General features: G+C 43.8%; 2 protein-coding genes and 1 long non-coding RNA gene across 3 annotated transcripts; 2 read left to right on the forward strand and 1 right to left on the reverse strand.

The window, feature by feature from the left end:
- Positions 1 to 101339: 101339 nt before the first annotated feature.
- Positions 101340 to 355514, forward strand: SLC6A19 (solute carrier family 6 member 19). Its single transcript, XM_030209679.1, is given in 13 exon segments — positions 101340 to 101624; positions 209367 to 209507; positions 242387 to 242524; positions 279414 to 279595; positions 290601 to 290711; positions 294867 to 294979; positions 299065 to 299193; positions 310366 to 310522; positions 331544 to 331705; positions 331708 to 331750; positions 331874 to 332033; positions 339082 to 339244; positions 355258 to 355514. Coding segments are annotated over 13 exon segments (1911 nt in total). The 5' UTR covers positions 101340 to 101422; the 3' UTR covers positions 355468 to 355514.
- Positions 281963 to 286232, reverse strand: LOC115474285. The gene is made up of 3 exons (XR_003942834.1): positions 286221 to 286232; positions 283490 to 283491; positions 281963 to 282047 (listed from the first exon to the last, which is right to left on the reverse strand). It is a non-coding gene; the product is annotated as an uncharacterized LOC115474285 (long non-coding RNA).
- Positions 355515 to 393255: 37741 nt separating the features above from the next.
- On the forward strand, positions 393256 to 550806 carry LOC115474290 (sodium-dependent neutral amino acid transporter B(0)AT3-like). Its single transcript, XM_030209699.1, has 12 exons — positions 393256 to 393631; positions 421697 to 421837; positions 434528 to 434665; positions 444627 to 444808; positions 464010 to 464120; positions 490598 to 490710; positions 498608 to 498736; positions 509686 to 509842; positions 518753 to 518957; positions 519062 to 519221; positions 534323 to 534485; positions 550231 to 550806. The coding sequence occupies exons 1-12, from the start codon at positions 393457 to 393459 to the stop codon at positions 550429 to 550431; spliced, it is 1875 nt and encodes a 624-aa protein (XP_030065559.1). The 5' UTR covers positions 393256 to 393456; the 3' UTR covers positions 550432 to 550806.
- Positions 550807 to 558778: the final 7972 nt, after the last annotated feature.

The following is a 558778-nucleotide window of genomic DNA, read 5'->3' on the forward strand; positions in this document are numbered from 1 at the left end:
CTCAAAGTTTCTAGAGGCTAAACTGATTTGTGTTGCAAAGCTGTAATTGAAATACATATGTTAAATTTGCAAGTTGGTAAAATTTCATTAGCGTTTAAATATAATTCAAATAATAAAAAAATATTTTCTTTTTATTGTTAAACTCCCTGGTTGGTGTTGAGTCATTTTGGGGAAACACTGTGACATATTTGGTACCATCATTGTAATACCTTGCTCTGCCACCAGGGGGTTTACATTAACAAAGAGGAGTGTAGCTGTTTGGCTTCCGTAAGCTGAGAAAATACTGTACTGCTGTACACCATGGCACCCCTGTTTCTCCTTTCCTCCAAGGTATGCGTGTTCAGGTCAGCAAGTCTCCTCGTACGGTTTGCAACACAAATCCCATACCATTTTTGTAGCTTTTCTTTGCACTGCTTCCAGTCTTTTTACATCTTTAGCAAGATACAGCCTCCAAAACTGAACACAATACTCCAAGTGGGGCCTCACCAACAACTTGTAGAGAGGCATCAACATCTCCTTTCTTAGCAGTATTACCATGCACAAATAGTGTTTTGGTATTGGAGACAGTAACCAGTAGCACTTACTCTGTAGAACGATATGGCCTAAATCCAAATTGCAGGGGCTGTAAACAATCAAATTTTATTTTTTTTAAAAATCTGACATTTCAGCAACATAGACCTGCTAACTTAGCCACCAGTGGAATACTGTCTACTGGTCTATACCGCTCTGGAAGCCATTTATCTAATGAAATGTCTATATGCAAATGCTAGGAGTCTAAGAAATAAGATGGGAGAGTTGGAATATATTGCACTAAATGAAAAATTGGATATAATAGGCATTACTGAGACCTGGTGGAAGGAGGATAACCAGTGGGACACTGTCATACCGGGGTACAAAGTATATTGTAGTGATAGGGTGGACCAGACTGGTGGAGGGGTAGCATTGTATATTAACGAGAGCCTTGACTCAGATTACAAATTCAGCAGGACAGAAATCACACCTTTGAATCATTATGAGTTAAAATTCCATGTATAAAAGGTAAAAGGACGGTGATAGGAATGTACTACTGTCCGCCTCACCAGGATGAGCAGGTAGACACAGAAATGATAAAAGAAATCAGAGACGCAAACAAAATGGGCAATGTGATAATAATGGGTCTTCAATTATCCAAATATTGACTGGCTAAATGTAACATCGGGACACGCTAGAGAGATACAATTCCTTGATGAAATCAAGGACAGCTTTATGGAGCAGCTGGTGCAGGAGCCGACAAGAGAAGGAAAAATTCTAGACTCGCTCCTTAGTGGAGCGCATGATCTGGTGAGGGACGTTATGGTAGTGGGGCGCTTGATAACAGTGATCATAATATGATCAGTTTTGATATCAGCCTTGAAGTAACTATACACAGGAAGTCAAATACGTTAGCGTTTAACTTTATAAAAGGAGACTATGATAAAATTAGAAGAACGGTGAAAAACAAACTTAGGGGGGCAACTGAGAGGGTAAAAACTGTACAACAGGCATGGACACTGTTCAAAATACCATCCTGGAGGCCCAGGCCAAACATATTCCGCGAATTAGAAAAGAAAGACGGAAGTCCAAAAGTGAGGTGAAGGAAGCTATTAGGGCTAAAAGAAAAGCCTTCAGAAAATAGAAGAAGGAACCGTCTAAAAATAACAAGAAGCAGCATAAGGAGTGTCAAAGCAAATGCAAGGCGCAGATAAAGAAGGCCAAGAGGGATTACGAAAAAAAGATAGCATTAGAGGCAAAAAAAACATAGCAAAAAAATTTGTCGGTATATTAAAAGCAGGAAGCCAGCAAAATAATCTGTTGGGCCGCTGGATGACAGAGGGGTAAAAGGGGCGATCAAGGAAGATAAAGACGTAGCGGAGAGATTGAATGAATTCTTTGCTTCGGTCTTCACCGAGGAAGATTTGGGTGGGATACCAGTGTTGGAAATGGTATTTCAAGCGGACGAGTCGGAGAAACTTACTGACTTCACAGTAAACCTGGAGGATAGAACTGAAAAATGAGCTTGCGGAGCTACTGTTAGTGATATGTAATTTATCCTTAAAATCGAGCGTGGTACTGGAAGATTGGAGGGTGGCCAATGTAACGCCGATTTTTAAAAAAGGTACCAGGGGAGATCCGGGAAATTATAGACCGGTGAGTCTGACGTCAGTGCCGGGGAAAATGGTAGAGGCTATTATCAAAAACAAAATTACAGAGCACATCCGAGGACATGGATTACTGGGACCAAGTCAGCACGGCTTTTGTGTGGGGAAATCTTGCCTGACCAGTTTACTTCAATTCTTTGAAGGAGTAAACAAATGTGGACAAAGGGCAGCCGGTTGATATTGTGTATCTGGATTTTCAAAAGGTTTTGACAAGGTTCCTCATGAAAGGCTACAGAGGAAATTGGAGGGTCATGGGATAGGAGGAAATGTCCTATTGTGGATTAAAAACTGGTTGAAGGATAGGAAACGGAGAGTGGGGTTAAATGGGCAGTATTCACAATGGAGAAGGGTAGTTAGTGGGGTTCCTCAGGGGTCTGTGCTAGGACCGCTGCTTTTTAATATATTTATAAACTAGTAAAAAAGGCCCGTTTCCGAAACCAATGAAATGGGCGCTAGCATGTGGCTTTTTTTGTGTGTGTGTGTATGTGTCACAGAGTTATTGTGTGTGAGGGTGCGGTGTGTGTGCAGGTTGTTGATGTGTGTCTTTTTTTTGTTTTGTTTTTTGCTTGGGGGTTGGGGGATGTGCTGTGCTGTCCTTGGTCGCTGTTTGCTTCTGGCTGGGTCGTGGGTAATCCTTCCAGCTGGGCCGCAGCTTGTCCTGTTCGCCCACGTCCCAGATGGTGACGGGCACGTTGTTTTCCAGCTCCTCTGACTCCATGTCAAGCGATCCCAAATATAGTCTGTGCTAAAGGCCCTCTGGCATTAGGCATTTAAAAATTTCTCCCGGTCTATTTTTGCACATACCCACAGCAAGAATATTCTTCTCTCGTTCCAGCGGTGGTTCTGTGCTCTCCGTGCTGCTCAGATAATGAGCCATTCTGCTGGGGAATGCTCCTCCCTTATTGTCACGTAGTTTCCTCTGATTGGTCCGTCTTACGTTGCCTAGTGTTGCCTGGGAACGGTGTTGTGATGGTCCTTTGTGTTTCAGAATGTTGAGGGTGTTTTTTCTGATTGGTCCGTCATGCGAGGGCGGGGCAGAGAGACATGGTCAGTGTTGTGGCTTCACCACCATGAATCCATGAATCCTTCAGGGAGTGACTGAGTGACTTCAGAATGTTGTCTTCAGAACGTTGAGGGTGAGTTTTATTATAGTAGATGATTTAGAGATGGGAGTAACTAGCGAGGTAATATGATTTGCTGATGACACAAAGTTATTCAAAGTCGTTAACTCGCGACAGGATTGTGAAAAATTACAGAAGGGCCTTACGAGACTGGGAGACTGGGCAGCTAAATGGCAGATGACGTTTAATGTGAGCAAATGCAAGGTGATGCATGTGGGGAAAAAAGAACCCGAATTATAGCTACGTCATGCAAGGTTCCACGTTAGGAGTTACAGACCAAGAAAGGGATCTGGGTGTCGTCGTCGTCAATAATACACTGAAACCTTCTGCTCAGTGTGCTGCTGTGGCTAGGAAAGCAAATAGAATGTTGGGTATTATTAGGAAAGGTATGGAAAACAGGTGTGAGGATGTTATAATGCCATTATATCGCTCCATGGTGCGACCGCACCTTGAGTATTGTGTTCAATTCTGGTCACCGCATCTCAAGAAAGATATAGTAGAATTGGAAAAGGTGCAGCGAAGGGCGACTAAAATGATAGCGGGGATGGGACGACTTCCCTATGAAGAAAGACTAAGGAGGCTAGGGCTTTTCTGCTTGGAGAAGACAGCTGAGGGGAGACATGATAGAGATATAAATTAATGAGTGGAGTGGAACAGGTGGATGTGAAGCGTCTGTTTATGCTTTCCAAAAATACTAGGACTAGCGGGCATGCGATGAAACTACAGTGTAGTAAATTTAAAACAAATCGGAGAAAATGTTTCTTCACCCAACGCATAATTAAACTCCGGAATTTGTTGCCGTAGAACGTGGTGAAGGTGGTTAGTTTAGCAGAGTTTAAAAGGGGGTTAGACGGTTTCCTAAAGGACAAGTCCATAAACCACTACTAAATGGACTTGGGAAAAATCCACAATTCCAGGAATAACATGTATAGAATGTTTGTACATTTGGGAGGCTCGCCAGGTGCCGTCATGGACAGGATGCTGGGCTCGATGGACCCATGGTCTTTTCCCAGTGTGGCATTACTTATGTACTAAGGCATTTTTAAGAAGTGGGGTTAAAATTATTCCTCCTAACATTGATGGAAAATTCTCTTGGGGAAAAAAAACTTTTTTGGATCATCATTAGCCAATTTAAAATGTGAGGTAGAGGATCTGCCGTTAAGTATGCAGGACAACTATCTAAGAAACAAGAAGATTTAGACAATTTTTTTTCAATAATGACCCTCTCTTACAGGAAGTGATAAGTGGAAATGAGGACCAATATTTATCTGCTGGACAGGTTTGAGTTATAACAATCAGAAAAATGAACTACCTCCTCCAGATTAGGAGAAATAGCTAACCTTATCTGAAAAATGAGCTAAATCTTCAGCTGAAGGACAGGAAAGCTGAGTGCTACTTTGTTCTAATGGAACTGTTGTTTGTGACTAAGGGGGTCTTTTACTAAAGGTTAGCTCGAGTTATCTAATGCAGGTCTCATTTTATTCCTATGGGCCCTGCTGCTGATAATCTGAGCTAATCTTTAGTAAAAGAGCTTAAACAGTGTCTTTTGATCCAAGCAGTCAGCTTCTATTTGTGAAGAATAAAAACTTCCATTTAGCTTACTGAATAGCCATTTTATATTGTCTAAAATCAGACTTAATTGCAATTTGCCTCAAAGTCATGAGATTTTCTCTAAATGTGTTCCAACTTGTGACGATTTTTTTCAATTCTGCTAATTCCCTATTATACCCAGGTACCTGCTTGGCCTCACTTTAGAATTCAGAGTATTATTCCTAAAGGATGGCACTCTGCCCAGGATGTACTGGGCAGGGGTTGCCATTTTGGAGGGGGTGGGAGGGGTCACGGCTCCTGCAGGAGGTGGGGAGTCAGCAGGGGTTTGAGAGGAGGCACTAGACCACCACGGGTCTCTGTCGGGAGGAGGGGGGGGGGGGTTGGATGGGCTGGAGGTCCAGCAGTCTAGAGGCCCTGAACTCCCCATACCTTTAAATGATGGAAGAGGGAGTAGCACTCCTTCCAGTGCCGCCTCCAAAATGGAGGGACAGTAGCACTCCTTCCAGCACTGCCTCCAAAATGGCAACACCCTGCCCAGTGTTTGACAGTCCGAGCTTTGTTTTTGACAACCTGGACCTGTCACACAATTTCTACTGGAGGATTTTGCCTTGGACGCATGCCCAGGCACAGTCCTTCTGCAGAAGTACCCTATGAACAGAGCTAATAGCATGCCTAAATTTGCATGCTGTTAACTCTGAACATAGGGACATTATTGCCCCTTGCTGTTTTGGCGCTAGTTTTAGAGCACTGTTTGGAACAGCGCAGGCCTTCTGATCATTGGGCTGTCAATGATTTAAACCATCATTAAAATGTACAGTGCAAGAACTGTTTCCTAAAATACAGCAGAATCAATTCTTTGTCGTTATGATGAAAGGGTAAATTAAACTTTAAAAGTGATCTGACCAAGGAACTTACTTCCATACCAAATTTCTAACTCCTCACTATGATGAAAAACCTGTACAAGTCAATAAACAAATCCAATTAATTTCTTTAGGAATGTGTTGCTGAGAGAAAATCTATAACGTTTTACATACATAGTAGATGACGGCAGAAAAAGACCTGCACGGTCCATCCAGTCTGCCCAACAAGATAATTTCACGTGTGCTACTTTTTGTGTATACCTTACCTTGATTTGTATCTGCCATTGTCCGGGCACAGACCGTATAAGTCTGCCCAGCACTAGCCCCGCCTCCCACCACCGGCTCTGCCTCCCAATCTCGGCTAAGCTTCTGGGGATCACGGTCCATCTAGTCTGCCCAACAAGATAATTTCACGTGTACTACTATTTGTGTATACCTTACCTTGATTTGTATCTACCATTGTCAGGGCCCAGACCGTATGTCTGCCCAGCACTAGCCCTGCCTCCTAACCACCAGCCACGCCTCCCACCACCGGCTCTGCCTCCCAATCTTGGCTAAGCTTCTGGGGATCCCTTTCTTCCGAGCAGGATTCCTTTATGTTTATCCCACGCATGTTTGAATTCCGTTACCGTTTTCATAACCACCACCTCCCGCGGGAGGGCATTCCAAGCATCCCCCACTCCGTGAAAAAATACTTCCTGACATTTTTCTTAAGTCTGCCCCCCTTCAATCTCATTTCATGCCCTCTAGTTCTACCGCCTTCCCATCTCCGGAAAAGGTTCGTTTGCGGATTAATACCTTTCAAATATTTGAATTTCTGTATCATATCACCCTTGTTTCTCCTTTCCTCCAGGGTATACATGTTCAGGTCAACAAGTCTCTCCTCCTACGTTTTGTAATGCAAATCCCATACCATTTTCGTAGCTTATCTTTGCACTGCTTCCATTTTTTTAACATCCTTCGCAAGATACAGCCTCCAAAACTGAACACAATACTCCAGGTGGGGCCTCACCAACATCTTATACAGGGGTATTAAAATCTCTTTTCTCCTGCTGGTCACACCTCTCTCTATACAGCCTAGCAACCTTCTAGCTACGGCCACTGCCTTGTCACACTGTTTCGTCGCCTTTAGGTCTTCAGATACTATCACCACAAGATCCCTCTCCCCGTCCGTACCTATCAGACTCTCCCCACCTAACACATACGTCTCCCTTGGATTTCTACTCCCTAAGTGCATCACTTTGCATTTCTTCGCATTGAATTTTAATTGCCAAATGTTAGACCATTCTTCTAGCTTCCGCAGATCTTTTTTTCATGTTTTCCACTCCCTCTGGTGTGTCCACTCTGTTGCAAATCTTGGTGTCATCCGCAAAAAGGCAACCTTTACCTTGTAACCCTTCGGCAATGTCACAAATATATTGAATAGAATCGGCCCCAGCTCTGATCCCTGAGACATTCCACTACTCACCTTTCCCTCCTCCGAGCGAACTCCATTTACCACCACCCTCTGGCGTCTTCGCCACTTCGGGTCCTATCTTCAGCCTGTCTAGGTTATTCAAGAGCCTCCTGTGGGGAACCGGGTCAAAAGCTTTGCTAAAATCTAAGTAGATTACGTCCATAGCATGTCCTTGATTTAATTCTCTGGTCACCCAGTCAAAGCATTCAATGAGATTCGTTTGGCACGATTTCCTTTTGTTGAAACCATGTTGTGTCGGATCTTGCAACTTATTTGCTTCTAGGAAATTCACTATCCTTTCCTTCAGCATCGCTTCCATTACTTTTCCAATAATCGAAAAGTTACTATGTTTGAAATGGAGATTCGTATCCCACCTAATTCTAGCCCTTACCTTTTTCCTGTATATTTCAATTAGTTAGCTTAAATAACTAAGGGGCAGGGCTGCTGCTGCAACACAGGATTGAAATATCTTGGATGGCGGGGATCCCAAGGCCCCGCCAGCAGAAGACATCTTCCTCCAGCGCTGACTGCCTACCCCTGCAGTGATGCTCGGTTTCAAAACTGAGCATGCGTGCCTGAGAGGAAAAGCAGCCGTTCAGCAATGGGCAGAAGAGCAGAGCTGGAGGAAGCTCCGGGTCCTCCCTGGCCTCCGGGGGGGGGGGGGGGGGGGGGGGGGCTGGCGCTGGAGTTCTCTCCTGCTCCTGTTGGGATGTGGCCAGAGTGCTAATTTAATTTTGTACATGTGTTCTAGTAGGCGCACCAGAAATTTTCCAGTGCATGGTGCTAACTGGGTGGTAATCAGCATTGTATGTGTGCTGATGATTATCGCCCAGTTAACACACGAGACCTGTCCATTAAGTGAATGGGTGAAGTAAGGTCTCAGGCCCAAAATAGACACACGCCAATTTTTTATTTTGCCGCATATCCGTTTTCGGCCAAAAAAAAAAGGCGCTGAGAGGTGCGCTGAAAAATGAACCTGCACGTGTCCAATACACATTTTTACACCAGCGTAGGCCACGTTTTGGCGCACCTTAGTAAAAGGACCCCTAAGCATTTAATTATATCTGTTCCTAACTCACTTTTTACTGGTCTAACATTATATGATGTATTTTATTTTCTATTAATATATTATGAACATGTTCATGCTTTTCTAATTATGTAAGGCACATTGATCCCAAGTTCTACTCGGGCTAATGTGGAATATAAATGTCATAAAAATACATTTTTAAAAAAATCAAGAAATGACTGATTTAGTTCTTTCCAGGGGCCTGGTGGTCTGTAAACTAAACTAGAAAGGGTGAGTCAGATAGCTTATAGCCAAACATCTCTAGCTCATCAGTACAAAATGAGTCAATGAAAGAAACATTAAAAAAAAGTTTTTAAAATCTAAGACAACACCTCCGCCTTTCTCCAGGGGGCACTTATAATCCTTTAACCTGGAGGACAGAGCTCATTTAAAAAGATGTCAGAATCAGTAATCCATGTTTCAAAACGATACATGCAAATCATACCTGTAATTTATTTATTTTTATTTATTATTTGTTAGATTTGTATCCCACATTTTCCCACCTATTTGTAGGCTCAATGTGGCTTACATAGTACCGGAGAGGCGTTTGCAGACTCCGGTGTGAACAAATACAAAGTGATTTGTGTCCTGTTTGTCCTAATTACATTGTAAGCTCTGTTGAGCAGGGACTGTCTCTTCATATCCAGTGTACAGCCCTGTGTACATCTAGCAGAAGTACTAGTGAAGTAAAAAGGCATCTAGGGCAATACGGTTGGGAGAATACAGAAGGGAACAAAAGCAGGGAAGATTGTTGTTTTGAGGAAAAGCGAAGGGGTCTATCACTGGGGTCCCCCACTGTTAGAACTCTTCAATTAAGTCCCATATAATAATACTTTTATTACATACTGACTTGACAATAAAATATATGCAAGGAATTGGGAGGGAGGAGGATTCTTTCTGCATAGTGTTTTAAAATTGTCAAACGTTTTTTTGGTTGTTGACTCGTACCTAAAATGGCAGAAGTAGTACCTGCTCACTGGCATAACACTTTCTCCAACAGTGATAAAATGGCTCGTCTGAATTCTAAAGTGAGGCCAATCAGGTACCGGGGTATAATCGGGAGTTAGCAGAATTGAAAAAAAAATCTTGTCACAAGTTGGAACATATTTGGAGAAAATCTCATGATTTTGAGGCAAAATTGCAATGGAAGTTTGCTTTTAGATTATATAAAATGGTTAATCAGTTAAATGGGAAGTTTTTATTCACAAATAGAAGCTGATTGCTTGGATCAAAAAACACTGTTTAATCTCTTTTATTCACTAACAATGGTTCCATTAGAATGAAGTAGCATTCAGGTTTCCTGTCCTTCAACTGATTTAGCTCATTTTTCAGGTAAGATTATGAAGATAAGGTTAGCTGGGAGAGCGGTGACTTCACGCTGAGCAATGGCAGTGTGAGAGACCAGCTCCACATGCCAGTGTCGCAGATCGATCATATATAACTGCTCCGAGCATTGTTGGAAAGTGCAGACCCGACGTACGAGTGAAGGAGGACTTGTGGGGTGCAGTTATGGCTGGAAAAGAGGTTGCGGGATCCCGTAAATCCCTAAAAGACTTCACTTATCGGCAACACCAGATGGCGGACAAGATGGCGCTTACGGAGGAGCGCGGTAAAACTACAAATGCGGGGCGCAGTGTATCACCCGATGAGAGTGCAGCGGAGAGTGAACTCATGGCGAAAGATTTTTGGGCTTTGCTTGACGTGATCCGAGCAGATATCAAGGGGGTCCGCGACAATTTCGCGACCCTTGCAGCAGACTTAAGTGGCGAAATAACAGAAATGGGCCGCCGGGTGGAGGAGTTAGATGACCACGTGGAGATCCAGCAAGAAGCTTTGAGCAATGTGGAAACAGCATTGAAGGAACAACAGGCCCTATACAGGTTGCTAAGTGATAAAATCGAAGATTTGGAAAACAGGGGAAGGAGATCCAATATCCGCATAAGGGGCATACCGGAGCAGGCAGAATACTTGAACTGTGAGCGGGTTACCCAGCAAATTGCGAGCATGTTGCTGTCGGCGGAAGGACAAGAAATGGCCCCTGAAACAATTAAAGTGGACAGAGCGCATAGAACACTGGCGCGGATGAAAGCTAATGTGCCTCGAGATATAATTGCTTGCTTTTCGGAATATAAAGTTAAAGAAGCGATCCTCCATGAGGCCAGGAAAACGGAAGTGCTGCAGTGGGACTCCTTCCCTATCGAACTTTACCAGGACCTAGCCCCTGCCACATTAAAATGGCGAGCGGAGATGAAGAACTTTCTCCGAGGACAAGCAGGCTGCTTGTTCTCACTGATGGGTGACGTCCACGGCAGCCCCTCCAATCGGAAACTTCACTAGCAAAAGCCTTTGCTAGTCCTCGCGCGTCCATGCGCACCGCGCCAATGCGCGGCCGTCTTCCCGCCCGAACCAGCTCGTGTTCGTCAGTCTTCTTTTGTCCGCGCTCGGTATGGTCGTGCTTTCGCCGTGTCGGGCCCCGCAAAGTCGACCTCGCGCGTTCGTCGTGTTATTTTTTTAAAAAAAAATCCATTCTGTGTGGAAAAAGACTCTGTGGTCTTTTTTCCCTCCGCTATTTTCAGCTTTTTCGCCCCGGTAAGTTTTCTTTCGTCGTCGGGGTAGGCCGCTTTTAGGCCTCCGGTCGAAGTTTTCTTCCCCTTGTTTTTTCGGTGCCTTTTCCGCCATTTTGACTTTTGATCTCGCCGGCGTGATTTTTCCGCCCATGACATCGAAGTCTCCCAGCGGCTTCAAGAAGTGCACCCAGTGCGCCCGGGTCACCTCGCTCACTGACAGGCACATGTCGTGTCTTCAGTGCTTGGGGGCTGGGCACCGCCTGCAGGCCTGTAGTCTGTGTTCCCTTTTGCAACAGCGGACTCAGGTAGCGAGATTGGCCCAGTGGAACATTTTGTTCTCGGGCTCTTCGTCGGCATCGGCACCGGGGGTATCGAGTGCATCGGCGTCTTCAGCGTCCAGAGCTTCATCCTCGGCCGCCAGTGCATCGAGGCATCGGCCCTCTGCATCGACGCTGAGACATCGGACAGCTGCATCGACGTCGGTGGTACCGGAACCTCGTTGGCTGATGTCGTCGGACGGTGGTGCTTCGTCTGGAGTGCAGGTGAGGGCTGTCCATTCCCCTGCTGGTGGCGGTGAGCCTTCGGGTGGGTCTCCTCCTACCCTGAGGGCTCCTGCGGTACAGCCCCCCCGAGACCGACCTCCTTCGGCCTCGGCCCCGAGGAAGCGACGGCTGGATTCTACGTCCTCCTCGTCAGTGCCGGGAAGCTCCGGTGACATGCTTCGTTCCAAGAAGTCGAAGAAGCATCGTCATCGGTCCCCTTCCCGTGTCAGCACCGAGAGCTCTGGGTCGCCGAGGGAGTCGGCACCCAGCAGGCATCGGCACCGAGAGGACCGCTCACCCTCTGTTCAGGAGGTGTCGATGCGCTCCACTCTGGACAGCCCGGAACAGCCTCCACGCCCGGAACAGGTTCTGACGTCGACGCCTGCATCGACCTCCATGCCTTTCTCTGCAGCCGCTCTGAACGAGAGCCTCCGGGCCGTTCTCCCAGAGATTCTGGGAGAGCTGTTGCGCCCTAACCCTCCGGTACCGGCGGTGCTTGCGCCACCGGTACCGTCGAACATGGCGCCGGCTGGCCCATCGCCCGAGGTGAGGTCTCCAGCTTCGGTACCGTGTGCGGTATTGGCTGCCGCCGCCTCCCAGGAAGGCTCCCCGACTACGTCGGCGGAGGGAGCTTCGCCGATGCGGGCGAGGGAGTCTACCCTTCGACGCCCCCATCGTGGACGTGGCTCCACAGAGTCGAGTCGGGCGAGGTTGCAGACACAGGTCCGTGAACTTGTGTCTGACACCGAGGGTGAGGCCTCGTGGGAAGAGGAAGAAGACCCCAGATATTTCTCTGACGAGGAGTCTGAAGGTCTTCCTTCCGATCCCACTCCCTCTCCTGAGAGACAGCTTTCTCCTCCCGAGAGTCTGTCTTTTGCTTCCTTTGTCCGGGAGATGTCTACGGCCATCCCCTTCCCGGTGGTTGTGAAGGACGAGCCCAGGGCTGAAATGTTTGAGATCCTGGACTATCCTTCTCCACCTAAGGAAGCGTCCACTGTACCCATGCACCATGTCCTAAAAAAGACATTGCTGGCGAACTGGACCAAGCCTCTAACTAATCCCCACATTCCCAAGAAGATCGAGTCCCAGTACCGGATCCATGGGGACCCAAAGCTGATGCGCACTCAGTTGCCTCATGTCTCTGGAGTTGTGGATCTGGCCCTAAAGAAGGCTAAGAGTTCTAGAGAGCATGCTTCGGCGCCCCCGGGCAAAGACTCTAGAACCTTAGACTCCTACCATTCCTCTATGCTTGTGGCCAAAATTCAGTCTTACCAGCTCTACACGAGCATACACATGCGGAACAATGTGCGGCAGTTGGCGGGCTTGGTTGATGCGCTCCCCCCTGAGCAAGCCAAGCCTTTTCAGGAGGTGGTCAGGCAGCTGAAGGCGTGCAGAAAATTCCTGGCCAGAGGGGTGTATGACACCTTTGATGTTGCGTCCAGGGCCGCTGCTCAAGGTGTGGTGATGCGCAGGCTCTCATGGCTGCGTGCCTCCGACCTGGAGAATAGAATCCAGCAGCGGATTGCGGACTCGCCTTGCCGTGCGGATAATATTTTTGGAGAGAAAGTCGAACAGGTGGTAGAGCAGCTCCACCAGCGGGACACCGCATTCGACAAGTTCTCCCGCCGGCAGCCTTCAGCCTCTACCTCTACAGGTAGAAGATTTTTCGTGAGAAGGAAGACTGTTCCCTACTCTTCTGGCAAGCGTAGGTACAATCCTCCTTCTCGACAGCCTGCGGCCCAGGCTAAGCCCCAGCGCGCTCGCTCTCGTCAGCAGCGTGCGCCTCAGCAAGGCCCCTCGGCTCCCCAGCAAAAGCAAGGGACGAGCTTTTGACTGGCTCCAGCAGAGCATAGCCGACATCCAAGTGTCAGTGCCGGGCGACCTGCCAGTTGGAGGGAGGTTGAAAGCTTTTCACCAAAGGTGGCCTCTCATAACCTCCAATCAGTGGGTTCTCCAAATAGTCCGGCAAGGATATACCCTCAATTTGGCCTCCAAACCTCCAAATTGTCCACCGGGAGCTCAGTCTTACAGCTTCCAGCACAAGCAGGTACTTGCAGAGGAACTCTCCGCCCTTCTCAGCGCCAATGCGGTCGAGCCCGTGCCATCCGGGCAAGAAGGGCTGGGATTCTATTCCAGGTACTTCCTTGTGGAAAAGAAAACAGGGGGGATGCGTCCCATCCTAGACCTAAGGGCCCTGAACAAATATCTCGTCAAAGAAAAGTTCAGGATGCTTTCCCTGGGCACCCTTCTTCCCATGATTCAGGAAAACGATTGGCTATGCTCTCTGGACTTGAAGGACGCCTACACGCACATCCCGATACTGCCAGCTCACAGACAGTATCTGCGATTTCAGCTGGGCACACGTCACTTCCAGTACTGTGTGCTACCCTTTGGGCTCGCCTCTGCGCCCAGAGTGTTCACGAAGTGCTTGGCTGTAGTAGCAGCGGCACTTCGCAGACTGGGGGTACACGTGTTCCCATATCTCGACGATTGGCTGGTGAAGAACACATCCGAGGCAGGAGCCCTGCAGTCCATGCAGATGACTATTCGCCTCTTGGAGCTACTGGGGTTTGTGATAAATTATCCAAAGTCCCATCTTCTCCCAGTGCAGAAACTCGAATTCATAGGAGCTCTGCTGGATTCTCGGACGGCTCGCGCCTATCTCCCAGAGACGAGAGCCAACAACTTGTTGTCCCTCGTCTCGCGGGTGCGAGCGTCCCAGCAGATCACAGCTCGGCAGATGTTGAGATTGCTGGGCCACATGGCCTCCACAGTTCATGTGACTCCCATGGCCCGTCTTCACATGAGATCTGCTCAATGGACCCTAGCTTCCCAGTGGTTTCAGGCTGCTGGGGATCTAGAAGACGTGATCCACCTGTCCACGAGTTTTCTCAAATCCCTGTATTGGTGGATGATTTGGTCCAATTTGACTCTGGGACGTCCTTTCCAAATTCCTCAGCCACAAAAAGTGCTGACCACGGATGCGTCTCTCCTGGGATGGGGAGCTCATGTCGATGGGCTTCACACCCAAGGAAGCTGGTCCTTCCAGGAACGCGATCTGCAGATCAATCTTCTGGAGTTACGAGTGATCTGGAACGCTCTGAAGGCTTTCAGAGATCGGCTGTCCCAACAAATTATCCAAATTCAGACAGACAACCAGGTTGCCATGTACTACGTCAACAAGCAGGGGGGCACCGGATCTCGCCCCCTGTGTCAGGAAGCCGTCAGCATGTGGCTCTGGGCTCGCCGTCACGGCATGGTGCTCCAAGCCACATATCTGGCAGGCGTAAACAACAGTCTGGCCGACAGGTTGAGCAGGATTATGCAACCTCACGAGTGGTCACTCAATTCCCGTGTAGTGCGACAGATCTTCCAGGTGTGGGGCACCCCCTTGGTAGATCTCTTCACATCTCGAGCCACCCACAAAGTCCCTCAGTTCTGTTCCAGGCTTCAGGCCCATGGCAGACTGGCATCGGATACCTTCCTCCTGGACTGGGGGGAGGGTCTGCTGTATGCTTATCCTCCCATACCTCTGGTGGGGAAGACTTTGTTGAAACTCAAGCAAGACCGAGGTACCATGATTCTGATTGCTCCTTTTTGGCCGCGTCAGATCTGGTTCCCTCTTCTTCTGGAGTTGTCCTCCGAAGAACCGTGGAGATTGGAGTGTTTTCCGACCCTCATCACGCAGGATGAAGGGGCGCTTCTGCATCCCAATCTCCGGTCCCTGGCTCTCACGGCCTGGATGTTGAGAGCGTAGACTTTGCCTCTTTGGGTCTGTCAGAGGGTGTCTCCCGCATCTTGCTTGTGTCCAGGAAAGATTCCACTAAGAGGAGTTACTTCTTTCTGTGGAGGAGGTTTGCCATCTGGTGTGACAGCAAGGCCCTAGATCCTCGCTCTTGTCCTACACAGACCCTGCTTGAATACCTTCTGCACTTGTCTGAGTCTGGTCTCAAGACCAACTCTGTAAGGGTTCACCTTAGTGCAATCAGTGCATACCATTACTGTGTGGAAGGTAAGCCGATCTCAGGATAGCCTTTAGTTGTTCGCTTCATGAGAGGTTTGCTTTTGTCAAAGCCCCCTGTCAAGCCTCCTACAGTGTCATGGGATCTCAATGTCGTTCTCACCCAGCTGATGAAACCTCCTTTTGAGCCACTGAATTCCTGCCATCTGAAGTACTTGACCTGGAAGGTCATTTTCTTGGTGGCAGTTACTTCAGCTCGTAGAGTCAGTGAGCTTCAGGCCCTGGTAGCCCAGGCCCCTTACACCAAATTTCATCATAACAGAGTAGTCCTCCGCACTCACCCTAAGTTCTTGCCAAAGGTTGTGTCGGAGTTCCATCTGAACCAGTCAATTGTCTTGCCAACATTCTTTCCCCGTCCTCATTCCTGCCCTGCTGAACGTCAGCTGCACACATTGGACTGCAAGAGAGCATTGGCCTTCTACCTGGAGCAGACACAGCCCAACAGACAGTCCGCCCAATTGTTTGTTTCTTTTGATCCCAATAGGAGGGGAGTGGCTGTGGGGAAACGCACCATATCCAATTGGCTAGCAGATTGCATTTCCTTCACTTACGCCCAGGCTGGGCTGGCTCTTGAGGGTCATGTCACGGCTCATAATGTTAGAGCCATGGCAGCGTCGGTAGCCCACTTGAAGTCAGCCACCATTGAAAGAAATTTGCAAAGCTGCGACGTGGTCATCTGTCCACACATTCACATCTCATTACTGCCTGCAGCAAGATACCCGACGCGACAGTCGGTTCGGGCAGTCAGTTCTTCAGAACCTGTTTGGGCTTTAGGATCCAACTCCACCCCCCGAGGGCCCTGTTTGTTCTGTTCCAGGCTGCACTCTGTTAGTTGGTAAATTTTTTAGGTCAATCTCAGTTATGTCCTCGCCGTTGCGAGGCCCAATTGACCATGGTTGTTGTTTTGAGTGAGCCTGGGGGCTAGGGATACCCCATCAGTGAGAACAAGCAGCCTGCTTGTCCTCGGAGAAAGCGAATGCTACATACCTGTAGAAGGTATTCTCCGAGGACAGCAGGCTGATTGTTCTCTCAAACCCGCCCGCCTCCCCTTTGGAGTTGTGTCTTCCCTTGTCTTTGTCTTGCTACATACGGGACTGACGAACACGAGCCGGTTCGGGCGGGAAGACGGCCGCGCATGCGCATGGACGCGCGAGGACTAGCAAAGGCTTTTGCTAGTGAAGTTTCCGATTGGAGGGGCTGCCGTGGACGTCACCCATCAGTGAGAACAATCAGCCTGCTGTCCTCGGAGAATACCTTCTACAGGTATGTAGCATTCGCTTTACTAGATATTTGCATGATAAAGGGATTACTTACAGATGGCAGCACCCATTTGCTTTAGCTTATAATCAAGTCGGAAAGTGGAGCCGTGTCTGTAGCGTGGAGGAAGCACGTACAACATGGCCAGAGGTAGAGGCATCTATGGGGGACCCGGAGGAGCATGGTAGATCGGATGCGACCTCGCAGCCGGCGAGACAGCGGTGGACACGAGTGGCGAGAGGCAAGGGACGCCTCACCAGACAGCACTCCAAAAAGAAGCTGCCATCATCACAAAATAATATCACCTGATTTTTGAGACTTGAGCTCTGATACTCCATAAGATGTTGGTGTGGTCTGTATGATTATGGGCTTGTATGTTGGGGGAAGATACGGGCGATAATGTGGTTATATATGAATGTATGGGGAAGTTTGGGGCATTGTGGTTAGTCACCGTTTTCAAAACTTTGAGGTGGGACCAAGTTGACCCATCGGTTAGATATGGATTGGGGGTGGGTTATCTCAGGACAACGTTAGTAATGTACATTGGCGCTATAGACAGAGAGGGTCCCTTGAGATGGATTTTTGGGTGAGTTATAATAAGCCACCATGACAGAGTTCACTTGTTTCTTTCAATGCACGTGGTCTAAATTCCCCTCTAAAACGCAAAAGGATGTTTCAGGAGGCAATGCGAGTAGATGCGGATATACTATTTGTCCAAGAGACGCATCTGCTGCTCCGTCATGAGCACTTAGTACAACACTCTAAATACCCGCACCAGTACTTGGCCACTAATAGGCAACCAGTAAAAACTGCGGGAGTGGGGATATTATTTAAACAAGAACGTAACTGGGAGATACAGGTAGTGAAAAAGGTTTGTGCTGGTGGTATTGACCCTTGGGGAGCATACCTATACACTCATTAATATATACGCCCCCCAATCACTCACAGGGAGAATTTTATGAATCTCTTAGTACTCAGCTTTCACGATATGTGCAGGGGGAAATATTGCTTGGAGGAGATTTTAATTTGAAGATGGATCCGGGATTGGACAATTCGAAAGGGATAGCTGGCTATGCACAATCAGACCTGGACAGGCTTATCCAGTTCCTGAATCATTGGGGATGGTAGATATTTGGAGGGTGCTACATGGAAGTGAGAGGGATTATACATGCTACTCTGCCCCACATGATACCTACTCGAGAATAGATACAGGTATGTGGATGGGAAGCGCGGGAGTGGCCCTACAGGCAGAACCCTCACAGATCCATACACGGTCCTGGTTGGATCATGCTCCCCTTTCTTATAACACTCCGGGGATTCCCAGTGAATGACAGGCATAAAAGATGGCAGTTTCCTGATGGGGTGTTGGATGACCCTAATAATGTTCAGCGCATTACAGGAGAACTTAGGGAATTCCTGCAGTTTAATGATATCCCGGGAACATCATCAGAGATTTTATGGGAAAGTTTGAAGGTAGTGATTAGGGGGTCCATGATCTCATTGCAATCCCATCTACAGAAAGACCATCGGGAAAAAGAAAAAACTTTGAGACACTCAGTACAACATTTAGAGCTGCTGGTTAAGCAAAATCAGGCTACGCCCAGTCAGCATGAGGAATTAATTAAATCTAGAGTACAGCTTTTAGATGTGGAACTTAAGATTATTAAGGAGCAGATGCAGCGGACGCAACAAGAATACTATGAATTTAGTAATAAAGCAAGTAAAATATTAGCATATAAATTAAAACAGCTTAAGAGTCGAAATGTGATTGGTAGAGTGAGAACGGAAGATGGGCAGGTCTGGGATCAAATAGCAGATATTAGGAGAATCTTTGCTGATTATTCCCAAAAACTTTATTAGCCAGAAGAGAGGGTGGAAGAGGACGTTATCCAGACCTATTTGAATAACATAGAAGTGCCGTGTTTGAGGGGGACAGAACAGGAGATGTTATCGGCACCCATAGAATTAGAGGAAGTGACTGCGGCTATCAAGGGTCTGCCTAGTGGAAAGGCTCCAGGAGCAGACGGGTATAGCAACCGGTTCTATAAATGTTTTAACTCCATTTTAGCCCCCATTTTATTACGTGTATTTAATGATATTTGGGCCGCTTCGGGGATCCCACGATCCTGACGACTAGCAGAGGTGGTCTTGATACTTAAACCACATAAGGACCCGCAGTGCTGTGACTCTTATCGGCCCATATCTCTGCTGGGGACTGATTATAAGATCCTAACCACAATATTGGCCACCCGGTTGCAAAAGGTGTTGCCGCGTCTGATCCATGAAGACCAGTCCGGATTTATAGCAGCTAGGTGGACCTTTGATAATACCAGACGGGCACAGTATATATTGGATAGAATCAAACGGGTGGGCCATCCGGCAGTCTTTGTGTCACTGGATGCCGAGAAGGTGTTTGATAGAGTGCTGTGGCCCTTTTTGTTTGCATTGCTGCAGAGAGTGGGAATTAGCGGGCAGTATCTCTGCTGGGTCACGGCGCTCTACCAACAGCCTCTATGTCAGCTACGGATCAATGGCACGATCACTGAACCTTTTGCATTGCTTAGGGGTACTAGGCAAAGAAATCCCTCCTTGTGGTGCCAAATTCCCTGTCTAGATCCTCCATTGTTTTCAAAGTTCCCTCTTCAGAGTATAACTGGTGAATGTACTGTATTCCATGGGCCATAAAATCCGCAAAAAGGATTGATGTATTACCTGGGGTAAAATGTTCATTGCCTCTTATGGGCAACAATGGGGTACATATCGCTGAAAGGTTATATTTGCGACATAACCAGCGCCAAGTCTGTCATAGGGGAGATATCAAGGGTGCAAAAGCCTGGGGTGTACGGACCCCTCCTGGTCTCGCATGCAACCAAGAACTAAAATGACGCGGATAAAAAACTTTTGTTTCAATTTCCGTACATGAAAAATAATTCGTATTGCGGAACCAGTCTGAAAGGTGACGCATGTTACTAGCCACCGACAAGTACTTTAGATTCAATAATCCTAGCCCCCCTTGTGTTCGAGGAAGATAGAGCTTAGCTGCTGCCAGTCTAGGTTTTTTCCCACTCCAAAAATATCTAGTAACCACTCTAGTTAGCAGGCATTCATCTCTATGTTTAAGAAATACCGGTAGGACCTGTAACACATAAACCCATTTAGGGATTAAAATCATGTTGTAAAGTGCTATCTTTCCCATTAATGAAAGAGGCAGTGTGGTCCAAACTTTTAGTGTTTGCCTGGTGTTCACCCTAAGAGGTTCCATGTTTAATAACTCTTTTCCTTTTTAAAAAAAAAAATATCCCTTAATATCAAACAAAAAGAAAAAAAAAAACAAAAACACATGCTAGCGCCCGTTTCATTTGTTTTGGAAACAGGCCTTTTTTTACTAGTAGTAATACATTCCAATCAAAACCACACAAATATTTAAAAACGGAGGTTTTTCTGGTCTGTGATGAGTTTAGCCCAGAGTGTGCCATGAAAGGAATGGATCCTCAGAAGCTTTGCTGAGAATTGGAGGCGGGACTGGTGTTTGGGAGGCGGGGCTAGTGCTGGGCAAGACTTCTAATGTCTGTGCCCTGAAAATGGCAGATACAAATCAAGGTAAGGTATACACAAGAAGTAGCACATATGAGTTTATCTTGTTGGGCAGACTAGATGGACTGTGTAGGTCTTTTTCTGCCGTCATCTACTATGTTACTATGTTACTAACGGCTTTCAGAGGTCAGCTGGTGAACTAAAATCTGGTTCAGACAGACAATTGGATTGTGATGTACTATTTCAACAAGCAGGGATTTACAGGGTCATACCTTCTGTGTCACAAAATGGTCAAGATCTGAAAATGAGCACTACCCATGGGATGGTGTTTGGGGCCATTTACCTAGTAGGAAAAGACAACTCTGATATCCAAGCTGAGTGGTCTTAAGGTATGAGCATAGCCAAAAATATCTTTCAAGAATGGGGCACCCCTCTCGCTAAAATGTATCTATTTTTTTTTTTGCCACTCTGTTTTGCTTGAGACTAGGATGTCACAGCAGACTAGCCATGAATGCCTTTCTCTTAAATTGGGGGAAAGGCTGCCTGTATGCATATCCTTTTACCCCTCTCTTAGTGAAAAATCGCCTGAAACTCCAGCAAGATCTGGGAACCATGATTTGATCGTGCCTTACTGGCCGAGGCAGATCTGGTTCCCACTTCTGGCGCTTGCTTCTGAAGATCCATGGAGACTAAAGTGCTTCCCAACTCTCCTCACTCAGAACAAGGGATCCTGTACTGCATCCTGACCTTCAGCCTCTAGTCCTCATGGCTTGGGTGTTGAAAGGGTGGTAGTGAATGCCCTGAACTACTTGGAGTGTGTCTCAGGTTCTGTTGGCTTCCAGGAGAGTCTTCACTAGGAGGTTTTATGGTTTCAAGTGGAAGAGGATTGTCTTGGTGTGAGGGCACAGCTTTAGATGATCCTTTTTTTCTTGTCCTACACAAAAACTTCTTGAATACAGTCCACCCAGTCTGCCCAACAAGATAAACTCATAGCACATAGTATAATTCAATATCATGTATGCATATTTGGTGTTGATGTGTCCTTACCATTTTCAGGGTACAGACTTTAGAAGTCTGCCTGACACTGGCTTTATTCTGCAATTACTGGAGTTGCCATCTAAGCAGCTGTAAGTGTTACAAGATGCATGAGGAGAGACTTGCGGACCTGAACATGTATACCCTGAAGGAAAGGAGAAACAGGGGTGATATGATACAGACGTTCAAATATTTGAAAGGTATTAATCAGCAAACGAACCTTTTCCGGAGATGGGAGGGCGGTAGAACGAGAGGACATGATATGAGAGTGAAGGGGGGCAGACTCAAGAAAAATGTCAGGAAGTATTTTTTCACGGAGAGAGTGGTGGATGCTTGGAATGCCCTCCCACGGGAGGTGGTGGAGATGAAAACGGTAACGGAATTCAAGCATGCGTGGGATAAACACAAAGGAATCCTGTGCAGAAGGAATGGATCCTCAGAAGCTTAGCCGAGATTGGGAGGCGGGGCTGGTGTTTGGGTGGTGGGGCTTGTTCTGGGCAAGACTTCTACGTTCTGTGTCCTGAAAATGGGGCTAGTTCTGGGCAAGACTTCTACGGTCTGTGCCCTGAAAATGGCAGATACAAATCAAGGTAAGGTATACACAAGAAGTAGCACATATGAGTTTATCTTGTTGGGCAGACTAGATGGACCGTGTAGGTCTTTTTCTGCCGTCATCTACTATGTTACTATGTAAATACATTATTGACGAAGTTCGTCTTGGCACTGGGGTAACTTTGAGACCTTTTCCTCCAAGGAAAAAAAGTTAAAATAAACAGAAACGGCAAAGAAATTTTGGGTCTTTCAACATCTCAAAAATATGACTTGCAGTCAATTGTTGATTTTATTTTTCTAATCATCTTTGCCCTGATGGTCAATTCCCCACACTCTTCCAAAGCAGTGCCATACAAATAATGCCAGACCAGCAAGGGGAATTAACTCCCCAATGATCAATGCTAATAACATGCAAATTTAAGCTGGGAAATTGTGGGAGGATTGGGTCTGAGCATGTGCTCAAGTACAATCCTCCTACACTTGCTTGACAGGTCCAGGCTGTCAAAAGTAGGGATACCATTTTTGTCCTCATAAAAAGAGGACACTTACCCCGCCCCATTTCACGCCCTCGCCCTGCCCCTTTCACGCTATCGCCCTGCCCCCGGTCGCCCCCTCTTCCCCCCATCACCTTCCCTCCCCCCTGTCACTTCCCCTCCCCTTACGCTACTATCCCTGGTGGTCTAGAGGTACCTCTTCGCTCAGGGCAGGAAAGAAAGAGCCCCCTCTTTCCTGCCCGGAGTGCTGCTGCTAGCTGCCCTGCTGCATCCTGTGAGTCCGGCTCTCGGTGTTTCAAAATGGCCGCCGAGAGTTGAAGCAGCTTCGTGAGACTTTAAGTTTAAAACGTCTGATCATAAGACTCCCAACGCCCAAAAATAAAACAAAAAAAGCTTCATTAGAAGTCTTTCAACATACAACTGCGGCTAAGTTCTTCACAGTCATACTTGACGGTCTCATTTCGTGCTTCCACAGCAGGACCCGCAGTCCAGACTTAAAATGGCACCCTTGTTTAAATAGGACGCTCTAAACAAATAGTAATACATTCCATTCAAAACCACACAAAAGTATTAGCTGGGAGGGCTCCCTGATCACAAAAAGCAGACAGACCAGCTAAAACAATACCTTCTTCAGATCAGAAGAGCAAATAATGAAATATATAAAAAAAACTAGTAAAAAAGGCCCGTTTCCGTTGTTTTGTTTTCTTTTTCTGTTTGATATTAAGGGATATATATTTTTTTTTTTTTAAAGGAAAAGAGTGGTTTTTTTTTTTAAAGTTGTAAAGTTTGTATGAGTGTTTGTGGTTTTGAGGGGGGGGTTGTGGGGGTCTGTGGGTATGTGTGCCATTTTGTGGGGGGCTGTGTGTGGGGTAGGGTTCTTCTGTATGAGTGTTTGTGGTTTTTTTTGGGGGAGGGGGGTATTGTGGGAGTCTGTGGGTGTCTGTAAGAGAGAGATGTTTGTTTTTACTGTTTCAGTTTCTGTATTAAGGGGGTTGGGGGAGGGAGTGTGTGTGTATGATTGTGAAAGCAAGATGCTGTCTGTCCATGGCAGTGTGTGGCATTTTGGGTGGTGGAGAGTTTGGTTGTATGTATGTGTGTTAGTTAGTGATGCTGATTGTCCATATTAGATGTGGGGGGGTTTTTTTGGTGGCTGGTAGGGGGTGATTCTTTGCGTGTGAATGTGATACAGTAATCTTAATTCAGCAGGGCAGTCTGATGTGGTATTTGTAGGCACTTGTATTTTTGTTGAAACCAGAGGAATCCGTTGCAGGCAGGCAGTAGGAGGAGTAGATTTGGGGGTTTTTTTTGAGTGTGGAATGTGGGTGGTGTTCTGCAGGGGGGAGGGGGCTGAGGGCACATGTGTCTGGAGGTCTCCTTGTAGGCACTGAATTCAGCTGGGCACTCAGGTGGGCTGTGATCCGTTTTTTTCAGGGGGGGGGGTTGGGCGCTGGAGGTTTCCGTTTGGGTTGTTTTGGGGGGGGGGGGTTGGTTTGGTTTTAGTGTGGAATGTGGGTGGCGTTCTGTATGGGGGGCGGGGCTGAGGGCGCATGTGTTTGGAAGTCTCTGTTGTAGGCACTGAACGCCGGCTTGGAGACTCACCGCATGAACAGCTTGTAGAGTAAGGTCTGCGATGTAGTGGTTGTTTAGTGGCGTTCTTTGTCTGCGCTTTTCTCGCAGTTGGTCCCCGTGCTGGTAGCAACCCCCTCCTCAGTAAGGGGCGGGACTCGTGTGTGTTTTGTTTTTCCTGAACGCCGCTGCATTTTCTTTGCTGTCCCACTCCTGCTCCTCTGCGGCACCGATTCAAAGGCTTGGTGGTTTATAAGTCCGTGTGAGTGTTTGGGAAGTGGAACCGTACTTTGTGTGCATTACCTGAGGCACAGCCAATCAGCAGCGCGACATGGTTGGTGTGTATCATTGCTCCGCCCTCGACGTCATCACGTTTGACGCATGGGCGGGGCAAACACTGATGGTTGAAAAGTGGTCTCTGCCGCCTCACTTTAGAATGTTGGGAAAGTGAGGCTTCATTAGAACGTTGGAGGTGCGTTTTATATAGAGAGATTTCCAAAATTTATATAACAAAATTATAAACCAATCACTTAGCTTTTTCGCTTCAGATGCGAGTCTGGATGTCAAACGTCTGATCATAAGACTCCCACTTCCCGAAAATAAAACAAAAAAGCTTCATTAGAAGTCTTTCAACATACAACTGCGGCTAAGTTCTTTACAGTCATACTTGACGGTCTCATTTCATGCTTCCACAGCAGGACCCACAGCCCAGACTTAAAATGGCACCCTTGTTTAAATAGGATGCTCTAAACAAATAATAATACATTACATTCAAAACCACACAAAAGTATTAGCTGGGAGGGCTCCCTGATCACAAGCTTTCCTGTTCTTATTATCTATCTAGGATTCTTCTATTGCTTTTACATTTATTTATTTATTTATTTATTGCACTTGTATCCCCCATTTTCCCACCTATTTGCAGGCTCAATGTGGCTTACAAAGACCTGTTATGGCATCTGTTGAGGAACAGAAATGGCCATCCAGCCTCTCTCCCCCCTTACCATAGAGCCCCACAGCACAGAGTGGTGTAAATAATGGATTTGTTGTCTAGCACTAGTGATCTGCCAAGTAGAAATTTGCAGATAACCCTAGGTAGTGCATAGATGATGTTTGCTTTCTGATCACCAGACACCCTTACCCACAACCTCACCACATTGGTGGGGGCCATGAAGGAGCTACAAACAGCTGGATCATCTTTTCACATTCAATGCATCAGCAATGGTATATAGTGCTGAGGAGAAAAGGGAAAATAATGGTAAAAGCATTAGATGGATGATTACTTCAGCACAATTGCAATATAATACAACAGGTATAGAAGGGCACAAGCTAGGGGACATAAATAAATATGTTTTAATTATTTTGCTTGCACTTTTTTCAGTAGTAGCTCAAGGTGAGTTACATTCAGATATTCTGGATATTTTGTGGTCCCAGGAGGGCTCTGAGTTTGTACCTGAGGCAATGGAGTGTTAAGTGACTTGCCCAAGATCACAAGAAGCAGCAGAGGGATTTGAACTAGCAACCTTTGGATTGCAAGACTGGTGCTCTAACCACTAGGCCGCTGCAGCCACCTGCAGGTAATTTGTGTTTGGACCTGTAACCACAAACCCTCTCCCTCACCATGACTTAAGGGCTCAGTAGGCAGTACCTGTGGCCACCTTGAAACTAGTTTGCAGGCTAGATGTTAGAAATGTTGTTGTTCCATAACTATGGAGGATTGTAGGACTGTGTTCAATAATGTGGTAAAGACATTCATTGCATATATTATTCCCCCCTCCCAGCAACCTTGAGAATGGGTGGCCACTTCATAAATGGGGACTGGGGTTCACCACATAAAGAAGGATGGAACCTTCCGGGAAGTGGTACAGCAGCTCCAACGGCTGGAGCATAGGCGCCCCATATAAGAGGCTTGGGGAGGCTAAGCCTCCCCAGCCCAACCGTAACCTTCCCCTTGCTGCTACCCCCGCCCCCCAACGCGGGGCTGCCTGGCACTGCAGCCAAGCAGCTCGTGGAAGTTTCCTCCGATCCTTCCCGCCCTCAGCTGAGATTCCCGATGACAGCCCTCCTCTCCCCCCCCCCCCCCCCCCCCCCCCCCCCCCGCGTGTTTAACTGTTTTACTTACTGGCAGTGAGTGGCGATGGCAGTGATCAAGAAGAAAGCACAGCAGGCTCCTCCAGCTTCTCCCCTTCCCTCACACGTGTCCCACCTTCTGCAATGATGTATTTCCTGTTTCCACGAGAGCAGGACACTGTGTGAGGGAGAACGGAGAAGCTGGAGGAGCCCGCAGTGCTTTCTTCTGGACATCATTTGTAAGTGCAAAGAAAAATTGTGTTTTAATCTAAATTTTATTGTAGTTTGGTTCTCCTCTAGCCTTAATCTTTCTGCAGACCAGCTGCTACTCTTAGTCTCAGCCTCTGTTCCTTCACTTCCTACCGTGGGTGGCTGCTGCTGCCGCTCTGCTTTATGCTTTGATCAGCTGTTGGTACTCCTGGATGCTGCCGCTCCATCTTGCAGCTGTGGTGATTGGTGTTGTGCTACTTTTTATCCTGGGTGTCCCTGCCGCTCCACTTTATGCTTTCGAACAGATATCGGCAGTCCACCTTACAGCGTGCTGTGTCACTTTTCATCCTGGGTGGCAGCTCTAGCTCCACTTTCTGGCCAGACAGCTGCTGTTTTTGCCTCCCTCCTCGCACCATACAGGAGTCTTGGAGACCTGGCACTTTTTTCCCCAAAATTCTTTTCTAATCTAATTTAGTTTCTCTGTCCATCGTAGTTTCTCGGAACCGTTTTCTTCTTCCTTGTACTTGCCTTACCTGATGGCAGCCATCTTTGTTCTCTTGTTAGCTTATGTGAGTCTAAGAAGCAGTAGTTATACACTTGCTTTCGTGGATATGACTAATTAGGTGATTTTTGTTTGTCAGTTTTCAATATGCAATTTGGCAATTGCTCTGCCCCATGCCCCTTCTAGTAATCTCCTAACATTAGCTGCAGATGTACCAATATACTCCTCTTCCCATTCACATAATTCATGTTCTGTCTCTCTCCAGATAATCACACATTTCGAGAGAAGAGAAATTGGAGTGTATATCAGATGGTCAGACCACTAGATATGTAAGCATAGTTCACCAGCAACTTAAAATCTGTTATTCATTGTATCCTACCTGTTCCCTGTTAGATCTTCGTTAAAGGACCAGGAGGCCTATTTTCAATATACTTAGTCTTACAAGGTTACATGGAACTTTTGAAGTCTAAATGCTTTGAAAATGAACTCCCAGATGTGTTAAATGTTTTTTTTTAGACAAAATATGAAAAACCCTTTTAGCACATCAATCCCAAAGACTCTAAAACATATGAAACTTTTTCCCTTTCTTTGGATTACTGTATAAGTAATTGTGGTCTTGGTTTAATGCTGCTATATGCTGTAAATTCAAGTTTTTCTATCCTTCTGACTGAATCCCTTTTAATTTTATTTATTACAAGTGCTTTTTATACTGCTGTAGAAGCTCAGAGTCCATATCACAGTGGTCTACATGCTAAAAATGACCAAGAAAGAAGCAAAAATAAAAACATAAAACATGTAGTATTTGCAGCCCTTTTTGTTTTTTTTCACTAGGTTGTGTACTTGTGTTTTAGAGCCTGGTGTAATTACAGTGCTGCCTTTCCATGCATAAAGTTGTAGCTTGTCCTATTCTTGGAATTAGTGTTGTTACGGTTTGATAAGGTTATGAGTGTGTTTTTGCACAAGTTTGTGTATAGTATTTTGCAGTGGAAAGATTGTGTGTTGGCCTTACTGAGGTGGCACCAAAACATCAGAAAGGGTGTAGAGCCTAAATCATGACACACTACCTCTTGAAGGATCTACATATGGTCGCTAATAAAAGGAGCTCATTGTGAACACTATCCACCCTAAAAGGGTGTTTTGTGGCTCTACATGAGAATTGTGATATTGACCCCTTGTTTCATATTGTTGACGGTCTGCATTTTCCGTATGGGTGGTATATTGGTGTATTAGGGTCTGCCCAGTGTAATATTTATGTTACAGTAAGGTTCTGAGTGTGTTTTTGCACAAATTTGTGCATAGTAACATAACATACATAGTAGGTGATGGCAGAAAAAGACCTGTACGGTTCATCCAGTCTACCCAATAAAAAAAACTCAAATGCGCTACTTTATATGTATACCTGACCTTGATGTTTTGCAGTTGAGCGATTGTGGTTAGTATATGCTTTGAGCAACCACTTTATTCTTTGACATATGATACATATCTAATACCTAAATTTAATAAAGGGTATTAATTGTAACTATTTTATTTTTACTTATTTTTTTCTGTTGTCAGACAATTATGGATGTAAGCTCCGCCCCTGGTCCCACCTCTAACCCCACCCCCTTTAGCCTCCCCAAACAGTTGGGCCACCGACCGCCTATGGGCTGGAGCACAGCATTGAGGACCTACGGCAAAACCACACAGTACAGCCCTGATGGTCTCCAAACATCACTGCTCCAACCACTGCACAGCAACCAGCAACCTGGTGAAAATAGAGGTAAGAGTTGAATGCAGAGTACATACAGTGGATGGAGAGTCCTTGATCATGAGCAGAAAGAGAAGAGGTGGCTGAGAAGTATGAGCTTACCTTGAACTTCTGTTTCAAGATTGTGTACATGACTGGTGTGTCTTCTATCTCCTGGACCAGTAGCTTAATTTCCGGATCAGTGAAATGACCCTTACCGGTGGGTGCTTGCTTTGGTGCCATTGTACCAATCTCTTCGCTCCCATAGACTGGCTGCTATAACCAGGCAGAGAGAATGGGAGACAGTAAGGGAGCGGCTCAAGGGATGTGGAAGACTGCAAACGGAAGTGGTGCCAGCTGAGGGCAACCAAAAATAACTACCCCAAAAATAAACAGGTGCACAAAAGCATACAGTGGCAAAAACAACGGTTACTATAAGTGAAGCTAAAACGCTTTGAAATACCACCGCATAATGTAAAGAAAAACCGCAAAGGTGCAAGCACAGAGAATGCTGTTTTAAAGGGCCATCAATAAAGGGAATGCAGCTGGGGATGCCCATAGTTCTTCACCCTTAATCGAAATCACGCCGGCCAAATCGCTAGACCAGCTGGGGATGTTTAGGGATTTTGTGCATAATTGAAATTAGTCTGCCCATCTCAGGTCCGCCCATCCCGTTCCTACATGGGCGTCCCTGGTGAGTATTTAGGCGCCCCTCTCTGTATTTTCGAATCGCATTGGTCCAATGGCACCAAGGCAGCCCCTGACCCGCAAGGGTAATTTCAGTGATCTGGAAATCGAGCTACTAGTGCAGGAGATTGAGAGAGGACACAGCAATCTCTTTGCTCCCATAGGCCAGAGGCTGGCTGCTACTACAAAGCAACGAGAATGGGAGGCAGTAAGGGACCAGGTGAATGCAGTCTTCCATTGTGGCAGAGACGTGGAAGACTGCAAACGCAAGTGGCGCAAGCTGAGGCGTGATGTGAGGAGGAAGGCTGGTGCCAACCCCCCAGCAGATGACACCGCTAACCTCACCCCCTTGGAGCGCATGATTCACGGCCTCTTACCCCAGGAGGGGATCCATGGGATCGGGTCCCTTGACACCTCAACACAGCCTGAGGGCTCAGGTAGGTTGACCATTATGAAGCTGGGGTATCTGTTGTGCTGCACTACACTCTGTGTTACACAAGTGGGGGACAGAAGGAGGGAGGTGGGGGGAGGAGTTTCAGCAATGTGTGTCTCTGACTGTCTTCAAATCTAGACTAAAAGCCCACCTTTATGATACTGCCTTTAACTTCTAACCACTACTCACTTGCTCAGTACCCTTACTCACTATCCCCACCTTAGTAATTCCCTTACCTCTTACTTGTCCTGTCTGTCTTAATTAGATTGTAAGCTTTATTTGATTAGTAGTAGTAGTAGTGTGTGTAGGTTACCACTGTTAGCATTTATATGAGATACATTTCATTTTTACAGATCAGTTCCCCTGAAGACGCCACTATTTTGGTGAAACATGGCCCATGTTGGGAACCAGGAACTGTTCATACGGATTGATATTTAAAAAGTGTAGCAGTGACGGAGTAGCTGTAAGAAGAAGATCGGACTTGCACAAACTTAACCCAAGCTAAGTGGTTGATACATAATAACTCTTATAAATAGAGTATTAGAAGCTTGCATAAGATTTACAGCACTATGGTTAGGATGGAGGTTGTGCAATGATGTATATGAGGTGTTCATACAAGATTTGAGCTGCCAGTTCACTGCTATGCACCAAAAAAAACTGAGCACAAACAAATATTTTTACATAAATAAGCACTATTCTTTATTTTTTATTTATCTAATGTGGTTTCTGTAATAGTTCATCAATTTTGACAATAGGAACCGACCTCTACAATTAACCCAGTGTTTTGATTAGTATATTATTAAATTTTCACTTCCAGACCCTCGACCATTCTTCTAACATTTGGAGATCCCTTCTCATGGTTTCTACTCCCTTCAGGGTATCCACTCTATTGGCTATCTTTGTGTCATCTGCAAAAAGTCAAACTCTTCATTTTATCCCTTCAGCAATGTCTCACAAATATATTAAACAGAATCAGCCCCAGCACCAACCCCTGAGGCACTCCACTAAATTTACCTGCTGACCACCCGAGAATCTGTACCCTTTAAATTTACCTGCTGACCACCTAAGAATCCATATGACTGTCCAAGAATCCAGACCCTTTAAATTTATCTGCTGACCACCTGAAAATCTGGATGACTGCCCGAGAATCCAGACTCCCCACCCCCATCCCCGTACAACTTCTCTTCCTCTGTTCCCAGCCCTGTGCACTTGCTTCTCCCACTCTCCCAGGCACCCCAGGCCTACACTTCCCCTTCCCTCCCTCCCCCGCTCACACTGTCCAGCATCGTTCCCTCCACTCCCTGGCAGCACCAGTAGCAGTCTTATTCACTGACTGACTCCAGCATGCAGCGAGTCTTTCCCCTCTGACCTGTCCTGCTCTCCGACAACAAGAAGCTGCATCAGAAGGGGTGGGACAGGTCAGATGGGAAAGGCCCGCTATATGCTGGAGGCAACCAGTGAGTAAGGCTCCACAGCACCAAAGACTTCAGGAAAGATAACAAAGAGCAAGTGGGCAGAGCAGGGAGTGGAAGGAATAACCCTGGACTGTGCGAGGGGGGTAGGCATAGCCACGGGGAGGGCATTGTGGGCCAGGAAGAGTGGAAGAGGCATTGGCTGCTGGGAATCCAGAAAGTCCAAAACTCTGGACTTAACCGATCCCAAAGCAGCCTAGATTTTTGGACTTCTGTATTCTGTACATATGCACACAATGTTTATAACATTAGAAAAAATTATATTATTAGCGCCCCATTCAGAGTTCTACATTATGGCCCCTTTTGTGATACAGGACCAAATAAAAAGGTGTATGAAAGAGAAAGAATCTGGGAGTAAGATCCTTGTAGTGGAATATAAAAATCCTGAGCTTACAGAGAGATCTTTGGGTTGTTAGCTGTTAAATGTTCTGTGTGGACAGGTTGGGGACTATATGGGCAGGGCTGACTGCAGTTTTATGCTGGCACTCTCTGCCTAACTTTATCTGTCAGAACTTGTTCTATCTTTTTTTTTTTTCTTTTTCTTTAAGTGTCTGCTTCTTCCTCTGGTTAAAATTCAGAGTTGTAGTTATATGTTTAGAAAATTGCAGCAAATGGCCATTGAATTTTGACTAGGTGGAATGACATGTCAGAGCCAGAAAGAGAGAAAATTTCCAATGGAAATAATATAGAAACAGTTTGTCAGTAAGGATCTGTCTGGGTCAGTTAAGAAATCATAAAAATTCCTTAGCAGAGATGAGAGCTCGTGCATCTTCTTGACTATTTTTCTGAATTATCCCTGGGTACTTCTTTTCCATATATAATTTACCTGGAGGTGCAATACCTTTGTTCATTGCTTTGCAGATAAATCTAGCTATGCAAACTGAGAAAAAAGGTTATAAAGACACAATTGAATGGATGTGAAGCTGTCTGGTTTGTGAGAGCTGGTTCTTTTTTTTTTTTTTTTAACTGAGAGATAACTTTAGCTGTGGAAGAGAACAAAAAGATAAACCATTAACTAAGGTTGTAAGATTGAATCAACAGAGATCTTAGCTTAGTGGACTTTGCCCTGAAGACAGCAAATGAAAATAAGATATCTCTGTCCTTTACTAAGGAAACAATAGTGAGAATGTTTTGGAGCTTGTTACTTGTTAAAGCTAATGCTAAAGAGGTGGAAAACACAATATGTATTTTTTATTTGTGTTTTTGTAGTAAAAATAAAATTAAAATGAATATATATATTTCTAATAAAGGCATTTTAACTCCAAGAGAGACAGACTGCTTGCCCTGGGAATTGTAGTATGGAGTGTTACCACGATTTGGGTTTCTACCAGGTACTTGTGACCTGGCTTGGCCACTGTTTGGAAAACAGAATACTGGGCTAGATGGACCATTGGTTTGTTAATAGCAATGATATATTTGTTTTATATTATACAACACTGACTGCCAATAGAGGTGCTTTGAAAAGGAAAAAAGGAGAGAAAAAAATTAATTGAATGATTTAAACACTATTTTGCTTTGTGTTTTGGGAACTTAAAGATTAGGGTTTAAAGGAGGAATTGTATGTTAGTGATAGGCAGAATAAAAATATAAAACAGCAAACTTTATCAACTATTCTCCATACTCTTTTCCCCCTAGTTTTAAAACTTGAAGTTTGTACCACAGCATTAACAGCCTCTAGCAGGCACTGCAAGACCTAGTTTAGTCTTCATCCCCCCTCCCCAACACCTGCCCACCCCTAGCACAACTCTTCATTTATAGTCAGTTATTGTAATTAGGATAACAAGCAAGGAGTGCTCTTACAGAGTTTTAAAAAAACATTTCATTACCATCTAAGAAGTAAACACTAAATAAATCACACAATATATCATATAAACTAAAAGACATTTTCATATTAGACTAATATCCTTAATACTTTAGCAAGTTTTAAATTATTGAAAAACTAAAAAATACTAAGATGGAGTCAGCAGTCCAGCAGCGAGAGGGGTGCTACCCAGTCTTTTGCACTGAGTGTCACATGTATGATTATCTCCCGGTTGGTGAGCGGTTATATGTGTGTGCCCGATGCAAAGAGCTCCTAGCTCTCAGACAACAAGTCCGTTGACTTGAGGCTAGAGTAGCAGACTTGGTGGAGCTGAGGGAGACAGAGAGGTACATAGAAGATACCTACAGGGACATTGTAGAGAAGCCCCACCTCCAGTCTGGTAGCCCCTGTGCTACCTTGGAGGAGGGAGGTCTCCTAGAAGGACAGCATCACCCTGGTGAAGTAGGAAGTACTCCTTTAGCCAGGACCTGCCCACCAGGGGATGTACTATCCTCTCAAATTGAGGATATGTCTCCAAGTTCTGCCAAGGAAGGAAGGGTTAGGATTGCTGTTGTAGTTGGTGATTCGATCATTAGGCATATAGATAGCTGGGTGGATGGTGGACGTGAGGATCGCCTGGTGACTTGTCTGCCTGGTGCGAAGGTGGCAGACCTCACACGCTACCTAGACAGGTTTTTAGATAGTGCTGGGGAGGAGCCAGCTGTCTTGGTACATGTGGGTACCAATGACATAGGAAAATGGGGGAGAGAGGTTCTGGAAGCCAAATTTAGGCTCTTAGGTAGAAAGCTCAAATCCATTTTCTGAAGTGCTTCCTGTTTCACGCGCAGGGCTCAAGAGACAGGCAGAGCTCCAGAGTCTCAATGCATGGATGAGACAATGGTGCAGGGAGGAAAGTTTTAGATTTGTTAGGAACTGGGCAACATTCTGGGGAAGGGGGAGCCTATTCCGAAATGATGGGCTCCACATTAACCAGGGTGGGACCAGGCTGCTTGCATCGGCATATAAAAAGGAGATAGAGCAGCTTTTAAACTAGAAACTGGGGGAAGGCCGACAGTCACTCAAAACTGCATGGTTTGGAATAAGGTATCTTTCAAAGATATTACCAAAACAGGGAAGACAGGGTATCCCGATAGTGAGGTTGCAAAAGAGACCATATTAAATCAGGTGTCCTTAATTAAAAATAAAAATCAAACAGAAGATTGCAAATGAATACTGTCAAGTACTGAGCATGATGTAAATAGGAACAACAAACATAGTTTGAAATGTCTATATGCAAATGCCAGAAGCCTAAGAAATAAGATGCATTTGACTTGACATTCCTTCTGCTGTTTCTTATTATTTTCAATCGGTTCCTTCTTCCATTTTCTGAAGGATTTTCTTTTAGTTCTAATAGCTTCCTTCACCTCACTTTTTAACCAACGCCGGCTGTCGTTTGGTCTTCCATCCTCCTTTTTTAATACGTGGAATATATTTGGCCTGGGCTTCCAGGGTGGTGTTTTTGAACAGCATCCACACCTCGCAAACAGAGTCTTTCCATTAGCAATTGTTTTTTGCGGCTCTGTTCCTGGTCTTTCATCCATGAACACAGAACAGAAATAGTTGTTAAGCAGTTCAACTTTGTCCTTATCAGCTTCTGCATATTCCTCCCCTTCACCCTTGAGCCTCACGATGCCATTTTGGCACTTCCTCCTATTGCTTACATATCTAAAAAATGACTTATTGAAGTCACCTATCAGTAGTACTTCCCCTTTACTAGCTATCTTGTGAACGTCTTTGATTAAGACTCTGTCAATTTGTTCTGATTGTGTGGGAGGCCTGTATATCACACCAATGTAAATACTTTTTCCATTCCCTCATTCCAGATTGACCGTCAGTGCTTCTGCCTTACCCCATATGTCCTGCAATTCTGTCACTTTAATATTATTCCTAACAAATAATGCCACTCCGCCGCCCTTTTTACCTACCCTGTCTTTCTTGAATAGATTATAGCTAGGTATAACTATATCCCCAGTCATGGCTGTCCGTGAACCATGTCTACATGACCACTGCTAAATCCAAGTTAGCTTCTATCATTACTGCCTTCAGATCCATAAATTTGATTTCCATACTATGTGCATTGGTATACAAGGCTCTCCAGATATTGCTCTTTTTTCCCATTTCTAAAATAGTTTTAGATATTTTACATTCCTGAGCGTTGTTAATGACTTCGGAGCTTTTCTCACCTATCCCCAGTGAATCTAGTTAAAAGCCCTCTTTAGCACATTAGCCAGTCTGTTATGGAAGACATTTCGTCCCTTCTTTGATATATGGACGCAATCACTGCTCAGTAGGTATTGGAAAAGCATCCCATGGTCAAGGAAACCAAAGTGCTCACGCTGGCACCATCCACGCAGCCATATATTCAGCTTCACAATGCGAGCTTCCCTTATTCTGCCTTTACCCTCAACAGGAAGGATGGATGAAATCACTGGCTGTGCACCTGTTTCACCCTCTGCCCCAGAATCATGAAGTCACATTTGACATGCTCAGCCGAATACCTAGCAGTATCATTTGTGCCGACATGGATTAGCAGCATAGGGTGATGGTCAGTAGGTTTGATGAGTCTTGGTAAACTTTCTGTAACATCCAGAATCTTTATACCAGGCAGACAGCACACCTCTCTGGACATAATGTCTGGGCGGCAGATGGGTGCCTCTGTACCCCTTAGAAGGGAGTCGCAAACTACGACTGGCAGCTTTGGGATGGTTGAGCTTTGTTCCCTCTTGTTCTTGAGGTATTTTCATCTCTTCTACCTCCAGAGCTTTAAACTGTTTCTTCAGTTCAACAGAAGATGGAGTTGGAGGTTGATTTTGCAGGATCTGGTGATGTGTCCAGTTTTTTCTATACAAGACCTTCAATCTCTTTGTTGGAAGTACCCAAGGTCTTGAGTTGCATTTCTGGGTTTGATTTCTGGTCATCACATATGCTTCTTAGTCTTGCCACCTCCTTCTGCTGTATATCCCTGTGCGGGCATGCTACTGTCACCAACCTGATTGTTACCTCTGAGATACTTCCCCTGGCTGGTACCATTGCCAGTTTTAATTTTTCCATTGTCTGTCATTGACACTTACAGCTCTGATGTGTATCCTGTTATGCCTTTGAACTCTCCCATGCTTTATTGCGCTCTAGGACCTCTTTTTCACTGTGCTTGGCCTGATGATTCCATCAGTCTCGCCTACTTAGGGGGGGATTGTAATGGATGGCAGATATAGCAATAATAAGAAATAAAGAATATCTATGAAAAACCAGAGCCTTAAAAAGGATGCAAGAGGCACTGCAATGATTATTTGGCCTGAGAGCTGTAGATGATTGTCACAAGCATTTATGACAACTGGTCTGGGGACCTTTGCTGTTTGTGCAGCTGGTTTCAGTTTCAGCTCACCTTTTGCTTGGCTTTTTGCTTGACCATTTCTTGTAAACCACCTGATCTTTGCTAAAGAGCAGTATCTCAGAAGGATGGGTCCAAAGAACCTTCCAGCAGGGAGCATGCAGTCATTTACACACAGGGTATATATATCATACAGTTGCCAGTATTAGCTGGGAGGGCAGACATGGTGAGCTGGGGAATCATCTCATTCCTTCTCCCTCATCATAACCTTTCCTTTATTATCTATTTAGGATTCTTCTATTGCTTTTACATTGTTTTGCTTGCTGTGTTTCTTGTGCATGTCAAAAGAGTGAGCACAGTTTGGTGCCTACGGAGTGCAATTTGTGGTATGGTATAAGTATTGGTAAGCCCCTCACAAGGATGAGTGTGGGGGAAGATAACCCTCCAACAGAGTGAGTGTGGGTGAGAGTAGGGACAACTCCTGCTGGCCCAGGGACCCCAAAATCATCTACAGAAAATTGATCCCAGATGGTGTACCAATGCAAAGGAGTAACAAACTCAATCATAAGAGGAAAAAATGTCATAACTCAACTAATAAAGAAATTGTTCCAAGGATGCGAGGTGAGTTAATCACATGAGGCCCCAATATTCAGACCATGAGAGATAGCCAGGCTGTCTCTCAGTCTGCGCTGAACCTGGATAGTCAATGCTGGTCCCTTTCCGGTGATCGGCATTGAATATCTGTGTTTTTTTGGCCGGTTTGAAGATAACCAGCTATGTTGATATTCAGAAATAGCCACTTATCTTTAAACTGGCAAAGATATACTAGGGTTTGATGCGTCCAAATTTGACAGCCAAACCTGGGTTAAAAATCGGCAGATAGCTGGTTATATGATGTGATATAAATGGTTATCCGTCAGCCGCTAACCGTGGATATTCAATGGATAGCCAGTTATCCCCTGTTCAATATTGGCAGATAGCCGGTTAAGTGCTATTTAACAAGTCAGCATCTGTTCTGGCTGGTTAAATAGTACTAAATATCGGGCAGATGAGAGTCTAGCACAAAAGGGCTAGTTTTGAGCAAAATATACAACAATCCAAGCAAATCTTAATGTGAGTCTATGAAAGTAAACATAGATGACCATTGTGCATACTGTATATTCATAGCACTTAAACTTACAAAATATGTGTCCACAAATTCCCGATAACTCTCTGATTTTTCATAGGCAAGGGACTCATATCAATATAGAAGACATACTGAAGCCCACCACATATGAATACTGAGCTTATTCAATGACTTCCAATTTCTTAAGATATCTTGGATAGCAACTGCAATCAAAATACAAAATAAACATTGCTTTCCATACTCCAAAGAGACAGAGAGTGAAGGGGACCAAAGAAAGATATTCTCATATATTAAGGTTTCTCTGATGCAAGGATGCCCTCTATTCCCCTATCTTTTTAAAATAGTGTTAAAACCCCCGATACTAGCTATTAATACCAACACTGAAATAACTGGATTATATCATAATTCCAAATCTTACAAAATCATGGCATACGCAGATGACATTTTGCTTTGTATTTCTAATCCGTCATCGTCCCTCTCACACCCTAAGCTTTTCTCCTTAATAAATGTATTTTCCTCTATCTCGGGCTATAAAATTAACCAATCAAAAACAGAGGTTTTCCCATTAAATGCTCATGCCACTTCAGACTTGATTCAACCATATGATTTAGTGTGGACTCCCACCAAATTCAAATACCTAGGTATAGATGTCTTTACCACATTGGCTAAAACTATTCAACATAATGGGGACAAAATCCTCTAATCCCTTAAACATCTTCCGATGTTAAAAGTTCACCCTTGTTTCCAACATCTTAGAATCTTGTTTGCTTTTCAAAGGAATAACAACCTAAATGATATACTGTGTCCGGCAGAGACTTGGAATCGTACAAACACATTCATCGCTAATGATGGATATCATAAAGCCTTTGGAAAATGCTCTGTGTGTGATATTATGATAGAGTCAAACAATTTTACAGATATACGTACTACTAGCAAAGTATATCCCTTATTTGCTAAAACTACCTGCACATCGGAGAATGTCATCTATGTTTTAAGTTGCCCATGCAACTTATATTATGTAGGGCAAACATCACGATCTTTGAAAACTCATTTAATTGAACACAGGCATTGCATACAATCATAAAAAATGTATGAACCCATAGTTTCACATTGTTTGACGAAGCGACACAAGTTCTCTGAATTACAATGCATCATTTTGGAACAGATTAAAGTGATGGAACGTAGAGGTGACATTAGATGGATATTGAGACAAAAAGAACAAAGATGGATTTATACATTACAATCAGTGATTCCGAATGGACTGAATGTCTCCATAGAATGGAAAGCCTTTCTTTGAGAATTTGCATAAATGACAGGATGAAGCGTCATTGGACGTCACATGCCAAGTATAAAATCGAGGCAACATTCTAAAGAAGTGGATTGCCATTTTGTAAAAGTGCCGGTCAGAGACATGGTAACGAAAATATCTTGGATGTATTTATAAATGAAACTTCCCCTGAAGCAGCCTGTTGTTGGCGAAACAGGGTTCCCCTGTTGGGAGATTGGATTACTACTGTAAGAAGATACCAGACAACTGTCATCCAGGATAAGTAACGTTGGATCGTTTACTTTTCGCTTATATATTGAGTCTCACCCCATAGGTATTGGTCAAGGTGGTCAGGCATTTTGTTTCATGAATACAAAAGCATAAGAATAGATGTGGAGTTTTTTTTGAAGAGTAATGATTGATAAGGAGTCCTCTATATTCAAAAAGGTGTATCCTTTAAAATGAGGTGTCTCCGTGTTTACTGAGGTCTTTTTTTCTCCACACATTTTTCATTGAAACTTGCTTAACACCCCTTTGAATACCTTCACTATTATTGTAGAACTAGTAAAAAAGGCCCGTTTCTGTAGGCAAGGAAACGGGCCTTAGGCAGGCAACCCCCCCCCCCCCCCGTGCTACGGCCCCCTCGAACCCACCCCCTCCCGCGAACCTGTCGATCCCCCCCACCCCGGAACGCCGAAAACTGCCGCCACCGCCGCCGTTGTTGTGCTACCTTCCCTTCCCGTAGGTTGTTCAATCATCTTAGAAAGTTTAACTCCGTGCGTCTGACGTCAGACGCACGGAGTTAAACTTTCTAAGAAGATGATTGAACAACCTACGGGAAGGGAAGGGAAGGTAGCACAACAACGGCGGCGGCAGTTTTCGGCGTTCCGGCGCGGGGGGGGATCGACAGGTTCGCGGGAGGGGGTGGGTTTCGAGGGGGCCATAGCGCGGGGGGGGGGGGTGACAGCTGATTCTGAGGCAGTAGGAGGAGTAGGGAAACACGCTGCGCATGTTTCCCTACTCCTCCCTTGCCTTGCAATCAGCTGTGTTGACGTCAGTGACGTCCTGCGTGTCTGCCTCGCAGACCACTTGCAGCCAGGGACCCATGGTCCCAAGCATGGAACGTTGGAGGTGAGAATTATTATATAGGATTATTGGTACTAGTTTTGATACTGAATTCTACAAATTCCATCAGAGTACAGTACAACTGGAATGTCCCATTCTCAACCCAATTCCAACACACTTTTTAACATCTGCAACAATAACACCTTCACAAAAAGGCAATCCAATTCTATCTAATACTCAATCAGGTCTGCTAGACATAGATAAATTGCTTGATCACCCTACCTGCAATACAACTCATGTATCATTATGGTATAATATCAAGATTAAACAAAAAGCCATGTTTTTGGAAACTGTGGTCAGAAAGAAGTATATGGACATTTCACAACTTATGTATCAAAAATAGCACTAAACTTCTTTCTATTCGTTAGTTACAAGATAAATATTTCGTATTTTCATCACAATATTTTAAATGGTTACAAATACCATGTTACCCATAATATTAAGTCTTTACACACCTCTGTTTCTGTGAAACCTTCTATAAATAAGACTGCTCAATTATTACTAACCAATGGACATGCAGCATCATCTATTTACAAACTACTATTGACAAGACACTACAAATTGACTTCTGCTGTAAGATCTTCTTGGGAAACTGATGTCTCTTATACAGTGTCTCGATCTGAACATGACAAGATATGGCTCATTCTTTTACGTCCTCTTTCTGCAGCAAATTTCTTATAATCCATGCTATTCTTATATCATAAAGCGTTATGGACGCCGAGAAAACTTCACATTGCTGGACTATCCCCTCCAACTTGTTGGCATTGCAATTCCCAAATTAGAACATTACTACATATACTCTACAAATATCCACATGTTCATCTATTCTGGACTGAAGTATGGTCTACCCTATCCAAGGTCCTCAACCTTACTGTTCCTCTCTCTCCTCAAATTATCATATTCTAATCCAGTGAACTGCCACAAAACCTCCCGTACCACCATAGGGCACTTTTGGACATCCTTTTAACAATAGGTCAGCAATCACTACTGAATAACTGGAAAGCTTCAACTAAATTTAACATTCATTTCTGGTGGTATTTGGTCATATTATATCAAAACTAGAACTGGTATCCACAGTCTCAGTTGGCTCCTTTATCAAAAAGGATAAAATATGGCATCCTATAGAGACGTATTTACAAGCACAGTAACTTCTAATTATTTGATTACCAACATACATGTGCTAGAAGGGAACAGATACAAATATAAATGTAAGATCATTTTTACTTTCCACAATAACCATAGTTGGCTCTGGGCATCTTTGTTAATGTGTATATTTTTCTATGCAGTTTCATTACTGTTTTATGCTTCATTTCATTCTTTCTTTCATATGTAACAACATGCTGAAATGTTATTCATAAATAAAAGCAATAAAATTTCATGGAAAAAAAATCACGCCTCTAAGGGAAGCTTTCATAGCATCCCATTTTACATGTTGAGGGACAGGTGCTGCTCCATTAAAATGAAAATACTCCTGGAGGCGAGGGTCACATGATGCCGTGCTGAGAAAGCAGGGGCAAGTGGGAAGAGCTCCCGAAACCAAAGTCCTAAAACTCGCTCTCTAAGCTTATTTTACTAAAACCAACAACAGGATTCTGAGGGCAAAAGTATCTGGACATTCTGCTTTTGTGCGAGGATAATCAATTTTTATGGGAACTTATGTCTTCTAAGACACAACGCCGAGAGGAGAAACTGCAGCAGTGCGAGTCCAAGATGGCGGCTGGGGGGACCCCGGACCTTCTTCTTTCAGCTCCGCATGGGTAGCGGAGATTAGGTTTCAGGAGGTAAAGCAAGTTATCGACGACTCGGATAAAAGACTGCAAGCGGTCACAGATAAGTTGTATGTTATGGATGGGAAACTGGAAGCATTGAGAGGAGAATTTTCAGCACACTGTCAGCGTGTGTCGGACTTGGAAGATAGGGTGCAGCAACTCTCCACAATGAATACAGACCTGCAGGCTAAGCTGCATTTTCTGGAGGACAAGGTACATGATATCGAGAACCACTCACGGAGGGGGAATCTCCGTTTGGTCGGCCTTCCTGAGACTATCACCGATTCAGAACTGAGGAAATTTCTGGAAACCTGGCTGGTCTCCATGCTACGTTTGCAGTTGGCAGTGGGCCCTCTTCGCATTGAGCGGGCCCACAGGCTGGGACCTAGGAAACTGACAGAGGCTTGACCACGCGTGATTATCTTCAAAATTCTGAATTACGCTCATAAGGTAGAAATTTTGAGGGCCATTAGAAACAAAGGACCACTTACATATGAGATCAAATCGATCCTGTGCTTCCAGGACTTTTCGGCCAGAGTCTCGAATATGAGAAGAGCGTATGCCCCCATGTGCGTAGAACTACATAAGCGCCATATACAATTTGCTCTGTTGTATCCAGCTCAACTCAAAGTGTTTACACATGGCAAATCCCAGTTTTTTGACTCACCTGAGTTGGCACAGAAGTTTTTGAAGGGAGTGACTCCTTCCAGCAGCACAGTTTGAAGAGCACTGGAGACCGTGAGTCGGATGGAGTGATCGCTTTGATAAGTCAGAGGTTATGCAGCTGGATTTGGATATTGTGCTGGGATCGGCATTTTAGACTGTGTTCCCGTGGTGGAAAGATCTCGGCGGAAAGGAATAAAATGACTGCTGAGTGACTTTTTGACCTTAATTCATGGACACTTGTTAAATATGTGAGGTTGCATAATAGCCTATCAGTGAATTTTATCCTTGCTTCTGTACATTTTACAGGAAGAATCCCTTTTTTTGTGTGTGAGTGAATGTGTGCGTTTTGGGTGGATGGTTGTATGCCATGTGATTGCTTTGGAGTGAGGTGGTTGAAGGTTGAGAGTAGTGGATACCCCACCGATAGCTTTATATTCTTTTCTGTGGGGACACAGATGTGTAAGTGATCTTTGGGTTTGATTGTAGTGTTCAGTGGGTAGACTGTATTCTATATCTTGGTCTGATTTGCCAGTAAATTCTCTTTACGAGGTAGTGACATATTAAGGGAGGGATATTTTTTCTTTTTGTGTGTGTGTGTGTGTATGATGGGAGGGGGATGGTATGTTTTGTGACGGGGCCTGGAGTCTATAGAGTTTATTATGACATTCCTTTGGAATGATTACACTTATCTATTATAGGAGCTGTTAAGTCTTTTAGAACTCATGAGAAACCCCGGCCTCATTTTGCTCCCCTCGCTTCTCTCACTCTCGGTCACTGAGGGCCAGCAATGTGATATATTGGCGAGAGTGAGGTTTTGCTAGGAAAGGTGGCTGGGGGTTGGGTGGAGGCAGGGGGATGCATTATAAAGTTGTTGTTTTTTTTTTTAAGAATCAAGAAGTTGACAGCAAGTCTTTTCCTAGGAATGGTTAACATAGAGGGGCATTTTCGAAAGAAACGTCTAAGTTGGAATTTGGACGTCTTTGTAAAACGTCCAAATTCAGAGGCGGGGAAAAGGTCATTTTCGAAAAAAAGATGGATGCCCATCTTTCGTTTCGAAAATACCAAGGACGTCCTTGGATTTGGACGTCCTTAGATTTGGACATCCTTATATTTGGGCGTCCTTATATTTGGACGTCTTTGATTTTCGGCGATTTTCGAAAACCAAAGTCGTCCAAGTCTAAAACGTCCAAATGCAAGCCATTTGGATGTGGGAGGAGCCAGCATTTGTAGAACACTGGTACCCCTGACATGCCAGGACAGCAATCGGGCACCCTAGGGGGCACTGCAATGGACTTCATAAAATGCTCCCAGTTACAAAGCTCCCTTTCCTTGTGTGCTGAGCCCCCTAAAACCCACTGCCCCCAACTGTACACCACTACCATAGCCCTTACGAGTGAAGGGGGGCACCTATGTGTGGGTACAGAGGGTTTCTGGTGGGTTTTGGAGGGCTCGCCGTTTCCTCCACAAATATAACAGGTAGTAGGGGGTTATGGGCCTGGGTCCCACCTATCTGAAGTGCACTGCACCCACTAAAACTGCTGTCATGGACCTGAGTATGACATCTGAGGCTGGTGTTGCATAGAGGCCAATCAATATTTTTAATGATGTTTTTTGAGGATGGGAGGGGGTTAGTGACCACTGGGGGAGTAAGGTGGTCATCTGGTCATTTTGGGCATCTTTTTGTGCAGTGGACTTTGATTCTGGGGAACTGAGTTCGATTCCCACTGCAGCTCCTTGTGACTCTGGGCAAGTCACTTAACCCTCCATTGCCCCTGGTACAAAATAAGTACCTGAATATATGTAAACCGCTTTGATCGTAGTTGCAAAAACCTCAGAAAGGTGGTATATCAAGTCCCATTTCCCTTTCCCTTATTCGCAATAAAAACAGGTCCGGGTGAAAACGTCCAAGTTTTAGTCTTGGACGCTTCTGCTTTTTTCCATTATGGCTCAAAGACGTCCAAGTCTTAGGAACACCCAAGTCCCGCCATCACTATGGCTCCGATATGCCCCCCTCAGATTTGGATGTCCTTGCAATGGACTTTTGCTAGAAACGTCCAAAATCTGGTTTCAATTATACCAATTTGGACATCTCTGAGAGACGGACGTCCAAGTGCTGATTTATGTTGGAAGATGGATGTCCATCTCTTTCGAAAATGAACCTGATAGTAACATACATAGTAACATAGTAAGTGATGGCAGATAAAGACCTGTATGATCCATCCAGTCTGCTCAACAAGATAAACTCATTTTACTTGATATGCGATAGTTTATATGTATACCCAAGTTTGATTTGTCCTTGCCATTCTCAGGGCACAGACCGTACAAGTCCACCCAGCACTCCTCTTGTACTGAAGCTAATATTGAAGCTCCTTAATATGTACACTCAAGTCCATCCCTATCTATTCAGTCACGATCAGGGCATAGACCGTAAAAATCTGCCCAGCACCGGTTTTGCTTCCCAATTACCGGCGTCACCACCCAATCTTCTCTAAGATTCCATGTATCCATTCCTTCTAAACAGGATTCCTTTGTGTTTACCCCAAGCATGTTTGAATTCCATTACTGTTTTCATCTCCACTACCTTCCGCAGGAGGGCATTCCACGTATCCACCACCCTTTCAGTGAAAAAAATACTTCCTAACATTACTCCTGAGTCTGCCCCCCTTCAACTTTAATTCATGTCCTCTGGTTCTACCACATTCCCGTCTCCAGAAAAGGTTTGTTTGCAGATTAATACCTTTCAAATATCTGAACGTCTGTATCATGTCACCCCTGTTTCTCCTTTCCTCCAAAGTATACATGTTCAGGTCGGCAAGTCTCTCCTCATACAGTTTGCAACATAAATCCCATACTATTTTTGTAGCTTTTCTTTGCACTGCTTCAAGTCTTTTTACATCCTTAGCTAGATATGGTCTCCAAAACTGAACACAATACTCCAAGTGGGGCCTCACCAACGACTTGTAGAGGAGCAACAACACCTCCTTTCTTCTGCTGGTTATAACCCTCTCTATGCAGCCTATCATCCTCTGACCACGGCAGTCGTCTTGTCACATTGTTTCTTCACCTTCAGATCCTCAGACACCAACACCCCAAGGTCTCTCTCCTGAGTCGAGCTTACTAATCTCTCCCCTCCTATCTGGTATCTCTCTTTCGAGTTTCTGCACCTCAAGTGCATCACTCTACACTTCTTGGCATTAAATTTTAACTGGGGGGAGTGATGGGGAATTGGGAGGAGGGAGGATTCCCACGCAGACCTCAGTCCCTTTGTTCCTGGATAGAGTGAGAGGATGGGATCTCAAAGGGATTTGGTATAAAGGGGTACGGAGATTTACTTATTTGGTGGGAAGGAGTGGGGGGCTTTGGTAGGAGTCTTGTACTTTGGGTGGTTTTTGGGATCTGGGGGCTGGTTTATTTGTTTGGGTGGGTTTTCTTTTGATAGTGAGGTGCGTGCAGTGGAGGTCAAAGAGAAAGTTTTGCCTGTCCTTGGTTGGGGGGCTGCTGGCTGGGACAGTCTCCTGATTTGTCTACATTATTGGTCTGTGTTTTTTTCCTTTTTTTCTATAAACCAAGTGATGCTGGTTAAATTGGTTTCCTGGAACGTCAATGGGGTGTCTTTGCCCATTAAAAGGCAGAAAATCTTACGAGCCCTGAGGGCGGACATTGTCTTTTTGCAAGAGACCCACCTGTCGACAGTGGAACTTGAGAAATTTCGGCGTTGGTGGGTGGGTCAATTGATTGAAACTCCAGCAGTCCACTGTAAGGCTGGTCTCCTGGTCCTTTTTCGGAGGGGTTTGAATACAGTGATCCAACAGACCTGGAAGGATCCACGGGGTAGATTTTTACTGGTTAAGGTCTCTATTAACATAAGACCCCTGCTACGTGTATGGTCCCAATGTGTATGATCACAGTTGGCTAAGGGCCATTATTCACAGTCTAGCTGGGCTGGCTGATCTACCTATTATTATGGGGGGTGACTTTAACATGGTTCACGAGCCCGCTTTAGATAGATCCCATGGTACTGAGGGAAATAGAGAGAATCCCTCCAGGGACATCCCATTGCTTTGCTCCAGTTTAGATCTCTTGGATGTTTGGAGAACATTGCACCCCCTGGATCGGGATTATATGCACATGTCTCGGGCACATGGGTCACAATCTAGAATTGATTATTGGCTTATTCCCGCAGCGCTTTTCTCCTTTGTGGTGGAAGCTGGGATTGGTTCGTATAGTGCATCGGATCATGCCCCAGTGTGGTGTTCCATGGATTTTGGGGGTTCAGGAGACAAAAAATATCAGTGGCGCTTTCCACCACAGTTATATTGGGACCCAGCTTTTCAAGACCACTTACTGCATAAATGGGCAGATTATCAAATGTATAATGCGGGTCATATCCATCAGCCAGTACTCTATTAGGAAGCGGCTAAAGCTGTGCTCAGAGGGGAGATTTTGGCATATTCTTACTTTAAACGGAAGTCTAGGGATAGAGAAATTTAGAAAAACAATTGGTTAAAACTCGAATTCAATATGGAGTACATCCGACATCCCAGTTAAAAAAACTCCCTTCTCGTACTTCAAACTTCTCTTAATGAGCTTCTACATGAAAGGGCGGTGAAATCTGTAAAATTCTACAAGTATCAATTGTATCTTCATGGGAATAAATAGGGGAAGCTCCTGTCTAATCTAATTAGACAGGAGGGTTATATCTCAGGTAGAAAGGGAAGATGGAGTTCGGGTGCGGAGGGACCAGGAGATAGCAGTGGTTTTTCAGCAGTATTGTCAGCATTTATATGCCCGCCCCTCAGAGACGACCTTGGAAGGGGACGTATACTTAGATAGTTTAGATCTGCCTCGCCTTGGGGAGGGAGATTTACATAAACTTAATGCTCCAATAGAGGAGGAGGAGGTGGACCTGGCTATTCGGCAGAGTGCCCTCCATAAGGCGCCAGGGCCAGATGGATTTAGGGCAGAATTCTATAAACTTTTGTGTCCTTCTGTTATTCCAGTTCTACAGTCCTGCTTCACTCATTTTGTAACAACGGTGGACCTCCCACAATCTCTTCAGTTGGCTCATGTGGCATTACTCTTGAAGCTGGAGAAGGACCCCGTGTAAACCTTCTTCCTATAGGCCTATTTCCCTTTTAAATGTAGAGACAAAAATTTTTGCAAAGATCTTGGCCAACCGTCTGGCCCAGGTGATACATACTCTGATAGCGGAGCCCCAGGTGGGGTTTGTTCGTGGGCGTACTATAACTCACAATCTACACAAACTTCTTATTTCAATGGAACAGGTGGAAAGAATAGCTAGACCTTCTCTGGTTGTCAGTTTTGACGCAGAAAAGGCGTTTGATCGTGTTAATTGGGGGATCCTTTTTGCCACTGTACCTCGTTATGACATCACAGGATTTTTTCTGGATGCTTTTTGTGCTCTTTATAATTCTCTCAAAGCACAGATAAGTGAATGCTGTTACTTCTTCAGTATTTGGGATATTTCGTGGCACTTACCAGGGTTGTCCTCTGTCTCCACTGCTTTTTGTCTTATCTCTAGACCCTTTGATCAGGGAGGTTATGTGTAACCAGGATATTCAGGGAGTTAGAATTGGTCATCATTAATTTAAACTTTCAGCCTTAGTGGACGATTTGTTGGTGCATACTGTAGAACCTAAAACATAATTGTTGGTGCTGATGGAGAGCTTTGTGGACTATAGAGATTTCTTGGGCTTTAGGCTGAATTTGGATAAATCTTTGGCATTACCTACAATGCCCTCAGTCTGGAAGACCTGGGACGGCCCATTTCCCTTGCAATGGGAGACCACTTCTTTTCAGTATCTAGGTATTCAGTTGCCTTTTAGAACCTCCATGATTTATAAAGCTAACCTACCAGTCTTACTTGAATATACTTGAACCAGTTTGGATAAGTGGGCACATTTCCCTTTGTTGCTCCATGGTAGAATACAGCTTTTTAATATGGTTTTGTTTCCTACTTGGCTGTATACTCTTCAATTGCTACCTCTTAAATTATTGAAATGTGACTTAATTGCGCTGCAGAAGCTTTTGTCTCATCTTTGTTGGGCAGGCTGGAAGCCGAAAATGTCCTTTAAATATCTAATTGGGTCCTTGAAATACGGAGGTATGGGTCTCCCAGATTTACATCATAATTATGCTTGCCTGCTTCACCATCTTGGTGATTGGGTGCTGGAGGAGCAGAGTTACATGCTGCAGGAGTATGAGATGGCGTATTATTCTCCATGGCTTGTTAATTCTCTTCTGCATTGCTCATCAGCTTTATTGCCACCTTGTTTTCATCAAAGTGCACTCAATCGGTCAATGAGGCAGGTATGGTGCCATCTGGTCCTTCTTTTGGTGGGGGCAACCAGAGATTTCAGATCAGCTTCCAATTCGAGGCAATTTACAGTTTTCCCCTGGATGGGATAGTGTTAGTTTTAAACGTTGGGCGGAGAGGGGGATTTTTTTAGTACAACATGTTCTAGATGACAAGGGCCGGATGCTTTCTTGGGAACTTTTGCAGATGTGCGGGGTTGCTGAGCCTAGAGATTTTTTGGTGTACCGACAGTTGCAGCACTATACTTGTTCTTTGGATCTGGCAGCATTATCCCCTTCGTTGGGTAAAAGCCTGCAGACCTTTTTTGATAAATTTAGTGAGGGGAGTCTGTCAGTCTCAGCCCTTCATAAAGCGTTGCATTTGGTTTCCCCAGTTTGGACCTTTGAGAACTTGATTTCTAGATGGTGTCGGGATTTGGGGTTACCTACTACTTCCCTTGACCTTCACAAACTTGTTAAGTGCATTCCAGAGGTCTCGGTGAGTGCTGAGATACGGGAGTGTCAGTTCCGTACACTACACAGGGTATATTTTACACAAGAACAAATGTTTAAAGTGGGAGGCGTGGAGGGGGATAATCGAATGGGGGCGCCCATCTATAAGGATGGCCCCGTTAAGGGGCGGGGCAACCCGTATTATCGAAACAAGATGGACGTCCATCTTTTGTTTCGATAATACGGTTGGGGACGCCCAAATCATGAAATTTAGGTCGACCTTAGAGATGGTTGTCCCCGGTTTTTGGCGATAATGGAAAGCGAGGACACCATCTCAGAAATGACCAAATCCAAGCCATTTGGTCGTGGGAGGAGCCAGCATTCGTAGTGCACTGGTCCCAATAACTGAATGGAAAAAGCCCTTCCCTTACCAATCCGGAAATGGGCATGCATGAAGGAAACTGAATGCAAATGAGCTGCTTGCTGTTAGCTCATTTGCACATGATTTCCTTCCTAAGGAGGGGAAGCGACAGCAGTTGAGGACTTCCAAAATGTGGATGTTTCTGTGAGAAAGACATCCATGCCTTTGCTATGCCTCTGACATCCTTATTTATTTATTTGAATTTCGGATCACAAGTAGTAGCAGCAGTGGGATTTGAACCAGCCACCTATAGATTGCAAGACCAGTGCTCTAACCACTAGGCCACTCCTCCACTCCCTTGAAATTTGGCCATCCCTGTGGGGGGGGGGGGGGCAGTTGAGGACGTCCAAAATGTTTGAAAGAAGGACGTCCACGCCTTCATTATGCGTCCACTGACACACACATACCTCCCCCCGACCTGCATACTGCCCCCCCACAGGGATGGCCAAATTTCAAGGGAGTGGAGTGGTGTGGCGGAGTGGCCTAGTGGATAGAGCACTGGTCTTGCTATCCAGAGGCAGCCAGTTCAAATCCCACTGCTGCCACTTAGGATCCAAAATCCAAATAAATAAATAAATAAATAAAGAGGGCATCAGAGGCATAGCAAAGGTATGGATGTCCTTCTCACAGAAACATCCACATTTTGGACGCCTTCAAGGAGGCATAGCGAAGGACATACTCTTAAAAAAAAAACAAAAAGACAAAAGTTTTTGAAGTTGTTTTTTTCAGGGTGGGAGGTGGTTAGTGACCACTGAGGAAGTCAGGGGAGGTCATCCCCAATTCCCTCCAGTGGTCATCTGGTCAGTTTGGGCACCTTTTTGATGCTTGGTCATGAAAAAAAATGGCCCAAGTAAAGTCGGCCAAATGCTCGTCAGGGACGCCCTTCTTTTTTCCATTATCGGCTGAGGATGCCCATCTGTTAACCACACCCCCGTCCCGCCTTCGGTACACTGCCCCCTTGAACTTTGGTCATCCCCGTGACGGAAAGCAGTTGAGGACGCCCAAAATCGGCTTTCAATTATGCCGATTTGGGCGACCTTAGGAGAAGGACGCCCATCTCCCGATTTGTGTCAGAAGATGGGTGCCCTTCTCCTTCGAAAATAAGCAGGATAGGGACCCCAGTGTGCCAAAAGTGCCAGCAAGGTTATAACTCTTTTTTTCATGCCTTTTGGAGTTGTCCGAAAATATTGTTTTTTTTGAGAGCTGTTTTAAACTATCTTGGAAGATTATTAGACCATGAGTTGCCTTTTACACCAGCCGCGCTGCTGCTTTACAAATATGAAGTATATCATATCCCCAATCGTTCTCAGGTTTTATTTCTCTGTAAAGCCGGAGCCATGGGTAAGCAGGTTATTTTGGGTGCATGGGTTGGGGAGGTGGCCCCTTCTTTTTAGGCCTGGAGAAATCGTATGCATGAATTGATGCATTTGGAACACAGGCATGCTAAGCATTCGCCCAAACGTTTGAAATTATTTTTTGCTGTGTGGGATGTATACATTCAGTTCCTTCCGCATAGGGCCAGGAGCTTAATTTGAAATTCTTCTTGAAAGCTTGCCTATCTGGCAATAACCGGGACACCCCTGACTTGTTTTGTCTTATTTGGAGTCCTCGTGCTGCATGCACCTCAGATTATTTTTTTTTGTAGGGGGAGGCTTGGAGTGGAGGTACTGATGTGACTTTATGATAAGTTGGATGACGGTTTTCTACCACAGGTATTCTGTTCTTTTTGTATGCATTGGCCATAATGTTTGTACACGTATTTGCCAGTGTGGTTTCCTGTGAGATGTCATCCATAACATTGTTGAATTTTAAAACATAGGGGTGGCATGGGAGGATGGGGGATTTACGGTAGGGGTGGGATTGCTTGTTGTATTGGATGGGAGGGTTATAAGAGTCAAGACCCCCTGGCATCTGATGTTTTTGATAATTTTGGTAATAGGTGCATGGTCTTTGAGAACCCTGTTTAATTTAATGAGGAGAAGGGGTGGGTGGGTAGACAAGACGTTGTATACATTGAACGCATTGCTTGTTTCTTGATTGTTATTTTGTCTTTTTGGACTGTTCAATAAAAAATTGTTTAACCTAAAAATAAAAATACTCCTTAATAGAGGCACAGATTTAGGATTTTGAAGGAGTTCATTATTGAACCTCCATATTGGGGGATTACTATTAGGAAGTAAATCTCAGAAAATCTGTGAAATTTCAGCATGATCTGAAGCAACTATATTACCAATTTGTGCTGCTTCAACATCCACAACTAAAGATTTGGAAACTAAACGGACTTGGCTTGATTGGACTGGAACCAGATACTGGAACAGACTTGGCTTGACTGGACTGGAACTGGATTCAGGAACAAGCTTGGCTAGACTTGAACAGGATTCAGGATACTCAGGCAAGGCAGACATAAGCAGGAAGGGAACTGGAGCTAAAGACTACCAGGGTAAAGACAGACAAGCAGGGACAGAACCAAAGCTAAAGACTTGCAAGGCAGAGGCAAACAGGAAAGGAGCTGGAGCCAGCAGTGTAGCCAGACCTCATTTTTTGGGTGGGCCTGGGGGTGGACTGGGTGGGCATGACCCACATATTTCCTCTCTGTCCATCCCCCTCCCGTAAAGATAAATACCTGGGCTGGTGGGGATCTCTGGACCCTGCCAGCTGAAGAATCTTCTGGAGGCCCCCAAGGCTTGAGAAGTCTCATCCCTGCACCAGTCACCAGCGTGGCAGGAAGCAGCATTCAGCAGCATTGCCTGCGTGCCTGCCTTTTAAAATAATTCGTCTCCCCAGGCTCTGCTGCATTTACTTCGCCCGTCACAAAGCACTGCCGTTCACACAGGCAGCTCCGCTCCCCTTTGTTGCGTCCATCCAGCCCTCTCTGATCCACTTCCTGTAGTGGATACGTAGGGCCAGATGGATGCGGCAAAGGGGAGCGGAGCTGCCTGTGCGAACAGCAGCGCTTTGCGACGGGCGAAGAAGTACATGCAGCGGAGCCTGGGGAGACGAATTATTTTAAAAGGCAGGCAGGCAACGCTGCTGAATGCTACTTCTCGGACCCAGCAGAGCTGCGGGAGAAAAGGCAGCGACAGCAGCAGGATGTTGGATGGGCGGGCCTGGAGGGAATGTGGCTGGGCCTGGGCCCGTCCAGGCCCGCCCTTGACTACGCCCCTGATGGAGCTAAACACAACCAGGGTAAAGACAGACAAGCTGAAGGCTTGCAAGGCAGAGGCAAGCAGGAAAGGGACTGGAGCTAAACACTACCAGGGTAAAGACAGACAAGCAGGAACAGAACCAAAGCTAACCCACACAGACAAACAACAGAACTAAGGCTGAAGCTAAGGTAGAAGGGACTAGAACAAGCAAGGCAGACTAGGCTGGACACAAAGCAAACAAACAACAGAACTAAGGCTAAACGCAGAAGTGCACACAGGCACCACAATAAAGAAGACAAGACACAGAAGTGCCCACAGACTAGAACAAGGATCTAGGCAGAAGTGCTCACAAGCACACAGACTAACCTAGGGACCTTTGGCGTTGCAAAGGCCCTGAATGAAAGTCAACCATTTCCTTATAAACAGGAGAGACAGGAAATACACAGAACCAAAGTGAGCTTAAAACACAGAGGAAGTGGACACCCTACAGGACAGAGACAGGAAATACACATTGTGAGGGGTTTGAGAGATGCCCGCCTCAGGGAGGGCCAAGGCAGAGGCAGGAGAAAAGTGTCCTCTTGAAGAAAAACAAATTTTCCCCACAGATTCCTTATAGACAGAGAATTTGACCCCTAGTGGCCAAAAGGCCGGTCAGAGTACTAGCTAAGGGTAGGAACTACCATCCCCAGAACCCACCAATTCCAATACAGTGTGAGAATCAGAGAAGCCACAGAGCCCAGAATGCAGGGGGGAAGAGAGAAAAGCCAGAGTGGAAAAACTACAGATCCCAGAATGCATTGCGGGAGGGGCGGAGGCAGGAGCGTAGAGAACACAGATTTCAGACTGCCTGGAAGAATAGGAGAGAGGAGGACAAACGAGTACCTGAGCCACATGAGAGGCAAGGAGAGGGGGCTGATTGGGAGATGGACTCAGCTGAGGAGAGGGTGGAACACCTGAGGGAGGGGGTGGAGAATGGGGGGATGGAATGGGAGGAGTTGGAGCAGATAGGAGGAGAAGGTGTGGAAGAGGAAATGGAGGTGGGAGAGGAAGTGGCTGGAGAAGAAGAGTGACTTCTGGAGGAGCCCAAAAGTATCAGGAAAGAGTAATAGTCAGGAGAGATCCGGCGGGTGGTTGTCAAGAGGTAAAGTGTTGACAAGTGATGGGGGATGATCTTTAAAAGCCTGGCTAAGCTGTGCTGGGGAAAAAAGCCTAGCTAAGCTGACTGGTTTTGAGGCCTTGCTGAAGAGGGCGTTGTTGCGAAGCCTGGCTAGCAGAACTGTGTTTAAAGCCTGACTAGCTGAACCTTGTGGGAAGTCTGGCTAGCCGAGCTGTGTTTGAAGCCTGGCTAGCAGAACTGTGTTTAAAGCCTGACTAGCTGAATTTTGTGGGAAGGATGGGCTAGCCGAGCTGTGTTTGAAGCCTGGCTAGCAGAACTGGGTTTAAAGCCTGACTAGCTGAACTTGGTGGGAAGGCTGGGCTAGCCGAACTGTGTTTGAAGCCTGGCTAGCAGAACTGTGTTTAAAGTCTAACAAGCGGAACTGTGTTGCACCGTCTTGCTAGCGGAACTGTGTGGCAGTGAGAGCGAACTGCACGGACGAGTGTGGAGTCAGAAGCGGACAGCACGGATAAGTGAGAGAGACAACTACGCGGCCGGGAGGAGCGGCTGACAACAGGACTCTCAGGAAATGGAGGAGGAGGAGGGGGATGATTGGGAAATGATTTCTGATCTAGGGGATGAGGAGCAGCTGAAGGAATTGGGTGGGGAGGAGGCTATGGAATGGGATAAAAGGGAGGCAGATGAAGAGGTAGAGGAGGAGAGCATGGAGGCATCTGCGTTAGCTCAGACTCCAACTAACAAGGTAAAAGGTTTCATTGCAGCTGTGTTCCCTAAACTGTTTAAGACTGGGGAAGAGAAGTTGGTGCAATTTGGGAGGAACCTGTGGAGGAAGCTGGCCAGCTAACTACCTGAAGATGGAAGGTAGTGCCAATAAAGGTTGCGCTGTGATTAAGTCTCCTTGTGGGGGCAGAGCATGAGAGAGGAGTGATTATTGTGAATCCCAGGGAAGGAGACTTGAACTATGTGGGGAAATGAATGCAGACATCTGAAGCTGTAACCTATGTTGTGGTGATGGAGTTGGAGCAAGCATAAGACTGTGTACATTAGACTCTGTGAATACAAGCCTTTTACCTATAAAAGTATTGGAGCCGCTGTGCTTTTGTTCGACTACTATCGTCAAGGCAGCTTGAGAAGGCTGACCGGAAGGAGGTGGAGAAACAGGACGAGTTAATTGAGGATAAGACGGTTAGTCTGAATACCGGGACCCACATTGAACTAAGACAAGCTAAGTGGGGTTGACCCTGGTCTACTGGAGGAAGGGGGACCAAATGACAACACTGAACACCGAAGTGAGGCTTGGAACACACAGGAAGTAGAAACCCTACACTCAACACCAAAATGAGGCTAGGAACACACAGGACAAACACAACCATACAGAAAAGAAGCCAGCTCATGAGCTGACCGGCAAAAAGGTCCCTGCAAGGGGAAATTTGGAATCCTTCTCCTTTTTGGCCGTCGCGCTGCGCTGACATTCACACAGGCAGCTTTGTTCCTCCCTGCCACGTCCATCTGGCCCTCTCTGATGCACTTCCTGTTTAGGGCCGGATGAACGCGGTGGGGGAGAGCGAAGCTGCCTGTTTATATGGCAGCGCAGCGCGACAGCCGAAAAGGAGTAGGATTACACTTGCAAGGACTGATACAGCGGAGCCTGTGGAGAAGACAGGGCAGGAAGGAAACGCTGAACACTGCCTCCGCGGGACAAAAGGGCAGCGACAACGCGTGAAGGATGTGGATGGGCGGGCCTGGAGGGAAAGTGGCTGAGCTGCTGGAACATGGGAGGGAGAGGAGGAAGGGACTTGAGGGAAGGGAGAGAGCCACTGGACATGGGAGGGAGAGGAAGAAGGGACTGGAGGGAAGGGAGAGAGCTACTGGGACATGGGAGGGAGAGGAAGAAGGGACTGGAGGGAAGGGAGAGAGCTGCTGGGACATGGGAGGGAAAGGAGGAAGGGACTTGAGGGAAGGGAGAGAGCTACTGGACATGGAAGGGAGAGAGCTACTGGGACATGGGAGGGAGTGGAAGAAGGGACTGGAGGGAAGGGAGAGAGCTGCTGGGACATGGGAGGGAGAGGAAGAAGGAACTGGAGGGAAGGGAGAGAGCTTCTGAGACATGGGAGAGAGAGGAAGAAGGACTTGGAGAGCTGCTGGACAAGGGAGCAAGAGGAAGAAGGGAAGGAAGAGAGCTGCTGGACATGGGAGGGAGAGGAGGAAGGGGCTGGAGAGCTGCTGGACAAGGGAGAAAGAGGAAGAAGGGACTGGAGGGAAGGGAGAGAGCTGCTGGGACATGGGAGGGAGAGGAAGAAGGGACTGGAGGGAAGGGAGAGAGCTGCTGGACATGGGAGGGAGAGGAGGAAGGGACTTGAGGGAAGGGAGAGAGCTACTGGGACATGGGAGGGAGAGAGCTGCTGGGACATGGGAGGGAGAGGAGGAAGGGACGAGGGAAGGGAGAGAGCTACTGGGACATGGGAGGGAGAGGAAGAAGGGACTGGAGGGAAGGAAGAGAGCTGCTGGACATGGGATGGAGAGGAGGAGGGGATTGGATGGAAGGGAGAGAGCTGCTGGACATGGGAGGGAGAGGAGGAAGGGGCTGGAGAGCTGCTGGACAAGGGAGAAAGAGGAAGAAGGGACTGGAGGGAAGGGAGAGAGCTGCTGGGACATGGGAGGGAGAGGAAGAAGGGACGAGGGAAGGGAGAGAGCTACTGGAACATGGGAGGGAGAGGAAGAAGGGACTGGAGGGAAGGGAGAGAGCTGCTGGGACATGGGAGGGAAAGGAGGAAGGGACTTGAGGGAAGGGAGAGAGCTACTGGACATGGGAGGGAGAGGAAGAAGGGACTGGAGGGAAGGGAGAGAGCTACTGGGACATGGGAGGGAGTGGAAGAAGGGACTGGAGGGAAGGGAGAGAGCTGCTGGGACATGGGAGGGAGAGGAAGAAGGGACTGGAGGGAAGGGAGAGAGCTGCTGGGACATGGGAGGGAGAGGAAGAAGGGACTGGAGGGAAGGGAGAGAGCTTCTGGGACATGGGAGGGAGAGGAAGAAGGAACGAGAGCTGCTGGACAAGGGAGGAAGAGGAAGAAGGGACTAGAGGGAAGGAAGAGAGCTGCTGGACATGGGATGGAGAGGAGGAGGGGATTTGATGGAAGGGATAGAGCTGCTGGACATGGGAGGGAGAGGAGGAAGGGGCTGGAGAGCTGCTGGACAAGGGAGAAAGAGGAAGAAGGGACTGGAGGGAAGGGAGAGAGCTGCTGGGACATGGGAGGGAGAGGAAGAAGGGACTGGAGGAAAGGGAGAGAGCTGCTGGACATGGGAAGGAGAGGAGGAAGGGACTTGAGGGAAGGGAGAGAGCTACTGGACATGGGAGGGAGAGGAAAAAGGGACTGGAGGGAAGGGAGAGAGCTACTGGGACATGGGAGAGAGAGGAAGAAGGGACTGGAGGGAAGGGAGAGAGCTGCTGGGACATGGCAGGGAGAGAGCTGCTGGGACATGGGAGGGAGAGGAGGAAGGGACGAGGGAAGGGAGAGAGCTACTGGGACATGGGAGGGAGAGGAAGAAGGGACTGGAGGGAAGGGAGAGAGCTGCTGGGACATGGGAGGGAGAGGAAGAAGGAACTGGCAGGAAGGGAGAGAGCTACTGGACATGGGAGGGAGAGGAAAAAGGGACTGGAGGGAAGGGAGAGAGCTACTGGGACATGGGAGAGAGAGGAAGAAGGGACTGGAGGGAAGGGAGAGAGCTGCTGGGACATGGGAGGGAGAGAGCTGCTGGGACATGGGAGGGAGAGGAGGAAGGGATGAGGGAAGGGAGAGAGCGAGCTACTGGGACATGGGAGGAAGAGGAAGAAGGGACTAGAGGGAAGGAAGAGAGCTGCTGGACATGGGATGGAGAGGAGGAGGGGATTTGATGGAAGGGATAGAGCTGCTTGACATGGGAGGGAGAGGAGGAAGGGGCTGGAGAGCTGCTGGGCAAGGGAGAAAGAGGAAGAAGGGACTGGAGGGAAGGGAGAGAGCTGCTGGGACATGGGAGGGAGAGGAAGAAGGGACTGGAGGGAAGGGAGAGAGCTGCTGGACATGGGAGGGAGAGGAGGAAGGGACTTGAGGGAAGGGAGAGAGCTACTGGGACATGGGAGGGAGAGGAAGAAGGGACTGGAGGGAAGGGAGAGAGCTACTGGGACATGGGAGGGAGAGGAAGAAGGGACTGGAGGGAAGGGAGAGAGCTGCTGGGACATGGGAGGGAGAGGAAGAAGGGATGGAGGGAAGGGAGAGAGCTGCTGGGACATGGGAGGGAGAGGAAGAAGGGACTGGAGGGAAGGGAGACTGCTGGTACATGGGAGGGAGAGGAAGAAGGGACTGGAACTGGCGGGAAGGGAGAGAGCTGCTGGGACATGGGAGGGAGAGGAGGAAGGGACTGGCGGGAAGGGAGAGAGCTACTGGACAAGGGAGGGAGAGGAGGAAGGGGCTGGAGAACTGCTGGACAAGGGAGGAAGAGGAAGAAGGGACTAGAGGGAAGGGAGAGAGCTGCTGGACATGGGATGGAGAGGAGAAGGGGATTGGATGGAAGGGAGAGAGCTGCTGGACATGGGAGGGAGAGGAGGAAGGGACTGGAGTGCTGCTGGACAAGGGAGGAAGAGGAAGAAGGGACTAGAGGGAAGGAAGAGAGCTGCTGGACATGGGATGGAGAGGAGGAGGGGACTGGATGGTAGGGAGAGAGCTGCTGGACATGGGAGGGAGGAGGAAGGGGCTGAAGAGCTGCTGGACAAGGGAGAAAGAGGAAGAAGGGACTGGAGGGAAGGGAGAGAGCTTCTGGGACATGGGAGGGAGAGGAAGAAGGAACTGGCGGGAAGGGAGAGAGCTGCTGGGACATGGGAGGGAGAGGAGGAAGGGACTGGCGGGAAGGGAGAGAGCTACTGGACAAGGGAGGGAGAGGAGGAAGGGGCTGGAGAGCTGCTGGACAAGGGAGAAAGAGGAAGAAGGGACTGGAGGGGAGAGACCTGCTGGACATGGGAGGATAGGGAGAGAAAGAGGGGAGATGGATGAAAGGATGCAGAGAGAAAGGGGAGAGACTGGAAGGATGTGGAGAGAGAGGGGCGACTGAACAGAAAAGGGTAGAGAGATAGAGAGACACTGGATAGAAGGAGAGGGGAGATAGAGACACTAGATGGAAGGATCAGGAGAGAGGGTAGATGGGTGGAAGGATGAGGAGAGAAAGAGGGAAGTCACTGGATGGAAGGGTAGGGAGAAAAAGGAGACGCTGGATGCAAAAGAAAGAGGGGAGACACCATAGGCGGTCGGTGGCCCAACTGTTTGGGGAGGCTAAATGGGGTGGGGCCAGGGGTGGAGCTCAAATCCATAATTGTCTGATAACACACAGAAAAAAATAAATAAATAAAAATAAAAGTCACAATTAATACCTTTTATTAAATTTAGATATTAGATATGTATCATATGTCAAAGAATAAAGTGGTTGCTCAAAGCATATTCTAAGCACAATCGCTCAACTGCAAAACACTATGCACAACTTTGTGCAAAAACACACTCAGAACCTTACTGTACCATAAATATTACACTGGGCAGAACCTAATACACCAATATACCACCCATACGGAAAATGCAGACCGTCAACAATATGAAACAAGGGATCATATCATGACAATTCTCATGTAGAGCCACAAAACACCCTAATTCATGTTTAATGTGGGATAAAATGCCATAAATAAGTAAATAAATATAAACTTTTAATGTTGAGCACCTGATTCTCAAAGTGGACATATTCCAAACACTATAATGAAAATAAAATGATCTTTTCTACCTTTGTTGTCTGGTTGTCCGATTCTGCTGCTATCTGTTCTCAGTGCAGGTCAGGAAGTCATCCTCCTTAAATATCTCCCTGGCAACCCAGCCAACCCCCTCCTCCCCCTGCTCTCCCAGCAGTAAGGTAAACAAACCACAAACCAATTTCTACAATTGGTTATACAAGGCTAGAGGGCTTTCACTGCAGCTCCTGCTGTGAGGATGGAGGTAAATCAACAATTTAAACCTCTCAGAGCACAGCAGGGGAGGCTTAGCCTGTCCAAGCCTCTTATACCGGGCGCCTATGGGAGACACTGGAAGGATGGGGAGAGAAAGAGGAGAGCTGCTGGATGGAAAGAGGGAGAGGACAGAGTAGGGAGAGGACAGAGTAGGGAAAGACTGGAGAATAAGATGAAGGGGCATGTGGAGAACAAGGGTGAGGAAAAGATGAAAAGCCATAGGTGATACTGACCTGAGGCAGGAGGTTTTGGCCTCTGAAAGCTCATTGAAAAGGGTGTTAGGCTATTAAATAAATTATTTTCTGAAACCTGATGCACTGAAAAGCAGCACTTTACCCCTGTGTGACAAATGCATCCGATTAGTGTGACTAAATTTTGCTGGGGAAGGGGGGTAGAGAGAAATTTTTGTGCCCACCCACTTTAGGTTCAGGCCCATCCAAAATTGGCAGTCTGGCTACGCCCCTGCATGTGCCCCTTTCCAATGAGAAAGCCTGAGACAGTGCCCCATTGATTAGTATCTGGGCTGTAGGATTCCACCCAAAAATTCTCCCATTATGCCAAATTGAGGCAAAACCTAGAACAGATAATCCCATAAAATCTTATCAAAAGCTTTCTCAGCATCCAAGCTTGTAATTATTGCGTCTCCGGGGGCCTTCCACTTTCTTTGCATAACTGTCAATGCTCTCATGATCTTAGAAGAGGCATACCTCCCTGGCACAAACCCTGCTTGATCTGTATGTATTAACTCAGGCAGGACCCTTCCCAGTCTATTCGCCATAATATTCGTGAAAATTTTAATATCCTGATTTAGGAGCGAGATCTGCCTATAAGAGCCCAACTTTTCCTCATCCCTGCCGGGTTTAGGTAGCACTACTATATGGGCGTGTGTGAGCCCTCCTCCCGCCCTTCCGGTGTTACATAAATGATGGCAAAGCTCTTGAAAAGGGGGGCAGATTTTATTTCCCAAAATCTTATAAAATTCAGGCCCTAGCCCGTCTGGCCCCGGCACTTTGGCTAGCTTTAAGCGCTTGATTGCCTGACTAACCTCTTCGCCCACTACCGGTTCATTCAGTTTATCTCTCTGCTCATTAGATAGTTGTGGTAGAGAAATATCTTGGAAAAATTCCTCCCTCTGCACCTTGTCCACCTCTCCTTTATTGTACAGTGCTTTATAAAACCTCACAAACTCCTCCTGTATGCCCTCATTCGTTGACACTACCTCCTCTACGGGTGACTTTATCTTTGTTATGATCTTCCTTGCCCCTCTACTTTTCACCAATGACGACATCAACTTCCCTGCTTTATTCCCCCATCGAAACAGATTATATTTATACATGCTTATATCTTGGGCCGCTCTTTCATTCAGAATGTCATTAATGCATCTTCGGGTCGCCCAATACTCTGTTTTCATCTCCTCATCCCTCTGATGAGCACATCTCTCCCTAAGCTGTTGCAGCTGATTGGACAGGGTGACCAATCGCTCATTCCTCTCCCTATTCTTTTTTGCTGTGTACGCCAAAATATGTCCCCTGAGTACTGCCTTCCCCGCTTCCCAGTACATGATAGGGTCCACTGTCTCCAGATCATTTTCCTTTATGTAATTATCCCACACTTGCAATAAAAAAGTGCGAAATTCCAAATCCAAATACAAGGTAGGGTTCATTCGCCACATCCACGTCTCGCTACCCTGACTCCATTGTATATCCACCCATACCAAACAATGGTCGGACATTGCCCCATCCACTATATCCACCGCACGTGCCTGCGAGAGGAGGGAGGATCTACCAGTAAGTAATCTAGCCTCGCATACACCCCATGCACCTGGAAGAAAAAAGTGTAGTCGTAAGACTCTGGGTGTAGCACTCGCCATATATCCAACAACCCCAGCTCCTTCATCAGAAAATTTACCCACTTATCCCTCCACACCGGGGGATGTGGTTTTTCTGGCTTGCAGTCTATCAGGGGGTCTGCAGTGATATTAAAATCTCCCCCAACTACCAATTTGTACCCACTGATCGACACCAACTGCGCCAGTACCCCTGAAAAGAAAGAGTGGGAATTTATATTAGGTGCATATATAGAACAAAGGGCTACTCTCTGACCTGCTACCTCCCCCAACCAGATAACATACTGACCTTCCTGATCCTGAACTGTCTTATGTGTAGTAACATGGTGCTTTTTGTGAAACAGAATGACAACCCCTCGTTGTCTGTTATTGAAGGACGAAGATACTAATTCTCCAACCCAACCTTGCTGTAATTTTTTGTGCTCCTGTTGCGTGAGATGTGTCTCCTGCATAAAAAGCACATCAATTTTCATCCTGGCACAATAATTCCATCCACATTCAGGGACCCAAATCTCAAACTACCCATGTGGCTTCATGGATCTATTGAGCCTGCTGACTACCCGAAATCCAGAGGCGGTGTCCCAGCTCACCACCTCCCACTCAAAAAATGGCTTTACCCCTTTTCCACTCTTTCCTTCACACCTGGCCGTAGTCCCCCATTCTCCAGGAGCACCCCTCCCTCCCCCCCATCTTACTTCCCAGCTCCCCCCTTCCCTCCTCCCCTCCCCCTCCCCCACATACACATTCCTTATGCCATTCGCACCCCCATCCGTACCCCAAACTCTCCCCCACTCACACTCCCCCTCTCACACTCCTTCTCTTGTACTCCCTCCCCTCCTCTTCCCTGCCCTTCCCTCTAGAACACCCAGTGTTACAACCCCTTCCTAAGGAAGCTGCTCCCCTCTCGTTCCCCCTCCCCCCGATCACCCCTCTTCTGCGCCCTTTATGTTTTCCATTAACCACTACTTTCTTACTACTCCTCCACCCCCTGAACAGATGTAACTTTAGCAATCCCAACACAAATTATATCCTACATAAAATATGCACTGTATTGCTGCTTCCACTTTAAACTACTACAGCATTACATGCGAAACCATTGGAACACAAAGAGTCATATACACGCAAACCTGTGCACAAAGAGAACCCCCCCCCCCCCCCCCAAAAAAAAAAAACCAACCCAATGCAATCATGGTCTATGTTGATGAGCTGTGGGGAACATCCTCAAGCCTGTAGCATCGTTCACTTGCATACTCCAGAATCTCCAGAATATCGGCTGCAGCCCCGCAGTTATTAAATGTATTTCTTCTTTCTGCAGTTCCGTCAAGCCTCACATGTCTCCTCCTGAGCACCCACTGTCTCGTAGCTGTGCTTTATCACTGCCCCCAGGGGAGGTTGTCCACTATATGTAGTGAGTGGCCACATAGCCGCAGGACAAGCAGGGCACTTCTCATAGTGTAGAACCACATTCTCACCTCCTGATCCACGTTTCTTACAACATATCAAACATTCTAGCACACAGTCTTATCCAATGTCGGCCTGGTTTCCCTGGCAGGGCCCTGGATCACTTCAGCCTTTCCACAAACAATTGGAGCTCCTCCGGTTTCTCCATGAACAGGACATGCCCCTCATGCAACACTCTCACTTTTTCTGGATATTGAAGTGAGAACTTAATCCCTTTGTGGAAGAGCTGGGAGCAAAATGTAGACAGGCGCTTTTGGAGTTCCGATACTTTTGGTGAGAAGTCTGGGAATAACAGCACTGTGGCCCCCTGGTACTCCGGCTTTCTTTTCTGGCGATATTTGTCCATCAGCCTCGCCTTATCAGCGTAATTAAAGATTCAGGCAATCACAGGGCGCTGCTTGCTGTTCTGGTCTTTCAGGGCACCCACTCGATGCACCCGCTCCGCCTTCAGTCGCTGTCCCTCCAATTCTAGGCCCAACTCCTTTGGTAGCCATGTTTCCACTAATTCCCAGATCTCCTTCTCTTTCACAGTCTCTGGCACTCCAACCAACCAAATGTTGTTGCGCCTGCTCCTATTTTCCTGGTCCTCTACTCGATCCTCTAGCACTTTACATCTTTTTTTCCATTACAGCCAGCTGAGCTTCCATTCCACTCACCTTCTTGATGAGAGATCCGCTCCTCTGCAAGCTGTATGCAATTACTCTGTGCCGCCATATTTTCTTTTAACTCGTCCATAAAAGCATGTATCGTGGACAGCTTGTCATCCAGCACTGCAGCCATGTGCTTCATTATTTCCTGGATTGCCGCCCTTTGCAAAGCAACCACCGGCGGGGCTGGACTCGACGTTTCTTCTCCCTTCTCCTTCCCAGATGCCATTTTGCCCGTGCTTTGCGTTCCGTGCCCTTTCTGTGTTTGTGGAGTCTTTGCCGGCATTACTTGTTTACCACACCCCGCCGCTGGATCGTCGGCACGAATGCTTCCTTGTTCAATCCGCTGACTTTCTCCTGTTGATTTAGGGCTTTAATTGGGGCATAAAGTGTGATAAAATGCTGTTTTATTAGCGTGGCAGAGGAGAGCAGCTGTGGGACGTCCGCCTAGGTTCGTGCCATCACGTGACCCCCCCGACATTGCCAGTATCTCTTATTGTATCAACGATTCTCTCCAATGATATATAAACAGTTCTCATCCAATCTGCTGTATCCCAGAATCGCTGCTGTTGGATAACCGACACCTAGGGACTGACGCCATCTTTAAAGGGGGAACAACTCCTCCCTTTCCTTCATCTGTCATCAATTACGTCACTTCCTTCAGCTGAAACCAATTGCTCTCTTTTCTTGGTTATTTTATATCTTGTTTATTATATTCTATATTTTTCAATCCATTAACACCATCAGATTTTAATGTGCATCAGTCCAAAATTTCAATGCAAATAGAAGAAAGCTGACCATTCAATGCGTACATTCAATCCTTCAGGCTCAACTGAATTGAAAAAGAAGATCCATTTTTGCTCTTTCTGTCGTAATATTCTACTTAAATCACCTCTTCTTTGCGATGAATTAACCTGTTCTAGAACCATATAGGATACCTCAGCAAAACCATGGTGATGTAGTTCACTGTGTGCTACCAGCGGCGCTTCCCATTTCATCAATTTCAAACATGACTTATGTTCCATCAGCCTGATCTTCAGACTCTGTGTTGTTTGTCCGATATATATTAATCCACAGGGACATTGGATCACATAAACCACTCCTGTGGATTCGCAAGTGGTGTTTGATTTCAACACACATTTGCGCCCTGTTCTTGGCTGAATAAATTCTTTTCCTTCCATCATTATATGGCAAACAGAACAATGGCCACATTTTCTGTGACTACCTCTATCTGTAGGCAGCTTGACAGGTGTCCAAACATCATTAGAACTAAGCAGGTCGCCCAAATTACATCCTTTCTGATATGAAAATAAAATATTAGACTTGGCAAATGTAGGGTGTGTTTTGAGTAGCTCAAAGTGTTTCCTTATTTTTTGGCTCAATAGGGCAGTGTGAGTATTAAATTTTAAAACAAATGGTAATATATCTTCTTCCTGACGAGTTGGCATATACTCAAGCAAAGCTTCTCTTGGGTTATATTTAGCTCGTTTTGCTGCTTTTCTGATGAAATGTCTAGGGTATGCCCGCTGGGTAAATTTACCACTTAATTGATCTACACTTTGTTTGAAATCTTGTTCTAGGGAACAAATCCTTCTATGGCGTAGGAACTGAGCATATGGGATATTCTTTTTCATATGCGGTGGATGCATACTTGAAAAGTGTAACAATGAATTTCAATCTGTTGGTTTAGAGAACACTGTAGTTTTCAAAGATTCACCTTCTTTTTGTATCCATATGTCAAGAAATGCTATCCTTACTACTTTCTGCTTCAAACTTAATTCGTGAATGACATTGATTGAGATAGATCACGAACTGATTCAACGCCTCTGGGGTCCCCGACCAGATACAGAAGACATCTTCTATAAAATGCTTCCAGCATTGAACATGCTGGAAGTAGCTTTATGTATAAATCCATTTCTCTTCAAACGCTGCCATAAAGAGATTTGCAACTGCTGGGGCAAATGTTGCCCCCATTGCTATCCCCGATCGTTGCTGAAACACCTTATTATCAAAATTGAAAAAATTCTTCTTCAAAGCGATTTCACTTAATTTCACCAGAAAGTCAGAAGGGATCAAGTGTGGTCTTACTCGTTCCTCTAATGCTAATAGTAGTACTGCCAATGCCTCTTCTTGTGGTATGCTTGTGTACAGTGAGCATACGTCTAGTGTGACTAGAATCCAATCATTGCTATCTTTCTTATCCATAGATTGCAAGATTTTTTAAAAATGAGTCGTATCTTGGATGTATGATTTGATAGAGTTCAGACAGGGTTGAAGATGAACATCTATAAATTTGCATGAACGTTCAAGTAAAGAATCTTTAGCTGAGACGATCGGGCGACCAGGGGGTTGTTCCAACCTTTTGTGGATCTTCGGTAACAGGTAGAAAACCGGAATCTTATGTTTATTATAATTTAGGGATTTAAATTCCTTATTAGTAACAAACCCTTGTTCCAAGCCTACTTTCGTAACATCAGCTATCATTTGCATAATGGATGAGGAAGGATCATTTAATAGCATCTCATAATTATCTATGTTATTTAGCTGTCCATATGCCTCTTTCATATAGTCATCTCTATCCTGCATCACCACCGCTCCTCCCTTATCCGCTCTTCGAATGACCACTCTTTGATCATTCTTCAATGAAAAAATTGTCTGTCGTTCCTCTTTAGGTGTTAAAATTAGTGTACCGTGCAGTTCGTTTCATCTTCTCTACTTCCTTTAAAACCATAGTTTTAAACATGGTAATTGTAGGCTCCACCGGACCTGGCGGGGTCCAAGCTGACCTTTCCCAAACTACAGATCTATCTTGTGTTGTATTTTCTTGACCATCATAAAACAACCGTAGCTGCAACCTCCGGACAAATGTTTCTACTTCTAAATGAAATTGAAAAGGATCGTGTGTGTTAGCTGGGATAAATGACAACCCTTTAGATAGCACTGATGATTCTGCTGTTGTTAATTCACGTTGTGATATATTTACCACAATTGATCTTGTTGTGCTTTCATTTGTGCCCGAGTATTGGTCTGGGGCCTCGCCCTCTCCTTCCTCTTCCTCTATTCCGGTATTTTCTGCCTTCCCAGTCCCGCTCGTCTTCAGTTGATTTACCTCCATTACTGCTGCTGGAACTACTTAGATGTCCCATGAGGACTAGTTTTTCTAGTCTTCTCACCCATGGGTTCTTTACGCATCCACGCATCATTGATACAATAAGAGATACAATTTAAACCCCTGACGCAGCAATTGCGAAACCGGGGGCTCCCTGTCGGGTTGAGGAGTGGAGAACACCAGAATGATTAGAACACTACAGCATGTGGATGAGCTAAATGATTTCTAATGGTGTCCATTGATTGATCTCATTTAACAGAACTGAATTTTGTATCAAGATTGTCTGAATAATTTAGAAAGAGTGGAGACACACAGATTGGATAGCTGATAAGTACAGTGAAAGTAGACCCCTATATGGGGATTAGTTGAAAATATATGAATGGAGTTTTTTTAAGCTATATGATGGCATGCCGAGCCTACGCCTTATAGCCGACTATGTCGGGCTGGCTGGGTGGCGACACCGAAGCTTTTTTCTCCATTAAATTAGATTAATTTGACTACATAAGGGTGTGAGTGTCCCACACTAGAATTACACAGTTGGTGTGAAGTTGTGTTGTGATTTTCAAATACGATCTTAAGCTTGAGTGGATTATTAGTCATTGGACGATTGCAATATTAGAGCTGTACCAAATAGCATAATTTATTATTCGGCCGAATACATATAATGAAAAATATTATTCGTCCGAATACGAACAATGGGAATTGAGCTTTCATGTAACAAATAATAAAAGAAGCAATGTGAAATCAGAGATCAAGTATTTATTTCAGTAAGATTTATTTTATTTATTTATTTTTGTTACATTTGTACCCCGCGCTTTCCCACTCATAGCAGGCTCAATGCGGCTTACATGGGGCAATGGAGGGTTAAGTGACTTGCCCAGAGTCACAAGGAGCTGCCTGTGCCTGAAGTGGGAATCGAACTCAGTTCCTCAGGACCAAAGTCCACCACCCTAACCACTAGGCCACTCCTCCACTCATAGTACAGTAGAGCTCCAGATTATTCATATTTGAACTTAAATCACCATTCGGCCGAATACTATTAATGTATTCGGGGCACTATTTGAGGTTGAATTGAAATGAATACAAATATCTAGTACAGCCCTAGTTATTATGTTACTTTTGTTAATTGGTTTATTTGATATAATCTGTTGGTATATGACTAATCCTTTTTCTTTCTACCCAGACAGGAATTCTGTTCCTTACTACTGCAAGAGGGAATTCTGTTCCTTACTACTGGAACCTGAAACAAAAGGAAAAAATATATTGCACTAAATGAAAAATTAGATATAATAGGCATCTCTGAGACCTGGTGGAAGAATGATAACCAGTGGGACACTGTCATACCGAGGTACAGTGGATTGAATTGTATGTTAAAGAGGACCTTGAATCAAATAGATTGAAAATTCTGCAGGAAACAAAACACATCTTGGAATCCCTATGGATTGAAATTCCATGTGTAAAGGGGAAAAGGATAGTGATAGGAGTGTATTACCATCCGCCTGGCCATAATGGATGTAGAAATATTAAAGGAAATTAGAGACGCTAACAAACCGGGCAACACACTACTACTACTACTATTTAGCATTTCTATAGCGCTACAAGGCGTACGCAGCGCTGCACAAACATAGAAGATGGGTGATTTCAATTACCCCGATATTGACTGGGTAAATGTATCATCGGGGCATGCTAGGGAGGTAACATTCCTTGACGAAATTAAGGACTACTTTTTAGAGCAGCTGGTACAGGAGCCGATGACAGAAGGAAAAATTCTAGACCTAGTCCTTAGTGGAGCGCATGATCTGCAGGAGGTAATGGTGCTGGGGCCGCTTGATATCAGTGATCATAATATGATCAGATTTGATATTAGCTTTGGAGTAAGTATAAACAGGAAATACAATACATTAGCGTTTAACTTTCAAAAAGGAGACTATGACAAAATGAGAAGAATGATGAAAAAATAAAAACTTAGAGGAGCAGCTGTGAGGGTCAAAAATTTACATCAGGCGTGGATGCTGTTTAAAAATACCATCCTGGAAGCCCCGGCCAAATATATTCTGTGTATTAAAAAAAGAGGGAGGAAGACCAAACAACAGCCGGCATGGTTAAAAAGTGAGGTGAAGGATGCTATTACAGTTACTAGAAAATCCTTCAGAAAATGGAAGAAGGAACCGACTGAAAATAAGAAACAGCATAAGGAATGTCAAGTCAAATGCAAAGCGCTGATAAGGAAGGCAAAGAGGATCTCTGAAAAAAACGATTGCATTGGAGGCAAAAACACATAGAAATTTTTTTTTTAGGTATATTAAAAGCAAGAAGCCGGCAAAAGAATCGGTTGGACAGCTAGATGACCGGGGGCGATCAGGGAAGACAAAGCCATAGCGGAGAGATTAAATAAATTCTTTGCTTCGGTATTCACCAAGGAAGATTTGGGAGAGATATCAGTGCCAGAAATAGTATTTTTTTTTGTTACATTTGTACCCCGCGCTTTCCCACTCATGGCAGGCTCAATGCGGCTTACATGGGGCAATGGAGGTTTAAGTGACTTGCCCAGAGTCACAAGGAGCTTGCCTGTACCTGAAGCGGGAATGGAACTCGGTTCCTCAGTTCCCCAGGACCAAAGTCCACCACCCTAACCACTAGGCCACTCCTTCAGCACCAGTCTCCGGCGCACCGCGTTCGCTGCCCTGCTCTTTCTTCTTGCTGACGTCCTGTGCATGCTCAGTTTCACGTAAAGGAACGTGCAGGATTTCAGGAGGAAGAAAGAGCACAGGGCAGGGAACGCGGCGCGCCGGAGACCGGTGCTGAAGAAGGCTTCAGCTGGCGGGGGTTGGGGACCCCCACCTGCAAAACGAGGGGCCCAGATGAAATTTTGGGGGGGGGGCCCAGGCCCCACTTAGCTATGCCACTGAAATAGACTAAGAAGGATTGCTACCTAATGTGTTTTCTGTTACTGAAAATCTCTGGACTATTGTGAATACATTGGGGAAAAGCACAAGAAGAGTTTCATGTTTATTTTTTTCAAACAAAAACTGTTGAATGACTATTTAAAAACCTGCAAGGAATCAGGTGTGGAAAGTTAGAATGACCTTGGTGGGGAGGAGGAAAGTGAATACGGGAACCTGAACTAACTTGCATATGTTTTTCCCCAATCTTTAATGACAGACTTGGTTGTTTTCCTTCCTTCTCATGGGAAGGAAAGGGGATGAACTAGAAAAGTAAGAATCCTTTTATCAGTGACCAGAAAAGAGGAACAAAAGACTGTTTAGGGAACCACTCACCCTAAAGGAAAAATGGGCACTGTAGCTTGATTGTGGGAGGGAAACAAAACCTGGTGGTCAGTGGATTATTTCTCTGGAGATTTCTTTTTCTGGGACAAACGTTCCTAACACTCTAGCACTTCCTGTTGAAAGGAGAAGGAGTCAGACAACTATCTGCTGGAGACCCAGGCTAGAGGGAAGAGTTCCCTGGAGGAACCCTGACATTATTTCCAGATCAGTGGGGAGTAACCTGTTTTCTTTACCCACCTCATTTATTCTGTTCGCTCAGATTCCTGAAGCTTAATGGTTTGATTGTAGCTGGTAATTGCTTTAGGGGAAGGAGAATAAGAACTCAGAAGCGTAACTAGGTGGGGCGCAGGGGGAGTGGTCGCTCCCCTAAACAGCTGTTTACAAAAAATGGCGCCTATGCGCCTCAACCTATTAAATATTTTTTTTCTGCTCCTTCCCGAATCTTTAATCCTATCTCTTTTGCCCGCGCTCTCCCATTCGCGAGGTCACTCTTACTTCCCGAAGCGTTCTCCCTCCGGCACTGGCAATTGACACAGTCAGCTGTTTGCCAGCGTCAGGGCCTCTCCTCAGGCGCGTCCCACCTCTGCAGAAAACAGGAAGTGAGTAGGCGGGACGCGCCTGAGGAGAGGCCCCGACGCTGGCAGAAGGCTGACTGAATCGATTCACCGGTGCAGGAGGGAGAAGGCTTAACCCGAAGGTAAGGTGATGGTAACAGGTCCTGCAGGTTGCAGCAGCGAATTCTTCATTCATGTGCTGCACTATCATATGTCTCCCTCCACAGAGCTTAGTGCAGTTAGGCCTAGCCCTTTTAAAGTTATACAGGACCCATACATGTTCATTTACCGTCTGATAAGACTGTTTAAATAGAACTAAAACTAAAAATAAGTATATAGCTTTTGAACATTACACAGAAGGCGTCACGTAAATTTTTTTTCACTTCCCACATTCAGCCTGATTAAGCCACCGACAGGCTCCTCCATTGCTCCAGGGCAGCTGGTCACAGACAGCTCATAAAATATTTTAAAAAATCACCTCCCATGCGCATTCCAGGCATACTTTTGAAACAAAAAGAGGAGGGTCAGCAGTTCCACATGAGATTCAAAAATCCATCGTCCTGGAAAATGGAACAGGCCACCGAAGAACTCAAGCAGGAGAGGTGCTTTAAGATGCACCTTGAAAACAGGCCAGCAAAGTTGCCCTGAAACACAAACCTCGTGCACAGTCATGCACGCTCTTTCACTACAGCAAAACCCAAAGGATCTGGGTTACTAGTTAGAACACAGGATACAGTGGTGGGCAAATGTGTGGAATCAACACTATCGCCCAAAAGATTAATAAGAAAATAGAAATTGGGCAACCGATATTCTTATCCTTAGAAGTGATCAAATTGAAAGAAGAAATGACCTGCAATTAAGTTTTACCAAAGCATTACTAGTCTGAGAGCTGCCATCTGACCTCTAATCTTACATTATTTTCTTATTGGTTGCTCTACAAGTTTTCAGTTGAAAACAAGAGAGTCAAATTGGGCAAAGAACATTTGCAAGGACAGAAAAGTTTGTTTGTGAGATTAACAGTACTGCTAGATGTGGCAGTCACTACCCCAGCTACCTTTGGTGAATGAGATTTGTCGGGTCTGCTTGCGGTTGAAGGAGCCTCTTATACCGGGTGCCAATGGCTGAATTGGATAACATCTTAGGCGGGAGCAGTTTAAATTGGTTGTCATTAGTACTGAGTAAATTGGCTTATTGTCTGGCAGCGCATCGTGAGTCTGTGTAGGAAGTATCTAAAATAATTGTCAAAAAAAGATCTCCTGAAGAAGCGATGTGTTCCCATTGGGATTTTTCACAAAACTAAGGTGAAATTAAATACTCCCTTCGTCTGCTGCATGCTTGTTTTAAAGACAGTGTTATGCATGCTGCAGTGTTGGTGGCAACTTCAGAAACATAAAAGTGGTGCAGAGGAAAGAAGGATGGTGCACTTGGAGACAGAAGAAATGTCAGATGGGCAGGAAACCCTGTAAAGGCAGAAGAAACAGAGAAAAAACAGACAGTGGAACCAAAGCAATTGAAAAAATAAATTGTTCTAACAGTATAAAAAGGTATTTTATATTGAATTTGATATTAGGAATATGACAGTATTTGAAAATGCACATCTCTGATATATTCAGATTAGCAACCCTGCAGGGGTCCGAGTGCATTTTCTTAAGTCATTTTGGATGTATTGCAGTACAGATTTTGATGGGTAGAATCAGGGACTGCAAATTCCACATGAATGTGGGATAAGAGTTCACACTTGGACTGGTTGAAAAATCTCCCTTCTGGAACTGGATCACTTGGGAGCTCTATACATAGCTATTTGATAGTGAGGACATAAAACGAAAGATCAGTGCCAAATAGATGTAGAGAAGGAAAGGAAGAAGACAAGAGGAGAGAGAGAAGAAATGGAAAGGCCAGCCTGGAAAAGAATTGTAAGGGTGACTCATGGAACATGGAAAAAAGACTGGGACCAGCCAAATTCCCAGACAACAAAGGTAGCCAAAAATTATTTTTATTTAATACTTTGTAAGTACTGAGATGTACCTGCTTTGTAAAATGTATATTTTTTCTATGTTTATTTTGCAAAGTACAGGAGAAAATGCTTTTCTTTTTACCAGTATTGCACTGTTGAGTCTGGTTTTCTTGGGCAGAGAGGAGGGGGTCTCTATTTCAACTTTTGTTGTTGTTGGTTTTTTTTTTTTTGTGGCTCCCTATTCTGTATTAGATTGGTAGGATGGAATGTTGTCACAGTTTGGGTTTCTGCCAGGTGCTTGTGACCTGGGTTGACCACTGTTGGAAACAGGATACTGGACTAGATGGATCTTTGGTCTGACCCAGTATGGCTACTATATAGATGAGGGTCTGTCCATGTTCTGCATGTGCGACTGAGGTGAAGAATTCTGCTAGCATGTAGTGTCTGCGTAGGAATGTGTAACAGTGCAGCTTGTTCCAGTTTCCCAATAGTACTACTACTACTACTTAACATTTCTAAAGCGCTACAGGGGTTACGCAGCGCTGTACAATTTAAACATAGAGGGACGGTCCCTGCTCAAAGAGCTTACAATCTAAGAGACAAGTGAACGGTCAGTCCGATAGGGGCGGTCAAATTGCGGCAGTCTGGATTTACTGAACGGTAAGAGTTAGGTGCCGAATGCAGCATTGAAGAGGTGGGTTTTTAAGCAAAGACTTGAAGATGGGCAGGGAGGGGGCTTGGCGTAAGGGTTCAGGAAGGTTGTTCCAAGCATAGGGTGAGGCGAGGCAGAATGAGCAGAGCCTGGAGTTGGCGGTGGTGGAGAAGGGTACAGAGAGGAGGGATTTGTCCTGTGAACGGAGGTTATGGGCGGGAACGTAAGGGGAGATGCGGGTAGAAAGGTAGTGAGGGGCAGCAGACTGAGTGCATTTGTAGGTAAGAAGGAGAAGCTTGAATTGAATGCGGTATCTGATTGGAAGCCAGTGAAGTGACCTGAGGAGAGGGGTGATATGAGTATATCGGTTCTGGCGGAATATGAGACGTGCCGCAGAGTTCTGAACAGATTGAAGGGGGGATAGATGGCTAAGTGGGAGGCCGGTGAGGAGTAAGTTGCAGTAGTCAAGGCGAGAGGTAATGAGAGCGTGGACGAGAGTTCGGGTGGTGTGTTCAGAGAGGAAAGGGCGAATTTTGCTGATGTTAAAGAGGAAGAAGCGGCAGGTCTTGGCTATCTGCTGGATATGCGCAGAGAAGGAGAGGGAGGAGTCAAAGATGACTCCGAGGTTGCGGGCAGATGAGACGGGGAGGATGAGGGTGTTATCAACTGAGATAGAAAGTGGAGGAAGAGGAGACGTGGGTTTTGGTGGAAAGACGATGAGCTCGGTCTTGGACATGTACAGTTTCAGGTGGCGGTTGGACATCCAGGCAGCAATGTTGGATAAGCAGGCTGATACCTTTGCCTGGGTCTCTGCGGTGATGTCTGGTGTGGAGAGATATAGCTGTGTGTCATTAGCATAGAGATGATACTGGAAACCATGAGATGAGATCAGGGAGCCCAGGGAAGAGCTGTAGATTGAGAAGAGAAGGGGTCCAAAGACAGATCCCTGGGGAACACCAACAGATAGGGGGATAGGGGTGGAGGAAGATTCATGAGAGTGAACTCTGAAGGTGCGGTGGGAGAGATAGGAGGAGAACCAGGAAGGGACAGAGCCCTGGAACCCAAATGAGGACAGTGTGGCAAGAAGTAAGTCATGATTGACAGTGTCAAAAGCGGCGGATAGATCAAGGAGGATGAGGATGGAGTAGTGGCCTATGGATTTGGCAAGGAACAGGTCATTACAGACTTTAGAGAGTGCTGTTTCTGTTCAGTGAAGAGGGTGAAAGCCAGATTGGAGTGGATCGAGGATGGCATGAGAGGAGAGAAAATCAAGGCAGCGGCTGTGAACGGCACGCTCAATTATTTTGGAGAGGAAGGATAGGAGGGAGATGGGGCGGTAGTTGGAGGGACAGGTAGGGTCAAGTGATGTTTTTTTGAGGAGAGGTGTGACTACGGCGTGCTTGAAGGTGTCAGGGACAGTTGCAGTGGAGAGAGAGAGGTTGAGGATATGACAGGTGGAGGGGGTGACAGTATGAGAGATGATGTTAAGTAAGTTGGTGGGGATGGGATCAGAAGAGCAGGTGGTGCATTTCGTAGGTATATTGGTGCTCGAGAACCCAGTGTAATATATAAAGCACTGTCTTTTGATATGTGGGTTAGGGCTGTTATGGGGTAGTAAGTTTTGTGTTCTAGGACAGTGTTTCCCAAGTTGGTCCTGGAGTACCCCCTTGCCAGTCAAGTTTTCAGGATATCCACATTAAATATGCATGAAATTGATTTGCATATACTGCCTCCATTACATGTGAATCTTTTTTTTTTATTTTTTTTATTTTTTTATTTATTGGTATAAATCATTATTTCACAACAAAATCATGATTATGCAATAGGCATTTAACAACAAAGAAAAATAAAACAAGAAATTACATTTAAAGCCTTTCGTCCACAAATAAAGAAACATTTGGTTCCAAGAATCAAGAAATATAAAAAAAGTAAGTAAAGAAAATCCCTACCAGTTGCTACCCCGGGATTACTGATCCCAGCCTGCATTTTATGGGGGGCACACCACATTTATATCTACTCTAGCATCTAGAAATTCTTTTAACTGTTTAGGATCAACAAATTGAAACTGTTTGCCCTCAAGCATAAAGTTACATATACAAGGAAATCGTAATACAAAGTTTATTCCCAATGCCAACGCTCTAGGACGCTGCTCCAAAAAGGCCTTGCGCCTAGCTTGAGTGGGCCTTGAGAGGTCAGGAAAAACACGAACCTTTGAACCCATAAACAAGTTATCTAAATGTCTTAAGGAAAGTCTTAATATGCATGTGAATCTTTTTCATGGAAATTCATTGTGGATAGCATGAAAACCTGAATGGCAAAGTGTCTAGCCCTATTTGAAAGTAGGCTCAGCCATTCTGGGGCAAGGGCCGCCTTTGGTGGCCCTTGTCAACCAAAATAAAAATTCTGAAGACTAGTGGTCTCCGCATCCTGTAGAGTCACCACACAAACAAAAGCCCATCTGATTTAAACAAGGTGTGTAGCAGTGGCAGGAATGTATGTGCTATTCCTGAGGGTGATGGTCACGATTTGAATATTTTTACTTTGTAGTTAAGAAGACAGGCTGCCTGCTCTGGCCAGTCCAGGGACCTCTTCTGCGTCCTGCCTCCTGATGTAACTTACTGTTTCCTTGTAGGCAGGACACAACAGAGACAGCCTGTATTAATCAGTGCCCGCCACAGTCCTTGAGCAACAACACAGACACTGCTGTCTAGTTGACACCAACCAGCGCCTATTTTATAAAAGTCTGCTCCCCCTGAGATCAAAACCTGGCTACGCCTCTGTAAGAACTATGCTTTGTTTTGCAATGGATTGTTTTAAATTAGTTGTGTATATATGTTAAACTAATTTACAATGTGTTGCAAAGTTTCAATAAAAATTGTACAGTTAATAAAAAGTCTCACTATCCCAACTGCTGCAAAGCACCCCTGTAATATAATGCCATCACCTTGCTTTACTGTAGAGATATTAGCAGGATGATGTGTTGTGTGCTTTAAATGCCATACTTATCACAAAATCAAAATAGATGAATCAATTCTTCCTCCACTGCCTCTGGCAGTTTCACCTGGTCAAGTTGAACTTTCATTTCATGAGAGTCCTAAACCCGAAGTAGGATGCCAGAGGGCTGATCCATTTCAGGCATGTGGAAACGGGCACACATTAATTCAGCAAGTCCTCCTCTTGCCACAGCCACTGCAGCACTCTTTCAGCAAAATATTTTATTTGTTTATTTATTCTTGTATATCACTATTATCCAAAAACAAATTTTGGTTCAAAGTGGCTTACAATTTACATTTTGGTGGAGTTACAATAGTATTGTGCATTGTGGAGAGGGCATCTGTATTTCGTGTGGTTATTCATAGAGTTTTTGAAGAGATAAATTTGAAGAGTTGTAGAGTTTTGGTGATGTTTATGTACTTATGTAAGAACTTCGGGGATTTGTGCTCACCCTGGTGAGAAGCCTCACTCTGCGCACCACCACCACTTTAAGAGCCGCCAAATTTGGACATGGGTCATAAACATGGACTGCCTCCTGGCTCTAAGATGGATGGAAATGCCAGAGGAGGAATATCCTTTCTTTCTCAGGCGCCACCTCACAAGGGCCAAACCATAAGCCAAAAGGGTTAGGATTTTCCTTTGTCATTGGGCCTTGCCTCAGCAACCCCCAACCCTCTCAAAGGGCAGCAGGGAGATCCCTTAAGGAGATGTACCAGGTTGCCATACCAAGGCTGGCATGGCAAGTCTGGTGCAATCAGAATGCAGAATGGATCACTGGAAGCCCTGTGCAAAACTCTGCCTATCAGCGGCAAAGGAGAGAAAATGTAGAGAAGCTACTGAAAAGGCCAGGGCTATGCCAAGGTTGATCCCTACTCATTAACTTTCTTTTCTGCAGCTGAAAAACTGTGCACACTTGGTTGGAGAATGGAGGGCCCCAGTGGTCCACTAGGAGCTGGAACGCTGAGAAACTTTGACTATATAATTTTCATCCCAGTTATGTCAGCTCCTGGCCATTTAAATCGCCTGTCCGGGGCTAACCGGGCACTTTCAGCGGCACCTAACCAGATAGTGCCACTAAAAATACCTGGTTAGCACCTGAGCCAAAACCAGCTATTTTGTCTTGTGCACTATGTATATTGTATGCTGCATAGACAGGGTTAGATTGCATAACCAATAGCTTTATATATGTGCATTAGAGACAGGGTGAGACAGAAAAATCAAAAGACCTTGTGAACCTCTTAAAAGTTTGGTTATAGACTGGATGACACTATTTAGTGAAAAGCTACAGTGATACCTTTGCATTGTGGGTTTAGACAAGGAGAGACTTCCATAGTCAAAAGACTCTATAATAATCTGTGATTTTTATTTTTTCCTACACCTACACATTATATGGGGTGGTTTGCAAATAGATCTCATGCATATGCATTAGGGAAATCCTGACAACCCGACTGGGTTGTGGCCCTTGAGGACTGAGATTGCCCATCCCTGATCTAATTCTTCTGCTGCACTGTTTCTTAAGAGCTTCTCGATTGACTGAATTGATGTTTAAGTTTTTTAAAAAGTGGAGTACTTAAGGGTTTTGCTTGACTCCTCACTATCCTTGGGTCTGGGGGGTAGGGGGAACCAATCACCCCCACTGACCCTCCCAGACATCAACAACAAATCAAAACTTATACACACTGATTGTTGGGGAAATATTTATAAGCAGCAGCTTGTTTATTATCATTAAACAATAATTGTAACAAACAAAACTTCACCCGAGCTACAGTAACAAATTACAAACATAAATAACTTATCTTACACCACATTGCCTTAGGACAATGTTACTGGCATGGTCCTCCATGCCCCAACATTTTCTGGGTCACTTGACCCTCTATGACTCATAGAGCCCCAATGCACTGCTCATCACCTGATGAGCCGTGGCCCATAACTCAGGTGTCCTCCACCAGGAGTGACGGTGGGGGGCAGCAAAGGCCAAGCTTCCATGCCCACCCCCATTCCCCCCAGAAAGACCAAGCTGTGACCTATCATCCCACCATATACATAGTTACCGATGAGCTCCTGGAGATCACTGAGAAACAGATTCAGGTCTATGTCCAACAGATGGACCCTGTCCCTTCCAAACAGCCCTTCACAAGAAACATCTGTAGCTCACCCCAAGCCTGCAACCACAGCCCAACCTGCCATTGGATCTTGACCAGTCCCCACTTCCTGTTGGGAACTGTAGAAATATGCTAGCCCTTGCTCTCAGTAAAATACAGGCCAATGGCCCAGGCTAAGAGCTAGGCCTCTTGAAATCCAAAAATCATCTCTGATACAAAATATATTTTACTGCAGCTCAAGCTGAAATGAGTTCCCAGAGAGCTAGGCCTGTAAAAATCAGAGATCACCTCTGACACAGTTATATTTCACTCTAGCAAGTGCTGAGCTGGCATGGGAGGGGGCATTTGCTCTTGTCCACAATCCTGAGACTGGCACCTGCAAGAAGTCATGAGCCAAGATGTTTTGATTAAAATGAAAGCTAGTAGAGGGTTAGATGCAAGTAGAAGGGAGGGGAGAGCTGAAGAGAGTGAGATGACCTGTGAAGTCATCTCACAAGATGCGCTCTAAGCATATCTTGTTTATAGTTAGAGCTTGAGAACTTGTGAAGTCATTTCTTATCAACTGATAAGGGCCAAGAGCCCTGGTGAGAAAGCTAGGGGCCATTGGAATCAGGGCCAGTCTTATCAAGTGCAGGGCCCTGTGCAGACCAATTTGGTGGGGCCCCATCCTAGCCCTGCCCCAACTCTACCCCATTGATAAGATTATTCAATTTTTAGAAAATTGTTTATTTATGAAATTTCAAATAAAGACAAATGAAGCTAAACTTGTACAGAAAAACTGATTGAAATAATAAGCACAATGCTATCATGAAACCCCCCCTCCCCAGAAATTATTCAGTTCAAGTCCACTACAATTAGTAGTTCCAATTCTCATAACCCCGGGGGGGTCAGAGGTGCGGACACACAATCTCCTTCTCGGCACATATTCAGCAGACTAATAAAATCTGTTGTTTTTCTCTATAATATCAACAAAATTCATACTTTCCTTTCTGAGCACACTACCAGAACCCTTATCCACACTCTTATCACCTCTCATGTAGACTATTGCAACTTGCTTCTCACAAGTCTTCCACTAAGCCATCTCTCTCCGCTTCAATCTGTTCAAAATTCTGCTGCACGACTTATATTCCTCTAGTGTTGGTTGCTATGCTCATATTAGCCCTCTTCTCAAGTCATTTCATTGGCTCCCTATCCATTTCTGCATACAGTTAAAACTCTTCTTATTGACTTACAAGTGCATTCAATCTGCAGCTCCTCAGTACCTTTCCACTCCTATCTCTCCCTACACTCCTACCTGGAATTCTGTTCCCTGGGTAAATCTCTCTTATCCGCGCCCTTCTACTCCACTGCTAACTCCAGACTCCGTTCCTTTTATTTTGCTGTGCCATATGCTTGGAATAGACTTCCTAAGCCGGTACGTCAAGCTCCATCTCTGGCCGTCTTCAAATCTAGGCTAAAAGCCCACGTTTTTGATGCTGCTGCTTTTAACTCCTAACCCTTACTCACTTGTTCAGTACCCATGTTTTATCATTCCCACCTTATTAATTCCCTTATCCCTTATTTGTCTGTTCTAATTACATTGTAAGCTTTGTCAAGCAGGGACTATGTCTTCATGTCCAGTGTATAGCGCTGCGTACATATAATAGTGCTATAGAAATGGTAAGTAGTAGTAGTAGATGCTTTTTCTGGGCGGTGACTCCTAGTGTGGAACCTTGCATCACATAACTATGGTTTGGGTTCCTCTTTCCCACATGCATCACTTTGCACTTGCTCACATTAAATGTCATCTGCCATTTGGATGCCCAGTCTCCCAATCTCATAAGGGCACCTAGGAGCAAAAGGTGCAAACATAACTATACCTTCTCAAGCCTATGCACCTTCCTGAAAAAAAAAATGCCCAGTAACAGGGCAGTTTGTCACACTGTAGGTAAAAAAAAAAAAAAAAGCCAAATTTAAGCATCTCATTTATTCTAGATTTCTAAAAGTGTATATTCCACCAGTCTGAAAGTCTAATTTTTTTTTAACTTTCAAGAGTCCACCAATGAAAAAAAGGAAAAAGAAAGCAACACCAAAAAATTGCACATCAAAACATTTGAATAAACAGAAAAGTCAATAGGCTAACAGCAAATTATAACTATGGTATGACTGGTGGGCATAGGATCAGTGGTAATTACACAGCACTAGCCAGTTTTGTTTTAGTGAACCAAGTGCAGCTAAAAAGAACAGTGTGAAGGACTTCTGCTAAGTGCTCATAATTTCAAGTGCATGTCCAGTGTAGCTCTGTGCACTGCACTGACCACACTGGGGGGTCATCAGGGCTTCCCCTTTCTCTATTATCTGTAGTTCATTGTTAGGAGGTTCTATTAAATTAGTCTTTCAGAAAGGCTGCCTGGAGTTAAAGATCAAACAGTTTAGGCAGGCCATCCTGCCTGCTTTGTGCATGCAAAGTCAGTGAAAATCAGGTAGTCGTGGATCAAAAACCTCTGCCGCTAAGAATCTCTTTTCTTTAATGAACTCCTGTCAGTTTTCCGACACTTTCAGTCGCGCCTTTTACTTTAATTGCTTGCAGTCACAAATCCACCTGACCGAGAAGAAGTATTAACATATTCCCTAACAGCAATGATGCCTTAACTGTAAAGGTGAATAAATAAATAAATGTATAGTTATGTCGATGTAAATATGGTGGTGGTGGTGGTGGGGGGGGGGGGGGGGGTCGTTTTGTTTTTAATTCTTCATAGGCATTTTTCAGTGGATGATGTTCTTCTGCAACATGGTGTGCCTAACAGCAGATCTCTTATAGTGACGCTTTTCAAAGTTTGGTTTTGCCTTCAAAACGAGAAAGGGAAAAGATAATTTCTCAGTATGAACAAACAAACAAAAAAAACGTTTCTTATACTGTTGAATCATACTGAAAAAAAGACTGGACGGGCACAACCTTTTTTTCCTCCCACTGCATCACCGCTAAGTGCCCAATATTTCTGGTGTCGGAATTATATTACTTAAAGGCTTTAGCTGTTTTGTCTAGAAACTTAAAGTGATTCTCTGATGCCTGCAACATCTGGACAAATTGATCTATTTTAAAGGAGTCGTCTTAGGCAAGAGCGAGATACCCGACCACTTAATGTGATCGTGATCTACAGTTTAATTGCCCTGGAGGGTGGGGGGGGGGGGGGGGGGGGGAGGGGGAAGAGACTGCTGTGCTCCAGAGCTGGAAAAAAAGATGGGGGAAGAAAAGCTAATAATCATAATACCTGGCTGGCTTGCCTTTGAATGGCAGTGCAGGAGGCGCACAAACTTGCTCCAGCTGACCAGCTCCGCTCCACTTCACTTTATTTGAAGTCGACTCACTCGCACCAGGCACCACAATGGTGATGGCTCACCTCCGACCAGGCTCCAGCTTTTCCCTTCCTGCTCAGTAACTCCCGCCCGCCCTCGCGGAAACAGGAAATACCTCATCAAGGAAGGTGGGACAATGAGCGGGAAGTGAAAAGCTGGGTGGGTGAGCCGTCGCTGCCTGCAACTCTGACTGTCGGGGTCCGGGGCCATCGCTGCAAGCCCGCAACTGTCTGTCGAGGTCTGGGGAGAGGCGGGAGCTGACAGCGGGCTCAGCGGTGGGTGGGCACTGGACCAGCGGTGGTAGAAGTGGAGCAGCCGAGCGGGAGCGGGATCAAATCATGATGCTGCGGTGCGGTCCAAGCGGGGGTCGGTCGGAGAGGCAGAGTTGAGGTGCGCTGCGTGGGGCCCCCTTAAGCGCGGGGCTCTATGCGGCCGCCTCGGTCGCCTCTGCCTAAGACTGGCCCTGATTGGAATCAATGGGACCAAAATGGTATAAGAGGAGCAGTCTGAGGGGTATTAGATCAGAAAGAGAGAGGAGGCAGAAGAGAGAAGGCAGGAAACAGACGTGGCGTGAGATGCTGTTCTACCATATGACTGCTTGAACCTGCTTGTACTACGTTTGGGTGAGATATCAATGCTAATAAACTATATTTCTTTACCTACTAAATACTGGGTTCCTTTCTAATTACATAGGTTTATACTGCCTTGACTGTGTAACACTATCATGTGCAGATACAAGGTTGGGGTAATTAAGTATTTAGAGGGGATAGGCAATTCTGTCCAGGGTAGTAAAAGGGCCATGGATCCGCTGCGCAACAGAGATGGCAGACCTAATAAATAAACATTTTTTGGTAGCAGAGGATGGTTTGATTAACAGCTGTATTTTCTTCTGCTACAGGAGAAATTAAAGGTTTCTTTCCCTTCCGTTTGCTCTCCTGTGTGGGTGTGTGTAAATCTTTCTAAAACGTTTTTGTGCAGCGTTTATTGAACAGTGATCCTTCACAGACACTGTCTTTATTTTTGCCACTGCAGATTCATACCCATAAATGATAGATCCTAACTGTTTTCTGTTTCACAGCCCGCTGATTCACATGACACAGGAACGTTTGAAATCATAATGGAATAATCAAGATTGTAACTTTTTTTCTTCCAGCTGACTTTTCCATCCACCTCCCCTTTTCAGCCCCCTCACCCCTCCTTTCTCTAGCCTATCCGCCCCCTGTTCTATCCCCCTTCCTCTCCCCCCTCCACCCCTCCTTTCTCTCCCCCTCTGACCCCCCTTTCTCAACCCCCCGCTCTCCCTTCAACCCCTCCTCCTCCCTTCCCCTTCCCACAACCCCTCCCTCCTGACACACCCACCCTCCTGCTGACCCATCCTACCTTACCCCTCCTTCACCAGATTTTGCACCTACTTTGCAGTCTTCAGTTATACAAGCAGCACTTATGCAATGGAAACGAACAGGCTGCTTTCTCAATCCTGATGGTGTCTGGACACACCCTCATGATCAGTTACTCAGTAAATACTCTCTTTACTCCTACACTCACTCTACTACCCGCTTCACCTGAATGCAGCATCATTATATTAGGTTGCTGGATTCAAAGCTTGTCATTCAACTTTATTTTTTTTTTCATTTTTTCTTACTTTGAAAACTGTCTTTCTCCTTCTTTTTAGCCACTAGAGGGGGCTACCATGATACTTATATCCAGTATAGTTTTGATTAAGTTGCAGAGGAAAGCTAATGTATGTGACAATCCTATTCATTTTGGGGTAATTATGAAAGGTTTTGCGGAAATGGTATTTCATTATGACAGGTTTCAGAGATGTTTGCAGAGTAAAATGGTTTAGCTGTTTATGTGCCATTTGGATGTATAAGTGCATATTGTTAGAAACTCACATAACAGAAACTTGAGAGAGAATATCACAAGTCGAGATGGTGAGAGAATGTGCTGAAGGTCCAGAGGAATGTTGTCAAAGTTTGAATGGGGTAATGTATCTGGTATCCTCTGTGCTCTATTTATTCTCCCCTTACGTTCCCGCCCGTAACCTCCGTTCACAGGATAAATCCCTCCTCTCAGTACCCTTCTCCACCACCGCCAACTCCAGGCTCCGCTCATTCTGCCTCGCCTCACCCTATGCTTGGAACAACCTTCCTGAACCCTTACGCCAAGCCCCCTCCCTGCCCGTCTTCAAGTCTTTGCTTAAAGCCCACCTCTTCAATGCTGCGTTCGGCACCTAACCCTTACCGTTCAGTGAATCCAGACTGCCCCAATTTGACTGCCCCTATCGGACCGACCGTTCACTTGTCTATTAGATTGTAAGCTCTTTGAGCAGGGACTGTCTCTCTTTGTTAAATTGTACAGCGCTGCGTAACCCTAGTAGCGCTCTAGAAATGTTAAGTAGTAGTAGTAGTAGTAGTATGTTGGCCTCCTATTGAAGCATGATGTGAGGCCTTCTATAAATAATATGCCACCTACATTCTTTTTGAATTACAATGCTTTCTATCTGTTTGAAAGCACTGTTTTGTTCTTTCATACCTATATTTTCTTTTTTGTGTTTCTATTTCTCTTTATATGCTCTCAAACAGATTGCATTTCTTTGCATACACAATAGTTGGAGTCTCTACATATCAGTCTTTTGCATATAAATCACTACCCTTCCTGGATTAGTTATTTCACAAGATGGGGTATCCCTTACAATTTACCCAATACTGTATTTCCCTAATTCTATAAATTTTTGGATTCATAATGTAGGGAGACCAGGATTGACTTCCTTTGCTTTTCTGTTTCTCAGGCAGTATATAAAAATTACTAGCAACATATTTGATTACCACAAAAGACAGCTTCTCTGTCTGATGTCATTCCAGATCAGTATATCATCTGCTGCATACCTACTTTTCACTTGCCCATTGTGCAAGGGCCAGGTCTATACTGATTTTCCAGATATGCAGATAGTTGTCAAAGGTAAAAGGTACCTGCTTGTCTGCATGGATGCTTTCTAATAAAATTTAAAAATATGAATAGAAGCTTTTCCTTGCATTAGAGAGATTGTTCCCATATTTGTTATCAATAGAAATCAAACAAAATAAAACATGGAAAAGAAAATAAGATGATACCTTTTTTTATTGGACATAACTTAATACATTTCTTGATTAGCTTTCGAAGGTTGCCCTTCTTCCTCAGATCGGAAATAAGCAAATGAGGTAGCAAATAGTATATATGAGAGAAACATCAAAGCATTACTTTGACTGTCTGACAGAGTGGGAGGATGGGGGTATGCATGGGGACATTAAAGCATTTCATTGATATTCTAACAGAATGGGTGTTGGTAGGTGAGAGGAGGGTAATAAACAGAGAAATACAGCTTTATGTTTTATAATGAGTTAGAAAATCCAGATCCTTATTAAGTCCTGTTTGTTGGGTGTCAAAATATTCAATCATTCTTATTTCAAAGGTCTTACGTTCTTGTATTGTTTTAAAATTACCTTTCAGTATTCTTACTGTGAAATCACTGGTGCAGTGTTCTGGTCTTGTGAAGTGTTGGCCCACAGGGGTGGGGGCCTGACTGGCACCGGCTATTTTCATGTGATGTCTGTGTAGATTGAATCTTGTCTTAAGCATCTGGCCTGTTTCTCCAATATAGCATCCTTTGTTACATTTCTTACATTGAATGATATATACCACATTGGAAGATGAGCATGTAAAATAGTCCTTTATGTTGAATATTTTTCCTTTGTGAATGACTGTGGGGTCTTGTGAAATGTTTTGGCATAGTTTGCAGCTGGCTGTGTTACACGGGAACGTGCCCTTTTCTTTTTCCCTCTGTGTTGGAAGTTTGCTTCTGATCAGCTTGTGTTTTAAATTTGGTGGCTGTCGGAAGGCCAGCACTGCTGGGGATGGGAATCTCTTTTTCAGTAATTCATCTTCCTGAAGTAGTGGCTGTAGGTCTCTTATGATTTTCCTCAGTTTCTCCAGCTGAGAAAAAGGTATCATCTTATTTTCTTTTCCATGTTTTATTTTGTTTGATTTCTATTGATAACCTTTAAGAGTGGACCTACATGGCTACCACAACTTTCTTCCCATATTTGGTATTCCCTGCAGACTTACTACAGCCCATAGTTTTAATTTTTAATGGGTTCCTCAATTCTTTTATTCCTGCACTGAGTATTTCACACCACCTACTAGCAATGGCCTAGTTGAGCACTACAATGAACTTAAAAAAAAAACTTAAAAAAACCTAAACTGATACGACTTATGGTAAATTGAATTAAAAATTGGCTCAATGCTCTGCCACTTGCCTTATTAGCTCTTTAAGCCACCCCATCTGCCTCTTTTTTTTTAAACTGTTTTCTTTTCAGCTCTGTACAGGCCTTAATATGCGCTTTCTTACAGCCCATCCTGATAACCACTTGCCTGACCAATATTCTGTATATTAGGATGTGTTACCAAATATCATTACTTTCTGTCTTCGATTTCACAGGCAATCTCAGTCAGAAGAGGGGAGGGTAATGATAGCCCTGCCCCTGTCACCGGTCATCCAAAAGCTCTCAAAGTTGGAGATTTGGCTCACTGGAAGTACTACACCCCTATTTACATAGGACCCTTCCAAATTAGTCAAGTTGCTAGACCACACTTCCTGGGTTCACCTAAGAGATATCCGCATCTATAACACTCCTGATTCAGACTCTTTCAAGCTACTGGATGATTCCAGATCCATCACCACAAATAAATCAGCCACCCCCACCAGCTTAGCAGTTACCACTGGTTCTGCAGCCTCCACCACCACTTCAAGTTGATGGACTAAAAGAACATTATCCAAAATTTCTCACTCCCATGACCGAGCATCTGACAACTACAGATACTACCTTATAGGAACAAATCACCTTACCTGAACGGAACATTGCCCATCAAAGTGAGCCCACTGCTGCACTTGCCATCTTTCCAGTGGAACCGTGTGACGCAAGTCCAACGTTTTGCTCTGAAACTCAGAGCAACCCACAAGAGGACACTGTACTCTGTACTCCAAAAACTGTGTTGGGACTTGTTATATTATTCCTAATTTTGGTTCAAGGACTAATCTATTATACATTTGAAAAGATTCACAGGTTTCTTCAGTATACTCATTAATGTTACATACTAATAATCACAAGAATCCACCCTAGGTACCCCAACAGTACACTTACTCTATTTTAATTGAAATCCTGTATCTAATCATTACTTGCCCTTTTTAATTCTATTATTCCTGACAATACGAATCATCATTTGTTTTTTTTTTTTTTCTTTTGACTTGACATTTCATATTTCTTGCATTACACCTGCCTGGCTATTAAATGGCTGGTACTCACTCTGATGAGCCTCTGAACGGTGCCTGTCCCACCCACCCCCTAGATTGGGATGCTGGAATGGATGATGATCCTAACTGAGACCCTTTAACTAGATTTGATATCTTGTGTTACCCTTTATTTGATACATGGACTACTGGATCTAATAGGTCCGCATATGATAACTTTGAAATTTTCCAGGGATGTGGACAAATTAAAATTGAACAGATTACATCCAATAATCAGACTCTCTACCAGAGAACCAGTATATTTTTGGTATGCCACTTATAACATTGTTCAAAGCGGGTGGCATCTTTGGTTTTTCATCCGGAAAATTGGAAATAGATATGTTGAAATTTATAAACTTTACTCCGCATATGGATTGACAGGTGCCATACCTCTATTGTCACTATAGATGCTATAGGAATGTCAAGAGGGGTACTTGATCAATTTAAAGCCAGAAATCATTGTTGTACTTACATTCCCAATAATACTGACACTGATGGTTCGGTTATAAAGGCATTACAAGACCTTTCTGCCTTAGCCAACAAAATGAGCTACTAAATCAGGGGTTGATACTGTTGTCTGGTGCATTATTCCCTATGGTCAGAGGTTTGTCTTAAGCCTCCTTGTTACTACTCTCAGAACAAGACAAACCATTTCCACCATAAATTTTGTGTAGGACCACTGCTATTTATTTTACCTAATAAATACCTAATAAATACTTGCATGTAATGCAAGTAAACCTCTTTTATTAAGGAAGATATTTATTCTGCTTATGCTGTTTAATTGAACTATCATACGTTTCTTTTCAGTTTGCTATATTTTGCCAATTTGTATAGACAGGTTTAGATTGTTTTCTTTCCATTTTTTAAACTGTTGTACCTTTCATCACTGGACCTCAAATGGAAACTAAGCAGACTGTTTTCTACTATTGATTATTTCTCAATCATCAAGAGAGAAATGAATTGATTTGCTTCATTTTCTGTACAAAGGAAGAAGAAGATTATGTTCCTATGTATTTTCAAAAAAACACTATAACTCAACAGTGCCTTCATATATGATCTAGATCTATTACACCCAGCAGTAAGATAATAGCAAAACTATTATCTTGCCCATAATTATAAAACTACTGCAGGTTAAACAGTACAACACTCATAATTATAATGCTCTTGAGTTTGCAGTAGTTATTCATTATTTGGCCAATATTAACCCTTTTTAAATGCTAAAATGAAATATTTGTTCCCTATTAACACCAATTTAAGCTACATTTTGTTACATCTGTGGCCGTGACCACCCTCAGACTTACCCTGTTTCTGGGAGTCAGTGGCTGTGCTGGCTTCTGCTTGTCTCTGTGTCTGTCTCTGTCTTAGTTTCTCTCTGGCTCTGTGTGCTGATTGCCCTACTGAACCTCACCTGTGTGGGCTATGCCTTTTCCAAGATGGCTGCCGCCGCCGACTCCTCTATGCCAGTATCCAAGATGGCTCCCGCTGGGCTGACTTCTCGGTGTGTCAAGCCTCTGTTTGGATGCAAGGTGATTGCTGCAGCTGTGCCTCTGGTGTAGAAGGGCTTTATTAATCACTTAGAGACTACAGCCCTGGCCTTTGCATTTCATCTAGGGCCCTGGTGTATAGAGTGCTCTGTACACTGTTTCAGTGTTTGCTCTGTGTGAGTTTCTATGTTTGACTAGATAGCTTAGGCACCGTGTGGCTTGTTAGCCTGTGTATAGCTTTGCTAGTGCTCTGTGTTTGTTTAGACTAGCCAGCTTAGGCACCGTGTGGCTTGTTAGCCTGTGTATAGCTTTGCTAGTGCTCTGTGTTTGTTTCCAGTGCATGACTTGTTAGCTTGGGCACAGCTTTGTTGTTAGCTGGTGTATAGCTTTCAAGTCTCCTGAGTGTGCTCTGTGTATGTTTCTTGTGTATGACTGGTTTGCCTGGGTATAGCGTTTCTATTAGCCTAGGTACAGTTTACTAGTCATTGTGTTTAAACCTGCCGACTGCCAGAACCCGGACAGTCCCTGCCTGTCGGCCTTGCCTGCGCCTTGGTGCCAGGGGGCACTCCTGGATCTTCATTCCTGCTGTTCCTGCTTGCAAGTTCCAGTTCCGGGTTTTCCTGTAAGTCCTACCGGCTGCCAGAACCTGAGGGCTCAACCCTCGGGGAAAGGTGGTCAAGCGTAGGTGAAGCCTAGGTCCAGTATGTTCCAGTCCTGTGGGGCCCTCCAGTGTGTTCCAGTCCAGCGGGCTCCACTACAGTGCGCACCCGTCCGGTGCGTTCCAGTTCCGTGTATTCCGGTGTAGAACTCCAGTCTGGGGTTCCGGTCCAGTTTTGTCTCATCTCTACCTTGGAGGTGATCTTGCCTGCCACTGCCGCTCTACGGTAGTGGCCCATGGGCTCACGAACCCAGTGCTCCCGGGGAAGAAGCCTGACAGTATGCCAAGGTCCTCGAGCACGCGACACATTTACTTAAAGTTTGACTAATGATCAGCTTTGTAATCATGATATATTAGTTAATTGCAATCATATACACTCAACCTTATTGATTCCACTGTATGGTACCTAGATTTAATTGACTTCTCATGTTTCCAGGTCTCGCTGCGCTCTAGAGGGGTAGTTGTAGGATAGATAGGCCCCTTGGGTTGGTTATGATAAAAGGGGAATCCCAACGCTGCATTTCATCCAGCATATAATTATGTATCCACATGCTGACTTGTGCTGTGGCATTGTCCCTCACTATGACAGAGCACCCCTGTCACCTCAACCCTATACATCCCCCCCCCCCCCCCACAGGACTCTAAGAGCCCTCTGGAAAGGACGGCCACACCCACTAGTAGTCATGTGTGCCGGCCCTTTGGAGGTCCGGCAAGAGGGGAATGTAGAAATATGCTAGTCCTTGCTCTCAGTAAAATACAGGCCAATGGCCCAGGCTAAGAGCTAGGTCTCTTGAAATCCAAAAATCATCTCTGATACAAAATATATTTTACTGCAGCTCAAGCTGAAATGAGTTCCCAGAGAGCTAGACCTGTAAAAATCAGAGATCACCTTTGACACAGTTATATTTCACTGTAGCAAGTGCTGAGGTGGCAAGGGAGGGGGCATTTGCTCTTGTCCACAATCCTGAGACTGGCACCTGCAAGAAGTCATGAGCCAAGATGTTTTGATTAAAATGAAAGCTAGTAGAGGGTTAGATGCAAGTAGAAGGGAGGGGAGAGCTGAAGAGAGCGAGATGACCTGTGAAGTCATCTCACAAGATGCGCTCTAAACATATCTTGTTTATAGTTAGAGCTTGAGAACTTGTGAAGTCATTTCATATCAACTGATAAGGACCAAGAGCCCTGGTGAGAAAGCTAGGGGCCATTGGAATCAATGGGACCAAAATGGTATAAGAGGAGCAGTCTGAGGGGTATTAGATCAGAAAGAGAGAGAAGGCAGAAGAGAGAAGGCTGGAGACAGACGTGGCGTGAGATGCTGTTCTACCATATGACTGCTTGAACCTGCTTGTACTACGTTTGGGTGAGATATCAATGCTAATAAACTATACTTCTTTACCTACTAAATACTGGGGTCCTTTCTAATTACATAGGTTTATACTGCCTTGACTGTGTAACACTATCATGTGCAGATACAAGGTTGGGGTAATTAGGTATCTAGAGGGGATAGGCAATTCTGTCCAGGGTAGTAAAAGGGCCATGGCTCCGCTGCGCAACAGAGATGGCAGACCTAATAAATAAATCTCGGTCTGAGTATGGTTTCAATCTCAGCGAATACAGGAGAGGTAAGAGCTGACACCACTGCATGCCATGGTCCTCCATCATTCTGAGACACACCATCCTAAGATGGTAAGCCACCAGGTCCCCGTGCTAAGTGGTAGCCCATTCAGTAGATGAAAGAATGCCCAATGATCCAGACTGGGCATCTAGGAGAGAGGAACAAAGCACAAGACCCATGCCAGCATTCGATGCAAACAAGGAGGCCCACAGAACCATCCACAGAGGAAGTTAAAGAAGCAGAAGACAGACAGATAGCAACCCCTAAGAGAGAACCTGCCCAATCGCCCTCAGGGCAGCACAGAAAACTCTGCAACTCCAAACCCTCGAGAAACCCCTGCCAACCCAATAGGCCTCCAGGAATGCAAACCGCCAGGCCGCATGGCCACTCAGGAATCCAAAGGGCACACATAACCTTGAAAGGCCTTAGAAGACCATCTTCCTAAACGTTTGATAGCCTTGTCCTCCGGCCGGCTGCTGCAGCACTTATCGCAGCGCCAATTCAGAAGGAGTGAGTCCCATAACAAGAAGGGTCCTCCCCTATCACCACTAGCGTCTTACAGAGAACTGCCATAAACTAGTAGCAAGTCAAAACCTTGCTGTCCACATGAACCAGCAACGAGGAACTGGCTGGTGGTTGTATCCCCAAAAATGCCTGGAGATGATGAATCAGAATTCCATGCCTGGTATGCTTTGCAGGATGAGCACCTGCCCGTGGCTGCCCTGATCCATCTTGGAACAGGCCACTCAGAGGTGCAGTGCATCGCCCGCCAAGGAGATATGCTCTAACAGAACCTTCTGGCTCTTCCCCACCCCAGCCTTCCACCAACAGTTCGCCTATTCGCAAGGCCCTGAAAAAGGCAATGGAGAAGGTGGCCCTGAAAAGCAGCATCTTGAACTCAAAATAAGTCACCAAGGGGATGGTGGAGCCTCTCATGTGTGATGGGCCTCCGTTGGTCTGGGCAGGAGGTTGCCCGCCTCCCCCAACCAGCTAGCATCCGCCATGCCAGGAAGCCCTGTGAAGGGCTTACTGAGCCAAAGGAAGGTACTAAAAAAGGCAAACCCCGCCAAATGCCGCATGCTTACCCTCCTGGAGTAGAGGAGTGTGGTAGCCGTGTTAGGTCCACTCTTAAGGTTATCAATAGAAATCAAACAAAATAAAACATGGAAAAGAAAATAAGATGATACCTTTTTTATTGGACATAACTTAATACATTTCTTGATTAGCTTTCGAAGGTTGCCCTTCTTCGTCAGATCGGAAATAAGCAAATGTGCTAGCTGACAGTGTATATAAGTGAAAAACATTCAAGCATTGCTATGACAGTCTGACAGGGTGGGAGGATGGGGGTGGGCAGGAAGTATGCATGGGGACATCAAAGTATATCTTTGGTATTCTAACAGGGTGGGTGTGGACAGGTGAGGGGAGGGTGACCAACAGAGACATACAGCTTTATGGTTTATAATGGGCTAGGAACCCCAGGTCCTTGTTAAGTCCTTTCTGTTGGGTGTTAAAATATTCAATCATTCTGACTTCAAAGGTCTTACGTTCTTGTATGGTTTTAAAGTTACCTTTGAGGATTCTCACTATGAAGTCACTGGTGCAGTGTCCTGGTCTTGTAAAATGTTGCCCAACAGGCGTGGGAACCCTGCTGGCACCAGCATTGTTTATATGATGTCTATGTAAATTGAATCTTGTCTTAAGCATCTGGCCTGTTTCTCCAATATAGCATCCTTCATTACATTTTTTACACTGAATGATATATACCACATTGGAAGATGAGCAAGTGAAAGATCCCTTTATGTTGAATGTCTTTCCTTTGTGGATGACTTTGGGGTCCTGTGAAATATTTTGGCATAGTTTGCAACTGGATAAATTACAGGGAAGTGTGCCCTTCTGTTCCTTTTCAGTCTGTGAAGGAAGTTTACTTCTGATTAGCTTGTGTTTTAAATTGGGTGGCTGTCGGAAGGCCAGTACTGGTGGGGATGGGAATATCTCTTTCAGTAATTCATCCTCCTGGAGTATAGGTTGTAGATCTCTTATGATTTTCCTCAGTTTTTCCAGCTCTGGATTGTATGTCACTACAAGCGGGATTCTGTCTGTGGATTTTTTCTTTTTGTACTGTAGCAGATTCTCCCTGGGTGTTTTGAGGGAGGAGGCAATATTCTTGGAGATTATTTTGGGGTTGTAGCCCTTCTGTTTGAAGGATTCAGTCAGGGTTTTAAGGTGTCTGTCTCTGTCCCCTGGGTCAGAGCAGATACGGTGGTATCTTGTGGCTTGGCTGTAAATGATGGATCTTTTTGTATGTGAAGGATGGAAGCTGGAGTTGTGGAGATAGCTACATCTGTCTGTGGGTTTCTTGTATACAGATGTTTGTATACAGCCATCACTGATTGAGACTGTGGTGTCCAAAAAATTGACTTTTTCTGGGGAGTAGTCAATTTTGAATCTGATTGTAGGATGGTATGTATTGAATGCAGAATAAAATTGTTTCAGAGTTTCTTCACCCTCCGTCCAAATCATAAAAATGTCATCGATGTACCGGTAGTATTTTAGAGGTTTGGTCTGGTGTGTATTCAGAAATGTCTCTTCCAGCTCAGCCATAAAAAGGTTGGCATATTGGGGTGCTGTCCTGGTGCCCATCGCAGTGCCCATTATGTGCAGATAGATATCATTGTTAAAGTGGAAGTAGTTGTGAGTTAAAATGAATTTGATTAATTTTGTAATAGTTTCTGGAGAGTATTGATGGTCCAGTGTGGATTTTTTTAGGAGTCTTCCACATGCAGCTATGCCATCCACATGTGGAATGTTGCTGTATAGTGATTCTACATCCATCGTGATTTTGTTTGATTTCTATTGATTACCCTCCTGGAGAAACCCATATTCTTCGCATGCACAATGTATTCGCCGATCCACGTCAGGCGCAAACCTGAAAACTGTCCTTTTTCCAACAAGAAGTCAGACAGCTTGGAAAAACCCTAGACGTAGCGCATCCAAGTGGTCGGCACCAACGAATTCCTCAGAAGAAACCACACTTCCTTCCGCCCAGGTTCCATAAGTGGGCAGGCATAGGTACTCTAACACATCCAATCAATGCTATCTCTCAGAACCCACCTGCCCACCAAGCCCGAGCTGTAGCCCGAAATCAGTCAGCACACCTAATGTTTGCTGCCCAGCCAAACCCTGCATCGCGCAAAGCCCCTATAGCAGTGCCCCGCACTATTGCTGCCAGGGGCAGACTGACAGTGTTCTGGGCCCTCAGGCAATAAGGGCCCCTAATCACCTATCAAAAGCAATTAAATTAGATGGAAGCTAAGGGAGAGTGGGCCTCCTACTGCTCTGGGTACTTGGGCACTGCCCTATTGTTCCAATGGTCAGTCTGCCCCTAATTGCTGTCCAACCCACAACTGCCTTGCACCACTACCCAGACCGGTAGTCCAGGGACTCGGTCACTGCCAGCCATCCCCCGATGATCTTGACACTCCACTCTGCTGCTCCTGAGAGGAGAAGTCCCATGGCAGTACTCCACCCATCCCAGCACCAGAGGATGGCCCAGACGGAGGGGCCGATCCTGACTCACAAAGCACCAACAATGGAGAACCAGGGGCCGCAAAAATGGTCACCGGCAGGGCAGTGCACACTGTATCGCTGGATCCACCACCCACTTCTGCCACAGGATCAGCCCCCCCGACCCAGGCGAGGTTTGCCAACTGCGCGCACCATCCCAGGAAGTCATTCAGGCTTTCCCCTTCCCCTCATGCGAACCCACCTGACTTTTTCCCATGAAAAAGTCCTCGGGGGCCTCCAGGGCTACAGTGGGCAACACTGTGGCTTTAGACTGCCAGAGGGGGAGGGGGGAAGTGCCCACACCAACTGTCTGAATCATCATCTAAAGAGTCTCCAGCTAGCAGAGAGATCTCCTCCGCAACATCATTTGCAGAAGCACCATACGGTGAGTCACTGGAGGCCATGCTCACTGCACTGCCTACACTAAGCCACCCCCAAGGAGCAAAGACCCTGTGACCCGGATGCAGCCCCTTTTTAAACCTAGCTAACCCCCTTCGTTTCCATTCCTGGCATCCTATCTCCAACGGAAGCTTCAGTGGAAAGCAGCTTTAAATATCAACTGCTCACTCCTCTGAAGCCCCCGTCTCCTTCTGTCCTCTTCCTACCCCTAAGCTTTCAAGAACCTTCACTCTATCTCAGCCTGGGCTGCATGGTGGCAACTTCCAACCCAAAGTTAAACTCACCTTGTGATGCAGGGCTCTTGGGCTTAAGCTTATAGCTGAAAGCTATCATAAAGACAATTTTTTGAGATTGGAAAGGCAGTTGTTTTACCCTGTGAGAATTTTAGACCTGTAATCCAGAGCACTGTGATGTTGTACTTTGACTATTGTAATGCCCACTATGTATGTTTAGCATCATATGTATTGCGGGCTTTGCAGGTAGCTCAATATATGGCAGCTCATTTGTTGTCTGGGCCTTCACTGACTTCTCAGAGTTTGGTGAATCTAATTGAAAATTTTGATTTTCATCCATAAAGCGTTAAGCACTGATGCCCCTCTTGCTATTGCTGTTACACTAAGAATTTATTGTTTCTCTAGCGCACTACATTCTGCAAGTAAGAGCTTACTAATCAGTGGTATAGCCAGAAGGCAATTTTTGGGTGGGCCAACAGGTTAGATGGGTGGGCACTAGAGTTGCCAACTTTTTGAAATAGAAAGAAAACCAACCACCTGATGCACCCATGCGCTATCCCTACCCCACCCCATGCTCCACCTCTACCTCACTCCCAATAACTTCAAAGAGGGTAGCAATGCAGGCTTCAGTGGCCAATTGAGAGCTAAGGGAAGTAAAAGAGACTGCACTCTTCAGCCCCCATTGAGCCAAGGCCCTCCAAGACACATATGGTATTGAAGCCCAATACATTCTGCATCCAGAGAACCTCCTGGCCCTCCACCAACAATGGATGCAGAGCAGAGCAAGGACATATCCCCATAAAACTCACCATACAAAGTAATTTTGGTTTCTAGTGTAATCTCAATAATGGACATATTGTAAAGTAATTTAAAAAAGTCTATAACCAAAAAGTCACTCAGAATCGACAGCAAATCTACCATATTAGCACTAACTTCCAAAACAAGGATCCTACCTATGAAAAGGTAGTGTCCTAAATATTACAGTGGAGCCTTAAAATATTGATACATCTGTTGAGATAATCGAACAAGCCAAATTACTACAGAGTGCTACATAGAAACTTCATGGTGACATAATACTACTACTGCTTATCATTTCTATAGTGCTACTAGACGTACGCAGCGCTGTACTTTGGTCACACGCACAGAACACAAATGCCAAATAGAGAATAAGTGACCACAAACTCTATAAATATAAATTAAACTGAACCCCCAAGAAGCAAGACCTTGCATGTAGCACAACACTAGAGAAACAAGAAAGAAAGGCATTTCCTCCTGTGCAAAATATGAAGATAGCACATGCCATGGATAGTGTTAGAGGGGTACAACTAGGGCAACTGTGCTTGGATCTCTGGCCAGAAAGAGCCCCAAGCCTGCCAGAAGCTGAAGAAGACCTGGTAACTGACTTTGGGGTCCTCTTCTAGATTTCTGCCCTGGGCCCCAGCCATGTCTAACATCAGCTCTGGCAAGATGTACATGCCAAATTTGGCATATTCTAATCACAAAATAGAAAATAAAAATAATTTTTTTGTACCTTTTTGTCTGGTCATTTTATTTTTCAAATCATATTGGTCCCAATCTCTGGTTTCTGCTTCCTTCTGTCTTTTTCCTGTCCATTTGACATTTCTTCTCTCTCCATGTCCACCATCCATCTCCCACCTCTGTGTCTCTATTGGGCTCATTTTCGAACGAGAAAGACGTCCATCTTTCGACATAAATTAGAAGATGGACGTCCTTCTCCCAGGGATGTCCAAATCGTTATAATCAAAACCCGATTTAGGCCGTCTCCAACTGCACTCCATTGCAAGGACGGCCAAAGTTCAAGGGGGCGTGTCGGAGGCGTAGCGAAGGCGGGATTTAGGCGTGCCTAACACTTGGACATCTTTTACCCATAATCAAAAAAAACAAGGACGTCCCTGATGAACACTTGGACGTTTTCACCCGGACCTGTTTTTCTTATGACTAAGGCACAAAAAGGTGCCACAAATGACCAGATGACCACCGGAGAGAATCGGGGATGACCTCCCATTACTCCCCCAGTGGTCACTAACCCCCTCCCACCCTCAAAAAGCATCTTTCAAAACATGTTGTGCCAGTCTCAGATGTCATACTCAGGTCCATGACAGTGCATGCAGGTCTCTGGAGCAGTTTTAATGGGGAGTGCAGTGCACTTCAGACAGGCGGACCCAGGCCCATAACCCCCCCTACCTGTTACATTTGTGGAGGAAACAGCGAGCTCTCCAAAACACACCACAAACCATCTATACCCATATATGGGTGCCCCCCTTCACCCGTAAGGGCTATGGTAGTGGTGTACAGTTGTGGTAGTGGGTTTTGGGGGGGGGGGGGTTGGGGGCTCAGCACACAAGGTGAGGGAGCTATGTTCCTGGGAGCAATTTATGAAGTTCACTGCAGTGCCCCCTAGGGTGCCCGGTTGCTGTCCTGTGTGAGACGCACAGAAACCACAGATCCCAGAATGCATGGCGAGAGAGGGAAAAGCCAGAGCTGAAAAACTACAGATCCCAGAATGCATTGCAGGGGAGGGAAAGACAAGTCTAGAACAGCTACAGAACCCAGAATGCACAGCGGGAGGGGAGGAGGCAGGAGCATAGAGAGCACAGATTTCAGACTGCCTGGAAGAATAAGGGTGATCATGACAAACAAGAACCAGAGTGGCAGGTGAAGGAAAGAGAGGTGGCTGATTGGGAAATGGAATCAGCTGAGGAGAGGGTGGAACATCTGAGTGAGGGGGTGGAGAATGAGAGGATGGAATGGGAGGAGTTGGAGGAGGTAGGGGGAGGAGGGGTGGAAGAAGAGATGGAGGTGGGTGAGGAAGTGGCTGGAGGAGAAGAGAGATTGCTGGAGGAGCCCAATGTAACAAGGAAAGTATAATAGTCAGGGGAGATCCGGTGGGTGGATGTCAAGAGATAAGTGGTTGACAGTTGTGGGTGGTGGATCATTTTAGCCTGACTTGTGGATCGGTGTTTAAAGCTGGGCTGGCTAAAAGGGAGTTTTGGAAGGCCTTGCTGATTTCTGAGGCCTTACTAACTGAACTGTGTAGAAAAGCCTGGATGGCTGAACTGTGAATAAAAGCCTGGCTGGTTAGGCTGAGTAGAAAAGCCTAGTGAGCTGAGCTGGGTTTAAAAGCCTGGCTAGCTGAACTGTGGAGAAAAGCCTGGCTGGCTGAACTGTGGATAAAAGCCTAGCTGGGTGAACTGTGTTTAAAAGCCCAGCTAGCTGAACTGTCTTTAAAAAGCCTGGCTAGCTGAACTGTATTTAAAAGTCTGGTTAGCCGGACTGTGGAGAAAAGCCTGGCTGGCTGAACTGTGGATAAAAGCCTGGCGGGTTAGGCTGAGTAGAAAAGCCTAGCTAGCTGAACTGTGTTTAAAAGCCCAGCTAGCTGAACTGTATTTTAAATGCCGGGCTGGCTGAACTGTGGAGAAAGGTCTGGCTAGCTGAACAGTGAAGGGAAGAGCAAACTGCACTGACGAGTGGGGAGTCAGTGGCGGACAGCACGGACGAGTGAAAGAGAGAGAGAAAGAGACGATTACTCGGCTGAGCGGAGAGGCTGACACCTGGCATGTGAGGGAGACCAGTGCACTACAAATGCTGGCTCCTCCCACGACCAAATGACTTACATTTGTCCGTTTTTGACATGATGTCTTTGGTTTTGAAAATCGCCGAAAGTCAGAAACGTCCATATTTAGGGATGACCAAATCTAGGGACGTCCAAATTTAAGGATTTGGATGTCTCTGACGGTATTTTCGAAACAAAGGATGGACGTCCATCTTATTTCGAAAATATGGGTTTCCCCACCTCTGGATTTCACCGTTTTGCAAGGACGTCCAAATTGCAACTTGGACGTCCCTTTCGAAAATGCCCCTCCACATTTTCTTGTCCAGCATCTCCCCTGTGTTCATATCCCCACATCCATCATCATTGCACCCATGTACCCCATGCCCAGCATCTCCCTTCTGTGTTGCTATTCTCCCCCTTGTCTGGTTTCTCCCCTCTGTGTCCACTGTACCTCTGTTCCCATATCTCCCTCCCCCCCTGTGAAAATGGTCCACTGCTTCCCAGCAAAGTGGAGCCGTCCACCCACCGAACCTCCAGATCTCACCACACTTGCAGACAGTGGCTAGGTGAAATGATTTTTTATTATCAGAAAAAACAGCTGTCTCAAACTTCAGTACATACGTTATCCCCAAACAAACAGGTTCCACCCAAAATAGGTTTCCAATCCCGCAGGATTTTCAAAGTCAGGCTTTCTATGAGCAGGTAAATAAAGCAGGCTTCCAAATAGATCAGGCTTCCAATAAAGCAGGTAAGTAAAACAGGCTTTCAAATAAATCAGGATTCCAGTAAAGCAGGTAAATAAAGCAGGCTTTCAAATAAAGCAGGCTTCCAGTAAAGCAGGTACTCTCACCTCTTAACATAATTTTCAAACCCTCGGGAGCTGGCCATCCCTGCCTTCAAACTCTCCCACTTCATAGAGGCTTCTCCTTCCTCCTGGACTTCCTTCCCCATCTGATCTACCCCCCCCCCCTTCCATATAATCCATCCAATCATCTTCCCTCTCCCTGGGCCCCTCTCTACCCCAGCTGGGCCGCATGGTATATTGATTGTATATCCAGGGGAACTGAGCTTCTTCCCTCTGTTTCCCCCTAGTGGGTGATGAAATTATAGGCTCAGCCTGATTATTCCCCTGGCTCCCTCTGCTGGAGCTGGGAATCCATTCCCTTGTCTCCAGACTACTCTCTGCCTCCCTCCTCGCAATGGCTTCTGGTACTTGGATTACAGGGTCTAACTGCTTCATCCTAGCTGCCCTGGTAGTAGCCTTGTCACACCCTGTATCAGCATTGCCCCTCTGTGCCCATATGCCATCCCAATATAGCATCTTACCTGTGTCCCTGTCCCCATGTTCCCACCCAATGCCCATCATCTCCCTTCTGTTTCTCTGTACCTCCCTATGTCCCCTTTCTCCCTCCCCCACACCAATGAGTCCCTTCCCTCCCACCCTTCTGCATATCCATCACCTCTCGTTCCCTCCCCCCCATGTATCCAGCACCACTCTTTATTATCTCCCACCATCCCCTGCATATCTAGCACCTCTCCCTTCCCTCCCATCCCATACATATCCAGCACCTCTCTCCCTTCCCTCCCAGGATCACATCTCAAGTCCTTCCATCTAGCACCTCCTTACATGCCCAGCTCCTCTCTCTCCCTTCCCTCCAACCTTCCTTCCCCCCCATGTCCAGTGCCTTTTCCCTTCCCTGCAATCCCCGCATATCCAGGGCCTCTCTACTCTCCCACAGTTCTGGCACCTCTGTGTCTTCTTTACCCTCCCCCCATTCATGCCATGGCGCTTGCACTTCATGCTATCATCACTGCCCAGCAGGAACTCCACATAGGCCTCCATCGGGGCCTTCTCTCTCTGCCGCATCCCAACCTGCCTTTGTAAACAGAAAGTTGCATCAGTGGGAGAGACACAGGTAGAGGGAAGACCCCAACAGAGGCCTGTATGGAGTTCCTGCCAGGTGGAATGAGCATAAAATGTAAGCACTGGGGGAGGGTAAGAAAGACATGGAGGTGTGGGAACTGCAGGGGGGGGGGGGGGTGGCTTGAGGAATGTTGAATTTTGCATGGCTGGGGTATAGCACTTCTGGGTGGGATGGAACCAAAACTGGGTGAGCCTGGGATTACCCAGGCCCACCAATAGCTAAGCCCCTGTTACTAATATGCCCTCATTTTGGTTGATTACCTTTCCACCATTTTTTAAATGGAAGGTCCAGTAATCTGGAATTCTTTACCAAATGAATTGTGAGACACTGAGAAATTCGACCTTTTCAGAAAGCACTTAAAAGGCCCACTAGTTTAAACAAGCTTGTCCATTAATAGCAACGCTGATCCTCAGGTACTAGTGATATTGATTTCTTGGATATGTTGACGGCCAGGTACTGGGAGAACTATATAGCTCTTTATTTCTAGATGGTAAGAATTGATTTGTTGGCTTGCCCACATGTTATATTCTATATTATTTGAAGTATTTTAACTGTGTGTTTTACCTGCTGAGAAATTGTACTGTAGATTGTGTGGGCTACACATTTTTAAAGACATAAATAATAGTTTGCATGACAATTTAAGCCATGATCCAATGTTTTTATATTCTTTTACTTGTACATAAAGTACAATGTTTAATTTGATAAAAAAAGAGGTCAGAACAAATTGCCCTTAGCCTTGTTTTCTGCATGTTCATTTACTGAAGAGTTGAAGTAATATTAACTTTATAACCTGGTTGAAACATGCTGTAGTAGGAGTTTTGCTATAATATCTGATATGACTAAATGTATTTTACAATTCAGAGGCAGAGCAACATATTTTATAATCCTCTGCAAGCAATATACTTAAAGTAAATAACTCTGTGAATTACCCCAACCTAAAACTGATTTGTGATAGTCATTAGATTAGTTCAGTGGAGCTCTAACTGATAAGGCATTAATAATTATAAGAACTGACTTGGTTAGTGAAATGTTTTGCTGATGCTTCTTTCTGCATCAGGTGGTACATTTTCTAATTAAGTACCAAAGGTTCACTATAAATAACTTAAACCAACTTTAGAAGATTCCACTTGTACAGACTTACTATCGGCTCTCTATTCTGTTTCCTAGGGAAGTACACCTGGCATCATAGATATACAATGGTCAAACTGAAGCTGCCAAACCCAGGCTTGGAAAATAGGATACCTTCCCATCAAGAGCTTGAACAGATTGAAGAGAAGGAAGCAAACGAGAGACCACAATGGGACAACAAAGCTCAGTACATGTTAACTTGTGTAGGATTTTGTGTGGGACTAGGAAATGTATGGCGATTTCCCTATCTCTGCCAAAGCCACGGAGGAGGTATGTTTGCTCATTTTATCCTATTCTAGAAAAGAAATAAAACACTCATTCTACAGTTACTAAGACTGTGTAATAAAACATATACATTAACAATCTACAAAAGGCTACAAAAAGCATCACTACATTAGTGTGCACTAAAACAGATTAGTACACATTAGTACACATTATTTACCACAGGTTCCACTTTATGCACCTAAATAGGTGACAGTAAGGGCTCCCAGCGGTAATTGTTATGCACTAATGGAGAAATTAGCATGTGGCTATTAAAAAAAAATAACAAAAAAGACCATTATACTGTTGTGCTAAACGTGGCCAGAGCACACAGGAAACCCACGTGCTAATCACAGCGCCAGCCACTTTTTTAGCGTGGCTTAGTAAAAGGACCCCATTAATATGTCAAAATTTGTAGAAGCTAAATTCCCATCTCATCAAAAGTCAGCATAGAAAAGGAATACAGATTTTCTCGTTCTGGATTTATTCATTATCAGTATTCAAGCAATCATTTATGTACCTTCTTGTTTATATACATATATATATATATTTTTTTTTTCTATTTGTCCATTCATCTTGTGTGTTGCAACTTTTACATTTCTGGTTAAAATGTAGTAAAAATGACTCTTGCAAATTTAAGAGCTTAGGAAGAAGTAACTGCTACTGATGGTGTTATCCCTGGAAATTCAATGCCTGACCACATCTGAGTTCCGGTATTGAATTTCTGGGTATACAAAGCCAGTGAAAACATAGCCGGTTAAGGGGTCCTTTTACTAAGCTGCGGTATAAGGCTGTCTTTTTTTTCTGGAAAAGAAATGGCCATGTGGTGAATGAACCACTTACCATGTGGCCATTTGGGGGGGAGAGAGGGGGGCGGAGGAGCGCTTACCACCACCCATTAAGTTAGCAGTAAGGGCTCCCGCGTTAACCTGGCAGTAACCGGGCAGTGCAAGGTGCTGTCTGATTACCACCAGGTAAGCACTGGTGCTACAAAAATAGAAAATATTTTTGTAGCACCGGAAAAGGCATACGCTGGGGGTGGGAACTACCACTTGGCTCCTGCAGTAGTTCTGGATTGGTGCATGGCAAGCCTGTTGCTGCGCGCCAACCCTTAGTAAAAGGACCAGTCTCTGGGAATAACTCCACAAGACAAGGGATATCAATCAGCAAATAAATGTTTTATTTATTTACATTTGGACCGGTTGCTTCACAGGCAAAGTCTCTTATTCTCTCTCAGTATTCTGATTAATAGCCAAAACTCAACACACAGCTCAAAATCCTCAATAACAATTGGCTTACCTCAGCCAGGTCACAGCAACTAGAAGCATTCAAACAACATATATGCTGGGCCACAGTACCTTCCCTGGGTCTCTGTATTGGGGTCCTCTCTCTTTGTTCACTCTCTCTGTGAAGCCTCTGTATCTGGGTCTCGCTTTGCTCTTGAGACCTCCGTGTGCGAGAGTTTCTGGGAATGCCTAGCCCTATGGTTCTCACTCTCTCACAGGGCACAAAATTAGTTCTTCAACGTGTAGCCAGAGTGGTTTGTAATCATGATTCTCTGAGGACAAGCAGGCTGCTTGTTCTCACATGTGCTGCTTGTTCCAAATGTGGGTCGACGTCCGCGTTGGCCCAGGAAACGGCAAATTTTTCCCAGCAAAAATAAAAAATTTGCCAGAGTCTTCTGGCATGCGAGCAGCACGCACCGCGGATGACTTTCTGCCCGTTGCATGAGCATGTCCCCTCAGTTTACTTTTTTCCGCGTTGAGATGCGGTAGTTTTTTTCTGCGCTCCTCTCAGGCCCAGGAAAGAGTCTTTGAGGTTTTTTTTTTCAAATTTTGTCTTTATTTTATTGACGTTGGGAGGAGAGGTAATGACTGCTGAGAGACCAACCCACGCTGAGAGCAGCGAGGCGTCGAGTGGGTCTCCACCTGCACCGAGGCCTCCTGTTATGCAGGCCCCCTTACTACTACTACTACTATTTAGCATTTTTATAGCGCTACAAGGCGTACGCAGCGCTGCACAAACATAGAAGAAAGACAGTCCCTGCTCAAAGAGCTTACAATCTAATAGACAAAAATAAAGTCGGACCCAGCCCTGAGGAGACGTGAGGATTCCACATCCTCCTCATTGGTACAGAGGAGTCTCAATGATGGGCGTTGAGTGAAGGCGAAGAAGCACCGTCATCGTTCTCCTTCAACATATGGTGCTGGGAGCTCTGGGGTGTCGAGAGAGTCGGCACCCGAGAAGTGTCGGCGCCGAGAGGATCGCTCCCCCTTGATATAAGAGGTGCCGATGCGTCGGTTTCCTAGCAGCCCGTTACCTGCTCCTGAGCCTCCACAGATTATGACACCGCCTGTTCACCGACCCCACAGCCTTCTGGAGGGACTGCTACATCAGTCAGCTTCGGTGTCGGGGGTGCTTGTGCTTTCTGTACCATCTGCTGCAGCAGTGTCTGGCCCTTCACCTGCAGTGAGGTCCCTGACCGCGATGCCGGCTTCGGCATCGGCATCAGCTGCCACCCAGGTCGAGCAGGTGTCGGCCTCTTGACATCGCCATCGAGGACATTGTTCCTCGGCATCGAGGCAGGTCCAGTGTCGAAGTACCTTAGCAGAGGTCTTATCCGATACTGAGCAGGAGCGTTCGTGGGAGTCAGAGGAAGATCCCAGGTACTTTTCTTCTGATGAGTCCTTTGGGATTCCCTCTGAACCTTCCCCTCCACCAGAGAGGAGATTATCTCAACCGGAGAGTCTATCCTTTTCCTCTTTTGTCCGGGAAATGGCTACGGCTATTCCCTTCCCTGTGGAGATTCTGCATAAGGTACTGAAGGAAGTCCTTATGCGAAACTGGTCGGCCCCTCTGTCTGGCCCTGTGGTCCTGAAGAAAGCTGAATCCCAGTATTGGATCCACAGTGAACCTGGATTGATGAGGTCTCAGTTACCCCATAATTCTGTGGTGGTGGATTCCGCCCTCAAGAGAGCCATGAGTACTAGAGACTATGCTTCGGCGCCCCCAGGCAGAGAAGCTAGGACTCTTGATTCTTTTGGGAGGAAGACGTATCAGGCCGCTATGCTTGCTGCCAAGATCCAATCATACCAGCTCTTCACAAGCGTTCACTTGCGGGACTCGATAAGGCAACTGTCTAGCTTGGTTGATGCACTCCCTCCGGAGCAAGCCGAGCCTTTTTGGCAGGTGGTCAGACAGTAGAAGGCGTGTCGAAAATTCCTGGCCAGGGGTATGTTCAACACTTTTGATGTAGCATCCAGGATCGCTGCTCAAGATATAGTGATGCATAGACTCTCATGGCTGTGTGTCTCTGACCTGGATCATTTGGTCCAGCAGCGAATGGCGGATGTTCCTTGCCGGGGGGACAACCTTTTTGGTGAAAAAGTAGAGGATCTTGTTGATCAGATCAAGAAGCATAATGATGCTATGGATTCTCTCTCCCACTGGGCGTCTTCTGCTACTACCTCCTCATCTAGGATGTATTTTGGGGGGAAGAGGAGTGCTCCCTATTCCTATCCTAGGCGTAGGTACAGTCCTGCTTCTAGACAGCCTTCCCAGGCTCAGCCCCAGCATTCTCGTTCTCGTCAACAGCGTGCATCTAAGGCCCATGCTGCTCCCCAGCAAAAGAAGGGAATGGGCTTTTGACTGGCTCCAGTTAAGCATAGCCTCTGTAAAAGTGTCCTTACCGGACAACTTGCCTGTTGGGGGGAGGTTGATATTTTTTCACCAAAGGTGGCCTCTCATAACCTCTGACTGGTGGGTCCTTCAAATAGTCTGGTTAATCGAAACCTCCAAATTGCCCACCAGGAGCTCATTCTTACAGCCAGCACAAGCAAGTACTTGCAGAGGAACTCTCCGCCCTTCTGAAGGCCCAAGTGGTCGAACCCGTTCCACCAGGGGAAGAAGGGCTGGGATTCTATTCCAGCTACTTCCTTGTGCAGAAAAAGACAGGGGGGATGCGTCCCATCCTAGACCTGAGGGCCCTGAACAAATGTCTTCTCCGAGAAAAGTTCAGGATGGTTTCCCTGGGCACCCTTCTTCCCATGGTTCAAGAAAACGATTGGCTATGCTCTCTGGATTTAAAGGATGCTTACACACACATTTCGATACTCCCAGCTCACAGGAAGTATCTTCGATTTCGGCTGTGAACTCAGTACTTTCAGTACTGTGTACTGCTGTTTGGTCTGGCATCTGCGCCCAGAGTGTTCACAAAGTGCCTAGTGGCAGTCGCAGCGTCACTACGCAGACTGGGATTGGCTGGTGAAGAGCACCTTGAAGGCAGGCGCTCTACTTTCCATGCGAATGACTATTCAGGTGCTAGAACTACTGGGGTTCGTGATCAATTACTCCAAGTCCCATCTCACCCCAGTTCAAATGTTGGAATTCATTGGAGCTCTGTTGAACACAAAGGCAGCTCGGGCTTATCTTCCTGAGGCAAGGGCAGACAACCTCCTGTCCCTGGTGTCCTTAGTTCGAACGTCTCAATAGATCACGGCTCGGCAGACGTTGAGACTCCTGGGGCACATGGCCTGCACAGTTCATGTGACTCCCATGGCACGCCTACAAATGAGATCAGCTCAATGGACCCTAGCTTCCCAGTGGTATCAAGCTACGGGGAGTCTAGAGGATGTCATCCAACTGTCCACCGACTTCCGGAATTCTCTGCAGTGGTGGACGATTTGATCCAATTTGAGCTTGGGACGTCCATTCCAGATTCCTCAGCCACAAAAAGTGCTGACGATGGATGCATCCCTCCTGGGGTGGGGAGCTCGTGTAGATGGGCTTCACACTCAAGGAGCCTGGTCCTTTCAGGAAAAAGGTCTTCAGATCAATGTCCTGGAATTGCGAGCGATCTGGAACGCTCTAAAGGCTTTCAGAGATCGGCTGTCCAACCAAATCATATTGATTCAGACAGACAATAAGGTTGCCATGTATTACACCAACAAGCAGGGGGGCACCGGATCTCGCCCTCTGTGTCAGGAAGCCGTCCAGATATGGCTTTGGGCGTGCCGTCACGGCATGTTTCTGCAAGCCACTTATCTGGCAGGTGTAAACAACAGTCTGGTCAACAGGCTGAGCAGGATAATGCAACCTCACGAGTGGTTACTGGACATGGGTGTCGCCCGCAAGATCTTCCGAGCGTGGGGCACCCCCTTGGTGGATCTTTTTGCCACTCAGATCAATCACAAGGTCTCTCAGTTCTGTTCCAGGCTTCAGGCCCACGACAGACTAGCATCAGATGCCTTTCTCCTGCATTGGGGAACAGGCATCCAGTATACGTATCCTCCCATACCTCTAGTAGGGAAGACTTTGCTGAAACTCAAGCAAGACTGTGGAACCATGATTCTGATTGCTCCCTTCTGGCCGCATCAGATTTGGTTCCCTCTTCTTCTGGAGTTGTCCTCCGAGGAACCATGGAGATTGGAGTGTTTTCCAACTCATCACCCAGAATGAGGGGTCGCGTCTGCATCCCAACCTCCAGTCTCTGGCTCTCACGGCCTGGATGTTGAGAGCTTAGAATTTGCCTCCTTGGGTCATTCAGAGGGTGTCTCCTGAGTCTTGCTTGCTTCCAGGAAGGATTCCACAAAGAGGTGTTACTCTTTCAAATGGAGGAGGTTTGCTGTCTGGTGTGAAAGCAAGGCCCTAGATCCTCTTTTTTGTCCTACACAGGCCCTGCTTGAATACCTTCTACACTTAACAGAGTCTGGTCTCAAGACCAACTCCGTAAGGGTTCACCTCAGTGCAATTAGTGCTTATCATCGGTGTGTAGAGGGTAAACCTATCTCTGGATAATCTTTAGCTGTTCACTTCATGAGAGGTTTGCTTTTGTCAAAGCCCCCAGTCAAACCTCCTCCAGTGTCATGGGATCTCTACGTCGTTCTCATCCAGCTGACAAAAGCTCCTTTTGAGCCACTGAATTCCTGCCATCTGAAGTACTTGACCTGGAAGGTCGTTTTCTTGGTGGCTGTTACTTCAGCTTGTAGGGTCAGTGAGCTTCAGGCCTTGGTAGTGCATGCACCTTATATCAAGTTCCATCACAACAGAGTAGTCTAGTCCTCCGCACGCACCCTAAGTTCCTGCCGAAGGTGGTGTCGGAGTTCCATCTGAATCAGTCAATTGTCTTGCCAACATTCTTTTCCCGTCCTCATACCCGCCCTGGCGAAAGCAGTTTGCATACCTTGGACTGCAAGAGAGCATTGGCCTTTTACGTGGAGCGGACGAAGCCCTTCAGACAGTCCGCCGAGTTGTTTGTTTCTTTCGATCCCAACAGGAGGGGAGTCGCCATCGGAAAACGCACAATCTCTAATTGGCTTGCAGATTGCATTTCCTTCACTTATGCCCAAGCTGGGCTGACTCTAGAGGGCCATGTCACGGCTCATAATGTTAGAGCCATGCTGCATCAGTGGCTCACTTAAAGTCAGCTTCCATTGAAGAGATTTGCAAGGCTGCAACGTGGTCATCAGTTCACACATTCACATCTCACTACTGCCTTCAGCAGGCTACCCGACGCGACAGTCGGTTTGGGCAGTCAGTGCTGCAGAATCTGTTCGGGGTTTAGAATTCAACTCCACCCCCCTAGACCCATTTTTGTTCTGTTCCAGGCTGCACTCTCAGTTAGTTGTTTATGGTTTCAGTTCAATCTATGTTATGTCCTCGCCGTTGCGAGGCCCAATTGACCTTTCTTTGTTGTTTTGAGTGAGCCTTGTTGCTAGGGATACCCCACATGTGAGAACAAGTAGCCTGCTTGTCCTCGGAGAAAGCGAAGATACTTACCTGTAGCAGGATTCTCCGAGGACAGCAGGCTGATTGTTCACAAACCTGCCCATCTCCCCTTTGGAGTTGTTGTTAGTTTATTTGTTTGCTTTTTGATTCAACTGAGGGGACACGCTCGCGCGCCAGAAGACTCTGGCAAAACTTTTATTTTTGCTGGGAAGAATTTGCCGTTTCCTGGGCCAACGCAGACGTCGACCCGCATGTGAGAACAAGCAGCACATGTGAGAACAATCAGCCTGCTGTCCTTGGAGAATACCTGCTACAGGTAAGTATCTTCCAGGGGCGTAGCCACAGGTCGGCCTGGGTGGACCGGGGCCCATCCATTTTCATCCCAAGCCTGCCCAGCAGAAAACCAGCCACTATCCCTCCTCTGTTGTTGCAGCTTCAGCAGCGAAGTTATCCTGGGGAGGTGTCATTCATGCTTTAGACTGCAGCGCGGGACCAGCCACACGCCTGCTAACAGCTCTGCGCAGCGTTCCGACTCCCACCTCTTAAGACACAAACGTCCTGTTTCCGACACAGAGAAACAGGAAGGGGGAGGTGGGCACCGCACCGCTCCACACTCTTCTTAGGATGGTTTCCTTCTCGTCTCTGCTGCTCTGCCTCCATTCCCTATGGCTGCCTACTGCAGCTCCTTTAGCCTTTACACACTAACGTGGTCTGCCCTGCAGTGCACGTATCGATCTGGCACGGTGCGATCTGGCACGGTGAGGTTTCATTTCGTCGTCTCCAGTGAGCCCCCAGGACTCTTGGATTGAGAGTGGGAGACGGCACGGATTCATAGGTTGGTCTATGTTTTCCCTCTCCCACACAGCCAGAGCTATAATCTCAGGGCAGGGCAGACGGACCTGTGGGCTGCTGCATCCACGTTGTTGTTCTTTATTGTTGGTGGCATTTTTGTTTGATCTCGCTTGTGTTTTTAGGCAAACCGGCTTGTTCGGTATGGGGATGGGATAACATTTCATTGCGATTTATTCATTGTGAGTCGTGATCAGTGTGTCATTTGGAGTGGCTGGTTGTGGGGATACCCTAGCACGTGTTGTATTTGTGTGGAGATTTTTTTCTCCTGGTGAAGGGCGATTAAAACGGACATTCTAAGAATCATGTGCTCGACATTCAGAGTTTCCATTCAGAGTTTCTATCAATCTATTTACTTATTTTACAACATTTTTATGTATGTAACAACCAAGGCATGCACTAAGGGATATGAATTGGGTTGATACATGAGAGCATTTGGGTCAAGGGAGGGGTATGGTTTGTGGGAAGTAATTATTTTTACAGGATACTGTGATGTGTGTTTAGATGTTTGCCATTATAGTAGACTTATGTCTTGTGAAGTTTAGGTGTTGCTTGTCTAGTAATTAATATGCAAAATTTTATGTATGTTCTCTACACTATTAATCAGAAGGTAGAAGAGACCAATTTAAATCTCATGAGAAGAGACCTCTCCTAGGGGTGCCAGCTTGAGCACACACTATTTAACCAATAGCACATTTAAAGCTGCCAATTACACAGGTATGCGTACACTTACCTGTTGCTTTTCTGTCCATTTACAGACTCAAAGTGGCACATACTGTGATGCTTTGGGTGTGCAATTGGTTGGGTGGTGTGTGTTTTGGCTGGCACTTTTGGGAGAGGTTTCTTCTTGTGAAATTTTAAGTATATAACATTTGTAACCTGCCTAGAATTGTGGGATAGTGCAGGATTGACATTTTTAAATTTATTTAAAAAATGTCTGTGTTCCATAAAGTATGTATGTGGTTTATGTTGATGCAGGACATCTGTTGGGCAGATCTGCCCAAGTGCATGCTAAGGCATTATTTAGACTATAATCCTACTAATTAGAGGACAATGCTCAACTCCCAGAGTCAGATTTAAAACCTATCACATAAAGACTCCAGTATAATTTAAATATCAAAAAAGACTTTTATTATTTGTACTTTAGTGCCACTCTAACACAACTGACACTATTAACTACCTAAAAACTCTCATTCATGTCATCCATTCACCGTCCTCCACCTGTACCTGATAGTATGAACTGCACAAAATTACATTGGAAACATACAATATCTAACAGTTATTTAGACTATCCCATGAAACACGACTCATACCTATATACATAGTGCCCACCCATATTAGCTCTGGTTCCATCCAAAATGTGAGGTCTAGCTACGCCACTGGTATCTTCGCTTTCTCATAGAACCAGTAACAGCCCTGTTGAAGAATAAATGCTTTCTTATAAGTAATAAAATCAGGAAAAGATGCACCTCCCATGGAATGCATACTTTTTAATGTTTTAAGTGCAATTTTTGGTTGTTTAGGTTTCCATAAAAAAGAGACAAGAAGTTGTCCATTTGTGAGTAGAAGTTAGCAAGAAAGAGAATTGGAATCTTACTCAAAATGAACTTTATTTTTGGTGTTGCCTTCATTTTAATAGTTTCAAGTCTACTCCACCAGGATAAATGTAAGGGGTGCCAATTAAGAAGGAGTGATTTAAGGAATTCAAGTATAGAGTCAGTGTTATTTTTGATTTTGTCATCTAGATTCATACAGAGATTTATAACTAAGTATCTAATATTAGAGTTAGCCCAAATTAAGTCAAAAGATCATGAAATTTCAGAATGGGAATGATGGTTGAGAGGAAGAATTTCAGTTTTTTGTTGGTTCATTTTATAACCTGAGAAAATTGAGAAATCGTTTATTAACTGGAAGAGGTCTTAGAATTGGATAAATATAAAAGTATATCATTAGCATAAGCTGAACATTTTTATTTCCATATCCTTAACCATAATACCTGTTATTTATGAGTATTTTTATATGGCTATGAGAAGGGGTTCCATTGCTATATTAAACAGGTAAAGAGAAACAGGGTGCCTTTTTGGGACAGATAGGGTCAGAGAGAACATTGTTAGTTACAACCCTTGCTATGGGATTGGCATATAACACTTTGAGGTTTTGAATAAAGGATAAAGGTGCTCCAAACCATTTTAGTGTGGTAAAAAGATAACCTAGCTCCACTCTGTCAAAGGTCTGTTCCACAGCTAGGGCTAAGGCCACTGCAGGGTAGCTATCAGATGTCACAATATGAGCGAGATGAAGAAAAAAAAGACAAGAGCTATCTGTTATAAGATGACCTGGCATAACGCCAACTTGGTTGGGATGAATAACTTTCCCTATAATCTGTTTAAGTCTAATGGACAGAATCTTGCCATATATTTTATAATCTACATTTAGCAGAGATATATGGTGACAGTTCTGCGTGGGTCTTTTTTCGGTTTGGGGATGACATTTATTATTGCATCTGAGAAATGACTATGAAGAATGTTTTCTGGCTTTAAAAAATTGAATAGGCTTAACAGTTTTGTGGACAGTATCCTTTAAAAAAATGTTTTAAAAATTTTACAGGATACCGCAGCACGGTATGCGCATGTGTGGGCGTCCTTTGAGACGTTACCACCAGCACATCGGTTGCTGTTGAGTGCCGGACTGCCTGGTAGAGCTGGTAAGGATTTTGTATAGTTAGTTTTTAAGATGTAAGATGGGTTTATTATAATTTGGAAGTGTAATTATGTTGTCTATTGTACATAGATGACCCCTGAAGACGCTTTATGAAGCGAAACACGATCGTGTAGGGTCAGAGTACTACAGCCTCAATGGACAAGAGTAAGCCGATTTAATGGCGTGGAAGTAGTCCAATAATATCAGCACTTTATGGAGTTTTGACTACCAATTGAGTGTGGATACCTAAAGGGATTGCACCTCGAAGTTAAAAGACTGAAATTGGTTTCATTTTTGAAAGAAGGATGGAATACATAAATACGAAACAATAAACAAGAAAAGAGGGAAGATACATGTGTTTATGAACTGTTTTGAACGGTTAAGAACATTCTGGTTATAGAACGTTCACACAGGATAAGAATAGATAACTGTGTAGGAAGTATTATAAAACAGTATTCATAAATACCTTTGGGGCACTAGGATCATTTGAAGTTATTTATGTTGTTGTAATAGGTTTTATGGTATGTGTATATATGGTTGAATGGATTGAATGAATGGGTGTGTATTGGGGGTGTTTTAGATGACATATGTTCAGTTATTTATATGTAAAAGATTGGTTAAATAAAGATTTGTTATGTTTGTAACAGTTGTTGAAGATTGAGTTAAAAATTTTATGGGGATGCAATCAGGACCTGGAGTTTTCCCTGATTGCATGTCGTTGGTGGCTGTGAGAATCTCTTTTTAAGTAATATCTTGTTGAAGTATATTAGCATCATCAAGAGACCAAGGGGCTCTTTATTGAAAGAGAAAAACATCCAAAAAGTGTCATAAAACAGCATTTAGACAAATTTCTTCTAAAATGTCCAAATCGGTATTTTGAAAACCTATTTTTCAGACGTTTATCTATGCAATTCATCTGCAGTGTGTCCAAATCACAAGGGACTGTTTCAAAGGCAAGATTACGGTGTGCCTAACACTTGGATGTTTTACAGCCATAATGGAACAAATCCAAAATGTCTAGGATAAAAACTTCGATGTAACAAAAGAGAGGGAACAAAGTACAAACTAAAGTCCAAACAAAAAAAACAGCACCATGGGCCTTTTCATCCATTTTGATACAGAAAGTGAAAGTGCCTTGGTGCTTTGTAGCTTTTACTACATGAGACGTGGGGTAAGGAATAATATATTGTAGAGGAATATATTCGAGTTATTCCCCAAGTTTTCCACGTCATCACTGTGACCCCTGACGCAGGTGCTAGTCACCGAAAAACGGCCCGTGTCGGGTCTTTTTGTCAAGGCTCATTCATTAAAGAACTGTGTTCCATTTTTAAAGGCCCATGGTGCTGTTTTTTTTGTTAGGATAAAAACTTCAACATTTTTTTTAGAGAAGTGGATATTGCTTTAATTGGTTGTTGTATAGCCGGGATTCGCACTTTGGTTCTTTTTCTCCTTAGATAATTAGCTAACATTTTACTACTTTTAATTTTTTCAGCATAATATTTAGAGTTATTATCAAAATTCTCTTGGCCTGCTTTGAGGTTCATTAACTTCTTAATATACTTTAGCTGATAGAATGAATTTAATAAAGCAGGGTCATTGGTACTTATATAGTCATTCCATTCTCCCTCTTTTATTTGTTGACTTAACAATTCAATTTGAGTATTGTTTTCCTTATTTTTGTAAGTATTTATGGAAATCAGTTCTCCTCAGCGCTACTTTAAAAGCCTCCCAGATGGTCAGGAGCATTATTAAGTAGAAAGAATTATTGTATAAAATGTTCTAATCTGGATACCATTTGTTATTCACTTAACAGACTGGGATGTAGCTTCCATAATGGGGATTTAGGTGGAGCTGGTGTTGTCTAGTTAGGAGCATGGTCAGAGATCACTATGGGAGAGATAACAGATGTGGAGAGATTCTCCATTAGTGAATGGGATATTATTTTCAAGTCTGGAGAAACTATTATGATGGGAAGGAAAAATATATATTCTCTTGCAGTGGGGTGTTGTATTCTTCAAGGATCTAATAAATTGAACTGAGACATTAATGAATTGAGAATGATAGTGAATTTGGTGGAAAATATTTTTGTTCGGGAATGCATATCAAGCCATTAATAGGGAAATTAAAATCTCCTGATATTATTATCGGGATAGGGTCAAAGGCTTGCAACTTTTCAAAAAGAGCCAACCTCCCCCCCCCCCCAAAAAAAAAAACCTCTGGTGAATCAGAATTTGGATCATATACATTTACTAGTAATATAGGTGTAGAATATATAGAAAATTTTAGAATTACCCATCTACCCATCTGGTCAATATTTTGCTCTAAAACTTGAGGTTCTTATGAAAAATAGAGACACCTTTTTTTTTCTACCATCCAATGGAGCATCATTTGAAGATGTTATCCAATTATAGTTTTTAATAAAAGCAGATGTATTAGGAACATGTGTCTCTTGTAAGAAGACAATTTGTGTTTTTTTGAGATAAAGGAGGACTTTTTTTCCTTTTAATAGGGTGATGTAAGCCATTCACATTCCAAGAAACTATACTCAATGGTGAGTTAGTACCAGTCATTTGTATTTTATATAAGAAAGCAGAAAAAAGGGTCTATAACATGACTGATGTGAGTTGAGTATATAAAACATAATAGAGAAAGAAAAGAAAAACAGTATTGCGGAGGAGTCCTACGTTTTGTGCTAGATGAGTCCTATCTTTTGAGCAAGAACTATTGGAGATCTCCTGCTTTTGATATCTGTGCAGGAGTGGAGGTGCTACCTTTGGTGAGGTTCCGGTGCTGAAGGTGTTTGGTGGGTACTGAGGCAGCCTACTTCCCCTGATGTCATCGGGGGTCCTTTCCCACAATAAAAGGAAAATGCACTGCGGTGTGTGGCCGCAGGGTGTAGCCAAAGGGGCACTCCCTGCCCAGTCTTGAGGAGCTAAGTTTACTTTTTTTTCTTTAATATGGGGAAGCATAAAGTGTCTGTTCAGCCTAAGGTATTCACGTCAGTAGCATTCAGCCTCCACCACCCTTTCTGTGAAATAATACTTCCTTAGGTTATTGCTAAGCCTATTCCCTCTTAACTTTGTTCATATGCCCCCTCATTCCATAGCTCTCCTTCATTTGAAAAAAGGCTCTCTTCCTGTACATAAATGCCCTTGAGATATTTAAACATTTCTATCATGTCTCCTCTCTCCCTCCTCTCTTCCAGCTTATACATGTTGAGGTTCATAAGCCTGTCCCTATAATTTTTGTATTCAAGGCCGCTTACTAATTTTGTAGCTGCCCTCTGGATCGACTCCATCCTGTTTATATCTTTCCGTAGGTGCGGTATCCAGAACTGCACGCAGTACTCCAAATGAGGCCTCACCAGAGACTTATACAACGGCACTATCACCTCCTTTTTCCTGCTGGTCATGCCTCTCTTTATGCACCCAAGCATCCTTCTGGCTTTGGCTGTCACTTTTTCTACCTGTTTGAAAGCTTTAAGGTCGTCAGACACAATCACCCCCAAGTCCCGCTCTTCCTTCGCACACTGAAGCACTACACCCTCTATACTGTACCGTTCCCTCGAGATAGGGTCTCCTAAGAGGTTCCCCGCCTATCTGGGCAGCCTGTTGAGGAACCTACTGGAGATTTGGCTTTGTCTTTTACTGATATTCCTGAAAAGATCAAAGTGGATGTTCATCAAATGCAGGCATTTCCAGAAGACAAGGAAGTGACTCTTAAAGATTTGTGGACTTTAAATTCTCAAATGGAAGGGATGTTGAAATCTATTACAACTCAGACTGCTCTTTTTTCAGATCAAGTGGCACAGAAATTTGAAAATGTGTACTCAAATTTAGGAGTCTGAGGTAAACAGGTTTCTAGTGTACAGCATCAGGTCTCTTTGATGTAGGCTACTTCAGCTTCTTTTTAAAAAGATTTTCATAGAGTCACGTGATGCCGTGCTAGCGAGCGGGTGTTGTTGGGAAGAGCTCCTGGGTCCCAATCTCTAATTTTGCTTAATTTGAGGCATATTTCTGGACTACATCATTGGAATTTACAATATTATATCAAGTTCTGTAAGCCACACGTGCAGATTGGTTTGATTAAGCTGATGGCTGCAAAAGCACAGCGAAGAGATAAAGAGAAATCGTTCTACAGTGATCTTAAGATGGCTAATGGCAGTGGGGCCGACTACGGTAAGCTCAGCATGGGTTACCGAGATCATGACAGAGGTCAAACAGGCCATAGATGCTTCGCTGGATAACTGTTTGCAGCAAGTAACGGATAAATTAGATATTGTTGATGGCCAGTTGGAATCTTTGCAGGGAGAATTTTCAGCATACTTGCAGCATGTCTCTGATCTTGAAGACCACGTGCAGCAACTCTCCATGTCCAATGAGAATCTTCAAACTAGGCTTTGAGGATTAGAGGAAAAACTGGATGATATTGAAAATCAATCTAGAAGAGGAAATCTAAGATTGGCGGACTTATACTACTACTACTACTTGACATTTCTAAAGCGCTACTAGGGTTACGCAGCGCTGTACAGTTTAACATAGAAGGACAGTCCCTGCTCAAGGAGCTTACAATCTAAAGGATCTAGAGGATGAGGGGTGGAGGAGTGGCCTAGTGGTTAGGGTGGTGGACTTTGGTCCTGGGGAACTGAGGAACTGAGTTCGATTCCCACCTCAGGCACAGGCAGCTCCTTGTGACTCTGGGCAAGTCACTTAACCCTCCATTGCCCCATGTAAGCCGCATTGAGCCTGCATTGAGCCTGCCATAAGTGGGAAAGTGCGGGGTACAAATGTAACAAAAAAAATAAATAAATAAAGGACAAATGTACAGTCAGTCAAATAGGGGCAATCAAATTGGGGCAGTCTAGATTTCCTGAATAGGTTAGATGCCGAAGGCGACATTGAAGAGGTGGGCTTTGAGCAAGGATTTGAAGATGGGCAGGGAGGGGGCTTGGTGTAAGGGCTCAGGAAGTTTATTCCAAGCATAGGGTGAGGCGAGGCAGAAAGGGCGGAGCCTGGAGTTGGCGGTGGTGGAGAAGGGTACTGAGAGGAGGGATTTGTCCTGTGAGCAGAGGTTACAGGTGGGAACTTAAGGGGAGATGAGGATAGAGAGGTAATGAGGGGCTGCAGACTGAGTGCATTTGTAGGTTAGAAGGAGAAGCTTGAACTGTATGCGGTACCTGATTGGAAGCCAGTTAAGTGTCTTGAGGAGAGGGGTGATATGAGCGTATCGGTCTAGGCGGAATATAAGACGTGCCGCAGAGTTCTGAACGGATTGAAGGGAGGATAGATGGTTAAGTGGGAGGCCAGTGAGGAGTAGGTTGCAGTAGTCAAGGCGAGAGGTAATGAGAGAGTGGACGAGAGTTCGGGTGGTGTGCTCAGAGAGGAAAGGGCGAATTTTGCTGATGTTAAAGAGAAAGAAGCGACAGGTCTTCGCTATCTGCTGGATATGCGCAGAGAAGGAGAGGGAGGAGTCGAAGATGACTCCGAGGTTGCGGGCAGATGAGACGGGGAGGATGAGGGTGTTATCGACTGAGATAGAGAGTGGAGGAAGAGGAGAAGTGGGTTTTGGTGGGAAGACGATAAGCTCGGTCTTGGCCATGTTCAGTTTCAGGTGGCGGTTGGACATCCAGGCAGCAATGTCGGATAAGCAGGCTGATACTTTGGCCTGGGTTTCCGCAGTGATGTCTGGTGTGGAGAGATAGAGCTGGGTGTTGTCAGCATAAAGATGATATTGGAAACCATGAGATGAAATCAGCGAGCCCAGGGAAGAGGTGTAGATTGAAAAAAGAAGGGGTCCAAGGACAGATCCCTGCGGAACTCCAACAGAGAGCGGGATGGGGGTGGAGGAAGATCCATGAGAATGTACTCTGAAGGTATGGTGGGAGAGATAAGAGGAGAACCAGGAGAGGACAGAGCCCTGGAACCCAAATGAGGACAGTGTGGCAAGAAGTGAATCATGATTGACAGTGTCAAAAGCGGCAGATAGGTCGAGGAGGATGAGGATGGAGTAGTGACCTTTGGATTTGGCAAGGAACGGGTCATTACAGACTTTAGCGAGTGCCGTTTCTGTCGAGTGTAGAGGGCGAAAATAGGATTGAAGCGGATCGAGGATGGCATGAGAGGAGAGAAAATCAAGGCAGCGGCTGTGAACGGTGCGTTCAAGTAACTTGGAGAGGAAGGGTAAGAGGGAGATGGGGCGGTAGTTGGAGGGACAGGTAGGGTCAAGTGATGGTTTTTTGAGGAGTGGTGTGACTACGGCGTGCTTGAAGGTGTCAGGGACAGTTGCAGTGGAGAGAGAGAGGTTGAGGATATGACAGATGGGGGGGGGGGGGTGAGAGTAGGAGAGATAGTGTTAAGTAAGTTGGTGGGGATGGGATCAGAGGAACAAGTGGTGCATTTCAAGGAGGAAAGAAGATGGGCGGTTTCCTCCGGTGATATCAGGAAAAGAGGAGAAGGAGGCCTGGGTTTGTTGGTTGAGGGGGTGGGTTGAAGGGTGAAGAGGAGGAGGAGGCTTGGTAGTGAACTCAAGGTTGATCTTCTGCACCTTGTCACGGAAGTAGTCAGCCAGTGATTGAGGAGAGAGTGAGAGGGGTGAGGGTGGGAGCGGAGGGTACTTTGAGGAGGGAGTTAAGGGTGGCGAAGAGACGACGAGGGTTGGAGCTGAGAGAATTAGTCAATTGGGTGGGTGTAATAGTCCTGTTTGGCAAGGAATAGGGAGGACTGGAAGTAGGATAGCATGAATTTGTAATGAAGGAAATCGGTATGGGTGTGAGATTTCCTCCAGAGGCATTCAGCAGATCGTGCACAGGAGTGAAGGTATTGGACGCAAGGGGTCAGCCAGGGCTGGGGATTAGTACGCCTTGTGGGACGGGGGATGGATGGTGCGAGGGTGTCTAAAGCAGAGGAGAGAGTGGCATTGTAAGTGGAGACAGCCTTGTCGACAGACTCGGAGGACATGATGGAGGGGAGGAGATTAGAAATACTAGAGGATAGGGTGGGAGGGTCGATAGCCTGGAGATTCCTGGTAGTAGTGGTTAATGTTGGGCAGGGCTGAGGGGGAGGTGATGAAGTGTGAAGGTGATCAGGTGATGATCAGAGAGAGGGAGAGCTGAGGCGTAGAAATTGGAGGGTGAGCAGGGAGAGGATGAGGTCAAGACAATGGCCAGTTTGGTGAGTAGGGGTGGTGGAGCAGAGCTGGAGGTTGAAGGAGGATGTCAGAGTGAGGAACTGAGAGGCGTGAGAGCGGATGGGTCATCAGCGTGTATGTTAAAGTCCCCAAGAATGAGGACTTTAACAGAGACAATTGCGGAGCCAGAGCTCAGAAAGTTCCTGGAGTCTTGGTTAGAGTCTACTTTGCAATTGCAGTCAGATGCGGGCCCTTTATGAATTGAAAGAGCTCATCGGCTGCGCCCTCATCGGCCCACGGATGCACATCCTTGAGTGGTCATCTTTAAATTACTTAATTATGTACACAAAGCAGAACTTTTACAGGCTATACGCGGTAAGGGGCCACTTACCTATGAAAATTATAACTACCACTCAACTTCTAAATTTAAACCATTGGGAACCATTGTGCGCCATGAAAAATTAACCTTTGTTCTTGCACCCTCAGCACTTCACTGACATCACTCCCATGCTCCAGAGACACACGAATGAGAAAGTGAATGATAAGTGTGTAGCATGATATGGTGTGGTTGGGTTATGATGAATGAGAATTTTAAAGGCATTTATTGTATTTATACAGTAATCAAATAAAGTTGAATATTTGTTATTTACAAACTTAAACCTCTGGAGTACGGGTGATATTGATCAACAGATTTAAAATGACAGATTTTATAACATAACCACAGGGTGTCCCAACAAGTATTGCGCTGCTTCTCCATTACTAGTTGGGAAGCCACATAGGGGGCAATTAGGTGCCTGGAGGGGCACACTGTAGGAGCCTATTCTATAAAGAAAAGTAGGTATCTACTTTCTTTTATAGAATACTAATGTAGCCTGGTATTAACCTGCCTACATTTAGGTACTCACGTGTATTGCAGGCTGCTTTAGGGGCAGCAACTGTCAATTAGACATAATCCATAAATTAAATATGTCATAAATTAAAATAATAATTATAAAACATAAATAAGTGAACACAATTAAAATCATAGAAACTTGCAAGGGGGAGGGGAGAAGAGAGGAAGAACCATACTGGACAAGACATCTCAGAATGACACTGGGACAAAGTATGTCCCCATCCCCGCCCTGTCCCCATGGGTTCCATGACTTCCATCTCTGTCCCTACCCCATCCCCGCAAGTTCTGTCTCTTTCCCCATCCAGTCCCCGCAGTTCCTGTCTCTGTCCTCACCCCATCCCCACAGGTTCTGTTCCTGTCCCTGCCCCATCCCCATGGGTTCTGTCCTCAACTGCAGAAGCCTCAAACACTTATGATTTTATATTTAAATCTTTTTATTAAAGTATACAAGGAACAATATGCTATGCAACTGTTGTTTATAAATCACAAATAGAAAACAATGATAACGAGCAACTATAATAACCCCCTCTCACCCTGTACCCTTCTAACCCCAACAATAGCTGACTTCTACTACCCCAAGGAATCCTAATCCACCCTGTTAAAATGTCCAGGGGTATAAATTACAACCCGTTCTGTATGCCCTAGTGGGGAAGAAATATGCCTTATGAAGCACTCTTATGATTTTTTAAATCTGTGGATGAATAAGTCATCAACAATCTCTGGATTCAGTCTAGCTCTCCTGTCTTCCACAGTCCTTCTGTAATCCTAAGGGTTAATATATATATATATATATATATATATATATATATATATATATATATATATATATATATATATATATATATTTTTTTTTTTTTAAATAAAAAAAAGGAAAAAAATGTACCTGGACCCCCAGGTTTCTGTGTGGCTACGTCGGGCCATTTTGGGTGGTCTTAGGTGGCTGGGGTGCTTCAATGCCCAGCGCTGTTGTTCTGCTGGCCCGATGGATGTTTTGGCCATTTTGGGCTGTCCCGTTGTTGCCCGGACATTCCGGGCATCTTTGGGCCCAATTTGGGCCACCTGCAGCGGGTACTAGTGGTTAGGGAGGCTCCGGAGGTCTCCAGAGCTGGGAGTATCATCAAAATGCGTCCAGCCGCGAAGGTGCGCTGGACGCGAATGACGGAGCTCCGGCTGGTACCCGTCAGGAAAATGGCCGGCTTTCGGCATAGCCTGCCGTGATGGGGGGGGACTGAGTGAGTGCACATTCTCAGTCCATTCCTGGAGCTCCAGTTAGGCCTCGCTGAAGCCTGGAGCTCGGTTTTAGAGCTACCCAGCCAGGGTTACAGGGATATTGATACTTTTCAGGGACTTTTTGTTTTTGGACCCGATTTTTGTTGGGAACCTTCGGGACCAGAACCAATTGGTGAAAATAACTCCAAGAATATTGTAGATATAAATAATATCTTGGACCTGGCAATCATAATTGGAATGGATAACACAGGACTTTCATTATGAGAAAATATTAGGCCCTTAGACTTTTCAGGATTTAATTTCAATCTATGAGTGTACAATGAGCAATAATACTGAGTTTGCAGTTAAAATCTGTTAGCTCCTGTGGATTATCACTGTCCAAAACACCTAGGATCTGAAAGTCATCCACATATGGAAGGGATGATAGATTGAAGTAAGCACAGTAGGAGTGCTAGAAAAATATTAAACAAGGTATACACACTAGAGCCCTTCCATAGTAGTTTACAAGTACGGTTAGAAAAATAGGAATGAAACCATTGAAATACGGTTCCTGCTAAACCAATTTCTAATAGCCTATAAAGCAAAAGATTGTGATCAATAAGATCAAAAGCAACTGATAAATCCAATGATATTAAAATATCTGATTTCCCTTGGTTAAAATGTTGCCGGATAAATGTAGTACGACCTATAGGAGCAGTTTCTGTACTATGATTGTCAACATGCGCCAATAAAGGTAGCTAAACTTTTAAGAAACCTGTATCCTACGTCACTTCTGGGACAGAGCCAATGCTCCCGTGTTCACAGAACCTTGGGAGATGAGCGAAAGAGGCAGCAGTCACATGTCACATCACACAAGAGATGTCATAAAACAAAGCATAATTTTCTAAAATGTAATACCAAACAAGAAACCTAGGAGCTGAAGGTTTGGAATTGTGAGGGGAGGATGTGGGGAAAGGTGGTAGAAAGGCAACCTAGGGACAGCTGGGCCACAGCTAAGGGGAGTTAGAGGAGGAGTGCTGGAAAATGCTAGCACACTCTAGAGCAAATATTAGGTTCACTGTACTACCAACATTTGCCCTAGAGCAAGGGGTTCTCAACCCAGTGTTTCGGACACACCCATCTAAGTCAGGTTTTCAGGATACCTACAATGAATATATATGACATAAAGTGTATGCAAATTTATCTCATGCATATTCATTGTAGATAGCCTGAAAACCTGTCTGGTTAGGTATGTCCCAAGGACTGGGTTCAGAACACCTGCCCTAGAGTAAATTCTATCCTCTCAGTCCTGTCCTCTATGACCCTTACCTTTCAGTCTATGTCCCCTTGCATCAGGCCTACTTTTTCCACCAAAGCTCTGAAGGAGATAAACCATCTTTAGGTGTATCTACATCCCATGATGGAGCTTCAGCTACAGCTGCAGGTGCCAATGGAGATAGTGGATGTGCTGCATTAGTTGAAGGAGATGGGGACTGCTGCAAGAGAACATTTTTCTCATCTCAATTCTTGAGCTCTCCCCAGGGGTGGCACCTCTGGAGGGGTGGGTGAGGCATAGGTGGGTGGGATGGTGGGAGATTACTAGATGTGGAGGGAAGTGTTTGGTCAGGGAGAGGTATGGTTGAGGGTGGTGGAGAGGCTGCAGGTTCCTCTTCTTCAATCCTTGCTGCCTCCTCAGGCTCCTCCCCCCCTCCTCCTCCTATTCTTCCTTCTTGCATTGCATTTTCAATATGGTAATACTAGGGCCCAGCTAAGGAACAGGTTATTTTGAGTTAGTCTTCACTGGACCAAAGTTGCTTTCCTTGTGCCATCACCATCCAGCTGAATAGGCAGAGTCTGAAAAAGGTGGAGGATAAAGGATTTTTTTTTTTACATTTACATCACACATTATCCCAAGCACACTTGGGTTCAATGTGGCTTACATTTGAAAATACAGAGAGACATTCAGTTATATCATGGGATCAAGTAGACGGATATGTCTGAAACATTTAACAAAGTTGAGATTAGCATATATACCCATCTAGGCATTTAAAAGTATGTCCTTTAATGATACCGCATGCTCAGAAGTCATAGCCATAAATATAGACAGTTATTCAAACATTATCACATGTACATACTAGAACAGGCATCCATACACCACATTGCAAAAGTAAACAATGACTTCTACAGAGTACATTCAAAACTTAATTTTTATTTCCTCATTTCCATCTTCCAAAATTCTACACAGCAGATGTACAGATCAATAGGACCCAAAACAGTCCAAAACAAGTAAATTCAGAAGCAACACAGTTTGTACTTAATTGTTCAACCGCCCTTTATATCATTGTTCAACCACCCTTAGGATTTAAAAAGCAAAACCATGTGCATTTAAGGACTGGATAAATGAATTAAAACAAAGTTTTAAAGCAAATGCCCTTAATATGTAATACTTGGTAGCAATAATGAACCAGTGATGGAATATTAACATAGCAAGCAGCCTGAGCCAACAGATTTATTTTCCACTGAACATAATTAACTTTGTATGACCTTGGCAGCTAATAGTGTGCTGAACTGGACATTTAGACTGACTCGACAGAACTTCCTCATGATGAAAGTCCTTTCCTCATCATTCAATACCTCTCTGTGAAATAATAGCAATAAAAAAGGCAAATGCATTTTTATAATAAACCACTGCAATCCACAAAACAAGTTCCCGGGCTATCTTTTTCTTTTGATGTAGGCACAGGAAAAAAAAAGATGTTAAATGCTCCCAGGTTTCAACCAAATTAATGTTTTTTTTTAATTGTACTTATAAGTAGTAAGTCTGATTGTTAAGCACCTGATTCTCATAAAATGATGTCTGTGTTGCTGGCCCTTAACTAGGTGAAAACATCTCTGCACAAATACAGGGAGTCCTTATAACCAACCCCTCCAAATGAGACATTGATTTAAAATTTAGAACTAATTACTACTCTAACCGATGAAACCAATACTTCCTCTGTGTACATCCATATGCTGCACAAACCAGCATGTTTAAAAATATAAGTGAGATCAAATAAAAATGCTACCAACAATAAAGAACGACAACGTGGACAGAGCAGCTCATAGATTTGCTTACTTTGTTTTGAGTGAATGGGGATGACGACTGTATGTAGGAGAAAGGAAGGGAGATAAACCTAATCACTTGGGAGATATGCTAAGTCGCAATGCAAACTAGATGCCTGCCGCATCACCCTTATAAAATCTGCTCCTCAGCAATTTAAAACAGACCTCACAGAACACCTAAACTACATGCTACAAAATGGCCTCTTCCCTAAGGATAAAGGAAACATTCTACTCACTCTTTCGGTATATTAAAAGCAGGAAACCAGCAAAAGAATCGGTTGGGCCGCTGGATGACCAAGGGGTAAAAGGTGCGATCAAGGAAGACAAAGACGTAGCGGAGAAATTGAATGAATTCTTTGCTTTGGTCTTCACCGAGGAAGATTTGGGTGGGATACCGGTGTCGGAAATTATATTTCAAGCGGACGAGTCGGAGAAAGTTACTGACTTCACGGTAAACCTGGAGGACATAATGGGGCAGTTCAGCAAACTGAAGAGTAGCAAATCTCCTGGACCGGATGGTATTCATCCTAGAGTACTGATAGAACTGAAAAATGAGCTTGCAGAGCTACTGCTAGTGATATGCAATTTATCCTTAAAATCGAGCATGGTACCTGAAGATTGGAGGGTGGCCAATGTAATGTCGATTTTTAAAAAAGGTTCCAGGGGAGATCCGGGAAATTATAGACCGGTGAGTCTGACATCGGTGCCGGGGAAAATGATAGAGGCTATTATTAAAAACAAAATTACAGAGCACATCCGAGGACATGGATTAATGAGACCAAGTCAGCACAGCTTTTGTGTGGGGAAATCTTGCCTGACCAATTTACTTCAATTCTTTGAAGGAGTAAACAAACATGTGGACAAAGGGGAGCCGGTTGACATTGTGTATCTGGAATCAAAAAGAGGATCTGGGGGGAACTTCCGGTGGCAAGATGGCGATCTAACGCAAACACGAGACGCTCAAGCTGCCTTGAAATAATATTTCCTAAAAAAAAGTTTGGTTACTTACAATGCCTCATACTAAAAGAAAGGCGATTACCAGGGGTCAACTGCCGGTGGCTAGGACATCGTCTCCGCGGCAGCAAACATTGGAGCGCTTCGTAGTAACCCAATCTCGCGAAGCTGGAGAGGCGAGACCCGCGATGGACGCCATCGTAGGAGCGCCAACGCCCCAGGGTTTGGACATCTCTCTCTCGCCCCCAGAGATTATTCCACCTCCATGCCCGGCAACACAAAGGAAAGAGCAAGGTCTGTTCGAAGCAACGGAAGGCGTTGAAGCTAACAATCAGTCCGGCAGTGCCTTTCTTGAGTTTGCGACGGAAGAAAGCATGGAAGAAGTAAACCCGGTAGAAATAACGTTAACTTCAATTTGGAAAGCGATTCAGGATCTAAAACAAATTGTTTCTAAATCCGTTCGAGAAACCACTTCAATTGGGACAAAAATGACTCAGCTAACGGAATCCTTGGATAAGGTACGTTCAGAGACAATGGCTAAAATATCCCAGAACTATGAGGAAATAAAAAGTATCAAGGCTACGGCTGATTCACTGGTAAAAGATAAACTTTTGCTTCATAGAAAAATGGAACAGTTAGAAAATTTCAATAGAAGATTGACTCTTAGAGCTATAAATTTCCCCATAATATCTGGGTTATCTCCAAATGATTTATTTAAAAAATATCTAACTGAGAATCTGAATTTACCATCTCAAGCTATCCCTCCATGTAATAAAATCTATTATTTAAAAACATTGACAAAGAAGAATGAACCTGGACAAGAGGGTAATGAAATAGTAGATCTCCAGAATTTAACTGCTATATTGGAAGAATCCATAACTGAAGTGACAACTCGTGGAACTTTAATTATTTCCTTAATATTTGAGCAAGACTTAAGCTCATTAATGAGACTATACTTTAAAAATTCTCAGAAACCATTTTATGGTCAAAGAATATGGATCTATCCTGACGTTACTAGAGTAACTCAAGAAAGACGTAGAAAATTCTTGTTACAAAGGGATAGAGTGAGAGAAATGGGAGCCTCATTTCTACTCGCCTACCCCTGTAAATGTATTGTCAAATATTTGAATAACAAGTACATTTTTTATGATCCTGAACAATTACAGGGTTTTGTAGATAGGAAAAACTTGAATTGAGAATAATTACCAGAAATAGCGAGAAACATCAGAAGTAAAGCCACTGACATATAGATAATGTTTTCTTTTATTAATCTCTCCTATATGATTTTCACCACCTTTCCCCTTTTTGAAGATTGAGGTCTGAGAAAGAGATAGGATTATTGTTATAATACTCTTTGTTTGAGACCAGTTGGTCCAGATGTTTATTTTTTTTCTTTATATGGTCTCTGTGTTTCCACAAGTATGTTGTTACTACAACTTGTATATTGTTTAAATAATAATAAAAAAAAAAAAAAAAAAAAAAAAAAAAGCGAATAGAATGTTGGGTATTATTAGGAAAGGTATGGAAAACAGGTGTGAGGATGTTATAATGCCGTTATATTGCTCCATGGTGCGACCGCACCTTGAGTATTGTGTCCAATTCTGGTCGCCGCATCTCAAGAAAGATATAGTGGAATTGGAAAAGGTGCAGCGAAGGGCAACTAAAATGATAGCGGGGATGGGACGACTACCCTGTGAAGAAAGACTAAGGAGGCTATGGCTTTTCAGCTTGGAGAAGAGACGGCTGAGGGGAGACATGATAGACGTATATAAAATAATGAGTAGAATGGAACAGGTGGATGTGAAGCATCTGTTCACGCTTTCCAAAAATACTAGGACCAGGGGGCATGCGATGAAACTACAGTGTAGTAAATTTAAAACAAATAGGAGAAAATATTTCTTCACCCAATGCATAATTAAACTCTGGAATTCGTTGCCGGAGAACGTGGTGAAGGCAGTTAGCTTGGCAGAGTTTAAAAAGGGGTTAGACAGTTTCCTAAAGGACAAGTCCACAAACCACTACTAAATGGACTTGGGAAAAATCCACAATTCCGGGAATAACATGTATAGAATGTTTGTACATTTGGGAAGCTTGCCAGGTGCCCTTGGCCTGGATTGGCCGTTGTCATGGACAGGATGCTGGGCTCAATGGACCCTTGGTCTTTTCCCAGTGTAGCATTACTTATGTACTTATAAAGATACAAAGAAAAGCACAAATGACCTAACCAACTATCGCCCAGTGGCGTCTATCCCACTAATAACCAAACTCATGGAAGGCGTAGTGACGAAACAACTCACGGACTACCTAAATAAATACTCAATTCTACACAAATCACAATCAGGATTCCACTCAAACCACAGCACTGAAACTGTACTAGTGACTTTAATGAATTCATTCAAATAAACAATTGCAACTGGCAATATCATACTCCTACTACATTTCGACATGTCCAGCGCCTTCGATATGGTCAACCATGGAATATTACTAAATATTCTTGAATACTTTGGAATTGGAGGTAACGTTCTCAACTGGTTCAGAGGATTCTTAACCACAAGATCGTACCAAGTAATAGCAAACGAGGACATCTCAACCCCATGGACACCGGAATGTGGAGTCCCCCAAGGATCCCCCCTCTCACCAACCCTCTTCAACCTAATGATGATACCCCTGGCCAAGTTACTGGCCAATCATAACCTCAACCCCTACATATATGCAGACGATGTCACGATCTACATGCCGTTCAAACATGATTTAAGGGAAATCACCAACGAGATTAATCAAAGCCTCTAAATCATGCACTCCTGGGCTGATGCATTCCAGCTACAACTTAACGCAGAAAAAACACAATGCCTTATACTCACCTCACAACATAAACACAAGCAACTTCACCACCATATCCACACCAAACCTATCTCTTCCAATCTCAAACAATCTGAAAATTCTGGGAGTGACCATAGACCGAAATCTCACACTCGACACCCACGTGAAGAACACAATGAAAAAGATGTTACACTCCATGTGGAAACTCAAAAGAGTTAAACCTTTCTTTCCTAGATCCATCTTCTGTACCCTAGTACAGTCAATGGTGCTAAGTCACCTGGATTATCGCAACGCACTATACGCTGGCTGCAAAGAACAGACTATCAAGAAACTTCAAACAGCCCAGAATACTGCAGCCAGACTCATATTTGGCAAAACAAAATATGAAAGTGCAAAACCTCTGTGAGAAAAACTCCACTGGCACCCACTCAAAGAGCGTATCGCATTCAAGATCTGCATGATTGTTCATAAAATCATCCACGGAGATGCCCCGAGCTACATGCTAGACCTCATGGACTTACCTCCCAGAAATGCTAAAAGATCAGCCCACAAATTCCTTAATCTGCACTTCCCCAACTGCAAAAGACTAAAATACAAGCTATCACATGCGACCAGCTTCTCCTACATGAGTACGTAGCTATGGAATGCACTACCAACTGACTTGAAAATGATCAATGACATAACTAACTTTCGTAAATCTTTGAAAACCTATTTCTTCAACAAGGCCTACAATGGGAATCCATAGCTAATTACAACACTTCACCATTTCACCCTATTCCGATATTTATCTTTCTGTAACTCTGCTTAGGCTTTTTTCTTCATCCAGAATCATTTTGTAACACCAATTGTATCTATCTCCTGGAATGGCGATGCCATAACAGGTGCTTGTAAGCCACATTGAGCCTACAAATAGGTGGGAAAATGTGGGGTACAAATGCAATAAAAAAATAAATAAATAATTGGCTTCAACTTTTTGACATCATCCCATCTCCTTGGTTAGATCTATCTCTTAAGAATTAATCAGATGTGTAGAGTACCAGAACACTCCACACTGAGGCAGCTCCCAGCAGCTTCGTGTCCATTTCAAACATAGTGACTTTTCACCTGTTGTGCCGCTGTTACTGTGGACTGCTGCTGATCCTGCTTCTATAACTGCTGTCTACTGGGCTGGTCTGTTAGTACCTCATTATCAGTGATTGACAAATCTTCTCTCTGGGAGAGGATTAAGTTACAGGCTCAAATTCATTCTATATGGACAAAGTCCTAATCCAGATTAATTCTATTTACAAATGTTCCATTTGTTTATTCATTGGCCATCTATTAAATGTGAATTTGAATGAAGGATTTGGAGTCTCCCTTATTTGGTAGAAAACAGTTTTAGTACAGCCACAAGTTTACCCATCAGGATATAATTGGTAAGAAGATCTTGTAGAGGCCCGAATAAAAGACCTTCGTTATATTTTCAATCTACTGTATAAAACCAATTGCAAATTGCTCACGATATTAAATCAACCAACTTCTTTTTTTGAACATCTAAGGAAACTAATTTAGTCACTCTGTCAAATAGTTCTCTGGATTGAGAAGGAGAAGATTCAATAATATTATTAAAGCATTCTTTTTTTGCCAATAAAATGGCTGAATTATATTGTTGTACAACCAAATTATAATTCTTCAAAGACATTCTAGAGGAATATTCCTTCCATTTTTATTCACACTCATTCATACCTCATCAATAAACTAAACAGAATGACTCCATCTAATGACGTTTTTCAGAGGCGCCATCTCATTTAAAGATTCTAGCAATATAGGATTCCGTTGAATCACTGCTTCATCAACATTCATATTCTCTACTCCACAGTTGATACACCACACTGTGGAGCCTATACACACAGGCCTGCAGTACAGTGCTGCTTGATCCTGCCCACACCCTCCAGGGCAGTTGGCCTATTGGCAGGAAGCAAGACATTGCAGTGGCTGAGCACATACCTATATTTATAGGGCTAAGCAGGCAACATCCCTGCTTCTGTCATATCTGTGCAATGAGAAGTTGTAAGGGTAGCACTGGGGAGCAATGCACAACAATGAGCAGAGAAGAAAATAGTAGATCAAGTACATGCTTGAGCTATGTCCTAGCTCCTACTTTCTGCTGTTTTTGGCAGATGCCCGGGCCACCTAGAGTGCAGAGCTACTGACCTCTCTCTTTCTCATGCTGGCCTCTGACCCCTTCCAGATATTTGGGCCACAGCTGTCTCTGGTATCCAGCTGCTTCTTCAACTCTGTGCATGAAAGGAAAGGGAGGAGAGGTGTTGAATGGAGATCATTATTTGGTTCTTTCTGGATACACAGGGAACACCAGACACCATAACTAGTTTCTTTTTAGAGGATTCTAGTGCTGTGTACTGGTGGTTATAGCCAAATGTGGTACATGCATGGGTGTGATGGGAATGTGTATGGCCCATTGATATGCCAAGGCAACATGCTACATTCCAGCAGATATATTCTCTAAGATCTACTCCTAAGATTTCCTGTGTCCCGAAGTGACCTCTATGTGGCTGCTGCAGATGGTGGCAGAGAGTGTTGTGATAGGGGTAGGTGTTTGGCAGAAAGACATATATAGGACATGTTCTGAGATAGAGCAAGGGTGGTAGACACCCCAGTTGAAATGCTAACCCACACCCATGTACCATTCAAGTCAGTACCTAACAGATCCTCCTGTGTTCTACATGCAACAGTCATGATTCTCAAAAACATGCTGGGGAACTAGTGGTGACAAAACTGATGATGCTTCAAGGAGATGATGTGGATGGTGGGGCTTATAGTTGTGCAAAGGCTGCAAACACTGCTTGATGCCCCAAAATTTTCCATCCTTTGCCAGCCGGTTGGTCACAGCTAATAGTAGGAGTGGCCCTTGAAAAGTGTGCTGCATAATAGAACTTGCAAGAGCTTTAGCAGAGCACATATGTGTTCCTGCTTCACCTACCATGTCCTGCATGTGGTGGGTAATGACAACTCCTCCCCACCTTCTGGACAGATCTTGGTAATCCTTGCATGTCTTTCATTCCTGTTGGTGCCTAGTTGGTGGTTAGTTTGGTGAGATGGCTGAACATAGTGCAAACTGTTGGAAGGGACAGATGGCAGGCATATGGTCAGTGCTTCCTGCGTCCTTGAAATCACTTAGTGTTAACATAGATGGAATATTTGCACTTGTGTACATGTGTCTAGAATGGTGAGGTAGGCTGTGCCCTTGTATGCTGCTGCAGTCACACATGTATCCTGTGCACACATTCAGGCTTATTTTCGAAAGAGAAGGGCGCCCATCTTTCGACACAAATCAGGAGATGGGCATCCTTCTCTCAGGGTTGCCCAAATCAGCGTAATCGAAAGCCGATTTTGGGCGTCCCCAACTGCTTCCCATTACGGGGATGATCAAAGTTCCCGGGGGCGTATCGGAGGTGTAGCGAAGGCGGGACTGGGGCGTGCCTAATAGATGGGTGTCCTTGAGCGATAATGGAAAAAAGAAGGGCGTCCCTGACGAGCACTTGGCTGACTTTACTTGGTCCATTTTTTTCTTACAACCAAGCCTCAAAAAGGTGCCTGAACTGACCAGATGACCACCGGAGGGAATCGGGGATGACCTCCCCTGACTCCCCCAGTGGTTACTAACCCCTTCCCACACTGAAAAAAATAACTTTAAAAACTTTTTTTGCCAGCCTCAAATATCATACTCAGGTCCATTGCAGCAGTATGCAGGTCCCTGGGGGTGTGTGTGTGTCAGTGGAGGCATAGCGAAGGCATGGACGTCCTTCTTTCAAACATTTTGGACGTCCTGAACTGCCCACCCCCCTACAGGGATGGCCAAATTTCAAGGCACTGGAGTGGAGTGGAGGAGTGGCCTAGTGGTTAGAGCACTGGTCTTGCAATCCAGCAGTGGCCAGTTCAAATCCCACTGCTGCTACTTGTGATCCAAAATCCAAATAAAGGGGGTGTTAGAGGCTTCGCAAAGGTATGGGCATCCTTCTCACAGAAACATCCACATTTTGGATGTCCTCAACTGCCCCATCACAGGGACGGAGGCATAGCGAAGGCGCCTAACACTTGGATGTCTTTCACCCATACTAAAAAAAAAAAAAGACATCCCTGAAGAGCACTTGGACGTTTTCACCTGGACTTGTATTTATTTTATTTTATTTTATTTATGATTATTCTAACATTACATTTATGCAATAAACATAAATCACACAAATCACATAATGATATTACAGGAAAATTTGCAATTAAAGGTAAAAAAAAGAACATTTTAGGCCACAATTGGTGATCCAAGAACAGGAAAATAACATTAACCTCAAATAATATCAAAGTAAACTACTTCTTCCTCAAGTAGACAGAACCCAGAATATCGCTAGCCGGTATAACGTTGTACAATCCTAAATTGGTGCAGTATTATTCTTTTGTTACAATAAATGCTTTTAACTTCTCTGGGTCAAAATAAACATAATTTACTAAATTCAAGGAAATATAACATTTACATGGGAACCTTAACATAAAGGTCCAACCTATGTGCAAAACTCTCTCTTTTAATAACAAAAATTGTTTTCTCTTCCTTTGAGTTTCTCGAGCAAAATCTGGGAATACTTGAATTTTTGAGCCAAAGAATGGTGAATTAATGTGGCAGAAAAAGAGTTTGAAAATATTGTTGCGGTCTAATTGCAGAGCAAAAGTAACGAATAACGTAGTTCTTTCTGTTATAGTCTCTATTGAGGATTCTAAAAGTTCTGTTATATTCAGATCATCTTGGGGGTTAACAGAGATCCAAGATGGCTGCCTGAGTAGACGTGCGGGAAAGAGTTCCTGAAACCCCCTGAAAGCTTCTTCAACTGAGTGCTCTCAGACCCGTTATGGGAAAGAGGAAGGGTAAACCCGGAGTGCCTACCTCCACAGGCAGGGTTGAACCCCCTCTCTTGAGGCAGCTAACGTTGGAGGAATCGGGACTCCAACCACCGGGAACCGGAATGCTCGCTTCAGGTGGTCCGGGTGAACGATCAGATCTAAGCGCTGAGGGAGTATCTCTAAGCCCTCCCTTATTGACGGCACCTCCAAGACCAGGACGAGAGGCGACGGGCTCCAGTGAACAGTGCGCTGAATCCGGAAGTCGGTCCCCAGTGGCTGGGTGTGAAGACCCCGCGGCCGCGTCGACGCCAGTGCATTTACCAGCTCCGACAATAGTTTTGTCTGGAAGAAATCCTGGCGAATCACCCTTGAATCTTGGAGTTATGAAACCAGCTACCGTCACGATGGAATCTTTGTGGGAAGCAATCCAAAGATTGAATATCAGCTTGCAGCAAATTTCAGGCACTTTGGTGCAGGAAAACTTGGGCGCCCCGTTCAATTATGCCCCTCATTGTGACCCATCTCATTCTCCCTTTCCATGCCATGTGAAATGCAGCAGTTGATCTGTAGCCGGCCCATATGTAACTGCAACTCCTGAATGGCATAGTGCTGCATTCTTGTATACAGTTTAACTTAACTAGGTTCCCCTTGCGTATTCCATCAGCATACATTGTCTCACCTCTGCCACTTGGATTGCATTTACCTCTTTGATTGCACTTACCTCTTTGTAGATAGATGTTTGTGCATCAATGCGACGCTGGAGTTTCTGCCACACTCATGAACAGAGTATGAAGTCCTTCCTGTGGCCAGGCTCAGGAAACAGCTTCTTGGTCCCAGGAATGAAGAGCCTGGCCCACAGGAGGGTGTCTTTGGTGCCAAGTGTGGCATTCTCTAGGCAGATGCCATTTTTTCAATGTCCCCACATCATCATGTAAGTCACATAAATTTTGTCACACATATACAACAGTGCAATACTACCTGGGTGCTTCATCACAGTTTGATGCTTAATTTTGGGCTACTATATGCACCAGTTTTGTAAGGGGCACACACAGCTGCATGCTTTTTACAGCATACATGTGCACATGCGTGCATGCCTTTTTTGGAGCACCAAATATACATTGGGCACTATGTATAGAATTTCTTTTCACTTATTTAGATCACAAGAAAAGAGAGAAGTCTGCAGCTACATTAAGTCTGAACGCTTAAATATAGCAGTCTGTTTTTCATGTTGCCTAGTTTGAAGGACACATAGATACAAGTACATAATAAAATCAATTCAGCGATTAAGGGTAACACTGTACAAGCACTAATGTCATAAAAAGTTATCTAATGGCAATGAATGCCATTTTAATGAGCATAGTAAAATACTTATTCCAACATTAGCCATTCCCTGGCATCCTCCTAAAGTCAAACTTCAATTTTATATTGACTTACTTGAAAAAACAAAGCCATTTCATCCAACATGCTTACAATGCTCTAATGCACTGACACAAATGTAAATATTTCCAGCTACTTTTAGTATCAATGTAACCAGTATGGTCATGAGTCTGAAAGATATTCATAAAACATGCTTCTATTCATAGATAATTAAAGTATGTTATATTTCAATTGGCTTGTACCATATTACAAATACTGTTTTTGGACATGTGATTGTCTTTAGTAAGCTTAAATATTACTCTGAACCATGAATTTGATTCAGGGTGAAAATAAGTTTTTCTATGTTTGTGGACAGTTGAAATACATGCAGATCAGGATCCATACTAACAGGTACTAGTGGATATTGGAGACTTATATGCTTTGTTCCCGAATAATACACTGGAAAACCCATATATATAAGCCATGTGGCAGTTTTTTTTCAAAGACTATATCCGTGTATGGGACAGTCATGAAAGCACACAAGTCAATTACCCACAATTTGGGAGAGAAACATTTCTACAGAAAAATATTCATATCCTACCACTGAAAACACTACACTCAGATTTCATGTAGAAATACTCATTATCATATACAGTTTCAAGAAGGGCATAACATCATTATGGATCACAAAATGTGTAATTGGTTTTATTACAATATCAGCTTAGCTCAATATTTCTTTTTATTCTTTCCAACTGAAACAATGATGGAACAAAAGCATACTTAACTGAATTTATTCAAAAGGGCAGTAAATCTCCAATAATTAAAAAATGGGACCAAGTATGACATGGAGGGAAAACAATTAAAAGACATATTGTTCTGCCCTTTCACTGGGTGTGATTGGCAAGCAGCTTAAATCAGAGTATAAAACATCACTATGAGAAGACTCAGAACTCTTGAACCAAAATCTTCTTTAATGCAGTAATCAAGCAAGGAAAAATAACTAACAGTTCAGATGTGCTGGACATTTTCTTTGTTGCTATATATATTGACATCTAGTACCTGGAAAATAGGCAGCAGAACTGAATGGGCCACTGGGGCCTTGTACGGATCAATATTTTGCCCAGCACAGTATCGGCCACTACAGAGCTTGGGGGCAGAGTTGGAGCAGTGGTGTAGCTACAGGTGGACTTGGGTGGGCACAGGCCCACCCAGTCTGGTGGCCAATCAGCCCTTTGCAACAGCCACCTCTCTTCCTCCCTGCCTCCCCCCACCTCCTGGTCCAACATATCTGCATCTCTTTTCCCTCCCTCCCTTTGTCCTGCAGCTACTTTTTTCTTTTCTGTCCCCATATCTGGCATCTGCTCCTGCCCACTAAAACTTCAATGTTAAGAACATAAGCATTGCCATACTAGAACAGACTGAAGATCCATCAAGCCCAGTATCCTGTTTCTAACAGTGGCCAATTCAGGTCATAAGTACCTGGCAAAATCCTAAAGAGTAAAACAGATTTTATGCTACTTATCCCAGGAATAAGCAGTGGATTTTGGACTTTTATTTTGGGAACTTGTCCAAACTTTTTAAAACCCAGCTACGTTAACTGCTTTTATGGTTTATTTTTCATTTCAATATACCGTACTTTCTACTTAGCATAGCAAGGCAGTTTACAATCAATTTAAAAATAAAATAGAAAAGAACACTATTAAATAATAGGAAAGACATCAGAGTGAAAGACATATTCTTGGTGTGGCATCGCCTCTGATTGACTGTCCATTGAAGGCTATGGAAATGGGTAGGGTAATTCTGATTAGATTGGGGTGGGTAAAGCATTCCAGAGGGAGGGTGCTATACAAAAGGAGGCACAATGTCTAGTAGATTCAAGTGTTACAGAGTGGACTAGGGGTATGCTTGGTCATTCAAAGACCTGAGAAGTCTGGGCGGGGCATATGGAGTAATGAGAGCAGAGAAACAGGAAACCTTGTGCATCAGAATTAGTGTTTTGAATTTGATATGGTAACTGTTTGGGTAGCCAATGATATTGGCTTTGAAAACATACACATAAAAATTACTTGTAAAATAATGGAGATAGAGCACATATAAAAACATAAATATCCATGTATATCTTGATATTTATATATAAATTAAAATCATCATGAATAATTATTAATATCATCATAAATAACATAAAAATCCATGTGCATATGGTGTATGCATGTAAAAAGTTCATCATAAGGAATAGATGAATAACAACATAAAATGTTGTATATGTTTTTATGTGACTTATCTGTATATGTTTTTATGTGTTTTGTTGTTAGACCCCTGAGGCAGGTGTCATTTGACGCCGAAACACGGCCCCTGTCGGGTCACCTGTAAATAAAGTACTCCTGTTGTCCTAGTCATGAAGGTCCAGTGTTGCTTTTATTGTTTGTATACTTTGTTTGTATGCTGTATTACCCTCTCTATTTGTTATGTAGATATGATCGAAATGTTTTGCCTGTGCAAAAACTCAAATGGCGGTATTCTGGATTGATTGGAGATGGCGAAGAAGAGAATGTGGAAGTCCTGAATAAATGAAATTACAATAACTGAGACATAAAATAATGATGGCATATAAGATGGTCATTTGCATTGCTGCATCTAGATAGGAGCAGATTGTCTGGAATTGCCATAAAAAGAAGAAAGAGATCTTTGCTAGATGGACAATCTGAGGCTGAAAAAAGTTCTCTGTCAAGTAGAAAACCCAGGTACTTGAATTGATGAACTAGACATATCTGAATACCTTAAAGTGCCGGAGCAGTCAAAGGAGAAAATGAGAAACAAGTGACCCACATTTCCACAGAATTAAGACCAGTATGTTGTGAGAAAGCCAGGAAGAGATCCCCTCCAAGGCATGATTAAGGTTAGTGAGATCAGGACATAAGGGACTGATGTGATGTATCACTAAAATATCATCAAAGTAAAAAAATGTTTCAATGCCATAGTCTTGGATTAAATATGCCAAGGGACTCAGGAAGATATTCAATAATAATGGAGAGAGGACAGAACCCTGAGGGACCCCACATTGAATAGGGAGACTAGGGGAATATGGACACAGGGGAGAAATGTTTATGTTTATTACAGTTTGATAAATCATTTTTTTAACAAATAAATTAAAGCGATGTATAGAAAAATATAAAACAAAGGCTAAAATTATGAAAAGAACATCAATAATGACAAGAAAAGGCCATTCATACCAGAAAACAATCAACCATTACTACTCCAGTACTATGGCGCAACTGTTGTACATAACAGGGGCATGTTTAGGGAAATTTTTAAAAAATTAGTTTGTAGGGCAACCTTAAAAGTTTTCAATAGAGGCTCTGACCTAATGCTTAGATGGAGATCATTCCAGAGAAAAGAGGCCATGAAATAAAAAGCACTTTTGCGTGTTACTTCATAATAGGCCTGCCTAAGGTTACAAAGAGCAAGCCTATGTTTGTTAAGGGAGTGCAAACAGCAGACCAGTGTGTAAGGAATATTTAATGATGCCAGGTAATCAGGAAGGCCTGTATGCTGGACATAAGGGGTAATAGTGATACAGAAGAGAGATGCTGGATATGGGGGGGGGGGGGGGTAGGGACACAGAGAAGTGATGCTGAACATTTGGAGGGATATGAGTAGAAGGGTAGAAGGGACAAGGGAAGCTAGAGAAACAGAGAAGGGAGATGCTGAACAAGGGGAAGAATAGGGACGCAGAAAAGAGAGATAGCTATGGAGAAAGAAGAAATGTCAAGTGGATAAAAGTCCCTGGCAAGACAGAAAACAGAGGAAAATCAGAAACCAGAGAATGGGACCATAAAATAAAAAAAATGACAAGATAGCAAATGTAGAAAAATATGTTTATTTCCCATTTAGTAATTAGAATATGCTAATTTTTAGAATGTACATCTGTCAGAGCTGGTGTTAGACATAGCTGAAGCTCAAAGCAGAAATTTGGGATGGGACCCCAAGGCTCACTACCAGGCTGTGCTGCCTTCTGATTCAGGCAGGCTTAGGACCCTCTCTGGCCAGGGGGTCAGGGGTAGTTGCCCTGGTTGCACCCCCCCCCCAACTCCATACCTGACATCTGCTGTCTTTATATTTTGCACAAAACAGGAGGGAAATCATCTCTGGTGTACTACATGCAAGGTCTGGCTTCTTGGAGCTTCAGTTTAATTTCATCTTACCTATATTCTTATTTACTACTACTACTACTATTTAGCATTTCTATAGCGCTACAAAGTATACGCAGCGCTGCACAAACATAGAAGAAAGACAGTCCCTGCTCAAAGAGCTTACAATCTAATAGACAAAAATAAAGTCGGACCCAGCCCTGAGGAGACGTGAGGATTCCACATCCTCCTCATCGGTACAGAGGAGTCTCAATGATGGGTGTTGAGCGAAGGCGAAGAAGCACCGTCATCATTCTCCTTCAACACATGGTGCCGGGAGCTCTGGGGTGTCGAGAGAGTCGGCACCCGAGAAGCCGAGAGGATCGCTCCCCCTTGATATAGGAGGTGCCGATGCGTTATTTGTGGCCGCTTATTCTGAATTTAGTAACAGGATTCTCTGTGTGCGACCAAGACCAGATATTCTATTAGCATAAATTTTCTATATAGTGATCTGAAGTAGTTTGGCTTGCTCAGTTTTCATAATAGTTGTATTGATATTCTGTGGCTCACTAATATTTAGGGTACTGCCTTTTTGTAGGTAGGGTTCTAGTTTTGGAAGTTAGTGCTGGCATAGTACATTTGCTCTAGGTTCTGATAACCTTTGTTTTTTTTAAATAGAGTTGTAATATATATGTAAGTATTGTACCCTTGTACTGAGAGGGTTTATGTTGCTGCTGTTGGTGAGTTTTATGGTGAAATGTCCTAGCTCTGCTTTGCACCCATTGTTATAGGAGGGCTAGGAGCTTCTAAGAATGCACTTCACAGCTATGTAGAAACAGGAAATTGCATCAGATAGAAGGCTCTGATGTCGGCATAAGCAATTCATTGTGAATTACTGCCCACTGCTGGCAACCTCTAAAAGAAAAGACAACTTTGAAAAGGTATAGGGGGAGAGGGAGAGATGCCATCATGGATTAGAGAAGGGATAGGATTGAGAGATGTTGGACCATTGGGGGGGGGGGGGGGGAGAAGGAGAAATGCTGGACTGATAGTATGGAGGGAGGAGGAGAAAATCTGGACTAATGATGAGAGGTGGAGGGAGAGAGAAGGAGATAAGATGAACCCATGGAGTAATGAGAGGATGGGTGGGAGAAAGAGAAATATTGGATCAATGGTGGTGGGGGGGGGAGGAGAAATGCTGAATAGGAAGGAAAGGGCATAATGGGGACATGGGGAGGGAAGAGAAAGCAGGATTCTAGATATGAAGTGGGACAAATAGGGGAGATGCTGACTTTGAGGGGAAGGAGAAAAAAAGGATAGATAAGAGGATGCTGACTATGGGGGTAAGGAGAGAGCTGCACTGTTGGGGTAGGGAATGAAGAGGGAACAGGGAGATAGGTTCAGAATGTTGGGGGGGAGAGAGGGAAGATATTGGACTGCAACAGTTTGAGGATAGAGAGATGAGATGAGATGCTGAGCTACAAAGGTGGAGGGAGGAGAAATGCTGAACCTGATGGAACCATGTGGGAGAGCAGATGCAAAACAAAACCACAGGAAGTGGAAAGAACATGGATGTCCCACAAAGAATCACAGGAAAAGGCAGGGGAGTGGGAATAGAGTCAGGCTTTCCAAAATAGACCAGAGACGTTCAATGTGAATCTAAAGCTTTATTGGAGGATGACTCAACAGGGTACCATGTTTCGCACACACGGTGCCTTCCTCAGGAGTCTTGTCTGTGTATAATGGTGTGGATCCTTGGTGTATAGATTCTTGAAGAGTGTGGTCTTTAAAAAAAGACCTTTGTGATGCAGGGGTTATGTTACTTCTAGACGTCACTGGAGCGCATGAGGGGTGGTCAAGGAGATGACTGAGAGGAGGATGGTGAATATAGGGGTTAAAATGTGGTAATGGTGGATGATAGAAGAGAATAGGAGACTGGGGAAAGGAGTGAGATCAGAAATGGCAGAGCTGGGACTGAGAAAAGGAGATGGAAAGTTGATTGGTATGTGAAAAGTAAAAAGAAAACTGGAGGGTGGGAAAGAGGGTGAAATCTGAGTGGACAGAAAGGCAGAAAAGAAAGGGAGGAAAGCGCTAAAAGGGAAAGATAAATCTGTTAGAGACAGATGTGAGGTAGTAGAAGACAGGAAGAGTGAGGAAGAAGGGTGAATAGACAGCAGCCACTGGAGAAAGTTGGCAGAACACAGACAGGAAAGCAGAAAAAAGGGAACTCACTGGGACTAACATGATTGGAAGAATAAAATGCTCAGACAACAAAGTAGAAAAAAAAGGTTTTTATTCTGAACTGGAATATGTTTGCTTTGGAAAATGTGCATCGCAGATATCTTTGTAGTATGTTCAATAAATGTTTTTATTTTTTCCGCTGTTGAGTGCTGAGGTTTGAGTTCTTGGGGTTACCAGTTCAATTTTTGTTTTCATATTTTTATTTCTACTTTGACATAAGAACATAAGCGTCACCACACTGAAACAGAGCAAAGGTCTGTTTCCAACAGTGGCCAATCCTGGTCACAAGTACCTGGCAAGATCCCAAAAGAGTAAAACAGATTTTATGCTGCTTATCCTAGAAACATGCAGTGGATTTTCCCAAGTCCCATCTTAATAATGGCTTATGCATTTTTCTTTTAGGAAATTATCCAAATCTTTTTAAAAACAACTTTCTCTGACAATGTTTATTTATTTTGAACACTTGATATACTGCTAAAAGGCCTAATATAGGCAACTAAGTGGGTTTACAGAACTGTAAAATATACAGGAAAAGAAGAAAGGAAGCAGTGAAAGACAATCTATAGCAGTGGCGTAGCCACAGGTGGGCCTGGGTGGGCCGGGGCCCACCCACGTAGGGCTCAGGCCCATCCAACAGTAGCACATGGTAATGAAAATGCTGCTCTCCACAATACTGGCACCTTCGCATGCTCAGTTTTCAGCGCATGCCTACTGCAGACTACCAAGGTGGAGACTGGAGAGAAGCATTTTCCCACCAGCTGAGATATTTTTTTGGTGTGGGGGTAGGGGAGAGAACATTTGGTGCCCACCCACATCTTGCCTAGGCCCACCCAAAATCTGCTGTCTGGCTACGCCCCTGAATTCTATAGTCAAGCAGTAGCGGAGAAGTAGAGAGAAAAGAGGACTTGTTTGAAAGCTGGAATGAAGGGTTGATTTCTGATGTATAATGGTAAGTCATTCCAGAGTTTGGGACAGGCATACACAATGAGTGAGGAAACATTTTCTCCAGTTTGTTTTAAATTTACTACTTAGTAGCTTCATTGTGTGCACCTACTCCTAGTATTTTTGGAAAGAGTAAACAAGTGATTCATGTCTATCCATTCCACTCCACTCAGTATTTTATAGACTTCTATCATATCTGCCCTCTGCAATCTCTTCTCCAAGCTGAAGAGCCCTAGCTGCTTTAGCCTTTCCACATAGGGAAGTCAGCTCATCTCCTTTATCATTTTCGTTGTCTTTCTCTGAAACTTTTCTAATTCTTTTGAGGCAAGATTCCCTTGACTAAAATCCATTGTCTTATTAATCCATGCTTATGTACATGCTCTTTAATTTTGTTCTTTATAATAGTCTCTACCATTTTACCTGGCACTGATGCCAGGCTTACCAGTCTATAATTTTCCGGATCACCCCAGAACCCTTATTAAAAATTGGCATTACATTGACCACCCTCCAATCTTCCTGTACCATGCTTGATTTTAAAGATAAATTACATATTACTAATATTTATTTATTTATTTATTTTATTTGTTGCATTTGTATCCCACATTTTCCCACCTCTTTGTAGGCTCAATGTGGCATACATGGTACCATAATCGGCGTTGACCGATTCCGGTGTGAACAAATACAAGGTGTGAGTAATATCAAGGTGATATTGTGGTAGTGTGAGATACATGTATGGTAAAGACAGTTGGGGAGAACATCGTTAGGGAAAGGAAGAGTTAGTATATGTCCGTTACGATCTTTGGTTACGTTGTGTCACAAATGTCCAGGTTATTTATGTTGGGTCGGTGGGGTATGCCCTTCTGAACAGTTCTGTTTTTAGTGCTTTCCGGAAATTCAAGTGGTCGAGTGTGGTTTTTACTGCTTTTGGTAGTGCGTTCCACAGTTGTGCGCTCAGGTAGGAAAAGCTGGATGCGTAAGTGGATTTGTATTTGAGTCCTTTGCTGCTTGGGTAGTGGAGGTTTAAGTATGATCGTGCTGATTTTATGGTGTTTCTGAGTGGCAGGTCAATGAGGTGCCTCGCCATAGATGATTTTGTGCACTGTCGTGCAGATTTTAAATATGATGTGTTCCGGAATTGGAAGCCAGTGCAATTTTTCTCGGAGTGGTTTGGCGCTGTCAAAACGTGTTTTTCCAAATATAAGCCTTGCTGCTGTGTTTTGGGTGGTTTGAAGTTTCTTGATGATTTGTTCTTTGCATCCCGCATAGATTCCGTTACAGTAGTCTGTGTGGCTTAGTACCATTGACTGTACCGGGTTGCGAAATATTTCCCTCGGGAAGAATGGTTTCACACGTTTTAGTTTCCACATTGAAAGAAACATTTTCTTTATGGTGATTTTAGCTTGGGACTCTAGTTGGAGGTTTCGGTCGATTGTTACTCTGAGAATTTTCAGGCTTTTGAGATAGGGAGGGTGTATCCTGGGGTGTTAATGTTTGTGGGTTTGTATGTGTTGTATTGGGATGAGATGATGAGACAGTGTGTTTTTTCTGTATTGAGTTTTAATTGGAATGCTCATGATGTTTAAACTAAGCTTGATTTTATTGGTGATTTCTGCTAGATCATGTTTGTAAGGGATGTATAGTGTGACGTCATCAGCGTAAATGAATGGATTAAGGCCTTGTGTGGATAAGGCATTGGCTAGTGGGACCATCATGAGGTTGAAAAGGATCGGGTGATAGTGGTGATCCTTGCAGTACTCCGCAGTCTGGTTTCCAGGGTGACGATATGTTAGTGCTTGATTTCACTTGGTATGTTCTGGTGGTTAGAAAGCCCTTAATCCAATTGAGAGTGTTACCATCTGTCACGTTTGTGACTGCTTTCCATGTGGGTGCTCTCCTCGTCCGCTGGTGGCCAGAACTGGTGGCTGTTATGGACTGTTTTCTGCTGTCTTCTATGTTCCAGACTTCAGTGAGTCCGGTCCGGATTTTCCAGGTTGCCAGACTTGCTCTGCTGGTTTGTCCTTGAACAGCAACCTTACTTGGCTGGTGATTGCTGCAGCTGAGTGTCAGCTGCTGATGGGCTTATTAGCTTCTGTGAGCCTTGCTTGCTTTGCCTTGGTATCAAAGGTCATCCATGAGTTCCTGTTGGTTTGTTGGAGTTCCTGCTCTGAAAGTTTCCTGTGTGTTTGACCCTGCCTGTTCCTGGACCTGGACTTTGTTGCTGCCTGCCTTTGACCCTTTGCCTGGACCTGGACTTTGACTTTGCTTTCCGCCTGCCTATAAGACTCTGGTTAGTTTATGGATTACCCGTGTTTTCTGCCTGCCCTTTTGACCTTGCTGTGCTACTGGATAATGTTTACTGTCTACTATTAAAGCCTCTTCTAGTTATATTCTGTGGTTCCTGCCTTTTGTGTTCAGCACTGCTTTCTGCTTGGGTGATTTGCCTGCCGCTGCCGCTCCTCGGCAGTGGCCCAAGGGCTCACAAACCTGGTTCCTGCTTTGAGAACGTGACACCATCAATTCTGAAATAATCTAGGAGTCTTAACAATATGTTATGGTTAACCATGTCGAACGCACTGGACATGTCAAATTGAAGGAGGAGAATGCTTTTGCCTATTGCTATCTCCTGCTTGAATTTGGATAGGAGAGTGAGTAGTACTGTTTCGGTGCTGTGTTGGGGTCGGAATCCTGATTGTGACTCATGCAGTATGTTGAATTTGTTTATGTAATCGTTGAGTTGTTTGGTCACCAGTCCTTCCATGAGTTTGACTACAAATGGGATAGATGCTACTGGGCGGTAGTTGGTGATATCATTTGTTTTTTTTCTTGGTGTCTTTTGGTATTGGGGTGAGCAGGATGTTGCTGTTATGATTGGGGTCAGAACCCCTCTCAAACTTACCTCTTTCCTGGGGGTCAGCTTCTTAGCTGGCTTCTGTTTCTTTTGTCTGGCCTGTCTGAGCTGGCTCTGTCTCTCTGTGCTGGCAGCTTCCAGCAGCATGGCTCTAATTGTTTCACTATACTCACCTGTGTGTGTTGCCTGAGTTGCTCTACCTCTCTTTGGGTGTACTGGCTTCAAGTGCTTCACAGTGTTGCATTGGTGTGGGTTGGGCCTCTCTGGGTCAGTGTGCTTTTGCCTAGGTCTAGGGAGTGTGACATCATCAGGGAGGGCCTTGATAAGGAAGTGGTGTTGTTTCCTTCAGAGCTTTTTGCAACAGTGGTGTTTGCTTTAGGTAGGGTGGTACAATGTGCACTTCTGACTTTATGTCTAGTTTCCCTGCTTGCTTTTGCTAAGGGCCAGGTTAGTGTTAGTGCAGTGTGTACTGGTGACTGTGTGTTTAGCTTTCCTGCTTTTCCCTCTTGGTTTTGGAAGCATTGCTGTGTGTAGGGCTTTGGAAGCTCTGTTGCTGATAGAAGTACTTCAGGGTTTGGTGTTGTTAGGAACACTGCAGAGTTTGCTGTTAGAAGTACTTCTGGTGTTTGTGTTATTGGGAGCATTGCAGTCTTTGCTGTTGGTGTTTGGTGATTTAGAATCACTTTTGGCTTATGTGTTAGCTTCCCTGCTTTTTCCTTGTGACTCCCCTGTCTTCCCTTTTAGTGCTAGGAGCTCTTCTGGTTGCTTGCCAGAGTAGGGCTTAGGAAGCACCTTGTTAGTTTTGTATCTAGTTTGCTAGAGCAGTGCTTAGGTAGCTTGCTAGTTTTGTGTTTAGCTTGTTAGTGTAGAGCTCTGCTTGTAGCTTGGTGCTTAGTAGCACCTGTGTTAGCTTTGTGTTTAGTTCCCTGCTCTGTTCATTTAGGGCTTAGGAAGTCCCTTTCTTGAGCAGGGCTTAGGAGCTCCTGTTTAGTATAGGGCTTAGGAAGTCCTTTTGTCAGTTTACTGTTAGGAACACTCCTGCTGGTTTAGGGCTTGGGAGCACGTAGATCAGTTTAGGTTTAGGAGCACTTCTGTTTCCAGTCCTGGTCCCTGTGTCATCCGGTATCCAGTAAGTCCTGCCGGCTACTCGAACCTAGGAGCTCAACTCCTGGGGGGCTTAGTAGCTAAGTGCAGGTGAAGCTGTGTGGACCAGTCCGGTGTGCTCCAGTCCGGTGTTCCAGTCCTGTGTCCTCCAGTCCGGGGAATTCCAGTCCAGTGTTCCATTCCATGTGTTCCGGCTCGCTGGGCGGTGCCTGCAGTCCCTGCCGGTGTCGGTGTGCTTGCCCAGCGTTGGTTGGTGGGTTTTGCCTGCTGCTGTCACTCCTCGTCAGCAGCCCAAGGGCTCACGTTTGCTCCAGAGCCCAGCCCCGCGGGCTCTGAACCTGAGAACCTGACAGATGCCTTTTCTGAAGGCATGATACCCCTCTGAAGCATGAAATTTAGATGGGATGTGAGATCTGTTATGAAGCGGTGGGGGGCAGATTGTATTAGGTAGCTGGGGCAGCTATCCAATTGACAGTGGCTTTTGGAGTATTTTTTGGTTGCCTGATTGACTATGTCGGCGTTGAGGAGAGTGAAGTTTGACCATGATCGGTCCGCCAGATATTCACCAGGGGTTGGGTCCAGCCCATTAATGAAGTTTTCTATGTTCGTGTTGTCCGGAGGTAGGGTTTTGCGTAGATTTATAATTTTTTCGTTGAAATATTTAGCGAGGTTGTCTACAGATGGGATGTCTGTATTGGTTGTGATGACCAGTGTTATGTTGTTATGGATTCGGCAGTAGTTTCAATAGTAAGGTGAGATCGGTATATGAGCGCTATACCGCCTCCTCTCTTTTCTTTTCTGGTCCAGTGAATGATTTTATATCCTGGAGGACAGAGGTTTAAGATGATTTGGTCCTCTTGGTTATGGATCCAGGTTTCTGTGATGAAAAGTAAATCAAGTTTCTCTGACGTGAGCCAGTCTGTTATTATTTTTGTTTTGTTTGTTACAGATCTGGCGTTGTGTCATGATTGTGTCCATGTTTCATGCTCTCATTCATTTTGCCACCTGGTGGTCAGACCTGGTGGCTGCGATGGACTGTCTGCTTGCTGTTTCCCATGTTCCAGAAATCATTCCGGTCTGGTCCGGATCTTCCAGCCTTCCAGACTGTCTTGGGATTTTTGGAATTAAGCAGCACCCTTACCTGGTGACCTGCCTGGTATTTTGCCTTTATTAATCACCTGGAAACTTTCTAGTTTGCCTTTGCAACAGAGGTCCTCAGAAGAGTTTTCATCTGCGAGAGTTTGGTGCAGTGCTAACCTGGCTACTTTCAGTTTCAGCTAGACCCTGCTTGTTTCCTGGTTTATTCTACTGTTTGCTGCCTGCCCAAGACCCTGCTTGTTTCCTGGTTTATTCTACTGTTTGCTGCCTGCCCGAGTCCCTGCTTAAGTCCTGGTTTACTACTGATTGCCGCCAGCCTATAGACTCTGTTTGGTTCCTGGTTTCCCTTCTGCTTTGCTGCCTGCCAGTGAGACTCTGCTTGATTCGTGGACTATTCTCCTGCTTACTGCTTATTGCTTCTGTTCCAGTCCAGCTGCTCCAGTCCGGCCTGTGCCTGTCTGTCTGGGGTCCACCTTGCTGCCTGTTTGGGTGGTTCTCCTGCCGCTGCCAGTTATCAGTAGTGGCCAAAGGGCTCACTTTTCCTGACCAGTGTTACAGAGTATGACACGTTGACGTAGCTGACTTGAATTTTTTGATATGGGTCTTCTATGTTCGATGTTATATGGACTTTTGTTAGTTGTCGTGTCTTGGTTTGTGTGGAGTTTTTGTATCCTTTCTTTACCTTTTGTTGAGGATGTGCACATGTTGGTGTTCTTCCTTTTTGTTGGTTATTGTCGGCTTGATTTGGTGTGGTGAATCTGGTCAGTATTCGGTGATTGTTTAATATGGGTATATTGCTGATTTCAGCGAGTGGGGTGGTTAATATTAGATGGATCAGGGATAATGAGTAGATTGCAAGGAACAGCTTGGCAGTATTCATTGTGGTGTCAGATCACTTTGGCTATCATGTTTGATGGAGTGCGTAGTAGGGTGTTGTTCTTTGTGATGGAATCTTGGGTTCTGGTCTTGTGTGTCTTCGGCTCGTCTGTGGGGTTGTTGGTGTCTGTGGTGGTTTAGATGTTTCTTTTGTTTATTAGGTATGGCTGTATTACGTATAGGTAGTTTACTCACTCTAACTATTCCAGTAGTATCTCAGTATTCTTAGATTTTTAGTGTTGGTTTTTCTTCAATTTCCTTTATATATTTGATTGCAGTTTTTACAAATGGCTGTTCATGCAATAATTATGGTAATTACTCTAGTTGTCAAGTTTCCTGATATCAGTATTATCTTTTTATTCTTAAGTTTTTTGGGTTTTTTTTTGAGTTCGTGCAAGTGGTTATTTAGTCGTTAGGATAGGTACTTATCTTTGTTTCTCTTTCAGGCTGAGTGTGAATAACTGCAGGTAATTTATCCTCAGCTGCCTTAGTCGTGGTTTATTAGTTGCTCTTTGAGGTCGGTTACGATTCTTCTAACCGGCTCTCTATTAGCCAAGTCTTGCCCAGCAGATGTTGTGAACTGTGAGTAGTGTCGGCCAGCCACGCACTCATCCGGGCCTCGCGTCGCTCAGCTTGCGCACCGGTGGTTGTCTCCGGTGTCGCACCTCTCTCCTGTTCCCCTTGGCCACTCTCCACCTCAGCCAAATGTGTGTCGCTCTTCGCTCCTACACTCCGTCGGTCGATACTGAGTTCAGATTGCAGCGGGGATGGCCCGATCAGCTGTTTAATGAGAAGAATGCGGCGGGTGCTGTTGGTACAGAGGTGAGTGCAGGCGCGGGTGGCTTGCACGTGGTAGGTGGTCGACGGCGGACAATGCCAGGGGTGGATGCTGGCGGGCGGGTGGTCGGCGGTACTAGAGTTTGGTGCGGCGGACAGGTGTTGAGGCTGGCTAGGCAGCACTGCTGTCTTGGTTGGAGGTAATCCCAATAAGTGAGGAAATGCAGCCAGCTCTCAGTGGCCGGCGATGATTCGTCCATGGAGATGGTCGGCAGGCTGGTTCGACTCACCGACAGCCCCGTCCGGTCCGCCTGGTATTCCGCTGCAGCAGCTCGCGCTCCTCGGTATCTCTGGGTTGCTGCAGGGCACTGGGTCCAGTAGCATGTCACTTCACCTCCAGGACTGAGGGAAGCCGTGGTCCTTGGCGATTCTTGTGCCCAACTCGCGACCTACGATCCGGCCCACGGTCCTACCTGGGAGGCCACAAGGTCGCCCGAGCCCCTCGGAAGAGACCGTCGACCAGGTCCGGCAGGAATTGGCTGTCGCTCCATTTGGGGGGTGTGACGCTTGTTCCCAACTGGCCTCCCGATTGATTATCTGGTCAAGGGTCTGTGGAGCCAGTTGCTCCGTGACCATTAGGTAGCGGCCATCTTGACCATCTGCAAATTCATTTTTCAATTCTATCAGTACTCAGAGATATATACCATCCAGTCCAGGTGATTTGCTACTCTTCAATTTGTCAAATTGCCCCATTACATCTTTCAGGGTTACAGAGATTTGTTTCTGTTTCTCTGACTCATCAGCATTGAATACCATTTCTGGCAATGGTATCTCTTCCACATCTTCCTCGGTGAAGATGCCTTCCCTGAGTGTCCCTTTTGTCTCATGGTCCAACTGATTCTTTTACCAGCTTCTTGCTTCTAATATTCCTTAAAAGAAATTTACTATGTGTTTTTGCCTCCAACACAATCTTCTCTTCAAAATCTCTCTTTGTCATCCTTATCAAGGCTTTGCACTTGGCTTGCCATTCCGTATGCTGTTTCCTATTATTTTCAGTCGGATCCTTCTTCCATTTTCTGAAATTTTTTGTTTTAGCGCTAATAGCTTCCTTCACCTTACTTTTTAACTGTTAGGTTCTCAGGTTCAAAACACACAGGCACGGACTCTGGAGTAACCGTGAACCCTTGGGTTGGTGATGAGGAGAGGCAGCAGCAGGCAAAACCCACCAACCAACATTGGGCTAGAACGGACCAGACTGGTATGCACTGAACTGGAACGCACCAGACTGGTATGCACTGGACTGGAACCCACTGGACTGGTACACACTGGACAGGAACACACGGGACTGGACCTAGGCTTCACCTACACTTAGCCGCCGTTCCCCGGGGGTTGAGCCCCTGGGTGCAGGCAGCTGGCAGGGCTTGGAGGAAAACTGGTACTGGAACTAGCAGACTGGAACACCAGGAATCAGGATTCAGAAGTGCCCACAGGCACCTAGACAAAAGCAAGGCATACAGGGGTTCAGGGTACTCAGACAGGAGGGAAAGGAAGCCAAAAGCAGACAGGATTCAGAAGTGCCACCAGGCACCCAGACAAGAGCAAGGCAAAAGTGCTAACTGCACCAGGAATACAGGGTTCTCAGACAGGAGGGAAAGGGAGCCAAAAGCAGACCGGGTTCAGAAGTGCCACCAGGCACCCAGACAAGAGCAAGGCAGAAGTGCTAAATGCACCAGAAATACAGGGTTCTCAAACAGGAGGGAAAGGGAGCCAACAGGACTGGAATCAGGATAGGATGCAAGGCAAGCAAGACAAGGCAGACGTGCTAACTGCACCAACACTAACCTGGACCTTTGGCGTTTTCAAAGGCCCTGAATGGAAGAACACCACTTCCTTATCAAGGGCCTGACTGATGATGTCACAGCTACAGGACTCAGGCAGAAAGCATACTGAAGCACAGAGAGGCTCAACACACACAGGTGCAGTATAGTGGAGTAATTAGAGCCACGCTGGAAGCAGCCAGCACACAGAAACAGAGGCAGAGCTAACTCAGGCAACACACACAGGTGCAGTATAGTGAAGCAATTAGAACCATGCTGGAAGTAGCCAGCATACAGAGACAGAGCTAACTCAGGAAGGACAGACAGAAGCCAGCTAAGAAGCTGACCACCAGAAATAAGGTAAGTTTGAGAGGAGTCACGACCACAATCGTAACATTAACCATGCTAGCTGTCGTTTGGCCATCCTTCCTCCTTTGTTAATACATTGAATATATCTGGTCAGGGCTTCCAGGATGGTGTTTTTTAATATTAATCTTTTGTACACAGACTATTTGCAGATTGGTTGCCAACTGATTCTAGGAGTAGCCTAGTGGTTAGTGCAGCGGACTTTGATCCTATGGAACTGGGATTCAATTCCCACTGCAGCTCCTTATGACTGTGGGCAAGTCACTTAACCCTCCATAGCTCCAGGTACAAAATAAGTACCTGTATATATGTAAACCACTATGATTGTAATTGCAAAATACCACAGAAAGGTGGTATATCAACCCTTTCCCTCAAGATTGTCTTGCTTCTTCAATGATTTTGAGTACCAAGACTATTTGTTGCTCTGTATTGCTTTAGACTCCTGCTGAAGGCTATTCAGTCGAATCACGATCCGTGTCAACTATGATGGAAGACCATAGGTGGTCGGTGGCCCGTTTGGGGAGGCTAAAGGGGGCGGGGTTAGGGGTGGAGCCAGGGGCAGAGCTTATAGCCACAATTAACACAGAAAAAAAAAGTAAAAATAAAATAGTTACAATTAATACCTTTTATTAAATTTAGATATTAGATATGTATCATATGTCAAAGAATAAAGTGGTTGCTCAAAGCATATACTAACCACAATCGCTCAACTGTAAAACACTATGCACAAATTTGTGCAAAAACACACTCAGGACCTTACTGTACCATAACACTAGGCAGACCCTAATACACCAATATATACCACCCATACGGAAAATGCAGACCATCAACAATATATCACAATTCTCATGTAGAGCCACAAAACACCCTTTTAGGGTGGATAGTGTTCACAATGAGCTCCTTTTATTAACGACTATATGTAGATCCTTCAAGAGGTAGTGTGTCATGATTTAGGCTCTAAAACCCTTTCCGATGTTTTGGTACCACCTCAGTAAGGCCAATACACAATCTCTCCACTGCAAAACACTATACACAAACTTGTGCAAAAACACACTCATAACCTTAGCAAACCATAACAGCACTAATTCAAAGGACAGGACGAGCTACAACCTTATGCGTGGAAAGGCAGCACTATAATTACACCGGGCTCTAAAACACCAGTACACAACCTAGTGAAACAAAAAGAAAACCCAAAAAGGGCTGTAAATACTACACACTAGTAGAATACTGCACCTTGATTACACATGAAAAACACATGACACAACAGATATGAAGGCAAAACTGGAAAGTTACCTCAAGAAGTCAGACTCAGCATGTAGCAATACTAGAAAAATTGAAACTTACATGCAAAATATCACTGATGCACATTTCCAAAAGCTGACATATTGCAGTTAATACATTCTGAATAAAATACTTTTTTCTACCTTTGTTGTCTGATCATTTAGTTTTTCTATTCGCTTTGGTCCCAGTGTCTTCTTTCCATTTGATATTTTTTCTCTCAACATGTCCACCATCCTTCTGTGTCCTTATGCATCCTGTCTACCATCTGTAGCCCTGTCCCTATCCTTTCTCCAGTTTCAACATCTGCCCTCAAAGTGTTCCGATCCAGCCCTTAAATTCAGCAATTTCCCCTCCATCCATATCCAGCATTTCTCCCCTCTCCTCCATCCATGTGCATGTACTTCCTCTGTCTTCCCTCCCCTCCATCCATGTCCAGCATTTCACCTCTCTCCCTTCCACTCCATCCATGTGCATCTCTGTCCTTTGTCTTTCCTTCCCTTCATCCTTATCCAACATTTCTCCTGTCTTCCCTGCCCTCCACTCCATCCATGTCCAGATTTCTCCTCTCTTCCCTCCCCTCCATCCATCCATGACCAGCACCTTCCCTCTTTCTCTTCTACCCTTCCATCTAGTGTCATCCCTCTTTCTCTCTCCATCCTTCTACCCATTACCCTCTCCCAATCCTTTCGTCTATTGTCTCCCTCTCCTTCCATCCATTGTCTCCCTCTATCTCCCCTTCCTTCTAAACAGTTCTCTCTCTCTCGACCCTTTTCCATTCAGCATGTCCTCTCTATCCCCATCCTTCCAGTGTCTTTCCTCTTTCACTCCCTACCCTTACGTCCAGTGTCTTTCCTCTTTCTGCCCCCTCCTTCCAGCATTTTCCCTCTTTCTCCCTCCTCTCATTCAGCATTTCTCCATCGGACAGCTAGGGTATCCCCCAGTTTCTCCCCAGCAGCTTCTCTCTCTCTGTCCTGCCCACGTCCCCTCTTTCTCTCCCCATCTTTCCACTAATCTCTCTCTCTCTCTGTACCCCTCTTCCATCCAGCATCTTCTCTCTGGCTCTCCCCTGCTCTTTTCCATGGCCCCACTTTCTCTCCCCATCTCTCTCTGGCTCTTCCCTGCTCTTTTCCATGTCCCTGGCTTTCCCCTGCTCTCTTCCATGTCCCCTTTTTCTCTTCCCATCTCTCTCTGGCTCTCCCCTGCTCTCTTCCATGTCCCCTATTTCTCTCCCCATCTTTCTCTGGCTCTCCCCTGCTCTTTTCCATGTCCCCTCTTTCTCTCTCCATCTCTCTCTGGCTCTCCCCTGCTCTTTTGCATGTCCCTGACTCTCCCCTGCACTTTTCCACTTTCTCTCTCTCTCTTCTCCAGTGTCCTCATGCATCTCTCCTCTCCCTCATGCATCCCACCTTTCTCTTGCCTCCCCTTCTTGCTTCCATCACTCTCACTCCTTTCTCCACCCCCCCCCCTTTTTCCCATTCCCATGCCTTGGCATTGCTTTCCTTCCTCCCTCTTCCCTTTAGATGTGGCATCTCACATCCTCCTCTCTCCACCCCCCTTTCCCTTTGGTCTGGCAGCTGGCTAGCTGTCTGGCATCGCTTCCCCCCCCCCACACCCCCCCACCGGACTACTGCGGTATTGCTCTCCCCCTCCGCTCCTGTCACGTCGTCTTTCAACTTTGAGGCTTTCTTCCGGTAGCAGCAGCAGCATCAGCAGCAATGATGTAAGCGCTGTTTTCAGCCTGCCCCGGAAGCACTCTCTGTACAGCTTCCCGCGTAGGAGGGATGCTGTCCAGAGAAGGCTTTCAGGCAGGCTGAAAGCAGCACTTACATCATTGCTGGTGCTGCTGCTGCTACCGGAAGGAAGCCTCGAAGTTGAAAGACAACGTGACAGGACAGGAGCGGAGGGGGAGAAGTAATACCGCACTAGATGGGGTGGGGGGGTGGGTAAAGATCGCACTGTCCGCCCACCGCCCCGCCCTTGCTGCACTTCTGGCTGGGGAGGCTTAGCCTCCCCAAGCCTCTTATACCGGGCGCCTATGTGGAAGACCATTATTAAAGTTATCGTAGCATATTCTTGTTGCTCTAGGTCATCTTCACTGTTTTCTATGTTGCATTTTTAAGTAGCATCCATGCCTTTTGACCTTTGCAGCTGCTCCTCTAAGGTAGTTTTTTTAAACCATTTTTCTAATTTTATCATAGTCTCCTTTTTGAAAGTTAAATACTAACATATTGGATTTCCTGTGTTTACTTATTCCAGATATTATATCAAATTTGATTGCGTTATTATCATTGTTATCAAGTGGCCTCAGCACCTTTACCTCCTGCACCAGGTCATGCGCTCCACTAAAGACTAGGTCTAGAATTGTTTTCCCTTTTGTTGGTTCCTGAATCAGCTGCTCCATAAAGCAGTCCTTGATTTCATCAAGGAATTTTACCTCCCTAGCATGCCTTGATGTTACATTGACCCAGTCAATATCGGGGTAATTGAAATCAACTATTATTATTGTGTTCTTCAGTTTGTTAGCCTCCCTAATTTCTGATAACATTTCATAAGTACATAAGTATTGCCACACTGGGACAGACCAAAGGTCCTTGAAGCCCAGCATCCTGTTTCCAACAGTGGCCAATCCAGGTCACAGATACCTGGCAAGATCCCAAAAAGGTTCAATACAATTTATGCTGCTTATCCCAGAAATAAGCAGTGGATTTTCCACAAGTCCATCTTAATAATGGCTTATGGACTTTTCCTTTAGGAAGCTGTCAAACCTTTTTTAAACCCCGCTAAGCTAACTGCCTTTACCACATTCTCTGGCAATGAATTCCAGAGTTTATTTACACGTTGAGTGAAGAAAAGTTTTCTCTGATTTGTTTTAAATTTACTACTTTGTAGCTTCATCGCATGCCCCCCTGTCCTAGTATTTTTGGAAAGAGTAAACAAATGATTCACGTCTACCCATTCCACTCCACTCATTATTTTATAGACCTCTATCATATCTCCCCTCAGCCATCTTTTCTTCAAGCTGAAGAGCCCTAGCCACTTCAACCTTTCCTCATAGGGAAGTCGTCCCATCCCCTTTATCATTTTCGTCCCCCTTCTCTGCACCTTTCCTAATTCCACAATATCTTTTTTGAGATGCGGTGACCAGAATTGAACACAATATTCAAGGTGCGGTCGCACCACGGAACAATACAAAGGCATTATAACGTCCTCATTTTTGTTTTCCATTCCTTTCCTAATAATACCTAACATTCTATTTGCTTTCTTAGCTGCTGCAGCACAGGGGTGTATCTGGACTCCGGCGGCAGAGGAGGCCAGAGCCAGAGGGAGGGGACACATTTTAGCCCCCCCCCCCACTGACCCCCCCCCGCCATTGCCAGACCCCGCCATTGCCAGCCCCCCCTGCCACCGACTCTCTCCACCCCCCTCCTTCCGCCAACCCTCCCCTGCTGCCGTTGTTTACCTTTGCTGGCGGCGGACCCCAACCCCCGCCAGCCGAGGTCCGCTTCCACCTGCCGCTGCCTTTAAAAATATTTCTTCAGCTGGCGGGGGACCCCAACCTCTGCCAGCCGACCCGAGGTCTTTAAAGTTCTTCTTCATCTTCCATGGCCGTGCTGCTGTTGAAAACTGTTTAATCCAGTTCGGAGTCTGACATCACAGTACGTTGTACTTGCAGACCTTGGGTCGGCTGGCGGGGGTTGGGGTCCCCTGCTAGATGAAGAAATATTTTTAAAGGCAGCGGCAGGTGATAGCGGACCTCGGCTGGCAGGAGTTGGGGTCCCCTGCCAGCAAAGGTAAGCAACGGCAGCGGGGGAGGGTTGACAGCAGTAGGGGGGGTCCAGGGCGAAATCTGCGGGTGCCCAGGCCCCTATGGCCCCACGCAGATACGCCCCTGCTGCAGCACACTGAGCAGAGGGTTTCAACGTATCATCAACAACAACGTCGAGATCCCTTTCTTGGTCGGTGACTCCTAACGTGGAACCTTGCATTACATAGCTATAATTTGGGTTTCTCTTTCCCACATGCATCAGTTTGCACTTGCTCACATTAAACATCATCTGTCATTTAGATGCCCAGTCTCCCAGTCTCATAAGGTCCTCTTATAATTTTTCACAATCCTCTTATGATTAACAACTTTGAATAACTTTGTGTCATCAGCAATTTTTTTTTTTAATTCTTTATTTATAATTTCAAATATAATACATTCATTCAACATAAATGCAGGCAAAATAGGGAAAAAAAGATATAAAAGAAAATTTACATTTTCCTCCAAATATTTAAGGAGAAAAAAGAAAAGTATTTTGATACTTAGTCCACTAGTTGTAGTCAAGATACAAGGCAATAATTATAAAGTAAATACAGAGCTTAATCTCTTAAACCATTAATTGAGAGGGAAGAATCTAAGGTCTTTGCCTGCGGTTTCAGCTCTCCACTGGTGTACTCGAAGTACCAACACCACCGCTTTCTTTAGCAATAACTAATTGCCTCAATTTATCCGGGTCAAAAAATACATACTGATTCCTATTTAAAGAGATAAGGCATCGACATGCAAATTTAAGTCTAAAAGTGCCCCCAAGAGAGAGAATTCGGGGCCGCAGCCCCAGAAATTCTTTTCTTCTTTTTTGAGTTGCTTTACTAATGTCCGGAAAAACTTGAATTTTTGCACCGTAAAATTGAGCTGCAATTGATCTAAAGTACAGTCTCAGTATGTTGTTACGATCAGATTCAAAGGCGAAAGACACAAGAAGAGTTGTACGCTCAATGATAGATTCTATGGAAGTTTCAAGCAATTGGGTCAAATTTAGTTCTGGTGTCTAGTGTCATCAGCAAATTTAATTACCTCACTAGTTACTCCCATCTCCAGGTCATTTATAAATATGTTAAAAAGCAGCGGTCCCAGCATAGACCCTTGGGGAACCCCTTCTCCATTGAGAATACTGACCATTTAACTCTACTTTCTGTTTTCTATCTTTTAACCAGTTTTTAATCCACAATAGGATACTACCTCCTATCCCATGACTCTCCAATTTCCTCTGGAGGCTTTCATGAGGTACTTTGTCAAACACCTTTTGAAAATCCAGATACACAATATCAACCAGCTCACCTTTACCCACATGTTTGTTCACCCCTTCAAAGAAATGTAGTAGATTGGTGACGCAAGATTTCCCTTCACTAAATCCATGTTGGCTTTGTCTCATTAATCCATGCTTTAGAATATGCTCTGTAATTTTGTTCTTTATAATAGTCTCTACTATTTTGCTTGGCACCAACGTCAGGCTAACTAGTCTATAATTTCCCAGTTCCCCTCTGGAACCTTTTTAAAATATCGGCGTTACAGTCGTCCGGTACCACGCTCGATTTTAAAGATAAATTACATATTATTAACAATAGTTCCACAAGTTCATTTTTCAATTCTATCAGTATTGCATCTGTCTGTTCATCTTGGCCAGGTGGACAGTAGTACACTCCTATAAGTATCCTTTCCCCCTTTACAAATGGATTTTCTAGTCATAGGGATTGTAAGATGTGTTTTGTGTCCTGCAGAATGTTTAGTCTATTTGATTCAAGGCCCTCCTTAATGCATAATGCTACCCCCTTCCAGGGGCGTAGCTACGGGTGGGCCTGGGTGGGCCCAGGCCCAACCAATTTCAGCTCTGGCCCGCCCACTCCCATTGCTCCCATTGCCGGCCACTGCTGCTTTTCCTGTTGAGCAGCAGGGCCGGCGCTACAAAAAGAAGAAGTGATCAGCTGATTGAGCTGAGCGCTGCCGCCAACGTTAACAACGAGAAAAAAATGTAAAAAAAAAAAAACGCGGCACCGTAGGCAGCCTCGAAGCATTGGCTGCTGGCTCTGCAGGCTCCTCCCATCTCTTACGTCACTGCCCCTGGAGCGAAGCAGGGGCAGTGACGTAAGAGATGGGAGGAGCCTGCAAAGCCAGCAGCCAATGCTTCGAGGCTGCCTACGGTGCCGCGCTTTTTTTTTTTTTTTTACATTTTTTTCTCGTCTTTAGCGTTGGTGGTGGCACTCAGCTCAATCAGCTGAGCGCTTCTTCTGTTTGTAGCTGGGGCTGGCGGGCCTGAATCGGGTGGGCCTGAATCGGATGGCAGGATGGGGACTGGGGAGAAAGAAGGAAAACGGAAGGATGGGGAGAGAAAGAGGGAAAACGGATGGCAGGATGGGGACTGGGGAGAAAGAGGGAAAACGGAAGGATGGGGAGAGAAAGAGGGAAAACGGATGGCAGGATGGGGACTGGGGAGAAAGAGGGAAAACAAGGATGGGTTGAGAAAGAGGGAAAACGGATGGCAGGATGGGAACTGGGGAGAAAGACGGAAAACAGAAGGATGGGGAGAGAAAGAGGGAAAACAGATAGGAGGATGGCAGAGAAAGAGAGAAAACGGAAGGATCGGGAGAGAAAGAGGGAAAACAGACTGAAGGATGGCAGGGAAAGAGGGAAAACAGAAGGATGGGGAGAGAAAGAGGGAAGGATGGCAGGATGGGGACTGGGGAGAAAGAGGGAAAACAGAAGGATGGGGAGAGAAAGAGAGAAAACAGATAGGAGGATGGCAGAGAAAGAGGGAAAACGGAAGGATGGGGAGAGAAAGAGGGAAAACAGGAGGATGGCAGAGAAAGAGTGAAAACGGAAGGATGGGGAGAGAAAGAGGGAAAACAGATAGGAGGATGGGAGAGACAGAGGGAAAACGGAAGGATCGGGAGAGAAAGAGGGAAAACAGACGGAAGGATGGCAGAGAAAGAGAGAAAACGGAAGGATGGGGAGAGAAAGAGGGAAAACAGACGGAAGGAGGGCAGAGAAAGAGGGAAAACGGGTGGAAGGATGGCAGAGAAAGAGGGAAAATGGATGGATAGGAAGAGAGACACTGGATGGAAGGATGGGGAGAGAAAGAGGGGAGATGGATGAAAGGATGCAGAGAGAAAGGGGCGAGACTGGAAGGATGTGGAGAGAGAAGGGACACTGAACAGAAAAGGGTAGAGAGATAGACACTGGTTAGAAGGAGGGAGAGAGAGACATTAGATGGAAGGATCAGGAGAGAGGGTAGATGGGTGGAAGGATGGGGAGAGAAAGAGGGAAGACGCTGGATGGAAGGGTAGAGAGAAAGAGGTGACACTGGATGGAAGGATGCAGAAAGAAAGAGGGGAGACTATTGGAAGGATGGGGAGAGAGAGGGGAGACACTGGAAGGATGGGGAGAGAAAGAAGAGAGCTGCTGGATGGAAAAGGAGAGTAGTGAAAGACTGGAGAATAAGAGGAAGGGGCATGGGGAGAACAAGGGTAAGAAAAAGATGAAAAGCCATAAGTAGATGAAGGAAATTAAAGAATGGATAGTAAGAATGAATTAAATCTGGACAGAGAGAGAGAGGCAGAAAAATATTGAAGAAAGCAAAGAAAAAGGAGAGAAAAATGACAAATGGCCAGGAAACCCTGGCAGAAGAGTTAAGCGAAAACGAAGGAAAGCAGAATCTAGAGACTGGGAGCAACACAATGAGAAAAAGTAAATGGCCATACAACAAAGGTAAAGAAAATAATTGTATTTTTATTTTAGGATAAAGTAATATGGTGTTAATAAAGTTTCAGAGACCAATACTTCCTTCCTTAGGTCAGGAGAGGATACCGTAACAGCATTATACTGACCTGAGGCAGGAGGTTTTGGCCTCTGAAAGCTTAGTGAAAAGGATTAGGCTATTAAATAAATTGTCTGAAATCTGATGCACTGAAAAGCAGCTCTTTACCCTAAGTGACAAATGCATCTGATTGTGACTACATTTTGCTGGGGGGGGGGGGGGGTAGAGAGAAAATTTTGTGCCCACCCACTTTGGGTTCAGGCCCACCCAAAATTGGCAGTCTGGCTACGCCACTGCCCCCTTCACCAATTCAATCTACCCTATCACTGTGATATAATTTGTCCCATTGGTTATCTTCCTTCCACCAGGTCTGAGAGATGCCTATTGTATCTATATTTTCATTTAGTGCACTGTACTCCCTCTCTCCCATCTTATAGGCTTCTGGCATTGTATACAGACATTTTAAACAATGTTTGTTGTTCTTATTTAGAACTTATTCAGTAGTTGAAACTGATAACTTGCAATCTTTAAAATCTGTTTGCTCTTTATGTAAAGACACCTGGAGGGTCATTTTCAAAGCACTTAGACTTACAAAGTTCCATAGATTTCTATCCAGCTTATTTTCGAAAGAGAAGGCCGGCCATCTTCCGACACAAATTGGGAGATGGCCGACCATCTCTCAAGGCCAGCGAAATCGGCATAATCGAAAGCTGATTTAGGCCGGCCTCAACTGCAGTCCGTCGTGGAGCCGGCCAAACTTCAAGGGGGAGTGTTGGCAGGGTACAGAAGGTGGGACGGGGGCATGGTACGAGATGGCCAGCTTTGCCCGATAATGGAAAAAAAAGAAAGCCGGCCCTGACGAGCATTTGGCCAACTTTACTTGGTCCCTTTTTTTCAGGTCCAAGTCCCCAAAAGTGCCCGAACTGACCAGATGACCACCGGAGGGAATCAGGGATGACCTCCCCTGACTCCCCCAGTGGTCACTAACCCCCTCCCACCCTCAAAAAAACAACTTTAAAAACTTTTTTTGCCCGCCTCTATGCCAGCCGCAAATATCATACCCAGCTCCCTGACAGCAGTATGCAGGTCCCTGGAGCAGTTTTCAGTGGGTGCAGTGCACTTCAGGCAGGTGGACCCAGGCCCATCCGCCCCTACCTGTTACATTTGTGGTGGTAAATGGGAGCCCTCCAACCCCCCTCAAAAACCCACTGTACCCACATGTCGGTGCCCCCCTTCACCCATAAGGGCTATGGTAATGGTGTAGAGTTGTGAGGAGTGGGTTTTGGGGGGGGGATTTGGGGGGCTCAGCACCCAAGGTAAGGGAGCTATGCACCTGGGAGTTATTTAATGTTTTTTTTTTTAATTTTTAGAAGTGCCCCCTAGGGTGCGCGGTTGGTGTCCTGGCATGTCAGGGGGACCAGTGCACTACAAATGCTGGCTCCTCCCATGACCAAATGCCTTGGATTTGGCTGGGTTTTAGATGGCTGGCCTCGGTTTTGATTATCGGCCAAAACCGAGGCCGGCCATCTCAAACCCGGCCATCTCTGACATTTGGCCGGCCCCAACCGTATTATTGAAACGAAAGATGGCTGGCCATCTCGTTCGAAAATATGGTTGGCCCCGCCCCTTCGCGGTGCCATCCTCGGAGATAGGCGCCCTTAGAGATGGCCGGCCCCATTCGAAAATGCCCCTCCATGTAACTTCATAAGTCTAAGTGCTTTGAAAATGAGCCTCTACTATGGACTCTATTACAACTTCGCTATCTGGATGCCCTATCTTCCCTGTTTTGGTGATATCTTTTAAAGATACCTATTTCCGAACCATGCACTTTTGTGCGACTGTCGGCCTTTCCCCAGGTTCTAGTTTAAAAGTTGCTCTATCTCCTTTTTAAATGTGGATGCCAGCAACCTGGTTCCACCCTGGTTAAGGTAGGGGCATAGCCAGCCCTCCTATCTTGGGGGTTCTCAGGGGTGGACTGGGGAGAAACGCATTCCTCCCTCCTCCTCTGTCCCTCCAAGTGCTAAACATACCTTTACTGGCAGGGATGCCAAGACTCCACCAGCCAAATAAATACAGGTGTCTTAGCTGCTCCCCTCCTCCTTGCACTGCTTTCTTAATGTATGTGCGAGGAGTCCCAGCATCAGTGGCTGAATACATGCCGCTAACTTCTGCGTTAAGGAAGTAGCGAGAAGAAGAGGGGACACTGTATTTATTTGGCTGGTGGGGAGACACCCTTGCCAGCACTACCTCCAATATCGCCAACAAGGCAGTCTCCGCTGCACATTGCACGAAACGCTGGCTGGCGGTAGAAGGAAGCGGAGCGCTGATCACGAATAGCGGCAGAAGAAAACAGGCTGGAGAGGCAGGAGTGACAAAAGAAAGAAGCAGCCATCAGAGGAGATCTGCGAGAGCAGGAGAAAGGAGCAGCCATCGAAGAAGATTAGCGAGGCACGACCTGAACGATGCAAGGCCAAGAGCAGCCCGAGGTCAGGCGACGTTGGCCCAAACTGTGCACGACTGCTCTACGCTAGCGGAGACCCCAGCCCGACAACCAAACATCACCAGCGATCGAAAGATTGTTACATTAATGAGCCGGAAAGTCCCACTGTCCAGGAGTAAGTTATAAAACTATAAAACGCTTGATTTTTTTCTAGCACAGCTTTGTTTGATCAGCTGAAAAGAAAAAAAAAACCCACATCCAACTAGATACACCAGAACTGTGCTACCTTAATACTGCTCTATAGAACTTCAACTCTGCACTAACTTACTGTTTACGCTGCAACGTGTATACTGCACTGCTTACTGTTTAAGTTGAACCGATTACATTGTATTGCCTAGACTGTACTGTTTATGCTGTAATGCGTATACTGCACTGCTTACTGCTTAAGTTGCTCTGATCACACTGTATTGCTTAGACTGTACTGATCATACTGCACTGTGTATACTGTTCATATTGTCCACGGCTTACTGTTTAAGTCACATTGTTCATACTGCACTGCTTACACCATATTGCCTATACCGCACCGCGTATAGTATACTGCCTACTGCTTAAGTGGCACTGCTTATACTGAACTATTCATACTGTACTGCTTACTGCTTAAGTTGCACACGAACTACAGCCAACATGAATACCAAAAAACTATTCATGATAATTTACTTCCTCCCCCTAATCTACCATGCTCGAACCACTCCCAACTTAAATGACTATTTAACCACAATAAATAAACCCTACAGACAACCCATCTATAACTCACCAGACCAAAAGAATAACAACCAACTGAAAGGAAAAACAAATACATACGGACATAACCAACAGAAAGGGAAGAAAGGAAACTACAAAACCAAATACCAAGAAAATAGGCAACTAATAAAGATCGACACATCCACAGATCGAACCGTACCATCCAATCCAACTGGGATATACAAACGCTAGGTCAGTAGTAAACAAAACAGAGATTATAACAGACTGGATCACCACAGACAATCTAGACCTCCTATTCATCACTGAAACCTGGATCCATGACCTTAAGGATCCCACAATCCTAGATCTATGCCCACCAGGATACAAAATTACCCACTGGACAAGGAATGGGAAAAGAGGAGGTGGCATAGCCATAATATACAAATCCAAGTTCAACATCACAACCACAGCTAAATCCATCCTACCTCAACTTGAAATTGCATCGGTAAGAATCAATCACCCAAACCTGCAGGAACACCTTAATGCTATCCTACTCTACAGGCCACCAGGCAACTGGCAAGACACTCAAACACACCTTATGGACTTCATCTCGAACACATGCATCTCTACTTCAAACCTTATCATAATAGGTGACATTAACCTGCACTTAGAAGACCTTACCTCAACATGCACCCAAGATTGCAAAGAATTCCTACAATTATGGGATCTTCACATACCAAATATACAACCAACACACACCAAAGGACATACACTAGACATTATTGCATATAAATTTGATTCAGACTTAAACCTTATACTAACAGATACAAAATGGATACCCACACCGTGGTCAGATCACTACAAAGCATACATCTCCCTCCAATGGCGAACGAAAACCACAATCAAAAAACAAGAACGAAAAACCTACACCACAAGAGGAAAAATAGACCCGGTAATATTCTGGCAACAGATCTACCACAACGGATGGACAATAAAGGCAGACACAATCAAATTCCTCATAGACTGGGACGATAGATGCAGAACAATATTAGACAACATTGCCCCAATTCAAACTAGAACTTCACACAGAAAGAATTCAATACCGTGGTTCAACGAAGAACTGAAAAACCTCAAAACACAAGTTAGGAAATTAGAATGTGCATGGAATAAAAAGAAAGACGATCCCACACTTAATGAATGGAAACAACTCTGAAGAAAATATAAAAATACCATAAGACAAACCAAAAGACTATACTACAAAACTGAAATTGGACCAAATTACAAGGACACACACAAACTTTTCCAACTCATGAATAAACTACTAGACACCACACCAGTCACGAATAACAGCAAAGAAACACCAGGAGCTGAAAACCTCGCGAAATACTTCAAAGAGAAAATAATACAACTGCGACTCAAAATACCTACCAGCACCATTGAATACGCTGCACTCCTAGACTGTCTAGACCCAAACCCTGGAGTATACCCAACAGATAGGATTTGGAATGAATTTGAGATACTATCGGAAGATCTCATCTCCCAAACACTTAAAAGATACGCCAAATCTCATTGCAAACTAGATATATGCCCCAATAACCTTATGAAATCGGCCCCTCAATACTTCATAACAGATCTAATGAAACACGTGAATTTTATGCTACAAAATGGACTCTTCCCAAAGGAGAAAGAAAACATTCTACTTACCCCCATACCCAAAGATGCAAAGAAAAATGCAAGTGAATTAACCAACTACAGACCAGTAGCATCATTCCCTTAATAACCAAAATAACAGAAGGAATGGTAACCAAACAACTCACAGACTATCTAAACAAATTCTCATTACTACACAACTCCCATTCAGAATTTCGTTCTAATCACAGTACTGAAACAGTATTAGTTACGCTCATGACGAAATTCAAACAAACTATTGCAACCGGCAAGAATATATTACTTCTACAATTTGACATGTCAAGCGCTTTCGACATGGTAGATCATGGTATCCTACTATTTTTATTTAGTTACATTTGTACCCTGTGCTTTCCCACTCATGGCAGGCTCAATGTGGCTTACATATAAAGGTACTTATTTGTACCTGGGGCAATGGAGGGTTAAGTGACTTGCCCAGAGTCACAAGGAGCTGTGCCTGAAGTGGGAATCGAACTCAGTTCCTCAGGACCAGAGTCCACCACCCTAACCACTAGGCCACTCCTCCACTCCTTGAATACTTCAGCATCGGAGGCAATGTTCTTAACTGGTTTAAAGGATTCCTAACCACACGCTCATATCAAATGACATCAAATTCGGTTACATCAGCCGCATGGACACCTGAATGTGGAGTTCCACAGGGATCTCCCCTTTCACCGACTATATTCAACCTAATGATGACACCCCTGGCCAAACTACTATCTAACCAAAACCTCAACTCATACATTTACGCCGATGATGTAACGATCTACATCCCATTCAATCAAGACTTAAAAGAAATTTCCAATGACATCAACCAAAGTCTAGATATCATGCACTCCTGGGCAGATGCCTTTCAGTTAAATCTCAACGCAGAAAAAACCCAATGCCTAGTACTTACCTCTCAACATAACACGAGCAAATTTACCACCATCAACACACCAAAATTAAACCTACCAATTTTGGATACCTTGAAAATCCTTGGAATTACCATCGATCGGCACCTAACACTTGAGAATCACGTGAAAAACACAACCAAAAAGATGTTCCACTCAATGTGGAAATTAAAAAGAGTAAGACCATTCTTCCCGAGGACTGTCTAGTACAATCATTAGTACTCAGTCATCTAGATTACTGCAACTCACTCTACGCTGGCTGCAAAGAGCAAATACTCAAAAAATTCCAAACAGCCCAGAACACGGCAGCCAGACTCATATTTGGGAAATCAAAATACGAGAGTGCAAAACCCCTACGAGAGAAGCTACACTGGCTCCCACTCAAAGAACGCATCATGTTCAAAGAATGTACCCTAGTACATAAAATCATCCATGGCGATGCCCCAGCCTATATATCAGACCTGATAGACCTACCATCCAGGAATGCTAAAAAATCCTCTCGCACATTCCTTAATCTTCATTTCCCCAACTGTAAAGGTCTAAAGTACAAATTAATGCACGCATCAACCTTTTCTTATATGAGCGCGCAGTTCTGGAACGCATTGCCACGTAACCTGAAAGTGACCTATGAACTGACCAACTTCCGTAAAGTACTAAAGACCCATCTCTTTGACAAGATATACCACAAAGACCAAAGCATGTGAAACTCTCACATATATCCAGAAATGTAAATTAATGCCTTCTGTTTTATTACTATCATGTATTCCATTACCATGCAACCCAAAATCCTTCTGTAACACCAAATGTCTACTCTCTTCTCATTTCCACTATCCATGATGTATTGTAAGCCACATTGAGCCTGCAAAGAGGTGGGAAAATGTGGGATACAAATGCAATAAATAAATAGATAATAAAGGGGTGCTGCAGTTCTGGAGGGGGCCTGCCGCCCAAGCCCAAATTGGGCTATGCCACTGGGTTAAAGTTGAGCCCATCTTTCCGAAATAGGCTCCCCCTTCCCCAGAATGTTGCACCATTGCTTCATCCATGCATTGAGATTCCAGAGCTATGCCTGTCTCTTGGGTCCTGTGCGTGGAACAAGGTGCACTTCTGGAAATGCTAATCTGGAGGTTCTGGATTTCACTTTTCTACTTAAGAGACTAAATTTGGTTTCCAGAACCTCCCTCCCACATTTTCCTATGTCATTGGTACCCACATATATACAAGACAGCAGGCTCCTCCACAGCATTGTCTGAAATCTTATCTAGGTGACACATGAGGTCCGCCAGCTTTGCACCAGCAGGCAAGTACCAAGTGATCCTCACAACCACCAGCCACCCAGCTATCTACATGCCTAATGATCGAATTTCTAACTACAACAGCCATCCAATGGTGATCTGTACTTGGTGAGAGTCTGTCACTGCATAGGTGCCAAAATTTCAAAATAATTGAGGGTCCAGATCTGGTTCCTAGATAGCTGTGTTTTGCCTGTAGCCAAGATGCTGTTTGCATGTACAGTAGTTTGTGTAGAGATCTATTGAAATCCTACTTGTTCTGTTTGACCAGTTGTAGGTGCATTAGTGTTCTATGGCCCAGTGTAATATTTATAGTTTTGCCTATTCATAGGTAGGGTTTTGGTGCTGTTGTTTTATGATAGGTTTGCTATATGCATGTTGAGTTGGAATTATTTTCAGGTTTTGTATTTCACAGTGTGTCTGGTAGTAGAGAGATCATAGGCGGTCAGTGGCCCAACTGTTTGGGGAGGCTAAAGGGGGTGGGGCCAGGGGTGGAGCTTAAATCCATAATTGTCTGATAACACACAGAAAAAAAAAATAAATAAAAATAAAAGTCACAATTAATACCTTTTATTAAATTTAGATATTAGATATGTATCATATGTCAAAGAATAAAGTGGTTGCTCAAAGCATATACTAACCACAATCGCTCAACTGCAAAACACTATGCACAACTTTGTGCAAAAACACACTCAGAACATTACTGTACCATAAATATTACACTGGGCAGAACCTAATACACCAATATACCACCCATACGGAAAATGCAGACCATCAACAATATGAAAAAAGGGATCATAATATCACAATTCTCATGTAGAGCCACAAAACACCCTAATTCATTTTTAATGTGGGATAAAATGCCATAAATAAGTAAATAAATATAAACTTTTAATGTTGAGCACCTGATTCTCAAAGTGGACATATTCCAAACACTATAATGAAAATAAAATGATCTATTCTACCTTTGTTGTCTGGTTGTCCGATTCTGCTGCTATCTGTTCTCAGTGCAGGTCAGGAAGTCATCCTCCTTAAATATCTCCCAGCCAACACCCCCCCTCCCCCTGCTCTCCCAGCAGTAAGGTAAACAAACCATAAACCAATTTCTACAATTGGTTACACAAGGCTAGAGGGCTTTCACTGCAGCTCCTGCTGTGAGGATGGAGGTAAATCAACAATTTAAACCTCTCAGAGCACAGCAGGGGAGGCTTAGCCTGTCCAAGCCTCTTATACCGGGCGCCTATGAGAGAGATTTATCTTGCTGCTGCTCAGATGACATGAGAATCAGAATATTTTTTCGTATGGAGACTTCCAAGGAGAAATCTCCTACCTGTTGTTGGGGGGGGGGGGGGGGGGGGAGGGAGGTTGGATTTTTGTGGATACAGAGCATGTTTACATTTAACTCATAAGAACTGCTATACTGCGTCAGACCAAAGGTCTTTATAAATTTAAGCATTCCTCTTCCCCCACCTAGCTACTCCTTCATGCCACCCGGCTGCCAAAAACTTCTGGGGAGAGCACTATGGTATCAAATGTGTAAATGTTGAGAAAAACACTAATTAGTCCAAGATTTTATTGATAATATTGCAAATGTGTACTACTGTTGGTGATATTCTTTAATAACATTTTTAAAATTTAATATATGAATTTTCAAAGTATATGTATATAACAACTTCTTTTTTATCCACAAATGAAGTATTGTGTGTGTAAGAGTAAGTTCACTTCCCACCCTGGCCCCGCCTACTTCCAGCCCTGGCCCTTCCCTTCCTTTTTGTCTACAAATTAAACCTTGCTAGTAAGTAATCAGCATCTAAATGTTCTTTTTTTGTGCTGGAATGATTGCCAAAGAGCTTAATACTATAGTGAACCTGTGATGTGGGGCTGGCATGCTAGCCTTTACCCTATCCTGCCCTGGTAACATTAATTTTCACACAGTTGCATGGCAGCAAGAAACTTAAAGCACTTTAGAGCATGTGCTTAATTTGTTCCCCAATCACATAGCAGCGGCAGATTTTCTCGTGGCCCACTAACCTGTGCAGTCAACCTACACTGTTGGGCACAGAAAAAATAGGCAGGAGATTGAGTGAGTCTGACAGTCTCTAGCAGTGGTGTAGCTACAGGTGGGCTTGGGTGGGCAGAGGCCCACTCAGTGGTAGTACCTTATTCTCCTCTCTCCCTCTCGTCTTTGGTGACCTGGTATCTTTCCCTTTCTTTGAATCCCCTGCCCCGTCCCTCCCTGGTGTACCTCTGAGGCATCACCAATGGTGGTAGTGATTCAAATATGCTGCCTGTGCTGGTCTCACAGTCATCCCTCTGCTGGATACCCCTAAATCATTCTCTCTGCCATGTCCTGCCCTTGCAGATGTCAATTTCTGTTTCCTCATGGGTGGGAAGTTGTAGAGAGAAGCATGGGGGCAGGCGCAGAATATGAATCACTGCTGCTGCTGGTGACACCTCAGATGTGCACTGGGGAGGGACAAGGGAGGGGATTCAGAGGGAGGAGGACTTGCCAGTCTGCAGACAGGAGGGGGAGGAGAGAGATGCAGACATGCTGGCACCACGGCCAGAGGAAAGACAGAGGGAGAAATGTTGGATCTGGGGTTGGAGGGAAAGATTAAAAAAACAAACTGTACTTTATATAGCTATGGGGGGAGGGATCGGGAAGGGCAGGGAAGATTCTGAGCTGGGGGAGGGGGGTCAGAAGGGCTCACCCAAAATAGCAGTTCTGGCTAAGCTACTGGTCCCTAGGAAAGAGAAATTTTGTGCAACCAAGAGCATCCTCCTCGCCCTCAGCAATCCACTGCTTCAACCTCCCCAAATAGTTGAGCCACTATCCTCTTTTTTAAGAAGAATTTCCATCACTATACACACCACAGAGGTCAACCTAATTGGCCTGGAAGTTCCCAACTTCCTCCACATATGCCCTTCTCTAGTCTTCTGATACTACTCCTGATTCTAAAGACGCATTGAAAAGATAAAATAGAGAAACACCAGAACTTCCCTAAGATCCTTCACTGCCATAAGATAAAGTGGATAAATCATCTTTCTGAATGTTGCTCTCCATTTTCTGCAACATGCAACGGAGAGGGTCAAAGTACACAGTACAAGCAATCCAAAGAAAAGCACAAAGGGCCCTCAAGAATGGAACAAGTAATCTTTTATTAATGACCCGACATGAGCCGTGTTTTGGCGTAATCTTACACCTGCCACAGGGGTCAATTCAACTGAGCAATGCTAAATACTTGAACTGTTGTTCACAATGTAGTAAATCATCACAGTGATAATCCGCACTTACTGAAGACAATGCGGAGCAGGACGCTTGATATGTTTGGCACATTTTTGTGGCATCCTGCTCCGCATCAGGAACCATTTCTATTTTTAGTAAGTGCAGATTATCACTGTGACTATTTCCTACATTGTGAGCTACAATTCAAATACTTAGCGTTACTTGGTTGAATTGACATAACTACATAAGAATTGACATACTGAGACAGACCAAAGGTCCATCAAGCCCAGCAACCTGTTTCCAACAGTGGCCAATCCAGGTCACAAATACCTGGCAAGATCCCAAAAAAGTACAAAACATTTTATACTGCTTATCCCAGAAATAGTGGATTTTCCCCATGTCCAATTTAATAATGGTCTATGGACTTTTCCTTTAGAAAGCCGGCCAAACCTTTTTAAAACTCTGCTAATCTAATCGCCTTTACCACATTCTCTGGCAACGAATTCCAGAGTTTAATTACACGTTGAGTGAAGAAAGATTTCTCCAAATTCGTTTTAAATGTACTACTTAGTAGCTTCATCGCATGCCCTCTAGTTCTAGTATTTTTGGAAAGCGTAAACAGACACTTCACATCTACCTGTTCCACTCCACTCATTATTTTATAGACCTCTATCATATCTCCCCTCAGCCGTCTTTTCTCCAAGCTGAAGAGCCCTAGCCGCTTCGGCCTTTCCTCATAGGGAAGTCGTCCCATCCCCTTTATCATTTTTGTCGCCCTTCTCTGCACCTTTTCTAATTCCACTATATCTTTTTTTGCAATGCGGTGACCAGAATTGAACACAATATTTGAAGTGCAGTCTTACCATGGAGCGATACTAAGGCATTATAACGTCCTCATTTTTGTTTTCCATTCCTTTCCTAATAATACCTAACATTCTATTTGCTTTCTTAGCCACAGAAGCACACTGAGCAGAAGGTTTCAATGTATCATCAACGACGACACCTAGATCCCTTTCTTGGTCCGTGACTCCTAACGTGGAACCTTGTATGACATAGCCTGAGGCAAGCGTAAAGTTGGCCCGTGTTCGGTCATTAATAAAAGAGTACTTGTTCCATTTCCATTCTTGAGAGCCCTTTGTGCTCTCCGTTTTCTGACCAGAAGTAGTCTGCAGAGTCAAAATAAAACAAACAAACAAACAAACAATTCATCCAGGGTACCTAGACAAATTGTTTTGCATATCAGCCACAAAGTACTTAGGGCCTCTTTTACTAAGGCATGCTAGTGTTTTTAGCACATACTCATATTTAGGGCAAGCTAAATGTTAACGACATCCATAGGAATATATGAACGTCACTAACTTTTAGCGCCTTAGTAAAAACCCCTTTAATTCAATAATTGTAAGATGGATCTGTTCAGATAGGATTCCTTGCTTACTTTTTATTTCTAACTGCTTCAGCATTTAGTTTACAATAGAACTCGTAGGTCGATGGATAACATATTCATTTCTCCTCAAGCATTGTTATAATTGGCTGTTTCTTTGATTTAGGTTTTAGAACTTCAAACGTTCTCCATTGTCTAATAATAGATATTGTAAAGAAGAAATGCTATTTTCATATTGTGTTGCATATTTTATTTACGATTTCCTTATTGTTGCAAAGTGGGTATATCGTAGTGCACTGTATTGTATCATAAAATAATTTAGCACATTATTGCTATGAGCATGCCCAGGAAAAGTTATAGTGTAAACTCTTTACAACCATTAGTACAAAGTTCTCTTCTCATATCTTAGTTTTTAAAAAATATATGAACCAATATAATGATTCAGTAATAAATCAAGTGCAAATTAGGTTTCTTATCATATCTTACATATGTCTGATGTTAATGTCAATGTAGCTCATTGCGAAACAAAAAGCCTAGGTAATGTGAAATACACATCCATGACAGTGCAGATCCTCTTCCTCAAACCTTGACACTTGGCATTTTGACACTCCTCCCCCCTCCACATTACAGATCAGAATAGCATCACCATACAAGACAGACGTAGTTTGAAATTGTGGTTTTATTATGGCCACATCCTCTAAGTTCAAAATACATCTCAAGCAGCAGTAACAATAGAAAACCTGACAAACAGCCTTGACAGAAATCAACAACCTGCCTCATTTTACTTACCTTTTATATCCTGAGTACCCTTTGACTAGAGGGTAGCACCCATACAAGTTGCCCCCAAAGGCACAGTTCTTTAAAATGCAGTCAAGGGGTTTCTGTCAAAACCTAACACCATAGCACAGCATTTTAATTACAGTTACAACTTAACCCATCCCATCAAAGTCCAAGTCACCTCTGTTCTATTCTCTTGTTTTATAGTATACTACAATTGTCAGCCTTAGAAGCTGTTGACAACCATTATAAATGGTAAATCAAGATACAGACAAATCAACTGTAAGGGTACACATTACCTCTTCTAAGCCCTGGACATGCTGTGTACTCAGTCTGTGGTCATCCCTCATTATGCTGCAAATTTTGAGTCCTCTAAGCTTTGTCCTCCAACTGCATTGCTGTCAATGAAGGGTGGTGCTTCAATATTATGTTTTCAATCACTAGATACAGGCAGGTTGTGTGAAGCCCAGCAGAATTTACCTATCCCTCACTATTGAAAATGTGATAATGAAACAGCATTTCCCATTGGCAGGGCATTAGTAGAGGACTCCTGCACAGCTTAGAGGAAACAGTGTCTAATCAATTTTAGTAAGTAGTATTGGACATGAGTGGAGTGGGAGAAAGGACTCATATTTGCAAGAAAGCCTTTGGATGCCCTATTCAGAGTGTCCTTTGCCTCTGAAACCTGAGAATTTGGCATTTTAAAACTCATCCTACCCTTCCCCCTTTATGCATCAGAATGATAACACGAAACAAGCCAGACACAGTTCAAAATTGTGGTTTTATTATGGCCGCAGCATAACAATTCTCTAACTTCAAGTACATTTCAAGCAGCAGTAACAATAAAAAAACCCGAGACACAAACATTGTGTGTAAGTCTCTGGTGAGGCCCCATTTGGTGTACTGCGTGCAGTTCTGGAGACCACATCTATGGAAAGATATAAACAGGATGGAGTCGGTCCAGAGGGCAGCTATGAAATTAGTAAGCGGTCTTGAATGCAAAGATTATAGGGACAGGCTTATGAACCTCAACATGTATACGCTGACATAAGTGGGTGAGAATGTGTATATATACTTATATATGTATATTTCATTATATTTTATTACATAATAATACATATTTTATGTAATTCATTATATTATACGTCCTGTGCAATATATTATATCATTTTTATTATGATTGATTTGTATCTTTCAAAAGTTTTTTGAATTTATTTATATGTCACGTCTTATGACCTATATGTGGTACAATTTAGATGAAAAGTTTTCATTTTTATGTTTTTATGTTTTTAAATTATTCGATCTTATGTTTTTAGACCCCTGATGAAGGCTTTGTAGCTGAAACACGGACCGTGTAGGGTCCCAATAAACTTTATTTTGGTGCTTTCACTACCGTGTCTTCTGGACTGGTCTTTTTAGATCAGGTGTTCTTCCACCCCTGTGTGTTTTGACATTCTTAACATTTTTAACATATGAACAACAGTAGATTGCACCACAAATACAGGAATATATGTGCAGTGTGTGGTGCTGTCCAAAACTGCAAACAATGTTATTATTAGGAAAGGAATAGAGAATAAACCAAGAATATCATAATGCCTCTGTATTGCTCCATGATGCGCCCATATCTTGAGTATTGTGTGGAATACTGGTCAATGTATCAGAATTAGAAAAGGTACAGTGAAGAACGACCAATCTGATCAAGGCAATGGAATGACTCGCATATGAGGAAAAGCTATAGAGGTTACGGCTCTTCAGCTTAGAGAAGAGATGGCTGAAGGGAGATATGATAGAGGTCTGCAAAATCCTGAGTGGATTGGAATGAATAAATGTGAATCGATTGTTTACTCTTTCAAAAAATAAAGGGTCATGGACTTGATATACAGCCTTTCAGTGGTACAACCAAAATGGTTTACATTTATTATTTGCAGGTGCTTTCCTTATCGCTAGTGGGCTTGCAATCTGTTTTAGTTCCTGGGGCAATGGAGGGTTAAGTGACTTGCCCAGGATCACAAGCAGCCATAGTAGGAATTGAACCCAGTTTCAGAGGTTCTCAGCCCACTGCACTAATCTTTAGTCTACTCCTTTATTCCAAAAACTTGCCCTTTCTGTAGGGCTTCAGAATCTGTGATATTGGTTTCGCTAATTGCATCATCAGTGTAATCATCATTATCGTCACATTTGTTGACAACAGTTTCATTGGCTGTGGCACCTCATAGATTTTGAAAGATTTCTTTGTCTGTTAGATGCTGAGCCAATAGGGACTGCTTCATCCAACTCCAGCCATTCCTTAATTTCTTCTGATGTTTTTTGTAAATGCATTTCTTTTGCAAGTTCATACTATTGCTGCAATTTATATGTTTTGGTAGATTTCCAGGCTGATTGTATAATGTCTTCTTCCTTAAACCTTTCAAAGCTATGGTCTAATTTGTCCTCATGGTCAGAGAGTTGCATTTCTCACCTTAGTGCTAGTGCTTTCCTTCTGAACTGCTTGTCATCACGACTGATTCCCCAGTCTTGGAACAGCTTAAGCTCTGCCCACTAGAGTCATCACGGTTTGCCAAGAGCATTTAAGTCCAGGGTCAGTGCAAGAGAGAAGTTTAGAGAGGCACAGACTGAGGCTACTGATTCCACTTAGCTGCTGTAACCACTGGGCTGCTGTATTTCTCATCTCAGTGCTAGTGCTCCCTTCCTGAACTGCTTGTCATCAGAGACTGATTCCCTGGTCCCGGAACAGCTTAAACTCTGTGTTCAATTCTGGTCGCCGCATCTCAAAAAAGATATTGTGGAATTAGAAAAGGTACTGAGAAGGGCAACAAAAATGATAAGGGGATGGGACGACTTCCCTATGAGGAAAGGCTGAAGTGTCTAGGGCTCTTCAGCTTGGAGAAAAGACGGCCGAGGGGAGATATGATAGAGGTTTACAAAATAACGAGTGGAGTGAGGGATTCCAAGGTGGCGTTGTGAATGGACGCACCTGTGTTAGCTCCTGGAAGTTGCTCTGTTTGTAGGTCCTCTACAGCACCTCTGTCGCCTCATTAAGCATGGGGAAACGGAGGGGAAAAGTGAAGGAACATCCCTCAGCTCCTGTGACTTCTTCAGCCACGAGGCAGACAGCAACCAGGTCCTCAGGGCTTTTCGACCCCCTCTGCAACTCTCGGCACTTCGGTGTCGATTGAGAATGGAAACGGGGCTTCCTTGAGCCCCGTGGAACGAGTTGCTCCACCCCAGCCTGGAGGGGAGTTGCTGGCAGCTCTGACAGGGAAGGAAGCCGAAGGGGCTCAGCCCGACCTGTTTGAGGGAGTGTCTGCAGTAACGGAGGCTGAATCTCAACGCCGAGAACTATTGCTACAATCAGCTTCAAAGGTATTGCCTCAGGATATAGTTTCTAAACTTGCTTGTGTTGAAGATCAACCTCACCCTTCTCCAGCCATTAGTGGTGTGAATAGACCAGCAACTGTGACATTAGAGTCACTATGGGATATGGTTTACAGCATTCACACTTCTATGCAAACTACTTTAAAAATGAATACTTCTGACATAAAGACTCTTTCTGAGGCTGCCCTGCTTCAGGCGCAAAAGACTGCACAACAAACCTTAGATTTGGAGACTGTGAATATTAAAATTCAAGAAATGGGATCTGTAGAAACGGCTTTGGTTAAGGATAATAATTTCCTACATAAAAGATTGGAGTACCTAGAAAACCAGACTAGAAGATTAAACCTCAGGTTTCTTAATTTTCCCAAATCGCCTTTAATTTCCCCTTTGGACATGGTTAAAAAATATATGATTGATATTCTTGGAATGGATAAGGACTCACTGCCTCCCCTTACTCGGGCTTATTACATCAGGAGTGGTGGAGTGGTGGAAGAAAATCCCCCGATAGCAGGGGAAGGAATGGATCTTACTTCTTTCCTTGAAAGTTCATTGGAGATAATTACTCAAAGGTTGACTCTGCTTGTTACTTTTGTGCTGAAGCCTGACAGGAATGCCGTATTAAGGCTTTCCTTGAGACACTTAGAAAATCTGTTTTTGGGCTCAAAAATTCGTATTTTTCCTGATCTCTCAAGGCCTACACAGATGAGAAGGAGGGCCTTTTTGGAACTCCGCCCTAGGGTGGTGGCACTGGGAGCAACTTTTATATTACGTTTTCCTTGTTATTGTAATGTAATGCTTGAGGGTAAACAGTTTCAATTTGTAGACCCAAAACAGTTAAAACAATTTCTAGATGCTAGAGTGGAATTGAATGTTGTGTGCCCTCCCTAAATGCAGGCTGGGGTCTGAACCAGAGGCTGCAACCACTAGTTCTTAATTATTGCTATATGTTTTACTTTAAATTCTAAATTCTTGGATTCTAAAATTTCCTAAACTTGTGGACAGAAAGGCTGTTAATGATATTTCTCTTTATTTTTTATTTTTGCCTTTTGTATAAATGCCGATTGCATATTCACGTATTGTGATGATATATGGAAATATATGAATAAAGAAATAATAATAAAAAATAATGAGTGGAGTGGCACGGGTAGACGTGAATCATTTGTTTACTCTTTCCAAAACTACTAGCACTAGGGGGCATGCAATGAAGCTACAAAGTAGTAGTAGCAAAGTAGTAAATTTAATACAAATCGGAGAAATTTTTTCTTCACTCAACATGTAATTAAATTCTAGAATTTGTTGCCAGAGAAAGTGGTATAGGCGGTTAGCTTAGTGGGGTTTAAAAATGGTCTGGACGGTTTCCTAAAGGAAAAGTCCACAGACCATTATTAAATTGACTTGGCAAAAATCCACTGCTATTTCTGGGATAAGCAGCATAAAATGTATTCAACTTTTTCGGGATCTTGCTAGGTATCTGTGACCTGAATTGGCCACTGTTGGAAACAGGATGCTGGGCTTGATGGACCTTTGGTCTGTCCCAGTATGGCAATACTTATGTACTTATTTGCTGAGAGCGTTTAAGGGCTGGGTCATGCTGGGTTTCTTTTAGTCCTGTGGCTGCTTCTCAAATGAATGACATCCTTGTAGGCATCATGCATCTATCACTAAAGGGTTGAGTGTTATTAGTAGATCCCTTGGTAATGATTACTAAGTCATTTGTGGAAGGATAGTTTCCAGCTTCTTTGAAAAAAGTTGTGGTTTGTCCCCCTATTGCCAGAGGGTTAGAATGGAAAGTTTGCCTTTTTGCGGATGACACAAAGACTTGCAACAGAGTGGACTCTCCGGAGAGGAGCAGACAGCATAAAAAGTGATCTAAAAAGATTAGAAGACTGTTCTAACCTCTATTCTATATATAGTGCTCAAAACTGTGCACACAAATTTGGGCACATGCCCAAATTGTGCATGCAATTTATTGCTTAATGAGCAATTAGCACCAATAATTGGCACTAATCAATTATTGGTGCTAATTGGCAATAATTAGAATTTACGTTGCTATTCTATAAAGATATGTGCCTACATTTTTCCGTGCAGATCCAAAAAGGGAGTGTGGCAATGGGAAAGGCATGATGGGTCAGGGGTATTTCTTGGATTTTAGATTGTAAGCTCTCTTGAGCAGGGACTGTCCTTCCCCATGTTTAAACTTGTACAGCACTGCGTAACCCTGGCAGCGCTATAGAAATGCTAAGTAGTAGTAGTAGTAAGTAGTAGATTTGCATGCAGTGTTATAGAATTTAGAGGATCCTCGCCTAAATTAGGCACAGGGATTTACACCAGGGTTCAGTTGGTGTAAATCCTCATGCCCAAAATTGGGTGTGGATCCCCTGCTAAGAGCTATTCCATAAATGGCACTCAACTTGGAGTGCCATTTATAGAATAGCGCTTATTGTGCATTGTTTTTTGTGCCAACATTTAATGTAAAGAAGTACAGAGTGATGCACCTGGAGTGTAGAAGTCCAAAAGAGTTATATTTGCTAGGGGGTGAGAGGCTGATAAGCACAGACTGGGAGAGAGACCTTGGGGTGATTGTGTCAGAGGATGTTAAGGCAGTGAAACAAAGTGACAAGGCAATGGCTGTAGCCAGAAGGATGCTAGGCTGCATAGAGAGAGGCATATCCAGTTGAAGAAAAGAGGCATCAATGTGTTTGTTCAATGATTGGTGAGGCTCCATTTGGAGTATTGTGTTCAATTTGGAGGCTGTATCTTGCTAAGGACATCAAAAGACAAGGTGGTTCAGAGGAAGGCAGCACAAATGATATGGGGCTTATGCCAAAAGACATATGAGAAGAGACTTGAAGACCTCAATACCCTAGAAAGATAGGGTGAATATGATACAGATGTTTAAATACTTAAAAAGTATTAATATGCAAACTAATCTTTTTCAGAGATGGGGAAGCAGTAGAACTAGAGATCATGAGTTGAGGTTGCAGGGTGGAAGACTTAGGAGCAATATTAGGAAATACTTTTTCATGAAAAGGGTGGTGGATGCCTGGCATGCCCTTCCACAAGAGGTTGTGAAGACAGGAATTCAAGAATGCATGGGGATAAGCACAAAGGAACACTATACAGGAAATTACCTTATAACTGAAGTGAGCTTTGATGGCAGCTTTAGAGGATGGAGAAGTAAGGCCAATGTCGACTTCTATGGTCTGGGTCCTGCAAATGGCAAAAAACAGATCACAATCAAGGCTGAAGTGGGCTTCGATGGCAACTCCTGTAGATGGGAAGTAGGACCAGTGCTGGGCAGATTTCTATGGTCTGTGCCTCAAAATTGGCAGAGAGATATGGAGATCTACATTTAATCATGAAGTGGAAACTGTGCAGAGTGCCAGATTCAACTCCAGCCACCTTGATGGGCAGACTGGAGGACCGTGCAGGTCTTTATCTGCCAACATTACTATGTTACTAGGTCATACATACAAACAAGAAATTGCAAAAGAGAAAAGCATACTTCTCCTACAATTCGAAATGTCTAATGCATTCGACATGGCAAACCACATAATACTATACATTCTAGAATACTTCAGGATTGGCGGAAATGTACTAACCATTAGAACATATCAAGTGAAATTGCACTCGAACATATCATCACCATGGAAATCAGACTATGGAGTACCCCAAGGATCACCACTATCGCCGATCCTCTTCAACCTAATGATGACCCCACTAGCCAAATCCCTAGCCAGCCAAGGCCTTAACCCCTACATCTACGCAGACGATGTCACAATATACATCCCTTACAAACATAATCTAACAGAAATCACCAATGAAATCAAACTCAGCCTGAAAATCATGAACTCATGGGCAGATGCATTCCAACTAAAACTTAACGTAGATAAAACACACTGTCTCATCCTCTCATCCCAATACAACATGAACAAACCCACCTATATAAACATCCAAGACTACACCCTTCCTGTTTCAGACAGCCTGAAAATTCTCAGTTATAATCGATCGAAACATCATGCTAGAAAGCCAAGCGAAATCTGCAACAAAGAAAATGTTCCCCTCAATGTGGAAACTCAAAGGAATAAAACCTTTCTTCCCGAGGGAAATATTCCGCAATGTGGTACAATCAGTGGTACTAAGCCACCTAGACTACTGTAATGGAATCTATGCGGGATGCAAAGAACTAATCATGAAGAAACTCCAAACAGCTCAAAACACTGCAGCCAGGCTTATATTTGGAAAAACGAGATTCGAAAGCGCCAAACTCCTACGAGAAAAACTGCATTGGCTCCCAATCAAAGAACGTATTGCGTTGAAAATCTGCACTTTGGTTCATAAAATCATCTACAGCGATTCCCCAGGAAACATGGCAGACCTCATTGACTTACCAACCAGAAACACAATGAGATCAACACGCACATACCTAAATCTCCACCACCCAAGTTGCAAAGGTCTCAAATACAAATGAACCCATGTATCCAGCTTGTCCTATATAAGCACGCAACTATGGAACGCTCTACCAAACGCCGTGAAAACAATGCAAGACCTATTAAACTTCCGGAAGTCACTGAAAACTTACCTGTTCAAAAAGGCATACCCGAATGATCCAACTTAAATGCCTAAACCCTGCAACACAACAAATATAACACTCGAAATGGACATAACATAACTCTTCTCCTTTCCTATTCCACAATGTGTCTGTCACACATGATCTTTACTATGATATCACTATGTATTTGTCATACCAACTGGCGATCACCAGCACAGTACTATGTAAGCCACATTGAGCCTGCAAATAGGTGGGAAAATGTGGGATACAAATGCAATAAATAAATAAATTAAATAAATAAGTACATAAGTATTGCCATACTGGGAAAGACCCAAAGGTCTATCAAGCCCAGCATCCTGTTTCCAACAGAGGCCAATCCAGGTCACAAATACCTGGCAAGATCCCAAAAAGTACAAAACATATTATACTGCTTATCTCAGAAATAGTGGATTTTCCCCAAGTCCATTTAATAATGGTCTATGAACTTTTCCTTTAGGAAGCTGTCCAAACCTGTTTAAAACTCCGCTAAGCTAACTACCTTAACCACATTCTTTGGCAACGAATTTCAGAGTTTAATTACACGTTGAGTGAAGAAAACTTTTCTCCAATTCGTTTTAAATATACTACATTGTAACTTCATCGCATGCCCCCTAGTCAGTGGTGTGCTGGAGCCGGCTCGCACCGGCTCTGCAGAGCCGGTTGTCAATTTTTGAACAATTTTGCGAGCCGGTTGTTGTGTTGTCAGCCGGGACCTGACGTTTTTTCCCCCACTATTTGCAGCGGGAGGCTGGAGGCACGCATGCCCAAACACACCAGCTGTCACCTGATATTGGTGCATGCGTGGTGTGTGGCAACCCTGCCTCCTCGTGCTGCACTGCAGGCAAGAGGTTCGTGTGCTCGCTGTTCATCTCAGCAGCGCTCCTGATCAGAGCCCAGCTGGTTGTGGAGCTGTACCCAACACTAACCTCAACTTGGCTGCCCCGCTGCTGTCCTGAGATTTTCTGCCAGAGAGGACAGAGGAGAGCCCTGCTGGGCTGATCGTTGTGATAGAAATGCACCTTACCCTCTCTGCTGGTAAGAATTTAAGAAGCAGACGTTGCTGGGCCCCTTTGTTGGGGGAGGACAAGTTAAGTGGAAATTGCCCCCTCCCCCCCAAAACACTTGCACCATTCGAGTTCCTGATTCTCTCTCCCCTGCTGCTGCCCTTCCCACTGCCCCATGCATTGAACTTTTTATCCTTTCAGTTTCTTCCCTTCCGTATCTGCTCCCTCTCCCTGCCGCCCTCCCTTAACCTCTTCCCCCTTCATTACCTACCTGCAGGCAGTGGTTAGAACAGGACGCTGGCGTTGGGGTCCTTCTGCTGCCACGTCCCGCCTACTCTGATTCAACTTGCTGTTTCCGCGTAGGCAGGATGCAGCAGGCAAAGGACACCGTCGGGACCAAGGAGGTTTGAAGTGATGAGCCGCCTATCTACTCCATGGTAAGCAAGGAAGCCAATTTGGTTAATCTCTGTTTTCACTCCCCCGCACAGCTGTCCTCCAGTGTACACTCAAACCAAAGCAAGCAATCCTATGAGCTGCTGCATCCACATCGTCGTTCTTTATTGTTTGTCCATCTGTAACAAGTGTAAAGCTGTTTCAATTGGATAGGCAGTGCCTTAAAAGGTGGAGGACAAAAGTTTTTGGTTTTTTTACTTATTGGACAGATTTTTTATTTATTTGAAAGCTTCCCATATAATATAAATATCATGAAATAGCAATTGACTATCACTAAAACATGTTTAAAAATTATTATAGCTGGTAGAAACAGCAATTTTAAACTCCGTATTTTGTTCTCATTTTTCTACACTAAAAATAAATAAATAAATAAATAAATAAATAAATAAATAAATAAATACACTGTCTGTATACACTACAGATGGCCAAATTTCAGTAAGGATATCCTGTTTCCTGATGGGTTCATCTTAACTGTTGTAATCTACCTTGGGAAGCCTGGTGTTATAAAGATGATGGAATATATTGAAATTAAATGGAAGTAGAATTAAACTCTTCTTTCATTGGGGCACATGGAATCAGATCTTAATCTGTTTTGTAGAAGTTTACTTTTTAGATACACAAATGGATTATTCTGTTTTGAACATGTTTCAGGGGCAAGTGGTTTGATTAGTCAAAATAAAAATATTTTGTTTCATGCAGATTTCTTTTGTTTAATCATAAATGGGCCATAAGCCCCTAATGCAGCCCATTGGTTTTCTTATATTTTGTTCTTGTGATAAATTATACTGTGCCAAAACTGAAAAATCTCTATCTGGTCGATAATAAAAGGAGCTGATTGTGAACACTATCCACACTAAAAGGTTGTTTTGTGGCTGTACATGAAGAATTATGATATTGACTAAATACGTGTATGTGTGTGTCCTTAGTCCTGCATCCTAAGTTTATATAATCCTTTCAAGAAATCCAGTTAATCTTTTAACTTATTAGTGGAGCATAACCGCAGAGTCATCATATGGTCGCATTTTCAATATCGTAATACTAGTGCCCATCTAAGGAACAGCCAGTTTATTTTGAGTTAGTCTTCACTTGCTTTCCTTGTGCCATCGCTATCCAGCAGGTAGGCAGTGTCTTAAACGATGGAGGATAAAATATTTTTTTTTACATTAAAAGAAGGTAAATTTGGATGTAAGGATTGTTTGAAAGCACGCTCTCTCTCCCCGGGTATAGCCAGCTCTGCAAATGTCTTTTTTTTGGGGGGGGGGGGGGGGGGGCACAGAGGTGGACCAGGGAGAGAGCCTGTTGTCAAAAATTTACCAGCACACCACTGCCCCTAGTCCTAGTATTTTTGGAAAGCGTAAACAGACGCTTCAAATCTACCTGTTCAACTCCACTCATTATTTTATAGACCTCTATCATATCTCCCCTCATCTGCCTTTTCTCCAAGCTGAAGAGTCCTAGCCGCTTTAGCCTTTCCTCATAGGGAAATCGTCCCATCCCCTTTATCATTTTCGTCGCCATTCTCTGCACCTTTTCTAATTCCACTATATCTTTTTTGAGATGTGGCAACCAGAATTGAACACAATATTTGAGGTGTGGTCGCCCCATGGAGCGATACAAAGGCATTATAACATCCTCATTTTTGTTCTCCATGGCACCAGCTATGTGGAGTGCCCCAAGGCTCTCCGCTCTCTCCAACCCTATTCAATGTAATGCTGATTCCCCTGGCTGCGGCTCTTTCAAAACTCGGCCTGCATCCATTTATCTATGCAGACGATGTGACCATTTACATCCCATTTTGTACGAATTTTGCAGAGATTGCTGATGACATCAGCCTTGGACTAAATACCATGCTGGCGTGGGCCAATGCATTCAAGCTAAAGCTTAATGCCGACAAAACTCACTGCCTTGTCCTTGCCTCTCCCTTTAATAAGTTCAGGCCCACCAACTTATCCGTGCCAGGTTTTACCTTGCCCATCTCCGAAAGCCTTCGAATACTAGGTGTCATAGTAGATCGGAACCTAACCCTGCTGGAACATACCATCTCAACCACCAAGAAAGCATTCTTCCCTCTCTGGAAGCTAAGGCGAGTGAAACCGAATTTCCCCAGAGACGTTTTCTGCGATCTAGTCAGATCCTTAGTCTTGAGCCGACTAGATTACTACAATGGCATCTACACGGGGTGCACTGGCGTACTCTTAAAGAAGCTACAAACCGTCCAAAACACAGCAGCACGACTCATCTATGGTGTCTCCAAGTTCACCAGTTCCAGTCTACTCAGTGAGAAATTACATTGGCTTCCTGTGCAAGAGTGTATACATTTTAAAATCTGTACCCTAGTCCACAAGATACTTTATGGAGCAGCCCCAGCGTACATGGACGCCCTTGTCCACCTCCCTCCTAGAAACTCACTCAGGACTGCCCGTTCATACCTAACCCTCCATTACCCTACGTGTTATAGGCTAAAGTATAAGACCATGTATGCTTCCACCTTTACCTACGTCAGCACTCACTTGTGGAATCCCCTGCCAAAATCAGTGAGAACGGTTCCGGATTACCTGGCTTTTAGGAAATTGCTTAAGACCTGCTTATTTGAGCAAGCCTACCCCAAAGATCCTGTTCACCCTCGTTAATCTCAGGAAGCCACCATTATGGGCTGACACTGCTATCCTGGACTGACCCATCTATTTTTCTCTAACTTACTGTCCTGCTTACCCCTTTCTGTTTATTGTACCTTGTCTTTTTGTTGTTCAATTGTTGTAAGCCACATTGAGCCTGCCAGAGGTGGGAAATTGTGGGATATAAGCGCAGTAAAATAAATAAATAAAATAAATAATACCTAACATTCTATTTGCTTTCTTAGCTGCAGCAACACACTGAGCAGAAGGTTTCAATGTGTCATCAACGACGACACCTAGATCTCTTTCTTGGTCTGTGACTCCTAACGTGGAACCTTGCATGACGTAGCTATAATTCGGGTTCCTCTTTCCCACATGCATCACTTTGCACTTGCTCACATTAAATGTCATCTGTCATTTAGATGTCCAGTCTCCCAGTCTCGTAAGGTCCTCTTGTAATTTTTCACAATCCTCCTGTGATTTAACGACTTTGAATAACATGGAGGGGAATAATCGAACGGCGCCGGCGATCTTTTTGGCAGCACCGCAAACAGCTGGCCGAACCGTATTATCGAAAAAGATGGCCAGCCATCTTTTCTTTCGATAATACGGTTTGGCCCGGCCAAATGCCAGAGTTCGCCGGGTTTGAGATGGCCAGTTTTGTTTTTCATTGATAATGGGAAAAAATGCCGGCAATCTCAAACCCGGCGAAATCCAAGGCATTTGGTCGTGGGAGGAACCAGCATTTGTAGTACACTGGTCTCCCTGACATGCCAGGACACCAACCGGGCACCCTAGGGGGCACTTCTAAAAATTAAAAAAATATATACAAATAGCTCCCAGGTGCATAGCTCCCTTACCTTGGGTGCTGAGCCCCCCAACCCCCCCAAACCCACTCCCCACAACTCTACACCACTACCATAGCCCTTATGGGTGAAGGGGGGCACCTTCATGTGGGTACAGTGGGTTTTGGGGGGGTTTGGAGGGCTCAACACTTACCACCACAAGTGTAACAGGTAGGGGGGGATGGGCCTGGGTCCGCCTGCCTGAAGTCCACTGCAACCAACAAAAACTGTTCCAGGGACCTGCATACTGCTCTGTCAGGGAGCTGGGTATGACATTTGAGGCTGGCATACAGGCTGGCAAAAAAGGTTTTTCTTTTTATTTTTTTAGTGTGGGAGGGGGTTGGTGATCACTGGGGGCATACGGGGGAGGTCATCCCCCATTCCCTCCGGTGGTCATCTGGTGAGCTGGGGCACCTTTTTGAGGCTTGGTTGTGAAAATAAAAGGACCAAGTAAACCCGGCGAAATACTGATTAACGCCGCTTTTTTTTTCATTATGCGCTGAAGCCGGTCATCTGGTAGTCACGCCAATGCCCGCCCATGTCCCGACTTCGCTATGCCGCCGACACGCCCCCTTGAACTTTCGCTGGCTCAGCAATGGGAAAGCGGCGAAGGTGTCAAAAAAGCAGTTTTCGATTATACCGATTTCGCCACTTTTGAGAGATTGCCGGCCATCTTCCGATTTATGGCGGAAGATGGCCGGTGATCACTTTCGAAAATAAGCCCGTTTGTGTCATCAGCAAATTTAATTACCTCACTAGTTACTCCCATCTCTAGGTCATTTATAAATATGTTAAAAAGCAGCGGTCCCAGCACAGACCCCTGGGGAACCCCACTAACTACCCTTCTGCATTGAGAATATTGACCATTTAACCCTACTCTCTTTTAACGAGTTTTTAATCCACAATAGAACACTACCTTCTATCCCATGACTCTCCAATTTCCTCTGGAGTCTTTCATGAGGTACTTTGTCAAACGCCTTCTGAAAATCCAGATACACAATATCAACTGGCTCACCTATATCCACATATTTGTTCACCCCTTCAAAGAAATGTAGTAGATTGGTGAGGCAAGATTTCCCTTCACTAAATTCATGTTGACTGTCTCATTAATCCATGCTTTAGAATATGCTCTGTAATTTTGTTCTTAATAATAGTCTCTACTATTTTGCCCGACACTGACGTCAGACTCACCAGTCTATAATTTCCCGGATCTCCTCTGGAACCTTTTAAAAAAAATCGGCGTTACATTGGTCACCCTCCAATCTTCCGGTACCATATTACTAACAAGGGCTCCGCAAGCTCATTTTTCACTTCTATCAGTACTCTGGGATGAATACCATCAGGTTGAGGAGATTTGCTATTCTTCAATTTGTAGAACTGCCCCATTACATCCTCCAGGTTTACAGAGAATTCATTAAGTTTCTCCGACTCGTCAGTTTTGAATACCATTTCTGGCACCGGTGTCCCACCTAAATCTTCCTCGGTGAAGACCGAAGCAAAGAATTCATTTAATCTCTCCTCTACGGCTTTGTGTTCACTGATCGCCCCTTTTACTCTTTGTTCATCTAGCGGTCCAACCGATTCTTTTGCCAGCTTCCTGCTTTTAATATATCTAAAAAAATTTTTACTATGTGTTTTTGCCTCCAATGCAATCTTTTTTTCTAAGTCCCTCTTAGCCTTCCTTATAAGCGCTTTGCATTTGACTTAACATTCCTTATGCCGTTTCTTATTATTTTCAGTCGGTTCCTTCTTCCATTTTCTGAAGGATTTTCTTTTAGCTCTAATAGCTTCCTTCACCTCACTTTTTAACCATGCTAGCTGCCGTTTGGTCTTCCGTCCTCCTTTTTTAATACGCGGAATATATTTGGACTGGGCTTCCAGGATGGTGTTTTTGAACAGCATCCACACCTGATGTAAATTTTTGACCCTCGCAGTCGCTCCTCTAAGTTTTTTTTTCATCGTTCTTCTCATTTTATCATAGTCTCCTTTTTTAAAGTTAAACACTAACATATTTGATTTCCTATGTATACTTACTTCAAAGCTAATATCAAATCTGATCATATTATGATCACTGTTATCAAGCGGCCCCAGCACCATTACCTCCCGCACCAGATCATGTGCTCCAGTAAGGACTAGGTCTAGAATTTTTCCTTTTCTCGTCGGCTCCTGAACCAGCTGCTCCATAAAGCTGTCCTTGATTTCATCAAGGAATTTTACCTCCCTAGCGTGCCCTGATGTTACATTTTCCTATTCAATATCGGGGTAATTGAAATCACCCATTATTATTGTGTTGCCCAGTTTGTTTGAGTCCCTAATTTCCTTTAACATTTCTGCATCCGTCTGTTCATCCTGGCCAGGCGGACAATAGTACATTCCTATCACTATCCTTTTCCCCTTTAAACATGGAATTTCAATCCATAGTGATTCCAAGAAGTGTTTTGTTTCCTGCAGAATTTTTAATCTATTTGATTCAAGGCTTTCCTTAATATACAATGCTACCGCTCCACCAATTCGATCCACCCTATCACTACGATATAATTTGTACCCCGGTATGACAGTGTCCCACTGGTTATCCTTGTTCTACCAGGTCTCAGAGATGCCTATTATATCTAATTTTTCATTTAGTGCAATATATTCTAACTCTACTATCTTATTTCTTAGGCTTCTGGCATTCGCATATAGACATTTCAAAGTATGTTTGTTGTTCCTATTTACATCATGCTTAGTACTTGACAGTATTAATTTGCAATTTTTGTCTGATTTTTATTTATATTTAAGGACACCTGATCTACTATGGTCTCTTTTGCAACCTCACTATCAGGATACCCTATCTTCCCTGTTTTGGTGATATCTTTGAAAGATACCTTATCCTGAACCATGCGCTTTTGAGCGACTGTCGGCCTTCCCCCCGTTTCTAGTTTAAAAACTGCTGTATCTCCTTTTGAAATGCAGATGCCAGCAGCCTGGTCCCACCCTGGTTAAGGTGGAGTCCATCCTTTTGGAATAGGCTCCCCCTTCCCCAGAATGTTGCCCAGTTCCTACCAAATCTAAACCCCTCCTCCCTGCACTATCATCTCATCCATGCATTGAGACTCCGGAGCTCTGCCTGTCTGTTTATTAGCCCTCTCCTCAAGTCACTTCATTGGCTCCCTATCCATTTCCGCATTCAGTTCAAACTCTTACTGACTTACAAATGCATTCACTTTGCAGCTCCTCAGTACCTCTCCACTCTCATCTCTCCCTACACTCCTCCCTGGGAACTCCGCTCACTGGGCAAATCTCTCTTATCTGCACCCTTCTTCTCCACCGCTAACTCCAGACTCCTTTCCTTCTATCTTGCTGCACTGTATGCCTGGAATAAACTTCCTGAGCCGGTACGCCAAGCCTCATCTCTGGCCATCTTCAATCTAGGCTAAAAACCCACCTCTTTGATGCTGCTTTTAACACCTAAACCTTCAACTGTCCCCTATCCCTGATATGTCCTGTCTGTCCTAACCCTTATCCCTTACTTGTCCTGTCTGTCTGTCATAATTAGATAGTAAGCTCTATTGAGAAGGGATTGTCTCTCCATGTTCAAGTGTGAAGTGCTGCGTACATCCGGTAGCGCTATAGAAATGATAAGTAGTAGTACTGTTGGGCCCTGCGCGTGGAACAGGTAGCATTTCAGAAAATGCTACCCTAGAGGATCTGGATTTGAGCTTTCTACCTAAGAGCCTAAATTTGGCTTCCAGAACCTCTCTCCCACATTTTCTTATTTATTATTTGTTACCCACATGTACCAAGACAGCCGGCTCCTCCCCAGCAGTATCTAAAATCCTATCTAGGTGACACGTGAGGTCCGCCACTTTCGCAGCAGGCAGGCAAGTCACCAGGAGATCCTCATGTTCACCAGCCACCCAGCTATCTATATGCCTAATGATAGAATCATCAACTACAACAGCTGTCCTAACCTTTCCCTCCTGGGCAGCACTTGGAGACATATCCTTGGTGCGAGAGGATAGTACATCCCCTGGTGGGCAGGTCCTGGCTACAGGAGTACTTCCTACTTCACCAGGGTGATGCTCTCCTTGTAGGAGACCTCCCTCCTCCAAGGTAGCATAGGGGCTACCAGACTGGAGGTGGGACTTCTCTACAACATCCCTGTAGGTCTCCTCTATGTATTTCTCCGTCTCCCTCGGCTCCACCAAGTCTGCTCGTCTAGCCTCAAGAGAACGGACCCGTTCTCTGAGAGCTAAGAGCTCTTTGCATCGGGCACACACATATGACATCTCACCAACTGGGAGATAATCATACATGTGACACTCAATGCAAAAGACTGGATAGCACCCCTCTCGCTGCTGGACTGCTGACTCCTTTTTAGTGCTTTTGAGTTTTTCAATAATTTAAACTTTGCTACAGTATTAAGGATATTAGCCTAATATAAAAGTGTCTTTTAGTTTATACAGTATATTGTATGATTTATTTAGTATTTCCTTCTTAGATGGTAATGAAATGTATTTAAAACTCTGTAAGAGCACTCCTTGCTTGTTACCCTAATTACAATAACTGACTATAAATGAAGAGTTGTCCTAGGGGTGGGCAGGAAGACTAAACTAGATCCTGCAGTGCCTGCTAGATTCTATCTGTTAATGCTGTGGTACAAAGTTTTTAAAACTGAGTGGAAAAGAGTCAACTTTTCAAAATTATTGGGGGTGCTAAGCCCAATGGAAATGACCCCTACCTGGACACATACAAGGAATTTTCTCAATATTGGGGGTGCTCAAGCACCCACAGCACCCACAGAGTCGGCTCCAATGGAAAAGACTATGGAGATTAGTTGATAAAATTTGCTTTTTATATTTTTATTTTGCCTAACACTAACCTACAATTCCTCCTTTAAACCCCAATCTTTAAGTTCCCAAAGCACAAAGCAAAATAGCGTTCACTTAACAGAAAAATGCCCTCTTCTCTGGGAAGTTCTCAGAAAGAAAGTTCAGTGGGACCTTTCCTCTTTATATAGTTTTGAATCTAAGGGGCCTTTTTTAAGCTGACTCAGCAACCTATGCAAGTATTCTACTTCCCCACACCTTAATTAACACTTAATTGAGGTCGCTGGATGAGCTACCTCTCCAGCAGCCAAGGAACAGAAAACAACTGCCTTGTAGAACAAGAGTTTTTGGCTGTTTAGTTTCTACTTCTAGAAAAGGTTTCAGTTTAAAACTATGGGAAAATGCCTATTTCTAGAGAAATTTCAGTTTAAAACTATGGGAAATGGTTTGTACACTCATGGCAACTAGATAATGATGCTTGCTTTTCTATCTCTCTCTTTTTATTCCCCCCTTAATACTAAACTAGGTCCTGCTTGCTTTTCCCTCTCTCTCTCTCTCTCTCTCTCTCTCTCTCTCTCTCTCTCAGTGCCTGCTAGATTATATCTGTTAATGCTGTGGTACAAAGTTTTTAAAACTGAGTGGAAAGACTATGGAGATTAGTTGATAAAATTGCCTAACACTAACCTACAATTCCTCCTTTAAACCCCAATTTTTAAGTTCCCAAAGCACAAAGCAAAATAGCGTTCACTTACCAGAGAAATGTTCTCTTCTCTTGGAACTTCTCAGAAAAGGTGATTCATTAGATCCAGGTCTTCTTGAGAACTATAGGGCTATTTCATCCTAGAACATTCTTAGCTAAAGCTGTTGAGAGATTGATTAATGAGCAATTACTTGATTTCATTGAATGGAATAATTTATTAGATCTTCATCAATTTGGTTTTAGGGCTCAAAATGATATAGAGACTTATGTTCTGGATATAATTAAAACTGGTTTTGACAAGGGGACTAGTTACATGGTAGTTACTTTAGACATCTCTGCTGTATTTGATTCTATCAAGCACCAAATCGTGGTAAATTGTTTGGAGTCAATAGGTATTGGAGGTGTGGTCCTGCAATGGTTTAAATTGGGTCCCCAACAATTGGTCTAATGACAGTTTGTCTAATGGACAACTGCTCTAATGACAATTGGTCTAAAATACACAACAGCTAATGGGTCAGTTGGTCAAAAAGACAATTGGACTAATGATACAATTGGTCTATTCGAAAGAGGAGACAGGATACTGATGCAAAAATCAGTGTAATTTTGTAAGAAAACACTACAGCAAGATACAGAAATTAAAGATTAGCACACAAACATTATGAATAAAGTTAATTCTATATATATATATATATATATATATATATATATATATATATATATATATATATATATATATATATATATATATATATATATATATATATGTGTGTGTGTGTGTGTGTGTGAAGAAAGTTAATATAAGAAAATTAAAAATCCTGAAAGTTTGTCAATGTTGTTCTAAAAACGCAGACATTGGGCAGTGTTATGTAGAAAATCTAGACTATTGTAGGAGGTTTACTGTGCAAAACCAGACACAATCAAGCTCATTTTCAAAGCACTTAGCCTCCCAAAGTTCCATAGAAATCTATGGAACTTAGCCTCCCAAAGTGCTTTGAAAATATGCCTCAATATGATCTTCGTGGCTTCTTTCATCATTTTTCTGTTTCTTTCATTGCTTACCTCCTATTATGCATTCCATCTGACCTTCAACATCGTTCTGCACTTTCTGCAATTCAGCGATCAATTTATAAACTCCAACATGTGCTCTTCCAACCAACACTTCCAGTCTTAAATGCAATGATTCTATTATGCTCTGTGTTCTAATCAACACGAGAACTGACTGACCAAAGAGATGAGTGGTGTAGAATGGGTATATATAAATCAATTATTTACTCTATCAAAAAGTACAAAGACTAAGGGATACTCAATGAAGTTACATGGAAATACTTTTAAAACAAGTAGGAGGAAATATTTTTTCCACTCAACAAACAGTTAAGCTCTGGGCTTGTCATTACTGTTTGCTACAGCTTGTTTCAAGGCAGCCTACACATGGGCAACATCAGCTCGGATGTTCTCCAAGCTTTTGTAGTTGATGCTGGCCATTAATGATTATTATGACTGCTGACTTATTACAGTCTCTACCTTCGCATCTCCAGCAGTAAGCAGTTTCTCCCACCATCTTTCTGACACAGCTTACATCACATGCACAGAAGATAACCTTGGGCAATTAACTTCTCTTTCCCCTTTTTTGAATCTACCAAGTTGCAGAACTCTATTTCTTAATATATCCACTGTAACAGTTGCAATTTAACTGAAATATTTTACCTCAAACACCACTTTTTGCACTAACTGAACATCAACTGCAGTTCTGGATTTTATGCTTGAAGCATAAACTTTTATAACAGTTTCTACCTTTTAAAGAATTGTAACATACTATTTCAGTTCACAGCTTTTGTTTTCACAAACAGCCCTACTTCAAAGCCGCAGTCATATTTAATAATTGGCTTCCTAAACAATGTTTTTAGTAACTTAATACATTCATTCATGACTGAAGTCTTTACTCATCCACATCAAACACTTGTGACTTTGCACCTCTATCGTATTCAGTTAAATGTTTACCTATTGTATTACAATACAAAGTGGCTTCCAGTTGTTAATGCCTTGATTAGATTACAGCATGTGGTGTATTCTCATTATTGACTTTAAAAAAGTGATCTGCCACGGTGGTGGCTGGGACACTCTCCGGATGACAGGGTTAAATCTGGATATGATAGCACCACCCAGAAGTAGGCACGACATCTCTGAAATTTGTGACTTGGAATGTGGGGGGTATCCACTCCCCCATTAAAAGACAGAAAATATTAAAAGTCCTAAATGATCAGAGAACGTCAGTTGCCTTTTTGCAGGAGACGCATTTAACTCAAGTAGAACATGAAAAATTGAAGAGGTGGTGGGTTGGAGACATTATGGAATCTCCAGCAGTGGAAGGGAAAAGGGGAGTGATCATTCTGATTCGAAAGGGAATACACGTGAAGGTAAAGAAAATAGTAAGGGATGGCAGAGGAAGATATGTACTGGTGTCCCTGGAGTTGGATAGACAGCTTGTGACATTATGTAATGTCTATGCCCCCAACAGATATGAAAGGCAGTTCTACACACAGCTTCTACGAAAGATACAGGGCATGGGAGCAGCACCGGTTATCCTGGGAGGAGACCTCAATGAAGTAGTGGATCCTAAGCTTGATAGATCTAAGCCAACGGCGAGAGAGCTGGCCAGAGGGCAAAGGGCACCGGGGTATTAGAAGAAGCGCTAGATGTGGTGGATGTGTGGAGGACACTCCACCCAGTGGACCGTGATTATACACATCTGTCACGGGCACATTCCACTTTATCCCGTATTGATTATATTTTCATAGCATGAGCCTTGCTGACACAAGTCATGGAAGCTAAAATAGGACCCATTGCAGTGTCAGATCACACCTGGGTGGCCATGGGGATGCGGCTAGAGGGAACCCAGCAGGGTGAGCGTACCTAGCGTTTCCCAGCACACCTATATCGAGATCACCAATTTTTGCCCCATATTTTGACCAAATGGCAAGACTTTAAACAGAACAATGAGGTTCACCGCAGTGACCCACTCCTCTATTGGGAAACCGCTAAAGCGGTGTTACGTGGAGAAATAATAGCCTATGTAAGTTTCAAGAAAAAGGCAAGGCAAAGGGAAATATGTAGGCTGGAAAAGAGAGTGACTTCTTTGAGGAAGTAATATGGATTGGATCATTCATAGGGAATACGCACACAGCTACTAGAGGCTCAGCACGCCCTAAACGAGCTTCTACACCAAATAGTACAGAAATCAATGATATATTATAAATATCAGTTGTACAAGTTTGCGAACAAGGGAGGGGGATTCCTGGCAAAGCTCATACATAAAAGAGTGGGTTCCCGCAAGATCATTGCATTAACGAATAGGCAAGGAGTACTAGAACACAGTGACAGTAAAATCTCTGCTATATTCAAGGATTTTTTTGCAGAATTGTATAAGCCACAAGTCGAGATTGTAACGCCTAGTGAGGCTTATCTAGAAAGTGTAGAACTCCCAAAATTGTCAGAAGAAGAACAACAGCAGTTAAATGCACCCATAAAAGAGGATGAAGTGGCGTGGGTATTCAAGCAAAGCCCTCTGGGTAAAACTCCAGGTCCAGATGGTTTAAGTAACGAGTTCTACAAGCTGCTGGGGCTTGAGATAAGTACGGTGTTGACGGAGGTCTTCAATTTAATCATAACCAGGGGGCAGATGCCAATGCATCTTAATCAAGCGCACATAACAGTTATTCTGAAACCTGGCAGACCGGCTCAAAGACCAGAGTCTTACAGACCCATCTCGTTACTGAACTCAGAAACCAAATTTATGGCCAAGATATTGGCAAATAGGCTAGCTAGATATCTCCCTTCACTGATAGAAAACTCGCAGGTAGGATTTGTTAAAAATAGGAAAATAGCTAAAAACATGAGAAAGATACTAGTGGCCTTGGAGAGAGTTAGAATGGAGAATGCGCGAGCCATATTAATAAGCTTTGATGCCGAAAAGGCTTTTGATAGGGTGGAATGGGGATTTTTGTTTAAGACCCTACAGGCCTATGGTATAACAGGATTCTTTGAAAATGCAGTGAGGACACTATACACGGAACCCCAGGCGAGAATAGGTGTTAATGGAATGTTCTCAGAATGGTTTTTTATTGGAAGGGGAACGAGACAGGGGTGTCCTTTGTCACCGCTCTTGTTTGTGCTGACATTGGACCCCCTGATACGGGAGATTAATAACAATACTGACATCAAAGGGGTAAGATTTAGAGGTCAGACGTTCAAAATTGCAGCTTTTGCGGACGACCTCCTGGTGTTGGTTAAGGATCCCCAGACATCACTGAGATATCTTATGGAAAGCTTAACAGAATATGGAGCATTCTCGGGGTTTAAACTAAATTTGGAAAAATCAGAAGCTTTGGCGAGCACCAAGGTCCCAGGGGAGGTGTGGGATCAGTTTCCGTTGAGGCGGGCAAATGCAGTATTTAAATACTTGGGGGTGCTGTTACCCATGGACCCAACCCATTTATACCATCACAACATTCAGCAATTGCTGAAGGACACTAGGGAACAGTTGGCGACGTGGTCTTCTTTACCTTTGTCACTGATGGGAAGGATACACTTATATAAGATGGTGATTGTTCCAAAGTGGTTGTACACAATGCAATCCCTGCCGATTTGGGTACTCAAAAATGACTTGAGGGTCCTGCAGAGACAGGTAGTGAGATTCTGCTGGGCAGGTAAAAAGCCAAAAATGAAATGGCATTATATGAGCGGGGCCCAGGCGGACGGAGGGTTGGGCGCACCAGACATGAAGGAATATAATCATGCATGCCTCCTTAGACATCTGAGAGACTGGATTCTAGAGACATCATCATACACAGACATTAGATGGGAAAAGGCACACTTCTACCCCTGGGGCACACATTATTTATTACAGGCTAAGACGAGCAACATCCCGCAGCTGCGGAATCTGTACCACAATGGTTATGGTGTTACATGAATGTTCCATAAGAAGAACAGTTTAAAAATAAAATCTGAAGGGGTGGGGGGGTAGAATTGAAGGGAGGGGAGTAAATGTTAAAAACTTTGATGATGAGATTATCACCATGCTTGTACTCAGGATGTTTTTGTTCTCACATGGATATATACTGAGATTGTTGACTGTTAATTCTGTTATTTCATCAATAAAAATTGTTGAAACATAAAAAAGTGATCTGCCACATGATAAATGTATGACTTCACATCTTTATCTTGATTATTTAATTTTTAGACCAATTGTCCATTAGACGAATTAACTTTTAAGTTCAAATCTTTTTTATTAACAAGTTTAACATAAACTACTACTACTACTTATCATTTCTATAGCGTTACCGGACGTACGCAGCGCTTCACACATGGAGAGACAGTCCCTGCTCAATAGAGCTTACAATCTAATTATGACAGACAGGACAAGTAAAGGATAAGGGTTAGGACAGACAGGACATATCAGGGATAGGGGACAGTTGAAGGTTTAGGTTTAGGAGTTAAAAGCAACATCGAAGAGAGCAACTACAGGAGAGTTACAAAAAAAATCATATCAATGTATCAGCAACACAAAACATATCTTGTCGCACAATATCACATACTTAATCTTGTATGAGATTAGAGCAAAAGGGTTTGACTGGTTTCCGTATTTTAATAAAATTATTAATATGATTTAATTTTTCAGCAAATGTCGCCTCATATTTATCAATAAGACACACAGTTCCACCAAAAAGAAAAGAAACCTTAGTGTTATCTTTCCACTCTGACATAACAGTTTTAATGGCAATTGCCAATAGTATACCTAACAATTTGCTTTGATCAGAAGAAAGGTATTGTTGATATTCAAGAGACCTAAATATAATGATGTGGAAAGACAAGGACAATTGGAGATGTAGGGGAACTGATATTCTACCCCAGACTTGATTCCAAAATAATTGTAGGTTGGGGCAGGGAAATAGCATATAATCCAGTGTGTCAATCATAGATTTACAGGACCAGCAAAAGTTAGAGGAATCACTTTTGGATCTGGTTAATTGAACTAGTGTCTAGGTAATTGTATGCAATATGGGTCCCTTTTACAAAGCAGCGGTAAGCCCAATGTGGGCTTACCGCATGCTAAAACTGAACTACTGCTGGGCGACACGGCCACTGGTGGTAGTTCTGGGTTGAGCATGTGCCATTTTTTTGTCTAGCACAGTGCTAACCCGCACACAGTATTCAAAGTGCGGTTGCACCATGGAGCGATACAAAGGCATTATAATGTCCTTATTTTTGTTTTCCATTCCTTTCCTAATAATACCTAACATTCTATTTGCTTTCTTAGCCGCCGCTGCACACTAAGTAAAGTGTTTCAATGTATCATCAATGATGACACTTAGATCCCTTTCCTGGTCGGTGACTCCAAATGTGGAACCTTGCATCATGTAACTATAGTTCGGGTTCCTCTTTCCCACATGCATCACTTTGCACTTGCTCACATTAAACGTCATCTGCCATTTGGATGTCCAGTCTCTATCCTCTTGTAATTTTTCACAATCCTCTTGTGGTTTAACAACTTTGAATAAGTTTGGGTCATCAACAAATTTAATTACCTCACTAGTTTCTCCCATCTCTATATCATTAATCAATATGTTAAAAATCAGCGGTCTCAGCACAGACCCCTGGGGAACCCCACTATCTACCCTTCTCCATTGAGCATACTGACCATTTTTACCCTACTCTCTGTTTTCTATCTTTTAACAAGTTTTAAATCAACAATAGACCACTACTTCCTATCCCATGACTCTCCACAAGAAGAGTTCCCATGCTGATTTTCAAGGGAATAGGATGAAATAGCTGTTGTTCTATTGAAAGCCATAGCGGTGAGTTGGAATCAGGAACATCTAACATCCACCATGCAGCAGTTCTTAGTAGGAAAGTCTGATTATAGAGTTCAAAGTAAGGAAATTTGATGCCCCGTAAATCCTTAGTAGCTTTTAATTTTCAGAATTCTATTCTGGGGGGGGTTTATATTGCCACAAAAAGTAAGTTAAAAGCTTTTCAACATTATCAAAAAATGATTTTGGAAATTGTATCAGGAGCATACTCAATAAGTAAAAAAACTAACAGCAATAACATCATGCCCAATCTATCCCATCAAGACAGGTACATTGGGGACCATTTATGCATTGAAGATCTAAGCAAATTAAAAACCCTAGTGGTATGTATCGTCACCTGAAAAGAGGATTTAAACATGTCCCAAATATTTGATAGCAGTAGAGCACCAGCGGATTGGTATAGAGGGAAAATTTTCTTTAACACAATGTATATTAAGGGGAAAAATGTCCGTTTTCGTCCAATTAATGGTGTATGCAGACAACATTCCAAATTGTTCAATAAGTTGGAAAATACTGGAAATTGAAGATTTGGGTGATGATGCATATAGCAAAGCATAATCAGCATAAGCAGAAATTTTAACTAATGAGTTTGCAATATTTATACCTTGAATATGTTGTCTGGAACAAATAGCTATAAGTAAGGGTTCAAGGGCAAGAATGAAAAAAATTGGGGAAAGGGGACAGCCTTGTTGTGTACCACGTGTTAAATTAAATTATTTGGTCAGGGTGTTATTAATAAAGAGACAGGCCTCAAGGTGAAAGTATATGATTTTAACTATATTAATAAAATGTGTTCCAAGCCCTAATCAATCCAAGGGCCCCTTTTACTAAGCTGTGTAGGCACCTATGTGCGCCCACCATGTGTCAAAATGGAGTTACCGCCCGACTACCGCGTGGCTTTTGCAGTAATTTCATTTTTGGCGCACATCTGATACGCGCGTCTGAAAAATATTTTTTATTTTTTGGTGCGCACAGCAGACACACGCTAAGTGGCATCTGATGCATGTAGGTCATTACCGCCCAAATTCTTTACCATTAGGTCTATGGCTGGTGGTAAGGTCTTGGACCCAAAATGGATGCACAACAATTTTGATTTTGCCGCATGTCCATTTTCGGCAAAAAAGAGGCCTTTTTTACAGGTGCACTGAAAAATGATTCTGCGCCCACCCAAAACCCACGCCTACACTTCCACAGGCCATTTTCAGCGCATCTTTGTAAAAGGACCCCTAAGACCTCAAACAAAAATTGCCATTCGATATAATCAAAAGCCTTTTGGTGTCCAATGAGATGACACATGCAGATGTGGTCAATTTTTGGGCAACTAGAATGACGTGAAAAAATTCTTGTGTTGTCAGACACAAGTCTGTATTTGACAAAGCCAGTTTGAAGATGGGTGTATAAGGTTATTAATAACTTTGGACAACCGTTCAGCCAAAAGGTTTGCATAAATTTTACAGTCATAATTCAATAATGATCTAGCACTATAATTCTAAGCAAGTAAGGGGTCTCTGCCAATGTTTTCCAGGATAATAATATTCACCTCAGAAGAAGAGCCCTGGCTTTCGGATCTGGATAAAAAATGATTATAAAGATTTAATAGTTTGGGTGATAATATACTAGAAAAATGTTTATAATATTCAATAGAAAAGCCATCACTACCTAAAGCTTTCCCAGATTTCAGAAATTTGATAGCGGAGTCAATCTCAGCAGTAGTGATGGGGATAATAAGTTTCTCCATTTGTTTTTGTGATAGTGATGGTTTTGGTAGAGGACTAAAAAATTAGAAATCTGTTCTTTAGTTGGAGATTTATGGGAACTATAAATTTCAGAATAAAATTCCACAAAATAGTCAAACATGTCATTTTTATCTGTTAAAAAGATATTAGGTTCTTTATGGATGGCTGCAATGTGTGTATTTTTCCTTTTTTTTCTTTTATTTATTTATTTATTTGTTACATTTGTACCCCACATTTTCCCACCTATTTGCAGGCTCAATGTGGCTTACATGGTACCGGAGAGGTGTTGATAAACTCCGGAGTAAAACAAATACAAATAATGGTTAGGTTGAGGTAGGAAGGGTAGGGACCACATGAAGGAACATGTGGTGGGACCATATAGAGGATAGCAAGAACAGATGAGATTGTTTGGTGATCAATACGGACTGTGGTGTTATAGTGTCGCAGAGTTCAGGTATTTAAGTTGGGTCAGTGGGGTAAGCATTTTGAAACAGGTGGGTTTTTAGTTTTTTCCTGAATTGGAGGTGGTCGTACTTGCTTTTTACGGTTTTTGGTAGTGCGTTCTATAGTTGTGTGCTGATGTAGGAAAAACTGGATGCGTAGGTTGATTTGTAATTTAGTCCTTTGCAGCTTGGGTAGTTGAGGTTTAGGTATTGTCATGCTGATGTGGATGTGTTTCTGGTTGGTAGGTCGATCAAGTTCGTCATATATCCCAGTGCTTCACCATAGATGATCTTGTGAACCATAGTGCAGATTTTGAAGGCGATGCGTTCTTTGATTGGTAGCCAATGTAGTTTTCCTCGAAGGGGTGTTGCGCTTTCAAATCGTGTTTTTCCGAAGATGAGTCTTGCCGCCGTGTTTTGAGCGGTTTGAAGTTTCCTTAAGATTTATTCTTTGCATCCCGCGTAGATTCCATTGCAATAGTCAGCATGGCTTAGCATCATTGATTGTATCAGGTTGCAAAATATTTCCCTCGGGAAGAATTGTTTCACTCGTTTGAGTTTCCACATTGTGAAGAACATTATCTTTGTTGTGGATTTTACTTGGGTCTCTAGTGTTAGGTAGCGGTCTAATGTTACACCGAGGATTTTCAGGCTGTCTGAGATTGGGAGGGTGTGATCCGGGATGCTGATGGTTGTGGGTTTGTCCGTGTTGTACTGGGATGAGAGGATGAAGCAGTGTGTTTTTTTCATTGTTGAGTTTTAGTTGGAATGCCTTTGCCCATGCGCCCATGATGTGAAAGCTGGCCTTGATTTCATTAGTGATTTCTGTCAGGGTGGATCTGTATGGAATGTATATAGTAACATCGTCAGCATAGATTTTTATTTATTTATTTATTTGTTGCATTTGTATCCCACATTTTCCCACCTTTTTGCAGGCTCAATGTGGCTTACAGTATGCCGTAGTGGTGATTGCCATTTCCGGACTGAGAAATACAATGTGGAATTTCATTGAGTTCATAAATAATAGAGTAACTTATAGAGTAAGTTAGATAATCAGTTCATTATTGACAGAGTGGTTTAAGCAGTCAGGTATACAGAGTTCGGTTTTGTCTAGTTCTGGAAGAGTTTCATTGTTTGGTGTTTAGGATGGATCCTTGTGGTATGCTTTTTTGAACAGGTTGGTTTTTAGTAATTTTCGGAAGATTGTTAGGTCGTGCGTTGTTTTTATGACATTTGGTAGAGCGTTCCAGAGTTGTGTGCTAATATAGAAAAAGCAGGTGCATATGTCGATTTGTATTTAAGTCCTTTACAGCTGGAGTAGTGAAGATTTCCCTTGCCCATAATGTCTTGTCTGTCTGTTTTATCTAGATTGTAAGCTCTTTGAGCAGGGACTGTCTCTCGATGTCAGGTGTTCAGCGCTGCGTGCGTCTGGTAGCGCTATATAAATGCTATTAGTAGTAGTAGTAGTAGGAGTAATGTGCGTGCTGACCTTTTTGAGTTCCTGGTTGGTAAATCTATGAGGTCTGACATATATACCGGGGCCTCGCCGTGGATGATTTTATGGACCAGGGTATAGATTTTGAATGCAATTCTTTCTTTCAGTGGGAGCCAATGCAGTTTTTCTCTTAGGGGTCTGGCGCTTTCGTATTTCGCTTTTCCACATACAGTATGAGCCTGGCTGCTGTGTTTTGGGCTGTTTGGAGTTTCTTAATGATTTGTTCTTTGCAACTGGCATATATGGCATTACAGTAATCTAGGTGGCTTAGCACCATTGATTGAACCAGGCTGCGGAATATTTCTCTTGGGAAGAAAGTGTTTTACTCTTTTGCTGAGGCCACTTTTAGCATGGCTGTAAAATGGCCATAATATCTATTTTTCCATTAATTTTCCAGTTAGCATGTGGCCATTAGCGTGTGAAACTTTACCACCACCTATTTACTAGGTGGTAAGAGCTCCCGCACTAACGTCTGGTAATCAGGCAGCATACAACAATTTACTCAGCGCTACTCAATTAGTGCAGGGCATGTCTACTCTCCACCTCCACACATGTCCATGTGCTAAAAAATAAAACCTACTTTTTAGCACTTGGGCAGCATGCGCCAATTCCAAAACTACCGCAGGGTGCCTGAGTGCATCCTGCAGTAGTGTCTTTTAACATGTGGTAAGCACGTGTTAGTGCTTACAACGCCTTAGTAAAAGGGCCCCCATAGTTTGGGGAGGAACATTTATTAACAGATAATTGAGCCAGAACTGGTGGAAGCCTGTTTTCACATTGATCTGGATATGCATTTTTACATTTTTGTAAATGATTATGGGGCCCTTTTAGAGAGCGGCAGTAAGCCCAACATGGGCATACCACTTGCTCTTCTGGGACTACTTCCGGCCCAATGCGGCCACTGGCAGTAGTCCCGCCCTGAGCGTGCATCATTTCCAGGGGGAAAAGAAAGCCTCCAAAAGTGGCTTGTGAAGCGGTAACTGGGCATCGCTGCATGCTGCCCAGTTACTGCTGGGTTAGCGCGGAACCCCTTATCGCCATCTCAATTGGTGGTAGTAAGAGCTCCCTGTTGCATGGCCACACGGTAAGAGTTCTCTTATCGCATGCCATGTATGGCTGGGTGCTTTTTACCTGCTGCAGTAAAAAGGGCCCTGGTGTGTGGGCAAAACAGCCCCTGCCACTAGTGCAGGGCCCTTTTTCTTGCAGCTTGGTAAAAGGACCCCGGCTATATGTATTGTTTAAGTGTTTTTAGATTGTTTAGTGCATGTTTTAATTTGATATTATGTTGAGATTTATATTTTTAGCTGGTTGGTGAAGTTTTTGCTACTTATTAATATTTTGCATGTTATTTTTATTGTTGTTATGTTGCAAAATATTGTAATTGGATAGACACCCATTTTGGGTAATTTGGGGTCTAAACATGTCAAAGTTTCAGATAATTCACCTGTATGCATGGCTATGATCTGATTCATATAGTTTTAAAGCAAAAATGAAGGTTTTAAATATTTGTTTTAATTAAAAATAGAGCCTGGAATGTTAGGTTTGAACTGCATGAAATCTTGATGCTGATTGGGACTGAGCAAAAACAGCCATATGAGGAGAGCAATAGAAGACATCAAAGAGTGAGGAGGTGCTGCTCTAGGTGTCTGTGTAGAAGGATGAATTTGTGAAGAATAAATGCGAAAATAGAAGAAAACAATAAATAATTGATTGAGGGGTTCTATTACTAAGAAAGGGGGCCTGCGCTAGCATCAGCACGTATTTTTCAGACAGTATTCATGTTGGGAGAGGTTTTGACTTTACAGATACACTACGTCATTTTTACACTATCTATTTGAGTTTGTTAGCGCTGTTTAAAGGAGTTTATCTCCCCCCTTTTTTGTGTTTGCCTTCGAAAGCACTGGAGTACTTGGATCCCTGAGGCAGGCGTTGTTACGCTGAAACACGGCCCGTGTTGGGTCTTTATGAATAAAAGGACTCTCGATTGTTCCACTTAAAGGCCCTGTTGTGCTTTTTTCTGTTGATGTTTTACCACTTATCTTTGGACACGGGAATCGGCTCTAAGTGCTCTTCTATAAAGGGCACTCATCCCGGAGAATCCTTTATAGAACAGTGCTTAGTGCTGACTTTTCCGGTACCTATTTTTGAGGGCCATTTATAGAATTCCCTCTTAAGTATAAAATTTGGCACCTAACTTTACACAATTTGGGAGATAAGTTGCAAAAACTGCACTTGCACATTTAAGATGTAATTTTTTTTTTTTTAAATCATTTATTTATCATTTTTTTCATTTTACAAGGATCACTTGCAAAACAGTAAAACAGAGATGATTGTACATTAAAGCAATATTAGAAGAAAACAATCTCAACAAGATAAATGGATTTTATACAATCTTTCTCTTTCTTAGACCACAAAATAAATAGGGAGAGTGAAACAAGACAAGGAGATCAATTTAAACAACAGCAAACAAAGAAAACGTGGTATTAACCCGATTATCCCCAGTTATTATTTATCTAAATCATTATTCCACTTTGATCATCTGGTTGGTTTCTTCAAGACCATAACGGTGCATAGTCCATCAATTTCATTGGAAACATACTTATTGTCCAATATTAGTGAAAGTAATACACCTAATTTCATTTTTTTTTCCCTTTTAAAACCAGAAATTGTTTAACAATACAAACCCTTGAATCTCCAATCCAATTCCCGCTGATTAAAGTAATCCCAGTTTCACAGGCTTCACTCCTTTTGAATTAATATATTAAGAGGAATCATTTCAGTGGAAAAAAAACATTAGGAGTCATACCCGGTGTTACGTCTGTGGCCGTGACCACCCTCAGACTTACCCTGTTTCTGGGAGTCAGTGGCTGTGCTGGCTTCTGCTTGTCTCTGTGTCTGTCTCTGTCTTAGTTTCTCTCTGGCTCTGTGTGCTGATTGTCCTACTGAACCTCACCTGTGTGGGCTATGCCTTTTCCAAGATGGCTGCCGCCGATTCCTCTATGCCAGTATCCAAGATGGCTCCCGCTGGGCTGACTTCTCTGTGTGTCAAGCCTCTGTTTGGATGCAAGGTGATTGCTGCAGCTGTGCCTCTGGTGTGGAAGGGCTTTATTAATCACTTAGAGACTACAGCCCTGGCCTTTGCATTTCATCTAAGGGCCCTGGTGTATAGAGTGCTCTGTACACTGTTTCAGTGTTTGCTCTGTGTGAGTTTCTATGTTTGACTAGATAGCTTAGGCACCGTGTGGCTTGTTAGCCTGTGTATAGCTTTGCTAGTGCTCTGTGTTTGTTTAGACTAGCCAGCTTAGGCACCGTGTGGCTTGTTAGCCTGTGTATAGCTTTGCTAGTGCTCTGTGTTTGTTTAGACTAGCCAGCTTAGGCACCGTGTGGCTTGTTAGCCTGTGTATAGCTTTGCTAGTGCTCTGTTTGTTTAGACTAGTCAGCTTAGGCACCGTGTGGCTTGTTAGCCTGTGTATAGCTTTGCTAGTGCTCTGTGTTTGTTTCCAGTGCATGACTTGTTAGCTTGGGCACAGCTTTGTTGTTAGCTGGTGTATAGCTTTCAAGTCTCCTGAGTGTGCTCTGTGTATGTTTCTTGTGTATGACTGGTTTGCCTGTGTATAGCGTTTCTATTAGCCTAGGTACAGTTTACTAGTCATTGTGTTTAAACCTGCCGACTGCCAGAACCCTGCCTGTCGGCCCTGCCTGCGCCTAGGTGCCAGGGGGCACTCCTGGATCTTCATTCCTGCTGTTCCTGCTTGCAAGTTCCAGTTCCGGGTTTTCCTGTAAGTCCTACCGGCTGCCAGAACCTGAGGGCTCAACCCTCGGGGAAAGGTGGTCAAGCGTAGGTGAAGCCTAGGTCCAGTGTGTTCCAGTCCAGCGGGTTTCACTCCTGTATGTTCCAGTCCTGTGGGGCCCTCCAGTGTGTTCCAGTCCAGCGGGCCCCACTCCAGTGCGCACCCGTCCGGTGCATTCCAGTTCCGAGTGTTCCGGTGTAGAACTCCAGTCCGGGGTTCCGGTCCAGTTTTGTCTCATCTCTACCTTGGAGGTGATCTTGCCTGCCACTGCCGCTCCACGGTAGTGGCCCATGGGCTCACGAACCCAGTGCTCCCAGGGAAGAAGCCTGACAGTATGCCAAGGTCCTCGAGCACGCGACACCCGGAACTCTGGGAAAACAACAATCTCGATATTAATCATCTGTAACAATATTCATTTTGTTCAAATTTTTCTGGTCTTTTATCATTTTCAAATCTTAACCGTTTCCTACTTCAGTAGAACTTCATTTGCTGTATATTCTCAAAGGATTCGATTAGATTATCCATGTGGCTCATTAACAAGACTATATCTGAAGCAAAGTCATTCTCTACCACCGTCAGGTCCTGGAGCATCCTCCAGATGACATTCAATGCAACCTCCACGGGAGCCCAAAACTCCAAGCTGATAACTCTTAAGGGTTTAGGAGTAGCACCGCCGACACGGGTTCAGCTGTAAACGACTTCCGTTTCAGCATACACTCCTGACTCACTCCTCCACTCCTTTGGGCATGGTGGTTAAATGATTTTTGAGCGATGAAGTTGTTTCCAGGTCCAAGAGCATCGACGCTCCTTCGTCGGCGCTAATCAAAGGACTCATCAACCCAGTCATCTATGGGCAGCTCGTCACACAGCGGTCCCACACTTGCTACACAGGGGACAAAACGCTGGTCATCGGCGGCTGACCCCCCATTGTCCCCTTCCTCTGTTAAGGCAACTGCAATGCAGAGAGGAAATTTCAAGTGAACAAAAACTGAACTTCAGAGGACAGCTGGGCCGTTGAGTGTACGAGCTTCAGGTCACCAACTTCCCCTCTCCCTAATTTGGGACACTCTTTGTCTGGTTTCTCCTCAGAGGCCTGTCTGATATGGGTAACCCTTCAGCATAGCCCTCTGAGTCATTGAAACACGGAAGCCCCTCCACCACTTACAAGGTGGTGTCCCTTCGGAGGGGTAAGATGTAATTTTTTTTTATAAACTATCTTCATTTGTAACATGCTGATTTACATGACAGATGGCATCTTATAAAATTAGGTCAAGTTTAACAGTACACATGATGCAATCTGGCATGTACATGTACAGTAGGCGTGCTCGGGGTGAAATCTGGGTGGAGGATGGGTGGAGTCAAAATCTATGCATGTATATTCCAAAACACATGTGATAGTGTTTTATGCATGTACATTTACACCTGCGGAGAAAGGACATAGGGCTAGATTCTATATATGGCGCCTGAAAATTCCACGCAGAAAAAAATTCTCCTAGGAGTGTTCTCTAAAGCATACATATATTTTATAAAATAGGCATAAATTTCCACGCGGTATATAGAATATGCTGAGTGCCTCGCCACACAACCATATTTAGTTGCAGCCATTTACGCCATGTTTTACTTGGTGTAAATCCCAATGCCTAAATTAGGTGCACAGTGGGTGTCAGGGGCGCATAGCCCAGGCCCACCCACTTAAGCCCGAGACTCACACAGGAATGGTGCACTCTGACCACCAATGATCCCTTCCCTTCACTCGCACCCCATCCCATGGATCTGACACTTCTCTTTTTCCCTCCCTGCTTCTGCCACAGTGCTTCCAACTCACATCATTGGTGCTACCTGGCAGCGATTCACAAACACACAGGCTGGCTCCAGTGTTCTCTCTGCCACGTCATGCCCTCTCTGATGCAACTTCCTATTTAGGACGAAACGCGGCAGAAGGAACTCCGGAGCTACTGCGAGCCTGTGTGTGTGTGAATTGCTGCTGGGAGCACCAATACTGTAGGTTGCAAACACTGCAGTAGAAGCAGGGAGAAAAAAAGTACAGAGGTGCCGGACTGGGAGCTGGAGGCGGGGAAGGGAGAAAAGTGCTCGACTGGTTGGGGGGAGGGTCACTGGAGGGGAAGGGAGAAAAGTGCTTGACCGGGGGGGGGGGGGTACTAGAGGGTATTGCTGGAGGGGAATGGAGAAAAGTGCTCGACTGGGGGAGGGGCACTGGAGGGAAGAGAAAAGTGCTGGACCGGGGGAGGGGCACTGGACAGAAGAGAGAAAAGTGCTGGATCCCTGGGGCAGGGGTGCTGAAGGGAAGGGAGAAAAGGGTGGGGGAGACAATGAAAGCAGAGAGAGGGAGAGAACGCTAGAGAAGACTGTGTGTGAATAGCCGAATATATTGTGGAATAGTCTGATATATGCTTAGGAAAATTTAGTGAAGCCAGTCCAATATTAATAAAGTTGCATTAGTTAAGAGTTGAATCCCAAATTCAGTTTAAAATAGTCTATCAAGTGCATAAATGTGAATGAGAGGGGTGAGAGAGAGAGAAAGGTTGCACATAGGGGTGAAAGGGAGGAAGGGAGAGATGCTGCAATGGGGGTGGATGAGAGAAATGTTTGACCTGGGGCACAAGGGAGGGAGAGAGAGAAATGGTGGACAGTAGGAGAGAGGCAGAAATGTTGGACATGGCGGAGGAAGGGAGTGAATGCTGCATGGGAGGGAAGGAGGGGGAAGAGAGATGTTGGATCTGGTGTACAAGGGAGGGGGAGAGGGAGATGTAGGACATGGGGTTGGATGAGAGACAGGGAGAGATGCACAGGAGATGGAGAGGGGAGAGAAGAAGATGTTGGATCCAGGAACAGATGAAAATGATGGAGAGATGCCAGACAATGGGAGTGAGGGAAGAGAGAGGGAGAAATGTTGGATCATGGGGGACAGGACAGGAGGGTAGAGAGAAGGGACGGGATATATCAGGCTACAAAGGTGGGGGGGGGGAGAAAGAGAGAGCAGGTGCTGTGCTAAAAGGGTGGAGGGAGGAAAGCACTGGGAATGGTGGAACCATGTGGGAGCGGCCAGGAGGAGGGGGAGGAGGAGGGTGGCAAGAAACTGGATGAGAGGATAGTGATTACAGAGGGTAGAAATATGGTAATGGAGAATAGATTAAAGATGGAAGGGAATGGAAGGCTGCAGAAGGAGTGAGATGGGGAATGAGAGAGCTAGTGGATGAAAGAAGAAGATAGAAATCTGATAGGTAGCTGAAAAGTAAAAAGGAGGAGAAGGATGAGAAAGAGGTGAAATTTGAGTTGATAGAGAGGCGGAAAAGAAAAAAGAGAGGAAAGAGCTAAAAAGGAACAATCAATATATCAGAGGTAGGTGTAGTGAGGGAACAGACAGCAGAGAGGAAAAGACAAATGGACAGCAGCCGCTTAAAGGAGAATTAGTAGATGACAGATAGGAAATTGGAACCAACATAATGAAAAAATAAAACATCCAGAAAACAAAGGTAGAAAAAAGCATTTTATTCTGAATGTTTTAAATGGAATATATTAGCTTTGGGAAATGTGCATAGCAAATGTCTTTGCATTGTGTTCAGTAGAAAAGAAATGCATTTCTGTTTTTATTTCTCCAGTGTTGTAGTAGTATATGTTAATTTTAAATTCTTGGGGTTCTCAATTCAATTCTTATGTAAATATTTTAATTTCTAATTTGTGATTCCTTGGTCTGTATTTGGTGAAGGTCTGTCAGTGTGATAGTATTGGTAGGTGGGGAAATTGGAGGGTAGGCAGGGAGGAGAGAGGATCAGAAAAGGTATCCTCCTTTATTTTCTGACCTGGACTACAGCATGTCTAACACTGACCCTGATCCTTGCTATATAACTGGTGGGGATCCCCAGGCATTCCCAGTTGAGAACCTCCTCCAAAGGCAGCCAGAATTCCCTTCTACCAAACTCTCCAGTCGGCGACAGCATTCTTGAGCCACCAACAACTAAGCACGCATGTGGTGCTGGCATTAGTGGCTTAGGGACATTGCTGCTGCCTGACAAGCTTGGTAAAAGCGAGTTCTGGCTGCCTTTGGAGAAAGTCTTCAGCTAACAGAGCTTGAGGATCTTCATTGGCTAAAGTATTTATATTTTGAGGTGGAGGTACAGCGGGGCAGAGATAATTTTGTGTCCACCCACTTTAGGCTCAGGCCCACCCAAAATTGACTGTCTGGCTACACCACTGGCAGGTGTATTCTATAATAATGCACATAGATTTTAGAAATGCCTGTGCCATGTCCATGGCCATGCCCCCTTTTCAACTATGTGACTTAGAATTTAAGGGCACCAGATTGTGCAAGTAGTGTGCACAAATCTTCATTAATGTCAATTAGTGCTGATAATTGCTTGTTAGCATCCAATTGACAGCGCTGATTAGCTAGTTAACCAATTAAGTTCTGATCACTGTTATAGAATATGCTTCGATTTCCACGCAGAAATTAAGGCACGATATATAGAATCCAGGGGATAATGTCCATGCCTTCAATCTTGTGATTTCTGCAGAAGTTGTGCTAGTATAAATAGGTACCTATTTGTCTTTATACAATAGGCAAAAAATAAGCAACTTTCTGCTCTATTATCCTAGGCTCCTGTTATAAAATTACTATCTACAAGTTCTGAGTGATGTTACCGTGAGCCTCTTTTTTGAAGGAGCTTTGTGTTAAAATGGCTATTCTCACAGAAAAACTGCGAACATCTGGATTTCGATGTCTCATTTCCTACCTAGACACCCTATACAAAATCAGGGTTCAAATGTTTTTCTTTCATTTATAACATTTCTGCTTGAATTCTTAATGAAATAATAATATAAAAACATTCTAGGGCTATATTATTCAGGCTGTCATACAATTTTCCCTTTATAAAGTGGTTTTCCTTTTTTGCTGTGCATTTTAGGTGCTTTCATGATTCCCTTTCTAATCTTGCTGGTTTTGGAGGGTATCCCACTTCTTCATCTTGAATTTGCCATTGGGCAACGACTGAGAAAAGGAGCCACTGGGGTGTGGAGCTCAATTAACCCTTACCTGAAGGGAGTGGGTAAGTCATTCTTATTTCACCACATGACATGTGCATAAATAGATCTTAGTATTAATTTTTGTATGTTGTCAAACTCCCAGCTTTCAGCTTCAGTTCACAGATAGATTCTGTAGTAAAAATTAGAAAACTGCATAGTGAACTGCATAAATTTACATGTTTGACAGCTTTAAATATTGTTCTTGCAAAAAAATTGAAATGAATAGTTTTCCAGCTGTTCTTTTTATCTTAATATGTTCTTTTATTTGTTTTGCGTTATATTTTCAGATTCAGCCTTTTCTCCCTCTTAGGCCTCAGATCTCTGTCGCTGACATCCGCTTTCCCAACCTTCTTGTTTTAGAGGATTTTAATATCCACTCTTTAAAACCCTGTAGAGCCTTTGATAGGCACATGCTTTCCTTCTTGTTGGACTTAGATCTTGAACAGCACATTCAATTCCCTACCCATAAAGCTGGACAAACCCTAGATTTAGTATTATCTCACCATTCTGACTCGTTAATTCACTCACTTTCTCCTCTATACTGGTCTCTTGGTCTGATCATTTCTTTATCTACTTCTGTTCTCGTTTTTTCTACCTCATCCCATACTGATTTTTCTGCTTTTTCCTTTTTTCCACTTGATTTTGTTTCCTATCCCCTTGAGGAGCAGTCCCTGCTATGGGACTCATCCTTATGTTCTATGGTTTTCACTCACATCCCAATTTATACCTGCACTACCAGACCATCTCATAAACCCTGGTACTCGGGTGGCTTTAGAATTCTTAATGTCACACCCCTCACCTTTTCTTTGTGGCCTCCAGCAGCATTCTATGCCAAGAAGAATATGTTTACTTCCTGGAAGCACAGCATTTCCTTTATAGTCGTGCAAGAGGGCGCTAGAGTCAGTGCCTTTGCAACAGGTCTCTTAGAGTTGTGTAGAGTGGGTTGCAGCCTTGTTCCAGCCTGAGTCTTGTTCCTGACTGGGTTCCAGTCCTGTTCTTGCCTGTGTCTCTGGGCCCTCCAATTCTGCATTCCCTGGTCCTGACTTTGTCAGGCCAGGTCCCCAAGGGCCATCTTAAGGGCCACCCCCTGGTTCTGACTTCATCAGTCCAGACTCTCAAGGGCATTCTTCAGGGCAATTCCCTGGCCTCAGTTCCATTGGGTCAGCCCCCAAGGGTCTTCTAAGAGCCATCCTCTGCTTACATCCTCACTAGGGTGTGACTCGCTTGCCACTAGTTGGGCCTACCTAACCTTCAGGCTAGTTGGGTAGCATAAACCTGACTGTGGCCCAAGGGCTCACCTATCTTGAGCCATGCCAGATTGCAAAGGCCATGAGCTCAGGCGAGTCACCCACTTTGCAGCTGCTCCAACAGTTGGCTCTTCAACTCCAGCTGGATCTTAGATCTGTCCAAGACCTGACTACCCACTTGGGCCACCTCCAGGACCTCACTCAGGAGGTCCAGCTAGGACAGACTCAGCTTTAACAGTTTACAGAAACTCTTCAGGGGATCTGTGCTTAGCTTGTCATGAGTCTGCGCAGGACCTCCGGTTCTAAACCCACCTCTAGAGCCCACCCCAACAGCACCGCCTCTGGCTCACCATGTGCTTCATCCTCAGCACTGCCACACTTTGATGGGAACCCCAAGGCATGTTGAAGATTTATTAACCAGTGTTTTATGAACTTTGAGCTCCAGCCCTCCAGCTTTCCATCTGATTGGCTCAAGATCACCTTTATCATCTTTCTCCTTTCTGGGCAAGTGCTTGGCTTGGCTTGTGCAAGCAGATTGACCTGCTTATGTCCAATCTGGTGGCCTTCCTCATGTGCTTCCAGCAGGTATTTAATGAGCTGAGGCTTCTGTCTTCAGTAGCTTCCAAGCTCCTAAGGGGCACTAACTGTGGGTCAGTATGCCATTCAATTCCACCCCATCCAATCAAGGAGGAAGGCATCTGATGCTAGCCTGCTGTGGGACCTTAGTCTGGAGGACTTTGTTATTGAGATAAGTGACACAAAAGATCCACTGAGGGTACCCTACACTTGGAAGATTTGTCGGGCAATGACCATATTTAGAGACCACTCTTGTGGTTGCATTATCCTGTTTAGCCTGTTTGCCAGACTGTTGTATTTCCCTGCCAGGTATATGGCTCAAAGTACCATGCCATGCCATGGCTGGTGGCCCACTGACACATCCCAATTACCTCCTGACACGAGGGATGGGAACCCGTACCCCCTTGCTTGTTGACACAGTACATGGCAAATTGATTGTCTGAATTAGGACAATTTTGTTCAACAGCCAATCTCTGAAAGCCTTTAGTGCATTCCAAATTGCTCAGAGCTGTAGAAGATTGATTTGAAGCTCGGCCTCCTGAGCTCCTCAATCTAGACTGATTTGAATCTTATCCTACATGGGCTCCCTATCCAAAACTGGATGCATCCATAGTCAGAATCTTTTGGGACAGAGGAATTTGTAATGGAAGTTCAAGGATCAATGGGTCAAATGATCCATCAGAGAAGTGACTGAGCTAACTCTGGCGTAACCATGGTGACATCCTCAAGGTTCCCCATGACCTGACACCACTGAGTGCCCAACAAATGGAGGTGAGCCATGGTAGTGACATGCACTGTGGAGACCATGTGGCCCTTTAACCTCAACATCTGCTGAGCTGTGACCTGCTGGCTGCAGTGAACCTGAGTGGTGATGGCAAGGAGAGCATCCGCCTGTACCTGAAGCAGGTAGGCTTGAGTCTGCACTGTGTCTTGCAGAGCTCCAGTGTACTCCAGTTGTTGAATGGGGGACAGATGAGACTTTGGGTAGTTTATTACAAACCCTAATAACTCTGGCACCTGAATAGTCCTCTGCATGAATACTTGAATATCTTCCTTTAATGTGGTTTTGAGCAGGTAGTGAAACACATGAACTTTCCATTTGTGTAGAGATGCTGCAACTAGGGCTAGGTGTTTTGTGAACACTCTGGGAACAAATGGCAGAATGCAATACTGGTAGTGGTGTTTCCCCACTCAAAATCTGAGATACTTCCTGTGACTTGGACTTACCTGAATTTGGGTATAAGCATCCTTTAAGTACAGAGAGCATAGCCAATCAGTTTTTTGAATCATGAAAAATCATCCTGAACTTTTCTTTGACCATGTATTTGTTCAGGGCCCTGCTTTTTTATGCACAAGGAAGTACTTGGAATAGAATCTCTTCTCTTCTTCCCTGGTGGAATGGCTTCAACCGCGTGGGCCTTTAGAAGGGAGGAGAGTTTCTCTGCGAGCACTTCCCAATACTGAGAGCTAAAATTTGACACACTTGGTGTGTAGTTTTAAGGAACTTGATGCCAATTGAGGGTGTAACCCATCTGAACTAGTTGTGGAATCCACTGGACTAAGGTTACAAAGGGCCACCTTTTACATAGTAACATAGTATATGGTGGCAGATAAAGACCTGTACAGTCCATCCCGTCTGCCCAACAAGATAAACTCATAGCATATGAATATTTGACCTTGATTTGGCCTTGCCAATTTCATGGCATGGACTGTAGAAGTCTGCCCAGCACTGGTCTTGTTCTCCAACTACTGAAGCTGTCATCGAAGCCCCACTCCAGCCCATCCAAATCTGTCTAGCCACGATCAGAGCACAGACCATAGAAGCCTGCCTGGCACTGGCATTGTTCTCCAGCTACTGAAGCTGAATCTGTCCAGCCATTATCAGGGCACAGCCTATAGAAGTCTGCCCAGCACTGGCTTTGCTTCCCTGTTACTGGTGTTGCCATCTAATCACTGCTAATTGTTTGGTTCCATGGCTTCTATACAGGATTCCTTTGTGTTTATCCCACACATTTTTGAATTCTGCTACCGTTTTCATCTCCACCACCTCCTGCAGGAGGGCATTCCAGGTATCTACCCTCTTCATGAAAAAGTACTTCTTGACATTATTCCTGAGTCGGCCCCCTGCAACCTCAAATCATGTCTACCACCTTCCCATCTCTGGAAAAGGTTTGTTTGTAGATTAATATCTCTCCAATATTTGAATATTTGTATCATGTCACTCCTGTCTCTCATTTCCTCCAGGGTATAAAGTTCAGGTCCTCAAGTCTCTCCTTATACATCTTGTGTTGAAAAACCCACACTATTTTTGTGACTTTTCTCTGAACTGCTTCAAGTCTTTTTAAGTCCTTAGCAAGATATGGCTTCCAAAACTGAACACAGTATTCCAAGTGAAGTCTCACCAACGACTTGTACAGAAGTATAAATACCTCCTTTCTTCTGCTGGTTTTACCTCCCTCTATGCAGCCTAGCATCCTTCTGGCCATGACCACTGCCTTCTTGCATTGTTTTGTCACTTTGAGATCCTCAGACACCATCACCCCTGCCAGGTATGTGGCTCAAAGTACCATGCCATGGCTGGTAGCTCACTGAATATCCTGATTGCCTCCTGACACAAGGAGTTGGAATCCATACCCACTTGCTTGTTGAGACAGTACAAGGCAACCTTATTGAATTAGGACAATTTTGTTCAACAGCCAGTCTCTGAAAGCCTTTAGTGCTTATCAATCTCTCTTCTCCTATTCGGTATATCTCCTTTGGATTTCTGCACCCCAAGTGCATCACACTGCACTTCTTGGCATTAAATTTTAACTCTAAATAATCTCTTTGGGTTGCCAAATAAGATAAAACTCATAGCATTATTCCTAATTCTATACCAGTAACATTCACATTAAGATATTTTATAGTACTCAGTGTGAGTAAAGTGCCAAGCACCACATGATGTGGATACCAGCTATAGCACTTAACTGTATACCATCATTGCATCGGGGTCCCTCTCCACCTACCCTTAGGCAAGATAGATATTATTTGAATTCAAAATACGCTGTGTATTGAAGTATAGCAAGTAATCCAAAAGGGTGACTAAGATCTTCTGTCCATTCAAATGTTGCTGCTTGTAAAGCTATATGTTCAGAATTTTTGTTCATTGATAACTTATCTTGAGACGAACTCCTCCAATGTGGTGCTGTTCTTACAGCTGTACTGCTGGCATCCAACGATAACTGTAAATAGTGATTTACATTTCCAAAAACCAAAAGTGTAACTCCCTCTCCTGTTCTCAACGCAGAGCCACATTTTGCCTGAACAGTGTCTTCAGGAGAACAAGTTAAAATCCAATACAAAATATTTTGAAACAACTCTTAACTCTCACCGAAATCAATATTATTCAAAAATTACTGCTCAACTGTTTTCTTCAAATGTTAATGCATTGAAATTCCAGATTGGCTATCTCTGAGTGGTCCAATCAAAATCCCGCATTCCTCCCTGTTTCGCCAGAACGCCGGCATATGCGCTATTCTATGACCTTTAAATATCCTGCAGTGGCAAAGTTCTTTGATAATGATAGGCCTAAATTTCTATCGATGTCCTAGGAGATCCAATCAATTTCCCTATTTAATCCACCAGGGGATACTGTGTGTGGCCCAATCAAAAATGAAACGCTATTCCTTCTGAATTAAAAATGATGAAACGTCCCCTCCACATTCAGAACGCACTTGTGTCAAAACTACAAATTTTAGATCTATTTCTGTGTGATGGCAAATAGCTCAATGGTCTACTAATGGTGCCTCCCTCTTAGACGTTCTTAAATTGCTTGGATGTTCTGCTATGCACTGCTTTATTTTACACCTAGTTTGGCCTATATACCATTTTGAACAGGGGCATTGTGTATTGCGTACACAACTTGGGCTGTATCATAATCTGTATGCAATCTCAATTTATATTCCCTACTGGTTTGGGGATTAATGACTGATAGAGTAATCATAGCATGTCTACAGTACAAATGTTTTCAGCAACAAGTATGTCCTGTCTGCTCAGTGGGGATCAAATTCCTAGATTTAAAAATAGACAGCATTTTGACCATATTAAGGGCTCTGGTGTATAAAAATCAGGGTACCTCCCTAAATTGAGAGTGTAATTATAAAATGGGCCAGTGTTTGTTGATAATTTGCCTAATGACTCTCCCTTGAGATGAATATGGTATGACACATTGTAATAATTTCCTATCCGCATCTATTTGCTGGCCCCCTTGCATCAACCAGCATCTGTGTGCATTATATGTATTCTTATGAGCCATTCATATTACTCTTCTGGGATAATCTCGCAGTTTGAACCTCCTCACCATCATGGATGCATAGTGTCCAAAGGACTCCTGAGTGCTGCACAGTTGCTTGATACTCGAAAATTGTCCCATAGGAATACCATCCTTTAATCTTTTAGGATGATGACTCTTGTAATGAAGGATGATATTTCTATCAGTAGGTTTTCTGAACCCTGATGTTTGAAACATACCCTAGCTGTAAAGTATATGTATATCTAAAAAGTAGACTTCATGTCCTCCTATATGTGATGAAAAATTAATATTATGATCACAACGGTTAAGATATAATAAAAACTCTTGAAGCTCATTAATATCACCTGACCACATCAGAAAAAAATCATCAATGAATCGTTTCCACAAAACTATATGATTCATGTAGATTTATAAACATGCAAATTTTCAAATTCTGACATATACAAACGTGCGACTGTAGGAGCCACTGATGCCCCCATTGCGACTCCCTTAATTTGTAAAAAGAATTCCATTTCAAAATCAAAATAATTTTTCATAATAATCAATTTTGCTATTTGGTTAAGAACTGATTTTTTATCCATGGACACCTCCATGCAATGAACATAGGATTCTATTACTGTTAACGCACTAAAGTCTATTTTGAATTCAAATAATATCATGCTGTTGACCATAGACAAATTAAATAACATAATATCAGAACAGCAGGGGGAACTGGCAGCTATAAAGGAATCTTTAAAACAATCAATATCAACATCGGAGTATGAACAACAACTTCAACAACATGTAGTACTAATGAATAAATATAGACAAGAAATTCAGATGCAGAAGGTAGGTAAGTTCAAAAGAGATGAACTAGATTACACCAAAGGTTATGACTATCCATGGATGGACAAGAGACGAAAATCTAGACGTAATCATAAAAATAAGATAGTAGCATTCATTAACACGTCCAGTGAATCCTCGAGTGATGAGAGTAAATCCTCTGAACAAAAGTCGATGTCAATTAGGAGATTCAGGATAAACGGCTGCATTGAAACAGGACATTTAGGGAATCCCAGTAGAGAGGTTTCAACAGTGCTTAAAGTAAACCAGGTGTGCTTAATAAGAGAGCAGGATAAAAGATGCACATTATACCCTTCAACTTCTAAGCAGCATGTAGATCAAAGGAAAAAAAACACAATTCAAATGCCTGTATACAAATGCTAGAAGTCTAAAAAATAAGATGAGGTACATATAATAGGCATCTCAGAGACTTGGTGGAAAGAGGACAATCAATGGGACACTGTGTTAACGGGGTACAAATTGTATCGCAATGATAAAGACGATCAAAATGGAGGGGGGTTGCGCTATATGTTAAAGAGGAAATTAAGTCAAATAAAATAAACATTCCACATGACACAGATAGCAGTGTGGAATCATTGTGGATAGAAATTCCATGTGTGATGGGAAGAATATTCTTGTAGGACTGTACTACCTTCCGCCGGGACAGAATGAACAGATGGATGAAGAAATTGGCAATACTATAATAATGGGTGATTTCAATTACCTCAATATTGACTGGATAAATGTTACATCAGGGAGTGCCAGGGAGATAAAATTTCTAGATGTAATAAACGACTGCTTCTTGGAGCAGCCAGTCCATGAACCAACAAGAGGGGGAGTCATTTTGGATCTGGTCCTAGGTGGTGTGCATGGCATAGAGCGAGAAGTGGCAGTGTGGGAAACAGTGATCATAACATGATCAAGTTTGAGCTACCATCTGGGATGAACCCGCAAAAGAAATCTACTGTAGCTGCATTTAATTTTTGAAAGGGCGACTGTAATAACATGAGGAAAATGGTTAAAAAGAAACTAAAAGGATCAGCTGCAAAGGTTAGGACACTAAATCAGGTATGGCCATTATTAAAAAATACCATCTTGGAAGCCCAGTTCAGGTGCATTCCACGTATTTGCAAAAGTGGAAAGAAGAGAAAACGTCAGCCAGCATGGTTAAAAGGTGAAGTAAAAAAGCTATTACAGCCAAAAGATTGTCCTTCAAGAATGGAAAAAGGACCCAAATGAAGAAAATAAGAAGCAACATCTGGCAAGTCAGATGCAAAGCATTAATAAAGAAGGCTAAAAGAGAATATGAAGAGAAACTTGACACAGAGGCTAAAACTCACAGCAACAACTTTTTCAGGTACATCAGAAGCAGAAAGCCTGCGAGGGAATCCATAAGACCGTTAGATCATGAAGGAACAAAAGGGGTGCTCAGGGAGGACAAGACCATAGTGGAGAAACTGAATGAATTCTTTGCTTCTGTCTTTACGGAAGAAGGTGTAAGAGATCGGCCTGTATTGGAAATGGTTTTCAAGGATGATGATGCGGAGGAATTGAAAGAAATTTCAGTGAACCTGGAAGATGTGCTGGGCCAAATTAACAAATTAAAGAGTAGTAAATCACCTGGACCGGATGGCATACATCCAAGGGTACTCAAAGAACTCAAGCATATGTAACCTGTCATTAAAATCGTCTGTAGTACCTGAAGATTAGAGGGTAGCCAATGTGACACTGATTTTTAAAAAGGGTTCTAGGGGTGATCTGGGAAATTATAGACTGGTAAGCCTGACGTTGGTTCCGGGCAAAATAGTGAAAACTATTATAAAGTATAACATTATAGAACACGTAGACAAACATGGTTTAATGGGACAGAGTCAGAATGGGTTCAGCCGAGGGAAGTCTTGCCTCACCAATTTGCTTTATTTCTTTGAAGGCATGAATAACCATGTGGATAAAGGTAAGCCGGTTGATGTAGTGTATCTGGATTTTCAGAAAGCTTTTCATAAAGTTCCTCATGAGAGACTCCTGAGAAAATTAGAGTCATGGGTTAGGAGGCAAGCTTCTGGTGTAGATTTGGAATTGGTTATTGGACAGAAAACAGAGGGTAGGGTTAAATGGCCATTTCTCTCAATGGAGGAGAGTGAACAGTGGAGTGCTGCAGGGATCTGTACTGAGACCGGTTCTATTTAACATATTTATAAATGATATGGGAATCGGAACGATGAGTGAGGTGATCAAATTTGCAGATGATGCAAAACTATTCAAGGTTGTTAAAACACATGTGGACTGTGAAATATTTCAGGAAGACCTTAGGAAATTGGAAGACTTGGGCGTTCAAATGACAGATGAAATTTAATGTGGACAAATGCAAGGTGATGCACATTGGAAAGAATAATCTGAATCACACTTACCTGATGCTAGGGTCCACCTTGGGGGTCAGTGCTCAAGAAAAAGAGCTGGGTGTCGTTGTAGATAATACGCTGAAATCTTCTCAGTGTGTGGCGGCGGTCAAAAAAGCAAACAGGATACTAGGAATTATTAGGAAAGGGATGATGAATAAGACTGAAAATACTATAATGCCTTTGAATCGCTCCATGGTGTGTCCGCACCTTGAGTATTGCATTCAGTTCTGGTCGCCGTATCTCAAAAACGATAGAGCAGAATTAGAAAAGGTTCAAAGAAGAGTGATTAAATGATAAAGGGGATGGAACTCTTCTCGTATGAGGAAAGGCTAAAGAGGTTAGGGCTCTTCAGCTTGGAAAAGAGACGGCTGAGGGGAGATATGATTGAGGTCTACAAAATCCTGAGTGGTGTAGAACAAGTAGAAGTAGATTGATTTTTTACTCATTCCAAATGTACAAAGAGGACGTTACAAGGAAATACTTTTAAAACAAATGGGAGGAAATATTTTTTCACTCAATGAATAATTATGCTCTGGAACTCTTTGCCGAAGGAGGTGGTAACAGTGGTTAGTGTATCTGGGTTTAAAAAGGTTTGGACAAATTCCTGGAGACAGATATGGGAAGCAACTGCCTGAGATTTGTAGTATGGAGTTTTGCCACGATTTGGGTTTCTGCCAGGCACTTGTGACCTGGCTTGGCTACTGTTTGGAAAACAGGATACTGGGCTACACGGACCATTCATCTGACCCAGAATGGCTACTCTTATGTTCTTATGTTCTTAAGAACTATAGCTACGTAATGCAAGGTTCCAAATTAGGAATTACCGACCAGGAAAGGGATCTAGGTGTCATCGTTAATGATACCTTGAAACCCTCTGCTCAGCAGGGCCGGTCTTAGGCAGGGGCAACAGGGGTAGTGGCACAGGGCCTTATGCTCCCAGAGGCCCCGCAGATGCAGCCCCAGCATTGGTCAGAGTCTTGTTTCACAGTCTTGGAACACCCACTGCAATGTTCCCCAGCCTTGGCTAAGGTTTTTTACCTTAGTTGTAGTTGGCATGTGGCAAGCAGCAGTCACCGTTTTTTCAAGGGAGCCTGTCTCTGTTTGGCACCTAAAAGGGTTCTTCTATTTGGCTTGGAGTGATGCCACACCATGCTGCACCTAAAGTTGTACTTTGCTGGGCCACGAATGGTATGGTCCATCTTGGGTGTGTTTCTGTTTGCAAGAGAACCGTTTCTCAGACCCGTATGTCGGTGATTCTGCTATAAGTAGTAGATTATTGAGTGTAGCTTGTACCATTTCCTCTTTGCTGCTGTCTTAATCTGCAGCACCAGTATCTATGTCCGAGATTTGGACTAGACAGCAGGGACAGTTCAGTCCTTGTTCTGTTCCAGCTGTCTTGGAAACTTGCCAGGCGCTAATCTTGGTTATAATACAAAATCCAACTTCCAAGTCTAAATGCACGAAAGGGTTTTTCTCATCTTGTGTTTATGGGGAAAAAAAGTTTGGTACAGTAAGATCACATGAAGATGTCCTTTTGTTTTTTAAACTTAAATAAGGCCTTAAACGGTGAAGATTGTAAACGAATATGGCTGTAATGTTTCATTTGTGCTTCAGTGACTAGTGAGAAGATGTTTGGGATTTAGGAATGCAGGTTATTATTATTTATAGTATTTGTATCCCACATTCCCCCATCTATTTGCAGGCTCAATGTGGCTTACATAAATTTGTTAACATTGTCATTGCAGGATATCAGATACAGTTAGTAATGTGTAGCGATTAGGAAGGGAAGATAGAAGAAGGGAGAGAGTGGTTAGGGTAGTTATAGAAATTAGGCGTTCATAATTGAATGGATTGGTGAGGTGACTTATTGAGGCTATAGGTTCTCATTGTAGGCCTTGTTGAAGAAGAATGTCTTCAGAGATTTTCGAAAGATAGTTGTTTCGTTGATTGCTTTCAGGTCTGTAGGTAATGCATTCCAAAACTGCGTGCTCATGTAAGAGAAGGTAGTGGCATGCATCAGCTTGTATTTAAGTCCTTTGCAGCTGGGGTAGTGCAGGTTGAGAAATTTGCGGGATGATCTTGTGGTGTTTCTGGGAGGTAGGTCTACGAGGTTTAGCATGTAGATTGGGGCGTCTGCGTGAATGATTTTGTGTAGAATTGTGCAGATCTTGAACGCAATACGTTCCTTAAGTGGGAGCCAGTAAAGTTTCTCTCTTAAGGGTTTTGCACTTTCATATTTAGTTTTTCCAAATATGAGTCTGGCGGCCGTATTCTGGGCAGTTTGGAGTTCTTTGATTGTCTGTTCTTTGCACCCAGCGTAAAGTGCATTGCAGTAGTCCAGGTGACTAATTACCATTGACTGTACCAGGGTACGGAAGATGTGTCTCGGGAAGAAAGATTTTACTCTTTTGAGTTTCCACATGGTGTAGAACATCTTTTTCGTCGTGTTTTTCACGTGGGTATCAAGAGTGAGGTTTCCATCAAAGGTGACTCCAAGAATTTTCAAGTTTTGTGAGACAGGAAGGGAACAGTATGGTGTGATTATGGTGGAGAAGTTTTTTGTGTTATGTTGTGAGGTTGTGTAACTCAGTCTAAAATGTCACTGCACTCTAGGTTCAAATGTGTTTTGTTGCTTTTTTCTGTTTATGTATGTTATATTGTTCAGTTAGGAAAAGCTTTCTAGTGTTTTAAAATAAGTAGAGCCAAGTGGTTTTCATTTGCTGTCCTATTCTCTTCCCTAATAAGAACAGTGCAGTTCTACTTTGGTATACAGTTTTACAGTTGTAGCCTGTTAAATATGTTGTGGTGGTCTGAATTGTATGTTTTATATATAGCATGACTGTAAAAAGAGAAATAACTTCAGTAGTTAAGGACCTGGGTTTGATGCATGTGGGAACTAAATGAGATGAGTGTCGTGTTTCGTGTTACATGGTTGATGTATTAAACTTAGGGAAAGTCTCAGAGGTGAGAAGAAAAATCGAGGAACATTATCTAATTATTTTAGGTAAAGTGTAACTTCTGATCAGTTACCAGCAGCTAAACTGGGAATGAGTCCCTCTACTGAATTTGTGAATAAGTTATGACTTATAGGGTAGGGATTCTATTCTTGGCCTCTTATACATTATAAATGTAGGTGTTTATTTTCCAGCTAATTGTATCTTTTTTGGTGGTGGTGGGGGAACACAAAAAAAAATCTGTATTTATGGTGTTTTTGTGCCATAAGTACTATTGATAGTTATCTTTTATGGTAGAATCAAATATATTGTTTGTGTCATTTTATTTCATTTTTTAGTTTAATGAATGGTTTGCCAAGCTGCCTTTTGGTAAGTTTTATGGAAAGGATGACTTCCATAGATCTTAAATTAAAAAGATTGGTGGGGGGCAAATCCTTGTCATCGGGGGCGGGGCTAGGTAGGCAAGGGGTCAGGAGGGCCCCACTGAACTGATCTCCACAGGGCCCCGCAATTGCTACAACAGGCCCTACTGCTCAGTGTGTAGTGGCAGCTAAGAAAGCCAATAGAATGTTAGGTATTATTAGGAAAGGAATGGAAAACAAAAATGAGGATGTTATAATGCCTTTGTATCGCTCCATGGTGCAACTGCACCTTAAATATTGTGTGCAATTCTGGTCACCGCATCTCAAAAAAGATATAGTGGAATTAGAACATATAGAGAAGGGTGACAAAAATGATAAAGGGGATGGGACGACTTCCCTTTGAGGAAAAGCTAAAGTGGCTAGGTGTCTTCAGCTTGGAGAACAGACTGAGGAGAGATTTGATAGTGGAGATGAAAACGGTAATGGAATTCAAACATGTGTGGGATAAACACAAAGGAATCCTGTTTAGAAGGAATGGTTCCATGGAATCTTAGCGGAGATTGGGTGGCAACGCAGGTAATTGGGAAACAAAATTGGAGCTGGGCAGACTTCTACGGTCTATGCCCTGATCATGTCTGAATAGATAGGGATGGGCTGGAGTGTAAATTTTAAGGGGCTTCGACGTTAGCTTCAGAACTTAGTACAAGAACAGTGCTGGGCAGACTTCTATGGTTTGTGCCCTGAGAAAGGCAAGGACAAATCAAACTCAGATATACATATAAAGTATCACATACCATGTAAAATGAGTTTATCTTGTTGGGCAGACTGGATGGATCGTACAGGTCTTTATCTGCCATCATTCACTATGTTACCACGTTACTATGTCTATAAAATAATGAGTGGAATGGAACAGGTAGATGTGAATCGCTTGTTTACTCTTTCCAAAAATACTAGGACTGGGAATGCAATGAAGCTACAAAGTAGTAAATTTAAAACGAATCAGAGAAAATATTTCTTCACCAAACGTGTAATTAAACTCTGGAATTTGTTGCCAGAGAAAGTAGTAAAAGCAGTTAGCTTAGCTGGGTTTAAAAAAAGATTTAGCTAGCTTTTTTTTTGTGTTAAATTTGTACCCTGTGCTTTCCCACTCATGGCTGGCTCAATGTGGCTTACATGGGGCAATGGAGGGTTAAGTGACTTGCCCAGAGTTACAAGGAGCTGCCTGTGCCTGAAATGGGAATTGAACTCAGTTCCTCAGTTCCCCAGGACCAAAGTCCACCACCCTAACCACTAGGCCACTCCTCAACCCTTCCTAAAAGAAAAGTCCATAGGCCATTATTAAAATGGACTTGGGGAAACTCCACTGCTTATTTGTAGAATAAACAGCATAAAATTTGTAGTACTGTTTTGGGATCTTTCTTGCCAGGTACTTGTGACCTGGATTGGCCACTGTTGAAAACAGGATGCTGTGCTTGATGGACCTTTGGTCTGTTCCTGTATGGTAGTATTTATGTACTTAAGTTCTGCAGTCCTCAGACTGCTCCCTACAACTGCTCCACCTTCCAAAAATACCCTTTTCCAAATCTGCTCTATTCCCCCAAACTGCTTGCACAACTTCCCCCACTAACAGAAAGGTAGCTTATTACTATTAACTGGCTTTTAGAAACATTAACAGAAAGATTAACTGTTAGCTTTTTTCCTATTAACTAACTTTTAAAGTAAACAGCAGTTTAATCAACAAGCTCCCCTTTCCCCATGTTTCAAGACAAATTCCCAGCAGGTATGAGACTCACATATGCAGATTCCTTAACAGCAGTGGCAGGTCCTTTCTTTGTACTTTTTCATGGCATCACTATGGGGCTTTTTACCAAGCATGGTGTCACTGTGACGGCATTGCCACATCTCTCAACACAGGCTCAAGTATAAGCTCACTTTGCTTTTGAAACTTCTTGAAGGAAGAAGCCACTTGCTTCTTATAAAAGGCCCTTACATAAGATGTTACAAAAGTCAACCCCCCTGTTATACAAAAGCATTTAACCAGCCAGGATTGGCACCTGGCTGGTTAAATGTCTCAATCAGCTATCCGGCGATATTCAGTGGGGGATAGCCTGCTATCTCCTGCTGAATATCACTGGTTAATAGCTAGCGGCTAGCTGGTTATATTGGGCGATATAACCGGCTATCCACCAATTTTCAGCCCCACTTTAGCAGCTATATTTGGCCACATGGAAACATGGGATATCTTTGGCTGGTTTGAACATAACCGGCTAAGTCTGAATATCGACTTAGCTGATTATGTTCAAAATGGCCAAAACTAAACCAGATATTCAATTCCGGTCACCGGAAACGTCCCAGCATTGAATATCTGGACTTAGCGCTGACCGTGAGAGTTAGCCAGATTAACACTCAAGTTCTGAATATTAGCTTCCCTATGACTTATTACCATAGGAAGATTTTCCATAGGCAAATAAGATTGCAGATTCCATACCATCCTCAAATGGAAAAGTGCTGATTTAGCAACAAAATCAACAGTTGTTGGCAAGATTAACTCTGAACCCAAAAGCACTCCCAGAATGAATTGGGATATTAAACCAATAGACCACATAGTGGCATCTAAATTCATTTTTGAACATTTGAGCCATAAGGTCTGAGTTTTGAGCAATTTAACATGAGTTTATTATCATTCACCCAAACATTTAATCTGTCCAAACAAGGAAAGGAAAAGGAAAGGGGATGGGATTTGATATACTGCTTTCTGTACTCATCTCTAAATATTTGTCCCAGCCACTACCTAGCACAGCAAAAATCTAGACATCTTCAGCATAACAAAAGTAATGAAACTCATATTGCTCTATTTACTTCCTTAATGGCTTTAAATAGATTAAAGAAGATGGGAGATAAACTAGACCCCTTTCAAATCTCACACTGAGTGTGCCTTTTGCATACAAAACATCAGAAACAAATACTATTCATCTTAATGACAAAAAAGACTCAAGCCATGCATGGGCTGAGCTTCTAACACCATGGCACTAGAGATGCCTCTGTAAAATCTCATGAACCACAGTGTTAAAAGCTGTAGAGACATCCAACAGGGTCAATAAATCATTAACATGGTTCACAATACTTCACATGATATCTGTTAATATCTCGAAAGCAGTCTCTGACCCATGTCCTGGCCAAAAGTTTATTTGTCAAGGGTCCAGAATATCTTATCTTATAGCCTTATCCTGCCACTGGACCACCACCACCACATTTTCAATAACTTTCCCCAGAAAAGGCATAGTAGAAATAGGCAAATAAAAGCAAGGATAATTAAGATCCGAATTATTCTTTATAAGTATTAGGTGACCCAAAGATTCTTTTAGCCTCTACAGAAAACTACCATTCCAGAGAGAAGTATTAAATATTAATGTAAGCGGGTCAAGAAGAACAAATCCACAATCTTTCACAAGCCAGCTTGTAAGAGATCCCTACTGTTGCCAGAAAATCTTCTTCAACAACAAGGACTGTAGCACAGATTGAAAGAATGGATAGAAACAACCTAGGCTTGACAAGATTTTCAGGGGAGCAAATTGAAGGATCATCTGTAACAGGAGTAAAGTCCAATCTAATTTTATTAATCTTCCTTACAAAACAAATTAAAAAAGAACAAAAAATTGATGGCTTGTGGACATCTAGGGGCCGATGCTGAGAACTCCTAAGGTAAGTCAACAGTGCAGAAACCATACTGCTGGAGCAGCGCAGAAACCTAGCTTGCCAATACTCAAAGGAAATTATATTCAAAGTATATGCACAATGTAAAAGCAAAAATAAAGGCGGAACCTGCTAAGCGCATGTGCAGGAGTTTCACATTAAACTCAGCTCCTGTGCGCATGGCCTGGCAAACCCGAAAGTGAAGCACATATTGACGTCTGTTTTCTGTGTCTTTAAATATAAGCATTTCAATTTTTTTTTTACTTAGAAGGCTTATATTTAAATGCAGGAAACAGGCACCAATGTGTACTTTCACTTTTGGGTTTGTTCTTACTCATACACATTCGTCTTTCACTACCAGCGCTTAGGGGCTTGCATTATATAAAAACTGGCAGATTTTAAAGAAAGAATCATGAGAAATCCTCTCTTCAAACACCCTAATGCCTGCTCCAAGCTGGGGTTATTTTTTCAGCAATAAGGCAGCTTTGCTTTGTGCACTGTCCTCTGAGCATTGGGAAGGAATAGGAAATGACCTCATTAACATCTGACTATATTAGCATATTAGCATACTTGATTCCTGCCCCAGCCATTTAATGAAAGACACCCCTGAACGCTTCATCACAGATCTCACCGCCCAACTTAACTTCTTGTTACAATAAGGTTCCTTCCCTATCGAACATGGTAACATATTACTCACACCTATACCCAAAGACTCCAAGAAACCTATAAGTGATGTTACCAACTACCGACTAGTGGCTTCCATCCCCCTATTAACTAAATTAATGGAAAACAGAGTGACCTTTCAAGTCAATGAGTATATACATAAATTCTCCATCCTTCATGAATCTCAATCGGGTTTCCGTCCTTCCCATAGTACAGAAACAGTATTGCTTACTTTAATATCCAAATTCAAACAAGAAATATCATTCTGAAATAGCATACTCCTTTTACAGTTTGATATGTCTGGAGCATTCAATATAGTCGACCATTGTATTCTTACTAGACTTTTGGATAAGTTGGGAATTGGTGGCAATGTTATAAAATGGATTGAAGGCTTTATTACCTCTAGATCCTATTGAGTCAAGTCATCTACAGCAATATAATCTCCCTGGTCTTCAGTTTGCGGTGTGCCTCAAGGCTCTCCTCTATCCTCAATTCTATTCAACCTTATGATGATTCCTCTGGCTAAATCCCTTTCCAAACATGGTCTCAACCCTTTTATCTATGCTGACGACGTTACCATATTTATTCCCTTCAAATCTAACCTGGCAGAATTTTCTGACAAAATAACCAATGGTATGAATATCCTAATTTCTTGGGCCAACGCTTTCAAAATGAAATTGAACAAAGACAAAACTCAATGCCTAATCCTCTCTTCCCAATATTCCACATTCCATTCAACGACTCTCACTACTCCTGATGTCACAATTCCTATATCCAATAACCTGAAAGTTCTTGGAGTTACATTGGATAAACACCTATCCCTTGAAGACCACGCAACATCCATCACGAAGAAAATGTTCAATACGATGTGAATGTTGAAATGTGTGAAACCTTATCTCCCCTTGAATACCTTCCGCAACTTGGTACAATCCATGGTACTCACCCACGCTGATTACTGTAATAGTATCTTCATTGGATGTAAGGCCCAAATCATGAAAAAACTTCAAACTGCCCAGAACACGGCAGCTAGACTTATTTATGGGAAGCCTAGATTTGAAAGTGCAACACCCCTCCATATGAAACTTCATTGGCTCCCAATTAGAGAATGAGTCACCTTTAAGGCCATCACACTAATCCACAAAATTATCCATGGAGTATCACCAAGTTACAAGGTCAATCTATTAAATCTTCCGACCAGAAACATGTCTACATCTTCAAGATCATACCTTAACCTCCACCTTCCCAATTGCAAAGGACTAAAATACAAAACCTACCATGCATCTAACTTCCCCTACCTGGGATCCCAACTCTGGAATGCTCTACCCAGATACATTCGGTCAATTAGTGAATATCTTCCCTTTAGGAAACTATTGAAAACCCATCTATTCAAACAGGTTTACCCGAACGACTTGACCTATCATAAGCAAACATAAGCCGGTTCATCTAATCATTATTTTTTATTTATATATTGCATTTGTATCCTACATTTTCCCACCTATTTGCAGGCTCAATGTGGCTTACAGAGTTTTGTTATGACATTGTTATTCCAGGATATCAGATACAATTAGTAATGTACAGAGATTAAGTATGGGAAGAAAAAAGGAAAGTGTTAGGCGGGTAAGTATAGAAGGTGGACTTTCATAACTTGGTGGGTTGGTGAGGTAGTTTAGTAAGGCTATGGGTTCTCTTTGTATGCCTTGTTGAAGAGATATGTCTTCAGAGATTTGTGAAAGTTAGTTATTTCGTCAATAGTTTTCAGGGCTGTAGGTAATGCATTCCACAACTGCGTGCTCATGTAAGAGAAGGTAGTGGCATGCATCAGCTTGTATTTTAGTCCTTTACAGCTGGGGAAGTCCAGATTGAGAAATTTGTGGGATGATCTTATGGCGTTTCTGGGAGGTAGGTCCACGAGGCTTAGCATGTAGATTGGGGCGTCTGCGTGAATGATTTTGTGTAGAATCATGCAGATCTTGAATGCAATACGTTCCTTAAGTGGGAGCCAGTGAAGTTTCTCTCTTGGGGGTTTTGCACTTTCATATTTAGTTTTTCCAAATATGAGTCTTGCGGCAGTATTCTGGGCTGTTTGGAGTTTTTTGATAGTCTGTTCTTTGCAGCCAGCGTACAGTGCATTGCAGTAATCCAGATGACTTATTACCATTGATTGTACCAGGGTACGGAAGATGTATCTCGGGAAGAAAGGACAAAGGGGAGTCGGTTGATATTGTGTATCTGGATTTTCAAAAGGCGTTTGACAAGGTACCTCATGAAAGGCTACAGAGGAAATTGGAGGGTCATGGGATAGGAGGAAATGTCCTATTGTGGATTAAAAACTGGTTGAAGGATAGGAAACAGAGAGTGGGGTTAAATGGGAAGTATTCACAATGGAGAAGGGTAGTTAGTGGGGTTCCTCAGGGGTCCGTGCTAGGACCGCTGCTTTTTAATATATTTATAAATGATTTAGAGATGGGAGTAACTAGCGAGGTAATTAAATTTGCTGATGACACAAAGTTATTCAAAGTCGTTAAATCGCGACAGGATTGTGAAAAATTACAAGAGGACCTTACGAGACTGGGAGACTGGGCGGCTAAATGGCAGATGATGTTTAATGTGAGCAAGTGCAAGGTGATGCATGTGGGAAAAAAGAACCTGAATTATAGCTACGTCATGCAAGGTTCCACGATAGGAGTTACGGACCAAGAAAGGGATCTGGGTGTCGTCGTCGATAACACACTGAAACCTTCTGCTCAGTGTGCTGCTGCGGCTAAGAAAGTGAATAGAATGTTGGGTATTATTAGGAAAGGTATGGAAAACAGGTGTGAGGATGTTATAATGCCGTTGTATCGCTCCATGGTGCGACCGCACCTTGAGTATTGTGTTCAATTCTGGTCGCCGCATCTCAAGAAAGATATAGTAGAATTGGAAAAGGTGCAGCGAAGGGCGACTAAAATGATAGCGGGGATGGGACGACTTCCCTATGAAGAAAGACTAAGGAGGCTAGGGCTATACAGCTTGGAGAAGAGACGGCTGAGGGGAGACATGATAGAGGTATATAAAATAATGAGTGGAGTGGAACAGGTGGATGTGAAGCGTCTGTTCACGCTTTCCAAAAATACTAGGACTAGGGGGCATGCGATGAAACTACAGTGTAGTAAATTTAAAACAAATCGGAGAAAGTTTTTCTTCACCCAACGTGTAATTAAACTCTGGAATTCGTTGCCGGAGAAAGTGGTGAAGGCAGTTAGCTTAGCAGAGTTTAAAAAGGGGTTGGACGGTTTCCTAAAGGACAAGTCCATAAACCGCTACTAAACGGACTTGGAAAACTCCAAAATTCCAGGAATAACATGTATAGAATGTTTGTACGTTTGGGAAGCTTGCCAGGTGCCCTTGGCCTGGATTGGCCGCTGTCGTGGACAGGATGCTGGGCTCGATGGACCCTTGGTCTTTTCCCAGTATGGCATTACTTATGTACTTATGTACTCTTTTGAGTTTCCACATGGAGTGGAACATCTTTTTTGTCGTATTCTTCACGTGGGCAACGAGAGTGAGGTTTCGATCAATGGTAACTCCAAGAATTTTCAAGTTTTGTGAGACGGGAAGAGAGCAGTATGGTGTGGTTATAGTGGAGAAGTTGTTTGTGTTATGGTTGTGAGGTGAGTGCAAGACATTGTGTTTTTTCTGCGTTAAGTTTCAGCTGAAATGCATCCGCCCAGGAGTGCATGATTTGGAGGCTTTGTTTGATCTCCTACCAACCTTCTTACCCTCTATGCTCTTTCTCAACTTCTCCTTTATCGCTCCACCTCATTATCTGTCCCTATCCTTTCACTCATACCTCTTTTATCCCATTTACTCCTTGTTCATTGTCCTATCACATACATCCTTGTTGATTTTGATACTATAGATTGTATTCTCTTGTTGCTATGTAAGCCGCATTGAGCCTGCGATGAGCGGGAAAGTGCAGGGTACAAATGTAATAAATAAATAAATATTTGCACTAATCTTTGCCACACACATTGTCTCCCACGCTAGATCCTCTGAGCATTCTGCACTCATTCATGCAGGGGCTAGTCCGGTGCTAATTGCCTCTAGCACCTGCGCTTGATTCTGAGCTTCCTGGTTTATTCTCCCTCCCTCCAGATCAAGCTTGTAATTTACAGATCACCTCAGACAGTAAGTGTATGTCTTTTTTTCTCTCTCTCTCCTTCCTTCTGTTCTATTCTTTTCTATATGATTGTGGATTTCTTCTCCTTTTAATGTTTTCGTCTTGTATTCTGCTCTGATTTATTGTGAAGTGCGGTATATCAAATATCAACTAAACTTCAATCAGCTATTTAAACAAAGTATCTGCTTTTCTCAGCTTCCTTAATCTTTTTGCTATGCAGCACTAAATGATGTCTGTAAGTGATTATATCTGTATCACTTTCAGGCTTATTTTCAAAAGAAAAGGGCGCCCATCTTTTGACACAAATCGGAAAATGAACGTCATTCTCTCAGGGTCACCCAAATCAACATAATCGAAAGCCGATTTTGGGCGTCCCCAACTGCTTCCCATCACGGGGATGACCAAAGTTCCTGGGGGCGTGTCGGAGGCATAGCGAAGGCGGGACTGGGGCATGCCTAACAGATGGGCATCCTCAAGCAATAATGGAAAAAAGAAGAGCGTCCCTGATGAACACTTGGCCAACTTTACTTGGTCCTTTTTTTTTTACGACCAAGCTACAAAAATGTGCCATAAATGACCAGATGACCACCGGAGGGAATTGGGGATGACCTCCCCTGACTCTTCCAGTGGTCACTAACCACCTCCCACCCCGAAAAAAACAACTTTAAAACTTTTGTATTTTTTTTTTTAGAGTATGGATGAAAGATGTCTTTTGCTATGCCTCCGTCCCTGCAACGGCAGTTGAGGATGTCTCTGTGAGAAGGATGTCCATGCCTTTGCTATGCCTCTGACACTCCCTTTATCTATTTGGATTTTGGACCACAAGTAGCAGCAGTGGGATTTGAACTAGCCACCTCTGGATTGCAAGACCAGTGGTCTAACCACTAGGCCACTCCTCCACTCTATTCCACTCCCTTGAAATTTGGCCGTCCCTGTGTGGTCCCTGCAGGTCCCTGGGGAGGAGGTATGTATGTGTCAGCAGAGGCATAACGAAGGCGAGGACGTCCTTCTTTCAAATATTTTGGACGTCCTCAACTGCCACCCCCCCACAGGGACAGCCAAATTTCAAGGGAGTGGAGGAGTGGCCTAGTGGTTAGAATACTGGTCTTACAATCCAGAGGTGACTGGTTCATATCCCACTGCTGCTACTTGTAATCCAAATAAATAAATAAATAAATAAATAAATAAATAAATAAAGGGGGTGTCAGAGGCATAGCAAAGGCATGGATGTCCTTCTCACAGAAACATCCACATTTTGGACGTCCTCAACTGCCATTGCAGGGATGGAGGCATAGCGAAGGACATCCTCAACTGCCGTCACAGGGATGGAGGCATAGCAAAGGAAGTCCTTCACCCATACTCTAAAAAAAAAAAAAAAAAAAAGACAAAAGTTTTTAAAGTTGTTTTTTTCGGGGTGGGAGGTGGTTAGTGACCAATGCATGCCTTTTTCCGTTCAGTTAGTGCATCAGTTAGTCCACTGCAGTGCCCCCTAGGGTGCCCAGTTGATGTCCTGGCATGTCAGGGGGACCAGTGCACTATGAATGCTGGCTCCTCCCATGACCAAATGACTTAGATTTGGTCATTTTTGAGATGGGCGTCCTCAGTTTCCATTATCGACGAAAACTGGGGACAACCATCTCAACATTTGTGTCAACCATCTCTAAGGTTGACCTAAATGTTGAGATTTGGGTGTCCTCGAACGTATTATCGAAATGAAAGATGGACGCCCATCTTGTTTCGATAATACGGGTTTCTCCGCCCCTTCGCAGGGACGTCCTGCGAGGACGCCCTCAGGAAAACTTGGACACCCCATTTGATTATGCCCCTCTATATGACTTCTTCCAACAATGCTATGAGCACCTGTTTTCACATTTCAGAGCCCTCAGAGCAGAACTGTAGAAAGGAGAAGATTTCAGAACTCTAACAAATAGGGAAAGCATGTGGAGCATGGCTCATGGAATTCTTTCCAACCCCACTATGGGGAGTTTAAATATATGAGGGAATTAGAGCAGTTAGGGGGTGGTGGAGCAGTTGTGGTGGGATAGTTTTGGGGTAGCGGGGCAGTAGATAATGGGGGTATCTTTGGGTGTGGAGGCAGTTTAGGAGGTAATGTGGCAATTGCTGGGGTAGTTGCAGGGTAGGAGTTTGGGGGAGGATGTGGGGGTAATTTTGGGGTACGGTAGCTTGGAAGATACAGGGCAATTCTGAGACAGCATATTTTAGGATGAGGCACTTTGGAGAGTAGTTTTGATGAAGGGGCAGGTTGGGTTTTGGGCAGAAATAAGGGTAGTTTGGGGGTGTGGGGCAGTTAAGGTGAAGAGCTTGCAGCAGGAAGCAGTTGCATGTATAATCCCCTATTATAATGGGAATTACTAGAGTTATCAGAGAGAATGCTCCAGAGTCTCCGAGGAGAGGGGTCTGGAGTGGTGGAAGCCATCTGAGATTTTGGGTGATAAAGGATCCAGCCCAAGAGGGTGGGTTCCTGGGATAAGTTGCAGAGGGAAATGTTTCTAGTAAATGATTGACAGTAGCACATCTCTTCATTTATAGTCTTAACTTATAGTCAATTATTCTAATTAGGATAACAAGAAGGGAGTTTTCATTTGTTTTAATTCTATTTAATTACTTTCTGAGAAGCAAATACTAAATAAATCACACAATATGCCATATAATTTTAATATCTACTATCCCTAGTATCCTAAGAAGTTTAAACAACATAATAATACTAGGATGCAGACAGTAGTCTAGCAGCAAGAGGAGTGCTATTCAGTCTTTTGCATCAAGTGACACATGTATGATTTTCTCCCAGTTGGTGAGAGGTTATAAGTGTGTGCTCAATACAAAGAGCTCCTAGCTCTCAGAGAACGAGTCCATTCTCTTGAGGCTAGAGTAGCAGACTTGGAGGAGCTGAAAGAGACAGAGAGGTACAGTACATAGAGGAGGCCTACAAGGATGTTGCAGAGAAGTCCCACCTCCAATCTGGCAGCTCCTATGCTGCCTTGGAGGAGGGAAGTGTCCTAGAAGGACAACATCACCCTGATGAGGTAGAAAGTAATCCTATAGCCAAGACCTATCCTCTCGCACTGAGGATGTGTCTCTAGGAGCTTCTGGCCAGGAAAGGTTAGGACATCTGTAGTAGTTGGTAATTCGATCATTAGGCATGTAGACATCTGGATGGCTGGTAGGTGTGAGGATCCCTTGGTCACTTGCCTGCCTGGTGCAAAGATGACAGACCTCATGCATCACCTAGATAATATTTTAGGTAGTGCTAGGGAGAAGCTTGCTGTCTTGGTGCATGTGCATACCAATGGCATAGGAAAATGTGGGAGGGAGGTTCTGAAAGCCAAATTTAGGCTCTTAGATAGAAAGCTAAAATCCAGATTCTGCAAGGTAGCCCCATTTCATGCAGCAGAGCTCCGCAGCCTTAATGTATGGTTGTGACGATGGTTCACGGATGAGGGTTTTAGATTTGTTAGGAACTGTTTTGAAAGGACAGGCTCCACCTTAACCAGAATGGAACCAGGCTGCTGGCGCTAACTTTTAAAAAGTAGATACAGCAGCTTTTAAACTAAAATGGGGGGGGGGGGGGGGGGGGGAAGCTGACAGTCACCCAGGAGCACATTGCTCAGTGTGGAGTATCCTCGAAGGATATTGTTGAAACAGGACATTTAGGGAATCCCAATAGAGATGTTTCAATAATGGTGAAAGAAGTACAGGGGTATTTAATGGGAGAACAGAGTACAGAATGCAAATTATCCCCATCAACTTCAAAGCAGTTTGTAGATGCTAGGAAAAAACACAATTTGAAATGTCTATGGGGCTCATTTTCAAAAGAGAAAAACGTCAAAAACGTGACATAAGTCTGCATTTGGACGTTTATCTCACAGAAATGTCCAAATCAGCATTTTGAAACCTCTTTTTAGACAAGTACCCCAGGGTACTGAAAGAACTCAAACATGAAATTGCTGATCTGTTGTTAGTTATCTGTAACCTGTCATTAAATCATCTGTAGTGCCAGTGGTGTACCCAGGGGGGGGGGCGGTGGGGGCGGTCCGCCCCGGGTGCACGCCGCTGGGGGGGTGCCGCGGCGTGCACCTGTCAGCTGAGTTTGCTGACTTCGCTAACTTCGCTGCAGCTCCCTCTGCCCCGGAACAGGTTACTTCCGTGCACCCGGGGGGGGGGGGGGTGTCATTTCACCAGGGGGGGGGTGCTGCACCCGGGGGGGGGGGGGCGCATCGGCGATCCGCCCCAGGTGTCATGCCGGCTAGGATCGCCACTGTGTAGTGCCTGAAGAGACTCCTGAGACAATTAAAAAGTCATGGGATAGGAGGCAATGTTCTTCTATGGATTAGGAAATGGTTATTGGCCAGAGAACAGAGGATACGGTTAAATGGCCATTTTTCTCAATGGAAGAGGGTGAATAGTGGAGTGCCGCAGGGATCTGTACTGGGACCAGTGCAATTTAATATATTTATAAATGATGTGGAAAACGGAACCACAAATGAGGTGTAAAAACACATGCGGATTATGAAAAATTGCAGGAAGCACATTGGGAAGAATAATCTGAATCATAGTTACTTGATGCTGAGGTCCAGCTTAGACATTATCACTGAAGAAAAAGATCTAGGTGTTGTTGTAGACAATACTCTGAAATCTTCTGCCCCGAGTGCAGTGGCGGGTAAAAAAGACCAACTGGATGCTAGGAATTATTAGGAAAGGGATGCAAAATAAGACCAAGAATATTATAATGCCTCTGTATCACTCTGTGCTGCAACCTCAGCTTGAGTATTGCGTTCAATTCAGGTTGCTGTATCTCAAAAAAGATATAAAGGTTCAAAGAAGAGTGACCAAAATGATAAAGGGGATGGAACTCCTCCCATAAAAGGAAAGGCAAAAGAGGTTAGGGCTCTTCAGCTTGGAAAAGAGACTGCTGAGGGAGGATACGATTGAGGTCTATAAAATCCTGAGTGGTGTAGAACAGGTAAAAGTGAATCGATTTTTCACACTTTCAAAAAGTACAAAGACAAAGGGACACTCAATGAAATCACATGGAAATCCTTTAAAAAAAACAGGAGGAAATATTTTTTTACGCAAAGAATAGTAAAGCTCTGGAACTCGCTGCCAGAGGATGTGTAACTGTGGTTAGTGTATCTGGGTTTAAAAAGGGGTTGGACAATTTTCTGGAGGAAAATTCCATAGTCTGCTATTGAGAAAGACATGGGGGAAGCCACTTCTTGCCTTGGGTTTGGTAGCATGGAATGTTGCTACTACTTGGGTCTCTGCCAGGTACTTGTGACCTGGATTGGTCACTGCTGGAAGCAGGATACTGGGCTAGATGGACCATTGGTCTGGCTCAGTATGGCTGTTCTTATGAGGTAGAGTTTGAAGGTAATACAAGTTCTTGTTTGAGCACAGAGTCTTCACCGCCTCCAGGACCCTAGGAGGAGAGGCTGTATCCTGGAAAGGCCAAATATCCTAAGGCTAAATCAAGGGGGGGGGGGGGGGGGTTATTGTCAGCCAAAAGTAGTAACTGTTGGAGAGGAGTGCTCTGGGTGGGCAAGGAGAGCCCAGATTATGAGCAGGAACAGGGAAGAACTTGTTCAAGGCCAGAGAGTGCAGCTCAGTGAAGTACAACTCTGGAGGAGAGAACAGACAAGTAGGTTTGATCCTAGAGGAGTTTGTTGGTGACAACCTTGGATTATACAGCCCAAAGAGATGGGTGATGGACTGGAGGAGTTGTATATTTGTACATATTTTGGGATTGCTATAAGGAACCGTTTAATTAGTGAATAAGACTGTACCAAATACTCTTGGATGGACAGAAAACCTCTTAAACCAAATGTGACTGTACATAAGGATTTATGGAGTTTGGATTTATTGCCTGCTGCAGAGTTCAGTAAAGCTTTGCATAAAAGTTAACTCCTTGGCATGACAAGCATTCCTTGAGAGAGTAAAGAGATTACTCCTGGACTGTTAAAGGATACTCCAGAAAAAGCCCAGCTTAACATACGGCTTTTTGGATTAATATCTAGTCCCGGCCTGTGCTCAAGCTTGGGTGAGAGAGACTGAACTGTGTGGGAAGAATGAGTGGGAAAGATTGAGGTTCTTTCTTTCTTTTGTGGTGACCCGGGTCGGTCAGAGAGAGAAAACCGAGCTGATTGTTGAGACCCAGGTTACACATGTATTGAGGGCTAGGGTAGTTCAGGAGGGGATTTGGGGAAGCTGCAGAGGTTACTTGTGGGGCTGAGGAAGTTACAAGGGTAGTTCTGGAGCAGCATGGACAGTTGAGACATTTATGGGGATAGTTTAGGGGTGTGGAGCGATACAGAACAGTCTATTTGTAGGACTGTGGGGGCAGTTTGGGGGAATGGGGAGTTGTAAGAGAGGAGTAGCTTTGGAACTTGGAGCAGTTTGGAGATTTTAATGATGAAACAGTTTGAAAAGACCAATTCACCTAACTGCCATATTTCACTGAATGTAAGTACTCTACAGAAGTTGGAACTGCTTCTCTTAGACCATGTTACTTGAGGGTTTATGTGATCTGTAACCTGCCATTAAAATCTTCATGTTCCAGGGATGATCCAGGAAATTACAGACCAGTTAGCCTGACATCAGTGCTGGGTAAAATGATAGAAACTATTATAAAAAGTAAAATTACCGAACACATAAGCAAACATGTTTTAATAGGACAAAGTCGACATGGATTCAGCCAAGGGAAATCTTGCCTTACCAATTTGCTAGATTTCTTTGAAGGAGTGAGTAAACATCTGGATAAAAGTGGGCCGGTTGATGTAGTGTATCTAGATTTTTAGAAAGCATTTGACAAAGTCTTTCATTAGAGACTCCTGAGAAAATCCAAATGCCATGAGGTAATGTTCTGTTCTGGACTGGGAACTGATTAAAAGATAGAAAATAGAGGGTAGTGTTAAATGACCATTTTTCTCAACGGAGGAAGGTAAATAGTTGAGTGTCCCAGGGAATCTGTACTAGGACTGGTGCTATTGAACATAGTTATAAATGATCTAGAAATGGGAATGATGAGTGAGGTGATTACATTTGCAGATGAAACAAAACTATTCAAAATTGTTAAATCACATGTGAACCTTAGGAAATTATAGACTGGGCATCGAAATAGCAGATGAAATTTAATGTGGACAGATGCAAAATGATGCGCATTGGAAAGAATAGTCCAAACCATAGTTACTTGGTGCTAGATTCCACATTAGGAATCACCACCAAAGAAAAAGATCTAAGTGCCATGGACAATTTGTTGAAATCTTCTGCTCATGTAAATTCTTAGACCTATGAATAATCTCCAGTTGTTCACACTTATCATGTAGAATTAAACTATCCTTAATAGTTTAATTCTCAATAGTATTTGTTGCCTGCAGTGTTGCCACTTTAGGCTCCAAAGCCCCAAGATGTTTCTCACAGTCAACAAATGTGGAGTCTAAGTCCTGTTATTTCTAAGATGCTTCGTCTGAGTAATCACAAAGTTGAGACATGGAGGTTTTCAACATATTGCTCAAATCTCATCACTGACTTCCAGATATCCACCAATGAATTATCAGATGGAATTTGATCTACAAGTCCAGAATCCAATTCAGGGTGTGGCACTGGCTTTGGTATCAGTCATACATGAATAAGGATTTGAGGAGACTTACCATATATACTCGAATATAAACCTATTTGAATATAAACCAAGATAGCAGTCCCCTCCCCAAAAGGGGGAAAACTGTCAACTCAAATATAAACTGAGGGGGGTTTCCTAGGGCTGTATTCTCTCACTGCTCTTATTTAATCTGTTCTTGGTGACCCTGGCCACACTGATTCAATCTACTGGATTTTCCTTTCACTTTTATGCTGACAATATTTTGCTGGTTTTTCCCACAAATCCTTATGCTCCATCATTAGGTCCACTGCAAGATTGTCTACATTTGGTCTCTACCTGACTCTCTGACCACAAACTGGTCTTAAACAAGCAAAAACTGTGGCCTACTGACTCACAAGTGACCTTTCCATTCCGTCTTTTCCACTTTATTCGATCAATTCATACAATCAGTGCCCACTTTTCGTTATCTAGGCATTATCCTTGATTCTCATCTTTCCTTTTGCTCCATAAGTGTCCAATGTATGTAATCTGTAGACAATTGCGTTCAGTTAGGAGGTACTTTGATCCAGACTCTTTCCATTCTCTTATTTTATCCCTACTCACCACTAGGCTCGGCTATTGTAATATTGTTTATTTGGACTGCTCCAAATCTCAATTGAAAAAACTACAGTCACTTCAGAGCACTTCAATTCATCTCCTCTGTCATGTTCGATAATCCAATCAAATCTCCCCTTTTTTTTGCAAATCATTGGCTTCCACTTGAAAAACATATACTTTATAAACTTCTGATTCTCACTTTTAAGGCATTTAGACTAGGAGAGATGACCTACCTATGTTCACACACTTTTCCTTACTCACCCATCTGGTTCCTTCGCTCTATTAATGATTTCCATTTAGTGCTGCCCAGTCCCCACAATGCTCAATTGGAATCCACTAGACACCTTGCCTTTTTCTTTGCTGCCCCATCAATCTGGAATTCTCTGCCCCTGGCTATCAATGCTGAACTAACCTTCAAAACTTTTAAAAGTGCAGTAAAAACCTGGCTCTTTCAACAAGCTTTTGGCATGGGTTAGTCTAGTTGTTCTGCTACTACTACTACTACTACTATTTAGCATTTCTATAGCGCTACAAGGCGTACGCAGCGCTGCACAAACATAGAAGAAAGACAGTCCCTGCTCAAAGAGCTTACAATCTGATAGACAAAAAATAAAGTAAGCAAATCAAATCAATTAATGTGTACAGGAAGGAGGAGAGGAGAGTAGGTGGAGGCGAGTGGTTACGAGTCAAAAGCAATGTTAAAGAGGTGGGCTTTCAGTCTAGATTTAAAGGTGGCCAAGGATGGGGCAAGACGTAGGGGCTCAGGAAGTTTATTCCAGGCATAGGGTGCAGTGAGACAGAAGGCGCGAAGTCTGGAGTTGGCAGTAGTGGAGAAGGGAACAGATAAGGATTTATCCATGGAGCGGAGTGCACGGGAAGGGGTGTAGGGAAGGATGAGTGTGGAGAGATACTGGGGAGCAGCAGACTGAATACATTTATAGGTTAGTAGAAGAAGTTTGAACAGGATGCGAAAACGGATAGGGAGCCAGTGAAGCGACTTGAGGAGAGGGGTAGTATGAGTAAAGCGACCCTGGCAGAAGACGAGTCAGGCAGCAGAGTTTTGAACCGATTGGAGAGGGGAGAGGTGACTAAGTGGGAGGCCAGCAAGAAGCAGATTGCAGTAGTCTAAACGAGAGGTGACAAGGGTTTGGATGAGGGTTTTGGTAGAGTGCTCGGAAAGAAAGGGGCGGATTTTACGGATGTTGTAAAGAAAGAAACGACAGGTCTTGGCGATCTGCTGGATATGAGCAGAGAAGGAGAGAGAAGAGTCAAAGATGACCCCAAGGTTTCGAGCTGAGGAGACAGGGAGAATGAGAGAGCCATCAACAGAAATAGAAAATGGGGGGAGTGGGGAGGTGGGTTTGGGGGGAAAATGAGAAGCTCGGTTTTGGTCATGTTTAATTTCTGATTTCTGATCACCTGTCAGCCTATCTGCTTGGCCTCTCCCTCCACTTCTACTCAAGTAATTACCTTTCCTGGTATGGATGCTGTTTTCTTTCCTATCATGACTATGTATTTCCTTTCAACTAAGTTTGTGTTGTTGGTATTGCTCTGTAAACTGCTTGGATCTGCCAGTTAGGCTAGGTGGTATATCAAGTTTAAATAGTAAACAGTAACTTTTTCCTATCCTCAATGATAGGTATTTCTTACTGTACACTCGCTCCACTTCCCGTGGTTACTGACATTTCTTGCTCCACTTCGCCTCCACCCCCCCCCCCTCCCCATGGTTACTAGATTTTATTTGCAGGTCCCTTCCCGTGCACTCCGCTCCATGGATAAATCCTTCTTATCTGTTCCCTTCTCCACTACTGCCAACTCCAGACTTCGCGCCTTCTGTCTCGCTGCACCCTACGCCTGGAATAAACTTCCTGAGCCCCTACGTCTTGCCCCATCCTTGGCCACCTTTAAATCTAGACTCAAAGCCCACCTCTTTAACATTGCTTTCGACTCGTAACCACTTGTAACCACTCGCCTCCACCTACCCTCCTCTCTTCCTTCCCATTCACATTAATTGATTTGATTTGCTTACTTTATTTATTTTTTGTCTATTAGATTGTAAGCTCTTTGAGCAGGGACTGTCTTTCTTCTATGTTTGTGCAGCGCTGCGTATGCCTTGTAGCGCTATAGAAATGCTAAATAGTAGTAGTAGTAGTAGTAGGTCCTACCTCCATCAGCTGCTACTTCTGTTTTCTCCCTCCTTCTGATGAGCAGTGGTTCTCCCTCCCTGATGACTGGCACATGATGTTCTTCACCCCCCTACTGTTCTGGTGCACACTGAAGCTGATGCCAATGCACTGTGCTGGGCCGATGTAGGGTCTTGAGTATCTGTACAGATACTCAAGGCTCCGCACTGGCCCAGCACAGAGAATTGGCATCAGCTTCAGTGAGCACCAGAACGGTAAGTGCAATGCCAGACAAGGTGGGTGGGGAACAGTAGCACCGGTCATTGGGAGGGGGGCAGTGGATAGCAGCGTCAGTAATGGGGTGGGGAATGGAGAACAGTAGCACTGGTCATTGGTAGAGGAGGGGAGGACAATAGTGCCGGTCATTGGTTGGGGAGGGGAGAACAAAAACACCGATCATCGGGTGGGGACTTGAATATAAACCAAAATCCCCATTTTGGGCCATTTTTTGGCCCAAAAATATCAGTTTAATTTGAATATATGCGGTATATGTTTCAGCCCCAGACCCAACTACTCCAAGGAATTGGGATACCAGTGTGAAAGATCCTCTCTTGGACAGAGGTTAAGGAAGTCACAGGTAAAGGTGGTGTTAAGGGACCCCCTGGGCTGACGGACATGCCAGAGCTAGACAGAGGAGCTGAAGATAACATGATAGGGCCTACCTGACCAGGTCTTATCTGTACATGCTTATCCAATGGGCCAGCTGCAACTTTATTAGCTGAGGGTGTAGTACCTTTCTGTTTTTTTCTCATAGTAAATAAGGAATAAAAGCCCAGCAGTACTCACAGTATAACAAAAATGGAAGAACATGTTGGGAGAAACTTTGGGCAGAATAACCATCCTCCTTTGGGCTCAAAGGGGGCATGCCCTTTTGATCACACCCTTTCAGGCCATGCCCCTGTGGCCATGCGAAGCAGACTCTGTGGTGCTTAAGATCTCCCAGGAAGGACCTTCCGATGATATCAGAGAGATCCTGCTCCAAACTGTCCTCACAGTGCCTGTGCCTCCGGACACTACTCAGTATCTCCAGCAGCTGATATCACCAAGCTCCTGTTACTCACTGTTACCAGAGATTCTATTTCATAAATACTTGAAGGAAGTTTTGTCATTGTCTACTACAAACTCTATAATGGTATCACATTTGTTTTGTTTACCTCAAAAAAGATTGTCCCAAATACCGTCCCAAACTAAGGAAGCAATAATGGAAGCATCTGGAAATGAATCTGAATTTGATTTGACTATTTTTTGAAACCTCAATTTGCCAATGTCAGGACATGATAGTCTTAGTTTTGACGTACCATGACACTATATATTTCTGACACCAATTCTTTCTATCTTTATTAGGTATAGCATCTATGTTTGTATCCTTTCTTGTTGGCTTATATTACAACACTATTATTGCCTGGGTGATGTGGTATTTCTTCAACTCTTTCCAAGAACCACTACCATGGAGTAGTTGTCCACTAAATGACAACTTGACGGGTAAGTATATTGCTAACAAATGTATGACTATTCAGAACTTTTATAAAGTTTATACTCTGTTTATTTTAGTATTTGTTGCATAAAAAGAAATTAAAGAGGTTGTTATAGAAAGGCTTTTCTGCATGCAAAACCTCTTGCATAAGTGCTTATACCAACAAAAAAGCAGATATTTATATGTATGGTGAGGTTTGCCTCTTTGCGAATAATACCAAAATCTGCAATAAGGTAGACACCATTGATTGGGGGGAATAATACGAGGAAGGACCTAGCGAAGTTTGAAGAATGGTCCAGAATTTAGCAGCTAAGATTTAATGCTTAAAAATGCAGAGTCATGCCTTTGGGCTGCAAAACCCCAAGGGAACTGTACAATTTAGGAGGGACTTGGGTGTGATCATATGTGAAGACCTTAAGGTGGCTAAAGGCTAATGCAAAAGCAGATTTTTCTTACCACATGGACACGTAGGGGAGGGGGGAGCACTTATAGCCACCAATTGAGGTTAGCGCTTTGCTAGAAATTATGGAAGTATTTTTTGTAGCGCTGGAAATGGTGTGTGCTCAAGATGGAACTACCGCAGGCAACTGCGTTGGACCAGCAGTAGTTCTGGGTTGCCACACGGCAAGCCTGTTGCCACAGGGTAGCCCTTTAGTAAAAGGGCTTGTATGTGACATAAATTCACAGGAGGTATATCTCTTTAAATTGAAAGGAAGCTCTGGAATGGGTAAGGATCGGATAAAGGTGAAAGGGGATAGACTCAGGAGTAACCTGAGGAAATACTTCTTCATGGAAAGGGAGGTGAATTTGTGGAACGACCTTTTGGTGAGGTTGTGGAGATGAAAGCTCTCTCAGCTCTGGCCCGCCCTTGTGGAAACAGGAAATGAGGGCAGACCAGAGCTGAGCGAGAGAGAGAAGGCAAAACAACTGAAGCACGGAGACGGAGCCCAGCCTGCAATGCTTTTTCTGCTGCTCTAACACCAACGATAGACGGGGAGATGAGAGAGAGAGAGAGAGACGCTTGGGGCTTGCGGCTGGGGAGGCTTAGCCTCCCCAAACCTCTTATACCGGGCACCTATGCTATTATGGTATGTTAGAATTGCTTTATAGGCCCTAAGTGACTTTTGTAGGTTTTTGAATTACTTCATAATATGCCCTGTACTGAATTTTGAATTCAGATTTAGATCACACATTTCTCAGTAGATGCTCTATGCGAGTTACATTCAAGTACAGTAGACGTTTTCTTTTCTCTGGTGGGCATACAGTCTCAGTTTAACCTGAGAAAATGGAAGGTTAAGTGACATTCAAGATCTTAAGGAGTAGCAGTGGAAATTTTAGCCCTAGTTCTCAGCATACTACTCTAACTACTAGGTACAGCTAGTACTTGTAGGACAGCTACATGGGTGCTGCATATATCCCCAGGGCCTCTGCTATAAGCAGCATAAGTTTACCTTTTTCTAGTATCAATAGTTGCTAGGCAGAACACTATATAAGTCTTAGACATTCTAGCCTCTTATAGAAAGGGAAAATTGTATAATATTGCATAACTGTCTTTTACTGTTGAGCCTCCCTGGCCTCTGATGAAATACACTAGGGAAAAGTCCTATCAAGCCTAAAGCTCTAGCCATATAGCCCCAGGAAGACTACAGATGTACTGTGCTAATCTAGTTGATATAATAGTCCAAGGAGTGATTCAGGAATGCACAGGAGACAGAAGCTACCTATCTGCCCTGTTGGATGTCTAATGGAACCAGGAATCCTCTACATCCCTTCTAAGGAACTGAAGAGGAAGGATAGACTGGGATATCAGTAGATAGCCCCACACAAGTGATGTAACTGGCCAGGAGCCATTTCTGACCAGTTAAATCACTTTGAATATCAACCCCATGGAAATTATGAACATGGCCAGTCTGTTTCCATATAAATCCGTGCCTTTCTAAAAACATGATTTTCACATGAATGCAGTTTACACATGGAAATGGCATATTGAGATAGACAGGGCAAGCCACTGGGATTGGTAGCATGGAATGCTGCTACTATTTGGGTTTCTGTCATGTACATGTGACCTGGATTGGCCACTGCTTACTGGGTCAGAGTGCGCCCTGTTTTGTTTCCGGTATTCCATGAGGTAGTGGCCATTTTTGTAAGCCAGTTTTAGATCCCTTTCACGTGTTAGCCACGTTACAGAACTTAGTTCTTACCTTGAATGTGGCTGAAAGAGGGCATTGTACACCATTCTGCCAGCTCTGACCTACTGCTCATCTCAGTACCAGGGAGACTCGTTGCCAGTGGGGCACAACCTCTGATCTGCAGTTAACTGTGAGTAAACGCGGTTATTCCAATAAAGGACGTTTTCGGAGAGATTAGTCTTCAGGTGTGAACTGGTGTGCCAATGTTATATAGCAGCAACAAGTCCTAGAGGCCTGCGTGTATGCAGGTCCCTGGAGCACTTTTAGTGGGTACCGCAGTGCACTTCAGCCAGGTGGCCCCAGGCCCACCCCCCTCCCACCTGTAACACTTGTGCTGGTAAATAGGAGGTCTCCAAAACCCACTGTACCCACATGTAGGTGCCCCCTTCACCCCTAAGAGCTATGGTAGTGTTGTACATTTGTGGGTAGTGGGTTTTGGGGGAAGGGAGTTGGGTACTCAGCACCCGTGGTAAGGGAGCTATGTATGTGGGAGCGTTGTCTGAAGTCCACCGCACTGACCTCTAGGGTGCCCAGTTGGTGTCCTGTCATGTCAGGGGGGCGAGTGTACTACGAATCATGGCCCCTCCCATGACCAAATGGCTCGGATTAGGATGTTTTTGAGCTGGGCGTTTTTAGTTTCCATTATCGCTAAGAAAAACAAACGCCCAGCTGAAAAATGTCCATTTTTTCGAAAATACGGTCTGTCCCACCACGTACCCGTTTTCGGACATCGACGCCCATGGAGATAGGCGTTCACGTTTGATTATGCCCCTCCACATAAACTAAGTTAAATAAACAGAACATATATTCCACTCATAATAAAACATCCAAAAACCAACTAACGTTAAAGAAGAATTTAAAAATTTTGCTCAAAGCCCACCTCTTCAATGTCGCCTTCGGCACCTAACCACTACACCTCTATTCAGGAAATCTTGACTGCCCCAACTTGACATTTCGTTCTTTAGATTGTAAGCTCCTTCGATCAGGGACTGTCCTTCTTTGTTAAACTGTACAGCGCTGCGTAACCCTAGTAGCTTTCTAGAAATGTTAAGTAGTAGTAGTAGTTAAGGGGGAATGCTACTGAGCTCTGGTAAAATATCACAGGAGTCACAAGCCTGTAGTAACTCAGTACCACAGGTTAGTAACTCCCATGGCAAATGAAGGACACAACTTGCATTCAACCTTGCAAGTTGCGTTATTTTTCTCCTTCGGAGCAATGCACAATTAATACATAGCACAATGCTTTGGGCAAATATTTTTAAATGGGGTAATGTATTAAGATGCACAAAATAAGATCTCCCAGAGACTTTCCCAGAACCCTGCCAGCAAAGACTGCCCCCTTTAGGTGGGATAAAGGTGGCTAAAGGTGAGCCGGTTGATATTGTGGCTCCCGATCCGCTACCGTATACAGTTCAAGCTTCTCCTATTGACCTTCAAGTGCACTCAATCTGCAGCCCCCCATTACCTCTCTACCCTCCTCTCCCAGTATGTTCCCACCCGTAACCTCCGCTCTCAGGACAAATCACTCCTATCCGTACCCTTCTCTACCACCGCTAACTCCAGACTCCGCCCCTTCTGCCTCGCATCACCTTATGCCTGGAACAGACTTCCAGAGCCCATACGCCATGCGCCCTTCCTCCCCATTTTCAAGTCCTTACTCAAAGCCCATCTCTTCTCCCTTGCTTTTGGCGCCTAATCACCCTCCCCATTCATGTTACCTACACTGACTACATAGTTTGTAACCTTTAGATTGTAAGCTCTCTTGAGCAGGGACTGTCCTTCCCCATGTTAAACTTGTACAGCGCTGCGTAACCCTGGCAGCGCTATAGAAATGCTAAGTAGTAGTAGTAGTATTGTGTATCTGGATTTTCAGAAGGCGTTTGACAAAGTATCTCATGAAAGACTCCAGAGGAAATTGGAGAATCATGGGATAGGAGGTAGTGTTCTATTGTGGATTAAAAACTAGTTAAAAGATAGAAAACAGAGAGTAGGGTTAAATGGTCAGTATTCTCAATGGAGAAGGGTAGTTAGTGGGGTTCCCCAGGGGTCTGTGCTGGGACCACTACTTTTTAACATATTTATAAATGATCTAGAGATGGAAGTAACTAGTGAGGTAATTAAATTTGCTGACGACACAAAGTTAGTCAAAGTCGTTAAATCGCGGGAGGATTGTGAAAAATTACAATAGGACCTTACGAGACTGGGAAACTGACCAGCTCATTTTCAAAAGAGAAGGGCGCCCATCTTTCAACACAAATCGGGAGATGGGCGGCCTTCTCTCAAGGTCGGCCAAATCGGCATAATCGAAAGCCGACTTGGCCATTCCTCAACTGCTTTCCGTTGCGGGGATGACCAAAGTTCACGGGGGCATGTTGGCGTGTACCGAAGGCGGGATGGGGGCATGGTTAACAGATGGGCATCCTCGGCCAATAATGGAAAAAAGAAGGGCGCCCCTGACGAGCATTTGGCCGACTTTACTTGGTCCATTTTTTCTTGTGACCAAGCCTCGAAAAGGTGCCCGAACTGACCAGATGACCACCGGAGGGAATCAGGGATGACCTCCCCTTACTCCCCCAGTGGTCACCAACCCCCTCCCACCCAAAAAAAGCAAATTAAAAAACATTTTTTTCCAGTCTCTATGTCAGCCTCAAATGTCATACCCAGCTCCATGACAGCAGTATGCAGGTCCCTTGAGCAGTTTTTAGTAGGTTCTGCAGTGCACTTCAGGCAGGCGGACCCAGGCCCATCCCCCCTACCTGTTACACTTGTGGTGGTAAATGGGAGCCCTCCAAAACCCACCACAAACCCACTGTACCCACATGTAGGTGCCCCCCTTTACCCTTTAAGGGCTATGGTACTGTTGTACAGTTGTGGGTAGTGGGTTTTGGGGGGCTCAGCACACAAGGTAAGGGAGCTATGCACCTGGGAGCAATTTCTGAAGTCCACTGCAGTGCCTCCTAGGGTGCCCGGTTGGTGTCCTGGCATGTGAGGGGGGATCAGTGCACTACGAATGCTGGCTCCTCCCATGACCAAATGGCTTGGATTTGGTCATTTTTGAGATGGCCAGCCTCGGTTTCCATTATCGGCGAAAACCGAGGTCGCCCATCTCTAAGGCCGGTGATCTCAACATTTAGGTCGACCATCTCTAAGGTTGACCTAAATGTTGAGATTTGGCTGTCCCCGACCATATTATCGAAACGAAAGATGGCCGCCCATCTTGTTTCGATAATAGGGGTTTCCCTGCCCCTTCGCCGGGCCGTCCTTACAGATGGGCGCCCTTAGAGATGGGCGGCCCCGTTCAATTATGCCCCTCTGAGTGTCTAAATGGCAGATGACGTTTAATGTGAGCAAGTGCAGAGTGATGCATGTGGGAAAGAGGAACCCGAATTATAGCTACGTCATGCAAGGTTCCATGTTAGGAGTCACCGACCAAAAAAGGGATCTAGGTGTTTTCATTGATGATACGTTGAAACCATCTGCTGAGTGTGCTGCTGCTGCTAAGAAAGCAAATAGAATTTATTTATTTATTTTATTTATTTGGATTTAGCTCACAGCTTTTTCAGTAGTAGCTCAAGGTGAGTTACATTCAGGTACTCTGGATATTTATTAGTTTGTTATTATTAGACAAGGAATAGAAAACAAAAATGAGGATGTTTATAATGCCTTTGTATTGGTCCATGGTGCGACTGCACCTCAAATATTGTGTTCAATTGTGGTCGCCGCATCTCAAAAAAGATATAGTGGAATTAGAAAAGGTGTAGAGAAGGGTGACAAAAATGATAATGGGGATGGGACGACTTCCCTATGAGGAAAGGCTAAAGCGGCTAAGGCTCTTCAGCTTGGAGAAAAGGCGGCTGAGGGGAGATATAGAGGTCTATTAAATAATGAATGGAGTTGAACGGGTAGACATGAAGTGTCTGTTTACGCTTTCCAAAAATACTAGGACTAGGGGGCATGTGATGAAGCTACAAAGTAATAAATTTAAAATGAATCGGAGAAAATGTTTCTTCACTCAACATGTAATTAAACTCTGGAATTTGTTGCCAGAGAATGTGATGAAGGTGGTTAGCTTAGCAGAGTTTTAAAAAGGTTTGGAAGGCTTCCTAAAGAAAAAGTCCATAGACTATTATTAAATTGGATTTGAGGAAAATCCACTATTTCTGGGATAAGCAGTATAAAATGTTTTGTACTTTTTTGGGGATCTCGCCAGGTATTTGTGACCTCGATTGGCCACTGTTGGAAACAGGATGCTGGGCTTGATGGACCTTTGGTCTATCCCAGCATGGCAATACTTATGTACTTATGTACTTTTTTAAAGAAAATTCCATATTTACACGGCTTGGTTCAGAATTAAGAAATATTTGCAGGTTAGAAGTATTTGAAGACTCCTCAAATACAAATATGTGAATATACATGTGTTAGCCAGGTTTAAATAATCTGAATCGAATGAAATATAAATGCATTTCCATCTATGAAAAGTCATACTGGGAAAGACCAAAGGTCCATCAAGCCCAGCATCCTGTTTCCAACAGTGGCAAATCCAGGTCACAAATACCTGGCAAGATCCAAAAAAAAGTACAAAACATTCTATACTGCACATCCCAGAAACAGTTGATTTTCCCCAAGTCCAATTTAATAATGGTCTATGGACTTTTCCTTTAGGAAGCCGTCCAAACATTTTTTAAAACTCTGCTAAGCTAACTGCCTTTACCAAATTTTCTGGCAACGAATGCCTGAGTTGAATTACAAGTTGAGTGAAGAAAACGTTTCTCTGATTCGTTTTAAATTTACTACTTTGTAGCTTCATCGCATTGTAGGGGTATTTCCCTGTGATCTAGCCTGAGCTGGTCTTGGCCTATACAAGCCTATGACATCTTGATATAATAAGATGGCTGCTGCAGCTCTCTGTGTCAGCAAGATCCAGCTTCAGCTTGTGGAAAATCACTGACAGGCTTGCTGAAGCCAAGGACATTCTGTGTTCCAACCATCCCCCTTCTATCTCTGAGACGCTGGGAAGGGAGTCATACTCATGGCACCAGAAGTTACCATCTCCAAGGTCACAAAACAAAGAACTCTTCTTACCCATGCACTGTACTGTATGAGAGGAGAATTGGTCCAGGCTATCACCCGAGAGAGAGGTCTGGAAAACGCAGGGAGAGTGGGAGAAGAAAGTTGTCGGAGACCCTCGGAGGGGTACCTGTGAAGGAACTGAGAAATCCAGCCAGGCTCGGGGTGAGCTAGAGACTGTATGATACCAACCTTGTGACCTGCATAACTGGTGCAAATACCTGTGGCAGAGATATTGGCTTTGAGAACCAAAGGAGAGACTGGAACCTGTGTGTTTGCTGAGATAGACCTGCACTACATAAGACACAGACAGCTAAGATAGCGTCTGGGGAGATTCTGCTCTGGTCTTATCTGAAGCCGTCATCAGGACAGCGTGGTAAGATCACAGTGATATATTTCCTGGTCTGGGGTTAGGCAGTGGTTTTATCTAAGTACGACTGGTTTATGTCAGCTCTTGGTCAGGGACAGCTGCTAATGTGTATTTTGCATAAGATGTGATAAGTTTCATAAGGATCATTAGGATATCATTTGTACTGTTCTAATCATTACTGTACGTAGTCTCAGGATAATCAGAGTGTAGTTAGACAATATATTTTGTTAGTGTGCATCAGTAAGAGATATTATACTGCATATAAGCTATTGCAGAGTGTCTATTTTTCTACCTGTAATAAATAATATATAATTCTCATCTGTGACGTGGCTTTGGTTTTTTTTTTTGACGAAGAACAAAACACTGGCAGGGTGCCAGCACAAGGTTTCTTTATAATATTTCCCCTAGACTGAGCGGAAACCTTGTAATAAGTTTTATCAGGGAATAATTATTGCCCTAATTACTTATTTTCACCCTACAGCATGCTCCCTAGTCCTAGTATTTTTGGAAAGCGTAAACAGACATTACGCGTCCACCCGTTCCACTCCACTCATTATTTTATAAACCTCTAGAAACAGGGTCAGAGGGATCGATCTTTATGCATTTAGGGCTGAATTCTATATAAGAAATGGTGAGTAGCGCACGTTAAATTGTGTGCATGGACAATTTACATGCACTACTCAATTGAGTAACAAGCCAATTAGTCATGAGAATTGGCTGATAACAACCAATTATCATCACATGCTGCTTTTTAAGCGTATTTTAAAAAGAGGCGTGCGTAAATTATACTGCGCATAGCTGAAAATGGGGCACAGCCACAAGAGGAGTGTAAGTGTGTCAAGGTGTTGATGACATTTATATACATTGTTATAGAATTTGGGGAAATGCGCATACATTTAAGTATGGGCATTTATATCAGGTTTTCAGCGGCCTAGGCGCTATAGATGCAGTTTATAGAATAGTACTATGTGCATGCGGGGGAGGGGTGGGGAGAGTGGATAGGGGTAGGTGGGGGGAGGAGTGGAGAAGGGTGTAAAGGGGGTTGCTAGGTAAGGGTTTAGTAGGGGAGTTAACTAATAAAAGTGATGATGGGATTGCATAAGTAAACTGTAATGTAAGGTACATTGTGTGAACATGTCGTGTTTAAATGTTGAAATGTGAAAGTCATCATCAATAAAAACGATTGAAAATAGAATAGTACTATGCGTGTTATTCCAACGTGTCTACATTTAAAATGCCTTATATAGAATCCAGCCCTAAATGCATCAGCCCCTTTAAGAAATTTCCTCAGATCATTGGGCCCTAAGTTAGTGGCCAGTGCTCCCGAGGAACAAAAATAACATCAGCTCAAAGATATCATCACTTTTCTACAAATAACCGCTTGCAAAGTTTAATACAAGGTACATTATTTGATTTGTACACAAATGAGGTGCTTTGCATCTCATTATGTAGTGCATGTTGCAGTAAATTGAAGTGCATTTTGGTAAAATAACACATGAATTTGCCATTTAACACACATTAACTGGCCCATATTATGTATTAAGTCCCAAATAAACCAAATAAAATCCCAAACCAGAAAAAAGTAACATAAAATTGTGACACTTCACTCCCCAAATGCATACTTATACCCAAGCCTTTACAACTTTCCTAAACATCAATGGGTTAATAATTAAAGCAATTTAATTGGTCAGAAGTGGCTCCTGGCTAGTTAAATCACTTGTTTGGGACTATCTGGTCATTTTCAGCAGCATTCAACCCGTTAGTGCTGCTGAAAATGTCCTTACCTTTTCACCCAACAAGGCCACTGTTTCACTCAGGTATTCAACATGGAAGTAGTTTGGTCATTTCATTTTTTTTTTTTTGGGGGGGGGGGGCAAATGGTGTGGCTTGGCTTATTAGCATATTCATTTGCATACATACATATTCATTATGGTTCTTTAAAAAACACACACCCCAGACTAAAACACTGAATATGAAGCCTGTATATCAAAGCAATGAAGTTTTTTTTTCTTTTTAACTGAAATGAGCCAGCACCAAGGGAAATTTCCCTCAATATGCCCCTCACATTCATACAAATTAGCAAGGGGAGAGTGCACTTTCCCTAGGTCTGGCACAGCACTATCTCTGTTCGCTTTCTTCTTCCTTATCAGAGTAGAGAGGTGTGGTAGTCATGTTAGTCCACTCTTAAGGTTATCAATAGAAATAAAACAAAATAAAACATGGAAAAGAAAATAAGATGATACCTTTTTTATTGGACATAACTTTTTTTTTTTGTTTCATATTTTTATTAAGGTTTTCCAAGCACAAAACAGAAAGGAAAAAAATCAAACAATAACAACAATCCATGGCAAATAAAGAACATAACTTAATACATTTCTTGATTAGCTTTCAAAGGTTGCCCTTTGTCATCAGATCGGAAATAAGCAAATGTGGTGGCAGATAGTATATATGAGTGAGACATCCAAGCATTACTTTGACAGTCTGACAGGGTGGGAGGGTGGGGGTAGGTAGTAGGTATTCATTGGGGACATCAAAGCATTTCATTGATATTCTAACAGGATGGGTGTGGATAGGTGAGAGGAGGGTGGTAAACAGAGAAATACAATTTTATGGTTTATAATGGGCTAGAAAACCCAAATCCTTGTTAAGTCCTGTCTGTTGGGTGTCAAAATATTCAATCATTCTGACTTCAAAGGTCTTACGTTCCTGTATTGTTTTAAAGTTACCTTTCAGGATTCTAACTATGAAATCACTGGTGCAGTGTCCTGGTCTTGTAAAATGCTGGCCCACCAGGGTGGGAATCTGACTGGTACCGGCTATCTTCATGTGATGTCTGTGCAGATTGAATCTTGTCTTAAGCATCTGGCCTGTTTCTCCAATATAGCATCCTTCATTACATTTTTTACACTGAATGATATATAACACATTGGAAGATGAGCATGTGAAAGATTCCTTTATGTTGAATATTTTTCCTTTGTGAATGACTGTGGGGTCCTGTGAAATGTTTTGGCATAGCTTGCAGCTGGATATATTGCAGGGAAATGTGCCCTTCTTTTCCTTTTCAGTCTGTGTTGGGAGTTTACTTCTGATTAGCTTGCATTTTAAGTTGGGTGGCTGTCGGAAGGCAAGCACTGGTGAGGATGGGAATATCTCTTTCAGTAATTCATCTTCCTGGAGTAGTGGCTGTAGGTCTCTTATGATTTTCCTCAGTTTCTCGAGCTCTGGGTTGTATGTCACTACAAGAGGGATTCTGTCTGTGGCTTTTTTTTCTTTGTACTGTAGCAGATTTTCCCTGGGTGATTTGAGGGAAGAGGCAATATTCTTGGAGATTATTTTGGGGTTGTAGCCGTTCTGTTTGAAGGATGCAGTCAGGGTTTCAAGGTGTCTGTCTCTATCCCCTGGGTCCGAGCAGATACAGTGGTATCTTGTGGCTTGGCTGTAAATAATGGATCTTTTTGTATGTGAAGGATGGAAGCTGGAGTTGTGGAGGTAGCTGCATCTGTCTGTGGGTTTCTTGTATATAGATGTTTGTATACAGCCATCACTGATTGAAACTATGGTGTCCAAAAAATTGACTTTTTCTGGGGAGTAGTCAATTTTGAATCTGATTGTAGGATGGTATGTATTGAAGGAAATGTATCAAGAAATGTATTAAGTTATGTCCAATAAAAAAGGTATCTTATTTTCTTTTCCATTCTTCCTTATCAGCAACTCTCCATACCATGCCACATAGAAAAAAACACCCCCCCCCCCAAACACCAATATACCTGCTACTGGGAAACTGGAAAATTCTGGACTGTTACACATTCCTATATAGACACTACATGCTAGCAGAATCCTTCACCTATGTTGCACATGCAAGATCATGGACAGACCCCTCATATGATACAAAATAGGGAAAACAGGGAGAGTAGTGGAAGGATCTTCCAACATAGGGTATTATCATGCAGGTAACTGCCAATAAAAACCCTTCCACTACTCTCCCTCTTTTCCTTTCTAGACTATTCATAGTGGTCATCTGTTCCCCCTCCCCCCATTGTTTTTTATCACTATACAAAACAAAGAGCCACAGAAAAACTGAAATAGAGATCTCCCTCAAGAAAGCCAGACTCTGTAAGCAGTGTAAACTCTGGTAAAAGTGAAACAGAAAATTATTTTCTCCTGCACTCTGCAAAATACAAAAATAGAAAAGATGTACATTTCACAAAGCAGGTACATCTCAGTCCTTAAAAAGTATTAAATAAAAGTATTTCTTTTCTACCTTTGTTATCCGAGCACTTTATTTTTCTAATTGGGCTGGTCCCAGTCTCTTTTCCACTTTCCACGTGTCAGTCTTCTCTAAATTCTTTTCCATGTTGGCGTTTCCATTTCTTCTCTCTCCTCTTGGCTTCTTCCTTTTCTTCTCTACATCTGTCTGGCAGTGACCTTTCATTTCATGTCCCCCCCCCCCCCACCCCTTATTTGTGTTTATCCTCCTTTCTCACACCTTAGACTCTGTTTCACTTCTCATCTACCTACTAGCTTTTACCATTGCTCCCTCTGTCTCTCACTTATCCAGTCTCCTAAACCCCATCTTTCCCCATTTTTCACTCACTTCCTTAGCCCCCATTCTTATCCTCTTAGCCCTCATCTACCCTCCACTCAGTCTCATCCCCTATCAGTCCCCAGTTCCATCCCTGTCTCTCTTTCATTCCCTTGCTTCCAAGGCCATTATTGTATCTCTTACCCTATACCCCATCCCCTTCCCCTCCCAAGTTCAGTGTCACTCTCCCAATCTTCCTCCCTCCCCCCCCCCCCCCCCACAGGGTCAGTGTCACTCTCCCTCCCTCCCTCCCTCCTTTCCCACAAGGTCCGGTGTCACCAGCCCTTCCTCCCTCCCTCCTTCCCTACAAGTCTGGTGTAGCTCGATCTCCCTTCCCCCCTGCCACTGCCGGGTCCTGTGTCGCACTCTCCCTCCCCAGCAGTGTTAGCAATGTAAGCACACTGCCTTTGCATGGCCTTGAAGCCTTCTCTCTATTGTGACTTCCTGTTTCCCCGTTTCACTCGCTGTAGAAAGAAGGCTTCCGGGCCACACAAAGGCAGTGTGCTTATATTGCTAACGCTGTCGGCAGCCTGGAAGATGGAAGGGCTGCAGTGGGAGCAGAACGGAGAGGAGGAGAGTGACACTGGAGCCTGCAGGAAGAAGAGAGAGAGATGCTGCCATGCAAGCCATTCAAATTGCGCCCATGGACCATGGTATTCAAGCTTCCTCAGGGGTTCAGTGCTTCACAGGCTCAGCCACAGAAAATTCTCTTTACTTAAAACAAAATAATTGTGTTTATTACCTTAAAGCTGACTACTCAATTTTTCAAAAGCAAAAAAACCTCTGTTCACAGCATGTTTCCAAATGACGCTGAAATGCCAGATGCTCTTTTACTCATTTAAATATACTCTGATAATATTATATCCTTTCAAATCAATTGGCTCAATTAAAGAATTCTTCAAAAAATTTTAATCAATCAGTCACAGAATTCAAGCCATTCTTTGTTTTGGTTAGCTGACATAGCAAATTCGCTGCATGTGGCAGCTTTGGAAAATTGCCTGTCCTCTGATTATGGGAGGCAACGCCTTGGGAGGCAATTCTACCTTTATTGGGTCCCCAACTAAGATCATTGTTATTGCTATGAGTGAGACTACCCAACAAAATAGTAAGAGACCAGATTAACCAGTTTTATCATGCCTCTTCTGGGTTCTTTGAGCCTGTAATGCGAGGGGACCCATTATTAGTTGTAATCCCCAATACGAGACTTTAAAGACAATTGATTGCCTCCAAGATCAGTATTTCTTGAGTCATAACATCAGTTACATCTGATGCTTGCAACTAAAAGTATGAAGTAAATGCAGAAGCAATATGTAAATGACGATTCCTCAGTAAATCCTATGAAACAGCAAAACTGGGGAGAGGATTTTGCTATTAGAAATCTCATCACACAAACAGTGTATCATCTCATCTTAAATTTTGCTGTTCAGTTAATATAACCTATAAGAAAAGTGGAGTTGCCTTTGTTTGTTGAATTTGTTACAGGCCTCCAGCCAAACGAACAGTGATGAGGTGGGCCACTTTAAAGCAGAGATGACAACAGACTTCTGGACATTCCATGGAAAATTTCACATTGGGGTGACTGTCTTTAGAGAGGAAGTCTGCTTGTCTGGCCTTAAGACTGAAGGGTTCTCACACATTTGAAATTCTCACATCAGTTCTTGAAGATATTCAAACAGAGTTTGCCATCAGACGAAAACTTGTTAGAACAACAAAAGACGATGGTCCCAAGCTGTCTCCCACAGTCAGTGCTGAACCCGGACATTCAATACCGGGCTGTTTCTGGTGACTGGCATTGAATATCCATTTAAATTTGGGTGGTTCCAACTTAACCAGCCAAGCCGATTTTCAGCACTAGCCGGTCAAGTTGGAGCTGACCAAAGTTATTCCATCTATTGTGGTAGCCAAATATGGCTGCCAAACTTAGCCAGCTCCATGGTGAAGATTGCTGGATAGCTGGTTAAGTGCCATTTCGACAGTCAAACTGCTTTAAATATCAGGCAGTTTGATTCCAACTTTGTGATGATAATGAAGATAAAGAAGAAGATGCAAGTGAATTAAACAGCACTGCTTCTAATGCAGGTGATAATGACAATAATGATGATAAAGTATTCTTTGCTACATGGAAGTCTGGTGTTTCAGAGGTTCCCTTGATCAAAACCTGCAGACCCAGTCAGAAGACATCAGTAATATTAATATTGCAACCTGGCCTGATTTGAGGAACTTTTTATCAGACTGAACAATCTACTTTCTGCTACAGCATTTGCTGAACACCTTTTTAGCTATGCTGGTTTAATAATGACTCACAAGCACATTCACATGAGTGACAGTCATTTTCAAATTTAGTTTTACAAAAAGCAAAGTGGATTGAATTGTAGAGCAGTAAAGTTGTTGGGATAAAAGCATTAAAAATAGCTGCATTGATTGTAGTTGCAATACTTTTACTTTTTATTCAAAAATAATTACATTAGGCAATAACTTTTGGTCCTTCTTTCTTTAGAGCCTTTGGCAGTGAAAATCAGAACCGATTCCCAGTTAGAAGGAATAAATCTGGGAAACAGAGAATACTGTATCAGCATGTTTGTGGTGACGTGTTATTATACAGCTAACTGTAATATGAGAAGGATTATGTCCATCATAAATACCTCTGGGACTTTCACTGGATTAAAGATTAACTATGACAAAACTGAAACCTTGTCTCTTGGGTCCAACAAACATGAAATTTGGCAAGATAACTTGGGAATAGGTATTGCCAAGGGGTGATTCAAGCTGTAATTGCCAAACGCTATATAATAATAACAGTTTCTATGATTGATAGAATTAAATCTTTATGTAAGAAATGGCAACATCTCCCTCTTTCTCTAATGGATCGTATAGCCTTAATAAAGAAGGTACTTTTCCCTAATTTTTTGTATCTTATCCAAGCGATGCCGATCTGCATTTCTAAAAATGACGCATCCCAAATTTGCTTTATCTTTCTGGCTTTTATGTGGAAATCTAGATCAGCCCATATAAGTTACCAAAGCCTATTGAAGGTCAAAGCACAGGGAGGTCTGGGATTACCTGACCTGAGAATGTATAACGTAACCTCGCTTATGAGATGGATACATGAAGCTTTTTGAGGGCAAAGTTGATACTCAACTATGGGGGGTGGGGGGTGGAAGGGGGCAGCTCTTCAGAGACCTACAGGGCAGAGGCGTAGCCAGGTTCTGATCTCAGGCAGTGGCATAACCAGACCTAACATTTTGGGTGGGCCCAGAGCTAATATGGGTGGGCACTGTGTATATAGGTATGAGTAATGTTTCTTGCTACAAAATAATGCATTAGAATGCACTTGATGATGCCCAACATCTGCCCTGCATCAACACATGGAAAAACCAATATTTTTAAATATGGTTTCATTATCCCACATCTTAAACTTGACCAGGCGTAAGTCTACTATAACAGCAAACATCTCAACACACATGACAGGATCCTACAGTATAATTACAGCAATGATATTATTCTTCAAACTTTGCTTCTCTACCCCTCCATCCAGCCCCGTAGCCCGGCATCAGCCCTTCTCTTCTCTACCCTACCCCCCCCCCCCCACCCATAGCCCAGCATCAGCCCTTCCCTTCCCCATCATCCATCCCATTGCTATGCATCAGCCCCACTCTAACCCCCACCCCTCCCTATAGTCTAGCATCAGTCCTGTCCTATCCCCTACCCATCCCCCATAGTCTGGCATCCCCCCCAACCCTGAAGCACACCAGCATTAAATATAAAATTTTGTTTTTTAATATCACCCCCATCCAGGAACCTGTCTACATTAAATATAAAGGTTTTTTAAATTTTAAATCTGGGCACTGCAGAGACCATCCCTACCCCAAAACCCACCAACATAAAATTAAAAAAAAAAAGGTTTGTTTGTTTTTTTAACCTATGCAATGAGCCTACCCCAACATTATTGGTGGGTTACTGGGTGGGGGTGGGCTCTTCACTGGTTAGGGAAAAAAGATTAAATATACGTTTTTTCCCCTAGGCAGTGAAGAGCCCATCCCCACCCAGAAGCCCACCACCAACATTACACTCACAAAAAAAAACATTCAGACAAAAACTGAAATGGAGACCCCCCCCCCCTTCCCTCCATCCAAGAAAGCCAGTCTCTACAAGCAGGGCAATATGGGTAACAGAGAAACATAAATGTTTTTTTCTCCTGTACTCTGCAAAATACAAAACTAAAAAAAAAATAAAAATTTAAAATTTTTTAAAAAAGTGCATTTCACAAAGCAGGCACATCTCAATCTTTAAAAATATTAAATAAAAATAATGTTTTTTTTTCTACCTTTGTTGTCTGTGCACTTTATTTTTCTGATTGGGTTAGTCCCACTCTCTTCCACTTTCTATATGTCAGTCTTCTAAATTCTTTTCCAGGTTGGCTTTTCCATTTCTTGTCTCTCCCCTTGTCATCATCCTTTCCCATTCAGTCACCAAGTCCCACTCATCTTCTGCTCTGTTCCCCTTCCCCCCACACCCCTAGTCACATCCAGGGCCGTGCCGATGTGGTAAGCGGGGTAAGCGCCGCAGGGGGGCGCCCACCTCTGGAGGGCGCCGCCGCGGTGCTTACCCTCGCCCCGCGCCGCAGAGGACTTTAAATCGTTTACCTCGGTCGCAGCAGCGTCAGTGAACGCGCTGCCGACGTTTCCCTTCCCTTGCACTCATTGGTTCCCTCAGTGTCCTGCCTTCTTCTGACGTCAGAAGAAGGCGGACACTGAGGGAACCAAGAGCGCGAAGGGAAGGGAGACGTCAGCAGCGCTCCACTTTCACTGATGCTGCTGCGACCGGAAGTAAAAGATTTAAAGACCCCATGGCGCGGAGGAAAGAGCAGAGAGGCATGGATGGGAGGGCAGCAGCAGGGCCCAGGGAGAGGACAAATTGCTGGAAGGGGAGGGGAGAGAGGAGGATTGCTAGCTATGGATGCAGCAGGGAAGGGCAGAGAGGGACAAGGATGGACATGGGGGCCCAGGGAGAGGACAAATTGCTGGAAATGGAGGGGAGGGGAGGGGAGGATTGCTGGCTATGGATGGAGGAGGGAAGGGCAGAGAGGGACAAGGATGGACATGCGGGCCCAGGGAGAGGACAAATTGCTGGAAATGGAGGGGAGGGGAGAGAGGAGGGATTGCTGGCTATGGATGGAGGAGGGAAGGGCAGAGAGGGACAAGGATGGACGTGGATGGGAGGAAAGGACCCAGGGAGAGAGAAGAAATTGCTGGAAATGGATATAGAGCAAGAAATGAAGAAGAAAGGAGGAAAGTAAAGAAATAAATGGAAAGGAAGCCCTGGAAATGGAGTTAAGAGGACAAATAGCAGCAGACTCAGATACTGGGCCAGCATGATCGGAAAAAGAAAGTCACCAGACAACAAAGGTAGAAAAAAAATCATTTTATTTTTATTTTAGCGTTTGGAATATGTCCACTTTGAGAATTTACATCTGCTATCTTATTTTGCAATGTATAGCAATTTGTTTCTAAGAATATTGCTGACAATTCCTGTCAGTGTGGCAAGTGGTGAGCGATCATTTTCACCGGGGGGGGGGGGGGGGGGGGGCGCCAACTGATAGTCTGCAGGGGGGCGCCAGAGACCCTAGGCACGGCCCTGGTCACATCCATCTACTGCTCCTTCTCCCTCCCTCCCTCCACCCACACCCTCTAGTATCATCCATCTTCTGCTCCTCCACACCACCTAGTCCCATTCATCTTCTGCTCCCTCTCCCTCCCCCACCAAGTCCCACTCATCTTCTTCTCTGTTCCCCTTCTCACACACCCCTAGTTGCATCCATCTTCTGTTCCTATTCTCTCCCACCCCCTCTAGTCCCATCCATCTTCTGCTCCCTCTCCCTTCTCTCACACCCCCTAGTAGTCCCGTCCATCTTGTGCTCCTTCTCCTTCTCCATCTCCCTCTCTTACTCTCTGCCTGTCTCATTTTTTTTTACCATTCGCCAGCCGGTCTCGCCCCTGTCTCTCTCTTGCTTTCCTTCCAGCACCCCCCCCCCCCCCGCCGCAGCCGCCACCACCGCCCCCGCAGCACTGGTGTCTTCTAGTTCTTTCTCTCTTTCCAGCCCTGTGGCGCCCGATATCGCACCCCCCCCCCCCCCCCCGTCTTCCAATCCCTCGAGTCACCAGCAGCTTCAGCGAGAAAGCAGTACACACACTGCTTTAGACCTACCCCGGAAGCCCTTCTCTCTCCTACAGTTTCCCTCCTATGCAGGAACAGGAAGTTGAAGCAGAGAGAAAGGCTTCTGGGGACAGGTCTAAAGCAGTGTGTGTACTGCTTTCTCGTTGAGGCTGCCGGCGGCTCGGGCATTGGAGGACTCGGGGGGGGGGGGGGGAGAAATACAGGGTGCTGCGATGCTGAAGGAAGAGAAAGATGGATGCTGCTGCTGCAGTTTGTTTGGGGGAGGGGCAATTGCCTGCCAAACAGAGTAGTTACTCACCTGTAACAGGTGTTCTCCGAAGACAGCAGGCAATATATTCTCACTGATGGGTGACGTCACGTCGGCCTGGAGGACTTTCCAGCAAAGTCCATGACAAAACTAAAAATGTCCCCCGTCGCGCGGGCGGATGCAGTGCGCATGCGCGCGTCCACTTTCCCGCCCGCCGCGCGGGCACATTCCTCAGTTAATTACAAGAATTAGAGGAATACAACTCCAAAGGGGAGGTGGGAGGGTTGTGAGAATATATTGCCTGCTGTCTTCGGAGAACACCTGTTACAGGTGAGTAACTACTCTTTCTCCAAAGACAAGCAGGCCAATATTCTCACTGATGGGGTATCCCTAGCCCCCAGGCTCACTCAACACAACAAAGAATGGTCAATTGGGTCCCGCAACGGCGAGGACAAAAAACAAAATTGACCTGAAACCAAATTCAACTAACTGAGAGTGCAGCCTGGAACAGAACAAAATGGGCCTAGGGGGGTGGAGTTGGATTCTAAACCCCAAACAGACTCTGCAGCACCGACTGCCCAAACCGACTGTCGCGTCGGCTATGCTGCTGAAGGCAGTAATGTGATGTGAATGTGTGGATCGAAGCCCACGTCGCAGCTTTGCAAATCTCTTCTATGGTGGCTGACTTTAGATGAGCCAGTGACGCCGCCATGGCTCTAACATTATGAGCCGTGACATGACCGTCCAAAGTCAGCCCGGCTTGGGCGTAAGAGAAGGAAATGCAATCTGCTAGCCAATTAGAGATGGTGCGTTTTCCGACAGCAACTCCCCTCTTGTTGGGATTAAAAGAAACAAACAGATGGGCGGACTTTCTGAAGGGGCGCGTCCGCTCCACGTAACAGGCCAGTGCTCTTTTACAGTCCAAAGTGTGCAACTTGCTTTCGCCCGGGCTCATGTGAGGAGGGGGAAAAAATGTTGGCAAGACAATTGACTGGTTCAGATGGAACTCCGACACCACCTTCGGTAGAAACTTTGGGTGCGTGCGGAGGACTACTCTGTCATGATGAAAGACAAGGAATGGTGCATGAACTACCAGGGCTTGAAGCTCACTGACCCTACGAGCTGAAGTAACAGCCACCAAGAAAATGACCTTCAAGGTCAAGTACTTCAGATGACAGGAATCCAGTGGCTCAAAAGGAGTTGTCATCAGCTGGGTGAGAACGACATTGAGATCCCATGGCACTGGAGGAGGTTTGATAGGGGGCTTTGACAAAAACAAACCTCTCATGAAACGCATGACTAAAGGCTGTCCAGAAATCGGCAAGCCATCAACATGTGAATGATAAGCACTGATTGCGCTAAGATGAACCTTGACCGAGTTAGTCTTAAGACCAGACTCGGATAAATGCAGAAGGTACTCAAGCAAGGTCTGTGCAGGACAAGAGAAAGGATCTAGACCGTTGCTGTCACACCAGACGGCAAACCTCCTCCATTTAAAAGAGTAACACTTATGTGTGGAATCTTTCCTGGAAGCAAACAGAACTCTGGAGACACCCTCAGAGAGACCAAAGGAGGCAACCTCTATGCTCGCAACATCCAGGCCGTGAGAGCTAGAGACCGGAGGTTGGGATGTAGAAGCGCCCCCTCGTTCTGAGTAATGAGGGTCGGAAAACAGTCCAATCTCCATGGCTCTTCTGACGAAAGTTCCAGAAGAAGGGGAAACCATATCTGGCGGGGCCAAAAAGGCGCTATCAGAATCATGGTTCCGTGGTCCTGCTTGAGTTTCAGGAGAGTCTTCCCCACTAAAGGGATGGGAGGATAAGCATACAGGAGTCCTGTCCCCCAAAAAAGGAGGAAGGCATCCGACGCTAGTCTGCCGTGGGCCTGGAGTCTGGAACAGAATTGAGGAACCTTGTGAGTGTCCTGGGAAGCAAAAAGATCTATCGATGGAGTTCCCCAAACTCGAAAGATCTTTTTGACAATAGTCATGTTCAAGGACCACTCGTGAGGCCGCATAACTCTGCTCAGCCTGTCGGCCAGACCGTTGTTTACACCGGCTAGATAAGTGGCTTGGAGAAACATTCCGTTTTGATAGGCCCATAGCCACATCTGCACGGCCTCCTGGCACAGAGGACGAGATCCGGTCCCGCCTTGCTTGTTGGTATAATACATTGCCACTTGATTGTCTGTCTGAATGAGAACAATTTTGTTGGCTAGCCGATCTCTGAAGGCCCTCAGAGCGTTCCAGATCGCTCGCAATTCCAGGAGATTGATCTGGAGATGCTTCTCCTGAAGAGACCAAGCTCCTTGAGTGTGAAGCCCATCTACATGCGCTCCCCACCCGAGGAGGGATGCATCCGTCGTCAGCACTTTTTGAGGCTGAGGAATTTGAAATGGGCGCCCCAAGACCAGATTGGATCGAATGGTCCACCAAGTGAGGGAATTGCGAAAATTGGTGGACAGCCGGACAACATCCTCTAGATTCCCTGTGGCTTGAAACCACTGAGAAGCTAGGGTCCATTGAGCCGATCTCATGTGTAGACGTGCCATGGGTGTCACATGAACTGTGGAGGCCATGTGGCCAAGCAATCTCAACATCTGCCGAGCTGTGATCTGCTGAGATGCTTGTACTTTGGAAACCAGAGACAGAAGTCTGTCTGCTCTGGGCCCTGGGAGATAAGCACAAGCTGTCTGTGTGCACAACAGAGCTCCTATAAATTCCAATTGTTGAACTGGGACGAGATGGGACTTGGGGTAATTGATGACAAAGCCCAGCATCTCTAGCACCTGAATAGTCATCCGCATGGACTGCAAAGTTTCTTGCGGGGAGGTGTTCTTCACCAGCCAATCGTCCAGATAAGGGAACACATGCACTCCCAGTCTGCGTAGCGACGCTGCCACAACTGCCAGGCACTTTGTAAAAACCCTGGGTGCAGACGCCAAGCCAAAAGGCAAAACACAGTACTGAAAGTGCTGTGATCCCAGCCGAAATCGAAGATACTTCCTGTGAGCTGGAAGTATCGATATGTGAGTGTAAGCATCCTTCAAGTCCAGAGAGCATAGCCAATCGTTTTTCTGAATCATGGGAAGAAGAGTGCCCAGGGAAAGCATCCTGAACTTTTCTTTGACCAGATATTTGTTCAGGGCCCTTAGGTCTAGGATGGGACGCATCCCCCCTGTTTTCTTTTCCACAAGGAAGTACTTGGAATAGAATCCCAGCCCTTCTTGCCCTGGTGGTACGGGCTCGACCGCATTGGCGCTGAGAAGGGCGGAGAGTTCCTCTGCAAGTACCTGCCTGTGGCAGGAGCTGAAAGACTGAGCTCTTGGTGGGCAATTTGGAGGTTTGGAAATCAAATTGAGGGTGTACCCGCACCGGACTATTTGAAGAACCCACCGATCGGAGGTTAAGAGAGGCCACCTTTGGTGAAAAAATTTTAACCTCCCTCCGACCGGCAGATCGTCCGGTACAAGCACTTTGACTTCGGCTATGCTCTGCTGGAGCCAGTCAAAAACCCGTCCCTGGTTTTTGCTGGGGAGCTGCAGGGGGCTGCTTCGGTGCCCGCTGCTGACGAGAGCGAGCAGGCTGGGGTCGAGCCTGAACCGGCTGACGGGAATAAGGAGTGTACCTACGATTTCTAGAAGCGTAGGGAGCACTTCTTTTCCCCTTAAAAAACTTCCTAGCAGTGGAAGTGGTTGCAGAAGGCGCCCGGCGGGAGAGAGAGTCCATAGCGTTATCACGCTGGTAGAGATGATCAATCATCTCTTCAACCTTCTCTCCAAAAAGGTGATCCCCCCGGCATGGGATATCTGCTATCTTCCGCTGAGTTCTTTCCTCCAGGTTAGAGGCACGCAGCCATGAGAGCCTGCGCATCGCTATACCTTGAGCGGAAAAGCGAGATGTCACATCGCAAGTGTCAAAAATGCCCCTGGACAGGAACTTGCGACACGCCTTCTGCTGCCTGATCACTTGGCGAAAGGGTTCAGCTTTCTCCTCAGGGAGTGTATCTACTAAACTCTCAAGTTGCCTCACAGAGTTCCGTAAATGCACACTCGTGAAGAGTTGGTAAGACTGGATTTTGGAAGCGAGCAGACCAGCCTGATACGCCTTCCTCCCAAAAGAGTCCAGAGTTGCAAATTCTCGCCCCGGGGGCGCCGAGGAGAAATTCCTGGAACTCTTGGCTCTTCTGAGGGCAGAATCCACCACCGCTGAATCATGAGGCAATTGGGTCTGCATGAGACTGGGTTCCCCGTGGATCCGATATTGGGACTCAACTTTTTTAGGGACGGTTGGACTAGAAAAAGGCTTCTCCCAGTTCCTCAGCATAAGTTCCTTAAGAGTCTCATGAAAAGGAACTGTGGCAGAAGATGAAGGTGGAGATGGATAGTCCAGAACCTCCAGCATTTTGGCTCTGGGCTCGTCCACAATTTCCACGGGGAAGGGGATGGCCTCAGACATCTCCCGAACAAAAGATGGAAAAGACAAGCTCTCGGGAGGAGACAGCTGCCTTTGTGGCGAGGGAGTGGAGTCAGATGGAATGCCTTGAGAATCCTCGCCAGAGAACTCCCCATGCACTCCTTCATCATCCTCGGATGAGGTATCATCAGAAGGGGCTAAAAGCTCAGACAGAGCCGCCCGAATCTGAGCCCGTCTCGACGAAGAGGCTTGATGGCCTCTATGATGGTGCCGAGAAGTTGATGGTCCCTGAGGCTCCGGGGAAGCTTCCTGCTCCGATGCCTCGGGAGAGTCAACTCGGGAAGTCAAAGACACCGGCACCGGAGGCGGCACCGGTGAGACAGACCTCACCACAGGCTGAAGGCCTGATGCAGGAACATCCGGCATCGGCAATGTCGACACCTTCGACGCCGTCGGCACCGGTGCCTCTGAAAGCATCGACACCGGCCCCGTCGACGCCGTCGGCACCGACAACCTCGATGCCGACTGCCACTGCTGCATCATGTTCATGAAAAATGGGAACATGGCCTGCATACTCTCATCCAGAGCTGGTGTCGGAAAAGGCTGCGGGGTCGGTTGAGGTGTCGGAGGCAAAGTCTGCTGAGGTTGGGGAGTGGGGACTCGGCTGCCAGCGACCCCACGCGTCGGAACCTCAGTAATAGAGGGAGAGCGATCCTCTCGGCACCGACGCTTCTCGGGTATCGAGTGTATCGATGACCCGGAGCTCCCGGTGCCGTGTCTCAAAGGAGATCGACGACGATGCTTCTTGGCCTTCGCCCGACGCATGTCATCGAGACTCCTCGGCACCGGAGAGGAGGACGTGGAATCCACACGTCTCCTCGGGGCCGGGTCCGACGCAGGACGGTCCCGGGGGGCCTGCACAGCAGGAGGCGCCGAGGCGGGTGGAGACCCACTCGATGCATCACTGCTCCCAGCGTGCATGGGTCTAATGGCAGCCTGTCCCCTGTCTCCCGGTGCCGACGCCTCCTTCGACGTCGACCTCGACGACGCCGGCCTCGAAGACATCATCCTCGACGGCACCGACTTCACCGGCACCGACTTGCCCGGCGCCGGTTTGGAGGGCGCCGACTTAGACGACGGCGCCGACGCCGAAGCACCGGGCCCAAAAATCTTTTCTCTCTGGGCGTCTCGAGAGAGCAGTGTCCGCTTCTTCATGGCGAGACACAATTTACAACTCTCCGAGCGGTGATCCGGCCCAAGGCACTGAATACACCACGAGTGTGTATCAGTGCCAGAGATGGCCCGATGACAGCGGGCACAAGGCTTGAAGCTGCTGGGCGTCTTCGTTGACATCTCGGGGAAAATTGTCCCTGCCAAATCAAAAGACGCGATTGTGTCTATAAAAAGATGACACAAAAAAAATCAAAGAAAAAAACGGGAAAATAACCCGACCGAGCGATTTAAATAAAATCGCAGGCTAAAAGAAAGGAAACTTAATAAACGAAAAAACTCTAAAATTAACTATAAAGGATACTTCCTTTTGATGAATCTTCACCTCCGGGCACAGGAGGAACACGAAGACGAAGGTCGAGCTCCGTGTCACCTCAGACGCGGAGAAGAAAAAACTGAGGAATGTGCCCGCGCGGCGGGCGGGAAAGTGGACGCGCGCATGCGCACTGCATCCGCCCGCGCGACGGGGGACATTTTTAGTTTTGTCATGGACTTTGCTGGAAAGTCCTCCGGGCCGACGTGACGTCACCCATCAGTGAGAATATTGGCCTGCTTGTCTTTGGAGAATATGCCCATGCATTCTGCTCTTTTTCCTGTCGGATACGTTGCCATGGCACAACTTGAAAGGCTGTGCACTGATTGGTTGGAGGAGTAGGGAAAACTGGGTGGGCCTAAGCTGTGATTGGGTGGAAGTTGTATTAGAGTAGGTGGGGTGCGCCTGAGGAGAGGATCCGATGTTTGCAGAAGGCTGACTATAGGATTCGCCAGTGCCGGAGGGAGAACGGTGCTTCAGGGCAATAAAGTGACCACGCGGACGGAGAGAGCGGGCAGGAGAGGCGCATAGGTGCCATTTTTTCTAAAAAAACTGTTTGGGGGAGCGACCGGTCCCCCTGCACCCCCCACCCCCCTAACTACACCACTGCTACAGGACCTTCCTCTGTTACAGGGACCATTGTTGCCTTGGCCACTGGTACAGCATGACATTGAGGGTGAGATCCTATGCTAGTGCACACAGGGGGCCCTTTTCACACTCCCCCCCCCTTCTATAGTATTTTTCATCCTCCCTTTTATGCAGTCACCCTTTCCCATGAGCTGCATAGTATGTTTAGCAGTACAAGTGCAGTCAACCTGGCATGCCAGGCCATCAACACATGATGCACAAAGTAGAGACACAGACACTGGTATGGCAAAACTAGTAAACTTTAGTATTTTAAAAACTATGTACAAACTGGGGGGGGGGGGGGGGGGGGGTGAGGATTATGTTGGACCCTTATTGAGGGTGGGCCTGATGCTCTGCTTCCCTTTGTATAAGCTGCAGCAGTAGAGCTAGCATTTAGGCCCCCATCTGCTGACTCAGTTCAGCAACCTCCTGCAGCAAGTGGGTTTGAATGCTAGCTACTTGCTGCAGGAGGTGCAGTACAGCAGGTATGCTGTCCTGCAGTGTGTGTGTGTGTGTGGATGCTGCTGATGTGTGTCCTCCTTCTCTGCTTCCTCCTCAAGTGGGGGCCTGTCCTCCCAGGGGTGTCCTGGGGTCCTGACACCTCCCACTCCCCCAGTTCAAGCAGAGCCGCCTGCTACTCCTGCTCCGGGGCCACCTGCTGCTCCTGCTGCCCTGTGTACGGAAAAGGCTTGCCCTTTAGATCAGCACATCCTACATGGCTTGCATAGTGCATCAGTTGACTGTCATAAGCCAGGGATGGGGAGAGGTGTGGTCAGTGATGATCTCTAGGGGATATGCCTGGCTTGTGAGATCCATGAGATGACAAGAAAGGAAACCCTGGAGGCTGGTCTGGCAAGAGGTACATGGGATGTATCGGCAGGGCTCAGTTATTCCTCACCAACATGTTTGGAGTTAGGTTGTGACTACGGTACCTGTATCCAAGGGTTGTGGGTTCAAGTCCCACTATGGCCACTTGTGGTGATGGGTTTTGTTTTGGGTGACTATTTCATTCAATGCCTTAAATTGATACTATCACATACACTACATGCAAATACCAGGACATCAGGCAGGAATATCAGGAAACAATATCCACCCCAGAAAGGAGGAATAGTTAGCCACCCTGATACCCTACAATAGGGGAAATGGATATGAGAAGGGGTAGTGATAGAACAGCTGAACTTAGGTAGTAACGTTTTGATGTCCCCTGCTATAGAGGTTGCAATATCAGTTTTGGTGGCTGGTGGCATGTGAGCAAGGGTTCCTCCTTCTCCCTTTCATTTCCATAGGTGGGGAGTTGGGGGAAACACATATGGGGTCTGTAGCCACAATCTAGAGAGGGTAGCTGCAACCTCAGTCCTTGATCTGGGCCAGAAATTTTATAGGGGTGCTCTGTTTGTGATATTTACATCGATCCATGAGGTGCCTCCACACACGCTGGATTACATCTGGGTTGTTCCGCCAGATGCACCAGTACCGGCGCCTCAGGGATTCAAGCTCCCACCAGATCCCAAATCACCTGTAAGACACAAGTTTGTACACCAGGGCCTTCACAGATATAATTCCTTTGGAAGCCAAGTTGTGCAATGGCCCTCACATTGCCACAGACAGATAGTACTGATGGGGGAGGGGGGGATTACATAGGCACAGGTGATATGTGAGGTGAGGTGCACATGGGGACAGAGGGTGCCTTTTCTGTGCAACATGTGTAGTATTGCAGGGATGTGAAAATAGTGAGTGATGGTGTTCCTTCAGGCATGTTGTGAGGAACCCCTGAGTTTCAGGGAAGAAGGGATCCGGGAGAGGAGCAAGATGGGTAGGTTTCATACCTGGGATTCCAACTACAAGTCCCAGGATCTTAGGGGCTCAGAAGCCACGCCCCCACGGAGGCATAAATTTCCCAAGAGCCAGAGAAGGGAGGAGGACTACAGTTCCCAAGAACCTCTGCAAAGCCCTGGGGGCAAGCAAAGGGAGCAGCAAGGGAACTACAAGTCCCAGGATCCCGAGGGAGAGGAGGGGGATTGGCTGAGGAGGAATAATCAGGAGGGACAGGACCAGCTGGGGACCATAAAGGGAGAGGAGCCCATGGAATGGGAGCTGGAGAAAGAGGTCGGAGAGGAGATCCAAGCCCAAGATGACTGGGGAAGTGAGCCCATGGAGATTGCTGCTGTAGTTCAGGTACAAGGGAAGAAGTTGAAAGGCTTCATAACAAACCTTCTTCAAGGCTGGGGAAAGCTTGGAGGAAAAGTTAAGCAGCTGTTCCACTCAAGGGGGAGAGAGGTGCCGTGCTGTAAAGCAGTGAATGATTTCAGCTGTGGCCAGAAGTCAGACCCGGCTGGAGAAACAGGTAGTGACTTGAGCTATGTCCAGAAGTCATGCTATGCTGGGGAAGCAGTGAGTGATTTAAACTGTGTCCAGAAGTGGTGACTTGAACAGTGTTCAGAACACTGCCATGCTGGTGAAACAGTGAGTGATTTAAAACTGTGTCCAGGAATTAGGCCATGTTGGTGAAACAGTGAATGATTTAAACTGTATCCAGAAACTGTGGCCAGTGGGGGGGGGGAAGGAACAAGGGGTGATATGTGCTGTAACCAAGGACTGTGTCTGGAAGAGGAAATGTCTTGGCCTTGCTGATGGAATAAAGCGGTTTTAAGCATATTTTTGGAGTCTGCTTCTGGGAGTGCTGTGTCCAGGGAAGGGACCTTCCAGGATCAGCCGAGTTCATACCTTCAGGATTGCCTGCTGACAATTTGCATGTCCTTTAGGGAGGTGTGAATAATGTTCACATCACTTATGTGACCAGGGGAGGGAGGGGTGCATGTGTGTGCATTCTGTCATGGCTACTCTGCATAGGTGATTGAAGGGGTGGTCTCCCTACTTTCTGGCTATTGGATGTGGACATGAATTGTATTAACGGATGTGGATGTGCACATATACAGTGCTTCTTTTGTAGGAAAAAAGGTACTGTACTCATTATGGGTAACCTTAGGGTGGGGTCACTATGTATGGCTCTGCCCATATAGTAACCACACCCCTTTTACCTGTCATGGAACATATAAACAGGCATCATTGAAAATATTACACCAGTATAGAAGAAAAATAACATGATATTTTTTTCATTATAAATAATTTATGTAAACTGTTACAGCTCCAGTATACCCAAAATGACAGGTGTGGTAGCCATGTTAGCCCACTTTTAAAGGTAACCAATAGAAATAAAACAAAAAAAAACATGGAAAAGAAAATAAGATGATACCTTTTTTATTGGACATAACTTAATACATTTCTTGATTAGCTTTCAAATGTAAGACCTTTGAAGTCAAAATGATTAAATATTTTGACACCCACCAGACAGGACTTAACAAAGATCTGGATTTTATAGCCCATTACAAAGCATAAAATTGTATTGCTTTGTAAATTGTATTGCTCTCCTGTCCCTCTGACTCTCACCTATCCACCCCCATCCTGTTAGACTGTCACTGAAATGCTTTGATGTTTCACTCATATATAATGTCATCTACCAACATTTGCTTATTTCTGATCTGACGAAGAAGAGCAACCTTTGAAAGCTAATCAAGAAATGTATTAAGTTATGTCCAATAAAAAAGGTATCATCTTATTTTCTTTTCCATGTTTTACTTTGTTTTATTTCTATTTATTACCCATAAAGACACAAATCAAATTAGCATACAGATCAGGAATTAGGAGAACAGTCTTGCCAAATCTGAAACACAATATGTTATCAAGATCTCAGGACCTAGCAAACAGATCCCTATTCATACACCTGGCTTTGCTGTCACACATGCAGAACAGAGATAGCCTCTCTTCAAATTCTTCAAAAATTAACCTGAAATCCTAAGCAGCCAGATTCTGCGTGCAGCACAATACCAGGAAAACAGCAAGCAACACGTTTCCTCCTATACAGTGCAAAATAAGACAGCAGATGTAAATTCTCAAATTGGACATATTCCAAACACTAAAATGAAAATAAAATGATTTGTTAAACTTGTTGTCTGGTGACTTCGTTTTTCTGATCATGTGGCTCCCAGTCTCTGATTCTGCTGCTCTCTGTTCTCTTAACTCTGTTTCCAGGGCTTCCTGTCCATTTATTTCTTTACTTTCCTCCTTTCATCTTCATTTCTTGCCCTACATCTTTAAGTAAAAGTTGGGTCCTCCACAGACTTGACTGGAGAAGGTATAGAGCGGATCCAGCTTTTGCCTATTTTCTCCAACTATGTGCAGTTTTTCTCCTCTCTTCCCTTTCCCTCATCTCTATCCATGTGCATCTTCTTTTTTTCTCTTCCATCCCCTCCATCCATGTCCATCACTTCTTCTCTCTCCCATCTCTTGCATCCATATCCAGCATTTCCCCTCCCTTCCATCCATGTGCATCTCCTTCCTCTCTTTCCTCCCCTCCATTCATGTCCAGCATTTCTCCTCTCTCCTCCCCTCCACCAATGTTCATCTCGTTTCCTCTCTCTTCCCTCCCCTCTATCCATGTCCTTCATTTCTACACTCCTGCTCTCTCCTCATCCATGCCCAGTAATTCTCTTTTGTCCTCATCCCCCCTCCATCCATCCATGTCCAGCAATTCTCGTCTCTTCCTTCCATCCATGTGCTTCTACTTCTTCCGTCTTCCCTCCCCTCCATGTCCAGCATTTCTCCTCTCTCTCCTGCCATCCCTTCCATGCATCCATCCATGTCCATCAATTCTCTTCTCTCCCCTGCCTTCCCCTCCATCCATCCATGTCCAGCAATTCTCCTCTCTCCCCTACTTTCCTCTCCATCCATGTCCAGCAATTCTCTTCTCTCCACTGCTCTCCTCTCCATCCATGTCCATCAGTTCTCTTCTCTCCCCTGCCTTCCCCCATCCATATATGTCCAGCAATTCTTCTCTCTCCCCTGCCCTCTCCCTCCATCCATGTCCAGCAATTGTATTCTCTCCCTAGCACTTCCCTCCATCCACCCACGCCCAGAAATTCTCTTCTGTCCCGTGCCCTCCCCTCCATCCATCCATGTCCAGCAATTCTCCTCTCTCCCCTACTCTCCTCTCCATCCATGTCCAGCAATTCTCTTCTCTCCCCTACTCTCCTCTCCATCCATGTCCAGCAATTCTCTTCTCTCCCTACTCTCCTCTCCATCCATGTCCAGCAATTCTCCTCTCTCCCTGCTATCCTCTCCATCCATGTCCAGCAATTCTCCTTTCTCCCCTGCTCTCCTCTCCATCCATGTCCAGCAATTCTCCTCTCTCCCCTCCCATCCATCTTTGTGCATCTTCTTCCTCTGTCTTCCCTCTCCTCCATCCATGTCCAGCATTTCCCCTCTCTCCCCTCCATACGTCCAGTATTTCTCCTCTCCCCTGCCATCTCCTCAATCCATCCATGTCCAACAATTCTTCTCTCTCCCCTGCCCACCTCTCCATCCATCCATGTCTAGCAATTCTCCTCTTTCCCCTGCTCTCCTCTCCATCTATGTCCAGCAATTCTCCTCTCTCCCCTGCTCTCCCCTCCATCCATGTCCTTTAACTCTCTCCTGCCGTCCTCTCCATCCCTGACCAGTGACTCTCCTTTCTTTCCTGCCCTCCCCTCAATCCATGTTCAGCAATTCTCCTCTCTCCCCTGCTCTCCTCTCCATCCATGTTCAGCAATTATCATCTCTCCCCTCCCATCCATCTTTGTGCATCTTCTTCCTCTGTTTTCCCTCCCCTCCATGTCCAGCATTTCTCCTCTCTCCCCTCCATACAAGTCCAGTATTTCTCCTCTCCCCTGCCATCCCCTCAATCCATCCATGTCCAACAATTCTTCTCTCTCCCCTGCCCACCCCACCATCCATCCATGTCCAGTGACTCTCCTTTCTTTCCTGCCCTCCCCTCCATCCATGTTCAGCAATTCTCCACTCTCCCCTCACCTCTCCTCCATCCATGTCCAGTGACTCTCCTCTCTCTCCTGCCCTCCCCTCCCATCCATGTCCAGTGATTCAGGAGAAGCCAAGTCCTTGTCTCCCCAGGACCGGAACTGGGACACTCCCTATCTCTCCCACTAACACTCTTGTCCCTGTGCAATTTTATAAGAAGAAAAAAACAAGTCCTTTACTCTCCTGATATCTGATCCTCTGCGCTGACACCAGAACATCCCTGTGTCGTGTCCCGTGCTTGAGGAAGAAAAGTTACATCAGAAGGAGGTTAGGCCATGGCATAGAGAAGTTCTGGTGTCAGTGCAGCAGATCAGGTCTCAGCTGAGTAGTAAGTGCACCTTGCGGACTTGGTTTCTTCTTCTTATATTTATTTTATTTAGATTTTGCTCACACCCTTTTTCAGTAGAGCTCAAGTGAGTTACATTCAGGTACACTGGATATTTCTCTGTCCCAGGAGGGCTCACAATCTAAGTTTGTACCTGAGGAAATGGAGGGTTAAGTGACTTGCCCAAGATCACAAAGAGCAGCAGCAGGATTTGAACTGGCCACCTCTGGATTGCAAGACTGGTGCTCTAACCACTAGAAACGAAAAATACAAAAGGTGGGAAAAGAAGCCAGGCTATCCAAAGAATGGAACCAAATGATCTTTACTTAAAACAAAGTTTAATAATCTTTCAAAACAATAAAATATAACAATAACACATTAAAATTGACTCGACACAACGTTGTGTTTCGGCCGAATGGCCTACATCAGGAGTCTCACTTTGTCTTGTCTTCCAGGTATCCGTAGAGGAAGAAGCCCAAATGGATGGATGCGAACACAAGGGTGTAGATAATGAAACGGAAAATGCAGGAACTCCAGAAAGGCTCCAGCTCTTGGCCTAGAAATTGGGTCTTTGTTACTAATAGGGGTAAAAAGCAAAGTGAACCCCTAAAAGTAGTCCTACAACCACCTTACATTGGCAGCCAATCAACATAGCATTGTGAAGTTTGCTGAGTAAGCTTGGGAAGCATTTATGTAAGGTGGTTGTAGGACTACTTTTAGGGGTTCACTTTGCTTTTTACCCCTATTAGTAACAAAGACCCAATTTCTAGGCCAAGAGCTGGAGCCTTTCTGGAGTTCCTGCATTTCCGTTCATTATCTACACCCTTGTGTTCGCATCCATCCATTTGGGCTTCTTCCTCTACGGATACCTGGAAGACAAGACAAAGTGAGACTCCTGATGTAGGCCATTCGGCCGAAACACAACGTTGTGTCGAGTCAATTTTAATGTGTTATTGTTATATTTTTATTTGTTTTGAAGATTATTAAACTTTGTTTTAAGTAAAGATCATTTGGTTCCATTCTTTGGATAGCCTGGCTTCTTTTCCCCCCTTTTTATTTTTCGTTTCACGCCTCGTGGGGATCTATTGAGTTCTCCACTTTTTGGTGGATTCTCTTTAGGCTCTAACCACTAGGCCACTCCTCCACTCCATTTACTATGTTATAGAATTGCACCAGAGTATTAGCGGGACAGAGAGAAGGCAACCCAGTCCCGGATCTAGGGAGTATGGAGGGGCGAGAGGGATGTCGGGTACGTCACATGGGAGGGAAGTACTGTGTCTCCCACTGCCTTGGGCACTGCCCACTTGCCTGAATGGTCAGTCCACCCCGAGAGGAAACAGGAGGTTAAAAAGATGCTGGTACACAAACAAAGCCCTGTTTTGAGTACTCCTGAATGAGGAGGAATTCAGTAAGAGCTTGGATTGGTGGGGGTGGTCTTACATGTGCTGCAACCATGTCCCAGTGCTGGTACATTCATGGGGCTGTCATGGGGGGGGGGGGGGTTGCCATTGATGGACACTTACCTTGCAAGGGTATCTCTTATTAGGGTCCAGGTCCTTATGGAGGACATTCCTGGGAGGCAGGTGGTGTTGCTATTTAAACAGGCCACCATTTGTGCCTTATGCAGAGCTCAATTAGCAGCTCTACTTCAGCCACACTATAATTAGGCTCATGCCTTAGTGCCATTGTGCTCTCTGAATGAACGTTCTTCCACGTGCAGAGCCTCATATGGACACTTTGCACGTGGAAAGGACATCCTACCATGCATATTTTCCAATACTCGTGGGGACATCTGTGCACGATAGACATTCTTGCAGACTCAGGAGTAATGTCAGGAAGTATTTTTTCACGGAGAGGGTGGTGGATACATGAAATGCCCTCCCGTAGGAGGTGGTGGAGATGAAAACAGTAATGGAACTCAAACATGCATGGGATAAATACAAAGGAATCTTGTTTAGAAGGAATAGATCCACAGAATCTTAGTGGAAATTGGGTGGCAACACCGGTAATTGGGAAGCAAAACCAGTGCTGGGCAGACTTCTACAGTCTGTGACTGGATCGTGACTGAATAGATATGGATGGGCTGGAGTGTAAATTTTAAGGGGCTTTGACGTTAGCTTCAGAACTTTTACAACAAGTACAGTGCTGGGCAGACTTCTACGGTTGGTCTGTGCCCTGAAAATGGCAAGGACAAATCAAACTTGGGTATACCTATAAAGTATCATATACTATGTAAAACGAGTTTATCTTATTGGGCAGACTGGATGGACTGTACAGGTCCTTATCTGCCATCATTTACTATGTTACTATCCTGCTTATAATTGAAAGAGAAAAATGCCTATATTTCGACCCAAATTGGGAGATGGGCGTTTTTCTGGCAAAGGCGCCCAAATCGGTATAATCGAAAGCCGATTTTGGGCATTTCCAACTGCACTCCGTCGCGGAAACGAATAAAGTTGTCAGGGGCGTGTCGGAGGTGGGACTGGGTGTGGTTAGCAGCCGAGGAGAGATGGGCGTCTTTAGTTGATAATCGAAAAAAAAGGCATTTTTACCGCGATTTTGGGTCACTTTTTTTGGACCCTTTTTTTTCATGAACAAGTCCCAAAAAAGTGCCCCAACTGACCAGATGACCACTGGAGGGAATCAAGGATGACCTCCCTGGACTCCCCCAGTGGTCACTAACCCCTCCCACCAAACAAAAACACTTTAAAAACTTTTTTTCCCAGCCTGTATGCCAGCCTCAAATTCCATACCCATCTCCATGACAGCAGAATATGTTCGATCCTCTCACAGCCTTTCCCTGGCTTAGCTGTGGCTCTCAGGTGCACTACAGGGTCACATCAGCATTGCATTGTGGTGGGTGTAGGGTATGGGCTCCGTGATTTCATTAGCTTGTGTTACAGTCTCACGATGTTGGTAGTTGGTAGGCTCTTCTCCCATGGTGCTTTCCCCCTGCCTACTGGGTCAGAGTGTGCCTTGTTGTGTTTCCGGTAGTCCATGAGGTAGTGGCCATTTTTGTAAGCCAGTTTTAGATCCCTTCCATGTGTTAGCCACGTTAGAGAACTTAGTTCTTACCTTGAATGTGGCTGAAAGAGGGCATTGTACAGCATTCTGCCAGCTCTGACCACGGAGACTCGTTGCTAGTGGTGGGGCAGAACCTCTGATCTGCAGTTAACTGTGAGTAAACGCGGTTATTCCAATAAAGGACGTTTTCGGAGAGATTAGTCTTCAGGTGTCAACTGTGTGCCAATGTTATACAGCAGTAACAAGTCCTAGAGGCCTGCGTGTATGCAGGTCCCTGGAGCACTTTTAGTGGGTACCACAGTGCACTTCAGGCAGGCAGGCAGACCCAGGCCCACCCCCCTCCCACCTGTAACACTTGTGCTGGTAAATGGAAGGCCTCCAAAACCCACTGTACCCACATGTAGGTGCCCCCTTCACCCCTAAGAGCTATGGTAGATTGTAAGCTCCTTTGACTATCCTTCTTTGTTAAACTGTACAGCGCTGCGTAACCCTAGTAGCGCTTTAGAAATGTTAAGTAGTAGTAGTGGGTAGTGGGTTTTGGGGAGGGGGAGGGGGGTTGGGAGCTATGCATGTGGGAGCTTTTTCTGAAGTCCACCGCACTGATCTCTAGGGTGCCCAGTTGGTGTCCTGGCATATCAGGGGGGCCAGTGTACTACGAATCCTGGCCCCTCCCACGACCAAATGGCTCGATTAGGATTATTTTTTGAGCTGGGCGTTTTTAGTTTCCATTATCGCTAAAATAAAACAAACGCCCAGCTCAAAAACGTCCATTTTTTCGAAAATACGGTTCGGCCCGCCCCTTCACGGACACATTCTCGGAGATAAACGCCCATGGAGATAGGCGTTTCCGTTCGATTATGCTCCTCCATGAGATCTATATGCATACAATGGAAGCAGTACATGCAAATCAATCTCATGTATATTTATGGTTGTGGCCCTTGAGGACAGTGGTTGCCCTTCCCTAGTCTAATCTTACACTGCTAACCAGCAGCTGCAGAAAAGAGAGAGCAGAGCTGCCAAGGGGCTTGATCTTTGAAAGGGAGATTTAAGCCATGCCCCAGCTCTGTTCCTTTATGCCCTGCCACTCCCCCAGACCCATCCACCCCACTTCCTGGCTCCACTCTGACACACCTCAGCCACAGCACAAACAAGCTGCCTCCCCCTCAGGCAGCAGGAGATTTTTTTGTCAGCTGTTGTCGCAAGACTGATTCTGCGGTAGCAGGAGATTATGTCTTAATGTATCTTCTGCTGCCGATGGAAGGGGAGGCTACTCAGCGCAGTAGTGTATATAGGACAGAGTGGGGCCTGGGAGTTAAGATTAAGATGGGTTGCCTAAACACCATTTCTCCCAAGGTAGTGGGAATGAGGGATGAGGGGGAAACCCCTTCAGAGCTCCAGTAAGCAAACCCTGCAAAAAGTAGACACATTCCAGACCTATATAGGAAATCTGTATAAGTAATAGAAATAGAAACTGAAAGATATCAGAGATGCACATTTCCCAAAGCTGATACATTACAATGAATAAATTTAGAAAAAAAATACCATTTTTCTATCTTTGTTGTCTCAGCATTGCTTTTGTCCAAGTGCTCTTTTTTTTTTTTGTTTGCTTTTCTGTTTTTTCTTAACTCTCTTTCCAGGGTCTCTGTCCTTTTGACATTTCTCTATGTCCACCATTTATCCTTCCTGTGTTTCCCTCGCCCTATTTCCTCCTTTGTCCAGTATTGCTCCGCTGTGTCCATGTCCCTAAGCTAACCTCCATGCTTGGCATCTCTTCTCTGTGTTTGTCCCTCTCCATGTCCAGCTTCTTCTTTTTCCCTTCCTTTCCTCCTTAACCTCCCTACCTTGGCATCAGCATGTCTCCTCCTTTCTCTCTCGTGCTACTCCTGCCCCCCCCCCCCCCCCCCACTGAGCCAGCATAACCCATTGCTGTTCTTCATAAGTATTTCCCATCTTTGAGGACTTACAGAATAGGGAATATAACTTTTCAACAATTCTGAAAACGTCACAACCTGAGGACTTCTTCTGCTACGTGGACACACAAATTTAGAGTGTGGCAAGCACAGGGTGGAAACTCAGTCAACTGATTTGTTTGTAATATGTGAGCTTTAGCACCATTGTAAGCTCCACTCATATTCTTACCATTTGTCCCCGACACTCAGAAATTGGAATTTTATTTTTCTGAGAACCTTAATAATTAGATTGCAATAAAAAGATTGATTATATATTGCCAGTCTCAATAAATATCTCAATTTCATATAATCCAGTTTCCTTCTTCAAACAGCATATCTTAAGGTGAAACTAATTTGTTCTATGTAAGTGGAATCGGGAATTATAGCAACAATGATGGAGAATAATATTTTGCCAAATCTCTTTCCATATTTTTCCTAATATGATTGAATATTTATTACGTTTCTTATGATTTCAGGCTACGTAACAGAGTGTGCCAAGAGCTCTCCTGTCGATTATTTCTGGTACAGAGAAACATTAAACATTTCCACATCTATAGATGATTCTGGCAGTCTTCAGTGGTGGCTTGTGCTATCCTTAGCCTGTGCTTGGGCTGTTTTGTATGTATGCACAATCAGAGGAATTGAAACAACTGGAAAGGTAAGTATTTAATTGATATACAAGAGAAAGTATTTTAGTATACATTTGCCAGTATGGAAGTTGCAGCAAAACACAGAGGCTCAATAATATAGCAGCAGATACACAATGAACCCAGTATTACTACTAGTATGGAAGTTGTACGTTTTTCAAGAAACAATAAAATCTATAGAGTAAGGCAACTTTATAAAACATTTTTCATGTGTGAAGCATGTTTACTCACAGAGAATTTCTCTTATAAAATTGTGTGGTTATATATATGTGCATAAAAGCACATGTGCCGACAAGAGCATGCATACTTTTATGTGAACTGCACATACTTATTCATACAGGCATAGTTTGGGTAGAGCTGGTTGGAATTAAGATGTATGCGCATATTTTATAAAATACACTTATATTCACAGAGACTCCATGCACATATTTACACCACCTTTGGAACAAATGTAAATATGAGCAAAAGCATTTTTGTGTTACTGGCATTCATTGTTGGAGCCTGTTGTCTAAAGACTGCTCAAACGCTCAAACTATATCTTTCATTGTCAGTGACCTCAGTCACACAACAACTTTATATTCATTCTTATACTAAGTGCATACTACTTCAGTTCAATACTTAAGCTTATAACTGTTTAGTAAAAATGTCTTAAACTTAGATTAATAATTTGCCAGATCCACAATGGGTGAGTCACAGTAAGCAGAACATCATCAGCAAATAGTGAACTCTTATATTCATCCGCACCCACCTGCAGTCCCTTAATATCCGAATGATCCCTAATTCTTTGTGCTAGGGGTTCCATGACTAAAGCAAATAATGAGAGAGAGCAGACAACCCTATCTGGCCCCTGTTACAAGGGAAAAGCTGCAGAATAGTCCCCATTAATTTTTATAGCAGCTGTAGGAGTTGTATACTGGCGCACAATCCAATGGATATAGTGACTCCCCAAGCCCACCTTGCAGAGCATAGCTAAACAAACCCCAGTTAACTCTGTCAAATGTTTTTTCCATACTGATTCCCAAAAGCATAGTTTGGGTTCCTCCTTTATGTGCTGCCTACATGGAATGCACCATCCTTTTAACATTATCCGCCCCCTGCCTCCCACTAACAAATACGGTTTGGTCAGCATGAATACCCTGAGGGAGCAAAACCACTAATCTATCAGCTAGAAGCTTAGTCAAGATCTTAACATCTAAGTCCAAAAGAGAGAGTGGGCGATAAGACCCACAAAGTACACTATCCCTACCTGACTTGAACAATATGGTAATTCTCACCAGTTTCATGGAGTTAGGTAAATCCTCCCCACGATGCATCCAATTAAACACTCTAACTAGCAAGGGCACCAGTTGCAACACAAATGTTTATAAAAGCCTGAGAAAAAGTCATTCAAGCCTGTGGGAGACGCTTAATGGAGTAACATCTTCTTCAAGTAGGTGCCACAGCAGGTCTGTAAGTATAGGCAGATTAATATTCCGCAGACAAGTTCCAAAGGCTTTATCTGTTACCCAGGATTCCATAGAAACCAGTGGCATAGCCAGACTTTGGCAGGAGGGGAGTCCAGAGCCTGAGGTGAGGGGGCACATTTTAGCCCCCCCCCCCCCCCTGTGCATTAACACTACTGAGGTATTTAAATATCTCTATCATATCCCCTCTCTCCCTCCTCTCTTCAAGCGTATACATGCTGAGGTCCATGAGCCTGTCCCCATATGTTTTATGACAGAGACCGTTTACCAATTTGGTAGCCACCCTCTGGACCGACTCCATCCTGTTTATATCCTTCCGTAGGTATGGTCTCCAGAATTGCACACAGTACTCCAAATGGAGCCTCACCAGAGACTTATACAAGCGCACTATCACCTCTTTTTTCCTGCTGGCCATCCTCTCCTTATGCACCCAGTCATCCTTCTGGCTTTGATTGTCGCCTTTTCTACCTGCTTGGCCACCTTAAAGTCTTTGGACACAATCACCCCAAGTCCCGCTCTTCTTCTGTATACAGAAGCACTTCACTCCCTATACTGTACCTTTCCCTTAGATTATTGTAACCCAAGTGCATGACCCTACATTTCTTAGTATTAAATCTTAGTTGCTAATTTTCAGACCAGTCTTCAAGCTTCGATAGATCCTTCCTCATGCCATCCACACCCTCTGGGGTGTCCACCCTATTACAGAGTTTGGTATCATCAGCAAAGAGACAAACTTTACCAGACAGCTCTTCTGCAATATCACTCACAAAGCTGTTAAAAAGGGCCGGCCTGAGGACTGATCCCTGTGGCACATCACTGATAACATTCCTTTCCTCAGAGCAAGCTCTTTTTACCACTACCCTCTATCCTCCCATTTAACCAGTTTTTAACCCAGTCACTTTTGGTCCCATATCAAGGGCACTCAGTTTATTTATCTGTTGCCTGTGCAGAACCTTGTCAAATGCTTTGCTAAAATCCAAGTACACCATATCTAGCACCTCTCCCACGTCACCCAGTCAAAGAAATCAATCAGATTCGTTTGATATGACCTGCCTGCAGTGATGCCATGCTGCCTTGGGTCCAGCAGTGCATTCGATTTGAGAAACCTCACGAGCCTTCACTTTAGAAGCATTTTCATTAGTTTACTCACCACCAAGGTCAGACTGACAGGTCTGTAATTCAAAGCAAAGGTCTGTATTTCTTGTGCAGAGGGACCACATTTGCCCTTCTCCAGTCCACTACAGACTCTAAGGAGGCATTGAAGAGGTCAGACAGCATAGCCATCAGAACATCTCCAAGCTCCTTGAGCACCCTTGGATGTATCCCATCAGGCCCCATTGCTTTGTCTACTTTTAGGTTAGCTAGCTCCTAACAAACAGTCTTCTGAGAATCGATCCCGGTCTACCACACTCCATCCCCATAGCATTTGTTTCTGTAGTCCTACCCCTGATTTTTCATCCATGAACACAGAACAGAAATAACTGTTAAGCAGTTCAGCTTTATCCTTGATCAGTTTCTACATATTTCTTCCCTCAGCTTTGAGCCTCACAATGCTATTTGGCACTTCCTCCTGCTACTTATATACTGAAAAATGTCTTGGTCCCCAATTTTTACCATATCAGCTATCTTTTCTTCATTAGTGTCTTCGATTTCCTGACAACTTTTTCAGCTTCTCTTAGCTTTTCCAATTATTTGCCTGTCTTCCTCTTTCTGAGTCCTCTTGTAACTTGTGAAGGTTAATCTTCTTTCCCTTACCTTTTCAGCTATTGAGTTTGAGAACCAGAGTGGCCTTCTTTTTCTCTTACTTTTATGTAAATGTCTAATATAAAGGTTAGTCACTTTTAAAACAGCTCCTTTCAGTTTTGCCCACTGCTGTTCTTCTTCCTTCAGCTGTTCCCATCCAACCAACTCTTCTTTGAGAAATTCCCCCATTTTGGCAAAGTTAGTTCTCCTGAAATCTAGGACCTTCAATCTCGAAAAAGCCCTCTCCCCCTTTGTCTTAATATTGAACCATACCATTTGGTGATCATAGATACCAAATGATTTCCAACAGTAACATCAGAAACAATGTCCCTGTTTGTAAGCACGAGGTCTAGACTAGCTCTGTCCTGTGTAGGATCTGTCACCCACTGCTGAAACAGTTCTTCCTATAGAGAATCCAAGATCCCTTTCCTTCTAGTTGACCCCGCAGGGAAGCCCAAATCGATGTTCGGCATATTAAAAATCACCTATCAGTAGTACTTCCCCTTTCCTAGCTATTTTATGGATATCTTCAATTAAGTCTCTGTCCACTTCTTCTGACTGTGAAGGTGACCTGTATATTACACCAATATAAATAAAATTTCCTTTTCCTCCTATCAGTTTAACCCACAGCGCTTCTTCCTTAACCCATACATCCTGCAGTTCCTTCACTTGGATATTATTCTTAACATATAATGTCACTCCTCCAAACTTTTTTCCTACACTGTACTTCTTGAATAGGTTATAGCCAGATATAACTACACCGCAGTCATGGTTCTCTGTGAACCACGTCTCTGTGACCACCACTATATCCAAGTCGGCTTTTATCATTGCAGCCTCTAGATCTAGGCTTGTTTACCATACTACGGGCATTGGTATGTAAGGCTCCAGATGTTACCCTGTTTTCCCCCTTCTATAGGGGTATTTGATGTCTTACCTTCTTGAGGATTGCTAATGACTGTGGGGGCTTTTCTCACCCATCCCCAGCAAATTTAGTATAAAGCTCTCTTTAGAACTTTAGCCAGTCTGTTACTGAAGACACTTCATCCCTTTCTTGAAAGATGGACACCGTCGCCGCTCAGTAGCTCTTGGAAAATCATCCCATGGTCAAGGAAACTGACGTGCTCATGTTGGCACCATCCATGCAGCCACACATTTAGCTCCAGGATGTGAGCTTCCTCATTTGGTCTTACCTTCAACGACAAGAATTGATGAGAACACCGCCTGTGCACCTAGATGCTTTACCTTCTGACCCAGAGCAATGAAGTCACGTTTGATATGTTCAGTAGGATATCTAGCAGTATCATTTGTGCCTACATGGATTAGCAACATAGGATAGTGGTCAGTAGGCTTGATGAGTCTAGGCAATCTTTTCGCTACATTTCCTGGTTATAAGCTGCTTATAGAACTGTATAAACTGCTGCGGGATTTCTGCTTGCTTATAAAAAATATTGCCTTCCCCCCCTTTATATGCAGGATGACTAATTCCTTTTGTCTCTACTGAATCTTCAGAGCAAGTAGTCTATCCGGTTTATTTCCAAATTCAAAATGCATTGGTTCAGCTCGTTGCAATTTGTGAGCTAGTTCATCCAACCTTAATTGATGAAGTTCAGTTCTCTTTTGCTGTAGGGTCAGAAGGCTATTCTGAGAACAGCCCTATTTATGCTGACCTTCCAACTGAGCAATTTGAGCCAATAACTCCCTGTCTTTATCCATTTTCTTCTTTTTTCTAAGGTAATCCCATTTAATAAAACCCCTCCGAATGACAGCCTTCAACCCCTCCCAAACTATCCCATCCTGCACATCTCCCCGATCTTTAAATTCTAAATACTCCAGGATTTCCCTTCTAATATATCCTCAACCACCTGGGAATCCTGCAACAGATTTTTGTTCAGGCACCAGATTCCTCCAATACCATAACATTACCCACATTAAAGGTGGCCCATATTGGAGCATGTGCAGACTGTGTTTGGGACTCTATCCCTGCATCTAATAAGCATTGGGACCAATATGGATCACCTAGCATAAGATCATACAGGAGTAACTGTTATGATGTGAAGAGTAAAAGGAGTAGTCTTTGCCTGTTGGATGCTGACTACACCATAAGTCAATTAAATGAAACTCACACATAACAGCAAGCAATTGCTTGCACGAGAGCTGTGCTCCATCAGCTCCTTTGGGAGACCGATCCCATATGGGATCCAAAACCATGTTAAAATTCCCCCAATAAGCAACTGACCCAAGTCCTGATTTCCCAAGAATGTACCCAGATTCTTCCAGAAGCTAGCAGGTAGATCACATGGGGCATATACATTTAATATTTTCAGCTTATCCCCCCAATTCTCCCTGCAACAACATTCTACCCTCCAGATCTCTCTTTACAGTATTTTGAATTAGCGCTACATCACAGCAGTTCCATAAATAACAACCCCTGTTTACGTAGCTAGTTTAACCCTTTTATATTAAAGGATACAATTTTACAATTAAAACCTGCCTTCCCTTTGCCACCCTCCCACCCAAAAATCCTAGCCCCTTTGCCCTTCTCCCCCTCTATCACCTGACAGGCCTTTATAGAAGAAGTGAGCACTCAAATAGCATGAACACACCAATGCAGAACCCATATAAACAGCCTTCCCATTCCCCCTAACCTAACACAACACCCCTGTCATATACAATTGCCATAAACATTGCCTCCCCCCCCCCCCTCCCCCCCCCCCCCCCCCACACCACCCTGATGCACACTCCATATCTTTGTCCAAACCTTACAAGAAACAAGAGAGCAGCAATTGTCCATAAGAAAATGTAGTTTCAAGTGCACATATCTAAAACATCACACCCTGTGTCCATCAGCACTAGATCCAGTAACACACCTCTGTCTTGACGCTTCTGTTGCCCGTTGCATCGGGGGAGGGGGAGCCTGGGAGCAACCTTAGATGCAGCCAGGCCACTAATATCTCCCAGGCCTCTTCCTTTACTCTCTTAGTAGTGCCGCCAACGCTGAATGCAAAGGCAAAGAGAAACTCACTGGTACTGATATCCCGCCTCAGATACTGGGTGATTCCATGCAGCTCTCTCCTGCGCTTGAGGGTTACTGGAGAAAGATCTTGATAAACCTTCAACGTGATAAATAATTTTGGAGAACAAACTGAAATTCGAAATATTCTTTTAACAAATATCAATACAATGAAGAACCCAGCAAATTAAACCATGACGTACAGTTGATATAATTTAATAAAACACGAGGAAAAGACCTCAAAACACCCAAAAGCTTACTATTATTTCAGCATCTTCCACTGGGGTTGTATTATTCATCATTGGTCAGAAAAACCTCATGATGACTCAATTTTATTTCTATGTCCATAAATTTTTTTAATTGGTTTCATTTATTCATCAAATTTAAAAAGTGATTTTTAACTTCAATTAGACACATGACCCTCAATGCAGCAATCAGTATAGCCTAACTTTCTGCAGCAATATTTTCATCAATATCAAATTGAAAAGTCAAGCACTTAACTGACACCGGACAGTGGCCAGACCCTTTTCACTCTAGTGGCTTCCTCAGGGGTTGTGTCTTGAAAATCTGAGATAAACCAGGGTTGCATTAATTGAAATGAAAACCTACAAACCATACATTATAGCAAAAAGAATTATATAGAGATTTATCTTGAAACAAAAAATCTGGCATTTTAAAATGTATGTTGTAAATTTAAATGTTTGACTTACAGTTGTCCTTGGCTGGACTCTTGCCAAATGTGTTAACAAATTCATTCAAAATGTCATCCAAACATATACTAAAATGCCAATCTAGCTTGAGCCAATCACAAACATACTGTTCTGAAATCTTAAATCCATTGGCTATTATGCTAATTGCAATCAATATACTCATCAACTTAAAGCAACCATCACAGATAAAAAAAAAAAAAAAGAATGTATGCCATTCAATACTATTATTGAGTCCATTAGGTTCTAAATATCTTAACCAGTGTATCCATTTTTGCTCATGCCTCAAAAGCAGTTTTCCTCTGATCCTCCCTGAATGCCTATTTTAACATGATTAATTATCAAATATCGCAAATGTTCAAATTTATGTTTGAATTCATAGCAATGATTGATTACAGGTGCATCACATTCCTTTTTAAACTATATCGATGTTCATTCAATCTAATTTTATGACTTCATGTTGTTTTGCCCACATATAATTTGTTACAAGGGCATAAAATTCCATAAACTGCATAATCACTATTGGAATTTGCTGGCAAGCTAGGACTGGCTCACAATCTAAATGAGTAAGATGCAGGGCAGTACCAGGCAAATAACATTCAGGCAGACATTCAGCAGAACAGGTTCTAGACAGTGAATCCATCATTCTGGTTGTATCAAAATTGAAGCTGGAGAAGCCTGAGTTTTAAGAACTCTAGGGGGTCTTTTACTAAGGCACGCTCACGTTTTTAGCACGCGCTAAAAACAGGTGCGTTTCTAATGTTAGAGACACCAATGCATTCCTATGGGTGTCTCTAACGTTTAGCGTGCGCAGAATTTTAGCATGCACCAAAAATGTGAGCACGCCTTAAAAAAAGACCCCCCCCCCTTAGTTAATTAAAGGTGACTCCTTGTCAGATCAACAGGATCCCCACACTGTTTCCAGGAATATTCTGGATCTCTGGTTAACCAACTTGCCATAGAGTTCAGGATCACTGGTTGAAATCCCATCATGCCTGAAACCTCTATTTCCCTTTCCCTCTCTTATACCCTCAAGCCCCTGCCTCCAGGGCTGGTCTTAGTGTTACCACCCCTCTCGGCTGGACTGTAGTGATGTGCTCCCAGATACCTGATTGTTCTAGTCGTGGCGAATATCCAGGGAACACACACTCACAGCCGAGGGAGTGGAACAAATAAACTAACCTTGTCCTTTACTCTCAAAGAATAAAGGAGGAAAAGAAGCTAAATTTAGGATTTGTTCCTGAACTGGAAGAACCACACCTTCAGATTTGCAAATTATCTTTTCTTTATTGAATACAAATGCAAACAAATTTTCATTCAAATAAACTCAAATTCACAATTAGTGTGTGGCTTAATAGAACTGCAATAACATATTCAACATTCAAATGTAGAACTACCAGTAGAACACTTAGGCAAGTCAGGAAAACATAGATTTTTTTTTATTTTGATGTTGTTCTGTTCTTTAGTTTTCCCTTAAAATGTTGTACAAAAAATGATATGTTCTTCAACACCCTTTGCAAATGTCACTTAGCTGTGTTTGAATTTATTTAGGTGAGGTCTTTCTTGCGTTGGAGCTCAGCCGGAACCCTTCAGAGGATAATTCACCGATCTCTTCTCCCTAAACCTCACTTATAAAGAAAATAATCAGGGAAGCAAAATCTTAAACTCCCTGCTTGTCCAGGAACTGACTCCACTCTGGTGACAATTAATCAGTTCTCAATACTGTGGCCAAACTCTCTAATTGAAATAAAATAAGTTAAAGGTTTTCTCACTACAAAACCTATTTCTCACTGTTGATTCCCTATTATAAACTGTTGCAGAAGGCTTTTGCACCGCATTCAGGGATCTCACACAGTAACCCATTCCTTATTCAAATAGTAATACAACATTCCATCTCACAGACTTCACATAAAAACATAACATTTCCCTGCACAGCTATCAGATCAATCTGGAGAATACAGCACACTCATAAAAAAGCAATGCTTAATCTGCCACCTCAAACCTTGTTCTGCAATCAGAACATGTGCACAAAACACACCTTCCACACAGACATTGCCTACTAGCAACTTTCTCCAAAGATCAGATTCACCTCTCAGTCCTTCCAAAATCCTTACACATTTTTTTTCCTGACACCCTTATAGGCTTTCTCGTGTAGTACAATTCCCACCACAAATCAAAGCCTCTCTCACCCTAAAATGGTAAATCACTTATCTCTGGAAATTCAGTGCTATACTGGAACATTCACACTCACCTTAGCCCGCTTTCAATATCAAAGTACCCTTTTTCAATGTCACTTATTTCACTTTAAACTCATAAAATAATTTTTATTTCTTACATGTCACATACTCAGCATACGTTTCTCTCCCAGTCATTCCCTGCTCTCGTCTACAGTTCACTCAGCAGTCTCCCTGGCAACTCACCCCGCCCCTAGAGGAACATCTGACATCACTCAACCAATCAGCTTGTCAGCTAAAGACTGGTTTTTTTCTTTGATCTGTTTAGAATCTTGGCTGCTCCCTCCCCATAGAAGTTACTGCAAAACTTCCTATATAGAGAATGTTAAAGTCAAATTTTAACCTGACTTGTACCCCAAACAGCAAGAAAATTTTATGGTACAACCCCCACTTAATCATGGTTTATTTCTTGAAAAATAAAACCATATGTAAGAAACATCTCACACTTTCTTCACCTAACTCTATTAATAATTTCCAAACTAACTTTAAACCTTTTCCAGCCAGCAGCATCCACCAAAACCCTGGAACAGCCCCCCCAGAGCCCCAGGAAAAAAAAGCATTTAATATATGTTACCATATATTACATTAGCAATTGTGGGGCCCCTGTGCAAACCAGTTCAATGGGGCCCCCCATCCCACCTAGCCCCACCCCTTGTAGACAAGATGTGTTTTAAATATTTTTTTATTTCAAATAAAGACAAATCAAACAAAACTTGTACAGAAAAACTAATTAAAATATGCACAGTGCTATCATAGGAAACCTTTGGGTTTATAAAGCAAAACCATGTGCATGTAAGAACTGGATAAATGAATTAAAACAAATCCCCTTAATATGTAATACTTGGTAGCAATGATGAAACAATGATTGAATATTCACATAGCAAGCAGCCTGAGCCAAAAGATTTATTTTCCACTGAACATAATTAACTTTGTATGAACATGGCTGCTAATAGTGTGCTGAACTGGATAATGTTGGCACATTTAGACTGACACTGGACAGTTCTGTGCAAAGGAAACCCTTCCCTGATTAATCAATACCTTCTCTGTGAAATAGTAATAATAAAAAAAAAGGCATTTTTATAATATACCACTGCATTCCACAAAGCAAAAGGAGCAAGTTCCCACATGCCATCTTTTTTTCTTTTGATGTAGGCACAGGAAAAAAAAATATTTTAAATGCTCAAAGGTTTCAATCTAATGTTTTATTTGGGATAAAATGCCATAAATAAGTAAATAAATAAATAGATAGAAACTCCGAATGCTGAGCACCTAATTCTCATAACATGATGTCTGTTTAGTGGCCCTTTACCAGGAGAAAAAAAATCTCTGCACAAAAATAATAGTACTAGGATGTCGCTTTAACCAGCCCCTCCAAATAACACAGATATTTGATTTTTTTTTACAGTATCCTCCCATCCTCTCCCACCTACCCACAAACCACCTACCCACCTATTCCAGACCTCCTCCCGCTCCCCTGAGCTGCAGGGTGCCCTCCTGGCACATACCTGAAGCCACCTTGGTGGTCTAGTGAAGTCTTCAGGGCATGGGTACATGCCAAGAGGGCACCCTGCAGCTCGGGGGAGGGGAGGCAAGGAATCAGATCACGGCAAAGGCGGGGAGTGGGTAGGAGTGCTGCAGGGCCCTGGAGGCACAGGGCCCTGTGCGACTGCTCCTGTTGCCCCTGCCTAAGACCGGCCCTGCCTGCGTCAACCCCACCCACCCAAATGCCCATATTTCTACCTCATTTTTTACCATCATTTATTCCTCAACCTAATTAGGCCCCAAGAGCTATACCTCTTTTACAGACTATACTGCATTTAATCTGTTCTCTCACATTTGAATTATTTCCTCCCCTCTAGGCTGTCTATGTTACATCAACACTTCCATATGTGGTACTTACAATTTTTTTAATCCGTGGTTTGACACTAAAAGGATCAGTCAGTGGAATTGTATATCTCTTCACTCCAAAAGTAAGTGCTTTGACAACACTATTTCTGTAAACAATGACAGATCAATAGACCTCTGTGTTATTACTAGAACAACTTAAACCAGTGGTAAATGTAAATATTTTTAGCAGTAATTTAATAGTAATTTAGCAAATTTAGACTTAATTTTAAAGGTAATAAATAGAAATGAAACAAAACATAGAAAAGAAAATAAGATGATACATTTCTATTGGGGTAACAATACATTTTTTGATTAGCTTTCAAAGGTAACCCTTCTTCAGATCAGAAATAAGCAAATGTTGACAAATAGCAGAACATATAAGTGAAATACAAAAGCATTCCAATGACAGTCTCACAGGAAGAGATTGGGGTGGGTTAAGTGAGAAACAGGGAGAGCTGGGTGGATGAGAGACAGGGAAAGATGGATGGCTGATAAGAGGGTGACAAAGCAGTAGAATTTTATGGTTTATAATGGGATATAAATCCCAGATTTTTGTTAAGTCCTGTCTAGTGGGTGTCAAAATATTTCATCATTTTGATGTCAGAAGTCTTACATTCCTGGATTGTCTTGGTTTCCTTTTAGTATTCTCACCATAAAGTCATTCATGCAGTGTTCTGATTTTGTAGGCTGTCCCTCAGAGGTGACATCTTGGTTGGCATTGCCATGCTTAATATGATGTCTGTGTAGATTGAATCTTGTCTTCAGCATCTGACTTTTTCTCCAATATAGCACCTTTCTGCACATTTTTTTGCATTGAATAAATATACCACAGAAAGAATTTCCCTTGTAGTGACATACAATTCAGAGCTAGAAAAATTGAAAAAAAAATCATTAAAAGAGCTACAGCTACTGCTCCAGGAGGATGAATTACTCAGGGGCCCTTTTACTAAGCTGCGGGAACAGTGGCCTGCAGTAGTCCAAGCACGTCTTTTAGGCGTGCACCGGGCCATTGTTTACCGTGTCTAGGAAAAGGGCCTTTTTAAAGGGGTTGGAAAATGGACATGTGCTAAAATTGAAACTAGTATGCGTCCATTTTTGGCCTGAGACCTTATCGCCACCCATTGACCTACAGCAGGATTCAGAATGCACCAAATTCAGAATTACCACCTGGATCACACGCTAACCAAGTGGTAGTGCTGATTTGGCGTGCACTGTACGTGTGTAGGCCCTTACACAGCTTAATAAAAGGAACCCTGAAAGAGGTATTCCCAGCCCCAGCAGTGCAGGCCTTCTGATAGCCAACTAATTTAAAACAAGCTCAAAAAGAGCTTGGCACACGTTTCTGCAATATACCAAGCTGTCAGACTTGTGAGTTCTTGTACCAAGTAGAGCGCTGCCGAGTCCGATGTAGCGAACCCGGGTTCTGTTTGGCGGCCGGGCAACCCCAAGGGTCACCTGCGGTGACCACCGTTCCCCGGAAGTTGAGCCCCCAGGTGCAGGCAGCTGGCAGGACTTATGTGGAGAGATGAGAAAGGGGGTGCCAAGGGATTCGGCCAGAAGGTCAGCAGAAAGGAGAATAATTCTGAAGCAGGTACAGGCAAAGTCAATAGGCAGGCAGCAGGCAAGAGTAATCCAGGTACGGGCAAAGTCAATAGGCAGGCAGCAGGCAAGAGAGTAATCCAGGTATGGGCAAAGTCAATAGGCAGGCAGCAGGCAAGAGAGTAATCCAGGTATGGGCAAAGTCAATAGGTAGGCAGCAGGCAAGAGAGTAATCCAGGTACAGGCAGAGTCAGCAACGAGGGACAAAGTAGATAAGAAGCAAACTACAGAGCAAGTAACACCTACCAAAGTAGAAGCCGAAGAATGGAGTCCAGGAAGAGCTCAGTTGATAGTGTTAGCATCTGACATCAGCAGGGAGAAGGAGCACAGCCATAGGACAAGAGCAGCAGGAAGAGGAAACCGGAAGACCAATAGGAAAGGGGAAGAAGGGGGATGGGACTTAATATACAGCCTTTCTGTGGTTTTTCCAGCTACATTCAAAGTGGTTTACATTATATACAGGTACTTATTTGTACCTGGGACAATGGAGGGTTAAGTGACTTGCCCAGAGTCACAAGGAGCTGCAGTGGGAATTGAACCTGTTCCCCAGGATCAAAGTCCGCTGCACTAACCACTAGGCTACGCCCCCACTCCTCCACGCCACTTGAGAGAAGAAAGGGAAGACAAAGAATGTTCCCACCAGAACTCAGCCAGCACACACAGCTGACAGGGAAGCCATGCAGAGAGAGAGCAGACACAGGTGCGTGGAAGCAAAGCAATCAAGGAGCCTGCAACCACCATCTCTCTGAACAAACCCAGAGAAGAACTATACACACATGGCTCAGGGCTGTGCCAGTCCAAGTGTGTGTGTCAACAGGACCCTATGCAGCCCGAGGACACCGCTTGCATTGAGGTAGGGGACATGACACAAGCTGCAAACTGTGCCAACACATTTCACAGGATCCCACAGGCACTCGCATAGGAAAAACATTCAGCATAAGGAGATCCTCTACATGCTTATCTTCAAATGTGGTATATATCATTCCATACAAAAGTGTGAAGAAGGGTGCTATATTGGAGAAACAAGCCAGATGCTAAAAACAAGATTCAGTTTACATAGATTATAAGGATAACAATGTTAACCATAATGTCACCTCTGTATGGACAGCACTTTACTAAACCAGAACACTGCATGAATGACTTTATGGTGAGAATATTAAAAGGAAACTTTAAGACAATCCAGGAACGTAAGACCTTTGCAGTCAAAATGATGAAATATTTTGACACCCAGCAAACAGGCCTTAACAAAGATCGGGGTTTTCTATTCCATTATAAGCCATACAATTCTACTGCTTTGTCACCTTCTTATCAGCCATCCATCTCTCCCTGTCTCTTACACTCCCAGCTCTCCCTGTTTCTCAACTAACCCACCCCAACCTCTCTTCCTGTGAAACTGTTATTGGAATGCTTTTGTGTTTCACTTATATATTCTGATATTGTCAATATTTGCTTATTTCTGGTCTGATGAAGGGTTACCTTCAAAAGCTAATCAAAGATGTATTGTTAGCCCAATAAAAAGGTATTATCTTTTCTTTTCTATGTTTGTTTTTTTATATTTATTACTTTTAAAAGTGGACTAACACGGCTGCCACACCACTTTACTAAGACTTAATTTTGTAAGGAATTTTCCCATTCTGTGTCTGGGAAAAAAGCTTAGGAAGTCAAGTTCACTTGTGTTGAAACCCTAATGGCAAGTATTTAAAATCTGCAACAACAATCATTCTTTATAGAAACAAATTTGGTACAACAATCATTCATTATAGCCAATGAACCTAAGCTTACCCAGCTATTTGATAGGCAGAAAGAGTAAACCAAAACTTCCATTCTCCTTGCAAAATCACAGGTCTGTCTTAACTTATAAAGCATGTTACATGCTCTCAACTTTGCATGATGAAACAGAAAAAATGTTATTCTATGTAAAAAAAAAAAAAAAAAGAAGGGGTTGATATTTAGCTGGCGGCACTCAGCATTTTGCTGACCGGTGCTATGTCCAGAAATTCAATGCTAGGCTATGTCTAGGCTCTGGGTTTACAGAGCCGGCTAAACCATAGCCAGTTAAGTGTGATATTCAGCATTCAACCAGCTATGGTGAACCGCATAAAGATAGGATGATTTTTATGCGGTCCTATTTATGTGGGTACTTTGGCTGGTTAAGTGCTGAATATCACACCCCCAGAATAGCTGGTTTTGCATTAGATGCCAACGAGACATTTTCAGCAGCACTAACCAGTTAAGTGTCATTGAACATGAGTGGCTAGTCCTGAACAAGTGATTTAACCGGCCAGGAGTCATTTCTGGCCGGTAAATTGCTTTAAATGTTGACCCCAAATTGAAGGGTGTTTTTTCCTGCAGTTACACTGATATGAAAAAGCTTCCCCCTCTCTTCCTGATTTCCTTTATATATATATGTCACACTGAATGGTTTCAGATTTTTAAACAAAATATAATATTAGACAATGGGAATCTGAGTAAATGCATACTACTGTTTTTAAATTATTACTTAATTTAAAGAAAATTAGGGGGGAGGGATTTTTCACATCACTGTAGTGTTGGAAATGGAAGCATTCATAATGAAGGCAAAAAGTATTTATAGTAGGTTTCAGCATCTTTGCTTATGAATCATAACCTTTACATTTTAGGTAGAAGAACTGGCTAACCCAGTCACATGGTTGGATGCGGGTGCACAAGTGTTTTATTCCTTTTCTCTTGCCTTTGGAGGTCTCATTTCATTCTCCAGTTATAACTCTGTTCAGTAAGTAAATAATATCCATGCATTTCATTGTTACACTGTAGAGTACTGCAGAATTATTCTTCCTGCCGTCTTCCTTCACAAAAGGTCTATTCTGACTCCCTCAGCCAGTACAAATCTCCCTTTTCCCTCAGAGAAGAGACATCTACTAGATTATTTCAAATTTCTTTGCCATATTTAGTTTATCTGGCATAATTCTCTTTTATTTAGGGTCTATGCAACTCTGTATACTAGGCCCTAACATTTACTCGCTCATTGTGGGTGTAAATGTTTAGAATACTAGCATTAAATGAAATTGATTCTAGCAATTGGAAATCTATCCATTATCAAACAAAACATCTAAATAGAAAATGCTCAAGTCCTCAATATAGGGATCCAATACAATATAAAGATATTAAATCAAATAAGGAAAAAAAACCATGAAAATAGCTAGCATATGGGCAGTGCAGAAATCAATTCAACGTTATCTGTATTCAGCAATCCTTGGTGTGGCAGCACTAGGCAGAGCTGTCTTCTGGCATCAATGCCAGCAAAGGAACAAAATCTTCTATCTAAGGCCTAAATTTGGCTTCCAGAACCTCCCTCACAAATTTTCCTATGTTACATGCACCAAGATAGCCAGCTCCTCCACAGCACTATTTAAAATCTTATCAAGGTGATGCATGAGGTTCACCACCTTCGCACCAGACAAGCAAGTGACCAGGTGATCCTCATATCCACCAGCTACCCAGAACTTCAGTTGCTAAGAGACCGAGATGATTGCCTGTGTGGAAAGTGAGTCCAAGAAATTTAAGGCCTCCGGGTCCTTGAAGGAGCACGTGTTATAATGCTCAGTGACATGCATCAAGGCTGGGTATAGATAGGTCATAGCAGGCACTCAACTATTTTAATTGATTGCGAACAGCCAGGAAGTTCTGGGAAGATCATGATTTTCATGCCATCGAGTTGTAAAGGTGCTTTGATGTTTGCTGTCTGAAGGATTTGTAGAACTTGGGGTATCTAAGGATCTTTAACAAAAAGGTCAGGGATTTTGCTGGTTCATTGGGTGGGAAGATGGAACATGCTGCACGTACTCGATTTCAAACGGCTTAGAGAATTTAATGTCCAGCAGTTTGGGAAATAGATTTTCAAGAAAAGAAAATAGGGTCTGTACCTTCCTGTCCTTCTCTGATGCCCAGTATACAGATGTTTTTACATCTGGATCTGTTATTTAGGTCCTCTATATCCTTTTGGAGTGTTGAGATTGCTTTTGTTTTATGCTTGAGAGAAGCAAATGTCTGTGTTAGTTGAGTACTTTATTTCCAGCGAGTCCAGCTTATTTTGTGTTTGCAAAATGTGTTTTTTTTATATCAGTGATTTCTTCTTTCATCTCGAGCAATGAGCCATGGTTACCTTGAAGGATACCTTTTTTGGATAGAATTTCTTCCATCAATGAGTGAAGTGAGACCTCATCTGCTGCTTGTCATCTTTACTGAGTGTTGCTGTTCCTGCTTTGATCTTTTAAGATGCAGTTTGCAAATTGGGGCAAGCCTCAGGCTTTGAATTTTTAGTAGACATTTTAGCTATATTAAGGTGAAGATTTCCAGAACTAACTCATTGCAAAGACAGTTATTATAGGATTCCGGTAGGATAGATCAGGAGCCTAGAACGCAGGCTGCCATCTCTTTCGTGGCTTGCTCAGTGCAACCAGAAAACAACTTTCTTTTTAATGATTCATGAAAATGTAAATAATTTTGTTCTTGCCTCAAGACTAACAGGAGGTCAGGTTCAGGTTAAATTTATTTGATAAACCACTTAGGGAAAGCCAACAAAGCAGGATACAATCAAGAAAAACAAAACAAATCATTATCAGAAAGGAACTCCAACCAATAAAAGAAAAGAAAAAGATAAAGTATAGCTGAATTACCGTGCTTCCAAGTCGCAGTCCACAGTTCCAGTCAACCCGGTAGGGCCTACAAATGCCCAGACAAAATAAATCAGAAACCTGTACAGTGGCGTAGCCACAGGTGGGCCTGGGTGGGCCAGGGCCCACCCACTTAGGGCTCAGGCCCACCCAACAGTAGCACACATTTAGCGGTAGCTGGTGGGGATCCCAAGCTCCATCAGCTGAAGACGGTAACGAAAATGGTACTCTTCACAATATTGGTACCTGCACATGCTCAGTTTTCAGCGCATGCCTGCTGCAGACTGCCAAGGTAGAAAGAAGCGTTTTCCCGCCAGCTGAAATATTTTCTTTGTGGTGGTGTGTGAGGGGAAGAACACTTGGTGCCCACCCACTTCTTGCCTAGGCCCACCCAAAATCTGTTGTTTGGCTAAGCCCCTGAACCTGTATTAAAGGCCTCACATAAAAAGGTGGGCCTTCAATAACCTTTTAAAAGATAACAAGAACTTTCCATATGTAAAGAAATAGAAACTGGTTCCAGAGAATAGGGCCTATTACATTAAGCATTGAGTTTTGCAATGATCCCAAGGAAACCGGGCGGTGAGGTGGCATCACCAGGTGGTGCTTCTGAGCTGACTAAGAGTCCAAGCAGGCATGTAAGGCATCAAAATCCAATAAGAATAGAGCTTTATAAACACTTTATAAACCACCCAGTATTTTAAAGATTATACATGGAGGGGCATAATCGAAAGGGACGCCCAAGTTTTGTTGAGGACGTCCTTGCAAAATGTCCCGATGGAGGAGCGGGGAAACCTGTATTATCGAAAGAAGATGGACGTCCATCTTTCATTTTGATAATATGGTCGGGGACGCCCAAATCTTGAAATTTAGGTCATCCTTAGAGATGGTCATCCCTAGACTTGGTCGTTTCTGATTTTTGGCGATAATGGAAACCAAGGACGCCCATCTCAGAAATGACCAAATGCAAGCCCTTTGGTCGTGGGGAGCCAGCATTTCTAGTGCACTGGACCCCCTGACATGCCAGGACACCAACCGGGCACCCTAGGGGGCACTGCAGTGGACTTCATAAAATGCCCCCAGGAACATAGCTCCCTTACCTTGTCTGCTGAGCCCCCCAACCCCCCTAAAACCCACTACCCACAGTTGTACACCACTACCATAGCCCTTACAGGTGAAGGGGGGCACCCAGATGTGGGCACAGTGGGTTTCTGGTGGGTTTTGGAGGGTTCACTGTTTCCTCCACAAACGTAACAGGTAGGGAGGGGGATGGCCTGGGTCCACCTGCCTGAATGCACTGCACCCACTAAAACTGCTCCAGGGACCTGTATACTGCTGTGATGGAGCTGCAAATGATATCTGAGGCTGGCAAAAAATATTTAAAGATGTTTTTTGAGGGTGGGAGGGGTTAGTTACCACTGGAGGAATAAGGGGAGGTCATCCCCGATTCTCTCCGGTGGTCATCTGGTCATTTAGGCCACCTTTTTGTGCCTTGGTCGTAAGAAAAACAGGACCAGGTAAAGTTGTCCAAGTGCTCGTCAGGGACGCCCTTTTTTTCCATTATGGGTCGAGGATGTCCATGTGTTAGGCACGCCCAAGTCCCGCCTTCGCTACGCCTCCGATACATCCCCTTGAACTTTGGCCATTCCTGCGACGGAAAGCAGTTGGGGACGTCCAAAATCGGCTTTCGATTATACCGATTTGGGCGACCCTGTGAGAAGGACACCCATCTTCCGATTTGTGTCGAAAGATGGGCATCTTTCTCTTTCAAAAATGAGCCTGATAATGTAATTGATAACCAATGCTCAGCCTGCAAAAATGGGGTAACATGATCGAAATTTCACACACAGTGGACAGCAGTTTTTTTAAATTGAATCTTGTCAAGGAAGTTTTGTTTAAAATTAGCTTTCAATACCTGTGGGACTACAAGATCTGTAGGGATTGTTCACTGTATATTTACAATGAAATAAAAGTTCAGAAATGTAAAAGATGCTTGGATTTATTTGAACTTCATTATCACTCTATTCTTTCCTTTAATTAAAATGTGATCTGAATAGCTAATATTTTAAAACCCTGTAACTTACAGCAAATTGGATCCCTGACAAAAACATCTAACGAATTTCACGCATGGACTTTATAGTAAAATGTATAATATTTGCAATGTTTCTTTTTCTTTTTTGCTTTACAGTAACAATTGTGAGAAGGATGCTGTTATAATCTCTGTCATCAATGGCTTCACATCAGTTTATGCAGCGACTGTCATCTACTCCATCATTGGGTTCCGTGCTACAGCCAGATATGATGACTGTTTCAGCCAGTATGTTGAAGGACAACATTAATTCAGGATGAGTTGCATTTAGTACCAGAATAAGCACCACATGAGGAAATGATGAGGAAAATAATAGTTTCAAGCAAGACGTTTAAGCATTCACACAAAGCACCTTGACTGTGATATAGCAAGTGTGCAGTTTGGTAGGATATAGCAAGTGTGGTAGGAATTTGCATAGCAGATGGGTTGAAGATCTCACATTGTGTCTCTTGTACATTCTTAACTTTATATTAAATAACTGCATACCATTTTATAGTGGTAAATATTCAGGTACAATATACCCATGCCCTGAAGAGTGGGCATTTGAGGCAAGAGGAGATTAGTGACTTGCCTAAGGTCACAAGGAGTATCAAGAGCAGTGGGATTTCCTAGTTCTCATCTCATTGCTCTAACCACTAGGCCATGTCATCTCTTTGCTAAGCTAGTTGGTCTGTGGTATCTTGTAGATATATTGGAGTAGATTTAGTAAATGGCGCTCACACATCAGTGCCAAAAATTGGCAAAGATTGAATACCGATCTTCAGGACTTACACCTGTTGAAACCAGGTGTAATTCCCAGCACCCAGTTCGGGCGCACATCCCTGGTATTCTATAATACTGCACACAAATTGTAGGAGCACCTCTGACCCCCCCCCCCCCCCCCCCCCCCATGCAACTCTCATGGCCACACCTCCTTTTGGGTTGCACGCTATGGGATTTGGACACACATTGTTATAGAATAGCACGTAGCAAGATGTGCACACATATCTAAATTGGTGCTAATTAGTGCAATTATTAGTGACACTAATTGGTCATTACCAATTCGTTGGGCATAACATCTTGGATCCGCACCCAAATTTGGTGCCAATATATAGAATCTGGGGATGGTGTGCTGTCACAGAGATTTATGATTAGCACCACTGACATCAGTGGCAGATGCTGTGACCACCATTTTAAATTGTCAACTCATTATAAAGATAGTATTGATTTGAATATTTAATCTAGGGAATGCATTTTTTATTGCTATTAGATTCAGTAGGTGAAATAGTAATGGCAGTGTAGGTAGGGTTGCCAACATGGGTGTAATTTAGGGGGTGAGGGGAGCATGCTCCCCTAAATGAGCTGCCCCTACTGCAGGAGTAATGAAGAAACTGTCCTTCTTGGCTTCTCCCCTGCAATTCCAGCATCCTTCCCATTACCCCCACCCTCCGCATGGGTCCAGTACCTCTCCAGACCCCTCCCCTGGTATGCAAACATGCGTGCAGGTCGCTGGCAAAGGCTGCACTAAATACAACCTGCTTCCAGGCCGGCCTAGCCAGGGCCTTTCCTGTGCTACATCCTGCCTCTCTGATGCAACTTCCTGTGGGCAGGGTGCAGCACAGGAAAGGCTCTGGTGGGGCCATCCAGGAGGCAGTTTGTATTTAGTGCAGCCTGTGCTGGTGACCCACCACGCATGTTCATGTTTGCATAGCGGTGGGCGAGGATGGATGATGAAAAGGTGCTGGACCCATGCCTTGGGGGGTTGGGGGGGGGGAATGAAAAGGTGGCCAACTCGCGCAGTGGGGGAAGAATGGCAAAAGAGGTGCCAGACCCACAGGGAGGGAATGAAGAGGTGTCAAACTCATGCAGAGGGAGGTGGAGAGGGAATTCAAAGAGAAAGACGTGGAGCAAAGGGTGGAAAAGAGGGGGAGGAGAGATCTTGTTGCTGGGGAGGGAGCAGCAGAGGGAAGAGAGACCTGGAGCAAGGGAGAGGAGAGAGGGGGAGAAATCTTGGACCTGGAGAGGGAGGAGAAGAGAGACCTGGAGCTGAGGAGATGAGAAGTAGAGAGCAAGAGAGAGAGAAACAGATAGAAACTGGTCAGGGTGAGAGACGCTGGACTAGTGGAAGCAGGGAGAGAGAGAATTCCCCCCCACCCCCCACCCCCGGGTCCAACCCTATCAGTACTCTAGGATGAATACCATCTGGTCCAGGAGATTTGCTACTCTTCCTTACGTCCTTCAGGTTACCGTGAAGTCAGTAACTTTCTCCGACTTCGTCCGCTTGAAATACCATTTCCGACACCAGTATCCCACCCAATCTTCCTTGGTGAAGACTGAAGCAAAGAATTCATTCAATCTCTCCGTTACGTCTTTTCTTCCTTGATCGCCCCTTTTACCCCTCGGTCATCCAGCGACCCACCGATTCTTTTGCCAGCTTCCTGCTTTTAATATACTGAAAAAAAAGTTTTGCTATGTTTTTTTGCCTCTAATGCTATCTTTTTTTTCGTAATCCTCTTGGCCTTCTTTATCTGTGCCTTGCATTTGCTTTGACACTCCTTATGCTGCTTCTTTTTATTTCAGACTGTTCCTGTCTTCCATTTTCTGAAGGTGTTTCTTTTAGCCCTAATAGCTTCCTTCACCTCACTTTTCAACCATGCCGGCTGTCTTTTGGACTTCCGTTTTTCTTTTCTAATTCACGGAATATGTTTGGTCGGGGCCTCCAGGATGGTATTTTGAACAGCGTCCATGCCTGTTGTTACAGTTTTTACCCTCTCGAGTTGCCCCCCTAAGTTTTTTTTTAACCGTTCTTCTCATTTTATCATAGTCTCCTTTTTTAAAGTTAACGCTAACGTATTTGACTTCCTGTGTATACAACATTCATCAATCTATTGTTATGGAAGAAGGAAAACCTTAAAGGTGGAGCGAGAGTCTAGAGTCCTGGGTATACGTTCTTGACTCTTCCCTGTCAATGGAATCACAAGATAAATAATGTAATTCGGAGTGCCTATTTTAAACTTGTTTTCTGCAAGATCATTTCAGAGTTATCGTACAATTGTCTATATTAGCGTTATGGAATATGGTAACTCCTTGCATTTAGGTGCAGCAGTGAAGCATGTTCTAAGCTTCAGCTAGTTCAGAACTTGGCAGCAAGATTATTTTTTGCAGGTCTAAGTTTGACCATGTTTCTCTCTTGCTGGCTGAGCTGCATTGGCTGCCGGTTCAGGTAGGATTTCCTCTAAAGTATTTTGTCTGGTTTTCAAACTATTATAAGGAGTTTGCCCAAGGATTTATAAAAAATATTAAAGTTTTAAACATAGTTTAACCTCTCAGTCATGCAATCATCTTGTTTTTGGATTTCCTTCTGCTAAGCATGTCAGATTTAAAGCAGTCTTTCCACATTCTTTTGCTTTTCGGCTGTGTATCTCTGGAACAGCCTCCCCACTGTAATTTGCCTTTTGAAGGATTATTTTAATTTTCATAAGGCTTTGAGGATTATTTGTTTTCTCAATGTTACTGTTGATGTCGTTTAAAAATTTTTTTTTATTTTCTCTGTGTAAATTACTGTTTAGTTTTCTGATTGTAAATTGCTTTCATTACTGATGATTGTAGCAGTGCTATTTAGTTTGTTACCTTGCCTGAATCTTACATCAGGGATTGGCAGGCTATAAATCCTTATAACATAGCAGATAACATAACAGATAAAAGCCCCCCCAGTGCCCAATGTTGTCATTGTCAGAAATCACTAAGGGGGTATTTCTGTAAATGCCTACCTTGACGTACCCTGGGGGATAAATGGCTGGCTGGCTTGCTTGCTGGGCTAGCTGGTTGGTCTGGCTGGCTTGGCTGACCTATTTGGGGCAGAAAAGAAGCCTACTCTTTTCTGCCTGCTGCCGCTGCTCTGCCCGATTCCTCCACTTCTTCTAAATGGCTGCTAAGACTTCAAGTGGAGGCCTCATAAGACTTCCGCTTGAAGTCTCAGCAGCCATTTTGAAGAGGCGGCCATATCGGGCAGAGCAGCAACAGCGGGCAGGAAATAATGGGCTTCTTTCCTGCCCCAAAGAAGCCACTAGACCACCAGGGTGAGTTAAGGTAAGCTGGGGGGGGGGGGGGGCAGCCAGACCTTTTTCCCCATTACCGCAGGGATAAAATAATGGCAGTCCCTGCTTCCGCGGCCACTACTGCATAATGTCTTACTGTTACAATGGTATTACCACAATAATCATTACCTTGTCACTCTCTAGCGGTGAACTGGTTTTGGAAATTGGTTGACCAACAGGTGATAGAGGGTAGTGGTAAATGGAATCTGCTCAGAGATAGGAAGGTGAGTAATGGAGTGCCTCAGAGGTCGTACTGGGGTTGATTCTATTTAATATATTTGTAAAACTATTTGGACAAGTTACTGGAAGTAGTCAAAATATACTGTAGCTTTTTGAAGAAAATACTCACAAGGGTAGAACTAATATATTTGTGAGAGACATTGCTGAAAACTTAAGGAAAAGTTTGCCTTTTTGTGGATGACATGAAGATAGCCAATAGAGTGGATACACCAGAGAGAGTAGAAAACCATGCGAAAAGATCTCCAAAAACAGAAGAAGAATGATCAAAGATCTGGTAGTTAAAATTTAATACTGTGACAACTCTGGGGTAACAGAAAAAGTCATGGTTTCAACGTTATACTTTCATATATACGCATAGAACCGTTGTTGAATGCTTGTACTATCTTCTTTTCTTTTTTCTTTCTTTATATGCTGTGATTAACATGTGAAAAAAGGTGACAGTATCTAGCTAATGATATATGGGTGCTCAGTAAAACACTTGCTGCTGAGGCTGGACTACTGAAAAGCACATATAAACCAACATCATCGCACCTCTGCCCTACCTACTGCCAACTGGGAGATAATAAGATACCCAGTATTATCTCCTTGATATTCAAGCAACTGTGATAAAACCTTGGTAGATGCTCAAATTTGCAAAATTGTACGTAGCTTACGGCTGGATGATATGTAACTGGGATCTGTCGGGTGCTCCTCTGTAGTGCCACGGCTCTATCTATAGTGGTCCATGCTAGTGTCTAAAAAATACTGCTTTCTTCATTTGACTTTTTATATTCTCTTGTTCTAGGGTCACTTTCTCTTGTTCTCTCATTCTCGTTCTTTCGTTCTCAACACATCGTTTGTTTCACCGTATCGCGTCATCAGGAGAACTTAGTTTTTAGGACTTACAGCCGTAATTTCTTACAATGTATCATCTAAATAGTATACAAAGACAGATGAAATATCATCAGCGTGCTATATCCTTCAGCCTATATAACCCTATTTGAAAATTGTGAGCTCATGAGCTTTTAAATCACTTAATCTTTAACATTAGGCTTACCTAATAAGTGTGCCGCCCTGCTCTCCCCTGGCTGACTGAAAAAACGCTAGCGCCTGCACACAAGTTAAATCTGTTGTAGGAAGTGAAGTATAGGATTCGTCATCCATGCAGCCATTCTGTTTCATGGTTCAGGCCACTAGGGGCAACCGTATCCCAATGAAATATGAACTTTGTTTTCTACGTTTCATACTCTGGCTACATCTCCCCCATGGGGAGTGATGATCTGCTTCAACACAAGGTATTTCAAATCTGAGATTGCATGTTGTTGAGTGGTCCAATGTTCTACTAAGGGTGCTTCTCTCTTTAGAAGTCGCAAATTGCTGACATGCTCCGCTATACGCTGTTTGATCTTCCATATGGTAAATCCAATATACCATTTATTACAGGGACACGTGATTCCATACACCACTTGAACTGACTCACAATTCGTAACTGTAGTAAAATGAAAAGGTCTACCAGTCTTGGGATGGATCACCTGGTCAGTTTGCCATACATATTTGCAGTAGATACATCTCGTACATGGCTTGTGGCCCCCTTTAACTTCTCCTGTCGAATTATATCTCAAATGGGACCTCGATTTTAATAACTCCCCCATGTTCCTGGCCCTGGTATTAGCAAATAGTGGGTAATCATTAAATTGTAATAAAGAGAACATGGGCCAGTGTTGTTTTATAATCTTTTGGACTGAAGCAGTTCTTCTTGAGTGAGGTAAAATACATGTGAACCTTTCTTGTTTAATACCAGAATATTTTTCACATGGGTTGAGTAGCCATTGTTGGTGAGTATTGGATGCTCGCTTCCAAGATGTTTTCAATAGTTTGGGAGGGTAGCCATGTGCCCTGAACCTATTGTACATATGTTTGGTTTCCAATTTGAAATTATCTGTTGTACCACACAGTTAAAATTTAATGCCAAGAAAAGCAGAGTGATGCACTTGGGGTGCAGAAATCCAAAGGAGATGTACCAGATAGGAGGAGTGTCACGCTTCTAACGGTACTTCTAGGTTAGTGAGCCCTTGAGCCACTGCCGAGGAGCGGCAGCGGCAGGAGAATCACCCAAACACAGGACAGGCAGAACTGACTTCCCGGTACCCTCGGCCGGAACTCTCAGACAAAGGCTGCCGCCGAGGCAGCTCAGGCTGACACCAACTGGACCGGAAATAGCCCAAACTTCACCTGCACTTATCCTCAAGGGTTGAGCCCCAGAGTGCGGTCGGTCGGCAGGACTTACTGGACAGGGCAGGAAAGTAGAGCTGCAGGGGCCAGCAGGCAAAAGGAACCAGGAACCCGGCTGGAGCAGGAAGCAGGCAGCAGAGTAAGCCAGGAGACAAGCTGGGTCTGGACAGGCAGCAGTCAGAAGAGTAGGTCAGAAGACAAGCTGGGTCTGGGCAGGCAGCAGTCAGTAGAATAAGTCAGCAAACAATCAGGGTCAAAACCTAAAACAGGAAAAACTCAGCAGCACTGCAAACGACTTCCACCAAAGGAAACTCCTCTGAGGACCTCTGTTGCAAGGCAACTAGGAACCTTTCCAGGTGGTTAATAAAGGCAGCCCACAAGGGAGTTCACCAGGTACAGATACTGCTTAGTTCCAAAAAACTCCCAAAATAATCTGGAGGGCTGGAAGATCTGGACTGGACCAGCATATCTTCTGGAACATGAGAACCGGTAAACCATCAATTCGCAGCATTCCCCGGGTCTAACTCCCAGGCCCGAGGTGACTGCAAGCCAGGAACCTGGATACAACCGTGACAAGGAGAGAGATTGATAAGCACAGCTTAGGAGAGTGATGCTGGGGTCATGGTGTTTGAGGGTCTCAAGGTGACAAAACAATGTGACAAGGGGTGTCATGGTCGTAAGGATGCTAGGCTGCACAGGGCTGGTATTAGACATTCAGGGGCCCAGAGCAGAAACTTGGGAGGGGGCCCCAAAGCTATTCTTCAGCCTATGCCTTCTTCAGCTTGAAGCAGGTTTGGGGGCCCCTGTAGTATGGGGGCTATTGCCCTGTTTGCCACCCCTAATGCTGGCCCTGAGGTTGCATAGCGAGGGGTATAACCAGCAGAGGCCCCACTTTGAGTACTGTGTTCAGTTTTGAAGGCTGTATCTTGCTAAGGATGTAAAAAGACTTGAGGCGGGTCACAGAAAAATAACAAAAATGATATGGGGTTTGCATCACAAGGTGTATGAGGAGAGACTTGAGGACCTGAATCATGTATACTCTGGAGGAAATGAGAGACAGCGGTGATATGACACCGACATTCAAATATTTGAAAGGTATTAATTTACAATCAAACCTTTTCCAGAGACAGGAAGGTGGCAGAACTAGAGGATATGAATTGATGATGTTGGGATGACTCAGGATTAATGTCAGAAATACTTTTTCATGGAGAGGGTAGATACCTGGATGCCCTCCCGCGAGAGGTGGTGAAGATGAAAACGGTAACAGAATTCAAAAATGCGTGGGATAAACACACAGGAATCCTATATAGAGGGCATGCAACCAAACTAGCTTAGTGGTGATTAAATGGCAACACCAGTAATTGGGAAGCAAAGCCAGTGCCGGGCAGACTTCTACAGTCTGTACCCTGAAAATGACAAGGACAAATCAAGATCAAGTATACATGCTATGAGTTTATCTTGTTGGGCAGACTGGATGGACCCTACACGTCTTTATCTGCCATCAACTAGTATGTTACTATATGATTGGCTGTGTCAGAATTGGCAGTCAGTGTACCGTCATTTGCATTTTCTTATGGGGCAGAATTGCTGGTTGACTCTTACTACTGGGTGTGTGTGAGATGAAAGAGAGAAGCACATATATAAAAGCATGCAAGACAAAGATATATCAATGAATACACTGTGCCTATGATGGGAGGCAGTGACTCTCACCTGTTCCAGCCACTCTAGTTCCCAGATCCAGAAGTGCTTTGTCTTCATCTTCAGCTCCTAAAGCTTACAAGGATACAAGGCTTTCTTGTTGAACTGCCAGAAGAGGGAATTATAAGAGTCGTTCTTCTCTTTCAGAATGATGTGACTCCTAGCAGTTTGAAAAAGCTTCTCTGACAAGAACAGGCAAGCAAGAAGGTCCAAATGCCTCCCTGGTGATGAGGCTACCTGTACCAAAATTCCTTTCCCTCAACTTCCATCCAAAATAACAAATATATGGAGCTCTAGTGAACACATACCCTTCCTTCACCACCTGAACTAGTCTAATTCTTTTCTTGCAAAGCCAAAACATTCACTGCCCTATCAAAGAAAGGATTAATAATCACCAACTGGTCCCCTAAACAGGGATCAACAAATGGATTGATCCCTTCACTCACTGCATTGTTAATGTGAGGGGCAAAGGAGGCACCTGAAAGGAATAAGGGTGACAAGCGGACAAAATCGCCATACACGTACCTCCCCCCCTCTCTTTCTCTCTCACTTTTTTCAATACAGGGTTAGGTGTAGTGATAAAGGACTCTGAATGAATACAGATACATTTTATGGTTTGATGTTATATGTGTTGCTAAAGTACACATGATCATGTTTGAACTGAAGTGCAGACAAGAATCATGAAATGAAAAGAAAAATCTTTCCAGGGACTGCCATATACATGAACAAGACTATAGGGTATGTCTACTAAAATGTGTAAGTAAATGGGCTTAGCATGTGCTAAAGTGGGACTTTCCTGCATACTAAGCCCATTTTTAGCAAGTCTAGAAAAATACTGCCATTTCCAGTATTTCTCTTTAAGATCATGCATTAATGTTCGCAATTAGCATGCATAACCTGAAAATAATTGACAGAGGGAGCACAGTTTAGGCAGTGCTAAGGGCTCCCGTGTTATGGGCATGTTAACCAGTTAACACGTGGTAATCAGGATGTGCTAAATTAGTTACCATAAAACACTTTAACGCCCTTTAGTAGACACACCCCTATTTGTCAGTACAGAGGTTTCTATAATGGTAGTGGAGTAGTGGATAAGGAACTTTGATGAGAATAGTTGACTTACAGATGATAATCATAAAGTAAAAAAAAAAAAAAAAAGCATTTCTCAAGTGCTGTGGCACATTGGCAGAGCATGCACTATTCAACTGTTTGATCCTACTGATCTTATAACAAGATACCTATATGAAAGGGCATAAAAGTACCTATTTTATGTCTATTTTATAAGGGCTTATAGATTTCAATGTGATTTTATAAAATAGGCAGTAGCATCCAGAATCAGGCACAGCACACAACAGCAAATGCACAAATTTATACCCGCTCTATAGTTGGTATACATTTTTTGCATAAGGGATCTGATTTGATATACTGCCTTCTGTGGTAGCAATCAAAGTTGTTTACATATTATATAGTACTTATTTTGTACCTGGGGCAATGGAGGATTATGTGACTTGTCCAGAGTCACAAGGAGCTGCAGTGGGAATTGAACCCTGATCCTCCCCATTTTCAGGTTGCTGCACTAACCATTAGGATACTCCTCCATTCCATCTTTGCATGTAGTCACATATCTTATAAAGTATACAAATAAGTCACAAATCCACCAATGCTCTGCCCAAACTATGCCCCGAAAACACCTACATATGCTGATATAAGTACACACTCACTTACTGGCACGCATACTTATACATGCATATGTGCCTAAACAATTTTATAAATGCCCTTTTCTACATGTATGTAACATGTGAAAAAAGTTATAAAATTGGCCCATATCTATTATATCACAATCTATGTAGAACTGACAAACTTGTCCTTAGTAAATAGCTCCAGCAAGCAAAAGGGTCACACAGAGCAGTCACTGGGCAGTAGGCAATAGATACTGGATAAGCAACTGAGGTGTCCTTTTATGAAGTTGCGGCAAAAGGGGGCCTGTGCTGGCACCTGTGCGTGTTTTTGATGCGCTCCAAGGACCCCTTTTACTGCAGTGGGTAAAAGGCAGGGTTTTTAAAAAAAGAAATGGACGTGTGGCAAGTGAAGCACTTTGCGTGAGCCCATTTCGGGTGGCAGCACTTATCACCGTGGCACTAACTGATTACTGCCAAGTACAGAGCAGCACTGCAAAAATTAAGATATTTTTGTAGCATTGGAAATGGCGCATGCTGGGGGAGGGAACTACCACTAGGCTGCTGCGATAGCCCAGCGGTACTTCCCTTTTAGCCGCTTTGTAAAAGAGCCCTAAAGACAGCTTTCCTCCAGCTCCTGGGCAAACGACAGCTTTCTCTCCAGCTCCTGGGCAAACGACAGCTTTCTCTCCAGCTCCTGGGCAACTCTCCAGCAACTTCTGCTGTAAATGTTGTGCACTGTTCATGCATATGCACACGCTTCACTCATACGTGGAGCATTTTGCAATAGTGCACACTGTTTGCAAATAGTGCGATATGCATTATTAACAACATTGTCCCCTGAAATGAAAATGAAAAAAAAAAAAACCAAAACAAAATGAAAAATGTTGCAAACAGCTTGGGAAACTAAATGCACATTTTTTTTTTTGCTCAGTACTCCTCTAGTGTATGTTGCCTCTCTAATCAAGAACCAAAAGAGAGAGCTGGAGGAGCTGGGAATACACATTTTACTCATCTCCCTCAGCTATGGATTTGCCAGTGCTTAAGGAGTGGAGAAAAAAAGTGGTCTTTGGTGCCTATCAACCTTTGGTTGGTCCTGGGATTGAACTGGAACAGATGGAGTTGCCAGAACACCAGCACATACCACCCTATTTTAAGCTTTGAATGCAATGGAAAAAACAACCAAAATCTGATTATTTCACACAAAGCAGAATTTTGACAATCCAGATTCAAGGTCACATCAAAGTAATCAAGGAAACTGTAAAGGGTTTTCATTATTCTTAATTTTCCCTTATTTGTTGCTAGATGGTTTCAGTTTTACTTGTCAGAATCTGTACAGTGTGGACTAGATTTGTGACTGTTACAATTGTAATTTTTGCATTCACATTTGCCTTTCTGGAATTATTGCACAATTATTCATTTTCTTCTGTAAGACATTGTATAATCAGCAATTTATTTAAATTTACCATAACCCACTTAACAAAATAATAATTTTTCCACAGAAACATTCTTGCATTGACGAATGCCTTTGATTTGCCAGAAGGTAATGTAACCCAGGACAACTTTGACATGATACTTGGAATTTGCAATGAGTCAGATTCCAGTTTGGTGGATTCACTTAAACTTCGGACGTGTAACCTTGAATCATTCTTAGCTGATGTAAGTTAAAAGAATGGATGTGCTATTTATAAATGGACCATTTTACTGTATAATACAATACAATAAAAATTTATATTCTGCCATCTACCCACAAAGGACCAATGTGGATTACAATGTAAGTAAAAAAAAAAAAAAACTAGGCCATCACTAGGAAAAGTGCAACAATCATAAAAATCTTATTAACCCGGACCATACCATATCAATAAATTGGTCAAAAGCTAAATCAAATATGTAGAAAATAATGAGCTTTCAACTATGTACAAAATCTAAAATAAGAGGACATCACTCTTACTCCAAAGAAAGAGAATTCCAACATTGGTACTGAACAGTATACAAGACTGGAACTATGATAAGATTTATACCTCATTTACAAATGGAAATTGTAATAAACACAATCCTTTGAGCTAATGAGTGATTTGTGTTCCTAACGTAAATAATTCACTTAAATAATCTAGAATAAGCCATAAAACAATTTGTGGATAAAGACACAGAGCTTAAATTTGCATCGTGCCCCAATAGGAAGCCAATGCAAAGATCGCAACAAAGGAGTGACATGATCAAACTTATGTCCACAAAACAGTTTTGCAGCCACATTCTGCAAAGCCTGTAAATGTCTTAAAGATGAATGCGAACACCCAATGTAAAGCACATTACAATAATCTAGTTGAGAGAGCACCAACGCCTGATCTGCTACCTGAAAATTTGATATATTCATCGACATTTAATATGTTGGAGCTGTCTCAACCTAAAAAACACTTTAGGCCAGTTGTGAATCTGATATTCCATAGTCAAATTGGAATCTAAGGGGGGTCTTTTACTATAGGGCGCGCAGGCGTTTTAGCGTGTGTTAAAAATAGGCGCACGCTAAATGCTAAAGGCTCCCATAGTAATGCAGTGTCATCTTTAGCATTTAGCACATGCCTATTTTATAATGCACGCTAAAAATGCCAGTGCGCCTTAGTAAAAGACCCCCTAAATAAATTCCCAATATCCTACCGAAGAGAAAATTTTGAGCCTCAAAATATGCAAAATTTGAAGTTGATAGAACCTAGTTGGGGGAGTTAAGCATAAAATTTGGCCTTAGCTATATTCACTTTAAGCTTATAACTTAAGGCCCATTTTCCATAGTATCCAAATAGATAGAAATTCCATTAGTACTATCTTCAATCACTTTTTGTTAATGGAATACAATTGTTATGTCTACATACAAATAAATTATATTTTTTGAAAAAAATCAAAAAATGTACCCAACGTTGTCATCAAAACATTAACAAAATGGGGGACAGGGGAGAACCCTGTGGAACCCCCACTACAGACTTCCATGATTATGACATTATTTTTTCTTGGAAACCCGATAATTCTATTTTCCAAGAAGCCCTTAAACCACTGAAATCACATTTCCTGTAATTCCCAGGGTCTCCAAAAACATCCAATAAAATAATTTGATTCTCTAAAATCAAATGCAGATGACAAGAAAGTCAAACTGTAATACAATAACAGACCTAGAAACTAAGCTGTGTAACTGTTACATGAAAATTATTGTGTGGTAACAGTTATAAAATGTGACTTCAACAGACACACTGATAACCCATCCGACTCATACGCTTCTCAGTGTCCTCACTCTAACCTCCTCCTTCAACCTCCAACTGAGCTCCACCACCCCTACTCGCCAATCTGGCCACTGTCTTGACCTCGTCCTCTCTTCTACCTGCACACCCTCCAATTTCTGCGCCTCAGCTCTTCTCTCTCTGACCATCACCTGATCATCTTCACACTTCATCACCCTCCCCCTCAGTCCCGCCCAACACTAACCACTACTTCCAGGAATCTCCAGGCTGTCGACCCTCCTACCCTATCCTCTAGTATCTCTGATCTCCTCTCCCTTCCATCATGTCCTCCAAGTCTGTTGACAAGGCTGTCCTCCACTTACAATGCCACTCTCTCCTCTGCTCTGGACACCCTTGCACCGTCCATCTCCCGTCCCACAAAGAGTACTAATCCCCAGCCCTGGCTGACCCCTTGCACCCGATACCTTCACATCCTGTGCCCGATCGGCTGAACGCCTCTGGAGGAAATCTCGCACCCATACTGATTTCATTCACTACAAATTCATGCTATCCTCCTTCAGTCCTCCCTATTCCTCGCCAAGCAGGACTATTACACCACTTGACTAAGTCCCCCAGCTCTAATCCTCGATAGTCTCTTCACCACCCGTAACTCCCTCCTCAAAGTGCCCTCACGCTCCCCCTCACTCTCTCCTCAATCACTGGCTGACTACTTCTGCGACAGGTGCAGAAGATCAACCTCGAATTCACCACCAAACCATCTCCTCCTCTTCACCCTAGAACACACTCCCTCAACCAACCCAACCCAGGCCTCCTTCTCCCTCTTCCCTGATATCACCGAAGAGGAAACCGCCCATCTTCTCTCCTCCTCGAAATGCACCACCTGTTTTTCAGACCCCCATCCCCACCAACTTACTTAACACCATCTCTCCTACTGTCACCCCCCCCCCCCCCATCTGTCATATCCTCAACCTCTCTCTCTCCACCGTAACTGTCCCTGACACCTTCAAGCATGCTGTAGTCACACCACTCCTCAAAAAAAAACCATCACTTGACCCTACCTGTCCCTCCACTACCTACCGCCCCATTTCCCTCCTACCCTTCCTCTCCAAGATACTTGAACGCGCCGTTCACAGCCATTGCCTTGATTTTCTCTCCTCTCATGCCATCCTCGATCCGCTTCAATCCTGCTTTCACTCACCCCTACACATCGACAGAAACGGCACTATCTAAAGTCTGCAATGACCTGTTCCTTGCCAAATCCAAAGGTCACTACTCCATCCTCATCCTCCTCGACCTATCCGCCGCTTTTGACACTGTAAATCACAACTTATTTCTAGCCTCATTTGGGTTCCAGGGCTCTGTCCTCTCCTGGTTCTCCTCTTATCTCTCCCACCGTACCTTCAGAGTACATTCTCATGGTTCTTCCTCCACCCCCATCCCACTCTCTGTTTGGAGTTCCTCAGGGATCTTCCTTGGACCCCCTTCTTTCTCAATCTACAACCTCTTCCCTGGGCTCCCTAATCTCATCTCATGGTTTCCAATATCATCTTTATGCTGATGACACCCAGCTTTATCTCTCCACACCAGACATCACTGCAGAAACCCAGGCCAAAGTATCGGCCTGCTTATCCGACATGTCCAACCACCACTTGAAACTGAACATGGCCAAGACTGAGCTTATTGTCTTCCCTCCCAAACCCACTTCTCCTCTCCCTCCACTCTCTAACTTCGGTGATAACACCCTCATTGTCCCTGTCTCATCTGCCCGCAACCTCGGAGTCATCTTCGACTCCTCCCTCTCTCTCTGCGCATATCCAGCAGATAGCCAAGACCTGTCGCTTCTTTCCTCTATAACATTAGCAAAATTTGCCCTTTCCTCTCTGAGCACACCACCCGAACTCTCATCCACTCTCTCATTACCTCTCGCCTTGACTACTGCAACCTACTCCTCTCTGGCCTCCCACTTTGCCATCTATCCCCCCTTCAGTCCGTTCAGAACTCTGCTGCACGCTTATCTTCTGTCTGGACCAATATACTCATATCACCCCTCTCCTCAAGTCACTTCACTGGCTTCCGATCAGGGTACCGCATACAGTTTAAGCTTCTCCTATTAACCTACAAATGCACTCGATCTGCAGCCCCTCCCTACCTCTCTACCCTCATCTCCCCTTACGTTCCCACCTGCAGCCTCCGCTCTCAGACAAAATCCCTCCTTTCAGTACCCTTCTCCACCACCCCGCCAACTCCAGGCTCTGCCCTTTCTGCCTCACCTCACCCCATGCCTGGAATAATCTCCTGAGCCCATACGCCAGGCCCCCTCACTTGCCCATGCTTCAAAGCCTTGCTCAAAGCCCACCTCTTCAATGTTGCCTTCGGCACCTAACCACCATACCTCTATTCAGGAAATCTAGACTGCCCCAACTTGACATTTCGCCCATTAGATTGTAAGCTCCTTGGAGCAGGGACCGTCCTTCTTTGTTAAACTGTACAACGCTGCGTACCCTAGTAGCGCTCTAGAAATGTTAAGTAGTAGTAGTATTAAAATGGCAATTTTTGCAATAACAGCCAATGCAGAATGGGGCAAAAGAAAGATCAGAGACTGCAACGGGAGCGGTATGACCATTAGTCAAGACCAGTGGTTGCCTAGAGGCAGCAGCTTCTGGGGGGGGGGGGGGCAGGAAAGAGCAGCTGCAGTCAAAGCAAAACATTAGATCCTGACAGCCATACAACTCAAGATCCATTGAAGTTTTTTCACTTGCAGGAAGTGTGGGCAGTTTTCAAATAACCTATTAAACTGGGTATATGACTTTTGGAAACGGTCCCTCATTATATCTGTGTGTGATACACACATATGCACAATGATATTTAATATTTAAAAGCATTATTTCTTTGGGGAGGAGAGATTATCAGCGGCATAATCAAAAGAGAAGGACGCCTATCTTCCGACACAAATCTGGAGATGGGCGTCCTTCTCTCAGGGTCCGCCCAAATTGGCATATTTGAAAGCCGTTTTGGGTGTCCTCAACTGCTTTCCGTCGTGGGGACGACCAAAGTTCACGGGGGCGTGCCGGCAGTGTACCGAAGGCGGACAGGGGCGTGGGTTAAGAGATGGGCGTCCTCGGCCGATAATGGAAAAAAGAAGGGCGTCCCTGATGAGCATTTGGCTGACTTTACTTGGGTCCAATTTTTTCACGACCAAGCCTCGAAAGGTTGCCCGAACTGATCAGATGACCACCAGAGGGAATCGGGGATGACCTCCCTTACTCCCCCAGTGGTCACCAACCCCCTCCCACCCTAAAAAAATATTTAAAAACATTTCTTTCCAGCATCTATACCAGCCTCAAATGTCATAACCCAGCTCCATCACAGCAGTATGCAAGTCCCTGGAGCAGTTTTTAGTGGGTGCAGTGCACTTCAGGCAGGCGGACCCAGGCCCATCCCCCCCTACCTGTTACATTTGTGGTGGGAAATGGGAGCCCTCCAAAATCCACCCGAACCCACTGTACCCATATGTAGGTGCCCCCCTTCACCCCTTACGGCTAAGGTAGTGATGTACAGTTGTGGGGAGTGGGGTTTGGGGGCTCAGCTCCCAAAGTAAGGGAGCTATGCACCTTGGAGCAATTTGTGAAGTCCACTGCAGTGCCCCCTAGGGTGCCCAGTTGGTGTCCTGGCATGTCAGGGGGACCAGTGCACTATGAATGCTGGCTCCTCCCATGACCAAAGGGCTTGCATTTGGTCATTTTTGAGATGAGGGTCCTCGGTTTCCATATTGGCGAAAAACCGAGGTCATCCATATCTAAGGTCGACCAACTCAACATTTAGGTCGGCCATCTCTTAGGTCGACCTAAATGTTGAGATTTGGGCGTCTCCGACCGTATTATTGAAATGAAAGATGGACGCCCATCTTGTTTCGATAATACGGGATGCCCCACCCCTTTGTGGCGACGTCTTCAGAGATGGGCGCCCCGTTCAAAAATACCCCTCCACGGGTAAAAAATTAATTGAGGGATGCAAGGCTGAGACTTTGCCTAGGCACTCAATAAACATGCACTAACCCTAGAGTGTACCTTAGAGTTGATGACACCTAAATAACTGCAGCTAACTGCATTACACTATCTGTGATTCAGTTAACATGTAGTAGAGGAGTGTGGTAGCCGTGTAGTCCACTCTTAAGGTTATCAATAGAAATCAAACAAAATAAAACATGGAAAAGAAATAAGATGATACCTTTTTTATTGGACATAACTTAATACATTTCTTGATTAGCTTTCAAAGGTTGCCCTTCTTTGTCAGATCGGAATAAGTTAACATGTAGTAAATCTTCTCCGTATTAACATGTTGGGAACATCCCCAGTAATTAATATGGGGGCTTTGAAATTATCAGAAATGAATTTTGCCCGTTAACCTGAGGAAATTGCAAAATCTTATCACATTTTAGTAAATAGACCCCAAAGAGTCTTTTCAGGATTTTTATATTATTGGAGTTTACGTTTATTGATTACAGTACATTATATGAACATGTATTTTACCTGGAATAGATAAATGTATGATATTCTTGTTAATTTGCAACAATACAATGTTCTCTCTCTTATAAGCCTAGTATTTTAAGGAATGTTTTGTAAAATGAAAATTTGATATTCTACTATTGATTCTTAAGGAATTCAATGTTCTCTCATAGGAACATAACTGAAGGTCCATCAAGCCCAGTGTCTTGTTTCCTACAGTGGCCAATCCAGGTCACAAGTACCTGACAAGGTGCCAGTAAAATAAATTTTATGCTGCTTATCCTAGAAATAAGAAATAAGCAGTGGATTTTCCCAAGTCCATTTTAATAATGATGGGTGCCTCAGTGCTCCCCTGTTTTTCCCTCACTATTTAATGTGCTGCTCCAACCCCTGGGGACTGGAAGTAGAAAAATTTAAGTTGCCTTATTTTTTTTATTTGTACCCCGTGCTTTCCCACTCATGGCAGGCTCATGCGGCTTAGGTACTTATTTGTACCTGCGGCAATGGAGGGTTAAGTGACTTGCCCAGAGTCACAAAGAGCTGCCTGTGCCTGCAGTGGGAATCGAACCCAGTTCCCCAGGACCAAAGTCTACCACTCTAACCACTAGGCCACTCCTCCACTTTTTTTCATCTATGTGATGATATTACTATAATGTTCCGATTCCGGTGATTGAGGATTGGATCCTAGCTCATCAATTGAAGCTGAACAGGAAAAAAAACCAAGTTTTTGTAGATAGGCCCCTTTGATTCATCTGATTGCCCTTCGCATCTGTGTATTGGGTCTCATATTTTTTCTTTTGAATCCTATTCCAGAATCTTAGGGGATAGTTCTCTGAGGGGTCCTTTTACAAAGGCGTGCTGAAAAATGGTTTGCGGTAGTGTAGGAAAGGAGGAACAGGGGTGATATGATACAGACGTTCAAATACTTGAAAGGTATTAATCCGCAAAAAAAATCTTTTCCGGAGATGGGAAGGCGGTAGAACGAGAGGACATGAAAGAGATTGAAGGGGGCAGACCTCAAAAAAGATGTCAGGAAGTATTTTTTTCACGGAGAGGGTGGTGGATGCTTTGGAATGGCCCTCCCGCGGGAGGGTGGTGAGATGAAAACGGTAACGGAATTCAACATGCGTGGGATATGCATAAAGGAATCCTGTGCAGCAGGAATGGATCCTCAGAAGCTTAGCTGAAATTGGGTGGCGGAGCAGGTGGGGGGAAGAGGGGTTGGTGGTTGGAAGGCTAGGATAGGGGAGGGCAGACTTATACGGTCTGTACCAGAGCCGGTGATGGGAGACGAGACTGGTGGTTGGGAGGCGGGAAATACTGCTGGGCAGACTTATACGGTCTGTGCCCTGAAAAAGACAGGTACAAATTCAAGACATGAGTTTATCTTGGGCAGACTAGATGGACCATGCAGGTCTTTTTCTGCCGTCATCTACTATGTTACTATGTTTGGGTGTGTGCCGATTTTTCAGCGCACCTGTAAAAAAAGGCCTTTTAAAAATTTTTGCTGAAAATGGACGTGCTGCAAAATCAAAATTGCTGCATGTCCGTTTTGGGTCTGAGACCTTACTGCCAGCCATTGACATAGCGGTGAAGTCTCACGCAGTAACGACCTTGCGCGCCAAATGCCACTTGGCACGCGGCCGATACACGTTAATTTTCAGACACACGTATCGGACTTGCGCCAAAATGAAATTACCACAAAAGCCTTGTGGTAGCCGGGCGATAACTCCATTTTGGTGCACGTTGGGTGCAAATAGATGCTTACATGGCTTAGTAAAAGGACCCCTGAGTTCATCTCCCAAGTTAAGTCCTTAATACAGAAATCATTTCATATGATGAAAAAAACAGAGCAATCTGAAGTTATTTGGAGCCCAAACAGTTTAGGTTGCTGGTTCAGGCACTGATTCTTTCAACGTTGGATTATTGCAATGCCATCTATATCAGTTGTTCCAAGAGTTTGATCAAGTGTCTAAAACATTCAGAACACGGCAGCTCAGCTGATTTATTGGCAATTAATTTGATTCTGTAACCCAGTAGTTTAGAAAATTACACTAGCTTCCTGTGGAGTGCAATTTAAATTTTGTACCATTGTTTTCAAAGTTTTGCTTGGTAGCACCCTTCTGTATTTGTGCGATTGGGTCCACTTTTCTATAGCAATCACAAGGTAAAACCTGTAACCAAATGTTATTATTCTTCCCCTCGGTGAAACAGGTTATTAAGTAAAGAGTGTTTAATTCCTTTCTTCAGTATCAAGTTGCTTCAATGTGGAATTCTTTGCCTTCCTTGCTCTGCTTGCTAACTAACTATGGGGTCCTTTTACTAAGGCGCACCGAAAAAAATGGCCTGCGCTGGTGTAGGCTCGTGTTTTGAAAGCATGCAGGTCCAAATTGTAGATCTGATTATATTGTTACCCACTTTGAACCTTAATGATTAGAGGTTTGGCAGAATACAAATTCTTTACATAACATAACGTAACATAACATTTAGGGCCTCTTTTATCAAGCCGCGCTAGCGTTCCCCAGTGCAGAACCCAAGACTTGAAAAAAGAGGCCTAGAGACCATGCTGTGACAGCCTTTTTCCATCAGACAAATTGTGTTTTTATTGGAGGGAAAGTTTCCTTATTTCTTGATGTATCTATGAAGATTTAAGTACATCGAAAGGAATTCTTTGCTTTACGTCAGGAAACTATTTCCTTGGTAGCTGCGTTTGCTCTTAGTTATCTATGCAAATGCCCGGTTAAGTACCAGAATAATAGTTGTGTCCTTTTTTGCTCCTCCCAACTATGTTTTTCCCTGGATAATCAGGCTATACCCTAACTATAAAGTGTTTGCTGTAGTTATAATATCTCCTATACTTTTTATATATCCTTATTTGCTTTCTCTGAGCATTTACACCAGGAAATTGGAAAGATCCCCAACCAACTCTCATGGACTTTATATTTTATTTTTGTTACATTTGTACCCCACACTTTCCCACTCATGGCAGGCTCAATGCGGCTTACATGGGGCAATGGAGGGTTAAGTGACTTGCCCAGAGACACAAGGAGCTGCCTGTGCCTGAAGTGGGAATCGAACTCAGTTCCTCAGTTCCCCAGGACCAAAGTCCACCACCCTATAGGCCACTCCTCCACTCCACATGCCTCGCAATCCTAACATAATAACAATAGGAGATATAAACCTTCACCTAGAGGACACAACCTCAAATGATACACTAGAATGCAAAGAGTTCTTATAAATGTGGGACTTCCAATGGCCGCAAGTCAACTCCACACACATAAAAGGCCATGCACTGGATCTATTAACATACAAACTATCCAGTGACTGAACCTTTTCAGTAATGGAACAGCAATGGAAAAGCGTACCTTGGTCTGACCACTTTAAATTAACTATGACCTTATGCTGGAAGAAGAAAGATTTTCCCCAAACGCATCAACGGGCCTTATATAAAACAAGAGGTAAAGCAGACTCCAAAAAAATTTTGGCAAGAAATATACGATAACGACTGGGCACCAAAAACCGATTCAACTGACTTCACTGTTTGGGACGAACGATGCAATGAAGTCCTCAACAAAACAGCACCCATACATACAAAATCAGCATAAAAACGCAATAAAATACTCTGGTTTAATGAAGAACTAAAAATTCTAAAAACGCAAACTAGAAAATTAGAACGAAACTGGAAAACAACCAAAACGAACAATCACTAAAGGCCTGGAAAAAGTCAAACAAAATACAAATATAAAATAAGACAATCCAAAAGAAACTTCTACAGAGAACAAATAGGCACAGATTACAAAGACACAAAGAAATTATACAAACTAATAAACAACTTAACACCAAAACGGTAAACTACACCGAATGCAAACCTCCCACATGCTCACAAGCTTGCCAAATACTTTGAAGAAAAAATTACCCATCTATGCAAGAATCTGCATCAGGGAAATATTAATCCAGAAACCTTCATAAACGAACTAGATCTGAACTCAAGGGAATACCGACAGACCGTATTTGGAATAAATTCACTCATCTAAGCACCGAAATAATAGCTCACGCACTCAGAAAATTCTCCTCCGCCCAGTGCCAACTAGACACCTGCCCCCAACTATATAATGAAAACCCCCCCTAATCAATACGTCATAGAACTCACAGACCACCTTAATTATTTTTTTTTGTTACATTTGTACCCCACGCTTTCCCACTCATGGCAGGCTCAATGCGACTTACATGGGGCAATGGAGGGTTAAATGACTTGCCCAGAGTCTATTCAAAAAATGCCTATTCCCACAGGACAGAGGAAATATCCTACTAACTCCCATCCCAAAAGACACCAAAAAAAAAAAGTAAAAGACACCTGAAATTATAGACCAATAGCATTCATACCCCTAACAACCAAATTGACAGAAGGTATAGTTGCCAAACAACTAACAGAATACCTCACTGATTTCAACATACTGCACGAATCTCAATCTGGCTTAAGACCTCAGCACAGTACAGAAATAATACTAACCACACTCCTGACCAAATTCAAGGAGGAAATAGCAATGGGTAAAAACATCCTCCTATTCCAATTTGACCTATCAAGTGCATTCGATATGGTCAACCACCACATACTACTCAGAATCCCACACCAACATACATCACGAAAAGTTCAGAATGGAAAACAATAATATTAACCTCTCTCACAATATGCTAATATATCAATCTAAGCATTTATTGTACTTCTGTATTATGTACTAGACTTCTACAAATCTAAATTTTGTAACCGCCTTTTTAGCCACATTGAACCTGCCATACGATGGGAAAATGTGGGATACAAATGCAATAAATAAATAAATTTGTATTGGGATTCTTCTTTAATTTGATCTTTTCCTTCTTAGGTCAAATATTATTAAATTTTTTAAAAAGAGATACAAAATATGCAGAATATGAGAGGTTAAGGAACATAATATATACAGTTGAAACAGGGAATATATATGACAAGTATTATTTGAGAAAAGTTCAGGCTGTAAGGTGAACTACTTAAATATATAAACACTAGTAAAAAAAGGCCCGTTTCCGAAACCAATGAAACGGGCGCTAGCATGTGGTTTGTGTGTGTGTGTGTGTGTGTGTGTATGTGTCACAGAGTTATGTTTTGTGTGTGGAGGTGGTGCGTTGGTGTGCGGTTGTTTCGTTAGTTTGGCAGCCAGTCTCCAGCGATTCCTAGGCAGGGAAGGAGTACTCCTCCCCCTTCCTTGGTCGCTGTTTGCTGCTGGCTGGGGTCGCGGGTAATCCTTCCAGCTGGGCCGCAGCTTGTCCTGTTCGCCCATGTCCCAGATGGTGATGGGCACGTTGTTTTCCGGCTCCTCTGACTCCATGTCAAGCGATCCCAAATATAGTCTGTGCTATAGGCCCTCTGGCACTCTTCAGAACTGGCATTAGGCATTTAAAAATTTCTTCTCCCCCCCCCCCCCCCCCCCCGGTCTATTCTTGCACATACCCACAGCAGGAATATTCTTCTCTTGTTCCAGCGGTGGTTCTGTGCTCTCCGTGCTGCACAGATAATGAGCCATTCTGCTGGGGAATGCTCCTCCCTTATTGTCACGTTGTTTCCTCCGATTGGTCCGTCTTACGTTGCCTAGTGTTGCCTGGGAACGGTGTTGTGATGGTCCTTTGTGTTTCAGAATGTTGAGGTTGTTTTTTCTGATTGGTCCGTCATGCGAGGGCGGGGCAGAGAGACATGGTCAGTGTTCTGGCTTCACCACCATGAATCCATGAACCCTTCAGTGAGTGACTGAGTGACTTCAGAACGTTGTCTTCAGAACGTTGAGGGTGAGTTTTATTATAGTAGATAATAGCATGATGAAGAATGCTTTAAAACCAGTTGCTAAACAGAATGGGAGGAAAAAACTGGTGTCCAGGTAAGATGATATTTCTTTATAGTGTTTCACTTTTCAGCTATTCTGTGTTCATACGGTAATATAGAGCAAACATAGTTCCACCAGTGAAAAATTGAGCATGTAGAGTTTGATTTCCAATGAAGAGCAGTTTTAAGAGCAGTTGCCAATAAAATATCAAACAAAATTTATGTATCCGATAGGTTGTCCGCACGACTGATGAGTGAAATAAGAGAATATGAAATGTCAGAGGAACTGATATTGGCAAGATTTGTTTGACAATGTCCCAGAAATCTGCCTGCCTCTTGGATTCTGCACGTGGAACGGGGAGTATTTCTGAAAATGCTACCCTGGAGGATCTGGATTTCAGCTTTCTACCTAAGAGCCTAAATTTGGCCATCAGAACCTTCCTCCCACATTTTCCTATGTCATTGGTACCCATATGTATCAAGACAGCTGGCTCCTCCCCAGCACTATCTAAAATCCTATCTTCACACCAGGCAGGCAAGTTAACAGGCGATCCTCACATTCACCAGCCAGCTAGCTATCTGCATACCTAATGATTGAATCAGCAACTACAACAGTTGTCCTAACCCTTCCACAGAAGCTCCTGGACATATATATCCTCAGTGCGAGAGCATATTGAATCCCTTTTTCTTAAATTTTATTTTCATATTATGGATATGAATTCCTGTATTTGAAAGCTTTTCTGTACTGGTTTTCTTGATTTACATGTTAAAATTGCATTTGGAAAACATGGAAAATAATTCTAAGCAGTTTGTGGAGAAGTTGGAGTCCTCTCAACTAGTATAGAACTCTTTAGTTACGGACTTATCCAGTTTGAGGTTGTAGGCAGGAGTTTTGAGAATTATTTCTAAACATTGTAACTTGAGATTCTTAAAGTTTCCACGTTCATCTATAGTGAAAACACAAGATTGAAGCATCACTCCTCACTGGCAACAATGTAGTTGGAGGACTCCTGCACAGCTTAAAGAAAAAATTGCTCTGATATGAAGACCAGTGGGTTAAGATGGACTGTAGTGTGCATAGAGGCAGGGCTGGTCTTAGGGCGAGGCAACCAAGGCGACCGCATAGGGCCTTGCGCTCAAGGGGGCCCTGCGCGGCGCGCCTGAACTCTGCCTCAACCACCTGAGTTCCAGTCCCCCTCCCTCTGAATTTTAAAAGTCATCTAATTTACCTCATCAGGGTTATGGCAGCAGTGAAAAGCATGCGAGCTGCTCAGCGCTTAAGGAGCCTTCCCTTCCTTCTCTCAGCTCTGGTCCCGCCCTTGCGGAAACAGGAAATGACAGGAGTCGGGACAAGAGCTGAGAGAGAGAAAGGAAGGCTCCTGAAGCGCCGAACTTGTACGCTTTTCACTGCTGCTGCCTGCCGCTGTAACCCGACGAGGTAAGATGATTTTAAAATTTGGAGGGAGGGTTGGAGGCCCCTGGAGCTCGGAGGGAGGCCTCAGAGCAAGGGGAGCCTTGGAGCTGGGAGGGTGGGAGGGAGAGGGGCCTTGGAGCTGGGAGGGAGGATGGGGGGCCCTTGGAGCTGGGAGGGGGCCCTTGGAGCTCGGAGGGAGGGATAGTCCTGGAGCACGGAGGGAGGGAGCGGGGGATGGTCCCGGAGCTCGGAGGGAGCTCAGAAGGAGGGGTAGCGGCCCTGGAGCTCAGAGGGAGGGGTGGCCGGCCCTGGAGCTCAGAGGGAGGAGGCCCTGGAGCTCGGAGGGAGCTTGGTGGGGTGGAGCTAGGGTGGGGCGGGGCTAGGATGGAGCCCCATCAAATTGGTCTGTACAGGGCCCCGCACTTGCTAAGACCGGCCCTGCATAGAAGAAGTTAGACTGAGAAGTCCATGCATTGGCAACTGCATACATGACTGTCAGCCTGCCAGAACAAACAAAAAAACATCCTTCCCTGCATTTTACTGTTTGTAGCAGCCATTTTAGAAGGGCGCTGCAATGGACAGGAGTAAAGGGGCTGCGCTGCTGTTTGCAACAACCACCACTGAACCACCAGGGATACAGGTAGGCCCGGGGGGGCCTACTTAGATGGTTGGGGGGGGTTGGGGTGGCCTTCGGGGGGGGGGGAGATAGTTTCTTGCTGGGGGCAGGGAAGGAGGGGGCTTTGTCGGGAGACGGGAGAGGGTTCAGGGGACTAGGTTAAAAAAAATTATGTGGGTGCTGGCCCGATATTCAGCGCCAGCACCCGCATCACTCAACGGTTTAATTTAGGGAAGCTTTTGAATATTGCTGGAACATGCATAACCCCAGGCTCCACCCTAGCCGCCCCTTGTACTACCCCTTACTTGCCCACTTTTTGGGTGAGCAGTCAGAGATGATATTCAGCAGCAGTACCCAGTTTAATGCCATTGAATATCAGTGGACGAACGACTCAGATCTCTGAATATTGGGCCTATAGATTACAAAATTATCAATTAGCGTCAACTAGTATTTATGTGTAATCTGTAACATTCATGCATGTAAGTGCTAGTATTCTATAATCTGAGTGTGGAAATAGCAATGACATTGAGGCCCTCACATTACAGAATGAGGGGTATGAGTCTAATCTAATTAATGTGGCTTTATCTTTAATATGTCCATTAGTGTGGAACAGATAGTTTTGCGATTGACATTGAAGGAGTTGACAGTCTTTAAAAAACAGCTTAAAGCATATTTGTTTGAACAGGCTTAATTTTGTGTAGGCTGAGAATGGAATTTTAGCATATAAATACATTTGACTCTGTGCATTGGGTTGTGTGATTTATGGGTTAAAAATTTGTTAAATGTTGTGTTTTATATGTTTCAAATTTTATGCATGTGGGCTATAAGTGAAATTAATTAATTAACTAATTGAAACTGAAAATGGGTATGCCTCTTTAGACCAGGTCTGAATTCAGGTTCAATCTGCTAATATTTGACTCAGATTACACAGATAATCAGTATCTATCTGGTTAAAATAGTTTTTTTTTAAAAAGAAAATTCCATATTTACATGGCTTGGTTCAGAATTAAGAAATATTTGCAGGTTAGAAGTATTTGAAGACCCCTCAAATATGTGAATATACATATGTATTTTTTTTTTTTGTTACATTTGTACCCTGTGCTTTCCCACTTATGGCAGGCTCAGTGCAGCTTACATATTGTATATAGGTACTTATTTGTACCTGGGGCAATGGAGGGTTAAGTGACTTGCCCAGAGTCACAAGGAGCTGCCTGTGCTTGAGGTGGGAATTGAACTCAGTTCCTCAGGACCAAAGTCCACCACCCTAACCACTAGGCCACTCCTCCACTCCATATATGTTAGTGACATATGTATATATACATATATACATATGTTGTGAGTGACATTGCCGAAGGTTTAGAAGGTAAAGTTTGCCTTTTTGCGGATGATACTAAAATTTGTAACAGAGTGGACATCCGGGAGGGAGTGGAAAACATGAAAAAGGATCTGCGGAAGCTAGAAGAATGGTCTAAGGTTTGGCAATTAAAATTCAATGCGCAGAAATGCAAAGTGATGCACTTAGGGAGTAGAAATCCACGGGATACGTATGTGTTAGGCGGTGAGAGTCTGATATGTACGGACGGGGAGAGGGATCTTGGGGTGATAGTATCTGAGGATCTGAAGGCGATAAAACAGTGTGACAAGGCGGTGGCCGTAGCTAGAAGGTTGCTAGGCTGTATTGAGAGAGGTGTGACCATCAGAAGAAAAGAAGTTTTAATGCCCCTGTATAAGTCGTTGGTGAGGCCCCACCTGGAGTATTGTGTTCAATTTTGAAGGCCTTATCTTGCTAAGGATGTAAAAAGAATAGAAGCGGTGCAAAGAAAAGCTACAAGAATGGTATGGGATTTGCGTTACAAGACTTATGAGGAGAGACTATCTGACCTGAGCATGTATACCCTGGAGGAATGGAGAAACAGGGGTGATATGATACAGGCGTTCAAATATTTGAAAAGTATAAATCCGCAAACAAACCTTTTCCGGAGATGGGAAGGCGGTAGAACGAGAGGACATGAAATGAGATTGAAGGGGGGCAGACTCAGGAAAAATGTCAGGAAGTATTTTTTCACGGAGAGAGTGGTGGATAATTGGAATGCCCTCCCGCGGGAGGTGGTGGAGATGAAAACGGTAACGGAATTCAAACATGCGTGGGATAAACATAAGGAATCCTGTTCAGAAGGAAGGGATCCTCAGAAGCTTAGCCGAGATTGGGTGGCAGAGCCGGTGGGGGGAGGCGGGGCTAGTCCTGGGCAGACTTATACGGTCTGTGCCCTGACAATGCCAGATACAAATCAAGGTAAGGTATACACAAAAAGTAGCACATATGAGTTTATCTTGTTGGGCAGACTGGATGGACCGTGCAGGTCTTTTTCTGCCGTCATCTACTATGTTACAGTTGTCGTTATTATGTTAGCCAGGTTTAAATAATCAGAATCGAATGAAATATAAATGCATTTCCATCTATGAAAAGTCATACTGGGAAAGACCAAAGCTCCATCAAGCCCAGCATCCTGTTTCCAGGCCAATCCAGGTCACAAATACCGGGCAAGATCCCAAAAAAGTACAAAACATTTTATACTGCTTATCCCAGAAATAGTGGATTTTCCCCAAGTCCATTTAATAATGGTCTATGGACTTTTCCTTTAGTCTAAACCTTTTTAAAACTCCGCTAAGCTAACCGCCTTTACCACATTCTCTGGCAACGAATTCCAGAGTTTAATTACATGTTGAGTGAAGAAAAATTTTCTCCAATTCGTTTTAAATTTACTACATTGTAGCTTCATCGCATGCCCTCTAGACCTAGTATTTTTGGAAAGCGTAAACAGACGCTTCACATCTACTTGTTCAACTCCACTCATTGTTTTATAGACCTCTATCATATCTCTCCTCAGCTGCCTTTTCTCCAAGCTGAAGAGCCTTAGCCGCTTTAGCCTTTTCTCATAGGGAAGTCGTCCCATCCCCTTTATCATTTTCGTCGCCCTTCTCTGCACCTTTTCTAATTCCACTATATCTTTTTTGAGATGCGGCGACCAGAATTGAACACAATATTCGAGGTGCGGTCGCACTATGGAGCGATACAAAGGCATTATAACATCCTCATTTTTGTTTCCATTCCTTTCCTAATAATACCTAACATTCTATTTACTTTCTTAGCCGCAGCAGCACATTGAGCAGAAGGTTTCAACGTATCATCAACAATGACACCTAGGTCTGTGACTCCAAACGTGGAACTTTGCATGACGTAGCTATAATTCGGGTTCCTCTTTCCCACATGCATCACTTTGCACTTGCTCACATTAAACGTCATCTGCCATTTAGACGCCCAGTCTCCCAGTCTCATAAGGTCCTCTTGTAATTTTTCACAATCCTCCTGCGATTTAACGACTTTGAATAACTTTGTGTCATCAGCAAATGTAATTACCTCACTAGTTACTCCCATCTCTAGGTCATTTATAAATATGTTAAACAGCAGCGGTCCCAGCACAGACCCCTGGAGAACCCCACTAACTACCCTTCTCCATTGAGAATACTGACTGTTTAACCCTACTCTCTGTTTTCTATCTTTTAACCAGTTTTTAATCCACAATAGAACACTATCTCCTATCCCATGACTCTCCAATTTTCTCTGGAATCTTTCATGAGGTACTTTATCAAACGCCTTCTGAAAATCCAGATACACAATATCAAATGGCTCACCTTTATCCATATGTTTGTTCACCCCTTCAATGAAATGTAGTAGATTGGTAAGGCAAGATTTCCCTTCACTAAATCCATGTTGATTTTGTCTCATTAATCCATGCTTTTGAATATACTCTGTAATTTTGTTCTTAATAATAGTCTCTACCATTTTGCCCGGCACTGACGTCAGACTCACCGGTCTATAATTTCCCAGAACTCCTCTGGAACCGTTTTTAAAAATCGGCGTTACATTGGCCACACTCAATTTTAAGGATAAATTATATATTACTACAATAGCTCCTCCGCAAGCTCATTTTTCAGTTCTATGAGTTCCGGTCCAGGAGATTTGCTACTCTTCAGTTTGTAGAACTGCCCCATTTCATCCTCCAGGTTTACAGAGAATTCATTAAGTTTCTCCGACTCATCAGCTTTGAATACCATTTCCGGCACCGGTATCCCACCCAAATCTTCAGCAAAGAATTCATTTAATCTCTCCGCTATGGCTTTGTCTTCCCTGATCGCCCCTTTTACCCCTCAGTCATCTAGCTGTCCAACCGATTCTTTTGCCAGCTTCCTGGAATAACAGGAGTAGTGCTGCAGTGGTTTAAAGGCTTTTTGAGTAAAAAAAAAACATACCAAGTGAAAATGAGAGAAGAGCCTTCCCTGGAATGGGCTTACCCTTATCTTTAATTTTGTTTAATTTGATGATGATTTCTTAGGTTTAAAATTGGAGTCTTTGAGTTTCTGCCCTTTCGTTTATGTGGATGATATATCGATTTGTACTCCCTTTGATGGGAATACAGGCAAAGTTATAGGCAAAGTTAAAACAGCTTTGCACTGTTTAGAAACTTGGGCCAAGTTTTCAAAATTGAAACTAAGGGCTTCTTTTACAAAGCTGCGCTAGCGTTTCCCATGAGGCAAATGAGAGGAAGCCCACAGGAATTGAATGGGCTTCCTCTCTTTTGCCACACCGAGAATTGGTAGTGCAGCTTTGTAAAAGAGGCACTAAATACAGTCAAAACCACATTTTTATTGATTAGTCATCCTCGTCAACTATGTTTAGTGGACTATATTTCAATTAATGGGACTAACTATAAACAGGAACCCCAATTGAAGCTCTTGGGTGTTATTTAAGTTGGAGCCAGCCAAAGTTATTTCACCTATTGTGGTTGCCAAACTTAGCCAGCTCAGTGATGAAAATAGCAGGATAGCTGGTTATATTGCGTAATATAACCAGCTATCTTTAAGCTGCTAATCGACGATATTCAACACTGGATAGTCAGCTATTCAGTGTTGAATATCGACGGATAGCTTGTTAGGTGCCATTTCAGCAGTCATTTCCCATTAAATATTGGGCAGAAAGTGTTTTTGTTTTACCTTTCACACTTTGAGTGGCAATCAGGCTTATTTTCAAAAGAGAAGGACGCCCATCTTTTGACACAAATTGCAAAATGGGCGTCCTTCTCACAGGGTTGCCCAAATTGGTATCATGGAAAGCCGATTTTGGGCGTCTCCAACTGCTTTCCGTCGCGGGGACGACCATAGTTTCTGGGGGCGTGTCGGAGGCGGGACTTGGGCGTACCTAACACATGGGCGCCCTCGACCCATAATGGAAAAAAAAAAGGGCGTCCCTGATGAACACTTGGACTACTTTACCTAATCCTTTTTTCTTATGACCAAGCCACAAAAAGGTGTCCGAACTGACCAGATGACCACCGGAGGAAATCAGGGATGACCTCCCCTTACTCCTCCAGTGGTCACTAACCCCCTCCCACCCTGAAAAAAAACAACTTTTTGCCAGCCTCTATGCCAGTCTCAAATATCATACCCAGCTCCATGACAGCAGTATGCAGGTCCCTGGAGCAGTTTTAGTGGGTGCAGTGCACTTCAGACAGACGGACCCAGGCCCACCCCCCCACCTGTTACACTTGTGGTGGTAAATGTGAGCCCTTCAAAACTCACCACAAACCCACTGTACCCACATCTAGGTGCCCCCTTCACCCATAAGGGCTATGGAAGTGCTGTACAGTTGTGGGGAGTGGGTTTTGGGGTTTTTTGGGGGGGGCTCAGCACACAAGGTAATGGAGCTATGTACCTAGGAGCTTTTTCTGAAGTCTACTGCAGGGCCCCCTAGGGTGCCCGGTTGGTGTCCTTGGCATGTCAGGAGAACCGTGCACTACGAATGCTGGCTCCTCCCAAGACCAAAGGGCTTTCATTTGGTCGTTTCTGAGATGGGCGTCCTTAGTTTCCATTATCGCCAAAAATCAGAAACAACCAATTCTAAGGATGACCATCTCTAGGGACGACCTAAATGTCAAGATTTGGGCGTCCCCGACCGTATTATCAAAGCGAAAGATGGACATCCATCTTGTTTCGATAATACAGGTTTCCATGCCCCTTTGCCGGGACGTCCTGCAAGGATGTCCTCAGGAAAACTTGGGCGCCCCTTTCGATTATACCCCTCCACGTCTGTTAAGGCGTCAATCTCCACCCTCACTCACACTGCTGCATATGGTTCTGCTGGTTTAAAAGAAGCCAAATTCATTAACCTCCAGGGCTTTGGGCATTATAGAGTACCAAACCCAAAATTTTGGCAAAAGGGACTAACTATCCCTGCCCTAGAACAAGAACCAGAAGGAGAGTAGATGACCTTACAAAAACTGAAACAGCATATGAAAATTTTACATGAATTATGACATGAATTTTAGAATTTATAAAACATCTGACCCCTTTTTAATTAGGTAGTTTCAGATTCCTGAAGTGCTCTGGAAGAGGCAGATTGCTGGAAATTTGATTTAAAATTCATTTGTGAATCGGATCTTTTTTTGTACTGAAATACTGCATACAGGACCTCTTCTGCTTATCCTTATTATGTTATGGTCTACTTGTAATTCTGAGCATGTTTATCCCAATTTTCATTAGTGCTTTAGAGTAGTTCTTAACTAGGAAGGCTAAACCCATGAAATAAAAAAACAAACTGAAGAGACACTAGAAACTTTGCACATTTATGAAAATATTTTCTTATGTTGCTTCTAACTATTACTACTTGAACATCTCAAGCATACACATTTTCTGATATTGGTTAAGGACCAAGCACATGCAGTAAGTAATGATGCAATCAAACTCTCAAGAGAAGCCAGGCAGATTATTGTGAACTACAATGAATATGCAGATTATTATGTAACTATAATGACTGCAGATACAAAATCTATGGTTCTATTTGATTATTTACTTTTCCAGCTAGACAGTATTTGTTCAAGTGTTGCAGAATATTTGCCAGTGTGGCACTAGTACTGATAACTTTACCTTCATATCCTAGTCCTCACACTGGGAATACTAAGGGAGCATTAATGTTCACTATTAATAATGGTCCCTGTGCATCATTTACTTTGCAGGGTGTTGAAGGAACTGGCTTGGCATTCATTGTCTTCACAGAAGCTATTACCAAAATGCCTGTTGCACCACTCTGGTCTGTCCTTTTTTTCATCATGCTGTTCTGCTTGGGCTTGTCATCTATGTTTGGTAATATGGAAGGCGTTCTTGTACCATTAACTAGATCTTAAAACTTTTTCCTAAAAACTGGCCTAAGGAACTCATCACAGGCAAGTACTATCACACCTGACGTATTCATACAAATATTTAAAAAACAGATATATACTTTAATATATGGTCTTGGGCTATAAAAGCCTTTTTTCCATTGATCCTGCTTTTATGTTTATTTGTAGGTTTGATATGTGGAGGATCTTTCTTGATTGCATTGATTTTTGTGCTGAATTCTGGAAACTACTGGCTGGCAACTGTTCGACAATTTGCTGGATCTATTCCTTTGCTCATCATCGCTTTTTGTGAAATGTTTTCTGTTGTATACATTTATGGAATAGACAGGTATGAGACAAACTGGGGAAAACTCAGCACAATTATTGTTAGAAAATTTCAGATATTGCACAATATGTGGATAATTTCATTTAGCATTTTACATGTGGAAAATGGCTCTTATGAAGCTGAATGGACAAGGTCGCATATTGACATTCATACAGCTATAATTTGGGAGACATGGTGGCAGAGTTGCAATGTAGGTCCATATTTCATAATATACACATTAACACACATAGAGGTAATTATATAAGAAGCATCTAGATTTGAAGATCAAAAAATTGTTCATTTTGAAGGTTTTGGTTTTTTTTAATAAAGACATGCTGACACCTATGTGTCTGTATAAAATACTAACACAAATCCAGCAGCAATTAAGGGTAAAGGGACCCATATATTTTTTCCCTTGCTGAGAAATGGGTGTAAATATTTGCATATACTTTATATGCAAACATGAATTTTTTGTAAAGTACGTGTAGTTGGGCAGTGCATACATGCTCTGCCCAAATTCTGCCCACGAACATGCCTACACAAAATGCACATACTAGAATGCACTATCTTGCCATCATGGGTACTTTTACATGTGGACTAATTTATATGAGGCATAATGGCAGTAATTTTAAAACTTGGAGCCTTCATTTTGATGCCTCAAGACCTATTCTAAAATGGAACCAAGGTGCCTAGGTTCCATTATAGAATATAATTGGAACCTAGTATAGGTGTACCTAACAGCTAGGCACCTAAACTCATGCCAGACATAGAGCTGGTATAAATGTGAGTGCCTTAAATGGGCAGCCCTGCTTATAGTAGGAGAGCAACTAGTATGGGTAAAAGAATTTTGCTGATACACTTCGATTTGCCAAGTGCTTTTGACTTGGTGGATCACAACATTTTATTAAATATAATGAGCTGCCTTGGAATAACAGGAGTAGTGCTGCAGTGGTTTAAAGGCTTTTGAGTAAAGGAACATACCAAGTGAAGATGAGAAGAGAACATTCTCTGGAATGGACCCCCACATGCCGGGTTTCTCAGGGCTCACGCTTATCTTCAATTTTGTTTAATTTGATGATGATTCTTTGGGTTTAAAACTGGAGTCTTTGGGTTTCTGCCCTTTCATTTATGTGGATGATATATCAATCTGTGATGGAGAAATATCAACTGTTATAGGCAAAGTTGAAACAGCTTTGTGATGTTTAGAACTTGGGCCAAGTTTTCAAAATTGAAACTAAATGCAGACAAAACCACATTTTTGTCGATTACACCGCTTTGCAAATATGCACTATGCAAGATTGGTGGGTATTTACAGGATAGCTATCCCCTGCCTCTGAGAAGACTCATTAATTAGGCACACTGATTCATTATCAGAAAACTGAAATACTGGATGACCTTGGCAAGGTCCAACTAGACTGTTGTCTTGTGTGCCCAGTGTGCTGGTGGGCTTTTGTGGCTGAAGTTTGTGCAGGGGTCTCCTTTATTCACAGTGATTATTAGTCTGTTTTGCCAACCGCTGAATATATATCATAGTCTGAATCAGGACAGCTCATTGTATTTTGGTTTTGGAAAGTGGCAGATAAAAGTAGGGAAAGAAGTGACAGCTTTCAGGTTGCCGCAAATACTGACAGTACTGTGCGAGGAGCCAACTCTTTCCTTCACTACATTCCCACTCTTCCGCTGTCTATGATGCGTCAATTCTTACATCCTGATCACCAGCTTCTCCTTCCCATATGTCAAACTGCTAGACTAGATGTCAATAGGGTTACATAAGGCAGCCAGCACATAAAAATCCTTCTGATTAGAAGGTCTAAGTCACTTTTCCAGTTGTGGCTGCAAGGAGTCCACTAGCATCATCACCTTTGGAGCCAATCCCTGCTCCTATGAGAAACTTTGTGTAACTTCTCTTCCATGATGTTAATTATGTATGCATGTATTTATTTAAAATAAATATAACCTTAATTATCTACAATTCTATGTGGCTTACAAAATCACGTACATAATTCATTAAAACAAATAAAGATAAACACAACAATCAAGAACAAATTAAAAAAATAAAATAAACAGTAAATAACAGCCTCATGACATAATAATTTTCAATTTAGCCATAGAGTTGACAACAGTATTTAAGTGTGGAAAAAATAATGCATACTGAAGAGAGCTGGTCTGAGCATGAGCAAGAGTAGTGTTGAAAGAACTAATGGGCCAATATGCAAAGTCATTCATCTGGACAATGGCCAGTACTAGCCATAGATATTCGGTAGCACTATGCAGATAGTGCCACTGAATAACCTCACAGACCGCCTTGGCACTATCTGGATAGTGCTGAGGCAAGATAAGGTTGAGACCAGAATGTGGCAATATTCAAACGGCTATCTGGATAACTGTCTGATTAAAAGTTAAACTGGAAAAATTGCTAACCTAACTTTATTCAGTTAGCTATCTGGATAGTGGTTTAAATGTCACTGTGGTAATGTGAACGAGGGCAGACCCTAGAGCCAGGTTAGACTGGAACCACACAACGGTTAAGGTCAGCCAAAATAATAATACTTTGCTGAGATGCTAGGCATGGGGGGTTCTGTTAGTTTCACAGGTAAGGGGATAAATAACACAAACTAATCCTTAGGTGTAAGTAACAAATCCTCCCAACACAGCATGCACTGGTCTCTAATCATTCTAATTCCAGCTAGCCCCTGGCTGGATGAAGCTTATAGTTCTTCATGGTCCCAGTGGCACTAGGCCTACCAGTCACAATTGCAGTCCACACAGAGGTGGTAGAGGCAAATGTGGCTGGGTGTCACTGTTTCCCTCTGGGCCTCCTTAACCTTGCTGTGCCCTGAGCTTTTATACTTCCTAGTTCTTGCTCTCCTGGCTCCACTCCTCCTATGTCTCTTCCCCTTTGGGCGGGACTATGGATATTAAGGTGGTTCTGACACTGTGAGGGAATATCCTTCACAGTCACCTCTATCTGGATAGTGCTGGCACTGACCACACTGATGAAAAAACAATGCTTCCTCTGAGGTTTAAAGAAGCTAGGAGCAGCCTGATTGCAGGCTGATATTCAGCACCGGATAGTGCACCATTCTCAGAAAATCTTTAACCAAACTAGAGATTCAGATGAAAAAATGAAGGTTTTGAAATAATGGAAGGGGACATTGAAGAATTAGTAACGGACACACTCGAGCAGGCCTGAAAAAGCAGTTTTAAGTCCACTCGAGTCCCTGTTCAAGCGCCATTTCTGCAGGTGTGTATATATGTGAGGGGAAGGGGTGGGGGTGGGGGTTGCACTACTTCCACGAGCCACCTATCATTAGAATCAGAGTAACTCTCCTGGATTCTCTGCAGGCTGCTCTCTGTACCGGAGGAAGCAAATTGCATTTTCCCTGTCTTTGTCAGGTGATACTAAATACAATCAGAGCCTGTGACAGGTCACACTTACTGTTCTACAAGTATCTATAATCTCTCAAGGAACTGGAGGATATGCCCAGCACAGGTTTGCTGAACTGCCATTTACTAAGATTTTGCAGGGTTGGAAGGTGTTTGTTTCCATTGATTCTCGAATGAGTTAGTGAGTTTTCAGACTTGACTCCATTAATGTTTGTAAAGATCTTTTTATTGAATTCTCCTAGTGGAATTGAAATTGTTTCAGACTTTTTTGTCTAGAGCATAGCTGGTATTAAGATTAATGGTAGTCAGGATGAAGATACTGGAACCAGAGGTCTTGCATTGATGATGGCTGAGACCTCCGCAAGAAAGGTGGTCAGAACATCATAAGTAAATGAGTAGGTTGTTTTAGAGAGAATGGTGTCGAGGATGCTTTGAGCAGTCTTACTCATATATTCCCAAGATCCTCCCTTGTGTGAAAAAGGGGTGGATTGAACACGCATGTACATTTTTGATCACACAAGTATTTTTCAATGGTGGGACTGTCGATCTTAGATGTAATATCCAGCTCCTTAAATGTGCCCACAGAGTTGGTTCCACAGTTGGAATAGATTTGCTTAAGTGGTCCTTTGATGGAGAAAAATCTTTGAAGAGCACTTATGAAGTTTGAAGTGCCCATCAACTCAACCTCAATATGAGCAGCACGAATGCTCATTTATATAAACATCATAGTCTAATGTTTGATGTTCACCCTTTCACCAAGAGGACACTCCAGATTCTAGTTCCAATTGTTCTTTAATGCAAAGAAACAAAAATAAACACTTACCGCGTGATATTTAAAACCATTTAACTGGTCAGGAATGGCTCCTGGCTGGTTAAATAGCACTTAACCAGCTATCTTCAAGATTCAGCGGGAGATAATCGGTTATCTTCCACTGAATATTGCCGGTGATATAACCAGCTATCCGCCGATATTCAGCGCATCACCCACTAAGTTTGGTGGCCAAATTAGGCCACCAAAATACCTGGAATATCTTTGGCTGGTTTAAACTTAACCAGCCAGCACTGAATATTGGCTTGCAGGTTAAATTTAAACCAGCCAAAAAACACCTGGATATTCAATGCCGGTCACTGGAAATGGCCCAGCACTGAATATCCAGGCTCAGTGCCAACCACAGGAGGCAGCCCAGCTACCTCCCATGGTCAAATATCTGCCCATTATAAAACAGAGAGGCAGTAGAGACAGAGGTATTGCCCATGCAGGAAGGAGTCTATCTGCAATCCAGCACCCTCAGACTGGAGGGGGCTGAAAGATCAGTTACTGAAGCAGGCTGGTGAGGTGAGCATTGTGTGACACTGGTGAAAAAAAACAGTGCTTCCTCAGAAGTTTAAAGAAGCCAGGAGCAGGCTGATTGCAGAGCTTATGGTACAGCAATGGAGATCTCCAAGCACATGATGGGTGGGGGACAGGGTTGTCAGGTTTAAATAAATTTTACGACCCCATACCAGTTCAAAACCCGCCCAAAACCGCACACCCCCGCCCCCGCTGTCATCAGCCGTCATCAACCCCGCCCCCGCCATCATCAGCTCCGCCCCGCCATCACCAACCATGCCCCTGACGTCACCAACTCCGCCCATGTCACTGATGTAGTTAACACATCATTAACACATCGTTAACACGTCATTGACACGTCTTAGCCATGCCCCCCGCAGGGCGAGAAAACCCTCCCTCAGCCAGCGGAGAAAAACAACCCGCCCATCAGACATGAGGCCAGAAACTGAGCCAATAGGACAAGCCTATGTGACAGTTTGAGTAGGGATCACATGCCCAGGGGTTGCCAATAAGAGTAAAACTACAATTAATAAGGAAGTAAGGAAATTTGTAGTTCAAGATACAACAGAACTTCTGACCTCACAATGTGCATCACAAAGTTTGACATAGAGTTAAACCAATATTAACGTCACCAGGCAAAACTCTTGATCCAGTATTTTTCTTTAATGTAGTTAATCCAAGAAAAGAAAAATAAACACTTACTATTCAGATGTATTGGAAAAAGAGTCACTGCCACTGGTGAATTCAGCTTACACACGCTGGCTGGTGCAGCTGAAAATACATATGTGTTTATGGGAAAACACAATGAAATCACAGGGACTTGAAATGGCACTAGCAGCAAGATCACAGCATGTGAAGATTCTGATCCACCTGTTAGGAGGGGGGACTGACCCAGCATGCTTGGGAACAAGGCAAGCCAATAAGGAAAGTCCATAAGATACTGGGATCAGGGAATACGTGCTCAGAAAGCACCAATTACAGAAGAACTACAAAAACACAGGAACTGATAGTTCACATATTATAAACAAACAATATAATCTGCTCACAACAGCACAACATGCACACACGCAAATTGGGGGCAAAACATACATCACTTCCTGTTGTTGCTGTGCTGGAAAATAAAACAAGTTGTTGAGATTGTTTAACTAGCCTGCAAATATTTCAGTACCTTACACAGCCCACATCTGAAGCTTATTAAAATTATTTGTCTCAATATCTGCATCCTTACAAGCCTTCTCAGGCTCTTTGCTCCTCCCTCCACAGTACATAAGCACATATTCAGTATCATTGGCCCTGAACTCTGGAATGCCCTTCTCCTGGATCTCCAGCTGGAAACCTCATTACTGATATTTAAGACACACCTTAAGTCTCATTTGTTCATTAAGGCCTTTGATTCCTGTGCCACTTAATGGCCTGCTAGTTTATTTTGTTCCTGCATGATGGTTTGATATCTCATCTTCTCTATTCCACTCCTTTAATTTCCCTCCTATGAACACTAGCTTCTCTCTTTCTGTCCTACAGGTCTTCCTCACGGGTACATCAGTCTCTGCTCTCCTATCCCAATGGAATTCATTTCAATTTAACTCTTATGATTTGTAAACCACATCAATGGTCCTCCTGTAAACTCTTGAATAAACTTGGAAACTATGTTTTGTCATGTGTATTCTCATTCCCAAGACAAAGCTTTCCTCCTAATTAAAGGCACATAGAAATCACCTCAGGGCGGGTATTCTTAGCCCTGGACACAATCAATGCCAATTCTCTCCAGCTCTTTGCTGCTCTGCCTATCAGTTTTGGTAGGATCAAGTTTAAGAGACATACCCCCTCCCTCTTTATGCTTCTTTTCAGTCTTTTTTCTTTGTTTGTGTGGCTGTCAGTGCTGTAACCAATCTCCTCTCTATGTGCTTCCATCTGTTTATTCAGCTCCCAGATGACTGAGAAGAGGAGCTCTGTGTGTGAGTGCTTGAAGTCCTCCAGCCCTGTGTGTCTCACTCTTAATGCACGTGACTTGGTTTCTCTGCTTTTCCCATAGACTTTAAAGGGGCTAAATGAACTAGAAAGGATTCATATGTTTTGGTGGACCTTGACCATTTAGTTCAGAGTCATTTTCCATTTGGATTGATCTGAATGCACATCCTTAATCATTCCTAAGAATTAGGAAAATCAAAGAAATGTGAGGCAGATTGTATGTGATTTTTATAATCTAGTTCTCAAAGAGGATTATTTTTATTATAATAATAACAAAATTATTTTTGAACAGGACTTATAGCTGATTTTATAGTTATTTTAAAAACCAGCGCCATATGCTTATTCTCTAAATGGGGTATTTTCCTAATTATTTATCTTTTTTCCTAGATTCAATGATGATATCAAATTCATGATTGGTCACAAACCAAATATTTTCTGGCAGGCTACATGGAGAGTTATCAGCCCAGTCATAATGCTAGCAATCTTCTTGTTTTACTTTGTGGTTAAAGTTAACCAAGAACTACTCTACAGTGTATGGAATCCAGAATATGTAAGTACATAAGTCAAATTTACTTTTTTCTACTCCTGACGTGTGTTTTTGCAATAGGCAACATACATAGTCCATGTGAATATTTTGTAAGGAGAAATGTGCAAATTCAGGTCCATTTTAGATTAAATGAAAATATGCTTTTTTAAATACTGTACAGTATTTAAAAAATACACTGTCTAAATTAAAAAGATTACTTATTTAAAAAATTCCACACAGAAAAACGCAAGAGAGAAATTACTTTCCTTTACTATTATCTCCTTCCTTCCTTCCTCTGGACTATTTGTTAACACTTCTCTCATCCTATATAATAAAACGCACCTCCAACGTTCTGACGCTGGCAGCGTGGACAAAAACCTTGAAGCGTTCGTGCTCCTCAATCCATCTCCTGACATGATGACGTCTCGAAACTCTGGTTGCGTCAACAATGACTATGCCCAATCACAGCACAGCAGCGCGAGACAGTCACCTAGAATGCCACAGGATGCTACTTGCCAGCTCGAACAACACAGACAACAGGTCTCCTCTCCTCCTCTCTCCCCGCAGCCTGGCTCGGCTCAGCTATCGAGAGAGGGAGAGGGGGTGGCTGCCTGCAGATGCAAGTTACGCCCTTCACGTCGAGATCTGCGGCTGCGGCCTGACTTTCACTTCCCGGAGCAGCGGTCTGAAACCCTCCTTGGTTACACTAACCCATTTAGTTTAGGGGTGCACTGCCTTTGCCGCCTTTTCTCGGATGTAGTCAGATCACACACTACGGAACCTCAGCAACAAACAGCTCAGCAACGCTCACCCCGCCAACCCATCTCCCTCCCTCCCAAACTTTAAAACACACAAATCAACAGCTGAGCATTTCCATTCCGCCATCCCTCCTTGCACTCGCATAATGAACAAGAAAAGAACACAGAACAGCTGCTGTAGCGCCTTCACATCTCTCTATATAAGAAACCAGCAACAATTACCACATTAAAAGTCCCTCGCCACGACCTCCCATTTTGCAAGCCTGCCACCCCCCAGCAATGCTCACCCCTCCTCCAAGTCGCCCGCCACTCCACAGTTCGCAAAACCCTGCAACGCCCTGCCCCCAACAACATTCACACACACACACACACACACACACACACACACACACACACACAATGAGCACGCCTCTAACATTATCACACACACCAAAACGTGCACAGGCTCTACTGGCTGAATGAAGAGCACTGCCCAAATATTCATCCCCTGACAAAGAGAAGCCCATTTAACTTTTATTTTGAGAATCTTCCTTTCTGCCTGATTACATACAGGTTGAATAGACTTTCTGAGTAAGCAGTCTCCTGCCACTCCCTCCCATTTTGCAAGCCACCAAACACCCCACCTGTTACAGATGAAGAGGGAGGAGGAGGCTCAGAGAAACGCATCTCCAAAACCTAATGGGGGGAGAAAACATCCGAGACTACACAAAAAACCAATTATCACACACAACGAAACGTGCTCAGACTCTACTGGCTGAATGAAGAGCACTGCCCAAATATTCATCTCCTGATAAAGAGAAGCCCATTTAACTTTTATTTTAACAATCTTCCTTTCTGCCTGGATTACATGCAGGTTGCATAGCCTTTCAGACTAACCAGTCACTGTCAATCTCACACACACACATGCACGACATGGATACACGGACAAACACTCTCTCTATGTGTATCACACATTCAATCACTCATACCCCCCCTCCCCACTATGACCCCCCTACAAGCCCACCACTACCACTTCCCCGTAAAGAAGCATCAACGCTGCCACACTCTCTGTGTCACAGACACACACTGATGCAGGATCAAAGTCCCCCCCCCCCCCCCCCGTCAATCTCACACACACACACAGATGCAGGACATCAATACATGGGACACCCACTGTCTCTCAAAGCACCCCGCAAATCCATGAAAGTTTACACCCTCCCACCTCACCAGACAGGCCCCCCTCCTCATAGGCGGTCAGTGGCCCAACTGTTTGGGGAGGCTAAAGGGGGCGGGGTTAGGGGCAGGGCCAGGGGCGGGGCTTACATCCATAATTGTCTGACAACACAGAAAAAAAATAAGTAAAAATAAGTCACAATTAATACCTTTTATTAAATTTAGATATTAAATATGTATCATATGTCAAAGAATAAAGTGGTTGCTCAAAGCATATTCTAAGCACAATTGCTCAACTGCAAAACACTATGCACAAATTTGTGCAAAAACACACTCAGAACCTTACTGTACCATAAATATTACACTGGGCAGACCCTAATACACCAATATACCGCCCATACGGAAAATGCAGACCGTCAACAACATGAAACAAGGGATCATATCACAATTCTCATGTAGAGCCACAAAACACCTTTTTAGGGTGGATAGTATTCACAATGAGCTCCTTTTATTAACGACCATATATAGATCCTTCAAGAGGTAGTGTGTCATGATTTAGCCTCTACACCCTTTCTGATGTTTTGGTGCCACCTCAGTAAGGCCAACACACAATCTCTCCACTGCAAAACACTATACACAAACTTGTGCAAAAACACACTCATAACCTTACCAAACCATAACAGTACTAATTCCAAGGACAGGACGAGCTACAACCTTATGCGTGGAAAGGCAGCACTGTAATTACACTGGGCTCTAAAACACCAGTGCACAACCTAGTGAAACAAAAAAAACCCCAAAAGGGCTGCAAATACTACACGCTAGCAGAATACGGCACCTTGATCACACATGAAAAACACATGACGCAACAAATATGAAGGCAAAATACTGAACTGGAAAGTTACCTCAAGAAGTCAGACTCAGCTGCAGCAATACTAGAAAAATTGAAACTTACATGCAAAACATAACAGATGCACATTTCCAAAAGCTGACATATTCTAGTTAATAGATTCTGAATAAAATACTTTTTTCTACCTTTGTTGTCTGATCATTTAGTTTTTCTATTCGCTTTGGTCCCAGTGTCTTCTGTTTTATGCAGTGTCTTCTTTACATTTGATATTTTTTCACTCACCATGTCCACCATCTTCCTGTGTCCTTATGTTCTCTCCCCCTGCCTTCCCCTCATCCATGTCCAGCAATTTCCTCTCTCCCCTCCATCCATCCATTTTATTTATTTATTACATTTGTACCCCGTGCTTTCCCACACATGGCAGGCTCAATGCGGCTTACATAGTAACAATATAAAAAAATTACAAGTCATAAGAAGAATATACAATTTGTGGTAAACGTAAATATTTCACCAGTCCTTTGAACACATAGGGAAAAGAGAACAAGCTGGACTGCTACAAAAGCCTACACAGAAAGCATAGTCTAACAAAACACCTCATCTTGGTCATGTGGAAAATATGAATAAAGTCTCATCAAAAACAGAAACAATGACCCCAAAGTAGACAAAGAAATGTGCAGGCAAAAGCATAAATTGGAAACCCCAAGAAGCCAGATTCTGCCTACAGTAAAACACAGGAGAAACAGAAGCAGACATACACTTCCTCCTGTGTTGTGCAGAATACAAAAGTATTAGATATGCTGCCCATTCAGATTCCCAAAGCTGACCTATTCACAGCACTAAACCACTGTGTGAAAATGGATTAGGAACCTGGGAGTATTTTAAAGATGATCCTGAGCCTTTCCTTCTGTTTTAAAGCCTTTTTATTCCCATCCTGTTGCCATTTTAAATAAGATAAAATCCCACACCACTATCTTCATGCTAAATCAAACTTTGAGATTTTAAAAATATGTTAAATTGTCCAAAAACGTGAGATGGCTTTGGTCATGAACTGCAAGGACTTTAGGCAAAACCAATGCTTATGTTTATGTACATGAACTAGGGGCCCTTTCACTATGTCCTGATGTCCAGCAATTTCCTCTCTCCCCTCCCCTCCAGTGATCTGTTCTCTCCCTCTCCCTTCCCTCCCATCCCATCCATGGCCGCGATTCTCCCTGCCCTCCCTCAGCTCCCCAACAGCCCTCTGAGTCCTCTCCGTTCCCCCCCCCCCCAGCCGTCTCCATTCCCCCCCCCCCCCCCCCGCGCACACGAGTGTGTTGAACCTGTCCTTTTTCTTTCAGTAGCAGCAAGCGACGTGAAGGCACTGCGAGCTCACCAGCTTCAAGTTCTCCCTTTCCTCTTCACACAGTGTCCGTCCCGCCTTCGCGGAAACAGGAAATACGTCATCGTAATGGTGCCAGCGGGACGGACACTGTGTGAAGAGGAAAGGGAGAACTTGAAGCTGGTGAGCACGAAGTGCCTTCACGTCGCTCGCTGCTACTGAAAGAAAAAGGACAGGTTCAACACTCTTGCGTGGGGGGGGGGGGGGGGCGGAACGGATGGGGAGGGAGGGAGGAGCGGAGGAGGGCTGCCGGTCGGGTGAGCCGAGGGCGGGAAGGAGGCACGCTGCGCGGGGACAGCTGGGCTGGGGAGGCTTAGCCTCTTATACGGGGCACCTATGCCCCCCCTCAAACATTGATACACACACAATTTCAAACACACACACACTCGCCCATGCCCTCCAACTCCCACACTCTCTGATTTTCAAACACACATGCCATCTCTTTCTGTGACACACACACACACTCTCTCTGTCACACACACAGTGATGTAGGGTCACAGTTCACACACATTCACTCTCTCACACATACTCTCTCTCTCTCTCACATCCTCTATCACAACAGTTGCCTCAAAAAAAAAAAAAACAACTACAAACTGATGCACAACATGGAGAGATGGCCACTCACTCTCTCCTCCACCACACACTTGGAGGAAAACCTTGCTAGCGCCCGTTTCATTGTGCTCAGAAACAGGCCTTTTTTACTAGTACAAGTCATAAAGCACATTTTCTGGAACCATATGAATGAAAGGTTCTTCTCTTTTCCTTTTCTGACTTTTCACAAAAGAGTAAGGGAATCATTAACCACCAGATTACAAATAAAATACCTGACCAAACAAAACACATCTAAAATAATCTGCTTTGAAAGGAAATATAAAAACCTAAGATTAAAGGTGAGACAGTCTTCCAAACAGAGAGCCCCTCAAGGAAGATTTACACAGCTAACAAACTGTCTGAAGCTGAAGAGACCATAGTTAATCATTTCTTCTGTAAAATTTAAAAGGGAGTTAAAACCCAAACCTAAACCAAATCTGATTTAGCAGTCCAGAAAAGTACATTCTGAGCTGGATATTTCAAGAACTTCTAAAAAAAAAAAAAAAATTAGAGATTACCAAACACTATTAGATGTTCCAATAATACTATAGAAAATCTAAGAATACCTCATGATACTTAAGGACAGAAGAACATGTGGCTCTACTAGTGTGCTAAAGGTCTTATGCAATAAAACTCATGGAAAAATATTAACCTGGACTCACAATGGGCCTGCTAAAATGTTAATTAACAAGCAGTGCAGAAAGGTTTGGGTTCTTCTGCTAAAAATTGCCAGAAATAGCATGGTCATAGGGAACATACAATTGTACTAGCTAGTTAGTGTGAACTTGGTACTGGCTATGCTATTTCTGACTTTTTTGTGCAAGTATGCAAAATGTTATGCTCATATTTGTAAGTTAATACTGGGTGCAATTTAATATGTGTTCTTAAGAGGTGAGCATTATTTTAACTGGATATTCAATGCTGGGCCGGTGGGGGGAGGGGGGCTATTTTGGGGGCCTGGAGGGGGATTGGGGGTACTTTCCAGTTAAAATATAGTTATGTGGGTCCCATCTAATATTCAGTGCCAGGGCCCACGTAGTGAAGTGGGTGAATTTAGGACAGCTTTTGAGCTGTTCTAAATTCACCCGCTTATGTCATTTCTGCACCTGCATAACCCCGGTTGCTCCCCAATGCTGCCCCCTCAACTCCCCTGACCCAGGCCCATCCCCCCCTACCTGTTACACTTGTGCCGCCCCCAAAACCCACTGTACCCACATCTAGGTGCCCCCCTTCAGCCATAAGTGCTATGGTAATGGTGTAAATTTGTGGGCAGTGGGTTTTGTGGGGGATTTGGGGGGCTCAGCACCCAAGGGAAGGGAGCTATGAACTTCAGAGGTAGTTAACAAGTGCCCCCTAGGGTTCCTGGTTGGTGTCCTGGCATGTGAGGGGGACCAGTGCACTACGAATCCTGGCCCCTCCCACGACTCAATGCCTTGGATTTGGTTGTTTTTGAGCTGGGTGCCTTCGGTTTCCATTATCGCTGAAAAACGATACTGCCCAGCTCAAATCTGCAGAAATCAGATGCATTTGGCTGGCACAAATCGTAGTATCGGAAAAAAGATGGATGCCCATTTTTTTTCCAAAATACGGTTTGCCCCGCCCCTTCACATACCCGTTCTCGGAGATAGACGCCTATGGAGATGGGCGTTCGCGTTCAATTATGCCCCTCCATGCCATACTTTGTATTGTTATTTAAATATTTTTACATATAAGTGACACCTGCATGCTTGAGGGCTATTGTAGTGGTGTACAGCGAGGTACAGTGGGGTTTTCTCTGTTCCTAAAGGGCTCACTAAAGGAGTTATGGTGAGATGTGTACCTGGGACCTTTTATGTGAAGTTCACTACAGTGCCCTTCAGACTATCCCATTACTCAGCTGGGATATCTGTGTGGCCAGTCCACTAAGAATGATGGCTCCCAGATATCCTAATGGCTGGTTTTCAGGCATTTTTCTCTTGGACGTTGAGCACAAAACATCTCGAAAAAAGGTGATTTTTTAACTAAAAAGATAGCCATTTTCAAACTTGAAAAATGTCTGTTTACCACTCGATTTTTGGATGTTTTTACCAGAATGTTTAAAATTGGATTTAGACGTTTTATCGAAAATGCCCCTCTTTATCTCCTACTCAGGTTTGTTGGAAAACCTAAATGTAGTAGAGACCTAATACCAATCAAAAGCTGTAGTCACAAATCTGAGAAAAGGCAAAGAGTATAATTTTCCAATACAAGACAAAAACATTTACAACACAAATTCATAGGTCGATATTCAAAGTGATTTAAGTGGGTAGAAGAGGCTCATGCCTATTTAAATCATGCTCTGTAGGCTACATACAGTCAGTCAGAGAGAGGCAGTCTGAGGGAGGAGGAGGACCTGGTAGTTGTGCAGGTACCAGCAATATTAAATGCGAATGCCTGCATAACTAAGCAACTAAATAGGACTGCATAAATAGCAGTCCTAACTTTGGTTGATTATCCATGCAGGTGCCGGTACCCACATAGCTTGTGAGCAGTGGTCAAAGTTACTGGAGGTGCTCCTCTCCCTCCCGCCCTCCCAACATGGTCTGACCCCCATACCAAACCCTCTCCCTGAAATGAGCCCCCCCCCCCCCGAGATCAGTCCTCTCACAAGACTGGCTCCCCCCCTGGAGTGTACCCTACATCCCTTGAGGTCCAGTATGACAGGAGTGATTCCCATTAGTCTCACGGTACAACCGTTAGAAGTCAGCCATTTTAGCTGTTGGAACCACTAAGGGCAAGAGTGAGTGGGGATTGCTCCTACCCCAGATACACCACTGGATCACCATGGAAATAAGGTAGGCCTGGGGGGAAGAGGGCACAAAGGGGGATCAAAATTGGTAGGGGGTGGAAGGGGGGAGAAGAAGCTGACAGATGCACATGTGGGACCCAGCTGATATTTAGCTAAGACCTACGTAAATATCAGCTGGGACCCACATAAATGTGGATGGCTAATACCAGTCCAGAAAAACCTGGATATGGTTCTGCATTGAATATCCGGGTATAACTTAGCCAGCGACAGTCAATGTTTAAAGACACACTGACTGCCGGTGGCTGAATATTGACCAGAGTGTGTCCAGCCACCAGACCAAAAATGTAATATGACTAGGAACGTACGTTTTCCTTTCTGTTTATGACAACACAAGCAGCAGAAGAGAGGGTCCAAAAGTACACAAATCCAAACAACAAAACAAAGCATAAAAGGGCCTTTAAGGTTGAAACAGTGGTACAAACTTTAATAGAAGGGACCCAGCATGGGTCGTGTTTCGACACCATGAGCGCCTGCCTCTGGGATCTAACAAAACACAATTCATTTGAAAGGTGATGTAAGCAGGGGCTCATTGTTCAGCATGCTTTTGATTTATTTATGATACTTAGGCAATTTTATATATTTTTATATGTTATGTCTGTTTTTATATGTATGGACAGATGCCCATTTTTAAGTTTTCTGTTTTTAAGTGCATGGATATTTTTAAGATTGATATATCTATTATTGGATTTGTATGTGTAAGACTATTTCATTTTATTTTCTAACTAGTAAAACATGCCCGTTTCTCACACAAATGAAACGGGCGCTAGCAAGGTTATCCTCCAAGTTCCAGCTTGGCCCTCTCCCTCCCCCCCTCTCATCCGAGCTCCAGACCCCCTCCCTCTCCTCTGAGTTCCAGGCCTCCCTCCCTCCCTCTCTCTCTTCTCCGAGTTCCAGGCCCCCCTCTGTCTCCTCTGAGTTCCAGGCCCGCCCCCTCCCTCTCTCCCTCTCCTCCCCTCTCCTCCGAGTTCCATGCCCCCCTCTCCTCCAAGTTCCAGACCCCCGCATCTCCCTCCCTCTCTCTCTCTCCCCTCTGAGTGGCAGCCTGACCTGCATTGCCTGCCCTCTTCTCCCAGTCCTCCGCCTGCTCCTCGCCTTCCTGCGTGCCGGCCTGAATTTAAAAGTTCTTACCTTGGGGTCCGGTGGCAGCAGTGAAAGGCGAGCAGGCATGGCGCTTCAGCCTGCCTTCCCTTCTGTCTCAGCTCTGCCTCTGGTCCCGCCCTTCTGGAAACAGGAAATGAGGGCGGGACCAGAGGCAGAGCTGAGACAGAAGGGAAGGCAGGCTGAAGCTCCGTGCCTGCTCAACTTTCACTGCTGCCGTCGGAACCCGAGGTAAGAACTTTTAAATTCAGGCCAGCACACAGGAAGGCGAGGGGTAGGCAGAGGACTGGGAGAAAAGGGCGGGCAATGCAGGTCGTGCTGCCACTCGGAGGGGAGAGAGAGGGAGGGAGGCAGGGGGGTCTTGAACTCGGAGGAGAGGGGAGCATGGAACTCGGAGGGAGGGAGGGGGCAGGCCTGGGAGGAGAGGGGGGCGGGCCTGGAACTCGGAGAAGAGGGGGGCCTGAAACTCAGAGGACAGGGAGGGAGGGGATGATTCTCCCGCGATTGTATCCTCAACTCCAACGTTCTGTGGCTGGCTGGTGCTGGTTTCCCTCCCCTCTCATTGATCCACCCTCTGATGTCATCACGTTCAGACGCGAGGGCAGACCAGTGGAAATTGTGTTACGAACCCAAGCATCCAGATGTAGTACTTTGGAGGTGCAAATTATTATATAGGATTTGTACTATTTATGCATGCATCGAGAGATATAAATATATTTTTGCTGTCCTTATCTGTTTTTAAACTTTTTATGTTGCATGGATATTTATTTTGACTTATAATTTCACACAATTGTGTTTTGTCAGACCCCTGAGGCAGGCACTCATGTCGCAGAAACACGGCCTGTGTCGGGTCCCTTCTATTAAAGTTTGTACCACTGCTTCAACCTTGAAGGCCCTTTTGTGCTTTGTTTTGTTTTGTTGTTTGACAACACAACACATTCAAATTGTACATTCAATAAAGTTCACTGAAAGCGAATGCTACATACCTGTAGAAGGTATTCTCCGAGGACAGCAGGCTGATTGTTCTCACTGATGGGTGACGTCCACGGCAGCCCCTCCAATCGTAAACTTCACTAGCAAAGGCCTTTGCTAGTCCTTGCGCGCCCATGCGCACCGCGCATGCGCGGCCGTCTTCCCGCCCGAACCGGCTCGTGTTCGTCAGTCCCATATGTAGCAAGACAAAGCAAGGGAAGACACAACTACAAAAGGGGAGGCGGGCGGGTTTGTGAGAACAATCAGCCTGCTGTCCTCGGAGAATACCTTCTACAGGTATGTAGCATTCGCTTTCTCCGAAGACAAGCAGACTGCTTGTTCTCACTGATGGGGTATCCCTAGCCCCCAGGCTCACTCAAAACAACAACCATGGTCAATTGGGCCTCGCAACGGCGAGGACATAACTGAGATTGACCTAAAAAATTTACCAACTAACTGAGAGTGCAGCCTGGAACAGAACAAACATGGGCCTAGGGGGGTGGAGTTGGATTCTAAACCCCGAACAGATTCTGAAGCACTGGCTGCCCGAACAGACTGTCGCGTCGGGTATCCTGCTGCAGGCAGTAATGAGATGTGAATGTGTGGACAGATGACCACGTCGCAGCTTTGCAAATCTCTTCAATAGTGGCTGACTTCAAGTGGGCTACCGACGCTGCCATGGCTCTAACATTATGAGCCGTGACATGACCCTCAAGAGCCAGCCCAGCCTGGGCGTAAGTGAAGGAAATGCAATCTGCTAGCCAATTGGATATGGTGCGTTTTCCCACAGCCACTCCCCTCCTGTTGGGATCAAAAGAAACAAACAATTGGGCGGACTGTCTGTTGGGCTGTGTCCGCTCCAGATAGAAGGCCAATGCTCTCTTGCAGTCCAATGTGTGCAGCTGACGTTCAGCAGGGCAGGAATGAGGACGGGGAAAGAATGTTGGCAAGACAATTGACTGGTTCAGATGGAACTCCGACACAACCTTTGGCAAGAACTTAGGGTGAGTGCGGAGGACTACTCTGTTATGATGAAATTTGGTGTAAGGGGCCTGGGCTACCAGGGCCTGAAGCTCACTGACTCTACGAGCTGAAGTAACTGCCACCAAGAAAATGACCTTCCAGGTCAAGTACTTCAGATGGCAGGAATTCAGTGGCTCAAAAGGAGGTTTCATCAGCTGGGTGAGAACGACATTGAGATCCCATGACACTGTAGCAGGCTTGACAGGGGGCTTTGACAAAAGCAAACCTCTCATGAAGCGAACAACTAAAGGCTGTCCTGAGATCGGCTTACCTTCCACACGATAATGGTATGCACTGATTGCACTAAGGTGAACCCTTACGGAGTTGGTCTTGAGACCAGACTCAGACAAGTGCAGAAGGTATTCAAGCAGGGTCTGTGTAGGACAAGAGCGAGGATCTAGGGCCTTGCTGTCACACCAGACGGCAAACCTCCTCCACAGAAAGAAGTAACTCCTCTTAGTGGAATCTTTCCTGGAAGCAAGCAAGATGCGGGAGACACCCTCTGACAGACCCAAAGAGGCAAAGTCTATGCTCTCAACATCAAGGCCGTGAGAGCCAGGGACCGGAGGTTGGGATGCAGAAGCGCCCCTTCGTCCTGCGTGATGAGGGTCGGAAAACACTCCAATCTCCACGGTTCTTCTGAGGACAACTCCAGAAGAAGAGGGAACCAGATCTGACGCGGCCAAAAAGGAGCAATCAGAATCATGGTGCCTCGGTCTTGCTTGAGTTTCAACAAAGTCTTCCCCACCAGAGGTATGGGAGGATAAGCATACAGCAGACCCTCCCCCCAGTCCAGGAGGAAGGCATCCGATGCCAGTCTGCCGTGGGCCTGAAGTCTGGAACAGAACTGAGGGACTTTGTGGTTGGCTCGAGATGCGAAGAGATCTACCAAGGGGGTGCCCCACACCTGGAAGATCCATCGCACTACACGGGAATTGAGCGACCACTCGTGAGGTTGCATAATCCTGCTCAACCTGTCGGCCAGACTGTTTACGCCTGCCAGATATGTGGCTTGGAGCACCATGCCGTGACGGCGAGCCCAGAGCCACATGCTGATGGCTTCCTGACACAGGAGGCGAGATCCGGTGCCCCCCTGCTTGTTGACATAGTACATGGCAACCTGGTTGTCTGTCTGAATTTGGATAATTTGGTGGGACAGCCGATCTCTGAAAGCCTTCAGAGCATTCCAGATCGCTCGTAACTCCAGAAGATTGATCTGCAGATCGCGTTCCTGGAGGGACCAGCTTCCCTGGGTGTGAAGCCCATCGACATGAGCTCCCCATCCCAGGAGAGACGCATCCGTGGTCAGCACTTTTTGTGGCTGAGGAATTTGGAAAGGACGTCCCAGAGTCAAATTGGACCAAATTGTCCACCAATACAGGGATTTGAGAAAACTCGTGGACAGGTGGATCACGTCTTCTAGATCCCCAGCAGCCTGAAACCACTGGGAAGCTAGGGTCCATTGAGCAGATCTCATGTGAAGGCGGGCCATGGGAGTCACATGAAATGTGGAGGCCATGTGGCCCAGCAATCTCAACATCTGCCGAGCTGTGATCTGCTGGGACGCTCGCACCCGCGAGACGAGGGACAACAAGTTGTTGGCTCTCGCCTCTGGGAGATAGGCGCGAGCTGTCCGAGAATCCAGCAGAGCTCCTATGAATTTGAGTTTCTGCACTGGGAGAAGATGGGACTTTGGGTAATTTATCACAAACCCCAGTAGCTCCAGGAGGCGAATAGTCATCTGCATGGACTGCAGGGCTCCTGCCTCGGATGTGTTCTTCACCAGCCAATCGTTGAGATATGGGAACACGTGTACCCCCAGTCTGTGAAGTGCCGCTGCTACTACAGCCAAACACTTTGTGAACACTCTGGGTGCAGAGGCGAGCCCAAAGGGTAGCACACAGTACTGGAAGTGACGTGTGCCCAGCTGAAATCGCAGATACTGTCTGTGAGCTGGCAGTATCGGGATGTGCATGTAGGCGTCCTTCAAGTCCAGAGAGCATAGCCAATCGTTTTCCTGAATCATGGGGAGAAGGGTGCCCAGGGAAAGCATCCTGAACTTTTCTTTGACCAGATATTTGTTCAGGGCCCTTAGGTCTAGGATGGGACGCATCCCCCCTGTTTTCTTTTCCACAAGGAAGTACCTGGAATAGAATCCCAGCCCTTCTTGCCCGGATGGCACGGGCTCGACCGCATTGGCGTTGAGAAGGGCGGAGAGTTCCTCTGCAAGTACCTGCTTGTGTTGGAAGCTGTAAGATTGAGCTCCCGGAGGATAATTTGGAGGTTTTGAGGCCAAATTGAGGGTGTATCCTTGCTGGACTATTTGGAGAACCCACTGATCGGAGGTTATGAGAGGCCACCTTAGGTGAAAAGCTTTCAACCTCCCCCCGACTGGTAGGTCACTCGGCACTGACACTTGGATGTCGGCTATGCTCTGCTGGAGCCAGTCAAAAGCTCGTCCCTTGCTTTTGCTGGGGAGCCGAGGGGCCTTGCTGAGGCGCACGCTACTGACGAGAGCGAGCGTGCTGGGGCTTAGCCTGGGCCGCAGGCTGTCGAGAAGGAGGATTGTACCTACGCTTGCCAGAAGAGTAGGGAACAGTCTTCCTTCCCCCCAAAAATCTTCTACCTGTAGAGGTAGAGGCTGAAGGCTGCCGGCGGGAGAACTTGTCGAATGCGGTGTCCCGCTGGTGGAGCTGCTCTACCACCTGTTCGACTTTCTCTCCAAAAATATTATCCGCACGGCAAGGCGAGTCCGCAATCCGCTGCTGGATTCTATTCTCCAGGTCGGAGGCACGCAGCCATGAGAGTCTGCGCATCACCACACCTTGAGCAGCGGCCCTGGACGCAACATCAAAAGTGTCATAAACTCCTCTGGCCAGGAATTTTCTGCACGCCTTCAGCTGCCTGACCACCTCCTGAAAAGGCTTGGCTTGCTCAGGGGGGAGCTTATCCACCAAGCCCGCCAACTGCCGCACATTGTTCCGCATGTGTATGCTCGTGTAGAGCTGGTAGGACTGAATTTTGGCCACGAGCATAGAAGAATGGTAGGCCTTCCTCCCAAAGGAGTCCAAGGTTCTAGAGTCCTTGCCCGGGGGCGCCGAAGCATGCTCCCTAGAACTCTTAGCCTTCTTTAGGGCCAAATCCACAACTCCAGAGTCGTGAGGCAACTGAGTGCGCATCAGCTCTGGGTCCCCATGGATCCGGTACTGGGACTCGATCTTCTTGGGAATGTGGGGATTAGTTAATGGTTTGGTCCAGTTCGCCAGCAATGTCTTTTTGAGGACATGATGCATGGGTACTGTGGACGCTTCCTTAGGTGGAGAAGGATAGTCCAGGAGCTCAAACATTTCAGCCCTGGGCTCGTCCTCCACAACCACCGGGAAGGGGATGGCCATAGACATCTCCCGGACAAAGGAAGCGAAAGACAGACTCTCGGGAGGAGAAAGCTGTCTTTCAGGAGAGGGAGTGGGATCAGAAGGAAGACCCTCAGACTCCTCGTCAGAGAAATATCTGATGTCTTCCTCTTCTTCCCACGAGGCCTCACCATCGGTGTCAGACACAAGTTCACGAACCTGTGTCTGCAACCATGCCCGGCTCGACTCCATGGAACCACGGCCACGGTGGGAGTGTCGAGAGGTAGACTCCCTCGCCCGCACCGGCGAAGCTCCCTCTGCCGACGTAGTCGGGGAGCCTTCCTGGCGGTACCGACACCGGAGACCTCACCCTGGGCAATGGGCCAGCCGGCGCCTCACTCAACAGTACCGGTGGCGCAAGCACCCCCGGGACCGGAGGGGTAGGGCGCAACAGCTCTCCCAGGATCTCTGGAAGAACGGCCTGGAGACTCTCGTTCAGAGTGGCTGCAGAAAAAGGCATGGAAGTCGATGCAGGCGTCGATGTCAGAGTCTGTTCCGGGCGTGGAGGCTGTTCCGGGCTGTCCAGAGTGGAGCGCATCGACACCTCTTGGACAGAGGGTGAGCGGTCCTCTCGGTGCCGATGCCTGCTGGGTGCCGACTCCCTCGGCGACCCAGAGCTCTCGGTGCCGACACGGGAAGGGGACCGGTGTCAATGCATCTTCGATTTTTTGGAGCGAAGCACGTCACCGGCGCTTCCCGGCACCGACGAGGAGGACGTAGAATCCAGCCGTCTCTTCCTCGGGGCCGAGACCGAAGAGGGTCGGTCTCGGGGGGGCTGTACCGCAGGAGCCCTCAGGGTAGGGGGAGACCCACCCGAAGGCTCACCGCCACCAGCAGGGGAATGGACAGCCCTCACCTGCACTCCAGACGAAGCACCACCGTCCGACGACATCAGCAGACGAGGAGGTCTCGACACCACCGACGCCGACGCAGCCTTCCGATGTCGCCCCGATGCAGAGGGCCGATGCACTCGATGCAATCGGGGGCGAGGATGAAGGTCCGGGCGCTGACGACGTCGATGCACTCGATACCCCCGGTGCCGATGCCGACGAAGAGCCCGAGAACAAGATGTTCCACTGGGCTAACCTCGCTACCTGAGTCCGCCTTTGTAAAAGGGAACACAGACTACAGGCCTGAGGGCGGTGCCCAGCCCCCAGACACTGAAGACACGACGCGTGCCTGTCAGTGAGCGAGATTACCCGGGCGCACTGGGTGCACTTCTTGAAGCCGCTGGGAGACTTCGATGTCATGGGCGGAAAAATCACGCCGGCGAGATCAAAACTCGAAATGGCGAAAATGGCACCACAAAAATAGGGAGAAGAAAACTTCGACCGAGGCCCAACTAGGGCCTACCCCGACGACGAAAGAAAATTTACCGGGGCGAAAAACTCGAAATACGGGAAGGGAAAAAACCAAAAGGTCTCCTCCCGAAACACTCTTCTCTTTATTATTTTCTTTTTAAAGAACGAGTCGAAAAACGACGCGTGAGGTCAACTTTCCGGGGCACGAACGGCGAAACACAACCGTACCGAGCGCGGACAAAAGAAGACTGATGAACACGAGCCGGTTCGGGCGGGAAGACGGCCGCGCATGCGCGGTGCGCATGGGCGCGCGAGGACTAGCAAAGGCCTTTGCTAGTGAAGTTTCCGATTGGAGGGGCTGCCGTGGACGTCACCCATCAGTGAGAACAAGCAGCCTGCTTGTCCTCAGAGAATTGTTAATATCTGCATGCTCTTTGTTTATACCTCCAGGCCCCAGAGTTTTCTTTAGTTTCCTAGAGCTACTCTGAGTAAGGATATAAAATGTATCTTATCGCATATGTTCTTCCTTCTAACCTTTCATAACCCAAACTTGTAGACAGGAGAAGTGAAGTGAATTTAATACTACAATGAAATGTTAGTATTACATGGTATGATGTTTTTTGTGGCATGTGTAACTTCTATAACCTTTACTAAATTTTGCTTTTTTCCCCCAACAGGATCTCTTCCCCATATCAGAAAAGAAAACCTACTCTGGCTGGGTTTATGCTGTTATTGTAGTTCTAGCTGGAGTACCGAGCATTGTTATCCCTTTCTATGCTCTCTACAAATTCATAAGGAATCGCTGTCAACATCAAGATGACCAGCAGGAACTTTATAATGCAACATCTGTTGTCTCCATAAATGGAGATGTGAAAGGCCAATTGTAAACTGTATTCTATAAAGACTGGTAATAATAAATAATTTAAAAAAACAACCTTTGGTTTGGAAAAATAAATAAATAAATTCAATCTATGTCTAGCTTCATTATCTCCAAAACAACAATGGTGGCATGTTCAAGTTAAAAAGTAGAGACAAATTGTAAACATATCTCATAGCAAAGACTGATTTCAGTATACAAATAAAAAGACCAGTCAAATCACAGAAATATTGTCTCATATTTAGGAAGGTCTTTATCTCAGGGCAGTTTCTCCAAATGTGTTTTGCACATACAGGAAAGAACCTCGCTCCTAAGCTAAGGTATGTAGAGATCATTCTCAGTCTGCTAATGCTCTCTGTAACTCTTGCATTGTGCCAAAGAGAGCTTCCCTCTGGAGTTCATAAGATGTAACAGGTGCATTTGGGAATTCTTTTTGATCAGGTCTGTGACACCCAAAGCAATAGGAAATATTTCTGTGTCTTTCTGCCACATTTTCTTGGTCTCAGACTGCATTTCTGGGTACTCCATGAGATTCACAGAATAATCTCTTGGAATTAACACCTCTTGTCTTATATCACATGGAGGCTCATTTTCAAAGCACATAGACTTACAAAGTTACATAGGTTACTATGGGGTAAAAGCAGGGGTTTAAAAAAGGTTTGGATAACTTCCTAAAAGAAAAGTCCATAAGCCATTATTAAGATGGACTTGCAGAAAATCCACTGCTTATTTCTAGGATATGCAACATAAAATGTACTGTTTTGGGATCTTGCCAGGTACTTGTAACATGGATTGGCCACTGTTGGAAACAGGATGCTGGGCATGATGGACCTTTGGTCTGTCCCAGTATGATAATGCTTATGTTCTTAGGGGTTCTTTTTCAAAAGAGAAAAACTTTTAAAAAGTGGCATAAAGCAGCATTTGGACACTTACTTACCAAAACATCCAAATCGGTATTTTCAAAACCCATTTTCCTGATGTTTTTCTATGCTGTTTGTCTGCAGTGCATCTAAATCTCAAGGGCGCATGTCAGGGTGTGTTAAGGGCGAGATTTAGGTGTTCCTATGACATGGACATTTTTCAGCCATAATGGAACAAAACGAAAATGTCCAGGACTAAAACTAAAATGGTTTGGTCTAGACATGTTTCAATAACGACTAAGCCACCAAAAAGTACCCAAAATAACCAGATGACCACTGGAGGAATGAAGGACGGACCTCCCTTACTCTTCCTCCCACTCCCCAAAGATGTGAAAGAAACAGTAGATACCAGCCTCTATGACAGTCTGAGATGTTATAGCCAGCCTTATTAGAGCAACAAGCAGGTCCGTGGAGTAGCCTAGTGGTTGGTGCAGTGCACTGTGGAGAAAGGGACCCAGGCCAACAATCCACTCTGTTACACTTGTGGTGGAAAGTGTGAGTCCTCCAAAATCCATCAAAAACCTACTGTACCCTCATATAGGTGACACCTGCAGCCATAAGGGCTATTGTGTACAGTTGCATACAGTAGGTTATTGGTGGGTTTTGGAGGGCTCACAATATAAGGGAGCAACTGTGAGATATGTACCTGGGAACTTTTAGGTACAAAAGGATTTCTGGACAAACGGGCTGGCTGGCAGGCGCGGGACTCCTCTCCCTTACTCTACTATCCCTGGTGGTCTAGAGGTACCTCTTCGTCTTCAGGGCAGGAAAGAGCCCCCTCTTTCCTGCCCGGAGCACTGCTGCTAGCTGCCCTGCATACTGTGAGTCCGACTCTCGGCGTTTCAAAATGGCTGCCGAAAGTTGAAGCAGCCTCGCGAGACTTCAACTCTCGGTGGCCATTTTGAAATGCCGAGAGCTGGACTCACAGGATGCAGGGCAGCTGGCAGCAGCGCTCCGGGCAGGAAAGAGGGGGCTCTTTCCTGCCCCGAAGAGGTACCTCTAGACCACCAGGGATAGTAGAGTAAGGAGAGGTGACAGGGGGGAGTGGAGATGACGGGGAAAGGAAGGTGATGGGGAGAGGAGGGGGTGACCAGGGGAGGGGAATATGCATCAGGGGCGGGGCAGGAGGCATGAAAGGGGTGGGGCAGGGGCATGAAAGGGGTGGGGTAGGGGACGTGAAAGGGGCGGGGCAAGTGTCCTCTTTTTATGAGGACAAAAATGGTAACCCTATGTTTAATGCCTTTACTGTTATTCTCACTTCTAAGGATTTTTACTGCTGCAATCCTCACTGCAAAGATATATGAGCAATGCATTGTGTGTAATGTAGTCTCACATGTAATGCAGTCACCCCTGCTGGTCTGTATAAAGTCTCTTTTCAGTCAAGCTTGGCTCCTTTGTTTACCTGCTATCATTTCCTGGTCATTCTTACTATCTCTGTCCCGAGAGCTCAGCTGGTATGACCTTTCCCTCCAGTCAAGGACTGCCCCCTGGGACCACCCCTACTACCTGATAGCAGGCTCCTCCTCCCTGGGCTTATGTGAGCCCCTTCTTGACCTCTCCTTCTCCATGAGGCAGTCTCCATCTTGCTTTAGAGAGCACTTGTTCCGCTACTCCCCCCTTTTAACGGACCCATTTTTTTTACCTTGTTCATTCTTATAAGATATTGCACATTCCAGCCACCCAGCTCTGAACGGCTTGCATCTGTTTAACTATTCCCCACCTCTGTAATAAAGCTGCCTTTCTTTAGATTCTATCTCCAACCACTGATACAGCTCTCAGAATTATGAAGTCTCTTGCTTTGGGGGCAATACTTCTGAACATCTGACTGTAAGTAAACTATATTTATTCAATAAAGGAAATGCAGAAAATAAAGAGGCTTCAGGTGTGTGCTGGTGTGCTGAGGTTATACTTCTAGGACATTAAGGCTTCACAGATATTAAGCTTTAAAAGGCCTTGACAGTAAGAAAACAGGTAGTTATTAAGGGGGAATCAAGAAATCTTTCAACAAGTACAAATATACTTATAGAGAGCCTTCTGCAGCCTCAGAAGCAGTGAGAGGTTACTCAAAAGCAAACAGTGAAGAGATGGATAATTATCAAAGGCGAATCTAAGACACAAGCATGTTTCCTTCACAGCCTTCTGCCATGTATCAGCAGTGAGAGGATGAAAATGTAAATCAAGTGAATAAGCTGAATCATTCTGGATTTCAACTAGTCTGCATGCAAGTGAACGTTTAGCCAAGAAAAGAAATGTTTCTGACTGTTTAAGTGCAGTTATCAAAAGAGTTAAGGTTTGTGAAAAAGCAGATTTTGTGGAAGCTTAAAACCAGCATTTAAGAGACTGTGCTAGCATTTCCTCTCTGACCACATTCCAAAGAGCAATTAAGTCAAGTACCCTCCTATTGTCTTTTTAAGCACCTTTCCTTGCAGAAGAGCTACCCTCCCCTCTGGGTTTCTAGCAATCAAAGGCAGCCAGAGAGGTTCAGAAGGAGAAACTGTAGTTGTATTGGCAAATATATGAACATTTTAAGCAAGCATAAGAAAGATTAAGAAATGAAACTAGCTTAAAGTGACTGTTGCAGAATTGATAAGAAATTATGAAGCAGGATATTAGAGTGAAAAGGAATCTTCCAGCCTAAGCTCCTTGTGTTGAATTTGTCACACCTCCATTCTAATTACCTTGAAGCTGCTCTCAACTCCCTCCCGCCTCCGCCTGCAGCCGTTCAAAGCCAGAAATCTGACCCCTGAATATTCTCTGGGTAAGGAGGGTGGGAAGCAATTAGTTGCTAAGAGACAGATTGAGGGAGGACCCTGACTCTCCCCCCCTCCCATCTACTCTACTCATTGACTTATTGAAACCTGATCCAGTACTGATCTCAACAGCTTGAAAGGCAGACCTCTCCATAGGTCAGTGAACAGAGGAAAGCAACTGCAAGCAAGTCCCAGCACAGCTTCCACACAGAGTAGTCTCTCCACCCTAGGCCTCTAAAGACTCCTCACCTAATAAAGACAAGCAAACAAGACAACAATGGCAGATTTTAGTGCTATACAGAGTGAACCAGCCAGAGAGTTTGCTGCACCAAACACACAGGAGCAGCCAGAGGACAGTGCAGATACAGAGGACACACACCCCCTCCAGACCCAACAGGGAGTTAAGAATAGAAGAACTCGCAAGTTAACCCAAAAAGCTCTGGAAATTTACCAAGCAAAACAGGAAAGTATATTGTGAATCTAAATAAGCTCTGGCGTGAAGTGGAAAAAAAACAAGCTTAATACTTCAAAGGCAGGGGCGGACGGTGACACCTGTCTGTCATCACTACAGACCAGTTATGCGCTCTATCAGCAAAAGGCAGAAGAGTATTGCCAGTTCTTAGATGAACTAATACAGACCAGAGCCTTTTGGAAAGGAAATTCCAAGGAGCCATAGCCAAAGTAACAAAGACTGTAAAGAAAGCAGAGAATGCAACTGTAGATCCACAAAACAGCATCTCCCTGTGCTCTCACTCTTCTAAGCATATGTCCAAAACCTCAAGATCCTCTGGGTCATGCACAACAAACTGCTCCAATCAATCGACAGCTAGCTCAGCTGCCATTCAGTAGCAAGCTATGGCAGAGGCCACTAAATCTTGTCGTTGCCATATTGAGCAAGAAACAACACTGAACCTAAAATGGGCTAAAATGGACAAGGATACCACCAAGAGGGAGGCTGAGGCCACACACAAAAGGGCTGCAATAGAAGTTTGGAAGCTGAGACTACACGCAAAAGGGCTGAGATGGAGGCTGAGGCCGCATGTAAAAAAGCTGAGCTGGACATTATGATAGAGGCACTCTAGCAAGAGAAAGAAGTAGCTGCACTTGAGGCAAAGACTGAGGTCTTCGAAGCCACTGCGGGTCAGAATGATGGAAAGAATCGACTTAGCCACTTCGCTTCTGAAGACTCTGCTCTATTAACCAAAGCTTATGTGATGGCACACACCTCACCACCTACTAGCACACTGAAGCAGTTTGAATCAGAAGAACTCTCAGATCCTGAGGAAACAAATCTATTTTCATCAGAGTCTAATTGACTTGAAAGGAGTAAGCCCTAGGCAAAGTATGCCATGCAGGCAGGCTGCCACTACAATGATCCACAAAAACGTGCCAATGAAAATGCTTCATTTCAACTGCAGACTCTAGCTCCACCCAGGAACTGGGCTCAGTTAGACATTGCCTTGAAATTGCTCCAGCAAGAGAAAGAAGCAGGCTCTTGAAGGCAGGATGGCAAGGAGAGTCAGCTCAGCCACATCATCACAGAAGATTCTGCCCAGCGAACAGCAGAATATATGAGGGCTCATGTTCTGACTCACAAGTCAAATTCTCACTCAGAAGATTTGTCAGATCCTGAGCAAGCACGCTCCTCTACACCAGAGTCTAATTTACCTGAAAGCAAGCCCAAGGCAAGGCGCACCACGGATGCAGGCTGCCATCACAGTGATCCATACACATGTATGCATGCAGATGCACTACCACTGGCACTTGCTCTAGAAAAAACGCACCAATGGAAACGCTTCATTTCAACCACAGATTCTAGGCCATCACGCAGGGTGGGAGCAAGACAGACCTGAGCAGTCGCTCTCAAGGAGGATATCGGCTGAACTCCCTTGGCCTAAACAAGAGGAGCCTGGACAGCCACATTCCTCATCAGGCTTCAGAAGGGCATAAACCAGCCAACCAGTAGTGGCTTCAACTGCTCAACCTGAAACCAGCAAAAGAAGAGCTAGTAGGATATCTGGCTTGCAAAGATCTGGGGGGGGGGGGGGGGGGGGGCTCAGGGCTTACCTAGTTCAACAGCTGTCCCGAACATTACAGGGCATGGAAATACAACTTCAAGGGCACCATAGTGAATATCAGGCTTACTCCCAAGCAATAGATGAACATGATACTACACTGGCTAGGAAAGGAAACAGCCGTATGTGCGAAGGAGTTGAAACATTCATATCTGAACGACCCTTCTAAGGGATTAAAAGAGATGTGGGAAAGACTACAGTACTACGGCAGCCCAGAAGCCATAGAAAATTCACTGTTCAACAGGCTGGACAGATTCCCAGCGATATCTAGTAGAGACAACTACAAGCTGCAAGAGCTGGGAAACCTCCATGAGTTGGGAGCAGTCAAGGCTGAGAACAGCTTCCCAAACCTCAGCCAGCTAGATACACCTCGGGGTACAAAGACCATCTTAGGAAAGTTACCACATGACAAATGGGAGAAGTGGTCAGTAGTTGACACACAATACAAAGAAGAAAATCAAGGGAAATATCCTCCCTTCAACATCTTCACAAAGTTCATAAAAGACATATCCAAGAGGAGAAACGATCCTTGGTTCATGGTTGAGTCGCCTGAATCAAGCCAATTTCAGGATGGAAAACCAGCCAAACAGTACAGGAAATCTATATCTGTACATAAGACGGAGGTGTCAACCTTAACATCTGCACCGTCCAACAACTCTCCACCACAGAAAAACCAGAGGATCATAACGGACAGTGTCCTATACACAGGACACCTCACCCTCTCAGAAAGTGTTGAGGGTTCATAGGGAAACCTTTGAGGGAGTGCAAAGAGCTCCTCAAAAGGTACAGAATCTGCTACAGGTGCTGTTCTTCCTCAGACCATCTCACCAAAGACTGCAGAGTATCCATCAAGTGCACAGAATGTAGCAGAGACCAACATGTCTATGCCTTACACCCAGATGGTGCCAAACCGAACTCTAACCCCGAGTCAAGTCATGGTTGGGGAGACAAAGGGAGGAAGGGCACCAACACTCCAAGTCACTCTGAAATGCACAAAGGTGTGTGGGGAAAACCGCAAAGTGAGATCCTGCACCAAGATATGCCTGGCCAAGGTGTATCCTGAAGGACAGCCTGAGAAGGCAGCCAAAATGTGCGATATCGTAGATGAGTAGAGCAACTGATCCCTTGCAAGGTCACAGTTTTATGAGCTGTTTGAAATCCATCAAGGCTACTTCTCATATAGCATCAGAACTTGCGCAGGGGTTGTACAAGTGACAGGGAGAATAGCAAGCAGCTATGTAATGGATGGAAACACCAAGTCATGATTGCCCACACTAATCGAATGTGACCAAATACCAGATAACAAGGATGAGATTCCTACACCAGAGGTTGCCTGGAGTCACCCCCACCTGAGACCTATAGCCAACCAACTCACAATTTTGGATCCAGATACTGAGATCGTACTCTTGCTGGGCAGAGACGCACCAGAACTCCTGGATATCCATGAATCCTGCAAGGGCCCACACAGCGCTACCTATGCACACCAACTCGACTTGGGTTGGACAATAGTAGGCGACATCTGCCTCAATCAAACAAGAAGGTCAAGTGTCAATGTACTTTCCACCAATGTCCTAGAAAGTGGACACGCTCCCTTATTTGAGCCATGTACCAACCACCTAACCACTAAAGAGGCTCCTGCTCATAAGGAATAAGGGCTTTGACCCAACACTCTACAAAACTGTCTCCTCAGCAGACTTAAAAGAATACCTGGGAAGCTCAGTGTTCCAGACCACCAAAGATGAAGACAAACCTGCCTTCTCCATAGAAGATAAATAGCTCCTGAACATAATGAACAAAGAGAGGGGGGAGAGAGAATCTTTGTCTCCCAGCTGCACAGACAGGAAAAAAGTAGAAAAGAAAACACTGGGACCAATATGAATAGAAAAATAAAATGCTTGAATAACAAAGGTAAAACAAAAAAGTATTTTATTCTGAATTTATTAATTGGAATATGTCAGCTTTTGAAAATGCCTATCTCTGGTATTTTTCATTTCAGTTTCTCTCTGTTGTTTGCAGAGTCTGACTTCCTGAGGTTTCCAGTTCAGTTTCATGCCTTCATACCTCTGTTACTGATGTGTGGCCCTTTGTTTCATATTTGTTGAGGGTCTATCTGGGTTTTTTGTGCCCAACTAAGGCAGAGATCCCCAAAAGTTTACTATGGCAGAACCTCTAAAATATTTTTCATAAACTGAGGAACCCTCAATTTATGTAAACATCATACAAACAGATTCTACAATCTAATTTCTTAAGGAAGAGAGTTTGAACACAGTTTAGGAATCACTGGAATAAGGGTGTGGTACTCTACTAGCATGTAGTACCTGTATAGGGATCTTGTTGCAGTCGTGATTGTTTTATGTTTTTTTTTCAGTAGGTAGTTTATTGGTGTTTTATGGCATGGTATAATATTTACAGTGCTGCCTTTTCATGCATAAGGTCGCTTTTTGAGTCTTGGGAGTTAGTGGTTCTAAATGTGTTTTTACACAAGTTTCTGTATAGTGTTTTGTAGTGGAGTGATTAAGTATTGGTCTTACTGAGGTGACACCAAAACTTATTTCTAACATCTCATTTTCTTTTCCATGTTTTATTTTGTTTGATTTCTATTGCAGCTTTTTCTAAAACCCCGTCTGATGTTATGACAAACTAAAATTAAACAAAATAAAACATGGAAAAGAAAATAAGATGATACCTTTTTTATTGGACATAATTTAATATATTTCTTGATTAGCTTTCGAAGGTTGCCCTTCTTCGTCAGATCGGAAATAAGCAAATGTGCTAGCTGACAGTGTATATAAGTGAAAACATTCAAGCATTACTATGACAGTCTGACAGGGTGGGAGGATGGGAGTGGGTAGGAGGTATGCATGAGGACATCAAAGCATATCATTGATATTCTAACAGGATGGGTGTGGATAGGTGAGGAGTGGGGTGATCAACAGAGACATACAGCTTTATGGTTTATAATGGGCTAGGAACCCCAGATCCTTGTTATGAAACCCCTCTATAAAATGGTTTTCAATAGGACATGGTTTATGTGTTTGACTGGCATTTTGGTCGGTGAGATTTCTCTGTTTCAATGAGACGTGTTTGTATGATGGAAACAGGAGTCAGTGGAATATATCTTTTTTTTTTCTCTTCACCATGACAACCTCTGTTTGAGAGGAGGGGGAGGAGCTTTCCTGAGGAGAGAGAAAAGAGTGAGGATCTTTCTGCTTACTTAGGGGGGGGGCTTCAATTAAGCACCTGATGACTCCAGAGCTTTCCCTTCCCTCAGTTGTGTCCCACCTGTGTGGCAACAGGCCATTTTAGGAGGTGGGACCCAGCTGAGGGAAAGGAAAGCCCTGGAGCTGGTCAGAAGCTGCCTGCTTGAATCACTGCAGCTACTGAATATGAGGCATCGTTTCAGCACTGGGGGGGAGAGGGGCGAGGCAGAGATGGATAGACCCAAGGAAGTGAGGGGGAGAGAGACCGAATGGACGCAGGGAATGGAGGGAGAGATGCTGACAGTTCTGGGCCATAGACAAAAAAAACCCAACTTTTCTATTGCTTGTTTTGAGGTTCTGCCAACAGATTATCAGCAGTAAGTAGTAAGTTGTTGAGCAATGCAGGGCTAGTTCTTGCCACCTTTGAGGAATTGGGAAGCCAGTAAAGTATTCAAATAAGTACTGGTGCTTTGGTTCAGGAACTGTAGAAGTTCTCTTCTCTCAGCTGGTTATTTGGGCTCTGATGGACTCTGCAGTTTTTTGGGTTGGTAGCTAAAAGATACCTGATGGTACAGCACACATGAGACACAGATATTTCTTCTCCTTCTCCTTCCAGTATCAGCCAAAGGAAATGAGGTGGATCCCCACTTTCCAGACTCACATCCTAGGCAAAACAGTAGGCCAGATGTCTGTGTGAACTTCTGCGTCCTGTCTGCAAAGAGAAACAGCTTAAATGTGTTGACTGGGTCAGTGCAACACTATTGTAAATATTGTTGCCGTGTCTAATAGGCTGGACAACCCACAACATAAATGAGAGGCAAAAGAATGTGTTACAACGGGAAAGGAAATGGTCAGTCACTGACAAAAACTACAGAGGTGAATATATAACAAATGTAACTGTGTGACAACATATTTAAATATTTAATTGTGTGTTCATAAACTTTCAAAGGACTGCCACTGACCAAACAGTCAACTATGTCCCCATGGATATAATCATTGCACACAAACTTATTGATCTTCTGCCATCAAATAAAAGTGCTTCCGTGAATATACTTCAAAAGTCATAAATAAAGAAAAAGAATGTTTTACTTATCTTCAACATGGAACAGCTGAAGGAAGTGGGCAAAATGGAAAGGAGCTATTTTATGTTTCAATAATTTTTATTGATGAACAACCAATAAATCCATTACAAACAACTATGCCATGCAGAACAGCCTTATAGATTCGTAGCAAATACTATCTTGTCAACAACATTGTCATCCAATTTTCCAATTATAACCTTCCCCCCCCCCCTCCCGCCCACCCCCATTCTCCCATTGTGTCCGTGTGGATTAACAGTTCAAAATAAAACTTCTCCCTTTTGGAGGTAGAGTAGCCCAAAACGGCTCCCATCTAGCCCAAAAATAAGTCACTGGGACACCATCCCAGCACTTAACCCCACATCTATCCACTGTCATCTGCTGTATCAGCTGAATCCTCCACTCCTGCAAGGAGGGGCCCAAAGGGGAGAGCCAAGATCTCAGAATGGAATGGAACGGAGCTATTTTAAAGGCATTTTATGTTAGAAAATTATGTAAGAGGAAAAGAAGGCCGCTCTGATTTTCAAACGTAGTAGCTGAAAAGGTAAGGGAAGGAAGGTTAGCCTTCATTCATTACAAGACGAGTCAGAAAGAGGGAGACAGGCAAAAATACCTGGAAAAGCTAAGAGGCAAATGGAAGAAAAGATACCCAAGACACTAGATATGTGACAGGAGGAAGTGCCATAATAGCATTGTGAGGCTCAAGGCTGAGAGGGAGGAAGGAAAAATTATGTTCTTACCTGATAATTTTCTTTCTTTTAATCATACCAGACCAGTTCAGACTAATGGGTTGTGTCCATCTACCAGCGGAAGGAGACAGAGAAAATAGTTCCAAGTAAACTGCCCCTTAAGGGTATCGTGCAGCCTGGAATGTTCAGTATTTTCTCTGTCTCCTAGCGGATGATGAACAGATCGTGCAGCTGCTCTAGATTGCTGGCTAGTAGCTCCTGTCCTAGATTCTTCTGGTGACAGTGGAGCCAGGGGTGTGCTGGTAGCCGTGTTGGGGCTAGTTTTAGTGTACAGCCTGGAATGTTCAGTATTTTCTCTGTCTCCTAGCGGATGGTGGACGAATCGTGCAGCTGCTCTGGATTGCTAGCTGGTAGCTCCTATCCTAGATTCTTCTGGTGACAGTGGAACCAGGGGTGTGCTGGTATCTGTGCTGAGGCTAGTTTTAGATGATACTCGGTGGTCCTGAGTTCCTCATCTGCCAGCTAGGGTGATATCCAGTGACCCTGGTTCACTCCCGTCCCCTATCTCCCATGGCTGTCTTTCTAGCAGGGTGATGGTTGATTGTGGCATGCAGTAACTTGTCTGCCCTGTGGGCTTCTTCTCTTCTGTGGTGATAGGTATGTCTGAATTTCTGCCTCTGAGGTAAGTTTTTATTTATTCCTGTCACTAGTGAAGAAGGCTGTTAAAAAAAAAAAAGAAGCTTTATTTTTCTCTGTCTCCTTCCGCTGGTAGATGGACACATCCCATTAATCTGGATTGGTCTGGTATAGATGACAAGGAATATGTAGAAGCTAAGGATAAAACTGAAATAATTATTTCTGTTCTCTGTTCACAGATGAAAGATCACTTCATACACAAACTGTTTCACAGGTATATAAGAATATTCTCAATGTAAGACTGTGCTCAATTATTTTTACACTCTTGTGGTGCAGTCACAATGAATTTAAAAAGATTTTTTTAGGAGGAAAAGACCTCAGAAACCTACAGTGCTCAGTGCCGAAGCACAGACAATTTTAGCATTGCAGTACTTGTGACATCACTTTAGACTGCTCAGAAATTATTAATCCCATGGACTCTAAAATTTATCATTTGACATCTATTACTTCTTGTGAGTCAAGTAATGTAGTTTATGTGTTAAGATGTCCCTGCAATAAACTCTATGTTGGGAAGACCACAAAACACCTCCATACTAGAATGAATGAACATAAATCCTGGATTACGAGACAAAAAACAGGAGCTCCGCTGGTATCACATTGTATCAGAGCGAAACATGCTTTTATGGATTTAAAGTGTTGTGTGTTAGAGCAAGTACGACCGTCCCTGAGAGGAGGCAACTTAGACCAGTTATTGATACAGAGAGAACAGCGCTGGATTCGCCGATTAAATTTGAGTGGGAAGTATTTTTGTAAAACACCATCTGTCTCTGAAAGTTTTTTTTGGCTTTTAGATATTTCATGGATATATAATCTTTTTCCAAGTGGCATCAACAAGGCACCGTCGATGTGGATAGGCTGTGGCCAGATTGGCGTCTTAGTATACATTATAGCTATGATTTTTTTACTTTTGTGGACTCATATGTACTTGTTTTTCAGATGGCATATGAGCACACGACGGAAGCAGTCAAGTCCCTTGACAAAGCCATTGGGTGAAACGGGTCCCCGTCTGGAGCGCTGCATTAAGCTAAGTGTTGGATGTCTGTGCTTAGATGTTTGACACCCTCAGTTTGATATTTTAATTGCAAGATTAACAAAAAAACGGAGGTTTTTCTAACCTATGATTGTGCATAGTGCCTATTAAGTGCTAAAATTGTCTGTGCTTTGGCACTGAGGTTCTGAGGTCTTTTCCTCCTAAAAAATCTTTTTAAGTTCATTGTGACTGTACCACAAGAGTGTAAAAATAATTGAGCACAGTTTTACGTTGAGAATATTCACAGGTGAAAGACCAGGAGCAGGACCACAGAAAACAAATGCTAATAGGGATGGATGTATGGTAGACCAGGACCATTTCTCAGAGGAGTGTTCAGGAGGAGGTTGCAAATTACAGAGTGGTCAGTCTGACCTCAGTGGTGCTTCTAAAGCAGAGGATTGTGAGGTTTCTCAAATCAAAAGGATAGCAGCACCTGAAGCAACATGGTTTCACTAGATGCAGGTCTTGTCAGACAAATCTGATTGATTTCTTTGACTGGTAATGTCACCACTAGGGACACCCTAGTGGGTGGTTTGTCCTAGTCCAAACTTTTCCAGTGGTGTTATGGACAGCTTGAGTGGAGCATACTTGCTTTAGTGGAAAGGACTGGCGAGGGACTCCCCTTTCTACTAGGGCTGAGCTACCCTTCCCACTTCTTTAACCCCTCAGGTATCGGTCACTCTCCCTGGCCTAGGCAACTGCCTAACCAAGGCTTCACAAGGTTTTAAAATAAACAAAACATTCTTTAATCTGGACAGCACAAATCTCATTCCACTAAACAATGCTGCTCTTTCTCTTTCAGAGAGCAGGGGTGTGATAAAGTATCCTTTGGCTTCCAAGCACAATTACATCAGTGACAATTAATTAAACCTTTACTCTTTGAAAGATGTGCCTGGCAAATTTATACATCACACATCAGTTTCCCTTTAAGCACATTCCTTCTTTTCCCAACAAAGGTTAGGTCTCAGGTTCCCTTTTATAACCGAGGGTAACCCTAATCCCTCGGCACAACCAGGGTAACTCAAACCTCTTTTCACCAGGGGCGTAGCCACGGGTGGGCCTGGACGGGCCCAGGCCCACCCATTTTCCCTCCAGGCCCGCCCATCCTTCGTACGCTGTCGCTGCCCTTTTGTCCGGCGGTGGCAGCGTTCAGCGTTTACTTCCTGTACTGTGTTCTCCCCAGGCTCCGCTGCATCGTCCCAGTGGAATCCTTTTCGGCTGTCGCGCTGCGCTACCATACACACAGGCAGCTTCGCTCCTCCCCCACCGCAATCATCCGGCCCTAACAGAAAGTGCATCAGAGAGGGCCAGAATGGATGCGGCGGGGGAGGAGCGAAGCTGCCTAAGTGTATGGCAGCGCAGCGCGACGGCCGAAAAGGAAAAGGATTCCACTTGCAGGGACGATGCAGCGGAGCCTGGGGAGAAGACAGGGCAGGAAGGAAACGCTGAACGCTGCCTCCGCGGGACAAAAGGGCAGCGACAGCGCGGGAAGGATGTGGATTCACTGGCCTGGGGGGGAAGTGGCTGAGCTGCTGGGACATAGGAGGGAGAGGAGGAACGGACTTAAGGGAAGGAAGAGAGAGCTGCTGGGACATGGGAGGGAGAGGAAGAAGGGACTGGAGGGAAGGGAGAAGCTGCTGGGACATGGGAGGGAGAGGAAGAAGGGACTGGAAGGAAGGGAGAAGCTGCTGGGACATGGGAGGGAGAGGATGAATGGACTGGAGGGAAGGGAGAGAGCGTCTGGGACATGGGAGGAAGAGGAAGAAGGGACTGACGGGAAGGGAGAGCTGCTGGGACATGGGAGGGACTGGCGGGAAGGGAGAGAGCTACTGGACATGGGAGGGAGAGGAGGAAGGGACTGGAGAGCTGCTGGACAAGGGAGGAAGAAGGGACTAGAGGGGAGAGAGCTGCTGGACATGGGATGGAGAGGAGGAGGGGATTGGATGGAAGGGAGAGGGCTGCTGAACATGAGAGGGAGAGGAGGAAGGGGCTGGAGAGCTGCTGGACAAGGAAGGAAAAGGAAGAAGGGACTAGAGGGAAGAGAGCTGCTGGACATGGGAGGATAGGGAGAGAAAGAGGGGAGATGGATGAAAGGATGCAGAGAGAAAGGGGAGAAACTAGAAGGATGTGGAGAGAGGGAGGAGACTGAACAGAAAAGGGTAGAGAGATAGGCACTGGATAGAAGGAGAGGGGAGATAGAGACACTAGATGGAAGGATCAGGAGAGAGGGTAGATGAGTGGAAGGAAAAGGAGAGAAAGAGGGAAGACACTGGATGGAAGGGTAGGGAGAAAAAGGAGACACTGGATGCAAAAGAAAGAGAGGAGAGAAAGAGGGGAGCTGCTGGATGGAAAGATGGAGAGGACAGAGTAGGGAAAGACTGGAGAATAAGAGGAAGGGGCATGTGGCGAACAAGGGTGAGGAAAAGATGAAAAGCCATAGGTGATGAATGGACAGGAAACCCTGGCAAGAGAAAGACGAAGGAAAGCGGAATCTAGAGACTGGGAGCAACACAATGAGAAAAAGTAAATGGCCATACAACAAAGGTAAAGAAAATAATTTTATTTTTAATTTAGGATAAAGCAATATGGTACCTGTGTTAATAAAGTTTCAGAGACCAATACTTCCTTCCTTAGGTCAGGAGAGGATACCGTAACAGCATTATACTGACCTGAGGCAGGAGGTTTTGGCCTCTGAAAGCTCACTGAAAAGTGTGACTAAATTTTGCTGGGGGAGGGGGGTAGAGAGAAAATTTTGTGCCCACCCACTTTGGGTTCAGGCCCACCCAAAATTGGCAGTCTGGCTACGCCACTGCTTTTCACTCTTTCTAAGACTAATCTTCACCCTTGGATTGCCAGCCCATCTCTCACACACCAGGGTAACTCCAACCCCCTTTTCACTCCTCCTGAGACTAATCTTAATCCAGGGATTGCCAGCCCATCTTTCACACACCAAGGGAATTCCAACCCTTACCAAGGCCACCAGGTACAACCTTCTTATACCCCCTTCCTTCCAGACTGTTTCCCTGGTCTGCTGAGCTTGGCTTGTACCTGCCTTGGGTCTTTTGTTCTTTTAGGGACCTGCAGCTTCCCATAGAGCCTCAGGCTGTACTGACTCCATCTGTAACCCAGGAGTTCTCAGCCCGTCCTCTCCATCTCTTGAGGCTGCTTGGCACTCTCTTCTTATAGTGGCTGTTAAACTTGCTAGAGTGTTTCCAGCCATACCCTTTTCCTGAGACTGCTGTGCTGATTAGTTTAGTGCCCTTCCCACCTGGGAAGCAACAGGTTTCTGCACTACAGCTCCCTCCTCAGGCTGCCTGCTGAACGTCTTAGGTTTGGTTTCCATTTACCCCTCCCCCAAGGCTCCTGTGTTTGGTCAAAGGGATTTTTGCTGGAAGCAGAGGGCATATGTCTCAGGTAAGGATTTATGTTAACCTTTGTTTCTGCTTTCCTTCTATACCTTTGGGTTTTAACTGGATATAGCAGTTGTTTAATTCCTAACCTCTGTGACTCCTGGGGTCTTGACACAGCTGATGTGTCACATACCCCCCCCCTCCCCCAACCTCACATGGGAACATTTTATGCCCATTATTGGGGTCAAGCAATCATTATACCTGATGGTGATTTGCAGGAAAGCTTTACATCTTAGACACTTCCTTTTATATCTGACCCGGGTCTTTGCTTAGAGCCCAATATGTTGCTCCCCAGAGATGTTCTACTCTTTAACCACTTTTCCTTAGCCTGCCTTGAGCCCCTTTCTGAGACACTCCTTTTTATACCACAGGTTTGAGGGGTCCTTTCCTTTCTATGTGGTTTCTCCCTTGGGTTCCCTTTTCTGCTTAGATAACCCTTCATTTGTTTTCTCCTTTTAAAAACTTTATGCTCAAACACTAACCACTTTCCTTGAGGATCCACTCTCTTATTCCTAAGACTTTTTCCTAATGGCATCCTCCTTTTTAGAGACCTAAGCCTCTTCCTGGTACTGGGTGTTTCCTGTGAGATCCACTTAAAACCTTGGTCACTTAACCTTCTTTTCATGAGGGACATCTCATGGGCTAATATTACTTTCCTGGGGTCCTTAGATGATCCTTTGATCAAGGTTTCCTTCTCCTGTGGGGATGCCGTCTTTCTCTTTATGCTAGGACTACCCCCCTCTCTTCCTTACTAGAGACTTCTCCTTTCTTGGCTCCAGGCCTTCTCTGTTTGTACCTCTAGAGGGATTAATAGAATTGCCTCAACTGACCTATTAACCTGTTTTTTGGCTTCTGTTTGCACTTCTGCGCATAACAGTGACTCTCTGGCCAGCTCACTTTCCTTAAGCCTCTTGCAAGTTAAGGTCTAGGTTATGGCTTTCTCTCTCCCTTTCTAGCTAAATCTGATCTTGCTTCAGCTGAGCCACCTCACTAGTGAAGGTTTACCTTTCCCAAGCATCTGGTCAGCTCTGCATCCTACTGTAGTTCCACAGGTCATTGATTTATCACTTGTGCATGTACTTGGCTCATGTTGCCTACCTGAGCTGCATAATCCTGGCTGGCCCTCCTCAGACTTTCCAGGTCCTCTTTTGCTTGCTGTAAATCTGCCTTTAACTTGGCCTCCACCTGAGCATGGGCTTGCTGCCGCTTTTCTATCTGGACCAATCCCTGCGCACGTTCTCATTTTAGATCCTCCCCTCCCCCAGTTGGATTGCCTCTGTTTCTTTTATCAACCTGAACTTCTGCTCTTCCTTTAGGGCTTCCTTCCACTGGGCTACCCCAGTTTCTAGCTTCTGCCTAAGTGAAAAGCACTAATTGCACTAAGATGAACTCTTATGGAGTTGGTCTTGAGACCAGACTCTGACAAGTATAGAAAGTATTCAAGCAAGGTCTGTGTAGGACAAGAGCGAGGATCTAGGGCCTTGCTGTCACACCAGACGGCAAACCTCCTCCATTTGAAAGAGTAACACCTCTTCGTGGAATCTTTCCTGGAAGCAAGCAAGACTCGGGAGACACCCTCAGAAAGACCCAAGGAGGCGAAGTCTACACCCTCAACATCCAGGCCGTGAGAGCCAGAGACTGGAGGTTGGGATGCAGAAGCGCCCCCTCATTCTGAGTGATGAGGGTTGGAAAATATTCCAATCTCCATGGTTCTTCTGAAGACAACTCCAGAAGAAGAGGGAACCAAATCTGACACGGCCAAAAGGGAGCAATCAGAATCATGGTTCCGCGATCTTGCTTGAGTTTCAGCAAAGTCTTCCCCACCAGAGGTATGGGAGAATATGCATACAGAAGGCCATTTCCCCAATATAACATAGCATAACATAGTAGATGACAGCAGAAAAAGACCTGTACGGTCCATCCAGTCTGCCCAACATGACAACTTATATGTGCTACTTTTTGTGTATACCCTACTTTGATTTGTACCTGTGCTCTTCAGGGCACAGACCGTATAAGTCTGCCCAGCACTATCCCCGCATCTGACGCTAGTCTGTCGTGGGCCTGAAGTCTGGAACAGAACTGAGGGACCTTGTGATTGATCTAAGTGGCGAAAAGATCCACCAAGGGGGTGCCCCACTCTTGGAAGATCTTGCGCACTATGCGCGAGTTGAGCGACCACTCATGAGGTTGCATGATCCGGCTCAACCTGTCGGCCAGACTGTTGTTTACGCCTGCCAGATACGTGGCTTGGAGATACATTCCGAAACGGCAAGCCCAAAGCCACATCTGGACGGCTTCCTGACACAGGGGGCGAGATCCGGTGCCCCCCTACTTGTTGATGTAGTACATGGCAACCTGATTGTCTGTCTGAATTTGAATAATTTGATAGGACAGCCGATCTCTGAAAGACTTTAGAGCATTCCAGACCGCTTGCAACTCCAGGAGATTGATCTGAAGACCTGATTCCTGGAGGGACCAAGCTCCGTGAGTGTGGAGCCCATCTACATGCACTCCCTACCCCAGGAGAGATGCATCCATTGTCAGCACTTTTAGAGGCTGAGGAATTTAATTCCCTTAAAAACCTTCTTATTCGCCAAGGCTTATTCCCCTGGCTCCTCCATTGTTTAACCTCCCTCACATGTTGGCTCTTCACCCCTGTCATTTACCGTGTCATTCCGTGTTCCTTCCCCTCCTGTCACATTCTGTTTCTGTGCCATCTCTGTGTTGCATTGTATCCTCTTGACTTAATGTAAGCCACATTGCTCCTGCTTATGTGGGAAAATGTGGGGTAAAAATGCACCAAATAAATAAATAAATAAATAAATCTGAGCCTGCTCTAAATGCTGTAGGGATTCTCCAGAATTCTCATGGTCACAATTAAAAAAAGATGATAGAACCTCTGTCCACGTGGGTGTTGTCTACAGACCTCCGACACAATTGGAGGAATTAGATAAAGACCTGATCGCAGATATTCAAAAGTTGGGAAGCAAGAGAGAGGTGCTGTTGCTGGGAAATTTCAATCTGCCGGATGTAGATTGGAAGGTTCCGTCTGCAGAATCGGAAAGAAGTAGAGGGATCGTGGATGCTTTCCAAAGTGTTTTTTTCTCAGACAAATGGTGATGGGACCCACGAGGGAGGGAGTGACATTGGATCTGGTGCTCACAAATGGGGATAGCGTGTTAAATATCCGAGTAGGTGCCCACCTGGGCAGCAGTGACCATCAAACAGTTTGGTTTGATATAACAGCTAAAGTGGAGAGTGGCCACTCAAAACTCAAAGTCCTGGATTTCAAGCGTCCTGACTTTAGAATACCTGAGGAAGGAGATGATGGGCTGGGAGGAAGTACGAGAAGTGGAAGGACAGTGGTCCAGGCTGAAAGAAGCTATAAATAGGGCCACGAACCTTTATGTAAGGAAAGTAAATAAAAGCAAGAGAAAAAGGAAACCGATATGGTTCTCCAAGCAAGTGGTTGAGAAAATAAAGGCTAAAGAGTTGGCGTTCCAGAAATACAGAAAAACTCAAGAAAAGGAACACATGGAGGAATACCGGATGAAACTGAAAGAAGCCAAGAGAGAGATACGACTGGCAAAAGTGCAAGCGGAAGAACAAATGGCTAAAAATGTAAGGAGGGGTGACAAAAATTTCTTCAGGTATATTAGTGAAAGGAGAATGACTAAAAAGGGAATTGTGAGACTAAAAGATACTGCGAACCGCTATGTAGATAATGATGAAGAAAAAGCAAATTTGCTAAATAGATACTTTTGTTCTGTTTTCACAGAAGAAAATCCTGGAGAAGGACCGCGATGGACTGGAAATAGTACAAATGAGAATGAAGTGGCTAGAGCACCGTTCACGGAAGAAAGTGTGTATCAACAACTTGAAAAGCTAAAGGTGGACAAAGCCATGGGACCGGACGGGATCCACCCCAGGATATTGAGGGAGCTCAGAGAGGTTTTGGCGGGTCCTCTTAAAGATTTGTTTAATATATCCTTGCAGACGGGAGAGGTTCCGAGGGATTGGAGAACGGCGGAGGTGGACCCTCTTCACAAAAGTGGTGATAGGGAAGAAGCTGGAAACTACAGGCCGGTAAGCCTCACTTCGGTTATTGGAAAAGTAATGGAAGCGATGCTGAAGGAAAGGATAGTGAATTTCCTGGAAGCCAATAAGTTGTAAGATCCGAGACAACATGGTTTTACCAAAGGGAAATCGTGCCAAACGAATCTCATTCAGTTCTTTGATTGGGTGACAGGAGAATTGAATCAGGGACGAGCTATGGACGTAATCTACTTAGATTTCAGCAAAGCTTTTGATACGGTTCCCCACAGGAGGCTCTTAAATAAACTGGATGGGCTGAAGATAGGACCTGAAGTGGTGAACTGGATTAGGAACTGGTTGACGGACAGACGCCAGAGGGTGGTGGTGAATGGAATTCGCTCGGAGGAGGGAAAGGTGAGTAGTGGAGTGCCTCAGGGATCGGTGCTGGGACCGATTCTGTTCAATATATTTGTGAGTGACATTGCCGAAGAGTTAGAAGGTAAAGTTTGCCTATTTGTGGATGATACTAAGATCTGTAACAGAGTGGACACCCGGGAGGGAGTGGAAAACATGAAAAAGGATCTGAGGAAGCTAGAAGAATGGTCTAAGGTTTGGCAATTAAAATTCAATGTGAAGAAATGCAAAGTGATGCACTTAGGGAATAGAAATCCACAGGAGACTTTTGTGTTAGGCGGGGAGAGTCTGATAGGTACGGACGGAGAGAGGGATCTTGGGGTGATAGTATCTGAGGATTTGAAGGCGATGAAACAGTGTGACAAGGCGGTGGCTGTAGCTAGAAGGTTGTTAGGTTGTATAGAGAGAGGTGTGACCAGCAGAAGAAAGGGGGTGTTGATGCCCCTGTATAAGTCGTTGGTGAGGCCCCACCTGGAGTATTGTGTTCAGTTTTGGAGGCCGCATCTTGTTAAGGATATAAAAAGAATTGAAGCGGTGCAAAGAAAAGCTACGAGAATGGTATGGGATTTGCGTTACAAGACGTATGAGGAGAGACTTGCTGAACTAAACATGTATACTCTGGAGGAAAGGAGAAACAGGGGTGATATGATACAGAAGTTCAAATATTTGAAAGGTATTAATCCGCAAACAAACCTTTTCCGGAGATGGGAAGGTGGTAGAACGAGAGGACAAGAAATGAGATTGAAGGGGGGGCAGACTCAAGAAAAATGTTAGGAAGTATTTTTTCACGGAGAGAGTAGTGGATGCTTGGAATGCCCTCCCGCAGGAGGTGGTGGAAATGAAAATGGTAACGGAATTCAAACATGCGTGGGATAAGCATAAAGGAATCCTGTGCAGAAGGAATGGATCCTCAGGAGCTTAGTTGAGATCGGGAGGCGGGGCAGACTTATACGGTCTGTGCCAGAGCCGGTGGTGGGAAGCGGGACTGGTGGTTGGGAGGCAGGGATAGTGCTGGGCAGACTTATACAGTCTGTGCCAGAGCCGGTGGTGGGAGGCGGGGCTGGTGGTTGGGAGGTGGGGATAGTGCTGGTCAGACTTATACGGTCTGTGCCAGAGCCGGTGGTTGGGAGGTGGGGATAGTGCTGGTCAGACTTATACGGTCTGTGCCAGAGCCGGTGGTTGGGAGGCGGGGCTGGTGGTTGGGAGGAGGGGATAGTGCTGGGCAGACTTATACGGTCTGTGCCCTGAAGAGCACAGGTACAAATCAAAGTAGGGTATACACAAAAAGTAGCACATATGAGTTATCTTGTTGGGCAGACTGGATGGACCGTGCAGGTCTTTTTCTGCCGTCATCTACTATGTTACTATGTAATTGTAGTTTCAAGAGTGCAGGGTGCTGTTTCTATTTCTCTTTCTCTAGTGTTGCACTGCCTGCAGAGTGTGACTTCTTGGGCTTTCAGTTTAATTTTTGTCTACGCATCCATATTTTAAGTTTGTGGCAGGGGCATAGCTACAGGTGGACCCAGGCCCACCCAGAAGCACTACACCCCATCCATGGAAAATTCAACATCCCTCCAGCTCCCCTCCTGCAGTTCTAGCACCTCCACATCTTTCTTACCTGCCCCCACCGTGGCGGTGCTTGCACTTTATGCTATCATGCCGCCCGGCAGAAACACCACACAGGCCTGAGTCGGGGCCTTCCCTCTACTGCTTCTCACCCATTGATGCAACTTCCTGTTTACGCAAGCAGGACGGGACACGGCAGCAAGAGAAGTTCCTTTAACAGGCCGGTGTGGAGTTCCTGCTGGGCGGCGATGATAGCATGAAGTGGAGGGAGAGAGGGAGAGGGCAGACCCTGGATGCTGGATGGATGGGAGAGGGAGGGCAAATGGTGGATGGAAGGGGCAGAGAAAAAGGACAGACAGTGGATAGAAGGAGAGCAGACAGTGCTTGGAAGGGGGAGAGAGAGGGGGCACACAGGGGCAGATGGTGGATGGAAGGGGCAGAGATAGAGGGCAGACACTAGATGGAAGGGAGAGAGATGTCAAATAGTGGTTGGAAAGGGCAGAGAGAGAGAGAGGGTAGACGGTGGAGGGGACAGGAGAGAGAGGACAGACACTGGATGGCAGGGGCAGGGAGACAGCGAAGGCAAATGTTAGATGGAAGGGAGAGAGTGAAGAGAAGATGAGGAAAGAAATATATATTTTTCTTTTTTTGCTTTAGGATAAAGTAGTATTGTAGCTGTGTTAATAAATGTTTATAGTAGAACATGGAAATAAGGTAATCTTTTTATTGGACTAATTTTAATACATAATGACTAGCTTTCGGAGAACAAAACCCCTTTCCTCAGGTCAGGATAGGATACTGTAACAGCAGTATACTGTATTTACCTGAGGAAGGAGGTTTTGGTTAGTCCAATAAAATGGTATTATTTTATTTTCTATATTTGTTTTATTTCTATTTGTTAATTTCTAAAGTGGTGATTGGCATTTGTTAGTTTTTTTCAAATTTACATCTGCTGTCTTTATGTTTTGCACAGTACTAGGGGACATTTTCTGTTTCTGTGGTGTGTTGCATTGTATGCAGAATCTGGCATCTTGGGGGTTCAATTTAATTTTTGTCTAAATAGAAAGTTAATGGTTTCTTATTCTTTAGTGGATTAGGGTGTACAGTGGGGGAAATAAGTATTTGATCCCTTGCTGATTTTGTAAGTTTGCCCACTGACAAAGACATGAGCAGCCCATAATTGAAGGGTAGGTTATTGGTAACAGTGAGAGATAGCACATCACAAATTAAATCCGGAAAATCACATTGTGGAAAGTATATGAATTTATTTGCATTCTGCAGAGGGAAATAAGTATTTGATCCCCCACCAACCAGTAAGAGATCTGGCCCCTACAGACCAGGTAGATGCTCCAAATCAACTCGTTACCTGCATGACAGACAGCTGTCGGCAATGGTCACCTGTATGAAAGACACCTGTCCACAGACTCAGTGAATCAGTCAGACTCTAACCTCTACAAAATGGCCAAGAGCAAGGAGCTGTCTAAGGATGTCAGGGACAAGATCATACACCTGCACAAGGCTGGAATGGGCTACAAAACCATCAGTAAGACGCTGGGCGAGAAGGAGACAACTGTTGGTGCCATAGTAAGAAAATGGAAGAAGTACAAAATGACTGTCAATCGACAAAGATCTGGGGCTCCACGCAAAATCTCACCTCGTGGGGTATCCTTGATCATGAGGAAGGTTAGAAATCAGCCTACAACTACAAGGGGGGAACTTGTCAATGATCTCAAGGCAGCTGGGACCACTGTCACCACGAAAACCATTGGTAACACATTACGACATAACGGATTGCAATCCTGCAGTGCCCGCAAGGTCCCCCTGCTCCGGAAGGCACATGTGACGGCCCGTCTGAAGTTTGCCAGTGAACACCTGGATGATGCCGAGAGTGATTGGGAGAAGGTGCTGTGGTCAGATGAGACAAAAATTGAGCTCTTTGGCATGAACTCAACTCGCCGTGTTTGGAGGAAGAGAAATGCTGCCTATGACCCAAAGAACACCGTCCCTACTGTCAAGCATGGAGGTGGAAATGTTATGTTTTGGGGGTGTTTCTCTGCTAAGGGCACAGGACTACTTCACCGCATCAATGGGAGAATGGATGGGGCCATGTACCGTACAATTCTGAGTGACAACCTCCTTCCCTCCGCCAGGGCCTTAAAAATGGGTCATGGCTGGGTCTTCCAGCACGACAATGACCCAAAACATACAGCCAAGGCAACAAAGGAGTGGCTCAGGAAGAAGCACATTAGGGTCATGGAGTGGCCTAGCCAGTCACCAGACCTTAATCCCATTGAAAACTTATGGAGGGAGCTGAAGCTGCGAGTTGCCAAGCGACAGCCCAGAACTCTTAATGATTTAGAGATGATCTGCAAAGAGGAGTGGACCAAAATTCCTCCTGACATGTGTGCAAACCTCATCATCAACTACAGAAGACGTCTGACCGCTGTGCTTGCCAACAAGGGTTTTGCCACCAAGTATTAGGTCTTGTTTGCCAGAGGGATTAAATACTTATTTCCCTCTGCAGAATGCAAATAAATTCATATACTTTCCACAATGTGATTTTCCGGATTTAATTTGTGATGTGCTATCTCTCACTGTTACCAATAACTTACCCTTCAATTATGGGCTGCTCATGTCTTTGTCAGTGGGCAAACTTACAAAATCAGCAAGGGATCAAATACTTATTTCCCCCACTGTATCTGTGTCTGTGAAAAAGACATGGCTTTCAGTTGGCATTGATTGTGCTGGATTGACGATCTGTACTATTCTGTCTGGTTTCATTTTGCAATAGGTAATTGATGTTCTAGTGCTCACTGCAGTGTTTAAGATGCTTTCCTTTTCCTTGTGTGACTTGTAGAAATTACTGCTTATGGTATGATAGAATTGCTGTATAGGTCCCGAGTGTTTTGTATTCTCGGTATGCCTAGTACTGGATTTTGGAGGGGGGGGGGGGTGTTAAAAAATGACCTGCTCCGGGTGTCAAATACCTTAGGTACACCATTGCACTGCTGCTTCTCCTCTTCAGCAGCAGCGGCCACAACCAAAAATAAAAAAGCAAGCACGGGGCCACAGCAGCCTTCAAGCATGGGCTGTTGGCTCTGCAGCTGCTCCTTTCTCCTCTCTCTGCCCCTGGAGGAGCAGGAAGTTGACATTAAATATAAATTTAGACAATTAAATATCAATTAAAATACCTATATATGTCAAATAAAAATACCGCCCCCCAATTTAGATTAATAGCACTTTGGACAGCATCCTCCAGCGACCAATACAAAAGTGCCCAGCGCACACACCTACCTGGCACATTACAGGGAAAAGCAAGCGAAATAAAACGGTAACCAAGTTTCCAAGTTTATTACACACTTTTTATCTCACTCTACATCATTTCCATCTAGGCAGTTTACACTTTAAAATAATAAAAGAGGAGAAGTACTGGAATAATACAACATAGTGAGGTTAAAAACGGGGCAGAGCTACAATGTGTGACAGAAAAACAGGGGGAGGGATACACAAAAGGTAACTTCAGTGCTTCACAGGATTCACATAGGCTAGCGCCTCAATTATAAGCATCTAAGAAAGGATACGTTTTGAAATCTATTTTAAATTGAGTCAAGGATGTCTGCAAATGCAGATGGGAAAGAAGTGAATTCCACAAAAGTGGTCCTTGTCCTTCTTTATGACTAGGGATGTACAGTATAGGCGATTTTGATTAAGAGATCTGAGAGTACAAGTGTGTACATAACAAATTAAATGGTAATTTAAAGATAGGAAGGTTTTTATGCATGTATTGTTTTAAAGACCAAAAGAAGGAGTTTATAAATGATCCTTTGTTTTACAGGTAGCCAAGGGGCTGTTTTCATATGGGAGTAATATGATCAAATTTGCCTATCCTGTATATCAACTGAAGAACAGTATTTTGAAGTAACTGTAACCGTTTAAGATATTTAACCCTGACTCCTTATACAAGGAATTACAGTAGTCTATCTTTGAAATCACATGAGAATGTACTAAAATATTAAGAGCTGAAGGTTCAAGCAATGGTAGTGTGACAGAACAGTGTGTTTTAAGCCTGTAAACTGCCTAAATTAATTCAGAAGTGTATTTCTCCAGTTTGGCCAGCATGTTTATGCTTAAAGCTGTTACAGATAAGTGAATGATTCCTTCTGTAGTTAACACAGATAATAGGAAATACCTTGCAGGAATGTAACCAGCTTTTTTCAAATGTTATTTTTCTGGGCTCTGATTGGCCTGGAGTTTGAAATTACCCAGCAGTTGCTGGCTGTTGCTTCAGTTTCAGCCAAGGAGAAGAGAGATAGAGAGCTCTTTGCTGAAGCCCTGTAAAAAACAGTTATATTTGATAACTGGTGAGCAGCTATATGTCCTGATCTCCCCAGGTACTTTTTAGAAAGTAAACAAATGTTTAGTTAATGTTATAATTGATCCATATTTCAGTTAAGTGTTATTGTTTGCTGATTGCACTATTTTGTTCCACTGTTCAATTTTTTTACGACAATAAACAATTGTTTATTGACTCTACCTAGTGTTTTTTCTGTTAGGGTCTGTGAGTGCTTTCTGGGAACTGTGGGACCCCTGGGAGTGTAGCCCCAGTAACCTAGAAATCATGGTGGATAATTTTAAAGTGGGAGACTCACCCAGAGGCAGTTGTGACCCAGTCGATGGGAGGAGAGTGCTAGTGTAGAGCACAAGCAACAGGTGCAGGCGGACATGAGCTGTGCTGGGGATAGACCCTCTAAGTGGCCACAGAGTAACCTCAGGTAGGTGGCTAGGCATTTTGTGACAGACTTCTCTTTTTTGATGGCAATGTGGTGGGATTATCAGGCTTAGTGTGTGACCTGAGGGTCACCATTCACTGAGTGGTTCAGAGTTTTTTTTTATCTGTAACATCCAGACACAGAGCACAGTGAACAAGTGCAGCAGTAACAGGGTCCTTGCCCTGTTCAGTTTTTTTGTTAGTGTTAGATTAGCAGTGTACTGATGGCGACTGGTAGCAACCCTCAGACATTGGATATGCCTGTCCTAATACAAGAGCAACTGGATGACCTCAGTGGGGAGACACTGCAGGACCGGCCTGCGCAGAGTTCTCCTGTGAGGAGAGCAGACCCCTTGTGGGTTTACCTAGCAGTAATCAGGGTAACACGGGACTTTTCCTCCTATCCCATGACCTTCATGAGGTACCTTGTCAAACGCCTTTTGAAAATCCAGATACACAATATCAACCGGCTCCCCTTTGTCCACATGTTTGTTTACTCCTTCAAAGAATTGAAGTAAATTGGTCAGGCAGGATTTCCCCACACAAAAGTCGTGCTGACTCGGTCTCAGTAATCCATGTCCTTGGATGTGCTCTGTAATTTTGTTTTTAATAATAGCCTCTACCATTTTCCCCGGCACCGACGTCAGACTCACCGGTCTATAATTTCCCGGATCTCCCCTGGAACCTTTTTTTAAAAAGTCCTCAACTGGTCTCTCTCAGCCCACAGCCCTGCCAGTGCAAGGCCCTATTGACCAATTTGTAGTCTGTGTTGTGGTTTCCGTTGTGGGATCTGTGGGCCCACTGAGGCAACCATGAAAGATACTAGCCTTGATCAGCATTTCTGAGCATCACATCAGCCTGGATCCTCACACACTACCCCCATGGCCACAACTGCATGACCAGCTACTTCCTGAACTTGCTGAGACCCTGACTGAAGCAGCGGAGGCTTTTATGGTGAAAGGGGTGTTGGACCCAGAGAGCGGTGTGATGGACGCTGACAAGGAGCTGTCTGTGGATGCCAGTCTCAGGGAGGCACAACTGGGGGCCTTTCTGGACCAGAGCAGCCTGCAATTTGGCTGGCTTAATGGTGGACACTGTCTACTCAACTTAATGAGATAAAATTATCTGCTTTGTACAAAGCCCCATGTAAGCCACATTGAGCCTGCCATGAGTGGGAAAGCGTGGGGTACAAATGTAACAAAAAATAAAAAAATAAAGAAGCAATATCCGACCCTTGATGTAATATGGGATGTAATAACAGATCTTTGAAAAGCTCTTGTGCCACAGATTGAACATTAATATAATTTGAAGAAAGGGATTGCAGGATGATTGCTGTATGAGGAACGCTGTGAGCTGCTTGATTTGTTTTACCAGTACATTCCGCTCAATATGGGGAGATGGAAGGGGGGACAGAAGGCAAAACTCTTTCCAGTCTCTGTCCCACCATGAACCAGACCCACTGATTCCTTTTTTAGCCGCACAAGGATGATGTGGATCCAGAGTGAAGCCTGCTGTAGTCAGGCCCCGAGGAACTCGAGGGAGAAGGGCTGATATGACTGGTTGGGCCTCTACTGCTGCAACATTAATTAGCCAGGTGCCGACAATTTGAGCCAGCATGTGGCACGCTGACTCAAGAAATATCAAAGTGTAAAACGTGATGGGAACGGTGGAAGCTGGACAGATTTTTTTCTCAATCAATCTTACAAGCCCAAACAGTTCAAACTACTTTGCTGAAAGATGTTTTAGCATGGAAAATCTAAATAATACTAGTAAAAAAGGCCCGTTTCGTTATGAAATAAAACGGGCGCTAGCAAGGCAATCCCCCACCCTCCCTCGCTGTCTCGCTTTGTCCCCCCCCGAGTTCCAGACCCCCCTCCCACCCTCCCAGTTCAAGGCCACCCTCCCTCCCTACCTTCCTCCCTCCCTCCCTCCCAGTTCAAGGCCTCCCTCCCAGTTCAAGGCCGGCCTGCCTGCCTCCCTCCTCCATCCCGGTTCAAGGCCTACCTCCCTCCCTCCCTCCCTCCCACCCAGTTCAAGGCCTCCCTCCCTTCCTCCCTCACGCCCCTCCCACCGAGTTCCAGACCCCCCCTGCCACGACCCCCTCGACCCCCCCCTTCCCAACGAAAACACTCCCCCGCTGCCATCGCATACCTGTGCTGATGGGGGACCCCAATCCCCGACAGCTGAAGTTCTGTTTTTGTCTGTGCCGGCGTGTTGCTTACTGCTTATCTGTTGAAGTTTCTGTGCGTGCGTCTGATGTCAGAAACTTGAACAGTTGATCATTCATGAAGCAACGCTTGAAGTCTTGACGGCCATTTTAAACAAGTGGCAGTGGTGAGATGATAAGCGGCAGCGGGCAGGAAAGCGTGGGGACCTTTCCTGCCCCGAAACAAGCCACTAGATTACCAGGGTAATCTGAGGACTGTGCAAGGAGGACATTCAGGGCTGGAGGAGAGGTGCATGGATAGTGTTGTGGGAGGGAGGGAGGGAGGGAGGGAGGGAGTTGAAGCCAGTTAGGGTAGTCTCTGTTTCCCCTTCCTCACACAGCCATCATTGCCATACACTCAAAACAAAGCAACAAACCTATGAGCTGCTGCATCCACGTTCTTTATTGTTTTTATCATTTTTATTTAATCTCATTTATATTTTCAAACATACCGACTTGTGCAGCACATGGATGTACACAGAGGAAGTATAATAATGGAATAACTTTTCATAGATGGAGTAGTACTTTGTTTATAAATTGTAATCAGTGTATCATTTGGGGGAGCTGGTTAAGGGGACACCCTAGAACTGTTATATTCGTGCAGAGATTTTTTTTTCTCCTGATAATGATCCACTACAACAGACATTATGTTATGAGAATCGGGTGCTGAACATTTAGAGTTTCTATCTATTTATTTACTTGTTATTCATTACATTTATATCCCACATTAAATATGAATTAGGTTGAAACCTGGGATCATTTAAAATTTTTTTTTACTGTGCCTACATTAAAAGGAAAAGATAGCATGTGGGATTTGCTCCTTTTGTTTTGTGGATTGCAGTGGTATATTATAAAAATGCACGCCATTTTTTATTACTGTTATTTCACAGAGAAGTATTGAATAACTAGTAAGAAATGCCCGTTTCGGAAACAAATGAAATGGGCGCTAGCAAGGTATTACCCCCCTCCCTCCTGAGTTCCAGACCCCCCCCCCTCCGTCCCTCCCTTCCGAGTTCCACACCCCCCTGTCCCTCTCTCCCTTACTTCGTTGCGAGTTTGAGCTGCCGTCTGCGTACCTGATGCGAAGGGGAGCGTGTGAAACGAGCGGTAGCAAGGTTTTCGTCGAGGGCAGCGGAACGGCGGGTGTATTTCTGTACTCCTGCCCCTGCATGGCTTTTGTTGAACTCGTGTCTCCCTTGTGCCTTCCCCGGGCCGCCCTCGACGTCATGGCGTTTTGACGCGAGGGCGGAGCTACACTGCAGGCCAGCCAAACTGGATATCTCTGGCGCCTCACGTTTCCGGCTTGAGGCTTCATTGGAACGTTGGAGGTGCCTTTTATATAGAGAGATGAGGGAAGGTCTTCCTTCATGCAGAAGTTCTGTCCAGCGTCAGTCAAATGTGCCAACAATGTCCAGTTCAGCACACTATTAGCTGCAAAGTTTATATAAAGTTAATTATGTTCAGTGGAAAATAAATCTGTTTCATTATTGCTACCACGTATTACATATTAAGGGCATTTGCTTTAAACTTTTCTTTAATTCGTTTATCCAGTCCTTACGTGCACATGATTTTGCTTTTTAAACCTAAAGGTGAATCCTAAGGGTGGTTGAACAATTAAGTATAAACTGTGTTGTTTCTGACTTTACTTGTTTTAGACTGCTTTGGTTCCTGCTAATCTGTACATTTACTGTCTTAGTAGAGTACAGTAGAAAATGATTTATGTTACTTTTACTAGCATTTTTACTGCTTGTAGAATTTGGCTTTCTTGGGGGGGGGGGGGGGTCAAAGTGACTAGGCCATGAGCTGGGATAGAGGAGATTACTTGCAGGAGGATGGGTTAGATTCCCGTGGGGATGAGCGGGGTTGGGTTAGATTCGGACAGGTTAGATTTCTGTCCCTGTGCAACTCTCTAGAGAGCACGTTTAATTAAAGCCCAGGACATGGTGACCAGAATTGCGTGAAAAGGGGTAGTAATACGGCCTGAAGGACATCTGTGGGCTAGGGGTAGGATTACGAGGTGGAATCCTTTATTTTAACGGTCTGCTCCGGAAACATCTTTACTTAACCAGTGCTTATTCGCGACCTGACCTGACCAGTCCTGCCCTGCGTAGCATCAAGAAACCTAGTGGGTAGTTTCTGTCCTCGACGGACCGTGGACATTGCACTTACCACCATCTCCGTGGTTAGTTTCCTGCGGCCCAACTGTTGCCAGGCCACGATCTGACCCGTCCTGTTTGTTGAGGCGGCACTTGGCTGCACAGAGTCTTGGCCCACCTGATCGGTCTGTGGCTGCTGCCGGCGGCTTTTTGACCTCCACTTCTCCACTGCGGCCCTTGCTGGGGTCGCTGGCTCTGTTTTGTTGGCTCCCTGCTGAACCGTCAGAAGCTATGGATGGTCCTCGGTGTTCGCCCTTGCAGCCTAGGATGAAGTGCAGCGATCGAGTCTCCGTGGCCTTTGGTGTCCCTGCGCGGCGGGCCTTCCCTGCAATGTCCATCTTCATCACCGTTTTCCTTTGTGGCTGGCCGATAGTCTCCACATCGCAGCTGATCTCTACCGGAGCCTCGCCGCCTGGGAGTGTTTTTCAGCGCTGCTTCCCCTCTTCGGCTGTCTTCCTGCTTCGGAGGAGGAGTCCCGTCTCGACGCCGGCCAGCTGTTTCCTGCCAGCAATCCCCTTCTCACCAACTGATCACTGCTGCGGTTTCGGCGTCTGGGGATTAAGGAGAGCGGCCCTGCAGGCCATGGTGTGTACTGGGATCGTTGATGCAGTGGGGCTTCTGTTGTCATCCTCTTGGCTCACTAACCTATTTGCCTGCCTTACCGAGATTCGGCGAGTCAAGACCTGATTTCGGACTTTCTTTCCCCTCTTTTGCTTTCCTTTCCCTACTTACTTTTTACTTTGTTTTCTGATTGTATTTATATTCCCCTCCTCCCTTCCTCTCTCTGTTCCTATTCTCCTTGTAACCTTTGGGGCTGCACAACTGCGGCAAAAGGCGGGGTATAAATGACCTTAAATAAATAAATAAATTTTGCTTTGTGTTGAAGAAGAGAACTCTGAAAGCAATATTGAATCCACTTGAAGAATCCAATCTTTCCTTAGAGTTTGTTCTTTTGACTAACCCCTTTTTTTGATTAGTACAGGAAGAGGGGGCGTGGAAGTTTGAGGTATAAAGGAGGGTGTTCTAGGATCCAGCTTCCCCACTAGAATCATTAGTCTTTGGAATTCTAGGGGTGAGGGAGGCTTGACCTGGTGTTAAGGAAATGGCATGGAAAAATAAGGCCCATGATAAAAAGTGTTTTGGAGGATCTGTTACAAAAGGGACACAAGGAACTCAGGAGGGGTCAGAAGCCTGTAGGAGTGCTAGCAGAAAGTGAGACCCTAGGGTGCCTCACTGCAGAAGATTCACCAGGTGTCCCAGGGACAGGAGTGGCCGAGAGTTCAAGGAATGCTGTAAAGGAAGTAGAGTTCCAGGAGTTGTTGGTATACTTAAACACCGGGGCAGGAGAAACATCCTTATCCCAAAGGATAAGAATCTGGTCTGGGTAAGGGAGACCCTGAGGCAGGGTGTATGGCATGCAGATGGGGAGCCAATAAAACACCAGGAAAAGAAAGGATGGGCACTGCTTCCCATAGGAGAAGAAAGTTCCCAGGGGTTCCAGAGGTCAGAGGAGCTTGGCATGAGGGGGCTCCGAGAGGATTTAGTGGAGGCTCCAGAAGAAGAACCATTGGGGAATATTTGGGATATTGTGGAAGTAGGAAAGAGATAGTTCCCTTGCAATTAGAGATAGAAAATTTAAAGATATTTGCCCCCACAGAAGGTACAGAGTTGCGTAAAGTAAAGTATTGCAAGCCTGGGAGGAAATTCATACTGGTTAAAGACATTAGAAGTTGAATCTGTGCCCAGAAGGAAATGGCCCTAGAAGCGGTAGTATCCAGGTTGCAGGCATCCCAGGAAATGGAACGGGCCCTGACAAAGGAGTGCCAAGAGGCTATGACATCCTGGGGATGGGAGTTAGAGGGGGAATGAAATAAAGCCAGCAAAGAAAAGGAAGAGAGCAATAACCTTGTTAAAGCATTCCAGGTTAGGTTGGCAGAGACCCTAAAGCTTCAGAGAGAAAAGGAAGCTGAAGTTATCCAGCTGCAGGAAGCCTTTCAAATAAAAAGTCAGCAGTGGGAGAAGCAGGACCAGGAGGCCCAATGAGAGAAAACCCTAGCAGTGGTAAAGCTAGAAGAGGAGTTAGGGCAGGCCACCAGGTTAGCAGAGAGCGTGAGGCTGGCTAACCCAAGACTGGAAGCTCAAGGAGAGGAAACCACCCAGTGATTAGAGCAATTAGCTCAAGAAAAGGAAGGGCTGAGACTTCAGCTGGAAAAATCCGAGAGAGCTTAGAAAATCCTGAGTCATGAGATTCTGAGAGAGCTCAGAAAATTCTGAGTCGGGAGATAACTCAGGAGCAGGATCTCCGGAGGGGCCTAAAGGAGGCCAGAGAAGTTTTGAGGGGTCACTGTGGTGAGCTGAACTGTAAGGTAGTAGAACCCATAAAGTAGGTTCTAGAAGGTGAAGTGGAAGTAGCCAAGGAGGAGTTAGAAGCAACGAAGAGGGAATTGTTCCAAGAGCAGGAACTCGGGCAGCACCAAGAAATGGAATTAAGGGAAGCCATAAAAGCAGTAAAGGAGTATGCTTGAGTAAGAAGTGAGCTTGAGGCTCAGTTGAACCAAAGCAAAGTTGTAGAAAAGGCTTTGGGTGAGGACAAGTGGACGTTAGAAACTGAATATAAAGTTCTACTTCAGAAAAGCGAGGAGCTCTCCCAAGAAAAGCAAGTCTGGAGTGGGAAAAAGCAAAGGCTGAGGCTAGTAACAAAAAAGCTGCAGGATAAAATTGTGAAGGCAGTGAGCTTACAGGCTGAGTTGGGGAAAGAATATAAAAGGTTTACAACATAAGCTGGACGCGATGAGTGACCCAAGCTGAAATACTAGAATGGCAAGTCACAGGATTTAGCCTTCAATTACTCCAGGTACAGACCCAGTTACGGGACAAAGTTCAGCAGAAAGAGGGCTTGTACAATTCACTCAGGCGAGACAGGGAGAAAATAACCCTATTGTAAAAGCACCTTAGAAAAGCCAAAGAAAAACTTCAGGAAGAAGCTGAAGCACATTATAGGTTAGGTGAGGAGGTCAACTCCCTGAAAGGAGGGAATATGGCCCTAGAGCACAAGCTAAAAGAGGCTCAGAGCCAAATAGAAGAAGGGGGGACTCAATGAGAGAAAGGAGGAGAAGTTTAGATCTCCCAGAATAAACCCCCAGGGAAGAAAACTGATTGTGAAGGGCCCAGTAAAGAAGAAAGGTTATCTTTAAGGAAAGGGACCCCTAAGGTAGGGTACCCCAATGACTGTAGGGAACCCTCTTGTCAGAAGAGAGAAAAAAGAGTACTCTGAAGCAGGAGGTGCTGGAAACATGTTATGGGAGAGTCCCTCAAGTAAAAGGGAGTTATAAAATGTTAACTCAGAAAAGGAGGCTGAAGATGCCCCGAGCTAAAATAAAGAAAAGGAAAATTTATAAGAGGATATAAGGAAATTCCCACACTAGAGGAAAAATCTGAAATACATAAGGGGACCCAAGCTGCAAAGTAACCCTGTGAATGAGTAAGCTTTATCCGAGGGACAAGGTCCAGGGAAAAAGGAGCAAAAGTCTACAAAGGATAAAATTTAAGAAAGAAATTAAGAGAAAGAGAGTGGGGAGGCTTAAAAAGAAAGCAACCCTAGAGAGGAGAGGTGTAAAAGACTCCAAGCTCAGAAACCTGGGGAAAAGATGAAGATATGGGGCCAGGGAAAAGTCAGTAAGAAAAGGGTACAAGATTGGAAAAGAATAGGCCCTGAGTTTAGAACATGGACTATAAAAGGAACCCTAATCAGATCCCCAAGACCTGAGAAGCCAAGTGAACGAATTAAAAGAAGATGCCTGGGCAGGGTTAAACAGAAAGGGGAATCGATTCCTGAATTTTAAGGGGTTACAGAGGAAGATCCCCTAGAAAAGATCAGAACCTTTGTTATACAGAGGACAACGGGGTATAAGGCCTTCGAGAGAATCCCTATCCCTGTTGCCGAAAAAGGAAAAAAAATCCCCCTTGGTAGTAAGGGCAGTTAAAGGGACTGACCCAAGGCTTAGGTTTAGTAGGTCAGGAATTGATGCTCCTCAAAGAAGGAAGATTAAGGTCTATTTGAGGGAGCAGCAATAGCTAACGGTGGGGGTATGTGATAAATATAGGACATGCCGCAACAGGATCTAGCCACCAGAGGGAGCTCTTATAGTAGAAGACTATTGTAATGACCTGAAGGGAGCCATTAGAAGGGGGCTCAGGAGTAGAAGAAGCCTGCTTAGATGGGTAGCAACTACTAGAGGGCATTCTAATGGTGGAGACCCTTTTGCTATTTTGTAGAAGCCACTGAGGGGAACCCTGCCTCAATGATAGCTCTGACATAGATAGCTGGGGAGCAGAAGGGGTAGAGGTTACCCTTGTGCTAAGTTGAAAGGGGAGAGCCCATGGAAGAAGTTAGGAATAGTTGCCTTCAGAAGGCAAGCCCATTGAATAAGATTCTGTACCTTTTCTAGAATATAGGAGGAGCCCAAGAAGGATGGGGTTGGTAGGAAGCAGCCTTTTCCCAAGAAGAGATCAGAAGGAGAAGGGGCTCTCCAAGAAGAATGAATGATGCCAAGCAATTGATGACTGGACACTAAAGAAAAGGATCCATAAAGACGTGCTGGAAAACTCAGGGCCTGGACCCCAAAGGAGGATCCCTAAAGACAGACAAAGTACTTACCTGAAGTCCGGAATAATGGAAAGGATAAGGAAATTTTATTTGACCACAGTGCAGATAGAACACTGTGAGCCTTGAAGTAAGACTCTCGTGTCAACAGCTGTGGGGTGGAGGACAAGATTGTAAAGCTGATATGAAGTAAAGTCCTGTCCAAGGGGTGGTGGCTGTTTTATCTGAGACCCTCATCTTCCAGTGGAGGGCTCAGTTGAAGACAGTGTAATTAATTATTTGTTGAAAGAAGAGTAACCCCTACAGAGTAGCTAGCCGAAGCTAATTGGCGTGGATTTGCATTTAGAATGGTTAATTTGCATATCCCGGGAAGCCGGCTAACTGAGTATTGAATAACTGACCCACACGTTCCGCAGTGGAGGGCTCAGTGCATGAAGACTACCCTTCAGAATAATTACAGTATAGCTTGAAAGAAGATTTGCCTTCTGAATGGTTAATTTGCATATCCTGGGAAGCCTGTTTAAGTGGTATTCCCCAGATGGATTGCCAGGTGGCACAAGGAAGGTAACCGAGCTGTTACCAGGGAAAACCTCAGAGGGGAATATTGGATGAAATAACAGATGTCTTATGATTATTCACTCTGAGTTAAAGGGGAGCCTTGCAGATATCTTTTTGAAAGGGCTTGAAAGAAAACTTTCCTATGCTATGGATTCTTTTCTTGTGGAAGAGTTCAGGCTTCCTAGTGCCTCCTGCTGAGAATGAGGGAATACTACATGGTCACATCCTGTTAAAAGAGAGGAGGAAGCTACTGGAGTTTCCATCACATTTCCCTGGCTAAGGGGAAGTGTTGGTGGAAGGAACTCAAGATATGACTTCCTGGTGAAAGGGGTGAATGTCAAGTGCTGCCACTCCCAGGGCAAGCAGTAGCTTCTCCATGTCTGTCTCTCAATAGCAGACTATGAACTTTTTCTCCAGGAACTTGTCTAAACCTTTTTAAAACCCAGATATGTTAATCACTGTTACTGCATCCTCAGTCAATGAGTTCCAGACCTTAACTATTCAGGAGTGACAAAATATTTCCTCTTATTTCTTTTAAAAGTATTTCCATGTAACTTCCTTGAGTGTCCCCTAGTCTATGTACTTTAGGAATGAGTTTCGTTTCAGCCTTTCTTACATTTGTTTTTCTCCTTCTCTGTCCACTCAGATTTCATTCATTCTTACTAACAAGTGTTCAATTTCCCTCTTTTTACTGATCTACCTACAAATTTTCCCTTACCCTGGCTCTCCCATTCCCCTTCCTCTTATTTCCCAGTTTTTCATTCACTATCACCCTTCAGTTCAGCATCTTCTCTCTCTCTCTCTCTCTCCCCTCCTCCTTCATCTCTTTGCCCCACTTCCAACAATGTTCCTCTCATCCCCCATCTTAAGCATCTCCCATCACCATCACTCTTCAATTCAGCATCTTCTCTCTCTCTCTCTCTCTCTCTCTCTCTCTCTCTCTCTCTCTTCCATCCAGCATCTCATTTCTTGATCTCTTCCATCCTGTCTCATCTCATCTGTCTTCCTCCTTCTTCATCTCTTTGCCCCATCTCCAACAATGTCTCTTTATCATCCCCCATCTTCCATCACCCTATTCACTATCTCTTGCCCCCAGTATCCCCCTTCTGTCACACCACTCCCTCTCCTATATCCACTCGTATCTCAAGTCATCATATCCTGTTTCTTTCCCTTCTCCACAATGCAGCATCTCTTGGAATCTCCCAACACCCCTGCTGCTGCAGCAATTGCAACAAAAAAAGGAAAAGAATAGAGCCATGGGCCCACTTCCTTTAAGTATATTGCTGCTGGCTTCCTTTGAAACATGAGAGCCTATAGTGGCACACATGGAGAAAGTGGCTGTGCACTTTTTTTTCCTTTTGCTTCTGGTTCTGGGAAGCAACAACAGCAGCAGCAGAGGTGGCTGCAGGAGGCTGATGGAAATGTTGTGGTTGGGGCTGGGGAGGCTTCTATTGCTACCCATGAAAACTACAGACAGTAGAAGTTGGATGGGCATGACTCTGTGAACTTTCTGGTTTACTGACACTTAATGCATTTAGCAGTTACTAATTAACAACACAACTATGCTGTTTTACAAAAAAATGACCCAATAAAAAAACACAAAAAATGAGAATGATCACCATTTCCTCATTCCTCCTATCCTTTCTTTGTTTTTCTTTTTAAAAGTGTTCTAGCTTAATACTCATACGTACATTGGCTACTTTGGTACTAGCAATGGGAAACTCCGCCCTCATGTTATTAATTTCACAATGGTCTCTGTCTAGGTATATGATAACCCCAGGAAAAACATTCATTTTCAACAGTAGGTGAGTATCAGAGAGTTAGGAATCCACTGGGTTCTGAAGATGTTGAAGGAAGCACATAATGGTGTATCAGTGGATCTGCCTTCTGGAATCCACAAAGAAAATGACAGACCAACATGGGATAATAAATTCCAATATCTTTTAACTTGCATTGGATTTGCAGTGGGTTTGGGAAATGTCTGGAGGTTTCCCTACTTATGTCAAACATACGGTGGAGGTAAGAAAAAGCAGTTGTTATATCATAATCATTTTTATTAACTTTTTAACAAACATAATTTCACGTTTATGAATGATAATACACAAGTTGGAAATCACACTTAATCAAACATATAATAAACTAATAAGTTTCAACATATTATTGACCTCAATAATAAGAAATCAGATCAAGATGTAAGATTACTTAAATAATCTAGAGGAAATAATTGTATATTTTATAACTTTTACCCATGAAGCACGTGCCCTGAATTCTTCACTCAAAAACTGTTAAACAGTGTACATATGGGACTATACCACCACCTTAACTTCTTCTCTACTAAGTAGAAATTCGTCTAATTGTTTGGGGTAAGAAAGAGCAGTTGTTAATGGAAACACAAATATTCTATAAAGGACGCACACCCTTTATAGAATAGCGTACGTCTAGTAGCACTATAGAAATGATAAGTAATAGTAGTAGTATTGTTATTTTATTTATTTTTCATTTTGAAACTAAAGAATCAGTATATTGAAGGGTTTTGACCATGCTGGGTTTATGAGAAAAAAATCTTAATTATCCTTCCTGTTTACTAAGCCGCATGGGAATGGCGATATAGCCCATTCAAAGTGAATGGGCTGTGTTGGCATTAGCGTGCAGCTTGGTAAACAGGGGGGGTATATATGATATATGTATTCAAAGTATCCCTTCAAGAATGTTTACATATACTTTAATTTTATTCTATTAGGTCACTTCTTATGTAGAAAAATCTTCAAACAAGAAAGAAAGCAAGATATAGATTAGTGCGACATCAGATATTTAAAATCAAAGTTAAATTTATTTAAATTTGAACAAACAAAACTAAAACTATGCTTCTTAGTTTCTATAGTGACTGAAAATATTTTCCCCTAGGTTACTATCATATTTTATTATATACAAGAATCATTTCCATTATATGAGGATCAGAATAAGTAACAGTGATTAAAAGATAGTGAGAAAGGGATGAAAGTTGAAATGTTTTCTAAAGGGACTTATGGAGAGAAGGAACACATTTGATTTGATGTATGGATTTCATATACCTCTTTTAACAATTAGTATTAATTGTATTAGTAAGTGTGCCATGAAAGATGTTCCAAGGAGCAGAAATTGTGAGAGAACAAGTTTGAAATCAAGAAGAGAGTAAAAGTTGAAAGAATGTAGGAGATAAAGCTCGATATAGAAAGGAGGGAACCAAATCTGCAGTAAAATATTGAAAGTGACAGGTAAAAGTGTATGAAATGGAAATTTTTTTTTAGTTTATACACAAATTCATTCATTTGTCTTAAAGTAATAAATATGTGCCTAAATTAAATTATATATAACTACATATATGCATGGGTTGACAAATGGCCTGAAGCCACAGCTCATTTGAGGCAACTGTTATTATTTCTTCTTCTTCTTTTTTTTTTTTTTACATAAAGATCTGTGATAGAATGACCATTTCCATAGAACAAAAAGCCCAAAATGACAGATTTCCTGCTGATTCTTTTATACAGCCCATAAGAGCCATGTTTTCAAAATGATTGGGGCTGCTAAACCCAATGGAAGTTGATTATTATTATTATTTGTTACATTTGTATCCCACATTTTCCCACATATTTGCAGGCTCAATGTGGCTTACATAATACCGTGAAGGCATTCGCCAAATCCGGTAAGGGATAGGTACAAAATGTTGTATTGGGATAGGGAAGATATGTTGAATTTGGATAGGGAAGATCAGATTCAATCAAGTTGAGTTGAGGTAAAAGAGTTATTAATGTCCAATATGATCTTTAATAGTGAAGTGTTGCAGGGTTGAGACATTTAAGTTGGGTCATTCGGATATGCCCTTCTGAATAGGTGAGTCTTTAATGACTTTCTGAATTTTAGGTAATCATAAGTTGTTTTCACCACTTGTGCCAATGCGTTCCACAGGCGCGTGCCTATGTAAGAGAAGTTGGATGCATGGGTTGTCTTGTATTTTAGTCCTTTGCGATTTGGGTAATGAAGATTCAGGTAAGACCATGATGAACTGGTACTATTTCTAAATGGGAGATTGATTAGATCAATCATGTAATCTGGGACTACTCCATAGATAATCTTATGGACCAAGCTGCAGATTTTGAAAGAGATGCGTTCTTTGATAGGAAGCCTGTGCAATTGTTCACGGAGTGGTGAGGCACTTTGGAATCGTGTCTTACCAAATATCAATCTGGCTGCTGTGTTTTGTGCCGTTTGGAGTTTCCTTGTGAGTTGTTCCTTACATCCTGCATAGATTCCATTGCAGTAATCAACGTGGCTTAATACCATTGATTGAATTAGATTGCGAAAAACATCTCTTGGGAAGAAAGGTTTTAAACGCTTGAGTTTCCACATTGAATGAAACATTTTCTTTACGGTGGAGTTGACTTGGGACTCAAGTGTAAGATTTCTATCAATAATGACACCTAGTATTTTGAGACTATTAGAGATGGGAAGGGAATGCTCTGGAGTGAATAAAGTTGTGGGTTTATAATTATTGTACTGGGATGAAAGGATAAGGCAATGCGTTTTATCGGTGTTCAGCTTCAATTGAAATGTTGGCCCAAGAGTGCATGATGTTCAATCCATTTTTGATATCGTTGAAGATTTCTGATAAATCATGTTTAAAAGGGATATAGATTGTAACATCATCAGCATAGATGAATGGATGGAGACCATTATTCGATAGGGACTTGGCCAATGGGATCATTAAAATGTTGAAGAGTATTGGTGATAGAGGTGAACCTTGGGGAACTCCACAGTCTGATTTCCATGATGATGATATATTTGTATTAGATTTAACTTGGTATGACCTGGTGGTCAGAAAGCCCTTAAACCAGTCAAGTACGTTTCCACGAATTCCAAAGTGATCTAAAAGTTGAAGAAGTATGCTGTGGTTGACCATATCGAATGCACTCGACATGTCGAATTGAAGTAGGAGTATGCTATTTCCTAAGGCTATTTCATTCTTGAATTTGGCCAGTAGGTAGACCAGCACAGTTTTGGTACTGTGGGAAGGGCGGAAACCATCCTGGACACAGTCAAGGAGTTTGCTCAATATTGGGGGTGCTCAAGCACCCACAGAGCTCACTCCTTTGGTACAGCCAGGGGCGGACTGAGAGTGGTCTGGGCCCCCAGCCTGTACACTGCCCGATGACCTCCTACTGCCGCAGCTGACGCCCCCACCATCCCAGTTCTTTCCTACCCGCTGCACTGCCGCTACTCCCCCACCTGCAGATGCAAATTTCAAAAATTGACATTTTTCAATCACTATACTATACACTATACTATAGGTTAACAAATACACATTAAAAAAATGGAAAATATGATGATACCAATTTATTGGATCAAATATATTTTCCAGTTAGCTTTCAGAGGCCAAAACCTCTTTCCTCAGGTCAGGTCAGCACAGTATACTGCTATTAAGGTATTCTGTTCTGACATGAGAAAGGAGGGTTGAGTCTCCAAATATTAGTCAAAAATGTATTAAAATTACTCCAATAAAGACATAATCTTATTTCCATTTCTTTATTAACACAGCTACCACACTACTTTATACTAAACTAAAAATAAAATTCATTTTTCCTACCTTTGTTGTGTGGCCGTTTACTTTTTTCTAATTGTGTTGGTCCCAGTCTCTTGTTTCTTCTTTCCTCAATTTCTTCTTAACTCTCACCAGCGTCTATCCCTCTCTCTCTCTCCCCTTTTCCATCCAGCATCTGCCCCCCTCTCTCCCCCTTTCTAGCCAGTGTCTGCCCCCTCTCTCCCCCTTTCCATCCAGCATCTGACCCTTCTCTCTCCTCACTTCCGTCCAGAGTCTCTCCTCTTTTTCTCCCTCCTCCATCCAGCATCTGGCCCCTCTCTCTCCTCAGTTCCATCCACTTAGGCCCCTCTCTCTCCCCAGTTCCATCCAACATCTATATACTCTCTCCCCCTTTCATCCAGCTTCTATCCCCTCTCTCCCCTTCATCCAGTGTTTGTTCCTCCTCTCTTTATTTCCATCTGGCATATGTCCCTTCTCTCTCCCTCATCCTGTGTCTGTCCCTCCTCTCCCTCTTTCCATCTGACTTCTGTCCCCTGTCTCCTTAACATCCAGCATCTGTCCCCCCTCCCCTCCCCACTCCATGCTCCATCCATCCCCTTCCATCCAGCTTCTATCCCCTCTCTCCCATTCATCCAGTGTTTGTTCCTCCTCTCTTTATTTCCATCTGGCATATGTCCCTTCTCTCTCCCTCATCCTGTGTCTGTCCCTCCTCTCCCTCTTTCCATCTGACTTCTGTCCTCTGTATCCTTCACATCCAGCATCTGTCCCATCTGTCCCCCCTCCCCACTCCATTCTCCATCCATTATCTGTCCTTCCTCATCACCCAGACACCCTGTACCTGGAGTCCTCCTTATCCCTGCTTAATTTATATGTCCCCACTATCACCTCACCTAATCCCCATATCCCCACTCTTCCACCCTACCCTCACTTACAATCACACCCTTCCCCCTCCATCCAGTGTTGCAGTCTTTTTTTCAGCCCCACCCAACACCCCCACTACCATTGGCACACCAGGACCAGGTTATCCCCACTCCCACCCAATACCCCCCTGCCGCGGCCACCACTGCTGCTGTCCTGCTGCTGTTTCAGCAGTGGCGGCAAAAATAGGAAAAAAAAAGATTGCGGGGCTGCACCATTCCCTTCCCACTTGGAGCTGACTGGCTCTGCCCCAGAACAGGATTTTGTTAGAGGAAGGCGGGACCAGCAGCCGAGAACAAGAGGAACAGTGCTGCTCTGCAATCTTTATTTCTGTTTTTGCCGCCACTGCTGTAACAGCATTAGCAGCAGTGGTGGCTGTGGCAGGAGGGTAGTGTGTGGGAATGGGGAGAACGGTGGGCATGCGGGCAGAGCCTCTGGGCCCTCAGGCACTGCCCGGTTGCCCGAACGGTCAGTCCACCCCTGGGTACAGCCTTGGTAACTGATAATCATAAGGAGAAATAAATTCAACAGTGCCTGAAGGGAAATATATGCACAAATGATTGAATATCCCACAAGCCAACTAAATTCAATGTCTCAGTTAAACATATAAATATGTGTATACTGTGCTCATATCGAAATGGAATGACTACTACTACTACTACTACTATTAAACATTTCTATAGCGCTACTAGATTTACGCAGCGCTGTACAAATTAACATGAAAAGACAGTCCCTGCTCAACAGAGCTTACAATCTAAATTGGACAGACTAACAGACAGCTAGGGGTGGGGAAATTGCAGTGGTAGGGGTGATAAGTGAGGGTGTTGAGTAAGAGAGTCATGGTTAGGAGTCGAAAGCAGTAGCAAAGAGGTGGGCTTTAAGCCTAGACTTGAAGACAGCCAGAGACTGAGCCTGACGTACTGGCTCAGGGAGTCTATTCCAGGCATAGGGAGCAGCGAGATAGAAGGAACGGAGCCGGGAGTTAGCAGTGGGGGAGAAGGGGGATGACAGGAGATATTTACCCAGCGAACGAAGTTCACGGGGAGGAGTGTAGGGAGAGATGAGAGCGGAAAGGTACTGAGGAGCTGTGGAGTGGATGCACTTGTAGGTCAAAAGGAGAAGTTTGAACCGTATGCGGAAGCGGATAGGGAGCCAGTGAAGCGACTTGAGGAGAGGGCTAACGTGAGTATATCGACTCTGGTGGAATATAAGATGCGCAGCAGAGTTTTGGACAGATTGAAGAGGAGATAGATGGCTGAGCGGGAGACCAGCGAGAAGCAAATTGCAGTAGTCTAGGCGAGAGGTGGTAAGGGTGAGGGTAAGGGTTTTGGTAGCATCTTCGGAGAGGAAAGGGAGAATTTTGTTAATATTATAGAGAAAGAAATGACAGGTTTTGGCAATCTGCTGAACATGAGCAGAGAAGGAGAGAGCAGAGTCAAAGATGACTCCAAGGTTGCGCGCAGACGGGACAGGGAGGATGAGAGTGTTATCTACCGAAATAGAGAACAGGGGGAGAGGAGAGGAGAGGCAGGTCTGTGGAATGACCACAGACTTAAATGATCTTTATGTCTCCACATTCTTTGTTTAATCATTGCACACCAGAGTGTACACCACATTATCAGTTTACAAAGAAAATGCTTAACAACCCCCAGATTCTATAAACGTTGAATAAAGTTGCACACGCAAATCAGTGCACATAGCCAATTTGTGTGCTCAACCTAATTGCTGCTAACAACCAATTATTGACATTTAATTGGCCTTAATTAGGATTTATGTGCAGGTCTATAACAATCCATGTGTAAATCCTAACGCATGTAAATTTGGGTGTGTGTGGCTAAAGGGCATTTTGGGGAACATGTGTAAATATATAATTCAGCCAAACCCTTTATAGAATAGCGTGTAAAATGTTTGGTTTTAATGCCACTTATAGAATTTACCCCAAATTATGCTAAAATAAATTGCATATGAATATTTCTCAATTCTAATAAACTGTTATCCATATATCATCTTACTTCACTTTCAGGGTCCTGACATGGACCGTGTTTTGCATAAGCTGCCTCAGGAAACCCCATCTTAACAATGTTACAAGCCTTGTCTGAGCCACTTCCTGCAGTCAAAAAATATATAAAGCAGTGACCAAAGAAGTAAAACTAGTTTATACATTTCAGATAGCAACATGTCTACTGCACTAACAAGACAGCAATATGAACTATGAGACAATATCCCTCTCATAGCTCTTCTGACATACAGAACAATGCCGACATGCTCCGGTCACGCCCCTCCCCCCCTTTTAAAAGCATGGCATTACGTTGGCCATAGGACAGCTATTGGAGGAAAGGGAAAAGCTCAAATTCAAATTAGCTATTCCCTGTTATTACTGTAAGAAAAAGTCAACATCAAAATACAATGCTATTATATATAAAGTTAATTCACTATCAGGCGTATTTTCGAAACAGATGGATGTCCAAAAAGTGACATAAATTGGCACTTGGACGTCCATCTCTCAGAGACATCCAAATCTGTATAATCAAAACCCGATTTTGGATGTCTTATCAGAAGTCCCTCGCAAGGATGTCCAAATTTCAAGGGGGTGTACCGGAAGCATGGTCGAGGCAGGACTTGGGCATTCCTAAGACTTGTACAATCCAATTTATTACTCAGGAACCTTCATGCAATACCATAATGTACTCTTCTTTACCATGTATGTATTCACACGGTATATATATATATATACCATGATCTGTCCCATATATGTTATGTTCCATGTATGTTCCAATTATGTTACCATGAATGTATGCACCTTATCATTTGCGATTCTGATACCTAGAAATGACAACCGCCATTATGGCAAATGTAAGCCACATTGAGCCTGCAAATTGGTGGGAAAATGTGGGATACAAATGCTACAAATGCAGAACACGGACGCCTCCACCTACATGCGGCATGTTTCGCAATTCGCTGCCTCAGGGTGTGGTCCGATATTCAACTAAAGAATAAAACATACAATCAGCCTGCTATAATTGCTATTATTGGTCAGAAAACATTTCTACACAAGTCACATACCTCAAGTACATAGCATTTTCTCCAATTGCATTGGTGTCTGCCATCTTTGTGCTTATGTATTCCACCCATGCGTAATGCTACGTTTTTATAATGAATTTGAGCAAAGAGTTATCTACCCCTCCCCCTGGTTTACTTATATTTCATTATGGAAGAGATTCCTAGATGATATATTTATCCTATGGGAAGGTTCCTTGGAACAATTACAGGCATTTTTTACATGGCTAAATGCAAATTCCAAGGCGTTACAGTTTACTTTGACATGGAACACAAAAGAAATTGAATTCTTGGATACTAAGGTAATGTATTGTAAGGTATTGACCGTGGCCAATTAATCACTACAGTGTTTTGTAAGGCGATAGTTAGAAATAGCCTATTACATTTTCAAAGTTTTCACCCACATAGGCTAAAAATTAGTCTTCCTATAAGTCAGTTTCTAAGTATTAAACAGATTTGTTCATGGGATCAAGATTTTGAAGATAGAAAATTATGGGAAAGATTTTTGCATAGGGGTTACCCTGCCAAAGCAATTAAGAAAGCTTATTTGAAGGCAAAATATGCCCAATGAGAATTGCTTTTACAATATTCGAATAGGGAAATAGAAAATAGAACAGTAGCAGTACTCCCATACATGGCAGGAAACTCTAGAGTGACATCTTTAATTCATAAATACTGGACTGTTTTACAGGTGCACTCCTCGTTGCAGGAGAGACTGTTAATTGCTTATTGCAGGGGTAAATCCATTGGTGAAATGTTATCTTATAAATGAGTAGAATATTTACTACTAGTACTTATCATTTCTATAGCGCTACAAGGCATACGCAGCGCTGTACACCATACACAAAAGACAGTCCCTGCTCAAAGAGCTTACAATCTAGATAAGACAGGTAAACAGACAGAACAATTAAGGGTAAGGGAATGAAGAGGTGAGGATAAAGGACAGGGTAAGTGAGTTAGGAGTCAAATGCAGTGGTAAAGAGGTGAGTTTTGAGTTTGGACTTGAAAACAGCTAAAGACAGCTAGACGTACATGCTCGGGAAGTCTATTCCAGGCGTGAGGTGCAGCGAGATAAAAGGAACGGAGTCTTGAATTAGCAGTAGAGGAGAAAGGGACAGATAAAAGAGATTTATCTACAGAACGGAGTACTCGAGGAGGGACGTAGGGAGAGACAAGAGTGGAGAGGTACTGGGGAGCGGCAGAGTGAATGCACTTATAGGTCAGTAGGAGAAGTTTGAATTGAATATGGAAACGGATAGGGAGCCAGTGAAGTGACTTAAGGAGAGGGCTAATGTGGGCATAGCGATGTTGGTGGAAGATGAGTCGTGCAGCAGAGTTTTGGATTGATTGAAGAGGAGAGAGATGGCTAAGAGGGAGACCGGCGAAAAGTAGGTTACAATAATCAAGATGAGAGGTGATAAGAGTGTGGATAAGGGTTCTGGTGGAGTGCTCAGAGATGAAGGGACTGATTTTGCTAATGTTATAGAGAAAGAAATGACAGGTTTTGGCAATCTGCTGAATGTGAGCAGAGAAGGAGAGAGAGGAGTCAAAGATGACCCCAAGGTTACAAGCAGATGAGACAGGGAGAATGGAAGTGCCATCCACCAAAATAGAGAAAGGGGGGAGAGGGGAGGTAACATAGTAACATAGTAGATGACGGCAGAAAAAGACCTGCATGGTCCATCCAGTCTGCCCAACAAGATAACTCATATGTGCTACTTTTTGTGTATACCCTACTTTGATTTGTACCTGTGCTCTTCAGGGCACAGACCGTATAAGTCTGCCCAGCACTATCCCCGCCTCCCAACCACCAGCCCCGCCTCCCACCACCGGCTCTGGCACAGACCGTATAAGTCTGCCCAGCACTATCCCTGCCTCCCACCACCGGCTCTGGCACAGACCGTATAAGTCTGCCCAGCACTATCCCCGCCTCCCAACCACCAGCCCCGCCTCTCACCACCGGCTCTGGCACAGACCGTATAAGTCTGCCCAGCACTATCCCTGCCTCCCAACCACCGAGAAGCTCGGTTTTGGCCATTTGAGCTTCAGGTGACGCTGAGACATCCAGGCAGCAATATTAGACAAGCAGGCTGAGACATTGGTCTGGATGGTGGTTGAGATTTCAGGGGTAGAGAGGTAGATTTGGGAGTCATCAGCATAGAGATGGTATTGGAAGCCATGGGATGATATCAGAGAGCCAAAGGAACAGGTATAGATGGAGAACAGGAGAGGACCAAGAACAGAACCCTGAGGTACACCGATTGGTAGAGGGATAGAAGTGGAAGAGGATCCACCAGTGTACACTAAAGGTGCAAAGTGAGAAGTAGGAGGAGAACCAGGAAAGAACAGAGCCCTGAAATCCAAATGAAGACAGTGTATCAAGAAGTAGGTTGTACATAATCAAGGAGTAGGTTTACATAATCAGGAAGATCTCATTAGCCATGGCCAATGTGGTAAGTACCAATGGTGTAAACTGACTATTCAAGGTATTGACTGGCAGGTACCTGGTAATATGCGGCATTTTACCGCATGACACAATACCAATTGCAATGTGATTTATATGATATGTTGCCCTTGCCAATTACTATATGTGGGCAAATCCATGAAACCAGTGAAAAAACAATTAAATGAACACAAATCAAGAATTCACACGGCTACTGTAACAGCTCCCATTGTAAGCCATTGGCTAGCTAAGCAACATGATTGGTCAGGCATAAAATGGCGTGTCATTGATTATATCTAGTTGTGGAGAGAGGGTGGTGATGTTGACTGCTTGCTCAGCTACAAAGAGCAATGGTATATTTGTACGTTAGGAACCATGACCCCTGGAGGCTTAAATCTAGAAATTGATTGGGTAGCAGCAATGTAATAAGACGTGATGACGTTGCGGGGTGGAGCTAAGATTTCTTGTCGCTTTGAGCCTGGAAGCATTATAAAAATGTGGCATTACTCATGGGTGGAATAAGCGCAAAGATGGCAGACACCGATGCAATTGGAGAAAATGCTATGTACGTGAGGTATGTGACTTCTTTAGAAATGTTTTCTGACCAATAATAGCTAATTTGAATTTGGGCTTTTCCCTTTCCTCCAATAGCTGTCCTACGGCCAACGTAATCCCATGTTTTTAAAAGGGGGGGAGGGGCGTGACCGGAGCATGTCGGCATTCCTCTGTATGTCAGAAGAGCTATGAGAGGAATATTGTCTCATAGTTCATATTGCTGTCTTGTTAGTGCAGTAGACATGTTGCTATCTGAAATGTATAAACTAGTTTTACTTCTTTGGTCACTGCTTTATATATTTTTTGACTGCAGGAAGTGGCTCAGACAAGGCTTGTAACATTGTTAAGATGGGGTTTCCTGAGGCAGCTTATGCAAAACACGGTCCATGTCAGGACCCTGAAAGTGAAGTAAGATGATATATGGATAACAGTTTATTAGAATTCAGAAATATTCATATGCAATTTATTTTGAATATAATTTGGGGTAAATTCTATAAGTGGCATTAAAACCAAAAATTTTACACGCTATTCTATAAAGGGTTTGGCTGAATTATATATTTACACATGTAAAATTTTGGAATGCTCCCGGAATGCCCCCAAAATGCCCTTTAGCCACACACCCTCAAATTTACATGCGTTAGGATTTACGCATGGATTGTTATAGACCTGCACATAAATCCTAATTAAGGCCAATTCAATGCCAATAATTGGTTGTTAGCAGCAATTAGGTTGAGCACACAAATTGGCTATGTGCACTGATTTGCGTGTGCAACTTTATTCAACGTTTATAGAATCTGGGGGTTGTTAAGCATTTTCTTTGTAAATTGATAATGTGGTGGACACTCTGGTGTGCAATGATTAAAAAAGAATGTGGAGACATAAAGATCATTGAAGTCTGTGGTCATTCCATTTCGATATGAGCACAGTATACACATATTTATATGTTTAACTGAGACATTGAATTTAGTTGGCTTGTGGGATATTCAATAATTTGTGCATATATTTCCCTTCAGGCATTGTTGAATTTATTTCTCCTTATGATTATCAGTTACCAAGGCTGTACCCAGGGGCGGACTGACCGTTCGGGCAACCAGGCAGTGCCTGAGGGCCCAGAGGCTCTGCCCGGATGCCCACTGTTCTCCCCATTCCCACACACTACCCTCCTGCCACCGCCACCACAGTGGCGGCAAGAACAGAAACAGAATAAAAAATTGAGCATATCTGATTCTACATTTCCCGGGGAAAGCTAGCAGAAAGGTACCCCCCAAATCCTTGACCTCTTGTCTCATTGAGAGGAAAGCTTTCCTTTTCTCTCTTGGGTAACTTTAGCAATGTCCAGATAAATTCTTCTGACTATAAAAAAGATCTTAAGAGTGTCTAAAATATTGCTTCATTATAGCATTAACATCCTGTTCAAAAACCATAGACAGTAATATTGTGGTCCGTTCTGTGAATTCATTGATGAACTCTTCTAATTAGCAGAAATATTTTTAAAATCCATTGGTGGTTCAGGCTCTGAACCTACAACTTCACCTTGGACATTTTTTAAAGAATCCTGAAGATAATAAATCTTGTTTACTGGAAGTAAAACATCAAAAGAAACCTCAATATCTCAAAGATTTCTTGAAGATATGCAAGAGAGGAGTGACCAGAGCTTTTGGAAAATTCAAAATACGTAAATTAAGTCTCTTATAATTTTCCAAAAATGCAATCTGCTTATGAACAGCCAACCTGTCCACAACGACTAACTTCTTAGATTCTTGCAGACTTTTAATCTCTGAACGAATTTGTTCAACTTGAACAAAAAAAATCAGTTTTTAAAGTTTCCACTGTCTTACTTAAGGAATCAAATTTTCCAACCAAAGTTATTATCTCTGTTGATGTCTTCATTAGGGTATAGTTCACAGTTTGCAGAGCACTCCAAATGAATTCCAAAGTTACCACTGCACGAGCCTCCAAATGACCACCACAAGACCCTTGTATCAGCTGCTCTCCAACCGGGGCTCCGACCCCACCTCGTGCTATTGACACACCTCCATCTCCAGTGCTTGGTGCACTCTGTGCCTCTACTTTTGCAGTTGGACATGGCAGGGGGAGAAAGATGTTTCATGGTCCAATGGGGGAGGCACTTCTCTGCCTTCCCCCAGCACGGGACTCTCACTTCAAGCTTCTGCCATTGAGGGCCCCATGACAAACTAGTTGATTTGAGTCTGGAATGAGGGCATAGTAGGACCTAGTGGGGTCAGTGTCCTAACTACCCCTTTCCTCTTGTAAATACAGGAGGTTCTTGTGAGCTATGGTGTCAATGAACATAGCACCTTCCAGCAGATGCCGCCACTCCTCCATGGCCAACTTGATGGCTAGCAGTTCCCAGTCTCTGATAGTATAGTTCTTCTCTGCATTTAGAATTTCTGTGAGAAGGCAGCAAAGGGTAAAAGTTTGCCTTTGTTATTCGATTGAGAGAGAATGGCACCAGTTCCCAAGGAGGATGCATCGACTTCAATGAGGAAGGGCCTATCTGAGTCAGGGTGGTGGAACACCAGAGCCAACATGAAGGCAAGCTTCAGAAGGTCAGAAGTGGAAATCGCTGCTTCCGGCCAGTCCTGGGAGCTGGCATCCTTCTAGGTTAGTGCCTTGAGAGACGCAGCAATGGTGGTGTAGTTCTGGATGAACTGGTGGTAGTAGTTGGCGAAGCTCAAAAACGTTGTAAGTTTCGTCGCCCCTGAGGTCGGGGCCAGTCCCAGATTGTAGACAGCTTTGCTGGATCCATCCTCAGGCCTCAATCAGATATGATGTAGCCAAAGAACAGTAGTTCTTTTTGTTCAAAGATGCATTTTTTCAGTTTCACATACAGACATTTCTCCCGCAGGCATTGTAAGACCTGCTTGACCTGTTCTTGTCAAGCATCTTAAATTAAATTAAGATGTCATCCGGGTAAACCAGGACGCAGTTCTGTAGCAAATCTTGGAAGATGTCATTGACAAGGTTTTGCAAAATGGCCAAGGCATTAGAGAGCCCAAATGGCATGACCAAGTACTTGCAGTGACCATCCTTGGTGTTAAGGTCATCTTCCATTCCTCGCCTTGGTGAATGCGTATCAGATTTATAGGTTTCCCTAAAATCGAGCTTCATGAAGATATGGGCCCCTTGTAGGCAATCAAAGAGTTCTGAAATCAGAGGAAGCGGGTTCTTGTTCTTGACTGTAAGAGCAGATACATCCTACCATGGGATGGCTTCTTGCCTGGTAAAAAGATCTATGGGAAAATCATATTCCCAGTGGGGCAGAAGAATTTCCACCTGATTCTTAGAGACACGTCGGAATAGGCCACTTAGGCCGGAGGAAGGTCTTGGGTGGAACCCATCTCAATAACAACCAAGGATACTAGAGGGCCTGTTGAGTCCAGGCAGTGTTGCTGACAAAGCATGCTCCAGGCTGTTAGCTCCCCACTGTTCCAGTCAATCCTGGAGTTGTGTTTCTGTAGCCAGGGGGGTCCAGGATGATCGGATTGATATATGTCTGAAGAACATACAGGATGATGGCTTCCCTGTGGAGTACCCCGATCCTTAAACAAAGGGGAACTGTTTGGGTCTTGATGTGTCCCTGAATATTCCCATAAACCAAGGAGACTGGAATGGCCTTAAGAAACTTCTCTGTAGGAATATTGTAGTGACGCACAAGGGCCTCATCGATGAAGTTTCCTTGTGCATCGAAAACAATAAAGGCCTCAGTGGTGGTGAGTTTGTTGTCCAGTTCTAAGGAAGAGGGAACTAGGAATTGTGTGTGGGGATTCCTGACAGAAGGACCTAGCACTTTTTCACCAACCAGGGCTAGGCCTCAGTGTCCTGACTTGTTAGGGCACTACGCTTCTCGCCACAATATAAATGCAAATTCTGCAAGTGGCATCACAGTTTCTCCTGTTCAGAGAGGGAGGATCGGTCCACTTGTATCAGCTCCCCAGAGTCGGTAGGTATGGCAACTTTCATAGGCGTGCGGGAGGCATGCTGGAAGCTTGGCACTAGATGAACCATTCTACAGGAAGATTACCGTTCCTGAGCCTGCTCTCAGAACCAGATGTCAACCCAGTTACAATACTGAATGAGATCATCCAGTATCGTAGAGAGATCCCATCTTGCAGTTTATGTTTAATCTGGGTGCTAGCACCTGCCAGAAAACTGCAACCAATCTTTCGTTGTTCCACTCCAATTCAGAGGCCAAAGTGTGAAACTGAATGGCATAATTGCCCAAAGTCTGTGACCCTTGTCGCAATTTGAGGAGCTTAGCAGCTGCACAAGTGACTGTCCCCAGTTCCACAAAGACCCTTCAGAGACATTTGTGGAATCTATTGAGACTTTTAAGTACTGGATCGCTCTGCTCCTAGAGAGGAGATGCCTAAGCAAGGGCCTGGCTGGACAGTAGGAAGATGATATACTCTACTCAGGTCCTGCCAGAGTTGAAATCCCTTGCCTGTAGTTCAAAAATGATCTGGCATTGATTAAGAAACCACTTACAGGTCTTCAGATTCCCATCATACTGGAGAGGAGTGCAAGTCAGATTCCAGATGCAGCTAACGGGATAGCACTGGCAGCCAAAAGGAGAGGCACCGGGGCTTTCAGCGCTGTGGGCACCTGAAGATGATCCATATGCAGTGTCAAATTCTAGACTACACCTGAGAGTTGCTGCAGTTGGAGAGCCAGCTGCTGGATTAACTGCATGACTGGTGACTTGTTCGAGCTTATGGCCTTCGCAATGTGCCACTACTGGGTTGGGTGAGCTCAAGGGCCACCACTGGATATGGTGGTAACCCCCACTCAGGGATTGAGTGAACCCCTACCAGCAGAAGGTGAGTCTTCATTCCTGGTGCTGTCTGAAGAGTAGCTCTTAAAAGAGCCCTTGGGGGCAGACCCGGGAGAACCAGGACCTGGGACAGACTCTAGAGATAGCAATACTGAGGCAAGGGCTTGGAGACAGGAATGCTGAGACAGGGATGCTGAAGCAGGGGCTTGGAGACAGGAACGCTGAGACAAGGGCTTGGAGACAGGAACGTTGAGACAGGGGCTTGGAGACAGGAATGCTGAGACAAGGGCTTAGAGACAGGGACACTGAGATGGGGATGCTGAAACAGTTGCTTGGAGACAGGGATGCTGAGACGGGGGCTTGGAGTCAGGTACACAGAGACGGGGGCTTGGAGACAGGCGGGGGCTTGGAGACAGGAACACTGAGACAGCCACACAGTGAGGAAAGACAGGCTGACATTGCACAGGCAACATAGGAAGAGCTTCAGGCCCCAGAAATAGTCCTGTTGTGATGATGTTGGCAGGCGTCATCCCAGATCTGCAGCAGGCCCTTTAAATAAACAGCTGGCATGAATGCCTAAGGAAGCCAGTTTCCGTCAGCGTGAGATGGGAGCAAGTGAGTGCCCGCAGGAACATAGTAGCGCCAGAAGCCTGCCATGCCGATAGACCAGCCCAGGAACCCCCTGCAAAGGCTACGGAACCCTCCCTTACATCCAGTAAGGTCCATAGATGAGTCAGGGTGTGGTGTGGTGCGGTGCACGGCCTGGACCTTGACACTTGGCTTTATGTGGCACCCTATATCCAGCATTTCCTGTGGCATGGGCGGCATCTGTGTCCAACTGAAACCTCACCTTCATTTGGTAGTTGATCATTTATTAGAATTTGATATACTGTTTCTCATTGGGACAAATCGAAACGGTGTACAAATAAAGTAAAAACAGGAAAAGAACTCCAATAAGGCCAGGAAAGAACACAGCCACTCAAGCATCATTATGACGTAGACTGAAGCTGGAGTGCAATTGTAATATATGGTAACATATATTAAATGTTTTTTCCTGGGGCTCTTGGGGGGCTGTGCCAGGGTTTTGGTGTATGCTGCTGGCTGGAAAGGGTTTAGAGTTAGTTTGTGAATTGTTAGTTGAGTTAGGTGAAGAAAGTGTGAGATGTTTCTTAAATATGGTTTTATTTTTCAAGAAATAAACCATGATTAAGTGGGGATTGTACTTTAAAATGTTCCTTTCTGTTTTGGGTACAAGTCAGGTTAAAATTGACTTTGAAATTCTCTGTATAGGAAGTTTTGCATTTACTTCTATGGGGGAGGGAGAGTCTAAACAGATCAGAAAAAAAAAACTGTCTTTCTCTGACAAGCTGATTGGTTGCGGTTTTTTGGGCTGGTTTTGTTTTTTTGGGGTGGGTTTTGGGGCGGTTTTTCGGCTGGCGGGGGTGGGGCTAATGGTGACAGAGGCGGGGTTTATGGCGTTTTGGGCGGGGTTTGTCGACATATTGGGCGGGGCGATGACGGTGGGGGCGGGGGTGATGATGGAAGGGGTGGGGCTGATGACAGCAGAGGCGGGGGTGATGACGGAAGGGGCGGGGTTGATGACGGCAGGGTGGGGGTGATGATGGAAGGGGCGGGGGTGATGACATCGGGGGTGGGGTGTGTGCGGTTTTTGGGCGGGTTTTGGGTGGGATTTTTTTTTTTTATATGGCAACCCTGAGCAGAGAGACCAGGGCTGTGAACATGGATTGAGAGAGAAAAAACATATAGTGTGTGTCTGTGTAAAAGTAAGAATAAAAGTATGGATTTTGTGAGTTTAAAGTGAAATGTGATATTGAAAAAGGGTACTTTAATATTGAAAGTGAGTGAAGGTGAGCTTTGGTGCTGAGAATGAGATGATTTGAGCTCAAAAGTGAGTACTTCAATAAACAGACTGCCTTTTTCATGATTGTGTTGCTGAATACATGTGGGGGGAAAACTGATGTATTTTGGGTGGGAGAGAGCTGTACTAATAGAAAGCTGTGAGAAGTTTTAAACCAAATTTAGTTTGGTTTGGAGTGAAACAGAGGTATGTATGTCCCAGCATGCAGTGAATGGAATGGTTAAGTTCTAAGGGAATTTAAGGTCATGGAAGGTGGAATGAGAGTCTGTAGGTTCAGGTATTAAGTGGACACATGGCTTCCTACTCTTTTTAGAATAGGGGAAAACAGTTGAGACTCAGGTTCTGAGAGACTGTAATTTCTGCTGGTAGTTATACTAAGTGAAAGAAACTATAAGGGTGTCAAGAAAAAGTGTGTAAGGATTTTAACTCTGACACAGGGGAAGGACTGAGAGGGGAATCTGTGATTTGAAGAAAGAAGCCATTTAAGCTGTGTCTGGGGGGAAGGTGTGTTGTTTGTGAGAGTTCTGAGTTCAGTGCAAGCAAGGTTTGGAATCTGACTTCAGAATAAAGAAAATCCAGCACTGCTGTTGTCTGAGTGTCCTGTATTCTCCAGATTGATCTGATAGCTGTGAAGGGAAAAGTTATGCTTTTATGTGAAGTCTGTGAGATGGAATGTTGAAGCCTGCTGGATCATTTTAGACTAGGGAAACAACAGTGAGAAATAGGTTTTGTAGTGAGCAAACCTTTAACTTATTTTATTTCAATTAGAGAGTTTGGCCACAGTATTGAGAATTGGTTAATAGTCACCAGAGCCTGAACAGGAACAGAGGGAGTTCAAGGGTCTTGCCTCCATTTATTTTCTTTATAAGTGAGGTTTAGGGAGAATAAATCTGGGGGAGTCATCCTCTGAAGGGTTCCAGTTGAGCTCCAACGCAAGAAAGACATCACCTAAATAAATTCAACCACAGCTAAGTGACATTGCCAAGGGTGTTGAAAGAAATATATTATTTTTTCACAACATTTTAAGGGAAAACAAAGGAACAGACCATCAGATATTAAAAATCCATGAGATCCCTGCAAAAACACCAATAGTGCACACAAAGAGACCAATTTCTACATCAGGAAAGAGAATAACCACAAATATCTGATTTTGATAAAAGACAATTTAAATACTTATCTGAAAAGGTTCTTTTCCGCCTTTTTAGGTGAAACAGACAAAGTTAAGGGTATACATGTAGTTCTACATTTGAATGTTGAATATGTTATTGCAGTTCTATTAAGCTTCACACTAATTGTGAATTTGAGTTTATTTGAATGACAATTTGCTTGCATTTGTATTCAATAAAGAAAGAGATAATTTGCAAATCTAAAAGTTTGGTCCTTCCATTTCAGGAACAAATCCTAAATTTAGATTCTTTTCCTCCTTTATTCTTTGAGAGTAAAGGACGAGGTTAGTTTATTTGTTCCACTCCCTCGGCTGTGAGTGTGTGTTCCCTGGATATTCGCCACGACTACAACCATTAGGTATCTGGGAGCACATCACTACAGTCCAGCCGAGAGGGGTGGTAATACAATCTGCTGTCTATCCTGATTCCATGGTCATAATTTGACTTCCTTTTGGACTACGGGTGAGTGTCCTAATGTGCTCTTCTTTCTCTAAGTTGCTCCCTCTGCTGGCTCAAAATTACATATGTTCACTGCACTAGGAAATATAGGGCCTGATACACAAAATGATTTAAATGGCCAGAAGAAACTCCTAGCCGTTTAAATCATCTGTCTGGGGCTAACCAGACATTTTCAGTGGCACTTAACTGGATAGACTTACCGACAAGGAACGCCAAAAGATCAGCCCGCACATTCCTCAATCTTCATCTCCCAAGCTGCAAAGGTTTCAAATACAAACTTACACATGCAGCAAACTTCACCTACTTGAGTGCCAAGCTATGGAACGCACTGCCGCACAACCTGAGAGGGATCTACGAAGCTAACAAACTTTCGAACATCACTGAAGACCCATCTTTTTAAAAAGGCATACCATATAGAATAACAATTATAAATGTATACATCTCCCACATATTTACTCAGATCTATTTTTATAATATCTGCTTGCTTTAAACTCTAATACGTTATTCAACATCTCTATGTAACAATAACTGATTACGTTCTAATCTATCACCACCAAGAACGATTTATTGTAAGCCACATTGAGCCTGCAAAGAGGTGGGATAATGTGGGATACAAATGCAATAAATAAAATACCTGGTTAATATTCAAGCCAAAATTGGCTATTTTATGAGTGTTCATGGGGGGAGGGAGTGAACACTTTGCCCATTAAGGGCCAATTATCTGCACTTAACCAGCTAAGGTAACTGCAAATAGGACTGCATAAAATGCAATCTTATCTTTATGCAGCTCTTCATAGCCAGTTAGGTGCCGAATATCGCATTTAACCAGCTATGTTTTGGCCAGCCCCATAATATCTGAAATTCAATGCTGGAACCCAGCTGTTGCCCAGCATTGAATTTCCAAGTATAACATTGGTGGCAGTCAGCAAAACGCTGATCCCAGCTAGCTGAATATCGGACCTATAGTTGTGCTTGTAAAAATTCTCACATCAAGTAAACCATTTAGAACTTAAGAAGTTCATAAATTGTATTTAATTATTTATAACATTTGTATCCCACATTTTCCCACCTATTTGCAGGCTCAATGTGGCTTACATAGTTCCGTAAGTGGTGATACCAGTTCCGGATAGGAGAAATACATAGTTGAGGCAGAGGGACAAATTGGGTTAGGTTACAGGAGGAAAGTTCGTCTTATGATAAGAGCTAAAGGTAATAGGTTAAATTTCATTCATGACAAAATTAGCTTGAGCAATTAAGAAAATTAAACTGGAAATCAAGATAATTTAGCAAAAACAGTTAAGATATAGAGAATACATGTTGTATAGATGTGTTTTGTTAATTTGCATTTAGGATGAATTATTATTGTATGCTTTCTTAAATAAATAAGTTTTCAATAGTTTACGGAAGGTCACTGACTAAATATCATGACTGGTTCAGTAATTATAGGATAGTTCTATAACAGGGCACCTACTAAAGGCATTGGTTATGGTGCCTAGTTTAAGCCTATTCTAAAAAGAAAAGTACGCATCTAGTGCAAATGGTCGAAAACATACTAAGGTGTCAGCACTTATACCAGCCTTATAACCGCCAGCTGAATATTGACCCGGTGGTTTTTCAAATTATCCTTATGAAGGGTAATTTTATGTCAGGATGCCAAAGCAAGGAAAGCACATAGGTGCATATGTCATACCTATTTTAAATGCTGACAATCACTGGCAAATTTAGACCTGAATATTCAGTACCAGGGCCCTGGCACTGAATATCTGGGCCTTCAGCACTGCCCAGAAGTTATACGAAGCATATGGTCAATTCAGTGCTGTACCCATATAACTAACTGGGTTAAGTTTGGACTGTCTTTTGTGCATGGTTAGCTATGTGAGCATAACTCTTTCCATTACTCCACCTTTGGACCACCCTGGCATTATGTGAGGGAAATACCAGTAATCACTGTAGATGAGAACACAAAGGAGTGGCAAAATTACTCTGCAGGAGCAAACAGCACACAGTAATCTGTCTAGGGGAGTGTTATCACAAGTTTCTCTGGATTCGGGATACATTGACTGGACTATGTAAGTACTGGCACAGATAAAATTATCCACAATGTGTCAGCACAAGTGAAAATACAACCCACACATATGCCAATTAGTCTAACTTTTCTTTTTGCCTTTCAAAGAGATTTCTAGCTAAACCAAAATCACAGAGGAGAGATCCAAACTCATCTTGTGGGTCACTGAGATGGAATTCTCTCTTGCCTCAGTCTACCTGGTTTTAAAACAGCATGCCTAGACCTCTGAAGTAGGTTGGTCTGGAATGCAAGGAATACTGTTCTCAGCCATGAAGGTCAGTGTTCATCAGACTCAAACATAAATCTCCTCATCTTGTATCTGCACCTGCAACCACTTTTGCAGTGCCTTCTCTGCAGCTGCACAGATAAGAAGCTGGAAACTTAGATATCCTCATATGGCACAGAGTCTAGTGGTCAGTCAGGTGTATATCCACTAATTCATTCTTGCAACTTCTCAAAGTACCTCTTCTGATGACAAACAGGACAGGAACAGTGTCTCTGACTAGCTGTGACTCTGGGTCTTTACTGCCCCGATCAGGAGTCTGAAAAATCATCCAGCACGGGCAGTAGTTCAGCTGTTTCTTGTCTTTCCAGGGTAGAACTGATTCTAACTGGTGCAGATACATTGTTGTCTCCCAAGGTTCTTCCAGCTATCCAGAGCTTGTTCAGGCAAGCAGTGTGTCCTTGATGGCACAGCACATCTGCCACAAACTGCAAGGCAGGGAGTTTTTGCAGAAACCATAACAGTATGGCTCAGAGCATGGTTGGAAGCATACGCTAGGCCTCAGGCCCACAAAGTGGCCCAGGAAACACCCGTAACATCACCACCATCAGTTTTAGGACAAAGACATGTAAGAAATAACTATAAAACACTCTGGAATAAAACCACATCTTTATTTAACTAACCTAAGTTCTACTTCCCTCAAGATATACGCTAATAAACTACAAGGACACACACAACTAATAACAAAAGGATTCATTTACAAGGATAGAATATGAAATGAAAATGAACAGCAACAAACAGTGGAGATGACCAGTAGGAACAAATAAATTTTGATGGACAGCATGCTGCTGGAGAAACTGTATGTCCTTTATTTAAAATCAACTCACATAAAATTGTTGAAGGACTCTAAAAGCAGTTCACATAAAAATATTGGAGGACTAAGAAGCCATGCTTCGGCTATCCTGCCTGCATCAGGCGTCCAAAATAAATCTAAAAAAAAACAAATGTCAAAAGTAAGGATGGTAATCACATCATGGTATACATTTTAAGTTAAACCACACTGAAGTCTGAAAACCAGTGTTAGCAATCTCGCCAAAAGTAACCTGAAACAAACGAAATTTAACAGAATAAAAGATCAGAATAAAAGTTCTTGAAATGCAAGAATGAACACTAGTCAGGTATCAACTGGAATACAGCACACACTCTCCCTATGGCAACCTCCCCTTGTGTCCCCTGGCAGTATAGTGATTACAGATCACCTGGGTAGGTGATGTAATACTCTTCCTTCTTGAGGATGACTGGAATGGCAGCCTTGCCACAGGTGGTGCTCGCTCTTGCCCTTTTGCTGTTGCTAGAGATCTGACGCTCTGAAATATCGGTTGTGTTCCGATGACACTGATGTTGATTGGATGAGGTGAAGAAGAAGTAGGAAGATAGTTATCTCTTGCCACAGCAAGTGCCCGGAAGGTGACTGACCTGTGCCCTTGTGTTGTGATTCAAGAAACCAGAAAGCAGTAAAGGTTAGGTCTTGCATTTCCTTATGAGATGGTTGAATACACTATAGAGATCTCTCTCACACACACACAAATCAGATAAGATATACCTTTAATAGCAAATAGAGAATGACACGGAGACAAAGTTTGTCCCCATCCCTGTGGGTTCTTTCTCCATCCCCACCCCATCCCAGCAGGTTATATAGAGGGGCATAATCGAACGGCGTCGGCCATCTATATGGTGGGCTCCACAAAGGAGTGGAGCCAACTGTATTATCGAAAAAGATGGCCGGCCATCTTTTTTCTTTCAATAATACGATTGGGGCCGGCTAAATCTCAACATTTAGGTCAAATGTTGAGATCGCCGGGTTTAGAGATGGCCGGCTTCGGTTTTCGGCCATAATGGAAATCGGGCCCAGCCATCTCAAACCCGGCGAAATGCAAGGTATTTGGTCGTGGGAGGAGCCAACATTTGTAGTGCACTGGTCCCCCTGACATGCTAGGACACCAACCGGGCACTCTAGGGGCACTGCAGTGGACTTCAAAAATGGATTCCATGCGCATAGCTCTCTTACCTTGGGTGCTGAGCCCCCCAAATCCTCCCCAAAACCCACTCCCCACAACTCTACACCACTACCATAGCCCTAAGGGGTGAAGGGGGGCACCTACATGTGGGTACAGTGGGTTTTGGAGGGCTCCCATTTACCACCATAAGTGTAACAGGTAGGGGGGGGGATCGGCCTGGGTCCACCTGCCTGAAGTGTACTGCACCCACAAAAAACTGCTCCAGGTACCTGCATACTGCTGTCAGGGAGCTGGGTATGACATTTGAGGCTGGCATAGAGGCTGGCAAGAAAATGTGTTTTTTTTTAAATTTATTTATAACCATTTAAATTTTTATAAACTTGCCAGAAATACAGAGAAAGTAATATATAGGAATTATTTCAGTCAGGTAATTCTATTCTCTTCCTTAGACCACTAAATAGGGAGAGTGGAACAAGACAAGGAGATCGATTAAACAGTAAACAGGAAAAAAAAACCCTGTGGTATTAACCTGATTATCCCCAGATATTACTCGTCTAATTCATTATTCCACATTGATCATCTGGTTGGCTTCTTCAAGGCCAATATGGTGTATAGTCAAATAATTTCATTGAAAGCATACTTATTGTCCAATATTAGTTAGAAATAATACATCTGGTTACATTCTTTCTCTTTTAAAAACCAGAAGTTATTTAACAATACATATACTTAAGTCTCTAATTCAAATCCCACTGATTAAAGTAATCCCAGTTTTCACAGGCTTCACTCCTTTTAAAGTAATAATTGAGGAAATATTTCTGAGGAAAACTTTAGGAGTCATACCCGGAACTCTGGGAAAAACAATAATCTCGATATTAATCATCTATAATAATATTCATTTTATTATTCAAAGTTTTTGGTTTATTATCATTTTCAAGATCATAACCACTTCTTACTCATGTAGAATCATTTGTTATATCAATTTTTCACTCTCAAAGGGTTCAGTTGAATTGGCCATGTAACTCTTTAATAAAATTATATCTGAAGCAAAATTATTTACTGTCACCGTTAGGTCCCGAAGCACCTTCCAGATGGTATTCAATGTAACCTCCATGGGAGCCAAAAACTCCAAGTTGATTTGTTTTTTGGGTGGAAGGAGGTTGGTGACCACTGGGGGAGTAAGGGGTGATCCCTGATTCCCTCCAGTGGTCATCTGGTCAATTGGGGCACTTTTTTGAGGCTTGGTCGTAAAAATAAATGGACTGAGTGAAGCCGGCCAAATGCTCGTCAGAGCATCTTTTTTCCATTAAAGGGCGAAGCCGGCCACCTCTTAACCACGCCCCCATCCTGCCTTCTGTACCTTGCGGAAACGCCCCCTTGCAGTTTGGCCGGCTCCGTGACGGAAAGCAGTTGAAGGCAGCCAAAATCGGCTTTTGATTATACCGATTTGGCCGGGTTCAGGAAATCGCTGGCCATCTCCCGATTTGTGTCGGAAGATGGCCGGCGATCTCTTTCGAAAATAAGCTGGCTAGCAACATAGTAAATGACGGCAGATAAAGACCTGTACGGTCCATCCAGTCTGCCCAACAAGATAAACTCATTTACATGGTATGGGATACTTTATTTGTATACCCGAGTTTGATTTGTCCTTGCCTTTCTCAGGGCACAGACCGTAGAAGTCTGCCCAGCACTGTTCTTGTACTAAGTTCTGAAGCTAACGTCCAAGCTCCTTAAAATTTACACTCCAGCCCATCCTGATCTATTTAGTCACAATCAGGGCATAGACTGTAGAAGTCTGCTCAGTTCCCATTTTGTTTTACCAATTACCGGCATTGCCACCCAATCTATGCTAAGATTGCGTGGTTCTGTCTTCATCCCCACGGGCCCTGTCTCCATCCCTGCCCCATCTCCGTGGGCTCTGTCCTCATCTGCGGAAGCCTTGAACATTTATGATTTTATATTTAAATCTTTTTATTAAAGTATAAAAAGGAACAATATGCTATGCAACTCTTCTGTATAAATTACAAATAGAAAACAATAATAGCGAGCAGCTATAATAACCCTCCTTCCCACTACCACCCTCCTCTACCCTTCCAACCCAAACAATAGCTGATTTGTACTACACTAAGGAATTCTAATTCACACTGTTAAAATGTCCAGAGGTATAAAATACAACCCGTTCTGTATGCTCTAGAGGGGAAAAATATGCCCTATGAAGCCCTGTTATGGCTTTTTAATCTGTGGATGAATAAGAAGTCATCAACAAACTCAGGATTCAATCTAGCTCTCCTGTCTTCCACAGTCCTTCCTGCAATAGAAGATGTCTTCTTAGAAGATGTGCTAGTAGCAGGATGTATGTGATCCCCCATGCAAATTTTGCTAGTTGTGGCCAGCAAGCTTGCATGTTTTTCCAAAAAATCAAAATATCATTATAGGCATCACTAAAACATAAATAACAGTTCAGTTCATTAACAGGCTTCAAAATAGAAAATGACACGGGGACAAAGTTTGTCCCCATCCCTGTGGGATCTGTCCCCATCCCCGCGATTACTGCGGGTCCCCGTGTCCTTCTCTAATAGCAAACAAACATTACTCTGGAGGTTTCCCCCCAAATTCCAGGCTCCAGGCAGGCTGAACTTGATTTGACCAACAGGCCCATTTTCAAAAGAGATAGATGTCCAAAAAGTGACATGTCAGCATTTGGACATTTATCACACAGAAATGTCAAAATCAGTATTATCGAAACCTCTTTTTGGATGTCTTTCTCTGAAGTCCATACAAATCTCAAGGGGGCATGCCAGGGGCGTGTTCAAGGCGGGACTTGGGTGTTCCTAATACATGGACATCTTTCAGCAATAATGGAACAAAACAAAGACGTCCAAGGCTAAAACTTTTAGACGTTTTGAGCTAGACCTGTTTTTATAGTGAATAGCTGCAGTGGGAATTGAACCCACTTCCCCAGGATCAAAGTTTACTGCACTAACCACTAGGTTACTGCACACAAGATGTTCCCCAAATGACCAGATGACCACTGGAGGGACTCGGGGATCACCTCCCCTTACTCTCCCAGTGGTCACTATCCCTCTCCCATCCCCAAAAAATGTGATTAAAAATATTACTTGCCAGCCTCAGATGTTATACTCAGGTCAATTAGAATAGCATGCAGGTCCCTAGAGTAGTCTAGTAGTGATGCAGTGCACTGCAGACAGGTAGACCCAGGCTTCTACCTCCCCCTACTTGTTACACTTGTGGAGGAAACTGTGAGCCCTCCAAAACCCACCAGAAACCCACTGTACCCACATATTGGTGCTCCCTTCACCTGTAAGGGCTATGGTAGTGGTGTACAGTTGGGGGTAGTGGGGGTTTTTTTTTTGGGGGGGGGGCTTAGCAGACAAGGTAAGGAAGCAATGGTGAGATGTGTACGTGGGAGCATTTTATAAAGTTCACTGCAGTGCCCCCAAGGATGCCCTATTGCTTTCCTGGAATGTCACTTTTCCACTATTCTACCTGATGCCAAGCTTTCTATTTTTTTTTAATAACATCTGAGCCATGTGTTTATTGTTTATCAGTAAATTTGGGCTTTGAATTCAGATCTATAGATGAAAAGGAGGTCTCATTACATATATCTAAATACCAGAGTGCTATTTTTCCATACTTCATAGCAAGAGTGTACATTCCCTAATTACCTGTCCCAGTGCAACTAAAGCTTTTACCTCCTCAGTGCATGTAAATGGCTTCATCCCTGTGTGGATTCTCTGATGCCGTGAGGCTTTCTTTCCAACAAAAGCTTTTACCACACTCAGGACATGTAAATGGTGTCACACCTGTGTGTATTCTCTGGTGCATTGTGAGGTTTACCTTCTGACCAAAGCTTTTACCAGACTCTATACATGCAAATGGTTTCTTTACCATGTGGACTTTCTGATGCAGATTTACATTACAACCAAAGCTTTTACCACACTTAGAACATGTGAATGGTTTCACTTTATTGTGGATTTTCTTGTGTATTTTGTACGTTTTGCATTTGGATGTATTTGTTTGAAAATGGACCAAAAAATAAAACATCCAAATCACAAAACATTTTTCCAAACAGCATTTTCAAAAGGAAAAGAGAGACTTTTGTTTTGTACAAAATGATCTTTTCTGTTCTGATTTTGGACGTTTTACAAAAAATGTCCAAATTCAGACTTAGATGTCATATCCAAAAATGCCCATTGTGCATTTGACCTGCCCAAAGTCACAAGGAGCAGCAGTGGGAATTGAACCCATGTTGCCAGGATCAAAGCCTACTGCATTAACCATTAAGCCACTCCTCCTCTGTTTTGGACAGCTTGCATTTGGACATCTTTTATTCGAAAATGGATAAAAAAAAAAGGACGTCCAAATCACAGGACATCCATAGTATTTTCGAACACAAAAGATAGATGTCCATCTTTTTTGAAAATGACCTTCTTTCCTGTTCGGAATTTGGACGTCTTTGTAAAACGTCCAAATTCTGATTTAGACGTTTCTTTTGAAAATGCCCCTCCAAGTGTCCTTATCAACATTGCCCATATTCCTTCTTGCTTGCATCAGCCATTGCCATCTAGTTATTCCTTTATTCTAGCATAGAACACTGTATATTCTGTAAGCTGTATAGAATGTCCAACAGATCTGGTATAATTGAGCTCTGTAATACACTGGTTACATTGTGGCAGGGGCTTTTACCCCTACAACTAATTGGTGAGTACTGCAGCAGTTGCACCAGAATTTCAGCAGCACTGTATGGTTAAGTGGCATCACTGAGACAGCAGGTAACAGTTCAGGCTAGTAGCGCACACTCCCTCAGATGAAAAAGCAGATGGTAAAATGTCCCAGGAGGGTTTGTGCTGTGTGTTGTTGCTTACATAAATAGTGTTGCATACTCTGATCATTCTTACTAATTTTATTTTCAGGAGCATTCTTGATCCCTTACTTTATTGCCCTCCTCTTGCTGGGAATTCCTTTGTTTCACATTGAACTTGCAATTGGACAGCGCCTGAGAAAAGGCAGCGTTGGTGTCTGGAATGCAATTTCACCATACCTCGGAGGAGTTGGTATGTTGTACTACAGAGAATAAGCATTTTAAAATATATACTGTAGTGAAAACAAGTTTAAGCCAAAGACATTATTGAGTCAGTTTTATTTTCCCTCCTGAAATGCCTTCTGTAATTTATTCTGATCATCACTTGCACTTAGTGGCTCCTCAGGCTTGTACTTTCTTTGGTCAGACTTCAAACATTCTCTGATCTAGATGAAGATGTTCACAGAAATTTGCTTTGGTCATTATTCTATCAAAACAAAAAAAAAAAAGAATAAGGAGAGAGTTTGTTGAAATATGTAATGATGTCAATTTAATGAGTGAGGATCATCATGCTGTTATACAGACCTCCAGTATACAAATTTCATCCCAATCATTTGCACCACAAAAGCCCTGTAATTGATCTAGAGTTATAGGGGGTCATGTGTAAGTTAGATCTGTAAAACAATGGTAGAATCCTAAGCTTTACCAAGCACATACAAAAAAAAAGAGCGTCAAATACTCATGTGATACCATTTTAATATAAAATAAACTGCCACTCCATCGCCAACTTGACCCCAGTCCTACCTCTGCATTTTTTTTCCATAGCTTTACTAAGTACGGAGGCCTTTTATTTATTTATTTTATTTGTTGCATTTGTATCCCACATTTTCCCACTTCTTTGCAGGCTCAATGTGGCTTACATAGTACCGTAATCAGCGTTAACCAATTCTGGTGTGAACAAATACAAGGTGTGAGTAATATCAATACAGCATATTACAAAGGCGTGCTAGCATTTTTAGCATGCGCTAATGATTAGCATGCACTAAACGCTAGAGACGCCCATAGGAATATATGGACGTCTCAAGCATTTAGTGCATGCTTATTTTTAGCATGCTAAAAACGCTAGCACGCCTTTGTGATATGCTGTATTGTAAATGAGACAGTTCCTGCAGTATAAAGCATACAATTAAATCAATAAAATATCCTGATCAAAGGCAAATTTGGTAGTTTCATTTATTAAGAAAATTGTCAAAATTTGAAGAGATTACAGTGGAGACAAAGGCTCACTGGGAGACTGAGTTAACACTGATTTATACCACTAGCAGCTGCAAAGCTTACTTCTTTTGCATTTCCATATGACATGTGCAAATACACTACAGAGATCACACACAGAAATCAGATTGCAATTGCTGATCAGCAAATAGATAGGTTGCAGCAGGATCTCTGAGTCCAGACAGCTGCAACCTACAGGCATAGCGGGCATGAAGGGTCACACAGACACTGAAGTTATGGATTCTCTCTGGTATGCATGAAGATGTTCCTAACCTAAACAACCAAACACCAGTACATATACTGAGGGGTGATGTTTGTTGTAACCAGTCAGGAAGCACAAAAAATATGAAAAACATGTTAAAGGGGTAAATGACCATGCATTTGATAAACCTCCTTGAGGCCGCTTTTCAGACCGCAGGAGTTAGACCAGCTAACTCCCACGGTCGGTGCTGAGAATGGATATTCAATGCCAGGTCAGTCTATTTTTGGCTGGTCTGACTTTGACCAGCCAAGCTGATATTCAGCGTTGGCCAATTAAAGTCAGACCAGCCAAAGATAAACCAGGGTTGCACAGGGCCAAATATGGCTGGTCAGACTTTACAAATCGGCAGATAGCACCGGATAGCTACTAGCTGCTAACCAGCAATATTCGGCAGTACATGGCTGGCCATGTACCTCTGAATATCGGTGGATAACCAGTTAGTGGGCATTTAACCAGCCAGGTGCCAATTCTGGTCAGTTAGATGCCTTTGAATATTGGTGGGGGGGGGGGGGGGTCTGTCCCTAGTGGGCTCACAGTCTAAGATATGCACAGGGGCACAAGATAGAAGGAAAGATAGATATGTTTTCCCATCTTTGTGCCTAACAGTGTCTGTACTGTGTTGATTCAGGCAAGCCTTATCACTGTTATGCTACCTCTGTCCCAAAATAATCAGCATGCAGTTTAAACCCAGTACTGTAAGCATTCAACATCATCAAGATAGTCTCAATTCTTAAACAAATCTTTTTTAATGTAGTAACTTGAACAAGGAGAAAACTTACAGTTTGTTTCTTGAAAAGTATTTAGCCTCTACTACCAGAGTCCACTCTCAACCAGTGTACTCCAGACTCAGGGACTGGGAGAGTGATTTCAGCACGTGCTGAGAGATAATGCTCTACAAGAAAAGTGGTAAAAAGACTTTATGGAATTACAGTGATTTTGGAGGGATGCACCGCTTGCTAAGAGAACTGCTTCTACCATGCTCTAAGAGGGGAAGAAAAAGAATGAAAGAAGGAGGGCACAAGCCCAGCATACTAGAAGGCAAGCAACCAATAGGAAGCCTCCCATAAAACACACAGAGCTGTACAAGTGCTCTGAAGGAGTCCATCAAAGAAAATTAAAAAAATTGCATAGATTTATAGTTCAAGGACACACTTTCATCTCTTAAAGGTTCATGCACTAAATACTTTAAACCAAGGAGATTTAATGACAGGACATGGCATGAGCCTATCTGGCCCATTATTTGGACTGAAGGCAGTAGGCGGTTCTGTTGTTTCTGTGCACAGATTTTGCTTGGCCGATTGATCAATGTGCCTGCAAATCTTTATCTCGATTCACCAATTCCAGTGTCTCAGGTTCATGTGTCAGTCATGAACCCCGATTTCTCACTACAAACCTAGGGACTATTGAAATCAATAGGATGCGTCTTCCTGTGGTCAGCAGCCAGCCACCGATGTCTCTGATGACTTTATCCCGGACTCAAGACCCCCAAAATTGTTATAAACAGCCCCCAGATAACCTGAGAACATACACAAAAAGAACTTATGAAACCAGATTTGGTGAAACAGATCTTAATTAATTTATTATTTCAAAATACATCCTTGCAAGAATAGGTACCTTTAGAAGCAACAGGCACACACTTCCTTAATGTTTACAGGTTATATACCCTTTCTTTTTGGTTACATGCCCCGGCGACAGGAAGGCAATAAGATAGTCCGGTGCTATGACTCCCCCTTGACAAAGCTTGGATAGCGAAACAGGCACCTGTCGGGGAATATGAGCACACCGGCAGACACAGATAAGTGTTACTTAGCCGTCAGCATAAACAGTACTAACTAAATGATTATTTGTGTAAAGCATATAGTGAATTAAGTTCTACACATTAAGGAAAGGAGGGGGGGAGTCTGTGATTAAAAAAAACATACACAAGCAGAGGTTCACCGTATGGGTGAAATGAAATCAGCCGTGGTGATTATATGATACTCTGCCCTTATTATCACATAAGTGTTTGAAAATTACTCCAAGTGAGTGCTCTGCTTCCTTTAGTTTTGTATGTAGGATAGTATCAGTAGAGGAGTGCCTTATACATTTGACAGTTTCACTGAATATCAGAGAAATAAGCAGTGCATTTTCTTCAACTCCATCTTAATAATAGTTTATGGACTTTTCTTTTAGGAAGCTATCCAAAACTTTTAAAAACCCCGCTAAGCTAAGTGCTTTTACCACATTCTGTGGCAACGAATTCCAGAGATTAATTACATGTTGAGTGAAGAAATATTTTCTCTGATTTGTTTTAAATTTACTAGTTTGTAACTTCATTGCGTGCCCCCTAGTCCTAATATTTTTTGGGAAGAGTAAACAAGCGATTCACATCTACCCGTTCCACTCCACTCATTATTTTATAGACCTCTATCATATCTCCCCTCAGCTGTCTTTTCTCCAAACTGAAGAGCCCTATCCACTTTAGCCTTTCCTCACAGGGAAATCTTCCCATCCCCTTTATCATTTTCGTTGCCCTTCTCTGTACTTTTTCTAATTCCTCTATATCTTTTTTTGAGATGCAGTGACTAGAATTGCACAAAATATTTGAGGTGCAGTCAAGCCATGGAGCGGTTCAAAGGCCTATAACATCCTATAACATTCTCATTTTTGTTTTCCATTCCTAATAATACCTAACATTCTATTTGCTTTCTTAGCTCCCGCCGCACACTGAGCAGAGGGTATCAACATATCATCAACGATGACACCTAGGTCCTTTCCTGGTCGGTGACTCCTAATGTGGAACCTTGCATCACGTAACTATAGTTCGGGTTCCTCTTTCCCACATGCATCACTTTGCACTTGCTCACATTAAACATCATCTGCCATGCCATTCGGATGCCCAGTCTCCCTGTCTTGTTAGGTCCTCTTGTAATTTTTCACAATCCTCTTATGATTTAACAACTTTGAATAATTTTGTGTTGTCAGCAAATTTAATTACCTCACTAGTTACTCCCATCTCTAGATCATTTATAAATATATTAAAAATCAGCAGTTCCAGCACAGACCCCTGGGGAACCCCACTATCTACCCTTTTCCATTGAGAATATTGATCATTTAACCCTACTCTCTATTTCCTATCTTTTATCCAGTTTTTAATCCACAATAGAACACTACCTCCTGTTACGTCTGTGGCCATGACCACCCTCAGACTTACCCTGTTTCTGGGAGTCAGTGGCTGTGCTGGCTTCTGCTTGTCTCTGTGTCTGTCTCTGTCTTAGTTTCTCTCTGGCTCTGTGTGCTGATTGCCCTACTGAACCTCACCTGTGTGGGCTATGCCTTTTCCAAGATGGCTGCCGCCGACTCCTCTATGCCAGTATCCAAGATGGCTCCCGCTGGGCTGACTTCTCTGTGTGTCAAGCCTCTGTTTGGATGCAAGGTGATTGCTGCAGCTGTGCCTCTGGTGTGGAAGGGCTTTATTAATCACTTAGAGACTACAGCCCTGGCCTTTGCATTTCATCTAAGGGCCCTGGTGTATAGAGTGCTCTGTACACTGTTTCAGTGTTTGCTCTGTGTGAGTTTCTATGTTTGACTAGATAGCTTAGGCACCGTGTGGCTTGTTAGCCTGTGTATAGCTTTGCTAGTGCTCTGTGTTTGTTTAGACTACTAGCCAGCTTAGGCACCGTGTGGCTTGTTAGCCTGTGTATAGCTTTGCTAGTGCTCTGTGTTTGTTTCCAGTGTATGACTTGTTAGCTTGGGCACAGCTTTGTTGTTAGCTGGTGTATAGCTTTCAAGTCTCCTGAGTGTGCTCTGTGTATGTTTCTTGTGTATGACTGGTTTGCCTGGGTATAGCGTTTCTATTAGCCTAGGTACAGTTTACTAGTCATTGTGTTTAAACCTGCCGACTGCCAGAACCCGGACAGTCCCTGCCTGTCGGCCTTGCCTGCGCCTAGGTGCCAGGGGGCACTCCTGGATCTTCATTCCTGCTGTTCCTGCTTGCAAGTTCCAGTTCCGGGTTTTCCTGTAAGTCCTACCGGCTGCCAGAACCTGAGGGCTCAACCCTCGGGGAAAGGTGGTCAAGCGTAGGTGAAGCATAGGTCCAGTGTGTTCCAGTCCAGCGGGTTTCACTCCTGTATGTTCCAGTCCTGTGGGGCCCTCCAGTGTGTTCCAGTCCAGCGGGCTCCACTCCAGTGCGCACCCGTCCAGTGCGTTCCAGTTCCGTGTATTCCGGTGTAGAACTCCAGTCCGGGGTTCTGGTCCAGTTTTGTCTCATCTCTACCTTAGAGGTGATCTTGCCTGCCACTGCCGCTCCACGGTAGTGGCCCATGGGCTCACGAACCCAGTGCTCCCGGGGAAGAAGCCTGACAGTATGCCAAGGTCCTCGAGCACGCGACACCTCCTATCCCATGACTCTCCAATTTCCTTTGGAGTCTTTCATGAGGTACTTTGTCAAATGCCTTTTGAAAATCCAGATACACAATATCAACTGGCTCACCTTTATCCACATGCTTGTTCACCCCTTCAAAGAAATGTAGTAGATTGGTGAGGCAAGATTTCCCTTCACTAAATCCATGTTGGCTTTGTCTCACTAATCCATGCTTTTGAATATGCTGTGTAATTTTGTCCTTTATAATAGTCTCTACCATTTTGTCCGGCACCGACATGAGGCTCACCGGTCTATAATTTCCCGAATCACCTCTGGAACCTTTTTTAAAAATTGGCATTACATTGGCCACCCTCCAATCTTCCAGTACCATGCTTGATTTTAAAGATAAATTTCATATTACTAACAATAGTTCTATAAGTTTATTTTTCAATTCTATCAGTACTCTGGGATGAATACCATCTGGTCCAGGTGATTTGCTACTCTTCAATTTGTCAAATTGTGCCATTACATCTTCTAGATTTATAGAGATTTCTTTTAGTCTCTCTGTCTCTGTCGGGTTAGTGAGTCCTTGTGCCGAGTAGAACACGACATGCCTTAAAGACGAGAAGGCCCCGGGTCCTGACTCGGTGGTCGGGTAAGCCTGAGACTTCACTTGCAATGACCGCAGTTCCCCAGAGGTTGAGCCCCTAGGTGCAGGCGGCCGGCAGGACTTATGGGATCAGGGACCAGGTCAAGCCCAAAGGGCTAGAGGCAGGCGACAGGCACAGAGAGTATTCAGGGGATATGCTGGGTTGGTAGGCAGGCAGCAGGCACAGAAGGTGGTCAAGGTATGCGCTGGGTCAGAAGGCAGACAGCAGGCACAGAGAGTAATCAGGGTATTCATGGTTGGTAAGCAGGCAGCAGGCACAGAAGGAAGTCAAAGTCCATGCTGGAGCAACAGGTAGAGGTCAGAGACAAAGGTCAATAGAAAATAACACACAACTAGAGCAACCTACCAGAGTTAAAGCTGAAGCAATAAGGAGAACAGAAAGACCAGCTAAAATAGCGCTGGCATCTGATGTCAGCAGAAGCCAGCAGAGAAAGGGAGAGCAGCCATAGGGCAGGGAGAAGGAGGAAAGATGACAAACTGCCCAATAGGAGAGAAGTAAACAGGAAAGGATGCAGCCCATAGGCAGGAGTGACAAAAGAGGAGGAGCCAAGGAGGCAAGCTGCGGGGAGAGCCAATCTCAGCAGGGCAGGAGGCGGAACGGAGCATTCAGAGCCACCCTGACTAGGAAGCACCAACGCGCAGAACCACGCCAGTACAGAGAGCGGGAACCCCCAGGAGCTCCGATGTGCAGCACGATGCCGGCTCCAGTGACGGGAACACCGCGCCGTCCGCAAGGACTGCCAGAGTCACGGTAGGGGACGTGACAGTCTCGTCAGCTTTGAATACCATTTCTGGCACCAGTATCTCTCCCAAATTTTCCTCGGTGAAGACTGAAGCAAAGAATTCATTTAATCTGTCTGCTATGGCTTTGTCTTCCCTGAGTTCCCCTTTTACCCCTCAGTCATTTAGCGGTCCAACTGATTCTTTTGCTGGCTTTTTGTTTTTAATATATCTTGTTGGCTCCTGTACTAGCTGCTCCATAAAGCAGTCCTTGATTACATCAAAGAATTTTACCTCACTAGTGTGCCCTGATGTTACATTTGCCCAGTCAATTTCAGGGTAATTGAAATCACCCATTATTGTTGTGTTGCCCAGTTTGCTAGCCTCCCTAGTTCCTGATAACATTTCTACATCTGTCTGTTCATCCTATCACTAACCTTTTCCCCTTTACACATGGAATTTCAATCTATAGGATTACAAGATGTGTTTTGTGTCCAACAGAACTTTCAATCTACTACTACTACTACTCATTTCTATAGCGCTACCGGACGTACGCAGCACTTCACACTTGAACATGGAGAGACAGTCCTTGCTCAATAGAGCTTACAATCTAATTATGACAGACAGACAGGACAAGTAAGGGATAAGGGTTAGGACAGACAGGACATATCAGGGATAGGGGACAGTTGAAGGTTTAGGTTTAGAAGTTAAAAGCAACATCGAAGAAGTGGGTTTTTAGCCTAGATTTGAAGATGGCCAGAGATGAGGCTTGGCGTACCGGCTCAGGAAGTTTATTCCAGGCATACAGTGCAGCAAGACAGAAGGAGTTAGCGGTGGAGGAGAAGGGTGCAGATAAGAGAGATTTGCCCAGTGAGCGGAATTCCCGGGGAGGAGTGTAGGGAGAGATGAGAGTGGAGAGGTATTGAAGAGCTGCAGAGTGAATGCATTTGTAAGTCAGTAAGAGGAGTTTGAACTGAATGCGGAAACGGATAGGGAGCCAATGAAGTGACTTGAGGAGAGGGCTAATATGAGCATGACGACAATGGCGGAATATTAGTCGTGCAGCAGAACTTTGAACAGATTGTAGAGGAGAGAGATGGCTCAGTGGGAGACCTGTGAGAAGTAAGTTGCAGTAGTCTATTTGATTCAAGGCCCTTCTTAACATACAATGCCAACCCTCCACCAAATCGATCCACCCTATCACTACGATATAATTTGTACCCTAGTATGATAGTGTCCCACTAGTTATCCTCCTTCCACCAGGTCTCAGAGATGCCTATTATATGTAATTTTTCATTTAGTGCAATATATCATAACTCTCATCTTATTTCTTAGGCTTCTGGTCTTCGTATATAGACATTTCAAACTATGTTTGTTGTTCCTATTTATATCTTGCTCAGCAGTTGACAGTGATAATTTGCAATCTTTTGTCTGCTTTTTATTTAAAGTTACCTGGCCTACTATGGTCTCAATTGCAACCTCGCTATTGGGATACCCTATATTCCTTATTTTGAATGTGTCTTTGAAAGATACCTTGTTCCGAACCATGTCAGCCTTCTCTTCTTTCTAATTGATAATAAAAGGAGCTCACTGTGAACACTATCCACCCAAATGTCCTTTAATGATGCCGCATATTCAGAAATCATACAATCGTTATCACATGCACACACTACAACAGGAATCCATACATACATCACTACAGTCAACAATTTCTACAGAGTACATCCTAAACTGCAATCCCCCACAGACCTGTTATAAGTCAGTGATAATTTTGCATATTTTCTTTGCTGACTGAGTTGAGAAACCAGAAGTAAATAAGCAGTTGTGTGCAGTGTATAAAATTATATGCATTTTTATAATATACCACTGCATTCCACAAAACAAAAGGAGCATGTTCCCACATACCACCTTTCTCTTTTGATCTAATCATAGGGAAAAATGATTTTAAATGCTCCCAGGTTTCAACCTAATTAAAGTTTTAAAAAATCTAAGTGGGTTACAACAGTATGGGGCCCTTTTACAAAGGCGTGTAAGGGCCTATGCGCATCCAGCATGTGCCAAATTGGCAATACCACCCAGCTACCATGTGCCCCTGGTGGTAATTCTGAATTTGTCATTCGCCGAAAACATATGGTAGTAAATATTTTCTATTTTCTACCGTGTGGTGCTTACCCAGCAGTTAGCAGTAGTGGGCGTGTGCTGCATGCCTACTGCCTGGGTAGTGAGTGAGACCTTACCTCTAAATCAATGGATGGTGATAAAGTCTCGGACTGAAAATGGATGCGTGCTGGTTTTTATTTTGCTGCATGTCCATTTTCCGGCCTCTTAAAAAAAGGACCTTTTTCCAGGTTGTGGTAAAAACTAACCCAGTGTGCGCCCAAAAGACACTCGCACTGCCTTGGCTTAGTAAAAGGGCCCCTCTATGAATAAAAGTATAATACACATAATAACAATAAACAAATATCAAACATCACTGTTTGTCATCTCTTAAACATCTACTATAATAAAACGCACCCTCAACGTTCTGAGGACACTGACGTCACTGCAGGCACTCACACACCGGTTCGTAAGTTCATGGTGGTGAAGCCACAACACTCACCATGTCTTCATGCCCCACCCTCGCGTTACACGTGATGACGTAGAGGGCGGAACAAGAAAACAAGGCAAATGAACGCACGGGGAGCAGTAGGGAAACACGCAGAGCGTGTTTCCCTACTCCTCCCTTCCAAGAAATCCCAGCCGCCGCCGACGTGCCCATCAACCCGGACCTCTCGCCCCATCGCCCCCCGCCCCTTTCAAGGTACCGCCCCGCCCAGTAGCACACTCTTCCCCTCATCACCTTCCCTCCCCCCTGTCACCTCCCCTACCCTTACGCCACTATCCCTGGTGGTCTAGCGGTACCTGTTCGCTCAGGCAGGAACGAAGGAACCCCCGCTTTCCTGCCCGGAGCGCTGCTGCTAGCTGCCCGGCTGCATCGTGTCTGAGTCCAGCTCTTGGTGATTCAAAATGGCTGCTGAGAGTTGAAGCTGCCTCGCGAGACTTCAACTCTCGGTGGCCATTTTGAAACGCCGAGAGCCGGACTCACACACGATGCAGCAAGGCAGCTAGCACCACCGCTACGGGCAGGAAAGAGGGGGCTCTTTCTTTCCTGCCCCGACTGAACAGGTACCTCTAGACCACCAGGGAGAATAGCGAAAGGGGAGGGGAAGGGACTCCCGTGCCCGCTAGCGCCCGTTTCATCAGAGGCAGAAACGGGCCTTTTTTACTAGTACTCAATAATACTGTTAATATAAAAAAGCTTGATTAAACAAATGTGTCTTAAGCTGTTTCCTAAATGATAACAAAGAAGTTACCTACCTTGTTTCCAAGAGCAATTCATTCCATGTAGACGGACCAACTTTAAAAACATTCTTACTCTGCCCTCTAATTTAGGGGGTCTTTTACTAAGGTGCACTAAAAATCAGCTGGTGGTAAACGCTGAGATGCCTAATATAGTCCTATGGGCGTATCAGTGTTTAGCGCCAGCTAAAAACATTAGCACACCTTAGTAAAAGACCCCCTTAACTTGTTGAAAAGTAGGAATCTCCAAAAGACATTTACCCTGAGCACCTATAAATCTTCAAACAAGAGGAGATAGCTGGGTGAGCTTCATCATGTAAGGCCTTAACAACCAAAACTAAAATCTAATCAACTTGTAACAGATGAAGCTTAGAAAGCAAAGGGGTTATGTTCCATCTTCAATAACCTCCAATGACTCGTGCAGCAGCATTTCAAGTAACCTTAATGAAGTCTGTGGTAAACCAAAAAAAAAAAAAAAATCGAACTGCAATAATCCAAACTGGGCATAACCAAGCTTTGCATCCGGATATTTAAAATAGCCACTTAGTATTTGGTGGAATATAACTTTTAAAAATAAAAAATATATAAAATATGCATGTGATCTATCTGCATGTGCCTGATCTCCAATGTATGCATCTATTTCAAATATATTCATTGCAGAGATCCTGATAACCAACTGACTGTAGAATCTCCAGACAAAAATCAACACACAAGATCTTATTCACTAGAATACTTGTAAATGCTACCTAAAATCAAAATAGTGAATCTGATGAAACTTGAAAATCTCAAAATAACCAAATCAAAATATAATGAATATTCAAAGGAAAAGACCTCATAAAACTGGTGCAAGAGTCCTTGAATCACTTAAAACACTGTTTCTTGATCAATCATGGCTGCAACCAGTTAAAAAGTAATCATTGGTCAGAAAAACCTTCTTTATAGTGTTCAAACCAATCAAGTGCTCTTTGTAAACCCAAATAGATAAAATCTGTGCTATTTGTAGCTTTAATTGAAGTCTTGTAGCAAAAACACTACTCTTCCATATGGCTGCTGCTTTGAACGCAGCACTGCTCCACTTGAGCTATGAGGCTAGATGGTGACGGCCTCGAAGGGAACCCATTTTGCCAACAGCTTCTTCTGGAGACCACAATGTGCAGTTGCTCTCGCTATATATTGCTGGCTCTGTTCTTCTGTATGGAAGAAGAGTGCTTTTGCTGCAAGATTTCAATTAAAGCTAAAAGCCTGTTTAGTAAGCCGTGCTATAGGTGTGCTAACATTTTTAGGGATCCTTTTTATGAAGCTACAGCAAAAGGGGGCCTGCAGTGGCATTGGCTTGTGTTTTTGACATGTTCTGAGGCCCACTTTTATCGCAGCGGATAAAAGGCAGGGATTTTTTTTTTTTAAATGGACATGCAGCAAGTGAAGCACTTGCCACACGCCCATTTTGGGTGGGGGCACTTATCACCACCCATTGAGGTGGCACTAAGGGCTCCTACGCTACCCTGGCGGTAATTGTGCAGCATGCGGCACTGTGCAATTACCGCCAGGTACATACCGGTGCTACAGAAATAAAAATATTTTTCTAGCGCTGGAAATGGTGTGCACTGGGGGAGGGAACTACCGCCGGGCTGCTGCAGTAACCCAGCGTAATTCCCTTTTTGCAAGCGGTAAGCCTGTGTTGGGCTTACCATTGCTTTGTAAAAGGGTCCCCTACAGCGCAATAAAAATTAATGCGCACTAACGCTAAAGACATCCACAGGAATGTATGGGTGTCTCTAGCATTAGCTTACACTCATTTTTACCATGCACTAAAAACGCTAGTGCACCTTAGTAAACAGGGCCCTAAGTGTGCTACTTAAGTACAAATAGCACAGATTATAGTTAAGATTTGGGTTTACAAAGAACCCTTTTTGATTGGTTTGAACACTATAAAGGAGGTTTTTCTGACCAATGATTACTTTTTAACTGGTTGTAGCCATGATTGATCAAGAAAAAAATGTTTTAAGCAATTCAAGGACTTTGCACCAGTTTTATGAGGTCTTTTCCTCCTTTTTTTGAACATATGTTGATTTGGTTATTTTGAGTTTTTCAAGTTTCATCAGATTCACTGACAGGCTTGGGATGCCCTGTCATTCATGCCTTCATTCTTATTTTCTTTATTTAGGAGACAACAGGTAAGCTGCATGAATTGGAGTCACAAATTATGAATTTATGCTAAAATTGCTTGTTAAATTCTTCAGGTCTTCAGTTTCTTAGTTGTCTCCACTAAAAATATATTATATATACTCATTTAATACACTGAACTTACAACATCAATACTTTGCTACTTGTTTTGCAGGTATTAGTTCTTTGTTTGTGTCTTTCTTGGTGGGCTTGTATTACAACACCATTTTAGCCTGGGTGCTATGGTATTTCTTTCACTCCTTTCAAGATCCCCTTCCTTGGAAATCCTGCCCTGTAAACGACAACCAAACAGGTAATTAATTTTTCATACCTTTTAATAATTTGGTGATGTTGGGGAAATAGGAAACGGGTCAATATTCAAAAGCATTAATCTGGATAACAGACCTAAGTTTCAAGTTTTATTTAATCTTGATACACTTCATCATAAGTAGTCACCGAGTGGTTTGCAGTAGTTAACATTTCAAGCACAGAGGAAAGGAACTGCAATATTGATAAGACAGAGAAAGACTGAGTGGAGAAGGGTAAGGGGGTATTGGTCTGCCAGGTCCAGATTACAGTATTTGCATTTATAAATGATTTAGAGATGGGAGTAACTAGCGAGGTAATTAAATTTGCTGATGACACAAAGTTATTCAAAGTTGTTAAATCGCAACAGGATTGTGAAAATTACAAGAGGACCTTACGAGACTGGGAGACTGGGCGGCTAAATGGCAGATGACATTTAATGTGAGCAAGTGCAAGGTGATGCATGTGGGAAAAAAGAACCCGAATTATAACTATGTCATGCAAGGTTCCACGTTAAGAGTTACGGACCAAGAAAGGGATCTGGGTGTCGTCGTCGATAATACACTGAAACTTTCTGCTCAGTGTGCTGCTGCAGCTAGGAAAGCGAATAGAATGTTGGGTATTATTAGGAAAGGTATGGAAAACAGGTGTGAGGATGTTATAATGCCGTTGTATCGCTCCATGGTGCGACCGCACCTTGAGTATTGTGTTCAATTCTGGTCGCCGCATCTCAAGAAAGATATAGTAAAATTGGAAAAGGTGCAGAGAAGGGCGACTAAAATGATAGCGGGGATGGGACGACTTCCCTATGAAGAAAGATTAAGGAGGCTAGGGCTATTCAGCTTGGCGAAGAGACGGCTGAGGGGAGACATGATAGAGGTATATAAAATAATGAGTGGAGTGGAACAGGTGGATGTGAAGCGTCTGTTCACGCTTTCCAAAAATACTAGGACTAGGGAGCATGCGATGAAACTACAGTGTAGTAAATTTAAAACAAATCGGAGAAAATTTTTCTTCACCCAACGTATAATTAAACTCTGGAATTCGTTGCCGGAGAAAGTGGTGAAGGCGGTTAGCTTAGCAGAGTTTAAAAAGGGGTTAGACGGTTTCCTAAAGGACAAGTCCATAAACCGCTACTAAATGGACTTGGGAAAAATCCACAATTCCAGGAATAACATGTATAGAATGTTTGTACGTTTGGGAAGCTTGCCAGGTGCCCTTGGCCTGGATTGGCCGCTGTCGTGGACAGGATGCTGGGCTCGATGGACCCTTGGTCTTTTCCCAGTATGGCATTACTTATGTACTTAACCAAATCATAGAGAGAGACAGGCTAGGAACTGGACTAACTCTGAACCAAAGGCATCTTTAAATAGAAAGGTTTTAAGCTTGATTTTGAATTTTGCAAGAGTATGTTCCAAGTGACGATATGATAACAGTGAATTCCAATGTAAGGGTCAATTTATACTAAAAATTCTTGTCTGGATATTATCAAAACAGATGTGGCGTAATGAAGGGACGATTAAGTACAGCTGACCAAGATATTCAGAGCTACTATCTGGGCAGTGCCTCAGAATATCCTTTCAAACCATTTCTGTATTATGAGGGCAATTCTATAAGTAGACACCATAATTTAGGTAGCATAATTCTGTAAGCAGTGCACCTATTCTATAAGTACACCTACAGACACCATAATAAGTTGGCACCGGTGTGCCTAAATGTATACAAGAATATTTAGACCAAGTCTATGGCTGGCATAAAGGCAGTAGCATAAATGGAACATTTAAGCATGTAAATTACAGTATTCTATAAATGTTTGCCCCATCGATGCCCCACTCATGCCATTCCTCATAAACATTCCCTTGCATTTATGTGTATTCCCATATGCATGCATAAATTATAGAATAGTGCAGCATGCTGCTACCAGTTACATGTATAAGTATGCATCTATATTTATTTATTTATTATTGATTTATTTGGATTTTGCTCACACCTTTTTTCAGTAGTAGCTCAAGGTGAGTTACATTCAGGTACACTGGATATTTATGTGTGGCTGAGAGTATTCTTTAAAATTAAGCACACAAGTGGTGCTTACATTTATGTGCCTGTTTTAGAATGAAGGTGCATGCAGATAGTGCCAGGGTGAAGTGTGGGAGGAACCATTGCGTTCCCAGAACTTATCCAGATACTGGCAATATGCAGTCTGCTATTCTGATAATGTATCTGGATAACTTATAACAGAAAGCTGTCCTAAGATACTCAGTTTATCTAGATAAGAGACTGAATATCGCTACTATCCAAATAAGTTTAAGCGCTGATCATCGTATCTGGATATTCAGCACCACCCACTATCTGGATAGCAGTTCTGAATGGCTGGATATTTTTTGACTGCTGTAGGTAGTGTTTAAAAAAAATGCTGACCATGGTACCTGTTAGAGGGTTTCTTCATAATGAACTTTTTTCAAGGTAAATATTTAGCAAATTCCTTATGACATATACTGTTAGCAAAAGTCAAATCTGGAAAAATCAGTTTTGTTAAATAATACCTTGGACTGCTTATATGTAGAATCTATTAAACCTGTTTATGTGACTGTTCTCACTTATAGTTTCATAGAAAATTAGTGCTGGAAGACAAAAATTATTATATCAAAAGTTATTTTAATTTTCAGAAATATTTTCTTAACTAGCAAACAAAAATGCTCTGATTCCAGCACAAAAAATAAGAATATAATTGGTAACCTGTAAAAGTGGGGGACTAGCTGAAAAATCTTTGCAAAAGTTATTAAAACTTACAAACTAGATAGTTTTAGGAAATCATGCACTGCCTATAAGTTTTAAAGTTGACCACTTTTTACAAATTACAAAAATGTTTGTCTGACATTGTATGAATTCTACAAAACATTCAATGAAAAACGTGCAATTTCAAGTATATTCTGTGACTTCTCATCACCAACACTTATTCTTCTCATACAAGTTACACAGATTGTCTTGTGGGTGGTCCTTCTTGCCCGGTTAGTTATGTGGGAACCAGCACTGAATATGGTCTGTGCTGGTTCTTCCCCAACTCCACCCATGAATTATTTGGTCAGTACCAGGGTGGTCACCTGGGTACTAACCACATAATTCTGTAACTTGATGCCTAAATGTTTGCACTGATTGTACGTGTAAATTTATAGAATGCTAACACTTATGTAAGTGTGCACTTATGGATGTAAGTGCTAACTGAGTTCTCCCCGCTATTCTATAATTTTTGTGTATAGCTCTCAGCACATATTTCTAAGGGAATGTTCACAGGGGAGGACCATGAGTAGAGCATGATCAGGACCAACATTTATGCGCATAAATTACAGAATACTGTAAGTTACATGCTAAGGTGTTGCATTTTGGAGCTAACATTTATGCCAGCCATAGACCTTATATAAATATTTGTGCCTAAAGTAGGTGCGCCAATTCCAACTTATGCTAGTATTCTATAATGGCGTCTTGGTACACAGATGCTGTTGTTGAATTGGCACTCAGTGGGGGTCTTTTACTAAAGATTAGCTCAAATTATCTGCAGCAGTGTCCAAATTATTCCTATGGGCCCTGCTGCAGATAGCTCGAGCTAATCTTTAGTAAAAGATTCCAAATGTGTGGCATCAGCTTGTCTATATTTAGCTCAAATTAATAGGTACAAAGATTAATTAACAAATTTAATTAAGGTCTGATTAAAGAAATATGTAGAAACTTACAATCTCTGTCTTTCAATAAGATGTTATGTTTAATGTTTCCATATAGAGTCAATACCACATATTTACTGTAGCTTACCCCCAGTTTGGTTAATGGACTTAGACTTTGCTAGTTGTCAGGCCAGTACTACTCCAAAAAGATTTAAAAAAAAGAATCTCAATTCAGCAGCACTTCTGATGTTAGCTCAATCTGAATAGGAATGTCTCACCTTTACCTAGGGAGAGATCCTTGCTCCCCCCCCTCTTTGGCAACACTTATTTTTCCATGGCACTTCTTTCCAGTCCCTCTGCTGGGTTGGAGTCTGCCATTTTTCACATACTCCAACTTAGTCATTCTTTCTGTCTGCCACTCTCTCACTATTACTCTTACTTTCATTCTTACACCCACTCTCACTCTCTCCCATTCATATCCAAGATATCCCATGATATATAGGATTTGTCTCTATACCCATTAATAGTATGTCCTGTTATTGGTTGTTGACAGGCTAACATGGTAGTAATGGAGCTTGGCAATTAATGATTGGTCCAGCGTAATGGGAATTGGTCCTATGATGAAAGGCCTAGTCAGCTTAAGCATTTACAACCCATTCTTTGATGGGCACATCAAAGGGGAGTCTCTACAGACCTACCCTCTGACCACCTTCATGGGCAGACATATTTGTCCGAGATAATCATGACCCTACTGACCTAGCACCGTGGTTCTTCTGTCCCATGATCTCACCTAGAGTAAACAGTCCAGCTCCACATTGCAATGCTCTGTGGTACACCAGCATCAATAATGCTGACAGCTTAATTCTCCTAAAAACACAATTCAGTTCAGGCCTGGTCTGGACAGCTAGGAAGCAAAGCCTAATTTAACTTAACTTCCCTATAGCCTATAGGCCCAAAACTAACCATTACTGCAGAGGTGGAGAAATCTCTATACAAAAGTTATATCATGTGGATATGCTCCCAACAAATCTTTTTTTAATTTGCAATGTGCTCAGTGTATTACAGTTGACCACGGCCAATATCTTAGTAATAGCACCATTCCAACATCATTGCACAGGAGTCCTCCTATCTGCCATTCATAGTAATTAATAGACAGTTGTTCACATTCAGTGGAATAGATGTAAAAAAACCCCACTTAACTTAGTAGGCACCAGTAGATAAGCTCCTATGTTGGGTGCGCCGAATGTTCACGATGACTTCCTCGGTCAATGTAATAGCAAATTTCTTAGTGAAACCACTTCCCCTGTGCATTTAAAAACAAAGCTTCATGGATCAGTATACTGTCACAGTCTCTTGTCCCCTACATGGACCATGTTTTGCCCGTAGCGTCTTCAGGAGGATGGAGGCTGAAAAAGCTGTTAGAATCAATACTGAAGTCTCAATTTTCATTTAATCATACTTTTATGAGAGACTTCCAAATTCTTGTGCAATAATAGTTCAAGAAAATTTTATGCTGTGGAGATCTGAACTCGAGTCTTACCAAGTCTATCAAGTCTGACAGCTGAACAAGGACACCAGCGCATGCGCCCTGCTAGTTTATATAGGATCTTGGCGGGAAAACTTAAATTAGCTTACTCCATTCAGTCTCCCTGTTGAGACCTTCAGATGTCACTGTGTTCCAGCAGTAAATGAACTGTTGTTCTTTTTTCATTAGAAGAGATGGCACATCCCCCCCCCCCCCCCCCCCCCCCCCCCATTTGTCACACATATTTGAGAGTACTACATATTTAAAATCCTGTTCTGAATGCTTCATCTGTTCCCAATGCTCAACCAGAGAAGCATCTCTTTTCCGGACACGAATATTGCTGACATGCTCAGCAATACGCTGTTTTACACTTCTTTTTGTCTGGCCGATGTACCATTTGTTGCACGGGCATTGAATGTCATAAATGACCTGTGTGGAGTTACAGTTTGTGGATGTAGTAAACTTGAATACCCGCCCAGTTTTCGGATGTTGAACATGGAGAGTCTCCCAAACAAACCTGCAATAAACGTAGTTAAGACATGGTTTATGGCCCGTGGGTTCATCTGTGATAAGTTGCTGCATCCTTGAGTTGACAAAAATTTCCCCCAAGTTCCGACTCCTGGTATGTGCAAAATAAGGTAGCTGATGAATTCCATGAATAGATAACAGGGGCCAATGTTAAATTATAACATCTTTAATTGATACAGCTTGGCGTGAGTATGGGAGGATGCAAGTTAAACTAATCTTATCAATATTCCTAATCGCTGGTGGGTGCAACAACCAGTCACGCTGGGCATTTCTGGCCCATTTAAATGCTTTTTTAATGACTTTACCAGGGTAACCTCTATCTTTAAATCGCGCAGCCAGCTCCCTAGCATGAAGATGAAAACTCCCCTGTGAAGCACAAAGTCGCTTAATCCGGAGGACTTGACCAACTGGGATCCCATTCTTCAAAGGCCATGGATGGTGACTTTTATAATGTAGGAGCGAGTTTGAATCCACAGGTTTCCTAAATACAGACGTGTAGATGGTTGTGGACTCCAAATTAATCTCAATATCCAGAAAGTATATTCGAGTCGTCTCCCCCCCCCCCCCCCCCCCCAATGTAGAGGTAAACTAAATCAGGTTATTCTGAGTGTTGATATCCTCAAAATTGTTGAAGTAATGAATCACTTCCCGACCAGATCAGTAGGACATCGTTGATAAATCTTCTCCACAGGCAGATGTAGGGGACAAACGCGGAAGAGCATAGATGTTTTTTCTCGAATTCACACTTATGTGCTTCAAAATTAGATCCGATTCACAATACCTTCGTTGTAAAACAAAACACAGTGTGAAACCCGTTTGCACACTTACAACCACTGCATGTATGCTCATATATTGAAAATGAGAGGAAAAGACCTCATACTACTGTGGCTCTACTCGGTTACTTTTAACCGGAAAAATACTGTTAGCACACAGTTAAAAAGTAATCATAGGCAAAAAAACTCTCATTAACTCTTAACAACGTGGTGCAATAATCAAAATCAAAAACCACTTATCTTGATTAGACAGCATTCAATCTGTGCTCCACTGCTCCAGGAATATTTTCAAAGAGTGAGGTCCCGACGGACCCGTTTCGCTGCTACTTTTTCAAGGGTCCTCATCGTCCAAACTGGAACAGTAAAAACCACAATAAGAACTCAAAAACCTGGAACGCAGTCGTTCAGTGCATGAATCCAAAAGTTTTCCTGTACCCTGGGAGCTGCAAATTCAAAAGTCCTGCGAAGCCAGCTGGCAAAATGGAGCCTCAGCTATTTAAAGCTCCATCAATCTAGAAAGTGTGGGTCACTGCGTCATGACATCATCTAACACTGAACACCCGCAAAGTTCAAAAGCCTTGAAAAAGCAGCAGCGAAACGGGTCCGTCGGGACCTCACTCTCTGAAAATATTCACGGAGCAGCAGAGCACAGATTGAATGCTGTCTAATCAAGATAAGTGGTTTTTGATTTTGATTATTGCATCACGTTGTTAAGAGTTAATGAGAGTTTTTTTTGCCTATGATTACTTTTTAACTGTGTGCTAACAGTATTTTTCCGGTTAAAAGTAACCGAGTAGAGCCACAGTAGTATGAGGTCTTTTCCTCTCACTTTCAATATATGAGCATACATGCAGTGGTTGTAAGTGTGCAAACGGGATTCACACTGTGTTTTGTTTTTCTCAAATTCAGCCAAATATAAGCAAGCAATGGTTGGAGCTACCGTTGTCCCCATTGCAACTCCCTGTGTTTGTAGAAAAAATATATCCTCAAATTGGAAATAATTCTGACAAATCACTATCTGAGCTATTTGTTCGAGAAACATTATTTTCTCTAGAGTGATGTCTGTCTCGTGAAGATGATAACTAATGAGTGCAAGTGCTTTATCCTGTGGGATCTTAGTGTATAAAGAGACCACATCTAGGGTCACCAATTGTACAGAGGTGGTGGGTAGATTTAGTTCTTGGAGGATCCGTATCAAATGTGAAGAATCCTTAAGATAGGAAGGGATCAAAGGGACCTTAGTTTGAACATGAAAGTCCAAAAATTGAGACAAGGGTTCATTCAAGGTCTTAGTGCAAGACACAGTCGGTCTCCCCGGGGTGTTGAAGTGATTTATGTATTTTCGGCAGAAAATAGATGACAGGTGTCCTCGGATATTCCCTATATAAATATCGATATTCTCTGGTCGTAATGATTCCTCTGTCAGCTGCCAAGAGTAAAAGAGCCTTGATGTTATATTGAAATTGACTGCCCGGGTCTCGATCAAAACGTGAATAAAATTCAATGTCCATGAGCTGTCGATGAGCTTCTGCTTGATAGTCAGATCGATCCAATACCACCACACCACCACTTTTGTCAGTGCAGGTTATCATAATAGATTTATCTGCAATCAGATCATCTAGCGTTTGTCTTTGCATATAAGTCAGATTATGGTAAAATCGATTCTGCTTGGATTCTATATGTTCTAGATCCTGAAGCACTAGCTGTTGAAACATCTCCAGATTCGGGTCCAATGGACCGGTTGGTATCCATACCAAAGAAAGCTTATGGGTGGACATAAAAGTTGTAGTTTCATCAGCAGCGACATCTATGTTGTTGTTTTGTTGATCGAAATACAGACGCAGTCTGAGTTTCCTAAAGAAGTGATGAAGAAGATGTTTTTCAAAAGCATCATATCTGGAAGCAGGGACAAATGAGAGTCCTAATTGTAGTACTTCTAGCTGTATGCATGAAAATTGTTTGGAGGACAGATTGAAGACTAGGTTCTTTGATCCCTGTGAGGCCGTCAATTTCTGCTCGATCACAACTGAACCTGGCTGGGGGCCGTTGATGGATTGGCACCTATCTATAAAAAAGAAGAAGAGGAAGAAGAACTGAAGGATGATGGTGGTTGTGCATTTGTAGAGGCTAGATCCATGTTCCCTGGTAGTGGTCTCGTTGAGGTGTTATCACCCAGTACAGCCTCCCCAATTTCATCCCCCGAGGAGTCGCTGGATGTATTCACAAAACCAACTTTCTTCATTTTCCTGTATCTTTTTGATCGCCGGTTCACGTTCATTCATGGGTACACGTAACCACATGTATAATCATTCTCATCTCTCATATATTTAGCAATCTTTTGCACCCATATTTCCAGCTTGTATTTGTCCATAGTTTGAATATGTGCTTGATATTGTGTATCATAAGATGATTCCATGCCTAACGTTCGCAGCCCCTCCAGTCGACTGGATAGCTCCTGCTGATGTCTAGACAATTCAATTTGTAATTTATCAATTGTCAGGAGCATTAGGTCAAGAGAGCACTGTGTTATAACCTCATTCCATTTCAAAACAAACTCCTTATCAACCAGGAACCTTGGTTCCTTGTTCCATCTGAGGCCCCGTGGTACTCTCTTGACATGACAGTATTCAACGAGCGTTTTGATGTGGAATTCAGTCCAAATGACAAGATGGAATCGAGAGATCTCAGACCAATCAGATCCAATGATCTGTTCATTGGGCTCAAACAACCTGTCTCCACTCAATAATTCTTCAATTCTTTCAGCTGAAAGGCCTGACTTAGAAATGTACAGGGGAAGTGGTTTCACTAAGAAATTTGGTATTACATTGACCAGGGGAGTCATCGTGAACATTCGGCGCACCTATCCCAGCACAGGAACTTATCTACTGGTGCCTACTAAGTTAAGTGTTTTTTTTTACATCTATTCCACTGAATGTGAACAACTGTCTATTAATTACTATGAATGGCAGGTAGGCGGACTCCTGTGCAATGATGTTGGAACAGTGCTATTACTAAGATATTGGTTGTGGTCAATTGTAATACACTGAGCACATTGCAAATTAAAAAAAGAAAAAAAGATTTGTTGGGAGTATATCCACATGATATAACTTTTGTATAGAGGTTTCTCCATCTCTGTAGTTGTGTGCTATAAGATACCAAAGAGGACCTAAACCCAGATTCTAAGTTTGGAACCAAAACTAACCATAGCAGATAAACTACCCTATAGACATTAAAAGAGAGTTAAGGGGGTCATGAATATGTTATACCACTTTTCTGTAGTACAACAAAGCAGTTTGCATATATTATATGCAGATTTGTTATCCTCTTTTTTATGCTGTATTCAGGTTTTTGCTTAGCACTTTGGTCATTCAAATATGGGACTTTTTTTTATTTGATTATCAGGATAAATAATCATATGTCATTTCTTGCTCTCGGAAAGCTGCTTTTGAATATCTACACCTATGCCTCTTGTCCTTTGATTTGCAGAGTACATAGATGAATGCAGTAAAAGTACTCCAGTGAATTACTTCTGGTATAGGAAAACATTAAATATTTCCTCTGATATCATGGACTGTGGCTCTTTACATTGGGGGATGGTTCTGTGCTTGGCCACAGCATGGGCAGTGGTATACATCTGTACTATCCGAGGCATTGAATCATCAGGGAAGGTAAGGGGAAATGTGAAATTTTTGTATGGTCTATCATAAGTTACTCATTTTGATTAATCAAAACAAAATATTTTTTTCACCTCTGCAAGGTTGTAAGAATAGTTTTGTAGCCTTCTTTTAGTAAGAAGTTAGAGAAAGGAAGACATCAGTATCAAGTTTATGTGCCATTATGTTTTAATTTCAATTCATGGCTTTTTCAATACCACAATCATTTGTTATTATTTGAATCCCAAGGAGTATTTTTATTCTCATATACGAGACTGTTGCTTGTGAGGACTGAGTATGGTGAATGTTTATAGGGAACTAGAATTTTTTCTGACATAAGGAGCACAATATTCAGATCCCTTCCCATGGATAAACGAAACATTTAAACTCTGGAAATTATAGCTCAAGTTGTCTGGGGGTAAAATTAGGTATTTGTTTGAACAACATGTACCCTTTACTCATGGATAACAGAGGCAGTCCTGGTTCAGGGAAAGGACAAGGGATTGAAAAATGCATGCAGTTTTGTGCCAAAATAAATACGCACAGAGCAAGCAGGCAGAAATCTTCATGCAGAGTTTTTCTTTAAAAAATAATAAAAGCAAAGCTATCAGCATGCAGGTAAAGGTATCCATGAGTGATGACTGCAATGAATGCACCTACTTCTTAACACATACTTTCTTAACACAGAAACATTGAAAATGATGGCAGATAAAAGCCACATAGCCCATCCATACCATCTGCCCATCTATATCATTTATTAATCTCTACTATCCCTTCCCTTAGAGATCCTCTTTGCTTGTCCCATGCTTTTTTGAATTCAGACACCACTGTAAAGCTGTTGGATGTTATCCGAGGACAGCAGGACACATATTCTCACATGTGAGTGGTGTCATCTGACGGAGTCCAGTGCAGATGCACTCCCCAGTTTCTAGTAGTAGAAGCTTTGGAAGCTGTAGTGCACATGGGACCAAGCAGTATAGTACAATAGCTGAGAGAATACAACTCCTAGGGGAGGATGGCAGGTATGTGAAAATATGTGTCCTGATGTTCTCAGAGAACAACTGCTAAAGATGAGTAATTTTGCTTTCTCCGAGGACAAGCAGGACATTATATTTTCATATGTGGGAATCTCTCTAGCTATCAGGTTGACTAAAATTAAGATAGGGACAATCGAGGCATGCATCAGGTGAAGGCCTAGAACATGTTTTTGGGGAGGTGGGGGGAAAAGCAAAAAGGACCTAGGAAGGCCAAACCAGCTGTTGTGTCACAAATTTTGTTTAATTCAGTAGTGAAGTGTGAATGTGTGGACAGAAGACCACAACACAGTCTTGCAGATTTCCTCAATAGAGGCTGATCTTAGGTGGACTACTGACGCAGCCATGGTTCTGACATAGAGTTAGCCCAGCCTGGGCATAAGTGAAGGAGATACAATCATACCAGGCGGCAAACCTCTTCCACTAAAATAGTTTTCCTTTTAGTGGAATCCTTCCTAGAAGCAAGCAGGACATGGGAAACACCCTCTTTCAAATGGAGAGAGTGAAAATCTAACCTCTCAATATCCAGGCTGTGAGGGCTAGGGCCTGAAAACTGGGATGCAGAAGAGACTCTTCATTCTGTGTGATGTTACGACTCACGTTACCTATTAATTCCATAGATTACGTAAAATTTCTTGGTTGCCTAGACTCATTACCTGGTGAACATCCAGCAGTTAGAACCTGGACTAATTTCAATACACTTTTGGATGATTCCATCTCCCAAATGCTCAAGACGTTTGCCAAATCCCATTGCAAACTAGACATATGTCCTAACAAGCTTCTAAATTCAGCTCCTCAACAATTTATATCCGACCTCACGCTTCATATGAATTATATGCTACAAAATGGACTATTCCCAAAGGATAAAGGAAATATTTTACTCACCCCTATACCCAAGGATCCAAAGAAAAACACAGATGACTTAACTAATTACCACCCAATAGCATCTATTCCCCTGATAACCAAGTTAATGGAAGGTATGGTGACCAAACAACTCACTGAATACCTAGATAAATTCTCAATTCTCCATGATTCTCAGTCAGGAATTCGGTCTAACCACAGTACCAAAACAGTATTATCCACTCTTCTCACTAAATTCAAACGATCAATAGCAACTGGCAATAACATATTCCTCCTTCAATTCGACATGTCCAGTGCATTCGACATGATAAGCCATAAAATTTTATTAAATATTCTGGACTTCTTCGGAATTGGAGGCAACGTTCTCAATTGGTTTAGAGATTTTTTAACTGCAAGATCTTACCAAGTAAAATTTAACTCTAATACGTCAGCTCTATGGATACCGGAATGCGGAGTTCCCCAGGGATCTCCACTCTCCACAATGCTCTTCAACCTTATGATGACGCCCTTGGCCAAGATATTGTCCAGTCAAGGCCTCAATCCATACGTATATGCAGATGATGTAACGATCTATATCCCATTCAAACATAATTTATTGGAAATTATGGATATTACCAACCACAGCTTCCAAATTATGCATTCTTGGGCGAATGCCTTTCAATTAAAACTTAATGCTGAAAAAACACAGTGTCTTATACTTACATCTCAATATAACACAAACAAATTCACCTCCATAACCACTGAGAAGCTAGGGTCCACTAGGCTGGTCTCAAATGGAGATGTGCCAAAGGTGTGACATGCACTGTAGAATCCATGTGGTCTAGCAAGCTCAGTATCTGCCAAGCTGTGACCTTCTGAACTTGCAGCTCAATATTGACCAATGCGTTAGCACACTGTGATGGAAGGAAGGATTGGACCTTAACTGTGTCTAACAGGGCTCCTATGAATTACAATCTCTGTACAGTGATAAGATGGGACCTTGGGTAATAGCTCTATCACCCGAATAGTTCTGCACATTGATTCCTAGCTACTTCCTTTAATGTGTTCTTTATCAGCCAATTGTCCAAGTAGAGAAACACATGCACTTCCAGTAGCAATGCTATGATTACCACTAGACATCTTGTAAAAACCCTGGGAGCTAGCGTGAGGCCAAAGGGCAGGACACAGTACTGGAAATGGTGTTTCCCTACTTGAAATTTAAGATACATCCTATGGCTGGGATGTATCTGTATGTGGGTGTAAACCAGGGCTTTTTTTGAGGGGGTACTTGGGGGTACTGAGTACCGGTACCTTTTCCATTGTCTGCTAAAATTGACTGATGGACCCCAAGTTTTAATGAAAGAGCTCAGGTTCTACACACCAATTCTGCCTTGTCAAAGATTCTGTGACTGCTTGCAGGGGGCCTGGCTAGTGTGGGGTGGGTCCCTCAGTGATAACCTCACCCCTGACGGGTGGCCTAGCATTTGAGTACCAGCACCTTTTTTGCTAGTAAAAACGCACTGGTGTAAACATTCTTTAAGTCCGGAGAGCATAGCCAACCATTTACCTGAATCATGGGGATTAAGGTGCCCAGGGAAACCATTCTGAACTATTCTTTGGCTCTTAGGTCTAGGATGAAATGGAATAAGAACATAAGAGTAGCCATACTATGTCAGACTAATGGTCCATCAAGCCCAGTATCCTGTTTCCAACAGTGGCCAATCCAGGTACCTGGCAGAAACCAAAACAGTAGCAACATTCCATGCTAGCAATTCCAGGGCAAACAGTGACTTCCCTATCAGGCTTATTTTCGAAAGAGAAGGACGCCCATCTTTCGACACAAATTGGAAGATGGGCGTCCTTCTCACAGGGTCGCCCAAATCGGCATAATCGAAAGCCGATTTTGGGCATCCCCAACTGCTTTCCGTCGCGGGGACAACCAAAGTTCACGGGGGTGTGTCTGAGGCATAGCGAAGGCGGGACTTGGGCGTGCCTAACATAAGGGCGTCCTCGCCCCTTAATGGAAAAAAAAAAGGGCGTCCCTGACGAACACTTGAATGACTTTACCCAGTCCATTTTTTCTTACAACCAAGGCACAAAAAGGTGCCCAAACGGACCACATGACCACTGGAGAGAATCGGGGATGACCTCCCCTTACTCCCCCAGTTGTCACTAACCCCCTCCCACCTTCAAAAAACATCTTTAAAAATCTTTTGTGCCAGCCTCTATGCTAGCCTCAAATGTCATACTCAGGTCCATCACAGCAGTATGCAGGTCCCTCAGTTTTAGTGGGTGCAGTGTACTTCAGCCAGGTGGACCCAGGCCCACCCCCCCTACCTCTTACACTTGTGGTGGTAAATGTGAGCCCTCCCAAACCTACAAGAAACCCACTGTACCCACATCTAGGTGCCCCCCTTCACCCCTAAGGGCTATGGTAGTGGTGTACAGTGGTGGGTAGTGGGTTTTGGGGGGCTCAGCACACAAGGTAAGGGAGCTATGTTCCTGGGAGCAATTTCTGAAGTCCACTGCAGTGCCCCCTAGGGTGCCCGGTTGGTGTCCTGGCATGTCAGGAGGACCAGTGCACTACGAATGCTGGCATTTGGTCGTTTCTGAGATGGGCGTCCTTGGTTTCCATTATCTCCAAAAATCAGAAACAACCAAAGTCTAGGGATGACCATCTCTAAGGACGACTTAAATGTCAAGATTTGGGCGTCCCCGACTGTATTATCGAAACGAAAGATGGACATCCATCTTGTTTTGATAATACGGGTTTCCCCGCCCCTCCACTGGGACGTTTTGCAAGGATGTCCTCAGCAAAACTTGGGCGTCCCTTTCGATTGTGCCCCTCCATGTCTGCCTCAATAGCAGAGTATGGATTTTTCCTCCAGGAACTTGTCCAAACCTTTTCCTTTTTTTGGGGGTGGGGGGGAGATTTCATCTTGCCAGATGCAGATTGGAATGTTCCATCTGCAGGATCAGAAAGAAGTAGAGAGATAGTGGATGCCTTTCAAAGTGCTTTCTTCAGGCAAACGGTGACAGAACCCACCAAAGAAGTGGAAGTGCTCACAAATGGGGAAAATGTATCTGGTGTCCATGTGGGTACCCCTACATGAACATTAGACACATTACACTGTATGGATTGATATAGGAGGTAAAGTGGAGTGTAGACAAACAAAATTAAAAGTCCTGGATTTCAAACATGCTGACTTTAGTAAAATGAGGGAGTACTTGAGGAAAGAGCTAGCAGGATGGGAGGATATACGAGAAGCGGAAAGTCAGTGGTCCAAGCTGAAAAGAGCAATAAAAATGGCAACTGATCTTTATGTAAGGAAAATAAACAAAAGCTAGAGGAAAAGGAAACCTATATTGTTTACCAAACAAATGTCTGAAGGAATAAATGCAAAACAGGTGGTATTTATGAAGAACAAAAGAATGCAGAAAGAAGACATTGAAATGAATACCACATAAAACTCAAAGGACTGAAGAGAGAAATATAGCTGGGAAAAGCACAGGCAGAAGAAAAAATGGCTAGAGACACAAAGAGAGGTGACAAGACTTTTTTTCAGATATATTGGGGAAAGGAGGAAGGCTAGAAATAAAGTTGTAAGACTGAAAGCTGATGAGAATTGATATATGGAGAGTGATGAGGAAAAGGTAGACATACTAAACAAACACTTCTGTGATCACGGAAGAAAATCCCAGAGAAGGACCCTGTTGGCTGATAAAAGACATATATGGGAGTGGAGTAGATATAACAACTGGAATAACTGAAAGTGGACAAAGCCATAGGGATGGATGAGATACATCTGAGAATATTGAAGGAGCTCAAAGAGATTTGTATAACAGATCCTTGGAGACAGGGAAGTTTCCACAGGATTGAAGAAGGGCGTATGTGTCCTTCTCCACAAAAGTGGTGATAGAGCAGTGGAAACTACAGGTCGGTAAGTCTTTAGTTTTTGGAAAAATTATGGAGGTGCTATTGAAGGATAGTACAATTCCTAGAATCCAGTGGCTTACAAGATCTGAGGCAACATGGTTTTACCAAAAGAAAATCATGTCAAATAAATCTGAATGATTTCTTTGACCAGGAGACCAGAGAACTGGATTGATGGCACGTGCTAGATGTGGTCTATTTGGACTTCAGCAAAACCTTTGACACGGTTCCTCATAGGAGGCTTGTAAACAAATTGAACTGGCTGAAGTTAGGACCCACAGTGGTGAACTAGATTTGAAGCTGGTTGACTGACAGATGCCAGACAGTGATAGTGAATGATAGACTTTTCTGTTGCAGTATCTCTCTTGAGATGGCCTGATGGGTACATGTGTGCAATTAATGACCCACAACTCTGATGGGAAATGAGCCATTTCATAGAACTGTGTCAAGCTTTGCTGTTTCTACAGCACGTTCTTAGGGAAGGCAATATAGTCAGCAGTGGAGGAAAATTTATTTTATTTTATTTATTTATTTATTTTCTTTATTTTTCTTACATTTGTACCCCGCACTTTCCCACTCATAGCAGGTTCAATGCGTTTACTGGCCAATATTCAAAACTACTTAACCGCCAGGGATGACTCCTGGCAGGTTATATAGCATTTTAGTTCCTAACTACTACTACTACTATCAATCATTTCTATAGCGCCACCAGTCGTACGCAGCGCTTCACAATTTAACACGAAGAAAAGACAGTCCCTGCTCAAAAGAGCTTACAATCTAAATCAAGACAGACAGGACAAATAAGGGAAAGGGTAGGACAGACAGATAGGACATATGGGGAAAGGGACTACTGAAGAGAGGAAGAAAAGATAAAGGTTACAAGCAGGAATTACAAGTTACAAGTTAGGAATTAAAAGCAGCATCAAACAGGTAGGCCTTTAGCCCGGATTTGAAGGTGGCCAGGGATGGAGATTGACGTAAAGGCTCAGGGAGTCTATTCCAGGCATAAGGTGCTGCCACCTAGGTTTAATGGTTAAAATAGGCCACAAAAATTGTGGGCTTAACTGTCACCGCTAAGCACTTTACCAGTTAACACTGAATATTGGCTTAACCAGTTAAGTTGCTGCAGTCAAAAGTGAAACCGGATATTCAATGTCAGTCACTGGATATGGGCTGGCATTAAATATCCAGTCTGAATGCTGGCATCGAGCAGTCACCATACAGTCCACGCTGGCTGAATATTGAGGGTTAGATTCTAAGTGATTCAGAGTGAGGCAGCAGATTGGATGAGGGAAAGAGCCAGTGTATAGGAAGGCAAGAGCTGTGGTAATCTTCAAATTGGGCCAGCAAGGTAGGTAGTGACCTTGAAGAGTATCTCTAGCTTTTTGTTCAATTAGTATCAAATGCTATTTATTACTATAACAAGTACACACAATAAATATATTGACTTATATCATCCTCCACATCGTTGTTACAGTATAACCTCTATCACATTTCATGTCCTGAATTATTGTTCACAAGATCATGAATCTCAGGAAGACCTTGATGTTTGTAATCCTTATGGAGAATGACGAATAAACAAAGAATTCACGTTGCTCTGTGTTGTATTTTTCCTCAAACCACTTCTGATCGAAACAATTTCCAATGACCAACAAAGTACTTAATCTGTGCGATTCAAATAGTCTTTGTATCTCTCACAATGAAGATCTTTGTTCAACATGAAACGTGGTAGAGGTTATACTTTAAAAACGTTCATAAAGCAGGAATTGGATGCAATTAAAGCAGCTTCTATGACTGCAAAGAATCATACCAACTTCTCACCACTGCCTCAAAGGATAAAACCACCTAAGAATAGGTGGTTAACGGTAGGCTCAGGCAGACTACGTTATGTGGCACAGAAGCATCCGCCCTCACAAGTGTTGCCCCTACAGAATTCTTTTGCTCCATTACAGCACTGTGATCTCCCTGAAAATGAATGCTACATACCTGTAGAAGGTATTCTCCGAGGACAGCAGGCTGATTGTTCTCACTGATGGGGTGACATCCACGGCAGCCCCTCCAATCGGAAACTTCACTAGCAAAGGCCTTTGCTAGTCCTTGCGCGCCCATGCGCACCGCGCATGCGCGGCTGTCTTCCCGCCCGAACCGGCTCGTGTTCGTCAGTCCCGTATGTAGCAAGACAAAGACAAGGGAAGACACAACTCCAAAGGGGAGGCGGGCGGGTTTGTGAGAACAATCAGCCTGCTGTCCTCGGAGAATACCTTCTACAGGTATGTAGCATTCGCTTTCTCCGAGGACAAGCAGGCTGCTTGTTCTCACTGATGGGGTATCCCTAGCCCCCAGGCTCACTCAAAACAACAAACATGGTCAATTGGGCCTCGCAATGGCGAGGACATAACTGAGATTGACCTAACAACTTATCCAACTAACAGAGAGTGTAGCCTGGAACAGAATAAAACATGGGCCTAGGGGGGTGGAGTTGGATTCTAAACCCCGAACAGATTCTAAAGCACTGACTGCCCGAACCGACTGTCACGTCGGGTATCCTGCTGCAGGCAGGAATGAGATGTGAATGTGTGGACAGATGACCACATCGCAGCTTTGCAGATCTCTTCAATAGTGGCTGACTTCAAGTGGGCCACTGACGCAGCCATGGCTCTGACATTATGAGCCGTGACATGACCCTCAAGAGCCAGCCCAGCCTGGGCGTAAGTGAAGGAAATGCAATCTGCTAGCCAATTGGATATGGTGCGTTTTCCCACAGCCACTCCCCTCCTGTTGGGATCAAAGAAACAAACAATTGGACTGTCTGTTGGGCTGTGTCCGCTCCAGATAGAAAGCCAATGCTCTTTTGCAGTCCAATGTGTGCAGCTGACGTTCAGCAGGGCAGGAATGAGGACGGGAAAAAATGTTGGCAAGACAATTGACTGGTTCAGATGGAACTCCGACACTACCTTCGGCAAGAACTTAGGGTGAGTGCGGAGGACTACTCTATTATGATGAAATTTGGTGTAAGGGGCCTGGGCTACCAGGGCCTGGAGCTCACTGACTCTACGAGCTGAAGTAACTGCCACCAAGAAAATGACCTTCCAGGTCAAGTACTTCAGATGGCATGAGTTCAGTGGCTGAAAAGGAGGTTTCATCAGCTGGGTGAGAACGACATTGAGATCCCATGACACTGTAGGAGGTTTGACAGGGGGCTTTGACAAAAGCAAACCTCTCATGAAGCGAACAACTAAAGGCTGTCATGAGATCGGCTTACCTTCCACACGGTAATGGTATGCACTGATTGCGCTAAGGTGAACCCTTACAGAGTTGGTCTTGAGACCAGACTCAGACAAGTGCAGAAGGTAGTCAAGCAGGGTCTGTGTAGGACAAGAGCGAGAATCTAAGGCCTTGCTGTCACACCAGACGGCAAACCTCCTCCATAAAAAGAAGTAACTCCTCCTAGTGGAATATTTTCTGGAAGCAAGCAAGACACGGGAGACACCCTCTGACAGACCCAAAGAGGCAAAGTCTACGCTCTCAACATCCAGGCCGTGAGAGCCAGAGACCGGAGGTTGGGATGCAGAAGCGCCCCTTCGTCCTGTGTGATGAGGGTCGGAAAACACTCCAATCTCCACGGTTCTTCGGAGGACAACTCCAGAAGAAGAGGGAACCAGATCTGACACGGCCAAAACGGAGCAATCAGAATCATGGTGCCTCAGTCTTGCTTGAGTTTCAACAAAGTCTTCCCCACCAGAGGTATGGGAGGATAAGCATACAGCAGGCCTTCCCCCCAATCCAGTAGGAAGGCATCCGATGCCAGTCTGCCGTGGGCCTGAAGTCTGGAACAGAACTGAGGGACCTTGTGGTTGGCTCGAGATGCAAAGAGATCTACCAAGGGGGTGCCCCACACCTGGAAGATCTGGCGCACTACTCTGGAGTTGAGCGACCACTCGTGAGGTTGCATAATCCTGCTCAACCTGTCGGCCAGACTGTTGTTTACGCCTGCCAGATATGTGGCTTGGAGCCACATGCCTTAACGGCGAGCCCAGAGCCACATGCTGACGGCTTCCTGACACAGGGGGCGAGATCCGGTGCCCCCCTGCTTATTGATGTAATACATGGCAACCTGGTTGTCTGTCTGAATTTGGATAATTTGATGGGACAGCCGATCTCTGAAAGCCTTCAGAGCGTTCCAGACCGCTCGTAACTCCAGGAGATTGATCTGCAGATCGCGTTCCTGGAGGGACCAGCTTCCCTGGGTGTGAAGCCCATCGACATGAGCTCCCCACCCCAGGAGAGACGCATCCGTAGTCAGCACTTTTTGTGGCTGAGGAATTTGGAAAGGGCGTCCCAGAGTCAAATTGGACCAAATCGTCCACCAATACAGGGATTTGAGAAACCTCGTGGACAGGTGGATCACGTCTTCTACATCCCCAGCAGCTTGAAACCACTGGGAAGCTAGGGTCCATTGAGCAGATCGCATGTTAAGGCGGGCCATGGGAGTCACATGAACTGTGGAGGCCATGTGGCCCAGCAATCTCAACATCTGCCGAGCTGTGATCTGCTGGGACGCTCGCACCCGAGAGACGAGGGACAACAAGGTGTTGGCTCTCGTCTCTGGGAGATAGGCACGAGCCGTCCGAGAATCCAGCAGAGCTCCTATGAATTCGAGTCTTTGCACTGGGAGAAGGTGGGACTTTGGATAATTTATCACAAACCCCAGTAGCTCCAGGAGGCGAATAGTCATCTGCATGGACTGTAGAGCTCCCGCCTCGGATGTGTTCTTCACCAGCCAATCGTCGAGATAGGGGAACACGTGCACTCCTAGCCTGCGAAGCGCCGCTGCTTCGTGAACACTCTGGGTGCAGAGGCGAGCCCAAAGGGTAGCACACAGTACTGGAAGTGTTGTGTGCCCAGCCTAAATCGCAGATACTGCCTGTGAGCTGGCAGTATCAGGATGTGCGTGTAGGCGTCCTTCAAGTCCAGAGAGCATAGCCAATCGTTTTCCTGAATCATGGGAAGAAGGGTGCCCAGGGAAAGCATCCTGAACTTTTCCTTGACCAGATATTTGTTCAGGGCCCTTAGGTCTAGGATGGGACGCATCCCCCCTGTTTTCTTTTCCACAAGGAAGTACCTGGAATAGAATCCCAGCCCTTCTTGCCCGGATGGCATGGGCTCGACCGCATTGGCGCTGAGAAGGGCGGAGAGTTCCTCTGCAAGTACCTGCTTGTGCTGGAAGCTGTAGGACTGAGTTCCCGGTGGGCAATTTGGAGGTTTCGAGGCCAAATTGAGGGTGTATCCTTGCCGGACTATTTGAAGAACCCAACGGTCGGAGGTTACAAGAGGCCACCTTTGGTGAAAAGCTTTCAACCTCCCCCCGACCGGCAGATCGCCCGGCACGGATACGTTGATGTCGGCTATGCTCTGCTGGAGCCAGTCAAAAGCTCGCCCCTTGCTTTTGCTGGGGAGCCGTGGGGCCTTGCTGAGGTGCACACTGCTGACGAGAGCGAGCGTGCTGGTGCTTAGCCTGGGCCGCAGGCTGTCGAGAAGGAAGATTGTACCTACGCTTACTAGAAGAGTAGGGAACAGCCTTCCTTCCCCTATAAAAATGTCTACCTGAGGAGGTAGATGCTGAAGGCTGCCGGCGGAAGAACTTGTCGAAAGCGGTATCCCGCTGGTGGAGCTGCTCTACCACCTGTTCAACTTTCTCTCCAAAAATGTTGTCCGCTCGGCAAGGGGAGTCCGCAATCCGCTGCTGGATCCTATTCTCCAGGTCGGAGGCATGCAGCCATGAGAGTCTGCGCATCACCACACCTTGAGCAGCGGCCCTGGACGCAACATCAAAGGTATCATATACTCCTCTGGCCAGGAATTTTCTGCACGCCTTCAGCTGCCTGACCACCTCCTGAAATGGCTTGGCTTGCTCAGGAGGGAGCTTGTCCACCAAGCCCGCCAACTGCCGCACATTGTTCCGCATATGGATGCTCGTGTAGAGCTGGTAGGACTGAATCTTGGCCACGAGCATAGAAGAATGGTAGGCCTTCCTCCAAAAGAAGTCTAAGGTTCTAGAGTCCTTGCCCAGGGGCGCCGAAGCATGCTCCCTAGAACTCTTAGCCTTCTTTAGGGCCAGATCCACCACACCAGAGTCGTGAGGCAACTGAGTGCGCATCAGCTCTGGGTCCCCATGGTTCCGGTACTGGGACTCGATCTTCTTGGGAATGTGGGGATTAGTTAAAGGCTTGGTCCAGTTCGCCAGCAATGTCTTTTTTAGGACATGATGCATGGGTACTGTGGACGCTTCCTTAGGTGGAGAAGGATAGTCCAAGAGCTCAAACATTTCAGCCCTGGGCTCATCCTCCACGACCACCGGGAAGGGGATGGCCGTAGACATCTCCCAGACAAAGGCCGCAAAAGACAGACTCTCAGGAGGAGAAAGCTGCCTTTCAGGGGAGGGAGTGGGATCAGAAGGAAGGCCACCAGACTCCTCATCAGAGAAATATCTGATGTCCTCCTCCTCCTCCCACGAGGCCTCACCATCGGTATCAGACACAAGTTCATGAACCTGTGTCTGAAGCCGTGCCCGTCGACTCCATGGAAACACGGCCACGGTGGGAGCGTCAAGAGGTAGACTCCCTCGCCAGCACCGGCGAAGCTCCCTCCGCTGACGTCGTCGGGGAGTCTTCCTGGGAGGCGGCTGCAGTCAGTACCGCAAGCGGTACCGATGTCGGAGACCTCACCCCGGGCAAGGGGCCAGCCGGCGCCTCACTCGACGGTACCGGTGGCGCAAGCACCCCCGGTACCGGAGGGGAAGGGCGCAACAGCTCTCCCAGGATCTCCGAGAGCACGGCCCGGAGACTCTCGTGCAGAGCGGCTGTGGAGAAAGACATGGAAGCCGATGCAGGCTTCGAGGTCAGAGTCTGTTCCGGGCATGGAGGCTGTTCCAGGCTGTCCAAGGTGGAGCGCATCGACACCTCCTGAACAGAGGGTGAGCGGTCCTCCCGGTGCCGATGCCTACTGGGTGCCGACTCCCTCGGCGAGCCAGAGCTCTCGGTACCGATGTGGGAAGGTGACCGGTGTCGATGCTTCTTTGATTTCTTCAAACGAAGCATGTCACCGGAGCTTCCCGGTACCGACGAGGAGGACGTAGAATCCAGCCATATCTTCCTCGGGGCCTAGGCCGAAGAAGGTCGGTCTTGGGGGGGCTGTACCACAGGAGCCCTCAGGGTAGTAGGAGACCCACCCGAAGGCTCACTGCCACCAGCAGGGGAATGGACAGCCCTCACCTGCACTCTAGTCGAAGCACCACCGTCCAACGACATCAGCAACAGCGGAGGTCCCGGTACCACCGACGCCGACGCAGCCTTCCGATGTCTCAGTACCGACGATGAAGAGGGTCGAAACCTCGATGCCGTCGATGCAGTAGATGCCGAGGTCGAAGACTTTGATGCTGACGTCGATGCCTCCGGTGCTGTTGTCGACGAAGAGCCCGAGAACAACACGTTCCACTGGGCCAATCTCGCTACCCAAGTCCTCTTCTGTAAAAGAGCACAAAGACTACAGGCCTGCGGGCGGTGCCCAGCCCCCAGACACTGAAGACACGACGCGTGCCTATCAGTGAGCGAGATTACCTGGGCGTACTGGGTGCACTTCTTGAAGCCGCTGGGAGACTTTGATGACATGGGCGGAAAAATCACGCTGGCGAAATCAAAATTCGCGATGATGACGAAGGGCACCAAAAATAAGGGAGAGAGAAAAAACCCGCACTGAGGCCACAAAAAAGGCCTACCCCGAAAGCGAAAGGAAACTTACGTCGGAGAAACAAACTGGACACACGGGAAGGGACAAAGACGAAGGTCTTTTTTTTTTTTAGCGAAATCGCAAAGACGTGCGAGGGTCAACTTGAGGGGCGCAAAACGGCGGCAAAGCACGACCGTCCCGAGCGCGGACAAAAGAAGACTGACGAACACGAGCCGGTTCGGGCGGAAGACGGCCACGCATGCGCGGTGCGCATGAGCGCGCGAGGACTAGCAAAGGCCTTTGCTAGTGAAGTTTCCGATTGGAGGGGCTGCCTTGGACGTCACCCCATCAGTGAGAACAAGCAGCCTGCTTGTCCTCGGAGAAAATAGAACTGAGGCAGAAGGAAAAGCAAAGAAGGTGGAACAAAAAGATATGAAGGTGCCCAAAGAGAAAAGACACCCCCAAAGCACTAATGTTGAAACTCATACCAGGAAACTGTTGCTGGTAGGGGATTCCATTATCAGAGGCATTAACTTTGAAACACATTTCAAGGGGCCATGCAAAGTGAAATGCCTTCCAGGCTCCTCAGCTACCAGGAGTTCCAAGCAAATAATCTCTATAATCAGAGAAGAAACTAATTTAGAAATCTATTTAGGAAGGATAGAGATGGTCGTAAAGGTGGAGGAGTAGCTCTGTATGAGAGAAATGATATCGCAGGGACGAAATGACATGGGCCTGGGGAAAGGAAGAAGCGATATGGATCACCTTAAAAAGAGACAATAGAACTTCTGTCCACGTGGGTGTTGTCTACAGACCTCCAACACAATCAGAGGAACTAGATAAGGATCTGATCACAGATATTCAAAAGTTGGGAAAAAAGAGAGAGGTGCTGTTGCTGGGAGATTTCAATCTGCCGGATATAGATTGGAAGGTTCCATCTGCGGAATCAGAAAGAAGTAGAGAGATCGTGGATGCTTTTCAAAGTGCTATGCTCAGACAAATGGTGACGGAACCCATGAGGGAGGGAGCGACACTGGATCTGGTGCTCACAAATGGGGATAGTGTGTCAAATGTCCAAGTGGGTGCCCACCTGGGCAGCAGTGACAAACAGTTTGGTTTGACATAACAGCTGAAGTGGAGGGCGGCCACTCAAAACTCAAAGTCCTAGATTTCAAGCATGCTGACTTTAGTAAAAGGGGGAAATACCTGAGGAAGGAGCTGATGGGCTGGGAGGACATACGAGAAGTGGAAGGACAGTGGTCCAGGCTGAAAGAAGCTATAACTATGACCACAAACCTTTATGTAAGGAGAGTAAATAAAAGCAAGAGAAAAAGGAAACCAATATGGTTCTCCAAGCAAGTGGCTGAGAAAATAAAGGCTAAAGAGTTGGCGTCCATGAAATACAGAAAAACTCAAGAAAAGGAACACGGAGAGGAATACCGGATGAAACTGAAAGAAGCCAAAAGAGAGATACGTCTGGCGAAAGCGCAAGCGGAAGAACAAATGGCTAGAAATGAAAGGAGGGGCGACAAAAATTTCTTCAGGTATATTAGTGAAAGGAGGAGGACTAAAAAGGGAATTGTGAGACTGAAAGATGCTGCGAACCACTATGTAGATAATGATGAAGAAAAAGCAAATTTGCTAAACAGATACTTTTGTTCTGTTTTCACAGAAGAATATCCTGGAGAAGGACCCCGACTGACTGGCAAAAGTACATATGAGAATGGAGTGGATATAGCACCGTTCACAGAAGAGAGTGTGTATGAACAACTTGAAAATCTAAAGGTGGACAAAGCCATGGGACTGGACGTCTTTTTTTTTGTTTTGAGTATGGGTGAAGGAAGTCCAAGTGTTAGGCGCCTTCGCTATGCCTCCGTCCCTGTGACGGGCAGTTGGAGATGTCCAAAATGTGGATGTTTCTGTAAGAAGGATGTCCATGCCTTTGCTATGCCTCCAACACCCCCTTTAATTATTTATTTGGATTTTGGATCACAAGTAGCAGCAGTGGGATTTGAACTGGCCACCTCTGGCTTGCAAGACCAGTGCTCTAACCACTAGGCCACTCTTCTCCACTCCCTTGAAATTTGGCTGTCCCTGGGGGGGGGGGGCAGTTCAGGATGTCCAAAATGTTTGAAAGAAGGACGTCCACGCCTTCGCTATGCCTCCGCTGACACACACACACCTCCCCCCCCCCCCCCCCCCAGGGACCTGCACACTGCTGCGATGGACCTGAGTATGATATTTGAGGCTGGCAAAAAAAGTTTTAAAAGTTGTTTTTTTCAGGGTGGGAGGGGGCTAGTCACCACTGGGGGGAGTCAGGGGAGGTCATCCCCGATTCCCTCCGGTGGTCATCTGGTCACTTTGGGCACCTTTTTGAGGCTTGGTCGTAAGAAAAAATGGACCAAGTCGGCCAAGTGCTTGTCAGGGACGCCCTTCTTTTTTCCATTATCGCTCGAGGACGCCCATCTGTTCGGCACGCCCTGGTCCTGCCTTCACTATGCCTCCGACACCCCCCGGGAACTTTGGTCATCCCCGCGACAGGAAGCAGTTGGGGACGCCCAAAATCGGCTTTCGATTATGCTGATTTGGGCGACCCAACCAACACTGGGCTAGCACGCCGGCACAGGCAAGGACTGCAGGCGCCGCCCAGCGAGCCGGAACACACAGACTGGAACCCCCTGGACTGGAGTACACCGGACTGGTCCGCACTGGACTGGAACGACTGGAACACACCGGACTGGAGTACACCGGACTGGTCCGCACTGGAGTGGAACACACCGGACTGGAACGACTGGAACACACTGGACCGGAACACACTGGACTGGAGTACACCGGACTGGTCCGCACTGGAGTGGAACACACCGGACTGGAACGACTGGAACACACTGGACCGGAACACACTGGACTGGAGTACACCGGACTGGTCCGCACTGGACTTGAACACACCGGACTGGAGTGCACCGGACTGGTCCGTACTGGACTGGAACACACCGAACTGGAGCACACCAGACTGGTCCGCACAGCTTCACCTGCACTTAGCCACTGACCCCCCCCCCCCCCCCCCCCCCCAGGAGTTGAGCCCCTGGGTTTGAGTGGCTGGCAGGACTTACCGGATACAGGATAATACCGGGACCAGGATACTAGAACAAGCTTGAAACAGGAGTGCTCCTAGGTACTGAACTAATAGAAGTGCTCCTAACAGAAACCAACAAAAGTGCTCCTAACAGAAACCAACAAAAGTGCTCCTAAGCACTAAACTAACAAAAGGACTTCCTAAGCCCTATACTAACAGAAGTGCTACTAATAGCACCACTAGGGTAAGCAGGGGAGTCACAAGGAAAGAGCAGGGAACCTAAACACATAAACAAACACCAGGCTACAGCAGTGCTCCACAGCACTAAACTAACCAGGGAACAACAGTGGAGCCACAGGGAGAAAGCAGGGAACCTAAACACATAAACTAACACAGAAGCTACTAAGCACCAAGCTACAGCAGTGCTCTACAACACTAAACTAACCAAGGTGCTCCTAAGCACCAAACTAACAGAAATGCTTCCAAAGCACCAAACACAGAACTGCTTCTAAAGCACCAAACACAGAAGTGCTTCCAAAGCACCAGAAGGGAAAGCAGGGGAGCCACAAGGAAAAAGCAGGGAAGCTAAACACAAGTCAAAAGTGCACACTGCACTAACACTAACCTGGACCTAAAGCAAGACGCAAACGTTGCAAAGGCCCTGAAGGGAAGAACACCACTTCCTTATCAAGGCCTTGCCTGATGATGTCACCACTACCAGATACAGGCAGACAGCATACTGAAACAGAGCTAGAGCTAACTCAGGCAACACGCACAGGTGCAGTATAATGAAGCAATTAGAGTCATGCTGCTGGAAGCAGCCAGCACAGAGAGACAGAGCTAGCTCAGAAAGGACAGACAGAAAAAACAGAAGCCAGCTAAGAAGCTGACCACCAGAAATAAGGTACGTCTGGGAGAGGTCACGGCCACAATCGTGACAGTTGAAGGATAGGAAACATTGAGCCTGCCATGAGTGGGAAAGCGCGGGGTACAAATGTAACAAAAAATAAATAAATAAAAAATTTTAAAAAATAGGCAGTATTCACAATGGAGAAGGGTAGTTAGTGGGGTTCCTCAGGGGTCTGTGCTAGGACCGCTGCTTTTTAATATATTTATAAATGATTTAGAGATGGGAGTAACTAGCGAGGTAATTAAATTTGCTGATAACACAAAGTTATTCAAAGTCGTTAACTCGCGACAGGATTGTGAAAAATTACAGAAGGACCTTACGAGACTGGGCGGCTAAATGGCAGATGACATTTAATGTGAGCAACTGCAAGGTGATGCATTTGGGAAAAAAGAACCCGAATTATAGCTATGTCATGCAAGGTTCCACATTAGGAGTTACGGACCAAGAAAGGGATCTGGGTGTCATCGTCGATAATACACTGAAACCTTCTGCTCAGTGTGCTGCTGCGGCTAGGAAAATGAATAGAATGTTGGGTATTATTAGGAAAGGTATGGAAAACAGGTGTGAGGATGTCATAATGCCGTTATATCGCTCCATGGTGCGACCGCACCTTGAGTATTGTGTTCAATTCTGGTCGCCGCATCTCAAGAAAGATATAGTAGAATTGGAAAAGGTGTAGCAAAGGGCGACTAAAATGATAGCGGGGATTGGACGACTTCCCTATGAAGAAAGACTAAGGAGGCTAGGGCTTTTCAGCTTGGAGAAGAGACGGCTGAGGTGAGACATGATAGAGGTATATAAAATAATGAGTGGAGTGGAACAGGTGGATGTGAAGCGTCTGTTCACGCTTTCCAAAAATACTAGGACTAGGGGGCATGCGATGAAACTACAGTATAGTAAATTTAAAACAAATCGGAGAAAAGTTTTCTTCACCCAATGCATAATTAAACTCTGGAATTCGTTGCCAGAGAACGTGGTGAAGGCGGTTAGCTTGACAGAGTTTAAAAACGGGGTTAGATGGTTTCCTAAAGGACAAGTCCATAAACCACTACTAAATGGACTTGGGAAAAATCCACAATTCCAGGAATAACATGTATAGAATGTTTGTATGTTTGGGAAGCTTGCCAGGTGCCCTTGGCCTGGATTGGCCGCTGTCGTGGACAGGATGCTGGGCTCGATGGACCCTTGGTCTTTTCCCAGTGTGGCATTACTTATGTACTTATGTTCTGACGAGTACTCACTGCATGCTTCCATTTCACAAGCAATAGCAAAACAGCCTATACGCATAGACTTTTCTTGCCAACTGAGTTGAAGGAAGAGATTTCAAAGATTTTTATTTTTTTGCTTATTTCTGATCTGAGGAAGAAGGGCAACCTTCGAAAGCTAATCAGGAAATGTATTAAGTTATGTCCAATAAAAAATGTATCATCTTATTTTCTTTTCCATGTTTTATTTTGTTTGATTTCTACTGATAACCTTAAGAGTGGACTAACACGGCTACCACACTCCTCTACTTAAGAAAGAAAAAGTGAAAATGTGTAGTGTGTCAGTGCTGCTATGTTGATGAGTTATGGAGACATTACTTTTCAACCCTTGTAACATAAAAGTTATTTTCAATAACTTCTATGACCCTCATCCACTATAAGATACTTGCTGGAATTTCTAAATGACATTTTCAAATGTTTTGTGTCATTCAATAGGCTGTTTACATCACTGCCACATTTCCTTATCTGGTTCTTACTATATTTATTATCCGTGGACTCACGCTGCCAGGAGCAACTGAAGGACTCATTTATCTGTTCAGTCCTAATGTAAGTACTATCTTTTCTATTTCTGAATTCTTCATGTAGCAATGATTAAGATTTGATCAAGGAAAGCAAAGTGTAGCTTGTTGTGGAATATCAGCACTCTATGAGGCTAGTAAGGCATGAGGCCTAAGAAGGAAGAAAAGAAGAGGAAAGGATCTGGGCAAGCTTTTATGTTTAGATTGCGCTACCAATAACAGCAAATGTGTTGATTTTTCTTATTGTAAAATAGCGCATACTTAAACAAAAAGGGCCCCAAAATGAAAAGAAAGAGGGGGGAAACTCACTAAAATGTAATAAATAAAATGAAAAATGAAAGTCCTCATGTCCCTAATCCTTAGCAATCGAATTAGAAAAAGGAGAGAAGTATCTCTTCAGTTCCCTGCCAAGGTAATCATTGTTTCTAATGGCAAATGAGCTGTTCAATAGGCTTGTAAACATAACCCTGTTACAAACATGCTGACCTTTAGCTATGAACTGCAGGGGTACCTCAGAGATGCCAAATATCACTCATCAAGATTATGTCACACTCATTTGAAGGCTCAAGAACGCAAGGTTCGGAAGAAGGTATCTTTGAAGGATGTCATCAAAATATGGAAGTTAGGGCATCCAGACAGAGAGGTTGTAATAAAGGCAAAAGTAGACCAGGTGCCTTAAAAAAAATTAAAAGAGCTGTAAACTTGAGACTGTAAATGATCACTGTCAACTGCTGAGCAAGTTGTTAATAGAAACAAAAAAACATTGAAATGTCTATATACAAGTGTTAGAACCCTAAAAAATAAGACGGGAGAATTACAATATATAGCACTAAATGAATAGGCATCTCTGAGTCTTCATGGAAGGAGGATAACCAATGGGACACTGTGATAACAGGGTAAAAATACATTGCAGTGATAAGATGGATCAAATTGGTGGAGGGCCTTGAATCAAATGGAATAAAGGTTCTGCAGAAAACGTACACCTTGGAATCCTTATGGGTAGAAATTCCATGTGTTAAAGGGAAAAAAGTAGTGGTAGGGTTTTTTTTAGATGAATAGCTGATAAAATAATAATTACTCTTGCTAGACTTGTCCCAGCTGTTTGTAATATGATTTTTCCCTTATGTAGTCTCAAAACAAAGAATAAGGTTCTTATGAAGGCTTGCTGGCAATATAAGGAAGAAGTTATTGGTAATATAAAAATATATGTTTATATATTCTCATGGCAATGCAATTGCAAAACATAGCAGTACGCAGAGATTGCAGTAGAACTAATAATTATTCCTGACGCAGTCTTAGTATTCCCTAACAGACAAACAACAGAAGCCTTAGAAACCTGAATCATACTTGGAACTTATCAATGCTTTCTATTTAACCCTGGACTGTACAAAGGAAACCATTATCCTCACCTGAGTTGTGGGGTGCACATGGAAAGAGTCCTTAGTTCCCTCAACATGGCAGGTTTCATCTCTCCCTCGTGGACTCCAAACCAGCATCACGTAGATAAGATGCTGTGCAGCACAGCATCCTGATCTGTGTTCTCAGTGGAAGGCTGGCTCAGTGATGATACTGACGTACTAGATGTATTCCATTCTCAGGATCTTAGTTATAACTGGACTGACACAGTACTGGTTTTGTTCAGTACTGCACATGCTTGTAGTCCAGGTCCATTTATGAACACTGAGTGCTCAGACACTGAGAGTTATTAGATGAACTACATCGTGGATGGCAGAGTAGCACTCATTAGAGAAAACTGTCTAAGCGTCCAAAAACTCTCAGCTAAAAAGTCTCTGCACAGCTTGGCGTAGCTTAGCTGACGTTTAGGCTAAAGAGTCTCTCTCTGGTCTCATATCTTTGTGTGGATGGTATAGCTTGACTTAGTTTCCCATAGCCCTCCAAACAATTTTTCCAGCAAAAGTCCATGATTATATGTCAGACATCATATCACATGTAAAACAATTTTCTGATTAGACGATGGGAGGAGTCACATGAATTTTCTCAGGATCAATCAAGAGCAGATGTCCACGTGAAAAAGGATATGAGCAATGGCTGAAATGCTGATGGGCACAACACAGTCCAGGATGGACTATAGTATCAGACTGGTTTAGGCCGGTGTGCATACAATGCCGCTAACCAAGAACAAAGGCCAAAATGTGAAGAAAGTCCCAGATCTCACAAAGAACAATGAACAAAACCCTATTCAGTGTCTCTGAACAACAATGTGTCCTTGGCAAAGTTCCTCATGCAGTGCATTAAGAATCCATGATAGGATGGTTATGATTGCAATCAGAGTTTGGTTCATAGGCCTCAATTAGGCTAATGCAAGGCTTATGCACACAAACGGATTTCTGCCTGGTCAGAATGAACAGATAGATGTTGAAATGTTAGCAGAAACTAGGAAGGCTAAAAATTAGGTCACACAATAATAATGGGTGATTTCAATTACCAAAATTAACAGACTAAGAGATTCTTTTACTGAAATGTGGTAGCTTTTACAGTTAGCAAACTTTTAATGTAAAAATTAATGTGCAATAACTGTAAAGCCTTTGCGGTAAATGCAGATGGCATGTTCAGCATCTGCCCTATATTTACTGAATAGCGCACTGAGTTCATGCAGTTGCAACCACACTACTTGTCCCTGCCTGTTGTGCAGTACAGAACCATCTTTAATAAATAAATAGTTCTGGCATGGTGGTACTGTCCACCACTTCCACATTCCTCCCCCAATCCCCCCCCCCCCCCCCAGATAGCACCTACTCCCTACCCTGCACCCCCAGTCAAAACATATTACTTGGAGGGGCATTTTTGAAAGGTCGTCCAAGTATGCATTAGGGCGTCCTCATGAAGTCGGCCAAAATGAGGCAGGTATAATTGAAAAAATAGTATGGACGTCCTTAGACATTCCATTATCGCAGTGCAAAACACCCAAATCAGGGACGCCCAAAGTATAGTAAAAAGGACGCCCATCTTCCAGAACCATGGAAGGACATCCCTAAAACATTCACTGTGCTTGCCAATTTGTCATATCAACGTTCTTTGTCGGTTCTACGAGAAAGACATCCTTATTACTATACTTTGGACTTCTCTGATGTACCTGGTTGTTCTGCAAGTACAATGCATGTAGTTGCGGACATCCAGGTACGGGAAATATAAGGAACATTCATAAGTGTAAAGTACAGTAACAAGGACGTGTTTCGCACAGAACTGCTGGAAACATAGAGTTATGCCAAATGGAAATATCCATGGAGTTTGACCATTTAAAATTTTAAAAGAGAACAAACAAGTACATAAGTACATAAGCACTGCCACGCCCGGAAAAGACCAAAGGTCCATCAAGCCCAGCACTCTGTCTCCGACAGCGGCCAATCCAGGCCCCAAGAACCTGGCAAAACCCCAAAATTTAATAATGATCAATGGACTTTTCCTTCAGGAATCTGTCCAGACCCCCTTTAAACTCAGCAAGGCCAGCTGCCGTCACTACCTTCTCCGGCAATGAGTTCCAGAGTCTAACCACGTGCTGAGTAAAGAAAAACTTTCTCCAATTTGTTTTAAACCTACCACATTCTAATTTCATCTTGTGTCCCCTGGTTCTATTATTGTTAGAAAGCGTAAACAAACGCTTCACATCTGTCCTCTCTACCCCACTCATTATTTTGTAAACCTCTATCAAGATTTATTGAACGTGTGGAATTCTTTAATATCAAGTGGTCTGCAGTATAACGAAACCTGTTCATAGTTGAAAGTAAGCTCAGAGGTAGAGGAAATATTTTTTCTTTTTCAAAAATTACCCATCTAGGAATATCATGTGAAAAAGATGATGAGTACCAGTGGCGTAGCCAAGGGTGGGCCTGGGTGGGCCCAGGCCCACTCAGTTTGGGCTCAGGCCCACCCAGTAATAGCACACCTATGATGTGGCTGGCAGGGATGCCCAAGCCCCATCAGCCGAAAACTCCCAACAACTGTTCCTCCTGCATACCTTGTAAATAGCAGATCTTCGCCTGCAGCGAGCAGCAACTGATACATACTGTTTGCACTGACCCCACAGCCTGCCATCTGATGTAAAAAGGAAGTTGCATCAGAGGGAAGGCTGTGGGGCCAACATGAGCAGTATGTATTAGTTGCTGCTCGCTGCCGATGAAAATCTGCTATTTAAAAGGTATGCAGGGGAGGGGGATGTTTGAGAAACCATATGGCATGCAGGCGAGAGAGGGACAGGGCAGGCCTTGTGGGACAGGGCAGAGTTCTTCTGCCTAACCATCTTGGGCCCAGGCCCACCCAAACTTGGGTGTCTGGCTACGCCCCTGATGAGTACCACTGTTTGACATGAGATATCTGAAAGGCTAAATGGTAAGACTTAAAGTCTGGTATATTTAATCCCCCGAGATTTTTAGGAAGCTGAAGTTTTTTAATGGCAATACGAGGCACGGAGGATTTCCAAAGGAATCTAGAAATAAACACATTAAGTTTTTTATAAAACGAATCTTTAAATAATATAGGAACCATACTAAAGATGCAATTAAGTTTTGGTGGCTGTACCATTTTTAGAGCTTCAATTTTACCCCACCAAGACAAGTAAAGAGTTTTCTGATAGACTTTAGAGAAGATAAAATTTACTGATTTGGTTAGTATTTTATAGAAATAAAACTGGAATTAGAGGAGAAGGGTTATTGGAAGAGCAGAAAAATTTTAAATCTGAACTTAGGTGTGTGACAGGAACTGTAAAGGTACTGTGAAAAACATTTTTTTTTGCTTTTTACGTGCTACCAGGGGCGTAGCTACGGGTGGGCCTGGGTGGGTCTAGGCCCACCCAATCTCAGCTCAGGCCCACCCTGTCTCAGCCTCTGCACCAATCAGGTGCTTTATAAACTGGTTACCCTGCACACACGCACAGCCGCAGAACTACTTTTTTGCTGCTGTTTTTTGCTGCCCTGAAGTCAAGTTGGGATTCAGGAGGGGGAGGACCCTTCACTACAAACTTACCTATGCCAAGTCTGCTCTGCTTAAAGTTCCCTATGGAGGCTGCTGCTCTATTGCACACAGCACTTCTAGCCTCTGCTCCTGCCCCCGTGCAACAGAGCTCTGGTGCTGCTTTTTAAAAGTTAGCTTCCCCCCCCCCCCCCCCCACCTCCCTGTGCTGTGACATGCCGCTGAAGAAATATGGGCACTCATCAGCCCCAGACACCCCCGTAAGGTGCAGCAAAATTAGCCCAGGGCGGGATGTTTTGGAGCTCCGGCGCTGCTTTTTTTAAAACTTAGCTGCTGCTCCCTCCTCCCTCCTCTGCTGTTCCGCTGGAGAAAAGAAATGCAGCAAAATCGGCCGGGGAAATTATTTGTTTGGAAGCCCGGCACTGCTTTTTTAAACTTAGCAGGCGCCCCCCTCTCCTCATGCTGTGCCATGCTGCTGAAGAAATTTGGACACTCATCAGCCCCAGACGCTGGGTTCAGCGTCTGGGGCTGATGAGAGTCCATATTTCTCTAGCAGCATGGCACAGCACTGGGGGGGGGGGGGGGGAGGGCAGAAGCTAAGTTAAAAACAAGCAGCGCCAGCCCAGAGCTCCAAATAAACAACTTCCTGGGCCGATTTTGCTGCACAGTGGAAGCAGCAGTGCCGTACCCGGGGCATGGGGGCAGGAGCAGAGGCTAGAAGTGCGGTATTTCCCCCCCCCCCCCCTAGTCAAGCCTACTCTCCCCCATGGCCTCCTCTTCAGCACACTGCTTCAGGGCCTCATCAGGGGGTACTGCAATAGACTCTGCAAGGAAGTGCTACCCAGATTAAAAACAAAACAAAAACATTTCTGTGTAAAGTTGGATTGCTGGGGGGGGGGGGGGGGGGGGGTTGGTTGGGGAGGGCTCTGCACTGGTCAGGTTAAACAAAACAGTTGTATGTATAATGCTGATTTAGTTTTATAATTTCATTTTGGTGGGCTTGGGCTCTGCAATCCCCAGGTTAAAAAAAAAAGTTTTATATTTCATGCTGATGTGTTTCTGGTTAGGGGTGGGAGATTGGAAAGGGCAGGGCTGATACTGGACTACAGGGAGTGGTGTGGGGTAGGAAAGGGTAGTACTGATGCTGGGCTACAGGGAGGGATGAGGGAGTAGGGAAGGGCAGTGTTGATGTTGGGTTATAGGGAGGGATGGGGGAGTAGGGAAGGGAAGGCCACTTTTTATGCCAGGCTACAGGTCAATTTCTAATTTTTGGTCACTTATTCTGTAACTGGCGAGTGTTGTCCGTGTTCTTCATGCTGCCAAGGTCAGAGATTCTTCTGGCATGTGGTTTGTGTGGGGATCTATATCAGTCTGAATCTGGCTTTTCCAATGGATGCATATTGCTGTTATGTATATATTCATTACTTCCTTTATAAAGCTATTGCTTTGGGTATTGAGTGTTCAGAATTGATGGTGTTAAGGTTTGCAGCATAGGCTCTGAGAAGCTTCTTCACAGGATTTAGCGTAACTTCACAAAGCAGATCTTTTATTAATAGCTCGTGTTTTCTGTTGCAGGGCTCAAAGGAATAAAATTAGTTCTATGGCAAATAACACGAGCTAATTGTTAGTAAAAGACCTCCAAAGTATCTGGCAATGAAGGGATTTTGTGCTGCTATTATTGAGGTGCTACCAGATTTGAATACATCTTTTCTATGGAAAGCTGTACTATGTTCTGTATCCTACAGATTCCACAGTAGGTGGGAAAAAAATCTTACTTGAACGTTCGAATGTGTCTCACTGGGATCGTAACCACCTCCTGACGTCAGGCAAGCGTGTTCTAGTTCTGGCCAGTGACGTCAACAGGTGGTTACGATTCCAGTGAGAAACATTCGAACGTTCAAGTAGCAAATTATTATATTAGATTTTTCTTCTTTCTTTCTTTGAGACAGAAGGAAGAAGATTTTATTTTAATATAAAGATTCACTTCATGTTCAGAACAACTTACCTGAGGTACAGAGGCGTAGCTAGGTTTTGACATCTGGGGGAGCAGACTTTGTAAAATAGGTGCCAGACATGGGCATAGTTTGACTGTTTCATTTTGGGGGGCAAAGGGTGTGGCTTGGCACATTTGCATATTCATTTGCATATGTACATCTCATTCAGAAATGTCAATAATGCCTTCTATTATATTACTTTCATGCATTCTATTACCATGTAACCCAAAATCCTTCTGTAACACTAAAGGTCTATTATTTTCTCACTTCCACTATTCATGATGTATTGTAAGCCACTTTGAGCCTGCAAAGAGGTGGGAAAATGTGGGATACAAATACAATACAATAAAATAAATAAATACATATTAGTTAAGGCCGTTTAAAAAAAACACACACACGCACCAGACTAAAATGCTGAATATGAAGCCAGCATATCAAAAACAATAGGGCCAGACACTTTATGAAATAACACAAAACCCTACAAAAAGACACTCAAAATCTATACAGAAAACTTAACACACAAGAGCCCTAACTCACCTATGAAAATACCCTGGACCCTAGAGCACCAATATACCTGTTACTGGAAAATGGAACAAGCTGGACTGTTACACATTCCTACACAAAACACTACATGCTAGCAGAATCAGTCACCTCAGTCACATATGCAGAACATGGACAGACCCTCATGTGATACAAAATAGGGAACCACAAAAAACATGCCCACAAAAACTGAAATATAGATCTCTTCAAGAAAGCCAGACTCTGTAAGCAGTGCAAATACTGGTAAAAGAGAAACAGAAATGTATTTTCTCCTGTATTCTGCAAAATACAACAATACGAAAAAAAAAAATGTACATTTCACAAAGCAGGCACATCTTAGTCCTTAAAAAGCATGTTTTGTTTTCTACCTTTGTTGTCTGAGCATTCTGTTTTTCTAGTTGGGCTGGTCCCAGTCTCTTTTCCACTTTTCATGTGTCAGTCTTCTCCTAAATTCTTTTCCTGGTTGGCTTTTCCATTTCTTTGCTCTTCTCTTGTCTTCTTCCTGTCCTTCTCTGCATCTGTCTGGCACTGATCTTTCATTTTATGCTTTTCCCCCCACATTTCTCTCACTCTTTAGTCCTTAGTATTCATCTACCTACTAGCTTTGGCCATCTTCCTCTCATTCCCTTTCCAGCACTCCCATTCCCCCCTCTATCTCTCCCTTACCCAGTCTCCTAAGTTCTTCTCCCATCTTTCACCCACTTCATAAGTGTTTTTCTGATCATGCTGGCCCAGTATCTGATTCTGCTGCTATCTGTCCTCTTAACTCCGTTTCCAGGGCTTCCTTTCCATTTATTTCTTTACTTTCCTCCTTCATTTCTTGCTCTATATCCATAAGTAAAAGCTGTGTCCTCCGCAGACTTGACTGTCCAGTGGATCCAACTTCTGCCTATTTTCTCCATCCATGTGCAGTTTTTCTCCTCTCTTCCTTTTCCCTCATCTCATCTCCTTCCTCTCTCTTCCCTCCCCTCCATCCATGTCCAGCATTTCTGCTCTCTCCCTTCCCCTGCATCCATGTGCATCTCCTTCCTCTGTCTTCCCTCCCCTTCATCCATGTCCAGAATTTCTTCTCTCTCCCCTCCATCCATGTGCATCTCCTTCCTGTCTTCCCTTCCCTCTCCTCCATCCATGTCCAACAATTCTCTCCTTGCCCTCCCCTCCATCCACCCATGTCCAGCAACCCTCCTCTCTCCACTGCCCTCCCCTCCATCCATGTCCAGCAACTCTCCTCTCCCCTCCATCCACCTATGTCCAGCAACTCTCCTCTCCCCTGCCCTCCCCTCCATCTACCCATGTCCAGCAACTCCCCATCCATATCCAGCAATTCTCCTCTCTCCCCTGCTGCCCCCTCCATCCACCCATATCCAGCAATTTCTCCTCTCTCCCTGGGACCTGTCCTCCCATCCATGTCCATCCATGCTCCTCTCTCCCCTGCCCCCCTCCATCCATCCATATCCAGCAATTTCTCCTCTCTCCCCTCCGTCCATGTGCATCTCCTTCCTGTCTTTCCTCTCTTCCATCCATATGCAGCATTTCTCCTGCCCTCCCCTGCATCCATGTACAGCAACTCTCATCTCTCCCCTGCCCTCCATCCATGTTCAGCAACTCTCCTCTCTCCCCTGCCCTCCCCTGCATCCATGTTCAGCAACTCTCCCCTGCCCTCCCCTGCATCCATGTTCAGCGATGTCTCCCCTCTTCCCTGCCCCCTCCCCTGCATCCATGTTCAGCGATTTCTCCCCTCTTCAATGCCCCCTTTGATTATGGTTTTTCTTTGGTGTTTCTGGGACATAGACCGTAGAAGTCCTCCCGGCTCTGTTCCAACTACTGGAGTTGCCGTCAAAGCCCGCACCAGCCTATCTGAATCCGTCTTGTCATTTGTGGGATCCAACACTCTACTCAGTTCCAGCTACTGAAGTTGCCATTGAAGCCCTTTTCAGCCCATCCTAAACTGCATTGCCATATACAGCAGGGACATAGCCAGACTTCGGCGGGAGGGGGGGGGGGGTCCAGAACCCGAGGTGAGGGGGCATTTTTGCTCCCCCCCCAGTGCCGCTGACACCCATCCACCCTGCCCCGCCATTGCCAACTTTGCCTTCCCCCCGCCGCTGACCCTCTTGACCCCCCCTCCCGCTGCCAACCAGCTGATTTGCAAGGCTTCATTCTGTGAGTCTGATGTAAACAGAAGGAAGCCTTTTGCGAGCAGAAGAGGACCTCGGCTGACGTGGGTTGGGGTCCCCCGCCAGCAAAGGCAGGCGACGGCGACAGCAGGTTGGCGGCGGGAGGGGGGGAGGGCGTGTCGTCGGCAGAGAGATCCAGGGCCAAATCTACGGGGGCCCTGGCCCCACGTAGCTATGCCACTGATATACAGAACACAGACCTACAAAGTCTGCCTGGCACCGGCCTTAGTTCTTCACAACTGGAGTTGCCATCCAAGCTTCACTCAAAAATCCTCACACATGCAGCCATTTAAGGGTTTTTTTTATACCATTCATTTTCTAAATAGAGATCTTCTGTGTTCATCCCATGCCTTTTTTAATTCATTCACTGTTTTTGTTTCTACCACCTCCCTCAGGAGGGCATTCCAGGCATTGACCACCCTCTCTGCAACCTCAGCTCATGCCCTCTAGTTGTACCGTTTCCCATTCTCTGAAAAAGATTTGTTTCTATATCAATACCTTTCAAGTATTTAAACATCTGTATCATATTTCCCCTGTCCCTTCTTTCCTCTAGGCTATACATATTCAGGTCTTCCAGTCTATTCTCATATGTCTTAGGTCAAGCCCCATATCATTTTTGTTGCCTTCCTCTGGATCGTTTCTAGTCTTTTTACATCCTTATCAAGATATGGCCTCTAAAACTGAACACAGTACACCAGTGACTTGTACAAGGGCATCAAAACCTCCTTTCTTCTGCTGGTTATGCCTCTCTCAATGCAGCCTAGCATCCTTCTGGCTATGCCCACCTCATTGTTTTGATGTTTTAAGATCCTTGGACACCATCACCCCAAGGTCCCTCTCCCTCATAGGCAGTCGGTGGCCCAACTGTTTGGGGAGGCTAAAGGGTCGGGGTTAGGGGTGGGGCCAGGGGCGGGGCTTACCGCCATAATTGTCTGACAACACAGAAAAAAAATAAGTAAAAATAAAATAGTCACAGTTAATACCTTTTATTAAATTTAGATATTAGATGTCAAAGAATAAAGTGGTTGCTCAAAGCATATACTAACCACAATTGCTCAACTGCAAAACACTATGCACAACTTTGTGCAAAAACACACTCAGAACCTTACTGTACCATAAATATTACACTGGGCAGACCATAATACAACAATATACCATCCATAGGGAAAATGCAGACCGTCAACAATATGATACAAGGGATCATATCACAATTCTCATTTAGAGCCACAAAACACCCTTTTAGGGTGGATAGTGTTCACAATGAGCTCCTTTTATTAACGACCATATGTAGATCCTTCAAGAGGTAGTGTGTCATGATTTATGTTGTACACCCTTTCTGATGTTTTGGTGCCACCTCAGTAAGCCCAACACACAATCTCTCCACTGCAAAACACTATACACACACTTGTGCAAAAACACACTCATAGCCTTACCAAACCATAACAGCACTAATTCCAAGGACAGGACGAGCTACAACCTTTATGTGTGGAAAGGCAGCACTATAATTACACCGGGCTCTAAAACACCAGTTCACAACCTAGTGAAACAAAAACAAAACAAAACAAAAAGGGCTGCAAATACTACACGCTAGCAGAATACTGCATCTTGATCACACATGAAAAACACATGACACAACAGATATGAAGGCAAAATACTGAACTGGAAAGTTACCTCAAGAAGTCAGACTCAGCATGCAGCAATACTAGAAAAATTGAAACTTACATGCAAAATATCACAGATGTACATTTCCAAAAGCTGACATATTCCAATTAATAAATTCTGAATAAAAAATGTTTTCTACCTTTGCTGTCTGAGCATTTAGTTTTTCTATTAGCTTTGGCCCCAGTGTCTTCTTTCCATATGATATTTTTTCTCTCAACATGTCCACCATCCTTCTGTGTCCTTATGCGTCCTGTCTACCATCTGTAGCCCTGACCCTATCCTTTCTCCAATTTCAACATCTGCCCTCAAAGTGTTCCAATCCAGCCCTTAAATTCAGCAATTTCCCCTCCATCCATATAAAGCATTTCTCCTCACTCCCCTCCCCTCCATCCATGTGCATCTACTTCCTCTGTCTTCTCTCCCCTCCATCCATGTCTAGCATTTCTCCTCTCTTCCTTCCACTCCATCCGTGTGCATCTCCTTCCTTTATCTATCTTTCCTTCCCTCCATCCTTGTCCAAGATTTCTCCTCTCTTCCCTGCCCTCCATCCATGTCCAGCATTTCTCCTCTCTTCCCTCCCCTCCATCCATGTGCATCTCCTTCCTGACTTCCCTCCCCTTCATCCATCCATCCTTGTCCAAATTTCCTCTCACCCCTGCCTCCTCCATCCACATCCATGTTGTCCAGCAATTCTCCTCTCTCCCCTGCCCTCTCCTTCATCCATGTCCAGGAGCTCTCCATTCTCCCCTGCCATCTCCTCCATCCACCAATATCCTGCAAATTTCCTCTCTCCCCTGTCCCCATTCATCCATCCATGTCCAGCAATTCTCCTCTCTCCCTTGCCCTCCGCTCCATCCATCCATCCATGTCCAGGAACTCTCCATTCTCCCCTGCCCTCTCCTCCATCCATCTCCAGAAAATTTGCTCTCTCCCCTGTCACCTCCATCTATGCCCAGCAATTCTCCTGTCTCCCCTGCCATCCCCTCCATCCATGTCCAACAATTCTCCTCTCCCCTGCCCTCCTGTCCAGCGATTTCTTCTCTCCCCATGCCCTCCCCTCCAGCCATCCAAGTCCAGTAATTCTCCTCTACCCTGCCCTTCCCTCCTCTACAGCAGTCTGTTCTCTCCCCTTGAACTCGCCTTCTCTCCACATCCAGCGATTCTCCCTGCCTCCCTCAGCTCCCCAACAGCCCTCCTCTCTGTTCCTTTCTGACCCCCACCCCCCGCGCAACCCTTTTCCTCTCCGTGGCAGCGGTTTTGCGAGGCAGCTCTGGCTCACCCTCCTTCCTTCCTTGGTTCCCGCTCTGACTGGCTCCCCGAATCGATCGGCAGCTCCCCCCCCCACCGTGCGTTTTAACCTTTACTTTCTGATGTGGCAGTGACGTCAATCAAAGAAGAAGAAGGGTACAACAGGCTCCCTCCCTTCCAGCTTCTCTCTTCACACAGTGTCCCGCCTTCAGCATCAGTGATGATGCATTTCCTGTTTCTGCGAAGGCGAGGCACTGTGTGAAGAGAGAAGCTGGAAGCGAGGGAGCCTGTTGTGCCCTTCTTCTTTGATTGACGTCTCTGCCACGTTGGAAAGTAAAGGTTAAAACGCGCGGGGGGGGGGGCTGCTGAGCGATTCAGGGACAGTGTTGCCAGGTGGGCGGTTTTACCGCCCAATTGGGTGGTTTTCCGCGACCCACCGCGGGAAATTTTTGCCCGCGGCGGGTTGCGGTTTTTTGGGCTGTTTTTGGGCTTCAGGGCGGTTTTTTCGGCCGCGGGGGGCGGGGTTAGTGACGTTTTTGGGCGGGGTTAGTGACGTTTGGGGCGGGGTTAGTGACGTGGGAGGCGGGGCCGATGACGTAGGAGGCGGGGCCGATGACGGGGAGGCGGGGCCGATGACGGGGAGGCGGGGCCGATGACGTGGGAGGCGGGGCCGATGACGGGGAGGCGGGGCCGATGACGGGGAGGCGGGGCCGGTGACGTGGGAGGCAGGGCCGATGACGGGGAGGCGGGGCCGGTGACGTGGGAGGCGGGGCCGGTGACGGCGGGGGCGGGGTTGATGACGGCGGGGGCGGGGGTGATGACGCGGGGGTGGGGGTGTCAGGGGCGGGGTTTGTGTTTGGGCGGGTTTTGGGCTGTTTTTTGGGCTGGATTGGGCTGGAAAAAAATTTTCCACCTGGCAACCCTGTTCAGGGAGCCAGTCAGAGCGGGAACCAAGGAAGGAAGGAGGGAGAGCCAGAGCTGCCTCGCAAAACCACTGTGCTTGTGAGGGCAGCAGGGAAATTGGAAGTCCACGATTGGGCTGGGGAGGCTTAGCCTCCCCAAGCCTCCTATACAGGGCGCCTATGCTCTCCCTGTCTGTGCATATCAGCCTCTCACTTCCTAGGACATATGTATCTCTTGGATTTCTACTTCCCAAATGCATCATTTTCAACTTCATTGCACTGAATTTTAATTGCCAAACATTAGACCATTCTTCTAACTTTTGCAGATCCCTTTTCATGTTTTCCACTCTCTCCAGATGTCCACTCTATTACAAATCTTGGTATCATCTGCAAAAAGGCAAACCTTACCTTTTAACCCTTCGGCAATGTCACTCACAAATATATTGAACAGAATCAGCCCCAGCACCAATCCTTGAGGCACTCCGCTACTCACCTTTCCTTCCTCCAAGTGAATTCCATTGACCACCAACCCCTTGGGTCTGTTTGTCAACCAGTTTCTAATCCAGTTCACCACTTTGGGTCCCAACTTTAGCCTGTCAAGTTTATTTAAGAGCCTCCTATGAGGAAACGTGTCAAAGGCTTTGCTGAAATCCAAGTAGATTACATCTAGCGTACATCTTCAATCGAATTCTATGGTCACGCAGTCAAAGAATTCAATCAAATTCGTTTGGCATGATTTACCTTTGGTAAAATCATGTTGCCTCAGATCTTGTAAATCATTGGATTCCAGGAAATTCACTATCCTTTCCTTCAGCAACATTTCCATTACTTTGTCCAATAACCGAAGTGAGGCTTACAGGCCTGTAGTTTCCAGTTTCTTCCCTATCACCACTTTTGTGAAGAGGGACCACATCCGCTCTTCAATCCCATGGAACCTTTCCCGTCACTAAGGATTTATTAAACAAATCTGAAAGAGGACCCACCAGAACCTCTCTAAGTTCTCTCAATATCCCTTCCAGTCCTATGGCTTTGTCAGTCTTAAATTTTTCAAGTTGTTCATAAACACATTCTTCTGTGAATGGTACGATATCCACTCCATTCTCATATGTACCTTTACCAGTCAATCGTGGTCCTTCTCCAGTATTTTTCTCCATGAATATAGAACAGATGTATTTATTTTTAAAATTTAAATACCATCTATACCCTCTGTGGTTTATTCATGGGTATTTGTTTAGCATGTTCACTTTTTCCTTATCATTCTCCACATAGCCATACATACCATCTTTCAGTCTCACAATTACATTTTTAGCCTTTCTCCTTTCACTAATATACCTGAAATAATTCTTGTCTCCCTTCCTTACATTTCTAGCCATTTGTTATTCCACCTCTGCTTTTGCCAGACGTATTCTCCCTTTTGGCTTCTTGCAGTTTCCTCCAGTATTTTTTTTTCTATGTTCCTCTTCTTGAGTTTTCCTGTATTTCATGAATGACAGCTCTTTTGTCGTTATTTTCTCAGCCACTTGTTTGGAGAAGCATTTGATTTTCTTTTTTTCTTGCTTTTATTTACTCTCCTCATGTACAGGTCAATAGCCATTTTAATAGCTTCTTTCAGCCTAGACCAATGTCTTTTCACTTCTCACATGTCTTCCCATCCCATCAGCTCTTTCTTCAGGTGCGCCCCCATTTTACTAAAGTCAGCATATTTGAAATCCAGGACTTGAGTTTTGAGTGGCTGCCCTCTGCTCTAGCTGTTATCAAACCAAACTGTTTAATGATCACTACTGCCCAGGTGGGCACCCACTCTGACATTAGACACACTTTTCCATTTGTGAGCACCAGATCCAGCGTCGCTGCTTCCTTCGTGGGTTCTGTCATCATTTGTCTGAGCAGAGCACTTGGAAAAGCATCCACAATCTCCCTACTTCTTTCTCATTCTGCAGATGGAACTTTCCAGTCCACATCTGTCAGGTTGAAACCTCCCAGTAAGAACACGTCTCCTTTCTGTCCCAACTTTTGGACATCTGCAACCAGATCTTTATCAAGCTGCTCCAATTGTGTCAGAGGTCTGTAGACAACACCCATGTGGATAGTGGATAGAGGTTCCATCTTCTCTTTTCAAGGCAATCCATATTGCTTCTTCCTTTCCACCTGGCCCCCTACATTTCAGTCACCTTGATATTGTTTCTCACATAGAGTTATTCCTCCACCTTTTTGACCATCTCTGTTCTTCCTAGATTATAGTCCAGTATGTTTGCATCCCATTTGTAAGAGTGTTTGAAAATGATGGAGTCAGTCCAGAGGGCAGCTACAAAATTGGTAAGCGGTCTCTGTCATAAAACATATAAGAACAGGCTTATCAGCCTCAACATGTATACACTGGAAGAGAGGTGAGAGAGAGGGGAGTTGATAGAGTTGTTTAAATACCTCTGTGGCATTAATGTACAGGAGGTGAGCCTTTTTCAAATGACAGAAAACTCTGGAATGAGAGGGCATAGGATGAAGTTAAGAGGAAATAGGCTTAGGAGGAATCTAAGAAAATACTCTTTCATGGAAAGGGTGGTGGATGCATGGAATAGCCTTCTGGTGGAGGTCGGGGAGACAGGGACTGTGTCAGAATTTAAGAAAGTGTGGGACAGGCACGTGGGATTTCTGAAGGGATTAGTGGTTACTGAGGATGGGCATTTGGTCCTTATCTTCCGTCATGTTTCTGAGGCGTATTTTGAAAGCACTTTGGAACTTTGGGAAGGAGAGGGAAGAAAAAAGGTGTTTTAACCTTTTTATTAGCGCTTTGTGTTAAAGGACTTCACATGCTCTTTTTTATAATCTCACATGCTCTTTTTTATAATCTCCCCTTTCCCCTTCTCTCTTTGTTAGAGAAATGGGAAAGTTCAAGAAAACTACATATTGACCCTAAGGCATGGCAGAAACTGCACAGCTATAGTTTTCTACTGAGTTAATATTTCAGCAGGTGACACACACATCAAGAGTTCCTCTCTCCTCCCTACTCCCTCCAAAGTTGGTAATGGGGAGGGGGGATAATGTTGGGAACAGCCTGCAGAGCCATCTCTCTATTCTGCTACACAGTAAAGCTTCCCAGGGTGCTTTAAGGCAGAGGCATAGCCAGATTAGGTATTTTGGATGGGCCCAGAGGTAAATTGGATGGGCCCTTCCATGTGCCCATCTGCTCAACCCCCACCCACCACAAATATCTTCCCTGAGATATTTTATAAGAACATAGATTTTTTTCACCTACCCCACAACTCCTCCTTCTCCTCCGCAGCGTCCCAGCATCTGTACTGTCTCTGAAACCTGTCCCTCCCCAATGTACCGTACAGGCATCCTCGGCAGCAGCAGTGATTCATTCTCGCTGCTTGCGCTGGACCCGCAGGCTTCCATCTGCTGTGTACCACCTTTGCTGACATCATTGCCTATTTCCTGTCTGGTGGAACACGGCAAATGGAAGCCTGTGGGGCCAGTGTAATCAGTGAGAATGAATCACTGCAGTCGCTGAGGACGCCTGTACGGTACACCGGGGAGGGCCGGAGTTCAGAGACAAGAGCGCAGGGACCGAGGACGCTTGTACTAACACTGGGGAGGGATGGGGTTCTGAGACAGGAGCGCAGATGTCGGGACACTGTGGAGGAAAGGGGGAACAGAGCAGTGTGGCGCTGCCACTGGGTAGGCCTGTGCCCACCGAGGCCCACCTGTAGCTATGCCACTGCTTTAAGTCTGGATCAAGCCTGTGATACATGAAAAATAAAGAGAGAGCGAGAAAGGGACCCTATTCTGAAGGGTCTTTTGGGGCCTTGAAGCATTCTCTGCTCCATAAGGTGCTCTTCGGCATCATGCTGGTGAAGTGAGAGAACTCGGCTGGGATTGTTATAAAGTCCAAGGTTTTGGGCAGAATATATCCTTTGGCATTAGAGGTAAATAGATACTGAAAGTATCCCAATGTAGATTCCTTGTGCAGAAGGATTGCCATCCTTGTGCAGAAGGGCTTAGCTCTCAAGGATGTGCACGAGAAGGTGAAACAGCAGTTCACAGTGGGTTTTCCCTCTGGTGTGGGAGGCATACAGGCTGCTATTTGTGGTGGGTCAGCGTGCATGGTGAGAGTTATGTTGTGGTGGTTTCATCAATTGCCAAATTCCCCAGAGGTGACCTGTTTCGAGTCGAGGGTGGACCTTCCAACTGATATTTTGTATGATAAAGGTAGATGAGGATTTTGAATCCCTCCCAATCAAATTTAATAAGCTTTTGATTCAAGATGGCGGCTGTGTGAGAAGCACAGCTAGACGCGATCCACACTTCTCCTTAAACGCCGAACAAGTTCGCTCCTTACCTGACCCTTGAGATGGGGAAAAGGAGAGGCAAAGTCAGGGAGATTCCCTCTCTCCCTGGCGGGTCAAGCCAACTTCGTCAGGCAAAAATGGAGGATTTTGGAATCGCGCCAGGTCCCGGACAAACTTCAACTCCTGGAGCTGTGGCCAACGTATTGACGTCGGCCGACAGTATAGACGGGGCTTCCCTTAGCCCCGTCGAACGTGCGGCTCCTCCACAACCGGGAAGTGGTTGTCTGCTGCTGAGTCCTGACGATCTGATCCGAAGTGGCTTACAGACCGAGCAGGGAGGGAGCCGGCGGCAGATTGAGGGAGAACAAAGTGCTGGCAGCCTGAAAGTATCAGAGGTGATTCCTGTTTCTATGCTGTCGTTACAGACCGTGAGTATTTTGGAAAATGCTGCCAAAGCACCCCTTCCCGATTTGAACCTGGAGAAAATGAAAAAACCAGCCGTAGTGACGCTTGAGTCACTATGGGACTTGACTTTCACTGCCCATACCTCTCTACAAGCTGCAATTAGTAAAAATGCTGAGACTATTAAAACTTTATCAGAAACTGCTCTATCCCAAATGCAATTGACTGAATTTCAAACTACCGCAGTAAAATCTCTTACGGAAAGAACTCAAAAAATGGAACTTGTGGGACAAACTTTGATAAAGGATAAGAATTTTACTCAAAGGCGGTTGGAATATCTTGAAAACCAGTCTAAGCGTTTAAATCTGAGACTAATAAATTTTCCAAGCTCACCATTGGTTACTCCGGTACAAATGGTTAAGAAATACCTTATCGAAATATTGGGTATGTCAGAAACCTCACTACCACCTATAACTAGAGCTTATTATTTGCAGATTGAATCAAAGTTTCCTCAAGGTGGAGAAGTGATGAATCTGACATCCTTTTTGGAGTCCTCTTTGGAGGTTATTACTAAAAGAGCAACTTTATTAGTCTCTTTCGCATTGGAAATGGATAGGGACGCAGTTTTAAGACTTTCTCTGAGACATTTAAATTCTATGTTCTTGGGATCAAAAATAAGGATATTCCCGGATCTATCAAGAGAGACTCAACAGAGGCGCAAGGCCTTTTTGACCTTGCGCCCTAGAACTGTGGCAATAGGAGCTAGTTTCCTATTGAAATTTCCCTGTGTGTGCAGAATTATATTTCAGTCTAAACAATTTCAGTTTTTTGACCCCAAGCAATTAGAGGAATTCTTGCTTAGTAGAGAGGAAGTTCAGGTGGTGGTATAGTCCCATATGTATACTGTTTAACAGCTTTTGAGAGAAGTGTCCGGGACAAGTGCTTCATGGATAAAGACATTAATACGTTAACAATTTCCTTTAGATTAATCAAGTAATCTTACATCTTGTTTTGATTTTCTCAATATTGAGGTCGATAATTTGTTGAAATTTACTAGTTCTCTTATATGTTTAAAATTTTATTTCTAATTTGTGTATTATCATTCATGAAGGTGAAATTATGTATGTTAAAAAAGCTTAATAAAAATGAGAATTAAAAAAAAAAAAAAAATTTAATAAGCTTTTTATCTGGTATGGGGATGCACCATTGGGTCAGGCAGATACCCGCATGACTACCCTGGCAAGATTATGGTCAGAGGAAGAGCTTATTGAAGTAACTAGGGAAGACCTGACATGTTTATGGAAAAATGGGGCCAAATTGGTAACCTGTATGGATCTTCAGAAACTTTGTTTAAAATCTTGCACCTGATGATCAAGTGATGCAGTGAGTGGACTGAGATGCATTCTCTGCTAGCTCCTTGGGCCCCGAGTCCCTCTGGCCCCTAAATTTTACCTGTGCACATCTTTACAATTAGTAGATTTGTACTTTGGAAGACCTCAGGACTGTATGGACCAGTTCGTACAATGCACTGGTACACTGATGGACAGCAAAATCAAGTGCAAGAACAACCGGGTTAAAGCACCAGCGGACAAGATGGCTGATAGCCTAAGCACGGCAGGGTCACAGTTTACTGCAGCTGCTCTCTCTGAGCTTACTACTGCCATGACCTCGGCTTTGGAGCCTAATTTCAACCGACTGGCCTCCCAGATTACGCACCCGGAAACTATTTTTGAAGATCTGGCCAGCCGAGTTCCTGGATTGGAAACGCGAGTCTCGACAGGATGATGATCGTCAGGCCCAGAGAGTGGAGATCAGCACATTGAGGTCTGAGGTCTCTCAGCAACAAGAGAGATTAGAGGAGCTAGAGAATAGGTCCTGGATGCATAACCTCCAGTTTCTTGGATTTTCTGAATCAATACCTGATTCTCAGCTCCTCTCTATCCTAGAAGGATGGCTGACAGAGGAATTCTGTGGCCAGGATGGACAGAGCCCAATGCAGCTGGATCAAGCTCACAGACTGGGCTGCCGATTGCCTGGTGTGATGTCAGGAAATACTCTGGCAATACAGACAGAAGTGGAATACAGTTGCATATGAAGGCCAAACTATTCATATTTTCCAAAATTTTTCAGTATCCGTTATAGACAAACGCAGGCATTTTGGCCCTGTATGTTCCAAATTGGCTGAGACCAGGAGGCGGTTCATACTGGTATACCTAGTGATATTAAAAATTTTCCATGTGGGCAAATGGGAGATTATGGAATCACCTGAACAAGCTTCTTCCTTTCTACACTGCAATAATATTTCATCCCAGACTGAGGAAACTACTTCAGCTTTGTGATCTTGTGGCAAGACAATGATCTTTTTCTTTTTGGACATTTGCTGCCCAGACAGGTTTACTTGGTTTGATCAGTTAATTCTTCTGATTGGGTATAAACGCTTTCCCTGACTTGAATTTTCACCTCAAAGAGTGATCTAGTGAGTGTACCACCTTGTACTTAGATTGATCCAAGTTGAGGAGGTTCAAGGGGGCTCAGGGCCCATGATGCAGGTACATGTGGTTGGCCCATGGCAGTCCAGATGACCATGCTGTCTTGGTTGTGGTTACTGTTTCTGGTAGTAGGAAGGTGGGTAATAATAATGGAGGCTTGTTGGGGCTGTGGGTGATGGTAGGGAAGAAGGGGTTCACGGGGTGTTAGGGGTGTTGATGTTACTGTAATAATGTGTTTGTATTTGTGGTGTGAGGTGAGCTGTAAGTATGATGCTCCAGGGTGAAGGCTGAGCATCCTGGACAATACTTCTTATACAGTGTCTTGTCAAGTATTCCTTGTTTCACTTCATCATTTACCTGTGAGTGGTTTATGTAGATTGGCCACATGGAATGTAGGAGGCATTTCATCACCTATCAAACATACAAAAATCCTTAATTTTCTGAAGCATCAGGCTGTAGACATTACCTACCTCCAAAAAACTAGACTTATAGAAGGTGAGCATCTCAAGATACGGAGGCAGTGGGTGGAGGAGGTATTTTTTGCCTCTTCCAGTAGCAGACGCAGAGGAGTTGCAATCCTATTCAGTAAATCCCTCAGTTATAGAGCAGAATTACTTTTCAAAGATGACAAGGGCTCTTTTCTTCTATTGAGGGTCTGGGTTTAAGGCAGGGAGCTCCATCTTCTCGTATTGTATGGCCCTATGCCTTTTAACAGTCACTATTATTACCCCCTTCTTTATTACGTAAATTATTGCCTTATCAGAAAAAAATGATTGTAATGGGAGATGCTAATTTAGTTATGGACAGCACAATAGATAGCTCGGTTAGATCCACGGGAGGTAGTGTCCGGGGCTCGGGTGAGGGTGTTCTCTCTCTTTTTACAGCTGATTTAGATCTTGTAGATACTTGGCAACACCTTCACCCTGGTGAGTGAGACTATACACATATTTTCAGGGCCCACAGCACGCTGTCTCACCTTGACTATGTGTTTTTACAATGTTATTATTATTATTATTTATTATTTATTGCATTTGTATCCCACATTTTCCCACCTATTTGCAGGCTCAATGTGGCTTACAGAGTTTGGTTATGACATAATCATTCCATGATATCAGATACAATTGGTAATGTACAATGATTGGGTAAGGGAAGAGAGAAAGAAGGTGTTAGGCAGGATAGCAGGTGGACTGTGATAACTGGGTGGATTAATGGGGTAGTTTTGTAGGCTATGGGTTCTCTTTGTAGGCCTTGTGGAAGAGATGTGTCTTCAGAGATTTGCGGAAGTTGGTTATTTCGTCAATAGCCTTCAAGGCTATAGGTAGTGCATTCCACAACTGCGTGCTCAGGTAAGAGAAGGTGGTGGCGGGTATCAGCTTGTATTTTAGTCCTTTCCAGCTGGGGCCAACAAGGTAGGTCTGTAGAGTTTGGGCAGTTGCGTACTCAGGTTGTTGCGACGCCAACAAATCCAGAAGAGGACGTCCGGTTCACTATTCCAAAATGTGCTTGTGGCAGTAGTGGGCCCTGGGGGTGTGTTTGATCATTCCATAGTATGGGTGCACCTGGAGTCTCCAGAAGAAGAACTGGCGATTCCCTGCTTATTTGTTTAAGGACTCAATTTTTCTCAAATTCCTACAAATGAGAGACTTTATTGTCACCAATGGTCAGCATTTAGACCAACCCTGTCTGTTTTGGGACACCACCTAAGTGGTGCTACAAGGGGAGGTAATTGCTTTTACAAGTGCCTGCAACACTAGATGTGTGGCTATCATATTAGAATTAGAGGCTAAGCAGGTCAGGGCTAAAATGAAACTTAGCAAGGGTTCTACCCCAGAATCCCAAGATTTCTACCATTCTATTCTAACAGCGTTGAATACCCTCATACGTGAGCATATTTTATTTATTTATTTGTTGCATTTGTATCCCACATTTTCCCACCTCTTTGCTGGCTCAATGTGGCTTACAAGGTACCGTAATTGGCGTTAACCCATTTTGGTATGAACAAATACAAGTTGTGATTAATATCAAGGTGATATTATGGTAGAGTGATACATGTATGGTAAAGACAATTGGGGTGAACTTAGAGAGGGAAAGGAAGAGTTAGGATATGTCCGTTACGATCTTTGGTTAAGTTGCGTCGCAGATGTCCAGGTTTTTTATGTTGGGTCGGTGGGGTATGCCCTTCTGAGCAGTTCTTAGTGCTTTCCGGAAATACATGTGGTCGAGTGTGTTTTTTACTACTTTTGGTATATTTCTACATTCCACAATTGTGCACTCAAGTAGGAAAAGCTGGAAGCATAGGTGGATTTGTATTTGAGTCCTTTGCTTCATGGGTAATGGAGGTTTACGTATGATTGTGCTGATTTTATGGTGTTTCTGGGTATATGACCCACTCATCCATATATCGTAAATTCCATTTTTATCATTATGGGAATAAATCAGGGACAATGTTGGCCCACATGGTAAAGACCTGGGGGGGGGTACTAGGACTATATCTACTTTACAAGATCCAATGGGGGGGGGGGGTCACGTTAATAATGAACATATTACAAAAATGTGCTGGACCATTTCACTTCCCCTTGCACTGAAAGAACCCAGGCTCCCACAGCATCCACAGCAGATTTTCTCCGCGCAGCCAAGCTTCCTTCTTTGACACCCTCTTAACCTCCCATTGCAGGCTACGGAACACGCCATATAGTCCCTCAAGACCTGTTCAACCAGGCTCCTCTTGTATTTTTCCACAATGGTAGATACAGGTCGCTTCCCAATCTATGCTAATACAGCCCTGACAACTCTTATCCCAAAACCCAATAAACAAAGAGACCAGGCTGATTCCTATCTCTCTTTTAAATGAAGATTTAAAATTGTTTGTTAAAATCTTGGCAACTAGGTTGGGTAAGATAGTCCCACAATTAGTGGCAAAAACACAAGTAGGATTTGTCCAGTCCCGACACTCGGTTATAAATGTCTGAAAGATCCTCCTTGCAATGTCTCATTGTCACAGGAGATCCTGGCTCTGATGATCAGTCTAGATGCAGAGAAAGCCTTTGACAAAATTCACTGGCCATATCTTTTTGAAATGCTCTCATGGTTTGGGTTCTGGGGTTGGATCTTTCAAGCAATTTGCTCCCTGTATGCAGGCCCCCAGGCACAACTTATGGTGAATGGGGTCATTCAACTGGATTTCCTATTGGAAGAGGCACAAGGCAGGGGTGTCCACTCTCTCCTCTTTTGTTTATTTTAGCATTGGAACCCTTGCTTCGTGTCTTGAACAATGATAAGAAAATCTCAGGGGTGAATATAACCAGTCACCAGATCAAAGAATTGGCTTTTGCAGATGACTTGGTAGTCTTGATTGACCCACAAAGGTGTCTGCCTGCCCTTCTTCGATTAGTGACTCGCTATGGGGACATAGCAGGTTTTTCTCTTAATTTATCGAAATCTAGGGTGATGTCTCATCTCAGGGGGGTGCATGAGCTTGGTGGGGAGAATTCCCATTACAATGGGAACTGATGCCTCTCCGTTACTTGGGTATTTTCTTACCAGCAGATGTTACTCATTTATATGCTTATAATATTAAGACCCTGCTAGAGGAAACACGCTTGAGATTGCGACTTTAGGGAACATACCCATTATCTATTTGGGGACACATTCTTCTGTTTAGCATGATTTTGGCACCCAAATGGCTCTATACTTTTCAAATGCTACCCATATTTTTGAAAGCGGTGAGGAACTGAAAATTGACGGGGTTCTAAGTCATTTTATATGGCAAAGTAAAAGACCTAGGTTGCCACTGAAGGTGCTTTAAACCCTCTTGAAGCACAGAGAGATGGGATTGCTTAACCTGAAATATCTAGCTGTGGCGAGTGGCATATGCCACATAAACGACTGGTATCATGGAACTACTTTTCTCTCTCTGACTTGGAGATTCAGCAAATACCAGGAGTGTATTTCGGTTGTATATTGTATGATAAAAGCAGGTGTATTTTGATAGACGGATTTCTAGAGCATCTTCTCAGAATAAAGAATTGTTTGCTGTTGTGGAGTTGTTGGTGACTCCGCCTGTGAGTGAAACAGCTTTTCCCTTGTCAGCAGTTAGCTGACCTTTTTTAATCAAGGATGACAGGCATGATAGGGGAGATTGGTATGATTATGGATCATGATGCATCAGAGCCGGAGTTGTGGTCTTCTTTTTCTCATAGGTGGTGCTTGTCATTGGTTCCTTATCGAATGCAGGGTGTCCTTTGAATGCATGTTCCACAATGGTGATGAAGGCGATGAAATCGGAGATCTCTGGTACTATGATGTTACTTGTTAATAGAATATTTTGAAAAAGCAGTGATTCAACCTTTTTTGAAGTGTTCTTTGTTAGGTACTGATCAAGTTGCTCATTTTTGTTCCATTTCAAATCTTGTTTTTTTTTTTTCAAAAGTTCTGGAACAATTAGTACTAGTTCAGTTGACTGATTTAGTGGAACAGCATTCCTTGTTAGATTCTTGTCAATTTGGGTTTTGAAAGAAGCATAACACTGAAACTTTGTTATTGACTATGCTGGATGATATCAGATTGGATTTGATCGGGGTGATCCGTTCTTGTTGATCTCTTTAGATGTGATCACAGTTTTTGATACGGTAAGACATATGGTGCTGTTGCAAAGGTTATGATCTTTTGGGGTTGCTGGTAAGGTCTTGGACTGGTTTGGCTCATTTTTGGAAGGTTGTTCTTTTCAAGTAGTTCAGTGGTCTTCCTCTTCAAGATGAATGATAGCTGCCACAGGTGTACCACAGGGCTTTTATCTTTGTTATTTATTTATTTATTTTGTTTTTGGTTCCTGTGTGTAAGGTGTTGACGGACTTGGGTAAGGTATCGTATATATGCAGATGATATACAATTTTATTTTCCTGTTTCGGGTGTCCTAAAGGATGACAGATGTTTGGTTAAGTCCTATTTTAGATCAGTGGAAGTTTGGTTACAAACCAATGGATTGACTTTAAATGTCACCAAGACGCAAATCTTATGGTTGTCATGTTCTAGGGCATCACGTCTTTTTACTAGTTTTTGTTTGGATTCAGTGTTGGTACCAGTTGTTTCTTTGATCCTTTGGGAGTAATTTTAGATGCTAAATTATCTTTTCGAGCCCATGTGGCATCAGTAGTTCGTGCTGTGTTTTTTAAGTTATGGTTGGTGGCTAGGATACAGAATTTTTTTCAGAGCAGAATTTTCACACAGTGGTGCAAAGCTATATGGTCTCACAATTCGATTATTGTAATGCTTTGTTGTGTGGTTTACCATATGCCACGTTGAAGGCTTTGCAAATAGCACAGAATTCTGTGGCACAGTTGATTATAAAGACTAGCAGGTTTGATCATATTTCTCCCCAATTGCAGAAATCACATTGGTTGCCAGTTGAGTGGCGTATTAAGTTTAAAATGTTGATACCGGTGTTTCGGGTATTGCATGGTGATGCTCCTTTTGAATTGAAGCAAAGATTACAGTTATATTATCCTGGTTGGCAGCTACGTTCTCAAAATCTGAGGTTGTTGGATATTATCTCTGTGCGTGAGGTTCGGTTGCAGATGATTCAGGATAGTTTTTTTCAGTTGTAGGTCCACGATTATGGAATGCTCTTCCGGATGCACTGAAGCAACTGTCGTCTTACGGATTGTTTACAAAGCAGTTGAAAGCTTTTTTTATTTGTTAAGGCTTTTGGTCGATCTTGAGTGGGTGAGGTTGGGATTGAAACTGTTTGGTATTATTGTGTTGGTTTTTTTTCCTTATTATTATTATTATGTGTGATTATTGTATCCTGCTCAGGTGGTTGGATGGGTGGGCTATAAATATTGATAAAGAAAAATAAAAAGAAATTGCATTCTTTCTAGCTGAACGTCCTAAAGAATCCTCGTGTATGGCTTGATGCAGCCACCCAGATCTTCTTCTCACTCTCTTTGGCTTTTGGAGGACTGATAGCATTTTCAAGCTACAACTCACCAAAGTAAGTTCATTTCCTGTGATATATAAGTGAAGTCAATAAGAAAACAAAAGCATTATGTGTGTTATATATATCTTAAGCTGAACTGATTCACATCTGAGGTTATCAGCAATACCTAAAGATTTTTAGATTGTTTTTAGTTGACAAGAGAAATACAAATAAGATAATAAAGATTTTGTTATTTTTTCTAAGTTTGTATTGATGAGGAGGTTTTAACGTTTGAAGTTCTTGAAATTACTTTGACATTTTCACCATTATAAACCCATAACCAACATGATTCCTGCTGCATTAATTAATTAATATAGAAATACAAACTCTGTATCAGGATATTCAATAGACACCTGCTTCACTGTTCCTTCAGAGAAATTGGGGTCACACTGAGCTGTCCCACCTGAAGTTGTGGGTACAGGGGCAGTACTATTTTGCCTGATGTTGTATTTCTTAAGCTACAATATTCTGTGAATCAGTTGTTTTATTTTCTGGTAGCTACATTCCTTTCTGTGCCTCTTTTGCCCTGTGTTTTATTTATTTCTGTGTGGGCCTCCCTTGCACAGCCCTCATGCCACATTTAAATTTCTGGACACTCACTAGTTTTACATTTTGGTTTCAGTGTATTATCAACGACGACACCCAGATCCCTTTCTTAGTCCGTAACTCCTAACGTGGAACCTTGCATGACGTAGCTATAATTCGGGTTCTTTTTTCCCACATGCATCACCTTGCACTTGCTCACATTAAACGTCATCTGCCATTTAGCCGCCCAGTCTCCCAGTCTCGTAAGGTCCTCTTGTAATTTTTCACAATCCTGTCGCGATTTAACAACTTTGAATAACTTTGTGTCATCAGTAAATTTAATTACCTCGCTAGTTACTCCCATCTCTAAATCATTTATAAATATATTAAAAAGCAGCGGTCCTAGCACAGACCCCTGAGGAACCCCACTAACTACCCTTCTCCATTGTGAATACTGCCCATTTAACCCCAATCTCTGTTTCCTATCCTTCAACCAATTTTTAATCCACAATAGGACATTTCCTCCTATCCCATGACCCTCCAATTTCCTCTGTAGCCTTTCATGAGGTACCTTGTCAAACGCCTTTTGGAAATCCAGATACACAATATCAACCGGTTCCCCTTTGTCCACATGTTTGCTTACTCCTTCAAAGAATTGAAGTAAATTGGTCAGGCAAGAATTCCCCACACAAAAGCCGTGCTGACTCGGTCTCAGTAATCCATGTCCTCGGATGTGCTCTGTAATTTTGTTTTTAATAATAGCCTCTACCATTTTCCCCGGCACTGACGTCAGACTCACCGGTCTATAATTTCCCGGATCTCCCCTGAAGCCTTTTTAAAAAATTGGTGTTACATTGGCCACCCTCCAATCTTTCGGTACCACGCTCGATTTTAAGGATAAGTTGCATATCACTAGCAGTAGCTCCGCAAGCTCATTTTTCAGTTCTATCAATACTCTAGGATGAATACCATCCGATCCAGGAGATTTGCTACTCTTCAGTTTGCTGAACTGCCCCATTACGTCCTCCAGGTTTACTGTGAAGTCAGTAAGTTTCTCCGACTCGTCCGCTTGAAATACCATTTCCGACACTGGTATCCCACCCAAATCTTCCTCGGTGAAGACCGAAGCAAAGAATTCATTCAGTCTCTCAGCTACGTCTTTGTCTTCCTTGATCGCCCCTTTTACCCCTTGGTCATCCAGCGGCCCAACCGATTCTTTTGCCGGCTTCCTGCTTTTAATATACCGAAAAAAAAATTTTTCTATGTTTTTTTGCCTCTAATGCTATCTTTTTTTCGTAATCCCTCTTGGCCTTCTTTATCTGCGCCTTGCATTTGCATTGACACTCCTTATGCTGCTTCTTGTTATTTTCAGACGGTTCCTTCTTCCATTTTCTGAAGGCGTTTCTTTTAGCCCTAATAGCTTCCTTCACCTCACTTTTCAACCAGGCCGGCTGTCTTTTGGACATCCATCTTTCTTTTCTAATTCATGGAATATGTATGGCCTGGGCCTCCAGGATGGTATTTTTGAACAGCGTCCATGCCTGTTGTACAGTTTTTACTCTCTCAGTTGCCCCCCTAAGATTTATTTTTACCGTTCTTCTCATTTTATCATAGTCTCCTTTTTTAAAGTTAAACGCTAACATATTTGACTTTCTGTGTACAGTTACTTCAAGGTCGATATCAAAACTAATCATATTATGATCACTGTTATCAAGCGGCCCCAGTACCATAATGTCCCTCACCAGATCATGTGCTCCACTAAGGACCAAGTCTAGAATTTTTCCTTCTCTCGTTGGCTCCTGCACCAGCTGCTCCATAAAGCTGTCCTTGATTTCATCAAGGAATTGTACCTCTGTAGCATGTCCCGATGTTACATTTACCCAGTCTATATTTGGATAATGGGAAGGTTATGTTTGCCTGCAAATTAGTAAATTACCTCTAATGTGAAAGAAAACAAAATGCAAATTATCCTCTACCCCCTGCCAGGTATTCTCACTTTTATCTTAAGCGTTTTACAGTGTACATTTGAGTGGTCATATTCGGTTGTGCTTCTGGGTAGTATAGTCTAACTTAAAAAGCAGGGGTTGGGAGAGGCGCAGTGTAAGTTCATTTTGGTTGCCACCATGCTTGTTAAGAAATGCATTTTGAAGTTGTCGGTGGATAGCACTCCTCCTACGATGGCTGCTTGGCTGGGTGTTATGAAAGAGATGGCCAGCTGGCTACTCACTTCTCTTAGGTTCTCTACATCTGTGGGGCAATGTCAATATAGAGATTTGTGGGGCAGAGTCTCCGATGTGCCTGTACTAGAACTTCAGTCTGAGACCGATGCAGTGCAATAGCATTTTCAGTCTGCTGGTGGAAGTAAGCTGGGGAATGTCCATGTCTTGGTAGACAGTTTTCGGAAGGGGCTATCCAGTGTAGTTGTGTTGGATGGACAGTGGGGGGGGGGGGGGGGGGGGGGGTAGGGAAGGGAAGGGGAGGGGAGGGGGGGATTTTCAATAAAACACTGAGTCAGGGGTGAATCTGTTTTATGTTGAATATTGGTATTAGTTTATGTGATGTCTATATAGGTTGAGAAGTTGTTTGATTGCCAGTCTTCTTTACTTGTGCTTGTGATGTAGCATTGTGTTTTGCTCTGTTTATTGTCACAGTTACTTGCCTCTGACTCAATAAAGATATTTAAAAAAAAAAAAAAGTAAATGATGGCAGATAAAGACCTGTGCGGACCATCCAGTCTACTCAACAAGATAAACTCATTACATATGGTATGTGATTCTTCATATGTACACCTGGTCTTGATTTGTCCGTACTATCCAAACTCTGGGTTTCCTTAAAGGATCGGTTTCAATAATTATACTCAACAACTCAGCCAGAAACCTTATTACTAAATCAAAAAACAAAAAAATAACAAATAAATAAAACAATAATTAAATTAAATGTGCTCAGTTTTTTTGGTGTGCTAAAGTGTCTCAGGGTTTTGAGAAGCATTTACACGCAGTTCTCACATCATCGCACGTCCTACCACCAGCTAGATATTAATATTAAAAAATATCAAAAAATATCAAGATGAAAACAGCTATTAAATGTTTGAAGTTACTTAGCTTGGGTGCTGGTGCGAACAAAACTGTAAATGTTCAGAGTATCTTCTCAAAACAGCGCCCCAGTCATCTTTTAGTTCATGGACGCTGATCTAAAACAGAGGCTCCAATAGCACCTTTTCTTCTCAGTTCATGTGATGTGAATTTCTAAATTCCCTGTTCCCAACATAGGCCATGTTTCGCCATTAAACTGGCGTCATCAGGGGAACTTAATCTATAAAAGTAAAAATAATACATTAAAAATCCTCAAAACTAAACTTAATCAATAAAGACCTTCTCAGTATTATAAACTAGTGATTCCAAAAATTTCTTAATAACAAAATACTATCTTAAACTTACTGTGCAGCAAAAACAGGTCAGGAATCCGTCCGACCCGAGAAAAGACCAGCAAAGAACGCCCACACACGCGCAGCATTTGAAGAAGAGAACAGCTGATATGTAAGCGCGGGAAAAGTTCACAACAAGGCTTGCCATTCAATTTCCTTGTTCAGACCACTAGGGGCCACTGTTGACTGTAGGCGATGAGATGACATAAAAGTTTGAAATTCAGCTTCAGTATTGGTTCCTTCTTGTTGGCTAAAGAATAATTTAAGTTTCAGTTTACGAAAAAATCTATATAAATATTTTCGATTAAAGAAGCCATCATACCAAGAAGTAGGAACAAAAGATAAGCCCAATTCCAATACGCTTACTTGAGAATCTGTCAGAACCTTATCAGATAAATTAAACACTATTCTTTTGTCCCCCGCAATTGTCGCTGTCCTCTGTTCGATTTGTTCACACCTTGCTGGACCACAGGCTGATGAATAGGCTCCGGGGGTAAAAAAGATTCTTGAGGTTGTTTTGAATTGAGGGGTCCCGAGCCCCCCCAAAACGCTGGAGTGACCTTAAATCTGACTCCATCTCTAAATAGCACTAGTACTGGGGTAATCAAGGAGTTGTGAAGTTCTAAAAGGAATTGCCACTAAGGGAGACGTTAGGTCTAAGGAAAAGATACCAGCCTTATGACAAACTGGATTTAGATTACAAGTTATAGAATACAGTGAAAGACAGCCTGATACAGCAAAAGCATTTATACTTACAGCCTTTCATCATTAAGTGAAGCCCACAAATCATCATTTGGGATAAGGAGTTTATTTACCAAGATACAAGTCAAATCAGTGATTGACAACAGGCACGTACAATCAATTAATTATAGAAATATAATAATCCAGCTGCAAACAGGTGTTAATTCCTAATCTTTTATAATTTCTTTTACCAATTAAAGGTTTTACAAGGGAAAGCAATTAGGTAATTTGTCAATTCTGCTGGACACATTGGTTTCCCCTGGAGAGAGAGAGTGGCAACCCTTGTCTCTCTAACTTAAACCAGGAAATACCCTGATTTTTATAGGTGCCCTCAGGATATGGATAGTATGACAGTAGATATACCTGATTGGATCTATGCTAATGTCATGGTTGTCACTGATTGGCTCATGCTAATGAGTAGCTTCTATCTTGCTAACATGGTTTTGTCTTTAGCTCGCTTGACCACAAATCTTAAGCAAGACCCTGCATCCAGCTGCACCTGGCATGACTCACTCATTTCTCAACTTGTTTTTCTAACTTACATTAGAGAAGATTCCACTTTGTAACAGATACGGGCTTCCATTTTGTGCTGAAATCCTCCATTTTGTTTCCATATCTATTGACCTAACTTTTAGGCCTCAATCCGGGCTACAAACTAGGCCATACTTTTCCAGTAAGCTCCCAGTTATGTCAGCCATCAGATTTCTGACTCAGCCAAGGTCTGTAATGGCCTGAGCTCTATGACAGGGCCCTCCACCATTCCAGTGTGGGGGGGGGGGTCTCTGGCTGTACCATAATTATACAAGGTGAAGGGTTATTCACAGTGGACGCTGTTATGATTGTTAAAGCCCTTCCACTGGATTCATCACCAGACGAATCACTCGATGTATTCACAAAACCAACCCGTTTCATCCTCCAGTGTCATTTAGATCTTTTAGTCACGTCCATCCAGGGATATACATAGCCCTTAACATAATCTCCTTCGTCCCTCTTGAATTTTGCCACCTTCTGTCCCCGAATCTCAAGTTTATATTTCTCCATATTATTTTGATGTATCTGAAGTTGTGAATCAAAAGTGGAACTATTCGTAGCTTTTAAAGCTTGATTTGTCTTTGCCATTTTCAGGGCATAGACCATAGAAGTCTGCCCAGCACTGTCCTTGTTCTAAAATTTTTGAAGTTAACGTAATGCTTGAATGTTTTCACTTATATACACTGTCAGCTAGCACATTTGCTTATTTCCGATCTGAGGAAGAAGGGCAACTTTCGAAAGCTAATCAAGAAATGTATTAAGTTATGTCCAATAAAAAAGGTATCATCTTATTTTCTTTTCCATGTTTTATTTGTTTGATTTCTATTGAAGTTAACATCAAAGCCCCTGAAAAGCTCCACTCCAGCCCATCCAAATCTATTCAGCCATAATCAGGCCACAGACCTTAGAAGTCTTCCCAGCATTGGCCTTATTCTTCAACTTTTGAAGCTGAATATATCCAGCCATGATCAGAGCACAGACTGTAGACATCTGCCCAGCACTGGCTTTGCTTCCAATTTACTGGTGTTGTTTCCTAATCTCCACTAAGCTTCTTTGGATCCATTCCTTCTAAACAGCATTCCTTTGTGTTTATCCTAAGCATTTTTGAATTCCATTACCATTTTCATCTCCACCACCTCCCACGGGAGGGCATTCCAGGTACATACCACCCTCTCTGTGAAAAAATACTTACTGACATTATTCCTGAGTCTGCCCCTTTTCAACCTCAGTTCATGTCCTCTAGTTTTTGTGCCTTCCTGTCTCTGGAAAAGGTTTGTTTGTGGATTGATATCTTTCAAATATTTGAGTGTCTGTATCATATCACACCTGTTTCTCCTTTCCTCCAGGGTATACATGTTCAGGTCAGTAATTGTCTCTTCCTAAGTCTTGCAATGCAAATCTCATACCATTTTTGTTGCTTTTCTGTGAACCGCTTCAAGTCTTTTTACATCCTTAGTAAGATACAGCCTCCAAAACTGATCATAATACTCCAAGTGAGGCATCACCAACAACTTGTAGATTACACTCTTTTTGGGTGTAATTGGGGAATATAACCCTAGACCCAAATTCTAAAGCTCAAATATACTAATAAGCACTGACCCGACACTCAAAAATATTATTAAAAATAGAAAATAATTTATTTACATAGCAGCAGAAACAGTAAAACAGATGCAATACTAATGACAACCTAAAGGCAAATGCACAAATAACCCTAAGATAAGCTTCTAGTCCAGCCAGTTATCCAAATCCAACAGCAACAACACAGCAACTATACAACCTGGACTGAGATGGCACACGATGTCCACCAGTTGGCAGAGAGTTCCTCAGACAGATCAGTCAAGGAGGCAGAGTGGGGAAAGAACTTCCAATCTGATGAAGAGCAAAGCAGCCTTTTTCTTGGATAAGAGCCTCTTTTATCCAGAAATTGCAGGCTGCTACTGGGTTAGTGACGTGCTGCATTCTGGCTTTGCTGTCGACGCACCACCTCCAATGTTTATCATAACAACTTTGTCTGTTTCAGATGTCGTGACTTGAATACCCACAATACTGTCTCACTGGTGCTGCAGGGTCACCTTAACCATCAGCCATGGGTCTATAAACAATATGCAGGTGTTGTCCCAGCCACTGCGTTAGTCCGGCTGGCAAGGAAAATTCTAAAGTTCTTGTCTTCTCACTCAAGGCCTCTAGTCTGTACGGAAGGCTTTGTCCCAACATGTATCAGGATGTTTGAATAAGCTTGTCTCTGACTTGTGGTGCCACATATTATAGTTCTATATAGCTATGTTGTATAGTGCCATATATAGTGCTTTATGTGGGGGCCTTTTGCTCCCACAGTATCCATTGCTTCAGTTATAGCCATTGAAACCTCATATACAAACTCCTTGATTAAAATATTTCTGAGCATCTGTCAATCTGGACTCTAATAGCTTCCGCTTTTCCTTTGTATTTTTGGGCCCTTCTGAACCATAGATCTTATCACAAATGTTAGGTCAAGTGCCATAGCTGCAGTTATCCACAGTACTGCATATACAAAGATTTGTTCAAAGAATTTGTCAATTTAGCATGGTATAACATATATAGGGTGACTGCCCATGAACTATTTTAACTATGCAATATATTATTATGAAACATATTAGATGGGGATCATGGAAAGATTATGTAATTTTTTCTTTATGTATATTTTTATTTTAGGAATGACTGTGAAAAAGATGCAGTGACAGTAGCTGTAATAAATAGTTTGACATCTATCTATGCTTCCATTCCAATCTTTTCTATTCTTGGGTTTAAAGCCACTACTGCCTACTGGGATTGCCTGGACAGGTAAGAACCAAACACTGCAGATCAGTATTTCTCCATGCTCCAATTCAAGCTTTTCAGTGATGTTGGGTTTGCTTTGTGCTCTACTTGTTTGTTGGTGCCTCCCCACTGTTGTGTGCATGCATGGTCTGAGCTTAGTATGAGACAAGAAAACCCCATGGAGCACTGAGCCATGGAGGCTCATAGGATTCTACAAGCTGAAAATGTAAAAGGGCAAACTGACAAACTAATATACAGCCCAAAGTGCTGATAGAAATTGCAGTTCCATTATTAGTAATTTGTAATCTATAGCAGTGATTTCAATCTTTTTCGGTTCACGAAAACCTTAGTGTCTGAGAAAGTTTTCACGGCACCCCCTCCCCCACCACAAAGGTTTCTGCACTCCCCCCCCGGCCACATAGGTCTACCTTTCCCTGTAGCCCTGTGGATAAAGGTGAGCCAGTTGATAGAATGTATATGGATTTTCAGAAAGCACTTCACAAAATACCTCATGAGAGACTCCAGCAGTAACTAGAAAGTCATAAGATATAAGTCTGCCCAGCACTATCCCTGCCTCCCAACCACCAGTCCCGCCTCCAACCACCGGCTCTGGCACAGACCGTATCAGTCTGCCCAGCACCATCCCCACCTCCCGCCACCGGCTCTGCCACCCAATCTCGGCTAAGCTCCTTAGGATCCATTCCTTCTGAACAGGATTCCTTTATGTTTATCCCACGCATGTTTGAAACGGTAATGGAATTCAAACATGCGTGGGATAAACATAAAGGAATCCTGTTCAGAAGGAATGGATCCTAAGGAGCTTAGCCGAGATTGGGTGGCAGAGCCGGTGGCGGGAGGCGGGGATGGTGCTGGGCAGACTTATACAGTCTGTGCCAGAGCCGGTGGTGGGAGGCGGGACTGGTGTTTGGGAGGCGAGGATAGTGCTGGGCAGACTTATACGGTCTGTGCCAGAACCGGTGGTGGGAGGCGGGACTGGTGGTTGGGAGGCAGGGATAGTGCTGGGCAGACTTATACGGTCTGTGCCAGAACCGGTGGTGGGAGGCGGGACTGGTGGTTGGGAGGCAGGGATAGTGCTGGGCAGACTTATACGGTCTGTGCCCTGAAAAGGACAGGTACAAATCAAGGTATACACAAACAGTAGCACATGTGAGTTTATCTTGTTGGGCAGACTGGATGGACCATGCAGGTCTTTTTCTGCCGTTATCTACTATGTTACTATGTTACTATAAGATAGGAGGCAATGTTCTATTGTGGATTGAGAACTAGTTAAATGGTTCATATTCTCAATGGACAAAGGTGAATTGTGGGATTCCCCTGAGATCTGTGCTGGGACTTCTGATTTTAAAAATATTTATAAATGACCTGGAAAAAGATATAATGACTGAGGTAATCAAATCTGCCAGTGACACAAATGTGCTAACTCAGTGGTTACCAAGGAAGATTATTGCCCTGGTAAATGATTCATGTAGCCTGCTGAGGTATGTCTAGTCTCCCTATCCCTGTTGTAGCAGAAGGCTATGGTTTGTACCTGCTACTTTTTCCTCTGCAGTCAGAATCATGTGGGGCCCTATTTGTGAGAGTTTTAAAATATATTATGTTGGTGCGGGGGGGGGGGGGGGGGGAGGGGGCAATGTTTGTTTGCCTATGGCACATCAACAGTTTAATCCTTGTTGTTGAGTCACAAGAGGGTTGTGAGATATTGCAAGAAGACCTCATGAAACTGGGAAACTGGGTATCCAAAAAGCAAATAAAATTTAACGTAGGCAAACTGATAAACTTAGGAAAGAGCAACCCAAATTATAGCATGAGGAGTTACCACCCAGTAAAAAGATCTAGGTGTCACCATTGATGATCTTAAAATCCTCTGCTCAATATGCAGCAGTGGTCAAGAAAACAGAGAGAATATTAGGAATTAATAGGTAATGAATGAATGTACTATTTTGGGCACTGCATCTAAAAAAAGATATAGTTGCATAAGAAAAGGTACAGAGAAGGGTAACCAAAAAATGATAAAAGGAATGGAATAACTCCCCATGGGGAAATTTTTTAAAAGGTTTGGACTCTTCAGCTTAGCGCATGGGAAAAACTACCACCTTTTGCCACAGCTCAGTAAAAGGACCCCATATTTAATAAGGACAACTATTACTATGGTGTACAGCGCTGCGTATGCCTTGTAGCGCTATAGAAATGATAAGTAGTAGTAGTACTGTGAGCAGGAATACTTGTTTTACTGCAAATTTTTCACTATTGAGAAAATCTTTTTGGCAGAGAAGTTTTAGAGAAGAAGAGTGTTTTGTGTGGCTTAATATTTCATAAAACAGAAAGGAAGAAGACATTTTGAATTAATTAAGAAAAAAATATTTAAGTTGGAACCTTACCAAATAAAAAAAATATATTTGAAAGAAGTGAAGTGCCATTGACAGTACTGTGGAGGGGAATAATCGAACGGCGCTGGCGAAATTGATGGCCAGCCATCTTTGGGCCCAGCGCTGTAAGTGGGTGGAGCTAAGCGTATTTTCAAAATACGCTTGGTGCCGGCCAAATCGCTCGCTGGGTTTAGAATAGGATCGCCAGCGGATCACCGGGTGTAGATGAGATGGCCGGCTCCGATTTTCAGCCATAATGGAAACCAGACACGGCCATCTCAAACCCGGCGAAATGCAAGGCATTTGGCCGTGGGAGGAGCCAGCATTTGTAGTGCACTGGCCCCCCTGACATGCCAGGACACCAACCGAGCACCCTAGGGGGCACTTAAAAAATCTTTTTAAAAACCCCCAAAATTAGCTTCCAGGTGCATAGCACCCTTCCCTTGTGTGCTGAGCCCCCCAAATCTGCCCCAAATCCTACTGGCCACAACTCTACAGCATTACCATAGCCCTAAGGGGTGAAAGGAGGCACCTATATGTGGGTACAGTGGGTTTTGGGGTTTTTTGGAGGGCTCAACATTAACCACCACAAGTGTAACAGGTGGTGGGGGAGCGTGGGTCCACCTGCCTGAAGTGCAGTGCACCCACTAAAAACTGACCAGGGACCTGCATACTGCTGTCAGGGAGCCAGGTATGACATTTGAGGCTGGCATACAGGCTGGCAAAAAATGTTTTAATTTTTCTTTTGTGTGTGTGTGGGAGGGGGTTGGTGACCACATGGGGAGTAAGGGGAGGTGATCCCTGCTTCGCTCCGGTGGTCATCTGGTCAGTTGGGGCTCTTTTTTGGGACTTGGTCCTAAAAATACATGGACCAAGTCCGCCCGGCGAAATACTCGTTCGAGCCGGCTGTTTTTTTTTTTTCATAATAAGGTGAAGCCGGCCATCTCGTAACCCCGCCCCACTCCGCCCCTCTTCCTGCCTTCGCTACCCTACCAACATGCCCCCTTGAAGGATGGCCAGCGCCGCTACAAAAAAGCAATTTGGGACGGCCAAAATTGGCTTTCGATAATACCAATTTGGCCGGGATTGAGAGATCGCCGGCGATCTCCCGATTTGTGTCAATAAATAGGAAAGAGAAATTGTAGAGGGGAGGAGAGTTATAGAAAGAGAATGGAGACACAGAGGTAAGGAGAGAGGGAGTCTAGGCTGCCCCCCATCACTGGAAGGTCACCCCTGTGCTGAAATTGTCGCACCTGAGAAAGCCAGGGAGAAGGGTGGGGTTTTGGGATAGATTTAAATCTTAGAGAGGATAACTTACTATGAGTAAAAAGGGGGAGTGCATTCCATGGGAAGGTGAGAGGCAGAAACTGAAGGGATAGAAAGATGATGATCTGTTGCAGAATGGAGGGATCTAGAGGGGACCTATGGTGAGATGACCAAGGCTAGGTAAGCTGGTGATCCTGTATGAAGTGCCTTGTGGGTTAGAGTAAGTATTTTATATTGGATTATGTACTTAAGATGCAGTAAAGATGCAGTAACAACAGCAAGAGTGCAGCAGATGGGAAGCCCATGCCTACTTGTCAAATTGGAAACATGTGCTGCTCCACTCATGAAGAGGCATCATGCAGTATCAGGCTAGGAGGACAGACATGCCACTGTAGCAGAGTATTGGTTACAGCTCAATGAGATAGGGATGTGAAGGTAGGAGGGACAAAGGAAGAAGGAAAATGTGAGGGGTAGGAAAGGATCAGATGAGTGAGTGAGTGAGTGAATGGTATGGTAGAAGAAATCAGGAAGAAGGAGTGCCAGAGGCCATGAAGATGTGGATATTGCAAGAAGGAAGGGGTGAATCAGTCATAGCAAGCCCACCCATTCACACCTCTCCTCTCATATATCCAAATTCTCTCACACACAGAGCCCCCACCCACTGATTTATACACATGAAAGGCAAATTTAGTCTAGGTGCCTGCACTTACATGACCCTTGTGCACTTAAATGTCTACAATACTAGAACTTACCTGAAAAAGTACCAGCAGTTGGTATTCTTCAAATACCCACTTAACTTACATATTTGCCAATGTAGCATACACATGGGTAGAACATGGGAGGGGCTCCCAGTTATGTGCCTCATTTATGCATCCATGTATAAATATTAGGTGTGCCAAAAGTCGGTTACACTAGCATTGTAACAGAATATGGCCATTATAGAATAAGCTCCTACTACACATCCTCGGGGCGCCTAAATGGAGTTGCACAGTTGTAACATAAGGACTATCATTTCCAAGCACATTGCACATGTAAACGTTTAGAATACTAGCATATACACACGTGTACACATACACATGTATATGCCCAATATTCTCGCTAAGTATTTATGTTTCATTTATTATGTTTTGTTTTTTAATTTAAACTTTGATATACCGCTGTTACTATCAAAAGGCCAAGGCAGTTTACATCAGTGGCGTAGCCAGACCTCAAAATGAAGGGGGGGGGGGGGGGTTCCAGATCCCAAAGTGTGGGGGGGGGGCACATTTTGGCCTCCCTTCCTGCCACTACCACACCCTGCCGCCGCCAGCTCTCATACCTTGGCTGGCAGGGGTCCACAACCTCCGCCAGCTGAAGAATTTGTCCAGCGCTCTTCTCCACCTTATTGCCTACCCTGCTCTTCCCCTCAGGTTGCATGCATGCTTTTTTTTAATGAAATTGAGCATGTGCAGCACTTTGCACATGCTCAGTTTCACTAAAACGAGTATGCACGTGACGTGAGGGGAAGAGCAGAGCAGGCAGTGTGGTGGAGAGCCGGAGACCAGCAGTGGACAAATGCTTCAGCTGGCAGGGGTTGGGGACCCCCCCACCAGCCAAACTCCCAGAGCCAATTTAGGGGGGGCCCAGGCCCCCGTGGCCCCCTGTAGCTACACTACTGGTTTAATTAAAAGGATAAATTCCAATAATAGGGAAAAAGAAAAGAACTACAATAATAATGGGAAAGAATACACTCATGCCAAAGACAATCAGAATCATGCAAAATAAAAGGCAGTAACTCAGTGGTCCCGTACTAGGCAAGACTAACAGGTTAATCAGGAGAAATATTAAAGGCTATTTGGAAATAATGGTTCCTCCATGCTTCAGGAAAAAATGAAGATTGAGGGACCCACGCTTGTGCACCCTAGCCTGGAATAAACTTCCTGAGCCCCTACATCTTGCCCCATCCTTGGCCACCTTTAAATCTAGACTGAAAGCCCACCTCTTTAACATTGCTTTTGACTCGTAACCACTTGTAACCACTCGCCTCCACCTACCCTCCTCTCTTCCTTCCCGTTCACATTAATTGATTTGATTTGCTTACTTTATTTATTTTTTGTCTATTAGATTGTAAGCTCTATGAGCAGGGACTATCTTTCTTCTATGTTTGTGCAGCGCTGCGTACGCCTTGTAGCGCTATAGAAATGCTAAATAGTAGTAGTAGGAAGGCACCAGTGCATGTACGGTGGATCACTGTTAAAAAGTTCTTGATCTCCCTAGCCTGCGTCTGTACTGGGCTCCGTCGGATGACGTCACCTAGCTGTGAGAATATGATGGCATTTATGCTGAAGGTTCCAGGAGGTAAAAAGCTAAATGTGTGTATTGGTAAAAATACCTGTGCAGGTTTTCAAGTCCTCTCGGATAATTTTCTCTTTATTTTACTCTTTCTTCAGTTTCCTTTACTTTTTGCATATTGTTAGGCCCTTTTAGGCTGGAGCCTGAACCTCGATTTGAACATTGCTCTTTTTTTCTGGTGCAAAATTGAGGAGTTTAATTTAACCGTGATCCTTTTTTGATATCCAAGAAGACTCCCAGTGGCTTCAAGAGGTGCGCCCAATGTAATCAGGTGATTTCCATGACAGACCACATAACTGGTGCATCAGGTGCCTTGGACCTGACCTTGAGCCTAATTCTTGTTCTCTGTGTTTGCAAATGCAACTGAGGACACAGAGGGTGTGTCAGGTTCAACAGGACAAGCTTTTTTGGCTCCTCCAAGGCTGATAATTGACATCGGTACTGGAAGCATCGACCTCGATGCTGCCAAGTCTTCCTCATCCACTGGGACAGCATCCACCTCTCTTGGACGCTGAGATTAGGCCCAGAGATCGGTCAGTTTCGGACACGATACCGAAGGCACATATGGGTTTGACGATACCCGAGAAGCGCTGGCACCAGGGAGGAGAGCGCCCTCTCATAAGAACATAAGAATAGCCATACTGGGTCAGACCAATGGTCCATCTAGCCCAGTTTCCTAATTCCAACAGTGGCCAATTCAGGTCACAAGTGTGTGGCAGAAACCCAAATAGCAACATTCCATGCTACCGATCTCAGGGCAAGCAGCGGAAGAGGTGCTGGTACACAAGTCTTTTAGCAGCCAGGTCCCCACTACTGGTCCGACACTAATTTCTCAGGCTGCCTCTCTTCTGGCTCCTCTACCTTTGCCAATGCCTTCCTTCGATGAGCAGTTCTGATCCATGATCAAGGAGCAGCTGGCACAGATGTTGCAGTTGCAAAGCGCTCAGGTATTGAGGGCACTTGTGCCAACTGCCATTCAAACCTAGGTTCTTCCTGAGGCTCCTTCCATGCTGGCACAAAGATCCTTGACACTGGCATCTTGAAGGGTGTCAGTGCTGGCTTTAATGCATACAGTACCACTCTCGACATCAGGGGAGGAAGCTTCCCTGAAGTCAGAAAGTGGGGCTGTACCTCAGTGCTGTTTGGGGCGTGGACACGGATCTACTGAGTCAAGGCAATCACAGACTCATTCAGGAAAGATAAAACAAAGAAGTAGACCTTGTTAACAAAAAGCTCCCAGGAATTCAAACATCTGTTCCCAATATGGCCGTGTTTCACCTAAAATACCGGCTGCATCAGGAGCATGATTACTTGACTGGTCCAACAGATAAAATGAAACAAGCAATGCTCCTTTTCCTGGATGCATTTGTACAAATAAAGACTGTGGGGTTTTTTTTTCACAAGGTCTGCCTCTTTGTTTTATCTTCCACATTGGATTTGGTGGATCCTTAAGTTTCAATTGCGACCCCAGACAGCGATCATATTTTAACATTGTGGTGATAAAACTTACGGTGATCCTGCAGCATACAGAGATTATTATGTGACCCAGGCTGGTCATGGGCTCCACGGCTTTTTACAGATCACCTGTTATGTACGTAGAAGGGATCAGTGATGTGTTTCATAGTCTCTTTAGAAAAGCGCTACTGCTGCTGAGAAGAGGCATTGAGATTGATAAACCACACATGAAAAGTGTGGCCAAAAACACATCTAAAGATGTGATGGGTCATATCACCATGGCCGTTCTGAATAACATGAATAATATAACAACGGAGAGTAGACCGGCTCGGGACTAGCAGTCATGCAAAAAAATGTTAAGAGAAAGAGAAGCAGGCAGATGCTTTTAGAAGGGCTGCCCAAACCTCTTAAAAGAAAGAAACTCAACTGTGAGGTGTCTCAGAAGCCTAAGTGAAAGGCTAAGAGAGCTGATGCTACAGAGCTGGAAGATATATTTTGAGAAAAAAATCATAGCTTTTGTGCATGACGGTTAGGAAGAATACATTAAATCAGAAAAAGACTTCTTTCAATTGTCACCCACACAAACCAGTATTGAAAAGAAGCACTTATGTGGAAATACAGCCTTTACTGGCCTTTTCAGAAACCAGGCCGCTTAACTTTTACATAGCTGGTCATGGGAAAGATTATTTGGATTTGAACAATACGCTGTTGTACCTGACCTGTAAGATCATGAAAAAAGACAGATCAGACATTGTAGGGATGACCACAGTGCTGCAAGTAAATTATCCGATAGCCTCCCTCTTGAACTAGCTGGACATCATGACAGAGACAGACATCAGTCAGAGCAACAACTGCTGTCCTGATAAAGCCCTCATAGAACTGCTTCTCAATTACTGTAAAGGATCCCTCAGATGCAGTTGACAGACCCTGGCAGCTGCAATGCCAATTTCAACGAAAGGGTGCACTTTACAGCCACTTGCCAGAAGATACGATTATTAGGTCATTTCCACAGTGATCCGTTTTTCCAAGAAAAACTTCTGATCAGTGTGGAAATGGTAAAATAAAGCTGACAAGAAGTAAAGATGCCTTCTATATGAGGACTCACACATTCCAAATCTGCCATACACTTCTTTCACGTGACCTATTTCCCTTTACAATACAGCATATCTGTGTGAGCAGGGCTTGTTTGCTCATATTGATAGACGGGAAGGGTCAGCATTTGTTTAAACAGAGCCCTTTTTTTTTTTTTATAGAGTTCTAAGAGAGACTTTTGCAAAACTTAAAACAGTGCAAAATGTATGGCTCTGGGTTTTCTCTCTATCTTAAAAACAGTAACCACACAGCTCTGCTTTTTCTGAATTTCCTCTGAAAGGGGGGTGGCAGATAGGGAAGTGGAATCCGTGAGAGGTTGGTAAAATGAAAAGCAGGCTGGGCACCACTGTGTGAGACTCTGAGCTCTTAAAAAAGCTTTTTTTTTTTTTCTTTCATCCTAGCCACAGAAAGGGAAGGAGGTGGGGGGATAGGGAGGGGGCTGCATGACCTCACACAGACAACAGGTTGACACAGTTTAAAACCAGCATGATTTGAAGGGAGGGAGAGGTGAGTTAAAAGCAGGCAATCTGCTGATCTCTATATATGACAGCTTCCTAGCTGACGAGCTACATAGAAAGAGGAGAGGGGAAACAATTGTAAAACCAGTAAGTTTATTTTAAAATTCAACACTAACCACCTACACTATTTTTTTTGCCCTGTAAAGCCTAAAATGTAATATTGTTGTTTCCTACACTGGTCAAATCTCTCCTGAGAGAGGGTAGCTGGGAAATAGTGTGTATGTTTGGCTCCTAAGATGTGGGGGGATTGAGGAAGAGGGTTTGCATGCTTCATCTCTGAATTGATTCAAAAGTTCTCCAATGGGGAAGTGGGGTTGCATGCATGAACACTGTTCATTTCTGAATTGATTCAGCAAAAACAGTTCTCAGCCTGCTGTTCTTAAAAGTAAACAGATACATCTCTGTACACCATAAATAAACACATGTTAGGGTTTTAAAATATTAGATCTGTGGTTTAAACTGCATGGTATCCTTTTGAAAGAAAAAGTTTAAAAAAAGAAACAGGTAGTCTCAAGGCTTAAAATGCCTTTAGTCTTTCCTGAAAAATAAAAGGAATTTCAAAGTGTATGCTGACTGCCTGTAGTGGTTGTGCAAACTGTGCATGTTCCTCCTAGGTTGTAGGGGTTGGTGTCAGGGAACTATTAATATCACTTCCTGACATGTGACTCATCCAAGGTGGCGGCGAGTATTGTGAAACAGGAAGGGAAGTAGGGGCAACCAGTACTCAAGCAATCTTTAAAAAGAGGCATGGCCTGGGTGGAGTTATAACATCACTTCTTGTGATGTCACTGAAAGGGCTGGGGTTTGGGGCTATGCAAAAAGGGGTGGGGTTCTGGGCAGGTTATACAAATAAGGTGGGGGAAGAGAGATGCAAAAGGGGCAGGGCATAGGTGGTGCTACGACATCACATCTGGTGATGTCATCAAGAGGGGTAGGGTAGGGAGTAGGCAGGGCTTGGGCAGAGTTGGCGTGGTTTGGGCAGCTCCTCAGTTCTTATTGGCTGATGTGACCAGATGTGGGCATGGCCACCTGTCAACAATATCCACATTTGCTTTGAGAAAAGCCAGTGAACTATACTACTGATGTTATATAGTAATAAGTTAAAATTTTGTATTGTAATATACTATAGCCTAATATACTATAGCATTATTTTTCTTTCACTAAACTCAACTGTCTTGGGGCCATTTTACTAAAGCTTAGTGTGCTAAGTTTTAGTAAAAGGGCCTCTCAATGCATTTTGCTGTCAAATTAATAATTAACAATGAACTGTGAGATGGCTACATATGTTTTAAATATATTTTCCATTGTTTAGAAAATTGTAAAGAAGAAAAGCCAAAAAAGAAAAAGCAGAACAGGTTGCCTAGACTGAGAAGTCAAGCGGGAACCTATTTTATAAAGATACTATAGGCATAAAAGATTGCATAAAAATAGTGACAATCTTTTAGTGCACACAGTTTCAAAACAAGCCTGTTTTCCTGTGTAATTGTCAAAGTCATTTACTCAGATAAACATTGTTTACATAGGTAAACTGGTTTGTCTAAAGTTGGACACCCTGGATGGCTATAAAGTATATGGTTTCCATGTACTTTTTGCCACAATGAAAAGGAATACACCTACAGAATTGAAAAGTCTACACAAAAATACTTTCTACTACTACTACTACTACTACGAATCACTTTTATAGCTCTTCTTCTGCCTGGTAAAAAAAGACAGATTAGAGTGTGTATGGGCTTTTTTGCCCCATCCCCATGTAAAAAATATGTTTAATTAAAACTATGGGTGTAGTTTCTCTTTGAAAACTGCCCATGAGGTTAATGGGTCTTTGCACCTAGGAAGGCTATTGAAAATTGCCCCTTAAAAGTTTGTGTGTTCATGAAAGCATGTTTTTCTATGTGATTTCATTGCTAATTATTGTCAATATCAGAAACATAGTTTCTCTCACCAATGAATTTGATCTGATGGACCAGAATATCACAAGAGACACATATAATACCTGGCATGAGGAGCTGAACAACCAATATCCAGAAAGAACTTCCAGGCTGAATTTGAAGGAATGCAAGCTTCAGGAGTTTCTTGATCAGGTACAGAAGCTACAGAAAATTAATTAAATGGCAAGAATTATATTTAAAATTGTTTCTAATAACTCTTTATTTACAACAGCATTTCAAATGCATTAATGGTCAAAAAGGATATGGATATTTCACGTCTTGCACTCTCCATGGAGGAGTAGCCCAATGGTTCAATTCCTACTGCAGCTCCCTGTGACTGGGGAGAGCACTTAACTCTCCATTGCCCTAGGTACAAAATACATATAATACGTAAACCCAGGGCATTTTTGAGGGGGTACTTGGGGGTACTGAGTACCAGCACCTTTTCCACTGTATGTTAAAATTGACCCATGGACCCAAAAGTTTAATGAAAGAGCTCAGGCTCTACATACCGATTCTGCCTTGTCACAGATTTTGTGATTGGTTGCAGGGGACCTGGCTATTGTGGGGTGGGTCCCTCAGTGATCACCCCACTCCTGAAGAGTGACCTAGCATTTGAATACAATACAATACAACACAAACAAACCCAATACCGTAAACACCCCAGACTACACACTTCCGGTATCAGACAGCCTGAAAATCCTGGGAGTCACAATTGACCAAAATCTCACACTGGAAGACCATGCGAAAAATATAGCAAAGAAAAAGTTCTACTCAATGTGGAAACTTAAAAGAATCAAACCTTTCTTCCCAAGGGAAGTATTCCGCAGCCTAGTACAATCAATGGTGCTAAGTCATCTAGACTACTGCAATGCCATTTATGCCGGATGTAAAGAACAAATCATTAAGAAGCTTCAAACCGCTCAAAACACAGCAGCCAGCCTCACATTTGGGAAAGCGAAATACGAAAGTGCCAAACCCCTAAGAGAAAAACTACACTGGCTCCCACTAAAAGAACGAATTACGTTCAAAGTTTGCACCCTGGTCCACAAGATCATATACGGGGAAGCCCCGACCTACATGTCAGACCTTATAGATTTGCCTACTAGGAATGCAAAAAGATCATCACGCACATTCTTCAATCTCCACTATCCTAACTGTAAAGGGCTAAAATATAAATCCACATACGCGACCAGTTTCTCATACATCTGCACGCAGTTATGGAACGCACTACCGAAGGCCATAAAAACAATGCAAGACCTAACCAACTTCCGAAAGCTACTGAAAACAGATCTTTTCAAGATGGCATACCATAAACATCCATCTTAAATACTAAATAATAACATTATACACGATTTATACAAAACTGACCTTTTATCGCGTGACTGCTTAAACCCTTTCTATTATTGATCAAGCACTACCACTTTAAACCTTACTTTGAATAGGGTCTCTCTAGAGCCGATGACCTAATGTATGTTACAATCCAATTTATTACTCGGGAGCCTTCATGCAATACCAAAATGTATTCTTCCTTACATGTATGTATACATATGGTATATATATATTCCATGATTTGTTCCATATATATCATGTTCCATGTATGTTACCATGTATGTATGCACCTAAACGCATTACCATTTGTAATTCTGTTACCTGGAAATGGCAACCGCCATTACAGCAAATGTAAGCCACATTGAGCCTGCAAATTGGTGGGAAAATGTGGGATAGAAATGCTACAAATAAATAAATAAATAAATAAAATACCGGCACCTTTTTTGGTAGAATAAACGCACTGCGTAAACCGTACATCAAATCTCATCCTGGCTCCATGCCCAATAGATATCCCAGATCTAATCACATTTGTCTGCCCCTCCATTCAACACCATAGTTAATTTCTCTGCGTATGCAACTTTTGCTACTCATCTTTGCCAAAACTCTAGTTGAGGAATCACCCACATCAGGAGTCACACAGTCTTGTAGGTTTTGACACAACAGCATCAATAAAAGCAAATTATCATAAACGTCAAGACATATTCAGTGATGTTTATGATTATTTGCTTTTCTCTGAGGACAAGCAAGCCATTGTATTCTCAATGCTGGGTGACATCATCTAACGGAACCCAGTGCAAATGCTAGAGAGGTTAGCTTAGAACTTTCTAGTCAATGTCTGATGTCTTTTTCTCCTACCTATATAGTATGTGATACAGTCTGTCTGTTAAATATTGGTTCACTTTTGGGTGCTTTTTAAGTTTGACGGTGAACTTTTCTATCCATTTTTTGAGGAGTTCAAGAGTGTTTGATGATTGTAGTGCATAAAATATATACACCGTACATCAAATCTCATCCTGGTTCCATACCCAATAGATATCCCAGATCTAATCACATTATGCTGAATCTAATAAAATAACAAGATACTAGCAAATTACTTAAAAAGAAAGTGTATTAAGATTCAAATCCCAGCCATGCAATTGTCTGATAATCATAACTCATCTTCCCTAACTGATATTTGGCAGATGACATTTAATGTGAGCAAGTGCAAAGTGATGCATGTGGGAAAAAGGAACCCAAATTATAGCTACATAATGCAAGGTTCCACATTAGGAGTCACCAACCAACAAAGGGATCTAGCCTTCTGTTCAGTGTGCTGCTGCTGTGGCTAAGAAAGCAAATACAATGTTAGGTATTATTAGGAAAGGAATGAAAAACAAAAATGAGAACGTTATAATGCTTTTGTATGCGAACATTGTGTTCAATTCTGGTTGCTGCATCTCAAAAAAGATATGGTGGAATTAGAAAAGGTGCAGAGAAGGGCGACGAAAATTATAAAGGGGATGGGACGACTTCCCTATGAGGAAAGGCTAAAGCGGCTTGGGCTCTACAGCTTGGAGAAAAGGTGACTGAGGGGAAATATGATAGAGGTCTGTAAAATAATGAGTGGAGTGGAAAAGGTAGACATGAAGCAACTGTTTACGCTTTCCAAAAATACTGGGACTAGGGGGCATGTGATGAAGCTACAAAGTAGTAAATTTAAAACGAATCAGAGAAACTTTTTCTTCACTCAATGTGTAATTAAACATGGAGGTAGCTGCATCCAGTCACCAGGAACTTTTCCTTTTTTTCAGCACCCCATTCCAGCTATTCAAGAATAAATCATTTTTTTTATATCAAACAGTTTGCTAACACTTGTTTCTAAAGCAGGAATTGAGCTCATAATGCTTTCTGATCATGCTGCAATAACCCTAGAACAGTGGTGTGCTGGAGCAGGCTCTCACAGGCTCGCAAGAGCCGGTTGTTAAGTTTTTAAGAATTTTGGGAGCCGGTTGTTAAAGTAGGGCCCTCCATGGCTACTTTAACAACTGGCTCCCAAAATGTGGGCTTGGGCCCCCTGCTGAATTCTCTTTTACTTTGCTGGTGGGGATGCTGAGCCCTGCCAGCCAAGTAAATAGACTGCTGCTGCTCCCCACTCCTTGTTTCCAGCTCTGAGCAGCAGGCTGGGACTTCTCCAGCATGTGTGAGAAGTTTCAGCATGCTGCTCAGAGCAAGACGTTGGGAGTGGTGGCAGTCCATTTACTGGCTGCCAGCAAAGATATGCCTAGTGTGCCCCCACGAAGGGAGGGAGGAGAGAGAGGCAAGTGTTGCTCCCCCCCACACCGGCCACCCCTGGCCCTTCCAACTGCAGAGCTGGCTACGTCCGGAGAAAGAGCCTGTTGTTAAAAATTTACCAGCACACCCCTGCCCTAGAACACCCAGTTCCACCAGGAAACCCATACTAGATTCAAAAGTTTCATTTCCAGGTTTTTTAAGATGTAATATTAATAATGAAACTAATCATACCACAATATGGTAAGCTTTCAAAGCCTCATTAAGAGGCGAGTTCATTTCTATCTCAGCAAATTATAAGAAAGAGAAAAACAAATTAATGAATAATCTTGAACAATCCATAAACTTTTTAGGAAGACAATATATGGATTCCCAAGAAGCTTCATTACTAAATCAGCTTTATCAAAAGAAATGAGAATACAATAAATTATACAGTCAAATAGCTGGCGATGAAATATTAATTCATAACAGATCCATTTATGCTGAGCACTATATCATCTATTAAGCACAATAATTAAATCATTACTAACACAACAGAAATCTTGGATGCCTTCCTTGAATTTTACACAAATTTATACAGTTCTGAAGCATTAGAGTCCTTTCTGGGTAGTATCCAGCTTCTAAATGGAACAGTCAAGAAATTTCCTCCCTCTAAGTCCCGATTAAAGATAAAGAAATGGGTCCCTTTTACTAAGCTGTGTTGGCGCCTATGTGCGCACAGTGTGTGTCAATTTGGAGCTACCACTCAGCTACCATGTGGTCTGGGCAGTAATTTAATTTTTTATGCACATCTGCTACATGCGCCTGAAAATATACTTTATTTTCCAGCACGTGGCGCTAACCGGGCAGTAATCAGCATTGTAGGCGTGTAGATGATTACTGCCTGGTTAACGCGTGAGACCTTATCGCTAAGTGAGTGGGTGGCAGTAAGGTCTCAGAACCAAAATGGATGTGCAACAATTTTTATTTTGCCGCACGTCCATTTTTGGGCAAAAAAGGGCATTTTTTACAGGTGTGCTTTAAAATGGATCTGTGCACATCCAAAACATGCACCTACACCAGCACACCTTAGTAAATGGACCCCTCCTGGACCGGATGGTCTTTCTAATGAGTTTTATAGACTTTTCAAAAATGATCCCCATCTGAATCTTTTTTTCAAAGAACTAGAAAGTGACCCGAATTATCCTGATTCATTTGCAGATGCAGTTATCACCATTCTTCCCAAGCCTAATAAAGACTAATTTCATTCCTCAATGCAGATTATAAAATTTTTGCTAAAATCCTTTCTAATAGATTAAAAAAGATTATTGGCTCTGTGATACATCCCAACCAGGTTGGTTTTATGCCTGAATGGCTCATCACAGACAATGCACAACTTTTTCATCAGGTTTCCATTTTAGCCAAGACTATCTCACAACCTGTTGTGGCCTTGTTGGTTGATGCCGAGAAGGCTTTTGACGGGGTCAAATGGGAGTTTTTGTTTCAAATTCTAAAGTGGTTTGGTGCACCAGACTCATATGTCAATAAAGTTAAAATTCTTTACACCCCACCTACAGCTCGAATAATTGCTAACAACTCACTTTCTAAATATATAAAATTATCCGGAGGCATTCGTCAGGGATGTCCCCTTTCCCCTTTCCCCTTTAATCTAGCATTACAATCACTTCTTTTAGCTATAAGGGAAAATGTAACAATCAGATCAAATTCTTTAGAAATTAAAAGAGCAGCTTATGATGATGATGTTTGTTTTTTTTTTGAACCAACAACTTTCAATTAACAATTTTCTTCAATTAGTTAAAAATTATGCAAAATTCTCAGGTTATAAAATTAATACCCCCCAAAATAGAGGTTTTACCTCTCAATGTACATGCTACTCCTAATACTGCCTCCTCATTTGGAGCCCGTTTTACTAAGCTGTGTAAGGGCCTATATGCATACAGCATGTGCCAAATGGGCACTACCAGCCGGCTGGCATGTGAGCCAGGTGGTAATTCCAAATTTAAAGCATGCAGAATCCCGTGGTAGAATCCCGGCGGTAAACATCAGTTGGCATGCACTACGTGCTTACCACATGGGTAACGCACGAGACCTTAACCACTAGGTCAGTGGATGGCGGTAAGGTCTCAGGCCAATAATGGACATGCGCTGGTTTCAATTTTAGCACACGTTCATTTTCTGGCCCCTTAAAAAGGCCCTTTTTCCTAGACACAGTTAAAGGGCCCCTTGGTTTACTGTGGCCATCTAAAAGCTTAAAATATCTAGTATTAAATCTCTGTCCTTCTTTAGAAGAAACAGCAGCTATTAACTAAAAGAAAATCTTGAACACAGTTAACGAACTTACCCTTTCATGGAACATTTAAATTGGTGGGGCCGTTTAGAAGTTATCGAAATGGTGCTCATGCCCAAAATTCATTTTATCTTGAGTATGTTGCCTTTACTTTTCCCTAACTCATTTTATAAACAATTAGATAAATTACTTACTCAGGGTCCCTTTTACCAAGCTGCAACTAAAGGGGGCCCACGCTGGCATCAGCACGTGTTTTTGACACATGCCGAGGCTCCCTTTACCGCAGCTGGTAACAGGTAGATCTTTCTTTTTATGAGGGAATGGCCATGTGGCATTTTGGGGGAGCCCTTACTGCCACCCATTAAGGTGGCGGTAAGGGCTCCAGTGCTAACCCAGCAGTAACTGGGCAGCCCTGATTACCGCCAGGTGCACACTGGCGCTACAAAAATAAATATATTTTGTAGCGCCGGAAAACACGGCACACTGGGGGTGGGAACTACTGCCGGGCTGCTGCGGTAGGTAGCCTGGCGGTACTTCCTTTTTAGCGAGCAGTAAGTCCGCATTGGGTTTACTGCCACCAAAAATTGCCCTAAAGACTTTGAAAAGATGAAAGGATGCTTCCAGGGTTTCATATCCAGACTCTCGCATCTACCACAAATTTTTTTATATTTCAACAGTCCTGCTATTGGTTAAGAGATGTTTTGGATTACACACCTTTTTGGCTTAGCCTAGAGAAGAAACTCTGGAACCTTTTCCTTATCTATATACCTCTATTCTTCCCAGATAAGTTAAAATCTAATTCCATTTTGTTTTTTTCACACCAACATCTAATAGAATTGGACAATATTTTGGACATTCCTAGTACTAGCATTAATCTGGGGCAATCTGAAAATTAAGATCAATAATAAACATTTTCTCTGGCCTGAATGGTTTCAGAAGGGTATTTTGTCTATTGACCATGGTTTACACCCTAATCAGATTAAACCCTTTAACTTACCACAGTCAGAATTTTCCCTACCTTGTTCCCAATTTTTCAAATGACTACAGTTGAAAAATAGTATCAAAGATGGGACTTCTCTGACTGACTTATCTGTTCAACAACCATCTATTTTATCATTCATTCAAGATCTCTTCAAGAAAGGATATATTGCTTCTAATCTGTATAAATTACTTCTTCATAAATCCGCATCATAAGAACATTGCCGGGCAAAATAGTGGAAACTATTATAAAGAATAAAATTACGGAACACATAGACAAACATGGTTTAATGAGACAGAGTCAGCATGGGTTCAGCCGAAGGAAGTCTTGCCTCACCAATTTGCTTCATTTCTTTGAAGACAGGAACAAACATGTGGATAAAGGTGAGCTGGTTAATGTAGTGTATCTAGATTTTCAGATAGCTTTTGATAAAGTTCCTCATGAGAGACTCCTGAGAAAATTAAAGAGTCATGGGATAGGAGGCAATGTTCCGGTGTGGATTAAGAATTGGATATTGGACAGAAAACAAACGGTAAGGTTATATGGTCATGTCTCTCAATGGAGGAGGGTGAACAGTGGAGTACCACTGGGACCAATGCTGTTTAACATATTTATAAATGATATGGAAATCAGAATTACGAGCGAGATGATTAAATTTGAAGATGACACAAAACTATTCAAGGTTGTTAAAACACGTGCAGACTGTGAAATATTGCAGGAAGACCTTAGGAAATTGGAAGACTGATCATCCAAATGGCAGATGAAATTTAATGTGCACAAATGCAAGGTGATGCACATTAGAAAGAATAATCCGAATCATAGTTACTTGATGCTAGGGTCCACCTTGGGGGTCAGCAACCAAGAAAAAGATTGAGGTGTTGATGTAGATAATACGTTGAAATCTTCTGCTCAATGTGTGGCGGCAGCCAAAATAGCAAACAGAACGATAGGAATAATTAGGAAATGGATGGTGAATAAGACCGAAAATACTATAATACCTCTGTATCGTTCCATGGTGCGACCTCACCTTGAGTACTGAATTCAGTTCTGGTCGCCATATCTCAAAAAAGATATAGCAGAATTAGAAAAGGTTCAAAGAAGAGCGACCAAAATGATAAAGGAGATGGAACTCCTCTCATATGAGGAAAGGCTAGGGTTCTTCAGCTTGGAAAAGAGACAGATGAGGGGAGATATGATTGAGGTCTACAAAATCCTGAGTGGTGTAGAACGAGTAGAAGTGAATCAATTTTATACTCGTTCCAAAAGTACAAAGACTAGGGGACACTCAAGGAAGTTATATGGAAATACTTTAAAAACAAATAGGAGGAAATATTTTTCACTCAATGAATAGTTAAGCTCTGGAACTCTGGAGGATGTGGTAACAGCGGTTAGTGTATCTGGGTGTAAAAAAGGTTTGGACAAATTCCTGGAGGAAAGGTCCATAGTCTGCTATTGAGACAGACATGGGGAAGCAACTGCCCTGGAATTGGTAGCATGGAATGTTGCTGCTAATTGGGTTTCTGCCAGGTACTTGTGACCTGGCTTGGCCATTGTTTGGAAAACAGGATACTGGGCTAGATGGACCATTGGTCTGACCCAGTATGGCTACTGTTATGTTCTATGGCCCTGCTTACATTGCTGCCAGAGAAACAATCAATCAGCATGACTGAAGAGGTCGCCTCTCCTGAATGAGGAAGTACTCTGTTTTCCAGCGAATATTGCTTCAAGGGCTGGGCTTCACTCGGTGCTAGAGGAAGCTGCAAAGTCTTCCCTCTCCTCTTCCTCATCGTCAGATAGGTAAGGAGCCAAATAGAGCAATCAAACACAGCAAACAACAGAGCTCCATCTTGGCCAATCTCAATTTTTTTGTCTTTTTGACATCAGTTTGAATTGTTTGTTTTTGAGGAGGAAAAATTACTGCTTCTGTTTCTTTTTCAGACTTTCATTCTGTGTCAATTTCCCATGATAAGTTGTTGTCAGCAATACCTTCTATACTTTTCAAATATTGTACAAGCAACTGTTTGTTTTTCAATTTTCTAATCTTTGCTTCTTGTAGTTCTCATTAGTTTCCATAGATTTAAACCTTATACAGTAAGACATATTATTTTAAAAGTTAATATAAAAATTATGAAGCTACAGAACCTAGAGGAAGCATATACTGTATTTCAACTGTGTATTGATTCTGTATGTTGTATAGAGTGCATCTGGTACTGGTCTGGCATTTATCCTCTTCACTGAAGCAATTCTTCGAATGCCTGGTTCCCAAGTGTGGGCTATCCTGTTCTTTATTATGTTGTTTAGTCTGGGCCTTTCTTCCATGTTTGGGAATGTAGAAGGCGTCTTTACCCCACTCTTAGATCTTCATCTACTACCAAAAGCTGTACCAAAGGAAGTTCTATCAGGTAAGCAGTATTGTTTTACTTAGAACACTAGATGATCTGAATATTAAAAAAAGAGGTGGTATTTACTATATAGTAACATCAAATAATCTCTTTCTGTTGTTCAGGTTTAATTTGCTTGGTCTCATTTGCTGTTGCATTAATCTTTACCATGACCAGTGGGAATTATTGGCTTGAAGTTTTTGACAACTATGCAGGCTCCTTGACTCTCCTAGTTGTTGCTTTTTTTGAAGTTGTCGGTGTCATTTATGTTTATGGAATAAAAAGGTGAGCTAGACATTGTATCTTTTGTATTATAATTAGTATGTATATAGTCAGACATGCCAGAACTGTATTTATCTAAGTTGACATGCAAATTCTAAATAAATTGTAAGGGATCAATTTTCAAAGGATTTAGGCTTCTAACTTTGAGAGATAGAGGCTCAATAGTCAAAATGAGCTGAGCTCCTAAATTTTAGTGCATAAATTAAGGCCCTAAATTTGTCCTTTATTTTCAGTCAGACTTACGAGTCTAAATTCACCAGTAGATTCACCTAAATTTCAAAGCTCAAAAGTTATGCTCTTAATTTAGACCTGCAATTCATTTGCCTAGATTTAAGAACCTAATTTAAGGGCCTAGTGCTGAAAATCAGTACAACACTCCTGTTTTTCCCTTCTCTAAATCTGTCGTCGTTGCCAGCCAGTTTTTTGGATCTTAAATTTAGGATCCTAGAGAAATTAGGGGCCTGGTTTTCACAGAAAATTATGCATTTGCAAGCAGGTGGCAACATAAAATTCACATATTTGCATATTTTAAAAATTAATGCAGATAATATCAGGCTATTTAACTCACTAAGAGGCCCTTTTACTAAGCTGTGGTAAAGGGGCCCTGCGCTAGTGGCAGCAGCCGTTTTCCCCACACACTGAGACCCTTTTTACCACAGCAGGTAAAAAGGCTGAAAAAAGAAATGGCATGCGGTAAGATTGCATTTACCACATGGCCATGCGGGAGAAGCATTTACCGCTACCCATTGAGGGGGTGCTAAGGGCACCCATGCTAACCCAGTAGTACCCCTCTGCAGAAATGTTTTTCAAATATTTATGCTAGTGCAGGAAATGCTGCACACTTGGGTTGGAACTACTGCCGGTGCCCACAGTGGGCCAGTAGTAGTTCCAGCTTTCCACTGCTTTGTAAAAGAACCCCTATATATCCAGTTGTTAATCATAAAATAATAGATTTCTTAGGTGAGGTGCAAAGGCAGCAGTAGCACTTATCCATGTAGCAGCAATTGTTAGCCACTAAACAGATAAGGCATCCATTTACTTTAGGCATGCTAAGTAGCATGCCAATAGTAAACAGTCACAAGTGTGGTCACTAATTATACATATATTCAGCTGCACAACCCAAAGAGATAGTGCCACTAAATATACATACAAGCTTAAGTCCGAGGTACAGAGGGGGAGGGGAGGAGAGATTAGATTCTGGACATTGGGCAGGGGTCGGGGGTAGGAAAGGGAGGATGATGTGTTGGACACATTGGATATGGTAGGGGCAATAGAGATGCTGGCAATGTGAGAGAGGCAAGGAAACCATCCAAAATTAAAAACTCTAAACTTTCAAGATGGATTGGGGAAATGCTAGACATGTGGTGGTAGGGAAGAGAAGGAAAGGGAGAAATGCTTCACACAAGAGAGTGGGGGAGTAGGGAAGAAAAGCAAGATGCTGGACTACTAAGGAGGGTAAGGTCTTGAACAGCCCCTGGTGGATGGTGGGGGCATTGTTATAGGGTCGCTTAGGACATGTGGAGGGACATTTTCAATATGATATCTAAATTTGATTTTGGACGTTTTGCGGAAAGCGTCCAAAATCCAGTAATGAACATGGCCATTTTCAAACCAGAAAAATGCCCAACTTTTTGTTTTGAAAATGGCCATTTGCTAGATGTGCGTCTATCTTTTTGGACCACTTTTTTTTTTTAACTCTTATTTACAAACACTAAAAAATGATACAAAAAAAGAACTTAAGCTTCACAAATACAGATTCTGAAAACTAGCGCAAGTAATCGAGCTATATTACAGTGCCAAGTATAAACAATGAATAATCACAAGCCCACCAACCCTCCCAACCCCCCCAACTTCCCCCCTCATCAAAAATTCAGAATCCTGCTGCTTACAACTGGAGTGAGAGAGTCCCAAAAAGGAGACCATCCAGCTTATAATCGAAATAGAAAAACGCCTATATTGTGACCCAAATCGGGAGATAGACGTTTATCTCACAAAAACGAATAAAGTGGTATAATCGAAAGCTGAATTTGGACGTTTTCAACTGCACTCCGTCGCGGATGCGGACAAAGTTGATGGGGGCGTGTCGAAGGCGGAACTGGGGCGTGGTTATCGGGCGATCAGAGATGGGCGCCTTTCGCCGATAATGGAAAAAAAATATGCGTTTTTAGCGAGAATTTAGGGCACTTTTCCTGGACCCTGTTTTTCCACGAATAAGGCCCCAAAAAGTGCCCTAAATGACCAGATGACCACTGGAGGGAATCACGGATGACCTCCCCTGACTCCCCCAGTGGTCACTAACCCCCTCCCACCACAAAAAAATGATGTTTCACTAATTTTTATTTTCACCCTCAAATGTCATACCCACCTCCCTGGCAGCAGTATGCAGGTCACTGGAGCAGTTATTAGGGGGTGCAGTGGACTTCAGGCAGGTGGACCCAGGCCCATCCCTCCCCCCACCTGTTACACTTGTGCTGGTAAATGGGAGCCCTCCAAACCGCCCCCCAAACCCACTGTACCCACATGTAGGTGCCCCCCTTCACCCCTTAGGGCTATAGTAATGGTGTAGACTTGTGGGCAGTGGGTTTTGAGGGGGATTTGGGGGGCTCAACACCCAAGGGAAGGGTGCTATGCACCTGGGAGCTGTTTTACCTTGTTTATTTTTGTAAAAGTGCCCCCTAGGGTGCCCGGTTGGTGTCCTGGCATGTGAGGGGGACTAGTGCACTACAAATCCTGGCCCCTCCCACGAACAAATGCCTTGGATTTATTCGTTTTTGAGCTGGGCGCTTTCGGTTTCCATGTTTTTCGAAAATACGGTTCGGTCCGCCCCTTCACGGACCTGTTCTCGGAGATAAACACCCATGGAGATAGACGTTTTCCTTCTATTATGCCCCTCCATGTCTTGCAAAACATGTCACCCCTCTTGGAGGCTAAGTTTGGAACTCCCCTCTTTTTTAAAGAGCAAAAGTGGATCATGGATGAACTATAGTGGAACACTTTTTTTTCTTTGAAAATATCTTTATTGAAGAATGGCACACCAAACAAGCAGTTAGGTACACAAACAATACATCAAACCTCCAAGGCAAAACTGCAAAAAAACCTAGTCATATTACGAGAACTAGTCACATTCGTATGCCACTCACATTTTCATGTTATAACCCCCCACCCCTCCCTCCCTTATCAGTCCGTGCTCACTGGGTCTGGCATTAGTTGCCCTGTTAAATAATCCTGCAAATTTTTCCAAATGTCCAAGTATCGTTTAAGAGGTGTTCCTGTAGGTTTGCTTTCGCTGAGATGGGACACTCACAACAACTCCCAGGAGGCCATCTGCAACATTTTTGCCTTCCATTCATCCAATGTGGGGGGGGTCTTTCCCCACTCAATGGTGTAGCACTGCCCTTCAGGCTAGCATCAATGCCAGTAGAACAAATCTTTGTTGATAGACCAATAGACCCTGTGCACCAAGTGCAGAGCCCAGCCCCAAGAGGAGGATTGCATATGTCCATTCACAGGTTATTCCTACTACCACTTCTATGGTGGCCAGCACCCCAGTCCAAAAGAGTTGAAGCTTAGCACACTCCAAGAAGTGGTGCACCGTAGTATCTTTACTTATTTCACATTTATCACACATCTCTGTATCCCATAACTTCATATGTTTTCCCTTACATTTAGAAATATAAACATCATGTAATATCTTAAATTGGGATTCATGCAAACCTGCATTAGGAATAATTTGAAAAGCCAGCTCAAAACATGAAGACAGATCCTTATCAGTCAGGGTTTCTCCCAAACTGATACTCCACCTTCGTGCCAGCTGATCCATAAGACTACCCATTCTGTACCACACTGAGAGTTTGTTAGAAGAGGGTGACGTCTGCAAAAACATGGTGTCTAACTTAGTAAAAACTGGATAATGGCCGCCCTTACTTTTCAGAGAGGACATAATGTAATGCCTTAGTTGCAGATAGGAAAAAAGAAAATTGGAGGGTAGGCGCCACCTGGTCTGACACTCTTGAAAAGATGGTATATTACCCTCTCCCAGCTCCAATACCTGTCCCATATATCTACAACCCTCTCGCTTCCAAAATTCCCAAATGCTAAAACCTAGTCCCGCAGGGAAATCTGGATTCCTCACAAGCTGCAGAAATTGCGAAGCTCCTGTAGCACCCGCAAGCCTTGACCTCCACCATTCCCATACCCCACGCAAAGGTCATAACAATGGCGACATGGTGCCCCCCACACCCCTAGATTGGAGAATGTTATAGAAAGTGTAAGGAAAGGCCTCATGTGACCAGAAATGCGGAGGGGCATAGCGATTCTCCCTCGTGTGCAACTCATGCAACCAACGAAGCAAAGCTGCTACATTATAGAGGCGTATATCTAATAAGTTTAAGCCCCCCTGCCCCCTGGGGCCCACAAGTTTAGAGTGCCCTATTTGTGCCTTTCGGTATGACCATATAAAAGAGGTCACCACCCCTCTACATAGTGCCTCATCTTTCCTAGTAATCTAGAGGGGTACCATCTGGAGCGGATAAAGTATTTTAGGCGATAACACCATTTTTACCAGAGCCACCCTACCTAAAAGGGAAACAGGAAGATCTCTCCACCTACTACACAGCATTCGAATATTAGCAATCCGGTCCCACACATTTTTGTTATACAGGGTCCCAAAGTCTACATGCAAGTACACCCCCAAGTACTTCAATGGGCCTGATATCCAAGTCAATGGAAACTTAGGACATTCAGAGGACAACGCCATCACCTCTGATTTATCAAAGTTGATTCGCAGTCCTGAAAATGCGCCAAACTGCTGAATAAGCTCCACCAGAACAACTATATCCTGGGAAGCATGCTCTAGAAATATCAACATATCATCAGCGAACAGGCTTATTTTAAATTCCTGGGATCCCACTCGAATGCCACTTTTAATGCAGTGGATTGCTGGATTTTACACGCTAGAGGCTCAAGGGACAGAACAAATAACATAAGGGACAATGGGCAGCCCTGTCTCATCCCCCACTCTAAGGTAAAGGAAGGGGTGAGCTGACCATTGACCAATATTTGCGCAGTCGGATTAAAGTGCACGAACCCCTGAAAGAAATTCCCCCATGATCCCAAATTGGGGTAATACCCAGAACAAATAATCCCACAAGATTTTATCAAATGTTTTTTCAGCATCTAAGCTAGTTATGATAGCATCCCCCGGCTTCCCCTTCTTATCCGCTATCGCACTCAGCGCCCTTAAAATATTTGTGGATGCAAACCTTCCCAGCACAAACCCTGTTTGGTCTGGTTGTACTAATGCAGGAAGCACTTTCCCCAACCTGGATGCCAGAATGCTCGCAAAGAGCTTCAAATCTTGGTTTAGCAGGGACATTGGACGATAGGACCCAAAAGCTCCCAATCCCTTCCAGGTTTGGGGAGCACCACAATATTAGCATGAACAAGTCTACCAACTCCCTGCCCATGTACAGATAAGGCTTGGCATAATGCTTGAAAGGGGCCCACCACGTGATGGCCCAAGGTCCTGTAGAATTCCGGACCCAGGCCATCTGGTCCTGGGGCTTTTGCCAGCTTAATACGTTTCAGCACTTGCTGAATTTCTGAGCTAGTGAACAGGACATTTAGACTATCTAATTGGTCTTGGGTCGCAGTAGGGAGATTCAACCCCCTGAAAAAGTTCTCTCTAATCTCCACATCACAATGACCTTTAATGTAAAGGGCTTTATAAAAACCAACAAAAGCACCCTGGATAGCCTCTTCCTTAGATTTTAAAACTCCCTCTTTGTCCCGTAACCTGGTGATCACTTGTTATGGGGATCTGTTTCAAATCAAATTGGCTAAAAGCTTCCCCGCCTTGTTGCCCCACTTGTGCAGTTGATATTTATACATCTGAATGTCTCTTAAGGCTCTTTGATTTAAGATGGAGTTGATCTTTTGTTTAATGTCTGAGTATTCCTGTCTAGCTTACTCTGAGCCTCCCCTCACCAATCGAGCTCTTACAGAATGAAGCTGGCGGGCCAAGCCAACCAGCTTCTGATCTTGCCTTTTCCGAACTCTAGCACTATATTTATTTCCCCCCGTATCACTGCTTTTCCTGCCTCCCAGTAGTTACAGGATCCATCCCCACTGGATCATTGTCCCCAAGATAAAGATCCCATTCCCTTACCAAAACTGCTTAAATTCCGCGTCCAAATAAAGGGAAGGATTCACTCGCCAACTTCCCCACCTATTCTGACAGGATAGGCCCATTTCCATCCAGACCATACCATGATCTGACACCACCCCATCCTCCAAAGCTGCCTTCCTGGCTGCTGATAACAACAAAGAGGACAGGAAAATATAATCTAAACAGGCATGCACCTTATGAACCTGAGAGAAAAAAGTGAAATCCCGCTCGTCTGGGTGTAATACTCTCCATATATTGAGGAGATTCAGCTCTTGCTGAAGGAAGTTAACTCCTCGTGCCTCATAGTTCTTGGGCCTGGATTTCGAAGGGTTGCAGTCTATAAGGGGATCTGCTGTGATATTAAAATCTCCCCCTACCACTAGAGGTAACAGGCAATAACAGGGCGTGGCCTCGCACCATCCTTTCTCCTGCTCCCCACACGGTGCGCTCGTTCCACATCCACCAGGCCCTTGTCTTTAGGTAGGCCAATTGCTTCTGGTAGCCATCTCCCCGCTATTTCCAATAGGTCTGTATCTTTAATAGATTCCGGCAAGCCTATCATATGAATGTTGTTCCTTCTCCTCCTGTTTTCATGGTCTTTGACTCTCTCCGACAGCTGCAGACACTGCACTTCAAGTACTCCCAGCCTACTCTCCATTGACTGGACCCGGTCCTCCTGTGTGGAGATGCGATCCTCCACCTGTTGCATTCAAACCGCATGACCAGCCACAGAATCCTTTAACTCATCTAGTGCAACGTGAAGCTTAGCAAGTTTCTCATCCAACAGGTTGGACATGTGCCTCATTGATATGTGAATAGTGTCCTCCGCCGCCACATGCACCACCGGAGAGTCTCGCTGTGAGGCCGCTATCTTGCGCATACTACCTGCAGCCTGCTTTTTGCCCAAACACACCAACCGAATCGGCATGCCCAATGCTCCCAGCGCATATTCTGCTCGCCAATAGGATCTCTGTCGGTAGTGCTACACATAGGTCTAATTATCCATATCTTCGCATCCCGGTGAGCTTAATAGTCGGGGTTTTTGCATACAGGGGGAGCGGAGCCGAGCTTCCAGGCGTCCGATCAAGGCGCTGCCATCATGTGACCCCTCTATAATGCGACACTGATGGGAATTCCTGGCTCACTCACAATTGTAGAATCACTTTTTTGCCATGAGAGTGGATCGTTTTAAAAAAAGCCTTCAGGCCTGGGGGTGCCGGACCTTGAACATTGAAGATGTCAAATAGCTGACCTGGTGCGGGTTGCCAAGAAAGATTCCAGAGATGAGAGACATGTCTATTCAACTCTGTCCAGAAAGTGACCACTCTAGAGGGGTCCTGAGGTGTGAACCGTGGCCCTGCTGTGGGTGCGAGTGCTCTGGGGTGACAGACTTGTTTTTGGAGCTGTGGGAGTCCCCACAACTTAGCCCCAAAGCTTAGGCAGAGCCAGGCCTTTCTTTAAGCTGCCCCCTACAAAAATCATGCCTCCCACAGTTCCAAAAACAAGTCTGCCACTCCGGAGCACCCACAGCAGGACTGCGGCTCACGCCCCAGAACCCCACAGAGGTTTTAAAAATAAACCTCGGGTTACATATGGGAAGGTTTCAAATAAAAAAGCTGTGAAATTAAAAAAAGAAAAACCCACACATAGGCAGTCATAAATCTTTCGGTATAGGGGTAAGTAGGATATTGCCGTTTTTGATGTGTGTTCTCAGTGACTTTTGTTTTATAGATTTTTTTAAAAATTAATTTATAATATGTCTGTTATTGAGATTACACTAGAAACCAACATTTCTTTGTATGATGAGTTTTATGGGGAAATGTCCTCACTATGCTCTGTATCCATTGTTGGTAGATTGTTGTCTGCGAGAGGGGTTGTCAATGCATGATGAATTAGGTAGAGAAAATAGATGATTAGGAGTAGTTTTTTAGTGTTCATGTTGACGTTAGTGTGATTAGTGTTTAGCAGTGTATTTCAGTGTGTTAGAGAGAGGAGTATAGGGGTGAGTAGTGTCAGCTTTAACAAATTACAGTGCTAGATTCAGTATAATGCTGTGATATGTATAACAATCATTTTAGAAAAAGAAAATCATTTAGAGAGTTGAAGTCGTCTAACAGCTCAATGCTACAATGATTCAGTGATTTTACCTGCATAAGTTACATAGGATACTGAACTAGAAAGTCAGATGCATATATGTATGGGTTGAGATTTTGATTGTCTAATTGCTTGGCTAGGGTGTCATCATTAGGTTAAAGAGGGTTGGTGAGAGGGGGAATCCTTGGGGAACTCCGCATTCAGGAATCCATGGGGCTGATGTCGCCTCGTTAGTTGTTACTTGGTATGATCTTGTTGTCAGGAATCCTCTAAACCAATTAAGCACAAGCACGTTGCCTCCAACTCCAAAGTATTCCAGGATGTGTAATAGTATTCCATGGTTGACCATGTCGAAGGCACTGGACATGTCGAATTGTAGGAGAAGTATGTTATTGCCGATTGCAATTGTTTGTTTAAATTTATTCATTAATGTTACTAGTACTGTTTCTGTGCTGTAGTTCGATCGAAATCCTGATTGGGATTCATGCAGAATTGAGTATTTATTTAGGTAGTTAGTGAGCTGTTTCGTCACTATGCCTTCCATAAGTTTGGTTATCAGCGGGATAGATGCTACTGGGCGATAGTTGGTTAGGTCACTAGTACTTTTCATTGCATCTTTAGGTAAAGGAGTAAGTAGGATATTTCCTTTATCTTTTGGGAAGAGACCGTTGTTTAGATGTCTTGTGAGATCTATTATGAATTGTTGAGGGGCGGATCTTATAAGATTACTAGGATAGGTGTCTAGTTTGCATTGCGACTTGGCGTATCTTTTGAGTGATTGAGAAATGTTTTCGATCGATAGTGAGTCAAAGTTAGTCCATAATCGGTCTGCTGGATATTCCTCATGTATTGGGTCTAGACACTAAACACAGAAAAAACACAATGTCTTATACTCACCTCATAACACAATACAAATGAATTCACCACCATAACCACCCCAAACTTTCCCTCCCTATCTCAAACAATTTGAAAATTTTGGGAGTTACCATTGACCGAAATCTCACACTTGAAAATCACGTGAAGAATGCAACGAAGAAAATGTTCCACTTCATGTGGAAACTCAAAAGAGTAAAACCTTTCTTCCCAAGGGACATTTTTCGGAATCTGGTACAGTCAATGGTACTAAGTCACCTGGACTACTGCAATGCACTCTACGCTGGCTGTAAAGAACAGACCATCAAGAAACTTCAAACAGCCCAGAATACCGCAGCCAGACTCATATTCGGAAAAACAAAATATGAAAGTGCAAAACCCCTAAGAAAGAAATTACACTGGCTCCCACTTAAAGAACGTATCACGTTCAAAATCTGCACGATTGTTCATAAAATCATTTACAGAGATGCCCCGACATACATTTATTTATTTTATTGCATTTGTATCCCACATTTTCCCACCTATTTGCGGGCTCAGTGTGGCTTACAATACATTGTGAATGATGGAAATACAATGTGTTACAGTTCGATTATGGGTTACATTGTGAGGAGTTATGGGAAGACAAAGTCAAGTCAAAACATTGTTAGGGGCGTAGGAACAATGGAATGTTACAATGGGGAAAAGATAGGGCGATAGAACAATAGCAAGAGAACATTAGGGTATATCAATTTTATATGTGGGTGGAGTTTTAAGTGTGGTGAAAATACTGGGTAAGAGAATTCAGAAGAGAGTGTATTGATGCATTTTTTTGGTGTGTATGGACTTCATGTGTTGTGATCCTTGCAATAAATTTTCTCAAAGAGATAAGTCTTCAATCGTTTGCGGAAGTCAGTTAATTCGTAGATTGTTTTCAGGTTGCGTGGTAGTGTATTCCAGAGTTGCGTGCTCATATAAGAGAAGGTTGATGCGTGTAGTACTTTGTATTTTATGCCTTTGCAGTTAGGGAAGTGGAGATTGAGGAAAGTTCGGGATGATCTTTTAGCGTTTCTGGGTGGCAAGTCTATTAAATCAGACATGTATGCAGGGGCTTCACCGTGAATGATTTTGTGAACTAAGGTGCATACTTTAAAGGTGATACGTTCCTTGAGTGGGAGCCAGTGTAGTTTCTCACGTAAGGGGTTTGCACTTTTGTATTTTGGTTTTCCGAAGATGAGTCTGGCTGCTGTATTCTGGGCTGTTTGAAGTTTCCTCAGTATTTGTTCTTTGCAGCCTGCGTATAGTGAGTTACAGTAGTCCAGATGACTGAGTACGAGTGATTGTACTAGGCTGCGGAAGACAGATCTTGGAAAGAATGGTCTTATTCTTTTCAGTTTCCACATGGAGTAGAACATCTTTTTGGTTGTGTTGTTCGCATGAGTCTCAAGTGTTAGGTGGCGGTCGATAGTGACTCCAAGGATTTTTAAAGTTTCAGAGATTGGCAGATTTAGTTTAGGTGTGTTAATAGCGGTAAATTTATTCGTGTTGTATTGGGAGGTAAGTATGAGGCACTGAGTTTTTTCTGCATTCAGTTTCAATCGGAATGCATCTGCCCAGGTATTCATGATGTGTAGACTTTGGTTGATTTCGTTGGAGATTTCGTTAATGTCTTGTTTGAAAGGAATATATATCGTTACATCATCTGCATATATGTAAGGGTTAAGGTTATGATTTGATAGAAGTTTTGCCAAGGGTATCATCATTAGGTTGAAGATAGTTGGTGAGAGGGGGGATCCCTGCGGTACTCCACATTCAGGTGTCCATACAGCAGACGTAGTTGAGTTTGATGTGACTTGATATGAGTGCAAGGTTAGGAACCCCTTGAACCAGTTTAGGACATTGCCTCCGATGCCAAAATATTCAAGTATGTGTAATAGGATTCCGTGGTCAACCATGTCAAAGGCACTTGACATGCTAGACCTCGTAGATCTGCCTCCCAGAAATGCTACAAGATCTTCTCGCACCTTTCTTAATCTACACTTCCCCAGCTGTAAAGGATTAAAATACAAACTAACACATGCAACCAGCTTCTCCTACATGAGTACACAGCTGTGGAATGCACTTCCAACTCACCTGAAAATGATCAACGAATTAACTATCTTCCGCAAATCTCTGAAAACGTATCTCTTTAACAAGACCTACCACGAGAACCCATAACTAACTATATCACAGCACCTTTCCACATTACTCAGAATGTATCTTTCTTTAACTGCTTGACCAAATCCTCTTACTTTCTTTGACTTCTCTGTAACCTCAATTATATTCTTACCCTGATATGGCGATACCATAACAGGTCTCTGTAAGCCACATTGAGCCTGCAAATAGGTGGGAAAATGTGGGATACAAGTGCAATAAATAATAATAATAATAATAATAATATTGTACTGCCCTTAGCTTTCAATTGGCCCGCAGCCACTGAAACCTGCACTGCTACCTACCCTCATTGAAGTTATGGGGAGCATGGTAGGGACAGAGCATGGGTGCATCAGGTTTATGTTTTTTCTCTTTCAAAAAGTTGTAGTGCCCACCCATCCAACCTGTTGGCCCACCCAAAAATTGCCTTATGGCTACACCACTGACTGAAACAGTACTAATTACCCTCCTAACCAAATTCAAACAAGAAATCACAGCAGGCAAAAGCTTACTTCTCCTATAATTCGACATGTCAAGCACGTTCAATATGGTTAACCATAAAATACTACTAAACATCTTAGATTACTTTGGGATTGGTGAAAGTGTACTCAGCTGGATCAAGGGCTTCTTAACCACTAGAACTTATCAAGTTAAATCAAACTCGAACATATCACCACCATGGAATACAGACTGTGGCATACCCCAAGGATTACCACTATCACCGATCCTATTTAACCTAATGATGACCCCACTAGCCACATCCCTATCCAACCAAGGACTTAACCCCTACATATACGCAGATGATGTCATGATATACATCCCCTTCAAACACGACCCAATAGAAATCACCAATGAAACCAAACGCAACCTGCAAATCATGAACTCATGGGCAGATACATTCCAACTAAAACTAAACGCATAGAAAACACACTGTCTCATCCTCACATCCCAATACAATGCCAACAAACCCAACAATATTAACACCCCAGACTACACCCTCCCTGTTTCTGACAGCCTAAAAATTCTTGGAGTTTATTTTATTTATTTATTTTGCTGCAGTTATATCCCACATTTTTCCACCTATTTGCAGGCTCAATGTGGCTTACAATATAATACAACTACAATCACATTGATGTAACAGAGAATCAGAGTATATATAACAGATAAGGCGCATAGGAATATTATGGCAATCATATTAATGGAGAAGAATTTCAGAATTATTGCTATTAAGGTTCATAGGAAAATTATGTTGATTAAGAAGTGGGTAAATGGATAACAACATAATATAATGATATCAGGATATGGCATAATTATCAGTAATTAGGATAAATTGATAACAACATAACATAATGATATCAGGACAGGGTATGATTATCAGTAATTAGGGTGTAAATAAAATAGGCAAAATAAAAGAGTTCCAATATAACATTGTGTCTGGTGTAGTTTAGGAGTCAGATCTTTATGAGGGATCCATTTTGTACGCTTTTTTGAACAAGTAAGTCTTCAGTAGTTTCCGGAAAGTATTCAAGTCGCGTGTTTTTCTTATAGTGGTTGGTAATTCATTCCATCATTGTGTACAGATGTATGAAAAGCTAGATGTATGTACTGATTTGTATTAAGTCCTCTGCAATTGGGATAATGGAGGTTTAAGAAAGTACGTGATGAACTTTTGTTGTTTCTCTCTGGTAGATCTATAAGGTCTGACATGTAAGATGGGGCATCTCCATAAATAATTTTATGAACTAAGGTGCATATTTTGAATGTGGAATCCTTTAGTGGAAGCCAGTGTAATTTTTCTCTAAGGGGTTTCGCCTTTCCGAATATCAGTCTGGCTGCAGTGTTCTGGGCAGTCTGGAGTTTCTTAATGGTTTGAGCTTTGCATCCCGCATATAAGGAATTGCAGTAATCCAAATGGCTCAATACCAGTGATTGCACTAGTTTGCGGAATGTCTCTCTTGGGAAGAAAGATTTTATTCTTCTAAGCCTCCACATTGCATAAAACATTTTCTTTGTAACATTTTTCATGTGGTTATCTAGACTAAGGTTACGATTGATTGTTACACCTAAGAGTTTCAGGTTGTCCGCAACAGGAAGAGTGTGAATTAGTATATTTATATTGGTATAGTTGATTTTATTATACTGCGATGATAATATAAGGCATTGTGTTTTTTCTGCATTGAGCTTCAGTTGGAATGCATCCGCCCATGAGTTCATAACTTGGAAGCTGAGATTAATTTTATCTACAATTTCAGACAAGTCATTTTTATATGAGATATATATCGTCACATTGTCAGCATAAATATAAGGGTTTAGGTTGGATAAAGATCTGGCTAGTGGTAACATCATTAAATTAAAGAGGATCGGGGAAAGCGGAGATCCTTGTGGCACACCACATTCAGGTCTCCATGGCGATGATATGATCGATTCAGATATTACCCGGTATGTTCTTGCCATTAGGAAACTATGAAACCAATTCAGTACATTACCTCCAATTCCAAAATATTCAAGAATGTTTAACCATGTCGAATGCGCTGGACATATCGAATTGTAAAAGAAGAACATTGTTACCGTTTGCAATAATTTGTTTAAATTTGATCATGAGTGTTATAAGAACTGTTTTTTACCATTGACCGAAACCTCACGCTAGAAACCCAATCGAAAACTACAAGGAAAATGTTCCAATCAATGTGGAAACTCAAACGAATAAAACCTTTCTTCCCGAAGGCAACAGTCTGCAACTTGGTACAATCAATGGTACTAAACCACCTAGACTATTGTAATGCAATCTATGCGGGATGCAAAGAACAAATCATAAAGAAACTCCAAACCACTCAAAACACTGCAGACAGACTTATTTTTGGAAAAATGAGATATGAAAGCGCCAAACCTCTACACGAAAAACTACACTGGATCCCGATCAAAGAACGTATTGCCTTTTAAAATCTGTACTCTAGTGCATAAAATCATCTACGGCGAGACCCCGGCATACATGACAGACCTCATTGACCTTCCAGCCAGAAACATAACAAGATCAACACACGCACATACCTAAACCTCCATCACCCAAGCTGCAAAAGACTTAAATATAAATCAACCTATGCATCCAGCTTCTCCTTTATAAGCACGCAACTATGGAACGCACTACCAAACGTCTTGAAAACAACGCACGACCTATCAAACTTTTGGAAATCACTAAAAACTAACTTATTCAAAAAGGCATACCCTAATGACCCAACTTAAATGCCTCGAACCTGCAACACAACGAAACTAATACTCGAACTGGTCACAACTCAACCCTTCCTCCTTATTCCCTGATGTGTCTGTCATATACGAACCTTCTACATTGTCACTCTATATCTGTTATACCAGAATTGGCGATCACCATCACAGTTATTATGTAAGCCACATTGAGCCTGCAAATAGGTGGGAAAATGTGGGATACAAATGCAATAAATAAATAAAAAATCATAGCTAAAAATACAAGCCTTATGAAGCAGTTATCAGTTGGGTAATCCAGCTACATAATATTATTAATACAACTACTGTAAATGATGCGAAAATTTGTCCTCTACCTTTTGAATAAAGCTATTTCCATTTTTCTTATCACAAAAGTATTATATTTGCTTTAATATCCTTTATGTTGAATTGTTGGCTAGCCAGAATGTTTAGAGCATATCCCCTGAAAGATATTTCATTAAAATATTTCTATGTAATACAATTAATTTAGGAAACAAATAGATAAGAACGAAACAGGACTATATTCTGACATTTAAAAGCAATTAGTACTTTTATTGGTTTACAGATTCAGTGATGATGTGAAATGGATGACAGGACGGTACCCAAATTTATATTGGCAAGCAACTTGGAAAGTTTTCAGTCCTATCATGATGCTTGTCATTTTCTTGGCCTATATTGTCATTCAGACTCAGAAGGAACCAAATTATGAAACTTGGAACCCTAATTTTGTAAGTCTTTAATCTACTGTATAAAAACTGTAAAGAATATTCTGTATGAGCCCAGTGGTTTTGTAACAGTTTTGTGATAGACCTGCGTACATTTCTTGAGTCTGACTTTTGCCTCTTTGGCTAGTTGGGGCAAGAGAGATTGTAAAAGCAATACTCTCGCTCCCAGAGTGGAGTAATCTAATGGTTATAGAAGTGGGCTGAAATCCAGGGAAGCCAGGTTCAAATCCTTATGATCTTGGACAGGTCCTTTTACTAAGCTACGGTAAAAAGTGGCCTCCGCGTACTGATATGTGTGTTTTTCCTGTGCACCAAAACCATTTTTACTGCTGCCATAAAAAAAGGCCTTTTTGTATTTTTTTTTTTATTAATGGCCATGTTCTAATTTTGACCTTAGCATGCATCCATTAAACAATTTTACCTTCTGAACACTTTCTGCCACCCATTTTGAAGGCAGTAAGGGTTCATACGGCATTCCTACACTAACTAGCTAGCACACGCTAATGTAGCTATGCTGAGTAGCACATGCCCACTCTCCACCCCCCCTGACATGCTCCATGAAAAAAATTTAAAATACTTTTAGCACTCAGTTAGTGTACGTTAATTTGGCAGTTACCACAGGACACCTGAGCATGTCCCATGGTACATCATTTTAAGCTGCATTAGGCATATGTTAGCACCTAATGCAGCTTAGTAAAAGGGCCTCAACTCTCTATTGCCTTGGGTACAAACTTAAGCAGTATTATAGGCCCATTAACATTTTAAACACGTGTTAACTATGTACATGCCTACAATATCCCTATGGGTGCCTACATGGTTAGCACGCACGCTAAGTGCAGGCACGCTAAAAACACTAACACACCTTAGTAAACAGGGCCCTTAGATTTATAAGCCCTCCATGTATCACAAAATATCTACTGTATCTAAATATAACTCACCCTGAACTACTGCAAGCGGTGTGAGATAAATCCATCAAAAATTGTGTAGGAGCAAAATGAGGGTGTGGACGCATTTTCAAAATGGTTTCTACCTCTTGTGGACTGTTGGTATAAAGTGCCTCGACATCCAAAGTCACCAATAGACACGAAGGAAGTACAGAAAATGTGTAGTATATTTTATGTATGAAGGAATATTTTGCTGCAAATATTGTAGAAAATGATCCACTTATCTACAACTTCTTTCCAAAAGAGGATCCGGGGAAGACACCATAGGACACTCTGGTGGATTATAATCTCTGGTGAAGTTTGGGAAGAACATAAAACATGGGTAATTTTGATAATTGAAATCTCCCATTATTATTATGTTACTACATCTGTTAGCTTTGCATAGTCTGTCTCTTCATCATGCCAAGGTGGACAGTGGTATACACTCACAATCCACAACTGTACTCTTCTCCAACATATATGGAATTTCTGTTAAAAGATCCCACATTGCATTTTGTTTCCTTCAAGTCTTTTATCCTGTTTGACTCTATGCAATCCTTCCACCAATTTAATCCTATCTGTCAATACAATATAATTTATACCCTGTTATCACAGTACCCACAGGGGAATAGCTACCATTGAGTAGGGGTTGCCTGAAGTTGCAACTCCCCCACCCATACACACACACACACACACACACGCTCGGGTCCGACATCACATTAGCTTCCCTCCCCCCAGGTCTAGCATTTCTCCAGTTCTTCCCCACTGGTCCTGCACACACGGCAGAGACAGCGCTGAAACCTGCTTCTCTGGCCAGCAGGGCCTTTCCTCTGCCATGTTCTGCCCACAGGAAATTGCATCAGAGAGGAGGGATGCAAACAGGAAAGGCTCCACCAGAGAGGTAGGTTTCAGTGCTCTCTCTGCCACATGTAAAGGACAGGTGGGGGAGGAAGAGAGGAAGGGAGATATACCAGAACTGGGCACAACAGGAGTGCAGGGACGGAGAGAGGTTGGGGGGAGCAGAGGGGAAGGGATGCTAGATTTCGTGACTTATAAGAACACTAGTAAAAAAGGCCCGTTTCTGACACAAAAGAAATGGGCGCTAGCAAGGTTTTCCTCGGAGTGTGTATGTTTGGGAGAGTGTATGTGAGAGTGACTGTTTGAGAGTCAGAGTGAAAGTGTGAGTGTGTGAGAGAGAGAGTGAGTCTGGGTGTGAGTGTGTTTGTGAGAGTGTGTGTGTGTGTGAGAATGAGAGTGTGTGCAAGTGTGTTTGTGAGACACAGTGTGAGAGAGAGTGTGTGTGTGTGTGGGCGAGAGAGAGAGTGTGTGTGAGACACAGATTCTCTGTCAGAGTGAGTGTATGAGACCAAGTGAGTGACTGTGTGGCACATAGAGAGTGAATGTGATACAGTGTGAGACAGAGTGTGTGAGAGTGAGAGTCAGAAAGACATTGTATATGAGAGAGAGAGTGTGAGTTGTGCCCTCCCAATCCATGGCCATCTGTCCCCTGCCCCCTCCATTCATCCTTTTCCAGCAATTCCCCTCTCTCCGTGAGCCCTGCCCTCCCAATCAATGCCCATCCATGCTCCTCTGTCCCCTGCCCCCTCCATTCATCCCTTTCCAGCAATTCCCCTCTCTCCCTGAGCCCTGCCCTCCCAATCCATGGCCATCCATGTTACTCTGTCACCTGCCCCCTCCATTCATCCCTATCCAGCATTTCCCCTCTCTGCCTGAGGCCTGCCCTGCAATCCATATCCATCCATGCCCATCTGTCCCCTCCATTCATCCCTATCCAGCAATTCCCCTCTCCCTGAGTCCTGCCCTTCCAATCCATGCCCTTCCATGCTCCTCTGTCACCTGCCCCCTCCATTCATCCCTTTCCAGCAATTCCCCTCTCTCCCTGAGCCTTGCCCTCCCAATCCATGCCCATCCATGCTCCTCTGTCCCCTGCCGCCTCCATTCATCCTTTTCCAGCAAGTCCCCTCTCTCCCTTCCATGACCCCCCCTTCGCATCCATGCTCCTCTCTCTCCCATGTCCCAGCCTGGCCTGCCCTCTTCTCCCCCCCCTCTTCGCATCCATGCCCCCCCCCTTCGCATCCATGCATCCCTTTTTGTTTTTTTTCTTCTTTTTAAATTTACCTCCGTGGCGATTCCGGCAGCGAAGCATTAGGGAAGGAGGCGGCGCTCCCGACGTCTAGCTTTCCCTTCGCTGTGTTCCGCCTTCTTTTGACGTCATCCTTGACGTCAGAAGAAGGCGGAACACAGCGAAGGGAAGGCTAGACGTCGGGAGCGCCGCCTCCTTCCCTGACGCTTCGCTTCCGGATTTGTTTCGGTTTTTTTTTTCCGCCCTTGACGTCATGACGTTTGACGCGAGGGCGGGGCAGAGACGGCTGGCTGGCTGGCTTGAAGGCTTCACACCACGAATCCACGAACCCTTCAGCCTGGGAGTGACGTCAGATGGCTTCATGGCTTCACAGAACGTTGTCCTCAGAACGTTGAGGGTGCGTTTTATTATATTAGATAAGTATTGCTATACTGGGACAAACCAAAGGACCATGAAGCCCAGCATCCTGTTTCCAACAGTGGCCAATCCAGGTTACAAGTACCTGGCAAGACCCCAAAACAGTACATTTTATGCTGCTTATCCTAGAAATAAGCAGTGGATTTTCCCCAGGTCTGTCTTAATAATGGCTTATCGACTTTTAGGAAGTTAGCCAAACCTTTTTTAAACTCCAGTAACTGCTTTTACCACATTCTCTGGCAACGAATTCCAGAGTTTAATTACACGTTGCATGAAGAAATATTTTCTCCAATTTGTTTTAAATTTACTACTTTGTAGCTTCACTGTATTTTTTGTTTTCTATTCCTTTCCTAATAATACCTAACATTCTATTTGCTTTCTTAGCCGCCATCGCACACTAAGCAGAGGGTTTCAACATATCATAAATGATGACACCTAGATCCCTTTCCTGGTCAGTGACTCCTAATGTGGAACCTTGCATCACGTAGCTATAGTTCGGGTTCCTCTTTCCCGCATGTATCACTTTGCACTTGCTGACCTTAAACATCATCTGCCATTTGGATGCCCAGTCTCCCAGTCTTGTAAGGTCCGCTTTTAATATTTCACAATCCTCTTTCAATTTGACAACTTTGTGTCATCAGCAAATTTAATTACCTCACTAGTTAGTCCCATCTCTAGATCATTTATAAATATGTCAAAAAGCAGCAGTCCCAGCACAGAGCCCTGGGGAACCCTACTATCTACCCTTCTCCGTTGAGAATACTGACCATTTAACCATACTCTCTGTTTTCTATCCTTTAACCAGTTTTTAATCCACAATTGGACACTACCTTCTATCCCACGACTCTCCAATTTCTTCTGGAGTCTTTCATGAGGTGCTTTGTCAAATGCCTTTTGAAAATCCAGATACACAATATCGACAATGGGCCCCAAGAACTGGTGTGACGGAACTACATTTATTAGAGGACCCGACAAAGGCCATGTTTCACCAATATGCCTGAGTCAGCCAATGTACATTCCAACAAATGCATGAATTTGTTGCAATCAGTACAACAATGTGATCCAATATATGCACAATTAGTGCATATGCTCTGCATATTCACCACACTAATATTCATATGCTGATTCACATTTTATTGATTTCAACGAATTCATACATGTGTTGGAACACATATTTGTTGATCCCTGATGCAGACATATTGCTGAAAACCAGAGCCTTTATTCCATTGCCGATGGTACATTATTGGCTCTCTGAATTGAATTGATGAGAACAGAATAAGTGAATAACATTAATACAAATATGGCATAAACTTAAGTATAATTAAAAAATTGAAAATGAAGCGACACTAAGTAAATATGAGACATCAATGAATAATATTAAAAGTATTAAAAATTGATAATGTATATACGGTATTAAGAGGTAATACATTAAGAATGTTTTTTTTTAAATTTTTTTAAAAATATAATAAAAAAAATTTTTTGTGAATGAAGACACATAAATAGTACTTTAGACTGTATATCAATTTATGAAAATAAATGTTATATGTTTGAAAAATGAATTATTAAATAATCAAATGAATTATTAAATAATATAAACTATAAAACATCGTGGGTAAATATTTGGACAATGCATCAGTTTATAAAAATATATATTTGTCAATTTGTAAGAGTAGACAATGTATTTATAAAGAAGAATGATAATTAAAATTTGTATATGTATATAAGGAGAAAATGTATAATAAATATATATTTTTTAAATCAAATTTTATGTGTTTTTTATTAAAGTATCATATAAATGTGGTGAATTAATCATGCACTGAAATAATTTATAATAGACTAAATGAACTGTAAATTACCTCAGAAAATGTATATCAAGGTATGTACTCCAAGGCAAATATCTGAACGGAAAATCTCTAAGATCTGTGTACTAGAAAGTAAGAGTAAATATAAAAGGATCAAATGCTTGTATAAATTAAAACATATGAGATGATGCTATGAAAAAATATATATGACGATGACATTTATCAGAAAAGGGATGAAGAGACATGGATATAAGACACAAAAAAGATAAATAAAAGGGCTAAAAAATAAATAGAGAAACATTAAGTAATGAATATTGTGAAATGCTATATTGAAAGGCAAAATGTATGTGAACAGAAAATGTTATGTATTGACATACTAAAAATATAATAAGCTAGTATATGGAGGTTGAACGCACTTACCTCCTCTCTTCTAGAAAAACATATATATAAAATGTGCTGAAAAGCACAAAAAGCGTATGATGCTGCAAAAAACAAAAAGAATTTACACTGCATAAAAAGAACAGAAAATAATAATGAAACTAAATAATGTAAAACGACGTGATATTATGAGATGATTAAAAACTAAATCTAATGAGCTCTAGAATTTCTATTCTACCGATTATGAAAAGATTATATATAGAAAATATGTGTATTGGGGACACTGAGATTTCTATTATAAAATTTACTAAATTAAAGCTGTCTAAATCGCATAGATCTATATACAAAACTATCTGGAGTCTATAACAAAAATAGTCTTCTATGAAAATCTTTTAATTGTGTTTATTTGCTGATTGCTGAAATATTGAAAAACTTATCTTTCTGAGTGTCTTTCTACAATTGTATATAGTATGAATACCAGAGAATGCTTACCTTCTCTACAGAGAGATATATGTAATTTGTAAACTATTGAAAAATGGTGGTTTAATTGGCGTCACTTATATAAGAACGGATAAAGAAAATGGCATTTTACAAAAAATGGGAGAAAGTTATGTAAATTTCGATAAGAAGCACAGGTGAACTAATGAAATGAAGTGAAACCACAATTTACTAGATTAAACTAGTTTAGTGGACAATCGGAAGAAAAATAAGGGTTAATGATGTATATAAAAAAAGAACTGTGGTGATGAGGAAGCTTAAAATTGATTAGTGCATGCATTAAATAAATAGTGAACATTATAAAATCAATGCTACCTAAATCACATAAATCTCTATGCCGGGCTATCAGGAGTTTTTAACAAAAGAGTCTACTCCGAAAATCTTTTATATATGTTTATTTGTTGAATGCTAAAATGTTGATGAACATGTCTTTTCTGAATATCTTTCTGCAAATATATATAGTGTAAATGCCACGGAAATTTTGTCTGTTTTAAAGTGACTGAAGTTAATAAAATTACGTGATGATATAATGTCAAGAAACAATGAAAAGGTACTAAATTTTAGTGCTTACCTTCTCTACTAAGAAGTGTCTACAATTAAAAAATGTTAAAAAATGGTAGTTTGAATAGTGTCTCTTAAAATAGCAGAGCATGAAGGAAACAACGTTTTACAAAATTAACGGGAAAAAAACCGCATGTTTTATAATGAAGGGCACAAATGAACTGCTGAAATGAAGTCAAACTATAATTTACTAGATTGCACAGATTTAGTGGGCAATCTAAAGGAATGTATAATATAAATAAATACAAAAATGAAAAAATAAGGAATTGAAAGAACTATCGATAATGAGGAGGCATAAAAATGATTAGTGCACACATTAAAATAGTGTCTAAATCGCATAAATCTCTATGTTGGGCAATGGGAGTCTTCTCCGAAAAACTTTTATATGTGTTTGTTTGTTGAATGCTAGAATGTTAATCTGAGTATCTTTCTACAAATATATGTACTATGAATACCGCGAACATTTTGTCTATTTTAAAATAACAGAAAATGATAAAGTATCGTCAGCGGTGAGAAGGGTTCTAAATTTCAATGCTTACCTTCTCTCCAAAGAGATGTCTGCAATTCTGAAATATTAGAAAATGGCAGTTTAATTGACGTCTCTTAAATAGATGTGGATAAAGGAAATGACGTTTTTCAAAAAATAGCGGGAAAAAGAAAACGTATAATTCTAAATAGGGAGGGGATGAGCTGATGAAATGAAATGAAGCTACTGATTATTAAATTACGTTAATTTGTGACCAATAACGGGAAAAAGGATGAGGGGTGAATAATAAAAAGAGGAGGAATTGAATTGAAAAAACATATGTTAAAATAAATGTAATGAATGATGAGAACCATGGAAATGATTAGTGCACGCCATTTTCTTTATCCGTTCTTATATAAGTGACGCCAATTAAACCACCATTTTTCAATAGTTTACAAATTACATATATCTCTCTGTAGAGAAGGTAAGCATTCTCTGGTATTCATACTATATACAATTGTAGAAAGACACTCAGAAAGATAAGTTTTTCAATATTTCAGCAATCAGCAAATAAACACAATTAAAAGATTTTCATAGAAGACTATTTTTGTTATAGACTCCAGATAGTTTTGTATATAGATCTATGCGATTTAGACAGCTTTAATTTAGTAAATTTTATAATAGAAATCTCAGTGTCCCCAATACACATATTTTCTATATATAATCTTTTCATAATCGGTAGAATAGAAATTCTAGAGCTCATTAGATTTAGTTTTTAATCATCTCATAATATCACGTCGTTTTACATTATTTAGTTTCATTATTATTTTCTGTTCTTTTTATGCAGTGTAAATTCTTTTTGTTTTTTGCAGCATCATACGCTTTTTGTGCTTTTCAGCACATTTTATATATATGTTTTTCTAGAAGAGAGGAGGTAAGTGCGTTCAACCTCCATATACTAGCTTATTATATTTTTAGTATGTCAATACATAACATTTTCTGTTCACATACATTTTGCCTTTCAATATAGCATTTCACAATATTCATTACTTAATGTTTCTCTATTTATTTTTTAGCCCTTTTATTTATCTTTTTTGTGTCTTATATCCATGTCTCTTCATCCCTTTTCTGATAAATGTCATCGTCATATATATTTTTTCATAGCATCATCTCATATGTTTTAATTTATACAAGCATTTGATCCTTTTATATTTACTCTTACTTTCTAGTACACAGATCTTAGAGATTTTCCGTTCAGATATTTGCCTTGGAGTACATACCTTGATATACATTTTCTGAGGTAATTTACAGTTCATTTAGTCTATTATAAATTATTTCAGTGCATGATTAATTCACCACATTTATATGATACTTTAATAAAAAACACATAAAATTTGATTTAAAAAATATATATTTATTATACATTTTCTCCTTATATACATATACAAATTTTAATTATCATTCTTCTTTATAAATACATTGTCTACTCTTACAAATTGACAAATATATATTTTTATAAACTGATGCATTGTCCAAATATTTACCCACGATGTTTTATAGTTTATATTATTTAATAATTCATTTGATTATTTAATAATTCATTTTTCAAACATATAACATTTATTTTCATAAATTGATATACAGTCTAAAGTACTATTTATGTGTCTTCATTCACAAAAAAATTTTTTTTATTATATTTTTAAAAAAATTAAAAAAAAAACATTCTTAATGTATTACCTCTTAATACCGTATATACATTATCAATTTTTAATACTTTTAATATTATTCATTGATGTCTCATATTTACTTAGTGTCGCTTCATTTTCAATTTTTTAATTATACTTAAGTTTATGCCATATTTGTATTAATGTTATTCACTTATTCTGTTCTCATCAATTCAATTCAGGTTGCAAAGACCCCTGAGGCAGGCCTTAGGGCCGAAACACGGCCGTGTCGGGTCCGTTTTATACTTCATATAACCATTGTTAATTTTTTTAATTTTGATTTTTTATGCGAATAAACACAATTTTTGGTATCCTCATCCATTTTCCTCACTTTTTTCTTTCTATCTCACGGTTTCGTGAGGGTTTTTTACCTCCTTTTTGTTTTTTACATTATTGGCTCTCTACATTTGATTTAGAGTTTTTCTTGTGGTTGTTTTTAGCTTTGTGCTCTCGCATTTGGCTATTTCCAGAGCTGATTGTCCCTAGCACTGGATATTATTAAAGGACCCCCCCTTATAGCCAAAACATGGCCTGTGATGGGTCCAGGATTGTTACTTGTACCTGCTTACCACCATTCGTAATAAAGGCTGTTTTTTCATCCTGTTGCATCTGTGGTTTTTGTGACCATTCCTATCCTTAGTATTATGCTGGTTTACTTGTGGACTGGACTGGTTTTTCTTGCTGGATTGTGTTTTGTTGACATATTGCTGAAACACAGCCCATGTCATCCTCTAATAAATTTAGTTCCTTCACACCAATTCTTGGGGCCCATTGTACTTCTTTCCTACCATCCATAGGTTAAGCTGAGCATGCAGTCCTGTTATCTTTTAGAGGAGAGCATGAGGGAAATTACATAACTGGCAACATGCAGAATATAGATGTAGTCTGTATCATTAGTTTTGTGAAGCAAGTGAAAAGAATCATTTTAACATGCACATGATGTTTGCAAAGCTACCAGCAGTATCTAGGCACAAGAAAAGCTTTCCTTTGCAGCACTTCTCAAACCATGAGTTATGACCACAAATAGGATGACAAAATACACATTTGAGGTGGTGAACATGGAGGGGAACCCCCTCCCCCCACAGTCTCATCATCTTGAGCAGGGATACTCTAAGTTAGCATGAACAAGCTTGATGAATGTTGGAGAAGACTATGGTAGCATTTCAGCTGATGTCACATATGGGCCTGGAGTAGCGGCACAGGAGGTAAGGCAGGGTTGGGATTACTGGCTTGTTTACCTGAAAAATAGGATCATTGCTGTATAGTTTGGAAACCATTCCTCTAATAAAGTGGCCCCTATATATAGAAACTCGCTGGCTGATATTCAGCAGCTACAGTAAGCATTATTTTTTTTTGTGCCAGCAGCGACAGTCAATATTCAGCCCAGGGCAGTCAGTGGTTTTAAAACAGGCTAGATCTAACCGAGATAGTCAATGCTGGGTCCAACCAACATTGAATATGCAGATCAGTCACCAACCTGAAAATTATATGAGTGCCAGCTGATATTCAGTGCCAGCACCCGCATAGCTAAGCATGACACTGCCTTTTGTGTGAGCCTATCTACTTGATTAGACATGCAGGCACTGGCATTGAATATGGCAGGTGCCATCATAACTGCCGGCTTCTGACTCCAACCACAGACTTCCCCAGCACTAACTACATAGTGCTACGGTGGTAAGAGGGGATATGCAGCAGAATTGTGCAGTTAAGTACTGGAGGATTTGATGATGGCTCGCTGAGCGGGGTTTAAACAGGCAGGAGCTTCTCCTGCTGGCTGAAAACCCACTGAATATTAATCCCTACATTTTCAATGCCAGTATCCAGATAATGGCCTGCACTGAATATCTGACTAGAACAATGTCTGATGCAACTATCCAAACGGTGGCGATATTGAGCCCACGATCTGGATAACTAACCAGGTAAAGTGATAGTTATCAGGTTTTAAGATATATAGAGGTGTGTGAATGTTTGTTACACTAGTAAAAAAAGGCCCGTTTCTGTTAGAAATGAAACGGGCGCTAGCAAGGTTTTCCTTGGAGTGTATGTTTCAGAAAGAGCGTGTGTGAGAGCTGGAGAGTGTGTGTCAGAGAGAATGTGAGAGAGAGAGAGACAGAGTGTATGTGTTTGTGCGAGAGAGAGAGAGTGTGTGAGAGACAGTGTTTGTGTTTCTGTGTGACACTGTGTGAGAGAGAGGGACAAAGACAGTGAGTGTGTGAGTGAGAGTGTATGTGGCAGACAGAGAATGAGTGACTGTGTGTGTGGTGTGAGGAACCCCCTCACCCCCTCCCTCTCCCCTGCCCCCTTGAAGCCAGGCATGTGCAGCGACCCTCCTCTCCCCGTGTTCCCCCTGCAGCCACCCATGTCCAGCATCCCCCTGCAGCCACCCATGCCCATCAACCCTCCTCTCCCCCTGCTGCGTCCTTCCTGTCTCCCCTGCTCCCCCTGCAGCCACCCATGTGGTCTCAGCCCCCCCCCCTCAGCATCCCTCCTGTCCCCCTGCAGGCATGCATGTGCAGCGTCCCTCCTCTCTCCCGTCCCCCCTGCAGCCAGCCATGTCCAGCGACCCTTCTGTCCCCCTGCCCCCCCCTGCAGCTACCCATGTCCAGCGACCCTCCTCTCCTGTGCAGCCACCCATGTCTGAGGACACTCCTCTCCTTTTCTCTGTTCCTTCCCTGTGGCCAGCCATGTCCATCGACCCACCTGTCCCCCCTGATGACCACCAACCCTTCTGTCCCCCTGCCCGCCCTGCAGTGTCCGTCCTGTATCCCCTGTCCCCTTTGCAGGCACCCATGTGGTGTGTGGAGCCCATCCCTATCTCCCTGCCCCCCCTGCAGCCACCCATGTGCAGCGACCCTCCCCTCCCCCTGCTTCCTTTCAGCCACCCATGTCCAGCGAGACCCCCCTTCCCACTCCCAGCCGGCGCAGCACCCATAGAAAGCCCCTTGTCCCCTCCCCTTCGCGCATCACCCGCCCCCCCCCCCCACCGTGGCACATCACCAAGCCCCTCCCCCCTCATCAACCCCCTCGCCACACGCAACCGCTAATACAAACTGTGTCCGGCGACTGCTGCTTCTGCTATTCAGCAGCAGCAGCCCGTACATAAAGAAAAAAAAATCCTCCTAAAACGCACCTCCGTTGAGAAGCATCTCACATTGGCTGAAGTCTCAGCATGCACTCCTCCTCTCCCCTCTGACATCTCGGCGTTTCTCCGGCAGGGGCACTGACGTTGAGGGGAGAGGTGGAGCGGCTGCAGAGATGTCAGCCAATGTGAGATGGTTCTCCATGGAGGTGCGTTTTAGGAGGCTATTTTTTTGTTTGTTTTCTTTATGTACGGGCTGCTGCTGCTGAATAGAAGCAGCAGCAGCCGCCGGACAGAGTTTGTATTAGCGGTCGCGGGTGGCGAGGCGGTCGATGTGGGGGGGGAGGGGCTTGGTGAAGCGGCGGGGGAGGGGTTGGGTGATGCGGTGAGGAGGGAAGGGGGTAGGGGCTTTCTGATGCCCCGTTGCACGGGTTGTTGTGGCGATGCGGCGGGGGGGGGGGGCACTTAGAGGTGCACCGTCGAGGCTGTGTGTGTGTGTGTTTGTGTGTTTTTGTGTGTGTGTTTTTGTGTGTGTGTGTGTTTGTGTGTTTGTGTGTGTGCGTTTGTGTGTGTGTTTGCGTGTGTTTATGTGTATGTTTGCGTGTGTGTTTGCGTGTGTGTTTGTGTATGTTTGCGTGTGTGTTTGTGTATGTGTGTGTGTTTGCATGTGTGTGTGTTTGCGTGTGTTTGATTGTGTTTGCGTTTGTGTGTGTTTCTGTGTGTGTGTGTTTGCGTTTGTGTGTGTTTTTGTGTGTGTTTGCGTGTGTGTTTGTGTGTGTGTGTTTGCGTGTGTGTGTTTGCATGTGTTTGTGTGTGTTTGCGTGTGTGTGTTTGCATGTGTTTGTGTGTGTTTGTGTGTGTTTGTGTGTGTGTTTGCGTTTGTGTGTGTGTTTGCGTTTGTGTGTGTTTCTGCGTGTGTGTATGCGTTTGTGTGTGTTTCTGCGTGTGTTTGTGTGTTTATGTGTGTTTATGTGTGTGTTTGCGTGTGTGTTTGCATTTGTGTGTATGTTTATGTGTGTTTGTGTTTGCATTTGTGTGTGTGTTTGCATTTGTGTGTTTCTGTGTGTGTGTGTGTTTGCATTTGTGTGTGTATTTATGTGTTTGTGTGTGTTTATGTGTGTGTATGTGTGTTTGCGTGTGTGTTTGCATTTGTGTGTATGTTTATGTGTGTTTGTGTTTGCATTTGTGTGTGTTTGCATTTGTGTGTATGTTTATGTGTGTTTGCATTTGTGTGTGTGTTTGCATTTGTGTGTTTCTGTGTGTGTGTGTTTGCATTTGTGTGTGTGTTTGCATTTGTGTGTATGTTTATGTGTGTTTGCATTTGTGTGTGTGTTTGCATTTGTGTGTTTCTGTGTGTGTGTGTTTGCATTTGTGTGTGTGTTTGCATTTGTGTGTTTCTGTGTGTGTGTGTTTGCATTTGTGTGTGTATTTGTGTTTGTGTGTGTTTATGTGTGTGTATGTGTGTTTGCGTGTGTGTTTGTGTGTGTTTATGTGTGTGTGTGTTTGTGTGTTTGCATTTGTGTGTGTTTGTGTGTGTGTGTTTGCATTTGTGTATGTTTATGTGTGTTTGTGTGTGTGTTTGCATTTGTGTGTTTGTGTGTGTGTGGGGGGAGTTGCGGGTGGCTTTTGTGGTCGTGTGGTTGGGGAGTCTGTAGCGATTCCTAGGCAGGGGGAGGAGTACGGAAACACTCCCCCTGCATGGGTCGTTGTTTGTTGGAGGGGGTTGCCAGTTGGTAGGGGTGCCTTTATGGATCCCTTTACTCTCTGTGTTCCGCCCTCGAGGGCGGGGCAGAGTGACATGGTGAGTTGGATGGCTTCACCACCATGAACTTACGAACTGTTTAGGGATTTTGCAGATGGCTTCAGCAGGTTGTCTTCAGAATGTTGAGGTAGCGTTTTATGTACAGACTAGTAAAAAAGGCCCGTTTCTGACACAAATGAAACGGGCGCTAGCAAGGTTTTCCTCGGAGTGTGTATGTTTGGGAGAGTGTATGTGAGAGTGACTGTTTGAGAGTCGGAGTGAAAGTGTGATTGTGTGAGAGAGAGCGTGAGTCTGGGTGTGAGTGTGTTTGTGAGAGAGTGTGTGTGTGAGAATGAGAGTGTGTGCAAGTGTGTATGTGAGACACAGTGTGAGTGAGAGTGTGTGTGTGTGGGCGAGAGAGAGAGTGTGTGTGAGACACAGATTCTCTGTTTCAGTGAGTGTATGAGACCAAGCGAGTGTGTGAGTGACTGTGTGGCACATAGAGAGTGAATGTGATACAGTGTGAGACAGAGTGTGTGAGAGTGAGAAAGACATTGTATATGAGAGAGAGAGTGTGAGCCGTGCCCTCCCAATCCATGGCCATCTGTCCCCTGCCCCCTCCATTCATCCTTTTCCAGCAATTCCCCTCTGTCCGTGAGCCCTGCCCTCCCAATCCATGGCCATCCATGTTTGTCTGTCACCTGCCCCCTCCATTCATCCCTATCCAGCATGTCCCCTCTCTGCTTGAGGCCTGCCCTGCAATCCATATCCATCCATGCCCATCTGTCCCCTCCATTCATCCCTATCCAGCAATTCCCCTCTCCCTGAGTCCTGCCCTTCCAATCCATGCCCATCCATGCTCATCTGTCACCTGGCCCCTCCATTTTTCCCTATCCAGCATTTCCCCTCTCTGCCTGAGGCCTGCTCTGTAATCCATATCCATCCATGCCCATCTGTCCCCTCCATTCATCCCTATCCAGCAATTCCCCTCTCCCTGAGTCCTGCCCTTCCAATCCATGCCCATCCATGCTCATCTGTCACCTGGCCCCTCCATTTTTCCCTATCCAGCATTTCCCCTCTCTGCCTGAGGCCTGCTCTGTAATCCATGCTCCTCTGTCCCCTGCCGCCTCCATTCATCCTCTTCCAGCAAGTCCCCTCTCGCCCTTTCATGACCCCCCCCCCTCGCATCCATGCTACGCTCTCTCCCATGTCCCAGCCTGGCCCGCCCTCTTCTTCCCTCCCCCCCCTTCGCATCCATGCCCCCCCCCTTCGCATCCATGCCTCGCATCCATGCCCCCCCACCCCTTCGCATCCATGCCCCCCCCCCCCTTCGCATCCATGCTTCCTTTTTTTTTTTTTTTTAATTCTTTTTAACTTTACCTCCGTGGCGGTTCGTGCAGCGAAGCGTCAGGGAAGGAGGCGGCGCTCCCGACGTCTAGCCTTCCCTTCGCTGTGTTCCGCCTTGTTTTGAAGGCGGAACACAGCGAAGGGAAGGCTAGACGTCGGGAGCTCCGCCTCCTTCCCTGACGTTTCGCTTCCGGATTTGTTTGTTTTGTCGCGAGGGCGGGGCAGAGACGGCTGGCTGGCTTGAAGGCTTCACACCACGAATCCCCGAACCCTTCAGCCTCAGCCTGGGAGTGACGTCAGATGGCTTCAAGGCTTCAAGGCTTCAGGCTTCAGGCTTCAAGGCTTCAAGGCTTCAAGGCTTCAGACTTCCGGCTTCAAGCTTCCGGCTTCACAGAACGTTCACGGTGCGTTTTATTATATTAGAATTTTTCAACATGACAGCATCCTTATCTGAGCTGCAATATGTGATGGCCAAGGTATGACACTTCAATTCCTGATTTTGCATAATATTTTGTAATTATTTTGCATTGTTGTATGTCTTCACAGATATTATATTCACAAAGATAAAAAAAGTATACAGTGCCATTCAATTGTGCATTTTTAAACTTCTTAGAAAATACTGCTCTACTGGTTTGTTTACAGGACTGTTGTTGGGGAAAGGCTAATTGACAGTGATGACTTATCTCCTCATATTTGTTTTTCCTATAGGTGAATTTTCCCATCAAGGAGAAGAAACTTTATCCCAAATGGGTTCTAACCATCTGTGTGCTGCTTGTGGTCATCCCTTGCATGTTTATCCCAGGTGTAGCACTCTACCATTTTATCAGGAGACTGAGAGATAAAAGATGCAGATGTAAAGCAGAACCATATATAAACAGTGCATACTGCAACTCACAGACTTCTTTGTAGCTAGTTACAAAAAGTTTCCAATTATAAAATATTCTTCTGATGTCATCTAACGAGTTTCATGTAAGATATGTCTTGGCTTATAAACACTAATATATTAGTTATTCATTTCTCTGTCACTGATTTCTGGAAACTGCATTCCAGAAATGCCTGTTATCATTTCTCCAGTGTGCAAAAACCACTGTACCAGTGAGTTATTGACCTCCTTATTCACAAAAGATGTAGTTTTCAAAGCATTTTTTATTGTATTTTCTAATATTTTCTTCACATGAATAAAAATAATGTTTCACATGACAAAGGTGCAGGTTACTTTTCTGTGTTAATTTTGGCAGGGCTGAAAATTAGAAGGATTGTTTTTTCCTACAAATTAATAAACTTTACAATATTGAACTTGACTTCCCACAAGTTTATGTATTTTGACATGGAGGAGGAGAATGCTGGTGGTTATTCAGGTTTGCCAGACAGCTGCTGTAAAACTTTCTTAGAGGACAGCAGGATTGACAAGTGGCACACCCAATTCTGGGTTTTCAGCCAATCAGAAGCAAGGACATGCCCAAGGCACATCCATTCCCCACTGATGGCATCAAGGCACAAGCGGGGCACACTCCCCGCCCCCTTGGATGACATCACTGGATAAGATATCTTGAAACTGCCCAAGTACTGCCCCTTTTACATAGCAATGCCCCTTGCCCTGCCTTATTTGCACAGTCCCACCACAAACTCCACCCCCTTTTTGCATAGCCCTGTCCCATACCCTGCCCATTTGGTGTTGTCATAGGAAATGGAATCATAGCCATGCCCTTTTTCCAAGATGGTAGCCACTACAGTACACAAGGAGGTTTAAACTTCCTTGACTGTATATATCACATCACTTCCTGTTTCCAGTACAAGCCACCATCTTGGATGGGGTCATGTGATGGGAAATGACATCAAAATACCCTGACACCACCCCTTACAGCCTTAGAAGAATTTATTTGCACATACACAGCTTAACCTTTTTTTTCTCACAGGAAAGGAAAAATAGGCATTTGCTTTTCTTTTTTCTTTCAAAAAGAGGGCACCTTTTAAAAGCTGGATTGTGTTACGGTTGTCTGCTTTTAAGAACGACATGAAGGACTAGCCTACTGCACAGCACCTCCCTGCTTGGCTGTGCTGTAAAAAAAAATCATTCAGTCTGGAAATACCCTACGGGGCTGTTCCAAGCACTCTCACGGTCCTGCTTTTTTTCCCCAAGAGCTGTTTGCTTTTTCCAGCAAGCACAATGTTCTCTGTCTGTGTGAGATCAACAGGGTCTGTAGCTTCCTCCTAGCTAGCAACAAACTTACATGGAACCCCAGATCTGCCCCCTTCCAAGCAGTGTGGACTTAAGCAGTAACCGTAAGGAACATGTAAGTCCTGATTTTTCAAGAGAGATCACAACAGCTCTCTCCCTGCTCTTTTAGAGCTAGAGAAAAAAGTTACAGATAAACGTTTTCTTTTCAATGCCTTTATTTTCTTTTAGCAGTGTTCACTTTGGAAATAGAGAAGTTATAAAAGATGTTGAGTACATTACTATTAAAAGAAAAAGGTGGCAGAATAATTGCTTTATACAGGGATTGTTTTGTATTATAGATATCCAGCCATCCACTACAGCCCTTCCTTCTCCCTAACCCATCCACCACAGAAAGAAAATACGCATTTGTTTTCTTTTTCTTTCGAAAAGATATGAATCCAAATGCTTGAGTTTGATTTTAGTGTTCACCTAAGAAACGTACAAAACAAACCTTTCTCTTTCTTTCTGCTTTATTCAGGGATTGTTTTGGCCCTAATAGAACAGGCAAGTTTAAAAAAAAAAGTTGAATGGCAGAACACATGATTTTTATATAGTGATTTGCTCAGTAGCTGTAAGACAACATGTTAAAATGTTATAGGCAGAAACCTGTGAGCTGTGCCTACTCTGCATCCTCCATCTCGACCCCCCCCCCCCCTTCATTTTTCTCTAGCCATCAGAAAATTTACAGGGAATCTAGGTTCTGCTTCTACCTCTCGTTTAGCAAAACTATCAGCCCAACCGGCTGTAGTCAGGCCGACAGTCGCTCAAAAGAGCATGGTTCGGGATAAGGTATCTTTCAAAGATATCACCATAACAGGGAAGATAGAGTATCCTGATAGTGAGGTTGCAAAAGAGATTGTAGTAGATCGGGTATCTTTAAATAACAATAAAAATCAGACAAAAGATTGCCAATTAATACTGTCAAGTACTAAGCATGATGTACTTAGGAACAACAAACATAGTTTGAAATGTCTATATGCGAATGCCAGGAGCCTAAGAAATAAGATGGGGGAGTTAGAATATATTGCACTAAATGAAAAATTAGATATAATAGGCATCTCTGAGACCTGGTGGAAGGAGGATAACCAGTGGGACACTGTCATACCGGGGTACAAATTATATCGTAGTGATAGGGTGAATCGGATTGGTGGAGGGGTAGCATTGTATATTAACGAGAGCCTTGAATCAAATAGATTGAAAATTCTGCAGGAAACAAAACACTCCTTGGAATCACTGTGGATTGAAATTCCATGTGCAAAGGGGAAAAGGATAGTGATAGGAGTGTACTACCGTCCGCCTGGCCAGGACGAACAGACGGATGCGGAAATGTTAAAGGAAATCAGGGACGCAAACAAACTGGGCAACACAATAATAATGGGGGATTTCAATTACCCGCATATAGACTGGGTTAATGTAACATCTGTACACGCAAGGGACATAAGATTTCTTGATGAAATCAAGGACAGCTTCATGGAACAGCTAGTTCAGGAGCCGACAAGAGAAGGAAAAATACTAGACTTAGTCCTTAGTGGTGCTCATGATCTAGTGCAGGGGGTAACGATACGAGGGCCGCTTGATAACAGTGATCATAATATGATCGGTTTTGATATTGGCATTGAAGGAAGTGAAACTAGGAAATCAAGTACGCTAGCGTTTAACTTTAGAAAAGGTGACTACGACAAAATGAGAAAAATGGTGAAAAAAAGACTGAAAGGAGCAGCTCGCAGAGTAAAAAACTTGCATCAGGCGTGGATGCTGTTTAAAAACACCATCCTGGAGGTTCAGGACAAATATATTCCACGTATTAGAAAAAAGGGAAAAAAGACTAAACGTCAGCCGGCGTGGCTAAACAGTAAGATAAAGGAAATCATTAGAGCCAAAAAACAATCCTTCAGAAAGTGGAGAAGAGAACCAACTGAAAGTAACAGGATAGATCATAAGGAATGCCAAGCCAAATGCAAAGCGGAGATAAGGAGGGCAAAAAAGGACTTTGAGAAGAAATTAGCGTTGGAAGCAAAAATACATAGTAAAAATTTTTTTAGATACATTAAAAGCAGGAAACCGGCCAAAGAGTCGGTTGGGCCGCTGGACGAAAATGGTGTTAAAGGGGCGATCAAGGAGGACAAAGCCGTAGCGGAGAAATTAAATGAATTCTTTGCTTCGGTCTTCACCGAGGAGGATTTGGGGGGGACACCGGTGCCGGAAAGAATATTTGAAGCGGGGGAGTTGGAGAAACTAAACAAATTCTCTGTAACCTTGGAGGATGTAATGGGTCAGTTCAGCAAGCTGAAGAGTAGTAAATCACCGGGACCTGATGGTATTCATCCCAGAGTATTAATAGAACTAAAAAATGAACTTGCGGAGCTACTGTTAGAAATATGCAATCTGTCCCTAAAATCGAGTGTAATACCGGAAGACTGGAGGGTAGCCAATGTTACTCCGATTTTTAAGAAGGGTTCCAGAGGAGATCCGGGAAATTATAGACCGGTGAGTCTGACGTCGGTGCCGGGCAAGATGGTGGAGGCTATTATTAAGAATAAAATTGCAGAGCATATACAAAAACATGGACTGATGAGACAAAGTCAGCACGGATTTAGTGAAGGGAAGTCTTGCCTCACCAATCTAATGCATTTTTTTGAGGGGGTAAGCAAACATGTGGACAACGGGGAGCCGGTTGATATTGTATATCTGGATTTTCAGAAGGCGTTTGACAAAGTGCCGCACGAAAGACTCCTGAAGAAATTGCAGAGTCATGGAATCGGAGGTAGGGTATTATTATGGATTAAGAACTGGTTGAAAGATAGGAAGCAGAGAGTAGGATTGCGTGGCCAGTATTCTCAGTGGAGGAGGGTAGTTAGTGGGGTCCCGCAGGGGTCTGTGCTGGGTCCGTTGCTTTTTAATGTATTTATAAATGACCTAGAGATGGGAGTAACTAGCAAGGTAATTAAATTCGCCGATGACACAAAATTATTCAGGGTCGTCAAGTCGCAGGAGGAATGTGAACGATTACAGGAGGACCTTGCGAGACTGGGAGAATGGGCGTGCAAGTGGCAGATGAAGTTCAATGTTGACAAGTGCAAAGTGATGCATGTGGGTAAGAGGAACCCGAATTATAGCTACGTCTTGCAAGGTTCCACGTTAGGAGTTACGGATCAAGAAAGGGATCTGGGTGTCGTCGTCGATGATACGCTGAAACCTTCTGCTCAGTGTGCTGCTGCGGCTAGGAAAGCGAATAGAATGTTGGGTGTTATTAGGAAGGGTATGGAGTCCAGGTGTGCGGATGTTATAATGCCGTTGTATCGCTCCATGGTGCGACCGCACCTGGAGTATTGTGTTCAGTACTGGTCTCCGTATCTCAAAAAAGATATAGTAGACTTGGAAAAGGTACAGCGAAGGGCGACGAAAATGATAGTGGGGATGGGACGACTTTCCTATGAAGAGAGGCTGAGAAGGCTAGGGCTTTTCAGCTTGGAGAAGAGACGGCTGAGGGGAGATATGATAGAAGTGTATAAAATAATGAGTGGAATGGATCGGGTGGATGTGAAGCGACTGTTCACGCTATCCAAAAATACTAGGACTAGAGGGCATGAGTTGAAGCTACAGTGTGGTAAATTTAAAACGAATCGGAGAAAATTTTTCTTCACCCAACGTGTAATTAGACTCTGGAATTCGTTGCCGGAGAACATGGTACGGGCGGTTAGCTTGACGGAGTTTAAAAAGGGGTTAGATAGATTCCTAAAGGACAAGTCCATAGACCGCTATTAAATGGACTTGGAAAAATTCCGCATTTTTAGGTATAACTTGTCTGGAATGTTTTTACGTTTGGGGAGCGTGCCAGGTGCCCTTGACCTGGATTGGCCACTGTCGGTGACAGGATGCTGGGCTAGATGGACCTTTGGTCTTTCCCAGTATGGCACTACTTATGTACTTATGTACATAGAGATATGTAATGTGCACATGCAGATAATCCTATGCCCCCCACCCACCCCTTTATATAGCTACCCAACCACCCTATTGTGAGAGTGTTAAAACGCGCACCGCCCTACGAAGTCATGTACAAAAAAATCCTAAGCAGAATTTACTATGATCCAGAGGCAGTTGGGAGTTTAGGAGGCATTACGCCTCTGCTCAGGGCCTCTAGAAGACATAATAAAGCTCTCAACAGAATACAGGTTGAAGGATGGCTCAGGGAGCAAGACACTTATACCTTAAACCTGCTCGTATTCATTTTCAAAGAAACAAAACCATAGTTTAAGAGGTGGACCTGTCACCTCTGTCTTCTTTTAACCATGGCTATAAATATATACTGATGATCATCGACATTTTATCAAAATATGCTTGGGCTGTGTGTCTAAAAACAAAAAAATGGCTGTGAGGTGGCTAAAGCCTTTAAAAAGGTATTTAGTTTAGGTCATACACCCCAAGAAATACAAATGGATAAGGGTAAAGAGTTTTTAAATGAACCTGTACAGACGTTACTGAAAAGAAAAGGAATCTGTGACCAACAATGTAAAAATGGCCATAGTAGAGAGGTTCAACCATACACTAAAATCTGGCAATTCTTCATGTCACGCAACACTTTTCACCATAGGAACTGATTCTGTGGGTGCTTGAGCACCCTCAATATTGAGAAAATTCCTTGTATGTGTCCAGGGAGAGGTTATTTCCACTGGACTTAGCACCCCCAATAATTTTGAAAAGGTGGCTCCTATGCTTTTCACTATGTAGATGTATTGTAGGCCATACTATGTAGCTATAATCGGAGTTTCCACAGAACTATAAGGGGAAGACCTAGCAACGTGACGTCTCTAAATTCTCTTAAGGTCTAGAAAAATGATCTATATAGAAGGAATGCAAAACTAGAAATGGCTGTGAAACAATTTGCAAAAGGAGATCACGTAAGACTGTCAAAAACAAAAGGCGTTTTTCAAAAGGAATACGAATAGACGTGGATGAATGAAATATATATAATCACGGATGTGTTAAACAGGGGGCAGAAGTCTGTTTACAAAATACAGGATTATCCCAAAAAACTATTAAAAATCAACACTGACACTGACAGGGTCTACCGCATTGAAAAAGTTTTAGAAGTAAAAAGAAGGGGTCAGAACAAAAAATGTCTAGTGCAATGGAGAGGGTGGCCTGAGAAATTTAACAGTTGTGTGCAGGCCAGTGAGGTACATGACATCTAAGGGCTGCACACAAGAACCAACATGGATGATGAAGGGTCCACCTCTATGGAAATATTCCTGCAAAACACCAGTTCTAATTCTACAGTACATTTAGCAAGACCTCTAGATCTACAAGGCCCTTGGGAAGTAGGTTTGGTAGAAATACCATAACCACACAAGTGGGACAATGTTACAAAAGGCAAATTTTAAGTCTTGATGGTGTATGGCTTACTGGATGAAACATTTGTAGTACAGAGAGGTTACTTGTTGAGCGAGAAAAGTTTAATGGAGAGTATGAATGATGACATCGCCGTTCGCTAAGATAAGCAACCCCAGTTAATCTCTTATGACCCCATCAGGCGTAGAACTGTAATGAGAAATATGGGTGCACCAGTAATCATTTTAGGGTTAGAACCTAACGGTTTTACTAGTAGTGCGAGTTTGCCCGCTGATATCACAGCTGGTTTTAACACTTTGTACATTGTGGAGCATCAGTTAGTAGCAGAAAATTTTGTACCGTTGTTGTGTTGCGTACCAGTTAAAGGGAAAAGTAACGAGTTTGTCACCCTCACATATAATAAACCCCATTATGTCCCTGTGAACCACAAAGATACTACTGCCTTTGAAATAAAGACGGATCAGAACAGGAATGTCTCAATTTGCTACTGGAAGGTGATCCTTAAGCTTTACTTGCGACCTCGAAAAGCAAATGCATTTTAACATGGTAGCAACCCGGCAGCGTACGGATTACTATGTAGTCCAGGCCGGTCACAGGCTCCTGGGCTTTAATGGATCAACCATTATGTATGGAGTGGGGATCAGTGGTATGTTTCATAGTCTCTTTAGAAAAGCACTACCATTACTAGAAGGGGCACTGAGATTGTTAAACCGAATGTGAAAAGCAGCCACTGTAGTTTTGAATAACATGAACAACAACGCCAAGCACACCGGATCAGGACTAATGGTCGTGCGAAAAAAAGAGAGGAGGGAAGACGCTTTTAGAAGGACCGCTCAAGCCCCTTAAAAGAAAGAAGCCAAACTGTATAGTGTCTTAGAAGCCTAAGCGCATAGCTAAGAAGAGAGTCGATGCTACAGAGTCAGAAGATATGTTTTCAGAAAAATAATGACTTTTGTGCACAATGGCGTGGTAGAATGCGTTAAATCAGAATTAGACCTCTTTCAATTGTCACTCACACAAATCAGTATCGAAAAAAGCATTTATATGGAAATGCCGCCTTTATAGGCCTTATTGCAAACTGCACCACTGGACTTTTACATGGCTGGTCATGGTGAAGATTATTAGAATTTCAACAACACGCTGTTGTATCTGACCTGCAAGATCATGAAAGAAGATGGAACTGATAACGCAGGGGCAGCCAAAATGGTGCTAGTAAATTATCCAATAGCCTCCCTCTTCAGCCAGCTGGATGTCACAATTGGAGACAGGCTCATCAGTCAGAGCAACAACTGGTACCCTTATAGATCCCTCATAGAATTGCTTCTAAATTATGATGAAGGACCCTTCAAAATGCAGTTTTTTGAGTGGTCTGTTTTAGACTCAGCAAGGAGTGAGGACTTGACAGACCCTGGCGGTCACAACGTCGGTTTCAACCAAAGGGCTCACTTTAAAAGCAGTAGCCAGAATGCAGAATTACTGGAATACACAGTGATCTGTTTTTCCAAGAAAAACTTCTGATCAACACAGTAGATGTTAAGATAAAACTGACAAGAAGTAAAGATGCCTTCTGTTTAATGAGCAGTGATGCCGACAAAAACTACAAAGTACAGATTCTGTCCGCATTGTTGTTCGGAGAGAGAGCAAAAGTGTCACCAGGAGTACGAATGGGTCACGCTGAAGCGCTGATGA

Source organism: Microcaecilia unicolor, chromosome 1 (assembly GCF_901765095.1).
Source record: "Microcaecilia unicolor chromosome 1, aMicUni1.1, whole genome shotgun sequence".
NCBI classification, from domain to species: domain Eukaryota; kingdom Metazoa; phylum Chordata; class Amphibia; order Gymnophiona; family Siphonopidae; genus Microcaecilia; species Microcaecilia unicolor.

Coding starts and splice junctions, on each gene's coding strand:
- LOC115474290 (XM_030209699.1), top strand. CDS start 393,457: ATGTTGAAGGAAGCACATAATGGTGTATCAGTGGATCTGCCTTCTGGA. Junction 444,809..464,009: donor GCATTGAATCATCAGGGAAG/GTAAGGGGAAAT, acceptor GTCATTCAATAG/GCTGTTTACATCACTGCCAC. Junction 498,737..509,685: donor TACTGGGATTGCCTGGACAG/GTAAGAACCAAA, acceptor TGTCAATATCAG/AAACATAGTTTCTCTCACCA.